The sequence below is a fragment of the Crocodylus siamensis genome, chromosome 3 (genome assembly GCF_052110815.1).
Source record: "Crocodylus siamensis isolate JL-2025a chromosome 3, ASM5211081v1, whole genome shotgun sequence".
NCBI classification, from domain to species: Eukaryota; Metazoa; Chordata; order Crocodylia; family Crocodylidae; genus Crocodylus; species Crocodylus siamensis.
Window position 1 is genome coordinate 19,662,603 of NC_143397.1, and position 508,323 is coordinate 20,170,925.

Genomic DNA, 508,323 nt, shown 5'->3' on the forward strand with positions numbered 1-508,323 from the left:
TTGGAGGTTTTTAAGACCTGACTAGATAAAGCCTTGGCTGGGATGATCTAGTTGGGGATGATCCTGCTTTGAGCAGTGGGTTGGACTAGATGACCTCCTGAGGCCTGTTCCAGCCCTAATTTTCTGTCCTTTTATGATTCTAAACAACGGTCACGTCTACATGAGACACTTAATGCCCATAGGACTAATTTTACTGTGCATTAGCGTGGCTGCTATCTCAGGGTAAAAACAGACCTGACAAAGGCTTTTATCCTGGGATGCAACAGAAGTACAAACCCATTATCCCACTCTGAAATTTGTGAGATAAAGTTTTTCTTCCTAGGACAATTGAGGCTAATTCAAGTTAACTGATATTTAAGCTATGTTTGTTAATGACTCTGTCCCTGTCCCCTCCCACTCCAAGGACAATCAGACCCCAGATAAAACCAGCCTCCATTTTTACTCACAGTTACCTAAGGAGGGACAATGGGTTTCATAGATTTCACAGACATTAGGGCTGGAATGAAGATCATTGAGTCCTGTCCCTTGCCCAAGGGGCAGGAAGTCAGCTGCGGTCATAGGATCTCAGCAAGATAAGCATCCAAATTCCTCTTGAAGGTGTTCAATGTAGGTGCATGAACCACCTCCAGTGGCAGGCTGTTCCAAACCTTGGGGGCTTGGACAGTGAAGAAATTCTTCCTTATGTCCAGCCTGAAATGGTCTTGCTGAAGTTTATAACCATTCAACCCTGTCATCCCTTAGGGCTCGGATGAACAATCATCCCCCCCAGATCCTGGTGAACACCCTGATAAACTTATAGGTGGCCATCAGATTGCCACTGAGCCTGTGCTTTTCCAGGCTAAAGAGCCCCATGGCTCTCAGCTTGTCGTCGTAAGGTCTGTTTTCCTGACCTCTGATCATGCGCGTGGCTCTTCTCTGGACTCTCTCAAGCTTCTCTAAAGGTTTGTTAGTCTTTAGGATCGCAATCCAAAAGATTTAGTCCCAGGTAAAATCTCATATCGGTTTTTACCCATTAACTCAGATGTGGAAATAACTTTCAGTGAAGCATTGGATGCTTAAGATGGCTGAATTTGTTTTATGAATCTGAAAGAGATGTACATTTCATTAGTCCTGTAGTCACTGGAAATAGACAACATCTTCTGATTTATTTCTTTTTGCCTACCTGGTTGTGTTTTTTTATACCTAATTTGTAATTTAGCAAATTTATTGCACATTCATAGAAAGGGTGCAATAAATGTATTTGTTTTTGCATTGATTTTGAAATAAGCAACATAGTCCTAGGCCCCTAGCATATTGATATAGCATCTACTTTCTTTTTAATACAAGAAAAATAAGTGTTGTGTTATATGTGATAGTGCACAACACCACCAGAACTACTTTTCTAAAATTCTAGATCCACACATGTCCACATGCCAGTGTTAATTGACCTATGCCAGGTGACAGACTTGCATGAAGATGTAAAGGAAATGAAGCTGCACTCTGATAAGCAAACCCTGGATTTCCTGCTGCATAGGAATTGATATGAGTTTTTTGGAACGCAGGGTGTGGTAGTAAACTTGTAAAGGTTTCTTGCAATGGCTCCAGAGGTATGAATCTGAGCTTTGCTCTGGATTTGTGCTAGATGCTCCCAGTTGACCCAGTTGTTAATGGGTACCGCATGATTCAAACTGGTGTCCAGATGTGATGTGATGTTAACCACACCACCCCCTTTATGCAATGCAGTCACATTTATAACTTTCTGCCTATAGTCACCAAGTCAATAAATGCCTGCTGGAGAGACAAAGCATTTGGTGGTGCTATCTTACCACCAAATGTTTATGTCCAAGAAACCCCCTAAACACTTTAATGCAGCTCCTGGGTTCCAAAATTGTATTTATCAGCATAACACTGCTAAGTATTATAGACCAGACAGCAGGAGGGCACAAGTAACTGGAGCCGCATAAAAGCCCTAAAATGACTGGGGAAGATTTTCACCTTCGCCCTCATTCGTTAAAAGATTTTCCTGCAGTAAATAACAGAAGGAGCCCTAATTATGATTCTTTGTCTGGAAATTGCAGCCTGCACAGCACAGCTCATGGCAGCAACAAAGGGAATAAAATACTCAGCTGAGCTGTGATGCAGAGGGTACTGATATGCTTTGAAACCATTCCAAAAAATTAATCACGTGAATAGCATGATTGACTGATTGATTGTAATGACATCTTGGCCAATAAGCATCTGCATGTGCCATCACCTTTTCCCCAGAAGTGCTGGTTTGAAATGAATCATAGGAAAAATAGTGTTGCTGGCTGATTGCACACGCTGTCACCACCAAATACTTCATACCTTTCATGAGAGTCTCTAAAGGATATCTTCAGCTATGTGCTCTTTTGGCTTATGGTCTCAGTTGTCATATTCCAATCTCAGGCCAGTTCTACATAACAGAATAGGTGTGCTCTAGGATAAATAGGGCAACCATATTACTTTTAAGGAAATCTGGGACGCTGCCCCCTGCAGTCCCAGGGCAGAGCCCAAAATCTGGAGCCCAGAGCCACCCCCCAGACATGGGTTCCTGCCAGCATCCAGGTGGTGGGGCAGGGAAACCCTGCTCCTCTCAGGGTAAGGGTCCAAGCCAGCCAGCCGTTCCTCTCTCTCCCCCACCTGGGAAGTCCTGCCCTCACTTGGGGTCTGCAGTGGTGGCCCCTCTGGTCCCAATTCTTCTGGGCTGTGAGTGGGTGAACTTGCACAGTAAAGGTTTCCCCCACTTTATGCTGTACATGCGTTCCTGAAAAACAGCGCATAACTTGAATTTGTATAAAGGGAACCCACTTGACAATGGAAGATAGGATGGAGTGCACCATCAGCAAGTCTGCAAATGACATCCAAGACCTCAACTGTACTGATCCCAGACCCATTTCTACCACTTCTACAAGACAATTTTGGTACTTTCCAACAGCAGACAGTACACACAAGCACAGGGCACTATCATAGTGGAGATGGCAACTACAGAAACGTGTCGCAGACAACGAGCAAGGAGTACAGATCCACACAGGAAACTATATTCTGGTGCTCATCACTCTCACAATGTACCGCACAAAGCAGCTGACTGCGGGTTTCCATCACACAGATTACATAAGAGTGAATTTACCTCTCATATAACAAATTTTTGGTATAAAAAAGGCCATCGCATAAGAGTGAATTCACACATATAGAACTCGCATAAAGCGAGGGAAACCTGTAGAGTCAGTCAGTGCTGGCGTTAAGGGTGGGAGATGTGAGCAACTGCCCAGGGCACCATCATTGGGTGGGACACCTCACACACATGCATAGACACACACGTGAGCAGCCCATGCTCACAGCAGTGTCCTGACGCACCCTAGTTGATGCCCACCCCAGGCAGGAGGAGCTGGGCCTAGCCCAGCCTACCCCCCAACTACAGCTGCTGCTCAGGAGGAGCTGGGCTGGGCATGTGCAGGTGGGATGGTACCAGTCTGGGACTTTTGCTTCAATTTTCACCAACCAGCCAGGACATCAGGACAACTTGTGAAAGCCAGGACTGTCCCAGCCAAACCAGGATGTATGGTTTCCCTAAGTATAAACAAAGGAATAATTTTGAACCAAAAGTAAGGATTTAAATATTCTTTCCACCATCCCTTGCATATGGATGTGCACTGCACCGTTGAACCTGAGGTAGCATAAAAATACCCATTTTTATTGGTTAAAAAGTAGTAAAATAAAAGATCTTTTTATCTTGTAAAATCACCTCCAGCAAATGCTTCTTTTGTATTGCAAATCCATTGTCTGAATAATATCAAAGTGCCTCCAAGACCTAAATATCATTTTATATTGCAGGTAAACAACAGGTAATGCATTGTAGTAGAAGGAACGGGTTGCTGTGTTTCTTCATCTCTTGCTTTAAAATGGTTCATATAATTTATTTGCAAAGAAAATTAGTGAGTGTGCATGTGAATGTGTGTGTGTTTGAGGGGATCAGCCTCAAGGTTTATGATCTCACTTTTGCATCCATCTAATAAACTAGAATTTTATGATGAGCCTGTGAGTTGGTCCTTTGTAGCCAACAGGCCGAGTCACAAGGGAGATTGCAAGCCAAGTCCAACCATACCAGGAAAAGTAAGTGGGTTCCCAAAAGTAGAGAGTCAACCCAGTTAGATATTAAGACAATTAGACAGGAATCTATAAATTTGATTGAATTGGATTCAGCAGATGTACTAGAGGTTGACCTAATGGAGGAGAGGGAGGGATGTCAACACTCTTATTTGTACAAGGGATTATATCTCCTCGCTTCCTTTGAAAGCTTGCCACCTGAAGAAAAAAAATACCATGCTGGCTCACTTGAAAACTCTCCAGCAGGAACTCATTAAAATTAACCAGAAAGGCCAGACCAATCCACAGACCAGCAAAGTGAATCAAGAGTCACAGGATAGGAAGGAGGCAAGGGGAAAACCAGATCATTTTGTGTTGTACAGGCCCTTCTTATCCAACCTGAAGAGCTAGTTAGTAAGAGGTCCCTTATAATTACCCCTTGTGAAAGTAACATTGATGACTCAATTAATTTCCAGGAGCTAAATAGAAGGGATAAAGTTTCTCCACTATCTGATGACAAAAAATTTACCAGCAGCTTGGAAAAATTATACACATCCCTAGGAAAGGAAATGGGAGGTCTGGGTAAAGGACTTGCTGAAAATGAGGACCTGAGGTCCTTTTCCTCCTCTGGCACGTTACCATGAATAACTCAAGATATCCCCATGTCCTGTCCAAATTCACTTCGCTTGAATTTGAGAGGGAGAGAAGAGGTTGTGGTGTTCCTACTGGAATTAGAAATTAATATAATATATCAGGATGTGAAACATTAGAGGCAATTTATAACTATAGATGGTTTCCAGGGTTCAGCATTCATAGACCTCAACCCATCCCAGGAAACTGTGCATAAGGATAGGAGCAATTACTAGCAGGAATATAGGTATCTGGACCCACATGAGTTGGGAGATAGTAATTTAGCTCAGTCCACAAAAAGACATTCCAAGTCTGTAGCAAAGATGGAAAGCTGGATAAAAAATTATAAAATAGATTTGTAGAGAAATCTGTTTGATAGACACTTCAGACAATAATGTATCCAACAGTAAAACTTCATGCACCATAAATAACAAAGGGAGCAAGAAAGTCCCCCCCCGGCAATTTCTATGCCAACAGTAATTAGTAAATAAGGTGTTTTAGATAGGTCAATTCCATTAGACTGCAATGGTGCTGTTTTTCTTGCTGCACTTGAGATAGAAGTTGAGGATATAAAATCAGCCTGACTCAGAAAGGTCCTCCAAAACAGCCTTGGAAAATTTTCAATTATCTCTTGGAATGTGGCAGGATTATTAAGCAAACTAGGTTACAGTGACTTTGAGGCCTTTTTAACCAGTCGTGATATTATAGCATTGCCAGAAATTTGGTGTAAGGAACCTTTCTTCCTAAAGGGCTATTCATGCTTTTAGTCTCTCTGGCAAAACAGGCAAAAAGGGGTGATGGCCCAGGCTAGGTCTTTCACCAATTCTGGCAATAATACAGGATGGACTTCAAAACAACTAGGCACTTGCCTTGATATCTGTCTTTTAATTAGATTTACTATTTCCAGGGCAGGTTCTTAGTTTTTTGCAAATATATATATGCCCCCAGCTTTGGGAAGAGAACAAGCTAGTGATAAATGGGATTGCTTGCTGAGCATTTAAAATCTATAAAATTAGAATATCCTATACACAAATTGATATTACAATTCTACTAACCAGAATTTCAGACCGGCTGGCTGGGCACGGGGTGGGGAAAAGCTCACATGCGGCAGCCGCCATCACCACCCATTACCCTGCACTGCCGCCGCTCTGTGTGAAGCTGTTGCAACCTCTTCCATCCCCACACCCCACCCCTGTCCCCTAGCTCCACATTATCTGAAAACCCTTGCCGGGTTATTTCAGCTGACAGGATTTTTACATAACCAGCAATCCCTTGACCCTGGGGATGCCAGATAACAGAGATTTTACTGTAGTAGGAGATTTTAATGCTAGAATAGGAGGGCTGAAATGGGAAGATGAGGATTATTTGCTACTAAATGAGATTTGGGTAATTGATGTTCCATCAGTCAATAACATACGGATTAATAATGCAAGTCTAATATTACAGAAGCTACTGTTAACCCTGAACTTAAGATCAATTAATGGAACATACCCTAGTATTACCACAAAGATTTCAACCTATACTTCCACCAGAGGATCAAGTACCATTGATTATATGTTGATTGAACCCTCTATGTGGGGGGATATAGCAGATTTTGAGATACCATTTTGCATAGAAAGTGACCACTTCCCTTTAGTCCTCAACCTTAAGAAAGAGCTTGATAACCCTCCAGTCCTTATTAGTGATAGAAGGACACCTATACTTGTATTTTAAGAAATTTGGTAATAGTAGCCCAAATACCACAAGAGATTTTAGAGCATTGCCAGCAAATTAAAGATCTTCTGAACTCATTCCTCTTGGTACCTGTAATCTCCCATCCCATACAGACATTTAAAAATGAGGTGCTTCCTGGTTTGATAAAGAATGTGTAGAACGGAAAAGAACATTAAATAGGAAAGCCAGGGAAAACAGGCACACTGGAAAAACTTTTCAGAGTGAGTTTTGAAATTTATGGAAAGCATATAAACTGCTTCTCCAGAACAAGAGAAAAGAATATTACATCCAGCAATGGGACAAATTGAGGTCAGCAATTATTGCCAAAGATAGCGACACTTTTTAGCTACTTCTGTCAGACAGAATGGCTAACTATAATTATAACATTGAAAATAATATTACTGCAGACAGTGGGTAGAATATTTTTCCAATCAGTTTACTTCTTCCATGGAGCAAATAAATAGTAATCATGGGGGTAATCTACCCGTTATTGATACAACTAAGTAGTAGGTAACTGTGGCAGGGCACTGTGTGTGCCTGCCACTTTAAGGGGTTGGAGCCAGCAGCTACCAGGTGTCTGATGAGGGTAGCCATTTTGAACTGAGGGCTGTCCATATAAACAGGGCAGTTCTGCTGCGAGAGGCCAGGCAACAACATTGCCTGGCTGGAGGGCTGCTGGTCTCATCTGGAGGTAAAGGAGGAGCTGTAGGGGATGGTAAGGAGGCTCCTGGTCCTGGGCATGACCTAAAACTGCACCCTGCTGGGAGTGGGTGGCCTATTGGGGCTCTCAGTGGTGTGGGAGCCCCCAGAAAATGCCAGACCAGTTACCACCCTGTTGAAAGGCGGATTGGGGTGCCTTAACCCCTAGCCCCCACAACTGGGTGGGTTACCCTTTGTTTGGAGGGCCTGGAGGGTGGACCCCCCAGAGAGTGAGAAAGGGCCATAGACTCGCGCCTGTCTGGACATCCCCTGCTGGGGCCAGGACTGGATGGGTTGAAGGGCTGGGGGCCCACCGCGAGGAACGTCTGAGAGCTGCACACCTGGGATTCCAGCTGGTCTGGAGGTGGGCCAGGGCCAGTGAGCCGAACGTCCTGGGGGGAGGGAGTGGTGATCACACCTGAAAAAGAAGCAGTTCAGGGAGCTATGTTTCCTGGTATGAAGGTGGTATAGACTTCCTGAGGGGAGGAATCCAGGTGGGGTTCAATTAGGAGGATTCTGGGGCCCAGTGTGCAGGGGGCTGGTGATTATAATAACATTGAGATGCCATCTGGGAAGCTTGGGCTGTGGTGTAGGGGAGGGATGGAGCCTCAGATAGCTCCCCCTGGCATCGGGGCAGGAAATGGGCAGTCTCCTACTTAATTACATCATTTTAACTAATTAACAACAAGGCGTGGTGGGCGGTTAGCCCAGAAATAGGTGGGCGAGCCATGGTTAAATCGGCCGCAAGAAGGCCCCCTGTTGCAGTAACAAAGGATCAAATAGAACATCTCCTCAAAGTACAATGGAAGAATAAAGCCGCAGGCACAGATAGAATAGTGGTGGAAGTTTATATTGATAATATCAAATGGTGGACCCCAGTCTTGGAAAAATGGTATAACTCTATAATTGAGCTGGGCCAAATCCCAGATTCCTGGAAAGGGAGTACCATCATACCTATTTTCAAGAAAGGTCTAAAAGATGAGCCAGAATCATATCACCCCATAAGTTTAATAGACATCTAAGCTAAAATCTTTGGGCGCCACTTGTTATACCATCTCATAGCATGGGTAAAAGCAGAAAACATATTATATGAACATCAGACCGGATTTAGGGATGGATATTCCATTATCGATAATATATTTATCCTTCAGTTTTTGAGACATAAATATATGGAAATGCACAGATCAGCATTGTATGATGCATTTGTTAATCTGTCAAGAGCTTTTGACAGTATAAATAGAAGTAAACTTTGGGAGAAATTGTTAAATGGGACTGACCTTTCTCTTTTGCATCCGCTGATAGAACATCGTAAAGATCCACAGGCACAAATTAGGTGAGGCCTGAGGGGCAAACTTACACAGAAATTTCAGACATGAAAAGGGGTTAGACAAGGATGTACTTTGCCCCCTTTGCTATTTAACCTTCATATGAATGACATTGGAAACATGCAGGACGCTAATTTTCATCCCCCAAAATTACTAACAACCCTAATCCCTATTCTAATGTACACAGATGACACCATCATACTGTCAAGAACCCCCGTTGGATAACAGAGAGAAATTATAACTTTTGAGCATCTTTGTGGACAAAATAACTTAAAGATAAATTATAAATCCAAAATAATGTTTTGGAAAAGCCATTTGGTGAAACATGGTGGGGGAATCAAACTTGAAGTTGTTAAAACCTATAGGTACTTGGGTGTGATGTTTACAGCTTTTCCATTGTGAAAACACTGCATTCAGCCAGTTAAAACTAAGGCAGCCCAATCTGCAGTGTCTATAAAGAAATATTATGAGACCATATAGCAGGACAATCAGTCCAAGCTCCTATATTAGCATATAGAGCCAAAGTTGCATCTTAGAACCTGTATGGTGCTGAAGTATGGGGCTTTGCCTCCAGTAATGATGTAGACATAACTCAGATTCAGTTTCTCAGGGCTTTTCTGGGTCTTCTTCCTTCAACTCCTGCATCCTTTTTGAGATTATAGACAGGATTTAATTCCATTTTAACTAATGGAACTAATGGTGGGATTCTGATTTAAGATCTTGTCTCTTCTACTGTCTCACTTGCTCAAATTGTGGTACATGGAAGACATCAATAATCACCTTCTATTCAGTCTCCCTGGCTAGCTTTTCTCTCCTGAACTTTTGCATTTTCCAGGATGGGACACTATGCCAAAGACAATGAAAGACTCTTCTCTTTTAAACTTATATTATGGTTGTATGTCTGTTATGTTGTCATTGGGAGAATGGCTTTCAGCCAGAATACTTAATAAATTGAAATTAAATAAATATTTACAGCATCTATCCTCTAGTGGAGTATCTCCCAGCACTGATTAAGCCTCAAATCCTCCCTGGTAATCCTTTCTTGCCTTTTTAATACAAGAGAAGGTTTAAACAATGGAGAGGCTATTTGTCTGTTCCTTAGTTGCTATAGCCTTGCTTTGCACTCCTTAGTATATAATTGCATTGACTTTGATGGAATTATTTGTAAGTGCTACCCAGCAGGAGCATAGGTTACAGTTGGCACATCTACATGGGATACTAACTGCACAGTAGCTTAATAATACTATGCAGTAGTGTGTCACAGCATGGGTAGTGCTAATATGCTACTGTGCAGTATTATTAGGCTACTGCACATCAGCGTCACTAAAAAGGTGTTCACTGGTGCTACAGAGCAGTAACTCTGACTACTGAGCATTTATTTAGTACCTGACAATACAAGTACTAAATTAAATGCTCAATAACCACTTTGCATTAATGAATGTGTAGATGTGCCCAGTACCTGGTACAAGGTTAATGTGAGAGAGAGAATTCAGAATTCTTTTGTCTAATTTCCAGTCTCTTGTTTTAATCATTAGTCCCACCGTTAAATTTCCCACCATTTCAGTGCAGTGCTGCATAACTGAATAAGTCTGTTGTTTAAAACATACAGGAATTAATCTGTAAGTATACAAAATCATTTTGGAAACTGCTTTGTTCTGGGCCTTATTGTTGGAGCAGAGGGAGAAAGGAGAAAATGGAGCAAGGCTGATGTGAGTGAACTTATGGAGCTAAATGTAGAAGAACTCTAAGAGGAGGAAACATTATGGGCAGGTTTTTTGTTCATTATATATTTTTAGGGGAATAAGGTAAACATAGGTAATAACCTGCTCTCATATCCTCTCCAAGGCCCCAGTGTGTGTGGGGGGGATGGGGGTGCGTGCGCACACATGTGCTTCACTTGCATTCTAGCTTGTGCACAATAATTCTACAAACATGAGCTGATTTTAAAGTCAGTGGGAGCTTATGATAAATTATAACAACTCTGGCAAATATTCATGCCAATCACCAGACCAGAAGTAAGAACTGTAAGCAACCAAGATGTGTGCAGGGGTGATGCATAAGGGGTGCATATGGGTGCACATGCACCCCCTATGCATGGCAGTGCACCCCATGCAAAAAGGTGCTGCTAACACTGTCAGCGGTGCCTGCAGGCAGTCCCTGATTGCCCCAGGCCGCTGCCAATGCTGCCAGAGGTGCCTGTGGTTTGCGCTCACCACCCGCCATACTGCCAACAGTGCCAGCAGCATCTGTGGGAGCTCCCTGCTCCCCACTGCCGGGCTCCCTCAGGCACAGCCATATCCCCCCCAGCCACTGGGTGCACATGCTGTTTATGGATGTGGGTATGTGCGTGTGTGTGTTCTGTTTTTTGGTTTTTGCTGTTGTTTAATACATTGTATCCAGCAATATATTCTACATGACATTTATCAAGGATTTATTGTAGCTAAATCTTGCTGCAAGCAGCTTCATATTACCATAGTTTCCACTAGAAGTACAGACAGTCAAAAAGCTTGGGGCTGACTTTATTCAATCTTCTCAGGTTAGTCTAAGCTGTGTAGATTGAACCAATAAGCAAGTAAACAGACATTCGCTTTTGATTCCAGAAATGCAGCCACATGCCTGCAGTGGCCACAGCAAGAAGCTGGGGAGTGGGGGCACTAGAGCATGCCTCCTTGCTCAGGTGAAGCAGACAGCTTGGGCCAAGGCTAGCCCACCCATCCTGTGAGGTGGCAGGTTTGCATGGGAGGTGCAAAGCATCCTGGGATGCTGGGGGATTGTGAGTCAACTTGAATCTGGAGGGGATCTGGGACAGAAATTCAAGAAACTGATTTAACCTAAATCAGTTAAGTCTGATACTACATCCATCCAGGTTTATCTTAAACCAGTTTTGGTCATTTAGAAAGCAGTTTTTGTGCAGTGAACTCCTGTTGTATTCCAGATATGAATCAGTTTTCAATCACTTATACAGAAATTCCCTAGCCTATTAGAATACCAGTTTACAGGCTCCTTGATTATTTTATTGTTATTTTTAACTGTAGCACCAACATCCCAGAATCCACCAGATCAATTGTTTTATTCCATCACCTTCTAAGTAAAATAGAATAGGTAAAAACATTTGAAAAATTAAATTTGGAATAGTCCCTAGAGTAACTCCTGTGACTACCGCTGGACAACAAATATTAATCAAGGCAGATATGCTAGAAAGAAATGAAAGATTCACCACTGAAGTAGCAAACTCAGGAAATACTTATTCCTTTGTAAATCAAGAAAAAATCCTACAACACCTCTGCACAGAATCAGGCCATATTTCACTCTGGCTGTGTATGCTTATGTACTTGAGGTGTAAAACACCCTCTACCCATAGACTAGATTAATTCTGTAGCATTACAGCCTCATTCCCTGTAGCTAATGCTGATGCAACAGATGCTGGCAGTTTTGCTGCTAAGGAAGCTGCTGTTATTTGGGGCGCTTCATGTTGTCAGGTCATGGATCAAGTGGCCAACACAGGAAGTTTGTGGATAAGGAAAATTAATTTCAGTTCTCAGTAGTCATTAATCATCAAATGTCTTAAATTATTGCTGAGTCCTCCATGGCTCAGCAGTTTGAAGAGTGATCATGGTAAAGAAAATGCACGTGGAATAAAATTCCAAATTACATTAGTACCCTGTACAGAAAACAATATGTCTCCATGCAAGACGTTTCTACTTTTAGATGGAACAGAATTGCAACAGGGCAACTTTTTTCAAGGGCTAAAATCCAAAATAGAAATGCAAAACATTCGCTGTAGTCTAATGGCTTGAGTGCTAGCCTTAGACTTGGGAGACCTGCATTCAACGTCAAGCTTTGCCTCAGGATTGCTCTGTAACTTTGGGCAAGTCACTTGAATCCTTATCTGCACCTTATTTCCCTATCTTAAACATCAGAATAATAGCACTTCTCTACTTCATATTCTGAGCACCTCATAACCGTTACGGTAGAATAATAGGGAAAGGAGGGGGGTATAAATATCTCATTATCTGACTGTCATGGAAGAATCCACAAATTTCCCAGGTCTGAGCCAATCTAGGCTCCAAGCTAACATTTTAAATATGAAACACAGTGATACTGCAGTAGGGCCCTGAAACAATCGTGGATTTCTTGTGGGAAATTCGTAAAGTATCACTTTTTACAGTCTATTCATGGACCTACCACTGATCTTGGCAAATGGGTCCCAGTAGTTCTGTGAATGTCCCGTGAAAAATTATACTTTACCTGCACATGTGCTGCGCATGCAGCAGACACATAAGCGGAAGGGGAAAATATTAGTTTGGGGGTGGGGCAGAGCCCTGCCTGACCCCCTCCCCTCCCTCCCGCACATTGTTGCAGGGCTGGTATGTTTCATAGTTTCATAGTTTCTAGGGTTGGAAGGGACCTGAGCAGATCATCAAGTCCAACCCCCTGCCATGGCAGGAAAGAGCACCGGGGTCAAACGACCCCAGCAAGATGTTCATCCAGCCTCGTCTTAAAGACTCCCAGGGTAGGAGCCTGCACCACTTCTCTTGGAAGTTGGTTCTAGATCCTAGCCGCCCTGACCCCGAAGAAGCACCTCCTGATATCTAGTCTGAATCTACCCCCTGCCAGCTTGTGACCGTTATTCCTCGTCACTCCTGACAGTGCTTGGGGGAACAGGGACTCCCCCAATGCCTGCTGGTCCCCTCTGACTAGTTTATAACAGGCCACTAGATCCCCCCTCAGCCTTCTCTTGTGGAGGCTGAACAGGTTCAGGTCCCGTAGCCTCTCCTCGTAGGGTTTGCCCTGCTGCCCCCTGATCATGCGAGTGGCCCTCCTCTGGACCCTCTCCATGCTGTCCCTATCCCTCTTGAAGTGCGGCGCCCAGAACTGGACGCAGTACTCCAACTGTGGCCTGACCAGTGCTGCATAGAAGGGGAGGATCACCTCCTTGGCCCTGCTTGAGATGAATCTGTGGATGCATGACAAGGTACAGCTGGCCTTCCTGACTGCCGGCCCATGTTCATCTTGGAATCAATGATGACTCCAAGATCCTTTTCCGCCTCCGTGCTGACAAGAGGGGAGTTCCCCAACCTGTAGGTATGGTGCCGGTTGTTCCTCCCCAAGTGCATCACTTTGCACTTGTCGGTGTTGAATCCCATCCTATTCTCATCCGCCCACCCCTGTAACCTGTAACCACATGTTCTGTGGTTGTAAGCGGTGGCAGTGGAATGGCTGCACACTGAACATTGCTGAGCACTGTGAGTTGACAGCACCATGGTGCTGCTGCTGTCACCGGCCTCCGAGAAAAGTTTTGTGGGGCTAACCCTGGCCTTCAGACACCTATGGCAGGCATACACACACCGTCCTCTCCCCATCCCAACAGTCCCCAAGCCCAGGCCCTCCAAACACCCTTCCCCCCTTGCTCCCTATACACTTACCTAAGTTACCTTTATCCGCTTGTCTGGCTGCACCCTGGCCATGCCCCCAGCAGCCGCCTGCAGGCTGGAACGCTGCAGAAGCATGGGTTTCCCCTTGTAGGCTGGAACACTGCCAGCCTCCAAAGGGGAACAGGTGTTTTTCTGGCACAGGCTCATGACCCTTAGAAATCATGGTGTTGAGCTAATTTCACAGTATCTGTGCAGTCTGCGAAATCATGATTTTTCTCAGGGCCCTATACTGCAGTAATAAACACCTTGGAATCATAGCAAAATAGGGCTGCAGTGACCCTCAAGAGGCCATCTAGTCCAATCCCTGACTCAAGGCAGAATCACCGCCACCATCCATAAGATCATTCTGGCTACTTATAAGCTAATGTAGATAGGTTAAATAGAATTAAATACATACACATGCTTTGAAAACCTCTGATAAATTGCTTGATTTTTCAGAGAAGCTTTATTATGAGGTAGGAAGGGTTAGACCACTGCTCTCCCCTAGAAATTCATGGCAATCAGCCCTGCATTTTCATCAGGTATCAAAAAAGTCAAAGTGGAAATTAGATATGCACAAAAACTATTTAGAAAAGTTCATTTCTGTCAGGCATTGGAACCTTTTAACACTGACAAGATCTCCAGGCAGAGGGTATCTGGCCCACATCCATGATCTACACAAATTCCTCTTACTCCAGGGTAAGACTTCTCAAAATACGATCATTTTTGTAATCTTCATACAATGTATTACTTTGTACTGATCCCTGATCTTTTCCTTTAATTCCACTTTACTCTCATTTTGAACTTTTGCAACCACACACAGTCACACTCACATACACGCATCAGCTGAGTGACTCATTGCACGCTGCTTAACCCACAGTGATGAATACTGATTTTCACATAAAGTGTTTTGGACAGGGAGTGTTACTTTCAGAAGTCTTCGTGTAAATTAAAAGAAGCTGGGATACCCTTTGTATTCATAGACTCCTCGTGATTCAATGTTTGAGTCACGACTTTCTGTCTTTAATCTGGTGTCATTTTTATGGTCTTACGTACCATACTGTCACACCCACCTCCATCACAGCATTCTCATCCTCCCACATGCCCTTTTGCTCACTAAGCACTTCCCAGACTTTTTCCTGCTCTTTCTCGCTCTTCTTCCCATTTTCTGCTTTGTCCTTCTCTTTTGTTGCCTCTTATACCTGGAATACCAAGTGCTTTCCTGATCTCCTTCAAAATCAACATTTTCCATGAGTGTTTTGATATCTTGAATTCTTCACCCATTTTATCCACACATCCCCCCAATTCCTGACCTCTTTTACTTTTGTTAATGGTTGGGTTTTTCAGGCATGACTCTTGTCTACTTTTGGTAAAGTGCCTGTTTCTTTATGGCACTCTGTAGTGTAACAAAGGTGGGGAGAACCCAAGGTGCCAATTTAAATGGGGCACCAGTATGGCAGGTCCTAAGGAGCCTGTGCGGTGGCACCAGCTGTCACTGTATGGAGACCCCACGTAGAAGCAGCGGCAGCTTTGTACTCTCCTCTCCCCTCCTTCTCTCTGGCATCACTGCCAAGGGCACCCAAATGGCTAATTATACCTCTGATAGCACTAAATAACAAACTGCAAACCCGGACTATTTGAACATGGAATTGAAATTGTTCTGTGGCAGACTTTATGAAGGGTAGATAAAGCAAATATCAATTATTAACAGATAAACTAGTTAAAGCCTCTAAAATTTTTGGGTTGAAAACAAACTCACACTGATTTTATTTTTTTAGAAGACAACTTCTGACTGAACCTTTAATGTCTGGAGAAAGAAATCTTCCTGTCTTTACTGAAAGTGATGGGCTGATGATAATCGTATTTTGTAGGTTGTATGCAGTGAACAACAGACCTATGGCCAAAGCTTGCAAGAGAGAGCCTGAGGAGGATCAAGGAAGATCAACAGCTGAGCCAGGGATCGAGAGGAAAGTAATGAGAAGAAATCTCTAGAAAGAAGACCAAGCAATTGATGGTTTGGTATGGGGGAAATGAAAGTGTAGCCTAGGTTACCACATTTCTGGCATCTTTTCCTGTGTTGAATATTTTTAAGGAAATAATATGTGTTAAATTAACAGCTACCATTTTTTGCCTTTTCAGTGAGCCACTGTTCCCTAAACATCCCAGCCTCATATCGTTGTCTTTTGCATATGTATAGGCTTCAGCCTTCAGTATCTTCTCTCAGTTCTTGCAGTTGCAGTTCGTACTTGCAATGCAGCCCTCACCCCACAATAATGTGATCTGGTCCTGACTGTATGCTCCTGGGCAAGCTGTCTCCCTCAAATCACCCTTACAGACAGACACACACAGGCTGCATTTATGATTAGTTTTTGCTGAGCAGTGCACAACCCCCCATCCACGCTTGACATGGAAGATTAGGCAAACGCTAGCAAAAGAAAAACTTTTCCATTTTGTTTTGTACTTCATTGATTTTTATGGTTTTTATAATCATCTCTCCCATTGGCCAAGGGAATTGTGACATTAGAGTTACTTCAACCAACAAACATACTGTCAACTGATTAATCTGCACCTTGCAATCATACTAATTAAAATGTCATTAAAGTACTTCTAAGTTTTTCTTTCACTTTGAAATATCATCTCATTGTACGTTCCACTCTCTCTGAAGGGGGGAGGGGGGTACATTTAGTAACTTATTCCATCACAATTTTCTCGGGGGGAATGCAATATAAAACGGACCATTCAAATCATTAAGTTAAGGTTACCACACATCTGGGTTTTCCTCTTTTTAGATCCTTGGATCTTGGTCTGGGTTTTTTTTTTAATTTGATCAAATCTCCAGGATTTTGGTCAGCTTTTTTCAGTTTTTCCTGGCACTTCCGAGCTTGCCCTAGCAAGCAGCTGCTTGTGGCTGGGGGCAGGGCAATCAGAGGCAGGGTGCACACACATGTGGCTGGCATGTAGCCAGGCAGGGGGTAGAAGCAGTCCAGCAGCTGGATACAGGTAAATCTGCAGGCGGCAGGGGTTGGAGAGCCAGGGCTTGGGGACTGTCTGGGGCGTGTGGGGGTGGGGGGTATTCACAGGGGCAGGGCAGCCAAGAGACACTGCAGGGCTGGTGGGAGCAGGGGACTGCAGATTGGGATTGAGGGGCACTGCCAAGGCTGGCGGGGGGGGGGGGGCGTTGCTGTGGAATGGGAGTAAGGGGCATCGGGAGGATGGAGGAGCAAGGGGCACCAACAGAGACAAGGGGGGTTGTGGCTTGGGAGTGAGGGGCAAAAGAATGGGCAGGGGCAGGGCACCAGCATATCGCTGCTGCCTCCCTCTGTCATATACACCCTCCCTTCCCCCTGCACAACAGGTGTGCTTGTTTTTGGAACTGGAACTATGGTAACCCTAAAGTACAAGCTTTCTAAATAACTCTGCCTGGGACAGGGAGGCCAGGCCCTAGGGCAGAGGGGCAAGGTACAGGGCAGGAAAGTGAGGCACAGAAGTTTGTCAACATTTGGAATTGCCACCTGCCTGCATTATTGTTTCCCTTACCCCACTTCTTACTGTATGTATATCATGGCCCACTTTGAATCCTATCCTTATCCTGAGATGTGAGCTCTTCAAAGGAGGTGCTCTTCTCCTCCATTGCATGCCAGGGTGAGAATGCCAGATCTCTCTTGATATGCCCATTCATATACTCTTTCTACAAAGCATCTATTGCTTGTCAGTTTGAGACAGGATACTGGACTAGGTGGAGCATTGATCTAACCCAGGGTCAGCAACATTTTTGCCAAAAACACTTGTAACCTGAGCAGTACTCCAAGATGTACCTCCTTTCCAACTGAAGGGATCAGAGCAGGTGCACAAGCACTGTGGGAGGTGTAGGGAGCCTCCTTCCCTACCGAGCAGAGCCAGACCACCAATGGGGACTTAACCATATACCTTTTAATGAGAGAAACAGCGGTACAAACATAACATATAGAAACCAGGGCGTATAGGGGACACTACAGTACCCCGAGGGGATGGGATTCAGTAAAGGTTAGGCATTCACATTTATAGAGATATTCATCCAGTCAATAAAAAAAAGGTTTAACAAAATATAAAATGCCAACAACACAATAAACAATACTGATTGACAAAATATAAAATGCACAAAATACAAAACACCAAACAACAAGAGATATAGGGCATAGGTACTGGGAGGGGGGGAAGAGGGAAAACACAATGACCCCCTCCACTCCAACAAGAATTTCCCCCCTGTCACTTCACTCACCGCTACTTAACCCAGCTGGGACTGGACCTCATGTCTCCCACATGGCAGGCAGAAACTCTACCACACAGCAACAACTGCTGCGCCTACTAGGGCTGCTAGGGCTTTTGACCTTCTGGAAGCCCCTGCCTCACATTGAGCTGCCCTGACTCTTGCTGGGGAAACTGGAAGTGGAGGCGGGAGCCTTTTGGGTCACTGCACAGCTTTCTGCTGGAGCCAGGCGGGGAACCTCTCCTGCTGGCTGCAGCCTCTTGCTGGGATCCTGGAGCCCAGCGGGAGCCTCTCCTGCCGGCTGCACGCCACACCGCTGAGAGTTCAACAGGTCCTGCTCCTTTAGGCTCTTCTCGGGCAACTGCTCCCGCCCTGCTGGCCCAGCTCTTGCCAGCTCTTTGAAAATCCTTCCTCGTTGTCCCTGGCAGGTCTCTCTGAATCAGCTGCACTGCCCCTTTTATCCCCATCCAGGTGACCCGTGGGGCCAATCAGGGGACATGGAGGGTGAGTCTCTGGGGTCTGATTGCTGAGAAAAGGGAATCCCAAGCCCTCCAATAATTTTTTACCCTTTCAAAACCCCTGGGCCAAATCACTATCAGGTAGTCCATCACACACCCTTGGCGTGCCAGAGGCAGACCACTGGGGAGCTGCAAGGGGCCCAGTTTTGTTGCTTGCTTGCTGCACGCATGCCCCCAGGGGATGGCAGGGAGGGGCCAGGGTCGTGCTGTCCTGCACAGCGTCTAGTAAAGTGGAATCTGCATAACAATAGTGGAGTCGCAAAGGAAAATAGCCTGGAACATCGGTGTAAGTGCTCTCTATAGACGGACAACTTCGGTCACTGAGTAAGTTCCAGGTGTGAAATCTGATCAGTTTTGTTAGTTCAGGTAGTTCTGCTGCCCTGTGTGCAAAACAGAATTCGAGAGCCGCCCTTGGGCTATGTCTAATTCCAAGAGTGTCTTTTGTGTGTGGAGACCTGGCAGCAATTAGCTTCCTTGTCAGTCATTTTATTACAAAATAGAAAGAAAGCATAATTAAAAAGCAGTAATAGCCATCATACTAACATATTTAATCTCTAACGTAATTTGACCCCAACTCTTCCTCCAAAACATCTGTTGCTTGTCACTATTTGACACAGTATACTGGACTAGATGGAGCATTGATTTAACCCAGGGGTCAGCAACATTTTTGGCCGGAGTGTCAAAAACACACTTGGTATGCCAGGGGCAGACCACTGGGGAGCTCTAAGGGATCCGATCTTCGTTGCTTGCTTGCTGCGTGCACGCCTCCAGGTGGATGGTGGTGGAGGCGCCAGGGTTGTACTGCCCCAGCCCCTTCCCCACCCTGCACCCTGTGGTGTGCGTACGGTGTCCACAGGCGTGATGCCGATGCAGCTGCTTGCACTCCAGAGCCCTGCCTGGGCTCCACATTGGCAGAGAACTTGACATCTTTCTAATCCTCTATAGTCTTTCCTAGGTCTCACTTCTGGAGGATTTTTTCCTGTAATTGATGGTATGGAGGTGTTCTGGTTTTTTTTGGGGTGGGTGGGGGTTGTTGTGTGCACATGTATATTCTCCTGTTTTCCTCCCTCTACCTGCCCCTTTGCCACAAAGAAAAAAAACAAAAACAAGAAAAGGGATACAGCTATCTCTATTCATGCAGTCAGAAGTAGTGCTTTCTGGGTCTCCATGTAATATTTCTAAAATCACCTATGAATGTGCACGGGATTCCAGTCTGGCTGAGAACAAGGCAGATATCAGCTCATAAAAAAAGTAAAAATACTGTTTTGGTGGGTGGCAACTTTAGTAGCGGCTATGGCTTCCTACCTCTCTTCAGGTGTTTTGACAGAGGTAGCAAATCAGGGGCAAGTCAAGGACACTTGGGACCTGGGGCAAGACGCAGGTACTTTTATTCCATGAATAATCTTATTTATTTCAGTGGGACTCTCTTTAGGGTAAAGGATGGCTCAGTTTTGGGGGCACTGGAATCTGGTTGAATGTGGCCATAGTGATAGAAATTATAATTTAGAGATGCTCCCCAATCTAGAAGATCAATGAAACTGGGAATTGGGAGATGACCTCTCAAATACAGTAATTAGAGAGATTAAAGAACTGCAGATACTTGATTCACAATAAAACTTGTTGGTTAATTCTTCTCATTCATGCCTGAGTGTTAATTGAATCTTGATCTGCGCTGATAACTTGGCTATATTGGATACACTATCTTTGCTTTGTGACCATGGCGGTGATCACATCCTTAAAAAAATTAGGTTTTATTCTCAGCTCCAGGCCTTTCACTCAGATGGTTGTTGTTGAGCAGAACTCTGATGCTGTTACAACAGTTGGGGTCCTAACTCCTCTTTGTCTTCATCATTACAATGCAAATCATGTAGTTTCACTGAAAGAGCATATGTTGTCGCCTTTTATTAACATGTAAGCCTTGAATCTGCATGCAAATGATCTATAATTATCAAGCAGCACTTCATATAAAGAAGTCTGACTCCATACACCATTTCTGTCTTGAACACACTCTTTCTCTGGAGCATTTGCATGGCTCCCTACAAACATGCATTCATTCTGGTTTGGGGAATAAATTGTCAATGAGGGCTAAATTCCTGTCTTTGAAACTCAGGACTAGGATGACTCCCCACAATTTCAGTGTACAGAAGGGAAAAGTGATTTGGTCAGCTTTGATGCGAGATGGGATCTTAGTAAGTTATGACCGTTGTGAGTGATTTTACAGCTATTGAAGTTTATGCTTTAGTACAGTCACAATGTTTTAGCCTGCATATTAATCCACTTATAAGTGGATTTTTTAAAATCTTTCTTTTAATGGAGGTTTATTTCAAGGAAAGACAAGGAATAAAAAGAAAGGAAAACCTCAAACAAATCACTTGATTCAAGGTGCTCAGGCCTTGGCTGCCTATTGCCTCCCTTTGTTCTCCTCTGTTATTCTACAATATGATCATGAGGCAGGGGGAAGATAAGGGTATGATACCCTGGTCTGGAATCCATTGCATTTATGGGACTTTGGTTATGTATGATGGTAACTGAACACCCAAGATATATGTGTAATCATCACCACTATTAACAGGGGACAAAGGCCAAAGACTGACATTGGATTAGTGGTAAATAACACTGCTTCAGCTTCTTGTTTCTCACTCCAGTCTTTTATGTTAATGAAATCAGGGAGCCATGGAATGGAGGCAGATATCCTCTGAAATGAGGGCAGTGCCTTCTACTGCAGAGTAGGTGCATACCTAGTGAAAAGCACCTACTACACTCTTGGCAGCTCAAATGTAATGGTGAAGGTAGTAAAAAGAGAGGTGGAAGATTTTGGAATATGTGGCCTAATTGGGAAACTGTGGGTGATGCTTCCTCCTACAGCAACTTCTGTGACTTCAAGTGTAATACAGTACAGGGTACAGGCACATTTATAAAAGAACTGTCACATTCTAATATTTTTATAGGAACACTCTCTCATTGCACAGAAAACTCGTTTCGACTGGATATGCTCAGGGCTGAGATTATGGACCAGATTCTCATCTGGTCATCTGTATGGTTTCATTTGCATCAGCAGTGCTACTCAAAAAGAAACACTGGTACAGCAGGCAGGATCAAGAGGCCAAGGGATGAATGACCATATAGACAAAGCTTCCTTTCCAATTTTAGAAGTCCTCTGAGTCAGGATAAGGGCACAGTGGGGTTAAGTCCACTGAAACTGTTTAACAAAACCATGACCCTTTACTTAAGATGTTTGTGAGAAGTCATTTAGCACCTTTAGGGAAACAGGTACTCAAAATACTGGCATGTGTCTCCACCCAGTCCAAAGGCACCTGCAAGTCTGCTTAGGAATCTGAACTATCTGGGTGGAGGAGCTTTGCTTGAGTATTGTTCTGGGCAGGGGTGTGGTGTAAATAACTCAGGTTGAGAAGCAATGAGATAAGGCCCGCGATCTGAAAAAGAGCTTTCATCATCATCCCAGACTGAAGTCTCTTAGCATGACCTTGAGGAATAGCCTAGAGATGGGGAGTCGCTTTTTGCTAGAGCTTACTCAAAGAAGTTTGAGGCTGTACATGGCTTTAAAAGAAATTGCATTAGTGCTTAGGCATCGTGTACACTTTCATCACATGTTAAAATGGCATCAAAGAGTTCCTTCCTAACTGAAATCACTTTCCCTTTTCCCTTTTTATTTTTGTTAGCTGCTTGGCTCTGATTTGGTAATGGTCACAGGCAAAGCAATGTAAAGTGATTTATTACTGCCTGTGTTGTATTGATTTTGTGTTTTATGTTCTTAGTGGGGTGAAATTCTTCTCACAGGCCTGTGCATTTTGGCCAAAGCAGTAGGAGTGTTGACAAGCTGCAAAGGGAATTTCACTTCATAAACCACCCCAAACCACGGGGTAATGAGCAAGGCTGCTGCACAGCCTCTTTCAGAGACGTAGCAGTGCAGCTTCATGTCCAGGGCCATGCTGGCTCCTGCTGTGCCAATCATGGTGACATGATCAGCCACCATTGCAACAATAGCTGTTTTTGAGGACCCTCCACAAAGACAGTGCCTGAGGCTCCTGTCCCAGTCACCATCCCTCCCACTTCAATTATGCTACTGGTGCCTCTAAACTTGCTGGCATATCATCCATGGTCCCTTTAGGCCAGTTGAAATTAGGAGGTCCTCATCACCTTTGTTAAGCAGCTACGAGGTGTCTAGAATTGGGCTCTGGAAATTTGCAAACACTGAAAACATTTATCTAAGCTTTTAATGACAGCTAAGGAAGCTGGGGCTATTGCTGCAATATTTTTGGCTTGGAATCCTCCACTCAGCAAACACATTTCCAGCTTCTACATGGTGTACTCTCACGCCCATGTGTTCAGATGGCATTATGCCAGTGCTCAAGGTGGTATGCCAGTTATAATAGGACGTATGCACTAAGAAAAGCCATATTTAGTAGGCTGCCTGCCTAATGCTGCAAGTACCAAATCTGCAGCCAAAAGTCCCTTCTATAGAAAGCTACCAGCCTGATACTGCTTGTCCGGTCTTATGTTCTTCCTCATGTCAGGTAGACTATTGAGGGAAGGCAGAGAAAAGGAAGTGTGGCTGCCAAAAAAGGGGTGGCGAGCTGTGATATAGCAGGTGGCTACAAACCCCATTAATAACACATGGGATGACAGAACAGCTGTTACACAGAATGACAGCCTCGAGGCACATTTGGTAGGGGCAAGACCATGGCACAGGATGGTTCTGGGACAAGCTTTCGCACAGGAGTGAAGTAGCTAGACACCCCTTAAAAGAAGTGGTACATTTGCCTGAATAAGGAGATAGGTTAGCAGTATGTGTGTGCGTGTGTGTGTGTGTGTGATGCCTTTTCTGGGTGGAATATATATATGTGTATATGTATATGTGTGTGTATATATATATATATGTATGTATATACATATACATATACACATACACACATATATATTATTAGTATCATTGCTGACTTGTGAACAATGCCCTTTCTAGATGGAATACATACATGCATACCTACGTGTGTGTGTGTATATATATATGTATTATGTATGTGTGTAGGTATTCCATCCAGAAAGGGCATCATTCACAAGTCAGCAATGATAATGAACCTAGTGATCAAATATATATCTATATATAGATATAGATTTATTTATTTATATTTAAAGGCTTTACATAGATCAGTTCTGCATGGGAGATGGCAAGGACCCCTTGACCTCTTAGTATGTGGATTGACTAAAGCAAAATCACCAGTGTGTGGGACTGTAGTTATGCTGAATAGGTGCGGTGGTTCTCAGTTATGTGCACATGAAAAATAAAAGTAAAGCAACATTGAGTAAACCGGTAGCCATTGGCAGCATATCTCCGCTAGGCATAGGCAGAAAACCTGAGCGTTCTCCTTTAAGGGCAGCAGCTCCAGTGTGATGATGATGATCACTCAGTCAGTTTCATTATGGGGGAGGGGCGGCTTGTGGGAGGGGGAGGGATTTCGCTCATACAGCTCATGTCTAGCTCTTCAGTCATTAGTGTCATCTGTGTAGGGACACTCCATGTGTGTGAAGGGGGATGGGGAGGAGATAGATTTTCCTCCTTGCAGGAGATCCATGGGGGTGGGGAGGTTTGAGTGGTAGAAGGTTGCCTGAGCTTTTCATTTGATTTTCTGAATTGTGCTTTCATCACAAACGCTTTCTCTCTGAGGGAGCTCTGGATCCTCTGTATTCAAGGCATGGGACACACATTTATTTAAGTACTGCAAGATTTTTTTCCTGAAGAACTGTGAAAGCTGTATGACCATGCTGCAAGTTAAATTGTAGCTCATCACTGCACCTAAGTATACACCAGATACAAGTATCATCATCTCATGTTTTACTGCATTCAAGGAGGCATGTGATACTTCTACAGAAAAAAATGCATGTTGCCAAAAACTCAGTTTAAAGCACTGATCCTGTGCTTATTTGGATTTAGTTGTGGTTTACTTGTGATAAGTGAAAGTATCAAACTGTTGCGGGGGGGAGGTTATGGAAATCAATGTTACATCAATAAGACTAAATGATTATTCAGTTAAAACAACTGCTCATTTTCATGGGACAATTACAAATCTCTCAAACAAATACCACTGTTTTCCTTTCCTCTGTGGTCTTTTGGTTTCAGCCTATGTGTTTAGCCCTTCCACCAGCTTAGCCCACTGGGATTGAACACTTTTGCCCCTGACTGAATTGGAGAGGGAATGTAGGCTTCAGAATCACTTTTTAACCCTTTCATAGTAGTTATGAGAGATATCTGCATGCCCCTATACAGAAAACAATTTATTATAAACAGAGAAAATGAAATTCAAGCAGGGAAACTGCTTAGTGTCTCCAGATTTACCCTTCCCATAGACTAAACTACACCAGCTAATTTATGCCAGAAAAACTCACATGCCATGGCCAGGGCCGTCCCTGAGGTGGGGGGAATCAGGGCGACCGCCACAGGCCCTGCACTTCGGGGGGCCCGTGGAGCGGGGTGGAGCAGTAGTGGCGCGGAGCTGGGAGGAGTGGCGGCTCTGCATCCAGCTGCTCGCTTCCCTCCCTCCCCACCCCGCCGCTGCCGATGCAGATACCGATGCTGCAGCTGCCATCAGCAGCTTCTCCAGGTCCAGGGCCCATGGGATCAGAGTAGGGGCAGGGCCCTGCATGAGCTGATTTGCCCTGGGCCCCACAGCCTGCTTGGGTCAGCTCTGGCCATGGCTCTCTGGCTAAGGGGTTTGCCTACTAGGCATTGGAGCCAGGAGGTTGTGAGCTCAATCTTGGGTATAGGCCCAGAGGCCCCCTGCCTGGATAGAGGAATGCAGGAAAATAGTAAGGCCCTACAAGGAGAAACTGGGGGACCTGGATTTTTTCAGCCTCTGCAGAAGAAGGCTGAGAGGGGATCTTGTGGCTAATTACAAATTTGGGGGGGTGCTTCCCCCCTACCTTTGGGGTTTTGAAGAGGAGACTGGACAAGCACCTGGCTGGGCTCATAGGACCCCAGTGCTCCCCTCTGCCCAAGACATGGGGTTGGACTCAATGACCGATTAAGGTCCCTTCTGACCCTAACAACTATGAAACTATAATTGATGTGATATTTGCAGTGAGATTCCTCACGGAAACGTTCAGAGAAAACAGGAAAACATTTATCCAAATGTTCACTGACAAGGATAATGAACATGACTGTACCAAAAGAAGTGATATGATAGTGCATGAATGGAGCAACTGGTATTGGAAATCTATGTAAGACTCATGTAAGACATGTATAGAGGCCCAACATAAGTTATAAGTTCATTCAGGAAGACCAGGGATTTCTCAGTTAAGGTTGGGGGCCATCAAGGTCTGTTCCTGTTTGTGCTAATTCTGCATACACTTATCAAGGGCTTTTAGTAGGATGCTCTTGATGAATGGTTCTTGCAGTTGATGTGGCTTTGCTTGCAGGAAGGAGAGAGCAAGTGCAGGGGCGGGCAATTATTTTGGGTGGAGAGCCGCTTACTGAGGTTTGGCAAGCCATCGGGGGGTGCTTGACAGGTAGCCAGGGGCAGGTAAATATTAATTTTCTAAATTTTTTTAGGGGCCTTGTGAGCTGGATAGAATGTCCTGGCAGGCCACATCCAGCCTGCGGGCCATATTTTGCCCACCCCTGAGGTAGAGAGTGACTTGGATGAATGAAGGCATATCCAGAAAGGCACCATCTGTGCATCAGCAAGGAAACAGCAGAGAATGTCATGCATGTTTTCAAGTGATATCAAGGGGAACATACCCATGGTAGTAGAAAACCAGCACATCACATCTGTGTGCAAGTTCAAGTATATAGTACCCTCAAAAAATAGAGAGATGAGGAAATGAGTGTCATGGCAGGTGATAGGAAGATGCCAGTTTGTTTTAAGAGAAAAATCTACAGACATTTTTAAGGCTGTTGCTGCTATATGGATCAGACTGTTGGGCAATGAAGAAACAAGATATATCCTTTATGATGGTAATAGGGATGAGGATACTGAGGTGGATTTCTGGAGAAAGATCATGTAAGAAACCAAGAGGTATAGCAAAGGTGACATCAGCAAAGGAATGGCTAAGCAGAAGCAGACTGATGGTTTGAGCATATAGCCAGAGGACCTGAAAGGTGTGGGGAAGATGGTCCAGGGCAGGGCAGTGAGGGGCAGGAAATAGAGGGTGAGACCTAAGAAGATGTGGAATGAGTGTATAAACCAAGAGCTGGGAACATGTGGTGCTTCAGCAGAAATGGTGACAGGCAGAAGCTTGTGGAGAATGAGGACATGAGAAGTGGACCCTACCTCCTGGGAGCAGGATCAGAAGAGGCACTGATGATCAATGATTTTTTCAGGGTGATTAAAGCCCTACCTTAAACACCATACCTCATAGACCAGGTCAAATGGTTTCAGAGTTCTTGTTAAAATATCTCTTCATCTTCTTCCCTTGCATTTTCTTTCCTTCCTTGTTTTGTTGTAAACTATGACTTATGGGTAGCAGTCTGGACCCTTTTGAAAAGGGTTTCTTCTTCTCTTAATATTGTGTAAAAAATCTATATTGATTGTAGATGGATATAAACTGCCAACATGTTTCAAAAACATTTACCTTTCAGAACCATTACAGAGCAACATGTGTAGCCTGCTACTGTAGATGCAATGCACCACATGAATTCAAGTCACTAAATGTTCTGAGTTTTGAGGTTGTATCCTTAGCCTCTAAGGACTCCTGGCATGGAACTTTGTCCTAGTTTGGCGCCAGGAAGAATCCTGCTGGGTCTGCTGAAAGGATGCAGCATGAGACTATGTGGTACCAACAGAGCCAACTAGCCTACTATGTGAATGCAGCTATGCTAATTAGCATAAGCTAATTTGCCCGGATGCAGCACTACATAGATATACCTTTACGCTAGGGACAGATGTTACACATAAACTGGCTTAAGTGATCAGAAAACAGTTTAAACCTGTAACAGAATAGAAGTTCAGGGCACATAAACCACTTTCAAAATGGCCAAAACTGGTTTAAGATAAACCTGGTTGAATGTAGTATCAGACTTAACTGATTTAGGTCAAACTGGTTTAAGGAACTTCTGTCACCTCCCAGGCAGATCCTGATGGGAGAGGGCAGGAAAGAGCGATTCCCCCTTCCTCACCCCTTCTCGCCTCAGGGGTCCAGCCCAGGCCAGCATCTGACCATGCCCTGCCACTTGAGAGGCAAAGCCTGGCAGAGGCTGCTTTCCCCTCCTTCTACAGGCACACCCTGGCTGGGGACCATGCAGGCCAGGGTTGGGGTTTAAACCTGTGCCCAATTGTACTCAGCAGCCTGCCAGAGCCTGGCCACATGCCCCTACCAACTCAAGCAGAGTTGGGGAAAAGGCCAGGAGGGCTTTTCTCCTAGCTTCCCTCCAGCCTTTCTCCACTGCTGAAGGGAAGGGAGAGCTTGCTTTAGCACCCCCCAGCTTCTGGCCTGAGCTACTGCAGGGATGTGGCTGCATTTCTGGAATCAAAAGTGAATGTCTATTCACTTGCTTCTGAGTTCAATCTATGCAGTTTAGACTAATCTCAAAGACCGAATTGATTCAGACTCAGGCTTTTTGAATGTCTGTACTTAGCCCTATTGTTGCTTCTCTGAGCTCAGTGTGCTTAGTGCCTCACTAAAGTGGCTACCTTGACTGGATCTGGAAGTGCTATATACTATTTCTGGGTCTGGCAGCATGTGAAGCACTCAGAACTGTGTCCCAAATTTTATTCCTCAACATTTGGTTTAACAATGAATACATTTGACTCTGTGTTGTAATTAAATGCAATATTTGATTGGCACTGAGTAATACTCTTTGGAGGAAGAAAGTTGTCTTCAGCAGCTAAATTAGAATCCTTTAACTATATCTAAGTGATTTTGCAGGAGTTTTATTAATAATCCTGACCCACAGAGGTTAACTCCCATTTGCTAAAATAAATAGTATCTTCTAAGCATCTTATCTAAGGCAAAGTATTCTGACATGATATTTACTGAGACTCTTTTGGCCATTGATGTACTGTTGTTTGATGTCTTTGCTGCGGTGAGCTGGGGGATTTAAGCAGCTTTCAGAAGGGAAAAGAAAATGTTATGGGTGGTTACTATTTCAACTCTAATTTAGAAAGGATATCAACTTCACTATAACTTCTACACAATTGTAACATATCATAGCAAGTGTAAAATTAGGCCAATTTTGTAAAAAAAACATGGGATTAAATGAGGATGATTCTGCCTTGAGTAGGGTTGGATTAGATGACTTTTACAGCCCTATTTTTCTCTGATTCTACCCAAAAAGTTGCCAGCACTGGAGTGTAGGGTATTTATTTAACAATATTTCCCTAGAAAATAATATTTTTTCAATAAATCTGAATACCAATTTGTTATAGGGCACCTTCCTGGTCTTTGGTGCGCACGCTGATCATCGTCCTTTCTTGGACTCATCTGCCACACCTTGATGGGAGAACGTAAAGTAAGTACCTAAAGAAGGGAAGTCTGTGACTCATGCGGGATGTCAAGTGTTCAGTATTACTGGCCTCCATTGTGGGGCTCTGGCACCCCTTATACCCTGTCCATGCCCAACCAATCCATATCTCAAGATCTGTCTCACAGAGGGCCCTGAACTCCTTATCCAGTTTATAGACTCAGTGGGTTTGTTCAGCCAGCTGACCTCTCCACTGCCTTGGTAACACTACAGTCTGTTCCTATATCTTGGAGTTCCTCATCATAGGTCTTCAGTAGTCCTAAAGGGGTCAAGAGGATATCCACCATCTCTGATCCCCCTCCAGCATCTGTCACTCCTCTTCTAGTCTCTTGGAGCAGCAGGGTCACAGATCCTGATGACCTTCTTGTGTCACTCCCTCTTCCACTTTCCACCAGTTGCCAGGTCCCCCAGTACCTTATCTTCATCTCTTGGCTACCTTGTGGTTGTATGTCCGCACTGTCCCAGATTTATGACTGTCTCAGTCAATAAAATTCTACACCTCTGTGTAGACTGGTGCAACCCTACTGGCTGCCCCAGGGCCCTCTCCTTCTCTGTTGTTACCTCTTTATAGGTTCTTCTGGCCATCCAGACCAGTTAGGGATGTCCCTCACACTGCCGGTTCCACTTGTTTTTAAAACGGCCTGCTGCGGGATGACAACATTCATCTGTACCATAAACTATGCATCTGTCCCTGGTAAGTTAACTCACCATGTCTCTTCTTCCAAACAGGGGCCAGTAATGATCCTCTGCTATATACCCTCCCCACTAATTTTCATGTCCCCTTTTACTGGGCAAAGGATTTTTTCTTGCTCCATGTAGTCTCTTCCTCTCTTTTCCTCCAATTCCCCCTCTTGGTGTCATAGGTTCTTCTTCCTCTGGACTACAGGACAGAAAGTTAGCTGTCATGTTCTTTTGTCCCGGGTAACGCTATACAGAAAAATAGAAGGGTTGAAGGCTAGCACCTAATGCATAATTGTTGCTTTCTCCATTTTTGTAGACTGCAGCCATTTAAGTGGGGCATCACTGGTAATCATTATAAATTTCCTCCCTGTTAAATAGTATCTAAAGAGTTCTGTGAAGAAATCCCCCTCTATCTGTCCCTGCCTTGGGTCATTCCAGCTGCACCTCTCTCTCTCTTGCTTTCTTTTTTGGTTCAGGCTGGTCAACCAGGTGACTGGTCCAGGTACATATGTGGCCTGGATGAATTCCTGTATGTAAAAACTTTGAAATTAGCCAGAAGTTAGGATTTATGTCTAGGTAGATGCATTTTAAAAGGTATATTACGTCCAAGACTGTGTTAGACTCTGATTGATTATGTTTGCTCAAAGTGTATTCTGACTTCCTTGCTCCTGCCTGACCCCTGCCCTGATCAATAATGGTATTGGGTTACAGTTTGCCTGGTTGTTTCACTGTTGGGGTGAGAGGCAAGCCTTTTGTTCCCAGCCTGGCTGCACAGCTGGCCTGTGTATGTTCCCTCAGTCATACCTGAGGTTATCTGGGGATGCTTCAGGCTGAAAGAGGCACCCAGAAATATTGCTAATGGGCAAAGCACTCCCAGGGTCTGTGTGCCCTAGGCTGCACAGAGCCCTAAAGAAGACCGGTGCCCGGGTGGTGGCAGTGTTACCCCAGGCTTGCGAGCGTTCTCCAGGAAGTGGGACAGCTGGCAGTAGGCACCCCATGGGAGACTCCCAAAGTGAGGTTTTTGGCTCTGGCACAGTGAGACGGGTGGCTCTGCAAATTAGTGCTGCCACAAGTTCCATGCCCCACCATATGGCCAAGTACTCCCTCTCAATTGTAGAGTAACAGATCTTCACCCTGTTTTCAGCTAGCATAGGATATAAGTCATTCCTCACCCTGTACTCGTTGGAATAATAGCACTCCCAGTGCTACTCCTGAAGCATCTGTCTGCAGGTAAAAAAACTTCCCTAAAATTCGGGCTGTATAACATAGGATTTTGGCAAAGTGCCCTCTTCAAACCCTCAAATTGTAAGACTGCAGTGGGTGGCCACTGTAAATCTTTTTTCTTTCCTCCCTTGATCATTTCAGTTAAGGGTGCTGCCAGTTCAGAAAGCCTCAAGGTAAATTTCTGGTAATAGTTTGCCATCTCCAGGAAGGACTGCAACTGCTTCCAAATGTGTGGTGGTTGGTAGTTCCTTATCACTGAGACTTTGTCAGCTAAAGATCTAATGCAACTCTGTCCTACTTAGAATCCTAGATACTGGGTTTCCTTTTGACCCAGAGCACATTTCCAAGGGCTGGCAGTCAGACCCACCACCTGTAATTCCCTTAGGACTGTTCTTAAATGTTGCTTGTGTTGCTCCCAATTTTCTGAGAATATAATGATGCCACCAAAAAGGACTGATGGGGGGCTAAAATATAGTTTATCAACTTCTGAAATGATGCAGCAGCCCTGTGCAGCCCAAACAGCATGTGCATAAACTGAAAAAGCCCCCACAGGGTCCTCTCTTTATCAGCTGCCAATGTAGGTATTTGCCAGTAGCCCTTGGTTAGGTCTAGAGTTGATATGACATGGGCCTGGCCTATTTTCTCTAACACGTCATCTACTTGGGGCACAGGTAAGGTGTTGAACGTGGAGACCACGTTAACTTTCCTATAGTCCATGCACAATCGAAATTGTGCCATCAGACTTGGGTACTATGATCACTGGGCTATTCCAGGGGCTTCGGTACTCCTCTATGATCTCCCACTTTCTTATTTGTTCTAGCTGTCTCTTTACAGGTTCAAACAAATGCTTAGGATGCCTCCTCTACTGATCTCTCACAATACAGCCCAAGGGTGTAACTAAACGATGTTTGACCCCACAAGCTGTCCCAGGTTTTTCATTGAACACAGCCTGGAATTCCCCAACTAACTAGTAGAGCCAGGCTTTTTGAGTTGTTACTAAGTCAGCCCCAATTTCTGCCCCCCCACCCCCTATTCTTGTCCTCCAGGACTGGGCCTTCATCACAATCAAGCTCTGTCTACCTCTGGGTGGATAAACCAACCCTTCTACCCATGCCATATCTTAAGGAGGTTGATATGGTAGACCTGCAATCTGTTAGTAGGAATTGTCCTCTGAACTTCATAATTAACCAGTCCTACCAGTACTACCTGGAAGGGCCCCTGCCATCAAGCTAGCAGTTTGTGATTGTTCTTGGGTAACACCATAAGTAACCATTCCTCTTCCTGAAATTCCCTATCCTTGACTTAACTATCACAACATCATTTCTGGTGCATCTGACTTCTCTCAAGGTTCTCCCTAGTGATAGCTCTCACCCATTCTAACCTTACTTGTAACTCATGCAACTGCTTGGGCATCTTTCTTCCCCCTGGCACAGCTCCAGCCACACTTCACATATCCCACCCGGTAGGTTCCATGGGTGGTGGCCATAGACAAACTCGAAAGGGGAACACCCTGTGGACATCTGAGGTACTTCTATGACTGTGAAGAGTAATGCTGGTATCAATAGTTCCCACTTTGTGGTGTCCCCTTGGATATAGACCCATAACATACTCTTTAATGTACGGTTGAACCTTTCAACCAGGCCATCAGTCTGCAGGTGATAGACAGACATTCTTACCCGCTGAATCTTTAAGATAGCACACACACCCCTAAGAAAACTGGACATCCCTACCTTAATAAGCTCTTCAGCTATCTTGGCCACAGAGATGGATCTCAACAGCACCACAGCCAGGTACCTGGTGGCATAGTCCACCAAGACAAGGTCAAGTTGGTACCCCACCCTGTTTCTTAGGAAGGGTCCTGTGATGTTGTGGCAGGGCACTGTGTGTGCCTGCCACTTTAAGGCCCTGGAGCCGGCAGCTGCCAGCTGCAGGTGCCTGATGAGGGCGGCCATTTTGAATCTGGGGCTGCACATATAAACAGGGTAGTTCTGCTGCGAGAGGCCAGGCAACAACATCGACTGGCTGGAGGGCTGCTGGTGTCATCTGGAGGTAAGGGAGGAGCTGTAGGGGTTGGAGAGGAGGCTCCTGGTTCTGAGTACAACCTAAAACCGCACCCTGCCAGGAGTGGGTGGCCTGGTGGGGCTCCCAGTGGCACAGGAGCCCCCAGGAAATGCCAGGCCAGTTACCACCCTGGTGAAAGGTGGGTCGGGGCACCTTAAGCCCTAGCCCCCACAACCAGGTGGGTTACCCCTTGTTGGAGGGTCTGGAAGGCAGACCCCATGGAGGCAGACCCCATGGAGAAAGAGTGAGGCCATAAACTTGCACCTGTCTGGACTTCCCCTGACTGGTCCATGCTGGGGCCAGGACCGGAAGGGTTGAAGAACGCCCAAGAGCTGTATGCCTGGGGTTCTGGCTGGTCTGGAGGTGGGCCAGGGCTAGTGAGCTGAAGGTCCCGGGGGGACCACACGTGAAGGGGAAGCAGTTCAGGGAGCTATGTTTCCTGGTATGAAGGTGGAATAGACCACCTGAAAAGAGGAATCCAGGTGGGGTTCAATTAGAAGGATTCAGGGGTCCAGTGTGGGGGGCCGGTGATAATAACATCGAGATGCCATCAGCGAAGCTTGGGCTGTGGTGTAGGGGAGGAATGGAGCCACAGATAGTGCCCCCTGGCATTGGGGCAGGAAATGGCCAGCCTCCCGATTAATTACATCATTAACTAATTAATTCCAACAAGGCGTGGTGGGCAAGAAGGTGGGCGAGAAGGCGGGTGGGCGGTTAGCCCAGAAACAGGTGGGTGGGCCACTGGGAAGTCAGCCCTGAGAAGGCCCCCTCTTACAGATGTCCATCGCAATATGGTCAAAAGGCTTCTTGACCAAGGGTGTTGGCATTAGCAGAACCCAGGGGAGGGACCTTCTGGCACCCTGGGCAATTCTGACAGTAGGTCTCCACCTGCTTATAGAGATGCAGCCAAAACACCCTCTGCTTAGGTGGGCTTCTGTCTTCTCATGCCTCAGGTGACCTCCCATGGGCAGGGTGTGAGCCACCTGCAGGAGTACCTGCCAATATGTCCATGAATCAGTAATGATCTTCTGCTACACAGTTTGAAACAGTTTGAAAAAATTGTTTTCTAAAACCTTTTTCAGGTTTTATTTTATAAGCTTATGTTGTCCTGACAATAACCTTGCAAAGCTTCCCATACTCTTATCAAGAGAAGAATACAGACCTGAGATAAGATACTGAGTTTTCTAGATGAATTTTGCCCAGGAGATATTCCAGTGTAGCTATGAAGCATTTATTTTGATAGGACTTGCATTAGGGCATGAAGAAGATACTGGGCTTCTAAGTAAGCATCCACAAGTACCACATCTATTATGCCTCTGTATATTTCTCTGTTTCTATTTCTTGCTGTTTTCTCATGTTCACCCTCTCATAAACTCCTGAAACTCATGTCTCCCATAACTCCATTTTTATTTCTTCTCAAACAATTCTCTTTGTACCTGTTCTTTCTTGGTTGTTTTGAATTTTGACTTATCTGCATTAAACTGAAAAATAACTTGAGGCAGAGAGCAGAAATGTCATATTACAATATAGAAACACTTTGTATTTCTAGGATGTTTTATATCCAAGGGTCTTGAATGATTCACAAGCATTGCCCCTATGAAGTACAGAGAAGTTTTATGATTGTCTCTGGGAATCTGTGGCACAGGTGGAAAGTACAACTCCAACTACCTTATTTGTAGTCCTATATCTCAAGCACAAGACCATCTTTTTTACATAAAATGTTTAATGATGCATGAAATATATTGAATTACATTTTAGTTCCTTTTCAGTAGCGTAAAGCAGGAATAACCTTGAAGTAAAAAAAAGATTTTAACAGGTAATGATTCCTTAATACCATGTTATTATTGTTTTTATAAAAAGCCACGCAAAGATCTTTGACATTAAACCGTAAATCATTCCGAAAGCTTCTCCTTTGATCATAGGATCTCTCAAAAAGATTATAATTAGTACTGTAACGTGCATTGAAAATACCTGAGCATTGGTTGTGATGCACTGGATATAGTAAATGATATGCCTTTAACATGTATTTGTATGATGGAGTTCTTCCAGTGACCCATAAGACTAGCATACCTTTCACATCCTAACATGAAAGATTATTGTCCCTTTGGAGCAAATTTAAACTGATTTCTTTTTAAAGATAAATATTGATGTTGATTGTCAGGTTGATAAAATTCAAAGTCAAGGCAGCTTTAGATCTGATTAATGCTCAGACTCTTGTGGCCTGAATTAACCAGTGGCCTAAGGTAATGGGAGATGAAGGATAATGAAATCTTCAGACAATGGCTGATGTGCTGGTCCTGTTGCAATTAATGGCAATTTTACCATTCCCTGGGTGCATCTACATGAGATGTTACATCAACCCAGCTCATTGCTGCAGTAATGCAACATCTAAAAATAACTGTGCGCCACCAGGACCGTGCAGTATCAGGAGGTACTGCACAGTCATTTGATACTTAATAAAACGAGTACCAAGTGACTGCAGTACCACAAGTGCAGTCCTGGGCATGTGTAGATGTGCCCACTTACACAAAGACAGGATTTCATATAGGATATTTCTTCCACATGATTTTGCAATTTTTGGATGTTAGTCATCTAATTTCAGTGCTGGAGGGTAGGTACACTCTTCAAAGGCTTAACAGTCAGCATTACCCATGGACGAACTGTTGTAACATATAGCTTAATTATAGTAGTGATGCAAAGTAACCAAAACCTCCAAGTTCAAAGGTTATACAGGGCATGTCTATAACCTATCCAACCATGCCAAGGAATGGCAGTCAGATATTCCCACCCACTAGGTCTTGGTCCATGTAGTACATGCAAAAGAACATAATATAGCCACTGTCTGCCACACACCCTGGGTACGCCCACCAGTGCCACTGTCTCAGGCATGCTCATTGGTGTATACAGTATGCCAGAAAAAAAAATATTAACAATTATTGGTTTCCATTGACACTGTGATAATGTTTCAATAACAGAGTAACTTTAGTATAGAATTATTTTTTAAAACATAAACATTCATTCTCTATATATATTTTACAGGAAATATTTTACTTAGACAAAAAGCTATTCAACATATTTTTTATTGCAGAGAAATTTGGCCAGCTCTAAAATGGAGACTGTAGCAGGGCACCAGGGTGCCTGCTACTAGCAGGAGGAATAGGGCTGCTGAAGCTCCCTGGAGCAACACAGATGGGGGTTGCTAGGGCAACCAGGCAGGTCAAGTGGCCAGGAGGGGGCAGAGCCAGGCCCTTATAAACAGCTAGGCCAAAGCCTAGCTAGCAGTTCCCTTCTGGCAGCCGCAGCCGCAGCTGCAGCCGCAGCCGCTCTGTGGCTGAGCTGAGCGGCCAGAGTTGGTGGTTGCAGCCTTACCTTACTGACCAGCTGCGATGATGCTAGGAACGAGAACACCCTGATGAGAGGTATGGTTGGGAGCCCTAGAGGGGCTTGGAGTTTACATTACAAGCAGGGAGGCTCTGTGGTGTTTGTGTTATAGCCAGTTGGCTCGGCTTGTGTTATAGTTACACCGGAGGACCGGGTGAGGCTGTAGGGGTGAGAGGAGGCCTCACGGGGGCTCCCCAGTGGCTTGGGAGTTCCTGGGTGCCCAGTAGTGGCACAGTGAACAGTGCCAGTGGGGCACTACTGTTTGTGCCGGAGAGGCGTGGTGTTGCGCCGAGTGGCACGGTGTACGGGGTTTGGACCCCAGCCCATGAGGGCGGCAGTTTGCCCAGTGGGGCAAACGACCCAAGAAAGGGTCAAGGGGCCAGGCACGGCTACGGCCACCTGAGCCCCAAGCACGGGAAACGCGCAGCGCGAGAGGCGCGGTATAGGCCCCAGAGCAGGCGCAGCACGAGAGGCGTGGTATAGGCCCCAGAGCGGGCACAGCCAAGACCTTGAGAGGGGCGGCGGGCACAGCCAAAGACCCTGAGAGTGGGCGAGGCCCCAGAGTGGGCGGCAAGCGCAGTGAGCGTGGCGAAAGACCCCGAGAGGGGCGGGAGGCGCTAGCAGCGTGGCAAGTGCATAGAAGGAGCAAGACAGGCTCCAGTGGGACGTAGCCTGGGTGAGGCAAGCCCAGAGGTGCCAGATAAAGGGTGCTGGTTGTGTCTCCCGGCGCCCTGCCTGGCACCTCCGGGCTAGCCTCACAAGGACCAGACATCGTCCCCAAACAGCTGCGAGGCTTGGGGCGTCCTAAAGGGGAGGTAGGAGGCATGCATTGCCCATAAGGCTGGGGGTGTTGGACCACCCCACTTTGGAACGGAGGTGATCCCAGCAAGGTGTCATAGGGGTAAGTAGGCAGCCTCCCATACTAAACCTTAACATCAAAGACGTGGCAGGCAAGAAGAGGGTGCCGGATCACCCTAATTGGCATGGCAAGGGGGCGCTAGCGAGCTCACGGCCACTCGCGGGCCCCACCCTGTGACAGACTAATAAATCAAATTTGGCCATCTCTATAATGAATCAGATGAACCCCTGAGCTAAGGAGCATCAAAGCAAGATATCTGCTCTCTGTGTAGTACTGTGCAGTTCTCTATACTGTTGGTTGATCGTTGAATAATTTAATTTCAATTTTTAAACTCAACACCTGAAAAATACAACAGAAAATTCCGTAACATTCTATCTGCACTTTCTTGAGTGCTCAATACAACGGCCAATATTTTGGGAACTGAAATTTTAACTGTTTAAGAATATATTTTATTTCCAACTGAGTGAAATAATTCACTCACAGCATTACTTTAAAAGATAAAAGCTGAGACAAGTAATCATAAATATATCTGTTCTTTAATTATTTTTTATTAATTCTACTCTGCTCAAGTCCCAAAAAAATAGCTAAAGCAAAATGAGGGTAGATTCTCTTCCTGATGGTTGTTTTTTGTGATTTCATCCTAAGGTTAAGAGTAGTCGCACTAACAGGTATAATAGGCCCTATATTTTTAAGTACAGGAAGAGCTCAGGTCACAGTGTACCAGTAATGCTTGTGAACACTGTTCAAAACACCAGTTCCCTGTACCTCATAGCATCCACCAGCTAATTTTATACCCTGGTTGCAGATAATGCAGTCTACCTGCCACTCTAAGTCAGTAAAACTCACTGGGTGCATCTACACATGCAATTAATGTGTGAATTTTCTGCATAGAAAATTCAGGTGCATTAAAATGCACCCCCCACATGTATCTGAACATGTGCCCATCAAGTTCCCATCTCTACATGGCTGGGAGGCAGCTGCTCAACAGCTGGGATAGCTCTCCCTGCCTGCAGAGATTGGGGCAGGTCTCGATGTGGTTGGCAGGCAGCATCCTGCCAAGCTGGGACAGTTCTTCTTGCCTCCTGTGGCCCCCCGATACCTAGACTAACCAGAAGCAATTTGCTCCTGGCCAGCGTCTGCACATGCACTTCAGTGCATTCATTTAATGTGCCAATTTCTATTACCTGTATTTACAGGTACAAGAAAATGGTGCATTAGATTAATCAGTGCACCATGAGTGCTGCACATATGTAGACAGTGATGCTTTACTATGCATTAGATTAGACTAATGTGCAGTTAAGTTTCTCATGTAGATGCACCCTCTTACAAGAGAAAGACTTAAAAGAAAAGCTTCATATCCTCCATGCATGTTCCTAGCAACTGCTACCCTGTCACAGGTAGGTAGATGAAAAGTGATAATCCATGTGCGAAGGCAATAAACATTTAACTCGAGAGCAGTAATTTGGAATTCTTGGCACAATAGCGCTCTTCTTGGAGTCAGTGTAGCCACCAGCCCTTACCCCAACTGAAGATGTAGCCTAGGCCATGTGTAGACAAAACGAGGGGCATCAGGTTCCCCCCTCCCCCTGACAACTTTAAAGTGTACACACCACTTTAATGGTGTCAGTGTTTGCACGCCTTGGCAGCGTACTGCACATTCATTCCAGCCACAGTAGGAAATTCAGCTGCGTAATGTGCCTTAAATGACTTAGGGCACAGCAGACTAAAACTCCTCCAAGGAGTTTTAGTTTGCTGTCCCTACAGTCGCAGATTGAAGCACTGGGGTCTGTGCCTCTCAGGGGCTCTGCAGGAAGCCCTGTAGGCAGCCTGGCAGCAGCCCAGGAAGGCAGGCTTCTTCCAAGAGAGGGGGGAGAAGAAAGCGGTGAGCCTGATTTTTCCCACCCCCTGCCTGGATCCTGCCTGCCTGCCTGAACTGCATGGGGGTCTGGTTCTTCCCTCCATAGCTGCAGTGGCCCCAGAGACCACCTGAACCGGTGCAACCAGCACCCCCCCAGCCCAGGAACCGCTCCACCCACCAGCAGCTTACCCTCCCATCCCCACCACCAGAGAGGCAGGTAGGTCAATGTGTGCATGACACAGGGATTTAATCAACCCTAAATTGAAGGAGTGTTTTTAAAAACTCACTGCTTCAATTTAGGGCCTCTGTTTGGTCTACAGACACAGCTACAGTCTATTTACTGATAGGCATAATGGCTATTTTGCTGGGATCTTGTGTATTAGACCTTTCTATTTAATAGACTTATAATAATCAGTTGCTGGGAATTTATTAACTCCTAGCAAATAAAATTGTGTGTTGCATCCAAAAGGCCACAGCAGCTGTTTATTGTCATACAGTTTGATAAGCCGAAGATTTTTCTAATGTCCCAAAAAATAATTTTCTGATAGGCTATGGATCTATTAATCTTGATGAAATCAAGTTTATAAGAACCCAAAATATCTGTGTTTTGTGACAATCATAGTTTATTTAGATTTTTTTTTTGACTGGATGCAGTGACAATGTGTATAAGTAGGAACAATAGGGATTTACAGTGTAAGGATATCTATTGATATATTTCTAATGTTTCAGTGACGGGTAGTACTATTAACCTCAGCAGGAAAACATTATGAGCACCAATACGTGGAAAAAGCTGAGTTTTTGTAGTAGTTCAGCCTATTTCTCAATACTTTTTAATTAAAAGGACAAAAAACTACAGTTTTTGTTTGTTAGTGTATATGGTAATAATTATTTATCATTTTTAATCTAGTGCAAAAGGAGCACCCTGTGTTTTTAAAGAGCACAAAGATATGATCTTCAGTATTCTGTTATGAAAAGCTTGGACCTTAGGGCCCCAAACCTGTGAAGACTTTTGCATGCAATTAACTTGATGCTTAGAAGCTCCATTACTTTTACTGGGACTATTCACATACAGGGAGTTAAGCATGTGTGAGAAGTTGTGGACACAATTTCTGTCTAGTTTGATACGGCTCAATTTGATTCAGGAATTGATGTTATTATATAAAGGGAAGATGAGTTGAAAACAAGTGAAGGAAAGAAGATGTGCACCATGGAAAAGGGGAAGGTGGCATACTAACATAAAAGCCCTGAGGTGTTTGCATTTAAAAGTACTAAAGTAATCTTATAGGTCACCATGGAAAAGTGATTGGAAGAAATGTAGAAAAGTTTGGATTTTGACAATTAATTTGGAGGAGGACAATCTCATTGAGTATCTTTTGGATTGATATCTTACATTATTTCTAGGCTACGGTGGATACAGAATGGAGTGGATACATATGTGAATGCATCATGGTAATCTTTTTACAGATTATTTTCATGCCCGTAGGGTATCTATGTGTATTTTATTTGGTGGGTGTAAGTCTTAAGAATTTCATGTTAGGTAATTCAACAGATTGAGCTGAAATATCTGCTATCTTTCTCTAGTCAGTGGGCACGGCTTGTTTCCTGGAGGTGGTTGGAAGCTCAGCAAGGAGGTGGTCTAGACGTGGCCCAAGAGGACATGGTTGTCCTTTCACTTTGTAGTATCAGTAGCCTTAGTGAAGCCAGTGGGATGATATGGGGGTAAGATCAGTAGAAGTGAAATGAGAATCCAGTTCAGTGAGCTCATACTCAAACATAGCTGGTTTGCAGAGAGCCGGAAAAAGAGGTAAATTGCATTAGCTCAGAGTCCCCAAGGCACCTCTAAATTTGGCCTCAGTATTGAGACATTTTACCATCCTCAGTGCTTCTATATAAGCCTCATCCACAGGTAGAGCTAGAATAACCCACTAAATACAGCGGAGATAATTTTGTATATAGGTGATGTGAAAGGTGAAGTGATGTGACAGGTGTAGTCTCCTTTGTACAGCAGTAAGTGAGTACAAATGTAACATACTCTCTCTGAGCTGAATGGGGGTATAACAGAGGACGTAGACCCCATTGGGTGTAAGGGAAGGGGAGAAAACTGGATTATAGCAGTGAGTCAGTGGGCTCCTGCCCCTTTAAGAGGATGCAGCAGACTCAGCCAGCTGCAGGAGGGCAGGCTGGACCTTGATTAACAAGGAAAACCCTCTGTAGAGTGCGGGAAGGCATGTGACTGAAAGGGGGCATGGCTTCCAGGCATATAAACTCAAGACCTGAGCTTGGGCTGGCAGTCTGGTCCTGCATGCTGAAAAGACAGAGCTGATGGACCAGGTATGGCTCTAAGGGGTGATGTGGAGCCACAAAGGGTGCCCAAGGGGCAAACCAAGGTTAGAACCTTGTCAGGAGTAGGGTCTAAGATGTGGGGTAGAAGTCCAAGCACTTGAAAGGCAGGCAGCTGAGTCCCATTAAAGGACCAGAGGTGGGCATACCAAAAGCAGCCTTGTCCTGGGCCAAGAATGCCATGGGTGCTGGGCTGAACCAAGAGCAGCCTTGACCTGGGTCAGGGACATCATGGGTGGGCTGGGACAAGGCAAAAGATCAGGATGAGGGGCTCACAGACATAGCCAGGGATGAGGCCAAGAGAGCAAGGCCCACATGAGTGGGCCAGAGCTAGAGGCCTGCACCCAGAGGAAAAGGAGGCTAAAGTCAAGAAAGCCGAGGCCTCTATCAAGGACAGAACAGTGTACAGGGTAACATCTGCGAAGCATGGGCATGGCTGCAGGGTTTGAAGGAGGCTATAAATTTAGCCCTTAAGGTGGGTAGGACCTGAAGGAAACGAATGCATAGAATGAGCAAGTGAGCACCTCAGGCTCACCAGCCTCCAAGGGCAGCCTCCTCTCATTACCTGTACCAACAAGATGTGGCAGGTGAGGAACCAGGGTGAGGCCCTGGGATGCAAGAGTGACAGTCAAGCAGGGTTGAGGTGACCACTAGGGGGCATCAAGGCAACACCTGGATGCCACAGGTATCACAGGGGGTCAGTATTGGTACAATTTCTGCCTTGTGGGAATGAAAGAAAGAGTGAAGTAGGGAAAGCACCTACCCTGACAGTGGAGAAGTGGATATAAAATTAGCTTTTCTCAACTAACATTTTTTTTCTGCCTTCTTCCTGCCTTCCCATGGGCTAGTTACATCACCCAAAGGTTCCTTTCCCAACCCTCTGGCAATTTGGTAATACTAAATGTTTGTATAATACTACGTGCATGCAGGCCCAAGAATGCATAGAGCTTAGTGAAATGAGGCCCAGATATAAATACATGAGATCACACATCATGTCTAATTCCAAGACATGATGCCTGGCTCTCCTTAGAGAATCTTAAAAAAAAAAAAAAAAGATTTTGTTGTCACATGGGCAGAGTTCATGGAATGAACTGCAACGACTGCATCCTGAAAGGAGCTGTTATGTAAGGGCTGAAACAAGCAGCAACCAAGCCAAGAAAAGAATGGGAATAAACTTTTCCATTGTTACTTGAATGATGTTTCACTACCCTGTTTCAAGTAGCCTACTGCAGTATTCATAACTCACCAGCTGCATATCACGTGCAGTCTGAAAGTATGAGTCACAAAGAGGAGTGCCCTGAATTCATCTTTAGATCATTTCTTTCGCAGGGTGTTATGACGTTGTAGCCTCCTGCATCTCAGAAATGTAAGCAATTGCTCCTCATGTGATCTGGACACTGGCAAGGTGGTGTCGACATTAAGGATTTGCTGCAATGCTCATTTGTTTTCCTAGGTATTTGGGGTGTGCCTGAGGATCATTAGAGACCAAGAGAGTTAGAACATTTATTGCTTGTCCATTTGCCTGGTTCATTCATAATTCAGGGCTGAGCTGACTGGCCCAGTTATTATACCAAACAATAAACGTTCTAACCCTCTCGGTCCCTATCTCTGATGGGGAAGTTTAGAGCTGCAAGCAAGATAGTCAAGGGGCCTGCTGCAGTGGTGCTAAGCTGCTAAGCCCATCACCCTGGGCTTTGGCCCCAGAGTGGTAGGAACCTGGGGATAGCCTGAAGCCTAAGGCAGCTACACTGAAAGAGGAAAGGAGGAAGCCTTTATTTCGGAAGCCCTAGAACTTGAAGTGGCTGGGGCCCCAGGCTTGAAGTGGCTGGGGCCCAGAAAAAGCCAGGCTCCCAAAAAGAGCTGACACAATAACAACCAGGACAGGAGGCCTAGAGAGCCAAGAGACACCAAGAGGCCCTCCAGGCAGTAATAGTTCATCCTAGGATTTCCACCACCCTCTGCTTCAGGTAAGGGTAAGCCACTTCCCAAATTAACTCTTTTTTTCCAACAAGGTATGGGAGGTGTGCGGGACTGGAAGGTTTCTGAGTGGGGCAGGGTGGACTGTAAAGGACCCTCTTTTCCCTAGGTCCTGCCACACCTGGATTCAATTCCTTCACCACTGGAAGGAGGAAGGAGAATTCAAACCCACAGCTGTATTCTGAATGACTTCTTGCTGGGCACCTAAATTCCCCACAATTCCCATTTAAGCACCCTGTTCACACATTTGGTGCTAGTCCTGAAACAAATTCTTAACTTTTTAAGCATTGCTTAAATGCATTCTTGTTTATTAAAGCACTCAATTGTTTGTCTGAACTGGGGTTAAGTAGTTTTGGCATCAGCACAACTATGAGAAGAGTGTTTTTTGCCAAATGCATTTTCTTGGACATTGCTAATCAGATACAATCTAAACAACAAGAAATGAACGTGGAGATGAGGAAACAAAGCATTTTAATGACATGAAAAGGAAAGACTCCTACACTTGTCCCACAGATGTTGATTATATCTAACAGGCTCACACAGTAGCCTCTGTTCTCTCCCCTGACTTGTACCACTGGCATTGTTTGATGGCTAAATGTTCTAGCACTATTCTTTGAAAAGTATATTGCATGTGTTTTAAATAATGGTATTTCTGTAAAAAAGGTGGAAATCAGGTCAGGAAGCTCTGTGGTGTTAGTAAGCTGCATTCATCTTGTGTGTGGTGAAAAAAGAGCTTTTGAGGAATGAAAAATCAGAACCACCGCAATTTAAAAGAAATCAAAAAGGTCACCTGAACAATTAAACCAGACACAGCTGTTTTGGTACCAAAGAACATTAAAAAAGCATATGACAGATTTTCTTATCACTTTTTTCCTCACTTAAGGACACATTTCTACTTAACATTTTGGTGGGTTTTAAGTATAAGTTTAAAATGTTACATTGGAATGATAAGCCTAAATTTTAACTTTGCTCAGCTCCAGTCTTTTGCAGTATAAAAATCAAAGGGCAAATGCTCAGTGAATGCTAGTTTTCGTTTGAGTAACTTGTCGTAGCTCTATTTACTTCTTCACCTCGCTGAAGTCAAAAAAGGGATGAAAAGTTATACCTACTGAAGATCTGCTGCCATGTGCATACCAGATAGCCTATAACATCACTTCCACTATAGCAGACCTTCCTTATGTTGAGATATAGAAGCTAAGTACAGGCAGTCAAAAAGCCCCAGGCTGAAGCCCTGGGGTCGGGGGCTGAACTCGATGAACCTCCAGGGTCCCTTCCAGCCCAAATGTCTATGAAATTGATTCAATTTTTGCAGGTTAATCTAAGGGTGCAAACAAGTGACAATCTCCACCCAATATGGCCACAGAAAGGGGTCTATAGCCATGACCAAACACAAGTGCATAGCTGCAGACTGCTTAAAAAATGTCCAGTTGGGTGAAAATCTGAACCCTCATTGTGTGAGGATTCAGATGAAGATGTTTCAAAACAAAGCGGATTATTACACATGCAAGCACTACAGTGCCAGGTGCTTTGAAAAGTGCCCAGCGCCGTGACATTTGCAGTTGTATAAGAGATGAAATGCATGTCAGCGCTTAGAAAATGGCAGCGGCACACATTTGAACTAAAACACATCAGAGGTGCTTTAGTTCAAAAGCATACTGCCACCATTTGCTGCACACTGATGCACATATTGCTGCCTATACAACTTCACATGGCGCAGCACTGTTCGCCTCAACTCGCATGTGGAACAGACTTGATTAATCAAGTCTGCTCCAAAGCGGTGGATCTCCAGCCTGTCACAGGACAGAAAAGCAGGTTTATAAATGCCTGTAGCATCTTCTGTAACTTGTGTCTGTGCTGCATCCAAGCCTCGGAGCTGTTTTCAGAATGGGAGGGGGGAAAAGGGAAAGGAGGGAGCTGGTTTTGCCTTTTTTGCTGGCAAGTGGGGCGGGTGTATTGGAGCCTGCCCCCCCACCCCAAGGGGGTAGCTCCAGTTCACCCACTCTGCTGTCCAGCACCAGCTGGGGAACCCCTAGAGTGAACTCCCTCTGCTGCCTTTCCTCCCTCCCTTTCTGAAAACAGGGTGGCTGGCAGGGAGGAAGGGGAAGCTGGCTGCAGGCTCCCAGCCCGGAGCGAGAGTCCCCTCCCCTCTGGAGCCAACAGCGAACTTCTGTTTGTTCCGGGGGATCCTTGGAACTCAGCACACTTCCTGCAGAGCGCTCTCAGTTACAGCGGGGAGCAGCACTTCTGTTTGTGCCCATAATGGTTTCAAGGAAGACAGAAGGAGAGGTCTGGGCAGACTGATCTAATAGGAAGAAAATAACACCTGCCTCAGGTGGGAGCTTTAGAAACTGCAGTCTGTCAGGCCCCTAATTCTTTTATCGCTGCTGTGGAAGTTCCCTCAGTTGTTAGAGTAGGGTTGCTGTATTAATCCTTATCTCAGATTAGGTTAAAATTATCTACCTACACTGGAGATTTATACATCATCATGATGGCACCTTGTCAGACCCAGCTCTGGAGTAATACTTAAGTGGCTTGGTAAAACTTTCATTCAACAAGTCAGTACAGCTGCTCACAGAAGTAAAAACTAAACAACATGAATCAGTTTCCTGATTTTGGTTTTTTCCAAAAAAAAAAAAAAGCATAGGAAAGACCATTGTAATTTCTTCTCCAACCTGGACTCCACGGAACTTTTTTTTTCTCTGGTCATTATGATCCCCTGAATGAACTGCATGTATGGAACTGCTAGCTGGTTCAGACAGCATGAACTCTGTAGCAAGTACTAGCTGCCTCCAAAGAGGAAGTGTGCTTTTGTTCTGCAAATGTACTGAATCGTTACTACAAGAATCTGACATGACTGAGACACAAATTTGGAGTTTGTGGCCTCCCTGCCCAGACTGGAAGATATTCCACAACATTAAAATAGTTGAAAATTAGAAGATGGTTTCTAATCTAAATTTTATTCCTGGATAGTTTATACCTATTTGTTCTTGTCCTTGATGTCCATGCATTACTAAAACTGCTTTATCACATGTCACTTCTCTGTTGAGCTGAAGAGGAATTGAATTAGGCAAAATTCTCATACTTTCTTAGAGTCCAATCCTGCATTCAATGAATACCCAAGATGTCCTCCTTTAATGGGTGTCTTGGATATGAAATGATTTAAAGCTTAGATCCCAGGTATGGCTGTGTGATAAGCTTCCCATATTCTGGGATCTCTCTAGTGCAGGGACCGGCAACCTTTTAGGAGTGGCAGGCTGAAATAATGCAGGCCAGTGTGTAATGGACCAGTACTTCTGACCCAGCTGCTACTCACTTCTCTTTGCCACCAAATTGCTATCAACATGCATGTGACCCAGTCACTGCCAACTGCCACGTAATTTTAATTTTGCCAAAAATCCACTGGTATACCAGTTTCACAGTAGGAGGAAATTACATGGCAGGCTGGATCTGACCCACAGGCTACAGCTTGCCAACCCCTGCTCTAGTGTAGTTCAGTGCTGTGACAGGGTTTACCATAAGCCATGTCTTGTTGATTCCAGAAAAATAGAAAATTCACATTCTTGTGCCATGGCTATATTGAGCAATAAATATAAAAGTTAAGGAACAATATTATGTTTTGCCCTTTATTGGACTGAAAAAGAAATGAAACAAAAAACCCAGACCAGAGATGAACAAGTAACCAAAGTCACTTTTTTCTTTGTTACATTATGTAACATGGAAAACTACAAAATACCTGGGAGAGTATCTAAAGAAGACACAATGAATATGACAGCTTGTAGACTCCTGGCCTCATGCCGAGTAAGGGAGTCAGTTTCTGGCCCACTACTCCATCATTGTACAAATGCTGTGGAAGGGCTATTAAACTAATCGCTTGGAAGTTGGAAACAGCCTTTGGGAAGGCTGAGCTCATCCTAGATTAAACCCAAAGTGGGCAGATTTCTCCATTTTACTGGCTAACAGTAGTTCATTTACTTGCAGTATACATTGCCCCTTGATAATTTTGGTGATTACCACCTTTTTTCTCACAGTTATTCTTTCATTTTTTGTCACGCTCCAGCTGGACTCTGCCAGCTTTACCCAGCAACAGATGCCATCAGCACTCTCCTCACAATCTGGAAAGCCCCTATTTGGCTTGCTGCATGGCCGTGGCCATGTACTGGAGAAACCCCGTCCCCTGTGGAAAATCCCGCGAACATTTTCGTGTGAATATGTGACCAATCGGGGCTTGAAATTTCATAGATTTCATAGACATTAGGGCTGGAAGGGACCTCGGGAGATCATCGAGTCCAGCCCCCTGCCCAAAGGGCAGGAAGTCAGCTGGGGTCATAGGATCCCAGCAAGATAAGCATCCAATTTACTCTTGAAGGTGTTCAATGTAGGTGCTTGAACCACCTCCGCTGGCAGACTGTTCCAGACCTTGGGGGCTCGAACAGTAAAGAAATTCTTCCTTATGTCCAGCCTGAAACGGTCTTGCAGCAGTTTGTGACCGTTCGACCTCGTCATCCCTTGGGGCGCTCTGGTGAACAAACGTTCCCCCAGATCCTGGTGGTCACCCCTGATAAACTTATAGGTGGCCATCAGATCACCCCTGAGCCTGCGCTTTTCCAGGCTAAAGAGTCCCATGGCTCTCAGCCTGTCATCGTAAGATCTGTTTTCCTGACCTCTGATCATGCGCGTGGCTCTCCTCTGGACTCTGTCAAGCTTCTCCACATCCTTTTTGAATTGTGGAGCCCAAAACTGGACGCAGTACTCCAGCTGCGGCCTCACCAGGGCCGAGTACAAGGGGAGAATGACATCCCGGGATTTGCTCGAGAAGCATCTATGGATGCAAGCCAGTGTTTTGGTCACTTTACTAGCCGCAGCATCGCATTGCAGGCTCATGTTCATCTTGTGGTCAATGATGACCCCCAAGTCTCTTTCTTCTGTAGTGCTATCCAACGTAGCACTGCCGAGCCTATAAGGAAGCTGCAGGTTTTTCCTCCCAAGGTGGAGAACCTTGCACTTTTCGGTGTTAAACACCATGAGGTTCTCGTCTGCCCATTTGCTGAGCTTGTCCAGGTCAGCCTGGATCACCCGCCTGTCTTCTGGCGTGGATGCTTTGCCCCAAAGTTTGGTGTCATTGGCGAACTTGGCCAGTCCACTCCTGACTCCAATGTCCACATCGTTAATGAAGACGTTGAACAGTATGGGTCCAAGGACAGAGCCTTGAGGGACTCCACTGATCACAGGGCACCACGATGAGTGACTGGCATCAATTACAACCCTCTGGGTCTGACCACGGAGCCAGTTTCCCAGCCAGCGGATCATGGTGGAGCCAAGGCCACAACTGGGCAGTTTGGCCAAGAGGTGATCATGGGATACCAGATCAAAAGCTTTTTTGAAGTCAAGATATATGACATCAATCTCTTCTCCCTTGTCCAGGTGATAGGTCACCTGGTCATAGAAGGAAATGAGATTGGTCAAACAAGACCTACCCGCAACAAACCCGTGCTGGCTGTCCCTTAGAATGTTAGCCTGGGCCAGTCCCTCAAGGATGGCCTCCTTAATAAACTTTTCTAAGATCTTCCCCAGGATAGAAGTCAGGCTAATGGGCCTGTAGTTAGCGGGATCCACTCTCCTCCCTTTCTTGAAGATCGGCACCACATTGGCCTTCTTCCAGTCTTTGGGCACTACACCAGAGTGCCAGGAGTTTTCAAAGATCCGTGCCAGGGGCTGGGCTATGACGCTCGCCAGCTCCTTGAGTACCCTGGGGTGCAGATTGTCAGGGCCGGCTGACTTGAAGGTATCCAGCTTCTCAAGGTGTTCCTTCACGAGGTCAGCATTTATGGAGGGTAGGGGATCCCCATCACCCGGATCTCCTTGTCCCATAGCAGGCATGGGCGTCCCATGGGACTGATGAAAGACTGACGCAAAGTACCTATTTAATAGGTTGGCTTTTTCCTGGGCGTCAGTTGTCAGTTGCCCCATCTGGTTTAGCAGGGGTCCAACATTGCCCTTGCTTTTCCTCCGGCTCCCCACATATCTGAAAAAGGACTTTTTGTTTTCCTTGATGCTTGAAGCTAGTTGGAGTTCAGTTGCAGCCTTGGCTTTCCTGGTTTGCTCCCTGCAGGACCGGACCAGCGCAGAATAATCCTCCTTGGAGGTGAATCCTGTCCTCCATCCTTTGTAGGCTTTCCTTTTTAGCCACAGGAGGTCCGCTAGGTCCCTGGAGAGCCAGGAGGGCTGCTGTGCCTTCTTGCTGCCTTTCCTCCATGTTGGAATAGATTTAGCTTGTGCATTGAGGATCGCTTCCTTGAGAAGCAACCACTCTTCTTGAACTCCCCTCTCCCTGGGGTCATGGTCCCTGAGGGCCTGACTGACAAGCCTTTGAGCTTGTCAAAGTCAGCTTTTCTGAAGTCAAGGACTTCTGTGTTGCTGACTGACTTACCAGCTTTACGGCGGATGGTGAAGGTGATCAGCTCGTGGTCGCTGTCACCCAGCTTCCCATCGATCACTAGGTCGCCGATTAGGTCGTCCCCCGTAGCCAGTACCAGGTCAAGCAGCGCTTTGCCTCTCGTTGGCCCATAGACTTCTTGAGTCAGAGGTCATCCAGGCATGAGAGAAAGCTTTGCGACTGCTCGGATTTAGCTGAGTGATCTTCCCACGAGATGTCCAGGTAACTGAAGTCACCCATGACAACCAAGGTCCTGGAGCAAGCGGCCTCAGTCAGTTCCTGGGTGAACTCCTGGTCAAGCTCGGGACTTTGAGTGGGAGGTCTGTAGTAGAGTCCCACCGTTGTGTCCCCTGTGCTGTATTCCCCATGAATTTTTACCCAGAGGGTCTCTAGCTGTCCATGCTGGTCGCCAACATCAGCTTGCAGGGACATGTAGCTTTCCTTCACATAGAGAGCTATACCCCCGCCCCTTTTGTCAACACGATCCCTCCTGTACAGGGTATAGCCCTCTATACCCGTGGTCCAGTCATGGGTGGAGTCCCACCAGGTCTCCGTTATCCCAGTGACGTCATAATTCTTTGCACTGAGCAGGAGGATGAGCTTCTCCTGCTTGTTGCCCAGGCTCCTGGCATTAGTGTATAGGCAGGCAAGTGTCCCCTTGGGACACAATCTTGCCCACAGATTGTGCCAGAGCTGGGGCAGGGGTGAGCTCCCTTAAGTGCCTTGGTCTGCTGGCTTTGCAAGGGTCGCTCAGTGGGCCAGCAGTGGCAGTAGTCCCCCCATTGTACTTATCATCTGGCCTATAAAAGCTAGGGTTGAGTTTCCACCCAGGGAGAAAGCCAGACCAGTCACTGCTCAGTGGGTAGGCCTGGCCAGCTTCCCACAGCTTCTCCCGCCTCCAGAACCTATAGGCAATTGTTTGCGCGCTCGGTTATCTCATACATCAACCGTTCATTCATTGTCGTTTTCAGTCTCGAATTCATTGTTCTGTTTTCCGTTCGTTTATCCCTCACCCGAACCGAGACAGATCCAAGTGTAACCGCCTGCGTAGCCATATCCACACCAGTGGTGCGTAAATAAGAAATCAAATAAAATTTTCTGGAATCTTTACGAGTCTACCTCTCCCTCTCACAAACTAACATTAGGGGATAGAACCCACTGGGGCAATAGTCACAACCTGGCTCGCGCCCTGAACATGGCAACGAGGATGGGATCCTCAGGGGAGGGAGATGAGATCCAAGTGGGTTTGAATGCCCACTGCCCATGGGGTTGCAGCCCCCGATCTGTGACGACCCCAGACAATCTTTGGGCCCACATAATCTTCCACCAGGCGGGTGGCTCGCGGTATGCGGAAGTGTTGGGGTACCTCTCTTTGACAACCGGAGGGAAGGAATGGGCATTTTCACTCACCCCCACCACGTTTGGCTGCATGATGGGGAGCCCCACGGTCACATTCTGACTGAGGGGAGAAGAGAGCACCCTGTCTCTTTGCGGGGGTCAAGCCAAGTAAGATCACTAACCCGACTCCGGCACAGGAATTAATGCCCTGCATTCAGTGTGTGCATGAAGAGGGAAAGCCCACCCCAGCCAACAAATTCAGCTGTCCCCACCTGCGTGAAGGCACCTGTGGCCATGAAATGCTGACACAATGCCGCGAGTCATTAGAACGTGACGGCCGAATCCTGACAAAATAGGCTGGTCCCAAATGGGATAAAGGGAAGATGGTCAATGTTTTATTTTGCATGGTGGTCAATTTATTGCAGGAATACCGAGATCTGACCGTCCATCTAGAGACCCTTACCCAGGTCACAAAGGGACAATTGGTGGCCGAAAATGGCGCCAAAGGCAGAGAGACCAAGCCCAGCCTGCCACAGGCCGTGGGAAAACATGGTGCCGAGAGCAGAGCAGAGCCCAGTCCATCGGCCCTGCCTCCTTACAATTGGCCACAACCTACGTCAGCGGGAGCGTCAACTCTGCCCCCGGCTGCTAGCACCAGCAAAGAAAAGCGGGAACAAGGGAAACTATACCCGCCCCTTACGGAAGCTTTGCCCATCGCCATTCAAAGAACCGTCATCAACTCTCAAGGTGGCAGTCAAACCACCACGACTTTCCGGAGCCACACTCGCACCGAGCTTCAAGATCTGATGAAAGAAACAGCAATCCGGCCTAATGAGAGTGCCATCTGCTGGCTTGGCCGACTTGTTATGGAAGCATCTTCGGAACTTCTTAATGGGGAAGAAGGTGGATTCCTAGTGCAGAATGGGGGATGGAGCAGAAGCCACATGTCCGACCTGCAAGGCCTCACTTATAACCAAGCATGGCCCATTCCATTGCCGGCACTTGTTGCCAACACACTTGGACGCCGAGCCCACGTCTGGCACGAAGGATGCCCGCCCGACTCATCTGAAACCACTCGCACTGATTCATGCAGCGGTTGGAGCACCCTATTTTTCTTGGGATCCTAGGGCAGGAGCCCTCGGCCTCACCCCTGCCCAGGCTCAGGGTACATGGCCACACCGATTTTTGCGGCTTTCAGGATCAGTTCCCTGTACGGCTGAGGCAATAGAGAGGGCAACTGAGCTATATGGCAATGAGCAGGCAGTCACACTTCGCCTCTTGTTGTTGCTGGCGATTTAGTGCACCAGTCACCCAACTGTTAGCGCAATTGCCGCGCATCCAGAAAGTCTCAGTGAGTGAAGGAACTACAGTCAACATTGCCATTGAACTTAAGGATTGTCCACCATCTGTCTGCCTCAGAAGCATGACTTATGAAGCCCCGAGAAGCCATGGTGGCACACCCCAAGCTCGCCAGCCACCACCTGACCTATCCCCTCGTGAATGGGCTATGTTCGGCTTCCTCTTGAATCATAGTGGCTTGATGTAGCGGCCAAGAGGCTTTAGCTGCCACCCTAGGCTTCGGTGATTATAACAAGCGAAAAAACAAGTAGCGGCCGCCGGGGCAACCGGCGGCCCACCTGGCGATATGCACCCATACACTAACATCAATGTAAGAAACCCCACTATGAACAAAAGGCAGTCGATAAGATTTCTATTGGACACCAGCGCACAAGTTAATGTGATTCGTGAAGACTGCCCGCACGAGAGAACCAACACCATGTTACATGTCCAAGGCTTGCACTCATCATCTACAATGCAAGTCGTTAAATTCTATCCTGAGGGTGTTGTGACGGCCCTCTGAGCAGTTTTAGGCAATGTCAATCTTCTTGGGATCCTTGGCATCTGTGATCTACCTCTTAAGGGAGCCATGTTGGAGGCCCTGCCTCTCACTGTACACTTGCCAGCGCATACACCAGAGATAAAACCAGGATGGGGAAGTGGCGGTATTGCCCGATCCCTATGACAGCCAAGCTACGAGGCCCGTTAAAAGATCTTTTGACTAGCCTACAGGGCGAAGGGAAAATTGTGCCCATCTCACATAGTGTGTATCTCTCAGCGGGATGGGGCATAGCCAAGGCAAGCAGCAGTCAATCAGTTCACCTCGTCATGGATTACCACGAGGCGAACAAGCGGTGCCTCTCACTCACGTTATCATGCACCAAAACACTACCCAACATCCTGAATGAGATAATCCACTTCCAAGCTACCGGGACGTGGTGGGGTGCTACCATTGACCTCAAGGATATGTTTTTCTCCCTTCCGCTTGATGATGTTGGGGGACTTCTGAATATGTGTGTTGATGGCCAGATCTTCAAATGGAATGTCAGCCCGCAAGGGTATTGTAATGTGCCCGCACTCACCACCGGTGCCATGAATGTCACATTAAGCAGGTTTTGACTGCCCGGTGCCACTCGAGTCTGGTCATATGTCGATGATCTGGTGATCATGGGATCATCACACAACGACACAGAAGACACCTTACGCTGCTTGACTCTGCACCTCAGTGCGAATGGTCGGACCATCAATGAAACCAAATCCTCCACCTGACCACAAAGGCAATTAATTCACTTTTCTTGGGACTATTTTCAACACAGACACACACTGGGGAAAGGTCCCCAAGCTCGAGCCCAGTGAACAACATCCACATGCAGCCCAGGACTTCAAGAGCATCTTAGGAAAACTCACATGGCTCCGAACTTACATCAAGCCGACTGACCTTGGAGTTGTTAGTTGTCTTCAACAACATATATGGAAAAAGAGTCGCCGCCGTGCACCCTGGACCACTTTAGACTCCACCCGTTTAAATGATCTGTTCGAGAAAATAGCAAAACGAAACTTGTTAGTTTCACTCCAGATCAGATCCTCTCAGTCACCATCGGATTCATGGAGACTCATCTCTTCGCCATAGGAAAGACTCAAGCTGGCAACACAGCATTCCTGTTGCACCGCTTCTTACAGTGTAATCAACATCATTATGGCACGTGCAGAAAAGTCTTACTTGGGCTAAAGATGGTGCCTCTTCAAAGATTAAGTGCTGCTACCATCATTGCCCCAAGTGCCACTTTACTGCCACACCTCAAGCCAGACCAGCCCAACCCATCATTTGAAGGCAACCCTGAGACGTGGTGTAGCCTCATCCTTAATTACGGGTATCACTGGAGTTCCTGGAACCATCGGGATGGAAGTCCCCCACCTTCACTGGAAAACTCACAATTAAACCTGTATGGTATGACCCTCCCGGCATGGATGGCCTCTGATGGATTTTCACAAGGCGGAGGACGATTTGGATTCTTTTGTACTGCCTGTAAAATGCACGAGGTCGAAGGTGCCTATCCGGACCCTGACTGCCCACCACAGGAATGTGAACTGCTCGGATTCACTATGATGCTTAAGCACTGCGCCACTGCACATAATGAATCGAAACCACTTCCAGTGCTAGCGGTCAACTCAAAGTTCATTTATGATATCTCGACCGGACAGACCACCCCTACAGAGCACCTAGCACCTTGGAATGGCATAGGGGAACTCCTCACCGAATTTGAAGAATGCCTGTTAATCAAACACCCTCAGTCCCACTGATCAGATACCGATCCCGTACATGCAAAAATCAACCGGGTACTTGCGGACCCCTCGTGTGAAGCGTACTCCGTCGACGCCACACTCCAGGTGTCACCATTCACCCTCTGGCTACATGAGCACTGGGGACACCCAGGGCCAAAAAGGGCCTGTGAACGTTGGCATTGGGAGAGGGGAGAACCAGAAGCCATTAGGAAGCGGCATTGGGAGGACACTGCATGCCAGTGCCATATTTGTGCAAAGGAGAAAGCTCACGCAGTCAGCCACGAGAACAGGGCATTCAACCCAGGAAAGACGTGGCAACTGGATTTGATGGATCCCCTCCCCAGGCCAAAAAGTCACCCAAAAGGTCTCATTATCGTCAATCTCGGTACACACCAGGTAGCCTGTCACGCACTCATTCACTCCCGGGTGACAGACATCATCGGCGTGCTACTTGCAGTGGGTTCCTACTGGCAACTACCTACAAGCATTCAGAGCGATGGAGGTCCGCCGTTTGGTAGCGAGAGGCTTCAAGCATTCGCACACGAACGTAATATCGATTGGCACCTGCACCTGCCCTTCCACCCCCAATCCAGCGGGGCTGTCGAATGTGCCATTGGCCTCCTGAAGGAGAAACTACGGCTGGCCAATGATGGAAAATTTAAAGGGTGGGAACAACACCTGAAACTATGCCTCCTCAATATGAATGCCAATAAAGACCTGTGGCGGGAGCGCATGCCCATTCCTCAACTGCCGTGGATGCTGAAATTCATCCCCGATGAGCCCGTGTGGCTTACCCTGCCTATGGAAAGAGCGACTCGCCTGGATCCACTCAAGGCGACAGTGTGTCACGCCGGACAGTACTCAGACACGTACTACATCCAAGCTGACATGAAGACCTACCTGGCCGACCACAATTGGCTAGCCAAACAATCAAGATCCACCTAATCACTGTTTAATGTTTGAATTTTTACTGTTAATATTTCTTTGCTTGTTTCTTATAGGTGTTCGCCCTAGCGATGAAGTTTCCAGTTAATCTTCTAATCATGTGTAGCCTCATTTTTGTTATGTCAACTGACGTGCGAGCCCCATCAATCCCGACAACCGGAAACACCTTCCTGGATGTGATGAGCCTACTGGCTGCCGAATCTCTTGAGCAAGTGAGCGATGACACCAGAGTCAATGGTACCAAGTATAGGCTGTGTTTTCCGGAACCCATTGGCGGTAATGGGTTGCGTTTGATGCTTTCGGTCGCTCACCCCAACTGTTCCGTGCAGAACTGTAAACATCTTTTAGATCCCAGCACTTGTGCCATCTTGAGACCAAGCATCATTGAACAACCATGGGTAATAACCACTCTGTCTCCTGTGGATGCCAACAAGACTGGCCATACATCTGGACAGGTTCTCCATGGCTGGCACCGCCCAATCATATAACTTGCCATACTAATTTGAGTGCCATGTTAACGGCCTTTAATTTCGATTTAAACACCCTGATTAATAGTGGTCTGCTCAGGGACCTTATAATGGCAGATCAGTTCTTGGCACACGAGGGAAGGGGGGAGTGGGCACAGGGCCCTAACCCTGTCTTCCAACACGCTTATCCATTGGGAGCTAGAGCCCTGCTTTATGGGGCCTAAGGGTGTTTTGTAATCAGGTGCAGGATCGGTCTGCTACCGCCTTCAGAATGTCTACGGGTGCTATTAAACCCATGTTAAGGATCAATTCCATATGTTGTTACGGCGCGGCCTTAGCTACATGTAATCGTGCCTGCCTTTCTCAGACAGGTTATAAGCCAGCAGCCAACATCAATCTGACTCTCTCTGTGCATGACCTTATCTGTGGGTATGGGATAAATTATAGGGGTTTAATGACTTCCCCCTTAAGGTGTCCTGAGGCTCCCAAGTTGGAAGCGACATCCTTGTTGCCACCCAGCTGGCTTTGGCTAAATTTAAATCAGTCCATTGTGTCACGTTCACCCCCCCACGAGGCGAACACGTTTTATGTTTTAGTTTCAGCCTATATATGGAGCCCTGACTTAACCTTGAGCAATTACACTCGCCCCCCGGGTCAAGCGTTCCCTCATGTCGAATCCTGATCAGGACAGAACTTGGAACCTCATGACGCATTGAGACAGAGTCTCAGTGTATTTCCCTTATTTCAACTCCATGCACACCATGAGCCGCATTGTCCTTTTGGTGGAGGTGGTGGAGAAGCTGGCTAACATGACCCAGCTTGGCTTCAAGGAAACCCAAAAGGCTATAAAGGAGACCCAAGCCGCAGTATATTATAATCGCCTCAGCTTGGACTACCTCCTGGCGAAGGAGGGCGGGCTGTGCTCTGCCCTTGGGAACGATACACACTGCTGCTTAAAATTCAATCTATCTTCCTTTTCCCTTGAACACGTCATACAGGGTATCAAGGATGCAAAATCCTTGATAGAAAAATCCAAACTCAAAGGACAGTCCTGGCACGCTTGGGGAATGCCGTGGCTGAGCTGGCTAGGCCTTGGCTGGCTGAAACAAGTGCTCATAGGGATTGTATTGTTTGTTGGTGGAATAAGTATTAGTTTGTGTCTGTTTTGTACCTTGTGATTGAAAAAGAAAGTAATGAACTGTCTGCCTTTGTATATACCTGGTTACCCCAGGACGCTACCGAAATCGAAGACAAGGACAACGACGTGTTGTAGTCAAGTGCTTGACGGCAAGGGGGCATGTCACGCTCCAGCTGGACTCTGTCAGCTTTACCCAGCAACAGATGCCGTCAGCACTCTCCTCACAATCTGGAAAGCTCCTATTTGGCTTGCTGCATGGCTGTGGCCATGTGCTAGGGAAACCTCATCCCCTGTGGAAAACCCTGCGAACATTTTCGTGCGAATATGTGACCAATTGGGGATTGAAATTGTACTTATCATCTGGCCTATAAAAGCTAGGGTTGAGTTTCCACCCAGGGAGAAAGCCAGACCAGTCACTGCTCAGTGGGTAGGCCTGGCCAGCTTCCCACGGCTTCTCCTGCCTCCGGAACCTATAGGCAATCGTTCATGCAATCGGTTATCTCGTACATCAACCGTTCGTTCATCGTCGTTTTCAGTCTTGGATTCATCATTCTGTTTTCCATTCGTTCGTCCCTCACCCGAACTGGGACAGATCCAAGTGTAACCGCCTGCGCAGCCACATCCACACCGGTGGTGCGTAAGTAAGAAATCAAATAAAATTTTCTGGAATCTTTACGAGTCTACCTCTCCCTCTCACAAACTAACATTAGGGATAGAACCTACTGGGGCAATAGTCACAACCTGGCTCACGCCCCGAACAATTTTATATTGGGTTCTTGGAACAACATGAACATTCGCTGCTAGACCTAAGTTAACCAGGACAGCTGGTGATCCTGATTCGCCCCCTTAAGAGAAGTTTCTGCATACTTCCCTGGTAAGTATTACTGGCCAATGAGAAGCGGCAAAAAAATCTCAGGGTACTTCAAGGAACTCTGGGACTTTTACAGTCCCAGATGCTGGCAGCAACGTCAGTAGCGCGGGCGGGAGGGGAAGTGGGGTAGCAAGCAGGTACTACCTGCAGATGCCAGCAGCAGCATCAACAGCAAGGTGGTGGTTGTGAGTGGTGACCACCCACAGAAGTCAGTGGTGGCTTTGGTCAATCTCACTTGAGGGGGCATGTTCCCGTCCCCCCCGTGTCCCCGCTACCCATCATCTATGTTGATAGTGAAAGATAGTTGCTGCCCCAAAATTCACTATGCCCCAAAATTCAAGACAGGAACACTCTGTTAAATGAAAAGGTAATAAGATCGTGGTGACTAACAGTTAATACCAGTGGCTGGCTTTTTGCTGGTCTATGTGAAGTAAATTGGTGCTAGGTACTGTAGAAACTGTTGGGAAAAATGTGATGCATGGATTAACAAGTGATAACCACCTACATAAAAAACAAATTCGGAATTCTTGGATGGTGCTTTCAGTTCCACTCCTATGGGCCCGATCATCCAAACACTGACATGCACAATGCTCATGACTGCACATCCATGGTGATTTTAATTTGTGTTACAATAGTACCTGTGGCCCCAGGTGGGATGAGGTCCCTTTGTGCTAGGTACTGTAGAAACACATGGTGAGAGAATCCTTGCTTCCAACAAATTTATAATTTATATAGACAAGACAGACAATAGGTAGGAGGAAAAACAGGAACAGAAGTGGGGTGGGGTGGGAATAAGGTGCATGGTTGACAGCTCAGAGGTTAAAAATTTGAGGCCCTAGCAGAAGGGCTCCCAGCTTGGCCCTGTCAGATTCCAGTGAGTTTGCAAATTCTGCTAAATACCTTGTCACACAAGGACACAGAAAAGAAAAGAGGAACAGAATGGCAAAGTGACCTGCTGGTGAACCTATTTTAAAATACCTGCAGGCTCACTGTATCAGGGCTACAACAGACCTCAGGAGGTAATCTTGTCAAACCCCCAGCTCAAGATAGGATCATTCCTGTCTAAACTGTACTTGGACTTTTGTAGAGTAAAACACACACACAAATTTGATGCAAACACTGCAATTAAAAATGAAAGTATGTGAAACTGTGAAAGGAGGGAAGTTCACAGTTCAGAATGAAATAATAGATATAGCAGTATATTTAATTATAGGAAAACAAAGTATGTTATACCTGTGTAAAGCTATGAATCATCTATACCAGTGACACTGTGGCATAAGATTTAGCGCTACATGAGCAGTCAGCACTACCTGAAGAGCCACATGAATATACCTTCCTGACTGAATTGTGGTCAGCTTCTGTTGTGTTTGCTAAATACACATTCATACTTGTTTAAAAAACTGCAAATATTTAGCAGAGTAATTCTGCCAGGCATTTTCTTTCAAATGGGTATATCAAATTACAAAAGCTGAGAATGCAGTAAGCACACTTTGACAGTCTGTCACGTAGACAGAATGACTGGTGCCTCCCGAGATTGGCAGGGCACCATTTGTAGTGCCCCCTGCAGTGGCATTGTCAGTGGTGGTGAGCAGGGACTGCCTTCAGACACCGGTGGCAGTGTTGGCGGGGGGGGGTGGTGACAAGCAGGGACTACCCACAAACGCTGGCAGCAATGTCAGTGGCACGAAGAGGGTAGCAAGTAGATACCACCTGCAGATGCCAGCAGCAGCATCAACGGCAAGGTGGTGGTGGTGAGTGGTGACCACCCACAGAAGTCAGTGGTGGCTTTGGCAGTGGCCTATCTTGGGGGGGGGGGCATGTGCCCCTCCTACACATCACCTATGTTGACAGTGAAAGATAGTTGCTACCCCAAAATTCACTATGCCCCAAAATTCAAGACAGGAACACTCTGTTAAATGAAAAGGTAATAAGATTGTGGTGACTAACAGTACCAGTGTTTGGCTCTTTGCTGGTCTCTATAAAGTGAGTTGGTGGTCTCAGTCCAGAGCTCAGGAGGCAGGTATCCAAAAATAAAACAAGTTGCTATCATAACAGACACTAACTGCTTCCTGAAGGTTCCCCCTCTCCGATGTGATCCTTCTCTGAGTGGTTAAATTAGCTTCAGGGCTGCTTTACACAGGCAACACAATGAAAAGCAGCTGCATGCAACTGAGCCTGGGAGCCTTTATGCTTTCTTATATTTCAGGATGTGATAGAAATCAGGTTTGAGAGCTAAAATAGTATGTTAAGGGTATTTCTGTGAGAATCTTCTTGGGGTTTTTGGCATTCTCGTTTGAAAAGCCAACAATGATGAAGAACCTGGCTTTCTTCTTTGTGCATTTGCTTTCCTTTATTGTTCCCAGGAATACTGAGAAGTGTTGTAAGGGATGTACTTACATCTCCCCCGCCTCCCTCCCCCCACTCTACTGCAGTTAGCAGAATGAATTACAGCAGGCACTCATATGGAAACATAACAAGTTGCTACCAATGTAGTGAATTAATCAAGGGAACAGTGTGCTTAGAATAGCTTATTTAGTTAAAGTTTACATGTCATGGACTCTTTTCATTCGATTGTCTCGCTTATGCTAATTATATTTGAACCCCTGTTGCCATCTTCTAGATCTGAATTGCCTACAAACACTACGGTAAAATTATTTCTGAATATTCCTAGAGATGTCCAGCCTCAAAGTAGAGAGGACTCCACAGATGCTGTGTGGAATTAGAGAGACTTGAGAGTTATCACACATATCAGCATGATACTTTTTGACACTCATTTTTTGTGGCACAAACTGTAAACTCTTAGGATTGATATAAATGTACTCAGCTTTCATAGGATTGTTACCAATTTTAATAGAGGCATCTCAAAAACCTCAGTTAGAACTATAATATTGTACTCTTTCTCCCTAAGTAAATGGATGATAGCCAAAAATGGATCTTATGTTTAATGGAAAGCAAATTTTATATCCTTGCAAGGGAAGTCACATGCAGAAAATTGGATTACAAGGTTGTCTATTAAAGTAGTGGTTGGCAGCCTAAGGCCAGTGAGCTGGATCTGGCCTGCAGACATTGGTGGTATTCAGTGGTGGGAGGGCTCAAGCACGTATGAGCAGCAGTGGTATCTACTAGGTCCTAGCTCCTCTTTGCCTGCCCTTCTCTGACCCAAGATGAGCCATTCCAATCTGCAGCTAGAAAAGGTTGTCAACCCCTGTATTATAGCCTATTTAATATTTCCCTTATTCTACAAATTAGCATGTGTCAGCATTATTCAAATATTTACTATTGGTTAAAAGAATAGGTGGGAAAGGCCAGTCATAAACTTTAAAAGGATGAAAGGAAATCATTTTAGTGCAGCATACAATTAACTCAGAATTTTTCACTGTTGGAGGATATAACTGAGGAAATAGTTTAAGAAGATTCAGAAAAGGATTAGGCATTTATAGGAACAGGAGTATTATCTGCTGTTACACTAGTGAAGTTAAAATGTTGCCCTGAAGCATGAAGAAAGATATCGCTTGTAACAGCTAACCACCAGCTGAGGCTGTGAAGGAATTCCCATCACTGCTTCAGCATTGCATATTTGGCAAGACATTAGTGAGGTTTCCATTGAATCATCAACTACAGGTCATGGTGCCTGACTGGTCTGCTATGGCAACTTCTATTGTTCCCAATCTCCAAAACATAAAGGCTACAGGAGACTGCCTTAGTGTTTCTTTCCTGCCTCTTGTGTCTTATTATTTGAGACTTGATTGTAAACTGAGAATTTCTACCCATAGTGTATAATCTAATTGTTTTCTGAGAACTGTGAATAAATCATGGACCTTTGGTGAATAAAAGGATAGTTCTGAGGCCTGTTATAAATCATTTGAGATTTATGTGGCAGCATCTCATAAATGAATTATGACCCTACATTCACTCCAGGACCATCTATTATCCTAAATAAAATATCTGAAGAGAAATTATGCATGTAATCTCCATGAGGTAATAAACCAGTAATCACCATAAAGAACATGATACTAACGCATCACAATTCAGTAACTTTGATACTTCAGTGTGAGACAGTACTAATTTTTCTATTCTAGCATCTGAGATTTTCCACCCTGTAATGGGATTGTTCTGAGGCCAGTCCAATCATTGGCCCACCCACCTGTCAAGGGAAGTCAGCCCACTTGACTCTCCTGCCATGCCTCTGTTGGAACTAAAAGTTGTTCACAGGCAGGAGGCTGCCCATTTATTGCCCTGATGTCAAAGCTGTAATACATGGCTCCAAACCATCCTTACGCCATATCCTGTTCCTCACAGATGGCACCCAAAATCACTTCTAACTCTCCCATCCCCATTGCTAGGCTGTACTTGGCCTCTGGCCCAAATTTGGCCTCAGGCATCCTCAGACGTACCTTGGCCACATGCCCCTCCCTAGGGCCTCTGTCCCAACCCTGCCTCTGCCCCCACCTAGTGGGCCTTGGCCCCACCCCTGCCCCCACCCAGTGGACCTTGGCCCCGTGCTTTTCTGTCAGGTTGTGCTCCCCTAGCCTTTCCTCTCCACAGGGAAACCACAGGATAGTGGGGGCTGAGGCTTTGCAGCTCCCCATCCTTACCTTTCACTGAGGAGGCACACGTGTGGCATTTCTTGGAAACTGCCCTGCCACAAGGAGTCCCACCACACCATCCAACCCTAGCAGGGTGTGGTTTTAGGCAATTCCCCAGGACTAGGAACCTCCTCCATCCCCATAGTCCATCCCCCTGACCTCCAAGTATTCTGGGAACTGCAGTCTGAAGGCTGAGTGATGTTGCTCTTTTGGCTCTCTGTAGAATTTTCAGCTCTGCTCCTAGGGTGTGGGCTTATACTGAGGCTGCTCCAATCTGGTGGTCCCCTTTCAGTCATGTGATCATCTAATTGTCTGCACCTGTTGGTTAGTCAAAGTCTGCCTGAAACCTCTTAAAGTGGCAGGCACAGTTCTGCTCTGCCACACAGCCCAAGAACATACTCCCCCTTTCTAAGTGAAAGCTTTTGGATCTCACTGTGACAGGGGGTAGTCCCAAGGCCAGTCACAATGTTGGCCCACCCACATGTCTAGGGCAGTCTGCCCACTTGACTTTCCTGCTGTGTCTCTGTTGTAAATAGACCATTGTTTGTAGGTGAGAAGCTGCCCATTTACTGCCCTGATGCCAAGGGCGTAATACACGGCTCTGACCTCCCCTTTACTGTGTTGCATGCCTTACAGATGGCATCCAAAAAAATCATTTCCAACTCCCCCGGCCCCATTGCTGGGCCACACTCGGTCACTGGCCCAACTCTGGCCTCAGACATCCTCAGAAATATCTTGGCCCAGCCTCTGCCCCAAACTTGGCCTCAAGGGTCCTCAGATGCTGGGGCCTCTATTCTGCCTCTCTCTGTGGCCTCTACTCCCACACACACACTCTGGGCTCCTTGCCTGTCATTAGGCTTCTTGCTCCTCACACTCTGCCCCCTCACTGGGGCTTCTGGGCCTTACGCCCCTTGGGCCTTGGGCCATGAGCCCTTCTGGCCCCAGTGCTGTCACCCAAGCCTGTTACGCTTCTCTCATGATGTGCTCCCCTAGTCTTTCCCCTCCACAGGGTCACCCACAAGGCAGTGGGGGCTGAGCCTTTCCAGCACCCGATACTCACCTTTCATTAGGGAGGCACTGGTATGTCATTTCCTGGAGACTGCCCTGCCACAGGCAGCCCCGCCACACCATCCAACCCCAGCAGGGTGTAGTTTCAGGTCATACCCCAGGACCACTGCAGGCCTACCTGCCCTGGTCTTACTCCTCCCTCACTGTGCTCTTTGATATTCCTCCTGGACTGCTGATTCTTGGGCACACTGTTCTTGCCTCCATCGCATAACCTGACTCTCAGCCACTAGCTCCATCTTTCTCAGGCCCCTTATGGGATATCTCCCATCAGGTGGCTGAGCTTCAGCCTCCTTCATTCCAGCTTTCTTACTGACTGATCTCCTATCCTCTCTCAGCAGTACTTCCCATCGAGGGACCTTCAGCCTCTCCTAGTCTCTGGCCCTGCCTCCAGGCCAGACAGTGCCAGAGCTCTCCACAGCCCTGACCTGCTTCTCACAGTGGGCTTACTTGCCCTTTGGTCTGTCAGCTCTGGCCCCCTTGTATTGACCAGTTGAGATTCCAGGGATAAGGTTGGAAGCAGCTGACCTTCTTACTCAGCAGGGGTCCCGCCTGGGACCCACCATAAAGCAGTCCTCTCATACTGGTCTTGCCTGATGCCCCACCAATCAGATACAAAGCAGCCCTCTTCTCCACTGGGATCATTTGAGCCCCTCTGTAGGTCCACAGATTTTAAGCCCCTTTCCTAAACTGATCTGGTTCTTCCCTAGGCCCTTGTGTGTACCACATCTGTTATTTGGCTGTCCTGGCTCCTTGCCCAGGCTCTTGTGTGCAACTCCTCTCTCTCTCTCTAGGCTGGCCCCTCCACAGCTCTAGGCCCACAGCCACTTCCTCAGGGCTTGATATTGACATTGATACAGTTAGTGAGACCAGCATCAGGCTGTGGCCTCAAATCAGCTATTCATTCCAATCTGATACCTCTATGGCTGAGTTCCCAAGCTGGACACAAGTGGCAAGAGCCTTCCATGTGGGCATAGCTACCTTCCCACTCCCTAGCACCCCTTCACACCATCAGCTGACTCTTCATCCCTTCCTATATAAACCCCTGACCTGCAAGAGGAAGTGTCTGGGCAACAGGGTTTAGCCTTACTCAGGCTACTTTGCTCATGGCTTGTGCTGCTACCAACTCTTTGGCTAATCTCCTGGCTCTCTGACTTGGCTCTTTGGACTGACCTCCTGGCTTATAGCTTCTTGGCTTCTCAACGCTAGGATTCTGTGTGCTTCTTCTATCTCAGTTGCTCCCTTAGGCCCTGAGTGACTCCCAGGCCCAGTTTCCAATGACCTGGTATGACAACCAGACACACAGGAGAGGGGCATTTCACAAAGCATAATGGTGGCTACACCTTTTTTGGAAAGAAAAAGCTGAAAAAGATGGACATATCCATGGCACTGTTTTTGCTATCAAAACCAAGATTGTTACTCAGATGCTGAAATGTCAAGTTGGCATCAACAAGCATCTCCTGACCCTGTGAGTTCAACTGACCAACAGACAACAGGTATTACTGCATCTATCCCAACCCTTGATGTAGATAACAAAATAAAAGAAGAATTCTATTCTAAACTCAATCAAGTCCTGTCACCTGTCCCCAAAGAAAAGATAATTCTTCTTGGCAATTTCAGTGCTAGAGTGGGCAGGGACTTAGCATGGAAAGGAACACTTGGAAAGTAAGAGGCATGGAAAGTCTGTTCAAATGGAGCAAGTGTTCAGAACATGATCACAAACTCCTTATTCCATCAGTGACAAATGGAAGACATCATGGATGCACTCCCACTCAAAACACTGGCATCTGATTGACTCCATCACAGTGCATGCCCAGTACTGTCACAATGCTCATATCACCAGAGTTATGACCAGTGCAGATAACTGTGGGATGGATTAATATTCAATACCTTTCATCATGTCCATCCATACCACCTCAAAATAATGTAAACCAGAGAAGCAACTAAGGAAGTGTTTCAATATTGAGTGTTTGCAAGACTCTGCTGAAAATGGTCATCCCAAGCAGTGTTTTGGTGAGAAAATCTCTGCCCTTCCTGATTGATCTTGACACTATTGATCACTGGGAGAGCATCAAGGAAGGCATTTATGAAGTGTGTAAAGAATCACAAGCTTCAGAACTGGTTTGATGAGAGAGACTGAGAAATACAAGCTCTCCATAACAAAAAATGGCAGCCTTCAAAGTTTGGCAGAACGATGTAGACTCCAAACAGAGAAGTAGACATTTATCACCACGTTGAAACTAAGACCGAAAGGAAAATTTGAGAGTGAAAGAACAAGTGGTGGAAGGAGGACAAAGCAAAAGAGATTCAAAGGTTTTCCAACAGTCATGACATGCATATCATATTCAGTGGAACCAAATTATCTATGGGCCAAGCATATGAGGAACTGTGCCTCTGAGGTCCAAGGATGGGACAACACTCCTTAAGGACTGTTCCATCATCAATGCACGGTGGAAGAAGTACTTTGTAGAGATCCTGAACTGTGATTCTAATGTCAGAGACAATACCATAGAAATAAATACTCCATTAAGGACTACCTTGCAGATCTACCAACTTATCAAAGGCCTTGAAAACCATTAAGTAGATGAAGAACAACAAAACATGTGGTTCTGATGGAACACCAGGTGAAATCTGTAAGCAAGGTGGGAAAAAAATCTCTCACAAAGTATGTGTCATTATTATAAAAATCTGGAAACATGAACAGTGACTTGAGATGCCAAAATCATTACCATATTCAAAAAGGAGATTGCAGGAATTATTGCGGTATTGCACTTCTGTTCATGGCTGGGAAGATCCTTGCCTGTGTTATTCTCAGTAGAGTCACTCCCTTGCTGAAGAGATTCTACCCGAGTCTTAGTGTTACAGACACTCAGAGGTACAACAGATAAAATCTTTGTTGCTAGACAGCTGCAGGAGAAGTGTCTCAGTAAACACTCAGATCGTTACATGGCCTTCATTGACTTGACTAAGGCCTTTGATTCAATCAACATACAGGCCATATGGAAGATCCTAATGAGATCTGGATACTTACCAAAATTTGTTACCACCATCAGACTATTTCACGATGACTTGACAGCAGCCATCCTAAGCAATGGCCCAGGAATGCCCCCCCATCACTATCAGAACTGGAGTCAAGCAAGGACGCATGATTACATCACAACACTTTTTCCCCATTTATAGCACATCCATATTCCAAGGCAGAGGGGTTGAAACCCTGGCAGGGGCTGAAGACGTGACAGGGCCAGGAGCCCAGAGAGTCAGCTGAGGCTGAGGTCAAAGACTGGGACTGAGGCCCAGGAGCCAAAGTCTGAGGCAGTGGACCTGGGCTGAGAGACCCAGCCAGAGAAAAAGGGACACAGTAGGGAAAGCTAAGCCCAGGCAAGGATTTTTAGGCCTGAGGGGCCAAGTGGTAACTTGGGGGATGCCATATTTTAGTTTTGATAAGGCAGAGAAACCCTGGGAGACTGTGTAAAAGGGGGAAAAGCTTTTGGACAGAGCTCGGGGGGAGCACAAATGAAGTTTCTCCAGACTTCTGAGGGCTGGGTCCCCAGCATATTATTAATAACATCAAAGGTGTGGCAGGCCAGAGACAGGAGGCAAGGGATGGCGGGGAGAGTGGCAGGTGGGTCTGACCACCAAGAGGGCATCAGATGAGCTTACTACAGGTACCCACTCAATTGAAGAGCTCCAGGTCACTCTTAACTGCTTCTGTGAAGTGCATAAAATGCTTCGACTCTTCAGAAAAACTAAGATACTTTACCAACCCACCCCAAACCAACCAACTGCTCCTCCATATATTACAATTACAGGCCAATCCTTAGAAAATATTGAGTGCTTCCCTTACCGAGGTAGCCACTTTCCTCACGACAATATTCAACATTGGATAAAATCTGCCAATGCTGCCTTTGGATGTCTCTGAAATTATGTTTTTAATCATGACATCAGAATCCAAAACAGACTTCTTAACTAACAGGCTGTTGTTATTGCTATCCTTTTATATGTGTGTGAAACTTGGATGACGTTGGAAACACCTGAAAGTGCCGGAATTTTACCACCAGTGACATCTTTGGAAAATCCTCAATATCAGTTGGCAGAACAAAAGAACAAATGCCATTGTTCTGGCTCACGCAAATACTGCCAGCATTGATCCCATGTTTATATGGCACCAGCTTTACTGGACAGCACATGTCATAAGGATGCCTGCAACAGACTTACAAAACAGGTTTTACGGTCCCAACTGACCGATGGCCGCTTCTCTGGAGGTGGGCAAAAGAAAAGATCCAAGGACACTGTAGACACCCATGCAACTCTCTAGCAGGGCATCTACTCCTCTGGGCATGATTCCCTTCTCCCTCACCCCTATGGGCAGATGGTTTGGCCTGCTGACTTGGATATTATAGTGCCTAATGCTCTTGTCTGTCACGTTTTGATATTTATATTTATAAAGGATGGGAGGAAGTTCTTACGTATCCTTGCATCAGGACTTGGGCAGGTCAGGCAATGTATCCTGTTGCTCCACCTCCCTTACACCCCTCCTGGTGCCAACCCAATGATAAAGTCACAGTCAGGTAAGTAAGGTCCTGCTGCCTCTCTGCAGTGGTTTTCTAAATGTCCAAAGCAGTCAGTATAACCCTGAAGCCAGTCTTTCACATTGAGCAATCACAGTCCTTCCCGGTGAAGAGATTGAGGGGGTGAGAAAAATACCAGTTTCTTACTGTCTCCTTCACTCACGGTTTGACGCTTTATCTCATTCTCTCTCCACAGGTTCCTCGCTGCCTTTCAACCACTTGCTGCTTCAGAGCTTCCATGAGGATTCTCGCGGTAAGTCAATAGGCTCCTCTGAACCTCTATATGTGGGGTGCAACCTCGGCTCCCACCATTCGCCCCTTCTGGGGGCAATTTGTGCCTGGACACTCTTTTCCACAGCTCCGAGCTTCTGCTTCCAGTGTCCCCTTCTTTGTATCCCAGGCACGTTTCATCCCGACATCCAGGCTCTGCCCAGCCAGTCAGAGCTGGCACACACTGACAAAACGTGCCGATGCCAGTGCTGGGATTTCTCTCCTTGGCATTGGCATTGAACGCTGTGGCTCGTCTCTCCATCGGAGCTTCCTCATCACTTCCAGTTTGTCTCCTTCAGTGGCAGCTAACTTCTCGCTGCCACAGAGACACCCTGAAGACCAGTCTGAAGAAATGCAATATTAACTTCAATGCCTGGGAGACTTAAGCACTGAATTGTCCCCAGTGGTGCTGTGATGTACAACAAGGCAACAGTCATTTTGAGCAAACTCATCTCACTATGGGAGCAGATAGAAAGAGAAAGAGCTGTGACCCGACACCACCAGGATCTACTCTGTCCTCCCAGAACTATCTGCCATGTCTGCAGTTGAACATGCAAATCTCAGATTGGCCCCCTTAGTCATTTACGGACTCACTGGTGATTTCCCTATTTGCTGGAAAACTGTCATCCCCATACTGAGGGACTGCTAGTGACAACTGGTTAAGGCCAATTGTCTCTAGTTTGAGAAGGACAACAGAATCCATAGCAACCTAGGAAGTACAGTGGAGACTCCTAAAATACCCACAGTCTAATTCCTAACTCATGAAAGTCTATAACCTAGAAATTAAAATAAAAATAGGTAATATTTCTGCAAGACCTCTACACCCTTTTTTTCAAAATTTTGTTTTCCCTTTTAATCCTGCAGGTACTTATTCTTTTTAAGTGGGAAAACAGAATTCTGATTTTGGGTCAGATCGTATCTGAAAATAAGCTTTTTGTTTTCCATCCTACATCTTGGTTGTGAATGGTAAGAAAACTCTGATACAATTTGATGGAAGTAGACACAAATGAGTTAGCACCACTGTACTTTAAGTTGGGGGTGATTTCAAGCCATGGGCCAGACTGGGTGACTTTGGCATGTCAGCAGCAAGGAGGCTATGCCTGCACCAGTGCTGAGGCCAAGCAGCTGGAAGCTGTGCCTACATTGCTATTGCTTCTCCCTGGCCCCTGGTCTCTGGCTGTAGCATGGCTGCAGCTTCTAGGCAGACAGGAGCTGTGCTAGGGCTGGGTAGCTGGGAACTGTGCCCATGCTTCTACTCCCTGGCCCCTCTGGCCCATTCTGGTTGAAATGCAGATGTAGCTTCCAGCAACTGAGGAGCTGCACCAGGGTGGGTAGCTAGAAGCTGCCACTTCTCTGCCATTGCTGCCACTTCTCCTTGCCCACTGCCCCAGCTGCAGTGCAGGCACAGCTGGAAACTGCCTAGTGCCCACTGAGTTCCCCACTGGCTGGAAGCTGTGCCTGTGCTACAGCTGGAGAGCAGGGGCCGGGGAGAAGCAGCAGGGAGGCAGACACAGCTTCTAGATGTCTGGTTGCAGTGCAGCTAATCACTGCCCAGCCACAATACAGGTGTGGACGGAGGGAAAGCCTTTTGGATTCATGGGGTACATATTGCCAGTCCCTGCTTTAAGTCAAGTTCCAGTGAATTTATGGACTGTTGTGCACTTGCTGTTCAAAATCTGGCCTTTTTTTCGTTTAAACTACTCAAAATAATTAGGGCAAGATTAAATCAGTTATCGGATATTAGGCTTCTGTATAACCAGCGTAATAAAGCATTAAACTTTTCTTCGGTAGGATTGACTCACACAGCAGAACACTCAAAACCCCACCACTTTAAAACCAAAAGAACTGCTTCAGACATCACTTACCATCATTTGGTCCTCCCTCCCCCTGTCCCGCACTTGGGCAGAAAAGACTGCTGGGATCACATGACCCCATCTAGATGGGCATCAAGACAGTTTTTGAAGATTGCCGGGGTGGATGACTGCACCACTTCTGCGGGGAGCCTGTTCCAAACCCTCAACTTGTAAAGTGTTTCATGCATTTTTTATTTCAGTTGGTCCTCTTGGTCTTATGTACATCCTTATAGTTTTACATTTTTATCTCAATATGGACATGAGCTACAAGACTTGCTTTTTAAGCTGAATGTTGACTCCCTATCCCTAAAAATTCATACTTGCTTGAATCTAGGGTTCTGTTATGTCAAGACCCATTTGTGGAAGTTAGATTCTTCAAACCTGCCTAAAGTTTGGGGTATCTGCTTCAGACTTGTTAATGAAAAAATAGAGCAGTTGTAAGGAAGGAATCCCCCAAACTGCTCTGAATTATAACTGTTCCAGTACTAGAATTGCTCTATCATCATAGGCATCTGTCCATTTCAAAGATGCATGCTGCTGCACACTGTAATTGGATTAGAGAGTTTAATAATTATGGCCAATAAGTGATCAGATGATGAAAGAATCATGAAATATCAGGGCTTCTTTAATTTTACAGTTGACAGGGGACATTATGAGTATGGAGTTGCAGATGTCTTTTGTGTGTCTCCTTTAATTGCCACAGAGATTGATGTCTCAATGACACTGAATTTCATGACTAAGCATAATCATATTTAATTGGAAAATCCCATGGCTGGATGAACATTATGAAGTCATTTTTCAAATTTCTTTTGCTCCTTCTACATTAATCAACATCATACACCAGGGAGAACTGCCCTGGATGTTGTCTTTTTTTTTTTGAGAAATGATCTAAAACCAGACGGGTTTTAATGGTGACTTGAAAAATGTGTAATGTGAAGTTGCTAATATTCCTAGGGGAAATCAATAAAAACACATCTTGAAAAAGTGTTAGGGCTCGCACTGAGTCTTGGCTACAATCATGCCTGGAGCTTCTGCACTAGAATCCAATTCTATTTTTTTTCACCTGAAAAGGGAAGACTCTTGACCCTAAAAGTACTTTAACTTAATCTGTTTTGGTCCATGCAACAGGGTGGCATGGTTGTCTGTTGGCCAAACTATTGGCAAGTGCAGAAACCCCAAATAAAATATTCGTTCCTAACAATTTACTGTAGAAACCATGACTCGCTATCCCCAGCCTGGACAAAAAGCAGCTAGAAATTGTTACTATTGCAAGAGACATGAGACCTAGCAAGGAAAGGTTTCCACTTTCTAGGGAGGACCTAGGAACAGCTTGGTTTGCAGGTTGCTGGAGGGTGGAGGAGAGATAAAGAATATTTAAGTGAATTTAGGCTGCATGTTATTGTGTTGTGTTATTTCACTACTAGCAAAAGAAGGGTACGTCCATTACTTCAGACTGCTACTACACTGCAACATAACTGAGATCCATGGAGTTGTTGGAACAACTTGCCAGCCAAGATCAGTTCCCTAGTCAGTGCAAGACTGATGGGTGTTATCTCACTGCTGATTGCTGCTCTATGAATGCTTTTACTGTGAATTATGGGAAAACGTACTTGTACCTACTGGGGATTGTGGGTGGAAATGATATGAGTCTAGGAACTCTCACCATTGGCTAATTTTGAGTAATAATTTTCTCTTTTTTTGCCCATGGCCTACATTCCAGTTGGGTCAAGGAATGCCCCCCATTCAGAGGGAAAACATACACTGAAGACTTTTTCTTAAGCAATGCTCTTTCTTATGAAGGCTTCTGAATTGGGGATCACAGGATGGTGATTAGTATTCGGCAAAGGCTTCTTACCCTGGGAAGGCAGCAGCATGTAACATTAAAAATAGCATGCTAAACATGTGCTACGCTGAAGGAGTGGAACCAGTAAATGCAGTATCTTATAGCAAACAGTTTTATGGTGAACAAAGGATCAAGGAAAGACCTGCATACAGTATGTTGGAGATGCAAGACAAACAGAAGTAGATGCAGAACTTTTGGATGTGGAATTTTATATTTTTGTAGCTCTGTGATGAGATCACCATAGCCCTTGAATGCCTGAATACAAGGATGAGAGAGGCAACACCACTGTGTTGGGATTTTTCAGTCTGGTAGCAAGAAAAAGAAAAATCTTTGTGGGCCATTCTGAAACAATCTGATGCACAATAACAATTTGATTTTGTTCTCAGCTTCTTCAAGCACGTAAGCACTAAAAAAGGTTACAATTCAAAATTCAGAGAATTGAAATATTTAGTTTCAAAAAATCAGAACATTTTGACTTTTCTAAATAGTTTTTCACAAAAAATAGTTTTCACAACCAAAACTAAACCCATGTTCTTGAATGGTTATAGTCTTCCAAAAACTACATTTTCAGTAAGTTTACTATTTCCCCAAAACCTTTTGACAAAGCCTTTTGCTGAGATCAGAAATGTGTTGGTGTTGCCCCTTCAGAGACTCTCCATTCCAATTGTCACAAACTCTTGGCAGTCAGTTTGTGGGTAAGTCAACCATTGGTCCTGTAGCGGTGGATGGTTGGTAGGAGCTTACTGGTTTGATGCCTTCACGGATCAGGGAGACAGGCAATGTTCTACAACAAAACTTCAGGCTTTGTATAAATGGCATTGTCTGATACAATGGGTTCCCATTTCTCCAAGTTTATTTGACATCACCTGTCAGAACTCTGTGTTTCGGTTCTTGCTCTTGAATCCTGGGGCCAGCATACGGGCAGCTGGGACATACTGAAATGATGGCTTCTTAGCAAGCATTCTTGAAATCTGGAGAGAGATGTCCTGGTGATGTAACACCTGTGTGACTAGGGAGCAGAATGCTGAGCATCCTATAAACAGTGACAGAGCTAGAGGGCTTCTAGCCAGGGAACCAAGAATAGATAATCATGACAGGCTGTGCTGGGGAAAGACCATGGGAAGGCACTGGAAGACTAATGGTCATCAATTGTATTTCAGGAATAAAATGCATCTCTCCCCAGAAATATATTAAAAGAGCAATAGTCAATGGATGCTCACAAGGTCTTCTAAACATGCCAACTAGCTTCATAATGCCACAAACAGGATACAATCAAAGGAGCCTTGTGTCTGGATGGGGAAGTGGGAACAACTGAAATAGGTCAAATCTTTACAGACAGACTGAAAGAGCATACTCGAAATGTATATGCTGTGGTAGGGTCCCATAAATGAGTCAGACCATCAAAAGGGATCAGATCATCCTTTTGGTCTACACTGAAACTAAGGACCAGAGCAAAGATCCCGTAGCCATTAGTAGTTGCCGACTTATGCTATAATTTCATAGATTTCATAGACATTAGGGCTGGAAGGGACCTTGGAAGATCATTAAGTCCAGCCCCCTGCCCAAAGGGCAGGAAGTCAGCTGGGGTCATAGGATCCCAGCAAGATAAGCATCCAATTTACTCTTGAAGGTGTTCAATGTAGGTGCTTGAACCACCTCCGATGGCAGACTGTTCCAGACCTTGGGGGCTCAGACAGTAAGGAAATTCTTCTTGAAACAGTCTTGCAGTAGTTTATAACCATTCAACCTCGTCATCCCTTGGGGAGCTCTGGCGAACAAACATTCCCCCAGATCCTGGTGGTCACCCCTGATAAATTTATAGGTGGCCACCAGATCACCCGAGCCTGCGCTTTTCCCGGCTAAAGAGCCCCATGGCTCTCAGCCTGTCGTCGTAAGGTCTGTTTTCCTGACCTCTGATCATGTGCGTGGCTCTTCTCTGGACTCTCTCAAGCTTCTCCACATCCTTTTTGAATTGTGGAGCCCAAAACTGGATGCAGTACTCCAGCTGCAGCCTCACAAAGGCGGAGTACAAGGGGAGAATAACGTCCTGGTATTTGCCTGAGAAGTATCTATGGATGCAAGCCAGCATTTTGGTTGTTTTACTAGCCACAGCATTGCATTGAAGGCTCATGTTCATTTTGTGGTCAATCATGACCCCCAAGTCTCTTTCCTCCATAGTGCTAGCCAGCATAGCACTGCTGAGCCTGTAAGGATGCTGCAGGTTTTTCCTCCCAAGGTGGAGAACCTTACATTTTTTGGTGTTAAACACCATCAGGTTCTTGTCTGCCCATTTGCTGAGCCTGTCCAGGTCAGCCTGGATTGCCCTGCTGTCTTCTGGCATGGATGCTTTGCCCCAAAGTTTGGTGTAATTGGCGAACTTGGCCAGTCTGCTCCTGACTCCAATGTCCAGATCATTAATGAAGTTGTTGAACAGTGTGGGTCCAAGGACAGAGCCTTGGGGGACCCCACTGGTCACAGGGCACCATGATGAGCGACTCCTATCAATTACCATCCTCTGGGTACGACCACGGAGCCAATTTCCCAGCCAGCAGATTGTGGTGGAGCCAAGGCCATAACTGGCCAGTTTTGCTAAGAGGTGATCATGGGATACTAGATCGAAGGCTTTTTTGATGTCAAGATATATGATATCAATCTCATTTCCCTTGTCCAGGTGATAGGTCACCTGGTTGTAGAAGGAAATGAGATTGGTCAAGCATGACCTACCCACAACAAAGCCATGCTGGCTATCCCTCAGGGTGTTGGCGTCAGCCAGTCCATTAAGGATGGCCTCTTTAATAAACTTTTCTAAGATCTTCCCCAGGATAGAAGTCAGGCTGATGGGCCTATAGTTAGCCGGATCCACTTTCCTCGCTTTCTTGAAGACAGGCACCACATTGGCCTTCTTCTAGTCTTCAGGCACTTCTCCAGAGTGCCAGGAGTTTTCAAAGATCTGTGCCAGAGGCTGGGCTATGATGCTCGCCAGCTCCTTGAATACCCTTGGGAGAAGGGCCAGAGCCAGCTGACTTGAAGGTATCCAGCCTCTCAAGATGTTCCTTCACAAGGTCAGCATTGATGGTAAGCAGGGGATCTCCCTCACCCGGACCTCCCTGTCCCGTAGTAGGCATGGGTGTCCCATGGGACTGATGAAAGACCAACACAAAGTACCCATTTAATAGGTTGTTTTTTTCCTGAGTGTCAGTTGTCCCATCTGGTTCAGCAGGGGTCCAATGTTGCCCTTGTTTTTCCTCCGGCTCCTCACACATCTGAAAAAGGACTTTTTATTGTCCTTGATGCTCAAAGCTAGTTGGAGTTCAGTTGCAGCCTTGGCTTTCCTGGTTTGCTCCCTGCAGGACTGGACCAGTGCAAAATATTCCTCCATCCCGTCCTCCATCCTTTGTAGGCCTTTCTTTTTAGCCTCAGAAGGTCTGCTAGATTCCTGGAGAGCCAAGGGCTGCTGTGTCCTCTTGCTGCCTTTCCTCTGAGATAGAATAGACTTAGCTTGTGCATTGAGGATCGCTCCCTTGAGGAGCAACCACTCTTCTTGAACTCCCCTCCCTCTGGGGTCATGGTCCCTTAGGGCCTCACTGATAAGCCTCCTGAGCTTGTCAAAGTCGGCCTACCTGAAGTCAAAGACTTCCGTGTTGCTGACTGACTTGCCAGCTTTATGGTGGATGGTGAAGGTGATCAGCTCGTGGTCGCTGTCACCCAGCTTCCCATCGATCACTAGGTCACCGATTAGGTCATCCCCAGTAGCCAGTACCAGGTCGAGCAGTGCTTTACCTCTCATTGGCCTTTAGACTTCTTTAGTCAGGTAGAGGTCATACACGCAGGGAATAATGAAGACTGACATGTACAGGAAAGACAAACATGGGGATCTATCATTAGGATCCCTAATGACATGAATTTGGATGTTTTAGCTCTGTGCTTAGGAACACAGAGTGTTGCCCATTGCTGTGGGAGCCTAGAAATGAGGAATGCAAATTCAGACTTCAAGGACAAGGTCAGAGAAAGACCCTGAGCAATGAGACTGCTGCAGTGCTACTGAAAGAATTGCCTTTTCTAACCTAAACAGGCCAAAATGTACATTCTTTTCTATTAACAAAATTATCTGGTTTCTGATATCTCAGTGCACTCAACTAGGGCTAGCTCTGACGCTTCCATGTAAGGAACATGGCAAAAGGGCATTAGACCTCTGTTCTCTTACTACCAAACCATTTTGTCCTGGCCCCAGAGACTACCTCTTTTCATGCTGCATCATGACATCTGGATTATGCGGAAATGCTCACACTCTCTCTTCCTTGAGCCAACCGGTTTATCTATCTGTCTCGAGCATTTCTAGGGCATTCAACACCAAGTTATCTGGCTGCCAGCATCTCAGGAATAAAGCCTGTAGGAGGTGGTAGAGTGTTTTTCAAAGTATGCTTTTGTCTCTGGATTCACACATGCCATAAAACTTTTTTCTAAAGGGACATCTACATTACAACCTGTGGTGTCATTGCAGCATATATAGCTATATCAAACACCAATAGAAGTGAAAAGCAGGAGTAAATGCTTATTTTCACAACAGAAGAAGTGAAACAGTTGGTTTCCCTAAGGATCTATGCTGAAAACTGTGCTTCATTGTTAGGCATTGATAAATGATCTGGAAAATATAATAGTGATGTGGAAAAGTCTGCAAATGATGTTAAATTATTGCAGATAGTCACGTGCAAAACTGAAGCGGAAGAGTTACAGAAAAATATCTCAAAACCGAGTGAGTGGGTAATAAAGTGGCTGATGAAATTCAACACTGGTAAGTGTCAAGTAACGCAAGAGGGAAGAAATAACTCTAACTCTACAGGATGGGCTCTGAATTAGACATCACTACTCAGGAAATAGATCTTTGAGTCATTGTGAAGAGTTCTCTAAAAACGTTTTTTTGGTATGGAGTGCTGGTCAGAAAGGTAAATAGTATCTAGAAATCATTAGGAAAGGACCTGAAAACAAAACTGGAGATACCTTCAGAGTCACAGAAATACAGGGCAAAAAAAAGCTTCCATTGTATATTTTTTGGTATACCCGTGTCTTCAATACTATGTGCAGCTCTGGTCACTTCAGCTCAAAATAAAAGCTGACAAGGTAGAGGATGGACAACAAAAACAACAGAAACAATCAGATGTCTGGAATGGCTTGGCCTCCAACCCAGTAGAGCAGCTCTCAAGTTCTAAGCCATTGTATCATGGACTTCAGCTTACCTAGGATCCTGAATGTTTACTTTAGCAGATAGCTTGAGCTACTGTCTTCACTATTATTGATACCCAGGCTTGTTAGGTGAAGTTAGACATGCTGTAATTCCCCTCCCAGTGTCATATATTCCCAGAGTCATTGTGAGGCTGTTTTTAAGGCACTTGTCTTTAACTGGGCTTTCCACAAATGTCAGGTTCTGAACTCTGAAGACATTTTGCTTGTTACATGGATTTCCCAGGGCACCTCCTCATTCAAATGATCCTATCTGGTGTTGGCAAGATCAGTTGTATGGTTTTAATATAAAGAGGGTAAGGTGTGCTCAGATGTGAACCACAGAAGTGTCTGCATCAGTTAAATGGATGCTGATCCTGGGTCAATCTAGACTTTTGAAAATGGGGGAAGGGGTGAAGGTCACCACCTTTTAATGTGGTGCAACATTGCATATACCACAATACATGTTTAGAAGTATAAAGAATAAGTAGAAAGAAACTAGAACCTTTACTAATATGCTAGGGGCTTGTTAGGGCTGTAACATTTAATTTAAGATCAAAGCAAAAACAAATATTGGAATATGCATTAATTTGCTATAGTATACGTATTGTATGAAAAAATGGAACCCAATAAGCAAAACAATAAACTGTTTCTTTCGTCCTGTAGTCATTATAATTACATGTACATCTCTCTCTCATTCATAAAAAAAAATTAAGCTGTCATTGACAGTGCATCCAATACTTCACTGAAAGTTATTTCCACACCCCAGTGAGTGTTTATAGCCAGTCTGCAGGGCTATGAAATAGGAGCTACACCAGCAGAAGAAAAACTAGCTTGATTAGTGGAACATGAACAACATTGGAAAGGAGGGAGTCGGCGATTAACGCTGTGGAATAAAACGCTTAAAAGGGATCAGGTAGATGATAATGAGGCATGAAGTTGTAGACTTAAAGAATCACAGAGAATGAGGTTTGCAAGGCACCGAGGAGGTCATCTAATCCAACCCCCCCTCAAAGCAGGACCATCCCCAGCTAGACCATCCCACCCAAGACTTTGTCTACCTGGGTCTTTAACGTCTCCAAGGGTGGAGATGCCACACACAACTTTTCTAGGTAGCCTGTTCCAGGGCTTGTCGAGAACATGAATGGCACAGTCTTCATAGTGCCTTTATTAGGGAGCACGGTAAGACTTGTAAATACAAATCCTATCCTGTTGCAGAGTTTTTTTACTCCATACCAGCGCGCATGTAGATGCTGACCCGGCTGAGGCATGAGGATGCTCCAGCGCAGGGGCTGCCTGTTGGCTAGTCCCCACTGCAGCACCCTCACGCCCCAGCCAGCCCCTCGGCAGCACGCCGAGCCAGGTCCCAGCAGTGAGGCTGGCAGGCTGCTTTCACCCGGCTGTTCTGGGCACACGTGTAAACTGTGCCCCGGAGCACAAATGTTGTGTGCCTCCCCTGGCTGGGGAGGCATGGCGACTGCCCGCAGGTGGTGGTGGTGGCGAACTCCTGCAGGCGGGTGCAGCAGTGTTGGGGGCAGGGGAAGAGGGTGGCAAGTGCTGACCGACGGCGATCTGTGACTGCCCGCTAGTGGTGCTGGCGGACTGCCTGCAGGCCTCACGGGCAGCATTGGCCAATCTCAGGGGTGTGCACGTGCACCCCCTATGTGCCGCTGATGCCAGGGAGCACCGAGCTGCAGCGCAACAAGGAGTGCAGCGCATTGCTGTGCACTCACGCGCGTGCAGGCACAAGGGCGCTTCCCAGGCCACAGCTCGCCCTCCGGCTGCTGCCCGCCTGGGCCTTGCGCTTCGGTGCAGCCGGGCACCCCTTTGCCCCTTGCAGGGTCACCAGCTCCTTCCATCTATTGCGGGGCAGTTTCAGGACACCACACGAACGAGGGCGCTGAGCTGCACCTCAGGGAAGACACGTGCAAAACGCCCGTGACTACCGCCTCCAACACAACCCTGGCTCTGCCCGGCGGGCTGCTCTCTCGGGGCAAGCCCGGAGCCGCCGGCTGCGTTTCCAGCCCGAGGGTCTGGGGAAGCGGAGCAGGGAGGAGCCGGCGGCGGCGGCGGCGGCGGCGGCGCGGCGCGGCTCGGCTCGGCCGCGGGGCGGCTCCCTCGGCTCGCGCCGCCCGGGCTCTGGGCAGCCCCGCGGGGCGGGGCGGGGCGCGGCGCAGGACGGGACCGGGCGGCTCCCCGCGCCCGCACAAAGCGGCGACAGCGCGGCTGGCGTCTCCACCCCCCGCACGCGCCCGTGTGAACGCGCCGGAGCGGAGCGGAGCGGAGCGGAGCGGGAGCGGGAGCAGCTTCTGTCGCCGCCGCCGCCGCAGCAGCAGCAGCAGCCGGCAGTGCGGAGCGGAGCGGAGCGGGGCGGGGGGAGCCGGCCCCATGGCGGCGGGCGCGCTGGAGCCGGTCTACGGGCTGTCCGAGGACGAGGTGAGGCGGCGGGGAGGCGCCTGCGGCCGCCTTTGTGCCGCGCGCGGGCGGGAGAGGAAGAGCCGGCGGCTCCCCCGGCCCCGGCCCCGGCCCCGCGCTGGGCTCGGCCTTGGCCGCACGGGGCCGGATGCGGCGGCCGCCGGGCGCCCCCGTAACCCGCCCCCCGCGGGGCTGCGGCCTTTGGCCTCGCCCGCCCGCCCGCCGAAGGCAGGGCAGGGGCCGCCCGCCTGGAGGTGGAAAGTCCGGGCGGGCGGGGAGCGCCTTCCCCCGAGCTGCCTGCACGGCCCCGGCCGCACGTGTGTGCGCGCCGCCGGCGGGCTGTGCTGGCATCTGGCAGCGGCGCCGAGGTGGCTTGTTCCGTCAGCGCTGCGCGGGGCGGCGGGTCAAGGTGCTTGGTGCGGCACGGGTGGTGCCGCCGCTTTGATCTGGGCGGCCCCCGCGGGCTGTTCTCGCCGCCGGCCTGTTGTTGCGGTGCCGGGGGCGCCGCCGCCTTCGCGGGGATAAGAAACGGAGCAGGGGTCTGTTCTTACAGCCGTCAAGATGCACGCGCCAGCAAGGGGGCTACATATCTGTTATAGCCTAATAATACTTGTAGTGTAGCTCACCCCCTTGCTTGTGCATGTATTGTGACTGCCATAAGAACTGAACCCTCCTGCTCCATTTCTTGTCACCATGTATGTATATTCTTCTCTCTGTCTATTAGTGTATATTCTCTCTCTGTGATAGTGTAGCCCACCCCCCGGTTTTGTGTGTGTGTGTGTATACAACATCTTCTTGATAACAGTTTCGGTGGTGCCTGAGGTCGTCAGGGGATTGTCGTTCCAAAACTCCCACTTAAAAACAAACCAAAAAAAATTGCAGATCTAACCAAGGTAGGTTAGAAGCATATGACAGGTCAGCTTTCTGCTTCCTGAGTTGGGGTGGGTAAGCATCGTGGCATAAGCAAACACTGAAGAGTACAAAGATGGCAGAACTGTTCGGTTCCTATTGAAACTGGCCATTGTTGCTCAGATGGAGTCTAATCCGGGGGACTATACGTCGTATTGTAACCGGAGGGGAGGCTGCTCTTTGTGTAGGTGCTGCTGTGTTGAGGGTGGATTGATCTGTACATGTACAAAGCTGTGAACACGATTCGATCAAAAATATTTTGTGCCTACATATTTGGGGAGAAGAGAAGTGGGTTGATCTGTATGCGCATAAAGCCATGAACGTGATTTGATCAAAAATGCTTTGTGCATACCTATATTTGGGGAGAAGAGGATCCATGAGAAGAACGGTTAGATGATTTTGATCTAACTAGAGTCTCTGCAATTCCTTTCCTCTCTTGTTTATTGTCGGAAGTCCTGATGTGAAAACAAGTCCGCTAGGCTGTATGTTAATCCTCAGGAACAATGATTTTTCAACTTGTTTCCTTGTTTTGTTGACCCCCGTCTATTTCAACGTCTCTACGGTCACCAGAGCAATCCAGAGAGCCACGATTCCTTTGTAGCCTGAACTGTAAAAGGCTTGGAGATTCCTGCATTGACTGTTACTGTAATGCTGCATGGCATTTCTGAGCTGAGGAAACAATACCGTACCATGCAATACTTCACGCAGGTCATGGATGTTGCGTTCAGTCCTGTCTTGAAGGATACTAGCTAACACCTCGCTTCACAAAAGCCTGTGAAGAACCTTGCTGCATCCAGAGGAGGTGGCTGAAGACTGAAGTTTTAAATGTTGTAGTTTCTGTGGCTTTACCTCTCTCTTCCCTCCTAAATACTGATGCTTGTGAAGGGACTTGGATTTTTGAGTTTTTTCTTTGTATCCACTAAACAGATACGGTCCATCACAGTGTGTACCACTCGATAGTGTGCTGCCTTTCTGCCTTAGCTGGCTTCCACCTTGGGGTGAGAAGGTGGTAGATTTTGTGGTAGTGCCTGGAGTTATCAATTGGGACTAGATACGGGTTGTGCTGTATGATGATGTAGTCCTCATCTTGAGAAATCCTTCCCATATGTCAGTCAGATACACAAAATGATGACAGTACACATTTTATTTGTACTCAGTCTCTGGCCCTTCTCCCAAGGTTGTGGCATTGCTACACGAATGAGCAATACCACATTTTTTGTGGTGACTTTGGGAAGCACACCTATCCATTAGGAACTGGGCTGAGGTTATCCTTTTAACTGTGATTTATTTGGGCTGATTGGCAGCCCTGGGACAGGCTACCATTAGGTTAGGCTCTCGCCAAAGATGGTGCTGCACGAAAAAGATCACAATGAAAGTATAAACCGAGAAATGACAAATGAATGCAGATGAGGGAGCACAAAGAAACAGTGAAATGGCATTGGTCAGTACGATACAGGTTTAGTAGATCAATAGGCTAATTGTTGTCAAGTCTTTGTAGGCTGGGTGGTAAAGGAGAAGCATTGGCATTTGAAGGAGGATAATAGCTTGTAGATATTTATGGGAGGCTGCTCCCAAAGAGGAGGGCTGGGGTGGGAGAGAGCATCAAGGTACTTGTTTGTAGATATGACAAGTGCATGAAGCAGCCTGGCATCATGGGCTATTCTAGTTGCATGTAGACAATTGGGCAGGCATCACCTGGGTCCTAAGTGAATGGACCTGTGTCTTATTGCCAGAGCCATCCGTCTTTTGCAGACTTACTAGATTGCAACAATGGCTTTTTCTGCCTCTATAACAACTTGAAATATGGTCTTCAGTTCTGTGCAGCGAAGGCTATTTCTGTTTTACACTTACTGTTTGTGTTTTGTTTAGATATTCTTGGTACTCCTAGTACTTGCTTATCAAAAAAAAAGTTCATAACAAATTTAAGTGTGACGCACTTACTGGCTTCCCATATACATAGTAATAAATCATACAAATGGTTAAGCGCAGGTTTAACTTCTCTTCACATAGTGGTGCTGTGATGTTTAGTAGGAGTGCTCACATGACAAAAATGAAGCAAGTGCATGAGTGTTTGCAAGGCTTATGCTCAAGGACATGAGTAGTTCAAATGCAGTTCAAACCTCCAGCAGATAGACATGCAAGACTGTTAAACCAGTTTAAAGCTGCCTGGAACTGTTCAAAAGTGTACCTGGGAAATCATGTACTGCTTTGAACCATCTTACCGTGAACTGATTCAGTCTTATCGGTAGACACCAAATGTTCCATGACATGGATCGGGTTAGTTGTCTAGGCATCCCACGCTGCATCCCTCTATCCTCTCACCCTTGTCCTGGGACTGGCTGCTCTGGCATTTGGGCAGAATTCTGCTGTTTCCTTCACCCCTGTTTCCTTCCCCACCGTTCTGTTGGCACCTCTGTATCTTTGAGCTCCCTTGCACTGCTTGTTCAATAAAAGCTATATTTTTTAACTGGCAGCCGTGTCTTCGCTGCCTGTTTGACTCTGGCCCCTCATCATGCCTCCCCATTCCCACATGTCTGCTGTGATGCACACTAGGCCAGGGGCTCACTCTCCCCACCTAATGCCAAAGCCACAGGACTTCACACAGTTGTGGAGGTTTCCAACTGGTGACATTTTGGAATGATTCAGTTATTACATGTCTTTATGTAAGTGCCTGTCACTTTCTATGGACATTTCCCACACGGAAGAGCATTCAGGTTTTTCAAGTAATTAAATAAACGCAAGTAGGAACATAGTAAATGTGTACTAAAACGTTTTTGAAAGTCAGACTTCATTAAACCAGCAGAGTTTCTGCTTTGTGGCAATTTGCTTAAATCAGTTTAAATATATGAGAGGGGTATTTATTTAAAAAAACACAAAACCCCCCCAAAAATAAATACTTAGAGAGCAGATTTTTTTGACATAGTAAAATATTTGGATGCTACTAGAGGCATTTGTATATACTGCTGAGAGCTCTTCTTCCACAGGAATCCATGGTTATATCTGCTAGTCTGAGGGTAGCTGACATGCTTACCTACGCGTCCTACCTAAAGCGCTATCTCTCTCCCACCCTGTGCTGCATGTAGCTAGATCAGGGGCAGGCAATTATTTTGGCTGGAGGGCTGGTTACCAGATTTTGACAGGCTGTCAAGGGTTGCATGGGTAGCCCTGCCCCTTGACAGGTGCCCCACTCCGTTTGCCATCTTGGAACCAGAAGTCCCAGCCCCTAAGCCCTGGCCTTTGCCACCTGACGTTCCTCCCCATGCCCCCAGAAGCACTCCTTTCAGCAAGAAGGTGTGCCATCTTGGAAACAGAAAAATACCAAATTATATTCTAAAAATCAAACATCTACTATAACATTCATTCATTTGATTTCAAAAAATATTTTTCTCCTGATTTTTACATGTGTTTATGTAGTGTACCTAGACGGGATCATGCAATAGCTTAAAACGAAGTCTTATGGTTGTATATTGCGGGTGGGTGAGAATAGGTTTGTGTGGGGGTGCCTGTCTGTGGAAGGATGTGGGTGGGGGGGGGGTTTGTTGGGGTAGATAGGTGGGGGGTTGGTGTTAGAGGGTGTGGGTATGTATGTATGTGGGGTGAGGGAGCGTGTGGTTGTGAGTGTGTGGATATGTGGGATGTGGGTAGGTATGGGGTTTGTGGGGGGAGGGATGGCTGGGGAGGATTGTGGCATGTGTGGAGGGGGAGGGTGGCTGGTGTGTGTGAGGGGATGGGTTATGCATGGCGGTTTGTGTGTATGGCAGTGCAAGGAGGGGACGTGTATGGTGTGGTGTGCATATGGGACTTGCCCCATGAACACCCCTTCCCACCCCTCGCCTCCACCACACATACCTGCCACCCCTTCCAGCGCTCCTGGCCCCGGGGTATGGCACAGGCCCTGTTTCTGCCTGCCTGCCCACTGCAGGCACCACCACTTCCCTCTCTGGCCTGCCACTGCTGCCTTTCTCCTGCCACTTCCCTACCTTCCCTTCTGCTGCTGCTGCTTCTCTGCCCCTGCCTGCTACTCCAGCACCACAGAGTTCCCAGCTGCATGACCTGGACCACAGAAGGCAGCAGGAGCCAGCACAGCCCGGGCAGCACTGCGTGGATCCAGCCCCAAGTTAATTATCTGTCCCTGGCTGCCTGTTAGACATGACAAGGCACCAGTGGTGGCAGGACCCAGCAGCCACAGCAGCAAGGCCTACCCAGCCCTACCCCACTCCAAGCTGCCAACCAGAAACCTCTGCCTAGCAGAGGCCTGGCGACCCCGGGGCTGTTCCCTGCCTCCCTCTGCCTGAGAGTGCAATGTAGCTAAGAAGGGGGCAGGAGAGAACCGCTAGCGATCACCCCTGTCTTTGGGGCTGGGCTGGCTCCTACTGTATCCTGCAGTGTCAGCAATGCAGCCAGAGCAGCCAGTGGGTGGGAAGAAGTGGCAGTGGCAGCCTGAAAAGTAGGGAAATGCCTCTGCCTACCACTGCTGCCACCGCCAAGTGGCAGTGAGTGGGTGGATGGGAGCGCATGGACAGTTGGGCATGGTGTGGGGCCTGTGCTGATGCCCCAGGGCCAGTGGGGCCCCATGATCCCGCTGCCCCATCCTGGGTCCTCATCAGCACTGCCCAGCTGTTGCTTGCTCTCACCTGCCCACTTGCTGCCACTTGCCCCGCCATCGCCTACCGTTGCTGCCACTGCCATTTCCCTACTTTTCCGGCCACTTCTTCCCACCCTCTGGCTGCTCCAGTTGTGTTGCTGAAATTGCAGGGTGCAGTAGGATCCAGCCCAGCCCCAAAGACGGGGGTGATCGCTAGTGGTTCTCTCCTGCCCCTTTCTTATCTACATTGCACTCTTGGGCAGAGGGAGGCAGGGAACAGTCCCGGGGTCACCAGGTCTCTGCTAGGCAGAGGTTTCTGGTTGGCAGCTTGGGGTGGGGGGCAGATCAAAGCCTGCACGGTGAGGCAGGGAGGGGGCAGTTGCAGGCACTGCTCAGGGGTTGGGGGCGTGGGACGGAGGCACAGCTCACGGGGGTGTGGCTTCTGCCATTGCTTGCACCCCAGGAGGGTGGGAGGCGTGTGCCCCCTCCCCCCATCCGCATGGGGCTGGCAGGTGGGCTGGAGCCGGGGCTGCGTGGGGATCTTCTGGGTTCTTCTCAGCAGGGGCAGGGCTCAGAGCGGGCACCGGCGGTGCTGGGAGGGGCTGCAGCCACCCCAGGTTTCGCCGCAGCTCTGCTGCCAGTGCCCCGCTGCCGGGCACAGCCTGGCTTCATGTGCCATCGGCACCCACGCGCTGGGAAGAGCCGAGGCTGCGCTGGGTGGCTGGCGGCAGCAGTGGCGCTGGGAGCGGAGCTGTGGTGATATTTGGGATGGCTACAGCCCCCTTTCAGCACCTGCTCCGAGCCCACCCCCACCGTGAAGAGCACTACGCAGTGCCAGAAGAGCCTCGGAGCAGGTGCTGGGTGGGTGCTGCCTCCACCCCAGATTTCGCCACAGCGCCGCTTCCAGTGCCACCGCCATTGCCAGCCCAGGGGAGTCTCAGCTCTTCCCAGCGCGTGGGTGGAGGTGGGACGTGGAGCCGGGCTGTGCCTGGCGGTGGCGGTGCTAGGAGCAGAGTGGCAGTGAGTTGTGGGGTGGCTGCAGTCCTTCCCAGCACCGCCAGCGCCTGCTCCAAGCCCAGCTCCCGCCAAGAAGAGCTCCGTGCATCGCCAGCTCCAGCCCACCCCGCCCTGCGCAGATCTGCAGGCACCCCACCGCTCTCCTGGGGTGCAAGCAGCAGTGGGAGCTGCCCCGCCACTCTGCCAGATGGTGCCTGCCCCTTCCCACCCCTTCTACCACAACAGGAGGCAGTATTGGATATCAGTTCGGTACTGGCCGATATGCCTCCTTAAATATTGGCTATTGGTATCAGCCCCCAAAATCTCTGTCGGTGCTCACCTAATATAGACGCCCAATTTGTTCTGCTTCCGTGGAAGTGGAAGCTGCTCCTGTGAAGTAATAGGTGGAGAACGTTGCTACCTGTTTGTAGAAATGATAGAGAGAGACTTTTGTTTGCAGTTTTGATTTAAGTGGAGAAACCGCACTGTGGCCTTTACAAGGGCCCTTAATCTTCTGGGTCGTATGCCTTCAGGTCTGCATGCCCTCGAATCATAGTGACAAATGGCTATCCAGCCGTTCCATCTTTTCTTTTTTCTTTTTTTTTTTTTTTTTTTACAGTTAGTGCTAGTAGATTGCTATCTTGGTCCAGTTCTTTCACACTAAGGACAGGATTTATCCCTTTCTTTCCATGCATGCACCTCCCGTTCTCCTACCAGAAATCGACTTTTGTTTCACAGGTGTAACAGAAAACAAAACTTGGCTCAAAGACGGTTCACCACGTTGCTGCACTCTTTTTGTAAAGACCTGCCTAGAAGAAAGGGGTGTTATAGTTTCTTGTTCAAAAACTCTGTGGAGGAAAAGGACACGCTGTATCACAATAGCTTTCACACATGGAAGAAAACTGTATTTTTCTGGCTGTGTTTTCCCACATGGCTTTAACATTTCCTCTGTCTTTGTGCTGTGCTTCCTCCACCCTTTGTGTTCTTGCCTTCAGGTTGGAATTAACTTGCCTGGTTTTTAATTGCCTCCTTCATTTGTACAGTTGCTGAGCAGCTCGAGAGAGCTGGTGTCAGCAATGCCTTAAGAACTGTTGCACAGGATGTAGTGTAGGTGAAATTATTGTGCTGCCTCAGGAGATATGTCTAAATATAATACAATGCAAGTCAAATTCTAGTTTCCCTGGTGCTCTGTCATTCCCTCCCTCTGTTAAGTCTCAGGAAGTGGACCTGGTTAATCATGTGTGTGTAGGAAACGGGCAGTAAGCTGTGTTTCTAGGATCGTAGGAACCTCTGTGACTGCATTTTTTTTTTTTTAAATAAGCCATGAACTAGCAATTAGAAATAAAAACCAATGCCTTTCAGATGTGATGGAGAATACCAGCTAACTTAGCCTGTATCTTGGAGCCCCTGGACTGTCAGATGAAAGAGTGCACTTTAAAAAGTCATGGTCAAATTTTAGATGATTTACATGGCAATAAAACTGAGTTAAAATGCAGTGCAAACAATGGAAACAGCTCCAATAAAAGAAAGAGACTATGAGGTAAGTTGTTGATGTGTGTGGGAACAAAGGTTGAATTTTACCTTGGAGGCTTACCTGATTTCGGTAGTTCTCTTGCTCTGTAGCAACATCTCGTGAAGTCACTTGCCTGCACTTCACAGCATCACTTGGACCATTAGCAATCAAGGGAGCCGCACAGGTTTCAGTGTGCGTGTGAAATGCAGTTTAAAAGATTACATAAGATGAAACATTTTCCAGCTGGTTTCATAACTGCATTGAACACAAGTTCTGACCATCTCTGGCTCTTTTTAGATCCTGAGGAATACGAGTTCTCACTTCCAGTGACCAATACTGAAATTGCAGTTTTGCATTAAATGTCTAGTTTCATTTTCTTAATTATTAGTTTTTTATCTTCTTCCAGAGCTGAATTTCTTTGTTTCCTTGATTCCATATCCGTTCGCATATGTGCTGTCTTTCTTTTTTCCCCTCTTCTTTCTCTCTTCCCCACCAGGGTGGGGAGAGGAGGTAAGCAACACCTGGAGGGTTTTAGCAGAAGAGGTTAAGTGGTAAGGTTTTATCCCTTGCATAGTAAATAGATCTGAACTTGTTCAAGTGGGAGCATGTATGAAGTGTGAGTATGGATGTGTCATGTTACTTGGATTAGTTTTTAGCCTCTGAATCAAAACCAGACCCAAACTCCTCAGCCTTTTGGCTGCGGAGCTGAACACTTGAGTATGGGCCCATTCCTCACTTTCCATGGTAGATCTGCAACTTTAGAAGATTTAGCAAGGGTTTTTTTTAAATTACCAGGAAAATGTTTCTCTTAATCCATTCAGGGGTGAGAGAACCTCTTGACTTGTTGGAAGAGATGTTTTTGGCCTCAATATTTTAAAATTTGGGTTATCACCTGTTTACAGGTGCTTGCTTTTCATGTGACTGTTGGGTCTAATTCGTTAACTGAAGTCACTCTATTCAAGCTAACTCAGCTCTCCAGGTCTTTGGAGAGCAGAGTCACCACCCTGAAGATCAGCAGTGATTAGATTAGCAGCTGATGATGAATTATTGTAATGAGCTGCTGCACAGAATTACTAATTTGAGCTGAGCAATGCTTGAGATAAAAACCCACTCTTGTACTGGTGGGCCAACAGGGTGCAGTTGCTTTTAAATTGGAGGTGTGTGTCAACTTGAGTAGGTTTAGAGGCAAAAACGTTTGAGCTAACAGCAGTAAACACAAGCCCTTACATGGCGGGTGAGGTACCATGACCACCACGTTAAATGTAAATGCCTCTTCTAAGTTGAGCTAAGTGCACAGGCTGTCTGAGGGGCAGAGTTCAGTGCACTGAAGACAAAAGTAGGCAGCAAAAATCACCAAACCCAGTCAGGATCTTGTTAAAACTTAGTGAGATTTGTCATTTATCATTTAATATGTAACTTATGGGAGCAGATGCTGAGTTGGTGTCATTCGTCAGAGCTCCATTTACAGCCCTGACTGCTTGTACCAATGATCTGCCCGGTGGTGCTTGGAGGTGGATGGGAATGAGATGTTGGACAATAGGAAACAATGAGCCTGCATGCACTGAATGCCTAAACTTCCTGCAAATCTGCTCTCAAAATTGGTTGCTTAGCTTCCTGTCCTAAAAGCATCAGGGCTACTGTACGCATTTGTCAGCTCTTCTTTTTCTTAAGCTGCCTGTTTACCTGTAATAGTCATCAAGTGGGAAGTTGAAATGCCATTCTACCCAGGGAAAGCTGTTCTCAAAAGAACCTAGTTTATTTTTATTGCATTTGTTGTTATATATACTCTTGGGCCAAGGGGGAACATTTACTAGCTAGGAATCGCAAAAAATATGGTTAAAATGTTCCAGACACACGGGTGGAACAATTCTGTGCAGTGTTGTATGATTTGTCTAATGGCATACATGCATCTTTCAGTTTAAACACCTGAGAGAACCTCTACTTGTGTGATTTCCAGTCCCACTTTGCTTTTTTAACCAGAAAAACAATAGCATTTGCTGTCATAGTACCTTCCATTGCTTTAGTCTGTTGGTTGACATAATCCATATGTCAGACAGAGTTCAGGCCACATTAAGGGAGGGAGCAAAGGCATGTGATAATTGTAAGCTTTTACAAGATACTACCTGGAGAGCGGGGAGTAAGGCAGAAGTCATTTGACCTCAAGTGCCGTTTGCTTAACCAGAAATATAGACCGGAAACAGGAAAAAATGTGCATGCAAACGCATACATGTGAAGTGTGCGCATCTGCACACAGGACAGTGCAGGCCTTGTCTATGCACAGATTCCTCTGGTTTAACTAAAATCTGTTTTCAAATTGCTGAGTAAGTAAACTGATGGGAAGGTGTTCTGCTGGCTTAACTAACTCATATTAAACCAAACTAGTTTTTATGGAGAAGCAATCTTTTAGTTAACAGGAACTCTTGCCCTCCTTGAATTGTTGTCTTTGGATTTTTGTCTGTATGGGCTGATCTTCCTTAAAGTAGAAATGGAAACTTTTGATAATGCTTCTGCTCCCAATTTTGTAATGGTGGTCAAAATATGTGTTAGGAGGTGACCGTTGCATTACCTTGGGACTACCGTTATCTGACAAGTTGGTTTTTTGTCAGGCTGGATTAAGAGAACCACAGCAAAATAATGATTAGAACTTGCTTAATTTTTTTTTTCTTTTGGGTGCATGGTTTTTTTTTTAGTTGTGTTTAAAAAGAGTAATGGGAAAGGTACATTTCTCCCCTTCCTCCCAAAAGAACAACACAACTTTTTAAAATTTGAAGTAGCTCCTCCACAAAATAAATCACTTTTCAGTAGAGATTGGGTACTTGACCAGTGGGAAGACTTTTGGAAAGTCTGGCAAATGCAAAATACAGAGGCTGTGAGAAGAATGGTGGTAGCGGCTATGAGAAGAATGGTGGTAGCTTCAATCATAGACTTCCCAGAAATAACTAATGCTTTCATTCTTAGTCTCCATCTTTTCTCAACACTGGAAATATTTTTAACATACTACTTTAAAGGCTAGTTTATTATTGTAGCTTCACAAATTTTCCCTCTCTATATAAAGAGTTTTGGATAGAGAATTGACATCTTGCATCAAGACTTTCTTCTGAAGAGGAGTAGTACTGGATGTTTGCATTTAATAAGCAGATGACACTTCTGTGCGTGTGAAGGATGCAAATGATTACACATGTTTATTTTCTTGCTGTGACATAATAACAAAATTACTAGGTTGGAATTGTCTCAGTAGTACAGTAATTTTGGATTTTTTTCAAAGTCTTGCATTTTAATTTGCTTTTAATGAGTAATTGGTCTGTTGGTGTCAGTAGCACTAGGAAGTAAAATGCTATCTTAATGTATATTGCAACCCAAATAGCTGTGTGGCTTGTTGCATTTACGATGTGGCTTTTTATTGTTGGACCAACCATTATCTTTTACTCCAGTGTCTTGTCTAGGCTCTTCTTGCCTGGGGGCAAGGGTCTGCTCTGGTTGTCTCTTGGTTGGTTTTCCTGTTGCTCTTAAGCTCCTTTTTCAAGCAGATCTTCTCTATCTTTTCCCTTCCTATTGCTTGGTCTGAAATTATTTCAAGAATCATTTCATAGACTGGCCATTGGAGGGCACTGCATAATGAGAAAAATAATGGAAACATTATTTTCATTTCTGCACAGCTGCTGCTTCCCTGGGAAGTAAATGTGGGCGTAGAACCCCAAATACGGCATCTTCTGTAACTGTACGTTGTATGTCTATTGAAGGCATCCAACAATATTGTGGGCCTGGCTCTTTAGGGATGTGTTTTGTTTGATGGTTAATATGGGTGTTGCGCGTAGTTGCTGATGCAAGGAGAAAGAGTGCATTTACTTCATCTGCCTGGAACTTTGGAAGCTGCTTGGCTTAGACCTGAAGCTACCTTTTAAACCTGCTGATTGATTGACCATCCTCTTCTAATGTAGTTTAGTAAATTCAGGTGATACGGGATCCTGCAAGGTACAGACAGAAATACTAGCCAACACTGTAAGGGGCGTACTTTTTTTTGTTTTTGGTAAATAGACTTAAAATCTCCATTTCCTCCTCCCACTTGATCACACAGTGTGTTTTGGATTACTGCTACATTACATTATAACAATTGAGGTTTTGTTACTAAACCATAGGTGCAAAAACGGTGTGTATTTCTTTAACTCTTTTGCAGAAGCTATATCTGTTCACTACCCTCGAGTTTCACTTTGGCAATTTACAGAGCAAATCCTACTTATTTTTGTAAGTTCCTTTTATCATTTTTTTTCTTTTGCTTTCATGCTTGTTTCCTCTTTAAATGTTTGTTTTTAATTGCTTTGAATATGAGGATTTTACTGTAGCATTTAAAACAAATGCACAAAGCAACCTTCTTTTATTTTAAAAGGAACAAACCTCATTTTTGTCAACATTCTGTTATTTGCAAAGGACCTTTTTAAGAATGTGGATGGCAGGTTAAAAGACTTCTGGGGCTTGCACACCAGGAGAGAGGAATGCAGTTTTACTACTGGCAAGCTCCAGTCAATTTAGCAGTTGAGCAGCTGCCATTTCATTATTAAACCCTGCAGTAGGGGTTTACCTTCAGCTAGAATTAAGAAAGCTGTAGCTTTTCAAAAATACTTCACCACCATCATGCTGCTTTTGATATCCTAGGTTTCTCGATAATTGCTAAGTTTTGAATTTTAAAATGTTCACTCTCCAGCAAAAGTAAGAAAGGTGTACAAATAGATTGTAATATGCAAAGTAGCAGTCTACCAGCAAACTCTGCTTTTTTTTTTTTTTTTAGAAGTATACAGCGAAGGCTGATTGTGCTTGAATCCTGCTTGGTGTGGTTGAAGTTTTTTAAACCGAGATTGAGATATAGAAATTCTCTCTGTGGCCTGGATTCAAGTCTGAACGGTCAACAAAAGCAGCATGTGTAATTGCAGCTGTGTGTGTTGTTTTCTCCCTCCTTATTTCTGCCTTAAATCTGGCAGAATGTGATTGCATATTGGAATGAGATCAGTATTCTTGTAGTCTTCAAAAACTGTACTGGGTTGTGAGAATGGAGGCAGGAGGTGGAGGCACAGCATGTATGTAACTGCACATCAAAACAAAGGTGTTGCAACTAAATTTATACTTGCCAGTTTGGATTGGTGCACCTCCTGACCTATGACTTCCATTGTGAAAGCAAATTGTTGTTTTACTGGTGTCATTCACACCATTACACTTTTTTAATTATTTAATACAGCACACAAGCACAAAAAACTTGTGTACGGTCATGTTGTGTTTTTCTTTTCTTTAACTTGGCAACTTCACTTTCAAATAGCTCTGGCTTTAGGCTTTCAAATAGCTCTGGCTTTAGGCTGAAAATAAACCAGGATATGTATCCTGTGCTTTAATTGTTTTAAAAAAACAAATGAGGTTGGTTTCAATTCTAGTATTCTTTTCAAAATTGTGGATGATGGCTCTCCATATCCCTTGAGCTTTTAGGAGGGAAGGGAAAGAAATGAATCTTTAAAGCTGCAAGACAGCTGATTGCATTTGGTGTTTGATCCCTTTGGAGAGCTCAGTGCTAGGCTCCTTGTGATGGTTGTCTTGGGACTGGGAATGAAATAAGGAATCACTTATTTCTTTGAAATAAAATGGGTGGGAATGTAATCCTGGAAAGATGGGATGTGGAAGGTGTTTGGAGAGCCATTTGAGGGAAGATTTCCTGCCTCCTTTCCTCTGTCATGCAAGTGGGGTATCGGATCCAGAACCTTTTAGAGGGGGACAACATATTTATCAAAATTTTGGATTTCGTTTCAGAGTTGTTGCAATACAGTGAGAATAGCCTAGCTTCTTTTAAAATGTTAAAGAAATTTCATTCTGAAGAAATGGAAGCATTTCTGGCTATCCACTACTACCAGTATTTATTTTGACCATCAACCCTGACCTACCTCATATTTGCAGTGTGTGAAAATAAAATTCTACCCCTTTTTTGCTAAACTGAAATGGAGCTTGCTTATTTGTTTCCTCCTAAAAGATGACACTTCCATCTTTGTTACTGCAGCTGATTTCAACATGTACTCTCCCATCCCCATCCCCGAGACAGCTCTAATTTAGGCAGGCTTTTGGCCAAAATAATGTGGCTGATTATTCGCTTCAATTTCCTTATCAGATCCTGCTTAGCTCACTTGTTTCTCTTCTACAGCTGAGCAAAAAAGGAACTGAATGGAGGTGAGTCTCTCTGGTCCAGGTTGGGTCCCTGACAGAAGTGACCGTTTAAGTTGGAGGTGGAAGGTGTCAGCTTGCTCAGTTGTAAACCAGAGGAATGCTTTTCTTCCTCCCCTTCCTCCTGGTTCACACACATTCCTGCTGCATGCGTCACAGATTCCTAGAGTTAAGGGCAAAAGAGACGATCCATCCCGATAGTCTATATATCTTTAACAACTAGGTTTTACCCAGACATACTGTTTAGTTTAAAACTTAAATCTCAAGCATTTCAGTCCTCAGGAAATTAAATTATTGACTGCCACAAGCTGAAAATTGGTAAGTCTAAGGTTCCACCAATGCTCTGCAATGACAGGGTGAGAGATGTGAGGGTAAGTAGAAGGCAGGGTAGGTTAGCAGTATGTAGACCAGGGGTGGGCAAAATATGGCCCAGGGGCCAGATCCAGCCCACCAATGGGTTTTGTCCGGTCTGCAGCAGGTCCCTCAGCTCCACCCATCCCAGGTGTGGAGGCAGCTCGGGCCACGGCACATGCAAGCGGGTCCCACCACCCCGGGCACGCGACGGGGTTGGGGCAGTGTGGCAGCTGGACTTCACTCCCTGGCAGCTCTGCTGGCAGCAGCTTCTTCCAGCTGTTGCAGCTGCCAGACCTGGCCCTGCACCCACTGCTAGGTGTGGGACCCACGCAGGCAGGGCCACGGGTGCAGCAGCGTCTGGGGCAAAATGGGTGGGCAGGGCTGGTCAATAGATTTGGGGATAGGGAAAATTTCTTGTAGGTCAGGTTGACAGGAATGCTGGGGGTGGGAGGGGGAGGGATGCGTTCTTCTGCTTGCAGCATGGCTTGTCTTCACATCTAAGGAAGTGAGTTTCAGCCCATGCAAGCTGTGCTATATGTTGCCCATGGGGGCCTGGGTCCACACTCCCACCCCCTTGCAAGAGTCCACCAAACTTCCCTGCGTGGGGACGGGTGGGCGGGGAGCGGTGTTGGGAAGTGGGGTGTGCAGGATCACGGGGCAGTGACAGCGCGGGGTTGGGGCCAAGGCAGAACTGCAGTCCGCTGCCCGCACGCCGCAGGTTCCACGGGCAGGGAGTGGATCACGGCTCTGCCCCAGGCCCCGGCCCCATGCTGTCGCTGCCCCAGAATCCCAGTCCTGCCGTTCTCTGTGGAGATGCAGGGACCGCTGAGCAGTGACAGCGTGGGGCTGGGGCAGAGCCGCGACTGTTTCTGCTGGCAGAACCAGTGCCTGTCACGGGGGGTAGTGGACCATGCCTCTGCCCCAGTCCTGCAGCTCTGCGATGGTCCCCAGCCCTGTGTTGTCGCTGCCCGGCAATCCTGGGGCCTCTGTGGGTAGGATAGCGTTGTGGGCAGGTGGGGAGCTGTGTCTGGGGCCATGTCTGGGATCTTGGGGTGGGAACCGTGTGGGGCCGTGGCCCGGGTAGGACCTGTGATCCTCTCCCTGCATGCCCCTGCCCACGTGGAACCCATGCCTATGGCAGGGCTGCGTGGGCAGCGGGTTGCAGCACAGCCTGCCCCTTCCAGTGTCTCGCGGCTAACTGTGCTGAATTTGTGATGCTTATAAGGAGCCCTCCCTTGGTGAAATCCAGGAACACCACAGGAGCAGATTTGCCTTTGTTGTCTGGATGTGTATTTCTGTCACTACAAGACGACATGCTTGTTGACAAGGGTTCCATGAAACCCTGCTGATTGCAATGAATTATAATCTATCCTAGCTAATTATTTGATTAACCAATTCCATTATATTATCCAGGATTCAAGTTGAGGTAAGTGGGTGTGTAGTTTCCTGGGTCATCTCTTTATTGCTTTAAAACAGGGGTGTCAATCCGGGCCCCTGGGCTGAATCCAGACTGTGGGGCATCTCGTGGGGAGGGCTTAACGCAGGCATCGTCTGCCAGCACGCATCTCCGGTGGGGCTTTGCCGCCGTGCTCCTGACCTCGAATTCCTGACTCCTCTCGGAGCCCTTTGGGCCAGGTGAAATTGTTCCACGCGCTATAACTTTGGCACCCCTGCTCCTCAAAATACTGGAGCTGAAGTTTTAAGGAAAAAAAAAAAAAGTTTTAACAGATGCTTTTAAAGTGCCTAACCACAAAGATGAGTTGTAGATGACCTGGTAGGTTTTTTTATTGAGGGATAGAGGACATTTGATGGTGGAGGAAATTTAATTATTTATTGCATTGTGGAAATACCTCAGGGAATTATGATATTAAAAATGGTCTGATTTGCTGTAACTTCAGACTAATATGTACTTGATTTCATGTGTTATTTAGGTTGTGTGGGTGGGATGGGGGAAGGAGGGACCTGGTTCTTACATGCTGCGGAGTTTGAACCCTAATTGATTAGGAAGATTTCGGGTCCCTACGTACCTGACAGTATCATGCAGTCAGTATTCTCAAACTGCACAATTCAAATAGCAAGTACTTTCTCAGAAGACCTTACAGTACTTAACCTTTTCTGTGTGCTCACTGCTTTAATTTAACCATTGCCATGGAAAAGGGAACTGTTGGGCGCTCTGGCCCTAATGAGGTCAGCTGAAGCTTTACCGGAGTACAAGCCTACTGCAGTTATCTAAGGGCAGTAAGTGGTGCAGCCCGTTGGCAAAAAGGGTTTCTGAATTCTTCTATGCCCAGGTGGGCAAAACTTAGCTTGTGCCAATTAAACTTTTTGACAAAGCACATTTTGCTCTTTGGTATGGGAGACTAAGAAATGTGAGGTTTTCCATGTAGACAAGGTTCTTTGGCTAAATGTGCAAATGCCCGTCTTCAGGCACAGGGAGACCTGAAGGAAGGGTGTTTGTGCCCAAAAGTTTGCAAAGAACAATTTTTCCAAATGTTTAGTTGGTCTAATAAAAGATATCACATTTACCCAAGTAACCCTGTCTGCCTATGTCCGTAGACCAACATGGCCACAACCAACAACCCTGAAGCTTTTTCCATGTATGCATTTTATATGTGGTATTACTAGTGAGGAAACTTGCATAGATTAAGTTTTAATTACTATATTCAACAATCTGATTAGAGCAGTCTTTATTTATTGGATCGGTAAGCCACCCTTCCAAAAAAAGGCTCAGGGCAGATAGCTTTCCTCTGTGAGCTAGACAGTAGCAGCATAAAAATCTTACTTGAGCCAGCAGTTGTTGCTTTGGAGCCTACAAACTGACCTTTGAGATGACTTTTAGAATAAGAACTTTTACCAGACAAGTTCCAGAGCAGATTTTTTCCACTGTTACTGTGCCAACCCATGGATGTAGTTAATATGTTAATTGTTAATTAGGGCATATGCAGCCTGTTATTTTTATAGCCATTCAAATGTTATAACTGTCAAAACCTTCAGCCTGTTGGATTGTCAGTCCTTTGTTTCCAGAGATTTGTGGGCTATAAAAGCCTATTTGGGAGCATCAAGAAAGCTGTTCTGTTGTCTTTCATTTTGATTCCAGGGATTTGACTTTTCAAATTTTAAGCAAGGGAGTTAGTTGCCTTAACGACTTAATTTGTGCTTGAGGGTATATGAATGTGTCACTGGTGGGTTTTAAACAGCAACACTTGAAACAAGGCTCAGATCTGTGGGACAGCAGTTCCCCTGCTCAGCCCCAGGCTCTTTAGTGAACTTTGCCACTCTGGAATATTGAATGTTGTCTTAATGCTTCTTACTCAAAGACAATTGAGCAATCCTTTATAGTGTATTCATACCTGATGTTACTGTTACAAAGCTGTAATGCTAAAAAAGCAGAAAAGCAGCACACCCCATTTTCTGCACAGCCACAAATACACCAAGAACAATGATGGGCAGCCTAAACACCCTGAAGTAATTTTATGGAAGCTTCTGCAAGTGCTTTCCATGAGCACCTGTTGCATGACTTGCTGTCTCTATCTCTGTCTCTAATTTAGGAGAAGCTTTCACAAGTTACGGCAAAGCGATTACCCACAGTCACAAAAAGCACAATCATTATCAGTATTGGTAGGAGCAGAATTGCTCTTCACCCACTTTAAGAAATCTGGACTTTTCAGGCATTCTGGACACTTTTTCTTTCCATCTAAGGTTTAATGTTCATGAACCTGCTGCGATGAGCTGCCTGTTTGCCTGAGGACTTGTATTCCCATTGACTTATGCCTTTTTTTTTTTTTATCAGTATGCCTTTTTGCTGGTCTCAGCTTAGGGGTAAATGTTCCATCAATGAGTTTTTGCAAGGTATGGGAAGCCCAACTATTTAAAATGTCCAAGAATTTCTGGCAGGTTGGCCATTGTGATCATAAAGCTTCAAGAGATGTGCCAACCTGGAATACACACTATAACAGCAGCGGCATAGACTTTTCTGCTGCTGTCCAGGACTTGAAGTGACATTTCACTTGCAGGTTGAGGGCTATGACCTCGTTGTGATCTGGGCTGATGTTTCATTGCTAGGGCTCATTTCTACATCCTATCCCACTTCCTGTAACAGTCAGTGTCCTTTCTCATCCTTACCTAATCATTCTTGTCCCAAGTCTTGAATAACTGGGGATATACTATCATGGTCCAAACTAAATACAGCACACAGTCTGCTCAAGCAGTGGTAGGAGGCACAGCCATTACAGCATGAACCACTGCAGACTCTTTGACCCTTCTACTTGTAATTGCCTTTGAGAAGTTTCAGAAGAACCCTTCCTTGCTGACTGGGCCAGTGAAGGTCAGCTCTGCTCCTATGACTTCCATTCGGATAAAAGGGCTCTGAAAAGATCTATGTAATGGACCCCAGTCCATTTCTAAAGCAAATATATCCAGAGGGTTGTGCAACTGCAGTAATATGGTACTGTGTTATTATTGACATGGAGCAAAAATGCACCCAACTTGTGCATGAAGCAGTATGCCATAGTATATAGCGTAGAAGACGAGAGGAATTTGTGCTAGAGTGTAATGCCCTTTTTGAAATAAAAATCACTATGTGGGATGTGTTTGATGTGGACTGTGCTGCTTTGCAGGAATTAAGTTTTCAAAAATATTGTTACACTTTTTTTTTCCTTTTCACAAGTTGTATCTTTAGTAGTGTTAGTTTTGTCTTGTGTCCTTTTCTCCACTAATTTAGTTTCTCGTGAACTGCTTTTAATGTTTCAAACTTCCAGTCAGATTCAGAGAGTCTTCCGTTTCCTTCCTGGTCCTTATTAGCTCCTTATCTGTGATGAGTTATTGTCTAATGGTCTGTAACTCACCTGGATGTAAACAGACGTCATACCAGGGGAAAGGAGGTCCCTGTCATCCAGTGGGCTACAGAGCACTTGCTTCTAGCTTGTCACTGTTGCGATATTGGCTCCTTTTTAAGGTTTCAGCATTGGCTAAAAAGAAAGCCTCTGGTTATTAGCTACTGTACTTTGACTTATAGGGCCTGATCATGGCATTGCTTATACTGTTGACTGATTACGTGTAATTCCGTTGACCTCTGTGGCATAACTGCTCCAACTATAATTTTGAACACAAGTATGAGCAGAACTGGGCTGCTGGAGAAATATGAAAAATATCAAACTTGGTCTGTGGCATATTGATATCAATGTTTGTGTGGGGAGGTAGACTTTTGGGGATGTGTGTTGGAATGACTTGTATAATGCATTTGTGCCTTTACAGATAATGAGCCCTAAACCCAACTGGACCACTTGTTTCTGCCACATGTACTGTCTATTGTAATTGATATAAAATCACTCATTGGGGATCCACAAAGTAAAAAGTATGCTTAAAGATTTAGCTGGCTAACTGCCTAAACAGCATCCTTTCAAAACTCAGGGTTAGATGGCAGATCTGGCTGGAGGATATCTTTGAAAAAATACTTTTGTCCAAAACAAAATGATTTGGAGCAGGGGCTTGACCTTTGGATTCCTGCTTCTCGTGTGAGCTAGTGGCTGTTCAGGGGGTGGGCTTCTCCGTCTCTTCTGGAGCTATTCCACTCTGCTTTTGGGAACGAAGGGATTTCACGATGCAGAGGAATGTAGGAGTGGTAGCAACCTCCTGTGTCATGAGGTCCAGTCCCTTGCTATTTCAGGCAGCCACTTCATATCATGCCTTATTCTGAACCTCTAAATATTAAGCACAACATTTTTAGTATTTATATTTTGTCATTTATATTCCCAGTGTGAATTCATCCTCAAAGTACCTTTTAAAGTATTCACATTCATGAAATAAAAATGATACACTATAAACCTGGTTTAACTATTCAGACCTTTTCAGGAAAGTGACAAGCAAGTGAGAACTGGAGCCTTATAATAGCTTTTTATGATTGGACAGAACCACTTTGATGCATCGCATAACACACACTAGGGAACCTTCCCAGCATTTTTTTATATCAGGCCCCAAAACTTGTGTTGGACCCAATGTATATCTGTTGGAAAGACATCTAATCATGACCTTTAAAAGATAGGTTCTCCGTCATATTCTTAGGTACATTGTTCCAGTGTGTAACTCCCCTCAGCAAAAAATCTCTATTTCTAGTTTGAGTTTGTCGCCAGTGGATCTTATTATACCACTAGCAAAGTGTCTGTGAAGAATGACTTCTTCACGGTGGGCGGTGGGGAAGGAGCACCACCATCCGCTGCCACTGCTCCGCATTCAGCTGCACACAACTCCCATCCCCCCCGTGCAAACACTGTGTCCCCACACCCACCCAGTGTGTGTCCCCACACCCACTCAACCACATACACCCACACCAACCCCCACTCAACCACATGCCACTCAACTACTCAACACACACACACCTACCCACGCAGCCACATGCCACACATTCACCCCCCGCCCCCATGCCTGCTCCCCGCATGGTACCCTGTGGCTGTGCTCTAGCTCCCCCCCCGGCTGCAGCTGGCAGTCGCTCCCTGTTGGGGGCTGGGTGCAGCTGCAGGGTGCTTCATGGGGAGTGGGCGTGGGGGGCTCACCCTGCCCCGTGGCCATGTGCTACAGCCGGTGGGCACCGCCTGTGTGCCTTCTGTGCTAGCTTCCCACATGCCCTGGTGTGCCCCATGCCTGCAGCCGGCAGGTGATCCCCACATGGGGGGGAGGGCTGGCACACAGCCCAGCATGCCCTGTGAGGAGCGGGTGTGGGGGGTGCGCCTTGCCCTGCCCTGCACCCACGTGCTGCAGCCAGCTGCCATTGCCCACATGCCCCACACCTGATCCTTGCGTGGCACCCTGCGGCTGCGTGCCATGCCCCTGCTCTACCCATGGTGGAGCACACCTTGGTCCCCACTGCCTCCGCTTTGCCTCGCCTCGCCTTGCCTGTGTGCTTGTCTTGTCAATAAGACTCCGGGCAGTGTATGCGCAGTTGGCCTGGAGTGTGACGGACAGACAGACGCACACGCAACTGGAAGTGCCACGTCTTTTATTATATTATTATAGGCTACATTCAGGAGCCCTCTATTATTAGACAACTTCTCCCTCCATAGATCTTTAAAAATGCCTTAAGTTTCTCAGACAAACGCAGTAGATCTTACTTACTGTATCTTCTCCAGACTTTCAATGTCTCTTGGTTTACAAGGGTAGAAATTGGAAACAGGACATAGCTTAACAGTGGTCTGGTAGCCACACCATCACCCTGGAAAGTCATGGTTGGTTGGCTTATCATTTGTGACCTGTGAATCTTGTAACTTTTAAGGAAGTAGTTGCACAGCTGGATAAACAAAGCTGCATTCCAAGACACGGAATTAAAAAATGTTGGTGGTAGAGACAGGACTCTGATACCTTTATCACACCATCTCCATTTCTTACTGGCTTGGCAAATATGCTTCATGGTTAGGACAATGGCCACACTCCAGCCATTTTTAATTGTTTTAGACCTTCTTGTTTATTTGCAATGTACTATACCCTGATCTTATTTTAGTGTCTATTACTTCATTTTTCCAAACAGCTGTACATCGCTCTATCCCCCATCCTACACTGATGCTGTTAGCAGTTCCAACAAGTGGGAGTTAAGTCCCAAGCCCCTTTCTCCAAATCCCCATTAGTAATTGGTTGACTTTGATCAGTATATGCAACTTGACGTTTTTGGTTAGGTCACTACAATTCATATAGACCAGCTCTGGGTTTTTCTCCTCTCTTTTTCTTTCATCCTAAAACTGCCATCATGTTACCATTTAGTAAGGATCAAATGCCTACATTCTTGAGTCTGCCTGATGGTGGGGAACATGTGTCAGAACTGGGTGAAAAGCAGAGCCACATGCTCATCTGCTGAAAACGTCCTCAGGCAATATGTGTAATTGCATGCAAACCCCCAATTTTCCTCATCATCTATGATGGATTGTAAACAGCATAGGTACTACCATTCTTTTTATCAGATGAGGAGTAGAGAAGTTTCTCAGCATTGAAACTGCACTATGTATTTGGAAACATGAAAGCCAAAGCTCCCACATTCATGCCGACCCAGGTGCGTTGACTTTGCCTATTAATGGAAGTATTTAATATATGCTGTTAATGAACTATTATATGTACAGTGGAAACCTGAACAGTAGCTTTTCTTGATCATTAGTTCATTTCACTCTTACTCTTTCTGCACAGCTCAAGCAGGTAAAACATTACCCTAAATATAATGAACTTTCTGTAAAGCTGTCCTGCAAAGGGACTTGTTTGAATCTTTTGACTTGTAACTGTTTGGCCAACCATGTGTTTCTTGGAAAGATGGAGGAACTCATGGGCCTCTGACCTCACAAGAGTTGGGAAACTGATTAACTTGCAATGAGTAGGAGTTTTAGACCAATTAATCTAAGTTGAATTTATTTTGTTTACTGTTCTTAACACTGGTTGCTTGCAAACCTTCCCAGGGCTGAGCTCTTCCCGTTCCAGGGATCATCCCCCCCAGTATAGGGAACACGAGCCTGGGAGGAACAGTGTGGTTCCAAATAAAGCTGTGCTGAAGTGTCCTGGAAAGAGTTGGCAAGGATCCACTTTCTGCTCTTTAATTCTGATGTGCAATGAATTTAGGAGGGCGTTGATGGGATCTTCATGGCCATGGTGCCAGGGAACTCCACCTCTGTCTCCTTTCCTGCTTTCTGAATAAATACACTCTTCAGTTCCTTCTGGGGCAGTGTCACGATTCTTGTGCACCTAAAGTTGGCTCAGGTGTGGTACCTTTTTGTGTCAATAATGCTTATTCAGCAGGTTCGACCACTATGTGGCCCATGCGGTTCTTCAATTTGAGATTCTGGGATGAGTTGTATACAGTGAATTAGACAGATTTCTCTAAAATGACAGCATTCCTGTTTTTTACCGTGTGTGTGTGTGTGTGTGTGTGTGTGTGTGTGGGGGGGGGGGACAATGACAAAGAAATGGGTTTTTAAAACAGACATGCTTATAGACCGGCTGTTACCTTGGTCATAGACTTGTCCTGGTCCTCCTCTTATCAAAGCTGAGGCAGGCCTGACTTCTAATGCACTTGCTGCTGTTTTTTTGGGTTTCTCAAGCATCTGTTTTCGTCTTTTTAAGGGAAAAACTTCTCTTTAAAATCCAGGTGTATTTGTAATATTTCTGGGCCTCTTTGTCTTGGCATTTGTCTGCCAGCAGCCCTTCAAGGGTTGGCTGCGAAAGGGCCATTCTTCCTTTTCTTAATTAGTTTTCCCCAGTAAAATTAAACTAGGATATTTATACAATGAATATTTCAATAGCGAGACCAATAGATAACTGTACCTTTATTATGGTACAATTCCATCAATTCTTTGGGACCTTCTACCTAGTGAACAAGATGCTGTAACAGTGTTGCTCAACTTCTTTCGCGGTGGCCTGTTCGTCTGCAGGCTGGTCCTGGTGGGGACAGGGGAGAGGGAAGAGAGGGAGAGAAGGTGGCCCTGCAAGGGAAACTAGATTGACTCAGCTCCACAAGGAAAAGAGATATGGCTAGGCTTTGTGGGGGGAACTGGAGCATGGCCTGGCCCCAGAAGGGGGAAAGGGGGCATGGCCTGCCTCTAATCCAGTCCCACAGGGGAGGGGAAAGGGGATATGACCTGGCCTCATGGGAGGGAAAGGTGGGGTTGGGAGGCATGGCATGGCTCTGCCTGGCCGTGTAGGGCTTGGAGTCTGGGAATTTGGCAGGGCAGAGGTTGGCCATGTTAATGGCCACTGCTTCCCCACAGCCAAATTTCCAGACCTGTTGGGAGCCCTGCGGGCAGGATAGGGTGGCTCTGCCAGCTGCGTTTGGCCTGCAAGCTGGAGATTGAGCACCCCTGCATAATGGGAAGTTGCTCTTCCTTGCCTCCTTTCTTTTGGAGAGTTTGTGGGGTTTGTGATGCAGGAAATGATGGTAGACCTGATGTGGAAGAGAGCTGTGGATTTCTTCTTTTTCATGTTCACTAGATATTGTATGAGTAGTAGAGAATTTGGCTCGATATTCCCAAGTTCTTTTTTTTCCCTTTTTTAAAGGGATTTTTTTCCAGGTCATCTATGTAGAAAAGAAACAAATCAGAGTACAAATAGCAAGAAAATTCCTCTTCTTTTAAAACAAATTGTTTTGCTTTTCCAAGAAGGTTCAGTTCTCTTGTAGTGCTGTGTGTCCCACCCAGACATTTGTCAAATACAAACATGCGTTGCAGTACATTAGCCTGTGGATCACCATTGGTAAGCAATACTGGAATTGGGACCTATAATGCTAGATGCTGCAGAGATGCTGGAAAACTTGATCTGTGTCTCAAACCTGCAAGGGCATCTGTGTAGGTGACAAGGCCAATAAATTAAAAAAAAAAAAATCTCTGAACTGGAAAAACTTAATTTGGGAAATGTCTTTTTCACTGAGGGACAAGGCTCTCTAGCTGCCCTGCAGCTCCCATGAGATACTGTGGTTCCACTTTACAACCAAAATGTGTGTATAGAGGTTGGATGAGAAGATGGTGGGGCTGGGGGGGGGTTGATGGTTTTCCCACTCCCAAATATTGCCACTTTCTCTGGGAGAGCCTATCTTCTGACCAAAGCCTTAGCTTAGCTGCTGAGAACCATGGCACATATGCAAGTGGAAGATCAGTGCGTTGGAAATGTCATTCCTGGGCTCTGTGCATTAGTATAGTATTTAAGCCTATAGTATTGCAGCGGGAGAAGTCTGACTATTCGGACAAGTGTTTTTAAAAATCACATTTTCTGTTTGGTTTGGTAATCTCTGGTGTTGGGGCTGGACCTCCTTCCTTAATTGCTGGCATAGATCTCTGTTCTCTGTTGCAGGCTTTTCCAGGACGTACAGGGCAAAGACTTGCCCTCTGGCCTATTGCATAGCATTGCTAATTGCTATCCAAGTCATTGAGCTGGCTTTGCAGTCAGAATTGATTCTCAACAGAGAATTATTATTGCACTTTGGCATTCTTGTTAGATCATGTAAATAGAATGAGAGAAGAACTTGGCCGCGATGCACCATATACTTGGAAAATCATTTAGCATGAAGTCTTCTGGAAACAAACAATTGACTATTCAGTTTCATATCACAATTCACTGTATCTAGAATTTTGCAATGCTGCATAGAAAGGCTTCCTTACTTAATTCCTTTAATTGTTGCTGCTGGGTTAATTCCTAAGAATTTTCATGTGGCTCTTTTCCCTCCCCCACTCCCCCTTCTTGATTTTTTTTTTTTTTTTTTTTAAGTTAAGTTTAAATTCAAATAAGACCTCAGGCACAGTAGGCCACACTGCTTTCATGAATTGTTTGAAAAGAAAAGTAGCAAAATCTCTGTCAGGAGGCTGGGGGGAGGGGGTCCTTACCCTTAAATGTTAAATGGCAGATTGCTCTTTTCACTGTGTGGGAAATGAGAGTTTCTTTGAAAACACAGGAATAAACGCCAAACCCTGAATTTCCTTTATCCATTTTCAATATTGGAATATTGGACTCTAATATATGAAGAATAGTTTATTAAACTCTTCCAAGTATGAGCTGAAGTGCATATGTATGTGGGAATGGCCTCAGTTTTAACTACCAAGTTTGAAATGCCTCATCTCTGGAAATTCAGATTTCAATCCATGACCTTCATCATGGTGCAGAAAAAACCTGAATTCCCTACCAGGTACTGTGTGCCCTTCAGAAGAAGTGTTAAGATGGCTGTCATCAATATAATTGCCTTTAATTTTTGGATGGCTTCTCTATTCCTGTGCTTCTCAAAACAACAAAACTCGATTTTCTTTTAAATAAGTCTTCAGTATCAATGGCAAAACCAAGCTTCTTCCTTCAACTTTACCTTCTAGACCAGTAGTTTTTTCTTAACCCTTTTAGCTCCAAGGCACCCCTCCATAACTTTTCCTGAATTTTGCAGCACCCCAGCTAAGAATTGCTGCTGGAGTCTAAATTCAGAAAAGATATGGAGGGGTGCCTTGGGGCTGAAAAGGTTAAGAACTACTGATCTAGCTGGTGCCAAGCTAGGGCAGTGGGAGCAGGACTTAACCCCACCCTGCTCCTTTCTTTCCACTATCTACCCCCTCCTGGCTTCTCCTGTCTACCTGAAAGGCATCTCCATCTGGAGAGGTGGCTTCTCTGGGGTCTCGCACGCTGACGACCACCCCCACAGTTCTGGGAGTGTGGAAGGAGTGGGGGGGGGGTGGTGAGCTGGGCTGCAGAACGCAGCCCTAGTCCCATGTCTATCTACCCACCCAGAGCAGCGTATGGTGCTGGGAGCATGGGGGCAACTGGGATGGGGGTTGATGGGGGTGGGGGAGGAAAGCAATGGTGACAGTCCCCAGAGGAGCAGCTGCAGCTGCCATTGCGTAGCTGGGGCAGGTGCAAGGTGCTGGATGGAGGGAGGAGAGTGTTTACCTCCTCATGCAGGGGCCATGTAGCGTTAGACCCTTAACAGGATCTCATGGTACCAGCCTGCTACAGCACCCTGGTTGAGAATCATTGTTCTGAATGAATGGCAGTGCAAATGGGCGGGTCGGTGCTAACCGATAGGCAAGGTGCTGTTTACTTTTGGAAAGCCTACCCCAGAGAAATGCATCCAATCTCAGGCTACGGTGTCTGATAGACATGATCAAGCAGGGGCTGTATCTTAAGTATGATGCCAATTTGAGTGAATTGTTTAAGCTTCTCCTGTTTTCATTGTAGGGTTTCTATAAAGAATAGTGGGATGTGGAGGTGTGCAAATTCTGTGGTATGTACCTGGAGCTTGACATTTGTAACGAGACTTTTACGTTGTTTGTTTTGGAGCCTAGGACTCCTCAAGAATGCTTTAAGGGCACTAGGTACAGGCATATTTGCATATTCCCATTAGATTATGCTCCTGCAAATAACTAAGACTTTCATCTCTAGACTTTTGATTATCTATACAAGCCGCTGCTTCCTGGGCTGGTCACTTCCTTTGAAAGCATTCAGGGGAAGGAATATACTTTTGACTCTTCATGGCTGGGGGAAGAAGGGACAGGGGAGAGGGGGGGGAATACAGCTAGAGAGGCCATAAACATAATGCCCCATGTAATTTAACATGACACTGTCGGAGAGTATTTCATTTAGGAATTGTACCAAACCCACATTGTTCAGGGAAAAACTTTTGTTAGAAAGAAGAGTAACACTGAATATTGGCACGAGAAGTAGAAAGGTATCGGATGAAATCATCATCATCTTGCACTAAAGTAAGGCTCGAAGCAAAGCTACACATGAGGAAAAAACCTGTTTTAATTGCAGTTAATACACTTTTGTGTTGGTTTATTCGTGACTTACTTAGTTAGAATGTAGTAAGTAGCAAGAGATGTAAGGCAAGATAAGTTGTGATACTGGCTGGCAAGCATACTTTATGTAACTTTTGTGGTTGTGCCTTTCCAACCAACCTGATAATTTCAGGTAGTTGAGAATGGTGAGGGAGGTCCTTTGGCAGCTAGCAGTGGCATTGTCGAGAGATATGCATCACAAGCTTCAGTCTAGACTAATGGTTTTCAAACCTTTTTTGGCCGCGTACCCTTTATGTGCAAAATATTGCTGCTCTTATCCCCAAAACTGATGGATCTATGTTCGTTCCTTGGGGAAAGTATCAACACTTCTATCAACACGTGGCAATACCATTACTAGCCACACATTGACCAACTGGAAACTTCACCACCATTATCGAAATTTAAACATGCAGTGTACTCCTGGGGCATGCCTCCCCACTTTGAAACCACTGGTCTAGACAAAGAGGTGCTGATTGTTTCTGCAGTTTGCACTGAATTTCTGTCACTAATAGTTTACTTTAGCTTCCTATGACTGTTTTTATATTGTGCAGTAAATATAGGCGACACAGTTTTTGCTTGAATACAGCAGTGCAGTTTGGGAATGTCCTCACTTTCACTGATCTACAAGGTTTCTGTGTTCATTTGATTCCAAAAACAAATAATTTTTGAAGACTTGTGTTGTTAAGTTGTTCTGTCTCATTTACTTCTTTAGTTGATCTTTGTCCCATGTTACAGTAATACTTACCATTAGTTACATTTGGACTCTGCCAGATAAACGTGTATATGAAAGACACAGAGTAAACTATATGCACATAAACACTGGAAAAGAAAATCCCTCTTCATAATAAAGGATGTATGTCCAATATAAAGCTCTGTTTCTGTCTCCTTTTAACTCTGATTTCAGAAAAGCTTGTGTGGCCTATATTTTGCTGCATTTCCTTGGTGTGTGTGAGTGCATGCCAAAAGACGGTTTTTTGCAAAGTTTGAAGCACCAGAAAAGACTGCTTAATCAAACATGCTAATTTTCGGTCCCAATTCTCCCACCATTCTTTTTTCCCATTTTCTCTTTAGTTTCTTGAACTCTGCGATTTGACTTTCAGCTCTCTCGCCTGGCAGCACTCCAGCTAATAAGACTTGTTACAGGAGGTAGTTACTTACTATACAAGTTCCCCATCGAGTTCTTGCTGCCTCCTACCAGCATTCTCCTAATCTGGGAATGCTGTTTGTATAATGGGCCCTGGTGTGTGTCAGTTTTTTGCCAGCCTCTTTTAATTTAGCCTTTGCTTTAGCGCTTTGAGCAAATAATGAAAAGCTAACTTTTTGTCTCGCAGGTGAACACAGTGTGCTCCCAGCAAAAGGGTAGGCAGTAGCTCTGTACAACACCTGCTTTGCAGAGCCATCATTTGACAGTACTGTACATTCAATTTGCAGCAGTTTCACATGAAGATTAGCTTGTTTTCTAGGCCTCCTGCTGACCTTCTTGGCTGCAACACTAATTGAAGACCATTGATCTTTATGTCAAATTTTAAAACAAAAATACTGTCACCTACACCAGCTGCTTTGATTCAAATCTTATTCAGCCAAACCGTATTTAAAAGTTTTTGAGTGATAAAAGTTGTACCACTTCTTCTTTTTCTTTTAATTATATTTCTTATTCAGAAGCATATGCCCTGCAGCTTGCTGCCAGGAGCTAGAAGTGGCAAGACACTCTAACTGTGTGACTGCTACATCTGGTTAATTTGTGGCCTTGCTGAGACTTTTGTCTGTGAGCAACTGAAAGCTCTCGGATTCTGCCCATCTAACCCACAGACTGGCGAAGTCTGACCCACAGGCCAGATGTGGCCAGCAGTGCACTTCATTTCCCAGCAGCCCCTGCTTGTGTGGCTGGGACCGGTTTCTGTGGACACTCCAGCATCAGCCATGCTGTGATAGCACAAGGTTTGGGTTTCCATGGAGACCAGCCCTCCTGGCAGGGGTGCACAGCAGGGTGGGGAGCTGCTGCCCCAGCTCCTTGCAGCAGTGAAAGCACAATCCAGAGCCGCAGTCGGCTGCCCACATACCCTGCAGCATGCAGGCTGCGGCTGGAGGCTTTCACCGGGCTCTGGACCCTGCTGTCATCGTTGCAAGATCCCAGCCTGGCCCCAGAGCAGCTCCTCACCCTGCTGCATGCCCTGCCAGAGCTGCTGGGGCCAGTCTCCATGGAAACCCCCGGTCCTGTACTATCACAGTGCTGCCACGGTCTCCGTGGAAACTGGCCCTAGCCACACAGGCAGGGGCTGCTGGGAAATGGAGTCTGGCTACCAGCTAGATCTGCCATTTTGCCTACCCCTGGTATAACCCCCTGATCCTTTTCAGTGGTGCTGCTACCACCTCATGCAGTTTTGGACGTGCATTTGTGACTGCCCAGTTTCTGCATGCTCAAGGCACTGTGCTTGAGGGTACCATGCTGGGCATGGTAAGTCGGCTGTGTGGATATGGCCTCACATCTCTTGCATCCCCTGTAATTGAGTGCCCTGGGTCACTCGCTCCTCATTACACCACTGCTACTTGTAACTCCATTTGTTGCCTTTGCTTTGCTCATTTTTTTTCCTCCGTTTTTGTTCACCCACATTTGTTACTGCTTTGAATACTTCCTCTGTAATGTGCCCTTATTTTCATTGCCTATATGTATGTCTTGATTTTTCAGACAGCCAAAAAAAGCTCTTGTGCCTCATTCTATGCGTTAAAATAGCTTGATATTGAGCTGTCCAGTATTGTGGCTTTAAGAACTGCCATCTTTTTTGTATGAAGCTGTTTGCCAAATAATTCTTGGCTCATACATTGTTGGTGAGCAAATATTTGCAATTTTAGTGTGTTTTTAGGTGAGTTTAGCTTTTACCTAGTGTCTTAATAGGAAGAGCATCGCTCTTAGAAATGGCTCCCCAATGGTATGCTTGTGTTCACCAGCAAAAAATAAGCATTTGTCATTGGTTATGTGTACTAGCTCTTTCTGTCACTAAATTCCTCTACTGGGATGTTTTTGGGAAGTGATCACATAAGGTCCAAGTGCATCTGAGACATCCTTCTTATTTTGCAGATCAACAAAATCCCATTCTCAATTAAGAAAAGACGTAAATGTGGGATTCTTTCCCAGGCCCCTGGGGATTCAATATATGCTTACGTTCTGTCCTGAGCAGGGATATTTTCTTCCATCTTTAGGAGGCTCTTGCTGCAAGACTTTCAACTCCTGGATGTATAGGGATGTTGTTTTCTTGTGGAGTTGTTGCTGCTGAAGACCAAAAGATTCAGCTAAACTTAGTGTGCTCTTCCAAATTTAAACTGTTTTTGGAGCTGTGGATCAATTAACTACTGTAATATGCATGCAGGTAAACTTTAAAATGGATCCTCAAAATTCTTGTTGTCCACTGGTACTTTTTTTTTTTTTTTTTTTTTTTTTTTTTTTGAAGGGAGTCCAAGAGACTCCATGTAGACTGTGTGTGTGTGTGTGTGTGTGTGTGTGTGTGTCTTGTTTGTGATCTCTTTTGCTCAAGCTGCATATTGTGTCATTGCTTTAGTGAGGAATTCACTTTCAGTCTGCTGGTTTCCCCTCCAGGTGGTGCTGAGTCTGTGATTTTGATAACCTTTTTGGCTAATCTGTTCATAAGATCAATTCATGTTTGTGGGTACAATAAATTTCTAAAAGGCAAATGGCAGAAACTGTGCTCTCCAGGAGTTGTCTGATGCTCTTTGAAAGATTGCATTTGTCATTCAAACCCCACATTTTGAAGATCACTGGAGAAAATGTATCTGAGTATCCAGTGCAAGAAATTTTCAGCAAATTCCTATAAATATGGTGAAATAAAAAGGTAAAGAGCAGCTTAAAATAGAACATGACTCTTGTTTAAAATACCTTGCCATTCACATCCCTTCTCCCATCCTCTGCTTTTTAACCTTTCTGGGTAAACGTAATGGTCTTGAGAGGTGAGGGGTTTAACAGCCCAAGTGAGAAAGAGAGAGTTTATGGCAGGGGTGGTCTGTGGGCCGAATTGGACCTACAGTTTGGTGCCTCATGCCAGATCCAGCATGTCCTGGAGTGGGTGCTGTGTGTGCAGCAGGTATAGTCCTGCACCAGTTACTGTGGAGCTGTGCTGCATGTTGCAGCTGCCTTGCTGCTCCGAGGCTGTGCTGCTCGTGGCAGCCACTCCGGGATGTGCTGCCAGATCCAGCAGGGAGCCGACACGCTGCAATGGGCATCGTCGTGCGGCGTGGTTCTGAAATGCACTGAACGCGACACATGCAGCCATCTGGCATGCACCTCATGCTGCCCAGGTATCAACTGCAAGACCCACAGGCAACACTGGGGACCAGATGATGGGGCTGTCCCACAGCCCACATCTCTGACACTTGTGCTTTTATGTAAAATTTCTGTGCAAGCTTTCTCAGTCGGTGGTCTTGGTGCTCTCCTGTTCTGTGGCAGAACACCTTTCCATGCTTCGTGAACAGAGAGCAAAATTCACTCGGACCTGTCTTGCCTTGTTAAATTTCAGATGTAAATATTTATCAGGCAGAAGAAGTACAAAATGAAATCCTGAATCTAGGAGGCTTTATCCCATATAAACACTTTTTTTTTTTCTTTCTTTTACTACTTTATGTAATTCTGAGAGAACTGTTTGTCTCTGCCAGACTTTGGAATATCGAGCTGTAAAAAGCCGAAGGCGCTGGGAAAATGTCAACAAGAACTTTGTGCTCATTAGCAGAGCGGATTAGGCAACAAAGCTGTTTAACTGCTTCATGGTTGTGCTGAGAGCGCTGCCAGCTTTCTCCCCTTGTCTTTTCTGCCACCCTACCAGACACATCTGTGTTTTGCTGGGACAAGGTCCTACTCTGATATGATGAATGACTGAACTGATTACAAGCCTTCTGAAATACATTGCTTGTGATTGTGGCTTTTGTTCAGTTTGGTTGATCTACATTTTGCATCCAGAGTGCTTGGCAATACACAAAGCCCGGCCTTTGTTTTGAGTAATAAGCATTGAATTTTCTAATGAGTGTTTCTCAGTCTAGTCAGTGTCAAGTACCGTTTTAGTAACAAGTGACTGAACTAACCTCCATTGAGCGTGTCCTGCAACTGTCCATTTGTGATCACAGCCTTTCAGAAACCCTAGGAGTTCATTATTTGGGGGGGGGGTCCTCTCAAGATATGGTTGATTCCTATCTACAAATTGAAGTTGGTTTTTATGCAAGGGATACACCAGTTCTGAAATGAATATTATTTGTGGATCACTCCATTAACTCTCTGAAAGAGGCTCATCTTTCCATAAAAGAGAAACTGGTTCTTGCCTGTTAGTAGTAGTATTTCTCTAATGCTTGAGTGCCTAGCAATACTCACTGATTAGTGAACCATGTACCTAAGAGTCCTGAGGCAGTGCACAAATTGAAAGCAGGGCATAGATCTAAATGCTGTTAATCCTACTTGCAGTTCACATGGCCAAATGAGCTCTGATAAAGCTCCGCAGTCAGCTAGATTAGCACCTTTTAAACAAATGTAACAATAACATAGCCAACTATTTACACATGGATATTCTGCCTTTGAGCAGAAGTAATGTAAATCAAGGGAAGGAGGTGAAGTTACAAATGAACAGAAGATTCAAGTAAAAGAATTAATTCTAGAAGTGTCATTATAAAAGTGGCAGTGGGTTGGATTGGTAGCAATGATCTAATTAGATAAAAGTCTCTGAAAAAGAAGGGTCTAAACCAGTGGTTTTCAACCAAGGTGCTGCAGCCCTGTGGGGTGCCACACAGTATTAGAACTATTAACAAACATGATTTGTAATATAAACCCAGAGATGTCAAATAAGAATTCATAGCATTAAAAATATTCTGACCTGCTGTAGTCTTTGTTCTTGCATTGTCTTAACTTCTGCTAGTGTCAGCAGTTCTTTACAAGGTGTTCTTGTATGTTACCATGTATGCTACACATGTGCACGGTGTCTTTGTATGTCAATATATATGCTAAGGGACAAACCGATTGACTTCCTTTGTTAGACTTGCTGTCTCTGGTCCAGGCTGCCTGCATTTGTTCATTGTTAACTTCTTAAACCTGATCGTGTAGGCCTGCGTAATGTTGGTTTGTTTTACTTGTCCTACAAAAGACTTCAATCCAGCCAATGAATGCTGTGATATTTTCCTGCATTGATTCAGAAGCTTGAATAGTGAAGATTCGATGCGAGATGGTCAAAATGTTAATTTTTAAAATTAAATGATTTATATGTATTCTTAAGACAAATTCGGGGGCGGGGGAGGCACACAAATATTTTATTTACTTAGTATGCAAACAAGTTGGGTTGCATTTATATCATAATACGGACCACGCTGCCATGTCTATATATAGGCATATTTTTAAATACGTTTAAAAATATGGCATGTGGGTGTACAACCCACATGTCTTATGAGTTCAAATCTGAATGGTTACAATTCCATAATTATGAATAAAGTCAATTTAAAAACAATGTGCCACTCGTCTGCTTGCCTGTCCAGGCTATGTAAGTCCTGGCACTGGGACACTGACTCCTGTCTGCTCTGGCTCTGTCCTTGTTCTGAAGTGCAAAGCTCCACGTAGTATTTGACCGTGCCTAATGGAGAGATCTCTTCTACTTGCACAATAACTATGGTCCATTGGAACAAAGAAGGTAGACAAATACGGGAGCTTTGAGGAAAAGGAGCATACGGTGGATTGAGACTAGGCAACCGCTGTCTGAAGAGTGTTTACTTTCCCTTCTTACGGTCTTTTCCCGTCATGGCCCCACAGATCTCCACACACATTCCTTTAAAAGGTGGTGCCTTTCTTACATTCTGGAGAGATGGATGTTGATGATCATCACATTTTTAAGTTCTTCTAAATAGGTTTAGTTTTCTGGAGTGGCTTGGAAATCAGTTTCCTAAAGTCCCTTTTAACTTGAAGCTCTTGAGAACAAAAGCATAAAATTAGAGCTGCCTTGGTGATAAGTGTAGTTATTGAGAGCGTTAACATTTATTTAAAAAAGGAATGGAAAACTGATCAAGATGAAGAATTTATCATGAGCAAATTGCACATTTAATTTATTTGTACAAATATTTCATAAAAATATTACTATGTTTCTGAGATGGACCCTTCACCACGGAGGATTTTGAGAATTGTCTCTAAATCATTGTGAACTTCAGTTGACATGTACAAGCCTTTCCCTTTTTTGTATCACAGGAAGGATAGTGCACCTGGAAAAACAACAGACTTAATCAATTAATTTGTCTTTCTTTGGAGCTAGCTGTAAATTGCATTGCGTGTATGTAGCTGAAGGCAGTTGTCAAATGCTGAAGGCAGTAATTAAATATTACAGTATATAATTTCAAGAGACAAGTGCTGATTAGAGATAGTATAGGTAAAAAATGTTCAAACCTTGGGGAGTTAAAGTTTGAGGATCTTGGATCAAGGACAGATATGTAACTTTTAATTGCTCTAAGGGGAAAGGTGGAAGTGCCGTGTCAGAGTGTGTATCAGCTTTTTCAATATAGCTGTGACTTTTGCATGCTGATAGGGTTGTGTGAGTTAAATCTCTGTAATTTTAACCCAGGAGTGAGACATGGTTAAAGTTGTAATGTTTTGCTACTCACATTTAACGTGCCCCTATGGCAATAAGGAAACAGTTTTATATTGTAACAGCTCATAGGCATAACCCTTCATACCAGTATCATTAGTTACCCATGAAATGGCTGTGTCTGTTTGTGCTTTATGAAAGTCTAACCTTTTATTGCTTTTTTTTTTTTTTTTTTTTTTTTTTTTTAGCTTTAGACCATACTCTTTTGAGGTAAATGTTAATATTACTGAGCTCTTTAATGATTTTCATCCTTTGATATTAAGCACTTGAATGACTTAAGGTCAGCATCATTAGATCTTATGGATCTAAGGATTTTATAGATGGGGAAAACTGAGGCAGAGTGAGTGCAAGTGACTGGTGCAAAGTCACCCACAAGGGCAGTGGCTAGGCTGCGAATCAGACTGTTAGCTCTGTTTTGCGATTCGGAGATGTACTAGATTCCTTCAAATCTGATACCTTTTGAATTTAAGATTTACCCAAGTGTTTGGATTCCTCAAGAAAAAACAAAAAAAATCAAGTAAAGAAACAAGGATACACTTTTATGCTTCTTATAAAATCTCTTTACTTTTTTTTTTTTATGATACAGGCCAGTTTTGGAAGAAATAAGTGTTAAAAAGTCTTGTGTGTTAAAGGATGATGGTATGTCACTTGCTGTTATGTGTTAGGATAGCTATTCTAGCAGAACCTCCCTGATGAAGACATCCCAAGAGAGACTTTTTTCTGTCGATACATGCATGCAACTGCCCTGTACACCGGACGCAAGTTAACCAGCAAAAATACACTTGTTTTGGTATAGTTCAAGGCTGTCCAAGCGGTGGCCCACAAGGGGTTAATTTGCAGGCCTCAGGTTCTTTTCTCCCCTCCTGTCCCCACACGCAGTGGCAGCCCCCACTATTGCTCCAGCGGCGGCAGCAATCGGGCCCTGGGTTTTCGCTCTCAGGGCGGGGGTGACATGGGTGTGCAGTGCAGCTCGTGGTGCTTGGGAGCCTGTGGCCAATGAGCTGGGGGTGGGAGGTGTCTGCCCACCCACGGGGGACAGCTGGGATTGGGCTGCATATGGGGCAGTGGTAGAGGTGGCACTTCTGGGGTCTGTGCTCACCCTATTTTGGCCCCCACTGGTGTGGGCTGCATGGGGTGCAGTTGGACAGCTCTGGTATAGTTCACCCAGAACAGCAGATCTGAGCTCACAGCTTTCATTGTTTTTTATTTGCTTTTCCTCCTAAAGCTCCTTATAACATGAAGTGTTACTCCTTTCAAAAGTATCTATAGGAGGTCTTTAGAGTGAAACCCCCAACTGCATAAGTAACCAGGTGTTACCGTTGCTTTCTTTCATCTTCCGTTTCCTAAATCTAGATTGTAAATGCTTCAAGGCAGGTACGATTTTGTAAGCATTCAAACAGTGTGATGGGGTCCTTATGCTTTCAGGGGCCTCTTAGTACTTCTGTAACATAGGTACAATAAGCTGCTGGTTCACAGTACACAGAAACATAAAGTACTTTGGGAGAGGAAATGAAAAACAGCACCAGTATAGAGTTTGTTTCATTATCTCCTCTTACATTTTTTTAAAGGAAGGGCAAAGAAACCTTTGGAGAAGGATGACGGACTCTTTAGCTGGTAAAATATAGTCCAGAAATTTAACTCTTCCTCAATCTAGAAACCCTTGGGGATATAAACTTAAAACTGCTCCCTATGATAACTGCAGTTACTGATCGAATCTTCAAGGAAGAAAATTTAGTGTTACAAAAAGATTGGCATGAAAGATGAAATAAAAGAGGTCAAGATGAGGAATGCAGTCAGAGCCTAATTCTAATTTGATTGACTGCAAATCTTACAAAGGTGTTACTGTGTTTTGAAATGGACTTTTCACTAGAGAAGAATGTGAAAGCTGTTAACTATAATTTATTATTAAGTCCAGTTGAGAATTACAGGGGAGTGGGCGGGGGGGGGTCTTCATTTGCTTTTGCTTAGTGAAAGCTAGCTATTTTTCAGCACTTTTCATAATGTGCACTTCTTGCTTAGACAGAAAGTGTTTATACATTCCTGAAATGAAGCAGAGGTATAGCAAGGGTCACATCCTCACTCCAGTCGCATACAGAACTGCCTTCTAAATGCCTTTGATAGGTTTTGATAGGTAGCTTCTTCAAAGTCTGGCTTGGTCTTTTAAGAACACATTATATAGGACAGAAGCCTCTCCATTTAACTGGCAATTTCTGGAATCATTTATAATGAATTTGCATTGGACCCATCTAGAATAAATGGTAAGAAATCTCGTTAGATTATACAGAGAACTAGTTAGTAAGAACACCAAATTCAATTTTTTCAGCTTATTTAATTGATGGTATCAAAGAGGAACCTGGGGCTTTGGGGTTTGCAAAGGAGACTGTGCATTTCGTGTGAGCAGAGAGTTGCTTTTGCTATGATTCGGTATAATGGCTGCCTAAACTACAGAATAAATTGACAAAGCAGAGGAAAAGTACGTCCTGTTACTGTTGTATAACAATGCATCTGGGACAGCCTAGACTCAGCTAGAAGTGGAAAAATTAAAACCAAACTCTTGTGCAACACAAGGTATGTTGTTACCCGGATACCAGTGTTCACGTTCAGTTGCTTACCAGTAACATGGCTCTAGAGTAGCTGATGAGTGATCGGGTGAGAGAGCTGTGCATACTCTATCGCATTTTGTAGCCCATCTACATCTGCTAATATTTTGTCAAATGGGAAGGGATTAGGACCATGTTGTGGAGCCTTTCTTGACACCAGAATAACATTGTTTACATTTACTTTCCTGCATGTTTTAAATGAATTGGCACGATCTGCATTCATCAACGGATCCAGTTCCATATGAGCACTCTTAGGAATTCAAAATAACAGAAAAACAAAAAAACACAAACTCTGAGGCATGGGTAAAATTTTGAACTAGGAGCTTTTATTTAGCTAATGGGGCTTCAGGATTCGTGCACGTATTTAGGAAACCATATGCAACATTGGTGCATGGGGCCTCAGTAATTCAACAGTTTCTTTTTTTTTCCCTCTACTTAATTGGAGTGATAGAAGTTGAAACAACCCTAGATGTACCTGTGTGGAAAGAGCTAGACCTCTTGTGTTTTGCTCATCTCTGTTTCTTTTGTGAAGTCTCTTTGCTATCTGGGTAGCTGCTGTTTCTTGATCAGAAAGTTAGCACAGAATTTTGTGTTGAGGTCTGTAGTTTTATGGGGTGCAGTTCTACAACAGAAATGATGTTAACTGGAATCTGTGTAATTTTATACAAAATGGGTATGGGCTGTCAAGCTCGTTCAGACTTTTGTTCTGGGCAGAATTTGCAAGTTCTACAACAGCAGTAATAAAGGATGGCTTACTTGCAGGGCCATCTGCCCCATGCTGTATATAACATGGGTCCTAGCCTTAAAGATACTGATGTGTGTAAATCTTGTGTGCATACTCCTGTTGAAGCCAGCTGGACAAAGATTATGCCCTTGATCTTGGTAAAAGCCAAAATCAACCAAAAAAACTAGGCATGCATATGGCATACTTCATATGGATAATGAATTACTTAGACATTTTACATGTTCCATCCATGCAGATGTGCTTGCAAAATCATTTTGTACTGCAGATAAGGACATCTAAGGTCTTTTTAATTTAGAGTTTGGAGCTGTGGTCCCAGGAGAGATGGCATGCTAAACCAAAACATATTTTAAAACAGGATTATTATACGGGCAGTCCTTGGACTTGCAACACAATTGGTTCCTGAAAACCGTGTCTTAAGTTGAAACGTTGTAACTCGGAACCGACTTTTCCATGGGAAAGAATGTTATAAATGGGGGATTGGTTCCTGAACCAAGGCCTGATACCCTATTTTCACAAAAAATAACCCAGAATTTTGTACTTGATCAATTATAGATGAGTAATATAGCTACATTAATGTATTTATATTGTAAATAGCAATCATTTATTTGGAAGGACTTGCTTGAGGTGACTTTGCCGGACTTTTTGAAGGGTTCTTGGCTGGAGTCTTCTTAGGAGTCTTGGCTGCAGGTTTTTCTGGAGTTTTGTCTGCTTTCTTCAAGAAAGTGTCCAAGGAAGTTTGGACAGTTGTTCTCCAGGTATATGGGCAATGCAGCAACTTGTTTGCTGGTGTGGCATGGCATGGTATCAGATCAAGTGTTGCAAAGTCAAAACTGACATCAAAGTTGAAACAGGGTGTCAATTTATAAACGTAAATGTGAAATGTTGTAACTCAAAATGTTGTAAGTCAAGGACTGTCCGTACAGTGCTTAGCAGTACCTCAGCCATGCAAATCCTGCAAACTTCATGTTGAATTATTCCCTAGCTCCTTTGCTGAGATGTACTGTGATCAAACTGATGCTTGAATGATTTCTAGGGTCTAAATTCAATGGTGTTTGTGCTTCGGAGAAGTCAGTGTGGCTTGGCATGAATGCATGGGTCTGCCGTGTGGAACTAACTTAAATGCAAGGCTAACATTTAAGTTTTGTGTCCTCTGTGTCAGGTTTTTGTGTGTGCAGTGTTTTAAGCTCTCGCTATGAATAGGATGTTCACTGAACAAGCACAAAACATTGATAGTATAGATATGACTCTGGTGCCAATAGCAGTGTTCCTAACATTGCTCTCCGTTTCATGTATTTCAGGTTGGTTGTTTTCTTTGTTTTACACAGCTTTCCCCCACTTTTTATTGTTTAGTTGCTCTTGGATTGGGAATACAGATGTGTAAAGGTGGTGAAAAGTATACATTTTCTCTTTCCAACCCACAGACTCGGATGGACCCAGAGGGGGTGCAGAGGTTGCAGTCCCCTTTTGGACCATGCCATGGGAACAGCAGTAAAAAAAATCTGCTTTCCCCCCACCTCCCGCCTTTTTTCCCTTTTTGTGCTCAGTGGCATGCTCCCCACCCCCCGTTGCCTCACTCCCCTACCCACTGATGCTGCTACCTCTGGCTGCCCCAGGAGTGGAGGGAGCTCCAGGGCTGTCCTGCCCTGCTCCAGCCAGGCTCTTTGGGAATCTGGGTTCAGCCAGGGATAGCAGCAGTGGCAGTGGTGGATGAGTTTGTCCTCCCTGCTTGAGCGATCTCTCCCTGAGGCCCCCTATACAGGTTACAGGTATTGCACAGTTAATTGTTTAATTAACCAGCTACACATGCAAAGTAACTATGGTATAATAAAAAGCTCCAACCAGCTCTAAAGGTAGATGTCAAGAATGTGTACTTACTTTATAGCTGATGGTATTCAGCTTCAGTTTACACATGTAGCAGAGGCTTCCCTGTGGCTGGAAGTGCACCTTGCTTTGCTGAAGCTAGGAGTCTTACAACTGCTGTGGAGTCTCAGCCCCTGCAGCTGCTGGGACCTCAAGTCTCACAGCTGTGGATGCTGGATGCCTGCACCATACCTCCAGGTAAACCCCCATGGCTGGAAGATTGCTGCTATAGTGCTCTTCTGGCCTCTGGGGATGTGTGAAACCCCAGCATGGGAGGATTGCCACAAAGTTACTTTTTCCCCCTCTCCACCCCCACATGGGGGGTGTGGGAAACCCCTGGCAATCTGCCCCCAGCCCCAGGAGTGCGGGACTCCCAGGGTCAGAGGGTCTTTTTGGCTCCAGGAGTTCCCACACCCCTGGGGTGGGAGACTGCCGCCCCCCTGGGTTTTCTGCACTCCAGGATCAGGAGGATTGCCCTTGCAGCAGTCCTCCTGTCCCAGGGGTATGTGGGGCACCCCTGTAGCTGGCAGTTCCACAACTAGGGTATGTGGGGCCCTGACCATGGGAGCTTGCTTCTTGCCAGTGTGGGGGCAGCCTGGGATTAGGCTTACCCTGCATGAGCAATAAGGCATAATGGGATCAAATGCATGATTTCCACAATTGCACTTCCTGCCACACACGTGGCATGGCAAGAGGTGTGATTGTGTGAATTGAGCATTAGATCCTTGTAGAGAGACCTGACTGTTCCCTGCCAGTCCAGGAGGAGGTGCAGGGAGGTGGATCCCACCCGTCATTGCTGCTGTTGTTCCCAGCTGACCCAGCTCCCCACATAATCCAGCTGGAGCTGGACCCAAGCATTTCTGGAACTCCCCTGCCCAGGAGTCAGCTGAGGACAGCAGCAGGTGGTGGGAGCGACGGGAGGTAACACTGAACAGGAGGGAAAAGGTGGGGCTGCCAAGAAGATGTGTATGGGGGTAGGATTAAAATGTCTCCAACTGCTGCTCCTGCAGCCTGATCCGACTACTGTGGTGGTGGGGGGAGCTGACAGCAGGTGTGCTGCTACCCCTGCAGCACTAGTTGCAACTGTCTGGCTCTGTTCTTGCAGAGGCATTCTTGCTTGCCTACCTCCTTTTTAATTTGGGCAGATGCACGTGTACTGTATTCCCAATTTTATTGGCTCTGAATTGTGGAGAAAAGAAAAGGGTCTTTTTAATAACAAAGTGCTATTTTGGTAATATTGTTAATGACACAACAGAAGATAATGGGATGTGTTGCAATAAATGGAATAGTCTAGGGCTAATGTCTTAAAGTGGAAGGTGTAATTACTGACAAAGAACAATGTTTCTGGCTTGAGAGGAGACTCAAAGTGGGATAAGGGACTATCATGCAAAGGAAGGTGGATGTTTGGGGGTGGAGGGGATGGAAGCTCCATGTTAGTTTTCAAATAAGGATTAATTTAGTTAGTTACATTTAACTGATTCCAGACAGTGTCTGCAGCATTTTAGCTACCTGTTTGGCTTAAGCATTGTTGCAAGTAGCGAAAGTGAAGACAGAAGCAGCTCTCAGCTGTAACTCAGAAGGTTTTCTGCAAAGCATTTCGAGTTGCATCCTTACTGCAGACCAAACAGAAGTTCGTTGTTGGTTCCAGGGGGAGGGAATGTAGCTGTGGGCTGGGAGCCTGCAGCTGGGTTCCTGTATCAACGGCGAGGGCTCTGCCAGTGCTCGCTGTGTACAGAATGGGGGGAGGCAGTGGAGGGAGCTGATTCTTGGGGCTCCCCAGCTGGTGCTGCAGGGTGGGATGGGTGAATTGAAGTCCTTCTACCGGGGGGGGGCGGGCTGAAAAAACCCTAGACTGAACTCGCTCCTTTTCCCCCTTCCCATTTTGAAAACAGTGACAGGCTGGGAGCTCTGCAGACACAAGTTACAGAAGATGCTACATTTTGTAACGCCTTATCTGATATCTCATGCATTGAGGAGTCAGATTTTTACCTGACTGGCCATTTTAGAAGCTGTCTACAGCCATGCACTTGTTTGGCATAGCTATAGACTGCATTCTGTGGCCAGATCAGGCAAAAATTGTCACTTCTGTTTGCATCCAGATTTTGCTTTCTTAACTTGTGCATTCTGTTTTCTTGAGCCAGGATGGACTCCTGTACTTCATTAGCTTTGCAGAATATTGAGTGTGAAAAGCAGCATAGAAGCAAGTAAACAAGGCTCAGTATATTCATAAGGCTTAGAGTGATTTGAATAAAAAGGTCCCTTTTTAAAATCTAAAGGGTTTAAGATGCTTCATCTACTTGCTCATCTCTACCCTTTATCCATTGAACAGTGTGGGGAGAAATCAGTCTGTGCCGGGCCCCGCCTCCAGATGCGAGGAAGCCGGCGGTGGATTTGGCGGTAAAGCGAGGGGGGTAGGTGCCAAGTGGCCGGACATGAAGCGGGCAGCAGTGCAGCGTCGTCATGGCTGCTCTGCCCAGCTTTGCGAGGCCCTCCAAAGCTCAGGGCCTGGGGCAGTCGCTGTGATTCGCCATCCCCCCCCTTCCCCCCCCCCCCAACAGGGACAGCCCTGCCCTTGAATGTGGTAAACGTTTAGTTACTATATTTACTTGAATACAAGATGCACCCCCCCACTTGGCAAGGGAGAAAAAGCCCCTTCTTTTATTATCACATACAAGAAAATTTCCTTAAATGCATTGTCTATCATTAAACTGCTGCTAAAAGCAACATGTGCTCAGCAATGGAAACCAGCTATGAAGTTAGTTAATGCAGTCAGCACTGAGTGTGACTAAAACGCATGGTCCATATTGGACAAACATCCTGATTTTTATATCATTTTTGATTTACAGATTTAATTAAAAAACCACTTACCAACATACACTTTCAAAGCTTCACACACTGAGTGTCCTTGTTTTACCAAAACTTCGTATCTCAAAAACTGCATATCCAAAAACATACAACTCCATATATTAAACCCTTAAATAACATACATCAGTTTTCCACAAGAAAACCCTTACAAAACTCAGTTTTTCATGGGGTTCTGTATGAAGAAAAAAAATCACTTAAGTAACCAGCTGAAACTCTTTGCCCTTCCCATCCGTCCTTTCTGGTGGTTTAGTGAAACAAGTGTCTAGTCCTTTTTCCTCCACTTCTCCGCTGACTCTCTTCTCTGATCTCTTCCTTGTACTAGTCAATGCCGTATTACAGTTCATGCAACCCCAGCTTCAGGCACTCTTTTGGTGAAAGTCAACTCCTTAAAAACCCAGAGGTTTCTTATTTTTCATAAACTAGTTTTAACACGTGCTGATAAAAGTCCTTAATAAAGTTTCCTCTGGTTCATATAGTACCATCTCCCGTGCTAACAGGTTTCTTTGGTGATGCTCAGAAATCAGTGGTCTTTTTCCAATACCCCCTTTGTACACTCCCAGAATATACATGCCACTGTTTCTTCTTCCCTGCACCTCTCCCTTGAACACCTTGATGAGCTCCATCTGCCTTGCACCTTGCTCACTCACAAGATATTTCTTGCAACAACCATCCATCCTAGGTCAGCATGTTCTTCTTTTAGTTGTGTACCTGCCACTGCTCCCTATACCTTCATTTGTCCTTGTGTGACGTTTTCCATGTGTGCATCTTGTCTCTGTCCTTTACTGTTACATTAATTTGTTGTGATCCTTCAGGACCTCCAGCCCTGCCTTCCCTATTTTATACCTTTGCATGAAACCTTCCATCCTGATGTAATATGTTGATGGTAACCACACCCACAGACTCTTTAAAGAGGTCTGATATATGCCCCCATTCTTCAAATTTGCAGCTGTGTGAAATTGGTACATGCTGCTTTTCCCTCTCCCTGCATTACTGCCTTGCATATTGCACTTGTGTATTTTGCATAGATGAACAATCCCAAGTCCAGGCCCCATCCCCCCCATCTTTTTTGCTTTGTACAGTTCAGGTCTAGGCAACCCTTTTCTTCTGGCATGCCTGAAGAACACACATCTCCCTGGGTACTTTTGCTGTCTGCCACCATATCAGTGGGAATACAATTTCTGGATATAGAATAATTGGCAGTAGCACACTCTTAAATGCTGCCACTTTTCAGGCAAAAGTCAGTGTCCTTCTGGACCATAATCAACATATTTGCTGTATGCTTGCTGTCATCCTTTTTCCATGCTGTTACCTTTCCTCTTGGTGTCCATCAGGGTCCCTATCACTCTTATTTCTCTTTCTCTTATTTGAAGGTCCAGCTTCTCCAAGTCCTTCCAGTTCCTTGCTCCCATTATGGTGCTTTTTGATCTATGTAGTTTAGCCCATTTCACTTCTCCATAATCTGTATGCTTTAGTGTCCTTTCCATAGAAAGTCTGTTTCTTAATTATTACATTTTATATCATCCATGATGTACACATACATATGCATTTTATCTCCTACCCCCCCCCCCGTATCTTTACTCTGCTTATGACCTTGTTTTTTCTTATTCATTATGCTAATGGTTCCATGCTACACATAGTAGCGGCAACAGGGGGAGCCCGTCTCACTCCTATATGGATTTTAAAGGTCCCACTTACCCATTAATTTGGAGTTGACTTTCTGCTTCTCTGTATAATAACCTTATCCAACATATACATTTTTCTGGGAACCCTGTTTTCCCTAGCACTTTGAATATATAATCATGACCCACTCTGTCACATGCTAGATCTAGGTTTGCTATAACTGTTTGTTTTCCTCTTGGATGTAGACTAGTGTATCTCCGATTTGTTTAGAAGATCCTCCTACCTGGTACTCATCTTCAAGGCTAGCGTCTTGGCCATTAACTTATAGTCTATATTAAGTGTAATCATTCTCCAGTTTTTCAGAAGTTTCTTCCCTTTCCTAAAGAATAAGATCACAACATCTCTTGAAAAATCATTCTATGCCTCTCTGATTTCCACTATGTCCTCAAAAACTTCTACTACATCCCTCCGTACCCATGCCCAAAACGTTTTGTAAAATTTCATAGGTAGTCTGTCTGCTCCTGGGGACTTCTCTCTTCTAAAGGTTTTTTTTAAACATTCCTCCACTTCCCCTAAGCTTATCTCTTTCATCTAATTTGCTTCCTCCTCTACTTTCTCTTTAGTCTCTTCCAAAAAAAATCCTTCATCCTCCAGTCTGCTTCCTTCTCCTGATATAGCTCTTCATAAAGTCTTCTTGTTGCCTCCAACTACTTTTCTGCCTTCTTTCTGGACTGTTTTTTAGATCTCCTTTTGCCATCTCCACCCTAGTCAAAGTGTCAGGACCACTCTGTTTTCTCTCACTCAGGGTGCTTTTGCTAAAAATATTTTTTCTCTTGTCTTTCTTTTAACCCAACTTTCTATCTTTTGCCTTGTTTCTTCTGGTTCTTCTTGTAACTGCCTTCTTTCTGTAGCTTTCTTTAGCAGCTCCTGCATCTTTTCTTTGCAGCTGTCTTGACCCTTTCGTTCTTTTCCCCGCAGTTCCTCGACCTCCCCTCCTGAAGAATTCTCCTGTCTTCACAATCATCCACCTGTCTCTAGTACTCTTAAACTATTTCTTCAATGTTTTCTGCCCCTCATGCTGTATCGTGAATGCTTTACGTATCTCCTTATCTTGTAGCAGTCGCACATTTAATTTCTACACTCTCCTTCCTCTTATGAGGCTCTTACCAAGACTTAGTTCAGTCTTCATCATCCTGTGGTCACTAAATACCACAGTTACGATTTTTCTTCCTTCTCTCTCTCTCTCTCTCTCTCTCTCTCTCTCTCTTTGGTACAAACACAAACTCAGTTCTTGATTGTTTCATTCCACTGGGGTCAGTTCTGGTGAAAACTTTCTCCCCTGCCCACACATCTCTTGGTGACTCTCTTTTTTTAGTATATTTGCTAACAATCTGGATTAACTGTCTAAAATTCTGTCTGTCCCTTCCCTCGTTCTATCACCCGCTTCTACTGTGCAGTTGAAGTCCTCCTCTATTACCTATGGTCGCCTGCCTGCTGACCATGTATCTGCTAGCTTTCTAAGCAGAGCCTTTTCCCCCTCCTGCTCTGATAGTGTATATATGTTGAAAACTTCTAATTCTGCTTCCCCAGCTGATGGTATCATTTGCTGCAGCCTGCCTCTGATGTCTTCTCCCTGCTTTGCTTTCATCTCTGGATTCTTGAATAGTATTGCCATGCCAGCTGCTTTGTTTTCATTTGTCCCTGACCACTGAGACCATCCTCATCTCCACCTTTTCTCAAAATGCTTATAATCCCTTTACCTTGGCATCTCACATTCGTGTAGGCCAGGGGTGGGCAATTATTTGGGCTGGGGGGCCACATATAGGCAGTTTTGATGAGCTGTTGTGAGCCAGCTCAGCAAACCCCGTCCTCCTCAACAACTTGCCAAAACTTCCTATGGGGTTTTGGGCAGGCAAGGAGCAGCGTTTGGGAGTGGGACAAGGGAGCGAGGCTGGGAGCTAGGTCATGGGGCGGTGACTGCTTGGGGCCAAGTTGTGATCTGCTCCCTGCATGCCCTGCCTGTGTGTGTGGAAGGGGGTGTGCACATGTGTTTGTGGGGAGGGCTGCCTGGGTGCTAGATCCCTGGAGCCAGCTGGGGGTGAGAGAAGGGAGAGGAAGACGGGGAGAAGCATGCAGCAGAGCTCGCCTGGGTGCTCAGGCAGCGTGGTCCACAGCCCAGTCTGAGCAGCCCGCTGCGCTCCTGGCCTCAGCCTCGGCCAGCGCACAGCTTTTGGTGGAGCTATTCCCAGCGGGGCTGCAGATGGCCAGGTGCTGCTCTGCTCCCCTTGCCTCTAATGGGAGCCGCCTGAAGTGGTGCAGCAGGGGCAGGAGTGGGAGAAGCTGCTGCTGGAGGTGAGGGGAGCAGAGCAGCACCCAGGCGGCAGCCACACCGGGAACAGCCCTGCTGGAAGCAGCATGAGCTGGCTGGGGCCCAGGCCGACAAGGCTGTTTGGTGCCTGTGCCCGTGCCCCTGCCTCTGGCATACTGCTCTAAGCAGGAGTGAGCTTCAGCCGGGTGGCTCCTGCCTCAGCGTGTAGGGCTCTGGCTGCAGCTCCAGCAACCAGCTGGCTTCCAGCAGCTCTGTCTGCCCGGCACGATGAGCAGCCAGCCATCTGTGGGTGGAAGGTGGCCATGAGCTGGAGCTGCCCGGCTGAGGTTTCTCCACCTAGAGATGATCTGTCTGCATCTCCAGTAGCTCAAATAGTACCTTTTTGATGAACTCGTATCTGTTCATTGTTGAACCCGTCTGCATCCCATCACTGACTCATGTTTCTTTTATCTGTAGCCTCTGACCCTCCCTGACATCCCTTGGTGTATTTTCCATGTATTCCCCCAGTGGGCTGGTGTGCTGTTGTTGCAAAAGATTGCGGTCCGTTTCCTGGAGGCCACCAAAATCACAGACACACACTCATTTAGCAGCACAAAAGGTGTATTTGCAAATAGGGTCAGAGCAGAGTCAAAGACTCAGATTACTCCGAACCCCTGAGGAATTTTTGCAGCCTGTATTTATCTTTTCCCTCCTGGGCACGTGTGCAGAAACAGGAACTCTTACAGCTCATTTCCGTTTCATACAAACATATGTGTGGTTACATCACTACATCCATTGCATGTACATTATAATTAACTACTTAAGTATGCAGGGCGGAGAAGTAAATATGCATCAGCTAATTGCGCATGCTCAGAAAGTTCTTTAGGTCACCAAGAGTTTAAACCACCCCCCCCCCCCGCTTTCAAGGACACATTCAGTTGAATTCCAGCTTCTGTAATCTGCATGAGAAAAGCTAGGGGGAGGCTGGGGGAGAGTGTGATTTAGTATAAGAAGAACTGTGGCAAGGCTGGCCAAGAAAAAAAAGTCCTTGGCAGTGTTTTTTTTTCTTATCAGGTGCGAGATGCAAACTGTGCATTTCTAACAATACTCCATTTCTAACACTGTCATGCTCCTGCTGCTTTCTGCCTCTCAGCCAGTGTACCTTCTCCTGTTGTTCTGGCTCTGTCTCCCATTTTCCTCTACTCCTGTCTTCCCTCTGACCTTGTTCCTCTCCCCATCACCTTCTTTGCTGCTGCCTCTGACATCATGCACGTCGTCTCTGTTGTCTGTCTGTATCTGGAGTATAGACACATACTGAGCAGTGCTGAGTTGTGGGGTCACCCTGGCTTGAAATCCTGTTGACTCTCATGGAGCTGGGCCCCAGCAACTATGTGCTAAATCACGAGCCTTTGGCTTGACTAATATCACGCATAGCTTGTACTACATAAGCAGGAGCCAAAGTGCTGCTTGGAGGTATGTTTATGTAGTACCTGTGCTAAAACTTGATGCAGTTTCCAAAAAAAAAAAGGTAACAAGCATCAATTCTGGATGAACTAAGCGTATAGGTACTATATGTAAATTGCTTCAGCCCTGTTTAATTTCAAGATCATTTGTTTTTCAGCTTTGCTCCTCACTTCCATGTGCTCAGGGAGAGTAGGATCTGACAGCAAGGGGAGGGGGAAGGGGCTGCCAGGGGAAAAAGCTGGGGGAAAGCAAAGAGCCAAGGGGCTACCTGATGCCCCAGATTTATTTTTCCTTGCTGTAGCAACGGGAAGGGGATGAATTCAAGCAGACCTCCAATAATTAGATCTGCACTTGGAAAATTATATCCAACTTATAGATTTTTCCATATATAGAATCTAATTTATTGCAGGATCATCTTATTATAAGGATTGTCGTCTACTCAAGTAAATGTGATAGTGTGGTATTAAATTAAGAATTCTGTCAATAGGTTAGAACCTCATTTTGAATGCATTGTGAATCCACTAAATACATTACTTTTCTTCGCAAGATTTTAATTCATCCATAATAATGGGTATATAGTGGATTATTAGTGAGTATATAATAGATTATTAAATAACATTAGCATTACTTGTTCCTAAGCGGAACAAGACTTGTTACATGCTGATAACCGCAGTCCAGTGCTTCAGGTTTGGAATGTGCTTATTTTTGTCAGTCCCGCAGGACACTGCATCTCCCAGGTACCTGCAGCTTCTCTCTCCTAACTCAGGATGGCCCATTCAGTAGTTGTACCTGCAATAATCGTGTGTGTACTTAATTGAATTGAGGTGCATAGGATTTCCCTTTTAGTGAAAAGAGGATGGGCTGATGGTATAGTTTTCATGGAGACCCCTCAATCCAAGTTACTCTCTGCTGCACTCATGGTCATCTCTCTGGGTATGAAATAATCCATCACCCAGTTCTATGAGCTGTTGTAGAGGGCAGGGTTAAAACTGCATAGGTTAAAGGAGTCTTGTGTTGGCTGTTCATGGGCTAAGTAAGACTTTTGTGATAGTGTTGCTTCATGCAACTTACCTAGAAATATAGTAGGTGCTTGGCAGGAAGGGCAGGGAAGACGGTGCCTGCCTTAAAGGGCTTATTGATTTAATTGTTTGGCTGAATTTTTTTTTTTCAGCCCACCTTGGTTGCATAAGATTTGCAAAATTCAGCAGAACTCAGGTTGTGAAGATTCCCATTCTGGTATACTGCTCTTCAAGGGAAATAGCTAGTTGCTTAATCTCTTGCTTAGATTTTGGTAATACCCCAGCAAGAAGTTGGGCAGAGAGAGTTTTTTGTCTATATTAGCTTTCTCCATGTTAGTTGGCTAATATGTTGTGGCAGCATAGGTTTACACCCTAGACCAGGGGCAGGCAAAATACAGCCAGTGGGCTGGATCTGGCCCATGAGGCCATTCTGTCTGGCCTGCAGGGCTCTGACAAATTTTAAAAAAAATTAATATTGATTTGCCTCTGGCTCCAGTCAAAAGTGACAGGAGACAGGGGTATAAGGAACCAGTGGAAGCCACAGCAGGCCCCTGGAAGAGCAGGGCCCACCCTGTCTTGCCCTGCCCCCTTCTCCCCCCACCCGCCGGAGGGACCGTGAGGCTGTTCCCTCCCATGCTGGAGCAGGAAGCTTGGGTAAGAGGGGTTGGGGGGCACTCTGGTCCTCGTCTGGCCACAGGGTTGGGGCGTGGCTCCCCCTTCTCCATGCTGGGGCAGCCTGGCAGCAGGAGCTGCTGGAGTGCAAACATGGCCATGAGGCTTGGGGCAGCAAGTGCCCAGCTGGCTCCCCCCTTGCAACCCTTCCTGCAAACCCCACAGCGACACCCTCATCCAGACACAATCACACATCCCACAAATACAATCCCACACATCCACAGCTCCCCACAAACCCCACATCTACCCACCCTGTGGGAGCTCGATGCTGAATTATATAGGACTGAATTAAGCACAGGCTCAGACCTGTTCAATTTAAAACTTTTGTTGTTTCACAAAGTCATAAACTAAAGGAGGTCTGTTGGTTCACGAGGTTCCCAAATCAAGCCCTTGCTCTCCAACCCGGAGGCTAGGTGCGGCTGCCTGATTCAGTAGTCTCAGAACTGGTCAACAGCTCATTTAAAAGGAGTCCCTTATCTTTTTTTAGGCAAAAGATACAAAACTGTCCCCATGGTGGAAGTGAGGCATCTAACATAACTTTACTATTAGTTATATATGATAACACTTATACATATGCATTTTCTAATTCTTACTTCTATGGGTTATTTAGTTAACTTATCTATATTATAATATCAGGTGATACGCTTTGTATTATAATCATTACGCTTCTTATGTTAATTCTTAATGACCTTTATATTTCTTATGCTAATTTTCTATAACCTAAATACATTATTCATCTATATGTTTTGCTGGTTTTTGCAGGGTTAAAATGTCAAAACTGACATAATATGTGGTTGTTTTTTCGTCATTGCGGTTTAGCCATGCAGTTTCCTATTCTTAACAATGTAAGCGGCATGTCTGCTATTTTTATCATTGTTCAAAGGTCAGAAGTTCAGTATTTTCATCTAAGGGTCAGAAAGTGATTACCAGAATGTCAACTGCTGACTCCTCAACCTCCTTGAAGCATTCTGGGAGTTTTAGTGCATTTTTTTTTTTTTTAATGCTAGGCCTTGCTTAGCATAAGCACTCTCTCACACCCATACCCCCCAACACTGCTACACACCCCACACACTATACAAGAGTATAACTACCTTTTGAGCAATCACTTCTACATATAAAGCACAAACACACAAGTATCAGGACAAAATATATATTTTTTAATTGAATTAAAATATAATATTATGGGTATTTGATTTTTAGTGCATAACTTGTCTTTTCCCCCGCTTCTAGGATGGCAAAAACCCCCTTCTCTGAAGGAATACTTCCAGTGGCAAGGGTCAGAGGTTGGGGCAGGACTTCCAGTCCCAAGATGGTGACCAGGGGCGTGGCATCTGTCAGGGGGCGGGGTTACCCATGCAGCTTTCGACAGCTTGGCAAAACTTGCTAAGCGGCCCTCTGCCCAAATAATTGCCTGCTCCTGCCCTAGACCCAGTAAGAGCAGTTTGAGAGTGTGCAACAGAGATTTATTCAGACTCTTTACTCTGCTAAGAGAAAATTAGTGGGCTATGCAGAAGTGTGAATGATCCTTATGGAATGATTATGTTCACCTTGAACCATTTTGCTTGTGTCAGGAGTCCATTTAAACATAGAAGCAATAGAAGATTGGATATGTGGTGTAAAACCTTAGCCAACAAAACAAAATTTTGGCTAATAGTAACCATAGTATTGTATTATGACAAAAAGAGAAGAATTGATTGGTTTTCTTTTTTCAGCCACATTGTTTAGAGTAGTTTGAGACTGATAAACCTGTGTATAATGGACTCTTGGAGGAAGTCACTTGTGTTTTTTAGGACTGAACTGTTGCTTGTGGTTGGAACCTGCATTTTATAATTTGTATCTCACCTGTTGGCAGTTATTCTGAAAATTGCTGGGCGTGACTTGACATGGACATGATATGGGTCATTACCTTTTGGTCTGAAGTGAGGCAGGAAGAGCAGTCAGTTTGAGCATGCTTGTTTGTTGACTCAATGCAAAGCACAATTAATTTGACTTGTTCCAGGATGTGTAAGAAACTTCACTATAGCTCCATAGTGCTCAGTATGGAACATGGGGATTAATTTAGGGGAGATCCTGAATTTTTTTTTTTTTTTTTTAAGGTCCATTTAAAAAAAAAAAGGAGCCATTAGATTTGTAACTTTATTCCACTAACTTTTATTTGGCCAAAACTTATGTTCCAGCTAATTTTGAGGACCTCAAGAAATTAAGCCATTACTTTCCTTTAGTATTTTCAATGGTTGGTTGTCCTCACTGTTTGGAAAACAATGCGTCTAATGTGTATTTCAGATTTTTAGACTAACAATCAGTCTCAACTTATCTGTCTTGTAGGTTTCTTTGGAAAGACTATCCTCATAGCATTATTTTGCTGAATCTTCTTCAGTAGCTGGTGCTTCTGCAGGTATTAAGTAGAGAGCTAGGCTGAGAGGCTACAAAGCAAACAGAAGGACCTGTGCCTCCGTGTCCCTTGCCCTCTTGCGGGCAAAATTGCTGAGGCATTTGGGTATCTTGGTGGCCAGAGTGATGTTTCTTTCCCCTTCTGCTCTTACCCAGTTTGGATCTATCACTTCTAAGAAGATGGGGCCAAACCGTCTCCAGGAGAGAGAAACTATCCTCCTTACTTGTATGAAAGGAGGATAGAGAACCATGCCTTGGTCTCTATAGCATATACTAGTAGCCCTGGCTCCGACTGCAAGTCTTAGCTGTCTCCTGAGGATACTTGATGAAGACCTTAAATAAGTACTTCCCAGGGAAATACTGACCCCAGTGGACTGCACAGAGTAGATGGAAAGTGAGTTTCTGGGAGCCAACCCTTCAACCTCAGCTGCTGTCTTTTTTTGGAAGACACTGAAGGGATTTTTATTTTGGAAGGGAATCCAGTAAGCCCTGCCTCATGACCTGTGGCATCAAATGCCCGTATATTTGATCAAGTACATAAGCCATTTCACTTGTCACAAATACAGATAATGGGCATTCATTTTGAATGCCTTGGTTTTAGATGCAGAACATTTTGCAAATAAATATTTTTTAATTTAGAAATAAATATTAAATAACGATTAAATATTAAATAAAATAAAAAACAAATACATAATTTTTTTATTTAGAATTCACCTGTCTGAGGGACAGCAAAGTTTTCAACATTAAGAGGAAGCACGAGCTAGAAGAAATGAGTATCTTCTGGAAACATTCCAGCCAGGAATATTGTCGAAATTTAAAGAGTAAGGAGTTGAGAGTCTTATAAAATCAGCTTCAGGAAGACTATTTTTAAAATTCATTGTGTGCAGTGGTGAAGACGGCCCTTGTCTACCACTTTAATTTATAGCTACAATGATACCTTCTAAGCATCACTTCTCCCTGAAACATGCTGAAGAGAGTGCCCCTTCCCTTTTTTTAATACAATCAGGGCTTATTCTAAGCATCAGTATTTTTTTGAAGCTTGTTTTGAGATAATGACTGTAGGAAATCTTGGTAGGTGTCTTATACAAAAAGGGAGGTGTCCTTTTTCTTTGAAAAGATCATCTTGTTTGTTTGTCTTTCCCTAAATGTTTCCTAGATTTACAGCCTATTACTTTTTTTCTTTCCAACCTTTTTATAAACAAAAATGACGCTGAAAGGTAAAGCAAAGTCAAAGTTACGAAGTTGCACTCCAGAGTCCGTCAGCTCACTTGAAGAGAATAAATACTAAGGATTCTCTTTGTGTTAGTCCTTGTCACTGGTGAATGCAAGAGTTTTCCTTACTGCTTTGGATATTTTCACACAGCGTATAGTTTCATACCGCTACCAACTCCCTTCATATTAAGTGAGTTATCCATATATTCATTAAGCATTGCTTTTTATGAAAATAATTGTATCCTTGAATGCAGTAGAGGCAAAGTGACACTTGCATGAAAATTATTGTAGCAGGCTTACTTTTTGGAGCTTGGGTTGAGTCTCAGGCTCGGGATTCTGCTGTTTTGATTGGCGGAGAACATCCACCAATTAGGAGGCAGCCAAAGGAGTGAAGCCGTGCCCTCTTCCTGTGGGGAGGGGGAGAGGAGCTCCGTGGCCGTAACTGTAGACTGCAACCGTGTCGGGTCCAGAAGACTTCGGGGCAGAGCCCTGAAGAGCATATAAAGAGCAGCGTGCCCAGCATGAGGAGAGATGCAACGGGGGAGCTGAAGACAGAAGATCAGAGCAAGAAAAGCCAGGGGTGAGCTGCCACTGCGGAGAATAGCCCCGAGCTCCTGAAGATCCCTGGGAGGGTGTGAGACCATTGGACTCAACACGGTGTGCATTTGGGTGTGCGGAGCTCGGGCTCTGGGAGCCGCAAACGGCGGCTTGAGCCTGCAACCCCAGCGGGCCGCACAGGGCAGCGCTTGGGGCGAGGGCCCTGGGAGCTGCGGTGAGGCGGCTCAGGCCCCATCTCCTGGCAAGCGGCTGGGTCTCGCGGTCCGCAGAGCGGTGCACGAGGGAGCGGAGCCGGGGAGCGGCAGAGGCTGTTTGGTTTAGCCACTCAGCGTGAGGTCGGGTGGCCAGAGCCTGAAGGACCTAGCCTGTGCTAAAAAGAGCCCAGGGCGCGGGGAAATAGTAGTGCTATGGCATGAGGCCCAGCACCCAGGAGCCAGCAGTGGCGGTGCAGTAGCTGAGAGGAGCTGAGCCCTTGGTGCCCAGAGCAGGGCACGGGGCGGGGAGGAGCCCAGTGGTGCGGGGAAGGCCTGGAGGGGCGCTTTAATGACAGTGCAGAGGAGACCCCAGAGAGCTGCACCTTGACCACCACCACCACCCGAGGGAGCGTGAGTCACTGGGCCCTTGGGTCTCACAGGGGAAAGACATTTGGGATGGGCAGGCCCAGGGAAAGGGCTGGGTGTAAAGCCCCTCACCCAGTCAAGGCCCTAAGGGAAGGGGCCTCTGGTGCTTCCAGGACACTGCCCTGCCAAGGGACCCCATTGGAAGGAGGACTATGTCATGGACTGTATTAAGGAGTAGATGTTATTAAGGTGGTTTATTATTGCTCATTATATTGAAGTGGTGTATTGTGATGTTGTGTTGTGTGATGCTGCTGGAACTGTTTGTTCGTGATGGGTAATAGTGCTCTCATAGGGGAGAGTAATTTCTGAAAAACACCCTGTTGGTTTTCCTTTGAACGTTAGGTCCCCTGTGTGGGTAGAGGCCCATTTGATGCCTATCATTCTGCATTAAAGAAAGAGGGAACTGTTCCTTTTCAGGGGTAAAATCACATTTCCACTGTTACATTTTGCATGAATTGACTATGGGTTCCCTACTGGGGTTGGGGAAGCTGTGGGTTCTTGTGGATATATATCATTTTCCCTGGGGGTTGTGGTTGGGAGTGATTTTTTTTTTTCCCACAGTATTATTTAGGGTTCGACCTTGGTTATTGGTAATGTCCTTTGTGTAAATAAATGTATATAATACTTCGTTTTATATTTATGTATTTTGTATGTTAATAAATACTGTAAATAGTTAAGAGCCTGCCTTGAGTCTAACTGTACGGAGGTAGGAGGGAGCCACGAGTCAGTGGTGGTGACCCCTCCCATAGCACCCTCATCTGTCCCTTGTGATTGGGATCAGGGCACACCCTTGGGTGTACCCGGGCTGCACTATTTTGTTTTGTATAGGAAGTCCATTGCAAAATAGTAACGCCATGACCAGCAGCTGAACTCGGATAAACACAAGAACTCGGATCAGTACAACATGACACAAATAATGGCACATTCTGGCAATTGTTTCTCAGTCCTGATCTTTGACTTATTAAATCGGTCCCAGTGCCTAGTGCAGGATCAAGCAGGATGGGAAGGATGATGCGTGTGGGGTACAGCTCTACCAAGAAAGGAATTTGGAAGCTTCAAGAGAGCGATGAGGTGCTGTGCTTACTCTGTGTTTGCAAGCAGAGATGTGCTGAGGGGGAAGGGGCTATTCTGTGGCAAACTCACCACCTGGACATTAAAAACTATCCTTTCTCCCCTCTCTCTGCCCTCCTTTAGATGTAGTCTTGGGGTTCAGAACTGCGTAGTATGTAGCTGTGGATATACCAGACCTTTAACTATCTCATAGCCCAGTTTTGGTGGACAAACTAATGGCCTAATTATGGAGTTAAGTTCATGTTCTGGAAGGGCAGTAGGGCTGGACAAACATTTGTTTCAACTCCCCTCCCCCTTCCTTTTGCCTTCCCTAAGAACCTTAATGTAACCCCAAAGAACCTTAATGTAACCCCAAAGAACCTTAATGTAAAGGGTTGATATGAACATCATTTAATGCAGATGCATTATACATTCATTTCGACTAAAAGGAGATTCCTATTGAAAAATTTGAGCTGGCTTTGTCAAACCAGTGGGGATTCCTAATTATCCCAACTTAGCAGACACTAGTGACTAAATAATAAAACAAATGTAATCTGCAATGATGACTCTTCAGTAATCAAAAACTGCACAATAGTCCAGAGCAGTAGTTTGTACAGTGGTAGGCTGGGGCGCCCCTCTCTTGCAGAAATTCATAGTTGCTCAGCTGCTTATTTGTGAAAAATTGCTTGGCACAGAACCATTTGCCAAACAGGAAGGTCAACAAAAGGGAATTGCCTTGCAAAGGAAACACTCTTGACTTCATCCAGAAGAGGTCAGTGTTTGCCATACACAACAGCTCTTGTCCAGTTTGCTTCTAATTATGCTTTGATTTATATCTCTAAACACTCTGTTCACTGTACATGCTTTATATGCCATATTGCTTCAAATAAAGATAAAGTTATGAGAAGAGCTAAATTTCCCATGTACCCATTACATTCTCGTTAGAATATAAGTAGGCTGGATATGCACAGTATATACAAAACTTATTTCTTGTTGTGCTGTTCAGCAGAGGAATTCAGCTGTCACAACAAAACTGTCTTCACAAAAGTCAAGGTGACTCTAATTTAAATTCCATTGTAAATTTTTTTGAAAATTTCAGGTAAAATCACTAGTTTTAAAACTGGAATCTGTGAAGATTACAGAAAAATATGCTTTTCTTTCATCTTAGAAGGATTATAGCTGTATTTTATTTAAGGAATGTATTAAAAAAAGATGTTGTTCTTGTACTATTCCATCATGGAAATGGTTTAGGACAGGGATGTGCAACTTCCAAGCATGTGGGGGGCCACACCGGGGCAAGCAGTGGGCCCCCACTGTACCACGCACCCATGTGGGCATCCCTAACTGCTGCACTTATGCAGTTGTGTGGCCCTAGACTCACTATCTGGTGTGCCCTGTGCCATGCTGCACCCATTGGTGTGAAGGCAGGAAGCCACAGCTGGAAAAGGGAGGGGAAGCCCAGAGCCCCGGGCTGCTGTTGCTCCAAGACCCTAGGGAGAGTGGCAGTTGAGCAGGATCCCAGGGGCCGTAATTGAATTGCTCACGGGCAGCCTGCAGCCCCTAGACCCCCAACTGGACAGCCCTGGTTTAGCAAATCATGGGCAAGTTTTTAAGTCCCTAAGCAGAAATATAAGAGATCAGAGACTGAAGCTTTTCTTGGTTTTTGGAGAAGAGTGGGCTATGATGCAGTATGCAGTTTATATTCATACTGCATATTGATTAGAGGGTTGGGGTTTAATCTGGTGTCAGTTGTAATTTTATTATTGGAAAAAAGTACCATCTGCGGCTTTGTTTTAGTAACCACATTTTAAGATATGAAGAAGTTCCATTTTCTTCACATCCATTTATTATTGCTTAGAGATTGGAAGCCTGCTTCTTATGAGCAATGGAATATAGCACAGCAAGCTCTTCAGAAATAACGAATACGAGCATAACATTATATAGCTAACAAAATGATGGTGATGTGTTCCATAAGCGTTTTAGTGCTGCATTTCTGAAATGGGCCAGCAGAAAAGAACCTCATCTTTTATAATTGGACTTTGCCATCCAAATTAATTTAACTTTTTTTCTTTGTTTATCCAACTTTAATCTATATAAGACTGGTTATATTGGTCCAGTTAAGACTGGGGATAGTGCTGGGAATAATTTAAAATGTAACTAATGTAAAATATATGCAGATGAAGATTTGATGCTTGTTCAAATGTGCAGATAATCGTGAATCAGTTAACGTGTTTATGTAGCCTCTGTGTCCATAAACAAGAAACTTCCACCTTTGCACTCAAAGTCAAAGAAAATTTAAAATTCTTATGTGGGAAGGTAGAGCCATTGTATGACATCAGAGTAGCTTTAGGGAAATGATTCAGAAAAGTAATTGATTTGGTGTTACACTAACAAAAACATCCATTACAGAAGAATAGTTACTTTTATTTTCAGAATCTTTTTTTAAACAAAGAAGTGCTTCAGCCTTGATGGTCTTTGCTTGGTTTTGCAAAGAGCTAAATTTTTACTTGCATTTCTGAATAATGTTTTTGACTTTCACAAGAGTATCCAGACTATATAAATCTTTTCAGAATTGGGACAGTAGCTGCTGGATCTATAAGTTAGGAAACACAGCTCCAGCATTATAGAAAAGATTGCCCCCCCCCCGTTTCTTTTTTTTTTTTTTTCCTTTAGAACTTTTTGAATATGTTTTGGTTTTCACACCCTTCCGGGGTAAAATGTTTGTAAGCAAAATATAAGATTTCTAACACTGAATGCATTCAAAGGCATTCTGTTGTTGTTTTTGTCTTCATCTCAATGGTTATTAAATTTGATGGCTTTGGGGAAATGTCTATAAAATGGTAGCCCTTGCTGAAAGGCTTCCAGAAAGCTGCTATAGTAAGTGATGTCTAAAAACTGTTTTGGAAATCCAGTTCTATAGTTACTTTTATTTTACTGTCATATACAATTCTACTTTGTGTATGTGCCAGATATGCCTGAAGGAAGCCCTTTATAGGGAACAGGGTGAACTAAAAAAAAAAAAAAAAAAAGCTCTTCTATTAGCCTTTTTTTAAATGACTGTACTGAGGGATAGGAGGAATTGTACATGCAACTATGAAACTCTTTTTTGGATTTCCTGTATATTTAACTCTGTGTGTGTGTCCTTTTTTTTTAAACTGTCACTGCAGCAAATCCATCCTGGAATCAGACTCCTTTTTCTGACTCATACACTGTTGCCAGTAATAATGATTCTGCAGGCTAGGCTTTGCCTTCAGTTAAACCTTTGTAACCCTGGTCTTAATGGTCTGACATGAATGTAACTTGAGTTGAAGTTTGGCCTCAAAATTAGATCTTGATCTGTGAGTTGGAGGAAATCTTGCTGTATGTGCCTGTTTTTTGGGTCTGCAATAAATAGCCCCTCTCATGGTAGACCATTATTTGTTATTTTTAATACAATTGGAACCAGATGGGACAGAGAAGATGCTTGTTAGGTAGTGGGATGGATTAACTTAGGAGTGTAATCTACTTTCAGATCAGTTCCTCTCTCTTCATTTAGAGAGGTAACTTGGGATGAGTCTGTTCTCCAAATGTGCTAGTTAACATGTAGAAGGTACTTGTTCTATCTTTATGGACCTGAGGAGCATTTAGCTATGGTTAGCTCAATAAAGATTTTTTTTTATACAGTTGGAAAGCAGCTAATATATAAGCTGCGTACACGTGTACAACTGATCTGGGATAATTCTCTCGGGTTTGTGTACCTGTTGGAAAAACTTATCTGGACACACTTGAACAAACACTTGAATGCTGAGCCCCTGAAGATCAGAGAACTTGCAGGGCTGTGCTGCACAGCAGGGGGAGGGCTGCTATGTGCACACATCGAAGTGCTCTGCAGGTTTCTTCAGTCTTCCTGGAGACAGATGGCAGCAGGGCAGTCCTGATAGGCTGACCTGAAGCAATCTGGATCAGCCAGTGTCCCACTGCAGCACAGTGTGGGGATTGTGAAGGAGGCATGTTCTGCTCTCTGCATGCCTGTAGTAGTTCAGCCTGAATGATACAGTACCTTTCTGGGGAGGGAGGGGACAAAACACCCTGAGATGCTGGAGGACTGTGCTGTGGCTTCTCTCAGAAGGGAACACTTACAAAATTTGCTCTCCTAAGAGAGAGTCTCCTGGGACTGATTTAACCATCGTCATTCCCTGGGTTATTTTTCTCTTGAAGTGGCCATTTTTGCTCTGGGAGAAAAATGCTGAACATCTGTACACTCAGTTTCTCCTGAGAGAGAGAGTTCCTGCCTGGTTCATTCCTTTCCCCCTCCCCCGCATCACTCATCCCCTTCCATGTACTCTTCGCAGTCCCCTGTGCCCCATCTGGAGCCATAGAAGCTGCATGCTAGGCTAGTAGTCAAATTTAAGATGAGCATTTTTATTCTTTCAAGGTGAAAGGGGAGGGGCAGGGGATGGACGATGACCACGCATCTTAGGTTTGAGGAAATACAGTAATTATACCCTGCTTTTGGGTGGTTGTTGTAGGTGTCAGATTCATAACGTTTCTTCTATGAAAATTGTTACTGGGTCTTTCAAGTATGAAAAGAATTTCCAAGACGTTCAGTGCAAAGAAAGGATCTAAAATATTATCAAATGCCCAACTACTAATGGGAAAGAAGAGGTAGATTAAAGAAGAGAGGTATTTTTAAAATTCATGGCTTCTTTCTGGGGCACCTTGCTGCAATATTTTAATGAAAAATCTAGCTAGACAGCCTCTGCTGTTGGGCAGAATCTTTGGATCTGGGCCTTCCATCTCCTTTCCCTGGCTAATATGCTTGATATTGCTACCCCACTCCCATTGCTGGGAGAGACTAGATCTGTTTCTTCATAGCCTTGGGTTAGCAGTGGAGACTTGATTGTTATCCCTGATGAAAAAGGCCTGGGCTGGCCTCTGTCCAGAGCCGTCTCAGGAAGCACCAGTGAGAATTCATGATTGTTGTCAGTTTTACTGCTTCCCTCTGGGCTTTGAACAGCAGAAATGAAGCCTACCCATATTTTACTTTGCTTTTTGAGCAGCAGCGGAGATGGGTGGGGGGGAATGATAATCAGACTCGGAAAGGTGCTTGTGAGTTGCTTATACTAGTTCACATTTGGTGGATTATTTTTGTAACCAAAAGGGTTTAAAAATTGTTTGCTTTTTTTATTGGCGAGATGAACTGGTGTTCCCATGCTTTCTAGGGAAAGAAATGGTAAAGTGGCCTTTGGATTTATTCCTTTTTGAAATGGTTGCGTTTTTAATACTCATAATAATACCTTTTCTTTTGTAGCAGGATCAAATATTTTTCACCGTTTCTGAAGTCTGTCCATTTAGATTACTTTTTAATGTGTGCATTTTTGTACAAAGGCAATGATAGCAACTTGCACAATTTTTCATAATGAAAGCTAATCATTCCTTTTGCTAAATTTCATAGGGTAAGTGAAAATTTTTGCTGCCGTATCAGATTAAAGGCTTCTGCTGGCTGGTCCGATGAACCTAAATTATAGGCTCTTTGTGACAGAAAGCAGTCACTTCATGATCAAGTTTCCATGTGTTGCCAAATACCCTTTTTGGCTGCCTTAACAGCAAATTAATTTGTGTACATTAGAAAAGTGCAAAAGGAACTGATAGTGCCAGGTTGGCCAGTGCTGAGGAAGCTATTGGTGCTTTTCTGTTGCAAGCACGATGGCAAAGGAAAGCATTCTGAAGGGCATCCTTTTTGCCCCCAGTTTGCCTTGCTGGTATGGATCATTATACATTTATTTACCTGTTTAATTTTAAATGCTAATCAAGTGGGTGGATGTACGTGCATTTATATTTTGAACCCACAAACCAGAACATAGAGAAACCAGGCCTCAGTTGTTTCCTGTTAATAATCACCAACACCATACTTCTGTTAGACATCAAAGAGGAGACATACTGATGTTGCCTTGTTAAAAAAAACCCCTCACTTTAAGCAGTGATATAAGGAGTGCAAAAGGTAAACCAGTGAAGCCAAGACAATAAATTCCTTTAGCAGTTGATGTAAAAATATCTAGTGTTAAGTCAGAAAAATGACTCTTTCACTGAAGTGAAACAATCCATTAAGGTTAGAATGTTTTTCTCTGCTCTTTCAGTGCTTTGAGAGACTGCAGATGACCTAGTTTGATATAGTTCCTGAATTGGCTTGTGTTGGATGTGGCTGCATGAGATCTAGCAGACCATGTAAAAAGGGTCACTTGGAATGTCACTGTTCTAAAATGCAACACAGAAATATTTTGTAAGCATAAATGTATAAGGAAGGGTCTATAAAGGCAAGGCCAAGACCCTAGAGAAATATTGAATCCTCCTCTTCAGCGTAACGGACAGAGTACTCGAGAGCCAAGTTCAAGTGTTGGCTATGCCATTGCCCTGCTACATGTTGTAGGACAAGCCACTTTATTCTTGTCTGTCTTGTTTTGCCCATCTGCAAAATGGGGATAATAGTGTTCTTCTTTTAAAACGCATCAAGATTTATGGGTGAGAAAAGAGTACAGGAGATTGCACACTACTTGCTTACTGCTTCTTCCTTCAGATGTAGGACTACTTTTCCCCAAAATCTTTTGAAAACCGTACTGATAAGCATGTGACTAATTGGCGTGTCTTACCTTTCAGAAATTGCTAACTTTTAAATTCAATGTGAAAACAATAGGTTATTGTTTTCAGAGAGTTAATAAGCAGCTACTGTTAATACGTATTGATATTAAATAATTTTATTAATATAAGAATAAGATCCTGAAGTCCTTCAAGTAGTGCTATTTTAGTTCTAGTTAGCGTATGTTGGTTTAATTCAAATGCTTGTTCTGAGAAACTATAAGTTGATTTATAAGATGTGATGCAACTGAATGTGTAGTACAAAAGCTTAGCGGGCCTCTCAGATTTAGAAACTTTTCCAGATAAAAATGGCTTTACTTTAGAAGTGAAAATGTGAAATTTCATACAGCTATCTCAATTCTTGCAGGTCTAACCCCCCTTCTTAAAGGCATATGCTCCTAACATATTAAAATTCACTAAGAAGCAAGGTATTTAGCATTGTGGTGAACTGCGACTTGTCGCAAGTCGTTCCATTTTGCAGTGGAGAAAATCTTCTACCTAATATAGATTCAATAGACCCACAAAGTTGTACTTATATTTTTTAAGGTGATAACAGCTTTGAAACTGACCCGTAGCCTAGACAACGGGATCTCTCGCCTAAACTTATACCTAGTTAGGATCTTTTTTTCTTCCTTCTTTCAACAGACCCCAGTTGTCTTTCCTGCCCCAATGACCTTGCGAGGTCCCTTCCAGCCCCTTACAATCTATGAATCTTTGAATAAATCTGCAATGCTGCCAGCCTGCTGGGACCTTCATGATTGGGGGGATGTGGTTAAATACAATTTTAAAAAATCCAAGTTATATGTATTTGAAGAGAGCCTTCTCAGCAGATTTGTTTGGTTCTGAGAGCTCTGCCAGGCAAAAAGCTTAAACGTGTTTAGCATTTTCCATTTAAAAAAAAAAAAAATCCTTACTATTCTATTCCCTTTTTAACTATTTGTCTTTTAGGGGATGACTTATCCATAATGTAAAACAAAAAGTACATTGAGCCATATTGCTGCTGTTGATACTGATAATGGGATTTTCATTTCTTTTTCTCCCCAGTTAAATGGCTCTTGCACCCTGGTGTTTCAGCTATCTTAGTTCAATTTCCTCTGCTCAGTCTCTGATGAGATTCTAACCTTGGGCTTCATCTCTGCAATGTCTTTTTCTGATTTTATTGTCTGACTGCCGAAATGCTGCTCATTAGTTCACTATGCAATGCTATCAGGTTTTGTACTTGGTTTCCCGAAATATTAAGTCACCACAGGAATTGTACTGCAAGTTTACACTTAAACTATTTTCAATTTCAGTAAAATATTTGAGAACTACCCAGCCTCAGAGGCATTGCTGTACAAATTAAACTGTCCAGATTGGATGGCAGATTATATGCCTTTTCCTTCCCCATTCTACAAAAGGATGACCTCTATCTACTTCCTCTTATTTCTTGTGGAGTGGTAATGCAAAGTGGCAGCTGAGCTTTACAGGTCTCAAAGATGTTGGCTGACTCCCCTTTCCCTCCTTGTTTATCTGTTTTGGTTTGTATTAGCTGTTCCTTATTTAAATGGATATGAAGATTCACATTGGCAAAAAAGGAATGCCTCTAGGCCTGTGTTCTGAACCGTAGGAAATTTTTTAAGTGGTGAGCTAGCAAACCATTTCTGTAGGGTGCTCAAAACCATCCTTCAGTGGAAGGATGCTTATTCTTTCACACACTTAAGAAGCTGTAGGTGGAAGACACAAGCCATGTCTTTTATCTGTATGCTATATGCTCCTTGGGGCACAAACAACTCATTCTGAATGTTTTGTTTGGGTGACTAATTTATGTATGTAGGACAGCACAACAGTATCTCAAATATGATTGGGCCTACTTGATGCTACTGTGAAACGAGCAGTCAATCAACCCCTTCATGTGCTCATCTTGTACTAAAGGTAGTATATATGTGCATGGATAGAATTGTGTTACCTGAAGTGGTACAGGTGTGTAGGTTGTGGCCATGCTGGTCTAAGGACATAGGCAGACAACGTTCTTTGGGTGAATCTGATGTCTCTTATTAGACCAACTTAAATAGTTGGAAAACAATTATTAAGCAAGCTTTTGGGTTTACAAACCCTTCGTCAGGCTGAGAAAATTTCATCAGTTGGTGTGTGCTCTTCCTGGATGGAATAAAAAGTAAAGAAACCAGAGGCTGGGCTGGTATGTATACAAGATAGGCAGTCAGTGAAGATGTAAATCTTTACACTTTTTACTTTTCATTCCATCCAGGAAGAGCACACACCAACTGCAGAAACCTCCTCAGCCTGATGAAGGGTTTTTAAACGCGAAAACTTGCTTAAATTTTTTTTCCAACTATTTAAGCTGGTCTAATAAAAGATATCAGATTCACCCAAAGAACCTTGTCTGCCTGAAATGGTATGCATTCTTACCTCTCTCTTTGTTCTGGTTCCTGTATAATCTGCATGGGCAAAACGCAGTCTTAAATTTTACATGATGTTAGAAAGTTTTTGGCACAGTATAATTTATTATTTTTATCCATGCCTTTAGACTTGGCTAAAACACGGATTGATTTAGTTCACCATGGCAGAACAAACAGTATAACTGCACATTTGAACTCTTAAAAGTGCTAATTTTATGTTTGCATGTTCGGCTGAAAGTCTTGGAGTGCTTTGCATGGCTAAGCTGAAGCTATAGCTACACACGCAGTCTCCCGTAGAAAGGGAACTTCAAAGCAAAGGCATAAACGTAACTGCTTCAAGACAACTGCAAGCAAGTAAACATCTGCCCTGGGAAGAAATGACCTAGAACAGGGCAAAATGTCCTGGGTTAAGATGAATTAGCCTCAGTTCAAGGTTTAGCATTGTGCCATTGCAACTTTTTTTTTCTGCCAAAGAGATATGGCGTTTTCTCTGCATGTCCTATTTTGATGGCCATAAAATATTTTAGTTGTATTCATGCAATTATTTTTTAATACATAAACAGTTTTTTTAATTTGCTTCCTTAGCTGCAAATGATAACTTGTGCTGAAGTGAAATAACATCATGTAATGGGATGGCCTAATTTTACTTCTGTAGCAGTAACATTCTCCTTCAAAATAACATAATGTGTTTCAACATCTAGTAAGTTACAGGTTCATGTATTTTTTGCTTTGTAACACTTTACTGTCTGGTACTACCTCGAATGAGGAAGACCTGCTTTGTATGAAAGGGAGAGTTGTGCTCATAAAGACTTGGCACGGGTAACTTTCCAGAGTTGTGTGGCTTCATTTGTTCCTTTCAGTGGAAACTTACTTCATTTACCTCTATCTTGGTTTAAAATCAGTAGTGCCTTTATAAAAACAAACAAACAAACAAAAATGGTGAGGCGCACATTAAGCTTTCTTCAAATGAAATATTAGAATTGTCCTTTCACCTGGTTACCGTGGCAATGGTAATTTATTGCTTCACTCAAGCCTTAACTTCCGCATACTGATTGCTACAGCTTAGGACGCTTAGGAGTTTTCTGGCTGCTTCACTTCTTATCCTTTAGAAAACCTGACCCTTAATATAAAACATCTGATACTGAAGAAACTGCACATTACTTGTTAAGTTGTTTGGCTTTCATTAACTGTTTAAAGGTCCACAGTGAATTTGTGAACCTTTTGTCTTTACTGTTACAGTCTAATTTTCTTATATCGGAAGTAGCGTTCATGAAGAAATGTCCTCTCTGAACTGCTGAGAAATGAAATGCGCACTCTGTGAGCACCTCCTATTTCTAATGGAAATTTTTCTTTTAAACTGCATGATTTCGTAATAAGACTCTTCTCCAGGAGGGCACAGAGTCAAAGAAAAAGAAATGCAATTATACCCTTCTGTAACTTTAAGTGTCAGAATGCTATGATCATTTATCTTTTATTGCATAGTTTTAGTACAAAAAATTCATAGGTTTATTAGTTCATTTCAGGTAAACTCATGTTTTGTCACTACTGAAAGGATTTCTTTTTAAGTGCAATGGCCGTCTCGTCTGAATCACTTAATGGTCAATGTTCTTGAGTTGTCAGCCTCCCTCTCCTCCCCCCCAGCTTAAACCGCTTTAAAACTCCTCCCTAAGTGGCTCTGCCCCAGGGCCAAGCTCTGCGTGGTCCTAGCCCCAGGGTCTCGCTGGAGACCTGCCTGGGGCCCACACAAGCAGGGCGTGTTCAGCGGGGTGGATGGGATGGGGCAGGGAGCGGCACCTGGGAGCGGGAGTGGGAGGGGCAGTGACCGTGCAGGGCTGGAGCCTAGGGCAGACCTGTGATTTGCTCCTGGCATACCCCTGCAAGTGGAACCGGTGTCTGTTGCAGGGACAAGCAGGCAGTGGATCATGAGTCTGCCCCGGGCCCTGGCCTCGTGTTTGTCACTGCCCCATGATCCCTACTTCAGGCCCCACCCTCCTGTCAAGTCCCATACACCACTCCCTGCCCGCCTGCAGCTTCATCCCATTCGCCTGGTCGAGCACGCCGTGCCCACACAGGTCCTGGGCTGGTCTCCATGGAGGGCTCACCCGCCCCTTGCATCTGGTGCCTCCATCTGGGGCAGATGGGTGGGAGTGCCTGGGCAGTGGGGCTAGGTCTGGCAGCGGCACTGATGCTGGCAGCGGCAGCTGGAAGGAGGTGCTGCTGCTGCTGCTGGGCTTGCTGGGAAGCAGAGTCTGGCTGCAGCACTGCCCCAGCTCCGCTGCACCAAACAGGAAAATGCATGGGATATTATTTTCCCCTCTTTTTCCCTTCTCAACTCTTCCCTAAAACTTCGGCTGACTTGGCCAGCTATTGGAAGTGTGCTCATTTGATACAATGAGAACAATTAAAAGGTGCTGTCCTTTTGCCTGAAATTTTGAAAGGTCCTGAAGCAAATACTGAAATGGGGAGCAATTGGTTGGGTCGGCACAAGTGTACTCATGCATGTCCTCTGTAAATGGCAACATGAATTATTAAAGTAAATAAAAATGTTAGGCAGTCTGTTTAAAAGGTTATTTTTCAGCAAGGAAGCAAAATCTATAACTGGTCATTTTTAAGGGCTTGAGGAGCACAGACTTTGTGTTAATCATTAGTTAAAGCGAGACTACATGTGAACTTGCACAGCAGTGAAACTCAACTTTTAATAACTAACCAGCACTTAACTCAGAGGTCAGAGTGTTACAAGAGGGACCACTGGGCTGCATTTAGGTGTGGCTGAATACAAAATACTTCTGAAAACTGAAGATTCAACCATAAAACGGCACAATCATATTAACATTTTAAATCTTTTGTACATATGTTCTAACAATATGTAATTATAGGAAAGAATACATAAGACCTCCTTTGTTTAGTTGAAATAGTTTGTAGGTAGTATAATTTTAATTTTAAGGTCTGTCCCATAGGTTACTAATGTCATTACTTTACCTTTGCTGTGCAGAAGGTACAAGTTCCCTGCCAGGTCTCATTCCAGACCATGTCCAGTTTCAGTGTGCTGTGGAGGTAGCACACCCAGTACTGTGCAAGGGAGTGGCTTTGGTTGCTCAACTGCAACTCTTAAACTGGTTGAGGAGTGGCACTAGCTTGCATTTTAAGGATACCCTTCCACAGGCTTCACGGCACTTTACAAGCAAGGAGGTTAAAAAATTCCTTTTTGCCGTGGGATTTCCTTGTGTCCCTGCATTAGAGAGACAGCACTGAGGTGAGATCTTCTTGTTATTTACCTTAAATTGAGCTGAATGGACAGGAACAGCAGAATTCTTATTCAGGATCTGTTCCGGGCTCCATCTTGTTGAAGATCTACTCTCTGATGGTAGCTAATGTCAGATGTTTCAGAAGATGTAAGGGTTGTACAAGAGAAGTGCAGGATAATCTACCCAATATTAGGTTTCACTTGGTTTCTAATAGAGATCAAAGAAGGACCTAAAGCATAAGGTTTAACATCCTTCCTTTCCCAGAAGTTTTGTTTGCGATAGCAGCAGCAACCTCAGATAGTAGTTATCCCTACGATAGCCCTTCGATGCAGTTCTGCTTATGTAGGTAAAACACTGAAATTCCTTTTCTTGTTAATGACACTAATGTTGTTGATCATCTGAGGGTTAATATAATTGAAGTGCTATTAAACATTTCAATTACATAGCGTATATGTATTTGTGTATGTATATATGCAAATTGTGCAACTATAGAAATGATGAACAGATATATATGGTGGTGAGAGGCACAGCTATCTTTGAGTGTTGGTGGGGGAGATGGAAAGAAAGCAAAGAGCTCAGTTTGAAAATTTGCCTAATCCTCAATACATAAGGATTTCATACTGCTCAGCGAGGACTTTTTTGATTTTATAGTAGCAGTAATGTCAACGTCCTTGGTTTTAATGTCAATGAAAAATGCTGTAGAAGAAAGGTAATTACTTTACAAATTTGCTTTCTTATTTTTCTGCCTTTTATAATGGAGAGTATTGTTTCCTTCCACACAGTTGCAACAGAGCTAAGCACTATTTTAAGATGACTTTTTCTTGTGACTCCCCTTCCTGCCTTGGGGGCATAGACTGGAAGGGACCTATTGAGTCATTGAGTTCAGTTAGTTCTTTGCTCTCTTGGGCAACCACGTCACAAAGTCCCTTTCCTTGACTGATGACGCACTGTCTTAAAAACATTTGTGTTTTTCTCCCACCACTCCAATTGAAAGGCTGTTCCAGATCTTTGCTGTTTTGATGGAAAGAAGCCTATCTTTTTAATTTCTTTTAACTTCCTATGTAGATTTTTATATGTGGTTAGTTGATACCCATTTGTACTGAACCTCTACACTCAAATTTCATAAATGTCACAGAGGGAACAAATCCTTTACATTCAGGTAGAATTGGACAAGATGGAAGAGGAGTGTATGTTTTTAATACAATTGTTGTAGATTTGTTGGAATATTTTCATGATTTGGCCAGCAGCTTATTCTGTTTTCTTACAAATGCCATTTAAAAATTATTCGGTCATTTCTTCTGCGAGTCCCCTAAGTAATTACAGTGTTCACAGGCATTGTATAGAGGTATTGTTATGTCTGTTTGCTGCAGTCAGTGACGGGTTTTGGGAGGAAGTGGTGGGAAAGAGAAGAGAGCCTGGGCAGGAAGTCCAGATGTGGGAGAGTTGTGGCATTGGTATTTATTCAGAAATTCCTAGAATATATAGGGCTCTGCCTTCTGTTTACAACATGTTTAAATGTCACTAATGTAAAGTCGAGTGTATTATCTTTTGAACTACAGAAACATCCTCAGTCTATATTTATAGTAAATAGAACATTTATTAAACGTGACTTAAACATCACTGAACAATGTCTATCCTTTTTTTTTAACAAAAGGAACAGAAAGTGCATGAAAAATATTCAAGTCAAAGGACGATGACCACTTATGAGAAGACATTCTTTCTTTAAAGTTTCATAATCTTAAAATATGATCAAAATATCTTTTTTGTCTTTCCTAAAGGCCATTACATTTTTAATTAGAATATCTAGCCTTTATAAGCATACTTTTTATTTTAAAAATTGCAACCCTGTAAGACTAACATTGTTTGCTTGCCTCTAAAATATTCATGTGGACAATTTTTTAACATGATTATAAACTTACTTTTGCTTCAAAAAATAACACAAAGCAGATCTTTCAGTAAAGACAAATCTAGCTTTTTTTATTCTGCTTTCAGTATCTAACCTTTATTCAGCTTCAACTTGTTTAGTTTCTGTCAATAGCTTACAGATGCCCTAGTCTTCTATGTTTATATGCTTATAAAATGAAGTGGAAGGAATCCTGGTCAGAAAACAGAAGACAAAGACCCCTATTGCCTCTATCAGGGCAGGCATTGTAGACCACTTTAAACCTCAGTACCTGCATTTCTGGCCCATAGTACATGTTACATATATTATGCAATTAACTGGTTAATTGTGCAGCAAATTTGGACTGGCCACACATGCAAAGTAATTGGCACACAATTAATTCATTAATCCCACAATAAATTCAGACCAGCCACATGTGTAAAATGATTATTGCATAATCAAAATGACTATTCGGTTCTAAAAGAGCCAACCAGCTATAAAGTTAGTGCTTGTAAATCTGTAACAGCTCTGTAGCTGGTTTCTATCCAGCTTTAATTTGAATGTGTAGCAGGACCCTCAAGGTAATTAGCGCTTACTACAGAAATCAAATTAGCTGCAGTATTTTGTCTGCACTGTAAAACTTCTTATTGGAGTGGAGAGTGAGGCTATGAAAGTAGGTACAGATTTCTCTCACTTTATGCTGTACATGAGTTCCTGGAAAACGGTGCATAATTTGAATTTGCATAAAGGGAACTTGCTTTACAATGAAACAAATAGGGATATGTTCCAAGACCTTGACTGTACTGACCCCAGACCCGTTTCTGCCACTTTTACTAGACAGTTTTGGTACTTGCCAATAGCAGACAGTACACACAAGCACCCAGGACATTATCATAAATGGGGATGGGAACTACAGAAATTGTTGCAGACAGTGAGCAAGGAGCACAGATCCACACAGGAGATGATATTTTGGTGTGTCACTCCCACAATGCCCTGCACAAAGCAGCTGACTCTGGGCTTCCACCACACCGATCGCATGAGTGAATTTGCATATAATGAATTTTTGGTATAAAAAGGGTCATCGCATAAGACCGAATTTGCACATAGAGAACCTGCATAAAGCAAGGGAAACCTGTTGTTTTAGTTTTAGGCAGTTTTAGTGAAAGAGTTGCCTTAAAATGCTGTTTAGATTAGTTCATTATTTAGATCAGTGGGGACCAACCGTTTTGGCGGCTGTGTCATAAATTAGCCCTGCAGCCTCCCTGAGTGCTGCTGTAATCCCCTGTATCTGCCCAGTCTGGTGCTCTGTTTTATGCACCCTGTCCAATGCCCTGCTCTGCTTTCTGCTTCCTGCCTTGCTTGGTCTGCCTTGCCTTATGCTTCCCACCGTATCAGCTGCCATGCTGCTTGTCCTCCCCTGATTGGCATGCCTCACGCAGAGGCTGCCTATGGCACTTGTAGTGATAAGAGACCATTTCTTCAGCACTCCTTACTTTCTCCTAATGCCAGAGTTTTGAAATGAAAGCTTGTCTGCTTCTGTTGGGGAAAAGAAGCCATATAAGCATCTTAAACAGTAACTCCTGAAAATCTCCAAGACTAATATTTAACCATCTATAAAATTAAACTCCACTGGATTTGTGGAGTGTGGATCAGGGACTTTTTTTAGCAGTTCTTTTTCCTTCTAGTTTATCTATGTAACTTACTACCTAGAACTGCTCTTTAAAGAGTCCTTTGTCTTGGGATGGTGCCTTTATTATAACATCCTGTGGTTTTTAAAAGGGTGCCCCCAGGGCTAGGTGTAGATGTTCAAAAAGCCCAAAGCAGAATCGGTCTGTTCTGATGTACCCTCGGGGTACATTGAAAGGTCCCAGGGGGTATGTGTGGGCAGGCAGGGACGGAGTGCTGCCACCCCTCAGGGCCCTGGCAGGGCAAGGGCAGCAGCGCCTCTGGACCGAACAGGCCAGTTGGATGCAGGGAGCAAATCTTGCATGTGGCAGCTGCTGCTGCCATCCACCACCCTGCATTGCTGCTCCATGCATGGCCACGGTCACTCCTCCACCCCTCAACTGGCCGCCGGGGTACACTGCTCACAAAAGGTCAAACCCCCGTGTTAGGTGGTTTTCTGTTAACGGCGTAGCTTAGATCGGTAGTGAATAGGATACACATTTGCCGGCTGGTTGGGGGAGGAGGATGGGTGGCAGACCTTAGACTGGGTTCAGACATCTTTAAACCAGTCCATGTGTGCTGAACTTCTGTTCTGTTTTGGGTATAAACTGGCTTCGGATCACTTATATTGATAAAAGTGTAATGTCTGTACCTGGCCTTGAAGCAGGAGAAGCGTCTTTGATGTCCCGTTGAGAAGAATGATGCGATGGGCCGATGTTACTTTCTCTCTTCCTCTGCTCTACCCTGCACTTCTACCTCTCAAGAATTTTAAAAATTAAAAAAAAAATAAAGAACCATTTTTAATTTGCTGGCTGGGAAGAAATGGGGCTTAGAAATTAAAGAGAATATTAGCTGGTTTGTTTTGTTGAATAAACTGTTGGCATGGCACATTCTTTGTCTTAAGTCTTAGTCTTAAGAACGCGGGGTTTTAAATTTTAAATTTATGAAAGTATATGAAAGCAAGCTGACGAACAATGAGAATTAATTCTGTTAATTACTTTCACCGCTACACATTGGGGCATACAGACGTATTAAGCAGAAACCCTTTTTTCCCCCTCAAGTGTTTAGAACTTTGCACTGCACCGTTGCCTTTACTGGCTCCTTAAGTACAGCTGAACCAGTTTGTCTCTAATGTGTTTCTAGTTACATCTGTAGAGACATAAGCAGAAGGTTCCTGCTCTGATATTTTGAATTCCTTATAACTTTTCCCCTCCAGATTTAGGATGAAGTGCCAAAGGTCCTCCCTCCCCCATCCCAACTATTTGTAAGAGAGCCCTTTTTAACTGTAAATCTTAACAAAGTGTAAACTTTTACTCCTTTATTTGGGTGCATACAGTGCACCAAGCTTGCCTAGTATTTTCCATGAAAAAGTTTTCTCTGAATCTGGTTTACAAAGTGTCTGGTTCTTGAAGCAGCTCGGCAGTTGTGGGGAGAGGTGAGATACTTGCCTTTCCTGCATCAGATCACATGAGTAAGGCATGAATTGACTGACAGATGTTGTACTTCATGCTTATAGTTAATGCTTAAATGTTAACATTTTTAGAAACATATTAGACAAGCGTCTGCCAAGCATGGTGCAGGATGCTGCTGCTAGTCCAGACCGCGGTAGCCAGGCAGAATCTCTTTTGACCTTTCTTTTAGCTCATGTGGCTTATCCTGTGCAGGGCTTTTGTCTTTTTGAACCATAAACCCAGGTTGGGAAGTAGCGTGATACAAGAGAGCCTCTATGTAACAAGTTATTGCTGTCTTGCAAGTGAGATTTTTGAACAGGTATTCGTATGGTATAAAATCCAACAGACAAGAATAAGACTTTTCATGAACACTGCTCAAGATAGTAGGGAATTTTTTTTGAAGATTTCATCCCTTCTCCCATTCTCAATTGGGATCAAGTTCTCCAGTTTTTGCAAATGGATAATCTGGAAAAAAAAAAAAAAAGCTTTGGACCATTCAAAATTCTGTTTTGCAATATGTTGAAAGAAAAAAATAATTTTAAACTGTAATTTTTTTTTTTGTTTTCAAATATGCCAGAAAAGAAACTTTTAAAATTAAATTTTGAAACTCTTACCCCAAAACTCTTACTTCAAATTGTGAGATTTGTCAAAACTGACCTTTTGTCACGGTTTGATAAATGGACATTTTCCAATGAAAAAAATAATTTGAGAATTCCCATTCAACACTAATTAGTACGTCAACTTTATTGATGATACTTACTTGTGCGCAGGTAGTGAATTGGGTCAATCATCGACTACATTAAATAATGTATTTCCAAAAAAAATGTAAAATAATAAAAAGATTACATGCTTCCCTTTTTCCTGCAGAGAGTGTGTGGAAATTGATAGATGCTTTCCTGCTGGTCAACTTTGGGGGCTGTCATCCTGACTTTTTTGTGGAAATGTTTTAATATTATTTTTTTTTTTTTTTTTTTTTTTTTTTTAAAAACCATCATTTTCAGCTGAAAGTTTTTGGCCAGCTGTACTACTAAGCTTGGTTTTCACAGTTTCTTCTTGAAAGGACTCTTAGTGCTTGTAGGTGGCTGCAGCGCTTGTAGCTTACTGATCTGAATAACCACTATTGTATTATTTCTGTTCCTCTGTTCTGTACCCAGGCCTTTAACCTTACATCCATTCTTTTAAAAGTCTAAGCAAATACTTGACAGCATGGTACAGGGTTCACCTTGCCCTGGTATACAATGATCATTATCAAAAGAAATATCTTACTGGCTGAGTAAAGTTCTGATTGTTTTGAGAATTCAGCATAATTTCCCAGGTTGGGCTTTGTTAGTAATTAGGTGTTTGGGTGTTTTGGCCAGTATTGTTGCCTGATTCTATGAAAGCTCTAATCAAAGCCAACAACTGCACCTTAACTCGGTGCCTGTACTTGTAAGAGGCAAAGGGCAGCATGTCTGAGCTTTCTGTTTTGGTGCACCCAGGCTGGTGAATATGCAGCGTGGTGCATCTTCTCATGGGCTTGTACCAGTGTGTGTGCAGATTTTCTTACATGACAGGTGAGGTTCAGGGTACATTTTAAAGTTGCAGTGTAGCTTCTCTCTCAAAGCAGAGGACACTGTTAATACACAGGTAGACAAGCCAAGTGAGTAGAGCACACTTAAATTTAATGTGCATTAAGTGTTTTTGGCAGGTATCTACATGTGGTGAGAGTCGAGACTAACTTTAGTCCCAAGTTGCTCCAGCCCGGCCTTGTGCCCCTGGGGGGAGCTCTATCCTCCGGACACATGGCGGCCAGCACTTGATAGCCGTGTTGAAGCCAGAGCCAGCTGCCAGCACCCGACAGGCATCGTGGAAGCTCTGATCCCTTACAAGTCCCTTCCCTGCCCAGGAGCTGCATGTGCAGTGCAGGGACAGCATGCGCCAGCTCCCTCTACCCACTCTGCATCTTTGTCCTAGGGCTGCCCCTGCCTCTGCTCCTGCTAGCCGTGCCCAGCACCCTGCTGCTTCAGCCCGGCCCTTGCCAGTAACAACATGTACCCGCGTTTCTGCTGGCCGTGGTGCTGACCTTGCTGGCCCCAGGAGGCCTCCTCACCCCTCCACCAGTCCCAGTCCCCAGGCCAGCCGTGCACCCACCAGCAGGGGCTAGGGCACTGTCTGCAGGAGGCCCTGCCTGAACTCACTTCTCCTGTGCTCCCTGCTCCAGCCTGCCTGCCCCACCCTCCCTACCCCACCCCCAGCACCACTCTCACAACATGCACATGGTTTAAAAAAAACCTTTATTGCTCCCACAACCCCTATCCCATCCCTTTCCCCTCAACGCATAGAGCTCCCTTGCTGGTCTCTCCCCAACACACAGTGCTCTTCCACGACCCTCCCCTCCCACCACTAATAAAAAACCCTCTCTCCAGTATCAGGCTATTTACAAGAGCCTCAGTCTGTGTCTGAGAGTCCCAGAGTGCGTGGCTGTGGAGTGGGGGCACCTAGGGGGTAGAGCCTGGCACCTCAGCCGTGGGCTGCAGCGACTACAGTGGGTGGTGGGCACGTCCGTGGCCAACACCAGACAACGCTCCTTCAGCGCGGGTAGCTCTCCCTCTGCCCACCTTAGTCCACGGCCAGTGTCTCCTTGTGGTGTCACACCAGGCACCTCCTGGTGTTCATACCCATGGCTTTAGGGTGGGTGGTGGGGCTGAGTCCAGGTAAATGGCAGTGGAGCCAGGGGAGGGACTGGGCCAGAGGCCACAGTGGCTAGGAGGCACTGGAGGGCCTCCTCATGGCTGGGTGGGGGCTGGCTGCAGGGTTGGATGTGGGGGCTGTGCTGTGGTGGAAATGGCTGCTACTGCCAGGGCTCTCTCCTGCATCCACATGTTGGCTCTGCAGAGGCAAGAGATGGAAGGCTTTAGTGACAGTTTGAGGCATGTCAGAGATAAGATGGCCAGGGGCCATGTGCTACCTGCCATCAAATCAGGGGTTGGCTGTGCATGGGTGCCCAGGAACTGTGGTAAGCTTGGCTGGGCAAGGTGGGGCCCAGGTAGCCATCGGCCGAGCCCACCCTTCCACATGCGCTCCCCTGGGCCAGCGGTCCACTGTGTGCTGTGCGCAGGCAGCCTGCCTCCTGCATCTACTTCCCAGAGCAGGACAGGCCAGGCTGCTGGCAGTGACCGCATGGTTCCAGACTCCGCTCCACCCCCTATCCCTGCAGTCCAGCTATGCTGCCACCCAGCCCATGTTACCCAGGCTTGGGGGGTGTGGTGCTCCCAGACAACTGGGGTAAGGGGCTGGGGACAGGCCCTGCAGGGAGCCTTTCCTGGGTGACACCCTGGGGTTGCCTCCCCCCACAAGGCAACCGCTGTGCCCCAAGCATGCCCCTGCTGTGTGTGTCCTGGGTGGTGCGTGATAAGCTGTTTGTGCAGGCTGAGGGGTGCCCGACCCACTATGCCGTGCTGTTGCTGATACTTTTGGTGTCCCAGGCACACCTGCTCCTGGTTTAGGGCTATGATAGAGTTGGGGGCAGGCCCAGCCTGCCCCACAACCTCTGCCACTGCGTGGAATGGTACCTGTGGCGGTGCTACACATCCCTGCCCCCTGCTACTGAGGAGGACACTGCCGCCAGCACCAATGCCTTCCTCGGCGTGTGAGAGGCCTGTGCCTACCTAGCTATGGGGGCACAGGCTGCTCAATAAAGTTTTGACCTGTGTCCCACCTCTCTGCCTGCTTTGAAGTGTGGGAAGGACCAGGACCAAGGGCAGAGTGGGGACCTTGTGTCTGGGGCTGGGAAGGCTGGCAGGTCAGCGTGGGGCTCCCTGTTAGTGACGATGATGAGCTGCCCCCGGTGTCTGCAGCATAGGCTGGCAGCCAACCAGGGTCCCCCCCCAGGGGAGGGGCTGGCAGCGGCTGGTGGTGTCCTGGCCGGCTGCTCCTCCTGGTGAGGGCTGGGGATACAGAGCAGATGAGGCAGCCACTAGTTGGGGCTCCCGGAGCTGGGGAGGTGGGTGAGGCAGGGTGCTGAACACCCAAGGGCCCCTCCTCTGTTGAGGTGTCAACACCTGATTTTTCAGGCTGGGGCAAAGGCTCAGCCAGGCTGCTTCTGCTGGTGTACACTACGGCCTTGCAGCCTGGGTCCCGGGGCGCTAAAATCTGGCTCAGCTTCCACGTGGAGGACATGACCAGACCAACAGTTGTCAGTCATGGCCATGCACTGTCCCCCCAAGGGCTTGATTTTCATGTGGCACTGGTGCGGCATCTGGGAGTGGCCTCTCTTGCTCATCCTGCCTGCTTGGGCCTCATAAATGTGGGTGTTTGAGCACTTGCCCTGCGTGAACTGCCTCTGCACCTCCACGTTGCCCTAGAGTGCCACAAAGTCATGCTCCTCCTCCTGGCTCCAGTTGGGCCCTGGGTGGGAGGCTTGGTCATGCGTGTGTGGGTGGGGCTGATCCTTGACAGGGAGGACATTGTGTCCCATGCCAGCTCTCTGGACCCCTGCACAGCACTGTGGTTGGCCCTGGAGAGCTGGTTGCAGCACCCAGCTCAGGGGCAAGGCCAGGGACTGTGAGCCATGCAGCAGAGGCAAATGTGGTACAGGACCTGCAAACGCAGGAGATGGTGCTAGCCCTGCTGCCAGAGAGCAGGTTGCAGCCCTTTGCAACACTCAGCCGTGGCCAAGCAGGATCTCCAGATAGGGGACAGGACTCGGAGCAGCAGCCTGGGTCCTGTTCATAGGGCACATAGAAACAGTTACTGAAAGTCCTATGGAGTGTGCCCCAGGGCACAGAATAGCCACAGGCTTTTATAGCCCGCAGCCGTAGCTGGGGCTACCACAGAGGTAGGCCAGCCCTAGAGGAGGGGAGGCTTCCAGCCAGGAGCACTTAGGCTGGGCTCTGGCCAGCCCCCTATGGCTGGGCAGACCTAGTACTCAAGTCCCTGCGTTAATGTCTACACATGAGTTAATGCGTTTTAAATGATCACACCTAAATTTGATACTAGCTTGCTGCAGGTATCAAATTTAGGTGGGATTAACCTAAAATCCCCATTTTTAAGGTGCATTAAAGATGTGCACACGTAGATGCTTACCCTTAATGCACATTAAATGTGCACATATGGATACGCCTACTGAGTTTTGGTTGCTACTTTGGCATGCTTCTTTTTGGAGAAGACCATCAAAGCATTTTTGACTGTAACAATACTTTTAAACTGGTAATTTTAAATCATGGGAGGGGCAAAAACAGCTGGTAACTGTATAGTCCATTGTGACTGCCCCAGCTTATTTGTCAATCTCTGTCTTGTTATTTCTGTTCTTTTGGTGATGGCTAGCTTAAGTACTTTCTCATCAGCTTCTCCTGCATTTGTTCCCTTAAAATTTTCTGTGCTGTCCCCTGTGAGACAGCTTTTTGAGTCTGTCTACTCAACCCTCTTTTCATTTAAAGTCACTTCTGAAGACCACGTGTACTGTAACGTGTATCAGAAACCCACTGGCATCACCATTCTTGAAAGTAATTTATGTAAAATAAACTCACTTCAGTATTCGTTAACATAACTGCATGTGTGCTGTGTCCCCACCCCACTGGCTTGTTCGCTTCTGTCTCAGTCTGGGGCAGGGGGCATGCTCTTTTAATTTGGAAACAACAGAGCTTGCTGTGAATGCAGTTGGCAATAATAAAGGAACAAAAACTTTGGGAAGAAAGAGTCTCAGGCTTTTGGTATAAAAGATAACTATAGGGAGGACGGTGTGGAACAGGAGAAAGTTTTTGTAGCAGCTAGATTATACAAGAACTGTTGTTTTTTTTTTCTACTTTGTTGTTTTTTTTCCTACTTTGAAGCATCTGCCTCTGGCAGCTGTCTGAGGCAAGATATTGGACCAGACAGACAGCCGGCTTGCTCCTGCAATGTATTTCTTACCTTCCTAGTCATGTGGAAATCTCAGCTAACAAAGTTGATCCATCTCTTTTTATAGATGGCCTATCTAAAGCAAGCAAAGTAAGTGTGTTATGGTCACAATAACACAAACTTGTGGGAAATTGTCACTGCTTTCTGCAGAAGCTGCAAATGATGGGAATCTCAAGTTACAATAATGGAGCCCCTGGTTTTGTATAGTTGGGGGATTATCACAAGAGAAAAAAAGGTGTACTTGGGGTATGTGACTGCAAAACCCATTTTAACAGGATATTTTTCAAATGTAATTGTAGTTACCTTTTTAAACAATAAAGCTCAACCTGAGAGTATAGACAAAAAGCGCTGTCGATTTGTTGGTGTTCCCAGAGCCGTGAATGGCAATGATAGACTGTTGTGCAAGGGGAGGTTTTAGTCATCCGTATTTTCAGAAACGATCATGCACACCTTTGAAATAAGTTATCCACCAGGATACTAGGATTATTAAAAAGAAAAACCTGAGCTTTTCCCATTTTAAGGAGGTTTGGAAATAAAGATAAAATCCTTTAAGCATTTGAATATACCTCAGTTCTAGCTGCTTTTTGTTTTCATGTATTTTTCCTCCTCGTATGCTCGGACTACTAGGTGAAATGTGTGGACAGAAAGTGGTCCGGCTTTCATTCTTGGGAGTTAATACAAACACAAATCTGATCCTCCTCCAGATCCTCTGACCTTGTGTTTTAAAGAAATAATTTAAAAAAACAAGACGTATGATTGCTCCTGAGTGCTGATTAACTGGGATTCCTCTGGCTCGTATGAGATTTCAGAAATGGCCCTGTCCTACATCGCGCTCTCCACCTCCTGCTGCATCCTTGGGCAGTTCTTAACTCCTGCTGTCCTTTGTGATACCTGGACTAAGTGCTCTTTTACATCTCCATTTGGCACTTTTTTTGTTGACCGATGAAGGGTAGAGCTTCATCCATAAGGTTTTCCCTTTCATAATTTAACCCAGGACTGAAAAATTGAGCACAAACTGTCAAGCGACTGTTTTTCAAGTTTGTAAGTGTTCTGGGAATGGTGCTATAACATGTTCAAAGGCCACTGGTATTTTGATGAGTAAACATGTTAAATTTGTTTTTCTTTTTTCTTCCCAGGAGGAGTCTCGGATCCTCAGAGTAAAGGTGGTTTCTGGGATTGATCTAGCTAAAAAAGACATCTTCGGAGCCAGGTATGGTTTGGCATTCAGCACTAACTTGCTTTAAAATATAGTACAGTTAAGCAGAGTAAAGCAGTTTATAACTGAGTCACTGAATCTCTCAAAAGGATTGCAACCAATGCAAGTTATGGGATATCTGTTGGCAGGTATCAGTTGACATGACTGACTTTTCATGCTCTCTGGAATATGCCCTCTCCTACCAGACGGTACTGTTCCCCAGTCCACTTTCTGCTTCTGCTGTAGGTAACTCATAATGAGGCACCTTAGTTATTGGTGGTGGTTTTGGATACTTTATTTAATATCCTGACCCTCTGTCCCCACTAGTGATTTAAGAGGGGCAAAAGACATGAATGATGCAGCAACACTGCTTTGTTTTTGATAAAGCACCACTTCCCTTATTGGTTTTCAGCAGCAGCTGTGGTGGTGACAGATGTAGAAAGCTGATAGGATTGTGGCGTTGTTGTATTATTTTGGGCCGTTGGTCATGTCCAGGTGTCACAGATACAATTTCTGTGTACCATTGGAAGGATTTCCTCAATCCATGTGCTAACATGAAGAGTGTGGAAAGGACCATGGTGCTGATCTTGCTGGCATGTGAGGAAACTTTGTTTAATAAATGGTCATTTGGTTGTGGAAAGGAGGAGATGACACTTATGCAATTAAGTCACAGATGTCTGTCTTTCTGTTTTGTCTACTTGCTAACTGAATCACTGGGACATGCAGGCCCAAGGTGAGGATTATAAATATGTCTATAAACTGGGGGCCAGTTTCTTCAGGAAGAAGAAGACTCTTCCAGAGAGCATGAGCCAGTCTTACTTAACATGATTGGCTTCTGTCTGCTTCCCAGCCAACAAAGAATGAGCAGACCCTAGTCTGTACTGGGTTAACTCTGGTCAGGGTAACAATTGACAACAACATTGTTTTTAAGTGTTTTATTTGAAAAACTCCTTCAAAACCTGTTCACACTTCCTCTAATTCCATTTTCTTAAATTTGTCACAGAAGGATTCAGATATTTCCTTTTTGAATTGTACATTTTTTTTGAACAAGTGTAAACTTCTGGTGTGCTTATTAAGACCAACAGCATGTGCAAAAGCTGACAGCCTTGGAGGACTTGGAAGATGAACCTGGATGGATGTAGTATCAGACTTAACTGAGTTACGTTAAATTGGTTTATTGAACTTCTGTCCCAGATCCCATCCATATTCAGGTTATTTTACAGTCTCCCAGCATCCCAGGATGCTTTGCACCTTCTTTGAAAATCCCTGCTTGCAGGGTGTGTGAACTAACTTTAGCCCAAGCTGTCTGCTGCAGCTGAGCAGGGAGGCATGCTCTAGCGCCTCCCAGATTCTGGCTTGGGCTACTTCAGACATGTGGCTGCATTTCTGAAATCAAAATTGAACATCTGGTCACTTGCTTATTGGTTTCAATCTACACAGCTTAGACTAACCTGCAAAGATTGAATCATAGTTTCATAGTTTCTAGGGTTGGAAGGGACCTGAGCAGATCATCAAGTCCAACCCCCTGCCGTGGGAGGCAAGGTGTACATCTAGCCTCCTCTTAAAGACCCCCAGGGTAGGAGCCTGCACCACTTTGCTTGGAAGTTGGTTCCAGACCCTAGCCGCCCTGACCGTGAAGTAGCGCCTCTTGATATCTAGCCTAAATCTACGCTCTGCCAGCTTGTGACTGTTATTCCTGGTCACTCTTGGTAGTGCTCGGGGGAACAGGGACTCCCCCAATGCCTGCTGGTCCCCTCTGACTAGTTTGTAACAGGCCACTAGATCCCCCACTCAGCCTTCTCTTTTGGAGGCTGAACAGGTTCAGGTCCCGTAGCCTCTCCTCGTAGGGCCTGCCCTGCTGCCCCCTGATCATGTGAGTGGCCCTCCTCTGGACCCTCTCCCTGTTGTCCACATCCCTTCTGAAGTGCAGTGCCCAGAACTGGATGCAATACTCCAGCTGCGGCTTGACCAGTGTCGCATAGAGGGGGAGGATCACCTCCTTGGACCTGCTTGAGATGTATCTGAGGATGCATGACAAGGTACAGTTGGCCTTCCTGACTGCATCCCCACACTGCCAGCTCATGTTCATCTTGGCATCAGTGATGACTCCAAGGTCCTTTTCTGCCTCTGCACTGACAAGAAGGGAGTTCCCCAGCCTGTAGGTATGGTGCCGGTTGTTCCTCCCCACGTGCATCACTTTGCACTTGTCGGTGTTGAATCCCGTCCTGTTCTCATCTGCCCACCCCTGTAACCTGTCTAGGTCTGATTGCAGCGTGTTCCTCCCTTCTAGCATGCCCACATCCCCCCACATCTTAGTGTCCTCAGCAAATTTGAATAGGATGCATTTTACCCCCTCGTCCAAGTCGCTGATGAAGATGTTGAACAGTGCGGGCCCGAGGACCGAACCCTGGGGGACCCCACTGCCCACATCCCTCCAGGTAGAAAATGACCCATCCACTACCACTCTCTGGTTGTGGCCTCCAGCCAGTTGACGACACATCTGACTGTGTGGGTGTCGACACAACAGTCTCCCAGTTTCTTAATGAGAACAGGGTGAGAGACAGTGTCAAAGGCCTTCCAAAAGTCCAGGAAGACTGTCTACTGCTACCCCCACATCTAATGATTTGGTGATCTGGTCATAGAAGGCCACCAGGTTGGTTTTGCAGGACTTGCCTCTAATGAACCCATGTTGGTTGCCCCTAAGCATGCAGTCCCCTGCTGGCCCCTCCTGGATATGCGCCAGAATAATTTTCTCAAAAAGCTTGCCGAGGATCGAGGTAAGACTAACTGGCCTATAGTTTCCCGGGTCCTCCTTCTTCCCCTTTTTGAAGATGAGAACCACGTTGGCCCGCACTGTTCAATCGATTCAGGCTCAGATTTTTTTTGCTCTCTGTACTTACCAAGGACTGTTTACCAATCTCTTGACAAACTAGTTTAAGCAGAGTATGTTCTAGCTTGAATATCCCTGAACATACGTCAGCTATGTTTCATGAGGGGAGAGGCAGTTTCTCAAGTAAACCTCCCAAAAACATTTAGAGCTTTTCCGATTTAAGACCCACAGTCTAAACTCCATCTGGAAACTTACTGGCTGCTGGTTTAGCTCAACATGGTCCTCATTACTACAGGTAGCTCTGACTTCTTAATGTATTAATGAGCCTCCCTATGGATAATTTTGTATTTCTTTAATGATGCTGGGCAGGAGTCTGTTAGCTTGATTATCTAGCTTGAAACTACTTAAAAGCAGCAACTGAAGGTTTAATCACCTTTAATTTTTTTTGTGAAACTTGCAACAAAGGTTCCTTGGGTAGATGTGTGCAGAGTGTGGTAAGACGAAGCCTTTTTTTCTCCTCTAAATTGCTCTTTGAAATAGCTTTTGTCTGCTGACCATAAGCAACCAAAAACTAAAACAGCTCATTTATACAGATGAGCAGACACAGTGCTTGCTGAGTGGATAAGGAGTAGTGCTGTAATAGTGCTGGTTAACTTGCACTGAGTACTACTGCTTGGAACACACCCCATTAACATTTATCTCATGGAAAGCTTGCACCTACTCTTTCCTGCAGCTGGAGGTGAGATGCTGCAGTACCAAAATGTGAAAGGGAAAGAGGGTCAAATTCTGTAGAAGAGGTGGGAGGTAGGGAATGGACAAAATGAAATTTGCATTAAAAATGTTAAGAGTGGAACTGTCCTTTGATTACTACGCCTTTTCAGTTCCTTATTTAATTTGGCCCTTAGCATTTTCCCATGAATATGGACTTTGCTCAATGTCCATAATTGGCTGGATTTTGTGTCTGCATTTTGAAAAGCTATAATTAAATTTCATGATATCTTTGAGTTCCTTTTACAAGTTAATACAAAGAATGCTATAGCTATGCCAAATTTGCTGCTAAGGGAGAGTGCTGCATAGTGTCAGAGTGCCTTGGGAAATTTACGGAAAATTTCTGAGCATCCAATTAATTCTTTAGTGGATTCTCTGGAAGCTTTATAGTGAAATCCGTGGCATTGTAGTATCATCTCCTTCTGCCAAACCTTTCATAGAAGACTTGTAAATATTTAAATTGCCATATTCAAAAGAAACTCTGAAATTTGCTCAATAATAGATAAACCTCAAAAATCATTGATGTATACTCAAGTTCAGATGCTTTAAGATGAGAGAAATTGGGATTGAGTTTTATGGATGTGGCCCTTTAAATATTTAAAGTAAGTGGTCTCAAGTCTGTGGGTTTCTCATAAAGCCAAGCAGTTAAAAACATGCTGCAGTTTATGTTCTTAACTGTGGTTAAACCAGACCGTTGGTAAAGTGAGACTAACGGCATCATACACTATCAGTTTAGTGAAATGCTTACACTGCTGTGCTGTCAAGCTTTTTGTGGATAGAGTTTTGGTTTTTCTTTTTTTTTTTTCTTTAGGGGCCTTGCATAGTTTGCTGACAGATTAACATTCCATGTTGCTTTGAATCTCTAATGTGATTTTAAGTTGCCACAAATCAATATTACTCTAATGTAACTGTCAAAAATACTTGTTGCAGTAATGATCATATTAATAAATTGTGTTGTGAATAATCAATATATAATGAATTAGAATAGTACCTAATCATCCACTAAAATTGGACAGGAAAGATGCATGCTTCTACGGATTGCTGAATAATCTGATTATATGGTGCTGTATGTGAGATCTCCAGACATAATACTGTCAAATGATATCAAAGTGTTTTTGTTCTTTTGTGTAGTGAAGAAGCATGCAGCATTACTTTTTTTCTGCTGTAAAATCTTGGAGGGAATCTGTATTGCTCTAAGGTTTCAGCACCCATACATTGGTTCAAATCTTGTTCAACTTGAGAGTAAGTAAAGATCATTTTGTGATACAATTTGGACTCTGAAATCAGTTACTGCTGTAGATGCTAGGCAGGAGGTATCCACATTGTGAAAGAGCCCACCATAATTGGGACTGAGCATGGAGGTGAACTCTGTGGGCCATGTAGCCTGAAGCATCTGCTTGTTTATAGGTACCAATTTATTCTCATCTTCCTCCCCTTAAACCTCCCCCCAACCTTCCTGCCAAATGAAAAAATATCCAGGCACACTGATCTAGAGGCAAGCAGAGCAAATTAGGTGGTAGAGGGAATACATAAGTGATTTAACAATTCAGTTTGGTTGGTCTCCTCTTGAAAGACCTCTGGTAGCACCAGGTTCTGTTCTGGACACTTGTGGTAGGGTCCATTGGTTGGTCTGTCTGTCTGCACTTGGGCCTCTGGTGCTGTTCCCTCTAGGCGTGTGCTAAAAGAGATTTTGGGGGCTGATACTGATAGCTGATGATTAAGGAGGCATATTGGCCAATCTGATTTCTGATACAGCTGCATGCAGCTGGTAAGTCTGTTCTGGTGAAGTTGGGGGAGGGAAGGGACTGTGTGGGGGCGCAGATCAAGGCCCCCCCATGGTGAGGGAGGAGTGGGGCTGGGGCTGGGGTAGGCGCTGCCCAGCCGGGGCAGGGTGGGTCTGGGATGAAGCCGCAGCTCATCCGGGGGGTATGCAGAGGGGGGCAGCAGCTCCCACTGCTGCATGCTGCTGGTCTGGGAGTGGCTCATCTGCTCGTCCGGTGGTTCCTGCTGCTTGTCCGGGAGGGCATGGGGGTGACGTGTGCCCCAGAGTGGGACAGGTGGACTGCGGGTGGGTGCCGGGGGTCATGCTACATTGCGCTCAGAGGGGGTGCTGGCAGCCAGCCCAGAGCTGCAGCCTGCCTGGCCCACCCTGCACAGATCTGGGGACACACCCTCCCTCCCTCCCTCCCTCTGTGCCCTCCTGGACGAGCGGCAGGAGCAGCTGGATGAAAAGATGAACCACTCCCAAACCAGCAGTGTGCAGTGCCCCTCTCCCCGCACCGCCTGGACAAGCTGCGGCTCCGTCCCGTGCCCACCCCACCCTGGCTGGGCAGTGCCTGCCTCAGCCCCTTTCTTCCCTCGCCATGGGGGGCATTGATCTGCTCCACCCACCTCTTCCCTCCCTTTTCACCATAACAGACATACCAGCTGCACACGGCTCGCCAAGCTGCCGGGCTCTGCTCCTCGCTGCCTGCGTGCTGCGCTGCATGCAGGCATGGGCATTTATGAAAAAGCCATTTTCTCAGTGATTTACTTCTGTAAAAAAAAATCATTTTTACAGAAGCAAATCACTTAGAAAATGACTTCCGGTTTCCACCAATTTGTAAGTAATAGCTTTTAATTTGTCACTTCGGAGTCCTGAGACTGGTTTGTGTTTGTTATTAAAAGGGGTGGGGAAGATTCAACATTTTTCCATGAAAATGCAAATATAATTGCTTTTGGTTTACAGCTGAGGTGTCAACTATATGGCCTACAGGCTGGATCTGGCTCATGGAGCCTCATTATCTGGTCCCTAGTGCTGCCCCAGGTCCAAAGTGAATCCCCATGCAGCATGTGGCACATGTCAGACCAGCCCCACACGCAGGGCCTGGGATGCACGTTGCACCTGGTCTAGTCTACAGAACTGGCCATGTGCCCTTCATCTGGCCCCTAAACTGGTCTCACACCACTTGTGCAACCCATGGGGCCTATTGAGTGTGACACCTTTGGTTTGCAGTATTAATATTTTAGATTGTACAAGTGTTGCCCAGTTAAGGTGACTTGTTGCACAAAAATATTTATATTGGTAGTTAGAAGGCTTGTTTATTCTTGGTACAATAATAGTCTACTGGTATGTGAAGCTATTTCACAGTGGTTTTGCATAAACTGGAGTGATAGATTGATGTGTCAGGATTTTTGTTAACACTTCACAGAAGGGTTTAATCCTTTCTTGGTCTACCAAGTTTGGTACAGTAAAAATACAGCACATGAAATCTCTGATCTATGGTAACAGCTTGTAAGTATTGTAAACTAATGTCTGGCAAAACTTAAAATAGTCTTGGATGCTTGCTCCGTGTTAGGCAGGGAGAGAATATTTGAATGCTGAGAACAGTTTTATGTTTGCACATTCCTGTTGATGCACTAGTGTTGATGTATATTTACAACCTGAGTTATCCTGTTGAAATTCAAAGCTTTACAATTTCTGATTCGTTTCTTTTCTTTCTAGTTCCCTCTCTGAGTTTGGTGCTGCCTTAAAAACTACAACATTCTTTAAAGCTTGAAGTTATTGTGTACTATTGAGCAGTGCAAATTATACCAGTGTTAATCTTTATCATGTTATAGGCTGCATAGAAAATGATCTGAGGGTTGTGTAATTTAATCGATGTATATGTGAAAGTATAAACTCATGGCAGCAGTTACCAAGGTTTCACTCAGGTTTGAGGGCCTAACTGTGATGCAAATATATAGGCAGACATGGTTCTTGCTCAAGCAGTTTGTAATCTAAAACATATCAGGTCCTAACTCTATTTTGTGCTTACACATCACTGAAATGCAAGGTGTTCTTTCTCGACCTGCTCCTGTCCTCTCTAGAGATTAATCTCCACTCACTGAGGACCACTCTATTGCTTGTCCCACTGGGGTAGATGACTGTGCTTTAAATTGGTTTCCCAGGGCTTCTGGTCCTAGATCACACAGTGAAGTGACATGCCTGGTCCATGCCCGATACTCTCTGGAAACAGATGTAACGTAGCCAGCACAGCAAGTTTATCAGCATATGCCTACTATCAGATATGGGCAGCTACAGCTGTTCTCGGATGTGGCGTCCGTAGAGTGGCCACGCTTCACTGTGGCTCTCTGCTGCAGTTTGGAGATGCTTGGTTATGTCCTAAGTGTACAGACCAAACAGTACACTTACCTTTTTTTCAGAAGTGTGGAACTTTAACTCCATTGAATCCCTTCCCTTTTTCCCTTTTCCCACTTGTTTACACAGGCAGATGGAGAACCTACTTCCCTTTGTAGACAGCCCTTTATTATGGAGGTGTGCATGTTTGAAACTTCCAAATCAGGCCATATGTTGCTGTTTCAGTGCAGTATTTTTATATTAACTAGCTTGTGAAATATGGATTGACCATATCATCACTTACATACGTGGCAGCCTTGAGTGATGGATTGTACATATTCCTCTTCTACTACTGTGATTTGTTTGCATATTTAGAAAGTCACATTTTAAAAAAATTAACTAAGTACAAATGAAACTTAGGGATTTAATATATAATAATCTTAGAATTCAAAAGAAAGCATTTGTTGATTGTCTCGGACATCTCTAAGAATGGAATGACTGCATGGGTTCGAGGATCACTTGTGTAATTATGGATTAGTAAGAGGTGAGTGCATAGAGAAAAAATGTGTTTTAGATAGAGTGTTGCTGGCTGTGTGAAATAACATTGTTATGCTGGCACTCTTATTCCAACACATTTAGTCAGAGTAGAAGAGCTTGTGTGTTTGCACTTGTGTGTAGATACAAGAATAAATTATTATGCTAACACTTCTGTAGTCTTCTAAAACAGGCTGTAAACAAAAGTATGGCTGTCTAGAAGCTGTAAACAGTAATGCGTTGGAAATGGAGTAAAAAAGATTTATTTTCATTAACAGGAAACTAGGATACACTTCCAGCTACATTGTTGTACATTGTGTCATCAGGGGCTTCACTGATGTACAACAGACAAGTTAAACAAGTCCCTACTCTGAAGAATTTATAGTCAGAAAGACAGATAAGAAACCAGCCTCCTTCTCCCCTCCCATTCTTAGTTTTCCACTACTTTAATTTCAGTGCTGGCAGTGCTAGGACAGGTAAGTCCAGGCGACTGCTTGTATTTTAAACACTGTCTTGTATAATCTTACTCAAAACAAGTTGTAGTTAAATTCTTTAGTTGCATGGATTTATGCGATGGAAGTAGTGCATAACTGAGGTGAGAGATTAGTTTGCAGATTATAAAGATTACAGCCACGTATGTGCATCTATATCAGTACTGCTTCCATTTTCCTCCCTGTACCTTGAGTTGTGGTAAATTTTGGTCAGAAACTCTAGTGTTAACACACAGTAGAAAACCCAGAAGACATGTCACCTTGGAACATTTTCTTTTTTAAATCTGCATTGGTGTGTGTATGTGTGTGGGTATGTATATATGAGTTTCCTCTCTATTTAGAGGACAGTTGAGTGAAGTGAGCAACTTAGTGTTAAGAGATAACAGGCTAGACTATTTTATGTACTTGTATAGACAATCTGTTGACTTTCCTGAACACTGTAATAAGGCACTTCTGTAAGGATTATATTCATGGCAGTCTTAGCTCCCTCTGGTGGCTTATTTAAATGTGTTTGCACTTACCTTTTAATTTGAGGCTATAGCCCAAGTACATTGACTAACTCTAATAATTAGCTCTTATCTAAGTCTTCAGTAATAATTTCAGTTGCTTTTGAGTCTCATAAAAATAAAAGTCAAAACTCTTAATTCAGTTAAAAAAAACAACGACAAAAAACTCCAACCTTTATCATACGAAGTGCTTAATTTATCTGCTCATCTTTATTCTTGGCTATTAGCTTCTGATCAGAAACACACCAAGGAAATGCTTGATGGATTATATTTAAGGACTAAGGAATTTTATAGAACTAAAATTGAATAACATTTCAGTGGAAAAAAATAATTCATATTTGTATGATTGAGACTCTATTAAAATGTTCTGTCCCAAGGACCTCTCTGCAGCAAAATGGAATGGAAGTTTGAGGCTTGCAGGCCTCACTCCAAGTGGCGAACTACTCCCCACATGTGTACTGAAAAATCCAGAGGGCCCTTTGCAAGAGTAGTTATGTATGTGAGATTTTTATTGGCCCACTCCAATAGTATTTAAAATACATGTGCTTATTTTTTGATTTTTATTAAAAAAGGACATAGTAAATCATTACTTTCTGCAAGTTTAATGAAAAATGAAACATGTTGGGAACAGTGTAATTTGTTTTGTACATCTTCTGTATTCTGAATTTGTACAGCATTTTCAAGCCGATAATAAAATGGCATTTCTAGTCATGCCATTTAAAGCAGGATGCTTGTGGTGCAATGTGTGTATTAACTATTTTTCTAGCTTAATTGTGCTGCTAATCACAAACTGCATAGACTTTGAGAAGAAAGCATTTGGTGGCCTTGGTTACAGGTTTTGTCTGTACTGCTTGAAATGTTATGGTACATCAGTAGAAGTAATTAGCATTAGGACTTCATATTGAGTTGAGGCATGCACAGATAAGATAAACAAGCTTGCATGAATGGTTCAGGATCCTGGTGTCAAAAAAGGATTTCATTGGTGTTATAAGAAACAGTGTAGACTGATATGATACAGCGGTAACATGTCTCAGCAATATTATTCTACCTTGATGGTGGGGTCTAGGGGTTCACCAATAGAGATTTTTGGGGCTGATACTGATAGCCAATTTTTTTTTTTAACAAGCCATATCAGTCAGTACCAATTCAATTGCTGATACGCAGCTGGGCATCTTGGAGAGCAGCATCCAGCTGGTAAATCTGCTGGGGGTGGAGAGGGGGGAGAAGTGTTGGGGGGGGCAGATCAAGGCCCCCATGGTGAGGGAGGGGTTGGGTTTGGGGCTGGGGCACTCCCTCCCTCACTGCAGGGACCTTGGTTTGCCCCCGCCACTCCTCCTCCACAACCGATTACCAGCCAGCCTGGCTGCTCTTCATGCTACCGGGCTGCGCTCCTGCTGTGCTGCGGCTGCACGCACGCGGCATTTATCGGCCATGTTATCGGCCACATCAACCAAAAAAAGCTGATTGCTGATACACTCAATTTTCCTTACATCAGTGCCAATCTGACATGGGGCTGATGTATTGGTATACCTCTAGTGGTGACTTTTAGATGACAGCTCAACTCACATGCAAGTAAAGACAGAAAGCATCACAAAAAAGAGACTTACATTTAAACAAATTAATAGAATGAGAATCTCAGTGAGTCTCCATTCAAGCATAACTTTGAATGCAAAGGAATACAAAAAGGGTGTCAATTTATGTACCTTGGTGGTAAGATACAAATCAGTGGGATGTCCAGAAGGGATTAATCTGGCTAATTGGCACTTCTCACCTTTAAAGTATATAACTTATGCCATAGTGAATATATAACTGAAAAACCAAACTATCGGGCTTCAATTCACATGATGTTGTTATATCAGTGGTGCTCAATCTTCTGGCCCAATAGGTCAGATAAGTGATGTAGGGCCTGTCTGTGTGCCGGATCTGACCCCACGTCACTTCTGCCCAGCCCCATTTGGCTCCACTTGGCCCTCCATTGGCCAGCCCTGCTCTGCCTGGCCCCACTTGGCCGTGCACCACCCCACGCTGCCCTGACTGGCACTGCATGCTTAGTGAAGCATGCAGGTCCATGCTCTCCAGACTTCCCCTGGGTCCTAAAACTGACAGCAGAGGAGCAGCAGTTAGCTGCCACTGCTCTTCCACAGCCAAACTTTTGGCCTTGGGCTGGATAACATGCCTCTGTGGGCTAGAACTGGCCTGTGGGCTGGGGGTTGAGCATCCCTGCTCTACATCTCTGCATATGATTATAAAAAGTGAACACCCAGCAAGGTGAAGATGGATATCTAAATGCTGTCTAAAAGAAATATATTTAAAAACAACCAACCAACCATAACCAGCATGCTAGGTATTGAATTAAATGAAATTATAACACTCTGATTTGGTGGAGAGTTCAACAGTTATCTGTAAAAGAAGATGGAAATATTTGAGACTCTGTTAAGAATGAAGTCAAGGCATTGTCATGGCAAAGATGATGCTGGGCAGTTGAATTAACACTCATTGAGGTCCAACCAACAAGATCCTTCAACTGAACCCTCTTTGTGAGTTTTAATATCCTAGAGTACTTGCAAAGAACAAGCACAAAAAAAGCTGGAATGGGAACTTGGTTCATTCCCTAAGTCAGGGCTGTACAGCTGGTAGTTAAATTGTACCACCTGGGCTCCTTCCCTGTTTCCCAGGATACTCGATCACTCTGGCTGTAACAGCAACTGGAGTCTCCAGGCTCCTCCTCCCTCTACAGAAAGTAGTTTATAGCCATGAGCAGACACTAACCAAACAGAAGTGCACACCTGCACACAGCTTTGAAAATGGCTGACTGGGTGAAAATCTGACTCTTTGTGCAATGGGGGATCAGATGAAGACATTTCAAAACAGAGCTTCTTCTGTAACTTGTATCTGTGCTGCCTGCCATCTTTGAGCTGTTTGGGGGTTTTTCAGCCCCGTACTGGAGGGTGAGTTGGGTGCATTTGAGTCCCCCCCCGCCAACCTTGGGAGAGTCTCCGATTCACCCACCCTGCCCTCCGGTACTGGCTGGGGAAACTGTAAAACAGCAGTTCCCAACCTTGGGTTCACGACCCCTTTTGGAGTAGCAACAACAAAAAACTTGCAAAAACACTCAACAGTGTTGCCCAATTATGATGACCACTTGCTGTTTATAAATATGCAACTTGCACCTGCCAGTTATTTGTCCAAGCGTGACAGTTGCAGCTCCGATGGAAGGCACTTGTACGTTACAGGAAGCTGATGTAAAATCAGTATGTTGATACTGGCTGGCTGGAATATGTTTTATATGACAGAGAAATATAACATGGATGCTTTTCTCCAAAAAGTTTCTGCTTCAAGTTCTAACAGTAAAACTAATGACATGGATGAAAATGAAAAGCAAAAGGAGTGCAAGACATGAAAGTGGAAATTTGATGAATCCTTCCTCATTAATCTTGTCTGTATCATTTTGGACTTGCAAAAATTTCCAGTGTTTAAATGGGGTCATGCCCTAGAACAAGTTCCCCTCCACTCCCTTTCCCCACTCCCTTTTTGAAAACTTTGCAGCCCAGCAGGAAGCAGGGGCCTTTGCTAGGGGAAACTGGCTGTAGGTTCAAAGCTAGCAGCTAGATCCCCTCCCTCCCCCCCCGAACCAACAGTGAACTTGTGTTTGGGCCGAGGGATCGTTGTAACTCAGAATGTTTCCTGCAAAGTGGTCTCTGTTACAGGAGGAGCTGCCCTTCTGTCTGCACCCCTACCGCCTGTCCCATACCCCAAGGTGTGGGGTAGTACAGCATAGTGGGTGGGGGGAGTTGAGTGTGAGCCTGGGGCTGTGTCCATGCATGGTGCAGCATGTGAGGGGGTGTCTGTGTGGTGTGTGGCCAGGGGGGCTCATGGCTTATCCTGGTGTAATCTGGGCTGGTGTGGCCTAAGGGGCATTCAGTCCCCAGTTGCTTAATTTGGATAGCCCTATTCTAAGTGAAGTCTTATAAGCACAGGAAGGATCTGGGTCCAGAAGTGAAGTCTGCTAAGTTTGAAGTAATTATTTTTGTTGTTTGAAGAAAAATGTGGCAAAACTAGGTTTAAAAAATGCCATTTATATTTTTCAGTCAGTGTTTACACAGTGCAGCTAATGGCAAGGGAACTCTGCAATCAAAAGTTTAGTTACAAAATGTTTTAAAATTATATTCTAATTTTCTAATAGAAACATTTCTAGTTTCTTATATAGCGGAGCCTTTTATGTACATTGGCTAAATTTTTAGCCCTGTGATATCAAATGACTGGTGTAAAAAAAAATCACAGAAGATTCTTGGTAATCATGATGGAGTGTGGCATAATGGAAGATTTAGTTTGATTTCATAGACATCAGGGCTGGAAGGGACCTCGGAAGATCATTGAGTCCAGCCCCCCACCCAAAGGGCAGGAAGTCAGCTGGGGTCATAGGATCCCAGGAAGATAAGCATCCAATTTGCTCTTGAAGGTGTTCAATGTAGGTGCTTGAACCACCCCCGATAGCAGGCTGTTCCAGACCTTGGGGGCTCGGACAGTAAAGAAATTCTTCCTTATGTCCAGCCTGAAACGGTCTTGCAGGAGTTTGTAACCGTTCGACCTCGTCATCCCTTGGGGCGCTTTGGTGAACAAACGTTCCCCCAGATCCTGGTGGTCACCCCTGATAAAACCTACAGGTGGCCACCAGATCACCTCTGAGCCTGCACTTTTCCAGGCTAAAGAGCCCCATGGCTCTCAGCCTGTCGTTGTAAGGTCTGTTTTCCTGACCTCTGATCATGCGCGTGGCTCTTCTCTGGACTCTCTCAAGTTATCCACATCCTTTTTGAATTGTGGAGCCCAAAACTGGACGCAGTACTCCAGCTGCGGCCTCACCAAGGCTGAGTACAAGGGGAGAATGACGTCCCAGGATTTGGATCTATGGCTGCGTTTTGGTTGCTTTACTAGCTGCAGCGTTGCATTGCAGGCTCATGTTCATCTTATGTAGATTGTATTTGTTTCACCCTCTTAGGTATTAGTAGTAGGGATGCCTTTGATAAAGGGTGAAGGTCCTTCTGCAGGGGATGCAATATTATTTTTGCATCAGTTCCATTCACAGAGGTTGTAAGTGGTGTTTGTGTGTGTGTATGTGTGTGCGTGTGCTTGACACGTGCGCTGTGATTTTTCACTTAATTTCCCTGAGGTTACAGGGGACTGGAGCAGTAGAGGGCAAGCAACCCTGAAGGAAGACTTTCACTCCTGAAGAGATCACTGAATGTGCGGGTTGGGACCACTGGACATTGGCTCTTGTGTTGAGAGTTCATTTTATTTCATATTTATTCCTTTATATATGGCTTTAATTTTACTCAATTTCAATTGTATAATTTTTTTCTTGGCAAGGTTTTACTTTCCTTACAGTATTTCCTCTGCATTTTGTAGGCAGTTTTTATTCATATGTAGAGATGATATTTAGGGACCTACCAAAATTGAGATCTTGTGATTTTCATGGAAACTGCAATTTTGGGCAGGCTCCGCAAAAAAGTGCAGGCTCCCTGGGGAAAAAAAAAATTGCTAAAAATAAAATGCTGGCTTCTTCTGGAGAGCCAGAAGTTCTTGTGGCTGTGGCTGTGCCCATAAAGCCTGCCAAAGGGTAGGGGTGTGTGGGGGTGGGGGCCGTGCCGGTATGGCAGAGGGCTGCTGCCCCGTCCCTTGCCGCTGACTGGCTGTGAGAGCTGTCCATCATATTGCCCTGCCCCTCACCACCAATTGTTGAGGGGTGGGGCTGCATGATGAACAGCCCTTGCAGCTAATCACCATTGAGGGCCATCCTTGGCCCCTCAGCTGATCAGAGGCATGGGGACCCCACCATGCTCTGCCTGTGGAAATGGTTGCTAGCCCCTCATTTTGCATGCAAAATGGTCTGGCAGCCGCCTTGAGTTCTGTAGACCCCTAATGATCCTGTTCCAAGGACCTTACCATCTAATGCAGAGGTTCCCAAAATACGGCTCACAGGTCCCTTTGAAGCTCATGGCATCATTGTAGTACTTTTTTCTTTTATTTAAAAAAAAAAAAAAATTATAACAATTACTAGGCATTCCTAAAGTGTGACCCGCAGGCCAAATTTCTGTCCCTTCAGAAATGGACGTGGAGGGGTGAAACTTGGGAACCCCTGATCTAAGGTCCCAGTCTTGGATGTTACTTTGCGTAGGCAGACTCTACTCCAGCCTACAACTTCACCTTCGGTGGGGCAGTGCAGGCATGGAAGTCTGCTTCGACAGAGAAACTTTCAGGGCAGAGGCATATAACTTTGGTGGCGGGAGAGAGAATCAAGTCTACACAGCGTGTGTTTTAAAAAGCCTTTTTTTAAATACTTTTTCACTGGCATTTCTGTAGAGAGGGGTTGCCCAATAAACAATGAACCCTTGCTCTTTTTCCAGTGGGAACACACAACAATTGTCAGGACCCAGGGCAGCAGGCAGGCTGCTGGCTCTATTTCCCTGACTCTGGTCCAGATTCTTGTCTTTTGACAGTCTACTCCTGTATTGTGACTTTAATTTGGTGATTACCCACATCCCAAGCCTGTTTTAGCCCCTGGTGACTCCAGTTTCGTTCCCTGCTTCCTGTTCCTGACACCCCCCACCCCTTTTCCTCTCTTGCTTGTGGTTCTTCTTGGGGTTATCACTTATGTCCTGGTCCCTGGCCTACGGATCCTCTTGGTCCTGATCCCTGACTCTAACTGGAACCCTTGCTTCCTGACTCTGTCTGCTCCCAGTCCTCTGAGTTGTGATCCCCAGGGTCAAGCCCTGACTGCCTATGTCCCAGTCATACCGTGACAGCGATGTTAGCTCAGGCCTCTAAAAGTATGTGCCTTGCTGCTCTGCAAGCTTGTTGTCGAGTACAGCTCTTGAAAATGAAGGAATTGAGGGAGAATGAGGTCAGAAAGCTCTGACAAGGGGAAGGGATTTCTGGTGACTGGTTGTATTATAATTTTGATCTGTTTGGTAAACTAAGCAGCTTTAGAGACTTAATGCATAAACTTGCGCGTATGTGTCAGACAGGAACGAGGGTAACAGTCCTAGGCAGGTGTTGAAACAAAGCACTAGTGTGTAGGTTTCAAAATACATATACAAACACGTGTGCATGTGCACACACTTAAAGGTAAGCAGAAGTAGAGCTCTCAAGTTGTGTTGTAGCCAATGTGCGGAACTACAGTCAGGCTTGTGTGTTGTTCCCCTTTCTCCCTACTACTGTCTGTCAAGCCTAGTAGACATCTGGGGTTTTCTGCACAGGAAGATTGGGTTTGTGGTTAAGGCACCACTTGGGGATTTGAGATATGTAGATTTAATTGCTGGTTCTCTCATGCATTTCCTGTGTGAGCTTGGGCTTAATACCTCAATTCCCCTTTGGTAGAATGGGGAGGGTGCTTCTTTTCCTGCCTTTTGTCGTCCATTATGTCTGTGTAATGACTAGCACATGTTACCAAAGTGTCTTGGCACTGCTGTAACATGAATTATTTGATAATGTCAGGTATTTCTGTCAGTTCTTCAGCCAGCCCATTTGTGCTTGGTGGCATTGTGAAGACCTCAAGTTCTAATGAAAATTTGGGAACACAGTCCAAGTGGAAGTGGAGAGAATGCAGAGCTACTCATGTAAGAATCTATATTTAAAAAAATAATCACAGCAGGCTTGGCGAGCTGGAAAAGTCTGCTTGTTAGGAAAATATCATAATTTTAATGCATGAAAAGTGGCATCTGACAAGCCTAAAATGTAAGGAAACACTAAATCTCATTGGGCAGAAACTTACATACTTTGAAAACTGGAAATTTGTCAGTCCCAAAGGTGCTATTTGATGACGAGGGCTGAGGAAGTTCTCTGGTGCCTTTTGCTGGAAGTTGCATGCCACAGATAACACTAGATGCACACTTTATTGGTCATGTACATTAGAGGTCTGTAGTGTAGTCTTCAAGAGCTGTTGTATTACAAACAGAGAAGCTCTCAAAGTAAGCCTATAAATTCTTGCCTTGCTTGCCCAGCTAATAGGGTTCAGGTGAGAACATATTTTTTTGTGATTGAAAAATGGCTTTCTAAACAATACGAACATTTTTTGTATCCATTAAAATTTATAGAAGATAGAAGTTTGTGGAAAAATATTTGCTTTATTTAAATAGAATAAAAATAAGTGTCCATTGTATACTTTCCATTCCATTCAACTCTGGGAAATGAGAGAAGAGAAACGGAATTAATTTTGATTCAAGGCCAAAAGAGTTTTCTTCATTCTCTTAAAAAATCAAGAGAATTTTATAGTTAATTTCCAGCAGAACAAATTAATCCCCCCCCACCCCCAAATGACAATTTTGTGTTGCAACCAGCTCTGCTTACTAATATAGTTCATATACTGGTTCCATTGTAGATCTTACCTAATTGCAAGAAAACAGGAATATCAACCTGAAGGGAAAGTCCATGGGCCACAGGTCAAATATTGAAACAAACACAGTACAAAGAGCTGTTCTTTCCTCGGTTGAATGAAACCAGTCATGTGAGGGGAGTGGTGCTCTGCCTATGTTGGCTGTGCCTTCTGTCTGTCTGTCTCTCTGTCTCTCTTTAGTTGTTTGGAAGGACAAATTTAAACGCATACTCAAAAAGTACATATTAGTTTGAAATGAATTGTTGTGCAAGTAATACTTACTCACTGATAATGCTAATATTTGTATTGTCACAGTGCCTAGCAGCAGTAATTATGTACCAGGATCCTGTTGCTCTAAGGACAGCACAAACATAGGTGCTTGAAAATGTTTCAGATAGTTTGAAAGAGGAAATGGATCTGGCTCTGTTTATTGTCTTTGCTTCACTGGAATTGTTGGTAATGACAAAAGAAATTTATTGTATTGCAAATTATTTGTCTCTCTTGAGCTTTTGCGAATCTCCAAAGTTCTGCCTTGCCTGCTCTTTGTTGATGATCCAGAGAGGCTTCACTTCTGTAAATTCAGAATAACTGAGCAGCATTTAACCATCAGCTTTCCTGTAAGGAGACAAGCTGCTTATATTCTGAAAAAAAACCGTAAAAAAAAATCTTTAAAGAAGATACTTGCCTTTCTACTAGGTTAATGCATGGTTCTGTGTAAAAGTCAAGTGGAAGTGTTTAAAATATCCTCTGACAGAACATTTTATATCCAGTGTAACAAGATAAAACCAGTGCTCAAACAGCAAAACCTTTTTCTCATTCTACCTCTTCAAGGTTTAACAGGAGTTAAGACTGTTGCAATAACACGAAGTGTATTTTTAGGTCTTGAAACACTGACCTGTGCAATCCAGAACGTATTAAATGGAACCAGTGAAATGATCGTGTCAGGCAGGTATAAAGCTCCAAGCAAACCTTTATAACCTATTAAATAGAAAGCAGTAGTAACTAAAACGATTGCTCTGATACTTTTTTAGTGCCCTTCTGTCCAAAGATCTGTGGATAATTTACAACCCAGAGGTATTGCTTCATCCACTGATGAAACACAAGTAGCTGCCTTTGTGATTGAAGATGGCCACAAGGATAACTTTTCTGCTTTCCCTTGCTGTTGTGCAATTACCTTTTCCGGAGGCAGGAATTCCCTCTCTGCTGACAGCTCACAGATATACCGCTTTGGTGCTACCTTGCTGCTTCTTTGCACTCAAATCTTGGCCTACGTGTCAGACATCATCAAGGATTCCTAGACATCAGCTCAAGTTCAATATGTCCCAAAGCCTCTATCTCCCTCTTCAGCTCAAACCCTGGCCTTTTCCTCCTTTTTCTGTCTTCCTCTGCACACCACCACCATCCTTTTTGTCACATAAGCCCCTAACCGCAGAACTGCCTTCGACTTTGGCCCTCTGTCTGTGTCCTTGTATCCAGGCTATGTCTGAGTCTTTCAGACTCCTGCTGTGTGACATTTCTAAGACTCGGCATTCCTGATCATTTTCATGCATCCCATTGCCCACATTCATGGCATTTACTGCCAGTTTTCAAACTCTATAACTATGTTAATGCTTCTGTAACTAATTCATGCAAATATGAGAAACAGTTGCACTCGAAGCCATCCATCCTTGTTGTTCTTGATGATGACATGATCTGTATGTTTGATATAATCCAAGAAAGTGTACGTTTGATATAATCCAACTGCAGAGATCATCACCCAAGTCTTTTCCACAGATTTCCCGCTTTCCTGCTGTGAGATTATCACATGTATGATTACAGCTGTAATCAGCGTGGAGCAGAAAGGATGTCTGCTTTTGAAGTCTCCAGGTCAGAGGATGTTATCTTGAGTACCGTGGCTGCATATGACAGCTGTTACTGAGCCCTAAACGAAATACTGCAGGGACAACCTGCGGGGACCTGGGTTAGCCACCAAAGGTTGATGTGGTGCCTGCCGAGCTCGCAGCTTCTTTACCCCCGGTTTCACTGCACCTCTGCTGGATGCAGACGGGAAAGGAGTAGCCAGGAGCAGACAGCTGTGGCAACAGAGACTAGAAGTGGTGGGAGCAGATGGTGAGGGCCCTATTGCTGGCCCCAGACAGCACCATTTTCCCCGCAGCTTTCGGTTACCAGTCTGATGTCCTACTTGTTGTCCAGACACTGACCTGCCCACTGAACTATTGTAATTTTTGAGTGCGTGTATGCTCTGAAAGCCAGCATAACCCATTTAATACCTAGTGTAAATGCTGTACCCTTTTTAATGCCTGAAGAAGGGTGATTGCACCCAAAAGCTTGCAAAGAACTTTTTTCCAACTACTCAGTTGGTCTAATAAAAGATATATCACATCTACCCAAAGAACCATGCCTGCCTATGTCCTTAGACCGACATGGCTACAACCAAAAGCCCAGTATCCTTTTAAATAAAACTGAGTTGGCAGGAAACCCTGAGTTACCAGGGCTCTGGTAGCACGACGGTGTATGGTACTGGTGTTCATTCTCACTGGTGTATGGTACCAGGAGAGTCCAGGAAGGCTGACCTGGTACTCTTTTGCTTTTGAGGATGTTCACAAAAGTGGTGCCACAGCATTGAAACCCACTGATGTTCAGCATGTCCCCTGGCCTTTTCTGACTAGGTATCTGCCAGTGTGTACTACAATACTTTATTTTTCTGGCAAATACATAGTAGATAGTTGAAAGAAACTACTTATTGAATTCAGTGTGGCCTCCTATCCAAAAATTGTTGGTGGTGGGTGAGCAGGAGACACGTACACAGTTCAGAATGTGACTGCTTTAAAAATGTAACATAGTTGAGCCTGGGAAAAGTCAAGATGCTGTAACTGATATTATTGAAACTGTGTCCCAGGGTGGTGCTAGAAGGTACAGGTACTGGTGACTCAGTATTCTCGGAGGTAAAACAAAGGGCAAAATTTCATGGAAAATTTTAATCCTGTTTCTGAAGAACCTGGGAGAAACGCATTACTTCAGTTTCCTGTTGCAATGGTGGACCAGAGGGAATTTGCAGCCTCAGGAAAGAGAAAAGAGAAAAAAACACTTGTGGATACCAAGCAAGTTCTGTTTTTGATGTCACATGAGACATAAATATGAAGCCTCCCAGGACTGTGTTACAAGAATGTTAACCTTTTGTAGACGAACGGTTTGCTCTGTTCATGAGATCTTCAGTACAAATCTTTTACATCTGGTAATTTCAGCAACTTTTCATTTGGGGCACATTCAACTGGCTTGCACTGCCTTTATCAGCACTGAAAACAAAATGCCTGCTTACTGCGTTTCTGAGGCTTATTAAATTAAAGCAAGCTGGCATTAACAGTCCTTTTCAAAGCAGTTGTCTTTCTTTCACACTTAGTGTCTCTTACAGTCGGTTTTGAGACCTTGTCTCTGAAAGGCGATTTAGGGATTTTAGAGGGAATAAATATAGTAAATGGCATCTCTGCATCACGCTGCGAGGCACCGCAAGTTGCGTAAGGAAACTGTCATGGCCAAAATTAGTGAGGCAGTAGTAGAAGGCTTGTTTATATATACCAGGGGGAATTTATAATACCCCCTGGACAAGCCGTGGCTCCGTCCCGTGCCTGCCCCACCCTGGCTGGGCAGCGCCTGCCCCAGACCCACTCTACTCCTCCCTCACTGCGGGGCCTTCCTCTGCCCCCCCCTTCTTTTCCCTTCCCCCTCTTCTTCCACCACACCAGACTTTCCAGCTGCCCTCATCTCTCCAACCTGCTGGGCTGGTATCAGAAATCAGATCGGTATTGGCCGATAGGCCTCCTTAAAAATTGGCTGTTGGTACTGGCCCCCAAAATCTCTATTGGAGCACCACTATTGTGGTTTATTGCTAATAGTGGGCCCAGATGCAGAAATGTGGGTTTCTGTGGCCCTTTCTATTTATTAGTGCCTGAAGAGAGATTTTCTTTCTGGCATTCCACAGCTCTCTTTATCTGATGAGATGAAAATACATTGTTGATAGCTGAGAGCTACGTGACTAAAGCGTAACAAACATAACAGTAAGAAGTAGCATTATGTTTAATTTTTTGTTTTGGGGTCCATCTTCTGAAGGTGTTTTGCATAGGTCTCTCTTTTGGGCAAAGGCTGTGAGATGGAAGGAAGGGCATTTTGTTCCCAGAAGCCCTACTCTCTCAGCTGTATAGGTAGTATGATAAAAAGATATTACCAGGTGACTCCTGCCCGTCATTAATTTCAAATGCAATAATTGATGGGGAACTCCTCATCCTTTTTATAGAGTCAAATTAAAATGCTTCTAAAATTAGGCTATACGAGTTTAGGGCTGTTTCAGCACTACCAGTTTTTTTCAGGCTTTCCCATGGCTAACTGGAGCAGGTGTAACAGCAGTTAGCTTTTATTAGGCTATTTTGCTGCCAGGCAGTACACCGGAGTTCTGGTTTCTATTGCTTTAAATGTCTGTGGTGTGTATTGGAATACATTGCATTCTTCATGTGTTAATCATCCCATCAGTGAACAAAAGCAGTCAGGCTCCACCTGCCCCAAACTGAAATCCTGATGCACATGTAAGATATGCAAAGGATTTCAATGCAGACTAGTTTAGCCAAGGGGTTTCTCTGTCTCAGTACCACTGGCTCAGTTAATTTTGGCTAGAATTAAGAGCAGGTTATAAGCACAATTCAGCCTGCTTTCAAGTATGGCCATCGCTGTGAAAATACATTGCCCAAGAGTTAGGGGTTGGTGACATTCATCTTGTTGCATTGAGGCCTGCCACATATTCAAGGAAAATCTACCCAAACCAAACCACATGCTGGTGGAAATTGCTCGAGTTCTTAACGGGCTTTGAAGTCATTGTCTAACTCCTGAAATTGTATTTTTGTTTTTTTAATACTACGATTGTTGATTAATTCCGTCCAAATAAAACTTTGATTTTTGCATGTACAAATATTTGCCATGGTATCTCATTTTAAGCCCATTTTGTTTTTCAGGGCAAAATGAGCACTGCTTCTGTACTAGGAAAAAAATGGTGCACTTTTCTGGCTGTGCCTCAAGTTTTGCTTTAAATGTATTGCCAACAGCTGTCAATCTGTGTGTTCATAGCATGCACTATGAATCCATAATGGAGTAACATAGGGGCAGGGTGGTGTGCTTAGCTTTCATGTCTCTTCTTTTAGAAGCATGTTAGATCAGCTAAGTGCACAGGGTTTTTTTGTCTTCAGAGATTGAAAATAATAACTGTTGCAATGAAGCAGGGGGGAGAGATGTCAGGATTTGGAAGGGATGATGACACTCATCACAATCATTATTCTCCCCTGCCCTCCCCAACCCACCCAAAGTAAATCAAACCCTCTAGCTTTCTTTTTGATTGGCTACTTTTTGGCATATTGGGGTAAAGACAACAGGCTGCTTTAAGGCTTAAGGCTTTTATTAAGCACCAGTATCCCTCTAAAGGATTGTGTGTGTCGATACAGTATCACTGAACGAGGCTCAAATTTCAGTATGTGATGGAAGACTTTAACTAACCTAAGTGTATGTATGCTAGGTTTCAGGGGGACTTTGGGGAGGTTGCTTCTTTATTAGTACTTATAGTAGAGATGATATCTTTTAGTAAACCAACAAGATTTTTGCAAAAACAAATTTTTACCCCATGGCCAGACTGGGGGGGTACAGACTGTGGAAGGCTTTTGCCTTCCTCTCTAGTGGAGGGCATGGCATCTCTACTACGAGTCCTGTTGCCTTTTCCTCTAGACCAATACAGCTGCAACCTGAATACTTTACATTTATCATAGGTTGCTGCTTTTGCCTAATTTTCATTTATGAGTTGAGCAGCTATAACATGCATCCTTGACCTTTCCATAGTTAATACAATTGAGTAGGTACTGATTATGCTATAGGCACCTTTAGAATCTGATTCTATAACGTTCAGTATTTAAATACTCTTCTCTTCTTCAAATTACATTTCTTGTAGTTGCAATAAAAGCAAGATGCAAAAACAAGAAAGAGGAGATGCTGAAAGCAAACAGATGTGGAGAAAGGACAGAAGGACCTAATTTTTCATCTGTTCCACAAAGTAAAAGCATAGCCCTAATTGTCTTGAAATGTCAGGTGACTCTTTGTTGTTTTGGTTGTTTTTTAGAGCAGCGGTTCTTAACTTTTTTTTGTATCAGGACCTGTTTGTAAACATCAATTGCCAGTCCTGACCTATTGCTCCTCACTTCAGCCCCGCTGCCCCCTGCCCCCAGTGTGTGGGCCATGGGGTGGGTGCATGGGACTAGGGGAATATGTATACCCCCCTCCCCCAAGGGTGGTATGTGTCTCCAAGCAGCCCTTCGCAGGCTGGAGCTGCCAGCCTACAAGGGAAAAGCCATGGTTGCTGTCACGACGCGGGGACCTAGGAGCGGCCGTGATCTCCCTAGCGCCCCCTGCCATGCCAAGTAGGTGATTCAGCACCCTCTCTCTCACCCGCCATGTCTTGGTGTCATATACTTTTATAATGGAGGCTGCCTTATTGTCACCTTGGACACAGTGCTCAAGTATCTCCTGTCCCCTATCCTGATTGTACTGACCTCGTGCACCCCAGCCTTATGGGGCTACGCGTGCCTCCAACCTCCCCTTTAGCACGCCCCAAGCCTCACAGATGTGCCGGACGTTCTCGTGTCTGTATGCTCGCCCCTTCCTGGGGTCTCTCAGTACACACCCCACCTCTCTCTGGGGTCCCTCAGTATGCACACTCAATATACTCGCCCCTCCCGGGCTTCTGTTTACACTCTCACCCCTTTCCGGGCTTCTCTCTTGTAAACGCCCTCTCCAGGGTCTTTTCAATATAAGCGCCCCTCTTCCAGGGCCTCTCCAGTATACGCACCCTTCACGCCCTTACTGTATACACGCCCTCTCCGGGCCTGTCAAATGTACGCGCAGCCCTGTCCGGGCTCCTGCCCACGCGCTCGGCCCTGTCTGGGGCCTACGTGGTGCTTCTCACGCCCCTTGCCCTCTCTGGGGCCTACGCCCCATTGGGCAGAATACCGCCCCCCCATGGGGCCGGGGTCATGACACCCCACAACGTCGCGCCTCTCTCCGGCGCTCACCCGCAGTGCCAGCTCCGGCACCAGTTGCTGTGCCCCCCCAGGGCATCCAGGAACCCCCACACTCCACTGGGGAGCTCCTATTGAGGCCTCCTCCGTCCCCTACAGCCTCTCCCGGTCCTCCCATCTTTACACAAATAACACCACAGAACCATAAGCCAATCGGCTGTAACAGAACAATAAGCCTACCGGTTATAACATACAACCCAGTCCCACCAGTCTCTCCTGCCAAGCCTCCCAGGGAGGGCTCTCTCTACCCTGCAACGTGATGCCGCTACTCGTTCTGTCGGTCTGCTTGACTCAGCTCTTGCTCCTCTGGCTGCCAGAAGGGAACTGCCAGCTAGGCTTTGGCCTGGGCTGCTTATAAATGCCAGGCCCCGCCCCCTTCTGGTCAGGTGACCTGCTGTGGTTGCCCCAGCAACAGACACCTGAGCTGCCCTAATTTCTTCCTAGGAATGGGGCACCCGAGTGCCCCCGTGACAGTTTCCCACATTTTTTTCCTTTAAAGGACAATCCATTTTTAAAGTTCGTTGATCTATTTTTAAGTTTGTTTGTGACCCTTTCATATATTCTTGCAACCCACTTTTGCGTCATGACCCATGGGCTGAGAAATGCTGTTATAGAGGATTTTGCGTAGTGGGAAGATAGTTCAAGTCTTTTACACAGAGGAGAATAATCTCTCCGATGAGATGCATACTCTTTTGAAACTGAACTCATGTCGTGCTTCCTCAGTCCACTTTCTGGCTGCACCAGTTGGATGGTCTTTATATTTTAGAGACCATTATGACCTAGAATAACTTTTAAGATGAAAATTTGCTTTTGATCATAAATAATCTGGCCTACTCACCTGAACCATGCACACCCTGAGCCTTTTCTCTTCACCTGCCAGAGGACAGCTGCAGTATTGTTAGCTCAATAAGCCAGTGTACCCAATCAGTTTACTACACTGTTTTCTTGGAAGTCTTACACTGGCAGAAACGCCAAATTAAATTAACTCTACCGTCATGCAAAAAGCCCCAGTCTTCCAAATTCAACTAGTGATTTCTGGTCAGTTCCTTATGATTATCATCTTCATGCATATATCCAAAGAGGAATTAATAAATTGGCTGCTTTGTTTCTTACCTCTTTAAAATAGACTACAGTCTGTTTAAGTACATATCCTTTGGATGAAAGAAAGATGCTTCCCTATCTTTGCAGCATGCACATATCCAATCTTAATGTAAAACATACTCATTAGCAGGCAGCCTGGTTTTCTCTGACTTAAAAAAATCCCCAATTTTCAGTTAAAAAAAGTAACCCCAAATCCACATTTTTTTCCGTGATTTAAATGAAACACCACTAATATATATAGTGGTGTTCTACATTTTTTCATGATTTAAAATGAATTTGGAGTTACTTTTTTTAAACTGAAAAGTGGGGATTTTTTTTAATTGGAGAAAACCAGGATCCCTGCTCATTAGGCCCATAGTACTGTCAGGGCTGTAGCATGAGCAGCCCTGAAAATCATAGAGAAGTAGGGCTGGAAAGGACTCCAGGGATCATCTAGTGAGTCCAACCCCCTGCCTAAGGCAGGATCATCCCTATCCAAACCATACAATACAATCCATAATCTAAACCCTTCATAAAACTACCAACAATCCTGACGTAATACAAGACGTAACACTGTAACTTGCCACGGGCAAAGCGGGGGAGCCACAGCAGCCAACACCCTGCTTATATAAAAGTTTGTTAACATACACTCGAGATCCTAGGTAGAGGGCCATGCCCTCTGTTAGAGAGGAAGGCAAAAGCCCTCCACAGTCTGTACCCCCACAATCTGGCCAATCCTTCCTGATGCCAGATACGGAGATCAGTCTGATCTGGAGAGGGGGGAGAAGACTCTCTAGCCAGGAGACTCTACCTGGGGCTTTGGAGTCCCAGCCTTGGCTGCAGCCAGTACCCAACACCCTGTTATGTAACAGAAGTGGAGAAGTGTGGCAGCCAAGCCCAGAAACATGGGAAATACTCAGACTAGAACATAAAATAACCAGCTCCTATCATTTTAAAGAGTTCTAGTAATATCTTTTTGATAACTGTTTCCCTGTTGCCATTTCTCACATCAGTTAGTATGCACTTAACTGGAACTCATTTATTTTACATTTTAAGATTGTGCATGCTTAAGTAATGTCTACATTTAAGCAATATGCATTGCAGTGCAACTAGCTTGGGGGGTGGGGAATGGAACTTTGTGTTATTCTGTTAGGCAAATTGTACATTCATTCAGGAAGTTTATAGGGGAAGTATACAGTATTTGCCATTGTAGTTTGGTTTGAATTTGCAGGATGCTTTCAGTCTGTTCCAGTTTCTACGTGGTCAGTGGTTATAGTGTCTGGTGTGCAGCAGTGGGCCTTGTTCTATAGTGACGTGGGGTGCTTATTCCTTATTTAGAGCTTTGTTTCTGGTGTGTGAGGCTGGATTGTGGACCTTATCTGGACTGTGATCCAGCCCTGTGCCCCTTCTCCAGCTCATGGGGCTGGATGAGTTTGATGCCCCTGATTTAGATCTGTTTGGCCTATTTAAATCCATTGTTTCTGTTTCCAGTTTAGAGTGTTAGCGTGCATGTGTGTGTATGTGTATGTTTTTAATGCACTATTTTTCTCTTGCCTTGCTATCGAGGCACCTGCCCACGCCATTTTCATAGACCACACCTCTTAATGACCCTGATCCAGTTACACCCTGAAAGGTTTACAAGTAGTTTCCCCCTGGGTGGAGCATTGCTCACTGGGTGGTGTGAAACTGTCCTCTGGGGAATTGTTGATCTCAACCCTACACCGCACCCTGTTTCCAGCCGGTGTATTTTGGGTTTCTGCTGAGCTGTGCATTTGACTGAGATGGCAGAATGTGATGGGAATCTCAACAGGGAAAAACCCCATTTAAACTTATTTCAGGAATGAGTGAAGTACCACTTCATGACCATCATTCACAATTCCATCTTTAACTCATTGCTGTATCCTTAGTTATCATGAATAGCACCTGTACCGTTGTTTATGGGCATACCTGCAATGGCTTAACCATTGCTCATTGCGCTTAGCATAAACTTTTCTAACCCCTTTTTAGTAAGAGGGTCTTTGATATGAGTTAACTACTTTTTAATGAAAGAACCCTATCTGGTCTGATGACTTGTGTTTGTTTCCTATCTTCTTTAAGGCGATCCTTGCAGATCCTTGAAGAAAATACTTTTCCTTTTTTTATTTCCTACTTTTGCAGATATTGTGATAGCACTGCAAAATATGTTCCTGTTATTAAATGCACATCACACATCTCAGATTATTAGTTAACCAGTCCTACACATTTATCAGTGCAATCCTTGAATTGCTACTTGGAGAGTGATGTACCTTCTTCTGGTCAAAACCAAAACTCAGCAGCTCTGTTGCAGAGATTTGCTCTGTCCTGTGTGATTTCTCCTTTCCCACCATCTTTGGGGGTATTAATGACATGTGCAATTGGTTTGGGGTAGGCTCACAAGGGCGGTGGTGCTCTCCCCTACCCTGGGGGTCTTCAAGAGGAGGTTGGATGGGCATCTGGCTGGGGTCATCTGAACCCAGCACTCTTTCCTGCCTTTGCAGGGGATTGGACTCAATCTACTGAGGTCCCTTCTGACCCTAACATCTATGAATCTATGAAAACCTCAAACACCCTGCCAGCCTGCAAGGTGTTTTTCTCCTTTAAAGGAGAATCTATTTAAAAAAAAAAAAATTAATCCATTTTTTAAAGTTTGTTCATGGCCCTTTCATATGTTCTTGCAATGCACAGGTTGATCTAGTCCAACTCTTTCTCCAGGCAGAGACATCCCTGTTTAATCCATCTCAGTCAAGACTCTAACCTGCTCTTAAAAACTTCCAAGAATGGAGATTTCCCAGCCTTTCTGGGTAGCCTGTTAACCACCCTCACAGTCAGAATGTTCTTCATAATGTCCTCTCTACATTCCCCTTGTTGTAATTTAAGGCTGGTCTTTCTTGTCCTGTTCCTTGCACCCAGAGAAGTATTGATCTGTACCTGAAAAACAGCCATTTCTAGGCTCCAGCTCAAACTTACTGAGAGTTGGTGAGGGATTCTCAGAATCTTCTGTTCACATGATGGTTTTTCTTGTCTGTAACTTTCTAATGACAGGGTTGAACTAGCACAAATAGATTTTTCTTAGGATGCTTTCCCAGGAATTCAGATTCCCTTATCTTTTAATTCAGTGTTCTTATTTGAATTTGTGTACAGCCTAGAAATTTAAATAAACATGTTAAATTCCTTGCCAAAACTAGAGGTGAGGATTTAATTTTCCTTGTAGCAAGTGATATCAAGGATCTCCCTAAAATAGAGCAAGAACTGTATCAAATGTATGTACCACTTCCAGAAAAGTTTGTAATGAAGTGTAAACACAAATTCTGTTACTGATAGCTGGTAACATGAACTTTTCTGTTTTTCCTGTTCCAGTGCCTGAAGGCTAATGCTGATGTATGTTGTAGATGTACTTTAAATCTCTATCCTTGTCCATTGCTGAGGTACTTGCGGTACTTTATAAAGCCTATAAAACAACTGCAATACGTCCTAGAACTTCTGTATAGTGGAGGGCAGCAACATTTTAAGCATCAAAAGCACACAAACAGTTATTTCTAATTGTTTGAAGGTGGCAATAACTCTTTAGAACACAGCTTAATAACTCTGATAGTTTATTTTTCCTGGTCTGATTGAATGCCACTCAGTGTTAAGCTCTGTAAAACTTCAGGCTTCAGTCTTAACAAAGAAGCAGTGCAGCTGTGCTGTTTAAACCGTAAGGAACTACACAGATTTCAGAAGTGTCTAACACACAACATATACCAAAGTTTACATTAAAACATTATTGTAGTTTTTCCTCTGGCTTGTTGTAATGCTGCAGTCTGTTGCACACAATAGCTTGTACCTTTTGAGATTTGACATAATTAAATCAAATTTTACCAGTGATAGTTGATATTGCAGACTGCTTGTCCTAAAAAGTAATTAGAGCTAGGTATCAAGTAGACCTTGAAAGCTTAAAGGGCTAGTTTATTAAAATGCAATAAGCATCAATTTGTCAGGTGGAATTAAAAAGTTATGAGTTAAGGGCTCACACTGCTGTTTTTTTTTTTTCCCTCCCAGATCTGTCCCCTCATGTTGTTGCTTTTCCAGCTCTTGCTCCCTTCAGTCATTGCTTGAATAACCTCTGCCCTTGCAAGCTATTTCTAGTGGCCCCTGACCACTCTGACCCTCACAGATTTCTCTCTTCTTGATGTAATTTTATATTAAAAGCGTAACAGTGCAGCTTGTCCTCTTCTAATACAGTTTCACTCCAAAAAGATATCGACACTGACAGCTTCCAGTCTCATGGGGTCTCAGTCAAATCCTTACCAGCCTAACAGATTGGGCCACTGGAGAGAATTTAGTTGCTGGGGAGCAGATTCTGCCGTGTGCTACCGATGTGTGCTCTGGCTCCTTCATTCTTTCTGGTTACTTGCTTCATTTGAGGACTTTCAGCATTCACTACAGTTGGAGTAGAGGTCAGGCAATGCTATGAGTCCTTTTGATCATTTCAGTTTATGATCTGGAGTGCTTGCTTGCAGCCAGACCAGAGGGTCATGAATTGCTAAGTAGCGAGAGGGGATTCTTGATTGGATTCTACTTTGCGTGAGGGCATGGTATGGGCACAGGGTAGGAGCACTAGCCTAGAGCCTTGTTCAGCACAGTTCAGAAGGCTTTGTCATGCGGGATGGCTGCAGATGTTAAAGAAAAAAACAAAACCTGGCACTTTCAAACTTGGCGCACTCCCATGCTGAGCCTAGCACTTGTCCAGAAGAGGCAGTGCCTTAGTTGGACCCAGCCTGATATCTGTATAGATCAGGTGCTTTAGTGGGACTCTGTTGGTGCTTTTATCTAATAGCTGATTGACTCAGCTATTAGATAAAAGCACCAAGAAGCCCTGCTGAAGCACCTGATCTATAGAGACACTGTGGAGCTGGGTCAAAGTACGATGCTGCTGCTCCTGGTTAAGTGTTTTTTGTTTTTTTTGTTTTTAACATCTGCAAGAAACCTTAAAGCTTAATGGTAGTTGGAGGTGGATTCCCCAAGTATGAGGTGGTACCTGGTAGGGCTTGCTAATATCAAGTCTCTTATCACACTGCCATTTAGCTTACTAATTTTTAGCAGTTGTATTGCAAGTGATAGGCACTCAGCATAAGCCTTGTATGACCAAGAGAGAAATGGTAGCTTTCAGTGTGAACTGAAATGCATAGCTTATCTGGATCTTTTGAGGGAAGAGGAGGATATGGAGACAGGGCATGGGCTGGTTGGTAGAAGGATGAAATGTCATTTGGTTAGGCTACTTGCAATTTCTTTAGGTGTAATATTTAGTATTCAGAGCATCAATTATTTAGTAATGGCTCTATTTAACAAAAAATAAAAGCCTAACTTGTGGTTCATGCAGTTGTTGGTTACTGACTACCAATAATTTGAGATAAAAGAAAATACAAGGAAATGTATTATAATCTCAAAACCCATTTTGGGAACAGCGCACTCATGTAACCTTCCAGACCACATCCTAGTAATAAACAGTTGTTCCCCACTAGGAAACCAAATGAGAAATCGCCTTTCCTGCCAAGAAGGAGTTCTCAGTAACATGCTTATTGTGTTTTAAGGAATGAGCATTTTACCAGGAGTGCTTATATAAGATCAAGGGAGCTTAAACTTTTGGTTACATGACTGGATGAAAGTACAGTGTAGTTCCTAAGTCATTGTAAAAGTTACACCTCGAAATATGTATCTCAGACTTTTGAAGGTGGAGGCTTTTTGAACAGTTGCATTGCCACATTTCTCAAATAGGGTTACTCCCAGAGCAGAATGCAAGAGTAGCTTCAAATGTATGACATTAGATAGCCTAGAGCAGGAATCAGAAGTATACGGCCCACAGCAGGTGTCAGGGCCAGGCAGTTGCCCTGGACACCTCTCCTCCCCTTCCTCCCACAGGCTATGGTATGGGCACAGCTTCCAGCCAGTGGAGAGCTTCAGCGGGGCATGGCAGCTTCTAGCTGGTCCCATGCGGCAGCTAGGAGGCAGGTGTGGGGTAGGGAGAAGCAGTGGCATGGGCACAGCTTCCAGCTTCTGGGTCTGATACAGGTAAACAGGCCAAGCCCTGTGTCACAATGCGTTGCTGAAACCACCTGGCCCATGTCCCATGTCAGACAAAAGCCAGGTTGTTTTGGTCTATGGCTTGTAAAGGTGGTCAGATGCCAGCCTGGCATACAGGTCACAAAGGCCTGGGTTGTCACATCTTGAAGAATATTTTAAAAGAAGGCAAGGTTTTTTTGGGTAGATGTGACATCTTTTGTTAAACCAGCTGAGTAGTTTGGGAAAAAGTTCTTAGCAAGCTTTTGAGTGCAATCACCCTTCTTCAGGCATTGGGAGTCTCTGCTGGTTCGAGACTCCAAGGAATGAGAGAAGCCAAAAGTGTGACTGGAGGTCAGTGAGAATGTAAATAGGTGGAAATTAGGAAAACAGAAGGTAGAACAGGGAAGGAAGGAGGGGAAAGCGGTGGGGGGGAGGGGAGCCAAAGGTGAGTAAGGGAGTCTCTACAGTAATAGTAATTCAAGGTAGAAAAGAGGCTGTCTGTGAAAAAGTAAATAGCTGGAAATTAGGGAGACAGGGCAGAAAAGGAGGGGAGGAAGGAAGTGGTGGGGGGAGGAAGAGAAGTTTAAGAAGTCACGTCTGGCAGGTAGGTACCTGGTGAGTCAGGCAGGTTGTCATGTGTCATAAAACTATGTCTCTAGATTTCTGTGAATATAGAAATGTCTATCAAGTCCATGATTTTTTGTATCCAGCAGACTTATGAAGTGAAGTTCATAGGTTTGTCTACAAAAGGTGTTTTTAAAGTTCCCTTTGAGGATTAGAACTGAGAGATGGGAGAAGTGTGGCCCCACAGGTAGATGGATATTGTTGTCTTTGATAGATTTCCGGCATGTGTTCATTCTGGTGCGCAGTTGCTGCTTGGTTTCTCCTACATAGTTTCCATCAGGGCATTTGTTGTACTGGAAGAGATGTATAACATTTCTGGAGGTGCAGGGGTGAGATCCAAGAATGGTGATGGTTCTGTTGTGGCGTGTGGGTATTGTGGGAGTGGTGGAGATGTGTTGGCAGGTTTTACATTTCTTGTCCTGGCATGGTCCAGATCCATTGGGTATGGTTTAGGTCGTAGTGAGTTTGCTTCTGGTGATGAGGTTAGCAAGGTTTGGTGCTTGCTTAAGGGCTAGGATGGGTGATTGTGGAAAGATCTCTTTAAGAACTGTGTCTCCTTCTAGTATGGGTTACAGTGGTTTGAGGATTTTCTATTTTTGGATGGAAATAGGAATTTCTAGCCACTGCTGAAACTACATTTTACGTTCAGCTGGCATCCTTTGACATGGTAGTTTGTTTTTTTTTAAAGGATGTTTTCATTGATTGAGAGTTTAGGTTTTCCTCCTGCATCATTATTTTGAAAGTTCACATACCCCAGCTGGCAGGTACAGACACATCTGTGCCTGACATGTGAGCAGCACTCCTACCAGCCAAGGGAGTGGCCTCCCACCCAACGATTAAATCATCGAGTCAATGGTGCACTGCATACTGTAGATGCCTGACGAGAAGGTTTCTTGTCTGAGGAGTTTGCACAAAATAACATTTTTCTTCTGACTGCAGATACAGCTTTCCCTGGTGTGGAATTTCCCCACTTCAACCTAAATCTTTGTTGCCCAGGTTAGAGAACTTGGGAACCTTTTAATGTTAGGGCTTTAATAAGCAGCTTTTCATGTTCTGGACTCTGGAAAAATAATAGAAAAAATTCATCTTTGTTACCTCACTTAGATTGCTATTGAACTTGGATCCTTTCTTTTCTTCATGTGCTTTTTCTTTTAGAAGCCCTGTTACGTTCCCCATGGCTGTTCAAAGCCTAAGTATCAATTGTTCTCTCTTCAGGTTGAGAACTAATCTTCTTTCTTCATTACAGTCCATCCTCGCCTGCCATGATATTCCCAATACTACAGCTGATATCTCTATAACAAATTTGTCTTCACAGATATTCTTGACCTTAATGTCTCATCTCATCACTCATAATGATCATTCAGTCTACAGCCTGTTCCTGCAGAAAAATATTTTATTTAGCTCTGTGATGCATGGTGAGTCTAAGATACTCTGAATCCCGTGTCTTTGCTTCAAACTGTGAAACCCTGTGAAAATGTAGAAGGCACAGTGTTTCCTCTGTGACATATTCTAAACCCTTACATGGAAACTTCCCCAGAGTGGGAGGAGAGGGAGATAGAAAAGGAGAAGGGATAATGCTTTTCCTTCCAGTCTTCCTCATGCGGAATCTCTACTAGTTAAAGCTCAACTAATTTTTGCCAGGAAGAGCTGTGGGAATGGGACAAGTGTCCATTGGTGGTAGCTTGGCATCGTGGAAACGTATTGTGAAAACGTTATAGTGATAGAAACTTAGAGGAACAGTGGAGCAAGCATGGAGCTCCTGCACAGCTAGTTGTGGTGTGTCCTTGGAGAGCAGCCGCAGGTTTTGGGCAGGAGAACGAGAGACATTATGTGTAATTGCAGAGATTTTTCATTCACTTACTTGTCTGTCATTTTGCCCTTGATTGAGTCCTATAGAAGCTTTCCATGACATACTCTTGTGGGCAGGTAGCCATAAAATTTAGTGTTCAGAACCAAAAGTGTACATACTTGGGATTTTGAGACAGGATGAGTAGAGATGGTTTTAAAACAGTCCAGGGCCAGATTCTCTGATAGTGGAAATCAGGGTAGCATTATTGATTTTTAAATGGTAGCATGCATACATGTTGAAGGCTTGGCTCAAAAAGATTTAAGGGTCTCAAGGCAAAGAAAACCAGGCTACAGAGTTTTAAGAATTGTTTTTTTAATAAATCTTTTGGTTCTTATGTGATAAGTGATAAAGGTGAGACTGGTGAGAACATACTTGTTTAATGGCCTTGAGTTTTCTTTATTTCATATCTCTGCTATTTTATTTCCCCTCCAATTCCTTTCATGTGTTCCGATGATAATTGGTATTAGCACATGAAATATCTCTTTGTACAGTAGGAAAAAATTCAGCATGCACTGTTGCCCCTGTGTGAGATGATTTCAGACAGACTTTGGATCCCTCTTGTCAGCATTCCACACCGTTCCACTGGCGAGATTAATTAAGGAATTATGTTCAGATTTTTTTCCCTTGTAAAATTGCTGATGGCATGTTGCTTATGTGGGGAGGTAGGATGACACTCCATTTCTCTTTTTGAGCTGACTGCCTCAGCAAAATGAGTAAGCATCATTAGGGCTTCTTCGTAATGAAGCACATGCTAGAGTGTGCAGGTATGTGTGTATAGTATTAGCCCCTAAATATTTTAGGAAAAAGTGAACTTTGTGTTCTAGTACCTCACCAGAACTAGTCTGTCTTAAATGTTGACCGGGGAGTGCAGGACTTGTTTGTTTGTTTGTTTGTTTTTTAAGTGCCAGGACGCTGGGGCCAAGCAGGGCAACCGTTGACGGGGCTGGGGGAGCAGGCAGGGGATGGGGCCTGGCGGTATATTCGTATTTCCATATATTGTCCCCTTTTTTTGAACCATGTGAATTTCTTAGCCATATTGACTTATACAGATAAATGATACACTAGATGATCTCTGTAGGTCACCCTTTAAATACACATTTAACTCTTCTAGTGTTCTAGATTCTCCTCTGTCTGGACAACTAGGGTGAGTCCAGATGAGTGCAGCTGTGCACCACACATTTGGGCGTTTCCTGTACTGGTACCTTGCAGAGTGGGGGTGCCCTTGCCAGTAGTCCTGGGGAATCAAACATCCACGCTTGTCTGGATGTGGCCCTAAGTAGTGTGGAAAGACTTGAACTCTCATCTCATGCTCTTGAACTATTCAGCTAGGTTGGATAGGTGGATTCAGTCTTTTCATTGCTCGTCTACAGTTTCTGAAGCTCAAACATCTGTTTTCCCTGCCCACAGACTAGTGACTAACTCTGGTCCATTTGTTTAAAGTTTAACAGACCCATTCATAATTCAGCTGGCATTTTAGGGTCTGTTACAACAACTGTAACCCACTACCCAGTAACACAGGTGTTATCCAGAGTCACTATGTTTGACTGTATCTGATCCCAAAATTACTAGTGTTTCTTAGGGTTGTTGGTTATAGCTGTCTTCGTCTGAAGACATAGTTGGTCTAACAAAAGATATCGCATCTACGCAAAGAACCTTGTCTGCCTAGCGCTCCTTAGCTTGCTTATCTTTTCTTTCACTTGTTGTTAAAATTCCACAGTAATTAACACTTACGAAGAAGCAGTGGGCTGAAATGACACAGGGAAAACTTAACTCTCTAGGCAAAGGCACTTGTTTTCTGAGCAAGAAGGTTCATTTTTAGTTCACCTTTAGGCTTACGGCTTTTTAAAAATTTCCAGAGTAAAATTACATACATTTTTAAAGCTCTTATCAGTCGAAGTGAGAGGGAAAGAAGCTGAAAGATGAAATGTTGTTGTAACTTCCCCCCCGCCCCTGCTCTCCCCTGGCCCCCAAGACATCTGTACCTTTCTTGTGCTCTTGAAGTATTTCTGTGGTGGAAAGAATAGACAAATACGACGCAGGGGTTTGTACTATTTATTAGAACACAGCATTTTAAAACAACAGCCTTGGAGGGTGGAGACACTGTAGGTGGAGTTTGATGCATATATTTTCTTAACTCCCTCCTTTACCCACAGGCATTTGTTTGCAGCTGTCTTTGATGTGAGTCATCATTATAGTTATCAGCTTTTTGAATAACTCTAAGTTATGTTAAAGCCTTGCTAAATATCTGGAAGCGCCAGCTGAGGTATGAGCTTCCTTTGGAAACTGGGAGACTGAGAGGAAAATAAGACAGAGTCCAGATTTATGTTAATGTTGTAGGGAGTTTTTAAAACTCTTGGATACAGTGAATTGCTGATTTGAATGATAAGTGAAGAATAAGGTAAGGGCATTTTATTTATTTATTTATTTCCTTCCAGAAAGTAACTGTTTCTTTATTATTTTGACTCTTCTTTAGCCATAATATCTGAGACTTGCGTAACAGTAAGAACAAAATCTGCCTTGTTTCTATTCTGGAAGTACCCATATGCATGTCCTCTGACACACGCATACGCATGAGGAGATACAGTTTGTTCTCCAAATTAATTCCACTGAATGGAAAGCGCAAAGTATAATGGATAAAATGATGTGAAATGTTTGAGATGATACTTCCTGAACTAAGCCTGTGACTGACTCTTTGTATTGTTTTGTGCAGCCCAACATAGGAAATGCTCACAGTGACATAATGGGTTGTTTTTGATAGGTATTTGGTCTCGATAAGCTGCTATGTTTAACCTGTCGTTTTTACTTTGTCCACTAAATTTTTAAACTTGCCTTGTAGCAATTTTTAAAAGTTCACTAATAGTACCTTCAAAATGGTAAATGTTTGGTGTGTCTGCTTCCCTCGTTTCTTTTAGTTTTACCCTCCTCCACACACACGCATGAGATCCACCCCAAAAACAAAAATGAAATTTGTGGTTAAATCATTCCGTAAAATATTTGTTTCAAGGAGCTTCCTTTCCTGCTAAATACAATCAGCTTGCATGGTCGTATCACTACAGATAGGGCTGATGCTTCAGAGAGGCATACTGAATAAATCTTTAAAGCAGGTCTGGTGAATGTTAAGTACTTGAATTGGTCCTCTACAGGCAGTGGGTGACAGTGAATATTATCTTCCCTTTACACATGGAAGGAACAAACACTGGAAGGCTAAGTGACTTCATTAAGGCTCTAAAGCAAGGTTGGGCAAAATATGGCCCATGGGCCAGAGCCAGCTTGCCAACTGATTGGATACAGCCTGCAGGCGGGCGCCCACCAGTTGACTGGAATCGGCCCACGGCTGTCTCGGCAGCACTCCACGTGGGGCAGCCCGTGCTGCACTCCTGCCTGTGTCTGACAGCCCCAGTAGAGTCAGTAGAAGGTATCTGGGAGCTGGAGCTTTGTGTGCTGAGGCAGGAGCAGCCTGGCTGCAGCTTCGTGCCTGCCTGGTGGTGTCCAGCATGTACCCTCATGGCTGGCACCCTTCCCTTCATTACCTGCTGCCTGGAGCAGCCCAGCAGAGGCAGAAGGAGGTAGAGCTGCTGGAGGTGGAAGAAGCTGAGCAGCACCCAGCTGCTGCAGCTGCAGTGGGAGCAGCCCCACTGGGAAGTTGTGCACACTGGTCAAGGCTGGGGCTGGGGCAAGCAGGCATAGGTGGGAGCATGGCATGGGCTGCCCCAGCAGGAGCGGGTGGGTCTCAGCCCCACGTGGAGCTGCAGGCTGGGACCACATTTGCACCGTCTGGGTGAGCTTTGCTGCACATGCCCCACCCCCTCCTCTACACCCCCAGTTGGCTCCTGGGACCTAGAGTGCAGGCAGCCCCCCATACACATGTGCACCAGCCTTATACCCCTCCCCCACGATATAAAAGAGCAAGACTTTATTTTGAGCTATTATGCAATTGCCTCTATATACACTACAGTAAAAACTCTGTTATTTGGCATCCCCTGGGAATGGGGAATGCTGGATAACAAAATACGCCAGTTAATGGAGCATAGGCAATAGCACAGGCATCTTTGCCTGTTCGGGCTGCTGTTTCTCCTGCTGCATCCGGGGTGTCACCACCCCTCCCGGGGCATTGCCGACCCTCCCGCGGGCCCTGCTGTGCTGCAGACCATGGGGGCTTGGCAGCGCAGGCTGCTTTGCCCCGGGGCTGTCGGGGCTTGGAGAACTGGAAGTGCCACAGCGGGTACTTTCGGTTTCACTTTACCTTACAAGCCCGCATGCCGGTTAATAGAACTTACCGGCTTGTAAGGTGCCGGTTAATGCAAGCTTTTACTGTACTAACAAAAACATAAATCTGGACAAACATTTTTTAAAAATCAAATTAAAATATAGTTCATGTTTGTTTGTAGTATGATTTTTTTGATCTATAATTTGTTAAAATTATATCTTCTAAAAGATTTTGTGCATGTGATCCTCGACAGCTCCCCACAACTCCTTAAGTGGCCTTTCTGCCAAAATATTTGCTCGCCCTGGCTCTGAAAGGACTCTGTGAATGCCAAGGCCAGAATCCATGAGTTCCCCTGTGTCCCATGCCACCCCACTTCCACTTCTGTTTATCCCTTGTAGAGGGGCTGCACTGGCTTACTAGCAAAATATAAGCAAGGAGGTTGGCCTTGTCTCTTACTTTCTCTGCACATAATCTGCATGTAGAAATCAAGAGGCTGGCAAAGAGTTTTAGTGATACCAAAGGCCCAATCTGAGGAACTGAAACCACTTTTTAAAAAGGAAACATGACCCCCCTTTCCCATTGGTAACCCCCCAGAATTGGAGCATGGGGAATTGCAGGTGAGAGATTGGAGAGTGTCTAGGAGAAGGGGACAAATTACTCAATGTCTCTGAGCAGAAACCTGAAGTTAACTGTCACGTGCCCTATTTAAATGTTATTTAGGTTTTTCTGGAATAAGCAGAGAAGTGTGCATCTGAGTGAGTAGAAGGGAACTTGAAATCCCTATTCTTTGATGAAAAATGGCCTAAAGGCGAAATCAGAAAACCACCCAGGTTGTAACCTGAAGCAGGTATCACGTCAAGTTTCTGAGAAGTGAACCTGGGATGTCACTTCAGGGAATCCCTTTCTGCCCCCATCTCTGAGTACAGCACACTGGTCTCGCACTAGCCAGAATGCCTGGAGCTGCTGGCTAAGTTGCTTTCATGCGTGCAGGAGAAGACAGAGAAGGGGGTGGAGGTGTAGGGGAGCACAAAGGAATATGTCTGCACTGCTATCAAAACCAAATTGGCAGTCACGCTTAAGACTTCAGTTTTCTTTTGAAGTAATAATGCTGTTTTGATAGGTGAAGTTCCCTTTCAGATGACAGGCTTGGTATGAACTCGCTTGCATAAGTGATACTAAATTTTATTTTGGGGAGGTAGCTGCAGCATTTTTTTAAAAAAAAAGCTGCTTAGGGCTTGTTATTCTTCTTGCTTTCTCACATGTCTGCTCTCATTCCTCTGTCCTTCTAGATATGTTTCCTTTTTTTTTTAAAATGAGATCACTCTTATAGGTAGAAGGTGACAGGAGATAACAGCTGACATACGAAGTATTTCAAGACGAACTTAATAAACAGAATGCTGGCCTTGGGTGACCCAGATAGCAAAAGCAGTATTTCCCCCGCTTGGCTTACCTCTACAAGATCTGAAATGAATACAATTTGTGTGTGTGTGTGTGTGGGGGGGGGGGTGTCCTTGTGTTTTGGAGCCTTTCAGCGGTTCATATTTTCTCTTTTTTTTTACAGCTGCAAGGGATAAAGACTTGCCTTTTTTTTAAATGAAAGCTAGACATATATTTGTACAGCTCTAGGGTCAAAGGTTTAAACTAAAAGAGGAAAAAAAACAATTAATGTGAGATTTGGAGGAACTATAAGAAACAAGATAACGATGCATATGTTAGGGGTTTCTAAAGCTTTGGAACAAGGTTACTCAACATCTCAAAGCTTTTTCTGGTGCTGTTTTCCAGAGCCCTTGACGGTCCCTCTTTCATTTAAGTGTTGTAAACAGAGACTTATTTAGGCACTATTCTTAGCCTGGATTCTATTTGTTCTTGCTCACAAGGTCTCTTATCACATGTTGCAAAATTTTGTTAATCTGTGCATGCTCTGACATTCTCTTCAGGTTTGTTCAAGTCATTTCTTGATGGATTAGATTAAGCTTTGTTGATTCACTTGGGATGCTGTGGGCAGACATTTTATAACTAATCCATTCCCGTCCCCCCTTCTGTTTCTATGGTAGAAACTCAACTTGTGTCACCATTTTGAATGATTGAAAGAACAAGTCTCAACAGGAGAAAGTGATTTCTTATTGTCTACGTACTCTACTGTATAGACATGTGTTGAGCAATGCAATTCGTACTTATGTGTAAAGCATGACATATTTTCCTGATTACCACCTACCCCCAAATGAGGCACATGCCTTGTTTTGGGAAGGGTGAATCTTGACTGCTGTTTAGCCAAAAATGCTGGTTTAACCCTTTCAAAGATGCTGCCAATTTAGCAGCAGTTTTGCCTAGTGCCAGTTTGGCAGCTGCTGTGAAAGGGCTGAAACTAACTGTGATGCTGCAGACGGTACTCTGCCCTTCCCTCTCTGTGGTCGTGGAGAGAAGCAGATCTAGTGGCAGCCAATACAGTATTCCTATACTTCTGTTCCAGCACAGAAATGAGTTTCCCTGCTTAAGACATTGGGATCAATCTTGGAATGCTGATTCTTGTGGGAAAGGTGTACATGGCATGTGAGTAAATACAGCAGTGGGGGTGGGGGGAGGGCACGTGGATCTTTACCTACTGCTATCCCAGATTACCACACCAGCATTAATGGTTCATTTTATGTAACAGAGTTTTGTATAGCAATACATATTTTCTTTCTGAGCTTTATTCTTCATACTTGCCTCAGCATTATGCATGTAGTGGCTCTGCTCATATATACAGAACCATAACTGAAACTTCTCTTATCCTTATAATCCTAAAATAAGTATCTTTTTCATCTTTGAGCATGACAAGGAAGAATATGAATCAAGGAACTGTGTTACTGTTTATTCTTCTGCAGGTCTTTTTCCTATACAACATTTCTTGCTTCATTGAGCCCAGCTTGATCATATATGTATGATTCAGCCATCTAGTCAGCAGTCAGCCTCTTGATCAGGTGGGCCTTGCTTGCATGTGCAGGATTTTCTTTGGTTTCCCATCATCTGTTTTCTCTCCCCACCATTGCAATCCTTTTTGTTGTAGATCAGCCCTCTTCGTTGATATAAATCTCAGTCTCCTGCCTTCTTTTAGTCTTAAGATCAGTCTACTTTGCACCTACTTTTTGAAGAAGTCTCACCTATGTTGCCTCCAGCCTCCTTATTTTGGTTTCATTTAATGCATTTCCTTCCATTCCATAGTTAATACTGTTAATATGCAGAATTGATTACAATTGCACTTGGATAAAAAAAGCAACATTTTTCTTCGTGTGGAATTTTATCAATTTTTGTTCAGCAGATGTTAGTGAAGTGCATTTCTTTTTGCATCTTGGCCCTAGCTGGAACTGTCAGCAGTGGTCAAGTTTTGAGGTACACAGAAGAAGCTATTTGTTCTATAACTTCTTCCTCACTACATTTCAACACTTTTATTGATTGCCTGTTTTCATAGATTCATAGATGTAAGGTCGGAAGGGACCTGGTAGATCTTCTTGTCAAACCACCTGCCCTGGGCAGGAGAGAGAACTGGGCTCAAATGACCCCAGCCAGGTAAATGTCAAGCCTCCTCTTAAAGACCTCCAGGGTAGGAGCCATCACTACTTCCCTGGGAAGTTGGTCCAGATCCTAGCCACCCTGACTGTGAAGTAGTGCCTTCTAATGTCTAGTCTAAACCTACTCTCTAGCAACTTATGGCTGTTATTCCTTGTTACTCTGGGAGGCGCTCGGGGGAACAAGGTCTTTCCCATTCCCCGCTGTTCCCCCTCTAGAAAGTTTATAGATGGCCACCAGGTCCCCCTTCAGCCTTCTCTTGCAAAGGCTGAACAAGTTAAGGTCCTGTAGCCTCTCCTCATAGGGTCTGCCCTGCTGCCCCCTGATCATGCGAGTGGCCTCCTCTGGACCCTCTCCATGTTGTCCACATCCCTCCTGAAGTGCGGTGCCCAGAACTGGACGCAGTACTCCAGCTGTGGCCTGACCCTTGCCTCATAGAAGGGGAGGATCACCTCCTTGGCCCTGCTTGTGATGCATCTGTGGATGCATGACAAGGTACGGTTAGCCCTACTGACCGTGTTCTTGCATTGTCGGCCCATGTTCATCTTGGAGTCAATAATGACTCCAAGATCTCTTTCTGCCACCTTGCTTTCGAGAAGGGAGTTCCCCAGCCTATAGGTATGCTGCTGATTCCTACTGCCCAAGTGCAGCACCCTATACTTGTCAGTATTGAATCCCATCCTGTTTTTATTTGCCCACCCCTGTAACCTGTCCAGGTCCTGCTGTAATCTGTCCTTCCCTTCTAGCATGCCCACCTTACCCCAAATCTTGGTGTCGTCTGCAAATTTAAACAGGCTGCTCTTCACCCCATCACCCAAGTTGCTAATAAAGAAATTGAACGGTGCTGGCCCAAGGACCAAACCCTGGGGGACTCCACTGCTCACTTCCCTCCAGGTCGAAAATGACCTGTTCACCACCACTCTGAGTACGACCCCTCAGCCAATTTGCAATCCATCAATGCCACAGTCACTTATCTTTTTAATGAAAATGGGTTGGGAGACAGTGTCAAAGGCCTTCCTGAAGTCCAGAAAGACTATATCCACTGCGACACCTGCATTCAATGATTTTTGTGACCTGATCGTAGAAGGCAATCAGGTTGGTCTGACAGGATCTGCCCCTAATGAAACCATGCTGGTTGCCTTTGAGCATCATCCCTGTTGCTAGCCCGTCACAGATGTGCTCCTTGATAATCTTCCCAAAGAGCTTCCTCAGGATTGAAGTAAGACTAACAGGCCTATAGTTGCCTGGGTCCTCCCTCTTCCCTTTTTTAAAGATGGGGACCACATTGGCCCTCTTTGTCATCTGGCACCTGGCCAGAGCACCCCAAGTGCTGGTAAAGCTGTGTCAGGGGCCTGCAATAATCCTTGCCAATTCCCTCAACACCCTGGGTTGGAGAGCATCTGGACCTGCTGATTTGAAAACGTCGAGCCCCTCCAGAAGTTCTCTAACCCAGTCCTCCCTAACCCTAGGCTTGGCAGAGTTTCTCCCAAGTTTGTCCTGAATCTTGGTAGGGGAGTCCTGGTCCCTGCACAAGAAAATAGAGGTGAAGAAATTGTTAAAGAGGTCTGCTTTCTCCTCTGGTGCGACCACCAGATTGCCAAGCATATCTTGCAGGGGCCCCACATTACCCCCCCCATGCTTTTCTTCATTCTCCCTATGTATTTAAAAAAGGACTTGTTGTCCTTGATCCTTGATGCTAGTCCTAGTTCCGTATCTGCCTTAGCTTTTCTAACAGCCCCCCTACAGACCTGAGTGGTGGAGGTATACTCCTCTTTGGTGATAGACTTCCCTTCCCCTCCTTTTTGGCAATCAGGCATTCACTAATGCCCTTGGTGACCCAGGGGGGCTTTTGAGCACTCTTGCCCACTTTGCTTCTTTGCGCTGGATGGTGAATTCCAGCAAGTGATGATCGCTATTGCCCAGGTGGTCAAGGACCTGGCGTCCCCTCAGCAGGTCATCGCCTGTGGCCAGGACCAGGTCCAGCAGGGCATTCCCCTGGGAGGACTGTGCACCTCCTGGGTTAAGTGGAGGTCCTGTATCTCAGCCAGGAACCTCTGTGAGCAGTCAGACGTGGCTGACTGGTCCTCCCAGCAGATGTCTGGGTAATTTAGATCACTACATCCCTTGCCTTAAGTGCCTCCGCAAGCTGACCCCAGAATTCGCAGTCCAGCTCTTCCACTTTGGTTGGGAGGTCTGTAGTAGACCCCCCTGTATCCTGACCCAGAGCACTTCAGCCTGACCCTCCTCTGACCCCATCCTGCTGGTTGAGGATGTGTATTGCTCTTTGACGTAGAGCGCCACACCCTCGCCTTTCCTCCCCGCTCTATCCTGCCTGCATAGTCTGTAGCCCCTAATGTTAATCACCCAGTTGTGGGATGAATCCCACCAGGTTTCTGTGAGCCCTACTATGTCCTGGTTTGAACTAGCTATCTGGAGGGCGAGTTCCTCCTGCTTATTCCCCGTACTATGAGCATTGGTGTAGAGGCATTTAAGGCCTTGAATTGGTGCGTATGCCACCCCCCAATTCTCAGGACTATCTGGACCCCTGCTGCTTACCTGGGTACTCCTTGTGTATATCACCTGTCTTGGTTGGGAGGTGTCCTCAAGTCCTCCTGTGGCCCCATCCCCAGGCGAAGTTAGTTAAAAGCGCACTGCGCAGGATCAGCCAACCTGGAAGAGAAGACATGCTTGCCTTTAGGAGAGAGGTGTAGCCCATCCCACCCAAGCAAGCCCCCTGCACGAAAGTATGGGTCGTTATCCAGGAACCCGTGGCCTGCCTGGCGGCACCAACTCAGTAACCGTTGGTTGACCTTGCCAGTGCAGGTCTCGTGTCACCGTTCATGACTACTCACTGGGAGAATAGAGGAGAATACCACCTGTGCCTCTGTCTCCTTGAACTTGGCCCCCAGGGCCTTGAAGTCCTTCATGATGTGGTCTGGGTTGCCTCTGGCCATGTCATTTGTTCCCACATGGATGAGAACCATGGGGTACTGGTCTGAGGGTCGAATGTAGGCTGGGATCCTGTCTGTGATGTCCTGAATCTGAGCCCTAGGCACGAAGCAGACCTCTTGTGTCATGGGGTCACGTTGGCAGATGGGACCCTCCACTCCCCTTTGGTTGGAGTCCCTGATGATGAGGACCCAGTGTTTCCTTCTCCTGATGGTTCCCTCTCTGCGCCGTCTGTGTCGTGTGTGGAGTGGCATCGTCCCCGCTGGAGGCTTCCCCTTCGTCCTTCTCCTTCACGGCTGCCAGGGCCTCGTACCTGTTCCTTAGTTGTACCTGGGGAGCCTCCACCACGCTAGCTTGAGCAGCCCTGGATCTGGTGGTTACCTTCTGCCACTCCTGTGTTGAACCGTACACTGGATGACTGGTCCTGCAGTGAACAGAAATATGAGTCAATTTCATCCTCTGCAGCCCTGATCCCCCACAGTCTGCTCACTTCAGCCTTTTTTCACGATTCAACTGCTTTGTTTCTCCGGATTTATTTTAAGTTCAAGTTAACTTGGACCAACACAACCAAATTTCCATGATTGTGAAGTGTATTAACTGGAGTTTGTCTGTCACTTGTATTGCACCTATATTAGCCCAGAAACCTCCAACTCATACAATGTTCTGATTTTTTAAGAACATGATGATAAAAAAAGCAATGATTATAGTCTTATACCAAACTTTGATTTGAATCAGTTGCTTAATTTTCTACCATGGTAAGAGTCTTCGTATATAACTTTCATAATTGAAATTGTTGTGCCTGTAATGTCATATGATTTTGCTGCTTTCTATAAAGCTTTCCTCTATACTGAATCAAATGTCATGATAAAATAGATAAAAACAGCAGTGTTTTCAACCCCATTTTCTGTTTTGATCAAAACATTTATGATCTGGTTTGGCATTACACTGTTCTTTGCCTGTTTCTTTATCTAAAATTGGCCTTAACCAATTGACAATTGCTCCTGTGATTTTCACCATTATTGGCAATAAGCTTATATTTAAATATAGATTTGGGAAAGGGGGAGGAAGGGAACTAGTACCGATTGCTTAAGAGGAAAATAGTATTTATATCCCTAAACACAGTGCGTCTTGAGTCTAAAAAAGGTTGAGAACCACTGATCCAGTATGCTCTTATCTTTATTTAGCAATTTGTCAAACCATGCTCCTTTTCATACTTCTGGCACCTGTTAAACTTCTGTTGTCTGTTCACTAGTAGTGTTTTTAACTATTTATTACTTTAACCCAATTATTTCCATAGTTAGTGTTTTTGAAAATCTTGTTTTGCTGTTGCATCTTCCAGTTAAATTTCTTCTTTTCAGAACATTTTCTCTTCCAAATTTCTTCACCACTTTGCATTATAATTTTATTTCTCCTTTTCCAGTAATTGTGGCTTGTTTGTGCTTTTCTGGGAATATTCTTATTGATTGTCCTGATTTGTTTGTATATTCCAGGAACTTGCTCTGCTGTCTTGTGTCACTTTCTTAAATATTTTCCATCATTCTGCAGTGAAATATTTTATCTTCTTAAATTAAAGAATGTAAATAGCTTCCAAAAATCATCCTTTGTCTCCCTTGCAGAGCTTTTTATTTTGTTGACTATTAATTTTAATATGGATAAAAATTTGGAAGGCCAGTCTAGCACAATTTAACTAGTTTATTGATTAAGACTGAAAGAAATTATAATAACTAGAGACATAGAGTGTACCTTACTAATTGCTGGTTTGTTACAAAGCTGTAGCAATTTAAATAGAGCAAGCTTAGCATACAGCTTCACACAAATCTTCTTATAATTAACACGTTTATAGTTTATAATCCTCCCAAGTTAGCTCATACACACATGCTTATCTCAAAGGGAAAAATATACCAAAAATACTACAGTACCAGGAAGACATATTATTCCTACTGGTAACTGGCATTTTAAGAAGAGGAAACATAAGAAGTGCAAGATATGATTTTTCTAGTTCAATACATGGTGTTGTGGGGTGAAGTAGGAACTCTTACAAAACAATTAAAAAATAGTTGACTAAGCTTAAAGTCAAGCAAAGCTTAGCAAGGCCCTTGACATAGCTAGCAAAGCATAGTGAAAGTGTGATTAACTACTTAAAATAGCAGTATCTTACTGTATCCTAATGAGGTTACAAGCTCATGTGGGTATCTAAATAATAATAAATATATTCTGCTATATGTACATTATGAAAATTAATTGCACTCATCTTTTTCTTTGTTCTTAAATGTAAACTTTCTGATAAGGAGTTCACAATTGCTACCATACTATAGACAAGCGGTTCCCAAACTCTGACAGATTGTGCACCACCAGTTTAAAACAATACAACCTTAAGTACCACCAGGAGATTTTTATCATATAAAGTAATTATAATAAATCTGTTAACAAATACCACTGACAGGTGGTCTGCTTACCACTGATGGTACATGTACCACAGATTGGGAACCACTGCTATAGACAACAGCAATCAGAAATAAGTTTATTTTTTTGCTAATAATATTATAGTCAACCCTGGTATTTGCTCGTTCAGTGAAATATCTTTGTGAGGGGCTGGGTACCGCCAATAATCAGCTTGCATGTCTCAGCAAGGTTTTAATTGTTCCCATTATCATTTGCCATTCTAATAGCATGTGACCTGATACTATTTAATTATTGCATTTGCTTCCAGTTTTTACATCCATATCCTCATTTATAAAAGTTCTGAGCCATGTCATGACCCTTGCAAACAGCGGTATCCAACTGCTAGTAAAATCCATACTTCTCTTCTGTTGTTGTTGCACATAGTTTATTGTTGGTAACTGTTAACCTCACTGGAACAATCCCCTTAGACATAAGCTTCCTGTTGTCGGTTGACATAGTTGTTCTTGTGCCCTCTACTTTAAGAATCCCATTTATAAGCTTTGCTTGTCCACTTTGAATGTATCGAGTGGGTGGGGGGAGGTAATCCTCTGTCGTCCCCTCTATATCTAGCAGGGGAAATGTGTACCTTCCTTAATTATTCTTCTTCTTGCTTAGCAAAAAGAGCTTTAATATTCTTGTCACAGTGGGCGTTTATACATGTGCTCTGGTGGGGGGAGGAGATGGGAATGGTTTTAGAACAGTTCTGAGAGCTACAGCTACATAGGAGCGCTATGTCGTAGCTTGTTGGACCGCTAGGAATGGGTATCCGTGTTCCACCTGGTTCCATTTGTCTTTCAAGGCTAACAAGCTTGGATTGCTCAGATCTGAAATGGGGGCTTTCCTTTCCTTAGATGGGCTTGACTAGAAAGGGTAACAAAGCTCAGTTTGCCAAACCCAGCTTTTCCTATTCCTAGAAACTTTTTGCTTGCAGCATGTTAATCTGTACTGTTCAATACAATCATCTTGGATTTCCCCTTGTACTGGGATACAGTGTTGTGGATGTGCACCTCCCAGGTGATGGATAAAGAGAGCCCATCTTGACCTGCAGAAGGAAGGGTTTCACTGACTGAAATTCAGTGCATCTGTGTTGTTGTAATTCAGATCTTCTGTCCTTGAGAAGAGTAGGTCTTTAGTGACACTAAAACTATCCTTTGAAGTGATATGTGGTTAGCAATTACTAAAGTTACTTTCTGAGCATTTTATTTAAGAAAAAATTAAATTTGTCATTTCAAGTTGAGATCAATGATGATGGTGTCTAGTGAAGTTGAGTAACTAATGCACCATAAGTTGTCCCTTCTGCAGTAGTTCTGCATAATGAATACAACATATCACAAAAGTAGGCACATAGAATGACTTCTAAAAAGCCCTATAGTAAAAAAAGTCTATTTTAGATTTAGTGTATGCCAAGAATGGAAGAATCAGCACTCTGTTTTTAAGATATGACAATTTCAACTTTTATTGGTTGTTTAAAAATGCATTGGGAATTTGTTGAGATGAATAATTAGTTGCTTTGCTTGGAAAGAAAGGGGCTACTTTGGTGTGACCAGTGACAGAACTTTGTGCATAGCAAGAAAGAGCAGAAAATTACGTAACAACTACACAATATCAGGTAGTGTATGTTGGCAAGGTTTTCCAGGTAGTCAGTATATGTCTATACTACAGAGCAGGCCAACTTCAGTGAAAGACACAGCTTCGAAGAGATTCTTAGAGTAAGAGGAACACTTCAAAAATGTAAAATCTACCAAATATTCAAAGAATTTACCTTTCTGGTGCGTAGACTATCATGGACTGAGAATAAACGTCCCAGCCATGTAAAATGTGTTGCCTGATGTGTTTGTCCTGTGGACAACTATGTCATGGCTCTTTGCAGAGCAAAATACTTAACTTGGAAGTCAATGGCAACACCCAGCACATATCAATTCATGGCGCACGGAGACATTTTTTTCCTGGCACACCAGGATGTGTGCAAAAAAAATACGTATTTTTTTAAGTTGCTGCTCTGGGCTCTCTAGAGCAGCCACAGGTGCCAGCGCTGCGACAGGCACTGGGAGGTGGAGTCAGGAGAACATGAGCAGGGACGATGCCCCTGTTCTTCTGACTCTATCCCCTGTTCCGGGCCTCCAGCTCGGGCCAGCCTGGCCCCTGGAGGGAGCTGGGGGGGGGGGGGCACAGGGCTGGGGCCTGAGCAGGCACTGTGCAGGGCTGCTGTACTGGAGGCTCCCAGCCGGTGGGTGAGCCCTGGGCTGGGGGCTCAGGCAGATGGATCCCACCTGGGCAGGGGCAGCACCATAGCACTGGGGCCGGATCCGGGTGGCACAGGGAGAAGCAGGCATGGGGGAGGCACTGCAGGCAGGCTTGGCTGCCTGGACGTTTTGGAAAGGCAGGGGCTGGGTGGGAAGTTGGGGCTCTACAGGCTTGAGCCCTGCTCCCGCCCTGCCCAGGCCCTGCTCTTGTGAGGCAGCAGTGCGGGGTGGCTGCGCTCCGTCCCTGCCCACCCCTATGTACCCCCCCGGGACCTTTCAAAGTATCTCCAGGGGTATGTGTACCCCCAGTTGATAGCCTCTGGTCTGCAGGACACAAAAAATCATGGACTACATATAGACATTGGATTTGTGACACATAACCAGTGTTAACACCTGACTCTCCAGGTAAACCCTCCACTTTTTACCAGCCATTCTCATTCGCTCGTCTTCCCCCCCCCCCACACACACCTATTGACCACCTCAATTTACATTTTAACTGATGGATTTCTTGCATACCTACTGGCCTCTTTCCACTGCATCCAGGAAGAGCACAGACTGAAGAAGAAGCATCTGCAGATGCTTTCTTGGCCTGACCTAAGGGTGTTTGTGCCTGAAAGTTTCCTGAGTGGAATTTTTGCAACTATCTGAGCTGGGCTAATAAAAGATACCAGGTTTACCCAAAGAACCTTGTCAACCTCTAAATAGCATTTTCTAGCCAGCACCCTCCCCCTCCCCCACACTTCCTGGTCCCCCCATCTTGGACCAAGAAAGGGGCAGGAGTGCTGGGTGCCCTGATAGCTCATCACTGGACTGGATACTGGGGAGCCAGGCACCCTTGAAAGGACAGAGCTACCTGGTGGGGCAGTGAGACCCTGTGGGTCCTAATGACCCATAACACTGTGGACAGGTATTGCACATGGTGCTAGGAACCTCTGAGGGGTGGTGAAGTTGCTCTTTGAAAGCAGTAGCAGGTTGCCACAGAATCACTATCTTTTTCCTTCACCAGCTTCTTGAATTCTTTTTTGTATGTGTTGGAAAAAGGACATATGTAATGCTTATCCATGGCCTGAGATGAGTACTGCTGGTATAGTCAGTTCAGAGTGGTGGAAAAGAGCCCTATTCCACATTCTGTCTCCAGGTAACAGAAACAATTGTTAAATGAATGCAGATTATTTTGGAAAGGATCTCAGACTGAGGGTTTTATTGTGTAGAGATAATGAAGGGTGTTTTCTTGCTAATTGGAAGTGTTATTAGTACTCATTAATTTAGACTACCACAAGTTTTTTGGTAACTAAATTTCTGTAAGAAAAGTTAACATTCCTTTAAGAATGTCCTGATGCTCTGGTTACTAACTAAGGCTTAAATTCTGCAGTTTTTCCATACAAATGGCTCTTTCCTGCTGAGTGCTACTGATTGTGTCCAGAGCTGCTAGATGATTGGCACTTAAGAAATTAGATCATTTATTTAATTGCTTATGGTATGATCTGAACTTTCAGTAACCAGTTTCTGCAAAGCCTTAGCCAAATCCTTTATTTTATTTAGCCTTCCAAACATAACTAATATTCCTGTTAGACATATTCTGGTCACCAAATACTTATGTAATTACAATATAAAGAATTGACTTAATTATATTTATAGCTGCTAGAAACAGTGTCATGGTACCTGAGAAAAGCATCCAAGAATCACTGGAACATGTTGTGCCATTGATAGGCTCACTGGAACATGTAGTGCAAAGGGGCAACTGTATTTTAAGTATCTTCAAAACTGAGGAGCAAACCTAGGTTTGAGAAAAGTCTTAAAAGTCTTTTGTGCGTTTTCTTAGAATATAGTTTCTAATAATAGGTTGATATCTGGCCAGGCAGTTTATTCAGGAATAGATTACTGCCTGGTTTTTCTCAGTTAAAAAAATGTAGACAGTTTATCCTTGTGAATTTATATATATTTTTATATATATATATTTTTAAATATCAACCATAAATGTTTCTCAGCATTTTCTGGAGTATAAATGATCAGTTTGTAGCCTAGATCCAAATCTGTCATTAAAAACTTTAAGGACTGTTGTGGGCAAGAAAAAAGGGCTAGCTTTTAAATTGTACCAAATACATTGTGCATGGTGCTTTTTACATTGACAAATAGTGTTAGTGGTAATGGTGGGGAACAAATATTAAGTGGGTGGGGTATGAGTGTGATGGTTGTTTTTTTTAAGACTGGTTCCTATCAATACTTAGCATATATATCTAGGTATATGCTTTTGTTAAACATGACTTTCTGACCAGACTTCCCATGAAAGTATCTTTATGATAAAAAGAATTCTCTTTTGGCCCTCAGGGATGCATCCAGACAAGCATGGACGTTTTTTTCCCAGGACAAGTAGCAGTGGCACAACTTGTGCCGCTGCTACTTGCCCCAGGGGAATGCCTATGCCACGCGTGCTCTGGTATCCGGCAGGCTACCCTGGGTGGGGTAGGGGAGGCTGGGGCTAACAAGTGTGTTCGCCCCAGCAGCCTTAGGTGGGGTCCTGGGGAGCCTCCTGGGGCTGCAGCTGCAGCGGGAAGCCCATTTGGCAGCCAGAGTGTGGTTCCAGCTGGCCAGGCTCCGGTTTTGGGCGGCACACACTGCCGAGATGTGAAGTGCCCTGCTTTTTTTTTTTTGGGCATGGGTTTTTTTGGCCCTGGGATCTCCTGCGGTTAATCCCCCTCCCCTTCCCCCCATGCTGTAAGGTAGCAGCGTGGGAAACACCCATGTGTGCTATGTGTGGCACCGCAGACCTGTCTGCAGTGCCAGAAACTGCATGTCTGTGCTTATCCGGACACGGCTCAGAAGTCTTCAGTTGAAAATGCACAGAACACAAGTGAGTATTAAGACATGCTTTATAATCCAGTGGCATGTACGAGGTGCCAGACAATTGATAAATATATGAGGCACCATCACTGCCACAGAAGGAAAACTCTTACGTTACTCTTACATTACTTTTACATACTTTTACATTTCACTGAAGATGTGGATTTTCCCTTTTTTTTTTTTTTTTTTGACACAATGGAATTTGTGAATTTTGGCTACTGTTTAATTTCTCTTTTCCATAATCATTGGGTTCTTTTTTGGGGGGTGGGGGTGGGGAGGGGGGAGAGGAAAGGTTCTGTAAATGTAACATTTGAAAGAACTTCCAGATGTAACTTTAAAATGACATATGGCCGGAGAGCATGGAAGAACTCTCATTTAACTGCAGTATTTGGCAGTGCTTTTCATATTCCTAGTTACCTGTATGATGACTAGAAGCTCTGGAGATAACTCAGCCCTAAATTGCATGAATGAGTTTGCAGAGGAGAGGCATGGATTTAAATATAAATCAGAAGTTATGGATCAGAAGCCCTGGCTGGAATGATCTAGTTGGGGATGGTTCTGCTTTGAGCAGGGGGTTGGACTACACCTCCTGAGGTCCCTTCCAACCCCAACTTCCTATGCTTGTATGAAATGTTTGGCCATTTTTTAAGCCAAGAACTAGAAATTCTGGTAGGATGCCCTTACAAGTTTTGATTAGTAGTATTATGGTGGTGGTCATGGTGATCTGTGAAAGTATTATTTAAACGCCTTTCTAATTGATACCTTTCAGCTACCCTTTAGGCCTTGTGTTCACTGGGCATCAAATTGCGGGGAGCCTAGTAGTTTACTGGGGCTAGGGACAGGAATTACACACAAACTGGTATAAGTGATCGGAAACAGATTCAAATTTGTAACACAGCAGAAGTTCAGTGCACATAAACAGTTTTCAAAATGGTCAAAACCAGTTCACAATAAACCTGTATGGATGTAGTATCAGACTTAACTGATTTAGGTTCAATTGGTTTATTGAACTTCTGTCCCAGATCCCTTCCAGATTCTAGTTAACTCAGTCCCTCAGCATCCCTGTATGCTTTGCACCTTCCCAGGTCCGCCCCCCAGCCCCCTCCAGCCCAGGATGGGTTGGCAAGTGTTGGCCCAAGCTGTCTGTTCCAGCTGAGCGGGGAGGCGTGCTCTAGCACCACCCGCTTCTGACCTGGGCTGTTGCAGGCATGTGGCTGTATTTCTGGAATCAAAAGTAAATGTCTAACTTGCTTATCAGTTTAATTTACACAGTTTAGACTAATTTGCAAAGACTGAGTTGATTCAGCCTCTGGCTTTTTGATTGTCTGTACTTAGCCATGAAGTCTCTAAACTGTCTTTTCCTCATTAGAATTTTACCTTGACTTACCTAATGAAGTCTGAATACCAGCTCTTTTTTACTAGCGAAGACACAGCTCAGGGGAACTAAAAGGAATGTATTCCTGTTCCATTTTTCCTTCTGCAGTTTCCCTCAAACAAGTAATTTTTGTGTTATGAATGCCAATAAGTTTTGATTTGTGTATTTGTGGATATGTATATAATCCCTTCCTTGGTTATTATGGAGTTTGTCTACCTTGATCCTTGCCATAAGCCATTGTTTGCTATAGTTCTGCATTACAGTGGAAGTACTTACTTACGATTCCCTATAGCCAAGGTAAAAAAAAAAAAAAAAATAAAAGCTATCACCTGGGCACATAAGAAGTATAGTAAGGTTTCCTATTTAAAAGGTAATTTACATTTTTAAACGGTTGCAAATTGTATATCACTTGTGTACTCTTTCTGTCATGGAAGAAATGAGTGTTCAGGGAACAGCTGTCTGTGCAGATAGTCAAATACTTTCAGGGCATTTTGACCTGGAAATTTCAGATTGCTAATGAGGCACTGTCTCTGTTGCTGTTGCTAGGAGAATTTTCTGGCTGCTTTGTCCAGTACGTAGAGGTAGAAGCTTTTCTTCTTTCCCAGGGGAAGTTTCAGGGTTGTTAGGTCAGGTGGTGATTCCAAAGAATTGGGAAAAAAAATGACATCTGACTTTAAATCTGTTTAGGCAGCTCTAACTTCCTGAAGTTCTGAACAAAAAACTGATGTTAGCAGTATATGAAGCAGCTCTGATGGCTGAAGTGAAGTGCACACACACAACTCCTTTTATATAGCAACTGCTAGCAGAGGCTGTGGTTAGAAACCTGGCCATAATAAATCTTAACCCCTTTCTTTTTACTTTTTTACCTTCTGGACTCTTGCTCTCATCAGTACCTTTCTTTTGGTTTTAACTGAATTCCCTTTTTTCAGGCATCCTAAGCTCTTCTTCTATTATTTGAAGTAAGAGAGGACAGATTTTTTTTTCTTGTGGTTTTACAATACTTCCAGCAAATATTGCATTTTCTATTCATAGTCTGGTTGTTTGGAACTTCGATAAAGTGGGTAACGTTCAGCGTAAGTAGAACTGTGCCTTTAAAGTTCTTCTGATCACTCAGATCACGTATTGATTTCATTCAAAAGTGAGACTTCCCCAAAGTGCAAACAGTAGAGGTGTCAGAATCTATTCAAAGCCTTCAGTGTTTGAGCGGGCACAGGTGGTTGAAAAGCCATTAGGGAAAACCCCCCTGCTTATCTGAACTTCTGTGGGACATTGCATTTACTTTCCTTGTCTCTCAGGCCAAAAAAGAAAAAAGAAAAGCTTTTCCCATCAGACAAAGCAGTTTTTGCTATCTGTCTTTTTCAGCTTCTCAGCATCTGTGGGCAGAAAAGCATTTTGTCCAGAATATGTCAAGGTGGAAAACGTTATAATAAATTTGTTGCAGTCCGGCCATGGGCTGATGATTATGGATTATTGGTATGGCTTCAGAGTTAGAGTCCAAGCCTTGTAGCCTTAGGGAAACAATGTGTTCTTTAGGACAGTTCAGATTTGTGAGGTGTGTTAACCTAAGCAATTAGTGACATTATCAGACTTTACATGTTTTTAGGAAAGCATCCAACTTTACTCCTTTTCACAATTTAAATTGCTTCTTCTCCAGTGATGGCCGTAATTTTTCTTAGACCCCGATTCAAGGTGCTTAGGCATATGCTGCAACACCTTGTGGATTTAGCCATAGCCAGCCAAATCCTTAATTCACCAAAAGAGTTTAGATGCTTAATTTTCAAGGATTTCAGTGGGACTTTGATGCATCTGTAGAGCTAAATCTTAGTGCCCAAACTCAATTTCACTCTAGATTGGCCTTAATAGTCTTTGAAATAGATGTGGTAGCCAATGATAACATACCCATCAACCATGTCCCATTTCTCATTTTCTTTGACATAACTCATGCCAAACATGAGAGGAGGTAGGAAAGCACCATATGTGATTTTTTTAAATTATAGACTAGAATGACAAAATTGGCAATAACAAAGTAATGTTTGAAGACAAGAGTCACTATTTATGGATTGTTGGGAAGGAAAAGTATATATGTAAAGATCCTTGTTATAGTATAGTGTAGTTTAAATGAAAAAATTGTAAGGAGAAAAATGGTATCCTTTTGCTTCAATAATAGCTTTCTAAGAAAAATCTACTACTGCTTGAATGGAATTGCAATTCACAATGATGATGATAATGGGATCTCCTTACACTTTTTTTGAAGGAAAAAGTTACTAGGATGTAAATCCACCATCCATAGAAAGTTACTGGTTAGTAGGCATAGCATAAAAGATCTTCGAGGCAAAAACCTTTGTAAAAGGTGAGCTCATTTCAAGATATAATGGCAGTTGCTGTTCATAGAGTACAAATAGTGACTATGATGAAATTCCTGAGCTTTAAGAGTAGAGTGTATCAGTGCAACCATCTGACCACGTAGTGAGGCAGGATGAGGCAGGATGAGTCATTTCAGAGAGTGAAATAGATACTCCCTTTAACCTACTTTGAACTGGCAATAGGAGAGCTCTCCTACTGTACAAGCAATCGTACAGTAAGCAAAACTGAGGCCACTAGGTGAAATTAAGCAGTCGTTCTGAAACAGTTATGCTAAATCTGCTCTACTACTAAATATAGGTATTTAGTAGTACTCTCTTGTTTTTGACATTAGTTATGGCTAAGAAATGATTGATGGGTGTGCTATCATTGGCTTCTACCAGTCATACTTCTCACAAGACATATACACCATACATGGCTTGGTTAGTCTGTCTGTCCCTAACACTCTTGGGGGATGTGGTTCCTGGTAGGGCATGGCTCCAACCAGTGGTGTGTGGGGTGAATGGTCTGCCAAGAATGATGGTGGGGACGGAGCGGGGCAGGGTGGAGATGGGTAAGATGGGAAGAATATATATATTTAAATGCATCCATTTTTGTGTGCATTTAAATGGAAGATGCCAATTTAATCTATCAAAACCATGATGTTTTAATTACAGGGGAAACTTCAAATATCAATGCGTCTTTCATTCACTTAATGCAGAGCTGTCTGATATGGCTCTGGAAACCAGGGGCTGAATGCCACTGTTGCTTACTTTCACACCTTGTTCACTGCTGACTTTGGTGTCTTTGGCTGCCATTGGCAACTAAAATGGAAAGCAAGGGGGAAAAGGGGGAGAATGAACCCCCTGACTTTACTGCATTACTAATTACTGTACTTATCTGAAACCAAGGTGACTCTGAATTTAAGATTACCCCTCCCCTCTCCAATAATTAGATTCTATATATGGAAAATTTATACATTTATTATAATTTTCCATGTATAGAATCTAATTATTGGAGAGTTGTCATTTCAAGTTGCCCCCTCACTGCTACATGGGGACAGGCAGGGGGTAATCGAGCAGATTTGACCTTGCCTCTTCTTCCCCACATTGTTCCGTGCTCTGCCTGTCCCCTATCATTTGCTCCTTCTGCTACTTGTCATGTTCTCTGCCCCATACCCTGTCCTACTACAGGGGCAGGCAATTATTTTGGGTGGAGAGCCACTTACTGAGTTTTGGCAGGCCATCGAGGGCCACATGACAGGCAGCCCAGGGCAGATTAGCATTAATTTTCTACTTTTTTTTAGGGGTCCCATGGGCCGGATAGAATGCATTTTTCCCACCCCTGTTCTACTACCTGCTTTCCCTGCTACTTGTTGCTCCCCACCCCCATCCTCCCCCACCATACCTGCATCCCTGATATCAGCCATTCTCATACCTGGTCCCCTCTGCTGCTTCTGTTCCCTCTCCTCCAGCTTTTGCCTTTGGTCCCTCTGTGACAGGGCTTCCACCCTGTTCTTGTCTGAGGCAAGTAGCAGGTTTGGAGTCCAAGCAGAGCTGCTGCTGCTGCAACAGGCAAAGGCCAGGGCCAGGGTTGCAGCACCTACCTTTGCCACCCCTGCCCCCCCAACTTTGTACTCATATGTTAATGGAGGGAAAAGCCTTGCCTTGTCTTGGATTTGAGTAAAAACAGGTCTTGTCTTGCCTTGTTAAGGTTGCAGTGTTCCTTTAACTTGGGTAGAATCAAGCTACTAATATTAGATTTCATAAAAGCTGCCTGTGTTCTGCTTGGGTACTTAATTAACAAGCCCAGCTAGTATATTAGAATTGCAGTTAGATACCTTGCATAGGATTTAGGGCTGTGCAAAGCTTCAGTCCCTGATTCGATTTGGCAGAGATTCAGCCCAATTTGGTGGCCATATTCAATTCAGATTCAGATTTGGCCTGATTCAGGGGACATTGTTTAGATTTGTTCATTCGGATCACTATCCTGATTCAATTCAGTCGAATCCAAATCTGAAGATTCAATTCTGATTCGGAGAACCAGTGATTCGGCCATAGACACAGCTTTAAATATTTTTTTTACATACCTCGAGGTATCAGGTGTGGCTCATGATAGCTGTGATGCTGAGGCGCATGGAGAATCCTACAGGAGCACGGGGAGCCCCCCATGTGTGCTCAGAAGTACTTCCGGTCCACCGCCCTCCCCCAGACCCAGGAGGCTCCCCAGTTGCTGAGCTGAGAGGAGGGGGGGGGAGGTCCCCGCGCTCCATGGTGGACCCAGAAGTGGACTGGAGGTTCTTCTGGTCCACTTTTGGGTCCGTCATTGAGCGCGCTGGGGAGACATCCCCCCCGCACTCTCCTGAGACGCTGCATCCGCTCCACCATCTCAACATTCATGAGCTGCCTGGTACCTTGAGATATGTAGAAAAAACATATAAAGCTGTGTCTATGTCTGAATCATCGAATCTCTCTGAATTGAATCGGAGGCTTCCGATTTGATTCGGAGAGATTAATGGCTTTCCTGATTCGATTTGGATTCAGAGATTTGGCTGCCGAATAGGGCCAAATCTCCTCTGTATCAAATCAACTACCAAAGCTTCACACAGCCCTAGTGCCTATTACTATAATTTTTGTTCGTTAGGATGTCAGTTTTGTCCTTTCTGAACAGGGCAGGAAGCATGAAAGTAAATGTGTGTTTTTTGGTAGTTGCCTAATACAGGCTGTTTCGCACTTCTTCGTGACTCAGATGTTTGTTTTTGCTGTGTTCCTGACATTTAGTTTTTAAAGCTTTTCATATTTCTACCGCCGGGATATGGTACAAGTCCTGTCTCCAGTCAATAATGCTAATAGTGGCCTTTAATTTAAAGAGATCGTTTGGGAAGAAGTATAGATAAATGCTCTTCTGGAAAGGCTTTCATAAAAAAATTATAACATTTATTACACTACACCTAAATTAGGCCCATTAGGAATTTTACAGAAAGAAAAAACAGTTCCCACAGTTACTTCATATTAGAAACAAGTTGATGAGTAAAATGACTCCTCTTAAATTCATGACCCAATACTTTTTCAAAGATGCCCTAACCCAACAGCTTGCATTCCTTTCACTGCATGTGGGATACCTGGCAGTTTGGGCAATTATAATTAGGCAACTTTACTGCTTAGGGCCACACTGTAGGCTGGACTGGGCCCACAGACCAGCCCCATGCACTGGATCTGCTGACTAGGGTTGATCCAGCATGGCTGCTGAACGCAACAGGTTCTCTGGGCCTGCTGTGCACACTGCACCCCATGCACCATGTGCAGCAGGCCCCAAGCCTAGCCCCTGTACCACATCCAGTACATGCCAGCCCAGCCTTGTTTGCTACATGGACCTTGGTGGTCCAGTCCAAGATCCTTGGACAGTACTGCAGGCTGGACGACAGGGTTATTTGGGCCAGATCTTTGGCCCCTGGCAGATGTGACGCTTAAGTGTTGACCTGTTAATCACCTCTTAAATAGTAACCTCTCCATACACTCAGGCAATTAATAACACAACAAAATGGAAAACCAGCCATAAAATTATTCCACAACACATGTAATATTTTTGTGGCTAGTTTCCATTGTGCCTTGAACTGAACGTGTGGCAGGGTAGCCCTGCCATGCAGCCTGATACCGGCTGCATGGTGAGACTTGGATGACAGCTTCCCTGTGGTGGTAGGCTGACGGCTATATGATGCAGCCCTGCATGGGACTGGAACCTGGTGTTTTTAGGGTGTTGAGTTGATGGGAGCTTATCAACCAGGTCACAGGGAGCAAGGTATGTGACACATCTTGGCCATATGGGCACCATGGGATCAGGGAGAGGTTCCCTGATCCCAGGATCTCCATGGCCAGAACTTTTAAAATGGTGCATTTGACTGTACATGTGGTTTTCTGGCATCCCTAGCGCACGTAGGCCCCAGAATTGGGGAATGTTTCATGGATCCCAGGGCCCTGGCACTCCAGGGATCTTAAACTGTGGCTGGGCTGTACATAAGGTTTTCTGACATCCCAATGCATGGGTCTCAGGGACTTGCCCTAGCGCAGCCACAATCAGATGAATGTCATTCCTAGCCCCCTGGGACCTGTGGTCCAGCTGGCTTCAGTGAGGTCCTGGGGATGAGACTGACAATGAACTGATTGTCAGTCTGAGCCTCACGACTGCAGTGGTTCACACCAGACTGCAAGCACCCAGGTTTCAACTTGACAGGGGAGGGCCCGAGGTTATGATCCTGCCATTTTACTGGCAACTAGGAATGGCATTATTAGGATCTGCTTCTTGATCCCAGAATTACACATCCTGCCCTGAAGGTGTGACATGGAAGGAGGCATGATTGTTTGGATCAGAGATCAGATCCCATCACAGCATTAAATAAATATGTGAGAGTGGTATTTGATACTTCTGTTTTAAGACAAATAGCAGGTCATTTTCTCTTTGACTCATTTGATCTCAAAACCAGAAAAAAAAATTTCTCCCGAGTTGGGAATAAATCTTTTGCTTTTAAATTATTCTCTCTGGATAATATGTACCTGATGTGACTTTCTGGGCTGCTTTGTTGGGCAAGAATAGCACTTTTATGGCCACTTCAGTGTGGGATGGATGGACAGATGGACATATTTTTAAGATACCATATATTTCTTGCTCTTCCTCTCCTCTGGCAGATCACAATAGAGGCTAAATAGCTTTTTTCATTGTTGAGTGAACAACTTAGTCTTGGGTACATTAATAAATCTCTCTCTTTCAGAATTTTATACAAGGCTGTTTCAGTCTTGTAGGTTTCTGATAATACAGTGATCTTTCCATTTCCAAAGCTGCCTGGAGGAAGCAGTTGGCCATGTTTTGAAGAAATAGAAATTTAGAGTTAAAATATTTCTCATCTGAAGTGTGGCGTAATGGATTGTCATTTGCTTGAAATCTGATGTGCTCATTTTTATTTACAGTGTCTAGCCCTGAAAAATAACAAAGCTTGCTACATGAAGGTCAAGCTGTATTTCCTTGCACATAAGTAACAGTAATAGAGATAGAGCAGGGAGCCTTTTGTATGACACAAAATAATGTGGCACAGCAAGAGGCCAAATTTGGTGCTGTGAATGAAGGTTATGAAATGTAACTGGTATAATATGAAAGATCCTCAGATGTAATGCTTCTGGGTGGTGACAGGACATAATCTTTTTTTTTTTTTAAAGAAGAAGTTAATCCCTGTACATGTACCTGCCAGTGCAAGCCAGTGAATAGAACTTCCTGCTGCTGTAATTTCTTGTCCAAAAAACGTTATTTGACTTGCCTGACTAGTTATTTCTTTGATTGTTGGTAGCTCTTGCTTATTGAACCGTACAGCTTTATTCTAGGGTTTTGGAAATTTTCTCATTACTGCAGCTTTCCCCATCTTAAGAGATGCTGAAAAACAGACCCTTGGTAGTATAGCTGCTAAATAACTGAAGAGCAGTGTGTGAGGATGCTAAGTGTTGAAATCAAACTAAAATGAAGATTTGGATCAACCAGTAGCTAAACAGGATTTGCAGTTTTCACTGTTGAATGTGGTTTACTATGCAGGGCTTGTTGCCATAAGAATTTTATTGATCAATTTTCAACATGCTAGTCAAACACAGGTCATTTGCTTACTCCCCATAGACTCAAATTAGGTTGCCAATGAAGTGTAACACTTGCAGCTGATTTCAGCTCTAATAGCTGTTGTTATTGACAAAGAGCAGTTTGGCAGAAAGCTTAATTATGCATGCTCGAGGATGTGACCTTAGCCGTGCACCTCTCCTGGCATAGCCTGGAATGGCTGCAATGTCATGCTTGATCAAACTTGCTTTATTGCAGAAATGATGCTTTAGAATTACATTTTCAAAGTACTTAATCAGCTGAGTCCCAAATATATACCCCAAACTACTGTTGCTAATTTTGCATTGTTGTTTCTTTAGAAAGGTTTTTGCTTTTCTTTTTGTACTGAAGTTATCTCTTTATTACATGGCTTGAAAAATAGAGAGAATGGTAAGAGTTAAATGTAAATGAATGTTAAAGCATGCAAGCATGTTCCTGCCTGTCCGAAGCTAGTAATTATCCAAGATAGGTGGTTAATATCAGCTCCTACTAGGAAAATAAATGGAAGTATGTATATTTGTGTTTTCAGTCAAACAAAAAAAAAATCTAATCTGCCATGGAAAATAAACATGTTGTGGGGTTTTTTTTAACTGATTTCACAAAGCAAAGAACCAGGTTTGCAGTGATTAGCGTAAGCTTGTTGTTCATCTTTGGAATATTTGGCTGTCTACCATGCACATACAAAATCTTTGAGCCCTGACAATTTAATCTATTTTAGCACAAGTGCTTTGGAATTACAAGGTCATAATGCGTGTTGTGTTATTTAAAAAAGTTTCTCTAGCCCAGTGATGGAACAGGGACAGTGCCATGTGTTTTAAATGATCGCTTAACCAATAAAATAATGAACACCAAATAGATGAAGTGAGCACTGCATGAACAACCAAAAGGCTGAATATTTTTTTCATACAGATTCTGATGGTTAACAGGTAAATTTTAGAACTATAACACTAAAATGAGTCACTCTTAAAACTAAGTCACTTTAAAAACTAAGTAACATTAATTTTTTTCCTAGTGTTTTTGCTCGTGATTAATTTTTAAGTATAGTATTTCAGTCTCTTCTTCCCCACAAGATTAAAATGTCAGTGCAGGTGACATCTAAGCCAGTCATAGACCCTAGGATAAAGTGGTCCTGTAAACTATTATGAGTATAGTGTTCTCTCTGTCTTCTATATCAACAGTAAGCTCCAAGGACAGGATTTGAAAACTGAAGTACATTGGCTAAGGAATGGAGCTATGTTGTACATTTTGACCCTTTGAAATCAGTTGTAAAATACTGACTTCAGTGAGTTCAGTATTATACTGATGGCATTTGAATGTGGCAACAGGTTTTTTTAAGTCATTTGCTTCTGTTTTGGAAACAGAGGGGAGCTTATTTGAGATTCTGTTGTTACAGAGAAATTCAGAATATTCCCATAGGATGCGTTTTGGCTAAGTTTTTTTTTTTTCTTCTGCTGGCCTTCTCGGAAATAATCCTATACACTTTAAAGCCTTATTTGAGTAATATTTAGTTTAAGACAGTAGTTATGGCCAGAGCAGACATGCCTGGTGGCTTTTGATACTATGGCAAGTAAGGCACCAGTTCTGATTCACTGCACCACATAGAAATCTACAGATGACTTGGTGTGCAACTTTTGTAGTTTTATCAGGAGACTTACAGACACTCATTTTCTCTTGGGAGAGTGGCTGATCTCCCAGGAAAAAAACAAGATCATACAGATGTTCTGGATTTTTCTTCTAGAGCAAAAATGGCTGCTTCCAGAGAACAATAATCTGGAAAAACTCAGGGTTAAGTCATTCCAGGGAGAGTGAATGTCTGTAGAACTTAACCTTCTGAGACGAGCCATAGCACAGTCCTCCAGCATCCCAGGGTGCTTTGCTTCATCCCCCCTTCCCCCCCCGGGCCTTGCTTCCTTGCATACTGTGTCACTTGAACTGGACTCTGCTATTCCAGCCAAACAGGTAGCAGCACATGTTCCTTTCACAGTCCTATGTTGTGCTTCAGTGAGACACAGGCTGACCCTGAGCAGTCTGGGTTAGCCAATCAGGACTATTTTTGTACTACTGCCACCTGTTGCTAGGCAAACCGAGGGAGCCTGCAGAGCATGCTGAGATGTATGCAGGGGGGCTCTCTGTCTGCACAGCATCAGCACTGCAAACTCTCTGCTCTTCAGGGGCTCAGCATTCAAATGTCTGTTCAGGTATCTCCAGGTTAATTTTTCTACCAGGAGAACAAACACAGATGTCTTACAGGTTATTTGAATATGTATACACAGCCGCAGTTTAGAGTGGATTTTTAATCCTGTACCAAAAATTTTAAATCAAACTATGTAGCATCTGACTTTCGCTAATGTACCAGGGATTGTCAATACAGCATTGAATATTTTTCATGCTAAAAATGCTTCTGCCACCATACAAACATTTAAAAAACATTTCATGAGAGAAAATCACTAAGAATTTATAGAGTGTCCATGTAGGTACCTCTTCTCTTGTTTATCAAGAAGAATGTGTCATCTCCATGTCTGTCCTACCTCAGGATGCCAAAAGAGAGGGAATTCCTGATCAGAGAATAGATTTGGAAGGATATATACATGCTCTGTGAAATGTAACTGCTTCTTCTCAGTGTGTTTATTTGAAATAACTTTTCAACGAATCCATTTAATGTAGCCATATACGCACAGACCATGTTTGAGATTAGTCAGATGACAGGAAAATAATATGGCTGAGCATTTGAAATGTCATACAGTGTTTTCCAGCCAGATCTCCAGCTGAAAATAACATTTTTTTCTTAGATATTTTTGTCTTAACATGCTACTTAATCACTTCAGGGTGGCTGATCTAGCAAGGAACAACATCATGTACTTAAGTGGCAGCTGCTAGCTTGAGAAAGCAGTTGCTGTATCTGTGTGAAAGAGCCACTTGAGTCTTTTTTTTTTTTAATTTTCTTTTCTCTTTCCCCTCCCCTCATCCAGTTGCTGTCCTGGAGTGGCATAGACTTTTGTGTGTGTGTGGGGGGGGTTTTATGCATAGACTTTTATGCATGTTCTGCTGTGAATTTTTTTAGGAATTGGACAGTGTTATCCTTGGGAGAGGTCAGCTCTGTGGAATATAGCCCTCTCTCCTTTTCCCTTTTTCCTTGCTCTCTGCGTTTTCATATTTTATAGCCTTCTTTACAATTTTAACTAGGAAGAGCCCAGTACCCAACTGAGAAACAATCATATGCATACTATCTTTACCAAGACTCAAGTTAACTTTGAATTTAAGACAACACTCCAATAATTGGACTGTAGTTGTAGAATATTTATAAATTTGTTTTAATTTTCCATGTCTAGAATCTAATTATTGGATTGTCATTTTGATTCATCTTCTGCCCTGCAGCACAGGGGCAGGCAATAAAGTCAGGTAGTTTGACCTTCACTGCCTTCCCCATCCCTGTACTTGTGTACCTCATGCCTGCCCCCCTGGCAGTGCCTGTCCCCCTGTCCCCTCCCCACTTGCACTTTTCCCACCTGCTCCCTGGCATTTTGGCTCTGTGGCTGCCCCCCATCCTGCCCTTTACTCTCTATTGTCACCTTCTTGCCAACTTTGTCCCCCCCCCCCCCCCGCTGCTCCTTTCCTCCCTGTCACAGCTCCCAACTAGCTGAGTCTGGGGCCATGTTTTTATTTTATTAATGTACTCCTTATTCACCTTTTCATTAATCACTGATGTACATGTGACGGCTGGTTAGGTGCTAAACTGTTTATTTGCTCACAAAAATACTTGGCTTTGTGTGAGCACTCCCTTTGGTGGATCTGAAGCACTGCTTCCTAAGTCTTATATGGGGTTTTGATGCAACTCTGGGGTGCTAGTATTGTACTAGAAATGTTTAATTAAATATGGCACTGTTAGTTTCTACTGAAACATAACTGAAGTGTAGACTATTTTCTGGTCCATACCACCTTTGAGCGGTTCATGCCCATAGAGGGACAGCATTTGGTTTATTCACATCTTTATTTTTGTCAATGATCTGTTTAAAAGCTCAACTATAGCCACTATAGTTACTATACCAGCTGAAAGAGGGAGGAAAAAGGGGAATTAAGTTTTTTAAAGGCTGGTTTTAACTGCTAAAAGCAGGTCATTACTAGAGTCCTAACACTATGCACATTAGCCATTTAGATTACATGCTGGCCTTAGCAGTCCTCTAAAGCAGAATTTCTAAACCTATTGGTTGCAACCCAAAAGTGGGTTGCAAGAATATATGAATGGGTCTCAAACTAACTTAAAAAATGGATTCTCCTTTAAAGAAGAAAACCATGGGAAACTGTGGCTTTTCCCTTGCAGGCTGGCAGAGTTCCAGCCTGCATGGAAGGGGCTACTTGGGGGCCCCCCATACCCCACACACCCACCCACCCATCCCCTACCCTACAGACTGGGGGGACAGGAGTGGGGGGCTGCAGGTCGGGAGTGAGGGGCACTGGGTTGGGACTGGCCATCGATGTTTACAAATCGGTCCTGGTACAAAAACGTTAGAGAACCACTGCTATAAGGTTTATTGTTTGTATTTTGGAGTGTGCTGTAATTGTCTAAGTGCTGTTCAAACAGCAAGATGGGACTCATCCCCAAATGATTACAATCAAAATTAGAAAATAATAATGATTAATAATGAAGTGTAGGGTACAAAAAAGGGTAAAGCATACAAGCAGAAATGCTTTGTTTAATTAATTTGAAAAAGAAAAATACTGGCTTTGGTAATTACCTCATGCTCATGGTTTTGGTTATGAGGAGTTTTAGAGGATGATTATGGGGGTGGTTGAAGCATAGTTGAGGTTTGGACTTGATGGCCCCAAATCCCTTATATTCCTTTGAAGAACAGTGAGGTAGAGGAGGTAAAGAAGGTGGGGAGGGTAAAACAATGGACAAGGAGCATGGCTGGGTTGGTGAGGTGCCATGAAGGGAGACCAGTCTGGGGAAGAGGGACGATCAGGGTACCACAATCTTAAAAGTGGAAAATGACTTTTTTTTTTTTAATAGAAGCACTCGGGTGAGTTGGAGATGAGGCTGGAAAATTAAACTGAGGAACAAATAAATGAATGTTTAAAGAAAAGGAGGTACTCGAAACTGGTAGATGGCAGCATCTGCCGCATCAGTAGGAGTTGAAGTGGGCTTGGGGTATAACGGGGTCTGTGCTGTGCCCCTCTCTCTTTTCAGGTGATTTAAGGTCTGTGTAGCATTTTGGCATAAGAAAAGAGCATCTTTCCTTTGACCATAACATTGTTTAGATTAGCTGGAATATTTGTTGATAAAACCTAAGCTTTTCACTTAAAATTAAGGAGATCATTCAGTCACTGGAAACAAAGGGTGGGGATATGACTGAGGTTGGGAACTGGAGTGCAGGCACCCCTGCAGCACTGGTTGCTGTTCCCACACTCCCCCTTTACAGACTCTTAAATGTACCCATGCCCATAACTATAGATTTCTAATACTACACTTTTAATTCCAGTTTTTTCTAAATTTTATTTTAAAAAATTAATCTTCCAGATTTATCTTTATAATTGTCCATTTTGGTTTCTTCTTTAGAATACTTCTTCTTGGAATTTTGGTCTCAGATGTTGACTATCATAATATTTTCTTTAAATAACCGAATCGTCATTTAGTATCTGTGCAGTGTCTCCTTGCATTTTTTTCAAAACTGGATCTATAGATCTTACAGCTCCATTGTATAGGTAAGCAGGGATGAAAATAACTTGAAAACAGATGTAGTCATAGTTACAAAATGATTATTTTAAACTTGAAACAATTGACAGTGAGGGAATTGTTCTGTCCATTTACTTTTTATAAAACATGTAAATGAATTTGCCAACTATGGTGCGTCCATCCCTGTTGCAGGACTGGTGCGTTTCCTCCTTTTCTTGTCTTCTGACTAGAAGCCTCACTTGCTGCATTGTATGGGAATTCCTAAACTGCTCATTTCTGAAGCACATCTGAGCTCTGTGCAAGGGGAAAGGAAGGTAAAGTGACAGAAGAGAGAGTGACTCTTTAAAAAAGGTCACTCTTGAAGATGACAGGCTGCCTCGAATACGACAGACTGTCAACCTTCTACTAAACAAAGCCTTCACTTATGCTCGTAATACCAGAGAGGGGCAGCCTTCTCAGCTGGGGGGGTTGCAGTACTCTCAGTCATTTTTGTTGCTGTTCTGCAGCAAGACTGGGTTATTGGTTCTGCTTTTATGCCCCAGGTGATTTTATAAAAGTCATGAGCAAGGTCAGACTTGGCCTTGTCACTCCATGGTTTGCCCATTACTGATTCAGCAGTACGATTTGGAGAAAGTCAGTCAGTGCTGAGAGCTGTCGGACAATAAAAACAAAGCATTGTGTAGATTATTTTTAGGACTTGTGGAAAGGAAAATGGAAGGGCATTTAGAGAAGTTGAAAAATGTTTTATGACCTGTCCTTCCCATACAATATTTGACTAAGTCTAGCACAACAACCTGAGGTTTCAGGGAATATCCGGTTTATTCTGCCTCTTGTATTATGCTATTGTGCTAGCAAATACTAGGGAACACGAGACACTCCGAGTGCAGTAGACTAATTTTACTGCGCATTGTCATGGCAGGCAAAACCTGTGCTAATGCGCAGTAGATTTGTCAACTGCACATAAACATCACAAAAGACCATTCATTTGCACTAACGTGCAGTAGCGCTGATTACAGCACATTAAGTTTAGCACCTGTCGTTACAGGTACTAAACTTAATGCACCGTAATAATGGCGCATTAATGAACATGTAGATGCGCCAAGTATGCGTTATGTTAGGGTGGTCCAACTGGTGACACATAAGCTGCGAGGAGCTAAATTGCAGCCCACTGGCTACTGCTCTTTACCACCACCCTTCCATTCCCTCGCCCACTGCTGAATTTGGGGTCTTTGGTCACTATTGATGATTGAAGTTGGTGTTAGGGGAAAAGAGGCAGCAAGTGGTGGCGGAGTTCCAGAGTGGCGCCAATGCAGCATTTCTGGCAGTCACTCTGACAAGTCATTGTCCCATCAGTGGAGGTGGGTCATCCAGCCCACAAGGCTGGACGAGTTGGGCACCTTTGCATTAAACAATCTATGGGTTCCATTGAATTGCTATGTTGCTATTATTTTCCTTAGCTTTAGTGCTTACTGCTGTATATATTTGCATTTTAAGTAGCTCATACATTCATATACAGGAAACCCTCGCTGTTTGTGGGTTCAGCATTCATGGTTTCAAATATTTGTGAATGTTGAATCCGCAGCTTAAATATACTTACAGGAGCTCCTTGGGAGCTCTGCACTTGCTGCTGCTGGGCTCCTGCTGCTGCCGCCATGCTCCCGCCGCTGCACTCCCACCACCGCTGCGCTCCCACTGCCAGGCTCCCACCTTCGCCAGAGCAGCCGTGTCTCCCCACCCCCTGCAGCCGCCGGGGCACTGCGATGATGAACGCAAATGGCATTCATGAACACAGTACCTTAATTAGCGGATTTTGCCATTTGCGGGGATCACGAGAATGTATCCCCCTGCGAATGGCAAGGGTCTCCTGTAGTAGCCTGTGCAATGGGGAGTTTTTTTTCCCTTCACTCTGCTGTGGTATTTTGTTGTCAAACTGTGGTGTTCATTTGCTGATAATACCTTGTGATATATCAGCTAATTTGTTTATGTATTTTAAGTTAAATTTTTGGAAAGTAGTGGGACTGCATTATGACAATCTTTGAATCTTTCTAAATAAAGGGATGGTTATCTGGATCTGTCTTTTGCACTTTTCTTTTAACCAAACCAAATTGTACCACGTCACCTGTTGTACCGATGTTTGGAAGGGAGGCACCGGAGGAGTTTGGTACAGAAGTACCTTGTCGTATGTTTGTTTCCTTCCTCTTCAGGTGGAGTTGACTACTCTAGTCCTATACTCTGGCTTGGAGTGTGTAGATTGTATCCTGTTTCCCTTCTGTATAGCAGTAGGGTGCGTTACTACTTTAGCTGGAGCAGAGTGATCAGCTTCTTTCACCCGTGCAGTTCATAACCCTAATGTGCACTATAGCATTGTGAGTTCAGTGCGGGTTGCACAAATTTGAGCACAAGGCCTCTTCACAGTACTCTAGTCACTCTCAGATGTGAACTACAAGGTGTGCATTGCGTTTTTGAAGAGGTAGATCATTCTGACACAGTAATTGGGGTGGAGTCCTATTGCATGCTCAGTGGTCTTATTTAGAAAACCTTCCCGTTTGGGTAGGGAAACTTTGTATATTATCCTCAGACTACTTGCCTTTACAAAAAGGTTCCTACCTGTAGGCAAGGCAGGGAGCAAAACAAAAAAGGGCCCTGGTAACTTACCTGCCTCTTTCTTGTTTTCAAGAGAAGGAAAAAAAAATGTATGAAAACTACTTTGTGACCTTTTGGTGCTTGTCTTCTATTAGATTTTATCTCCATTGAGAGAAGAAGCTGGCTACTGTCTGACATGACAGAGGGTTATGAGTTGGGGAAATGCCCCCCTCTCCCCCTCCCCTGGAAACTTTATATCTGCTCCATTTCATGAGAAAAAGGAATGAGATTCCCAGGGAGAGGCAAGCATTTTTATAAAGCTGAGCTGTTGCCTCATGTCATGGCTCTAAGGCAGGTTGGGTAATAAGATGGCCTGATAGGCTCAGGGGATGTCAGCCTGGACCAGAGCATCAAAAACCAGGAGTGAACTGTGGTTTTCATTTGACTCCTTCCCTGGTGCCTGTACTGATTTTTAGGAGATGCCTTACAGTATCTTAAAATAATGGCTACTTGGCCAATCAAGATAATTTCCGTCTCTATCCTCATTGGCCCCTGCTGTGTACGATGACTGTTTTCGCCCCCTGTTTTCGAGGGGTTAGAGTTTTGGTAGCTTCTTGTTGCGGCTGGACTTCCTGACTCTCTTTTAGTGAAACATTTATTTCAGTTTAGTGGAAGTGGTGCAGCGCTAGGAAATCAGATGAAGTTCTGCAAATTGTAAGCATAGTACTCAGAAACTTGTTTTTTGCTTCTGTTCTGTTTAGTCATTCGAGTGCAGCAGCTAAAGGGACATTGATTTTTTTTCAGTTGGAATAAATAGCTGTTCTACAATTACAGCTTGTATTCAAGAAAAGGTGCTCTTTCCTTGTTATGCACAAAAGCCGCCACTTCCACTTACCTTTTAGGCTAGGATCACTCTTTAATCAGGCACAAACCAACAGAAAGTATTAATGGTTTAATAAGCATAATACAGATATTTTGCCTTTTGGTAAATTATTTGTTTACTAGGAATATTTAATGCCATTATTTTTTGTAAACCAGATTAAGTGTATAGATTATGCTGAATTTGTTTGTTATAGTTGGCAATGTAATTGTAATCCTATTTATTCAATGTGACTTCTTCTTTTGCAGTGACCCATATGTGAAACTTTCCCTGTATGTAGCAGATGAAAACAGAGAACTTGCTTTGGTGCAGACAAAAACTATTAAAAAGGTAAGTGCAGTTCTTATTTCAGTAAATTCTGAAAATACCAAGAATACTGAAGCATGCTTCATCTGCACGTACTATTATGACACTAATTCCAAGATACCATATAGAAACTTTTATGTATTCTTTTTTATTTTTATTTTAAAAATAAGATCTGAAGGACCAGTGCTTTCTGTTCGTAGCAAAGTAGTCTGTGAACTATAAAACAACTGCTGTACTAAAACTGATTGAAAGCTTACCTTTCTGAATTTTGATATATGGATATCTCCATGCACAGTTTTATAATGTTTCCTCTTGTTGAAACTACATTCTTCTTTTACTTAAAAATATAAAATATTTCACTGTCATTAAATATTCTTTGATTGATTGTCATGTGAACAATTGATTTCTATCAAAATGGCCTTTCTGGGTTAATTTTTCTTTCCAAAATCTTTCTGTAGTCATATAAAGGTATTTGACATGGGTTTTAAAAAAAAGCAGACAAAAACTGTATTTGCAATTGAAATAAAAAATTAAAGGTATATTTAAGGAATGGGGAGGGGTTAACTTATTTTTATTTTGGTATTTTTAGTGAAGAGCATTAGGAAAGCTAGTTGGCTAAACCAAAAGTCAGTATTTTAAGAGTGACATACTTCTTACTCTTGGCTAGCTGCCATGGTAAATGTGGGAAAAGTAATCATTTGAGTAAACCCTGAAGGAAAAGTCATGACGGACTATCCTGATTCATAATGGAAACTGAGACGTCAAGTAGCCATTTTACAATAACAATCTAAATCTTTAGAATGACTGTTTCCTGTAATGTCATAATTTCACTAATTTGTCCTGTCATTATCCAGTTTTCCTACTTTTACATGACCTCCATTTTAAAGGAAAAAAGTGAGTCCTAAAGGTCAACTTTAAAAAATGAGAGCATTCACCTAAATTTATTTTATAAATAATAAAAAGACAATGGAAGGGTCCACCCCTCATTACCATTTGTAGGTCACCTTAGGCTTTGTGCAGTGTTCTTCCCCCCTCCATTTATCTCCTCCAAATAAAGCTGTTTCCATTAAAGAGAGTTAAAAAGAGCTGATTAGAACTTGGGGGAAAACAGGTTTCTGTGTTAAATCCAAGCCTGTCCATGTTTTGGTTCAGCACAGCACAGCACAGTCTTGGGACAGGAGAAAGATACAGCAGAACAAAGTAGCTTTTGTGGAAGAGTAAATGGAGTACCTGATACTAAAATGTGCTCCACTTACATTCTGGAACTCGCCTGGATAGAGCTTTTCTTCTGTGCCAGGGACTCAGCATATAAACAGTGAAAAATAATGTGGTCCACTTTTAACTATCCCAGGTGTTTACTATTCATACCAATTGTGTTATTTTTAAAAAAATGAAATGTGGGTTTTTTTAATTTACATTTTCAGCTTTTATAATGTGTGTTTGGGCTCTTTTAATTTAATTGTAGACCTTGTCAAAATTTATCTTAATTGTGCTGAAATTTCTTGGAGCAAAATATTCATGGCTTTCTGATAGGTCTACCTACTTTATTGCTATGGTAACAGCACAAAGTGTTAGTTCTTTAAATAGTTTTGAGATTAATTGCCAAATCCATACAGGTTTGTGGGAGGTTTTTTTCTGATAATGGAGGGTTCAGTTTTCATAAGGAGGATGCATGATGATGTCATCTTTCTGTCACTCTTTTTGAACAAAATGTACTATTCTCTTTTTAACTTCAGTGGTGGAAAACATTTGTGTGACTGAAGATTTAGCTACCTATGTGAGTCTTATTAAAATAGCTTAAAGTCTATATGGAGATGTAGTTGTACTGGTATAACCTTCATGTATACATTCATTTTAAGGGAAAAATAAAGTTTTATGGGTTAGCTTGTGCCCATTTACACGTGTTATGTTTCTCCTGGGAGAATTGTAGCTTTCCTGGAAGAAACCACGGGTATATGGGCATAAAGACTATTTCTCTCAGAATAAAAATGGCTGTTTTAGGAGCAAAATAATCCATCTTCCACCTGGTAGAAGTCACACCTGGGGGAGTTTTCTCCTGGGAGAATGAATGCTTGTACACTTCACCACTCAGGAGGAGTTTAGTAGCAGAGAAAGGCTTTCATGCTTTCCAGAAACTGGTGTTAGGTCTGGAGAGGGTGTGCGGAGAGGGCGACAGGATGAATGGTCATTTAGACTGATAGAGGAGAGGTGTAGCAGCGGCTCACTGCTCTCCACCATCTCCTCGTATTGGGTTCCCCAATGTGAGGCGTGGGTGGGCCTTTGCCACACCACTACAGTCCCCATGGAAACAGGAGGACTGGAGCAGCTGCTGCTCCCCACACTGTCCTCTGGCTAGGATCACTCTGGAAGGTGCAAGGGGCAGCAGAAAGGGGGTGGTTTCAGGCTGAACATCTATACTGCTCCCTCTCCTGCAATTATTTCTAGCACTGGAAATTTTCCATTGCTAGAAATGAACGACTGTACACTGAATGTGTGTCTGTTTTAAGCAAAACTGTAAGAAAATCTTTAAAAGTATTGGAATAAGTATTCTAGACTTCTTATATAAGTATGAGAGGTTGTGCCTTTACAGCTGGCATGGTTCCCATAAACAAGTGTCTGAGGAGGACAAAAGGTTGTTTCCTTTGTAAGGAGGAATGTGGACTACTCATGATCAATATGATGCACGGTCTGTGTGGGTGTACACATACAGTAATGAGTCATAGGTGTATATGTGCATGAGTAATGCCTCAGTCATGCCCCAGTACCAGACAGGTGATCCTTTTTGGCCATGAGGAACCTTGGTGAGATCAATCAGGTTCCCCCAGGTGCAGTACTTCTTCCCATGGAGCTGTTTGCAGTACTAGAGCTTTACTTTGCCTCTCTACTGATCTGCTGTGAAGTGTGCTGTAGGTCTGTAATTGCTCTTCAGTTTTAAAGTAGTGCAGTGGTTACAAGTAACTGGCAAATACCTGGAGGTGATAGGGAGACATTGTGGTCTTTCTGTTTTTCACCTCATTTGTTACTTAGAGCACCAGTATGAGGTAGCACAAATATTTCCCCATTACTTCGTACTTTCCATTGTGAAGGTTTAGAATGGATAGGCTGTGTCCTGCCAAAACTAAGCATAGTTGTGCTTGCTAATTGACATTTAGCCTTCTCCTAAATCCACTTTAATACCTCTCTACTTGACACATGCTTGAGGTGGCCTTTAATGTGGAATTTAATTTACATCTACTTTTATCATTGTTTGATCTTCAGTGAGCTGTAGATTATCTCTGATTTTTATCTGACTCCTGACTTCCTAATAGGAATACTGCCTGGATCAATAGAGGGCTGTGCCCTTTACTGCCTCTCTAGGCACAGTGTGCTGTGCACAATTCTATCCCCTCTACCCCCACCACCTCCCAGAGCACCACTACCTTTCCCAGTGGCTCAGGGACTCACTGCAGCGTTTTGGGTCCTTTTGGGTCCCTATTTTCTCTTTCCTCATTATGTCAGGTGCTCCGTATGTATTCATGTCTCCATCCACCCATACCAGTGCCCCCTGTATCTGGAAGTGGGGAGTGTAGATATGTGCTACTTCATATTCCCTTCCTACCATTGCCAAGAATGTCCTTTTCATTCTCTGCACCCTCCATATCTTTACCTCTTAGTTCTTCCCCAGTGCTGGCTCAGTGCCACTCAATCACCTTTCCCCTACCAAGGTACCCCATTTCCCCATCTTTCCATGGTGCCCTTTACCCCCTGTTGTATTACCAAATGCTAGAAGGTCTCCATGTGTGCCTCCGTTTCCTGTCTACTCTCATAGTGTCCTCTCCTTTCTTTCCTCTGATTATCTTAGTAGACTCCTCTGAACCAATTCCAGTCCAAATTAATCTTTTGATAACATGGGTTACCAAAATTGTACAGAGTTTTCCAGGTGAGGTCTTACTAAGGTGGTTTGCGATTAATACTTCTTATCTCTATGGAAAGTACCTTGCATATTGATAGACTAAATCAGCAGATAGATTCTGATGAGAATAGATGAGGCTTCTATATATGGGGGTCATGACAGGAGACCCTGAACAGAAAGTAGAGAGGAACCTGACCAGTTAAGCAGGTGTGGGCTGTAGATGAGCATGACTTAAGATGGGAGTTATATAAATCAGTAGGTATGCCACAGAGAAACTGTACAAACAGATTAATAGGGTTCAGTGAACCAGATTTACTAGTTTGTGTAATTTAGCTGTTGGATTACATAAAGCATGGACCAGACTGGAGAGTATTGGAAGAATCTAGAATACAGAATGCCTGAATATATGCAACTGAGCCTGCAAGCCCAACTTATATATGAGGGTCTGTCAGAAAGACATAGGCCCTATTTTTTTTCTCAGGCAAATATTATTGAAAAAATATTAAACTTGCACAGAAACTGCATACAGCATTGCTGAACCCACAGCTGTTTTCCAATGTAGTCCCTCTTTGCCAGAAGCCTTTTCTATTGGAGAACAAGGGCACGTATCCTGATGTTTTTCTTGTGCAGGCACTGTCACAAAACCAGCAATGCTTCACTGTCGTCCTAAACATGCCACCCTTAAAAATCTGTCCTTCATTCTCTGGGCTGTAGGGAAAAGGGGCAGCACCGTCCATCCGAACGATGAGATTTCCACTGTGGTGCACAAGCTGGTGTGTAGGTGAGTGTTGCTGTGCAGAAGTAGCACCAGACATGGTTTTTGTTTGGACATGTGCTTTGCATGTTTCTTCACGGTCTTGACATAGACCTCTGACTTTAAGAAAGAAGTCAGCAACAGGAACACCCTCCATGTCAACGGCTTGCTGGGGAAACAAAAAGTACGAGAAGTTATTTTTGCTAATCCTCATACAACCTTGGAATATATGGGCTTGTTCGCCAGTGGAAAAAGGCCTTTGACGGAGAAGGACATGATGTTTAAAAATAGTTGTGTGTTCAACGATGATGTACATATCTGCTATGTAAGCTTAATATTTTTTCAATAATATTTGGCTGAGTAAAAAATTAGAGGTATTACTTTCTGACTGATCCTTGTTGAGCAATGGCACATCCTACAACGAGCAGTAGAGAGAGAGCAGGCTCAGTCTTCCTGTGTTCAGTATGTGATGCCTTTGATCTATAAAAGACTTAAAGGGACAGAGCTTGAAATGAAAATATCAGTTGGAAGTTAACATGTTGTGGTGTGACTGACAAGAAACAGGAAGTCTTACTTTGCTGGCATGGACAAAAGATGAATAAGCTGCACCTGGTGACAGATGCCTGGCACAAGAGGCTGATATGTAAAAGAGCCTGAGAAAAGCTGAGGAAGATGGAGGATGCTTGCATAAAATCTTTGCTTGAGAATAGAGAAATAATAACAGTAAAAATATCCTGCAATTGCATTCACCTCTTTCATGGTGGTCTCACGGTGGTGGCTCATAATCATTCTGTGATTGATTGTCAGGTACACTCATTTCCAACTGAGGAGGTCTAGTTTGTAGTAGAAGTTCTTGTTCCCTTGCATTTTACACTATTGGATTTCATCCTGAATCTAATACTTGAGTCATTAAGGTCATTCTGTTCTTCCATTATGATAATCCAATCCTTTTCTGTATTGATGATGCCTCCCATCATAATGTCATCAGCAAACTTCATTATCATACTTCTCCTTTTGTGTGTCAAGGTGGTTGATGAAAGCACTAAGCAAGATTGGTTGGAAAACCAATCCTTGAAGGATGCCACTAGAAACCACCCTGACATTTCCTTTTCTATTGCTATCTCCCCTTTAGTCGGTTACCTACCAACTCTACAATTCTTGTACTAATCCTCATCTTCTTTTGCTTAACTAACAGTTTTTACTAATGGTACCATATCACATGATTTACTGAAATCCAGATGGGAACTGCCACATATCCTTTGTTTAGAAAATTAGTCTGCCAAAGAAATAATAGCCAACTCCACGGGCAGATCTAGTATTTCCTATAGTGGGGTGTGATACACTGCCCCTCAGACCATAGCGGATGGGGACAAGGTGTGGCTAGAGTACTAGGCCACTGAGGGGGACAGTAAGGAGCTAGGTTGTGAGCAAGAGCACAAAGTGGGTGTCCATCCTCTGTCACCGTTCCCCAGATGACCTGGTCATTGTGGGGAGGCCTAGAGCTCCTCCTACTCGGATCCAGCCAGGAGCTGTAGGGAGCTCCAGTGTAGGGTGCCATGTCAGCCGGAGACAGCTGTACTGGCAGGGGTGCGTTCCTTCTACCAGTATCTCTTCTTGGCCAGTGGTGATAATGGTAGTGGAATGGCAGGGAACAGGTGCAGGAAGAGGAAACTACTACTGCTGTTCACTATTTCTGCTGTTCCCACTGGAGCCTGGCACCCTGTGCAGATGCTCCCAATAGCCTGCAGCTAGAGCAGGGCAAGAGTGGCTCTGGGGTTCCCCCTGCACCCAGGTTAGCTGGAGACAGCAACTGTGGTGACGGCAGAAGGGGGATGTGGCTGCACCAGTGTACCCCACCTAGATCTTCTCCATGTCTAGTCTGGCATGATCTGATCTACCTTTGATAAACCCATGTTACATTGTATCCCATTTTACCTTTGTCTTTTATTTTTTCTTTAAAAAATTGTTTCAAAACCTTGCTTACTATTGTAGGGTGGGTAATTGGCCTGCCATTGTCTAGATCATCCCTTCCTTTCTGAAATATAGGCGCAGGATTTCCAATCATATGGAAATAGATTAGGCCCTGACTTAATAGATTTATTAGAAATCCTTGCTAATGGATCTGTTATGTTGTATGTCATGAATTCTGGGATGGAGATTATTTACTCCCCTGGTTACACTCTTGCAGTGTGGCTTCATCGCCATTTGCATTCTGTTTCCCATTAGGCATATTGCTCCATGTTCACTGTCAACCACTCTTCCCCCAACTCCCCCCTTCTAGAAAACTGAGGCACAACATCCATTCAGTTGCTGAACCATACTTAGGAGAACTTTCAACAGTCCTCTATTTTTACTGTGTAGTAGACCCACTTCTTTCCTTGTCCTCTTTTAATGTATATGTCTGAAGATTCACTTCCCATCTGATTTTAATATCTGGTGCAAGGTAAAGACCCCAGGACCACCAGTTCTTTGACCTGTAGACAGTTGGAAGTAGTTGAAGCTTTTGGGTATGCTAAGAGACAGGGCCTGTGTGTTTGATAGTTTCCCCCTTTACGTGAGAACATGGGTCTTTTCACCAAAAATAAGTAGAGTTCTGTCCACCGATGCCTGGAATGTTCCCTGAAATTATTTTAGGGATATGTATGGTTAAATGAATAATTATTTAACTGATAAGCTCAGTTATAACCAGTTATAGCTTGCCAGTTATTGTTTAGAACAGGGTGGGGTGCAGTCTGGCAGCTAAGGGAGAAGTGAAGCTGCGTGGTGGATGTCGGTCAGGCAGGAGGGAGGAGCGAGGGGGGATTAGTACCCATAGCTAGTCTGTTCCCTCCCTCCCAGCGTGCTGCCGCTAGCTGGGAAGACCCTCACTTGCTCCTGCTGCCCACGGCTTCGAGGGCTGTGTTGTCTGGCAGGGCTTCTCCCCCTGTCAAAGGTGGCTTCTAGCAGCAGCCATGTCTCAGTGGGTCTGTGTGTAGCCCCTGGCTCCCCGCACTGCTCTGAGCTGGTGGCTACAGCCCTTTCCCCAGGGTGGGGTGAGGTGGGCAGGTGCTGGCCCCTGGCTCTGCACGCCCCGGCCAGAACTAGGTATGTGTTATCAGTTAACCATTTACCCAATATCATTAGAGGAGGCTAAACAGATAATTTTTTAATGACATTTACATCCCTAACTTGTTGAATATATTGGATGAAGCATTCAAAAGTTATTGCCTTCGAGGCAGGCAAACATACACGATTGAATTAAAGTGTAAGATATTACTTCACTTGGTTAATTTAAAAACTCCTTATGACAATAAAGAAATATTTTTTTGTTTCAAGAAATAAGGTTAAGAGAGCTTTATACTTGGTCCTGAGCCTATATTTAAGGATAGCACACGGTTACAGACCCAAAAATATATTGACCTCAGTTTATATTTGCAGGTGTTTTGCTGGTTTGGAGAATTAATTTTCCCTCTTCTGCTCTGTGCTCTATGGAACAGGGCTGATAAAGTTTTTATTTCGGCACCTACAAAGCAGGGGCGGGGGTCCGTGTGTGGAAGGGAGGGAGGGAGTGAGATTTAACATTAAAATAAGTTGAGTGGATACATCCACATATTATCTTTTAAAATTTGAACTGCATGACTTGCTTGTATTTGCATTTTACTAATATGTTGAGCTTGATGGTCTTCTGGTTGGTTTCTTTTAAGGTTGTAGGCTACATGAATGTCCTACACAATTTTTAAAACAAAATTACAGTGCTTTGTAGTGTTTGTTTACTACAGAAACCAGAGAAAAGGCTACCACTAGGGTATCACTATACTAGTTCAAAGAAAAGAGCTTTTGCTTTTTTAATGCAACCTAATATATAATTTTGTTTAGCAAAATAAATTCATTTTAATAGTTGAAAACAAGTAAATAAAATGATTATTTAAAAAAAAATGAATTTCAAGAATGAAATGTTTTCTGGCTTTCATGATACTATCTTTGCAGGAGTCCTCAATGATTTTGCCTTCTACTGATAGAATCCTATTTATAGTGAACATCTATTTTTGGTTCATCTGGCTCAAATCCCCTCCCATGGTTGGTTTGCTCTGTGGAAAAGTTTTTGAATCATTTAAGATGCATGTTTCTAACTGATTGGGCTTTTTTTTCCCCTTATCACTTTTACCTAATGGTATAGCATACATGCACATTTAAATGACTTCAGATAGACCAGCAGCCTGGATGAACTAACATTTTAAGATTGTAAAAATATTTTTGGTAAAATAAAACTATTTTCTTTTACAGACACTGAATCCCAAATGGAATGAAGAGTTTTATTTTAGAGTAAGTTTCCCTTTATTTGTGATAACTAATAATAGAGAGCTTATCTCTCAATGTAATTAAACATTGGAGTGGGTGGCGAGGACATGCTAATTGGTTTATTTCAGAGTATAAAAAAATCACTTGACTACATAGCATTACCGTCTAATCTCTTTTTCTTAAAAACAGAATAGAAAGTGAGATATTAACATATGGTTTAGCATACAAATGGGTGGTTGCACAATTTAATAATGCTTTATTTTATGCAGGTTTTGAGTCAATGCATATAAAGGATAGAAAACTCTTCACTGAAATGTACATTTTTAGTATACAGTGTTTGCTATGGTATTAAATGGTTAATGTAATGGCAAATAAGGAGAATATTTCCTAATGTGTCATAGCACAGCATAATTTTAATGAAAGAATCTATACAGCTATTTGATGCTTAAAGATCCTGAAAGTTGAGCTGGCATGACAAAAATCCCCCAAACAAAGTAGAAGTAAAGGAGGACAATTGAACGAGTGAATTTTGGCCTATGGCATAAGGACAAAGCAAAAATATAAACATGTTATTTTCATTGTAACTGATTAAGATAGCTTCATGTCATGTTAAAGTTGATAGAACTGAACCTAAAATGTTGCACTTTCTGTTACAAGTAATAAGTGGCATTTTATCACAACAGGTAGAGTTAAATGTTTAAAAGTAGTAAATAATAGAATTAAAATAATAATTGCTCTAAATTGCACTTCATATATGTATGAAATCAAAATGAGTGAGAGCAAAAAACGTGTCTGATCCTCAGATGCTACAAAGATTTTTCGGGGTGGAGTTGATTTCTGGGCAGTTGTAGTTTTTTTTTTTTTTTCCATTTACAAAAGTAGGTTAGGTAAAATTTCAACAGTTTAATCTTTAACAACAGCTGTTTGAGAAGAGGCACAAGCATGGCATTGTGAATTGTTAAAACTGGAGTATCCTGCAACATGTTTTTTGTACAGTTCTAGCCATTGACCATTGTGCTAATTTGGTAACTTAAACAGTTACTAAGGAATATATGTTAATATCTAATCTGGGAGATGAGAAATGCTTTAAAGTGAGTTTCCATTTCAAAATAGATTTTTTTGAGACTGCACCAGTGAACTTTTAATAGATTTGTTTTTAAATCTCTAAAATTATCTTTACAGCATTAGCTGTTTGTCATCCTATAGACTGCTTGTAGATGTAAAAAACAAAACAAAACAAAGCAGCAGAGCTTTACTTTAAACTCGATGCACTCCTCTGCCAAGTCCAGCATGTGCCCAAAAGAGGCAGCACATTAGTTGGACCTGGCTTGCCCAGCATCTGTATAGATTGGTTGCTTCAGTGGGGCTTTTTTGGCACTTTTATCTAATAGCTGATTGAGTCAACTTTAAATAAAATGGCCAAAAAACCCTGCTGAAGAGCCCGATCTACACAGATGCGGTGGAGCCAGATGGAAGTAATGTGCTGCTGCTTCTCTTAAAGTGTGTATTTTTTTTTTTTTGTCTCCCTCCATGTCTGTCAGTAGCCATTATGTACTCTGGGGGAAAACAGACTTAAACCTGTTCATGTGAATAATGCTGAATCCCTAGGAATTTTCTTGCTACTAGGAGCTGAGTGCGACTCACCCGAGTTTTACCCATTCCAGTCACAACAGGATTTGATGCATTTAGATTTCTTGTTACCTGAATTTGTCTGGTCATGTTACATTTTCACTTATTAAGTTTGGTGATTATTGGGCTTCTTCATAAAACGATATAAGGAGAATGGTAGTTTCTTTTTGACACATAACAAGCTGTAAAAATGAAAAAGTTTAAATCAAGTAGGTGCCCACCATTTCGTTGTTAGCATTTATTCCCAGTGAATATAATTTGCTCAGTGAACCCAAAGCTTAATGCAAAGTTTATCCATCAATGTACATTTAGATTTGGTTCCACACTGGGCAGGTGATTCAGGAAACTGAGCCCTGATATGTGTAACTCCATTTTTTCCTGCAGTCTTTATAAAAGGTGGGGCATTGGAGGGCAGATCATAAGGCACAGTGCTCCTGTACTTGGATGTTCCCTCTCCAGTGGAAAAGCCACATGTTCAGGACTTGTAGAAACCGGCTACATATGCTTGCATTTATGATTTCACTGATATTCTCTGGCTTGCCCGTGGCCACTTTAGAGCTCTGTAGTGTCCGGACTACTGGGAGTCTTGTTGTTTTAACTGCAGAACAGGTACTGCACAAACTCCTGGTCAGAAATGCAATGAATTCATTCACAAGGTGGCTCAAACTCCTCAATATAGTTAAATTTGGGATTTCCCCTGAATCTCACAGATGTGTCTGCCCAGTGTGGATTGTCTTCTTTGTGTTGCCTGAAGCAGAATATTGGGAATAGCCCACTATATTCAGAGGTGTATTTGTTCCTTGGCTACAGCATTGGGGATTTTTTCTTAAGATGCAGTGTGTGTGGTCTAACTTTACTTCAGTTTTACAAAGCGTTCCTTGTGATGAATAGTCACCACATCTAGACAGATGCACAGAGGGTAAACAATAGAAGGACAGCATATTTCTGAATGAAAAATCTCAGAATCCAGGCCAAAAGAGAAACAGCCTCTTAAAAATCTGTTGGGTGCATCACCTGTTAGGATTTGCAGCTGCAGTACTAATGAAGTCCCCAGAGTCTCAGCAGTATGGCCATCTAGGGACTTTCATGGACCAGTAACCATGGAGCCTCCTATGCCTGGTAGGATAGCTCTCTTGGTATGCAGCAGCCACATCTCTCTCCTTTGGAGTTTTCTGCGGGAACAGGAATGTAGCATACAGTATGATCTATTAATTGCTGTATGTAGAAATATAATATTGAAACGTAGAATGTTTGCTGCACATTTAGGCATGAAGCATTCTCATACTTGCACATTAAGCGTAATTAGAGCTGGGCACAAAGCTTGTTGGCCACTCATCTGTATGGTTGTGGTTTACTTATTTAGCAAACTGCAATAAATGGCTTATGTCATCATAAAAGTAATGAATGTGAAGTAACACTGTTTGTATTTTCTGATAGGTAAACCCAACCAATCATCGACTCCTGTTTGAAGTGTTTGATGAAAACAGATTGGTGAGTATAGTCCTTGTACCGATCTTCGTGTTTTTATTAAACACAAAGTGAAACACAGGAGTGCCACTGGCTTCCCGGTTGGCGAGATTGGCTGTGCGGACTTCCTCCCACCCCCCAGTCACTGACTGGCTGCTGTGGGGGGCATGTGCCTCCCCTCCCCAACTCAGGTGGCACCATTTGCCCATGCACAGATGTCACGCAGCTTCTTTAAGTTCTTGGATACTTTGACATATCCTAATTCAGGGGTTGGCTACTTTTTAGGAGTGATATACCAAATTGACAGAACTCTGTTCAAGGGGGGAGGAGGGAAAAGGAGGCGCTGCTTCTGACCCAGCAGCTGCCACCACTTCTTATTTACCATCACCAAATTACTGCTGATTCCCCCTGATTTCTTGGCTTTGTAGGCTAAACATAATCTCATGTTCTAATTAAAAAGTTCATATTATCTGGGATGTGTTAGCAGGTACACCAAGGAACATAAAATGATGTATATAAACCAGGACATCAGTCTAATTTACAGCATCAACATTCAAATTTCTCTTCCTGTACCAAGGTCATCTTTTGCAATGGGGAAGTTATAAAGAAAATTCTAGCCTTCTAAGCCTTATGAACTGTCCCTTTTGATAAGATTAAATAGATGTCTCTCTTTAATATGTATCTGTGCAAAAAAATCTATGCTTTGATTCTGGGGAAAGTAGAAGAGATTGGTGCCATGTTATACTTTGTAAACTACTAAAATAAAATTAAACACTTTTAGCACCACTGTCTTGCATTATTACATAAAATGTTCATTTTCCTCTGATTAGGATAAGTACATTGTGTCTCAGCAAAATTTGTGTACTATATTGGGATGAGTGGGAGGGGAAATAAGTTTTGCTAGGTAGGTGGAATATGTTTTTATTACTTTATGAAATCTTTAACATCAAACCAGATCATTCATAGAAAAGCAGTTTCTTTTTTTCCCCTAGCTCTCCATCAGCTGTAGTGCAAGATAGAATATACAGACTTTTAAGGGGAACAATCTAGGGAATATTGTAAGGAAGTAACCTAACATGGGTATATGGACTCTGTGGTTGTTGGCATAATCAGAAGAGAAATTGGGATCATCTGTTATACAAACATAGTAATTTGATGATGGTATAGGCCACCTCCCTTTGACCTACAGGAGATTCTTAGTTAGATTTGGCTAGTTGTACTCTTTGTAGGCTAACCATTGGGTGGGACAACATCATAACCTTTTGAATGGGTCTTGTTCCAGGCAGCAGAGGGCAGTGTTGTGCACAGTCAAACCAGGCAGAAGGCAGGGCAGAGTGGCACCTTATAAACTAATTCAGAGGCATAAGTTTTTGTAAACAGTAGCTTACTTCATCATATGCTGTGACTTGGCGGGACATGATGCCATTCTCAGCATCTGATAGTGGAGTTGTTGCTTACAAAAGCTTAAACCTCACCTAATTCGTTAGTCTACACAGTGCCACTCTGTCCTGCCTTCTGCCTGCCTAACTTGGCTAACCGCCTCCTTTAGTCACACCAGTATGCAATAGTTTAGTGGCGGTCATTTAAAAAGTATTTTTCAGCAGTTACTGCAAAGTAACATTTGAGACCTTTCTCTTTCTCTTACTTACATTTCATATATTACGTTTGGTGACTTGGGGCGCTTTTTTAGATGGAGCTAATATATGTGTGTGTGTGTGTGTGTATATGTGTGTGTGTGTGTGTGTGTGTGTGTGTGTGTATAAAAAAACAAAAAACAAAGAGCACTTACGGTTCAGTTTATCATAGTGTTAAGTTATGTGCCTAGGCTGAGGGTGCATTTGAACTGAATTTTTTTAGATTGATTTCTATGTCGTGACTATATTTTGGGAGCCAAAACACTTATATTTTTCTTTGTTACAGTTTACATTGGGAGTAAATAACTGGTATAAAGCCTAATTTTGTAAGGGTTTTTCTTTCTTTTTTTGATTCAACTTGTACCATAGCCATCACAGTACTGTGAGATTGGAAAAGGTTGTCCCTGCTACCCAGCCCTGCCATAACCAAAAATATTTGGTAACAAGTTTTTTAAGCATTAGTGCAAAAAGTCTTTGTCATCCAAATACTCTAAAACCTTCTTTGTTATCTGAAATGTGTATTAAAATAATAATAGCACCTGTGATTGCATCAGGCATTCTTCAGTACTGTTGCTGCTTAGAAAATACCCATGTTTTTCTTGTTGTTGGCTCATAGTCCAGTTAAAACAATAGAGGATTGTCCTGGCCCTTAATGTTTTGTCACTTAAAGTAGCTTCCATTTCTCTTATAATTGGTCATTTTCTGTTTTTGAAAGTGATCTGTTGGAAAACAGAGGCTTAATGCCTAAGTGGGGGGCTGACTTATCCCCGTAAGTTTTCAGAGCTGTTGACAAAACAAGCTCCCTCTCTGCACTACTGAATGGGGGATAATTTGGTTTCTTTTTGGAGATTCTTTTTACTTGGTTGTTGTATGAACCATGAACAAGTGTATTAAAACTCCAGGGCCCCTCAAATGTGCCTTCCCCCCACTTTTTTAAACAGTGAGATTCTGGAGGGCTGATTTTTAGGGGATGTGATAATTTTGGGTTGTATCCTGTCTGTTCGTTGTTCTTTTGAGATCTTTTGGCTCTTAGCAAGCATAGCTGTATTCCATGCTGGCAGTCAGACTTGTGGTAATATTGCTAACTTTCTCATTGGAAGTCTGCCAGCGCTGGGCAGTGTTTTTGTACGGTGTTTAAGGGAAATCAGGACAAAGCTACATGCACACCCGTCTCCAGTTTTCACTCATCTTTGCTGCCTGGTAAATCCGAAAAAGAAACTCTGTCTCCTGCCATCTTGCTCATTTCTGCTTCTCGTGTTGTATGTGAAATCCTTGTTATATGTAAGGTTTCTTTATTTGTTGTAGTTTTTATGTAGTGAATATGCTGTACTGGCTAGCATAGGCTATGCTGTGTTTACAGTGGCAACGTGGAACTTGTGCCCTTTTCCAGAGAAAATAGTTTGTTCCTTAAATCATTTTAAGACCAAGGAAAAATCTAAAGCATAACCATGCACTAATATTTATTTATGTTCTACCATGGTAGCCTAATGTTGGAACAGACACCACCGAAACGGATCAAGCCTGAGTCTGTCTCTTCCCTGAACCTTTTTCTACTTGCCTATCTGTGTATGACGTTGACTCAAACTTTTTAACACTAAATTAGAGTGGGTTTTTTTTTTCTAGTTAACTCTCACAGTCTCTCTCTCTCTCCCTCCCTCCTTCTCTCTCTCTCTCTGTCTCTGCTGAGTACAAAAGTGCCCTGTGAATATTATGTGGTTTAGATTTATAGCAGTGCCGAGTGTGTTTGCTGCCTTAGTCAGCTGTGAGAGCTCTCCCGCTGGGGCCGCTCCTTTCTGATGGAAAAGGAGCAGCTGGGAAGGTGCTGTTTCAGGCTCTTGCTGGTATTAAAAAAAAAAAATCACTAGCTTGCATTGGAGAGGGGGAACCAGGTCATGTGATTCCAACCATCCTACCCTATGTGACAGTGTGTAGGAGCGCTGATTGCTCTTATCCAATCATGCCTGGAATGCTGCTTGCCACTTGGGCTATTTCTGCTATCTGTCGCTATCAGTGCTGCAGTGCTAACAGTTTGGCAGATGGGACACTTTTTCTTGGAGTTTATGTCTATGGTTTTTAACTTCTGGCAGTTCCTGAATTGCTGCTGTTTTCCTTCTCCTTTTCCTCTCTCTGTAAAACCATGGCCCATCGGCTGCGGTTTCATTTTGGCTCTGGACGAAGCAACACAGCCCCTGAATCAGAGATCCTAGACCGCGAAAGAGAAGATGACTTTTTCATGGCATTCCATACTTTGCCCCGAAGAAACAGTCCTCATCCTTTCTCCCGACACGGAGCGGATTATGGTGGCAGCGATTTACAAGAAGTGGGCACCTTAAAAAGGAGCACGTCCATGTTTATTCCTCAGCTGCTGAACAATATTGATGTGCGCCCAACAAGGAGCTCATCTATGCACATTTCCCTTCAGCGCAAAGCGGTGAATGGCTATGCTGATGAGAGCGGAGCCCCAGATTCTCCAGATGAGACGCTTCCGTGTAAATTCTCAGACTTTAGGGAGAATCTGACGTCACCCATGGAAAGTCGTTCTTCCTCACCAAGCAGTCCAGAAGTGACACCAGAAAATTCACCGCCCAGGGTGCCTGAAGAGCTAGGACAACGGGTTAATGGAGCTGCTTCCTGTAACCATTCAATATTTTGTACAATTCCTTCCAGTAACCAGAGTGATGCCGCTGCATCTACTGCCCCAGATGATGAGGCAAGTGAAGCAGCTTCAGGTTTAAACATAAGTGGTGTACGGATTCAGCATCGTGCTTCCAGTGCCGATATGCATCAGGTAACACTTTTGCCCTTTGGGTCCGAGGCTCAGCATAATGTTCCTGCCTCCGAACCGAGGCGCTGGTCTTTGCAGCATCTGCCAGATATGTCAGCGAATTCAGGAAAAAAGCTCTTTGTTCTCCAGTTGCAGCAGCCACAGGCCAGTGGTACGGGTATAGGAGGTGATTACAATTTTGGTTTTACTGGAACAAAAGGAGACAGGTTGGTGAGATATCCCCGGATACGGCTGGAAAGGAGCACTTCCTACCCGGTCCAGCCACGACCAGAACAGATTAGCCCCGTGGAAGACGGAGCAAATTCAGAACTTGGTGGAAATGGCAGAAATGGGTCAGAAATGTCTAGAAGCAATTCAGTAGAAAGGATTCCTCAAGGACAAGGGGGATGCATGTTTAAAATCAGACCAGATCAAAACACAAGGCAGCAACATTTCAGAATTCTTGTAACCCGTGGTCCTGAAGAACAAAACCAAGTTCCTGCTCAGGAGAGCCCTGGTACTCCTGGTCCTACAGCGGCCAGGGCCACAGTAAGTACCTTGCTGAATATGCTCCCCGGTGCCCTAGAAAATATAGGTTAACCTAGAAAAAGCTTCTTAATTTTCAGATAAGGATCTTCACTCGTTTAGTACGAGAAGGCTCAACATTTCTCTGGAACAATCTGTAAAGCATCTTTGTTTCTAACCTAAAATAACTTTTGCTCCCAGTGATGATTACAACAAGTGTAATGTTTTGTTGAGGTCCTAATGGCTCACATGTTGCTTAACTCAGTGTTACGTCAGCTGAAGAGACTCGGGATTGGGAGCCCGTGTCACTGTTCCTTAATTGCCTTCTAACTATAATATGTATACATAGACACACACACAGACCCACAGACTTAACATGAAAGCAAAATACACTAATAGCTTAAGGCTTGGAAATTACATAGTAAGTTTTGATAAGGAAACGAATTTTGCTTTCAAACTATGAGGGGGTTAGAATTGTTTTTGTTATTACAAAAAAAATACTTTTGTACTTCACCTTTTTTTTTTTTTGATGTAAGAATTTTTCACATATGCCGTTTTGTGCTCTCTGCCCCTTCAGTGTCTAATGAAATGTGATCAGGCTACTTGTAAATACTGTTTTCACATCACTGAGTAACGTCTCGTTTTATACATCTTGGGTATATAAGTCCCTCTTAACAGCATCTTGGGTATGATGTTGCATTATAAAGTGAAAAATTGTCTTATAATGCTTGTTTCTCATATAATGAGGGAGAATTTGAGTGTTATGGGTTTTTTTAAACAATTATATTAAAAACCCAGGTGTGGTTAAAGCTGAAGGGGGTAGAGGAGTCATTTGCTTGAATTGCTTTATAGTGCAATTTAACACTGCCCACTTGAGTTTCTAAGCTTAATGATGCTGTATATAGAATAGTAAGTATTCTATCTCCAGCTGTGAAAACAGCCTCGCTAGAGCAGATTTTGGCCTTTTATTACTTGTACACTGCCTTATTCTCTCACGCTCTCTTTCAGTTAAACGTAGCAGAGAAAGACAGCTGCTAAATGCAGCAAAGCCATATGATGACTCTGCAGGTTTTATAGCAAAAAACAAATAGTATGGAAGTTATTCCAAGATAGCCATCTTTTTAACACTGCAGCACCCATTAGGCATACAAGAATACTTGTCCTCAAAGCTGTAATTCAGAACAAAAAAAACTTCTGTTCAATTTGTGTACCAGATTAAAAACCCCTTGTATATGTATCGATTAGTGTCTTTGCTGGCAGCTTCTGGATATTTTGCATTCTGAATTCTCCTATTGAAAATATCTCTGGTGTTTTTCTTTCATTAAGAGTTCACACATGCTCTTCAATATGTTAAATAAAATGTTACTATTCTGTCACATAAACATTTAGTGTTTTTCCTTGTTTTATTTTCAGAAGTTTTAATCTGTAATAGTAGGCCTGAACTGCACACATATTTGGATACCGATTTCCCTGAAGATCTAAGGATGTTTGAATGCAGGAATTTGGGAGAAAAAGGGCCAGTTGTGGAGCTCAATCCAAATTAATCCGGTTGTAATTTTCATAAATTTGGGGTAATTCACATGCAGTCTTTTGGTTTAGGCCCTAGTCTAGAGTTGATCAGAGTTTTGAGACACCATCTAAACCTCTGTCAGGGAGGCTTCCACAGCATTTCAACATACTGTTACCCCAGATCACCCAAGTCTTAACTGCATTTTCCATTGATCACCTCTAGTTTTTTTGGCGAGCAAACTGTTATGCCTATAACAGTCAAGCTATTCACAGGGGAAGGAAGTGACCACAAACCTGATATAAATGCTTTAGACACAGGAGGAAGAGTCCAAGCTGTACAGTTTGGATGTTCTTACTCTGATGTCTCTGACCCAATACCTACCTTCCTTAGCATGGAGAAAGGGACCCCTGAAAGGTACTCTTGAACTTGGCTTTCACTATAGCATTCATTTATAACCCCAAACACAAATTTTAAGATTGCCTATAGGCAATAATAATGCTTGTTTCTAAGTGCATCTAATTTTAGCCACCACATAAAATTAATTAGTCAGTCATGTTGCTTGGCAGTTGCAGAGCCACTCAGGCCAAAGGGGATTTAAATTCTCCACTGCAAACAGGTTTCCTAAATTAAAGTGCTTAAGATTTTTTTCCCCCCTTTTAAATATACTATGCTCTCTTGACATTATTTCTGGTGAGTCCAGAAATGTCCTAGGGGGAGGCATTTTGTTAGGCATGTTTCCGTAGGAAATCTGGACAATGAAAACAATTTAAGAATGAAATATTTTCTTTATTTAGTTTACAAATAAAATGTTTTTCACTGGGGTGTTGCTTTTAATTCATTCCTAAAAAGTTTGTTTCGATGGAGGTCACATGATGATGGGCCAGTATTTGCTGCAGTGTTTGTTTTGCTAAACTGGAGGGTAAAATCTGTTTGGGTAAAATCATTTCTAGACTCTTCCAGTTGAGCTAGTTTGTGTGTATTTGATTGATATAGGGCACGGGCCTAGCACTGTAGGCAGCAGCTGCTACAGCCTTATTTATCTTGAGTGAAAACATTCATGCGGGCGTCTGCAGTCCTACTGCTATGCTACCAAGTGTTTATGACCTTTCAAATATCTTCTGTTTTAGTCAGAAGTGTTTTTGGGCAGGCAGGATGTATTTCATTATGAGTTACCATAAAATAGTGAGTAAAGTAAAAGCATGTGTCCAGCTTTGGAGTAGGAACCAATCTGTTAAAATATTGATTTGGAAGTTTCATGGCGAATTCTCTTGACTGCCCTCTTACTTTACATGCACGTGCATGCGTGTGGGTGTCTGCATATAAAAAATAGATTTTTGCAGTGTATCAGTGTGTTTTGTAGCGTACATTTCTCTCTACATCTATACTTCCAAACTGCTGCTGCATTTGAACCTACACAACTTCAAGTATTGAACAACTGGTTTTGGAGAATCCAGTATTCCAGTTGAAAGCTTGAAACCAAAAAATGTAATTTGATAAATAAAACATTGTGGTATTATATTGCAGTTAATATGAAATTGTAGTAAAAATAGATGAGATGGCATCTCCAAATCTTGTAAATCAGTTCTGCAGTTATCATAACTGAACTTTCATTTTTTTCTCCATTTTCAATATTGTTCTAAATTAGGTCCAGCTAGCAGCAGTAATTATTAAGCTTCCTTCAACAACTGTTTGGTTTTTGTAGAGGGGAAAGATTTGGGTGTGAGCAGATTTGGAGCCTGGATCTCTTTCTCTTTCACTATTTTTAGGGTTTTTTAAGGCTTTAAATTATTTGGATTTTTTAAAATTTCTATTTCTACAGATTTCTGATGCAAGCAAAATCAGTCTATAATGATCTAAAACTAATAGACAAGCAAGGCATGTGGTAGCAATCTGTCCTATTCCATTTGAAATCTGTGGCAAAACCTTAATTTACTTCAGCAAAAATGGATCGGGCCTAAAGTGTATAATTCAACATTCTACAATCTGTCTTTGAGCACGATGCCTTCATGGTGTCTATACAGATAGCCATACATAGAGACAAATAAAATATATGTATGGAAAATAAGATACTATAAAGGAGTGTTCATTTTAAAAGAGAACTATGCTAGACTGTTTTCTACATAGCATCTCAAAATCTGACACTTGACTCCTAATAGATGCACACATTTTTTCTAAAAACTTGTCTACAATTTCAAATGAATACCTGTTCACAATGTCTGTTTTCCATTACTCACTAACTAACAAGCTCTGGAGAAATAAATTGCTCAAGTACACTAGGTCTTCATTGTGAAAGTTTCTCTATTTGTTCTCTTTCGCTATCATTCTTTGTTTCCGGATGAAAAAATAGACAACAAATGTTCTAGCTACAAACTGTCTCTCTCAGATTTCTCCTTCTGTTTAGTTTATTCTTTCTATTCTATTGGTTTTAATGGAATTTACAGTGCAGGACCTTACCCTGTCAATGGGACTATAGACTCCAAAATGCATTTATAATAAAGTTGTTGTTTTTAATTTAAATGGAAGCATTCAGTGGAACAGATTACCTTAAATCAGGCTATATAGAAGAGATATAGTGCTGCATGTGCAGTAAGTAGTTGACAACTAAAAATCACACAGCTACAGTGTAATTGAGGGTTTCTTAAGTATGTCATCTTGTTACCAGAATTTCAAGACTTTTGATAGTTGCCTTTTTAGCTGTAAAACATGGATATTATTCTCTGTTTTCCTTACATTCTTCCTCTCACCACCTCTCTCTAGTCTCACTTCTAGAGATAAGTGTTTCCTAGTTACCATTTCTCACAGCAGCATTTTCCATTTATTGTATTTATAAAAACTTATTTGGAGCTTTCTAAGTGAGTGTGCCTACAGGTACTAGTGTTCCATGTGGAACGCCACTACTGACAGTCGCTTGGAAAGCCATGACATTTCATAGTCATCTGATCACGTTGGAGACCATTTTATTTGTCTTGTCTTTAATACAGTTGCATTGGCTTCTGCCGCAGGAAAGTGCTGTGAATTCCATTGCTAATCTGCTTGGTGAGAGGCTTTGGCGATAGTGAAACTTGATTTTACTCGTTCCTGAGTAAAATCCACTAATAGTAAATAGTAAATCCACTAATCTGTTTGTGTTGAGAATGCAGTGATATTTCCTTAACCTAGAATTTGAGGATTTGACAATGTAAAGGACTTTTTGATTGTCATATCCAGCCTCTGAAGTGTTTCTGACCTCACTTGGCCTTGGGATTGAGATCTGGGAGTTTATATCAAGGAATAAATGCAAATCTCCCACACATTTGGCATATGCTGTAGCTAACCCAGCAAGATAATGGCAGCACTCCCATCTCATTTGTTGTTAATGTGATGGGAACGAGGAGTTGTTATTGGCATTCTCAGTTGCGCTTGGAAAATGGCAATTCCACTTGTCTTATTTTGTTACACGTTTGTTTCGTAGAACGTCGTCTCCTGCATCAAGGCTTCTGGACTGTGAGAATTCCCCATGTTCAGGCGTGTTTCGCCTGGGATATACTTCTTGTAAAGAATATTATCTATACTGTGGAAATATTGGTATATGATTATTTGGCCTTGAAGAACATTTTAAATGTCCCTTGAAACTGAAGTACACACAGTGATGAGCAGAGGAGAGCAAAGACCAGAGTTAGAGGAAGAACGTATTGTTACATGTCTGTGGATTTGAAGCTGCATATATAGACAGGAGGTTTGGTCCCTACTTTTTCTACATTTCAGTCTGTTAGCAACCAATAGAAAACAGTGATTCTCAAGTGGATGTTGTGACATCTTCTGTCTGCTTTTTACATCTTCTACTCACCCATAATGTATATATTCATGGTTGGTTTAGCTTGAAAGAGGTCCATAACCTGGTCTGTATCATGATCCTTAAAGAGAATGATTTCTCAGCTAGTCAAGCCCTCTCTGCCAGCCACTTCATAAAATGGAGCAAATTCTTGTTGTTGACCAGAATAAAATGGCTCAAAATTTATAATAAAATGATGCTTCCCTCAAGCTTATGCACAGTCTTTATATCAATTCTCTGTTAAAATAAAAGCTATTTTATTCTCTGTTCCTCTGCTTAGAAAGGCTGGCATGCAACTTTAAATTGGATTTGACTACAGCAAGAGAAATTCCTGACCTGGTACTTCCTTCCTGTGACCTGGATTTACTAGTGCCAAGCACCCATCAGTAAACCTTGGCTGTGAAGGGCAGCATACAAATCAAATAAATAAATAAGAAAGCAGGCAGATGTCCACGTTTCTATCTGTTCTGGTTTATTCTATTAGTTTCATCCTTGAGAAATATTGATGAGTAAAGAGGAGTCTTCAGTCTGACTTACAAGACCAAAGGATATCTTCTTTGTCAGATAGGAACTACAGAAGGAACTAAAAGTGAACCGTGATGAGATGATACTGAACCTTACATTAAAGTGTCAATTTCCACTCAACTTGGACTGGCCTATCTGCTGTGGGAGGTTTTGAATGGCAACCTGATAATTAATTGCAGAGCATCCCAAGTTGGGGAAAAAATAAGAAAAGGAAAAGAGAGTACAACATCTTAAAGGCTGAGTGTAAACAAAAACCTGATTTACTTCCGCTCCAGTAAGAGGTGACTTGTTTCTGGCAAAATGGGGAGGATGGAGGCATTTAACAGAACTTGAAAACCTGTCTATCTATATCACTTGATACTTGGGGAGAAACTTGCCTCACCTGTTCCCTCATAGGGATGAAGAACCCCATTTTCCCCTTAACTTCACTCTTTGTACTGACTTCTGTGGTTGGGGTAAACCTGCCCTTAGGGTCACTTTTCTAATATGCTTTTCCGACTTTAGCTGGCTTCAGTCTGTGATTGTTCAGGGGCCTGACTGAGAAGCAGAAGTTGTAGTTTTCTGATTCAGAAGAGGCCGAGGTGTTTACCTCTTCCCTTCTAGACAGTTTTTTGTACACCGATAAGAAAATTTGAAGAATAAATAGACAGTGGCCCCAATGAAGCTTCTGATGTTCTTCAGTCAACAACTTATCAGCACAGTTTGTTGTTGAGCGGCTGATGAAATAAACTGCAGAGAAAGCATTTAAAACTCATCCTCAGAGAGAGGTCTTAGGTTTTTTTAATTCAGTTGCATTTCCTGTCTCTATTCTGCACAAATATAGTGGTGAATTGCAATGGAAAAACAGTAAATCCCACCACATTCAGACTCTTAATGACCAGGAAGTGAGTTTAAAGCTGTATAGTTGCAAATAGGGCAGGGAGCAGAAGGCAGAGCAGTAGATCAGGCAGGAGGTACAAGACAAGGAGCAGAAAGCAGACAGCAGATCAGGCTGGGCGGGGGGATCAGAACAGTGCTCAGGGAGGGCGCAGGGTAATTTATGGCAAAAAGGTTTCCCCCCACCCTCACTGCTCAAGAAGACAATTTATTCTTTTAAACCACACAAAAACCAAGGTAACCTTTGAACAAAGTGATTTGCCTGAACAAGCCCGGGTTGCAAAGGCCTTGCCCTGGGATCCGCCCTGCTTCCCGCAGTTCCTTGCTTTAACTGGGCTCTTCCAGGCTTTTGTAGAAATCACCTGGTCCCTTCCCAGTTGGGTTGATTATCTCCTTTACCAAGCCCAAGCACCTGTTCTTAAAGGGGCCCTGCTCCAGAATAGGGCTAGCTGGCTTCTGGCTTGCTGGTCTCTGAACAGATCTTTCATTTTATAACTGCGTTGTAGGGCAGAAATGTATAGATGGAGATTTCATAGAGTTAACTTTTGAGCCCTGCTAACTAAAAGCATCTCCATGTCACGTGTATCAGTGGTGCAGTGCGTCCCCATGCTGAGACAGTGGCGGGAGGGCGTTTTCAACTAAAGCACATTGAATGGGTTTTAATTCAAGTGCACTGCAGCCACTTTCTCAGCGTGGAGGCATGCTGCACTGCTGATGCATGTGACTCATGAGCCTGCCAAAATGCATCAATTTACGTGCTCTGACGTGCTGGATTTCCAATGCATTGGAGCAAGCTCCCCATGTGTGTAAATGCCCTCTGAATGCAAGTTCTGGATATAATATCACTTCTATAGCAATAATAAAACATCACCCCTGCACAGAAATCTTGCATGTTGAGTTTTAGCCTGGAGCAATCTCTTTAAAGCAGAATTTATAAGGCACTTAGTTTGTAATGGAAATACTGACACAGTTTTAGCATTGAAGGTGCCAGCCAGAACAACTTTAGTATAGACCGAGTCGCAGAAAATCCTAGACATCCCTGATTTATTTTGTTTATTGCAGTGTCAACTGGCTTTTCTCCTTGATCAAAGATATCAAATAAGTTGGAGCTTGAAGAATGGAAGCTTCTTCTGATGATTTTAGTTCACAAAGAGTGCTGTTAAACCAGATATTTTCCTTGTTTTTTTCCCTCCAGGAGTCTGTCTCTGAGCCCTGTTTTGCCTAAGGCTATCTGATATAGGTGGCTTTTGTTTTTCAGTTAATAAGATGGTTATTGGGGTGTCTACATGATTGCATACAAGTATATATAAATAAGAAGTATAGATTAGTAGTGGGTCAACTCAAGCACCCCAAATAAAGACGAAACTCAGCCCATCTCCTCTTGGGCAAAATCCTGAGTAAACAGTCTGGGCAGCATGCCCTGAAGGCCAGCAAACTGGAACTGAGCTCTGAGGGACCACACACCCAACTCACGCTCTTGTCCCTGAATCTGTGAAGGACAGCCCCTTCAAATCTTGTGAAACATATATGCCATGTTTTCCTGCAAAGGGAGGAACTTAACAGTGGAGTTGTTTTTAAGTCAGTTATGGAATTAGAGCATCTCTATACAAAAACAGGTATGTAAACAGTAGCTGGTACAAAATACACTCGTTCTCCCCAAGTATCAAGTGATATAGATAGACAGGTTTTCAAGTTCTGTTAAATGCCTCCATCCTCCCCATTTTGTCCAACTAGAGAGTACGGATCCCTTGGAGAGTGGCACTGCCAGGCTGTGTTTTGTGTTTCCAGGAAAAGGGTGAGAGAATATAGTGCATTACAAGGTGCTAGTTTCACTGAAGTAGAGACCCAGGTATAAAACTGCATGTATTAGATAGGTCTCATCATCTGTTGTTGGGCGGCAGTCTTAGTTTGTTTTATACTAGTCTTTGAAGCTCAAGAAAAATCTATTTTAAAGTGCTAAGTGTTAGGTCGTAATATACTGTCAGCATTTATAAACGCACAAAAAGGGAACAGTGGGGCGCTACTTACCCTATGGGAATTTTGGCTTTGGCACATTGGACACACAACCGTGAAGTGCTAGTAGGTGGAATTCTGTATTTAAAAGCAAAAAACTTGACAAGTCTAATGTTCATCAAACCATAAAACCCTTTTCAAGCAGAGGAAAAGGGTAATGATCTTCATGGACTACTTTTAAGCTCTATATTTTATGTTCTGTTAAATTGTTTGCAGGCATCTTCTCTTTTTTTTTTTTTTTTTTAAATACAGATCTCCAGTACAGTTTTAGTTTTGAAACTGCTTTTTCTATGAACTGTGGTTACTCCTAACCATAAGAGAGATGCTATGAATGTGTTTTGACAAAGTCCAAACATTTTTGAAAAAGGATCCAGTCAAAGGAAATTAATTTAGATTAAATATTATTTATACTGTTTCCCACATAAATTATTAAAGTTGTATCAAATCTCATTATTTTTGCTGTTGTACTGTTTCCATTTTTTTTTCTGGCTTGGATAAGAATTTAATTTAATAAATGTTGCCTCTGTTCGTTATAGCAAGAGGAACTTCACTTAGACTTGACCCACAATCCTGTAATGTTCCAAGGTTACAAACATGGAGGAAAGTATTTATTTATTTTAAATCTGTTTTAGTTTAAAAGTATCCCTGATGACGTTTGTTTGCGTCAAATTTTGTAAAGGTGTGCGTTTTATTTATATTTAGGAGCCAAATTTGAGTGTGTTTCTCTTCAAAAGCAGAACGGCATCTCACTTAATTTAAACACAAAAAGCCATATTTTCTAATCCCCTTGCAAAGGATTAAAAGAACAGGCTCTAGTAGTTACTGTATTACTAACACTTCATTATTTTTAGAAACTCACAGAACACTTGCCAGTACACTGAATTATCATAAACAAAAGTGAACTATACTTGTTGGAAAATGAGAGCAGTATGTTTGGTGATGTATTAGTCATAGCGGTGTGTTCCTTTGCTTATTAATTTAGAAGATTAAATAATTCATAATAAGTGAACTACAGCCATTAGTATGGACTAATGAAGTTCTACTGGATGTATTAATTCAGATTGCTTTTAATAACTCTTTTTTGTCTTTTTTTTCCCTTCTCCATGTTTCTAAAGCTTCTGAGCATACTGCTTGCCTTAAGGGAATGTAAGAGCTTTTGATAGTCTTCTAGGTGTATATTCTTAGCATCCTTTTGAAATTCAGAAAGCTTTCAAGCTGTGCCTATTTAATGAGTGAAATTTTTAAAACAAATAGCATTAAATACCACATTACAATTTCTTCAAAGCTCAGTTATTTGTTTCATTAAAACTAATTCCAAATGAGAGAGAATCTTGTCATAGTTGAAGAGAAGAATATTTATTTCACAGATGAAATGTTTCATCTAAAACCTGGTTTTTGAACTTGTGTGTATTATCTTATTTGAAAGCTGGCAATATAGTAGGGGTCTCCAACCTCTTAGGTGTGTGCCTATGTGCCTCTGGGTGTTTGTGCTTAACATGTTTCACCTGAAAAAATGTAGTGCATATGGTCTTGTAAAAATTTAGGAAGTAAAAATGGGAAGTCAGCTAGATTACTAGATTTCTCTGTCCCAGTTTGTATGTTAAAAAGAAGATCATGAGAATTTAGGCTGCATCTTTAATCTAGCTAACCAGCAGTGATCTTTTGTTTATCTTGCATTTCTGTCTGTGTTGAACCACTGATACAAATCACCATCTCTTAGGAATGGATGTGATTTAAGAAATGCTTTGGCAGGATCTTTTTTCTGGTAATTTACTGGCCAAATGATGGGACAACACACTTCCCAAGATTCTGTAACAGGTCTTTAATTGGTGTATGCATCCTGTTCCATTTCCCTTCCTAAATATGTACTTTAAAATGGATGAAGAATTATTATTAGACATTTTTTGCCAGAATTACAAGAAATGGGCGTAACCTTTTTCTGAACAGAAGTAGGATTATTATGAGTTGCCTTGTGTGCAGGAAGTTCTAGTGTAGTATTATTGGGCTAGAAGTATGAAATTACTGACTGGATGTTTTAAGGTTCAGAATCTCTTAGTGTCGTGGTACGCTATCTATTCAGCCCAATGGGCCACATCTGGCACATGGGGCCAATCTGCAGGTGTGACCCTGCGTGCTAGTCCTGGCCCTCCTTGGGAAGAGGGCAGTCACCTGAAATGCATAAAACTTTCTACATGTCCATCATCTTAGGCCCGTCCATCATCTTAATGCCCCCAGCCCCCAATAAAAGTCGGCACCTATGGAGATGGGTTTCCCTTTTCTGTCTGGAAGTTAGCTAAAACAAAGCTCTACCTTAGACTTCAGCTGATGAAAAATCTTATTGTATACTTTTGTCCATATAGAGGCAGGATTTTTTTTTTTAATATAAGCCATTTTGTAGTTGAAGTTTATCCTAAAAGTGGGGAAAATCCAGTAGAAAGAGATTTTTTTTCTAAGGGAATTTTGTTCCGACTAGCCTTGTTAACTATGATACTAGTAGCCAAGACATTCCAGAATGAACTAGTGTTTAGGTGCTTCAACTCTTAAATGTCTTTTTTCATCTATTTAGCTCATGAAAACCTTGGCTGCTGCACTTTTGGGATCTTAAAGATGCAAAGCTTTTACCATCCAATCAGGGCATGTTTTACTAAACAAGTTGCATGCTTTGTTTTCTGAGTCTCCAGATGCTACAGACCTTAAATTTTTCCTTCCTCTTCCCTACGGTCCCGTGCTGTGCTTGCATTCAGCACATAGTAACATATTACTTTTGACTATACAGGTCTAGGGAATATTAGAATTACTTAGCAAGTTTGTCTGATTTCTTAGTTGGAGACAGATGTCATTAAATCCTGACCCTGTAGAAGTCAAAGGAAGCTCTACTGATGACCTTCACACCATCATGCCAGCTGTCCTTGCTGCCTAATAGCAAAGGCTTCAACTAAGAAACTCCTAGGTGCTACTGTTGCCTAAAGAGGCTTCTCTTCTTTCTTAGATGTCCAGGTTCAGATCATTACCTTCATCTTAAGTGTGCTATTTTTTTCAGTCTAACTAGAAATACTGGGAGAAAAATAGCACCTCTGACTGATATTCTGACATCAGCTTTAGTGAAAGCCTTATGGCCACAAAAATATCCTTTTTCTTGTATATCAGCTCTGGGGGACTGGTATAAGAACATTTTTTCCAGTGTAAACTCTGTCTCCACTGATGGCATTTTCTGGTAAAATTGAGCATATAAACCTTTTCAAATGTAGACAAAGCCTTAACTATTTCTTAATTTAATTTGAGCTTTATTCTCTTTATTACTGGATGTGAATACGGAGAAGTTTTGTTAACGAAAAGCCCCCAGCACTGCATTTTATGGGATTTGAGCTCTTTTTGAGATAGATGAAGGACTTAAAATACTGACCATATTTTGTATTGGAAGACCAGCCTTGTTTTTATAAAAAGTGCCTAGATATGGAGAATTAAGCTTAATACTTTGACAAGCCTCTTTCTCCCCATACCGATCAATGAATGGTCGTCTTATTCTGTTCTAGAAATTTGTGAAAATAAACTGAATGTTTATTCCTAGTTTATCTAAGCTTTTAAGCTCTTTGGGACAGGTCCAGAAAATGTGGCACTGAAAGGAATAAATGCATGAAATTTTGAAGACTCTCAGCATTGGGGCTCATTTTATTGATTCTAAACATTTTGGGTGGAAAGCAAAAAACTTGCGAAGAGGCTTGCAGTCATGCTTCCCACACCCCCTAATGTATGTTCTGCTCAGTCATGACTCAGACCTATTTGGCTTTGGCCTGGTTTTCACTGAGAAGAGTTAATCATACTGGCACTTTTCACCTGGCTTCTTAGAGATTACCTTTGTAAGAAACGGCTAGGTAGATTCTTACAACAGACCAGAGAATCAGAACTTAAAAAACATTATTGACTGACATAAGTGCTAATTATTTGGTTGTAATATTGTTTGACATTAAAAAAAATCTTGATGCACTTGAAACGTTTTTGTAGTCCTGCAATGAAGTAATATAGTGAGGGAACATCACTGGCTCAAAACCACAGATATTATAATATATTAACATTAATTGCTTTGGTTTTGGAAACAAGTAATCTATTCATTAAGAGCATGTGCAGCAGCTTTCATCTCTGGTTCCCTTGTATAATCTCTTTTTTTGATCATAGTGTTTCCATTTTATGCACCTTTTGACCTCTTGACAGTTCTAGGACATTCAGCATAAGTCGTTCTTCCAGCACTGAAAAACAGATCAAAAATAAGAAAAAAGAGAAAATGTAAATATGTATGTTAAACAGCACAGGTACTTAAAATGGAGGGGTGGGCGTATTTTTAGGTTTGTGTATCGTTTAGGCATCAAAGCCAAGTAATAAAGTAAGTTTTTCTCGATTTTAGACTGAACTTGTAAATACTGTAAGTCAACTTGGGTGCAATGAATTACCTGTCCAAGCATGTACAGTACATCTGTGCTTACTTGGTGCATCTAAAGATTTAAGAAAATTTTCCATTCTCTTTACTCACATTTAAAATGCCCAGGCTTCCTTATCTAGAACCCTCCGCGTTTGCAAAACGAGGAAACTTGCTAGTCCTCACTTGGCTTGATATCATGTTAACAGTGTCAACTAAGTGTGGCAGATAGAAATGGCAGATCTTAGCTCAGATGGTTAAAATTTTGTAAAGCTTTGTGCATGTCAGAGGGGAGGGGAGACTGCAGCATAGTTCTACTTAACTGTAACGGGTGCTCCGTCATAAATAAATAAATAACGTTGCACCGTGATAAGTTGGTTTCTCGCCATGAAAAACAAAGATCTCTGATTATAGTTTACGGAACGTGTCAGCCCACTAAAATTTTTTACGCGGGCATGCAATACGAGCATTTTAAAAATAGTTGTGTTCTGTTGCCAGTTCATCCAAAATGGAGTAGATGTTTCAGAAAGATTGTGCTGGACTGTGTTTTTCACATCTGTTTTGGACATTGTTTGATGTCAGTGTCTCAAGTGTTGTCTCCAGCCAGTGCTGTGCTGCCCTGTCACTATTCAGTCTAGAAGTGTGAAATGGAACAAAAGGCTCTATCAAAAAGAGAGCAGTAATTGTAGAGGGGGAAAGTGTTAATCAGCAAGGTTTGAAGTAATGCTGTTGAAAAGCAGTAAGATTGATTAAAACCACCTTTTTTCCCTTGCTGTTCCCCCGCCTCCCAGCTGCTGAGTTGTCTGCTTTCTTTTCAGATATGTTTTTCTCCTGAATAGCGTGCTGTAACAGAGCAGTGCTGGGTTAGCCAGGTGACATCAGGCAGAATGCTTGTGTCAGATGCCAGCCAAAACAGATGCAAGAAGAGGAGAGGGGAAAAGAATTCAGTGTCCTCAATTTGCAATGCCAGCTTCATTCTCCATGGAGCTGGTTTGTTCCTACTTTTTTTTTTTTATTATGCTGCTCCATAGCAAATGGTGCCTTCTGATTTGCAGAAGTGTCTGTGAATTTGAAATTAGGGAGAAGCAAGGATTTCATAGGGTGATTATCTTTTATTGCACCCACTGCATAGTTGGGATAGAGTTAGACAAGTGTTCAAATGGAAGACAATCAAACTAGAGAGAAGTCACCATCACTTTATTTTTCTATCCCTAAATTTCAAGTAGAACTCCAGTAGGATTTCTGCAAATATATGGCAAGGGCATCTGAGGAAGATTAGACCTGAGGAAGAGCACTTGATGTGCAAAAGTGCTGTTGGTTCAGCAAATTATATTTAAAAATTCTTGCTTCTGTCACACATGTCTGGGCCCACCGGAGCTGTAAGAATGCTCCAACTCCGATGCAGATATTTGGTCAGGCATGCTGGAGAAATCTAGAAATTGCCAGTCTGTCTTTTATCCGTTTGTCTGTCTGGTTAGAGAAGCTTTTACATATGGTTGTATCAACACTAATTATTCCTCTCTATTCAGCACTGGTGAGGCCACATCTGGAGTACTGTGTTCAGTTTTGGGGCCCCCACTACAGAAAGATGTGGACAAATTGGGGAGTCCAGTGAAGGGCAACAAAAATGCTGAGGGGGCTGGGGGGCATGACTTCTGAGGCGAGACTGGGGGAACTGGGCTTATTTAGTCTAGAGAAGAGAGACTTAATAGCAGCCTTCAACTACCTGAAGTGGGGTTCAAAAGAGGATGGAGCTGGACTGATCTCAGTCGTGGCGGATGACAGAACAAGGAGCAATGGTCTCAAGTTGCAGCAAGGGAAGTTTAGGTTAGATATTAGAATTTTCTCACTAGGAGAGGGGTAGTGTAACATTGGAACAAGCTACTCAGAGAGGTGGTGGACGCTCCGTTCCCACGGGTTTTCAAAACTGGCTAGACAAAGTTTTGCTTGGGATGATCTAGTTGGGGCTGGTCCTGCTTTGAGCAGGGGTTGGACTAGATGTGACCTCCTGAGGTCCCTCCCAGCCCTAACTTTCTCTGATTCTAACAGTAAACAGGGTCTTGTTTAGGAAGCAAGCATTACTTTTAACAATCATCCCTGTAGGGTAGGGAGGACAGAATTTGATACTAATTGTACTACTTTAAGGAAATAATAGGATTACTGAAGTATTACTGCTGACAGAAACCGGTCTGTTGCATAAGGTTTCCTCTTCTGTCCAGACTTGCTTTATGATCCCACTCTCTTATGTGTATTTGGGTTCCTGCATAAAATAACTTGTCTGTGTAACCATGGGCAGGGTTATGCAATTGGGACATGATCATTCTGCCATTCTGTTTTGTTTTTTTTCCCTTCAGTTTAGGCAGTATAAGCAGTTAGTCCAAAGGATGGCTGTAAAGAACATGCTTTTTCTGACACAAAACAGCCTTTCGGTTGGCAGTTCCCAAATAATGGTACGCAGTGCTGAACATCCAGGCTCCAGGTCTCCCATGTCCTGGGTGAATCCTGTAATCACTAAGCAAAAGGTGCAAAAGATGGGCATTGCCTCTGCTACCATGTAAATCTGCTGCTTTCAGTAATCTAGTATCTAGTGGTGTTTGGAGTGTTGTGAATGGCACTTGAACATGGCTATTGTATAGCGTGGCATGGGCAAGAGGTAAGAAACACTGCATTGAATGTTCCTATTGGCCACAAGTGTCTGTGGGCTTTCCGAGTGACCCCATGGAATATTCTCCACGTAAAGCACTTAAGCATGTACAACTGTGTCTTTCTTGGGCATCTCTGAAGTCTTTTCCTTGACTCCATGGGGATGTTACACATCTTAACCAGTTCACTTTAAATCTCCCTCCTGGACAGGTGCACAGGTTGGGACAATTTGGATCCTGCTAAATGAATTGCTTATTCATTTCCCTTTCGGAAGCTATTTGTTTTGTCACTGGCAATGGTTGCTATCAACATAAGTATGTTGGGATTGTTGAGTAAAATTGAGGAGTTTAGAGTATGAATGTAGTAAGATACTTGCATCTAGGAGATTTAATCTGAATCAAGTCTGATCTGAGTTCTTATTGTGTAGTTTCTAATGAGAAGGAATTATGTTGGAGGAGAAAAAACATTGGAGGTGGCTGGTAGATTCATATAGTGACAGCAAGTCACCTTTCAAGAACAACGAGGTTCAACAGATGATTTCGTCTTTAAATTGACAGCCACTTGCTCTTCAGTCCATATTTGCTTACGTGAAACGTAAGGCAAACTGAAGAAAAGATGCTGAGCAGTGGATTGTGGAAGGGGAGGCACATTACAAAACAGTGATCATGGACAAGGTATTGTTTGTGGGATGTGGAAGAGTGATCTCCATTTTCTTATTCAGCTTTATTTTGTTAGTAATGTGGGTTTGTTTTATGGTTTTCTTGAATTTGAAAATAAATTATGATTTTTTTCCCTCACGATTCTTTGTTTTGTTGACAGAAACAACTATTGTTTGTATTTAATCATATTTAGTTTACTTGAAACAACAGTTTTTCCTAATTAGTCTCCCTTCATTAACTGGTCTGTAAACCAGGATTTCACTGACCTCAGCATACTTTTGTTTTATCATTTATCTTAATTGGTGCATGTTCTTTTTTTGCTGTTCCCTAATAAATAAAAAGGTGCATTATGTTGGCATAATACATACACAGCAGTTATCACTGTGCCAGGGTTTTGTAACCATTAACAAAAGGCTTAAAGGAAAAATATTACTCAAAAATGCTGCCAGTGTTAGTAGCTGAGTGTTTGCTGTGGAAGTGCCAGTCAAGTAAATTAGAAGGCTGAATTGTTGTTAGAAGTTGCTTAGCTGGTTTTTGGGAAATTTGAATGAGAGTCAGCACGTTTTCCTTCCTTATTTTTTTGTTTTGTTTTGTTCTGTCCCATTTCTCTGCATTTGCTGCCTTCTGCCCATTCCACCACGTTGCTGCTTCTTCTGGCATTACTATCTTTTGCTAAACCTCAAACTGTGATTTGTCTTACTGACCACATAGTCTAAGTACTGTGTCAGGCCCCAGGATAGATATGCTGATAGGTACTAATGTAGCATAACTTAATACTCAGGAAGGTGCCTAACATGACTTCTCCTCCCATGCAGCATTCTCATCTACATCATTTGGGAGAGTTACCCTTTTCAAATTTTGGATGTATGCGTAGAAATATGGGTGGCTCTCAAACACAGATGTCACTCACTGGCCTGGAGGATCCCTTGCACCTTTAACTTTACACCAGTATGAGAAAAGCAGACCTCGTCAGAGGTGGGGTTAGGGTTCTGGATGCCTGACATAAGTTATATGCCCTCAGTGAGATTTGTAGCTTGCATAGGTATTAGTTGTTATTTGTCTGCCCATACAGCCAAGTATTTTACTGAGAATTCACAGGGGGTCAGATGCGCATTCAGGAGCTTTCAGAAACTGCCTTTGGTCATTTGAATATGTTGTGTTATGTAGTCAAGTTACAGTGAATTTCAGAGCACCAGTGGGGATTACTGGCCATTCAACCTGCCTGCCTTCACCCTCCTGTTGTACCATGTAGTTGAGACTATGGCATGTTTGTGAAGAGTATGAAACAGCATAAATTTCTCTGCCTTAATAGCATGGAAAATCAGGACTGTTTTTCACTTCAATAATACATTTTTATATTTCACTGCTGTTTTATCAAACATTCCTTGCCCACATAGCAGTACTAATTCAGAAATGTTGATAGAAGACTGTTACCTTGTGGTAATAAAGGTGTTCATCATGCATGACAAATAGCTAAAAATATAGCCTCTCTCGAAGAGCTCTTGCTGTACTAAGAATTCTGATGTCACAAATCTCTGTTGGAAAATAATAGGTACTTACATGGCAAGAAGCCAATAAACTTCTTGTTTTAAATAGCACCATCACAAACTATGTAAGAAGTAGCAGAGAAGAGAAGAAAAGATTAACAGAGTGTTTTCAAAATCAGGATATTGCAAATAAGTATTTGCCTGCCTGTGTATCTGCTTGCATATATATACCTGGCTAATTCATCCCTCTGTAAGGCTCAGATTGTTGTGTACTTTGTTGTTTACTCTAATGGAAAGCAGCATTTTATTGTAAATACTCACATAATTTAAATATTTCCTCAATTCTCTGCATTCAATTTTAACAACTCACTAAGGTACTTGGGAAAAAATAATCATAGCTTCAGCTATTGTATAAAGACCTGGCTTTTGAGGCAATGTTTCTAGGTTATAGCTATCCTTTAATAGCAATATTATGTACACAAAGTGTGTATCAGTAACGTAAATAACAGTGTCCTGTTGACATATTGGCATAACATCGGAAGATCTGTCCAGTGAAAATTACAGTTGTAATGAATCATTGCATTGTGAGTGTTGTTTTCCAGGCTTTCACTGTTAAAGGAAGACCTTTTGAATGCAATATTCTATCAATGAAAGATGGAGTGGTTTGCAAGGAGAAAAAAAAAAGTCCACAGCAGGCAAATTGACCTGTTAAAATATGTTTCTGAGAAGCTAAATCTTCTCTCATATATGCATTCCTTTTGGCAAAACTGAACAGGTTTTTTGATTCAGCTGTGCTGCATTGTCTATTCCCACAGCCACCACTACCCGTGATATGACGCAAGGTCCATGTACCCTTTTTGGCATTCCAGCTGGGACACTGTAGAATTACGACACACACACACTCTGTGTATATATTACTATAGTATGTTTGTTTGCATGTTTGTTTGTACATTTATACATCTCCTTAGTTGTTACAAAGCTGGTCTTAAGCTTTACAGTTTTTTTTAATTAAACATATCTATCCTTTGTGTCCCATCAGATTTTACTGTCCCCTAGGTTACCTTGTATCTGCAGGTCTATCATCCACTATAGCAAACACCAAGTCTAGTAAGGCATCTCCCCTAGTGGGACCATATACCTCTTGTACTAGGCGATGGTCCTGTATGCAGGTTAAGAACCTACATGACTGGTCGGATCTAGCTGACTGCTCCTCCCAGCAGATCGCGGGGTAGTTTAGGTCACCCATGACAGCCATGTCCCTTGAGCGTATGGCCTCTGAGAGCTGCCTTGAGAATTCCAGGTCCAACTCATCCTCCTGGTGCGGCGGTCTGTAATAGACCCCCACTACCAAGTCCCTTTCACTCTGACCCCCTTTTGACCCACAGTACCTCAATTTGCCCCTCTTCTGATCCCATCTTGATTATAAAGGACGTGTATTGTTCCTCAACATAGAGAGGAATGCCCCTCCACTTTTATCCCACACTGTTACATCTGTACTTTCATTATTTGGATCATATTTAAATGGTTTGCAGGGTCCACAGATCATTATTCTTAGTCTGTAATTTAAAAAATATTTATAAAAATATCATTTATCAAACCTTATGTGATATTTAAATAATTAAAGATGTTGAAGAATATCTGTTTTCTTTTAAGATAAATACTTTTAAACTAAGAGTTTTATCCAATATGCTTAATACTAAGGTATGCCCTTTTGTTTTTATGGAGAATATCCATTGATTGTCAGTTTTGAAATAGCCATTGCATTTTGGGTAAAGGTTTTTTTTAGTGCCATTTTTGAAAAAAAGCTCATATCTAGTATTCTAAAACATAGCTTTTTGTTAGGATGATGGATAGCGTTCAAGTGTTTCAAACTAATAAGCATTGATTAGTATGAATAATATACAATATTGCAACAGTTTTCAAATTTCCTGTAATCAGATTACTGAGTCTCTGGTGATTTTCTCTGAAGGAAATGGGAAAGGCAGGGAGTATATTTACTGTCTTACAGATCTACGTGTTGTTATGCAATTCAGAAATCTGGTCAGCTTTATTTTTGTACAGTAACAAGCTATTATTCTTGGAAGTGAGGCTATCTACAAGCATGCTGGAAGTGTCCACGTCAGTCTATCAGTGCTTGACTTGTTGTGCCACGGCTGTTATACTCTTGAATTACTTCCTGAGAAAAGTTGTCAGTTTCAGTACTTAATTATGGCACTGCTTTAGTGATTTGGCCATATCTCCGCGTAGGTTCCTTGTCATATCCATGCTGCAATAGTATAATCTGGAAGCTGTGCCTTTAGACAAGCTTCTGTTTCTCAGAGCTCTTTGTGACTTGTTCCTTCCTCCGGTTCCATCCTATCTGGCTTCCCCTTTATGTACTGAAGCAGTGGGGACAATTAGACACTTCTTTTTTTAAAAAAGGCAAAGAGAAAAAGACCAACAGAATATATTGACTTTTAAAAACCAAATGGATCCCAGGCCCTTGATTAGAGTATTGAATCGGGTACGTATAGAAATGATGGCAATCATTTCATGTGATTACGGGCAATTTCATGAAGTTCAACAATTATGTCCTTGAAAACTGAGATGGTAAGGTCTGATTTCTTTTGAACTTTAATGGGGTAAGTGACTCATTAAAATAAGTGACTCACATGATAGCATACAGTAATATTACAATAAATCAAGATAAAAAAATTCATAGCAATCGGTCTTGCTTCTGAAGTGTCACAACTTCTGGATTTCTCCAGTGTTTTTTTTTTCATTTTATAACCAGAGTAAGTCACATGAAAGTCTCGCATTCAAGAGCATGTCTAGCGCTATCCCAATTGCATAGTTGGTCCAATAAAAGAAAAGATATTGCCCTCAGAAGTACTTGCCTCTCAGCCAAATAACTTAAAGGTTCTTTAGAATTTTCTTCCAAAGGCACCTGCATTTTGGCAGTGCTTCCCTCCCAGAGCTGTTGGTGTACGCTGAATGTGGCAGAGAAGGCAACTACCCAGGTGCCATTCCAGATGTGAGGGTACTAAGACCTCTGAGTCATGGTGTGGTGGGCCATGCTTTTTCCTGTCTTTTCTGCTATCCTGTTGCTGACCCCACACTGCAGTTGCCCTTTGACTCTTTTGCTTTTAGTACCTACTTACTCTAGCACTGCCCTGCTTGTCTGGGATGTACTATGAGCACTGGAAGAACTTCCCTAAGAGAAAACCCAGAGGGAGATTAAAAGTGCAGACTGAACTGAACTCATAGATTTCATAGACATTAGGGCTGGAAGGGACCTTGCAAGATCATTGGGTCGACCCCCTTCCCAAGGGGCAGGAAACTCTGCTAGTGACTTACTGGAAAACAGCGGTTTCTCTAAATACCCAGCCATGCTGACTCTGAGCCAGTCTCTGCCTTGTGGAAGATCCCCCTCAGCCCAGAGACACCCTCACGGCTATAAATGACTGTTAATAAAGTACATAATATTTGCACACGTGACAAGGTAAAAAAGAGTTAGGGAAGTAGAGAATAATTGGATGCAATTTTCAGCAACATAGGCTCTCAGCCTGTCATCGTACGGTCTGTTTTCCTGACCTCTGATCATGGATGTGGCTGTTCTCTGGACTCTCTCAAGCTTCTCCACAACCTTCTTGAATTGTGGAGCCCAAAACTGGACGCAGTACTCCAGCTGTGGCCTCACCAAGGCCTAGTACAAGGGGAGAAGGACATCCTGGGATTTGCTTGAGAAGTCTCTATGGATGCAAGTCAGCGTTTTGGTCGCTTTACTAGCCACAGCATCGCATTGCAGGCTCATGTTCATCCTGTGGTCAATGATGACCCCCAAGTCTCTTTCTTCCATAGTGCTAGCCAGCGTAGCACTGCCGAGCCTATAAGGATACTGCAGGGTTTTTTTCCCAAGGTGGAGAACCTTGCATTTTTCGGTGTTAAACACCATCAGGTTCTCATCCACCCATTTGCTGAGCCTGTCCAGGTCAGCCTGGATCACCCGCCTGTCTTCTGGCATGGATGCTTTGCCCCAAAGTTTGGTGTCATCAGCGAACTTGACCAGTCCACTCCTGCATCCAGTGTCCACATCAGTAATGAAGATGTTGAACAATATGGGTCCAGGGACAGAGCCTTGGGGGACCGCACTGGTCACAGGGCACCATGATGAGTGACTTCCTCTGGGTCCGACCACGGAGCCAGTTTCCCAGCCAGTGGATCGTGGTGGACCCAAGGCCACAACTGGCCAGTGTTGCCAAGAGGTGATCATGGGATACCAGATCGAAGGCTTTTTTGAAGTCAAGATGTATCATATCAATCTCATTTCCCTTGTCCAGGTGATAGGTCACCTGGTCATAGAAGGAAATGAGATTGGTCAAGCAAGACTTACCCACAACAAACCCATGCTGACTATCCCTCAGGAGCCAGTCCATTAAGGATGGCCTCTTTAATAAACTTTTCTAAGATCTTCCCCACGATAGAAGTCAGGCTGATGGGCCTGTAGTTAGCTGGATCCACTCTCCTCCCTTTCTTGAAGATCGGCACCACATTGGCCTTCTTCCAGTCTTCGGGCACTACACCAGAGCACCAGGAGTTTTCAAAGATCCATGCCAGAGGCTGAGCTATGATGCTCACCAGCTCCTTGAGTACCCTGAGGTGTAGATTGCCAGGGCCGGCTGACTTGAAGGTATCCAGCGTCTCAAGATGTTCCTTCACAAGTTCAGCATTTATGGAGGGCAGGGGATCTCCCCCATCCGGACCTCCCTGTCCCGTAGCGGGTGTGGGCGTCCCATGGGACTGATGAAAGACTGCTGCAAAGTGCCCATTTAATAGGTTGGCTTTTTGCTGGGCATCAGTTGCCCCATCTGGTTCAGCAAGGGTCCAGTGTTGCCCTTGCTTTTCCTCTGGCTCCCCACATGTCTTTGATGCTCAAAGCTAGTTGGAGTTTAGTTGCAGCCTTGGCTTTCCTGGTTTGCTCCCTGCAGGACTGGACCAGTGCAGAATAATCCTCCTTGGAGGTGAATCCCATCCTCCATCCTTTGTAGGCCTTTCTTTTTAGCCTCAGGAGGTCTGCTAGATCCCTGGAGAGCCAGGGGGGCTGCTGTGTCCGCTTGCTGCCTTTCCTCTGAGATAGAATAGACTTAGCTTGTGCGTTGAGGATCGCTCCCTTGAGGAGCAACCACTCTTCTTGAACTCCCCTCCCCCTGGGGTCGTGGTCCCTTAGGGCCTCACTCACAAGCTTCCTCAGCTTGTCAAAGTTGGCTTTCCTGAAGTCAAGGACTTCCGTGCTGCTGACTGGCTTGCCAGCTTTATGGCGGATGGTGAAGATGATCAGCTTGTGGTCGCTGTCACCCAGCTTCCCATCGATCACTAGGTCACCGATTAAGTCATCCCCTGTAGTCAGTATCAGGTCGAGCAGTGCTTTGCCTTTTGTTGGCCCATAGACTTCTTGAGTCAGGCAGAGGTCATCCACGCACGAAAGAAAGCTTGGCGACCACTTGGGTTTTGCTGAGTGATCCTCCCAGGAGATGTCCGGGTAATTGAAGTCACCCATGACAACCATGGTCCTGGAGCAAGCGGCCTCAGTCAGTTCCCGGGTGAACTCCTGGTCAAGCTCAGGACTTTGGGTGGGAGGTCTGTAGTAGAATCCCACCGTTGTGTCCCTTGTGCCGTGTTCCTCACGGATTTTAACCCAGATGGTCTCCAGTTGTCCACCCTGGTCACCAATATCAGCTTGCAGGGACGTGTAGCTTTCCTGAACATAGAGAGCTTCTCCTGTGCTATTTTCCCCTATACTGTAACCGTTGTAGGTAGAGTATTTCTATAATGTATTACATGAGTTGGCAAAATATCAAATGAAACCTAGGAAAACAATGTGGGAGGCATATATAAGAAACATGTCGGTATGCGCACCCTGAACTGTACTGCTCTGAAACTTTTTTATTCTTCCCAGTTCTGCCATATTATGTTATAAATGTACTTCACCTGATTATGACGTGTAGCCTACAAGCTGGTCCCATGATCCTGCCATATGGTTCATGCAGGTGGGACCTTGCAGTACTGTGAAGCCCCTGTGCAGTTAACAGAATAATGGATCTGGTACCCAAATCCTACAAAAGTTTACAGGATGTGCCTAATTTTAGTAACACATGCAGCCTCACTTCAGTCAATGGACCTATTCATGTTAGTACAGTTCAGCATGTCTGCAAGCTTAGATCTTATGCTATAATTTCCTCTCTGTGGGAATTTTGACTTTTTTTACATGTCTTTGTACACTAATGAACCTTCATGACAGTCTAATGTAGGTAGTATTATGGTTACTATTTTATTTTTAATCTTTTCTCACCTAGATATATAGAAATTTGCTATTAATATAAACATTCTAGCAAAGAGAGAGATGGATTAAGGTTTCAGTAAATTCATTGTATTACTGATGTAATGTTTACACACATTTTCATCTCAGACTTTTACTGAATCACTTTCTCATTCATAGAAGCTAATTAGTTGTACCTAGGCATTTTTAGAGCCATTTGTACTAAAGCATCTCTTATTTGTTTCTATAGAATTTTAAATTCTTACTTATTTATGAAGGGTGATTATTTGGTGGATGAGATGTCAACAGGCTTACTATGCGTGATGCTAAAATATTATTATTGGGAGCAAATATTGCAAAGATTCAACACTGAGTCAACAGTGGGTTGTATATAAAAAAGATTTTGAAATGATGAGGATTTTCTATTTTAGATTTAAAATGCAAACAAATCTGTGGTGTTTTAATTCCAAGAGTACAACGTGACTTAAGTTGTTTTTGTTATATTTTCTTTAACAATAATTCTCATATGCCCTACCAGTTCCTGGTAACAGGAAGGTGAGTGATCCTGTCAGAAATAACCCATGTTTACCAGGAAGATGAAACCCTGAGCATTATACAGTGCACAGATTTACTAATACTTCCTTCTTTGATGTGTTGATAAACTCTCTTCCTACTCCCCACATTGGGAACAATATGAAAGTATACCCTTGTTCTAATTTTCCTGTAATAACCATTTCCTCTTCATCTTCCTTCCCCTACCTTTCCACTGTGTGGGTTGGCTTGAGTGAAAGCATGAAACTCAGTGTGGTTTCCTTGTAGAGCTGGTTAGGCATTTAGCTTCTATGGATGCACATATTACACACATGACAAACCCCAGTTTGAAGTAAGGAGATTCTGGCTGGCTTACCTCCCGTTCCACAGGTTTGCAGGTTAAGTGATAAACTTTCAGTCATGCAGTGTAAATTCATCAGAATGTAGGTAGATGAAATGATCCGGTCAACTGAGAGGTTGTCTTTGTTCTTTTCTCTTCACTTTAGTATGACTAGCCAAGCCTTGTTCCTGCTAATTGTGGTACTCAGTGGAACTGACCTAGATTGAATTTTTTTTTCAGTGTACTTAAAAATCAGAATAATACGGCATTATTATTATTATATAGAACAAGGGAGACTTACTGGCACTAGGAGAACATTATGTCCTAAAGCAGCAAGATTGATTGATCACTCCTCATAGTTATTATCCCAATCAGAGCAACTTCCAGCTCTGACAAAAATTCCCACTAAAATCTCCATGAACAGGATATTAGACTTATGTCACAACAATAATGGGAAATACAAATTCCTGCCATTTAACATAGATCCTCCCTTAAGTTTTAGATGCCTATTTTGTCATGGGAATAAAGCAACTGTCAGTTATGATTTGGTAGCACTTCTGCATTGGCTTAGAACAGTGGTCAGCAGCGTTTTTGTGCAGTGCTAAAAACACACAACCTCGACGTGTAAGATGTTGGTGTGCCAGGGACAGACAGCAGGGCAGCTGTAAGGGGCCCCCCCGGTCATCCACCAATGTTGTGAGACGAATAGATAGAAAAACACAGCTTCTAGGACCCGCCAATGTTGTGAGAGGAATAGATAGAAAAACGCAGCTGCTAGGACCCTGGGGCTGCCGCCTCCTGCTGCAGCAAAGGGAATAAATTGAATAGTGCAGGCAGTAGGACCCTGGGAATAGACACCCTCCTCTCCTGCTGTGGGCTGAATCGAGTTTCTACAGGGCTGTATCTGGTCCCTGGACTGGAGGTTGCCCAGCCCTGATTAAATGGCATAACCTGTATTGTAGATGCTTCTGTTACACTGGCAGTAGAACAAAATGCATTATTTTTGGGGGTTCCAAAAAAAACCCCCATGACTTAAAATAATATTACATCTTTTGGAAGATTCTGCGAATTTTTTTGATTGGCGTTACCTAAAATACAGTTAAAATTGTAGCAAGAGATGAAGAGTTGTGATTTTTAATATGAATGTTTTACAGTTAAAATTTGTTGCTGCTTATTTTGATTCTGCTCCCCACTCGCCGTAGACATTTTAAAACTATGTTTATAACTTATCTTTTTTTTTTTTTCTTTGCTCAGCTCTTATACTGACTAATTAATTTTATTGTTTTGGAGACTGTTTCAAAGTTTAAATTTGAATCCCATCCTAATAAAAAAGGGGGTTAAAATGGAAAGGCCAATAACATGTTTATTTTGGAAGCGCTCAGCATGCACTTCTGAAAGCTTAACTGTGGAGCTGACTGATTATTTTCTTATTGCTTTACCTTTGTCATTGCCCCCATTTCAAATTGAGAAGTGTTTCAATATCCTGATTGCTCTGCATGTAACAAAGTTTTTAGACGCTTTTCACTTTTGGTTGCAGAAACTGATATTAATATATGCAGAGGGTTAATTAAAAAGAGCCATTTTTTATGTTCTCAGAAAAAAACAAAAGGGATTATGCAAAATTTGTGTCAAATTGTCCAAGCCAGTTCCACTACGACATGTTCTTGGGATGTTGCATATAGATTGCTTTTCAGTGTTTAATAAAAACAACAATTACATAACTTATTTCTTGAACCATGGGTAGCTTTAGTTGTTTCTGCATTTTTCATCTTTTTTTTTTTTTTTTGAAGTAGAGCACACATAGTAATGGTTATGAACACATAGTAATGGCTGTTTGAAACTGTGTCATGCATTGCATTTTGACCCTTATTCTATCAGCTTGGTGGAGATCCATGTGCTGGTGCTTCTTTGACGTGTATTGATTTGTTACAGTAAAAAGTCTGTTGCTTTTCTGAACCAGAAAAATCAGTCATGGATTTTGTTATTACATCGTGACTCACTGGACTTTCTGACACTGGAATGGGTTTCATTTTTTCACTGGGGTATGTCTTACTTTTTTCTTTCTTCACCTCTTAGGCCACAGATAGCAGTAAGAGACCTGCATCCATGGCCTCGGCAGAAGGCCTGAGACTTACTGCATTTCTTTTCTCCTACCCCCAATCCCTTTCTGCCCATCTCTTCATCCTTTCCTTCTGTCAAGAAGACCTGAAGAAACTGCTTCTTCTAGATTGGTGGTTGTAACTTCCTCCTCTCCCTCCCCATCTCATTTCCCTCTTGGTTTCCCATTGTTTTTTCTCAGTTCCTTGTAAGTCTGTTCAGCACCTAAGCCAAATTGGGACACTGATCCCGTCTGAGGCCGTGAGGCACCACAATAATGCTAATAATAGTGTGCATTTACTCTTGCTGTGTGTCAGAGGCATAAGTTTTTGTAACCCTGCTCCACACTTTGACTAAATCCAGAAAACAGATTGCCTTGTTACCAGCATGCCTGTGTGTCATGCTTTTTGTTACAATAGGGATCTTAAATAGGAAGCACTTTCATTATTGCAAATGGGATAAATCTTTGACTTGCTGTCCTTTTCCTGGCGCTGACTGCAATTTTTAGACATTACTCAGTTTTCAACAATACATCAGAGTTTGTCATGTTACCCACACTTCTGAATATATGTTAATAACTAGCAGTTTCAGCCAAGGATTATTTTGAATGTTAAATTTTAACCTAATACCTCTTGTACTCTAACTTGCTGGATCCTTTCTAGTAAGGATATAGTTGTCTGTGTTGTCCACACTTGTTATATACAGTATGCTTTTTGCACTCAGCAGCAGCTATTTTGGGGGACTATTCCCCAGTCACTGGAGCAGCAACTTTAACATGATGTCTTGTATTTCTGGCTTAATCCATGAAGGCCCTCTGTCTGGATGTTAGACATTTCTAACTTAATGTAGGGTATTACTCTTGATCAGGCACGCACAAATGTATGTAATATCCTGGGAGCCAACCCTATAGCATAATTAATTGCCCTTAATGGATGGAAATGATGCTGAGGGATTATGGTAATGAAGACTTTTCATATAATACATTCTGGCTCAGTGAGAACAAATTCATTCCAATGGCACAATAGTATTTTAAGGAGCTTCGTCATTCACTAATACACAGACCCCTGAATGCACCTTGAAAAGACTAAAGAGCATGTATAGTCAAAAGGAATATGGTTGTTACACAGTGGTCCAGGCTTTCCTAACTTCTTGCCCTTGCTAAGGACCTCATTGCAACTTTAGGAAGAGGTAGAATAGAGAAAGCCAAATGAGTTCATTCAACATAATGAAGCATAATATAAGCGCACTATTCTGCTAATGTGTCACCACAAGAGAACTGACTTTGGCAATGTGAAATAAAGATGGGAAACCTTATGGAAACTCAAATTTACTGAAACAGGCTGTTTTCACTTAACCTTCTGTAAGTGTCAGTAAGAGAATGGAAAGTGTTAGTTTACTATTATACAAATGAATGCCGTGTAGTAAAATAGAAGATGACCCTTACTATAAGACAGCCCCCCAATAAGTAGGTTGTATATATGTAAATTTTATTAATTTGTTATAATTTTCCAGGTATAAAATCTAATTACTGGAAGTCTGCCTTGAACTTGTCCCCCTCCCGCTGCTAGAGCAGGGTAAATAAATCTGGGAGGTTTCAAGTAGCTGCTTTACTCGCTGCTTCCTTGCAACTTTTTCCTCTGGCAGCCTATTCCCCCTCCCCTTGCTGTCAGACCATACTCACCCTGAACACATGGAAGTGAAGAGCAAATTTGTAAACGAAAACCTTTAAATTAAACATGGCTGTAGCAATTTGCATATAATACCCATGCATTTCGTTTATCCAGAGTTGATGCGTGGTACCTTTTTTTGAAACTGCTGTAAGTTTTAGCGCAGGTATTCCATAAAACACTTTTGAACACCACTTTGGCACCGACTTGTATGTAGTACAAAGTATGCATGATATTAGTCCAAAGCCATAGGCTGATGATTGACCATGTAGTTCATTGGGTTTGGCCCCAAAGAGTAAATAGCATTTCAAGCCACAGTTATCCCACAGCTCAGCATTGCGCAGTGTGTGTGTGTACTCCAGCTCCCCCCCCCAAAATTTGCTAAGTAGCCCCCACTCATGCCTGGAACCTGGTCTTGTTGTCTTAAGTCCCTGAAGAGCTCCAAAAATGTAAATGTATATGAGGTGTAGGGCAGCCTGATCTGGCTCTACCTCATGGAGGGTGGGACCACATTGATTACATGCAACAAACAGGCTGAGAGAAGTGGTGACAGAGTGATTCTGGGTGAACTGTTTGCAATGTCTTGGCTCACCATAATTTGAAAAAGAGTTGGCATATGACACCATATGCTTAATGGGCAATATATCTTATTCAGTTGGGCTGCACTAACCTGGTCTTCTGGTAGATTCCCAGGAAACTTACTTACCTGGCAGGGGAAACACTATGCATCTGGGTCCATGAAGGCAGTGTTCCTTAGGTGTTTCCTGGGATAACTGTTCTTCTGGCATGGTTTAGTACCTGCTGAGGTGTTGGGGCTTAAAGCCCACTTTATGGAAATGGGAGGCTCTTCCCTAGTTTGCTCCTGTGGCTATATGGCCGAGGACAGGTGAAACTTGGGGTCATTCAAACCCAAAGCCTCTGGGTTTGGGCTTGCATGTAGGATGCCTGAAGAAAGACATTAGAAATCTCTGAAAACTCTGGTGGGGGTGGAGGATGTTTCCTGGTTGTAGAGCCACCTGCGGTTGACTCTCACAGATTTGGACTTGATTGAGCTAGGAACACAAAAGATTACTTTAAAAAAAAGAAAAGGTTCCCATTAGCATCTTTGCTTAATATGGGCCATGTGTTTAATAGACACGCTTAGTATTGGCTGTGTTTAATCAACTTCAAAGTTGGTTTCCATTGCTGAACATGCTGCTTTTGGCAGCAGTTTAGTGATAGATAGAGTATTTAGTGAGATTTCCTTGTATTTGATTATAAGATGAGGAGCATTTTTCCACATGCATTTTCCCCGCAAGGGAAGGGAGGAAAAAACCTTGCGTTGTATTTGACTAAATATGGTAATGAATATGATAAATTATTAAAAATTAAGCTCTCTTATAACAAAATTGTTTTTTAAAACTATTAAACAGATACGGACACGTTAATTACTGCATCCAAATGCAAATGTAAGGTCCAGAATCTGAAATATTGGCCTAACAGGAATAACTACTGAATTTCCTTTGTCAAGTGCTCAGTAAAGGAGCACCAAGCTTCCTGCAACTCCAAAGAATTTAATTAATCCCAAATGGACTAAGTTAAAACCCAAAAATCGACTGTTACCAAAAATCAAGTCAAAAATAAAAAATAATGTGCAAGAATCTGACAAAAATATATGCTAGCAAGAAAAAATAATGACAGAAACACCAAGTTGATTATCCACTCAGGCTAACAGTATTTAGGTAGGAGACAAATAAATTGATCAAAATGTGTGATTTTCATGCTTAAATTCCCTGGACAATAAGTACACCTAAAATAAAATCCTAGAAAAATGTTAAAATATAAATCTACAGACACTGCATTTTAAACTGATTCAGATTACAGATCTGTTAACTCCAAAATGCAGGGCTAGGGGACAGATGGCTCAAGACTATAAATTGCAGTGGATTGCTTTGATATCAGAAACCTGAAAATGATGGGATGGGTATGAGTCTGATCCAGACATTAGTACCGAAGGTCAGGTAGAGGCTTTCCTTTGTCTTAAATGGCCTTTTTATCAGGTCCCAAGTGCTTCCCTCAGGCTCCAAATTGAATGCCAAATCTCATTTTGATTTTTAAGCAGGCATCTTTCCAGATTCTTGTTAAAAGAATGCCCAAGAGTGGAGTCCAGCCTGTTGTTATGTGGATTTTTAAAAGTGACAGACTTTTAGAAGTAACAGTGAAAGCCTTTTGATGGAGATTAATGTACAATATAGCCTCCAACACTAAAGAGGGCCAATGAGTAATGTGGTTGGATTAGCTACTGAACAGAGTCTTCCTTAAAGCAGAAGGAAGTTCAGGAGAAGACTGCTGTGTGAGCACATTCATTTTATGTCAAAAGAACCAGGCCTGATTTGGGGAGCGATACTGTGTAGTACAGTGTTTCCCAAACATTTGGTACCTGAGGCATACTTTTTTTCTGGATTAAAATTGGTGGCACACTTCACACTTACACCTGAAAAGAGATGTGCTTCTGTGTGCGCGCTTCCCCAAAGGATATAACATAGTCCCTTCCCCTTGCAGAGAAAATCCTACCAGTGCTGAGATGCACTGTTAAATAATGACACTAAATACATCTTTCTCTAAAGCAAGGATTAGTCTATGCTGGTGATTCTCAACCTTTTTAGCATCAAGGCCCCCTTCCATATATTTTCTGTATTTTGCAACACCCCAGTTAAAAATCACTGAGATTTTTAGATCTAAATTCAAAGCAGCTGTTGCCACTTAAGGGCAGTCAGGCAGTACTAACCTAAGGCAGAGTTAATTAGTATACTCTGGCTTAATGTAGATGTGCATGTGTAGACGGTAACGCTTTACTGCTGAGATAATTAGTCAGCTCCACAGAAGATGCACCCACAGAGGGAGATCTCGCATATACCCTTTAGGATTCGCTGATGTAATATGAACGAGGGGAACCTGGCTGCTCTGAGCTCAGTAAGGAGCCCCAAGCCCTTCTGAGCATGAGAATTCATTTCTATGTACAAGTAAGTATATGCCTGTATGAATACGAGTAAGCTTTTTGATACCTTCAATAACATACCTGAGAGCTTCAGCAATTTACACAGCTGTCAGGAGAAAGGCATTTCTATCAAATGTATATTAACAAAAACAGAGTGGGAGTGGACTACAAATATGGTAACATTTGACCTGTATATAGAAATAATAGCTTGGCAGTACATTTAATAATCCCAGATTCCAAGCTGAATATTTGTACCTTTCAAATGGGAAAGTATATGTGTGGGAAGGAAAAGGAGGGACAAGAGGATGAAACCTGACCTGAGGCAGAAAAAGCCTCTCATTTGGGCTGTTTATTTTTAAAACCGTGAAAGTCTCTTTAAATTATTGCACTTGAATTTCTTTTTAAACATAATTTTGGGAATTAATAGTCTTAATCAAAGTATTTTTCAATTAATAGTAAATTTGCTAAGTAGCTTGTGTTGGCTCAGTGTTTTAAAACCTTTGAAACAAGCTTTTGCTATGAAGAGGTGGTATTGACAGGTTAGAAATGCATTATTGGATGCACTGAATTTAAATTGGTTTATTTTTGTTTTCCCTTTTAAAGGTTAAATGAAATGTGAAATTAAGACATTTAAGATACTTAACCTTTCTGTAGTCTCTTAGAATAATTGAAATTAAACCAAAAACTACAAATAGTGCATGTGTGCTGATGAAGTTTTAAAGAAAGTCAAGCCACTGAATTGCTTCAGTTGTTTGAGGTGATAAATTAGGTTTTGACAGCAAACTCCAGCTCTGCTGCTGCAAGGAGAATATTATGTATTCAAGTATCGTTCAGCTCAATGACTACTTCAAAAATCAAAGCTGAAAAACTGATCTAAAGTTGAAAAAGCAGAAGAGCTTACTTTCCCCGTCTAATAATACATTAATAAAACCAAGGTGTGAGATGCTGAGATCTGGTTCTAAAATCTGGATGGATGGGTTAAGCAGAAACGGTCATTTTAATTAATTACATGCTTCTTTCTTATACTAAAATAATTTTACATGCAACATGTATTTTGATAAACTTTTGTTAGTATAGTAAAGATATTTTACATTGGTTTTCTTTAGATAAAAAAAAAGCTGTTTTTCTGCAGCCGAATTAAAAATTTCATCCAAAAGCAGCTTAACGAAGATCATGAATAAGGATTGTTAATTATCTAGTTTAAATAGTGTCACTCAAAATTTATATAAAAATTAAGAATCCAAATGTATGCTAAGCTATATAATTGCTTAAATACATATTACAGTTTATCCTCCTGATCAGCAAAAAGAAGCACTAAATATATTTTTGAATCAACTTGTCATAATGATTTAACACTTAGATTGTACTAAAAAGTACAAATGCAAAAGAAGATTAAAAATTAATTGATTGCTGATTTATAACCTTATTAAAATGGGTGTGTTACCTTACTTAGATTTAAATAATTTAAGTTGATACAAGAACTTGTTTTTCCCCCACCATTCTTAAGGGCAGTATCTGCCTCTACCATATCAGTGTGCAGCTTCAGTGCTGCACATAGAGGACTTTGAGGGGCCTTCTTCACTAGGGTGAGTTTCTCAGGTTTAATCTTACAATGGAATCTAACATCTGAATTTTATAATATTCCTTGTGCATGTTTACAAGACAAACCAAGTCCATTATGTTTTTGAAGAGTCCTTGTTACAGTTTCAGTTGTAAACAAAGAGTCAATAGGATGTGTTTGCCAAGTGGAAAAAAGGGTTGAGGTGTTTTGTAATGAATAATTCAAAATACGCTGCTCAGAGGAAGTCTGAAGTGAGACGCTGAGATTGTCTTCTTGATTCCACCTTTCCTTAAGCCTGGCATCAGTGTTTGATCAACTCTGAACGTGATGTGAGTGATTTCAGTTGTGAGTGCAGGGCTTGCAAAAAGCAGAACAATCCAGGCATAAATTATCGACCTAAGCTTGTACTGGATTTATTTTAACTGACCTAGGGATGTTTCATTACCTTTAAAAACAATGGTTTTAGTCATTCCACTAAAACAAAATAGACTTTTGTAGACACAGATCACTATTAGTGTCACAATGTTGTTTTACATTTTACAGATATTTGTGCTGTATATTTCTATGGCTAATTATAGGATCATAGGAAACAAGGGCTGGAAATGTCCTCACAAGATCATCTAATCCAGCCTCCTGCTCAAGGCAGGTTCATCCCCATTTAAACCATCCCAACTAAGTGTCTATCCAACCTGCTCTTGAAATCTTTCAAGGAGGGAGATTCCATAATTTCTCTAGGTAGACTGTTCCAGTGTTCCTTCATCTCCAACCTAAATTATTCCTGCTCCATCTTGAGGCCATTTCTTCTAGTCCAGTCCCCTGCAGCCACAGAGAAAAGGCCATGCCCATCCTCTATAATAACCCTTCAGGTATTTGAAGACTGTTATCAAACTTCCCCTCAGTCTTCTCTTTTCTCTAAACTAAATAACACTAATTCTTTCAGCCTTTCCTCATATGTCTTGCCTCCCAGGCCCCTAATCATTTTTGTTTCTCAGCACTGGACTCTTTCCAGGGTGTCCACATTCATGAAGTGTGGGGCCCAAATTCAGACACAGTACTCTGGTACCGGATGCACCAGTGTGATTTGCAAAGCATTTACTTGATTTCATCAGAAAAATCATTAATGAAGATATTAAAACAGATCCAAGACAGACCCCTGGTAATTCCACATTTATGGGGACCTGCAATCCTCAATCCCCATCACAAATGAGGTTCAACAGGTTACCAGTACCCATGCTTGTCAGCATACGCTACATTTAGTATTATGCTGGCTACTTCATAGGCATTTAGTTTCTGAAAGGCTGCTGCTTCAGAGAATGGGAGCAATATTGTTGTATTTCAATAATATTTATTTCAATGCATTATTTTAGTTTAAATAGATCTCAGCTGGTGCTTTTCTTAGAAATTGACCTAAGATATCGCTTTTCTCTAATAGGTAAAAAGGATGTGCCTTACTTTAAGAAATGCGATACATGACTGTGAATCTCTAAGCTTTGAACTGTCAATTTTTTAAACCTATACATGGCACACGCGTGTGTGTGTATTCACAGAATCAGGTAAATGTCACTGCAATCCCATTAAAACACGCTAGGTTTGATAACCAGTTATTTGTACTTTTGCATGATGAGGTATATGTAATGAAATGTCATAGAGTCCTAGAGAAGTAGGGCTGGAAGGAACCTCCACAGACTCTAGTCCAACAAACTCCTTTCCTGAGGCAGGATCATCCCTATCCAAACCATCCTATGCAAATCCATTGTGTAATCTATTAGAAAAACTATACATGTCCTTAGTTCAAGTTGTAAGATGAATGTGACATCATTATAAAATAATTGTTTTCATATATGTAGCATTGTCCAGTGCTTGAAGACGTGTTTGATTAAAAAGCAAATAAATGGCTGTCAGTTCTTTTGCATTTCTCTGAAGAATAAGTTATTGCCCACTGTTGGAACTGAGCTTTGGTGAAGCAGTGTTGTGATACGGCACAGCAAATCGTGCGTTCCGCACCACTGTGAATCTTCATCTTGTTCTAGTAAAAGAATTTCCATAAGCTCTTTATTATTTGAGGAACCAATGTAATTGTTTTACTAAAGCTACAGTATTGTGATGCAGAAGGATGTATGTAAAGATGCTGTAGATATGAAAAAACTTTAGGGGGTGGGGAGTTTGGAACAGAGATTTGGGGAGCAGTTTGGAACAGAATACATGCCAGTATGGTATTAGTGCCTGTACTATATCCATGTAATGGTTTCAGGACCACTTACTTGCCCCTTAACTGATTGGCTAAAAACAGCATGTCAAACTTGATTTTGTAAAGATAAAGGACCCCAAACAGAGAAAAATACAGAAAATTCTGTACGTTTTTGTTATCTTCAGTCTCATTTTGGTTTTAGGAAGTATTCTGAGATTCTTATAAACAGTTGCAGCTGAACAATTCACTTTTAGGTCTTGCAGGAGGAAGTTGCATTGACATTTTTGATAACATGATTGTGAAATATATTAAAGTGCTGATGCATTGATATAGTAATACTGTCTATTGATTTATCCACGATGCATCTTCATATTGTGGTGCCTTAACAAGCAATAAATCAGTACTACTGATTTATGGCTATGGGACTTCTTTAAAAAGTCCCAGTAGCCTTGATGTATTTATCCAGTTAAGTTGAATGAAATGCATCAGATTTAGTTAAATAGTCTCAGACTTAAAAACAAATCTATTAAACCAGCATTGAGGCTCAGAATACCAGGTACTTAACAGCAGTATTGTGGAAATATTTTTAAATCCCTTTTTCATATGTTTTTTTCTTTTGGCGTTCTTTTTTAGGGGCAGTTGCTTAATATCCTCTAAAGATCCTGCCCTACTCCAGGAGAACAAAAAGGAAGCCGTTGTCTCCTGCCTTTTTCCTTCAAACCTCACCCCCCCCCTCCAATTTTTGCCCTTCTGCTCTAGACTAAAACAAAGGCCTTGATTATCATTTTTTCTTATGTAAAATATTATGAGAGAGAGGAGGAGACAGATGCAGCGTAAAATGGACTGAAGCCTAGTGGGTAGGGACCATACCTGAGATACTGAAGACCAGGTTCAAGTCCCTACTCTGCCTGATTGAACTGACATGAATCCCTATCACATGTTAATTCCCTAACACAGTATTAGTTACTTACTTAGCCTCTTCTAGAGAAGCTTTTCCATTTAGTATTAAGAGGCGTTCATTGAGCTAAAGAGAAGAGAGAGAAAAGAGAGAGTCTATAGTGAAGTTAGTTAGGGTACTCATAGGGAGACGCCTTTAAACCTTGCTCAGGATTAGGTAGAACAGAACCTTGAAACTCAGTCTCCTGCCTGGCAGATAAGGTGTCATACTCATGGGGCTGTTGGCTGTTTGGGATTCTCTTGCACTCTCTTTGCCTTCTGTTTTAACCAGAAATTCCCATTAAAAAGTTCTTACTTTGAAAAATGTTGTTTTCCCAATGAAAAGATGTTAAAAAAAGTCTTTCCAGTAAGATCTTGTGAAAGATCACAGTTTTCTCAAGTAGAGTTTATCAGAAAGCTAAGACTTAAACTCTTTTTTTTTTTGTGCTTAGTTTATGCTTGAGCTCCTTTTACATTTTAAGAGATGAAGGTAACACTTATTTTGTTCTCTTTTCTCTCAGATCTGCCATCTTCTTTGCAAAACAGTTGTACTAGGCCCAGTTTACTGAATCCAGTGCAGCAGCTTTTTCATACCTTTGGATATGGACAGATGAAACAAATATTTTGATTTTAAAAATTAGGGGAAAGAGTCTAATGTGCATCAAGTCAATCTGATGGAACACTTTTGCATCACTCTGTCCAACATTAGGTGAAAGCTAGACTGTTAATTTAGCAGTCATTTCATTTTGAGCTCTCCTGGTTTAGCTTCATTAACTATGGGATAGGAGTGGGCATAAAAAAGAGTTACAACAGACTAACTAATGCACATGCACATTTGGTAAATTCCCACCCCTCTTTTAAAGTAGTATACTTTTTGTTTGTTGTATCTCAAACAGGTCCCCAGACCTGTCTGGGTCAGATACTGACAAGTAACAGATGTACCTATCTTTTTCTCTCCAAACTAAAATCTTGTCCCTTGCATTTACTTCTGTATCTTGTCCTGTCAGATCAAGCTGAGCTTAATCAAAACAGAGCTCTTAACCTGTTCTTCCACATCTTAACTTAATTCAGAATGATGCTTCAGAGATCTTTTGCATGGCCCATCCCTTTCGCCCGGTTCTTTGCATCACTCTGTGCTGGCTGTTTCATTTCTGTCACACCAGGCATGAACTATATGTTGGCACATGGCCTATCTGCACACTAGCTTTCCTTTGTCATTCAGTTTTGACACCTGCTTTTGATCTGTAGTGTCATCTCTCAAGTCTGATCAGGCCAGGATCATAGCCTCCATCATTTGTTACTTACATTCTCAAAAAGCAGCTTCGTGTTTTCTTCCAGGCTGCCCCTCCCACCTGAGAAGAATTGATCAGAAATATCTGCAAAGGCAATTTGTTGTTGTTCAACTCTTTCCTTAAAAGTCTCCTTTGCAGAGAGGCCTACAAAAATGTGATGGTGATTATGCTGCTGGTGTACCAAGACCATCATTAGCACATTGAACAATGTTATTTTGTTACCTTTTTGTACTCCCACATTTGTCTGGGATCAGCCATCTGTTATATTTAGTTTCGAAAGTCTTTGCAGTATTGACAGACCCTCTGCTCTGTGTATGTAGTACACAAACACAATGTCCTAGTTCATGACCCTTGGTTGCTATGGTAATGCAAATAATCAATACTAATATTAATGAGGAGGGTTATAGGATATAGTGTGTAATGACTTAAAAAGGATTTCCGTCCTTTAGGCAGCTTGGGATTCCATGCACTGTCCATATAAAAAAATAAAAATAAAAATCTGCTTCCCTATTCCCTAGTATACCTGTCCTACGACCTTGGAAACATACATTTTAGCATTATATTTATAATTTAGAAAACAATATATACATCTGTGGTATGTTCATAAGGTATCATACCTAAGTAACAAAAATAGACTCTCCTCTAGAATTGTTAGACTTTTTTGCATTATTATTTGTAGTTCCATAGAGTTTAATGTCATAAATGACCATTTGATAATCTAGGTTGCCATCCTATAATTCCATAGGCCACTAAGTTTCATCCCTCTGTCCTATATAAAGCTAAAATGTTTCAGTTAGACCAATGCATTTCTGATGAAAGGTTTTAGTTAAGGCTGTTGTAGGCCTTTCAAGGCTTGTGAGATCAGAGAGAGAGAATTAATTTCTGCTTATAGGCAGAGAACAGAAGAGACCAAGTTTCCCCAAGTCCAGTGAATATATGATCTGGAGCATGGGAGCCTGGCACGTTTTCTATGCAGCTAGGAGAGGAGTCTCTGAACTACATCAGAGCACCGGTCTACACTGCCAATGTCCAATCTCCATCCATGTTTAGTCTCTGATTTAGAGAAAGGCAAAAAACAAAACAAGCCAAAAAAACCCACACCAGAATATATTCAGCCAGTTATGTTATAGGTAGTGGTCCTTCTAAGCTGTGGGGTGTGTGCAGCTGCACAGGCACGCCTGGCAGCGTGGCATGAGCATGCCTGCAGCCATGCACCACACAACTTAGAAGGAACGCTGTTAACCAGCTGAAGCCCTACAGCATGTGATTTGATTAAATTATTGTTGTGTGTATAAGGACAGTATAGGCAATGCTGTTCTCACCAAAGATCGTGAGGGAAGAAGTCAACATTAAAAGATAGAAAGAACTACCACAACCATCCAGTTTGACCTCCTTCCCCTCCCAGATTGCAATTTTTTTTTTTTCCAGAAACATAGCTTAACAAGACATAGACAACATCTTTTGTAACAACTTCAAACATTGGTGAATCCACCACTTCCCTAAGATAAGCTGTTCCAGTGTTTATTTTATCCTCAGGGCTAGGGGCAGAAATTGCACAGAAACCGGTATAAGTGATCAGAAACTGGTTCAAATCTGTAACACAACAGAAGTTCAGTACCCACAAACCACTTTCAAAATGGCCAGAACTGGTTTAAGATAAACTTGGATGGATGTAGTATCAGACTTAACTGATTTAGTTTAAATCGGTTTATTGAACTTCTGTCACAGATCCCTTCCAGATTCAAGTTAGTTCATAATCCCCCATCATCCCAGGATACTTTGCACCTCCCCTACAAACCCTCCCTTCACAGGGTGAACGGGCTAGCCTTGGCTCAAGCTGTCTGCTCCAGCTGAGCAGGGAAGCATGCTTTTGTGCCCCCTGGCTTCTGGTCTGGGCCACTGCAGGCATGTGATTGCATTTCTGGAATTAAAAGTCAGTGTCTGTTCACTTGCTTATTGGGTCAAGCTACTCAGCTTAGAATAACCTACAAAGATTGAATTGATTCATGCTCAGGCTTTTTGACTGTACTTAGCCTATAAGTTAAGAAACTGTTTCAAGGTTAAATTGGATTTTTTTAATGCTTTCAGCGAGGTGGAAAAGTTCCCTAGTTGATACCTAGGCACAGTAATGAGGTACCTGTCAAATATTTTTATGGGAACAGTTTCTAAGTAGATCCCATAAAAGTAAATGAGCGTGATCTTTTGTTCACGGTCTGAAATAGTATAGGAGTATGTAAATAAAGGCTGTATCATAACGTGTATACAGATATGGAAGAATTAAAGGTGCCTGGTCAACCTGAATGCCACAGATTTTTTGTAATACAATGAACTAATTTTGTATATGTTATTTCTAAATGCTATGTAGAGAATGAAATATGAACTTAAACTAATTAGATTTATTTTAAACGACTGATATTTTTAGGACAATATTGTATTATTGGGGGGGGGTTATGAAATCTTTTCCCGAATTCTTTGATCAGAAAAACAGCCTGAAAATTCCTGTGACAAAAATCACTTTGCATTATTGTTACACATTGGAAAAGGAATATATTTATTTCAATCAGTCATTTTGCAGACTCATCCTGACTAATTTTGGGTGTCTAATCTGAGATACCAGTGGCCTGATCACATGTGAAAAAGTTGTGGGGGTGCCCTGATTCCAAAAAAGGTTGGAAACAGCACTCTGTAATGTGTTTATAGAAAAGCACCTATTGCTCACTGCTTCTAAAAACAAAAAAGCTGTGTTCGCAGCAGAAAATTCAGTATTCAACACTTCACCATACAGAGTCCCTGGTATCACATCAGGCACCCAAAAAGGGGGTGCACATAAGTGGTGATTTATCTGTGAAAAGTTTGGTTGAAGTGTGTTGCCTAGCATCTGATAGAGAAACGCTGGGAGAAGCAAGGATAGAAATCTGCAGTTCTCCAATCCAGCACCAAACTGCCTTGAACATGGGACTTCCTTTCTCTTCCAGCAGTTCTTCCACTACCATTACATAAGTTTCACATTTTAACATAAATGCGGCAGGGGTCCTGCAGATCACAGCCTGCTGGAATACACAACCCTGATGGATCTGCAAAGCAAATGCACCTCTTGCACTAAAGGAAACATGGTTCTGTTGACTTTCAGGTCAGTCCCACTCATGCCTTAAGTCCCGTTGTTCCTTCCGAACGATTCCCAGGCCCTGCTTCTAGCTGTTTGTCTGATCTGGATCTCCTCTCTCAGCATGTTTCCACTTCCATTCCTTACCTGATAGAAGTATAAAGAGAGAAACTTATATCTTAGCTCAGTGACTCTGTCTCCTTGCTTAACCACTTCCAATTTTCCCCAGAATGCTGACTTCTCATACAAGCTTTCTCCTTCCACCAGCAGGCTCCCAACCTCAGTAACATTTGCCTTCTGGCTTCCACGTTCAGTTTCCCTACCCAGGCAATCCCTGTCACCTCCATTTCCTTTCTAACCCCTACTCTAGTCTCCTTGTCCCATTCTTTTCTCCTTCCATCTCCTTGCGCTTTTCCTTCTACATTCAAGTTAGGCCGTTTTATTCTTTACATTGCAGGCCAGGATTTTTTTTAATGTGGACAAAATAATTCCCCACCACCACCTTGTTATCTGAAACGGCTCAAAATGTTTTTGACAGAAATTTTCCAGAAATGTTCAGCATCCAAAAATGTCAACCAAAATGGTTCAGGGCAGGCAAACATACAAGCAACTGACAACAGGTTCTTACTGAAAATGCCAGGCATCCTTTAAAATAAGTGGTGCAATCAGCCCCACGCACAATAGTAGAGATGTAATACATTCATATAAAACCAGCTTTTTAGGATTGACAAGAGAAAGGTTGGAAAACTAACACCTGCAAAATACCTTTTATGTGACAAAATAAAAGAACTGTTCTGGATGTCAGCTTCTCTGCTTTAATGAGTGCATTCTAAGTGAGAAGTGAGTGCAGAGCCCTGTTGGAAACCTTTCTCAATAGTATGAAGTTTAACTTAATTTTGAGGCAGACAAAGTCTGAGGTCAGATAGAAACCTTATGTGCCTGCCTCCTGATGTGTATAAGCTGGATGGCTGGGATGGAGTACTGTACTAAGAACCCCCATGTGACGACTCGTAGCAGAAGGCCTGTGTCCGCATTTTGATCCAGTCTTTTCCATGTATACGTTGTGTAAAGTGTCCTTATTGCATAGTGTTAAGGAGTAGACCCTTCTCTGTGAAGACAGCCGTGGACTGTAATCGCCCTACCTGTGTCAGAGGCATGTGGACGGTGGACCGGCTCCAAGAGCCACTTTAATTAAAGAACCCGGAGCGTCACTTGTGTCAGCGTCCCTGTGCTCAAAAATGGTGGTGGGGGTGTTTTAACTAAAGCTTGTTGAACGAGCTTTTAGTTTAAGCACTTCCACTGCCATTTTTCAGCACAGGGACACCGATGCATGTGACGTTGGAGTCTGCCGGCGTGTGGTAATTACCACATTCCCGATTAATTGAGTCTGCTCTGATGCGTTGTAATTACAGTGCATTGAGTAGCCTCAATGTACATGCATAGGCGCCCTGGGACTCTGCCACTGTCTCTGCTTGTCTCTGTGGCAGCACTGAGAGATCATCTGCATATGAAGCCCTCTGTCACCAAAGTCCCAAGTCTGTGGGCTGGATCCAGCCTGTTGGCCTTAGGTTGCTGACCCATGGTTTCTGGGAAAGGTGCAGCCAGTTCATGGCAAATGCCATCCCCCTCTTCTCCATAAAAATAACAGTGTTTTCACTGAAATTATGGAGAAGATTTTACTGCCTATTCTTTCGTCTCCTCAGTTGTTGTTACCTTCTCTCATGGGTACCAAGAAGATGTGATATCAAAATCTCTGAAGAGCATCTTGGGTGAGTTATATGGGGAAGCTCATTTTTATGAATTCTCCATCTGGTTTTTTTCCCCTAGCATATCCAAACTGGTGCAAAATGTCTCAGACCAATAAAGGCCTGCCAGAATAGTAACAATGCATATAAAAACTGGCCTAGGGGCAAGTTTCTGTTCATATGTATAATCCTATATCCACATAGCAAGTAAATAGGATACTGTAGTTAAGGGACATGCATTTTCTTTTTGCAGTTGTGGCATGTGTCTAAATGTGCTGTTCTGTCATTGCTCAAGTTTGATTAGAAGTTCTTAATTACTCTAGAGAATGACTGAAAAATTAATTAAGTTACAGGCTAGGACATGAACTAAAACAGAACGGTTGGTATACTTGGAGAGCAAGACCTGAAAGATTTAATGGTATTTTGTAGAAGGAAGCATGTGATATGTATTTTGTTGCTATAAACTTATTCTTTGTCCATGTCTGCATCCTGACCTTCCACAATAGGAGCAAGCATATTGTGTCAGGAGAAGATAAGGGCATGAAATCTTATAGGCACCCTGTTCACTTGACAACAAAGCTTATTGTTCCAAGAGTTATAGGTTATCACTGCAATCACCAGAACTAAAATAGAGCAGAACTGCGGTTCCCAGAACTTTTTTGACCAATGTCAGTGCTCAGTTTCTTGCGCACCCCTATACACACTTGTCATCAGATTTTTACCTGAAAAGAGGGTGTGCCACTGATACAATTAATGGACCGTTCTGTGCAGTCTCATGGATCATGGGTGGTCCACAAACCCCAGTTTGGGATTCACTGAATTAGGGTAAAGAATCTAATTTGCTAAATGTACTTTCTGTCTCATGCACCAGCAGGGCGCATTGCAGAAGAAAAAGGACCCTCTTCTCTTTTCCTGTCCCATAAAATGTATGTTACCAGTAACTAAAAAAAAGCTGAAGCCTAGGAGGTAGATATGTAAGTAGTAGGTATATATAGGTTGGAAATGGTTGGGAAAGAGAAGACAGGGGGCTGTTGCTCTTGGGGCCCCTTACCCTGTACTTCAGAACAGAGTGAGGGAGGGATAAAACTCTTCAGTTTTGGGGTTTTTTAATTACAGAAAATAAGACCCCTTGAAGTGGATGTCAAAATACAGATTTAAAAAATGTAAAGTTGGCACTGGCCCTTTAACATTTCAGCATCCCCCTCTCAATTTGGCATGAATTCTGTTCATTCACTTGCTGCTCTTTCATGGATTTGGCAACAAATTAAAATAATTCTGCTGCCAGGCTTAATGTTTACAAACAAGTAGAGGGCACAGGGTAGATTTAAATAATCTGCACTAAAAATATCTCTTTGTAAATTGATATCTAATGCAAGTCCTGTGGCCTGATTTGTGAAACCTAGACAGGGAGATTAGTAACATATTTTGGTATTTCAAGAGACCAGAAACTTGTGACAAGGTGTTTTGTGATTTGCTATTAAAACCCTTCTCTGTGAAGACAGCATGGTAGCGTGAAAAACATTTTGCAGCACAATTGCTATCCAGTTCTGAAACCATTAGTAAAAACTGAAATAACCAGTGCACAATGTTTCTTCTATTCTCAGAATGAATAAGCTGAGGCACTTAAGTTTTTTATTTGCTCTTTGTGTATTTATTTTTTGTCAAACATCCTTAAATTTGATGCAGTATTCAGAATAAGCTGAGTAGCATTAAGGTGTAAGTCAGAGGGAATGATTTTAGTAGTAAGTGCTTGCTTTTGCTGCTTGCTGTCATGTCCTGAGCACCAGTCATGCAGCTTGAGTTAGGTGTATGTTTCAAGCTCTTTGGCTTAGTTTTGGAGTAAATGATGTAAAGCCAGTGTTATACGGGTAAATGTTTGCCTTTTCAGTCCAAAATACAGTTCTTTTGATTCCTGTTTCAATTTATGCTTTTATGGAAGTGGTATGTTGGAAAGAAAGCAGGAGGAATTGTGGGAGGAAGACAGAGAATGGAAACATGAAGTAGCTGGATTGGATTGACAGCTGTAGCTCCTGACCTAGCCCAGCTGGGTTGAGGCCAGAGCTTGGAGCTGAAGGTAAGGTGTAGGGGGGCAGGCTGTGTGGTCTCCCCTGCACTTCTAAGCTGCACACTGCGAGTCTCTTCCCTATCCCCCCACTTGCACCGTGCGGTCTCCCTTTGTTGCCCCCACCACACACCTCCTCTCTTGCGGCATGAGCTGCCCTAGCCCAGGGCAGGCATCAGGTCAGCTCTAGCTTTGGGCCTAGGTCCAAAGCCAGAGCTCATCCCTTGTCTGCCCCAGGCTGGTACTCGGATCATTTTTTTTCTCCCATGTTCATTGGTGGGGGAAAAATCTCATCTTGGATTTGAGTAAATACAGTAAATTAATGTTAACAAGTGTTTTAGTGCTATGTCACTGACACGTTTAGTCTTACCCTAGGAACAGTTTCCTGAATAGCTGTCACATGGACAGTATCTCAACTATAAACCTTGGATTAAGCAATAAATCTGGTTAAACTTTGAGCTAAATCTCCTTTCTCAATTGTCTATATAATCATAGAGCTAGAAAAAAGATGGGATCTCAGGAAGTTGTCTATTCCAAACCCCTGTTCAAGACAGGACCATATCTTGTCAAGTGTTTAGCTAACCTACAAGTCAATTTTTAAAAGTTGAGTCTGAAAAAAAGCTTCTGACAGGTAGGAGAAAACACTGCCACCATCTCTGGCACCCAGATGATTCAAGTCACACCACCTTTAGTCCTGTGCTTTTAGAAAGTGATGCCCGAGGCATGCTGTGTCTGACCCAAAGTGCTCCTGTCATAAGGCAGCCATAGTCTGTTGTACTTGGAAGGGGTTTCCCATACTGGCTTGTTGATTCCCTGAATCTCCAAGCCCGAGTTAAAATCCTGGACATATTTTGCAGCATAACCTAATTGACAGCATTTTGAAATTGTCACAGCTTAGCAACAAAGAAATGGCATTTAAAAAACCCATCTTGGTTTTATTTATAAGCTGACTGTGAAACAAAAGCGTTTCTGTTCTCATCACTGCTTGACACCAAGCACTGGTCATGAAGTCATATGTAGGGTTCTGCGACATGACAGAGTTTTTGCAGAATGGTAGTAAAATGAGGATTTGGGGGAATTCAGAGCTATGTTGCAGTTGGCTTCACCTTGAAGCAGCAATCGGGACATTGCTGCATCATGGGCATCTTAGACAGAAATTAACTCCATAGAGGCTAAAGGTACTTTACAGGGCAGGAGCCAGCAGCCTTTTTAAGCCATAGGCTGGAACAGTCTGGCTCCAGTCTGGCATGGGCCAGATGGTACAGTGTAGGCTTTGCCGGCACCATACCAGGGCTAGGCAGTTGGGAGCTGCGCTAGTGCCAGCACCACTTTTGTCAGCCTCCTACTCCTGGGCTGGGACACAAATGCAGTTTCCAGCTAGAGGGGAGCTGTTCTGGGGCCTGTGCTGCTGCAGCTGTTGCTTGTCACTGTCTGTTACACCGGTACTGCCTCCAACTGGTGGGTAGCTGCACTGGGGCTGGCCAGCTGGAAGGTACATCCACACCGCTGCCTCACCACAGGTGTAGCTGGAAGCCACCCAGCTCCAGCTCGATTCCCCACTGGGGGGGAAGAAATAGCAGCAATGTGGGTGCTGCTTCCAGCTGCACAGCCTCAGCACAAGTGTAGACAGGAGCAAAGCCTACTGACACTGCAGTGGTTGGAGTCAGCTGGAGCGCCGCTTTAGGGAAAAAGTGGCCCAGTAGCAAAATCTAGAGGGAACGATATTGGAATGTGGCATCTGTGTAACGGCGTGCAGAAATAGTACACAGCATTTTTTAGGGCAGGAAGCTAGGAACATTGTGATCAACAGAAATGCCAAGGGAATTTCGGTAGGCAGAGTGTAATTACCCAGACTGGCCTTTTGCCAGGTCACCGGAACAAACATCTGCAAAAATGTATATGGGACTGTTAATGGCCATCAATAATCAGGCCACTGTCTGTTTCACATCTTGTATGAAATATAATGTACAGCAGTCATCTACAGTGCAAGTACAGACCAAACCTGGCTTAAGCTTACAGACCAAACCTGACTACGTTGCTTACAGACCAGGGTATCAGTGTCGATTTTTCAGATATTGCAGTATGCCTTAAGTCCCATTGTTATGGGGGTGGTCTTGTAATTGCCTCCTACAGCAATGATCTTTTTATTCAAATGATGTTACTGTGTCCATTTATTAAATGGTTCTAGCCCCCTGGATGCAGAGCTGTGGATATAGCATCTTGTGTATGCTTGAGTCAGACTCTTATAATTGTGCGTAGATGTTCATAGCATAATGACACGAAGGGTATGGACACACGTACATTTGGAACGGTTTCAAAAGGGGAGGGAGGAGCTCTTGTTCCACACCGCCCAACAGCTGTTACATTCTAGCAGTTACGTGTAGACAAGCTGGGAATGACACAAATGTAGCAAAACAGCTCCAACTTTAATGCTGAATGAAGTAGAGTTATTAAAGTTGGAACAGTTTTGCTACATTTGTACTGCTCCTAACTTGTCCACACAAGTTGGAACGTAAGAGCTCCCAAATCGGCGGTTCACGGTTTGAAACATTGCCCTTTTGAAACGTAGCCAAATGTACGTTTGTCCATACTCTATGATACTCAAAGCCATGTAATAGTATGTCTTGTGTACTTCTCTAAATTAAGGTGCGTTTAATGTTCAGATCATACCAGCTTCCCTGACTATTTTCAGAAATCAAGCTAATCGCTTTATTAAAAATGTTTGGTTATAAAAAGCTAATGAAATTTTACAGCACTCTGACTTTAAGTACATTGACATGCTGGGTGATTCAGCTGTTTAACACTTTTAGGTTTGAAATAACTGTTACTACTGGATATTACACACAATACTTGACATCATTGCTATTCAAACTCACTCTGTTTAAACCTTTTGAATTGATCTTTCTTGTTAGCACTGACGGAATCTGACAATGCATCAACATTGTGAAAACATATAGTTTATCTCCCTCTTGATTCCTTCTCTCACCATAGCTGTAAAAACCCATTTTTGATTTGTCTTAAAGGTGTTTGATATCCACTTTCTGCTGCATTGAGAGAGAATGTATTACTATTAAGCACTTGAGCAAGTGATGTGTCCAAATGTTGTGCAAAATAAGTATGGGATTCTGATGTCACTGATTTGCTTTGAACCAAAAGTGACTACCATTTCCATAAAGCAAGAGTAGAATGTTTTTGCAGAAGCGGTTCAGTAAAAACGTGGCATTTAAGTGAAGGAAAAAGTGTCTTTATTTTACATAATGGCCAATGGCAAAAACAGAGTATACAGTAGCATGCAGGAGATGCTCATTGTCACTACAAGTCGCTATTGTTTTGTTAAACTAATTTCACTGGCTATGCTCATTCTTTCCTTTTTGGTCACTGATACTGCATCATCATAGAATCAGTGAGTCAGAAGGGACCTAGACAGATCATCGAGTCCGACCCCCCGCCATGGGCAGGAAGGAGCACTGGGGGTGGCAGGGGTCATAAGACCCCAGTCAGGTGCCTATCCAGTCTCCTCTTGAAGATCTCCAGGGAATGTGAGAGCACCAGCTCTCTGGGAAGCCTATTCCGGGTTCTGGCCACCCTTACAGTGAAGTAGTTCTTCCTAATATCCAACCTAAACCTCTCCTCCCTCAGCTTGTGGCCATTGTTCCTGGTGACTCCAAGGGAGGCCCAGGGACTTTCCCCAAGTCCCTGTTGGTGGCCCCTGATAAGGTTGTAGGCAGCCACAAGATCCCCCCTCAGTCTCCTCTTGTGGAGACTGAAGAGATTCAGGTCCCTCAGCCTCTCTGCATAGGGCTGGCCACGGAGTCCCCCAACCATACGAGTGGCCTCCTCTGGACCCTCTCCAGGTCCTCCACATCCTTCTTGAAGCACAGCACCCAGAACTGGACACAGTACTCCAGCTGTGGCCTGACCAGTGCCGCATAGAGGGGGAGCAAGACCTCTCTGGACCTGTTAGTGATGCCCCTGGTGATGCAGGACAGGGTGCGGTTGGCTCTGCCTATTGCTTTGTTGCATTGGTGACTCATGTTCATCCTGGAGTCAATCCTGACTCCAAGATCCCTCTCTGCCTCTGTGCTGCTGAGAGGGTTAGCCCCTAACCTGTAACCATAATGCTGGTTCCGTCCCCAGGTGCAGCACCCTGCACTTGTCCTTGCTGAACCGCATCCTGTTCAGATCCGCCCACTTCTCTAACCTATCCGGGTCTGCCTGAATGCGGTCCCTGCCTGCCGGTGTATTCACTTTACCCCACAGCTTGGTGTCATCAGCGAACTTGAACAGGGTGCTCTCCAACCCTTCGTCCAGGTCGCTAATGAAGATGTTGAACAGCACCGGCCCAAGGACTGAGCCCTGGGGGACTGCACTGCTCACATCCTCCCAGGTCAACATCAGCCCATCCACCACCACCCTCTGGGTGCGCCCCTGAAGCCAGTTTGCCACCCATGTGACCGTGCATTCTTCAATGCCGCAGTCCCTCACCTTGCCCACCAGAATTGGGTGGGACACTGTGTCGAAGGCCTTCTGGAAGTCCAAGAAGATGACATCGACTTCCTCCTTCCCATCTAAGCTCTTTGTTACGTGGTCATAGAAAGAGACCAGGTTAGTCAGGCAGGATCGGCCTTGCATGAACCCATGTTGGTTGCCCCTCAACATCTCTTCCCCTGCAGGGCTCTCACAAATGTGGTCCTTGATAATTTTTTCAAAGACCTTCCCAAGGATAGATGTGAGGCTGACTGGCCTGTAGTTGCCAGGCTCTTCCTTCCTCCCCTTCTTGAAAATAGGGACCACATTGGCCCTTTTCCAGTCCTCAGGGACTTGGCCCGAGCACCAGGAGTCCTCAAACAGCCGTGCCAATGGCTCCACAATGACACCAGCCAATTCCTTCAGCACCCGCGGATGAAGGTCATCCGGGCCCATCGACTTGGGCACATCTAAGACCTCCAGGTAATCCTTAACTAGGTCTGAACTAAGAGTCAGGGAACTCGCATCCTTCCCGGGCCTCTCTACGCCGTCACCCAAAAGCACCCAATTGTCAGTGGACAGGAACATGGAGACAAAGAGCTTGTTGAAGAGTTCTGCCTTCTCTTGCGCGTCCGCCACCAACTGCTCTGCCCTGCCTTGTAGGGGTCCAGTGTTACCCCGAGACTTCTTCTTGCTACCTATATACTTGAAGAAGGACTTTTTGTTATCCTTAATCCCAAAAGCTAATCTAAGCTCCAGTGCTGCTTTTGCCTTCCTCGCCAAATCCCTACAAGCTCGGGTCAGGGAGGTGTACTCCTCCTTTGTCTCTGCCCCCTGCTTCCACCGCCAGTACGCTTTTTTTTTCTTTGCCCTCAGGCCAGCCTGGATATCCACGCTCAGCCATGAAGTTTTCTTGGACCCTTTTCCCGCCTTCCTACACAGAGGAATTGCATCCTGCTGCGCCCCAAGGATAGCCTCCTTAAGGAAGGACCACCTTTCCTGGACCCCCATACTAGCTACCCCCTGGGCTCCGAGTGCCTCCCTGGCTACTGCCCTGAGCACATTGAAGTTGGCTTTCCTAAAGTGAAGCATTTGCGCTGTGCTAGTTACCCTCCCCACTCTTCTCTGAATAGCAAACTGGATCATTTCATGATCACTGTCCCCTAGCCTCCCTTGTACTAGCACCTCCCCCACCAGGTCGTCCCCAGAGGCTAACACCAGATCCAGCATGATGTTTCCCCTAGCGGGGATGAGTACCTCCTGCATGAGGTGTAGGTCCTGTATGCATGTCAGGAACCTTTATGAGTGGCTAGACTTGGCTGACTGCTCCTCCCAGTCAGCTAGGGACTTCCATGGCAGACCCAGATCCCACTGCACTGCACAAGCACATTTAAAAAAGACAGGATTCCTGGAGTGCAAACTGCAGTCCAAGTAGATGAGAGATAACAGATGGATAGCAACAAGTCTGGGAGTGAGCATTAGATAATGACATGAGTCTCTTGATCTGCTGTGGTAGTCAGTGTTCTCATTACCCCAGGTACCTAACTGGTGCAAAGGTTTTAGACTTTTTTTAAAGTTATTTTGTCCAAAGAGACTTTTGAAGGAGAGCAGAGATGGGGATTTGCAATGTTATGAGGATTGCTCAACAATCCTTTGTTTTGAATATAAATAGAAAGCAGTGAAAGCACATGAAAAATTTCCCCTTGTAGAATATAAAATATTAAAGGGAATGTCAGTATTTGTTTGGAACGGACTGTCACTTTTCTTGGGATAATGGTACACATTTGGCATATAATTTCCAGCAGCGCTTCTAATACGTACCTATGACAAATTTATGCATTAAGTCTTGGGTATTTCTCAAAGTGTACCCTAATTGTGATAGTCTCAATATGTAAACCATGTAGGAGATAATAGTGCAAAAGTACTTCTTAAATAAGTCATTATTGTATTATGCCATGTCAGATGGATTTGCTTAGATTGCATTACATAATGTGGATATTCTCAGTCATCAGTGAATAACTGAACTTTTAGATCTATGACATAGATCTCTTCTTTATCTGAACAAGTAGTATTATTTGTAGGTTGTTAGCTCCTTGGTTGACTCACCTGTAGAAGAAGGAGTGAAAAACATATTTGGCCAATGGATTTCATATGTAACTGCTGAAAGCAAACTGGATTCCTGCATTAAATTGCAGGCTCTGGAAGTGAAACTACTGCTTATTGACCCCTTCTGTCCTTTTGTCCTATCCAGTACTTCCTGGTTCTTGTTCCCTTTCCTATCTGCTCCTATTCAACCTCATTACTCACCCAATTGAATTTAGATCTATTATTTTTGTCCTCTTCTTCACCCTCACTGGTCGTTAGATGGGAGAACTGAGAGCACAAGGGAAAGCTTTCCTTGCTCTTACTCATGCTTGATCCCACATTTGGCCCCCGCCCCTGAGTACCTAAGAGCAGCATTTATAGGGAATGGACAGCTCAGGCCCAGAAGTCGTTAGCTGGAGCATGCCCAATGCAGATGGACTCATCAATGGATTTAGCTAACAGACACAACCTGGTCTCTACTGAGTGAACAAAGAGTTTTTTTTCCCCCCTAGATTCAGGCAGATCTTCATAGGAGTTAAAAGGTACATTCTTGGCAAAAGGGCAACTTTTCTCAGAAATTTAGAATTGAAGAATGGAGGTGCTGCCGTTTTTTAATGATGAGATAATGTGATTTTTCTGTCTTCTTTTTCTTTTTAAAACATACAAAACATCCTTCTCCTTAATCTTGTTCTTGGAAGTGGCTGGACCATTTTAACTGAAACTTCCCAAAGATAGATGCCTGAGGAAAATGCCGTGGAGCATTTATTATTTTGCAAAGTTATAAGAAACTCCAAAAAAGTCTCTTATAATGGAAAGTTTTGGGCAGCTTATTAACAAGCAGTGCTAACAACCCCATCTTTAAATTGTTCTGTTGTGGCACTCATTTATTACATCATATCCCCTTCTTTTCATGTTTACTTCATGCAGGGCAACCCACAAGAGGTTTTACATGTAGCCTGGAGGGTCCTGTCCAGCTTCTGCTTCTCCCACTTTCCCTGCTAATGCAGTGCCTGGGGTCTGTGGGGCAGAGCTTCATGGTGAGAAGAGCTCTGAAGCACAAGGGGGGGGACCTCAGACTGCCTAAGTGGTGGCAGTGAGGCTTATCTGGCCTGGGAAGTAAAGATCCCACAGACCCCATGCAGAGTGTGGTACACATGGTGTGTGGGCTGGGAACTATGGCCAGCTCAGCATGTGGCCTCAGCTACTCAGAAGTTAGACACCCGTGATTTAATGTATACTCACAAAAGATTCCTAATCCCAGAGATAAAGGTAACTACTTGACATTGCATGTTTTCTTCTGATAAAGCTGATCACACAAAGCCTCAGGATTTTTGTTATGGAGCTGGATGGTTGTGAATATATGTTTTAGTTTAGTAACTACCTATCTGGAGAGTTGCCATAGGAAAAAAAATTCCACAGCATTTTATAACTAGGCAATGTAATGGCCTTTATTGTTCTAGACTGTGTGATTTCTAAAAATAGTAACATAATCTTGCTTGTGCTTTGCAGATCTTAGTGTTGTATAATCAAAAACTTACTTGACTAGTTCTAACTCCTGAATACCTGACTGCAGGTACTAACAGGAAATAAGGTATAGAGCTGAGATATGGAAATGAGTCCTAAATGCTTAAGAACTTTGAAATATAATACTAAACGCCACCTATCTCTAGCCAAAGGGAAGATCACTTATTTTTCAATGCAGTTTGGCCTTCTCAAAATTTCCCAGTGCCAGCAACCCATGCACTTCCTTAAATAAGATCAGTTGCAGTAACAGGCTGCACTTGTTCTATTTGAAGAAGTGACAAGTTATTTCAAGAAGAGATATTAAGTACTGTTAAGAGATCCAGACACGATGCAAAAGCACCCAAGGTGGAAGTGCTCTGCCATGGAGAGAATTTCTCTAGTTCTCTCTATTGCACATCTGCCACACAGCCCTTTGTGAAATGGGCTAGGGACAGATATTCAAAAAGCCTGAGCCTGAATTGATTCAGTTGTTGCAGGTTAGTCTAACCTGTCTAGGTTGAACCAGTTTGCAACTAAGTAGACATTGTTTCTGGACTCAGGAAATGCTGGCACATGCCTGAAGTGGCTCAGGTTAGAAGCAGGGGTGGGGCGCTGGAGCAGCCCTCCTTTCCCTTCCAGAGTGCTGAGCTGATTAGCAGCCTCTGATTAGAGAGGGGTGTAAACTCCCACCCTGCCTGCACCATCCCAGGCTTTTCCCCGCTTGCTGCTCAAGAGGTGGGAGTGTTACCAGACCCCAGCCTCGGGGTAGTACTCTGAGGCAAAGGGGGTGTGCAGTTCATACATCTGTTGATGATACTGAGCTTTTAAATCTCCCTCTCCCTGCTGCTTCTTGCTGTCTGCAAACTGGACAGGCAAGGGAGCCAGCAGGGAGCTAATAACACAGAGTTTAGCAGCCCATGAACAAAACAAAAGCCTCTCTTAAACAGCTTGTTCCAAGGAAGGAATGGAGAGACATTACCAGCTGACTTGTTGATTAGCTCCAAAAAGCCTTAAGCGGACACTGACACTGTTCTGCCTGCCTGTCCCCGTGAAATTGGAGAGACGCACACAAACACCTCTCAGCATTAGCTAGCATACCACATGCCTAGGGTTTTGGGGGTTGGGGTCATGATGTGGGAGATGGGAGGGAGGGGGGATCCCTGATTGAGCAGTGAGTGGTGGGGGAGGGAGTGGGGAGGGGGAAGCCAGGCAGAACTTGCTGTGCTGGCAGTCTCTGCCAGAGCTCTATCTAGATCCAAATTGAATACTTCCCTATTCTGTATTATCTACTCTGTAATACTTTGGTTTTGCTTTCTTTCTGCATTTTACTTTGTTTTATTTGTCATCATCTTTCCATAAAGACCATTGTGGTTGTGGCTGACCTCTTATTTCTGTTGGAAAGCTTTTTTTCCAGGCTTCTGAGTGTGGTTTTTTCTTTGGAAGTCTACAGGGTTAAAGAATGGCCTTTCTGAATCAGATTAGAGACTTTTTTGTAAGGCCATGCCAACTTACTTGGCCAATGTGTTGAGAACTGAGACTACAGGCAAAAATATTTTATTCCTTTTCTTCTTGCAAAGCACAGCAGGCTAAACATTTCAGGGTCAGATAGGAAAACAATATAGCATTTAGAGTAATTCTTTTAAAATAGAACTACTATTTTTTGATAATATGGTTTCAGTCTTATAGGTTGTATTATTATTTTATTATTAGGTACTGGTGAAAGGAAAAAAGAAATTAATACTGTATTTGTAAATCTTTATCAGGTCACACACCATGTCATTTACTTCTGTTCTGCTTCCTCTTGTTTAAGGATGATTTTCCTACTTCCCCATTTTCATTTGTGGCTTATTTTGGTAGTTATAAAACATACCTTGTGTTTTGAAGAAAATAATCTCTGAATGATAAATATAATTGGGTCTGCGATGACTGGAAGGCAGGAAGGGCATTCATCCATACAACTGTAACATTTCATTAAGTAGCCTGCTTAGACTGTCTTCAACGTTCGGTGTGTGTAGCTTGGATACGGAGTTGAATAGTTTCAGGGTGCTACAGATAAACAGTAAAATGTCTTATACTTCAGATTTTATTTTAATAATTCCTTTCTTAGAAACACGGCATCAACATGTGTTATAGTAGTATAGGATTAGATGTTACCCTGCATGTCTACAATGTAAAGCTGATATTCACATACACACTATTATATTTGACTTTGGTATAACCATTTCCCCTTGAATATTGCTCATACATTTCCTCCAATTCTTTCAGCCAGATCTTAGTTTTTTAGAATGGTAAAATTCTGTCCCATGCAAAGAATTGTCTTTTCATGCTGACTTAATTCTCTGAGTGTAAATTAAATATCAAGATTAACTTAATTCCTTGTGGTTTTACAGTATTGCTTAATACCACCTCACCCGCTGAGCACTTTCTTTGCACTGTATCTGAAGTAATTTGTATAAACAGGAATTTTAAAGCATTAAAAAAAATGTGATGGCTACACCACCAACTGTTAATGATACTTGCTAGCATAGCTGGGGCTTGTTTTGCCATTAGCTTTAACTGATGACAACTGTCCTCTAAATATGAACTTTAATGACACCAAGGATCAAATATGGTTGAACTTTGCTACATAATGCTATTGTGTATATAATCATACTCCACAGCATAATGTTATTTTTGTAAACGAATATATCAGACTTGTGTGGTTCATAACTTCAAATAACTACTGATACAGAGATTTCTGAACTGTAAGTCACTACTCACTTGTCAACACACTTTGAATATGCCAACACACCAGATTCAAATTGCTTTCTAAACAGTGTGGCAGAGAGATGTTGTCTAAGATATTGTCATAGAAATTTTAAATTGAAACCGCCTATTAGGTTAGCAACAGATTATGACTAGTTTACAATATGTGCATCTGCAGCAGAGTATGCTGGTTTATTTACCTTTTCAATGACAGTTATAAATATATTAAGCCTTTTGTAATGCACGAGTGATTTCCTAGCTTACTCAGAACTCATGTTAGAAAAAACTCTTCCAGTACAAAGTTTCAGATTCCTTTAAAAGACACAAATTAAAGGACTTTAGATTTTCTGTCTATGTTCCTTCATTGGGTCTTTGGTGCTCAAGTTCTTTAATGAACCTCCCAATGTTAGGAATTTTTTTTAATGGTGGTTTGCACGCTTGCTTCTTGAGTGCTAGCAATCTGCCTTGTGCACTGCCCAGTGAAGAGGGGAATACGGAAACTTCATTTTTATTGAATGGTGTCTCTTCAAAAACTTTACAAAGAATGTGCCCAAGATTTATTTTGCAGCACATGGTGCACCGTCTGTGCCACATGTGAGCCAGAGGTAAAGCAATTCTTCAGTTTTTGTAGTTTCCTACTATTGCTTTTGGAACCACTGGATAGCATCAAGGAATGGAGTGAATCAGTCCTCAATTACCTGGCATCCCTAAACTTTGATTAGACTCTTTGAAGTAGCTTCCTTAGGTAAGCACAATGAATGAATGAATGGCAGAACATGGATTTTTGTTCCTTGTTCCCCCTCTCCTCTGCCACCTCTTTTTACTCTGTATTTGTACCTTTATTTCTTGCCACATTGAACTGCATGTTTCCTGGCAGGGTCCTTTTAAAAGATGACTTAGCAGCGTCCTTTTAGAAGTGCATTAGCTTTGCAGTCACTGGATTTCTAGGGGCTTGAGACAAGAATGTGCAAATATTTTTTTCCTAACTAGGACTTCTGTGACCTTTGAGTGCCTCATGCCCAATAGTTCTCTTAACATGTTTTACTAAATGTGTTCCTGTCCACCATAACAGCTGCTGATGGTATCAACCTAGTGTAGATACAGAAACTGTCAATTTTTGCAGGTATACACAAGTCTCTAGTTATTTGGGGCATACACATAGGAAAGAGCTCCCCCAGTTCTCATGTCAGTACCAGATCCCGTCAACATAGAGAAACAGAGTGGCAGTATAGTTGGAGAGGTTAGATACATATCCATCTCTCCCCACTCACATGAGAGTTGCTACTTGATTCAAAACAGATAGCAATATCTTAATCAAGGAATTGGAGACACTGCACTTAGTTTGTTAATCGCATCTTAAATTGTAACCCAGCCCCATGTTCAGAGAATTAATGTTGCCACAAAAAATTACACAAAAATGTAATATTTTTATGGCCGGTTTCCATTACAGTTTAAATTAAATTGTGTGGGAGGGTAAGTACTGCTCTGGGGTCTCCAGTTGGCTCCCGTGTCCTTGCTGGCCAGTGCTCAGCTGATTTGCAGCCAGATCCAGGATTGCTGGCCCTGGTACAGTCCAGCTAACAATCAGCTGATTGCCAGGCACCTGGTTTTCAAATTGCTAGTGCAGGAGGAGCTCAGGATTATGATCCTGCACTAGAAAGTAGGACATGATTAGGATCTGATCCCCAATCCCAACATCATGTGTGCTGCTATGCATGTGTGGCATGGCAGGATTGTTAGGATTGAGGATGAGATCCCATCACGCCTTTAAAGGAATATCTGTCAGCTGCCATAGGCAATATAGTTGCTAAGCTCCAGCATTTTAAAATCTAGTCTTCTTCCCATGAAAGAATAATCACAGATGCATATTTCCAAAGTCCCTGGGTCAGGGGTGATGCTGACAGTCTGTCTTAAGATACAGGAGTCCTGTTTTCTTGAAGCAGATTGATTTGCATTTTCCCTGTTCCCTTGCAAAGGAGGCATATTTTAAAATATTGGCGCTTCTGGCAGCTGATCATTTGCTGCTGCTGACAGACCTTACACACTCAAATAAATCCGTTTATTCCCTGGCTGGCTGCTCTGGAGTGTTTAGGTCCAGTGGAGTATCCCATAGCATATCCTTCTTCACACAACCAGAACTTTATCCTGGGATTTTCAACACTTCCCATCCAAGACCAGCATAAAGCATAAGAACCACCTCCAGCCCCCCCACCTTATGCTGCATCTATCTCATTTGGCCCACACTGAGGACATATTACAGACAGAACAGAAGACATGCCAAAAAAACAATGACATTTACACAGGGATTGGCCTCTCCAAAGGACAACACATGTTGGCTGTTTTCCTGCCAAGGCCCTGCCTCCCCATGGCCCTTCTCAGCTGTGGACATGGAAGTTGGCTGACTCAGAGGTTTCTCACACAAAACAAACACTGTGGTTCAAAACAAAACACTTACAGAAGCATAAGGTGGCCACTGTCTAGCTGATTTTTTTTTTTCTTTTTTTTTCTATCTGCAGTGATACTGTTTGTAGCTAGCTCTAAATTCTGTGGGCTCAATATGCGATTTTCCCCTATGAGGTTTTATCTTGAAACCAGCTGTTGCCATTTTTTTTTTTAATACTTTAAAGAGATTTATAAGAGAAATAATGTGCTGGAAGTAATAACTTTGCCACTTCAGCCGGTCCTGAGGTTTTTCTCATGAATTTGATATAGTTTTTTTACTGGCAGCTGCAATGACCTTCTAAGGAATCAGCCCTTCTTTTCTACTGCTATTAGAGAAGACTATGTCTAGCATTGTCGTGATGGGAATCTGAACATTAAGTCTCGTTAGGAGAGATGGGAATAAATGCAGGGCGCCAACTGAAAGTGCTTTGGAGTTCCAAGTGGTCTTGACTCGGAAAAGTAGTCTCGTTGGTGACTTCCATACCAGTGTTGTCTGGGGTTCAGCAAGGAATGCCGTTTTAAGGTGAAAAGTGCTGGAGTATAGTTCTGAAGTGTCCTGCATTTTCCAGAACAGCTTTGCTATTCAGCAGCCGTCCTGACATTGTCCTGCTATTCTGCTAACCTATCCTGTAAAATATGACCCCTTGTCTGGAGCGCTCCCCCATGGCTGTGTACATTGCAGTCTCTCCTTAGTCTGGGCACAGAAGCATGAACCTATTTGGAGTGGTTTTGCTACACTTGTATTACTACAGCATCGTGCAGATATACTAGTTGCACTGTAATAGCTTGTATGGTATCCTTTGCCAGTGATATGTTGTTAAGTTTGTCTGTACCCTCAGGAAGTAGGGGAAGTAGAAAGCATGAGGGATGTTGGAGGACTTTAGAGGCTGTGGATGTAACTTTTAACTGCTTTAACAGGGACAGGCACAGTAACTTATCTGCACGGTCCTGTAGTAGAATAAGTGAGCTATATCATCCTAACATTAAGCCTGAGTGAAACTTTACCCTGAGTTAAACAATTAGAGTTGCTAGTCTTATATCATTGTAGGAGCATGACAGGAGCATGCATCATAACAACTTATGCTGTATAATGAAGTCCGTCTACACTCTCTCCACTGGTTGTGGATTTGGTCTTCTAGGCAGAAGGAGCAGGGGTCACAGAAAGGGAAGAATAAAAGAAGGAACTAGGGAGATAATGACATTTGGATTGCATACCATAGTTTGTAGGCCTGAGCTCCATATTGTAGCAGTGAAAAGTCAAATGATGTATAGGACAGGACAGATTTGGAAAGCATCTCCTGTGTGCTCAGGCAACTATATAACTTGATTAATAAATGTATCATATCAGAACTTCTTAGGAGTAGCAGAGCAAGAAGCCTCTATGGGGAGTCTTTGGTAGTACCTGGTGAACTAAGTTGTTCATTGGTAATGCGTGTGTGTATGTGGATGTGGATATATGGATATATAATGTCATGACAAACTGGGGAACAGAACAGTTCTACTGTGAACAGTTACAGAAAGGAGCGGAAATGAACCGGGGAGCCACTGTCTAACTCCCATTGTTCGTGACATAAGGAACAATATTTAAGGGTTTTTCTAAGCACTGAGAAGATGATAAACAGCCCAAGATAGCTTACCTGATGAATTTGATTCCTTTTAGTAGATGAAATGCATTTAAAAAAACTTGCCTCATGAGATGAGACTTGGAAAATTAATTAGACACTGACATGGATGTCATGAGGATGGAAAATTATGTAGAGGCTCATAAATAAAGAATAAAGCCTGCTAATTTATGGAGGGGTAATCATCAAGTTCTTATATTAAGATTAGGTTACTTTTTTTTTTTTTTTTTTTAAAAAAGGTTAAAATACGGGCAAGAGAAAGGAATGCAGTGCAGCCAGGCTTGTATATCAGGATGATATACAAGCTATTCAGTAAGAGTGAGGTACTTAGAAAGCAGAAATGCCATAAGAGAGAGACTGTAAATAAATTAGGAATGTGCATGATAAGGTACCATAAAGCTAATATGGTTTATGAAATGCATTTGTGGAGAATACCACAAGGCAAGAAAAAACGTAAATCCAAAAGGCTGAAAGGACTGATACGTAAGGAAAGATTTCAAATGAAATAGTATAAAAGTGGGGCTTGTAATGTTTTCCCTATTAGCAAGGTTGCCCAGTACTTCCCTTTAGAAGAGCTTATTTTCAGTTGCCTATACCTTTCTCAACTTTAGGTTTTTGTTTAGTTAGGTCTTCATAATCTGTGTGCAATGAAGGAAGTGCATAGTCTGAGTGCACTATATCTTGTTTCCTTAGGAATACAGGTATTTTAATTGTATAGTATGTTCAAGTTCACTGAAATACTTGAGTTATTTACCCTGTGCATGGTTCTTCTGTGTATGGTTTCATTTCAGCAGGCTTTTTCTTTTGTACCTTTTTCCTCATTCTTGCTTTGGCCTTGAAAAAATTCTGTTTCCACTTCAGCTGGGCAAGCATATGGGTTTGGAAATATTTTTAAAGATGGTAGTCAATAATCAAAAGAGAGAAGTTATAAGTCAAGGAATTTCCTCCTGTTTCCTGAATATTACAGATTTATTCTGTAGTGCTGGGGCAGGCAAAAAAGGGCCCAAAGGCCAGATCTGGCCCACCAAGCCATTGTATCTGGCCCACAAAGCCCCTCCAAAGAAATAGTTATTACTGGCCTGCAGCTACCCATCTGAAAACTGGCAGGAAGCGGGCTTTCAGAGCTTGTACATCATCAGACCAGGCAGACTCTGTGCCTCTACCTCCCTGGGGCTCACAACACTCCAGCTGGGAGCCCCGTGTGGATGCACCGAGCGTGATGGCACATGACTGGACAACTGGTGTGTGGGGAAAAGAGCTCCTGCCTACAGGAGGGAAAGGTGTGCGTGGGGGTTTGTGTGGGTGAGTGTGGAGTTTGTGTATGGGTACAACCACCACACATTCCCCACCTTGGTGCATAGTGCCCGCTGCCAGCAACAGCAGCAGGAAATAGGCTGTTGGGATGTTCATGGCCCTTCCCTGGCAGTGTGTGGCTCCAGCTGAGTCTCTGACCTGCTGGCACATACCTTCGTACCAGACCAGGCTAGCTTTGCGCCAGGATGTGGGGCTCATGGCATTGCAGGAGAAAGTCACGCAGTTGGTCCGGGCTGGCTCCATGCCTCCATGTGGGGCTTCCAGTGCTCAAGCAGGGAGCTGCACATGGCATCATGGAGTCTCTCATCCTGATTGCACACAGACTGGGAGCAGTGGGGAGTCATGTGCCATCAGGCTGGGTGGGCTCTGTGCTGTCACATGTAGCTCACCACTGGAGGGCTGGAAGCTCCACTTGGAGGGGACCAGAGCCAGCTCGGTCTAGCCTGAAGGTGTGCACCAGTGGACTAGGGACTCAGCTGGAGCTGTGCACTGCCAGGGGGCTCTGGCTGCCATGGCCATGAACACCTCAAGGGCCCTCTACCTGCTGCTGCCACTACCTCTGCTGGCAGAGGCTGTGCATGAGGGAGTGTGGGAGCGGGAGCTGCTACTGCTGCCAGCAGGGACTGTGTGCAGGAGAGGCATGTGGCAGAAGGACCCACCCCCCACCACAAACCCCACACACTCTCACACCCACACCCCCCACACGAACCCCACACCTGCCCACGAACCCCACACCTACTCACACACATACCCACACCCTCACAAATCCCTCCCTACATACCCCCACCCACACCCCATGCTCCCTCAACACAATATACATAAATAAGAATTTATTTTGAGCTATTATGCAATCACCTCTATATATACTATGCAAACACATGTAAACCAGGAAAAAAAAGTTTTTGAAATAAAATTAACATGCATATAGTAGGTGTTTGATTTTTAGTATATGATTTGGGTTTTTTTGTAATTCCAAGATCACTAACCCCCTCCCAAAAGTTGTACTTCTGGGGGCAAGGAGAAAGACTTCCAGTGACAAAGGTCAGGAGTTAGGGGATGGGACTTCTGGTCCCAAGATGGAGATTAGGGGGTGGGATACCTGTTAAGGGGTGGGACCACCCCCTCAACAGCCATCAACGGTCGTTAAGTAGCCCTCTAGCTGAAATAATTGCCCACCCCGGCTCTACTGGGTTTTTAGAAAGCACTACCTGTATTTTTATCCTAAATAAAGGTTTAAACTCACTGCTTTACAAGCTTGAGTGAGGTCTATATGTGGCTTCTAGCGAAGATTAAAAGGTTTTAGAGTGATCTTTCATCCATTGCATCCAGGTCTCTCTCACTGTTTGCTAGAGCAGTGATTCGCAACTGCAAATTCACATCCCCCTTGGGGAGCTACAAGCAGATTTCAGGGAGTCTGCATGGCCCACTATGGGGTGGACCTACCTCAACTCCCTGGAGCTCAGTTAAGTCCCAGTGAAGGGGTGGGGGGCAGGCCTGCCTCACCCAACTCCACAGCCTTCATCTTGTGGGTGGTGCTGCGGGGAGGTGGGCAAGACTCTGCACTGCTTCTGCTCCGGTGAGTGGGGCCATGGGGCTCCCCACTGCCAAGGCCCACCTGCTGTATCTGGGACAAGCGGAGTTGGGGAGTGGGGTAGTTGTAGTGGCACAGGTGGGCTATGGAGTTTTAATAGCATGCTGGGGGGTACCCTCAGGAAAAAAAGTTGAGAACCCCTGTGCTAGAGGACTGCTCCATAACATAACGCATGTGTATTATTTCAACAATATCCCTCTCTCTGAGTTGTGGAGAGAACCTTAGCTATGTGACCAAAATATTAATAATTGGCAGTGATGACTACAGAAGGATGCAGATACTTTGAAACGATAGCAATGAATAGTATGTTCTTCCCTGGGCAATTTAATGAGTGGGACACTTGGGAAGGTTAAAATGAATCATCTAAAGATGTGAAGGCAATGCATGTATACTACTTTTGTTAAAGTAATTTATATGCTACATGATTCAAATGCTCAAAAGCATATTGTTGATTCTGAGTATAGTCTACACATGAACCCTCTGAATACTTCTAGGAGTAGCAAAGTGATGAAAATTATATTTCTGTTTTGGAAGTGGGAAAAATCGTAGAACAATGAGGTAACTCACCAAAACTCGCACAGTAATTTGGTAGCAGAGCCAGGATAGGTAGAACCCAAGACTTCCTGACTCATTCTTTTAAACCATGATGTCTCTTGCCAGTCAGCTGTCGGGAACAGTACTATCATACAGCAGAGTAATTTACTCCACCAAAATGCACGTGTAGATGGTGACAGGGTCTGGCTGGGGCATGAGGGTTCTAAAGTACAAGGGCAGTCTGCCACCTAGCCCTGCATTTCCGTACCCTTGTACTTCAGCCAGTCTCTCCGCTGCCACCCAGAGCCCGGGGCTGATACCCCCAGGACCACTGCCAGCCCAGGGCTGCTCCACCCCAGCTCAAAGTGCTGGGGCCCTGGGCACATGTACAGATGCTGCGCCCAGGAGCAGTTTTCTCTGGCACAAAGTGTGCCAGAATTTATCGTGTCACATTAATTTCTTGTGTACACGCATCCTCTTTGAGCTAAAAGCTACAGATACTTCTGATAAAGTATCGATCCAGTGTTTCATAAGGAGAAGGAGAAATTGCTTAACTTTGATTAGACCTATTGAAGTCTGTGGGGGAGTAAATTCATATGCTTTGACAAATTGTGTGTTAGTAACTCAGAAGCAAAAAATGCTGCCATTTTTTTTGTGCTGTTACCAGTTTCCCAAAATTTCAAACTAGTTTCATAAAGATACCGAGTTCAAAGAAATAATTAGCAATTGTAATACATATACATGTTTTTAACTATGCTGTCAGAATGCTGGTATCAGGGACCACCTCATTTATTGTCATACAACTGTTTTTTAGATAGAAATATTATGGCATGTTATCATATAAAGTATGAATTTTAATAATAAACTTAAAGCTCTGCTATGATAAATATGTAAACTTGGCGCTGGAAGAGCAGCATGCACTTCCTGGAATTCTCTGCATAGTGTGGTTATAAATAAGCGTCAGGTTGTTTGGGCAGTCACTGGCCCTGATATCTGGTGTCACAAGTAAATTCTGGTGTGGGCTTTTTCTACTGACAGACAGATGATTTTTTGGCAAACGTTACAGAACCTTAGATTGGAATTTATCCTATATGATAGATTAATGAAAGGAAGAATAAACCTAGTCTTCTGGCTGGTGAGGTGGGCAAATACATACACTGCTTATATAGTGTGCATATGTATTACCAAAACTTAATATCTTTGGAAATATCATACTCCAAAATCTCTCTAGATCAAGCAGCTGAACTTCCTCTTGCTTAGGTAAGATACTAAAAAGGCTGATGGATGAACACATTATTATATGCATACTTTAAAACTAGCATTATAGTAAAGTTCCATTCTTAAACATTGAATTGACAAGGAAGGGCATTTTTTAGCATACATGTATTTATAATATGTTGATTCTATACGTACGTATTTTAAAACCTGTGTATAGCTCATTAATGTAAAATCAGGTTTTCCTCACCATTTTTTTTTTCAACTCCTTATTCTTATCTTTTGCTGAACATGTAATGAACTGGAGGAAACATGCCTTCCTTATTTGGGTAACACTGCTTCACTACTTTTCTCTAACAACAAGAACATTTGTTTACAAAAAATGAGGTTGCAGGGAGGAGGGGGAGATATTTTTAAAAAATCCCAACAACTTTGGTTTCAGAGGTTATGCCTTTCCTAATTATTTATTTAAGAAGTAGCCAAATTTTAGGCCAAAATTAATACTGGAAACAACATCTTTCTCAAATCATAGTCAGTTTGTTTAGGTAAGGGCCTGAAAGCTCTCATCCAGAATGAAGGCCATCAGCAGAAAAATGCCACCTGTATGGTATCACTGCGTAGAGTGAAAAACTATGGTCACCTCATCCTTTTGGATCACAGCTTAGGGTTTGACATGAAATGTTGAAAGAGTGAATTGGGAGTGAAAAATTTTCCTTACAGATTTCAGTACAAAGTAGTGTTCTCTCTTGCCACCTGTACATGGAAGTTCAGTGATTGAACAGCTGCAAAAGGGAGTTAGAGCAGTGTAGGTCTCGAATGAGGATAGCTTTCCATGTAGACACTTAATCATTAGGGCCCTACCAAATTCACGGTAGAAGTGGGCTATGCAGCAGCTCCTCTAATCTTGCAGGTTCCTCCCTGTACCCCACCCCAGCAATTGGTAGAGGGGCCCTGGTGGCCCTGATGCTTCCTGCTGACTGGCCAGGAGGCAAAAACAGCACCATGTCTAAAACTGTGGTTTTCGTCCCCCTGATGACCAGGAGCAAGCAACGAGGCCCTTTCACCAATCGGCAGAGGAGGGCACGTGGGGGAACTTGCAAGGTTAAAGGAGCTGCCACACAGCCCACTTCTGCCACAAATTCAGTAGGGCCCTACTAATAATACAGATTTACAGAGACAAGTGAAACTCATGGTTCTAGCTCCTCTTTTCTGCAAAAATAATCTTTTTCTGGACTTAACCTACTTTTCTACCTGGTTCTGAATGGTTTCCTCCAGAGGAAAGACTTATGATAATGGACAGTTAGTAAATTGGTCTAGCTGCAAATCCAGTTGCAGTATATAGATTCATAGATTCATAGATGCTAGGGTCGGAAGGGACCTCAATAGATCATCGAGTCCGACCCCCTGCATAAGCAGGAAAGAGTGCTGGGCCTACATTACCCCAGCTAGATACACATCCAACCTTCTCTTGAATACCCCCAGGGTAGGGGAGAGCACCACCTCCCTTGGGAGCCCGTTCCAGAGCTTGGCCACTCGAACTGTGAAGAAGTTCCTCCTAATATCCAATCTAAATCTGCTCTCCTCCAGCTTGTGGCCATTATTTCTTGTAACCCCCGGGGGCGCCTTGGTGAATAAATACTCACCAATTCCCTTCTGTGCCCCCCTGACGAACTTATAGGCAGCCACCAGGTCGCCTCTCAACCTTCTCTTGCGGAGGCTGAAAAGGTCCAGTTTCTCTAATCTCTCCTCATAGGGCTTGGCCTGCAGGCCCTTAACCATACGAGTGGCCCTTCTCTGGACCCTCTCCAGGTTATCCGCATCTTTCTTGAAGTGCGGCGCCCAGAATTGCACGCAGTACTCCAGCTGCGGTCTGACCAGCGCCCGATAGAGGGGAAGTATCACCTCCTTGGACTTATTTGTCATGCATCTGCTGATGCACGATAAAGTGCCATTGGCTTTTCTGATGGTTTCATCACACTGCCGACTCATGTTCATCTTGGAGTCCACTAGGACTCCAAGATCCCTTTCCACTTCCGTGCCACCCAGCAGGTCATTTCCTAGGCTGTAGGTGTGCTGGACATTTTTCCTCCCTAGATGCAGCACTTTGCATTTCTCCTTGTTGAACTGCATTCTGTTGTTTTCTGCCCACTTGTCTAACCTGTCCAGGTCTGCTTGCAGCTGCTCCCTGCCCTCCGGCGTGTCCACTTCGCCCCATAGCTTAGTGTCATCTGCAAACTTGGACAGAGTACATTTCACCCCCTCGTCCAAGTCGCTGATGAAGACATTAAAGAGTATCGGTCCAAGCACCGAGCCCTGCGGAACCCCACTGCCCACACCCCTCCAGGTCGAAACCGACCCATCCACCACGACTCTCTGGGTGCGACCCTCCAGCCAATTCTCCACCCACCGGACTGTGCAGTCATCCAAGTCACAGCCCCTTAACTTGTTCACCAGTATGGGGTGGGATACCGTGTCAAAGGCCTTCCTGAAGTCCAAGTATACGACATCCACCCCTCCTCCTGCGTCGAGGCGTTTTGTGACCTGGTCATAAAAAGAGACTAGATTGGTCAGGCACGATCTACCTGCCACGAACCCGTGCTGGTTTCCCCTCAGCATAATTTGTCCTGCCAGGCTCTCACAAATGTGAGCCTTGATGATTTTCTCAAAGATTTTGCCAAGGATGGAGGTGAGACTGACTGGCCTATAGTTACCCGGGTCCTCCTTCCTCCCCTTCTTGAAAATGGGAACCACATTGGCCCTTTTCCAGTCCTCCGGGACTTGACCCGTGCGCCACGAGCGTTCAAATATTCCCGCCAGTGGCTCTGCAATGATGTCGGCCAGTGCCTTCAGTACCCTCGGATGGAGCTCATCCGGGCCTGCCGACTTAAAGGCATCCAGTTCTTCCAAGTGACCCTGCACCACCTCAGGGTCCACGCATGGAAGTCCGGTGCCTTGCTGCTGCCTCCCTACACTCCCAGTGAGAGACTTGTCATGCCTCTCACTTAGGAACACTGAGGCGAAGAACTCGTTGAGGAGTTCAGCCTTGTCCCCTCTGTCCGTCACCAATTGTATATATATGTGTCTATTGTTTAAAGTATTGTGTTAATAGCAGTTGAATATCTTGTGTGGAATATTTGTTCAGGTCTGTACACTTCTGAAACAGCTTGGGAAGTATAGTAACACTGGCTGGCTCAGTGCTGGGCATGTTCTCATAAGCAGGCACTCGTACTCTACTGCTTACAGTCTGACTTCCATTATTTATAAACTGTCCTTTGGTAATGGCATGTAACATCATTTTCACTGTTTTTGTTCCATCACATTCAAAGCCATTTTATAATCCTAGTGAAATACTCAAAACGTGGTGTTGTGAGATAACATAGTACTGGAAGCTGAGGGCATGCAGTGTCTAGCTTATGAACGCTGTTCTTGATTTTATTTCATTTCCTTTCTGAGAAGCCCTGCATTATTTTGTCCTGGCAAGGAGGAGTCAGCTAAGCTGTGTACCGATGAACTGGGATAGAAAGGTGAACCACTTTCCTTGTTTGCACAAGGAGTGTGTTAAAGTGTAACTGAGAAGTGACAGGATTTGGAGATAATTTGTTGCTAAAATTTAGACTAGTGCACCAACAAAAGACGTTGGAGCAGTCTTGTCTGCCATGTGAGAAGAACTGGCAGGGTCATGAAAACCATTTACTTCATTCTTGGTTTTAAAGCTGTGATTTCTAAGTCGTATACATACATGATTTAAAACAATCCCATTCCAGCCAGCATGCAACTGTCTTCGCTGGAAATGTAATTATCATGCATAGTAACACTGAAAGTATAGTCAGGGCTTTATTACTGTGGGAAAGCAATGATGAAATTGTTGTGGTATTAGTACTTACCTGGGTCCCAAATGACCAATCCTCTGAACATGGTTTCTTTTCAGAATCAAGGCTGATTCTCTTATTTTCTTCAACACTTTCAATTCCTCATATTTTTTTGATGTTTAGTGTAGTAAATTGAGTACTATCAGTGTAAACCACATATGCAAGTTATAAGTATCTCTACAATACAGGGGACTGGTACATCAGACCATAACACATAGTGTACAGTCTGAAGTTTAGGTAGTCGCACACTTTTTGATATTCCTGTCTTAAAAACATCATTGGGCACTGCAGAGGTAATACAAGCATTTCTATTAGATCCTGAAATGAGTTCCTTTATGCTCTGCACTTCTGTAGTTACAGTAATTACTGAGGGATTTATTTGTGCTACTTTGAACTGTCCTTATTTGTCCATTAGTTCTCCATCTTCATTAGTAAAAATCGAATGTAATCACAGTCTGTTTAGTTATTGCTAGTTCTTTATTCTTATATGTTGAGGAAATTTGTGGCTTCTTGGGATTAAAAAAACTAAAATCCTTAATAGATGGTTGATTCGTATGCAGTTTTAGTGTGGTAGATGATATAATAGGACATAACTGAGGAGGTAAATTGGCAGCATTTTACCGCCTTAAAAATAACCACAAGAAATGTCAGTACTCAGAGGATATGCAGTTATGTTGATTCAATACTTACACAGTGTAGAGGCCGGGGTGACATGCTTCTAGTTCATAAGGAGCATCACTTTCACTTGGTTCTAGCTGGGATTCAGTTTCCTGTCTGCTGCTCGTAGGGAAGCGGGTAAGGCACAGGACTAAGGATCAGGCGTTCTACCCCATCCCCTACCCTCCATATTTCCAAATGTTGTGAACTTGCTTTGTGACCTTCTCAAAGAGATTTAAGCTGCCTCCATTTCCCAATCTTCAAAACAGCTACAACTTATTTACCACATGTAATTGAGACCCATTTAATTAATATTTAATATTTGTTGATGACATGCATTATGGAATAGCTTTTAGCCAGGTTAATGTGATTAATATGCTGGAATGGAATGCGTTTGTTATAGGAGCATACCTTTTAAAGAATTACTCCAGCTTGCTCTTCTTGAATAGAACCAGTTCCACAGGGGAAGTTTCCAGGCATATCATTGAAGGTTTTGAAGTTGATTTTAATTAGTCATTATTCTCTTTGTAACACTACATCGGTGGGGTTTCTATAGATCAGTGGTTCTCAACCTTTTTTGTACCAGGACCCATTTGTCAACATTGGCTGGTACCAACCCAGCGCTCCGCACTCCTGACCTGCTGCCCCCAAGCCCCAGCCCCCTCGTGTGGAGCAGAGGGTGGGTGTGAGGCAGGATGGGCGGGGAGTGGAGTAGGGGGACCCCGAGCAGCCTGTTGCAGGCTGGGACTCTGCCAGCCTGCAAAGGAAAAGCCACGGTTAGCCACGTTTTTCTCTTTTAAAGGAGAATCCATTTTTAAAGTTTGCTTACCAACCCATTCATATATTGTTGTGGCCCACGGGTTGAGAAACGCTGCTGTAGATGATTGGAAGTTTTATACTATGCACATCACACTGGGGTGGGAGGCGGGAACTACGAAATAGTGCCTTAGTGATGGAGCTCACATTGACATTAGCAAAGGTGACTGGATGTGCTGGGAAAATGAGATGCAGGAGTGCTAATAGATTTGTCCAAAGTTATGCCAGTCAATGGCAGAGATGGCATTAGGATTCAGGTCTCCTGATTTAATAGCCTTATGTCTTGTCTTGGATTAGACTATGCTCTCACTGACCACCCTTGTCCCTGATCTAAATTATGCTTGTTAAAAGTGCCCTTCATTCACATGGTCTGTTTATGTAACTTCACTGGTTTTGGCAACACAGGCGTGTTTTGAAACCAGGCTCTGTTAAAACGCTGCATCCAGTCGTCACTTGGAGAGCACCTGTTTTGGCCAGTTAGCTTTATACACTTCTTGTTCTGTACTTGACAAACTACTGACATTCTAGCTGACTTGATTTTTCCAGTTTATTTTTATAATCAGCTTTGCTTTAATATGCAAGTGTTGCCCTTGACATGCATAATGAAAACAGAAATGGGGAGCTTTTTCATTTTAATTTTAGCTTTGAGCTCTTCTATCATTAGCTTTGTTGAGATTTGTTTATAGTGGAACAGGAATATTTCTGTTCAGTGCATTGGGCTCAGAGTGGCAAGTTCATTCATAAGATGCCAAAAAACCCACCCCAAAACAAAACAAACAAGTGAGACCCAGGTTTTGGTTTTTGTTATGGGATTTTTAAAGGTGGTTGGGCTACAGGAACACCTTGTATAGACCAATAGATAAGATTATTTAAAAATCTAATGCTGTTTTGTAAATAATACAGTACTGAAACAAAATATGTGTGTGTTAGAGGTGAGCTTGATATCAAGTTGGTAATAGGGTGCTAAACCTCTCACATCCATGCCTTCAGTTCAGTTTTCATCTGTCATGAATGTGAGAGTGCCAGGTCTATTTAACTTAAAAATAAGCCTGGTTCTCTGTGCTATCACAGTATTCTTCAGATATTCTGCTCTAATGTTCTGTACTTAGAATATAAAGATCTATTTTTCCTTGACTTTCTCTATTCTGTGTGCATGGTGGATCTCTAATAATAGATTCATTTAGCTTGAAGATCATGATGTTAAGCAAAAGGGAGAATTTGAGTAGGCACTGGGAACCTCAAACTTAAAAATAAAAACAGGAAATGCAGCTTTGTTTTTATTCCTTCTCTAGCCTAATGGTAACATTGCTTTTATGAGACCATTTTTTCTTGTTTTGCACTTTTAATAGCAGTATAAGTAACACCAAAATAAAACTGTATTCATGTTTCATGACACTCATTATAGCACTGTAATTATTGTGAATGCAGTTTTATAGAACAACTTTTGCTGGAAAACATCTTCCCCTTTGCTGATGTTCTAAAAAGCATGTGAATGTTTTGGGACCTTCAATCTATATCCAGTCCAAAAGATAAATTATTTCCTTAACAGCTCCATTAACAGTTCATTAGAGTATTTGTCTTCTTGGTGGGGTAGGAGAGGAAAAAGAGAGAGAGAGAATTGTTGCTGAACCAGAGTATTCTGTTTACCATTGTTTTGCAGTTTAAAATGTTATTGAAATACCTGGGGGGGGGTTTAAGATATCCTATACCAGAGATCCTTTTCAGCACAACTTGTAAATTACAGTCCCTGCACCAAAGAATTTACAATTTCATTTAGCTATGAATGATTAACCATGGGGTTGGAGTACAGGGCAATAAAAATATTTAGGCAGGTTGTATACATTATGAAGCCTCACATCTTTTTCTATTTTTATTTTTTTTATTAATTATTAATTTAGGCTATTCTTGTAGCTGATTTTTTTTACCAAGTAATAGAGAAGTAGGTGAATGAGGAACTACAGGTATTTCATGCACCAAGGCAAAAAGTAATTCAAACATCATATGCAAATTCTTAAAACATACAGCATCACATTCTTCTCTTCACTTAGTAAATCAGCTGTATAGACTGGCAAGCATGTTCTTGGAACAGCAAGGGATCTACAATAAATCCAAGTAGGGTGGTCTCATCCAAATACAAATACAGAGCCCTTCTGCCTTATTTGGGTAAAACACAACACTGAAACAACATCTTAGTATGGAGGTCAGAAGATCCAGAAAAGGAAAGCCAAAGCCAAATAAGATGCTAAGCAGTCCTGATTCTGAGTGTAGAGCAGCAGATCCTAAACTATGCCAATTTATGTACCATTTTCTTAAATTGATTTGAAGTGAACTGATGGAATATCTAGTTCTCATACCACCTGTGAGTTTACCTGTATGGTTTGCAAATCCTCATTTTGGATCAAGCTGTTTTTGTGCAACCTGTTAAATATCTCCGGTATAGTTACCACCGTTTACTAAGGATAAGCTTTACCTGTGTGGTCCTCTCTCAGGGCTTGTCTGCATGCAGTTTTCCTATACCTTAAAGGAATAAAACCACATGTGTTGGCAGAGCTATGCAAGCAGATACAAGCTGTGCTGATGTAACTGGTGCATATGCAACCAAATACATTAACTAGATCAGTTTCCATGCTGTTGTGGTCAAAATAGGAGCATATGTAATGTAGGCCATATGAAGCACGCATAATATAGGCTAGACCACCAGGAAGTGGAGTGAAAAAGTAGTAAGAAGGCTGTTTTTGGGATGCGTTATTGCATCTCATAAGTTACTCTCTCCTGAACCACTGAGATCAGCCTGGTATATGTTCATAAAAACAAGTGCTCGGTTGTTTGGTATCATTCTAGATACATTTTTCATGAGAGAAAAGTGCTTACATGTCATTATCCAGCTTTATCCTTAGTGGCTAGTTGACTCTGCTCTTAGGAGGGAATAGCACTGTACATGTGAATGGGGCCCCATTAAAATGAAAAAAAATTCTTAAGGTGAAATGTTTTAAGTTTAAATACATAGGTGGTGACTTATTTTTAGCTTGTATATGCCCAGAATCTGTAACTTGCATAATGCTAGGAATCCTAGTAAAAGGCTTGGAAATTTACCTTTAATCGTATTTCAGGCTTTCCCTTGTTAGCAGTTTATTCAGTCTATAAGGTACAACTCTACCCTGCCTTCTGCCTGTTAACAGGTTGTCAGGCAAAATCTTAGCTGAAGTATGGCAACATCTGAGGGGTGTACCATGGACTAGGAAAGCACTTTAAAGGACACTGCAGAAATATTGGAAATACACTGATGAAATTTGGGAACTGTATCTGCTTATTAGAGGTAGTTATGGAGGTAGAATCCATTCATGGTAAAATGCCAGAAAACTGTGGTCCTTGTGGTAGCTATATGATGTTCTGTGTTTCATTTAGCTTCTTTCCTCCTTCCTGTTCATTAAAAATTAACTAATTTCTGTTTTCTTCTGTTTAACAGACTAGAGACGACTTCCTCGGTCAAGTAGACGTCCCACTTAATCATCTTCCGGTAAGAAATGTCCAAGTCCTCATCCTCTCTGTGGTCTGTACTCCACGTGAGAAATTTCCATAAACATTATGCAGGTCATCTCTATAAGTAGTTCAGTCTGATCTCCTATTATTACTGCAGCAGTATTGGTGGCTAATTGGAGACTCCCCTGGTTCTGCATAATGACCCCACATACTCCTTGACCATGTTGGAAGTAGAAAGAAGGTAATCCGAGATTCTCTCCCTTCTACCTCCAGAAAGTGCCTTTCTTTAAAAAAAAGTTCTTATTGCAGATATATGCCGTCCACTTCTGTTGCTTTTTCCTTAGGTCCACAGCTTCTACCCTGTGCTAAATGATGAATGCATTGGTAGCCCAAGCCTTGGTTATTCCTCTCCTTAACTATTGCTATGTCCTCTTTTTATCCTGTAACTCTCTTTCATTTTGGATGGTTTCCCTCTCTGAGCATGCTGTTTGTATGGCACTCCTAAGAGTAGTGCCAAGAAATGCATCTTAACCCCTTCATCCTATTCTGCACAAGTCAGACCTCGAAATGTTAGATAGCAGAGGGCACCTTGAGGGTGACTTCTGCTGCCATTCTCACGCAGGCTGAAGACCACAATTTCCAGAATGACAGCAGGGCCCTTAAAGCACTCGTTTGAGGCGTGCAGAACACAACTAGGCAGGAGAAGGTTATGCGTCAGTGATATTTTCAGGAGTGCCATTGCAGCAGCATGGACATACACTGTGGGAGCCAAGCAAATTCTCTTTCCTCTAAACATCTCCTTAACACACACACAGCTTTTGCTTTGCTTTCCATTGCTAACCTACTTCAGCTTCTTCTTTTCTAGTGACGTATCCACCACTTTAGTTATGTGCGTAGTCAGTTGAAATAAGCTTGCATGCCATTTAGGGGAAGACAGTCTGTGTCCTATCTGGAAAGATGCCTTATCTGTTTTGGACACTGGTTCAGAGTCATAACTATAGCCTGGAATATGAGAACCTGGAATGGTTTAAGAATCTCCCATTCATGTGTCTGGGTGTCTTATAGGGCAAGGATATGTGCATGCAAACAATTTACTATGGGGTAAAATAGTTAGGGCTCTACGGGGCATCAAGAACCTCATGTACAGACTTTATCCTATGGCAGATAAAAGTTAAACCAAAAGAGATTACTTCTGTCATCGAGAATGAAACTACCACAATTTCACTTTGTGTGTGGCATGAGGTAGTCGCACGCATGTGAGCATTTGACAGCTGGCAACTTTTTCTCCTTCTCATGATGTTGTTTGGACTTTTTGAACTGTCCACTGACAGGTTAAGCGGTAGGTGTAGCGTCTGGGGCTACATCTGCTCTAGAAAGTTTCTCTCCCAGAGTTTTTTGACATTCACCTGGCAATGCTGCTAGTTCTCTGGAGCTATGCATAGTTTGCAACTTTTTCTAGTCTTGTGTGGTCTCACTCAGACAGATGTGAGCAGAAAACCTGGTACCTTGTAGAGAGAGAGAGACCTGCTCCTTAACAGCTGTTGGCATGACTGTCATTAGAGCATGTCCACATTGTCATTTTGCTGTAGTTCAAGGGAAATCCTGTGCCATTTTTGGGGATAGTTTTATTCATGTGACACAAAAGCTGGATTTTGCCTACTAGTATCAACTTTGTGCATTGAACACAAATATATAGTGTCAAAAAGTGGCACTTGTTTTGACAAAACTTTGCAGGCCTGGGTAAAGTTGCAGTTTGACAGATTTGCTTTCCTAAAGCCACACAAAACTATAGTTTTTCAGGAACAAAGTAGTGTATCTTTTCCATTGGTTGTAATTAAACCACTGGGGAGCTTATTACTGGTCAGAGCTGCAATTGAAAGATGATTCATTAAAAAATAATTGGCCCAGGATGATTCATAAGTCCTTGTAAAAAATTGAGTTGTTGAACTGTTCAGTGGATGTTGAGTTCCATTCATTTAATTGTCACTGGTCACCTGTGTACCTCTCATTTTTTTGGAAAGTGAGTGAAATCCAATTCCAGTTGTCTTGTAACTCAATTCTGTAAGATTCTAGTTGTCTCTTTCTTCTCAGTCTTCCAAAGGTTCAATACAATCTCGACATAGCAGGCCAAATTCCAGCCTAAATTAGTGTACGTACTTAAATTTACTGGACCTAAGCCAGAGCCACAACTAACTATCTGTTAGTGCCACTGCTGCCTGCCCAAGGGGGGCTTGCATGGCAGGGGAGGGGGTGTGCAGTGGGAGTGTGAAGGAGATCAGGTAGTGTGTATTGGGGGAAGGGGGAGGACATGGAGGAGACTGCATCAGAGTAGCTTCAATGTATGTGTATAGGTGTTTATAATGCCTGTGTGTGGGGAGGGGAGTATGGAGGGCAGAGATTGCCCTGTGGGGAGGGGGTGGGGGACACAGGAGATTGTGTTGGGAGGGGGGAATAATGTAAGGGAGATTGTGCTGTGCAGGGGTATGGGGGAGACCACATAGTGTAGGTGAGTGGCAGGGAGAAGTGCAGAGAAGACTGCATGGTGCAAGTGTGTGTGTGGGGGGAGGTGACTGAGCACAGGGTGGCAAGGAGACTGCACAGTGTGTGAGACTGGGAGAGATGGGGTGGGCAGTGTGGGGAACATCGTGGCATGCAGTGTGGGAAAAGTGCAGGGGGCTGCATAGCAGCATGGGAGCTGTTGCAGCTCCGGCTCCAGCTCCAGCTGTGACCTAGGCCTGGGACCAGAACTGATGCCACTGCTTCCTGGCTGGGGCCAGGACCACTGTGGCAAGAGCAGCCGCATTGGTAAGCAGTGGCAGGGAAGAGGGGTGACAGCAAAGGGGGCAAGGTGTAGGGGACCAAGGAGCAGTAAGGGGTGCAAGGTTAGGCCAACATATAAAATGTTTTCCTCCTGTAGAATCTAATTACTAGGGGGTCGTTTTAAATTCAAAGTCATCTTGGATTTGGGCAGATATGGTAAATATAATCCCCATTGACCTGTATAAGCAAAGATGGAGACTCTCCCCTTGAATTCTAGTGGTATATTTTTGCTGTCCATGCAGCTATAGTGCCAGTGCAGTACAAAACTCCGCATTCAGGTTTTATAGCTTCTGCCTTCCAGCTGACCTATATTGCATCCCTCTGGGAAGCTGCAGACTTGAATTTGTTCAAAGCTCAGGAATCCATAAGTAGAGTCCTAGGTGTAATCTTAGTCCCGTGGAAAAAACTTGAACTGATTCCAGTGTGGGCCAGGATTTAACTGTCAGTGCTTAAAGGGACTCAGAGTTATTCCTTTACAGAAACTAAGTGAACAGGTGCCAGAGTTTCAGCATTGTTCAACCCTTTACAGTTGTATCAGTGAGGAGGGTGGAACAGCTAAATCCCTTTCTTAAAGATGGTTAGTTGGATAGTTTACTGTTTATGAACAAGCCTTAAATGGTGGTTACAGACTGGGACAGATTTCTTACATATTGGGCACATCTACAAGTACAATTAGTGTGTCTGAATAAGCTCTGGCAAAGTTTGTGCTGGAGTCAGCTGCTCCCAGGTGAAGCATCTTCACGTGCACTGGGGACCACAGCAGTTACAACTGGGGTAGAGCAGTCCTGGGCTGGCAGGGGGCACAAGGGGTCAGCCCTGGGTTCCAGGTACTGGCACTGGGCGGTGGAGGGGCTGGATGGGACATCAGGGTGCTACAGTTTGACACTGGGCAGCAGGCAGCAGCCCCCTCACTTTTGCACCTCATTCCCCACCCAACCCTGTTCGTCTACGTGAGTGTTTCAGTGCAGTTAATTATTCCACCATAAGATAGTACTGGTCCCCATTTTATGGTAGAGTTAATTAATCTTCTGCACTATAACACTGGCGTTCGTGTAGACAGTGACGCTTTTACCGCAGACCTAATTAGTCAATTCTGCAGTTAAGTCCAGATGTAGATGCACCCATTACTTGCTTTTTTTGTGCTCTGCATGTTCTGCCTCCCACTCTGTGCCAGTGTTGAATTGACTAGCTAAATGTTCAAATGGGAAAGCTCCAGGACACAGAAAATTTAAACACCAGTAATATTATTTTCTGTATATTTAAATATTTACACTTTTTTTTTCATTTATTGGCAGGCTTTCTATCAACTAGTTTTGTAAAGAAAGCAAAGAAGCTACTTTATTTTATAACATGGCATAGATTTGTTTTCAAGCTTGACATTGTTTAAATATATTTTATTATACTAAATGCTGCATATCTTAGCCTCTTGTTGTCTGATGAGGGTTTTTTCTGGCTAAGTGTATGAGCATACTAACAGTAGATGCAAGTGGGAAATACTTATACCAGTATAAAAATGTCTTTATTATAAGGGATATTCTTTTTATTTGGACAAAGGTGACTTCTTAATTCCTACAGGCTCTATAGCTATTTTTCATGCTGTATTTAGTTGTGTGCTTGTGTTATATGGGAGCTATTTATGATTTTTTTTTTTTTTAAAGAAAAAGTCACCCTGAGCCAGAATGCTGTTATAGACTTCTTGCAAATTACAGTAGTGTAAAGAGTCTGATGTGCCTTATCATGTTGCTAGGAAGAAAATAAATTCTAATGAGATAAGAGTGATTTACACCCTCCGATATATGCACTGTAATGTGTGGGAGTATGTTACTCTTCATGTTACAAACATGTGACAAACCCTGCTGCTATAATAGAACATTAAGCCACATAAGATGTTGCAGTGCACATATAGTTTGATGAATAAGGTATATTCAAATACCCTTTTTTTTAGTCAACATTACCTTTTCAAAATTAAATAATGAGTAGGAGCCAAAATAGCAGTATAACTATGCCACGCATTGTGTAAGTTAGTTTGCGGCATTAGGTGCTCCCTCTTTTCCCCCTTATTAAGTACAATAATAACTGTTCTTTTCCTGTTATTTGTTTTATTGGAAGCATAAGCAGGCATTCGCTTTTTAGCCAAGATCTAGTAATCAAAATATTCTCCCAAAGCATCCCAAATTCCTTGATTGCCTCTGCATACATAGACTCTAAAGACTAGTTGATTTGCTCATTTACCCTGAGGTTGTATTTGGGAATGCCCTTCTAGTAAATTTGCAGAAATTCTGCCATCTAACCCCCCATCTCTTTTTGCTGAGGCTCACTAGACAATATAAATGCTCCATACTTCAAATCCGTTCACTAATCCAGTGTACTTCAGGAATCAACCCTTGGCCAGCTTCTGTCCAAAAATTAAGTGGAGGAGCTTCTGACAGATACTTTAGCACTTACAGGATGACATGACAATGTCCCTACTGGATTTTCCTGTGTGTAAGATTCCAGACTGCATCACACTCAGTTATTGACATGAAATGCAATAAGATAACAGTATTAATTTGATGCTCTGGTTAACATTATAGTGATTTTTTTTTTTTTTTTTTGACCAGTAAAACTGAAAACAAAATCCTTTTTTCATTAAGTCTCTCTGTATGATGCTGAGAAGTATAGTAATATAGCTGTGAAATATTCTTTGTTTTAGTTCTCCTTTAGGCCATGCAGTTGGTCCCTTATTCTCCTCTGTACTTCAGTTTTATCATCTGAAAATGGGATTAACCAAACACCTAGGAGAATTACTTGCTTACCTTCTGTATAGCACTCAGAGAAGATAAAGTGTATTATATAAGTAATAAATCTCAACCTATACAAATTTGACACTCTTGTCCACTAAAAACTACCGCTTCTCAGGAAGAAGGAAGCCATGAACTCACAAAAGTAAAGTGCAAAAAAGGAATTAAAGGAAATGACCACGGGGGAATGGCGAATTTTTTCACAACAGAAAACATGGCAAGGCATAACAGTTCTTTGAAACGCAAGAGAAGTGGTTTTATTCTGAAACACAAATGTACAATAAGACTTCAGTTTGCAGTGCTTCAGGAGACAGGATGCCTTATGCTTATGTTCGTGTTAGAAGTCAGTGTTCTTAGGGAGTGATTTCTGGCTTTACCCACAGTGGTATGTTAGCTGAGCCAACATTTTCAGATGTGTCCACTTATTTGGTGGGACTGGAGACATTAATTTGAAATACCTGTGACCTGGTTTAAGAGATACTGAGCAACTGCTCAACATTTTTATGGTTGCTTGTTATATCAGAAAATAAGATCTGCTTTACCTCGCTGTGAGTATTATTCACCGTTCCAGTGTGTACTTTCACTATTGCCAGCCCCATCGAACATCTTCAGTCAGGTGCCAAAATGAAACAATAAAGTCATATAAATTGGATCAGCAATCATTGTGATCACATACATAAATATTTACAATCCAAGAAAGAAGGGAGGGGGGAAAAACTAAAATAGTTTTCTAAAATTTTTACTTGCCTAACATCAACAATATATATTCATAGTTTGCTTCATTGTTTATTTTTTCATATGTATATAAATTCTTTGTTTCTTTTATTTACATTTGGGTCCTTGGGGCTTTATGGTTCATGTTGCCAGGCCTCTCCACAAAAGTGAAGGCTAGAAATGTATTTTGTAAATGAGGTCTTTTATACATCGTAAGTGTCTCATTACCTAGAGCAAGATCTCAGACATCACAAAGCTCATGTGATGAATAATTTTACTCATCTATCTCTCATGGTGTTGGAAGGCTTATCTAAAGTGCTTTGAATTCTAAAACGGGAGTTAATTTTATAAATTAGTAGTATTTATCTTTTTCTAGGAGGCACAGATTATATAATTTTCAATATTGATGGTCATGGGTCCAACTGGACCTAGTGTACTACACTAATATTTTAGAGAGTTATTTTAGTCATTATTCCCCCTCCTCCCTTCTTTGATATATAAGTATTTGTGTACGTAATGGCTAAGACTGCTGGTCCAGCTTACATGCTCACTTTGGCAGCACATATACTAAAATTGGTTTTGATAGTGACATCTAGTGGACAAGCTATGCAATAATAAAGTACCAACATGCACTTACTGGCAAAGATTAGCTTGCCTCAGTGCATTCACAGATTTTGCTAATACACTTTTTTGCTGGATGTGGTGTATATGATATATGTATTCTTGAGCCTCAACACTTTTAATTTGTCATTTCTCATTATAGACGGAAGACCCAACCATGGAACGGCCATACACGTTTAAGGATTTTCTTCTCAGACCAAGAAGGTGAGGGAGGAGCTTTGTATCTAAGAAAATTTATGGGATTTGACATATTTTGGTTTTAAAAAGAGTATTTCATATTCATCTTAGTTACTGTTGTTTTTGTTCTTCAGCCACAAATCTCGGGTAAAGGGTTTCTTGAGATTGAAGATGGCCTATATGCCGAAAAATGGAGGACAAGAGGATGAAAATAATGATCAAAGGGATGACTCTGAGGTAGAGTACCTGATTCAGACTTCATAAATTTCCCTGTAAAGATTAATATGTAACTGGAGAAGAGAGTGCTACAGTTATTTTGCTTTAAAAAGAAACAACTGTATGTACATTTGAATGTCATCTCATGGCATTGCCATGATACACCACAGATGAAAAGCAAGTGACAATTTTTGCATAGAAATTGGCCACAACAAATTAATGCTGTTGTAGCAGGCTGTTTAGCAGAGGCTCACACCAGGCTGCACAAGTCCAGCTGTTGCTGTCTGCAGGTTTGCAGGGGCTACATCCCAGATGGAGGCAGTAAGGCACTGATTGCAGGCTGCCTAGGATGACTATAGCAGGCTGCTGGCTTGCAGGGACTGCACCACAACTCCAGGTAGTAAGGCTTAATTACAGGCCTGTCCAGAGGACTGGCCCAGGTGTGACAGATAATTGGCTGACTGAAGGAAGTTAAAAGGCTCCCAGGGAAAGGATTCAGGAAGGACACCTGAGAGAGGAGAGTTAGGCTCCTGGGGAAAGGAGCCAGAGTGCAGAGTTAGGTGCCTGAGGAAAGGTGCCGAAGAACAGAGACAGGGGTCTGAGATACGAGAGAGGAGCTGCAAGCTGAGAACTGGCTGGAGAGTGAGGAACTGAAAGAAAGAGAGGGAGTTAGATCCAGGGCTGCAAGGTGGAAAGGAGCAGCAACATGTCAGGGAACTGAGTCAAAGACAACCAAAGAAAGAAGACAGCAGTGTGAGAGAGCAACAGGAAGCCGGAGGCACCTCTCAGGGGCTGGAGAAGACTCGGGACTGTGAGTGCACCCTGGATGCACTATGTTAAGGTTGTGTTACTGAGTTTTGATAGATGTTTGTGGCATATATTTGAGGCCACTGGGCCTGCAAATAAGGGACTATATCGTGTTGAAAGAATGAGCTAAGCAAGTCCCCACTCACTACAGTTGTATGCTTTTGTCTTAGTCTCTGCTGCCAGTTTCATGAGTCAGTGCTAGGCAGGGCCATTACTGTACAACTGTTTTGCTTCTATCAACTCCCCCGCTCTCCCCCCTCCATTAAAGCCCTTTTATTTAAAAGTGCTACTAAATTATAGGCTTTTAATCTCATCCAACAAATGAAGCCTGTCTCTGCTAACTAGACTTTGTACAGTTTTTCTGCTTGTAGGACTCAGGGCAGGTTGTGCTCTCACATCATGAATGATCAGCACTGAATTTTTATCAGTGCCATATTGCTTTTGCTAGGTCTTCCATGCCTTGTTCCTGTGAGCTAGTCTATTTAAGTTTTGGACTTCTTCTCCTCATCAAAAGAAAATATTCTCCAATGCTATGTTTTTATATGGCATGTATCTTTATTGTTTGTATCGATTTATAGGATCATATGAAAGTAGGCCTGGAATAAACCTCACAAGGTCTTCTAGTCTAGCTCCCTGCCCAAGTCAGGATCAGTCCCGACTAAACCATCCCAGCCAAGTGTCTGTGTTATCTGCTCTTGAAAATTTCCAGGGGAGGAGATTTCACAGTTTCTTTAGGTAGCCCGTTCCAATGCTGGACCACCTTCATCGTCCAAGAGCCGTTCTAATTAAAGCACCTGGAATGTCTCATGTATCAGTGTTCCTGTGCTTCAAAATGGTGGCGGGGTGCTTTATCTAAAGCTTGTGCAACTAGATTTAGATAAAGTGCCCCTGCTGCCATTTTGAAGCATAGGGACTCTGATACACGAGATGTGGGAGGCTGCTGGAGTGCAGTAATTGTCATTGTAATTTATTATTATTATCTTGCTGGAGCGCAGTAATTGCCATTGGAATTTATTATTTATTATTATTATACGGCTTATTGGAATTACAGTATGTCGGAGCAGCCTCCCTGCTCATGTATAGGCACATTAAAATTCCTCCTAAGCTCCAACCTAAATTTCCTATGCTATAACTTGTGGTCATTGGTTCTAGTCCTGTTCTCTATAGCCACAGAGAAAAAGCAATCTCCATCCTCCTGGGAATAGCCCTTCAGGTATTTGAAGACTGGCACTTCTCTTCTCCAAACTAAATAACCTTAGTCCTTTCAGCCGTTCCTCCGTAAGTCATGCTTCCTAGACTTCTAATCATTTTTGTTGCTCTCTGATAGACTCTTTCCAGTCTCTCTCCATCTTTCTTGAAGTGTGGGGCCCAAAACTGGACCAGTACTCCTGATGAGGCATCACCAGTGCTAAATATGGCAGAAGAATCACTTCTTCTGATTTGCAAGTGACACACTTATTTCAATATAGTATTAACCCTCCTATTACATATAAGTTTTCAAATTAGCTTACTATGTTACCTTTGTATTTATTCCTTCATTCCTTCTTCATATTATGGATATGAATCTTCTGCTTATTAACATTTATAAGGTATTATTAGGGGTGTTATATATTGCTTTAAGTTGTGAATAAGGAACGCATTGAGCAGCGGACTCTAATAATCAATGTACCATTGATTAAAGCATACACTAGTAATACTTTATAAATACCCTATATATTAATCTTAACGTCACCCTCCTTTCAGTTCCTTCCTGGTAGATCTTTCCAGATTACTGCTTCGCACTCATCCCATCCTACTACCTCACTCAGTTTTCTATTCTTCACTCTTGTGTTTTCTCACTTTAAAAAAAAAACCTTTTTCTCTATCATGTGCTTTTATCCCTTCCCTATTGCTCTGCTGTTACTTCTTTCAGGCTGGCTGTCACTGAATACACACTCAAAAAAAATTCTGTTCAGTATGTAATTGCAGTAAAGAAGAGTAGTGAGATGTCAGGATATAAAAGTAATTGTTTGGAGAATAGCACTGAAAACATGTAATGTCTTTATACCTATTCTGTAAATCAGTGCTGTGACCTTACCTAAAATGCTTTGCATAATACTGGTCACCCATCTCAAAAATTATATTGCAGTGCCAAAAAGCCTCCAATATGAAGATTGGAAAGTTTAGGATGATTTATTTTAGAATAGTGATGAGTAAAACGGGAATAAAAAAGTAAAATGGGCACAGAGAAGTTAGAACAAGAACATCAGTTTTCCTTATTTCATATTTCAAGAACAAGGAGACAGGTGAGAGAAATTCATAGCATATGACAGAGAAATATTTTTCTACAACATGGAACTAAAATTATTGACATGAAGCTTAACAATGTTCAGAAAGATGCAGTTGTGCATAGATATCATGATCCATATTTATATGGATATTCAGAATATCTGGTACCATGACCAATGACGGGTATTTTGGAAATGATGTTTAACACCCTGCTTCAGGTATTAAAGGAATCTTTGACCATCACAAATAAGGATAAGAATTATTTGGGATTAAATTATTCTTTGCATGCCTTCTGTAGGTATTCTTGCCCCTTCTTATGAAGTTTCAGATTCTGATCACTCCTTGAGAGAGGACTGGATCTGCTGCTAATCCAATGCAATGTTTCAGGTTTAGTCTTTTTTTTCTGTTTTAGACCTAATCTCTTCCATAGTCTTGTACACGGGATGTCTTTGTTCCCTTCTTTGACATGCATGTGTTCTTTCTTATGTGAACATTTGTCTCCTTTCCTGAGGTCATCCACATTTTGTAGGAGAGGAGAAAGTCTGTTTTATATATATATATATATATTTTTCCCCCCCCCCCACTCAGACCAGAAGCAAAGGATTTTCTTTTCTTTTATTAAGTAGTGGGGAATTTTTCCTTCCATCTTCCCTGGGTACCAGGGGAAAATGGGTCTTTCCTATCTCTTGGGCTACATGAAGGATGGGCTTAATACTTCAATCATGCAGTTTATAGCCTGCTCACTTCTTCTTGTTCCTCTTCACTTTACCTCATTCCTTCTCCTCCCCATTATTTGTCTTAACACATTTCAGGCTGCAGGAGGGAGAGGGACATTTGAATAGGCTTGCATGTTCCTGCCAGCCTGTTCTGGTCTTGTCTGTTTCTGCCTTCATAGGAACAGCTACTCAGGCTAGCCAGAGGGATATCTAATGGTAGTGGTTGATAATGCTTAGTTTTTGGTAACAAGTTAAATCTCCCACTTAGTTCTTACAAATATTAACTGCTGCTTTTTGTATTCTCCAGAAATGTCAGCTGTTGGAAGTAATCCTGAATTTACTCAGTTAATTCTATTATGGGTTTTTATTTTCATTCATTCTTGAAAACTTTCCAATCCTTGAAATGTAGTGGATAGAAACATTCAAAAAAAAATCTATCCAAGCTTTTTGCATTTGGCATAGGTACAGCAGACTGTGTTAGATAAAGCTTGCTTCTAGAAGGATCATTTTGAATTGACTGTTGTCATGATGCATTTTCCATTATTTTCTTGGCCAGGCTGACTCTTCAGAATATAAAGCTCATTCAGTTACAGCATTTGCCTTGTGCTGTGCAGTAAATGTATGAAATATTCTCCAATCATTTTTTCAAATCCTGATTATGATTAGCATGTACAGTGGATGCCAGTTGCAGTCCAACTGTTGCTTTACCATAAGGTTAGTCTGTAGCAGTCAAATGTCCGTATGGCAAGAACAAAATTGTATTACTGTAAGAGCTGTGTTCATTCCCAGAGAAAAAATGTGATGTTATGTCTTCTTAAATAGGTGCACAAAAAAACAAAACAAAAACATTCTGTCTGCATCTCATGGAAATATATGCATTGCTACTTTAAAAAATGTATTTTTTTTTCAAGGAGCAGAGTTCAAATAGCATAATGTTGAGTTTACAATAACTGTATTATACAGCTGTGATAAACGGTGACTTTAAACCTAAAATATACCTCCTAAATGAAGACTTCATTTAGCCAATTTGTCTCAAGTAATCATTAACTCAAACTAGAAAATGTAGGCAGACCTCAAATAATATACGACTATGCCAGCGGTAATTGTATGGTTAAAGAATTACTAACAAGGCAAAGAAAATATATTTGGAAAACAAGGTTTGGCTCGCTATTGTACAGCCACTGTAAAAATGGTTACCATCTTACTCAAAAGATTGACTCTGTGTTTTGTGTATTCAGAGTTGTTGACTTGGTGTCATTTTTATGACTTTTGGTGAACTGGATTGCTTGCTAGCTCACATGACGTCGTAATCTTTTGAGACTCTAAACATTACCTGCTTGAATATCAACTACTCCAGTCGAAGTCAATAGGAGTGAAGTGCTAGTAAACCTCAGTTAAGCAAAGCACGTGCTTTGCTGGGGAGAAACTAGAGTAAGTTTGAAGACAAGAGGGCAAAGGAAGATTTTGCAGGTAGAATGAGGGGGTGGGGGTTGGTTTGCAGAATGTTTTACAAATAATGATACATAAATCAGAGAACCCAAATTGACATACTGGTTTCAGACTGCGAATCGAGCAAATAAAGGGAAAAAACAATTTTGTAATGGCTAATATAAAGTTGACCTAGACATACTTATGGGGGGAAACAACATTGAACTGCTCTGGCTTTTGTAATTTTGTAAGATAAACCTATTCTTTAACAACAATATTTTTTTAAAAATAGAATGATAGGATTTTAGATTTATTTGAAATTGAAGACAGCATGGCTCTGCACAGATTCAGGGCTTGATGCAGTTTTGATTGCAGGCTTGAGGCTTAAGACAAGTTTTGACTGAGGGCTGGGAAAAGGATGAAGAATATAATATTTGTAAATAAATGAATACATACATAGATATAGGTGTCCTAACTTCTTCTTTACTTAGATAATTAATTACCTAATTTCTGTAGAGACGTGAACATAAAACTCAGTGACCATTAACATTATACAGAGTGCTAAGCATAACTCGTAGTCAGTGGTAGCTGAAATAAATTACACCATTTGAAAAGGTCATATTGATTTATTTAATGTTATCCAAAGAGATGAGGCATATTGTGTAATAGTGAGACTAGTTCCCTTTTCAGCACAGCTTTTATAGTTAAATAGTCTTTCATTCTTATCCATCACTTTTAAAAATCAGTTAACGTAGCCCAAAAATCCTATAGCAATTTAACGTTTTGTTGTTGTTAAACTTTGTAATCAGTATTTATTGTTACTTCCAGCATGGATGGGAAGTGGTTGATTCCAATGACTCTGCATCTCATCGCCAAGAGGAGTTACCACCACCTCCACTGCCTCCTGGATGGGAAGAAAAAGTGGACAATCTTGGTCGTACTTACTATGTCAACCACAACAACAGGACAACTCAGTGGCACCGGCCAACTTTAATGTAAGTGTTAAAGAAGTGCAATAAATTGTTTTGGCCAAGTAATATTTTAAGGATTTTATGGATATTCATTCTTTCAAACAAAATTATTATTTTGAATATCACAAAAAATGCTCATCTGTAAAAATTTTCACTCGGGAGAGCTGAAGACCTTTCAAGGAAAGAAAAGGAAACATACTGTTCATTGTTCTTTACTATAACAGATGGGTTACAAGTTTAATGTGAACTTTGATCTATATCTGAGGCATTCTCTTGACTCTTACATTTAAGGCTAGGGACAGACATTCAAAAAGCTGGAGCCTGAATTAATTCAGTCTTTGCAGGTTAGTCTAACCTGCCTAGATTGAACCAATCTGCAAGTGAATAGACATTTAGGAAATGCAGGCACATGCCTGCAGTTGCTCAGGCCAGAAGCTTGGGGAGGGGTGCTAGAGTAGTCCTCAGCTGCAGGGAAGCTACGGTAGGAGGCCTGGGCAGCCCTGGCAGTAGTAGCCTCAAGTGAACTGGCCAGGGAGGAGGGTTTAATTCCCCCGTCCCTGTCCTACTGGCATGGACCCGAGCCAAGGTCCACCTGGCACTCCCTCCTCACCGCTACAGCTGCAGGGGAAGGTAAATGGCCATTCACCAGCCATCATGGCCCCCTGAGGCAGCGTGGAAAAGGAGGGGGTTTATTCCCCCTCCAATCTTCTCTGTGCTTGGGGGACCACAGCCAGGGTCTGCCAGCCCCGATGCTGCTGATCGCTCCCTGCATGAGGCAAGTGGCAGGATAAGCTCCCACCCTGCCCCCTCTGCCAGATGCCAGAGGGAGGAGGGAAATGCTGGAGTGGTGAGTAGGGAGCGACCCTGGTGGTGCAGCAGCCCCTCTCATGGTTTCCTGAGAGTTCAAGCGTTTTCCTGGGGGGCAGGGACCTGAGCTGAGGGCAGGACAGAGTCGGGCAGGAAGAGCTGCTGCAGACTTCACGGGGCAAGCATGGCACCAGGCCCATAGCCTCCCAAGACCTCCCTAGCACTGACACTGCAGTTTGTGGCAGCTCTGTCTGCCCTGCAGTGCAGCCTGCCACCAGGAAGAGACTTGCACTCCTGGGAAAACCATGATGGAGGCTGCTGCCCCTATCAAGGTCCCTGCCCCCTCACTGCTTCAACAGCAGGGGTGCAGGTATGGCCACAGGCGGGAAAAAGGGGGTGTTATTTCCCCTCCCCCTCCATCCAGCTTGTGGCAGAAGGGGTAGGCAGGGGGTTTATCCTGCCACTCTCCCTGCTCAGGGAGTGATTGTCAGGGCAGGCAGACTCCTGCTGCTGTCCCTTGGGAATAAAGGGGAGAAAAAACCCTCTTCCTGCCCCCTCTGCCTCAGGGCGCCATGCTGGCCGGCGTCTGGCTGCGCTCCCGCTCCTACTGCTGCTGCAGCAGCGAGGGGAGAGCACTAGGCAAGCCCTGGCCCAGGTCTATGTCAGTGGGTCAGGAGGGGGGAATTAAATCTCCCCCTGGCCAGTTCACTTGAGGCTACTGCCAGGGCTTGTCATGCCCCTGCCACTGAAGGAACAAGTGGAGAAATGCCTGTCAGACCTTGCTGGGGTCTGTGCTGGTGGGACTGGGGAGGGAAGGGTGAATAAACCTCTTCCCTGCCCTCTTTTCCTTAGCGGGGACTGGCATCTGGCCACACCTCTGCCCTTGCCCACCCATGCTTCAGCTAGGGAGCAGAGGGACAGGGACAGCTTTGCTCTCTGGAGCTGAGAACACAGCCCAGCCCAGGGCTGCAGAGCATGCTGGGATGCCTGGGGACTCTGGTTTAAGTTAAACCAGGAAGGGGTCTGGGACAGAAGTTGCATAAACCGATATGAGCTCTATCAGTTAAGTCTGATACTACATTCAACCAGGTTTATCTTAAACTAGTTTTGGCCATTTTGAAACTGGTTTATGTGACCTGAACTTATGTTCTGTTACAGGTTTAAACAAGTTTCTGATTACTTAAACCGGTTTATGTGTAACATCAATCCCTTGTCTAAGAGGTTATTTCTCTCAAACCATTCCAGCTGAGAATTAGAGATGGCAGTCCTTCACTTAGTGTCCCAGGTATTCAGCAAGGTTGTCTCCTAATGGTGTGTTTATCACAAATACAGAATGCCTACAAAGGAATATGCCTCCAGGGGTCCCTAAGGACAGCTGAGTGCACAGGAGAGTGTTCATTGGCTGTTTGCAGTAGAGCACTATGGGATGCTGGAGACTGTGGGGTGCTGAAGGACTGAGAAACGCCCGTCATGCTCTGCTGGAGCATAGAGATATTCAAAAGGAAGTGCTTCAAAGCTGATCTCATGTTTTGAGGATCATGTCTGAAGCCATTTTTAAAGCACTTTTATGTCTATGTGGCAGTTAACTGAAATTGAACAGCGGATAATTGGCAATGTGTTTAAGATATTTTGCACTGAAGGAGGTTTGCACTGAATCTTCAAAATATTCTGCTGTAAAAGGCAAGGAAAATCTATAGAAAGCTTATTACATTTAAATTAAGATAAATCTAATGAGCTTCCCAAGGAAATCCTGATATAGGTGTACAAACTGTAATTTATGTAATCTTCTTACGCTGCTCTCAGAATTGTCTAATTTTTTAAAATTCTACATTACTCATGATTACCCTTCTAAAAATATGATAAGCTTAAAGGCTATACATGATTGAGCCGGGAAGGATGAGCACAGAAATCAGACGTTAGTCAACCATCTAGATTTATATTGCTTTTTCACATGCAACTATTCATCTTCAGTGAGCTGTTATTACAGTAATGTCCCTTGTTCTTGCTTGAGTGTTTATATCCATCACCATAATTTATATTATGCCCACTGGGTTGTCTTAAGAGCCTTCTGCTTTACTTGATTTGTTTGTTTATTATATTCAGAATTCTAGTGACTAAAATATGCAAGCATTAACTTGAGCACTTATTATGTATTTATTAAAAATAATAGTTCTACTAATGCTTAATACACTATTTTACCACTTACTTTGTAAAATTTGCCTCATTTTTCAAAAACAAACTGATCCAGTGAAGTTTGGGATACTGTATTTTGAATGATGGATCTCTACTAGGTTGTCATGTAATTATGGTCATGCCAAGCAAATCATTCTTCAATGAGATTCCAGGTTTGATTGATCAAGATAATTGCATCCCTGTAATATACCTAGGTTTAGAGCCTAGTCTATCTCTAGTATTTCTTTGGCTCTTTGGTCTGCTTTCGGGCATCTTAACCACAACGATTTTATTCCTTTGTGCTCAGGAGGCAAAAACTGACTAAGACATCTAGATTCCTTATGCATATCAATTTTTGGCCTAATAAGATCCCCAGACAATTGGACTTGAGCTTCTGCACGTGCTCGGAAGTGACCCAAAATGGCTACTTAGAAGTCTACCTCCACCTGGGCTGTGGTTCATCTGGGAAATGAACAGTACAGAAATCCCCCAGTGCATTAGATGGAGAAGAGCCATGCTAACTGAGCCATGGTTTAAAGTTAAGACTGTACATGCAGCTCATTGTTGCTTGTAGAGAATGAGGAGGAGGGCCCATTCATCTTTTGCCCGTTAACACACAGGTTAGGGCACTTGCTCAGGAATAAGGGAGCTGAGTTCTAGGCACCATGTAGTTAGAGGGGACTTCAGTTCACATCTCCTACTTCTCAGGGAAGTAGCTAACCCCCAATCTATGGACAAGGCAGGATTGAAGCCACTAGGCAGCTAAAAGTGAAGTAGTCGTCAGGCCAGAAGGAAAGGCAGCAAGAACAAGCTTGACTGAGGCCCAGTAAGGGAGGGCATTCCCTTGAGGGAGAGGAAAGGAACTCTGGATTCAGTTCCTTGCTCCAGCGTTGGTCATTAATTTAGAAACGTGTGCTCTGATTTGCTAGAAGGATAAGTATCTTCTCATGCCCCTTGTTCAGATACTGCAATTGGCCAAAGAGAAAATATGAGGACAGTTATACCGTGGTCTATGTGTGTAGTATTTAGCCTGTGGGTTGCATTTGGCACTTGAGGCTTTAAACTGTACCCTTCAAAGCCTTGTTCTTAACCTAAATCCCTTTTAAAGGCTGCAGCTCAAACTTCAAAGGCTGGATTGGCCCTCCCTCGTCTGCCCACCCAACATCTTCCCTGAACCAGAGGCTGTAGGGAGGAGAGATGGGGCCTGGGCTGCATAGATAACAGGGATTTCCCTCAGGTCAGGGAGATCCCCAGTAAGAATATTAAGGTGGTTTCCTCTCATTCACCTGAAAATTAGCTGTTGGGGATTTCCCCAGCTGGCACAGAAGCACTCTAGCTTGTGCGAATCCTTCTCCTCTTTGCAGTATCTTGTTCAGGGCACTTTTGTTTTTTGGGTGGGGGGAAATAACTGGAATGCAGTACATTTAAATGCATGCTCCTTTTAAATTCTCCCTTATACAGAAGGTGAAGCAGTGCAGGAAACCAGCCCCAAAGCACTGGTTGTGGCCCCTTGAATTTCTTGAAATGATGTGCTTAGTCCTCGAGCTGAAAAGTGTGATGATATCACTGAACTTTATGAAATTAGAAGGTAGTCCCAGGTCAGTTTAGTTTGAAAAGGTCCATATTGCAGAATCTCTGACAGTTATCCTCCATGACTGGCAATCCCCTCGCAGAATCCAAGGATTGAAGTAAATATAGAAGTGGAAGCAAAGTGACAGAAGATCTTGTATATAGAAACCTGTGTTAACTTAAAGGTAATAATCTTTTTATTCTCCTCTCCTCTCCCGTTTTCTCATTTCCACAATGGCCAGTGATATGGCATCTGAATCAGACAACAACATCAGACAAATAAACCAAGAGGCAGCTCATAGACGCTTTCGATCTCGGAGACACATTAGTGAAGATTTGGAGCCAGAGCCCATGGACAGTGGAGATATACCTGAAGTATGTATCAGCCTTGGAATAATTTCCTCAGCATTTAAACTGTTTTATGGTTTAAAATAATCTGCCCAAACAGATGCATGTTGTTTGTCAGTTAGTTAATTTCTACTATGTTGAGCCGTATTTTTTCAGACCGGTGTTTTGAGAACTGCCTGAGTTAAATTCTAGTGGTAATTGGGTAAAATAAAACCTAACTAAACCCATGTATTCAGAGCCATACAAATTTTGAATATCTGACGTGCATACACACATCAAATAATGAAAGCACAGGAGAGGTCTAGGATAATTAGGCTTCTAGTTTTGTGGATTGGTTGTTATGGGCAGGTTAAGGAGCACATTTTTCCTCTGTGCTCAGCTTTGAAAAATTGGTTGGGCAGTTTAAGAAAGAAGTTTAGGTAATCGCATTAACAGATTGAACTTTGAATGTGGAAAAGACGGGGCTTTTTCTTGTTTCCCCCTCTCCCCCTTAAGTCTAAGGCAGCGTTTCACTATTTGAATGTTTGATTTGAACTGAGTAAATAAAATTTTCTTAGAAATATATAAGCAGTCTTTCAGACTGAAGCTGGCTGTTTCATTCAGTTTTCTTGAGTATTTAATGATAAGATTCAGAAGGAACATAACTAGTTTATGTTCTAGTAGGTATTTTTTATTTCTGCATGACAATCATGATAGAAAGTAAGACTCTGCTGAGACCATGCTGCACTCATCTTTCACTTATAATTGATACCCTGTATGTATTAAGAACAATTTCCATGAAGCATTTCATTTTAAAATGCTGTTCTTTAAGATTAGGGACAGAAGTTACACACAAACCAATTTAAGTGATCAGAAACTGGTTTAAACCTGTAACAGAATATAAGTTCAGTGCACATAAATCAGTTTCAAAATGGCCAAAATTTGTTTAAGGTAAACCTGGTTGAATATAGTATCAGACTTAACTGACTTGGGACAAACCAGTTTATGCAACTTCTATCCCAGACCCTGTCCTAGTTCAAGTTAAATCAGTACTCCAGCATGGCAGGGCTGAGCTGTCTGTCTGTTCCAGCCAGGCAGGGTTGGCCCCATTCCTCTCCTTGCTAGCTGGAGCACAATCTGGGTCTACTCTGCTCTGGGCTGGGTCAGAAAAAGATGGGGATGGGAAACCCTGCTCTGGGGATGGGAAACCCTGCTCTGGAGTGTTGCCAGGCATCCTCAGATCCCCACCCCATCTCATTCACTGGCTGGCAGCAGGGCCACACCCCGGTAGCCTGAGAGGAAGCAGGGGTTTAATCCTCCCATTGCAGGGGGGCCAGCACGGGCCCTGACAGGCTGCACTTGTGCACCCAGGTCTATGGCAGCCAGATGCCAGTAGCCTGAGGGAACGTGGGGGGGTTACTGTCTGCATTGCAGGTAGCAGCAGTGGGGGGTACTGACATTGCACCCTGGTCCAAGTCCCTCCAAGGAGCTGCCAGCCAGCTGCGGGGAGGGGGGACGTGACCTGGTGGCAAGGGGAGAGCTGGAACTAGTTACAGCCCAATTCACTGCTGTCTCCTGCTGTGGCAGCACAGCTGGGGGTGGCATGGCCCTAGGGGGTGGGGGTCAGCACCTGCTGCCCCTGCCTCCAGCCCTGTGCAGGGGCCATGGCTTGCAGGCAGGCTGCAGCTGCAGCTGCAGCAGAGGTGGTGGCAGACTGAACGATCACAGTGGGTGTACGTGAGCAGATTGCCATGAGCCAGTTGCTGCCTAGGCCCCTGGGCCACATGGCTGGGCCAGACCAGATTGGGTGGCGGCAGTCCATTGCCTTTCCCCACTATGGCCCATGCCCCTGGTCTGCAGTAGCCCACCCTGAGCAGCAGTGGGTAACAAATGCTTCACCTGCACCCGCCGTGATAGTTCGCTCTGCCGCTGCCTTTCCTGGGAGAGGGAGGGGGCGGGGAGCCACACAGCAGATGCAGCCTGTCTGCAAACTTTGGCCTCCCATGCAGAGCTGAAGGCAGGAGGTGGCAGGCACTGCCCCCCACCCACTGGGGCTGTCCCAGCTCTGGGCACACTGCCTCAGCAGGAGGGAAAAGTGAGTCTGACTGTAACTAGTCCCAGCCTTCCCCTCCTCCCCCTGCAGGCAGGTCACATCCCGCCTCCTCACGCCCTCCCTGCATCCAGCTGGATGCTTCTCAGAGGGACTCAGCCATGGATGCCATATCAGTGCCCCCCACTGCTGCTGGAATGGAGAGATTAACCCCCCACCCCTTCCCCTAGTCTACTGGCATGTGGCTCCCATGGCCCTGGGTTCATGAGCGGAGCCTGTTGGTGCCCACGCTGCCCCCCCACCCAGGTAATGAGGGGATTAAACTCCTGCTTCCCTGCATGCTACCAGGGTCTGGCCCTGGCCCTGCTCCTGCTGCCAGCCAGCAAGTGAGGAGGGGTGGAGGTCTGGGGATGCCTGGCAAGGGCTGCTGCCCCCCTCTACCTCCAGGCAAATGCAGGTGGGGGTTTAAACCCTTCCCCAGTCATACTCAGGCCTATGTGGTCCTGGCCACACCTCTCCTCAGCTTAGTTTCCCTCCAGCTGGGCACTTCCTCTATCACCCCCCAGTTTCTGGCCTGAGCCACTGCAGGCACATGCCTGCATTTCCTGAGTCAAAAGTGAATGTCTGTTCACTTGCAAATTGGTTCAGTCTACACAGGTTAGACTAACCTGCAAAGATTGCATCAATTCAGGCTCTGGCTTTTTGAATGTCTGTCTCTAGCCAATAAGTCTGTATGTTAATCCCATCTCAGTACAGACTGTGGTCATGTTTTAAAACAAACTCAAACAGTAGAAGGAAAAATTAATAAAACTGTAATTCCACTGGGAGTATATTTAATGAAACTTTAATGCCCTTTCATCTACAGTTGATTAGTTTGATTTGTATGTTTACACCCAAACCATGGTTTCTGTAGCACTGTGGGGAATATGGTCACTAGAATAGCTACCACTCTTTTCATTTCTTGTGACCTTTGGCCTCATTGCAGAGGTTGTAGTTGTCCGTCTGTCCGTCCGTCCTTCCTTCTGAAGTCAATTATGCAATATTTAAACAGCAGAACTGATTAGCACATGCTAGTGATATTGTAGGCAGCATTGAAGGTACTCCAGTTTATATGTCTGCTTCATTATTTCCACTGATAGCCCAGTGGAGACTTGTCACAAAGCAATTAAAATGCATGTATTGCTGCAAGAGCATGGGTCAGCTAGGAGAGATCTGCAGTGGTAAATGTTTGCTATCATCTTTTCCTTTCCCTTTTGTCAGCCCTGGGAAACTATTTCAGAGGAAGTGAGTGCAAGTGGAGATTCCTTAAGCCTGTCCTTGCCACCTCCCCCAGCCTCTCCAGTTTCTCGGACCAGTCCCCAGGAGCTGTCTGATGAATTGAACAGAAGGCTCCAGGTCACTCCTGATTCCAATGGGGAACAACTCAGTTCTTTGATAGTAAGTATTGTGCTCACTAGATACACTACTGAACAGACCTCTGTGACTGTGTGTCTGATACAGTGTCTGACTGTCTGAATCATCCATGTATATGGGCAGTTGTTTTTGGTGGCACTATGAATATAGTAATTCATATTTGTAGGCTGGGATTCTTTTTTTTTTTTTTTGGTAACTTCAACCTTGTCCCGTAATTTGATATTTGAGGTTGAACAAGGACAGGATTATTTTATTAATTACGTATCTATGCTTTCTATACTGTAGTATACAGTACTAAACAGTTGTAATTTTTTTAAGCAGAGTTTGGATCACCCAGTGTTTCATAAACAGTGGCTGAAATTCTATTTCCATTGAAGTCAGTGGGAGATTGGATTGAATTCTTAAAGTAAAACATTTTGAAGTCTTATTTAGTTTTCACTGTTAATTCTTTGCTGTTCAGTTAAAAAGAGCTTTGTTCGTTTTGCTTACCAGTTGTCATGCATCTGCAAGATACAGCAATATTGATTTGAATTTCAGTGCTACAGTGTAATGTTTGTTTAGCTTACAGAGTGCGGTGCTTTGTTTCCGTCTTTCTTGCTATTGTGTGTTGTGTTTTCATTAACATTTTGCAAATGAACACAGAAATCTTTCTGTTTATCCTAAGTTTTTACTTGCCCTAAACTTTAATAGGAAACTGTTCTTTAAAATTGACTGTACAATGTATGTGGTTAGAATTTCACCATTCAAAATACCACTAACAAGAAAATGACTAACTTGCCTTCTTTCATTTTGGTTTAACTTTCTTTTCTCTGAGTAAAATGTGGCAAAACTACTACAGTTAAAATCACACTGCTTGTTTTTTTTCCAAAAAAAGTATTATGCTTCTGATGAATTTTATCGTTTTGCTTTACTTGAGATCAACAATTTGCAAAAAATCTGTCTCTTGGAAGTGTCTTAGCTTGATCATACAATTACAACAGCAGTTGTTTTATGAATACAGTTCCCTGTATGTGCGTGTATATTTTATCAAAAGTATTATTCTCTTGACAAAGACCCCACAATTGAACTGGATCAAATATCAAAAGGCTTATAAAAGAATATGATTGTAGCTATTTAGTTGTGGTAGAATCTTCAGGTAATTTGAAGCAGTCAGTCAAGGTTTTATAAGCCCTGTGTGTATGTTCTCTCTCCTCATTAGGATGAGAAGTTACAACTTGTATTTGTAATATCCTGTAATCAAGGAAGACTGATATCATAGAAGAGAAGAGAGATATGATTGCAGGCTTAGGCATGTCTTATACCTCTGATAAAAAAAAAAAAACAATTGCAAATATTGAATGGAACATAGGAGGCTGAACATTTTGCAGTCTAATGAGACATCTTATCAAGGTACCTTTTGTTCAGGAGATAAGGAGTCTAAATTTGGCTGTGTTCAGCTTAACTATGATTTTTATAAAATAAAGTAACTGTAAGGTATGCTCATAAATCCTGTTCAGTTGATGTCTTACAATGATCACCTGCAGACTAGCCCAGTAAACTATAACCTCAATAAAAAAGAAAAGAAAGAAAGAGCTGAATGGGTAAGACCTCTATGCTTGTATGAATACCCACGGACTTGAGTGGTCCTCCAGAAGGGTCCACCTACATTGGACCAATTTCAGGAAGAGGACCTAGCATCGTTTACTTTACAAAAAAATACCAGAGCTGGGAATTTGTCTTCATTAAGATACCTAAGAAGTAATATTTTGCTGTAAACTAGCTAATTTACAGAGACACTAGGTGATTTCTTTTGCATATAATTGCAATCATAATTATAATCAGAGCACTTTTCAGAGTAAGAAAACACATTGAATCATTAAATATATATGTATGTGTATAGAAGCTCTTTTATCATGCGATACATAAATATGTCTGTGTAACACTGTATATACATCTGTGTAAGGCTGCACTTCAAGTTGCTAATCTTGATCACATTATTTGTGAAGCAAGTCTTGTCTCACACATCTTGGGTGTATAACGAGTTTATATTTCTTAAAGTCGCTGATCTTTCAGTAGTGTGCGCTGTTGAGCCCAATACTTTTAATCTAACCAAATATGGACCTTATGGGGGAGGGTTGAAGATTCTAAGACGCTCCTTATTATTTTGCTTCCTGCTATTTTTTGTGTTACTGTAGCGCATAGGAGGGCCATTCTGAGCCATTCTTTAAATAGGCGAGAGAGTTTCTATAATTTTAGTGCATTCCAATTCACACTTTATTTCTTATACTCTTCTAAATAGGAAATAAAATAAAATACCTAAAGTAATGTGAGTGCAAAAAATAGAAAACTCCTAAAGGATGATCTATATATATGGAACTTGCAGCCCCATTCAGACTGTATAGAAAAGCAATGCATGTAGTAAGCAGCTGACATGAAAGCAGTGCTTGTCAGCAAAATTAATTGTGCAAATCAGAAGTCTATTTTGAAGGGGGGGAGTTACCGATGCTAGAAAGGAAGAGTACAGCTGATTGATTTTTTTTTTTCCCATCTTGTGGGATTTCTAATGAGAGTAACAAAAAAAAAAAAAAGTTATCATTGATTTTAGGCCAAATGCCTCCCAAATGTCCTATGAAACTAATACAGTATGTGATTCCGTTTTAATATAGAGGAAAGTTTTATCTTTTTTAGTTAGCAGGTACGGTTTCTAAAGAGGGAAGCTGAATCCTTGCAACTCATGGTTGGAAATGGCTCATTTAGTTCCATCCTAAATATAAGGGAGATAGGAGGGACTCTGCGAAGAGAGGGGGGATGAGACCAAGTAAGCCTTGCTGGAGCCAAACCTAAGGGGAAGGCTTGGACTGTGATTTGTGTTTCATTTTCAGGTAGTGTATTAATAGAGCCAATCTTTCTGAAGGTGTTAGCTTCTCTAGGGAGCAGAATGAAAATGCCACATGTTCACACTTTCATTTGAGGATGGACCATTGTGAGCGGGGTCCAAATTAGCATGTATTTGAAAGGACTAAGAGAATGAGCCCTTAGTGCTCACCAACGAACTGCTCCCTCAGTCTCCTCCCTGCTTTCATCCTTCACTTCCAGCAACTGCAAACAGGGGGGCCCATGGTAAAGTAAATGAAGGTGGGAAAGTGGAACCTTTGGGCCCTTGGTACTGCAACACAGCCCAGGATGCATGCTGGGTAACTTTCTAAATAAGTCCTGTCTTGAGCCAGTAAGTGCACATGTCCTGCAGGTTTTTGTGTACATTCTGGCAAAGCTGTTTTCTTTTTTAGTCATTTTTTACTTGCATACTACAAAATAATTAGTAATATTAAAGTACTCTGACATACCCCCAAGCTTCCCCAACCCCTCACCCCGCCCCCAAGCTCAATGATATAAGATGGCTATCACAAGAATATTGGTATGATAAGGCATAGATTAAATTCAGTATCCAACAAATGCTTATTTGTTCTGCTTCCTTTGTTCTTCAGTCTTCTCAATCAGTTGAAATAGTCATATTGCTACCAAAGGAAACCAATATAAGCTGTTAGGAGTCAACTGTTGTTGACATGATTTTGTAGCAGTACAAGTGTTGCAAAACCACTTCAGCTTTCACCTGGCTTCATTCAGAGTCAAAGTTGGAGTGAAGTAGATCCTGTAGCACTACAGGATCATACAGAGGGAACAGCTACAGTGTAGTGGCTGATGCATGCATCAGTTTTCCCCCTCCCCTCGAAAGCAGCTACAGAATGCGTTGGCCCACATGCTTAGTCTTTCTTCCTTTCTCCTTCCACCTTTGATTTGTTAGAAGACTCTTGGTATAATATCTCTCCTTTACTTCTCTTCACTATTCCTTTACTGATCTTTGTGGGTGAAATGACAGGCTCTTTGGATAAAGGGAGAACTATGGGTTTGGTATGCCTTGCCTTTAGGCAGGCTTTTGACATGGTCTTCTATGACATTCTCATTAACATGAGAAAGAAACGGAAGCTAAATGCAAGTATTGTAAGGTGGATATTTAACGGGTTGGATCATCCTACTCGGTGAGTAATCCTTAATGGCTAAATGTCTAGTTGGGGGGCAGTGTCAGTGGGCTCCCCAGGGGTCTGTCCTGGGTCTGGTACTGCTTGATATCTACATTTAATTATTTGAACAATGGGATTGAGTGCTTAGTAGATTTGTGGATGACACCAAGTTGGGTGGAATTGCAGACACTCCAGAGGGCAGGACTAGAATCCAGAATGACCTGGTCAGCCTGATGAAATAGTCCTCAGTCAAAGAGATGAGATTCAACAAGGACAAGTACCAAATCCTGCACTTGGGATGATGATCTCACAAGTTTTCTTCCAGCCCTAAACTTCTATGAATCTGTGAAATACTTGCATGCACAAATGCAGCCTGGAGAATGACTGGCTAGACTGCAGTATTGCAAAGGAGGAGTGGGGGTTACAGTGGACCATAAGTTGACTGTGAGCCAACAGTGTGCTCATCTGGCAAAAAACCCCAACGTATTACTGGGTTGTGTCACTTGCAGATCAAGGGAAAGATTCTTGTGCTCTGTTCATCACTGTGTCCCGTTCTGGACTTTACACTTCAAAAAGAGGTGGACAGTTTAAAAACATGTCCAAAGCAGGACAACAGAAATGATCAGAGGCTCAGGAGATGAGACTTATAAGGAAAGGCTGAAATAATGTGGGTTATTTAGCCTAGAGAAGAGAAGGCTGAGGTGGGATTTGATAAATCTAAAAGTACCTGAAGGGTGATTTATAGAAAGGATGGAGATGGGCTTTTCTCTCTGGCTGTAGGGTAGAGAACTAAGACCAATGGTCTCAAAGTATGGCAGGGGTAAGGAACTAGAAACCACCTCCCTTGCCTCCCCCCCACCCTTTTAAGAATTGAGCATTCACACTGATATTAAGAAGGTCCTGAAATGAAAAGTAGTACAGGAGATGGCATTGGTCCTGTGGTCTTTGAGTCTCAAAAAACAGCTCCAGCTATTTAGATAAATGCCTACCCACAAGTGTCTGGACATACAGGTAGATCCCTGCCAGGTGGTGGGTACTAACCTTTTCTTACCCTCACTCAGTTAATGTGCAATAAAATCTAAGTCCCTTATCAGTATTTCATTATGCCATATGCTGTACTAACAAGTCACATGGTTTATTACAAGTCTTATGACTTTTTGTGTCAAGTCATTTAAGTGAGAATTTCAGCTTTCAAATAAAAAAATTTTTATGATTAAAGAGAAAAGCATAAAAAATGGAGTCAAACTAAGGCCAACAACTTGGAATCCTGAAGGCAATTTAGGAACATTTATTTTTCAAGAAAATCCTTAGTTTTAAGTTAATCTTAAAGCCTTGCTTCATAAGTTTTGAATAGATGCCTTATTTGAATGAGATGGGCAATACTCTGCTTTGCAGTAATGAGAACTAATACATAGCATGGCCACTAGAGACATGTTATTACTGTGATTATCAAAATAAAGTTTGATTTTAAGAAGATGTTAATCTCAGTCTTCACCTAGGAAGCTGAGTAATTCAGATGCCTCTCTTCAGTGATCAAATCTAAGTTAAGATAAATAATTTAGAATTTTGCATGGACAAGTAGGTATCGTCTTTCTGGCATAAGTGCTGGACAGACTATAGATTGCAATATTGAGGGTTCGACCTCTTGGTGGTCCAGAAATCATGGAGACAGAAGTTTCTTAACATCAGAAGTGCTCTTTCCCTGGTCAACAGTTAAGAAATTGTGGCAGTGCACTTAGTCTTCTCTGCATTCGTGTTTGTACTCCCTAAGCTCAGTGTGCTGTGCTGTACTCTTCCAGGGTACTTCATAGACAGGGAATATAAGAATATAAACAGAGTTCATTGAAAGGCAAGTGGTTTTTGGTTTGGTTTTTTGGGGGGTTTTTTTGGCGGGGGGCTTTTGTGGCATCTTTCCCTGGAGCAACTATAGTTGTGGGGGAGGTCAGACAACAGAAGAGCTGGAGCTGGGCATTTTGGCACCCAGTGCAAGTCGCATAGAGGGCAAATTATCCCAGATGTGCTACAGGTTTTTTTTAAATAAGACACTTGTTTGTATATGATATAATAACAATAGAAAAGAGCATGGACTCAAATTAGTGTAAAAAAGAGAGGATCACAAGTTTGCTAAATTGTTGCATGTAGCAGCATGTATCAACATAGAATGCCATGTATGAAAAGACGAGGTTCTTTAGGTAAATCCAGTATCTTTTTTAGACCAACTCAGAGAGTTGGAAAAATTATTCTTTGCAAGCTTTTAGGTACAGATACCCTTTGCCAGACTGAGGAAGTGTCTGCAGGTGGTCTGTGCTCTTCCTGGATGGAGTGGTAAAGCAGCCAGAGGCCAGTATGTATGCAAGAAAGCCAGTCATTTTAAATGTAAATTGAGATGGTCAGTAGGTGAGAGACAGGTTGGTGGGGGAGGGGGGAGGGATTGTAATGTTTTGCAATGGATACAAAAAAACAAGGATTTAATATAGACATTGGATTTATGACCCATTACAACCTGCCTGATATCTGACTGCCTTTAGCTGACCACCTGCATTCCTTCACACTTTTCCCTACCTCTTTCCCCACTCCTATCTCTACCCTTTGTCTTCCAAACTTGCACTCATCTGCATGCCACAGACTTCTTCTTTACTTCAGCTTCTTTTCCAACTTGGAGAACTCAGAACAACAGCAGAGTCTCCCAATGCCTGAAGAAGGGTGTTTGTGCCCGAAAGCTTGCAAAGAACTTTCCCCCAACTATTTAGTTGGATAATAAAAGATTTCACATCTACCCAAAAAACCTTGCCTGCCTGTGTCCTTAGACCAACATGGCTACAACCAACAACCCTGCAACATGTACAGAAAGAAGCACTAGAAAGCTCGCAACTGAAATGGCACTCTCTTGTTTTCAGATAAATAAACTATAATTAATTCATGAAACAAGCCCCTTCTCAAGTTAAAAACAACATTTATTAAAACATTACCCCAAATTAATATAAATTCTAGAGTTTTCAAGAAAGCCTGGGGTTAAAGACAAATTTTCAGATTCTCTAGGATCCTTATGAAATCCTGTGCCAGTAGACATCTTCTTTAAATATGAACTTGCTTTGCCTTTAACATAGCAAATTTGTCAATTAAGGAATCATAGTTTAGGAGATTCACTGTATGTTACTCAGTTGACAGGATTTCTGGTCAGATAATCTTTCTTGTCCAATCAGAGACCTTAGGTAGTTTTAAACTAATTTTAAATCACTGAAGCTGAGCTTGGCAGTAGCAATAGTTATAGGTAATGTCAAAAAATCCTTGAGGCAATGTTGATATCTGGCTACATCAAGCAGCCTTACATACCTTGGCCTTCCCACCTTTAAGATACTAGCAGTCTGGTTGTCCTGCTGCCAAAAGCTGGAAGAACCAAGGATTTGGAACGTGACTCTTTGGAAAAAATTTTCTTACCTGGTTCTTGGCACCACAGAACAGTTGAGCTCAAGGGGAGCCCAGCAAGCTAAACAGCTTATCACAAGTTGCCATTTCTTTCTCCCTTGCTCTTTTTAAAATAATCTGCAAATCAGAAAATAATTCATCTCAGGAGCCAGGTGTCAACATCATGTGGTCAAATGTTGCCAATAGCATTCTGGTCTGCTGAGCTGAAAGCATCTTTTTTTTTCACAGAAAGAACCAAAAGGTGGCCCTTTGATTGTCAAGCAGAATTGCTGCTGGCTGCAGGTGGTTCAGACTGACAGCCCCCAGGTTAGATAGCTCATGCCCTTCTCCCAAACCACTTCTGAGGAGAAACCACTTATGGGGCTGGGCTTTTCTGTGGGGTGACCCTGCACTCTATGTAAGTGGGACAGCCCTATTCTCAAAATCTGACCTAGTGAAGGAGAAGTTCCTGGACAGAGAAAGTGAGGAGGCTCTTGGGACTGGTGTTTCAGCCCAGCCACACCCCAGGACCTCCCACCCTCTGCCCCGGTGCAAGAGCATCACATCCTGCCCCAGTCTATGGCTGAAAGGTCTCTCTCATTGTGGGCTGTGTCCAGGGGCCTTTGCTGACTCCATCCTCTCTGTGTTTGGAGCTGCCAGGGAAACATGAGGCTCATTCACTTGGTCCATCCATGCACGTGGCAGGGAGACCCAGTGCCTCCCACCCAGCTGAACCAGGCAGGTTTCTGCACCCTGAGCCCTACCCTGGAAGCTAAGTTCATCCCTGCCCCGGCCCATGCTCTGTCCAGTGGTCCAGGGCCAGCCAATGTCTGTAGTATAGCCCATGTACAGAAGGGGATGGGAGTTAGAGATAGGGAGCCCAAGATGAGGGCCAGCAAGAACCCCTGCACAAAGAATGGCCAAGAGAAGACAAGCTCAACTCTTGGAGGAGGGTCCAAGCTATGGGAGCAGGCCCATTTCAGCCAGTGGGAGCACATCAGTTCCCCCTGCTACCTGTGGTGGTGGGTGAAAGCAAATGAGCCCCACATGTTGCCCCCCGCCCCATACCCTCCAGAGCTCTGGGCATTGGGGCACAGGGATAGGACAGAGTCTATACAACTTAACCGAGGTTCCCCTGCTGGGGCCAATTTGTCCAGAAGTATGTTTTTACAGTAGGTCATACACGAGTAACTAAACATCACTTCCATTTGCTTTAGGAACACCCCCTCCCACCCCTACTCCCAATTCAAGGGTGCCCAGCATCAGTGTAGCCTTGTCACTGCCATTAATATAGTACTGAAAACAACTTTTCCTTGGCTATTATGGCTACAGCAGCACTGCAACTTGACTAGAGCTTGTTGGGATTGGTGATCCTTATCTTAAAAATAACTATAAATAAATGAACTACTTCTTTAAGACAAAAGGTTAGCATGACAGTGCAAGGTGAAGGTCATTTGTGCTGACTGAAGATAAGAATATCACTACTTCTACCAAGTTCTGCAGCAGCTGATAAAAGCATAGAAGAAAACCTTCTTCTAAGAGAAAGTGCAGCACGCACGCAGGAAAAACACATGCTTAATAACACCATTTACAGCATCTCCTGTATCATTTTTATTACAAGTAGTATGGTTGTTGGTACAATTTAAACAGAAAGATAGAGGATTAAGAGTAATAGTCCCCCAATCCCCATAATTAGTGGGTGTTCGGGTTTGTGTCACTTACATATTACCAGTAAGTGCACTTCCATTAGTCATTAACTGCTGATTGTACATTTCAAACCTGTGTATGTTCTTAAAGCTAGTGTCTATTAAGGAATTGATTCTCAGGAATATATGTAAAAATATGTTGGTTTTGCCAACCCAGGACACCAGCAAAGCCCTGCCATGGCCAGTATCCCAGTTTATGTTCTGCAGCAGAGGTTGCAGCCTCTTGTCATGTGACACAGAAACATCTTGCATGCATAATCGTGCCTGAAGGATAGTAGAATTTTTCCATTCCCTTCTATGGACAGTAAATGTTCGTTGCTACAGAGGGCTTTATGCAGGCAATCTCCAGAAGGGAGAGGCAACTTTTCAGGGGCAGCACTGCAGACATTCGTGCTTTCTTATACAGTAGAGAGCTGATTATCTGGAAGCTGAGTTATGTGAAAGTCAGTTCACCAAAGGTTTTATAGTAACAAAAGCATCCAGCCACAGTTGGGTTTTGCTGGTTGATGAGACAACTGTATGTTGTTTATTTAATAGTGCTTTGAGAGTTTAAAATGTTACACGGTAACATTTTTTATTTCTTTTTGCTTTTCAATATTTGCTGCATAATAATTAAAATATAGTTTGTAGCATTTCATGCTGCGCTGTTTGAGTTTCTAGAGGAATTGATTATCTGGAATGATAGTGGCACTAATTATTCCAGATAATCAACTTTCTACTGTATTTGGTATTTTTACTCCCATAGTCCCTGAGCTGTCTTTTTGGAGCTACTTGATGTCAGAGGCATTGTGATACTTTTCACTCATTATTCACTTTAGGTATGTCCCCTTTTCCCCAAATCCCAGCCCCCCCACACACACACTTTTTATAGGGCTGTTGAATCTGCTCAGCATTTTCCCAGAGAAGTAGAGGAGCATCCAGCTCCTCCATCCTTTGAAGTATGTTGGTAAAACTGGACTATTAAAGATGAGAGTATAAGATGTATAGCTGACTACTTTCCTTTCCCATTTAATCCAGAACAAGGTAAAAAAGAGACAGCCGAGGATTGGAATGCCGAGGATTTAAGAGAAACCTGCTCTTGACTGCTTGCCAAGGTTTTATAGATACATAAAGGAGAGAGAGGTTGCAAGATGAGGATTATTTATTTCTCCTGCAGGAAAAATCTTGAAAACTAGAAATGAAAGCAATTAACTCCTATGTTGAAGGTAGTGTAATTGAGAACATTTTTCCTTTTTTTTTTTTTTTTTTTTCAGCAAAGAGATCCCTCATCAAGATTAAGGTCTTGCAGCGTAACAGATGCAGTTGCTGAACAGTCTCAATTATCACTGGTAAACAAAAGCTAATTTTTATCTATCTTCTCCTATATTCTGGTTTTAAAAACTCTGCTTCTGAATGGTACCTTTTCCTGTGGTGATGGATTTAGCTGTTTATCATTTAACTTGTACAATATACATTTCCCAAACTGTAGCTGATACCAAATTAACATCACAATGCACAGAACCACATACTCATTTTTACAAAAGTTATAGGAAAGATGATTAATCCAGTGGATGAAATACTACTGCACTGAAGTCGGTGGGAATATGCATCTAATTCTGCCTGTTTACGCCTGTCAGATCTAAAATTAGTATAACTGAAGGAATCTTTCCTAATATTTTTTTTAAAAGTAAGGTTTGTTAGGGAATTTCTTTTAGAAACATGATCCCTATCCTATTAGTAAGGTGACCATATTACTTCTAAGGAAATCTGGGACACTGCCCCCCTTCCTCTCTCACGTCAGCAGCACTGCTGCAGGCTGTGGCATTCTACCGTGGTGCCTGCCACCCACGTGACTGGCACACCATGCCGCTCTGCCTCCCCATTAGACTGTGCCCCATGCCTCTGCGATTCTGGGACTTCGGTTTTAATTTTCCCCAACCAGCAGGGACTGGCTTATAAAATCCAGGACAGTCCCAGCCAAACCAGGACATATGATCACCCTACCTACTAGGAACCATAACTACAGCAACACTAGGACTCTTCAAAAATAAATTAATGTTGGCATCAAGACAGTTATGCTTAAGTATTCATGTAGTTGCATATCTAGAGTGGGGCAAAATCAGTGAATTTTTTTCCTTGAAATTTGAAAGGTGAGGGTATATTTTGAAACAAGTGTACATTAGGGCTCTGCAAAGCTTCGGGTGCTGATTCGATTTGGAGGAGATTCGGCCTGATTCGGTGGCTGAATCTCCAAATCTGAAATGAATCGGGACCAGTAAAAAGGTCCAAATCAATTTGAAGCTCTCTGAATCTTCGGAATAGATTCAGAGAGCTTCAATGATTTAGGCAGTCCCCGCACGCTGCAGCAGGGACCCGGAGCCGGATTCCATGCCAGTAAGTAGGGGGTGGGGCAGCGGGGACTGGAGGAGCGGGGAGGGGCTGTGGGGGCACCCCTGCCAGGCCCCATCCCCTGCCTGCTCCCCCAGCCCCCCACAACCACCGCCCACTCCTACAGCCCCCTCCCTTTTTCTTAAGGAAAAGCTCCTACTCACCGGGTGCTGCCAGGCAGTGGGGGTGATCCCTGCTGCCCCCCACAGCCCCATGCTGCATAGGGGGGGCTCTTCCACGAGTCCCCTGACCCCCCTACTCCCCCAACCCTGTCCATCTCAGCTCCAGCTCTCTAAAAAAAAACAAAAAAACAACAACAACAACAAAAAAACCCAAACTGCCTCCCCCCCGCCAACTCACTGGCTCCAGCAGCAGCCCTGGGGCTTTGGGGGGCACATGGAAGAGCCTTCCAAACAGTGCAGGGCAGCAGGGATCAGCCCCCGCCAGGCAGGAACTGGTGACCAGGCTCCATGTGCTGCAGGGGTGGAGCTGGCTGGAGTACAAGGTGCCTCAGCTCAGGGCTAGCCAGCAGGCAGACCCCGCACTGAGGCACTCTGCACATGCACCAGCCAGCCGCAGAGCAGCACATGGAGACGGGAGACCTTCCAGCCCAGGGCTGGCTGCTCCCTCATCTCGAGGCATACTGAACCCCAGGCGGCTGCTTCATGGCTACTTGAGATGCAGCATGCCTCAGTATGGGGCTCTGCAACACGTGGAGACAGGAGAGCAACCTTGGGCTGGCTGCTCCCCCACCTCTACTTGCCGCTCCATGGCTGGCTGGGGCACAGTGTGCTTCAGTGTTGCAGCTGCCTGCCAGCTAGCCCTGTGCTGAAGCTTACGTGCTGCTCCTCACGAAAAAGCTCCACAGCAGGTTAGTACTTGTATTTTACAAGACTGTCCTGCTGCAAACTACATTAGCTTCACGCATCCTACTAGAGTCATACGTGTAGATGCCGTGACGTTTATTGCACAGTTAGTTAGTCAACTGTACAGTAAACATCTTATGTAGATGCACCCATATTGTACTAAATAGTAGAAACTTTACCTAATTCTTTTTTAAAAATGATCTAACGTGCCACCTAGCTTTATTCACAGTGCTTCTCTTTACATTGGTTTGTGCAAAAGTCAAACGCTTGCGTCTAATATCCATGCAAATTTTATGACCCATATGATGCATTATTTTTTCTTAATGTATCCGATCATAGAAATTAACTGAATCCCTTTAAACAGGAAAAGGTACTGAAAGATTTTTTCAAAAGGGTAGCTGTGGGTTCTGTGTCACTCTATAGCTATATAGGCCTTTACTGCTGATACCAAGGAAGCTCTGTACATTTTCTTATCCTTGAATTTAATTCTATGGTGCCAAAGAATTGTGCACCAGTGTGAACTAAATCACAATTGTAGTTTAGCTTTTGGCTTCAGCTTTTCAGAATACTTCAAAACATGTGACATATCCAGAAAATGGACATTTCCTTTAGAATCTTAACAAATCCCTATTATTATATATGAACTTACAAATGAAAAGTATTATTAACAATTGCATGGGAATGCTGGGTAAATACAAAATAATATAAGGTGATTACCAGGATTTCTTTCTTCCTTTGTTGCTACTAAACTACTATAGGTTATTTATTTTTAGTTAGATATTGGTCAGATAATTCATTTATATAAATGTGGTTTTGTTAAACAGGTGATAGTTTTTCCACACTTCTTTGTATTATTAATTTTTAATGCACGGTAAAGCTAGAGAGTACCCAGTCATTCTACACATCATTCTGAGATGACATGATATTACAATGATAAATGTTTTGGAATGTATCTAATGGAAATGCTTCTAAAATACTACCTACCTATTTTCTTTCCTGGATAAAAGTGGTTGTCTTGCACTGGTCCCTTGGGTATCTGCTTTTTCTGTATTTTCATTTTTCTTTGTCTTTATCAATAATGGGTTCTTTTTGCTGGTGTATAAGGTTGGGCTTTGTTACAATTCTTTTTTCAGTGTGTTGTTTTATAAATGTTGACTAAGGACTTAAAGCAGCAGAATTGAAAACATTACTTGATCTGACCTATCTTCAACCGCTACTGGACTAATAGTAATTTTTCTTCTACCAACTAAAACCACACCTTATTCCTAAGTAAGCTGTCTTTGCAGGGCAATGTTGCTTCTTTCTAAAATCTTGGAATACCAGGTTCTCCTTTTCACAGAGCTTAGCACTCACTGATGGCCACAATATAGCCTCTTCATTTCTAAATGGCTGAGCTTTGTTTGTAGAGCTGAACATCTATAATGCCTCTGTCTGAAGGATGTAATTGCCTTACATTACAGTAAAGCTTCTGTCATTATCATAGCAGTAGCAAGTATATTGAATCATTGAGCAGAGCTCTTACAAATTAGTTTCCCCAGTCTTGGAAGTCATTGCACAAGTAATGTGTGTACATCTGACAAGGTTATCAGTGATTGATGGCTTATAATCTAATTGCTCTCCATTAAAATGTGTAAGACAGTGGCTGTGATTCCTTGTTCCTGAAGATATGAGAGTAATCTATGCCCTCCATCACTAAATATACTTATCTGTAACATTAATTATCATTTAACAGCAGAGTGGTCCATCTAGGAGAGCTCGTTCTTCAACTGTCACAGGTGGTGAAGAACCAACGGTAATAATACTCTTTATCAAACACTTTATGTAAATAACTTGTGGGTTGGGTTAGGATCTTGTAAGGCAATGAATATTTTTTTTATACAGCATCAGTATGCTGGTTACAATGAGTTTTTTCTGAAACAATAACTGTGTTGATATTGTCTTTTGTGTGTGTTTGAAATACTTTATCCAGCTAGTAAATACTATAATATCAAAACTGTATTAGATTCTATAAAGGTAAATGATTTTTAGACAGAACTATCCTCTCAGTAAATACCATTGAGTTGCCATAAATTTAAATGATAACAGTGCTGTGATGCTCAGCCTTCCGGCTCTGTGGGCTGGATGAGTGGCACAGGGTGGTGTGCAGCTGCGATCCTGTGCACTGGTCCAGTCCCACTCACTGGATCCAGCATGTGCCAAACTGGTCCCGTGCTTCAGATCTAGCTGACCACTGGCCCAGTCCCATGCTCTAGATCTAGCTGCACACCAGCCCGGTCCCATGCTCCAGATAGCTGCATTTCCCAGACCTGCTCATTGCATCAAGCCACAACATGACCCCTCACACTGGCTGCACCACAGACTGCTGATGTAGCACAGAGGGCCACATTATCTGGCCTGCAGGCCTTCCTGCAGGTCCAGCAATTTGGGAGCAAGGGTGCCACATTAACACTCCCCCTGCTCGCTTACTGTCGAACTTCCCAACCCATGGGAACCCCAGTCCTTTGTGCTGAATGATACAGCTCCTTGGGCTGGAGATTGAGCACTACTTATACAGTACTTAATTTTTTATTGTTATATGCCATTTAAAAACCAACAGATACTTTGGAAATATAGTTTTTACCACCTTTGCTAGCTGATCATGCATCTACCTTCCTAACATGCACAGAGGACTAATTCAGTGCAATTCTTAGGCTTTAATATAACTGTAAGAACCATGGGACCATACACTTCTCAGTACAGAATCTTGTACTTTATTGCCAACCTTGATTTTCCAGTCCCCACTCACTAGCCTGAGACTGAATGTTTTTACCTTGAACCATTCAAAAATATGCTCTAGTTTGTAAATATTGAAAGTTTTCTATCACTAAAACATTTTTCCTATCTCATTAGACTTTGTCAAAGCATGCCATGTACTTAGTCTGTTCAAATGTAAATATAAAGCAATAGAGTGTCCTATTCATAATAGTAGCAATAATAATATTGAGATTTTATAAATATATGTGTATGTCAGTGGAAGCCAGTGTAATTAAGGTTGGTTGATTTGCGGTGGTGGTGGCATTATGTGCTCATTACTGACCAAATGAAGACCCATTATGTTGCACTTCATGTACTTGCTCGTTGTTAAATTTCCAAACCAGTAAAGGATTTCTTGTGCTAAGAGTCAGTACCTTTCACAGAAAAGTGCTTTTGGCTTCCAGGGCAAAACTGAGGATTGAGAGCCCATAGAACAGGCAAAAATGTGAGGTATTGATCCTCAATGTAGTGCCAGCCTTTGGTTGGCAGATACTTAGAAACACATTGGCTGCTTGCAGCTGTTAAAAAAAACTGCACTTTACTGGAAGCAGTAGCATGTTACTTCGAACTGGGTCCACAGCATCTGCATAGATCAGGTGTTTCAGTGAGGCTTTTTGGTACTTTTATCTAAAGTTGGTTCAATCAGCTATTAGATAAGTGCCAAAAAACCTCCACTAAAGCGACCAATCTATATAGACATCAGGCAGGCCAGGACAACTAACACGCTGCCTTGCCTGGGTATGTGCTAGGCCACTGATTTGGGGTTGCGGGGGGGTGTTGTGTGGGGAGGTTAACCTCTGCATGCAGCCATTGTTTGCAACCAGAGTTGCAAAAGCTGAATTCAGATTAGAGCTGCTTTGTTGTGAGTGCCTTATCATGATTTCCAAAGTAGGTGTACGTTTTGGATATTGTGACTAAGTATATTGCTGCTCAGGAAGGGGAAATTGGTGCTCAATGCTTGTAGTTATATTGATTCTGTGAATACCATGGAAATTTCAACCCAAATTGCAAAAAGAATTTAGGCATGTAAAATGGAAGTTAGGCAAAATTTAGGCTTATAAATCCAGAACAGTGTTCCTCAAAATACCACCGTAACCCCTTGTCACATAGGCATTTAGTATTCTTCTTCAGCACATGCCCAGAATTGCCCCCATCTTCAAAGGGCTGAGGATCATCTTTGCACTTAACCTCACGCTTTAGTTGGAGTGGGATGTGCAAACTAGAAGTTGCTTCACTTAGATCCCCTTGTGGGCCCAACCCAGTTAGATACATCTATGTCTCAAAAGAAAGGAGTGATCCCTGCTCTGTTTTTGAAAGAAATGACTTGCATCTCAAAGCCAGAAAAGGGTTCTGGGCTACAAATCTCAATTTCTTGCTCAGTGTTTTGACACTAAGTGGTTTCTTGGTTGCTGTGCTGGCTGTTGGGAATCTCCAGGTGAGATGCTTAAACTAACTCCCTGCCTTGTGCCTTGTTCAGGGTGTACATTTCTCACCAGGAGCCAAGCACCTACCAGTTAAAAGTTATGATGCTCCATGCGTAGACTGCCTCTGTGTCACATTTGGGAGAGCTGCCACAAAGCATGCCCTGCCAATCCTACTGCGCATGCCTCAGCCCCTCAGAGTGAGCGGTCATGAGAGAGCGCTCAAAGCTCCCTTTAGGATCTCTGTCTCAGAGGTGCTCCTGTGCGTGCCCTCAGGGCTGCTCTAAGGTGACTGCCTCACCATGTCCAGGATTAAGTGTACACTGGCAGGGAGTACATGGGCTTCACAGTGGCACTTGCAAGCACTGTACAGAGACGGTGTAGATATGTCCTTGGTGTGTCTGTAGGTTTAACCTTGAATGCTCATAAGAAATTAATGCACGTGCGCAAAGCATTGCTCTACTGAATAACAGTAGTCTCTGCTTTACGCCTGGAGAAGAATGACTGTGCCCAAAAGCTTGCTAAGAACTTTTTCTCAACTACTCAGTTGGTTTAATAAAAGATATCACATCTACTCAAAGAGCTGTGCCTGCCTATGTCCTTAGACCAACATGGCTACAACCAAAAACCCAGGTTAGGTTATGCAAGACAGGTGTTTATCTGCATGTATGTTGATGTACAGTATATATAGCATGCCTCTGTGTGTGTGTGTGTGTGTGTGTGTGTGTGTGTGTGTGTGTGTGTAAAATTTGTACATTTGGTTTTAACAGGTTTACTTTTCAACAGTATTTTTTTCCTGAAAGCATCCAAGGAAGCTAACTGTTATTTCTTGAGAGATGATCTGTAAAGCTTAGAACTGAGGAAAGCAGTAACAGTGTCAGAGACTGAGCTAAAATGCCTGAATATGTTGCTTCCATCTCTGTTTATATAAGAAAACTTTTTTTAAAAAGTGGCATGCTTCTGAGAATCCCTCCTGGGCTGCTCTGAACAGAATGCAGTGCTGCAGTCCAGTGCATTTAAATGACTTGCTTCTTGATCTGGTGTTTTCATTTGGAAAGTTAGTTAATTAATTATGCCTTTCTTCTATTTGGTACATATGGCCCCCACAATTCTCCCATCTTCAGCAGTCTTGTACAGGAGTTTTTGTTTCTTTCTGCTCTGTTTTTATGATTCTCAGTTTTGCCTTGGTGTCTGTCTCCAAGTTGTCTTGAGCCCACTTTGCCCTCTGCTTTGGAGATCCCAGTCCAACGCCTGCCTTGTTAAACTGTGTGGGTCATTTTTCTACAAGCGTCTCAGTCATTTCCATTTTTGTTGCCTTATTTCTAGTCCTGTTTGTTTCCCTTTAATCTTTTGCTGTAGTACTTCATTCTGATTTCCAACCCCCCCTCTCCACCCAACTCTTGGATATTAAAGATTGTGTCTATTACTGCTGTTTATGAAGGTTTGGAGTTTACAAACTAGGATCGTATTAAATCTTCTTATGTCAGTGCCATGCACTTCAGTGCCATGCACTAAGGCAACTTCTGTTCTGTTCATGTTAAATACAGAGCTTAGTTTAGAGCACAAGATTTCTGTTTCTCCAGATTGGTTTCAGGTTCATTTGGCTTTAATGTCTTTGCCCGGTTCACTTATTGACTTAGAAAATTCAGTTCATAATAAGGTAAAATGCTGCAAATATGTTAAATCAATTTATGAGTTAAGAGATGATCTAAAGAAAGAGAGAAATTAATGCCATTAAGATGCCATATGTGGCATCTTTACTACCTCCCTCTCCTTTGTGACTGTCTCCTCATAACTCTAAGATGCTGTCTACAATAGTAAACTGTGCTTTAGCGGCAGTGCTGCAGTACTTTGGGCAAGCTGCCTCCCAGGCCGGAGGCATCTGCACAGTGCCATAAGCAGACTAACTAGCACAGACACGCTTGTTGGCACCATCTTTCATTGCCACCCAGTAAATTTCTGTGTAGACCTGGACTAAACCAGGTATTTGCATTGTTCACTAAATACATCCTTTTAATTTTTTTTTGAATAGAAATGTAGACATAAAGACTGAGCAGCTCAGAAATTCTCTTGCAGTTCTGAGACGGCCATATCCTATGTTTAATTTCACTTAATTTTATATTGTAAAAAATAACAGTAACCTGCTTTCATGTACGTACAGTACATACAGCCCTAAAAAAGCAAGTCATTGGCTGACAGTCACACACGCTACATTGCTTCTAACCAAACAAGCTGGTTAAGCACTGCTATCTTTTTAACTAACATTCATTTAGCAAGTGAATGAATCAAGTTATCATGATCTGCCCCAGCAGATACTGTTTAGTTTTCTTCTTTTCCCCTTCTGTGTGGTTGTCTCTGAAAACAAGTTGTCTAGACAGATTGTGATATTTCTGTCATTGGAAGTTTCTAACTGCAGGCTAGACGACCATTTGTCTGTGGTTGTCTAGAAATGGATGTCCTGCCTTGAATGGGAGATAGGACTAGAAGACTTCTCCATGTCTCTGCCAATTCTGTTTTTCTATATTTATAATTTTCTTGTCTTTCCTGTCCAAGTAACTTGTCCACTTTCCCCCCGTTCTTTATCTTTCTTGGACTTACACTTCCTTCTCCAAACCTTCTACATTACATTATTTTACAGCTCAGCTGTATATAGCTTGTGATTTTGCATAAGAGAGAATTGCCTTAGAAGAGAATGAAGTAAGATTTCCAAGAATTAGGTATTTGATAAGAGCGTAACTCAAGAACAGGAGTTATTGCGAAATATGTTGCTGGAGCAACAGGGAACTTCAGTGGACCAGAGAAAGCCACCATGTCTCACCAGGATATTGTCTGTAGCAATTTTTGTCATTTACAATATGGTTTTCCTTAACATGATGTATATACAGGATATATTATTGTTACAAGAAAATATGCAAAATCATTGGCTATGAATAAGGCCTGAACATTTTGTTATGTCAGTCAACTCAGAGATGTCTCTAGCTATGGTAGCCTTGTTTCAGTCCTGTAAAGCATATGGTTTTTAGTTTCTTGGGTTGCTCTGTGTTTTTACAAGAAAGTGTATTTCAATCAAGATCTTTTATACTTGCATTTAAGATTGTCAGCAAACGGAGGGAAAAATAAAAGAATCTGAGAGTTCAGTGCCCCGTGAACAAATTAATAATGGCACAGAATAGTGCTGGACTGTAAAAATTAAATCTAATTCAGCCATGCATCACAGGCTTTAATCTGTTTGCATCCTTCCATCCTATGTAGGTAAAAATACAGTAAATTGCTTCTATTTTTTTACTTATATTTTCAGCCATTTTATATTTTGTGAATATTTTATTACCTGGCAGTAGGGGGTTTTGTTTATTTTTAACACTGAACTTAAATTTGAGGTAAATAAGAACTGACTGGTGATGTTTGTTTATAAGGGCTACATTTCAGTCCTTTAAGCATTTATTATTTTTCTGGCTGCTGTTTTTTAGCAGTGGAACTTCATGGTTTCTGGTTGATTAAACTGCTTCAGTCATATACTGTACTGACATCTCTTCATTACAGTGATTATCAAATGTGGCGTTCTAGTTTTTAAATGCTGTTTTCAACTCAATTTTGTATGGAAGGTTGCAGATTAAAACATGAATCAGGTTACAAAATGAATGTCCATACTCAAAGTCCATACTTATTGAAGGTAAATAAATGTTGTACAATGATCTAAAATAAAAAATACAGTTGCAACTGTCCCATGATTTATGCAACTGTGACTGATTTAGAGCAGGAGGGTAAGCTTTTCCATCCCCTAAATTTCTTGTCCATCTATTTCCAGATGGCTAGTTCATTTTACCACCTGGATTACCTCCGATTTTCATGGGGCAGGTTCCAAGTGTAAGATGCCAAAAGTAATGCTTGGATTTTTAAGCTAAAAACAATTATTTGATCAACGAGTAACAGAAGCTTTTACTTTGTTCCAGTCAAGGATGATTTTACCTTCCAAGTACATCCTTTAGCCTGACTTAGTGGAAGTCTTTCTGAAATGAAAAGCTCATTATTTAAGAATGATGTTCCATTTTGTGCTTAGAGGCATAGTAATTTTCCTGCTGATTTGCTTGGGACCTGTCTTGGGTCAACAGCTTCAAAAATTTCTTTTGAGCTGCCCATGATCTCTTCTTAATGTACTTTACCCCTCATACTCTGAAGGCTGCCTTTTTCTGAGGGCTGCATATTTGATCTGACCTCCCCATCGCCCTGCTTTGCTTTTCTAGATTGTGATTTCTTTTGCCAGTTGTACATATCAGGGATTTGATCTTGCAAAATGCTAACAGTCATTAACTCCACTAACCTCAATGAGACTCAAAAGCACTCAACATCTCAAAGGTGTTTAGTACCTTGCAAGATTGAGTATTGAATTTGGGACTTTCTTTTGCCCATAAAACATCATTTTAAGTGCCTGTTGTACTAATGAGCTTAAGTGTAGGTATCAAGAATACTCCTTCATACTGAGGTGTCTAGATGGGGGGAAAAATAATTCAATACAGAATTCTAGAAGCTGTGCAAAAAAAAAGAAAAAAAGACATCCCATCCTTTCTTGGCTTAAAGAAACTACTATTTCTAACAAAATGAGCAAAGAGTACACATTGAGAACCAACAGAAGATCTTTTGTTCTTAGCAAAACCTCTGACTACATGTTCTGTTTCTCTTTTCGTCAGCACAGCTGCATATCTTCCCCCTGAGCTTGCTTGAAATTGCAGTAACACACACTGCTCTAAAGTGAAAATGATATACTTTCTAATCTGATTTCTGTCAAGCAATGGAGGACTAGGTGTTAACTACGTTCTGTGCCCTTTTAAGTTTGACATCTGAAAAGAATGTTTAAAAAGATTTTATAAAAAATTATATTTAGTTGTTGGAGCATATGTCCCCTTGTGTTGTGTGCAGGGTTGTTGCCTTAAAAGTCTGGCTTCATTGCAGGCTGCACCAGATTTAATGAGCACTGGAGAAATCTCTTCTCTAGAGCAAAGGGTGACTATAATAAGCATGCCTGTGTTTCTGTGCTTCCTCTTTCTCATATCCAGCCACTGCCTGTTGTCAGACGTCTACAAAACTTTACAGTTAATCTTTTCTCTGTGTGTGTGTGTGTGTGTGTGTGTGTGTGTGTGTGTGTGTGTGTGTGTGTGTGTGCACACGTGCGTGTGAAGTATAGTATCTTGCTTCTTTCAGGAACATCCATTAACACTATCTTCTCTTTTCCAAACAGTCTGAAAAGAACTCTTAAATCTTCTTTCATGCAGCAGATTGTTAAGAAAACAGAGCGTGTAAATGCAGGCACAACTGCTCTCTGCAGCTCAGATATGACACAGATCCTTCCACTGGCTCAGATATCAGAACTAGTACTTCCAGCTCAAGAACTTGCATTATTACATTCAACATGAAGCTCAGGGGCTACAATCACAGCGAGTCTAACGGCTTAAAAACTGACTTTTTCTCCACTTACCCTGCCCTGCCTTCCAAATCATATAAATTCTAGCACAGACACACTGCCTTAACATCAGAATTTTCGCTTGAGATTACATGGTGAGCATTAATTGCTTATTTTATACCCATAAGAGACTGCTATGTTGGCTGTTGTCATCTACCAAAGGAACGCCATGGATTGAAGTACATTGCTTTAAGAAAGGGCCTTAGTGTATTTTTCCTGAGCTTCAAAGCCACCCTTCCATTAGAATGATTGTTAGAGATGATGAACTAAAGCATAACACAGAAACTGGCAAGATAGTTAGGGTCTGGCCCTTGCTTTTTCTTGCCCTGATACAAGTATTTGGTTTAATCAGTCACCTGCTAATGAAAGAAATTTTGAGATAAGAATAAAGAAAACCCCAATATTTTAGTCTCTTAGTAATCTAAGCTTATTGACAATATACTGCAGGACACCTTACAGTTCCTTATGCTTCCCTCCTAATTTTGGATTCACTAGAGGCCAGGAAGATTGTCCTACAGAAATTAAAGATATCCTCTCTGGGCAATTTTCTGTTGAATAGCTGCCTATTAAACATGAGGCTCATTTGGATTTGCATGAGTTATGCGAGCTAAGCATCTGTCCTGTTTTTCTCTGATTGGCAGTAAGAATAGCATTTTTCATTCCCTCATCCAAGTGACATTTGGGGGCGAGAGGGGCAGAAAGCTAGGATGTCACTTGGTTTAATAGGGAGGAAAATAAACAAACATAAAAATTGAAAGCACATTGAGACTGCAGAGTTAAACATTCAAAGGTTAGGAAATACCAGATGGAAGGTTGCAAAGGGCAAGCCTTTTGTACCTGCTTCCTCTATGCAATGTTATCACAAAAGCTGCCAGCCTGGAGCGTGCATCCAGATTGCCATTTCAATTCTGTATGCAGAATCAGTGTGGTAAAACCCCAATACTCTCCAATTTAAAAATGAAACATTGACAGCTTGACAAGTTGCAACTTGTTTTGATCATGTTAACTCTTCCATTACGTGCCTTTGAGCCTATGAAATTTGGCAGATTCAGATGGGCTGGCTTCAAAACCTGTCGTCTTTATAAGCAATTTTATTAGCCAGCAGTGGAGCAGAATTACCACACTGCAGTCTACAGAAGGTCCGAAAGAACATGATTCATCTGAAGTGAGAGCCTGTCCATAGTTACAGAGTGGTTTGAATAAAGGCTATGATTTAGGTTCAATCGCATCATGTTAAGAACACTGCAATATGCGCTCGGATGTAATGAGACTTCATTTGAGAAATATGAGCAAATATTCTTTCAGGAGCATTTTCCATGAGGAGGCCCTACGTTTTGCAGTGTGGTATATTTTTTCCCTTTTAATATTGTTCCAGAATTAAAGCCTGATTGGCTTAAACAGTGAATGTTCTTGTTGACCCGCATGCTTCATATAGATTTTTGGTTTCCTGTAGAATTCCAGAGTTAAATTGTGGTATCGTTGTTGTATTGTTAATTGGTCTTTCTTGCACTGCTGTCATCTATGTGTTGCCACATGTTATATATTCATGTCGTACTATTCTATGGATTGTTAACATAGCACTGGACAGAAGAAGAGTGTCGTCTCTCTGTGGAAGGACTGCCTTTTTCTTTTCATGATCATTTACTCTCCAGAAAACCCCAAACCCTGACTTTAGATCTGAAGGTGAACTTTGGGTCTCAAGGAAAAGAATCAGAACTTCAAAGCCTGACTCTGTATATTCTCTCTTAATTGTCCCAAACTCTTGCCTGAAGATTAACTACTTGACCTACACAACAGCCTTTGGGGTAGATATGTGGAAAATGAGGCAGAGGTTGTGACTGACCCAAGACTACTTAGTCCCTCCATAGCAAAGACAGGATAAGTTTTTTTTGTTTTGTTTTGTTTTCTTCTTCTCCCCACCAAATGGTCTCTCTGACTGCTGCTTACCATCACAGCTACAGGGAGTAAATAAAAAGGAAAGCCATAAAAAGTGAAAGCAATTTCTATCATGATGCATAGTTTCCAGTTCATTTTTGTAACCCCTGTTAGTTTCCTGGCATGGGAGTTTAGGAATGGCATACGTCAAAAAAAAGTATTAGATTTCTGAAGATAATTAATCTTTCTCAAGTTACCACAAATAACAATATGGTAATTTCTTGCATAAACAGCCATCAGTGGCCTATGTGCATACAACACCGGGCTTACCTTCAGGCTGGGAAGAAAGGAAAGATGCTAAGGGACGTACTTATTATGTCAATCATAACAATCGAACCACAACTTGGACTCGGCCCATTATGCAGGTATGAAGATTGTTATCCTGATTAAAAACTGCAACAAAATGCTTAAAATATATTAGGTATACATCACTTGTGAAAGAGCTCTGCAAGGCTCTTAAACAGCAACAAGTTATGGATTGTGGTGACAATTCAAAACAAAGTGATTGCCTGTAACCATGAAGATGAAGATTTACAGTAATTAAAGTTAATTCTTTTGCTAAGTATCTGTTAAGGGAAGAATAAAAATGTAGTTATGGACACAGTGCTCAAAATTTGAGACAGATGCGTAAAGTAAGTTGTACATTTTAGAATCCAATTCCAAAGGAAGATTTTATTCATGTAGCACTTAATATAGATAGCCTGGGTCATTTTTTATTATTTTAATGAGACTAATTTTTGCTTCCATTGAACATGGCTTTTGAAATTAATCTGTTTAATACTTATTTAAAAAAAAATTAACAGAGTAGCAACAGCTTTTTTTAACAGTCTAACTATGGATTAAGATAATTCTAACATTTAGCTAAACTTCTTTTTGCCTCTGAACTAGCTTGCAGAAGATGGTGCAGTTGGGTCAGCAACAAACAGTAACAACCATCTCAGTGAACCTCAGATAAGACGGCCTCGTAGCCTCAGTTCACCCACAGTAACTTTATCTGCTCCACTTGAGGTGAGAAATCGTGTCTCATCTAACAAGGATTGCTTCTGTCCTGACTTCTCATTCTTTTTGTTGTCTTTTAACTTTTTATATTCATTCCAGTTTTGCAGCCAACCATTCTTCTTTCCTTATCTATTGTTTTGCCTTGCAACAATGCTATTTTCTGAAGCAGTGTTTTCCACATGTACCTTTATTTTGTGTAACAGTATTCTAATTCTTTCTTATTCAGCTCTCACAGTCACTGCTTGGTATGGGAAATATTCTTTCTCCTGCAGGTTGTTTGGTAGCATTAGCTCATTTCACTGTGTGTGTATACACTATAATACTTGCATTGTTGTTGCTCCTTTTTAAAATGTGTCAAATTAGAAATTAAAATTAGTACATCAAGTTAGAAATAGTCTCAAAAGCTGAATCATTTATTTTGAAAAGTGGATGATGTGAACTGTAAAGCAAGGCCATGCAGACTGAGTTTGGAAAGTCTTGGAAGGAAGACTGGCTTAAAACTTTTGGGTTGTATTCTTTTTCTTTCAGTAGGATATTTTAATTTTCTTTTAGTACTTTTGAAGATAATTCTAGGAATTCGTTGTTGGTGTAGACTTAGCTGTCAACTTTGATGCAAAAATTTTTCCAGAGTAGTTTTTGCAGCCTACATGCACTTAAAGACAGCGGGACTGCCACTTCTGAAAATGTGACTTTGATTCCAAAAATGTTGTGATGCTGAAGAGAACAGACTAAAGTTTGAAATACATATTTAAGCATCCAACATCCAGTTGTGAATACATATGTAGTTAAGGTTGTGACTTTTGGCAGCAAGATCTAGTATCTTGGCTGATTATAGTCATACACTCATATTAAATATAATCTTCCATTACAACAATATGCTGTTATTTATTCCTCAAGAAAATGTCTGAAGAACTTTCTCAGGATGCAAGTAACTGAGGGGTCGATCCATATTTGTTTTGTAGGTGCCTAAACAGGATTTAGGAACCTAGAGCACCAGGGAGTCTGCTCTGACGTGCACATCAGAGCAGACTCAATCAAGTCTGCTGGAGCACAGTAATTGCGTGCTCCGGCAGCTCCCAGTGTCATGTGTATCAGCATCCCTGTGCTGAAAAATGGTGGTGGGATGCTTTAAATCTTGTTCAAGCTTTAGTTAAAGTGCCCCCACTGCCATTTTTTTAAGCATGGGGATGCTGATATACATGATGCTCTGGGCGCTTCAATTAGAGCAGCTCTTGGAACCGCTCTCCCCCCAGCCGTTCCAGAGCACGTCAGTAAATGCCCCTAAATCCTAAAGAACAATCCATTTTTGGTCCTACTTCACAAGCCACAAAATGTTGTTGATTCCTGTGTTCACATGGTGCCTCCAAATTCGTTATTCACCTGTACTTGATATTTTGCATGTACTTAGAACTTCTCCAGTTTTATTTCCTAGGTATCTAACACTCACTCCATTATAGTCTAGATTAGTTCTTGCATGGTACCTAACTCCCCAGAGAGGCCTGTTCCTTTATGCGCACGTCTACATGAGATGTTTACCATAGAGTTGCCTAATTAGCTCTGCAGTAAACATCTTAGGGTTTACATGTGGAGTGCTAGTAGCATGGAGTGAGCTAATTAACTTGGTTGTAGGTTAGTATTTCCAAATACAAGTACTATCCTATGGCAGAGTTTTCTGCTCGAAAACAATGCATATGTAGATGTTGACGGGGCTGGCTGGGGCACAAGGGTGTTTCAGTGCAGGGATTGCTTGCTGGCTAGCCCCACAGTGAAGCACTCTCATGCCCTAGCCAGCTCCCCCGCAGCATGTTTTTCTGGGTCGGAGCAGTGCCCCCCTCAAGTCCCGTGCCAGCTGGGGCTACTCTAAACTGACTTAACACAGGGTGATCCTGGGCACACTATCAAACATGGCACCCAAAAGCAATAAACTAAAGTGCAATATACACCAGAGATTCTTGCTGCACATGAATTGAATGTGTAGATGCACTCTGTTTGTGCTCAGGGAGCAGTCACATTAAACTCAGTTCAGTGAAATACTGGGAAATAAGGTGATAACCAGGTTTTGCCGAATAGTGCAGCTGTTAAAGCATTCAACAAAGGAATGGAAAACTTGGGCTTAATACCTTCTTAGCATGAAGAGCTTGAAACCTCATACCTCCTCAGTATGAAGGGCTTGAAACCCACATCTCCCACTGCCCAGGAGAGAACTTTAACACTACGATGGAAAATAATGTTGTGGGAGGCAACCTGTTGAAACTCAGCTGCCTGGGTATTTTCTATTGGGTAGTCATTAGTTTTGTTCTGGCAGCAGGAACCAAAATGTTGTCTGTGTCATTCAATGAAGCAACGATCAGTGAAGACTAAGCCTTTATGTTGAAGAGAGAGGAGATATATACACATTTTTTTTTAAATATCAGAAAAGAATGTTACTTTTTATTTATTGTTTTAAATAAACCTGGGTAAAATAAACTTTGAAATCAAAATTTATACCGAACAGTAAGGCCCTAATCTGTTGTAATCTATCAATGTACATCAAACAATTTTGAATTGTTTAAATGAAAATAACAAGCAGAATATTTGTTACCAACATTTAAACCAACTACTGAGCTACTGTCAGTCATTGGCTAAGCACCTGGGCTTGCATTAGCTTGAAGTGCTTTATTAATTTTTGACAGTAGAAGCCACTTCAGCAGGTGCAGAGAATCTGTTCTCTCCATTTCAGCTAGTTCTGTTTGGTGGCTAATACAGTCAAAGTTGAAAAGCCAATTGGGAGTTGAAAAAAAGGGAAGGTTGTTTTTTCCACTTTTAATCCATTAAAAAAGTGTAAGTATCAGATAGTGAGACCTGCTGGTTCTAAAATCTTGAAGGATGTAGTGACCAGGAAGAAATATCAGCTTGGGTGACTGACTGCAATCATTTAATGAGTCAGTTATCAATGTAAAACATATTTTACTAAATAACTTTCCATGCATTAATTTGAGTACTTTCCATTCATACATACTTTCCATGTATTCATTTAATTTACAAAAAAAATAAAGTTCATTTTTTGTGTACTTTTAAGTGAATTCTAATTTCTATTTAAATTCAGCTTGAAACAAATAAAATCTGGTTATGTAAAGAATAAGGCATCCTGTTCTCCTATCAAAAACATTTACAATTAAGTATTTTAATATATTAATACTAAATTATTCTATGCAAATCAGCTATACTAATTTTCTAAATAAGTGTGTATAGATATATAGTACTCTTCTGGTTAGTAAAAAAAAAATAGCACAGATTATACCAGGCAGTTGGAAGCAACTTTTTTATTAGGAGATAACCAAAAAGTATAAAGAGCAAAAGAAGAATAAAGCTGATTATTTAAAATATGAATTTTCTGCAAACTGATAGACTTGGAAGAGAGGAATAATCTGTTCATCTAACACTGCCTTCTGTTCACCTCTTGTTTCTAACCAGATAGAGTGTGATATATATAGTGAAGCATTGCCTGAATTTTGATCTTTTCTATATAAAATTTTAGTTTTATCTTTATGAGGAGGCAGTATAGAAAGAGTTTAGATTCCATAGCTATGTCACTGGCTGAGGAAAGTGATGGAACACGACCGCTTTCCAAAGTGTAATATGTAGAAAGGAAGAGCCAATTTCAACATAAATGAATGATAAGGATAGAGTTTATCATCAGCCCTTACCTTGTTTATATAGCTCATATCCCTGCTGAATAACTGTTCACTTATGATATCAAGTATCATTCACAATATGATATAAATGATATATGTGGAATCTTCCTGTTGTTCATCTCCACAGGGACTCTCCAAGGACTCTCCTGCACGCCGAGCTGTAAAGGATACCCTTTCGAATCCTCAGTCTCCCCAGCCCTCACCTTATAATTCTCCTAAACCACAACATAAAGTGACACAGAGCTTCTTGCCGCCTGGCTGGGAGATGCGAATAGCTCCAAATGGCAGGCCTTTCTTCATTGATCACAATACTAAAACCACTACCTGGGTAAGATGAATTCTAGCTCCTGAATTGAAGTCTCTTAGTGTCTTCTGAATGTTCCTGATTTGTTGTCTTTCTCTTCCTTCCTGCATCACCTACGTCTTATTGTTGAATATTTTTGTCATGCCTTGTCTTTAATTAAAGGAGAATTGCATCATGTGTTTGTAGAGCAACTAGGAGAATGCATCCTTGAACAGATGCAGTAGTAATACACAGATGAATAGCGATAATACACCTAGAAAGCTCATGTCCCAAGGAAGCTGTGGTTTTGTAACTCCTACTATTAGAGAAAGCAGTCTTATGTCTGTACACTTAGCCACAGAAAGTACATTTGTAGTAGATGTGTACATCTCAACTTTTTGCCTTTTATACACTATATACTTGATGAACCGGTTTAGATGGCTGTTATTTTGAATGAATAATAATATTATATTCAGTTTCCATCTGTAGAAACCAGGACATTTTGAACATTCTGGAGTTTAAATAGTTGGCTCCATCTGCATAATTTGAATCTGAGTTTAGATTTCAGAGGTGCACAAGTCTAATGTGGTTTGGGTCCACTGTTTCAGCTGGCAGCTATCTCAAGTTTTATTGTATTTCACTGCCCTTTTCACTTCTTTCCCATTATATAATTTTTTCTCCCATTATTGTTTCTATTATGTTAGCTGTCTTGTAGCAGTAACCTGCATTTTTCTTTTTTCTTTTTTTTCCCAATTGTCCATGATATTAAAAGGGAAACCCAAATAATACAAAATTATTAAAGGATGGTGAGCTGCCTCTTTTTCTTGCTGCTTGACCATGAAAATTTTGCCTCATAGTTCTGTGTGGAGTAATTCAGCTTGGGTGCAGCCTTGAGAAAGAACTGGATTAAGTTGCTGGTGTTTGTGCATTCCAGAATTTTAGCTTTGAAATCAGAACTGTAGGAAGCTGTTAGCCTAAATACAATCATAGAAAGAGAGAATTCTTCAAAGGCCCAAATGCCCCTGAAAAACTTTTGGTGGGAGTTGGGCATCTAAATCCTATTAGTACTTTTGAAAATCTCCATAATGAGTATAGAAGAGTAGTTTCTTTTATCTGGACAAACGTGTCTTATACAGTGGCGCATTCATTGGCATTTGCACCCAGGTCATCAGACTGTTGAAGCATATGCATAATTCCATTGGCTTCACTAAGACTCAAGCCCATGCTTAAACTTAGGTACACATTTAAGCACTTTGATGACAAAGGATGCTTAAGTGATAGCTGCCCTCATAATACAACTGAATTTTTGGAGAAAACTACTGTATTTACTCAAATACAAAACAAGGTTTTTCTTCGTAATCAGCATGGAGAAAACAGTCCCTCATTTTTACGTTTGCATACAAGAAAACTGTATTAAATACATTGTCTATCTTTGAACTGCTACTAAAAGCAGCATGTGCTCAATAATGAAAACCAACTGTGAAGCTGATTAAATGCAGCTCTCACTGACTCTAACTATAAAGCACATTGCCTATATCGGGCAAACATGCTGATAGGAACCTACCACAAGGATACGTTAGTGAAACCCACCTGAATAAGGTATATTGGTTGTGTCCACTGAGTGTAGTCCTCCTCAGCACTGACTTTCTCAAGTCATGGTGAGCCTCTACTTTACCTACATTACAGTTCTTCTTCACACTCTCAGCTGAGCTGCACCTTTCTTTCCCATTTCCAATTATTCCTTTTTCTTCATCGGCTTTTAATGTGTGGCAAATATCACAAAATGGGATCCCAAACAGTTCACATAGAATCCATCTGTAACCCGTTCTCAGCCTGGTGCATATGATTGGTGTGACCCTGCCCTCCATGAGGTGGAGCCAGAATCAAATTGCCCTGTGCCTCATCTACATATAATTTTTGGGGATCCCAAAACTCATGAGAAGAACACCCAGTTCCAGTCATGAGTGGGGACTAATTAGTACATGGCTCCTTTGTTGTGGGGCAATGGGTATCTGGAGTGCAAACACATACTGAGCACTGCTGAGCTGTGGGGTCACCATGGTTTGAAACACTGTTGACTCTCCAGAGGCCCAGCCCAGTGAACTATAATATAGTTCCAAAGCCAGAAGGCTCATGATTTACCATATAGTGACTTATGTATAGTAAATCATGAGCCTGCTAGTTTTCGACTAATGTCATGCAAAGTTTGTACGTAGGTGCTGTATAAGTAGGTGCCAATATGCTACTTAAAGGTATTTTTATGGAGTACCTGTGCTAAAACTTGCAGCAGTTAAAAAAAAAAAAGTTAACATGCATCAATTCTGGGTACTATAAAGAAATTGCTACCGCTGTGTTTCTTTCAAGCTCAGTTTTTTTAATTTACTCCTAGCTTCCATGTGCTTAGGGAGAGCAGGGTCTGACAGTAAGGGTAGTGGGGAATAGGCTAAGGGGAAGCAGAAAGCAAAGGGGCTACCTGACCCCACAGATTTTATTTTCCTTGCCATAGCAGTGTGAGAAGGACAAATTTGAGGTAAACCTCCAATAATTACATTCTATATCTGGAAAATGATATCAAATTTATGCATTTTCTATATATAGCATTTAATTACTGGGGAGTTATCTTATAATCAGGGTTGGCTTACATTGAGTAAATATAGTAAATAGTCAAGATACATATTGGGTGTGAAAGACAGGTTTGATCTGGTGCCAGTCTATGGAATAACAAAGTATCTGGAAAAAAATACTAATTTGTCATATGTCAGCACAATTAATGAGGTAATGGTATCGATTTTGAAAATTGTCTGATTGTCAGCCTACGGTATACTGAAGGTTTAGTAAGTAACATTAAAATTCATGATTGCATGTTATAAAATAGGCTGTTGAACAATTACATTTTATTTTGGCATTTTTTAAAAAAATTTAATGGAATTTTCTTTGTTAAATTCAGAAAAGGCTTAAATCTAGACAGGCATTCAAATTTTAGTAGAACGTTTTGAGTTTACATTTTACGTTTTGAGTAGCTTTCTGAGCTGCGGCTGCTAATTTTTATAGTTTTAACTAGCCTGACTCTCTATCGTTTACATATGAATATGCAGTTTAAACCTTATACTTGTATTATTGTTATTTCAAATCCCCAAACTGAATTTAGAACTCTAGAAATAGAGGGTGAACATTTTTAAAAGAAAAAAAATGGTTGGATTAGCATATGGCGTCATTGTGCCTTGCCAAAACAAGCTATTGATTTTAGTAATTTGAGCTAGTTTAGCAATTGAATATTCCAGCTTTTCTACATCATCACTGCAATATAATTGTTGCTGGTTGGATTTAATTGTAAACAGCATGCACTTGCGTTTGTTTTATGTCATGCTGATGCCAAATAATCACCACAAATATTCAGGGCCTCCAACAATGGCTGTTAGGTTTGATCTTGTAGCAGCCCAAATAACTGTGTATGTGAGTAAATCCAGGTAAATCCAAACAATTTTGTATCTGGATTTATTTCTCCTAGGATGTCTTTACATTAGTTTACCACAGTGCACCATAAACTTAATGTGTATATATTAAAAAGAATGTAAGAAGCTCATCGTTATCTGTTTCTTTCTCCATCCAAAATCATGAGAAAGAGAACACTTTCTTCTGGCTGGCTGATTTGTTTATTTAAATCTGCAAAAGCCAAAGAGAGATGCATTTTACTGTGGTCCACTGAATAGTTATTTTAAAATATGGTGGATTAAAGCTGGAGAACTCCTCCCATCTCCAACAAAGCAACAACTAAATAAACTGAGAATAGATCAAAATAGTCCTCCATCATCTGGCAATAATGTCACTCTCCCTAAAAGCTCATGTGATTTAAAAGATGAGACTTCCTGGGTATCTCTGACGGACAGTAAATTCAGGCTGCCTCAGACCACGGAGAGAGTCCGTTCTAAAGACTTGAGGCCCTGTTGCCAACCATCTTCTTTTTCTTTTAATCTGACATCCAGGAAATGTCATCCCTAGAGAAGATGCATTCTTGCATCATTACTCCTCCCTCTGCCAGTAAAAAGGTCACTGGGAAAACATAAACCTTACTGCAGCACTCAGAATATGCTGTTCTGTTACAAATATCCAAGTTTCTCTTGTATATCGTTCTGAAAAAAGAAAAAAAGACCTTAACATGGCCAAACTGCTTTTTCAGTTCTTCCTGGGCTTAAACAGCTAAATTGTGCAGTGACAGCTGTTGGTTACAAGTCTTCTATTGGTAGCAAATACAACAGGTTCTCATGCTTTCATAGTAAGGAAATTGTCAAATTGGTGGTGTATATCTGAAACCAAGACCTTTAAGCTGGTTTCACCAATAAGGTGCAAACAGGGGAGTTAAGGTTTTATTTTATCTGGCAAAAGAAGCCCTTTAAGGAGAGTCTTCTTGCTCTTCCCTGATTTTAAAATAATAGAAAATAGCTATGGAATAACGCAACTGTAACAAACTACTCTGATGAAGTGATATTGAAACCAAAATATTGAAACTCTCAATCCCCACCTCTGATTATAACTTGCAAATACGTAGCAGTTTGCAAATAATATGGCACAATCTAGTCCATAATGTCCTCTCCTCCCAAAAGATGCTCGTGTATCATGCTGAATTTAGTTAGCCAAGCCACAGTGTTTTGAAAGAGGAATGTACTTGATCTTAATTAGCTTTGTGATCAATAATTGTTAGAAACCTAAGTCTAATTGGGTGCATCCTCATATGGAGCCTGACTTGTTTTCAGAAGTAAATTCTTCAGGGTAAAACTCCTACCCAGATGATTTTCGCCAGCGGGGAATTGATTGATCACTATGCATAACAGTAAGGGAAAAGAAGGATGTTATCAAACTACATAGCAGTGTGCCAAAAAATTAGGAATGAACAATGACAAATGGACAGAAGGAATAAAACCCCAAACATATTGTGAATTGTTATTCAACAAGATGTTTGGTTTATTGTGTTTGATTTTCATAGCTACTTGCAAGCTTGCACTTTGGCAATATTTGTAAAGCAGCTTGTTGTGCCATAAATGTCTTACTGATTTGAATATTGATTAAGAAAAGGGGACAGCATCCATATTTGATACTGTTATACAATGTATGTGACTTAATGCAACCAGATAAGAGCATCTTTAGTAACATAAGGTGTTCACGTGGGTTTGAAAGCCTTACAAAATTATATTCTAATATGAACAGAACACACATTTGCCCTTTTGGAGAGTGCAAATCTTAGACCAGATTCTACTATTGTGAAACCAGTCTGTGTGCCTAACTGCTGTTCTGTTATGGGTATAGACCAGTTTCTAATCATTTATATTGGTAAAAGTGTAAAATTTGTACCTGGCCTTAATGAATGATTTCCAATCTTATCTTCCAAACTTATCATTATTTTGCTTCATGAAAACTATTTTAATATCTATTATTTTAAAATCATGAAAATTAAAACTAAGCACTAAACTGAGCATCTTTGTTATGAGTTAAGGGTTTATCATGTCATGTTTATCTTACAGGAAGATCCACGACTGAAATTTCCAGTACATTTGAGATCAAAAGCTTCTTTGAACCCTAATGATTTGGGCCCCCTTCCTGTAAGTGTCAAGTATACATGTCTCGCAATACGCGCTCAGACCTCTTGAGACTGGATGTGTCGGTTTCCCAACTGAGTATGAATCTATGCTTTGCCATCTTGGACAAGTCATGTGTGTGTATGATACTCAAAAGAGCTTCTTCACAAGTTGACTAGTGTAATAGGAATATGCTTCCTGGAACCTTCTTATCATGTTTCTGAAGTAGCTGATCATTTGTTAGCTTTGCTTCAGCATATACCTCTTTAGCTAAAGTTCAAGCACTGCAGAAGCTTTAACTGTGTCCTTACTATTGGCTTCATGACTTTGGATGATTACATGTTGCTATGAAAACAAAACCATTATATAAGCTTGAATCACTGGAGTGAAAGGGAAGGCCTGTGTAATCCAGGAACAATTGCTGAAGTAACAATGTCTTTGCCTCTGTCATTTTCATGGCATTCAAAAAATCAAGCTTACTTCTCCCCTTTCCTCCCCCCCCCCCAATCTCTTGTAGCATAAGACAGGGGTGTACCATATAGGTTTAATTTAGATTTTAAATGATAGTTTTGCATTCTGCATAAAACTTTACCGCTTTAACCCTGAGAGATATATTTGCATTATTTTTTAATTCAAATGTACTGTTGATTTACATCATAGTCAGAATACATTACATAGCCTTTCTGAGTTCATAAAAGGCTTTATTCTTAAAGACGAAAGCTGATAGTGGGAAAATTTGATTTTCTTCACTGCTTTTGACTATTGATGCCTGATAACAATAACACTCATTAGCTGTGTCATTAGAGAATCTTGTAACTATTTTCTGCTGCTGGTAACAAGCTCAGGTGAAATGGCACTAACAGTGGACACCTAAGTACAGAAAGGCTATAGGTTGCCTCCAGCACAATCAACATCCAAGCTACTGGGAGGAAGTTTAACTACCCCTGGTTATGTTAGGCAGAAGACAGGAGAGGATGGCACCTGAGAGACTAACTGGTATTGGTGATAACCTACTTCTAAAGATGCTGTTGCCTACGAAAGCTTTATGTCTCATTGAACCGGTCAGGTGCCACCCTGCCTTGCCTTTTACTTCCCTGACTTCAGACCAGCGTGGTTACCTGTCTCTGTTTAGATGAAGGAAAAAAAGATGTTTTGTTTTAATTAAGTTAGATAACTTGTTAGGCACCATAACTTTTGTGTCTCTTATTCCTAATATAGGCCTGATTTGAGATCTTTGTAATTATGCGCTAACAGGTTACAACACAATGTTAGAGCAGTTAAAAATAGCAATAAGGGGGGTGTTTTACAGTAGTATATTTCAGATAAAGTGGACATACAGTGATGTCCAGGGAGGGATGCTTTCATTACAGTTACTCTGATTTAATTGATAGTTTGATTTCAAACTGTTTTAAAATCCTTAAACCAGTGCAAACCTGTCTTATATCACTGAGTGTATTTAAATAATCGACATGTTTTAAACAGAGGTGAAATCAGCCATTTTAAAACTGCAGCAAGAGTATTTGTACAGACTTTTGCACATATTTTACTAAACTTGTTTAAAACAGATTGAAATTAAAATAGATTAACTTCTGTGTTGTCAATGAGGCTGAACCTGATGTAGTTGTATATTCTGCAGTCAGTGACAGAATTGAATAGTGTTCAGGGTACTAAGAAGTCTTTTGTCTTCTATCCTTCTTTACCATCTCATGTAATCATTTTAAAGGTGGGAGGTTAAGAAGTAAATATTACTGCACTGAATCTGACAAATTGTACCTCCTGCTTCAGGATCTTGTGTCTGATGATGACCAGCATCAGAGGAAAATGTAAAAACTAGAAAACCCCTATGATATACAGATTTGAGATGATAAACTCTTTATGAAATTCTCCTCCAAACCCAATAAATTTAGTGTTTGGTGTAAGCTTTGAAGCAGGTTTCATATCCTTTCCAAAAATTCTGTTAACATTTGCTGTCATAACTTGGGATGTGCTTGTTGTCCAAATGAACATGCAGTCCACCTTGGAAATTTGGTTCCTTGATTGTTCTGCAAAATGAACCCAAATAAATATCATAAGTAGATATAGGCAAATGTGCCTGACTCATAGTAATGCAATAGTTTACTTGCTACAGTAATATTGCTTTAGTTCACATTTTCTCTCTCTCTCTCTCTCTCTTTTTTTTTTTCTCTCTCTCTAATTCCAGCCTGGTTGGGAGGAAAGAATACATTTGGATGGAAGAACATTTTATATAGACCATAGTAAGTAAGCACCCAGGTACTACAACAAGCAGACAAAGGGAGGTAATAAATATTGAAGTGAAAGCTTTATAATTTTACTCTTCATTTAGGACGCCAGGTGTTGATATGTGGAGACATTGATACCAGAGACTTAGTGCCCTCATATGGTACTGTATATTCACCAAAAGCTTGCTTTTAATCGGCTCATCAAGCTTTGTCCCTCTCTGATCTTGTGAAGCATTAACATTTTTTATTTGTGATATTTCTTTGTTTTTGTTGATATTTTGGATTCGTTGTTGTTGTCGTCGTTGATGATCCCATGGCTTTATTTGCACTTTATTAAATAAATTAAAATACACACTAGGAATAGAAAATAAGATGAGAAAAAAGAGGATATAACCACAAGTCCAAATATAGGCAGTGGAAGAAATGACACCAAGAACTCTTGCCTCCCACTTCCTTAAAAAGGTCTTGTGGAAATGCCAATTCTGACCTTATTTTCTATTTGTAGCATGTTATATTGCACCCAATCCATTAATATCTAGCCAGTTCTTGTACTGAAGTTCCAATGTAAATGATGTTTCATTGTAGATTTGTCTTATTACAGCATCTCCAAACAAACGTGATTTTTTTTTCTGTTGGTTTTTCTTTTAAAATATAGTTGTAGTCTAACAGAAGTCTTTTTAACCTTTAGCTTGGTATTTTTTCTGAGGTTTATATTATTAATGACATAATCTTTACAAAATATAGAGGTCTTGAAACAAAATGAGAGTGGAGAGAGAAGCCACACAAGACCTGCAAAATTAAAATCTTAAACCATTATATCTACTTGACAGGATTATGATTTCCAGTTTCTCTCAGTAGTATTAACTGCTACACTTATCCATAGTTGCATATTACCTTGGTTTAAAAATACTGCCTGTAAAGTAGGTTATGAATTTTGAAACTGCATGAATAGTTTTTCAATAAGGAATGGAAATAATGCATTCTTTGCAGAGAAACTAGCTTAATCTGTTTCATAAATTGCTATGAATTATTATTAGTCTTTATTTCTTTAGTAATTAACTTAATTAACCAACAAGTCCCTACAAACATTGGCAATTTTACCTGTACTCCTTTTAGGAGTCAAAGAAGGGAACAGCTTGATGTGAAACACCTTTACACTTGCTGTCACTACTTGCCTTTTGAGAGTTAAAATCATTAGGTCCCTTAGTTGTTTCAGCATGTGTTTTAGTTTTGAAATGCAAAGGAAATTTTAAACTTACATACAAGTCAAAATTCCCCAGTGAATTTGTAACAGCTGTCAAACATCTTACATTTTATTTGACGTTTCTTCTCTAATTCCCTCTTCCTGAGATGCATTGTTTTAGTTTTGTGGATGTCAAACTTTGCAAGAAGCATGTTTGATAGTGATATCTGTTTCTAGTAAATAGCATTGTTCTCAAATTACACCTTTTGTAACCAGTAGACCAGCATCAAAGGTGAAACTAATGGTATCACAGTGGACTTGTTCCAGTTTCATTGTGATAACATTGTGTTTAGGATTAAACAAATACATGATAGTACAGAATGTTCAGTGACTTGCCTTCCACAATGCAAATATTAGTGTCTGTCTTCACAGTATTAGTAAGGAAACACAATGACATTCATGCCATATAAGAGTGAAGTAAGGCAGGGATATGGTAATATTAGCCTCCCTTTTAACCTATTGCAAATTGTTTAAGTCACAAGTAAGTCAAAGAAACCTAGACATGAAGCTAATCATAGTCATAATCAGGTACTCTTTCCAGAATATGTTGATCCAGGAACGTATTAACAGTGCACTAATCTGGTCATCCTATCTTTGCCTCCTAAAATGGGCAGTTTTTAAAGCATTGCATTTTCTAAAGCATTTCCATATAAACGATTATGGTAATATATATCATTGGAACATCAGCAACATGAAAACTAGTAATGTGTGTAAGAAAACCAAGGCAGACAAGGTTCTTTGGGTAAATCCGATATCTTATATTTGACCAACTCAAATAGTTAGACAAATTCTGATTCATGCCCTTGGTTAGCAGGCTCAGAAGGGAGGTTAAAGTGTGAAAAGAGCATTCCAAAACGGATTGAAGCCGGATAGGTGGGGCAAAGTGAGGAGGCTTGCACTGCTACTGCCCCTCTTCTCTGGAGATTATTCAATCCTCAGAGCTGTAATTGTAAGTCCCATAAGCACCAATATACTTCATGTATATAAGGAGCAACCCAAAACCAGTGACATAATTTTGAATGATTAACATATGGGTGCATCTCCACATTCATTAATGTCCTTTTTCTAATTTGCATTAAATTTAATACCTCTTTTGTGAGGTACTAGAAAAAGATGTGTTAGACTATTTTAATGCACATTAGTGAAAGCACATGGGTTTTTTTTGTGGTGCACTAATACGCTTTAAAATAGGCTAATGCACTTTAAAGCTCATGTGTTCACATGCCCAAAAGAAGACTGCAGGAAGTTTGTATCTTTCTTACTCCTCAAATTTTCTTCAGTTACTTATTTTTTTTAATATCAGTTCTTGGCAAACCAATTTATTTGGGGTCATTTTACAATTAAATCCACATGTTAAAAACAGAAATGTCTGTTTCAGCTGTAGAGGAACAGCAAATTCTCTTATTTCAACATAAAATGTTAACCTACAATAATCTTATGGAAAACTTGGCAAATATGTTTATTACCAAGCTAGCAATTTATTGACTTCACTAACCCCCCCCCCCCCAATAATCTCCAAAACCTTGACCACTATTTTACCATGCAAATATGTGCATAGCCACACTTATAATACTACAGCGGGTATTATTGCCCTTTCAATGAAGTAAATGGCTAACTAAGGCTTTACCATGAAAAATACCACCTATTTGGTTTTTGGAGCATTATCTTACTGTTGTGATACCATCTTCCTGTTGTGTTTCTATTATGTTTAGAATTTTATCAGGATATGCTGTCTGGAGTTGGGGGGGGGGAAGTATCAGTGTAAGACTGTGTATAACCACTGCCCTACCAGTGTTCTGAAAAACATGCAAATAAAAACGTCATTGAGCTACCATTGTATCATTTGCAAGAATCTCTTTGGTCAAAACAAAGTGTGCCTCTTGTTGCCTGTATGGAAAGGCAAAAATGTACATAGATTTGTTAGTAAAGTTGGGGATTAGGATCTCTTTGTCCAGTGGAGCCTACTTATATCCCAATTGTAATTCGGGCCCTAATTTAAATATTTGTATTCTTTAAAAAAATTACAATAACTAGAATTCCATCACTGGATGGCTTAAAGTCCACGTGATGGTCAGGATTTTTTTCATTTTGATTGGAAATGATTTAAAGTTGTACAAGGGCAGAAGGAAGTTTGAAATTGCAAAACTGAGGTATTTTTAAAAATTGCTTTTGTTTTGGTTTTTTTGTTTGTTTTTTGTTCTTTTAACCTTTAGGCCTGAAATTTTTGTATGCTTCATCAAAGGTGAATGCATATCAGGCTCAAGTTAAAAATCCCTGAAGAAAAAGCATTTACCAATTAAATATTGACACTGTGGGCGTGTGAATATAGCAGTGTGAATATACTGGATTATACCGTAGTTTTGCATTTTTGAGTGAGCATTTCCAACTAAACAGTGTGATGGGTTGATAATGGATGAGGGGTGTATGCCATCTTTCCTAACCCTGAAATACTAAGCTGTGGGCATTGTAGGAAGGTGAGGGGCAGATGTAATTCTGTTAAAAAAAAAAATTATTTCAGAGTGATAGAAGAGAATTAATGGTACAGTATCCTCTTTTATTTCCAGATAATAAAATTACCCAGTGGGAAGATCCCAGATTGCAGAATCCAGCTATTACTGGTCCAGTAAGTACTGTGTGCACTTTACATTTTCAGTGATGCTTATTGCTGTGTCTCAAAAGTCCACTTTATGCTAGGCAGGAGGGGTGACTAGGTACCTCTTTGCAGCAGCTTCTCTGAGCTCATCTCGTCCTTCTCTTGCATAGATAAGAGTAATGTGGGGACTGTTTTAAAGTACCATAATGATCTAAGCTGCAGCATGGCGTTTGGGAGGGGCGGTGTTGGAACACACCTCCCCACCTCCTTCCCATCCACTATTCCAGGGGAGGTATTGAGGCAAATTCTTTGTTATCTCAGACCTTCCCTATCTCCCCTGGAGTCTTTGCAGCATTTTAATTTTTTTATCTCTTAGCATAAATGATATCATCATTCTTTTTAGTTCCCAATAAAATACTTGGTGAGTAAGTCTTCCCATAAATCCCTACATTCCCCAAAATCTTGGCTTTGCTTTCTCTTAGAAATGTAATCTGAGAGCATTATATCCTCTTATGAAAATTCTTCCTATTCAGAAACTGTTCAGCTAATAGATGGATGGTTACAGGTATGACATCCTTGGAATTTCTTTATTTGTTGTTACTTTCATTCTTCTAGAGCAGCACAAAGAAATCATCTCCATCAAGATGTAGTTATTCTCTATGTGACATTTAGGCTAGGTCAAGACATTATGTACAAGCCTGTATAAGCAACCAGAAACCAGTCTAAACCTGTCGCAGAACAGAAGTTCACTGTACATATGCCAGTTTAAAAAAGGCAGATCCCAGTCTCAGATAGACCTGGAAGGATGTAATATCAGATTAAATTGGTTTAGGTCAGAACAGTCTATCAAACTTCTCTAAGACATCCCCTCCTGACTCAAACTAGGTTGCAGTCCCCCGGCATCCCAGGCTGCTTTGCAAGGTCCCTGCTAACCCCCACTAATAGGGTGGGCAGGCTAGCCTTGGCCTGCACTTATCTACTCCAGCCGTGCCTCCTGCCTGCGTCTGGCAGCTGGGCGGTTAAGGGGGCCCAGGGGGAGAGCAGAGGCCCCCCTCCTGTGCCTCCCAGCCAGCACAACTTCTTTCCCCAGCCCCACTCACTGCTAGCTAGCTGTCTGCAGCAGGGAGGGAAGCAGGGGCTCCCACCATGTGGCCTTCTGGCTGGGTCTGGGGGAGCCAGGTCCATGTGGCAGGGGCCTCCACTTTCCCACCCCACCTCCCTCAGCACTGACAGCTAGCAGGGATTGGAGCTAGGGAGAAGAGCCATGCTGCCAGGCAGCAGAGGAGGGGGCAAGCCCCTGTTGCACAGCCCCCCAATCTGTGCTGGCTCGGGGATGGGGATGGAACAGGGGCGGAGGTCTCTATTTTCCCCCATTCCCCTGCTTGGTCAGGGGTCGGGGTGGGGAGGGAAACCACGCTGGGCCAGGCAGCAGGAGAGAAGGAAAGCCCTTACCACGTGCTGCCCCCACCCCAGCTGTGCTGGCTGGTGTGGGGGGCAGGGCGGGGTGGGATCCTCCGCTTGCCCATTGCTGACAGCTGATGCGGGGTGGAGCTGAGGAGAGAAGCCATGCTGGTCAGGCAGTGGGGGAGAAGTGAAGCTCCTGGCATGCACCACCCTCCCCCGAGTGTTCTGGCTGGGTCTGCATGGTGGAGGCCTCTGTTTCCTCCCCCTACCCCTGCTGCCACTGGCAGTCGACTACTAGCAGGGGGTTGCGGCTGAGGAGAGATTCTGTGCTGGCTGCCCCCCTCCTGCAGCTGACAGCAGTGGCTTGGAGGTGTCCCCAACAGGCAGTCGGGGGTGGCCAGGCATTCAGCTGCATTTGGCTCTGACAAACTGGGAGGCATACGGGAGTGACCCCAGTCTGCTGGCCCAGGCCACCGCAGGCATCTTCATGCCCTCCCCCAATCCCAGAGGGTGAACATCTGTTCTGTTCACTGCTGATCCAGTCTATGCAGCTTGGAGAAACACACGAAGGTTTGATCGATTCCACTTCAGCCTTTTGAATGTCTGTACCTAGCCTTAGCATTAAGGTGGTCCGTCAGATGAGAATACCCTCTTCCAAAGCAGAATTTCACTGTTGAAACGATCTGTTGTAGCAATGAGACAGAAGCTATACAGCCAATTTAATGTTGCATAGTTACTTTGCTGTCAGCATCAAGAAAAAGGCATTGAAATATAAATAAAGACATTTATTTATCAGCAGTAACTCGCTCTGAAATCCTTTTCCGGACTCCCTGCCTCTATCCTCTCCCATCTTTCAAATATTAAAATGCAGTCTGTGTCTGCCTATCTCTCTGTGTGCACGTGTGTGTGTATGCATGTCTCTCCCCTTCTCTCACTCTCCTCAGTTTATACCCTAGTAAGCAAACCTGCATCTCTGCCCTCAGAGCTTATTCATTTGCTTCCTATTTTTTACTCCATTCAATTTAAATTACATATACTCATTTTCATGGTACAGTGTAGAACTACCTAATTATTTAGGGTGAGGCAGTCTGTTGAAAAGGCAAGTTAAAAGCACCACAGTATACCATAGCTCATACTGAAAACTCCAGTTTTATTAATGCGCTAGAAAAATTCTGATTGATGTGAAAAGATCCCTAATACACCAGTACTCATCTTATTCAAACCCAAATGGTATGGCCACTCACTTTCATTTGAAGCATTCTATTCTATGAACTTTTAAAGGAAATCTGAGAAAAGGGTGACTCTTTTCAAACGTTCATGTGAGCAAAATAATCCTGCCATCCACGTCTGCTCTGAATTCTCAGAATTTGGGCCCCAGGGATGTGGATTTATGTGGAAATCTCCCATTGTGATGAGTCTGGAAATCTGAGTAGAAAAAAAATCTTCAGTTCCCTAAGGTGGTCATTTCTGACAGAAAATGTCATGGGCTGACAAATCACAGTATCCATTTACAGGCTTTATAGCTAACAAAAAAACCTGTGTCTTGTTATGGAAGAGGAGTGGTAGAATGGTGTAGGATGTTGGGGTTAGACATCATGATCAGGAGGGTTGGGCTTGTTAGGTTCAAGAAGGATCATTTCAGATAAATTATTTTCAGAACAATGTTCAGCTTTAGGAAAACGAATAAATAGTTTTATTCTCCTCAAATATTTTCAAAACATTTAATAAGCTAACTTATTTTCAGCCCTTCCCTTTTCACTACCTTATAGATCATCAGGATTCCACCTCTTAAGATCTTTCAAGAGGAAGGCTGAAGAAATGTGATTGGAATAGCAATGGCCCTTGGGTCATGATTTAGAGTTGACGATACCTTTAAGCCAGTGAGGTTCCATTGTAATTTTATTAAATTAATATGGTCAATAACAAGTGATTTTAGTGAAATTGAGTTTAATTTAATTTTTTGTCCATTCCCACCCTCAACCTATATCCAGACAGTGATAAACGCACTAACAAGTGTTGACCTGAACCAGACTTCAGAAGTTTGCAGTGTAGCCTTCAAAGAATGCACGTCACTGTGGAATGTAATGATTTTTCTGCCCCATGAAGGCATACTTCAAATGGTTATAGCTGTACCATGTTTATGTCTTAACTATTTTGACTGGTGTTCTCTTTGGCCTGAAGGACTAGCAGGGCAAAGACAAGCTAATGATATGATAGAAAATCCTGTGTTTTCTTTTCCTATTATGAAATCCTAAAGCTAACCTTCTCTCCTTAAATGCCTAAGTAAATTACCTTAACATATAGGTCTTGGGGAGAATGGGTAGATATTGAAACTTGTCTGCACAGAAATGTGACTACCATGACTACAACCTATTCAATTTTTTTAATTCAAAGCTTTTTTTTCTTCAAGGCTTCTGTGTTTGAAGACTGTGTAGTTGCAAATCGTAAGGATGGTGAATTAGATCTTTTAGCCTTACCATTATGGCTAAGACAATTACATGTCTTCGGGTCTCATGTCATTAGCTGAAAAGTCTATGTATAGAAAAATTCCTCTGACTTTTGCATTCAATTCAGCCTGTACCCTTTTTTCATCATGAATTGCATATTAAAAAAATCCTAGAATCTCAAAGGGGAGGCCTTTTGACCATTATAAGTTGAGCTAAACAAATTATGACAAGAGATCTTTTGCCACTTCCTGTGGGAGAGGGCAATATATGTCAGATTCCAAATTCGCACTCTGCCCTACCAAAATTTTTCCCCTATTTTAGTTTTTACACTTTTATCCTTTTCTATTCAGCTTTAAGCTGTCACCAAGTAAATATGTTCTGCTTCAAAGGTGTCTGCACCATAATGGTGCAAAAGAGCTAGTATTTTGCAGTACCATTTGCTTACCCCAGAAGGATGAATGGAATAAATTATTTTGCAAAATGTTTGAGATTCTTGGCATGAAGGCATTTGTTTAAATAATGTTGTAAATAGTTTTATTGGCGCTCATATCATCTAGGAATTAGATACTGAACAGCACCATGTAAATGTGGTTGTGCTTCCTGTACTTAGGATAGCACATTCTGAATGTGTGAACTTGTAAATCTCTTGCGAGGCATTGCATTCAGCCATGTAAACATACCCAGAGATCACTCGCCACAAATATCACAATTTCACAGAGCCCCAGGTTGCGTTCTCACTTTCATTTGAAAGACATCATCTGCAAAATGAGGATAAAACTTTGGTTTTCTAATGATTTTTTCTACCTGATCCAAAAGGCAGTGGAGCATATAGAAAAAAGGGTGATGTGTAGGGGGTACACATGGGTGTACATGCACTCCCTGAGTGTGGTGGTGCATCCCCTACAGAAAAGTGCTGCCAACACTGCCGGTGGTACCTGTAGGCAGTCGCCACTTGCCACCCCACCGCCAACACTGCCAGTGATATTTGTGGCTGGTCACTGACCCCTGGTCGGCACTCAGCACCCCCTCTCCCCCCTCTGGCAGCGCCAGAGGCATCTGCAGAACCTCCCAGCTCACGCCACAGTGCTGCCATGCCCCCCCCAGTCACCGGGGTCATGTATCATTCATGTATAGAAGGACTCTGTGGACTTCGTATCATGCCCTTCTATTGTGAGCACTTCAGTAATGGGTTGTGCCTTACTGCTCGTACGACTCCTAGGACAATGTTGCCAGACGATTGTTCAGGCACCTGTTCTATGATAGCAGCTATATAAAAGAATGCCTATGGCTTCTTAAAATGGGACATTGTCTGTGTCAGTGAATCCTATTTTTGGACCGTTTTGATTATTCCCTCACACTTTTCTTTAAAACTAAGGATGGTCTTTCATTACAGTAAATCATTGAGGCAAAAAATACCTGATTCTATGAAAACCTCTGCCTTAGTTTCTCCAGTGTGAAGGAGACATTGTGTTGCATGCACTTCACATGCTTCCTGCAATAAACATGTTTGGAACAAATCATGCTGCAGAAAAAAGCATGTGTTTAAACTTGTGGGTATTGTTAAATAACGTTTGTAGAAGATGCAACGTATTAGATTGCAAGATGCATTACATTTTTAATTTTCTCTCTGCCAGGCTGTTCCCTATTCCAGAGAGTTCAAACAGAAATATGACTACTTCAGAAAGAAATTAAAGAAACCAGTGAGTAATTGTCCATTCTGTGTTTGAGATGCTTATTTTTGTGTTTGAGATGCATATTTTGTGGTAGAGGTGACAAATATAAATGACTGCCCCAAGAATGGATGATAATTGCCATGGCACTCTATTGCAATACCTTTTCCTGTTTTCTTTACTTATCCTAACAAAGTAGTTAAATAAGAACAAACAAAACAGACTGCAGTTTTCCTGTACAGATCGAGAAATATCTCTCTTTTCTTTCTTTTTTTTTTCCCCCCCTCACCCAAAACTGATACTGAGCCCTTGAGTCAGGTTTTTGTTTATACATTGCAAAGTGAAGTTATGAGGCAGCAAAGAAGCAGTAACAAATAATACTGCCTCTCGAAGTATATCATCGTAGTTGAGATGAGTTGGTTTTCCTCTTGGCGTGCTCAAATGTAAATGGACACAAGGACTTGTACTACTCCTTCAGTCTTAGCAGTTGTCTTTCCAAGGACAGTCAGAACTTGTGTTCCCGCTGATTTGCTGAGCACATGTTTAGTGAATAAAGAGGACTTCAGGAGGTCCCCTTCCAGTCTTTTGTTCCTAAGTACCATCTTTCACCAGCTCTAGAAGTCTTAATAAAATGAAAGAGACAAGAGCTCAATATTTAACTTCCTGTGGTATTGATTAGCTTGGTAATAGTCTTAGAGCTTTGACAGCCCCAAACAAACATGTCGCAGGGGGCCTATAGATATTCTTTTCCTGTACATCAGCAGCTCCTTAAATATGCATGCCTACTTGTGAGGCAGTGTTTCTTTCACTATGTTAAAATGCAGCATTTCATGGGCTCTAAATAGCATTGAGTTCTTGGATGCAATTAAAAATGTGATTGGCAGAGAGATCTGTTTCAGGAAACTGACTGTTTCTTTTGCATTCTCCTGCCAGTTGTCTGTATCCCACCTTATTTCTACTCTGTTTATTCCCTCTCCTTACATCCGCATTTTTCTTTGGTTGTTGGAATAGTGATTGGCCTTAGCTGTAATATATTGGAGCAGAGCTCCCAAACGTGAGAATCATGATAATGCAAATTTGCGCTCCCCGTGACATTGTAACAGTTTTCATTATGCAGCTGTGGTCTTCACAGTTATAATTGGCTAGGTTCTCTGAAGCTGTGTTACCTTTTATTAACCAAGATATTCTTAAAATAGGGCTCAGAAATATATTCCTCTGTGTCTTTCTTGCTTCTTTATCCTGCTTCTGATATGCAGGTATGAGGGTGTAGGTGGGCAATAACTAAAGAACAATGATGGATTCTAGGAGTGACAAAATGCCAGCATCTTGTAGAATGGGAAAGTTCTGGAAATACTTACCTTCTTTTTACTATCATTTTTATTTCCACTGCTACTTGCATAAAGACCAGATCAATGTGAATGATATTTTTCCTTTGATGTAGGCTGATATACCGAACAGATTTGAGATGAAACTCCACAGAAATAATATTTTTGAGGAGTCCTATAGAAGAATCATGTCCGTGAAGAGACCTGATGTATTAAAAGCCAGGCTCTGGATTGAATTTGAATCAGAAAAAGGACTTGATTATGGAGGTGTGGCCAGAGAATGGTTCTTTCTGTTGTCCAAGGAAATGTTTAATCCTTATTATGGTCTTTTTGAATATTCGGCAACGTAAGTGTCCTTTAATATATTTCCATTTCTAAGTGATGCAAATTAGTACCTGGGTGAAAGAAAACCTGATAAGATTATCCTTCCAGATATATTTCATGCATATTTTAACAAATGCCAATTATGAAATGTCAATATGACATTATATTTATTCCCCGTTCAGAGAACCTGATGAAATCTTCCTCTTAAACCCTTTTTAGTTAATAATATTAATCACTGCCTTAATAGGCACCTTTCTTTGTGTTTGTGGATCCAACAGAAGTGTAAGGGAAGGTACTTTATGCAGGACACTCCTAGTCCAGTACATAAGTGTTGTTTGTTTAAAGCTCTCACGTTTCAGGGTTGTAATTTAGTTCTCATGAGCTAACTCCTCACTTACCCTTAGGCCAGTCTACACTGCACTGACAATGTAAAGGCAACTCATAATGTGTGCAAATGTAATTCATTAGTGCTTTACCATAAAAGAGAAACTGATCCTTGTGCTCAAAATGTCTATTTTAATCCAGTTAATATAATTCCATGTTATGTTAACTGCTAATACAGTTGCTAAAGATTGATTTGTTTATCACAGGCGATATTTTTTTTTTGTGCGTGTAGGTGTTAATATCAGACTTACTTCTTTTTCCAATAAGTGTTAAGTAGGTTGTAAACTAGATGAACAACAGGCCATGTAACTAGGGAATTCCTGTTTCTCTCTCAATGTGTGTGTCTGGGAAAGGGGACATATTTGCATTATAGACCGCAAGGTTGTAAAATATATTGTATTAACTAGCTCAAAATACTTATCCCTTATTGAATTTCAGTAGAAAAATATTTGCCTTTTAAAAAGATCGTCTTCATTCATTTGGATGTATGCCACCATGATGAATAATTGTTAAATAAAATTAGTTAAATGTTAGATTCAGTCTGGTGGGAAAATCAGTCTTAAGTTGAAAGAAATCCCATTAGACTGAAAATTGTCATTAAAAATAGCAGTAGGAAATTGTTGCAGATGGCATATTTCTAACCTATGCATTAAGAAGCCTGTTTTTAGTGGTTTTTTGGTTTTTTGAAAACATTTTGGTAACAAAATTAATCTAGAATTCACATTGGAGATATATATGTATCCAGAGTATCACTTACTTATTAGTGTACTCATTCAATCATGCACTGCTGTATAGAATACATTACTGTTTTAATCTTGACAGATGTGTTCAGTCTACAGACAATAAAATAGAAAACTACCTCTGTAGTTTCAGTACCGTAGCAAGGCAACGCCAGTGGTGCATTGGCACTAGGTGCCTTTGCATGGGGTTGCCAAACCAAATGGAAGTAATGTTGTGCAGTAACATGGTGTGGGGTGCTCTGCACCTGACATGTGCTGGGCACCAAAATGCCTGGCTATAGCTATATGTCATGGTTATAAACCTCTTACTCTAGAATTACTGTGTGGTGTATAAGTGATGATAATGGCCCAGGTGTAATCCTCTTCCACCCTGTTCAAGGCCCTGAAAATCCACTGTTACTGGCATCTTAGCTTTAAAACTGTCACAAAAAAAGTAGCAAGGAAGGGGAAGATCCACCCCACCTTTTACATTAACAGTGTTTTAAGGATTCCAGGAACTTGGAGTAAGATCACACTTAAGTGACTAATAGGTAGAGTAGGCCCTAATGCACTTAGAGCTCTCTCCTTTGCATATAAAAATGTGTATTATTCAAAGGAAGATGCTGGATAACTCAGGTGAGATTAGAAAGGCACAACCCTGAGGATCTCCTTCACTTCTGTCTCCTTTTATATTTCTTCTTCTCTTGATTTGCTCCTTTGAAAGCTGTTTATCACAGCTTCTTTGTCCTCAGTGAAGGAGGGCCGTGCAAGGCTTTCTTCCCCAGAACTTGTGCTACTCCACATATCAATGAGAGGAGACCATTGTGTAAAATAGTGATGCTCTACTTTCAGACCATGAGCCAGCTTTATGTGAGGTGATATCATTAGGCCAGAGGGGTCTCCCCTTAGATCTGAAACTTCGGCAGTGGGGGAGCATTGGCAGTGTCAATTGCCTCTCCCCTGCTGCCAAGTTCCTAGACCTATGGGGAGCCCCGCAAGGCAGATGAAGTGGCTCTCCTGATGCACAGGATGGTGCCGACACATGGGGTCACTCAGCCAGATCTGTCATGCAAGGTCAGGCTGGTGTGTGGGATTGAATTAGCACACAGTCAGGTCTGGCATGTGGGGTTGGGCTGGCATGAGGTCAGACTGGTGTGCAGCTGGATCCAGCATGTGAAATTGGACCACACATGACCGAGCCAGCAAGCCAGATTGCACCAAGCCTGTGGGCAGGCTATATCCTGCACATTGGCTCCATGCCATTCATCTGGCCCATGGGGGTGGAAGTTTGAGCACTGTTGCCCTGTGGGGTCATGCCAACACTCAGGATCTCAATATCGCACTGTTAGACAGGAGGGCATGGTGTACAATTGCACATACACAGAACACAAAAATCTGTTAGGGGCGCGCGCGCACACACACACACACACACACACACACACACACACTCAAGATGCATATACCCCCACCAGGCATGCACACACACTCTACCAACTCAGGCACATACACATCCAAAATTACCAACCTAGGCACATACACACCTAGCACCAGTTCAAGCACCTACATGCTATACACACCAAAAGTTAGACAAAAATCAATTGTCATACCCGCCCACCCATTACACATACACAGATCACTAATTTGTATATCACACACACACCAAAATATATATTCACCAGCTCACACACAAACCACCCACCTACATATACACACAGGTGAGTTCCTAACTTGGACAGTACGGTATGTATGTGTATTTGGAGTATTTGGGATACCTGGGGGAAGGTTAAGGTGAAAGAAAAAGTGTAAGGAATGAAAGTTGCCAGAACCACTATTAGAACCAGTAGACTAGAGCTGGCTGAAGAACTGAGTCTTGGGGTTGCTTAAGGTTAAGTGGCCCCAGGGTTACTCAAGGTCACTGGCACAAGGGGAAAAAAGCCTGGTGGTAAGGTGGAGACAGCTGGGAAAGAGAGAAGCAGAAACCTGGGAGCTTGGGGTTGGAAATTGAGGCAGACAGCTGGGAGCTTGGGGGCAGATAAGAGGTGGCAAGGAGGAAACAGTCAGGAAACAGACAAAACCCAACTCAGAATTTCAAAATAACAGGTGAATTAAACAGACAACCACTGCACAGCCCCATGAAGTTATTGGTTCTCACACACAAAATGGCAGCAGGAAAAAGAGACTTATTGGAAGGGTTGGAGTCCAGGTAGGGAAGAGAAACAGTCCAAGTCCTTGGTTGAAGAGGGTGTGGAGGTGATAGCTACATATCCAGGCTGGAAAAGGGTCTTTGTCCAGTAGGTGTTGTCCAGAGCGGGTTGCCGGCAGGGCCTCTGGGTGGAGTGGCGTGGTGCTGGTCCAGATGCAGATGGTGTCCCAAAGAGTCAGTCTTCACTACCCCTATTTATGGGACAGACTACCTATGATCTCCTGTGGGGAGGGCATGTCCAGGCAATGCCAGTCCTGTTCCATGTGTTTTTACTGAGCATGTGCAGCCTTGGCACAATGGTGGGTTGCCTCATCTTTTGTTTCTTGAATACTGAGGGTGGTTCCAGTGGCTGTGTCCTTGGTCCAGGTATTGGTTTTGATGGTTTGGTCATTCAGAAGGAGCTATTTTTAGACCTATTGCCATTGTCTCTCAGGCACCCTCATTCATCCCCATTCATTCAAGAGCCAGATTACACAGCAGGGGTAGGTATAAGTCATAGGCTACAACACACTTGCGCAACAGGGCATGGGGACAAGATAGAGACTTGACAAACAAAATGGAAACTTGACATGACTTATACTAACTTACATATGTAGGCCTAAATCATATAGTATCAGTAAAACAGTAATATGGAACAGTACAAATCAATATAAACATAATAATTATACAATATAAAGAAGGAGAAAAAACAAAATGAATATAACTTGCTAGGAAAATAAAATGCTGAAACTTATCCTATTTACCACATCAGTAGAAACTAGTCTTATAGTTTGACTAGCTCATGTCAGCAGTGTGTAAGATATAGCTTGCAAAGAATACATAGATAAATGAAAATATTGTGGTATCTGGTTGCAAAAAAAAATGTCAAGCTGCTTACTAATCAGTTTGATGTCAACTGCATAAACCTTTTTCTTCTCCCCTAAAAAAGGGACAACTATACTCTTCAGATTAATCCGAATTCAGGCCTTTGTAATGAAGATCATCTGTCCTATTTCACGTTTATTGGCCGGGTTGCTGGGCTGGCAGTGTATCATGGGAAGTTATTAGATGGTAAGTTATTTGCAGTAAAAAAGCAATATTAAAAAATGTCATTACAGTGCTTAAACTGTCATCCTGCAGTGTCCTTTTTATGCTTTATAGCTACAAAACCTAGTCCCATATTTCTATGAAATGAAATGAATTGCTGAAATATTGTGTAGTATTTTCTTTATGTGATGTACAGTAGACAAAATCTGCCCAAAATTGCAGTCCTGCTTTAAAAGTGCTCATGTAAAAATGAAATTGCCTTGCTCAGCAGATCAGGTCCACATGTCACTTCACTAAACTGTACTCCTATCAATCCTGCAGAACTAGCACTGCTAATGGGGTGCATTCTCTTCCTTTATATGCATGCATCACTGGCACGTTTGTTTACTGTATTAAAATCAGACATGTTTTTGCACATCACGTTGGGCCCAGGAACTTGCACAGGTGTCAATGAAGGCGTAATTGAATTTTTAAAATTCTTATTCACTGGTATGCTTTGAAAAAGGACCCTAACAGACGGTCACAAAAATGACTCTTTTTTTAACCTCAGTGCATTTTTCTTGTAGTTTTTGAGACCTAGTAGCTGTGGAACCTCGTAGTGTTGGTTTTACAGAATCACTTCTCAGAGCAACTTAGCACCTTATCAGTTACATTCTATAATCTCACGTCTTTTTTATCCTGTTAGCTGTAGCTCCATTAACAGTAGCAGTAGGGCTATGCAAAGCTTTGGGTGGTTATTTGAATCGGAGGAGATTCGGCCCAATTCGATGGCCAGATCGCCAAACCCAAATCAAATTAAGGTGACCGATAAAAAGGTCCTAATCAATTTGAAGCTCTCCAAATCTTTGGAAAGGATTCAGAGGGCTTAGATTTGGACAGTCCCCACCTGCTGCAGCAGGGTGCTGGACTTGGAGCCAATAAGCAGGGGGAGGGGACTATGGGGGGGACCCCTGCCAGGCCCCATCCCCTGCCTGCTCCCCCAGCCCCTCCAACCCCCCACCCACTCCCCAAGCCCCCCAACCCATGGCTGGTTCCACCTGCCCCAGCTCCCAGTGCTTTAAAAAAAAGCTCCCACTCACCAGCTCCTGCAGCAGCCTCAGGGCTTTGGGGGGCCCATGTAGAGCTCCCCTATGCAGCATGGGGCAGTGGGGGGCAGCAGGGATTGCCCTCCGCCTGGCAGCACCTGGTGAGTCTGGGCTTTTTTTTTTCCCCCCCAAAGTGCTAGGCGCTGGGGCAGGTGGGGCAGCCATTGCTGGGCTGGGAGAGCAGGTGGGGAATGAGCCTGGGCAATTCGGAGATTCGGCAGCAGCCGAATCTTGAAATGGATTTGGGACAGTGGTTCAAATCGCTGTCCCCTGAATCGGCTGAATCCAAAGCAAATACTAGCTGTTTCGCACAGGCCTAAGTAGAAGCTGTTGCAATAGGCTGAAAAACTGGGCCTTTGGTGCTGTGCTTAGAGAAAAGTTGAGAAAAAGATGTTAACTTGAACTGTACTAAGAGAAGGAAATTTCTTTACCATTGGCAAAACCAGCAATATTACCACAGTGTGCTTAAGCCTGAAAAATCTATACCTTGACCCGGCATGCAAAAAGTGGTGGTGGATTTTGTACTCATCTCTTGTCCATGAGACTGAGTTTATCATTTTAGAAAATCATAAGGAAACATTCCTAAATGATATCCTAAAAGTACTGCAGTGCATCATACAGGAATGTTGATTTTGTGTGCAGTGAACAGTGCTAGTGCCATTTATACTCATTTTCTTTAAAACGCTCTATAGGAATGACAGTGGATAGATGGATTCTGAGTTATGGGTGCATTGAGTATGTGGAGAACTGCGAGTAGTGATCACTTGTAATGAGGACAGTAACCTTGGCACAAGATGCTTCCTAGGAATTGTAATGAGTAGCTACAGTTAATGGTCCTTTCCTAAATTTCAGGGTGTCGGTCTCTTTGCAGGTTGTTAATCCCCTAGAAATACCCTGTCTCTACTATTACTACTGGAATACACTTTACACATCAGTGATTGCTGCTTATAATGCTTTCTGTTTTACACTTACTACTCTGAGATCAATGTGGTATTTTTACTTCTATGTGTCTATCCATATTATTTCTTTTGAAGGTGTAAAAACTGCTTTGCTATAGCAATAAAAGATATTAAAAAACCGGAAACGTACAATTTAAAATTAAAGCTAGGTACTTCTACTTGCATTCTCTGATTCATTTTTTAGGCTTTTTCATCAGGCCTTTTTATAAGATGATGCTGGGGAAACCAATAACTCTGAAAGACATGGAATCAGTGGTAAGTGAACATTTAAATCTTATTAGTATTGTCAATGATGTGAAATTCTCCTCTGGGGAAATTATAAAAGCTAATACTTCCAGTAAAAATTGTGTAATGACAAACAAGCTTAGAGCTGTGAGAATTTGGGAACCATACCTGTCTCTTTTAAATCAAGTAGTCATTTATGTCTGCCACAGTACTGATTATTAGAGTAGCACACTTAAAATGGGGAGGTGGGAAATAAGTCAGTAAGGGAAAACAATATGAGATAGTGTACTACGCTTTACATTTTCTACTATGTCGCTTCTCTTCCCACTATTAGTAGAACCACTGACAAGTGGTATGTTCTACAGCTAAGCAGCTCTGATATTGGAGGGGAGGATAAGTTTTGGTTTGCTAAATTGACCTAGTCTTTCTGAAGAAAGCAGAAAAGTCAGTCTTAGTTGTGGAGGATGAAAAAGGTAGTCATCTGCTGGATAATTTTCTACTCGACAGACTCAGTGCCTGTAATATAAGTATTGTTTTTATTTATGCCTCTGATCCTTCCTTTGTGCATTTATCAGTCCCCCCAGTTCCTCACCTGCCCATGAAGTGGTGTCAGGCTCTTCAGTACTTCGCCCTTCTAAGGGAAAAGAGATTTTTTTCTCAATAGTTATAGGCTCACTGATACTGCCTGATGCTAATTTGGCTAGCATTTATTCATAGAACAGGAGTTCACATTGCAAAGTAAAGGAGCCTTTGAGATGTAATATCACTTTCCGCCCCCAGCCTAGACATAACATGTATCATGGTTGAAAAATTCTAAATATTAAATATAACTAATAACTAGTTACGTGATGTCCATGAAGTTGTGGTCTCAATTAAGGCAGCGTGCTGATATTATTCCTGTCTCCTTCTAATTTTTTGGGTTCTTTCTAATTCTCCCATCATAACCACTGTTCAGTATCTTTCCTGCATCTTACAGATCTATTCTGAGATCTATCTTGGGGTGGCGAAAAATCATCCTAACCTAGGGGCTTTCAGCCTTTTTGGATCAGTGTAGCCCTGGCGGCCAGATGTGGAGCCTGGGGGGCATGTGGCCAAACACGGAGTGGCAGCAGCCGCCGTGTGCAAGCTTCCCCCGTGTCTGGCCGGATAGGCGGTGGCAGTGTGGGGTGGTGCATTTGTCCCCACCCACTCATGCATACCCCCTAGGGCCTTCTCAAGTATCCCCGAGGGTATGTGTGCCCCTGGTTGACACCCCCTGTCCTAAGCTATTGCTCTTCCTGAAATTAGATGCAATACCAACTCTCCCGATTAGCTGTTAGCTCTGCAACAGCTCTTCTGATTTTCTTGACAGTTTGTTCAGTGGAAAAGAGCTGGACACAATTGATTTTTGATCTCAAGTGTCATTGCTATTTTTCAATCACTGGCACATTGCAATGAAAGCATTGCTTTAAAAATGTGCTTAACTGGCTTGACCTCTGCTTCTTCTACCATCATCTTTGTCACAATCACTAGGCTTTAGCTGGCTAGTTCTTGCATTAAGGACACATGCATAAATCCTATTCCGATCTTATTTTAAATGAAAACTTTGCATTTGGTCTCTTGGCTCTTGTTCTTAACTTTAAAATTTGTGGTCACATTTACAGGTGAGGTTTTCCATTTTTCCTTTTGGCTTGTTCCGCAAGGACAAATGTTATAATATGAGCCTTCCAGAAAAATACATGGGATCTTGTTGTGGTTGAACTTTTTTAAGGTTTCATCACTTTATTTATAAACAATTTAATAGAACTATCAGCTTTAATACAGTGGTGATCTTTGTTATGTATAATATGAAGCTTGGTCTAGAAGTAGGAAATACTATCAAGCTATTATACTTTTCTAATTTGAGGTATTTTTTGTGTGACTAACATAATCGTGAACAAATTAAGGCACATATATGAAAAAAACATAGTATTCCAGATTGGTATAATGTAAATTAATAATGCAAGTTGTCTGATCTCGACTATATTAAACCAAAATCCAAGGGAAGATTTTATGTATATCAGTCTGTTTTCCTTATTTCTAGAGACTTGATTTTTAGGTTTATTTTTATTTCTTGCTTGAAACTAGATTCTAATAGTCTATAAATATAATATTTTTATTCTCAAAAACTGCTTAACTAACCTATGCTGTTGCTATAGGATAGTGAATATTACAATTCCTTGAAATGGATCCTGGAAAATGACCCAACAGAGCTGGATCTCATGTTTTGTATAGATGAGGAAAACTTTGGACAGGTATGTATGGGTTATCAGAAATTATCATTAATGTGATTTCAGAATGGTGTTTTCCTCCTCCCTCCCAACCACCTCCAACCACTAATATTTTCACAATGGGTAATTTAAGTAGCATTTAAGACATGTATTAATAATGTCTATTCATATGCAGGGTTCAAATTGTAGTCTTTCTTTCTTCCTAGGCTAACTAAAATTATAGGAGAGCTAGAGAAGGCCAGTGGTGAGAGGTGCTTCTCATCCCAAAGCATCAGCCCTCCCAGCAGATTAAATTCTGATGTTGGCTGCTACTGAACAAAGTGTTGTGCAGTACTTGTCTTAGAAAAATATGGCCTCTATCTGGGACATTCAGGGTTGTAAAGAAAAGGAGAAAGTCTATGCTTTATGGTTCTGGTAGAACCATAAACATTTCTCTGTAATGTTAAGTCCAAGGTGGTTCAGGAAAGGAGAATTAAAGGGTGGAATTAAAAGTCGGACATTGTGCTTTGGTTAGCACATTCATTAGGCAGATAGCACAGAAAGAGACTTTGTATCCAATAATTCTCTTGCAAACCACAGGTGTAACACCTTGACATGCATTTAGCAGTCAGATAAGACTAAAGAGAAATAAGTAAAGTACAGCTCATCAATAGAAGTTGCTCTTCAGTTTTCTGGTGCAGCAACATATCCTTAAACCAGAGATGCTCAACCCCTGGCCTGCAGGGCAGGTCCAGTCCCTGGCACTGTGGTGCTCCCTGCAGTGGAGGAGCAGTGGCACCACTCCGCTGCTGCAAAATTTCCACACCCATGCAGAGCCCCATGGGCCAGATTGTGTGGCCCTGCATACTAGATTGGGTGTGCAGGCCCAGATGGGGGCAGTGCAGTCTGATCCCAGTATGTGGGGGCTGGGTGGGGCAGTATGGCCTGATCCCAGCACACAGGGGCAGGGTGGTTCAGGGCCCTGCACCTGATCCTGGTGGCCGGGGTGGTATGGGGCCTCAGACCTGAATCACTGTGTTGGGGCCCGCTTGAGGCAGCATGGAGCATGATTCTGATGCAGGGGGCAGAGTCTGACCCATGGACCATTCCCACACCACTCATCTGGCTTGCAGGGCCAAAAGGTCAAAAACTGTTGCCTCAAGCTATTATAGTTTGTCTCAGTGTTATCAGTTAGCCCCTGAAAATCACTGATCTTATTTTATCAAAGCATACTTCATGGGTATAGACCAGTTTTTGAATGGAGGTGCTCTGAGGTGGTCCTTGGCCAGGTGTTGCATATAGAAGCTTTGTGTGCAGATACAGGCTTTGAGTTTTCTCCATGAGGGTGGGAAATTAAATGCATGTGATCTTTACTAGTAAATCTGCCTCAGCTGGTAACTTTTTTCCTCCCTATTACTGTTGATTTTAACTAGCTATGGAGTTTAGATATTTCACAAATGTGTGCAGGCAGCTACATCTTTTTAAATGACGCAAACATCCCACATTTTGTCTAGTAACGTTTATAATTCTTTGCAAATATACTTTGTGTGTGTAACACACACACACACACACACACACACACACACACACACACACTCTGGAAGTTTTGGGAATGCTTTGACCTAGTTTTTATCTAGTACTACTCTCACTACTGCAACTTCTACTGTTTCATTTTCTAAAAACATAAGGAGAGCATTAAACAATAAGCTGAAAAGTAACATGATGGGTGGAGCTTCATTTTTGTCTAATTTACCTCCCTTTAGGTATAGGATATTATTCATAATGAATCTCATTTCATCTGTAGTCATCTCTGACTCTAGGTCACTTTGGTGTCATTTCTGTTCCTTTAGTAGTAAGGCTATTTTTATGCAGAGACAATTTCTTTTTATTGTCTTCAGCCATCTGTTCTGACTGTAGATGACTTTGCAGGTTGGTTTCATTACTGTCTCTGCATCCCACCGCTCTTTCAAAACATGCTTATTACCCCTACTTTTGATGTCATCAGCAAATTTGATCTTGGCTTGATACTTCTAACTGAAAAAAAAATGACAGGTTCTGTTTTTTTATGCAGCAAAATTCCCATTGAATAGTCAATGGGACTATCAACACACACTGTGAGAAGACTAGAAATTAGATGCAAGCACAGTGGCATAACTAGAGCAGGGCAAATAGGGCAAAAAAGAGTGGCTGCTGTCCCTGTGCCCTGGCTGCCCAGCTGCCTCCCTACACTACTAGGCTGGTCTAGGGCGTGTGTCTTTTCTTGTTGCAGATTATGTGGAAATGCTTTGTGTAGCACTAGTAGGCAGCAGGCCACAGTTTGAGACTAGGCTGATTTATTATGTGTATAACTTAGCTTCCTTGCTTCTCAGTATCACTCTCATTGGGAATTTCGTTATCATATTGTACTGGATGCAAAAAAATGTAATATGACTTCTTCTGCATGGCTTTTGCCATATTCAGGATATAAAAACTGGTGAATGATTACGTAAATTGTACATGTATAAGAATTCCATAAAAGGTGGCATTGCCCATATGTGTGTTTTGCATGTTGAGTTGTTTTCTCTTCACCTTCTGTAAAGGAAAAACTGTTTTCTAAATGAATCCATTGAAGAAATGTTTAGATACTATTTACAATATTTCTTCAGATCATCTATCCAAAAATGTGCTTTTTTCCATATTTGTTTTTGGTAACGTGGTATACTAGTGACTCTGTTCTGTTGTTTCTCTTGTCAAATAAAAACTTCAGTTTTTAGTGGCAACACAGCTTCCCAATGCTATATTCTGGGTGTGCTGCCACTCAATCTTAAGGTACCCAATTAGGGAATAATAGACTTCATATAAACCCATTCAGTACCTCTCAGCTGAGGTGTACTAGCTCTAATACTGATCTCTCTGTGTGTCTCAGGAGCTGGACTAAGACCAGACCTCCTGTTAGAAAGACTAGATGCCCAACAAAACTATCTCAGATTTATCTGACTATAGTCATTTCATTGTGATAGAAAAGGGAAAATGCTGCTTTCACATTCAGCATTCATCTATTCTTTTGGTTGCATGATGCTGATAATATATGGCAGCTGAGTCTTTAGTTGACAGTATTAGAATTTTACCTTTTTCTTCAAGAGAAGACCTACAAGTATGTTAAAAGGAAGTCGTTTAGGTTGCTAAGTCAAACGTTAGAAAGTTAGGAAATGCTATATTTACAGTTAGCTCCATAATGTTAGTTCTCTCTCCTGTGTGGAGGTAATAGTCTTTTGGCATACTTTTTTTTCTTCCCCCGAGGACACCTATATCACTGTCGTTGCACAGGTCAGCTACAGAACATTGCAGAATTGAGGCTGTGTGTAGGTTGCCCACTAGCCTATTCTTATTCTAATTTCTTCTTTAATGAAGGATTTTGGCAACTATTACAAATGATTCTCATTTGTTAGGAATGTAGGAAGGAATTACACAGTAGCTATTTTGAAGATGCAAAGAGCCTAACAGGTTCTTTAAAAGTAGGAAAAGAAAAGACCTGTGTTTATGCCATGTTCACAACTCTTAATGACAAAGATATTACTTGCCGTTGCCTAAATGCTGCATAGTTTCTGATGACAGGAGAGGCACAGGCAACAAAAACTCACCCCCCTTCTTCTTGCATGCCATTATTTGCATCTGTGACCTAAATATCATTATCCCACATGCTCTTGACAGGGTAGCTGGTTTGTGGTTTGCCTTTTGTTGTCTTTTTTTGACCTTCAGGGTACTGCACAGCTGGGAATCTGTCTGCTCTGAGTGCTGTACATTATTGATAGATTTTTATCACCTCTTTCCTCAGCTCCATTTTAATAAGCAATTAGTGTATTATTTCCGTAGCGACTAGGAACCCTTGAAATGAAAATGCTAAGATGTGTATAATAGGGAAGTCAACAGCTTTACTGAACCAGGTCTGGGCTCCACTACAGCTCACTCTTTAAGACTTCAAGGTAGAAGGTAGCCAAGTTTAGTTACACCTGAAGGCAAACAGTGCGTGCCCGTCCTTGTCTCCCTTCTGGATCAAAAACAGTCCAATCACATATATCCTGCACTAGAATGAGTTAATTAGGTCTTATTATGTCTGCAGTATGATTAAATACCTAATCACAGCATGACCTGAGTTTAAAGTAATGCTTCTGAAGGATTCTCTGCAGGCTTGCTGCTGTTTTGCCTATTCCTGAGGGTTGTTCAGGAATGTTCAATAAATATTTTCCTAAGGCATGTGGAGAAATACTTCGGTTACTTTTCCCTCTGCAGTTGCTTCTCTGGAGCATGTTGTTTCATGCCTCTTCTCTCTGGGTTCCATCACCTACTCTGTTCGTCAGTGAAAAGATACTCATTTTATGGTGTGTGGGGTGCCCATCCCATATAGTTTTTGTTGAATTTTGTCAGTTAATTTCCTTCTCTTAGACCATTGGTTGTAGTTTACTGTAAAACCTTAATCATTTCTAGTGATAAAGTATCTGCTAATGAGTGGGGAAATGAGTGGCTTGGGGGGGGTTCTCTTCAGCAGCTCTAGAACTGTGCTATCAGCAGAAACATTATGTAGCTAGCAATTTATTTTAACAGCAGTATTTATCATGTTCTTGTCTCTTTGGCATATCAGTTTCAGGATGGTTTGTGTTCTAGTTTTTCTTTCTAACTCCTCAAGACATTTGTCTAACACTTCCGATGGTTGTCCCCCACTTCATCTAACCCAGTGGTCCCCAACTGCTCTAGGTTGCAAGCTGTAGGGTGTCTCTAGGGTGCAGGGTCGGTCTGTGGGCTGGATCCAGCACACAGGATAGGTCCATGGGTCTGACCCAGCATGGGGTCACCATAGGTGCCAACTACTGACTTTTATTTTTACAGGGTAGGGGGCCCTAAGATGATGCCTCTTCCTCTGCCCCACCCCACCTGCAACACCACTGGAGCAGAGTTCAGCAGAGCTGGGGGGTGGGACAGATGCAGGGTGCCTGTTTCAGGCTTGGGGCTCCTAACCATGCTGCCCTCCCCCAAGGAGCCCCATGCTAGCCAAGGTGCAAGGTACCCCCTGCCCATCCCAAAGCAGCCCTCCTGTGCCCTGCTTCCTGGGAGTGTGTGCAGCAGCAGGGAGCTACCTCCACCCCTGGATGAACCACTTGTGGCTCTGTCCCACTCCTCATCCCAGCCCTGGGCCCCATGCACCACCCTGGCTGGGCAGTGCCCCCAGGCCCAGCCCCTTCCCCACTCCCTTCCTCACTGTGGGGGCCTCAATCTGTCCTGCTCCCTGCTCTCTCCCCTCCTAGACTTACCTTGCAGGCAGCTGGGGAAACTGCTGTCCACTGCTGCCTGCAGCTGTATTCCTGGCCACATGCGTGTGTGTGTGTGGACATACACTCAAAACACTGCCTGCATCCTACTCTCTGGAGCCCCTTGGGAAACCCACCATTTCCCACTTTTTTCTGCAGTGAATGGAAAATCTGGATCCCTGCATGATACCGGCAATCTGGGATAAATGCTGTCCTGAAGTCATGCAGCTTGGGATGGGGACTTGTTGTTCGTGTTTCAGTGCTGTCCTGCCCAGTTAAGGACAGGTGGTCATCCTGCCCTCTTCCTGAGGGGGACCAGGGCCCTCAGGGCCCCCACGTACTTGGCTCCAATAGGGTCAGCATGTGGTCCTAGTCCCAGTGAGCTGAATAAGACTTAAAGCTCCTGGTCTTGGTTCCAGCCCCAGCCCCATGAATACCAGATCAGGTCTGCCATCCCAGCTACAGCCTTGCACGTGGCAGATCAGGCCCATTGCCCTGGGTCTGCAGGTGCTTCCCCAGACCTGATTATGGGGCCTTGTCACCTGCCCCATGAGGCTTGGAAATTTGGCAACATTAATTGCCATGTTGGGGAGCCCCATGCTCTGGAGGTTGAGCACCACTGGTCTAACCTGCAGTACTTTTTTTTGTCACCCACATAAATAGTGTTCTGACTATTTCTTTTATTTAGCCTTTCAGTGTAAAATCTTTTGGGGGAGAATTCAGAAGTGAATTTCAGCTCTGCTTAATAATAGGGGATAGGCTCTGTGCCTAGCAATACCCTAATAAGGGACTACACATATTTGGTGGAAAAAACAGTGTCTCATTAGATCCACAGGGCACGTGAGGGGATGATGTGCGTCATCGACCTCTGCACTGACCCCAAACATGTGAAATGTGCCCCCACAAGCGATCTGAATAAGGAGAAATTGGGCCATAGAAATCAGTAACATCTCTTCAGGATAAAGGGGATCATTTGTGCTTGGAGAAGAGAGGAGAACAATCTAGGCTTCAGTGTCTGCAACCTTATTAACCTGCTCTCTGAATATTTGCATTGGGTTTATCTTTGGAAAAGGATGGTCAGCAGTAGTCAAAAAGTGCAGCCAACTTAATATTTCGTTACTAAATCCAAAATTAAATTGTGTGCAGATTTGTATGAAGCAGAGTTTGGTGCAGTTCAAGAAAGATGAAGGCAGTGGTGCCACCTTTACATTACTTGGTATCCAGTGTGAGTCTGTCATTAACATTAGTAGACCAATCCAGGTGCATCTGCCAGTGAACCTACTGGTGACTGTACACAGGAAAATCCTTCCCCTGCTAGTTGAGCTGATATTGTAAAGTTGGTAGAACAGTCCAATCATCATTTAATGTCTTGGGATATGTCTGGGGGTGGGGGGAGTAATCCAGGATTCATTACACAGCCAATCTGTGTTCTTTACTCAATAAACTATTTCTTACTGAATTTCATTAATTTAATTCTTTACTAGCTCAAATAGTAAACACAAAATGTAGCCTCGTCTGCTCATTTGCTACTGAAATATGGTATATAATTCAAGCTCTTAAATCATACAGAAGTTGTCCTCAGTGACACTGTCTTTAAATATGAAACATCTCGATGCATTATTAAGTAATTTGCCATTTTTAGTAGACAATCAAAACCAGGGAAAGCGGGGAAGAGAGGGGTTTTTAATTAAAGGAAGTAGTTGAATAGATACTTACGTAAAAAATATCTTTTGGTCAACTTCTAGCACTCTGCCTAAAGATAATATATTGTGTGGAATATTTCTGGAAATAATTTCCAGTTTTGTTTTTTTTTCTTTTGAAATAGACTTATCAAGTCGACTTGAAGCCTAATGGATCAGACATCATGGTAACAAATGAGAACAAACGGGAATATATAGAGTACGTATGTACTTATGGCATTCCTTTCAAAATCTAACAGACCAGAAAAGGGTTTTAATGTATAAGCACTATACTGTGTAATATAAATTCTGTTGGAAACAGATTGTCAGTGAGAAGAATTCTTTTTGTTAACAACAATATTCTGAGAGCTGGTTCTTTGCTTGTTTGAATTTTAGTATTCTAAATCATTCTACAGATTATACCTAAGGCTAATGAACTCCATACTGCTAGTTTTCTTTTTGATATTTTGGCAGACCAAACAGTCAAGACTTGGGTCACTATCTATTCTGGGTAGTTTAGTTACTCATATAAAATCCAAACCAGAAACAGGTCTAGATCTAAACAATAACATCATATTTGGTTGTATTCTCACAATATGTAGTTAGCATATCTTAAAAAAACAAAAACAAAACTTCACATAAAAATTTGAGGGATTTTCCACCCCCCTCCACTACCAGTACTCAAGTTGGTGCGTACTTGTACTTGCACTCACTCATACTCATATGTATATGTATGTAACTAAACACATTGACATAAACACACACACACTATGTACACATCTACATTTAAGTGCGATTAAATTTAATGTGCATTAAGTGATTTTTGGCAGGTGTCTACACAGGAAGGGACTTGGGACTAAAGTTAGTCCCAGGTCCTTGCAGTCCTGCCATGTGCCCGTGTGGCCACCAAGGGGAGCTCCAGCCTCTGGCTGCATGGCTGCCAGCTGAGCCAGCACCTGACAGCCATCTGGGAAACTGATCCCTGGCTAGCCTCTTCCCTGTCCAGGTGCAGGGGCAGCATGCAGTGTAGGGGCAGCACACGGCAGAATTTAAGAGTCATGGAATCAGGAGGACAGCAAAAGGGTGCATACATCTGTAGCTATGGGATGAGAGAAAGCCAGAGGATATCTGCCTTTATGGTCTAGTGCCAGGGTGGGCAATTATTTGGGACTCGAGGGCCACATAGGTTGTTTTGATGAGTTGTCACAGGCTAGATCAGCATCCCTATCCTTCCTCTGCATAACAACTCACTAAAACTCCCTATGGGGCTTTGGGTGGTTGGGGAATAGTGTTTGGAAGCAGGAGGGGTGGGCAAGGCTGAGATCATGGGGCCAAGTCAGAAAAGTGACAGCTTAGGGCCTGGGTACAGGCTGAACTGCAGTCCCCTCCCTGCGCACCCTGCCATGTGGGGGGAGGGGTGTGCATGTAAGTTGGGGGGGGGAACTGCTTGGGTGCTAGGTACTGGGAGCCAGCCAGGGGGTGCATGAAGCAGAGATCGCCTGGGCAGGCATTCTGCGGCTGCCCCCTGTGGTGCTCCACATGGGGCCAAGCCCTGCCCAGGCAGCCTGCACCACACTCCTCTACCCTATGCCTGCCAGCCTGGCCCCAGCCAGCGCACACCTTCTGGCAGGGCTGTTCCCAGTGTGGCTGCAGCTGGCCGGGTGCTATTCTGCTCCACTCATTTCCAGCAGGAGCCACCTGGCTGACACTTCACGCTCTACCCACCCAAAGCAGTGCCGGAGGAAGAGCCACTACTGGAGGTGTGAGGAGCACAGTAGCACCCAGCTGGCTGCAGCTGGACAGGGAACAGCCCTGCTGGAAGCTGCGTGCGCTGGCCAGGGCCCAGGCCAGTGGGGCTGTTCTGCTCCCCTCACCTCCAGCAGCAGCTCCTCCTCCTGGAGCCACAGCTGCAGGCGAGGGGAGCAGAAGAGCCCTGTTGGTCCAGGCCCCGACCAGTGTGCACAGCTTCGAGCAGGGCTGTTCCTAGTGTAGCTACAGCCAGTTGGGTGCTGCTCCATGCCCCATGCTTTCAGCAGCGGCTTCTGCCACTCCTGCCCTTCTGCAGGCAGGCAGGCAGGAAGGAGGGGAAGCTTCAGCTGAGTGTCTTCTGCCGGAGGCAAGGGAGGCAGAGCAACACCTGGCTAGCTGCAGCCACACGGGAACGGCCCTGCCAGAAACTGCACATGCTAGTCAGGGCCTGGGCCGGCAGGCACGGGCAGGAGCACAGTGCACGCTGCCCTGGCAGGAGCAGGTTGGGCTTAGCCTTATGCGAAGTGTTGCAGGGCTGCCACAGGCCGGATCCAGTCACTTGGGCCAGATCCAGCCCACAGGCCGTATTTTGCCCATCCCTGGTCTGGGGTTTAGGACAGTTGACTTAGAAGAAGGACATGCTGAGTTCTTGCCCTGGCCTCTATAGTTTTCATTGGTTAAAACCAATCAATGGAAATGCAGCCTAAAGTTATCTTTAATAATTTCTGCTTTAAACTGAATGAGTGGAATAACTTTCATAATGTCAGTGTGGAGCTGCATATATAAACATAGAAGCTAAGTCTTCAAGCAATAGGCCTTTACATTTAAATTCCTGAGCCCATATTTAAATACAAGAAGTAATTGTACACTTCCACTCCGTTCATTAGAAACTGCTAGATGTTAGGTTATTTGGAAAAGAGAATGCTTATTTAGATTACTAAAATAAAGGTAGATATGAAACTAGAAGGCTAACTTTAGGTCTCTGTTTTTTTAAGATGTTAGTCATAGAGACTGTAAGCTATTTTAATCAGAGACCCGGCTGTTTTATCTTGTTCTACTTCAAATTTAATCTCCATAGGAACAAAAAGATTAATTTTGTGTCATCTCTGTACTTGTACTGAAAACCTTTTAATGATGTGGAAAGGTCATATCTAAAAAGTTTTAAGCATATGTGCAAAACATTTATTGTCAAATTCTAAATTGAAAAGATATTCACTGGAATTACTTTTTTTATTCTCACCAGTGTGTTTGAACCATCTTATTTTCCTCCCAGAGAACATCTGAGTAATTATCAAACATAACCCTGTGCTCAGCAGGTTTCAAAACAGCAGCATGAATTAGATTTTTTTCCTTTTATATGCTCTGCTACTTTTATAGCAGTGTTTGCAGTGTTTCCAGCTTCTCGTTTACAGCTTCAATAGAGTAGTTAAACTATCTGTATGTTCTGTTTTATCTTCTAATGGAAGTGTTTTTGTTTCTCTACTGTAGCTTAGTCATCCAGTGGAGGTTTGTAAACAGAGTTCAGAAACAAATGAATGCGTTTTTGGAGGTAAGTTTCATTAGCTGCTGCTATCTTCCAAATGATATTTTTAGTTCATAGATATTGATTTTGATTGGACCAGATTCTTCTTTGTGTGGAATTTTTCAAGCATTAGATTTAGGATTGAGAGATTTGGCATGATCACAAAAGTACTTAATGCTTAGAAAAGTTAGTAAAATCATGGAAACATTTTTAGAGTTTTTTGTTCTCCAGCATTACACCCCCTTCTTTGAAATTTAAGTAACATCTTTGAAATTAAGTAATCCCAGACTTCTAAATGATAGATTTCTAATGCTGCCTCTCTCCTGAGGGACCCTCAGCCATTCTCTGTTCTCAGTGCCCTTCCCTTCTGCTGCTGCCAGCCATAAATACTTGTGTGCCCCACTGCTTTCCTTGCAATCATGGATCCTGGAACACAGCAATCCACAAATCCTACATTTTGATACTCCCTTGAGTATTTCAAATTTCACTGCAGCTCCGTCTGCTGCCACACATTTTTTCAGGCTCTGGTGTCTTTGATATTGCAATAGTCACTAATTAACAGAACACCAAATTGGTTTCAACTGGTTCCTGCTCCTGCCCAATAATTTACTCATCAGAATAATTTCCTGGTTTGTCTTTTATGCAGTCCACATAGTAGTTAAAGCTGTTGGGAGAAGACAAAAATTCTATTCCCCCATGCATCTGTTGGTTTAAAAATCCTCTGGTATAGGAATGTATGTTAATCTTGAGGAAGATTACTCAGAAATTAAATATTATCAGCCAAATAAACATTAGATAATGTTAAATCTATCACTAAGAAAATACTGAGTTTTGTTTTTTCTTCCTTTCAGGGATTCACAGAACTCCTACCTACTGATTTGATTAAAATTTTTGATGAAAATGAGCTGGAGGTTAGTATTTTCAGATGACTTGGAGACAGAAGATCAGCACTTCTCATTATTCTTAGATATTCTCCATTCTGGACTGAACAGTTGAAAATGGGTGGGCAAAATACGGCCTGTGGGCTGGAACTGGCCGACCAATTGATTGCACCTGGCCCACAGCGCTCTGCATGGGGCTGTGCTCCCACCTAAGTCAGTGTGTGCCGCACGCCCACCCCACACCCACTGATGGCCCCAGCCAGTGCTCACAGCTTTCCAGCAGGGCTGCTCCCACTACTGCAGCAGCTGCCCGGATGATGGTTGGCTCGCCCCATCTCCAGCAGCTTCTCCTCCTCTTGCTCCTGCTGTAGCACTCCAGGCAGAAGGTAGCACAAGGAAGCAGTGGTGGCTGTGGGGATGTGTGCTGGGCATCATGTGCCCAGCCGGGCACTGGGGAAGCTACAGCTGGGCAGCTCCTGCCCCAGCACATGGGGCTCCAGCTCCTGGCTGCCTTCCACTCACTTGGCTGGCTGGAGCTGTCTACTCATTGCACTGGGTGGGTGGAAGGCAGTGTGGGCTGCCCCAGGAAGGAGCAGGTGGGGCTCAGCCATATGCAAAATGCCATAGGGGCATCCATGGGTGGCAGGGTGGGGACAGACATCACCTGTACTGCACTGTCCCCATGACCTCTGCTGCACATACCCGCTGCCCTCCATCGCCCCTCCCCCCCACTCCCCAGCCAGCTCCTGGAACCTAGCACACAGGCAGCACCGCAAATGCACACCCACCCCTCTCACAACCCCTCAGCCTCCCCAGACACAATATATGCGAATAAGACTGTATTTTGAGCTATTATGCAATTGCTTCTATATACACTACTCAAATCTAAATCAGGACAAAAAAATCTTTTTTGCAATAAAATTAAAATATGTTATAGTAGATGTTCGATTTTTAGTATATGATTTGTTTCTTACCTATAATTTGTTGAAATATCTTTTGAAAGATTTTTTGTGCGGCCTTTGACAGCTCATCAAAACTCGTTAAGGGGCCTGCCAGCTGATGTAATTGCCCACCGCAGGTCTAGAAGTACATACTGGGAGGGGTGGGGCAGGGCTGATACACTAATCAGTAAGGAGTGGGAAGGTTTTCTTTCTAGTTATTTAGTCTAAGGAATCTCTTTTTCATATAACAATGACTGGAGGTTAGGGAAGTGCTTTTCATTGAATTGAAAAAAATATATACTCCCTGATTAAGTGAGATGCCTAAGTATGTGCATACCTTTAAAGCATCTGAATTTAAATAGCTTGTTGACCCAGTGCCATCATTATTATGCTAGCAGTTTGTGTGGTTTTATGTTAAATGCAATAAAAGATGTAGTCTGTGCTCCGTGGAGCAACCATATTAATTATAGTGTCCTCTGCACTACAGGGGCATAAAAATACTTTGAGAACTCTATTGAGGAAACAATACGACTTCTCTTTGCATTTGTATTTCCATTGCTTAGCAGTGTAAAATGGGGAGACAGCAGAGGGAAGGGTTAGAATAGGTACGGTGGTTTCCTTACTGTACTATTTTCTATTAACAATTACATCTATATATAGTTACTAATGTGTGGCCTTGGAGATGTTGATGTTAATGACTGGAGACAACATACGATCTACAAGAACGGATACTGTCCAAACCATCCTTTAATCCAGTGGTTCTGGAAGGTAATACATTTACCACATTCTGTTTATTATACTCGTATTTCTGAGAGTCAGATGTACAGCATTATACTGCATACAGTACTGTCAGGTCTGAGGTTTTTATCCTCAATGAGGGTGCTGAACAACATTTATGCAAGCTGGACAGCCATGATGAAAAGCTCCCAATTACTATTGATGCATGTCTTAGTAGATAGAGTAAATTAAATCTAAATACAAGCCATGAAGTTTGAATTTGGGGTTTAGGTTCAGGCTTGTCTCTAGCTGAATGACTTGTGGTGTAAGGTCTCTGTAGGGTTACAGATGTTCATAGAAATATAGATGTAACGATGGCCATTAAACCCAGCTGGGTTTGCTTGTTTATGTTCTTACATAACAACCCACATCCTACGCCTAGTGTATCCTTGTGCATACTGTTTAACCCTATGATACGTGTTTAGTTTTTGTAAAATTTCTTCATTGCCTCATGGAAGAGGAGCTATTTCCTCTTCCCATTAACGGATGCCTCTATACCTACAGTCCATTTTGCCATGGGAAGGTCAGTCTGATTCACTCTCTGCTACCATAACTGGGTTTCTTCTAGCTCTTCTGTCTTCCTAGTTTTCTCCACATAATTTAAATCCATCTGATGCACACTTCAGCTAGCCAGTGACTTCTTAATATTACTGGATTTTTGCTCCCCTCAAAGAATTTTTGCTTCCTCAAAGAAGAGCATGTCTTCTTTGAGGAACAGGAGAAAGGGATCCATCTTGTTTCCTGCCCTGTGTTAACCTGTGCCTGTACCAGCATGGGGGTCTAACCTATCAGTTTAGTTTGTGTGATCAGCCCTGAAATTTCATTCTTCATTTGTACTTATTTTCTTACTGGAAGATGGACTTGTATTTCTTGGGCTATTTCATGAGGAAGGCAGCAGTGTCTGCTTCGTTAAATGTGAGCTCCTTCTTGGAAGGAGCATAAAGAATGAAAAAGTTGGGACTATGATTCTAGAAAATGTCATGGAGATGTTTGTCATAGGTAAAAGCAGCAGATCAAAAACATGTCGATGCTTTCTTGCCCTTTTTATATATCAAGGGGTTAGAATAGCCATAATAGGCGGATACAAGCCTACCACCTCAGAACAGTAAGATGGGTAATAATTTGGCATTGAAATACAGTGTCCACTTGGTTTTCTTTTCCCTTTTGGATTCCTGCTCTGTTATCTGACTCTAGCAAATATATCGTGTCTGTTAAGTGAAACTAATCAAATATCGTAGAACAGAGTAGCCACTATTTTATTCAGTTTTGAGGAATCTCAGTCATTTGCTTTTCTGTAATCTCCTTCCATTAGGAAGATTACTGATGCAATTCACCCACTTGGTGTGCTGTAGCAGTTTGTACAGATTGTACCAAAAAGACTGCCAGTTCATCCAAACCACAGCAGACAGCTGTATGACGTTTTCTTTTTAACAGTGGCAACTGAGAGAAGTCTCTTCGGGCTAAGACTAGACAGCCTGGTTTCATGGCTGTGGTCATAAACACTGTATGGCTCTGTCTTTTTGAAGTCTGTTGTCAAGTTCCTGCAATATAAATAAAAATTGGTTAAAAAAAAATCTAGCTGATGACAGCCCATCCTGTGGCATGAAGTAAAAAAGCATAGTGACTGTACATATTTGTTAATAGGCTGTGTTACTGATGGATGCTGAGAAACGTATCCGGTTACTGCAGTTTGTTACGGGGACATCACGAGTGCCTATGAATGGATTTGCTGAACTTTACGGTGAGTTAATAATGGATTGATCATAGGTGTGTCTAAGCTCTAAAATCTCTTTTCTCTGAAACATTGAGACCATTGGTGCATGTGATGAGATCAGATTCTATTCCACCCTTCAAATGGACTTAGGGACCTGAATGCAATACTGTTTCACTCTACCCGAGTCCCTGAAAAACTGTTATTACAAAAGGTAGTTGGGTCCCTTCCCCCACCCCCTGCTTTTTTGTGACCTGGCCATATGGGTAAGATGGCAGTTTTTACATTCGTTAATTTTTAGAGACCTAAGCAAGATTTTCAGGGACTTGAGTGAGGCATAAAATAACACTTGGGTGCCCAAGTCCACTTAAACACATAAGAGGTGGAACAGAATTTTGCCCCAGGTGACAGTCGGAAAACCTATAAATTAGGGGAGCCAGGGAAATTGTGAAAGAGATTTTGAGCCCAAGTAAACTGAATTTTTTTGTCCCTAGCTCTTGAAAACCTATGGAGACTTCTTAAACCCTCCCTGACAGGAAATGTAAAGGGATAATCAAGGTCAGGCCTGTGTGTCAGAAGCATTTCTGGTCCCACAATGACATCAGTGCATACATGCAGCTTGTCCTTGGCAGAAATCACTTTATTTCTGTATAGAGTACGTGCATGTGGTGCTTCCATGTGTTGGAAACACACAAACACGTTACTTTTGCAGCAGTGATTTGTATTCATATTTCTGGCACTCAATACATTCATTGCAGGTGTATGGAATAACAAGCGCATAGTATTTACAAATGCAGAGTTCAGTCCTTCACTGCTTTAGCGTAGCTTTCAAGTGAAATGAAATTACACAAATTTGCATCAGCTGAGAACCTAGCCTGTAATTTGTGCAAACATTTAATTGTTGGCTCTAGCATTTATGCAGCCCCATCACAAATCCACTGTTTATCCTCGTGTGTTTTTACTTTTTGTCCAGGTTCAAATGGTCCTCAGCTGTTTACAATAGAGCAATGGGGAAGTCCTGATAAATTGCCCAGAGCTCACACATGGTAAGTGAGAACATAGAATTAAGGCATTTCTGGATTGTTGCACAGCCAAAAAAGAATGGACACCACTGAACAAATTTGACACTGAACTGAACTTGGTTTTCAAATTTTGCCTTTAACCTATAAAGGGACTTTTCTATAGAATTGGGATAATTTCCATCATGGCACTAACTGCTAGAAATTTCTAAGCATTTAGAGTTATGTACTCTTACAATGGCTCTGGCATGAAACCTGAAAAATTCCAGAAACCAGCAAGGCTCAGCATCAGTGAATAATAATTACTTCTCTTAGTTTTCTTTGTTTAACCCTCTCCTTCAGCATACCAAAGGTTCAGACATTTTTATTGAAACAAATATATAGATTCACTTAAACCAGTTGAAATCACACTGATACCAGGTCACTTTATTGTGGTACAGACTTTTTATGTTCTCTTGGATTGTGCTCTAAGCATACTTTTAAAGTTGGAAGGTTTCTTCTGTGCTACTGCAGCCATATTCAAATGCTTTTGTCACACAGAAGGGATTCTGCTTGTCAGCTTTTTCACCTTTATTTCACACTTTATTTCCAGAAATTGCTACCCCTAGATAGCAATGTTAATTTGGTAATTCAAATGCACCCATTAGTCTGCAAATTGCCTTAAGCACTTGGCAATTAAACTACCATGCTAATGAGATGGAACTGTCTTCTATAATAGTTTTAATGCCTTCTGCTTGAAGTTTTTTCTCTATATCAGATGTAACATATTTCATCAAATGTATAAGAAATCAGTCCTGTCAAATCCTGATCAAGCGAAGCATGTGGAACTCAGGGCCCCCTCCCTACCTTCTACAATGGTACCCTTCTATCATGCCTGTTGGATTGCTCATCCTGGTCTCTTGTACTTTTTCCCTTGCTGCCCAACTGGCCAGCTTTAAGAAGAGGGATGAGGGGTGCTCTGGGTAATGTGCAGCCCATGGTTTGGTGGTTGAAGCACTTTGTTGAGACATAAGCGAGACCTAGAATAGAATCTGGGTCTTCTGCTACATGGACAAGAACCATAATGACCAGGCAACCCCCACTGCCTCCTTTTTTTTATTTCAGGCAGTTGCACACAGACCTGCCACAAATGGAAGTAAAATCTAAAGCTTGTATGAAGGCCTAAACAAGCTTTGGTCTTCTGGCACACATTCATTTAGTGGCACAATGGAATCTGATTCCCAATCCCAACAGTCGTGCCTTCTGCAGTGTCGCATGTGTATGGCAAGAGGCACCATTTTGGGATTCAGGATCAGATCCTAATTGTACCATTACTACTTGCCAGTGCCAGGTGAGTCCAGAATACTAATTCAGCACCAGGTGCTGGCAAATTCGGCACCAGGTGCCACAGCCTCATGGAGGCCAACAAGTAGCTGTGTGTCATCCCCAATCTTGGACAGTCCTGGGTCAGCTTCATCCAGGGCTGTCAGAACATGCGATCAGCTGTGGCTGGGCTGCTAGGCACAAGGCTTTACAGGGGGAGTCAAGGAGCTACCACCCCTAGGGATTTTTAACCTATGGGCTCCCTCCCACTGGGAGCTTCTGATCCTCCATATCCAGCAGCCAAACTAGAATTGCCAGGTACAAAATTTAAGCTGTCCGATAGGAGAAGTGTCATCACCCCTTAACCCCTCCAGTTATCAGCCTTGGACCAGAGGTTGGCAGTCAACTAATTGTTCAGTCTTGGGGCTGGACTGCACTAGGGTCAATTGATTGTTGGTTGATTAGTTGATTTTTCAGTCTTGGTTTCACTCTCAATATAAGGTGACATACAGACCAGCCATAAAAATGTTCTGTATTATATGTGGAACATTTTTATGGGTTGTTTCCCATTTTATGGCACCTTTAAATTGGATACAGCACTTCCCCATTTATGCCATAATTTAACATATTAATCACAGCATAAATGTAAAATCCATAGAAGGGGCCTTGCATACATGACATTTAGGTGTATAAAGGAGAAATAGGAGATAACCTTTGACAAAGCTAAAAACAGTAGCTCAGCAGCTCTAACAACTTTAAGATTCCTGTCAAATATTGTGAGGAAGAAAATCAGGAAGAGAAATTATACATATTTTCCCGTGTCTTAAAACAGTTGCTTGATTTTAAAGGAATCTGAATCTCAGGCCTTAGCATTCTCAAGTCAGTTCTACCACTTGATAGGAATGGGGAACTTCAGACACCGCCGGGTAAAGCATGGGGTTTTGTTTGCAGTGAGAGGTAGATGGCACAAAGGGGGAATAGGGTACTCCTGAGGGGCACAGGGAGAGAAAGAAAAGTACTTCACATTGGCAGTCCATTACTATTCCTTCCCTTGTTTCATATGTCTTACAAATTTATCACCCTTTCCTCTTTCTTTCTGAGAAACTAATGAATTGAAATAGATACTTGACGTGGGAAAGCAAGATTGGCAAAAATACAAATAGGGAGTTGATATCTCTATTTTTGATGCTAGGATTCACTTCAGAAATCTCTCCTCCTCCTCCCTCTTTTCCCCAGTCTGTACTGCTCTGCAGGCAGCTTTTAGTCTCATCACCATGTACCTCGATTCAGTTTCCATGAAGGATTTTATTCCCTTCCTTGGAAAGTGGGTATAGAATTAGCAATCTGAAAAATACTGAACAAAGCACAGCCACAGGAAAACACCTTGCACAGAGGCAGCTGGTTCCAAGAGGCTCCGTATACCCTTGTCATGTCACAATTCACTGAAAATCTGAGTTCACAGCTCAATTGACTGAAGTTGGCCAAAAAATGGCCAAAACCTGCAGGTTACAGGGACTAAAAACCTATGAAGCAAAAGCACCAAAAGATTAGTTACTGCTGTGAATGCTTCTTGCTTAGGAATTCCTCTAATAAAAATGTAATAAAAATTCTAGAGGGTTTTTGGGTGGATTTTAAGTTATCGTAAGATAATTTAAACAAACAAATTGAAAGTCCTTGTTTTAAATAATTGGTTTTAATCAATTCTTTCATTTGTATTGCAGTTACTTTCTTAATCAAGGCACATTCTCATTGGTTGGCATTAATCTATAAAACATACAGACTTGCAAATAGGGCCTTTATGCTAAGTTTGATTCAGGAGGTACACTATCAATGTATGCATTTATTGAAACAATTATAAAACTTGGTATTTTCTGATTTGTATCAGCCATATATTACTAATATATTAGAAGATGCCAAAAGTTCTATTGTTTATTGACTAGATAAACTTTACTTATGATTAGTGTCAGGAAGTTATATTAAAGTAGTGACTATAATATAATTACATGCACAAAATGACTCGTTATTTATCTTCTTTAAACAAACAAATTATCTGGATGTGTAAACTGCTACACTAGTCTACAAAAACAGAGTCAGTCGGAACGTAAGTAGGGGGAGACACTGTTAAGCAGAAATAATCTGCTTAGATGAGTTTAGTGAATGACCCTCATAAGATGAATGGTGATGTCTCTTGGAGTCAAGAATCTAGGGGCTTGGTCCCAACCCGTGATGACTTGACTAGTCTTTTGTACCCAGCAGCACAGCCCCCCATGGTGGCCTTCATTCTTGGAACCAGCTGTAACAGCAGTACATGATCTGTTGTGACCCTCTTATAAAGCCTGAGCACAGGAGTTAGTTATCCCACAGATTCCTTCGCCATATTAAAGATCACACAGCCTTTAACTCAGAGCTTTGGATGGTTGCTTATGGATTCAACTTTTTTTTTTGCTATTTAAATGTTTGAAGGATTATAATAAGTTTGGGCCCTGACATTTCCTGTGTTAAATTCATATTTCATTTTAAATGTTTTTTTAAGGAAATTGTTTCTTAGATGTTTTTAAATATTTTGTTGTTTAAAGCATAATTTAAATGAAAAAATCAAGTTCTGTCATTTTTTTTTTTTTTTTAATCACATCTGGTTAAAAATACTGTAAAATTTATAGCATTTAGAAGACAGGTCTCTCCTTTGTCTGTGTTTTTAACAGTATTCTGTAGCAGCAATTTAATTTTTTTGGTTTTCCATGCATATATCCAGATATCTTGCAGAACAGTTTGCATTATCCAGTAAATTCTCCAAGGGCTTGCCGGTGGACCTGCTGCCTGCCATGTGTAGCTATCTCCAGAGGGTAGATGAACATCTGTCCTTTAAATTCAGTGCATCTCTGCTGAAGCTCTGAAAATGATGAAACTTTTGTGGAAGCCTGAATTTCTATTAAACTACGCAACTAAAAATTACCATTTTTTAAGCCAAGCCAATTTTAACAATTTTCCAATCTCTGGTCTAAATAGGAAAAAATCAGCTGGCTACCTGTGAATGTGAACTTAAGTACAACCAAGGTGTGGGTTCAGCTGCTATTAGCAGTGTAGGGACAGAAAGGACACTAGAGAGCTATTTTCAAAAGGACAATAAGTTTCACAGGCAAAGGCAGCCTCCATTTTGTTAGTATTATTATTGTTGCGGTTGTTACTGTTTTTGTTACTTATTGTTATCATGGCCAATAAGAATGCTATGATGATCAATTGTAATAAATTATTGAGCCATATACAGTTATTTGTCAATTTTAAATTGATTTTTTTAGTGATACTTTTTCTACTTCATTTTCAGCTTTAATCGCCTTGACTTACCTCCTTACGAATCTTTTGAAGATTTACGAGAGAAACTTCTTATGGCAGTGGAAAATGCTCAAGGATTTGAAGGAGTGGATTAAAACAGCTACTTTTTTTTTCTTTTTCCATCGAGCAAGTTCTGCTTGCACTTTTGAATTTTGCCTAACGGACAGTGAGTGACTATGACTGAACAGTTGCACAATGTTGGTTCATGGAGCAAATCTCTTCTACAGTGCAGTTGCCTAAATTCAGAAGTTTTGAACTAGACCCTGTGGATAGTATTTCTGACACTTCCACAGCAAATTACCCGACTGGTTGATGTGTACTCTGATTACATTTCAGCAGGACTTGTTCTATTTATGTTGTGCCTCTGTAGGCAAAGCCCTTAATAAATATTTTACATACTTTCTAATGACAATGAATGGAATTAATCACTTTACAGGTATAGTATTACAGCTCATGTTTACTTTTTACTTGATTTAGACATATTTTCAGATTTTATTTCATTACAATTAAAAATATCATATGCTTGGAAAAATGAGCATTTTTCTTATCTTAATTTCATACCGGACTTGATGCCAGTGGCATTTTTACTTTCAAAGTGCATTTTGAGCCTTGTCTCCAACCTATTGGATAAGTAGAAGAAACCTTTGTCAGAAATTTTCTACAAATGGGATATATTCAGAGCAAATCTAAAACCTTTTCACTGAGCACATTAATATTTTCTGTACCCAGAAGAATAAGTACACATTGGATGTTACATTTTTGTATGAATCAGTAGAATAGTTGTAAGTTAAGAGAGGATCATAACATAGCATGCCAAATCTCACATTCAATAAAGAAATCGCCTCATTTATTCCTTGGTAATATTTACATGTGCTATAAAGCCTTTTGGGAAAGGGTTGGCATCATTATAGAAGAAGATGCTTAACCTATCATTAACTTTGTACAGTGATTCTTCTATTATCCTTTCCTCTTTACTGTTTGCAATGGAGGCATTTTGAATGAAACCTGGCACTGCTTGATTTGGAACTGTGGAAACCAGATCTTTTTTGTCAACCTATTTGTATGCATTTGCTAATGATATCGAAATAACATTTTTTTTGTTTTGTTTTTTGTTTTGTTTCTAACTGCACCAACTCTAAAGGCACTTTATGTAACACATGGAGGTCATATCTTTTTTTAAATCCTAAACATTAATGTGATTATATTCCTTCTCACTGCACATGTCTTTCTGGTGCAATATCTATCAATTGTGAATCTGGCTGCTGCTGATGTATAAAATCCAGATGTAGAGCTGAGCCTGCAGACATGTTCTCACCAATTGTTTCTGTGATTTTATTTTTTACTCTATCACAAAGATTTATTTAATATACACAGCTATCTAATCAATTTTGTTACCTATGACATGTTGCATGCTTAAACTATAATGCCTGAGTTGCATCTGTTGTGTGATAGATTAAAGATGAAAGAGAAGACTTGCATTTGATCCACTGAAGTGAAATGGTTACCGCAGTGATAAGGTAGACTGGAGGGTGTAGATTTAGAAATGTGATTACGTTCAGCTTTGTAAGTTTTTGCCCAGGTACTTCACGTCTTCTAAAAATCCACTTGATCGTTATTCATAAGTAAGGTGATAGAGTGCAAGAACTAAAACATTTTCACATAGCAGATACTGTTCACTACCAGCAATGGGTGTGGCAGTAATTGCTAGCAGGGAACTTAATGAGTATAACCTCTGGCTGTAAAACCTACTTTAAGAAAACTTATCAAAGCTGTTAACATTTAGCAAATACTAATGGGTGGAACTTTGCCTGGATGGGAGGTCACCTTAGTGCACTGACAATAGGGTGAAGAGCCAGCAGGTGCATGTAGAAATTCTGAATGGTTTAATTGGTACATCGATTTAAGGTTGATTCCCTCTCGATATTATATTTATTTTCTGACATTCCTTTTTGTTTTGTCTGGTGATCTGAAAACTTAGACATGAAAATGAAGTGGACTGAATCCAAATAGATGTAACACACTACTGTGATTGCTTCTGACCTTTGGAGTGGGTTGTGATCCTGATATTCTTAATGTAATTCAATGTGCCAAACATCTCTAGCTACCATATGGCATCACCTCTGAAATATTCTGGGTCATTTCTCTTTCTTTGGACAGTCTTAAATGGAAACATTTCTGTATGTTTGGAGGTTCCATTTCACTACAGTACTGTATAAGATTCTTAAGCCAATGGGCCTTGAACTCACATTGTGGACTTTTAAATATGACCTAACATGTGCATATAAAGGGAGATGTGATCTAGCAATTAGACTGAGAAGAACTGAATGTCAGAGAGGCTTGGTCAAATTGCATAATCCCAAACTTGCTCAGTGTGACTTTGCTTCTGTCCCTGATTTCCTGCCTCTAAAATTGATTTAATAGTACAGTAAAAGCTGTGTTAACCAGCACTTTATTAGCCAGAAAACTCTATTAACTGGCATCTGATCAACACGGCAAAAGCGAAACTGGAAGTACCACTTCCAGGGGACCTCCCATTTCGCCACTGCGAACTGAGTTTTTCTTCACTACCTTTTCGGCCCATGGCCCAGGGCAAAGCAGCCTGTGCGGGGAAAAAGCAGCCTGCATGGGACGTCCCTCTATGTCCCCCGGCACATTGATGCACGTTTGATTAACCAGAATATTTAATTAACCATCATCCCCCGTTCCCGGAGGATGCCGGATAACAGAGCTTTTACTGTAATTACCTGCCTATATCAAAGCCCTTTTAGACAAATGCTGTTGTAGAGCTGGGGGCTATCAAACAACAGAGTATAATGTTTTAAGATCAAGTTTTTAGAAAGTTTAAGTTACTGTCTTTTCAGATCTGCTAAGATGCACGGACTTTAAAACAGAAATTCCAACAAATGGTAGACCTCAGTAATGCATTTTGCGTATTGAGAGGCAGCAAAATCAGTGTGGATGTGCTTATGGCACATTCAGCATTGGAAAACCAGTTTAAAAAAAACCGATCTCCTACATGCCATAGTCAGGAAGTATGACTGCAGTACATGAAGGCAAGTCCAAGAAATATTTAATCTGGCTAGTCTGGTTAATAATAGAAGTGAAACAACAGGGACTAGCTGCCTAAATCCCTGGCAAGCCCAGGCAGCAGGTGCTAATCCACACCTTGCTGTGCAAGAAAAGGTGTATAGAAAAGTTTTGTATTCTCTGGTTTGAACACAGATAAGTGCATGGAGCTGCTACATTGCACTTAAGCTAGCTAAACTTCCAGTAGTTCAGTTGTGCTAGAACGTCACTTCCCAAGTGCAGCCTGGGCAGATCATGTCCCTAGCTCATTTAGGGCTAACTCTGCTATTGGAAGCACTGTTAGTGGAAAAAGAACACTGCACTAACATAGCAATCTTCCTCCTATACCCCAACCCAGTTAAGGGAGTGCCATGCAATCCCAGGCTGTCTTGTGTCAACATAACCTCAGAGTCCCTTGAATTCAAACCTCACAGCACAAAAAGGGACCTATCCGTTATTATTGGATCAGCAAGTCATTTTGCCTACTGTGGTGGTGGATTGTTTAATGGGAAAAGTGAATTGTCCAGTATGACTTCTTTATTTCACAAAGCTTTTTATGTTGCCTATAAACGTTCTTTCTCGTTGGCTAGTGCTAACAGGCTGTTACTAAGCGTCATATTTGAATAACAATCCTTGGCTTTGTCTATAAGGAGTTTAGCCACCAACATAGCTATGTTGATGTAACTGCACTGATGCAGATTTCTAGGGTAAATGCACTGCACCGTTGCAAACAAGTTGCTGTTCTTAAGGTAGTTGCATCAAGGCACAGACAAGAGTAGCTCCCCATTGTAACTCATGATGCTTCGTAGGAAACACCATGAGTTTCAATGATCTCCTGGACCAAACAGAAGTTTGCTGTTGAGCCCTGGAAGTGGGGAATCCAGCTGCTGCTTAGAGCAGCTGCAAGCCTGCAGCTGCTCTCCCCATAGAAAGGCCCTGGCACTGTCTTCAGAATGGGAGGGGGGAAGGAAGCAGAGGGAGCTCATTCTGGAGGCTCCAGTCTACCCACCCCACCCTCCATCACCAGCTAAAAAAAACGTCATTTTGTTACCTATAACAAAATGACATGTTGTAAAACCAGACTGAACTCCCTCTGCTCTCTTTCCCCACTCCCATTCTGAAGACTGTGCTGGAGCAGGGCCGAGCTACTGTCAGCCCAGCCTTGCACACAGTCACAAGTTACTGAAGCCACTCTGTTTTGGAGTGTCTTCATCTGAACCCTCATGATTTTCGTGGGCTGGGGCCCTTTTAAAGCACTTTACAGCCGTGCACTTCTGTTTGGTCACAGAGAGTTTTCAGGGGCCAGATATGGCAAAAATTGTCACTTCTTCTGTCTGCGCATTCAGTGGCTAAAATCTCCAGGATAGACAAACCCCTTGTGACAACAAAAAAGGCTAATATGACTTGTACAGTTGCTCTTTAACCCAGGGAAGTATCTTCAGTTATGCAATAACCTGTGTGGGTGCGGGCATACAATATTATGCTTCAGTGACCCTTTTAAAGGAACTTGATTTTATACTGCAGATTACCGTAGCAGAGTATTTGACAGTTTAGTGTTGGCTAATATGATGCACGATAGGGTTTTTTGGAGTTCCTGTTCTAACATGCTGCAGCCTATTAGCAATCTGTTTGGAACTCTTACTGCCAGATTTCAAGAACATTTTCTTGAAAAGTGGCTAATTGTCTCATTATTAAACCTTAGTTAATGAGGGAATTGGTCCATTGGAACCTATGCCCTAACACTGTGCCTTTCTTTAATTTTTAAATTCTGCATTCAGATTTAATTTGCCTTGACCAAGTACGTATGGGTAGCTCACCCCCTTAATCACAAAGCCAGTACTGCAATACAGTTTGTATTTTAAACGATATATCCATCCAAATCATAATTTGGAGTCAAGAAGTCAGTAGCCATCAAAGATCTTGCACCCAATTGATTTGTCCATTTGTTCACATCAAGGCTTTTAGATCTCTGGTTTTCTAGTAAGAGTGGTAATTTATATAGAGCAAAACACAGTAATTCCACCTTGCATTCCTAGCCAATGGAAACTCATGACTTGGACATCTTTTCTTCCTCTTATCTTCCTTCTATCCTAAAGTTAACAAAGCAGCTAATCCATTATATTACCAGAGCTTATTTTTAAAGTCTCTCATCCTACTGACATCCCTGCCTCTGAATTATTTTTTATGTGATTGGGCTGGCTATGTGCTGTCATGCAGTGTTTTCCAATACATCAGTAGAGGGTGCTGCTATGCAGACTAACCACAAGGTTGGTGCCACGCCTAATCTCAGTTCACCCAAAAGAAACGCACTGCTACTGTGATGTTTAGTCTTTCCAGACTGGTGATCATGGCTGCAGAGTTCTGCATCACACACAAATCTCAGTTTTGAGTTACCAAACCTGTTCAGACATGGGTGCAACTCTGGTGTCTTTAAAATCCACAGGAAAGCTCTGATCAGCTTGAATGGGGCCAGAATTTTACCCTTTGTGTTTAAAACTGGGAGGAAAAAGTCATTTGAACCATATTTTTAATGTATATAAATAAGTACAGCATGTTCACAGAAATAGAGATGAATATTCAATGTGGAAATTATTTTTAAAATCTTAAAATCAGTACCAGATTAGACATCTAGCAAGCATCCTTTTGTTTGGTTTCGTAGCAAAAATCTTTTCTTTTGTATAGAATTTCAAAATTAAAAAAAAAAAAAAAACTACCCTCACATCAGACATCTATTCAAAGATGTTGCACTAAAGTAATGCATGTTTGCAATGCACTGAGGAAACTTTTGATACAACTGGAATTTAACCATATTAATGTTCTATATCCCTCAGGTCTGTCAAACTGCACAACCTTTATTGCTATCACATTTTTTATAAGCACAAACCATGAATAATCATGGCTATATATTTCTAGGTCATCCTGGTCTTTCTACTTTGATCTTTCATTTACAACATCATGTTTTCCTTCTTCAGGTTAGCGTCAATGTAGCCTTGGTTCCTTTTTTTACCACTATATATACATATATACACAGTATGTACCCACATACAATTGAACATATATGTATTGCGTTTTTATACTTCTTTAATCCATTCTGAGTTCATAATTGGCTTTAAAGAGGATTATAAGCAGTTTGTCTCCACTACAGCTTCAACAAAACCACGCCATAGTGAATACATTCTGATTCCCAGTGGAAACCTCTAGAAGGTGATGTTGCTGAGCTCTATGTTTGTGAACCTTTGCCTTTATTCAAATCGAAACCTGAAACGATGACTACTTCCAAAGGTGGAAAAGTGTTTCAGACATTCCAGATGAAATTTTGCAATGTTTCGTAACTTTTTATTGTAAAATTGCTTCAGAATATGAGGCTATTTGAAACAATACTAAACTGCCTTGAAATTGATTTTAAAAAGGAAGAAACAAAACTACATATAAACAATACTCATTTTCACAATCAAAAAAGCTTTAAAATATGGTTGGATTTGATAAACAATGGGGGATGGTTTTGTTTAAGGGCAAAATCATTTTTTCCGTTTATTTTCTTAAGAGAAGTGAAGGGAATTGTAGTTTGTTTTCCTGACAGCAAAAGATCAATGTGACAAAATGAAGTTGTTGTAATGAAATGATGCAACTTGTTAAATATTTAATAAAGAATTATGGAAGCTGGAACATTTTATACTTCAAATACATGGTTTGTCTAATTGAAACTTTGTTTTGTTTTGTTTTGTTTAAAAAATAACTTGTGTTACGAGTCAGAATTTCCAGCAACCTTCTCTTGGTTGATTTGCAGAAGTAAGTGAATACAATCGTAATATCTACTCTGTAATTTATTCAAGTAGTTCTACCATCCAAGTATTTGTAAATTCTAGAAAATGATTTCTGCTTTAAACTTGATGACTCATAAGTAATATTATATTAATAATAATTAGTAGATATTATTACCACACACATTTCTTTGAAGAAATGCCATGGTATGCAAGATATAGGCTCCTCTTCTAACCCCCCATTTCCCACTGCCCCTGTATTCCTATGCCTACTTGGTCCTCTATTGTTTTCAGGATCAGAAGAGTAATTCCTGCTAAACTGCTTCCAAGTGGGTTTAAAGTGAGCAATTCTCATCTTGAACTATTCAACTTTATGAGGTTACCTCTGAGCTCCTATATGAATCAATATGCCTACAATATGTATACCAGGTATTTTTACATCTAGCACTCGCCTTTTTTTCCAAGTGGAAAAAAGTGCACATTGTATGTGAGGAAATATGATTAAGTCTATGTGCAATCCATAGGGAGCAGAACAATGAGCAGGCCCAGCTGCCTAGCTGCTGCTGCCCACTAAATACAAGGAAAGATCTTTTTTTTTCCATTCTGCCTTTCAAAAACAGGGTGAGCATTAGGGGTATGCGAAATGGGCCGTATTCGATTTGGATTCGGATTTGGTCCGAATTGGGGACAGTGATTCAATTCATTGATTTGGATCACTGTCCCAATTTGATTCGACTGAATCTGAAGATTCAGTACTGATTCAGGGAATCAGCGATTTGACCAGAGACACAGTTTTAAATGTTTTTTCTATATACCTTGAGGTACCAGGTGTGGCTCATGAAAGCAGCAATGGTGGGGTAGATGGAGTCCCACAGGAGTGTGCCCCCACCGTGTGCTCAGAAGTGGACCAGAAGTACTTCCAGTCCACTTCTGGGTCCACCACCAAGTGCACAGGGGACCCTCCTGTGCCCCTCCGCCTCCCCCCCCTCGGCTTGGCAATCGGTCACAGAGGGACCATGGGTGCCCCCACCCCCCAGACCCAGGAGGCACCAGTCACCAAGATGAGTGGTAGGAGGGGTGTCCCTCGCACACTCCCTTGCAGACTGAGAAGAGTACCAGAAGTGCTTCTGGTCCACTTCTGGGTCCACTGCTGAGGACTCTGGGGACCACCCTGTGCGATGCTTCATCCACCCCAGCATCTCGGCCCATCCCAATATACAGTCTGTATGTTCTTTTTCTGCTTTTGATTTCTCCATTGAAGAGGATGATTGAATGACTTTCCTCCTAACCTTTAGCTTCTCTTCTTCCATGGGAAGCTTCTGAACACTCGTACTGCCAGAGCATCAACATTTTTAAAAGTTGATTCTATCAAGCACACTTGTGCTCCAGCTCCAGTTGTCCATTTGCTCCTTATCAAGACTAAATACTTTTCCAATGTAAAGTGACAAACTGTATGTAATACATCATAGAATTAACTGGGGATCTTTCCAACAGAAAAAATAAATAGCCTTGATGTTATGCACAATTCTCCCAGCAATGCCTATTCATTTTGTTAATACATTCATATCAGGATGTCCAGTAAGCATTCCCAAAAACTGGATTAGCAGTTTTTTAAATATTTCCAATATGACTTGAAAGCCAAGTTGGCAGCTTTCCTAGTGTGCCACAGTGATCTATTTGAACTATTATTTTAGTAGTGTTGGAGTGATGTTTTAGCTGTGATTGTCCACAAATTATGCAAGAGGTAAGGATTTTTTTCATGATTATCTTTTTATTGGACCAACTGCATGGTTGGGATAAAGTTAGACAAGCTTTCAAATGCAAGACTTGATGAAGCCCTGCAGGCTTGTCTAATATTATCCCATGCATTTGGTCCACTAAAAAGGTAATTGCCCATAAAAATCCTTGCTTCTTGCATATTAACTATTGGCATAAAGAGGCTCTATTACAGTAACATGCATTATACAAGGAGGGCTTGCTACCGGGCAAGTACTATGTGGTTTACAGGTAATTTTTCATTTTCCAGAGTCCTGAAGCACTTGACCAAAGCACTTTATCCATCTAAGACTCTCTGGCTACCTCCCGGAAGCAATGCTTACTTTAAAGTAAGCCCATTAAGATTTCCAGTTTCCATCCCTCCCAGTGGTGGAACCAGCAGCAGTACTTCAACTCGGCCAATGTGGTGCCGATCTTCAAGAAAGGGAGGAGAGTGGATCCGGCTAACTACAGGCCCATTAGCCTGACTTCTATCCTGGGGAAGATCTTAGAAAAGTTTATTAAGGAGGCCATCCTTGAGGGACTGGCCCAGGCTAACATCGTAAGGGACAGCCAGCACGGGTTTGTTGCGGGTAGGTCTTGTTTGACCAATCTCATTTCCTTCTATGACCAGGTGACCTATCACCTGGACAAGGGAGAAGAGATTGATGTCATATATCTTGACTTCAAAAAAGCCTTTGATCTGGTATCCCATGATCACCTCTTGGCCAAACTGGCCAGTTGTGACCTTGGCTGCACCACAATCCGCTGGCTGGGAAATTTGGCTTCGTGGTCGGACCCAGAGGGTTGTGATTGATGGCAGTCGCTCATCGTGGTGCCCTGCGACCAGTAGGGTCCCTCAAGGCTCTGTCCTGGGACCCATCCTGTTCAACATCTTCATTAATGATGTGGACATTGGAGTCAGGAGTGGACTGGCCAAGTTCACCGATGACACCAAACTTTGGGGCAAAGCATCCATGCCAGAAGATAGGCGGGTGATCCAGGCTGACCTGGACAAGCTCAGCAAATGGGCGGACGAGAACCTGATGGTGTTTAACACCGAAAAATGCAAGGTTCTCCACCTTGGGAGGAAATACCTGCAGCATCCTTATAGGCTCGGCAGTGCTATGCTGGTTAGCACTACCGAAGAAAGAGACTTGGGGGTCATCATTGACCACAAGATGAACATGAGCCTGCAATGCGATGCTGCAGCTAGTAAAGCGACCAAAACGCTGGCTTGCATCCATAGATGCTTCTCGAGCAAATCCCGGGATGTCATTCTCCCCTTGTACTCGGCCTTGGTGAGGCCGCAGCTGGAGTACTGCGTCCAGTTTTGGGCTCCACAATTCAAAAAGGATGTGGAGAAGCTTGAGAGAGTCCAGAGGAGAGCCACGCGCATGATCAGAGGTCAGGAAAACAGATCTTACGATGACAGGCTGAGAGCCATGGGACTCTTTAGCCTGGAAAAGCGTAGGCTCAGGGGTGATCTGATGGCCACCTATAAGTTTATCAGGGGTGACCACCAGGATCTGGGGGAACGTTTGTTCACCAGAGCGCCCCAAGGGATGATGAGGTCGAACGGTCACAAACTCCTGCAAGACCGTTTCAGGCTGGACATAAGGATGAATTTCTTTACTGTTCGAGCCCCCAAGGTCTGGAACAGTTTGCCAGTGGAGGTGGTTCAAGCACCTACATTGAACACCTTCAAGAGTAAATTGGATGCTTATCTTGCTGGGATCCTATGACCCCAGCTGCCTTCCTGCCCTTTGGGCAGGGGGCTGGACTCGATGATCTCCCGAGGTCCCTTCCAGCCCTAATGTCTATGAAATCTATGAAACTCTGCAGGCCACCTCTGCTTCAGTCAGTAAATCATCGGGCTGAGAAAAAAGAATAGAAAATTACAAAATCTCTCTACAGAGTCTTACATTATGCCTCCATTCTCAAAGTTGCATGTAGAAGGGCCTTAAAGGACATAACACAGCATGGAGAACAATTTATCTCTTTTGGAAGAATGAAGGCTAGAGTGGACTAAATTGAGACAAATGCTGTTTAACACCCAGGGATGAAATTCTGAAAGTCTGAGATCTGTAGGCCACCTGTCCATCTTTCCTAGTCTGTACTGAGGACTGAATATGATCCCTTCATTCAAGGGGAATAACTACCTAGGCATTTGGGAAAGGAGATTTTTCTCTGCGAGTCTGTTGTCATGAATCAATTCAACATGGCATCATCTGAGGCAATTCTCAGTATTTTGCAATGTTTTCTTGATCAGTGGTCCCAAAAGAGGATTTAAATAAGATGCATGGTTCTGTCTTTATCATACTGACTATCCAAAGGGTGTAGGAACTAGTATTTGCTTATTATGTCTCCTTCCTTGGCAAGAGCTTTGTACATACTCTCTACAGAGCTTCTTGATTTCAGTCCTCGGCACTTTCTTTAAGGTACTTTAAAAATGATAAAGTTAATAGTAAAAGAAGTAAATATAACTGTACCTCTAACAGATCAGATAGTCCAACAAATGATGCAGAGGATTGGGAGTTGGGACTTTGGGGTTTTATTACCGAGTCTGAACAATTTTGCTAAACAATCCTAGACAATTAACCTATCCTGTCAAACTTTGTTTCCTCTCTTGTAAAATGGAAGTAGGGATATCTCCCTCATCCAGATGAATGTTAAGCCTCAGTTCATTAGAACAACTGAAGAACCAAGGCTAAACAGTTCTATACGACTGCTGAGACCTCTGGATGGAAGGCACCAAATATGTCCAAGGAATTATAATAAATGTTTTCTCAGTTGAATTGGTCCGTGTCAAATTTCCAGCAGATGGAGGCTTGCCAGTAACGATCTGAGCTCCTGTTACATGAGCTAACAGGGAATGTCTACACTGATCACTAACCATGTGCTCTTTGACATGTCACATAAGCCCCTCCCACTTCCTTCCCCATCCATGTGGGGGAAGCACCTTGTAATTGCAGCCCAAGCAATTGCCATGGGCAGATATTCACCAAGTCCTGAAAGTCCGAAGAATACAGTTGGAAGCAAGGAATCAGGCAAAACGAGTTTGAAAACATATGTAGTAGAAGCTAATCCCAACATCGCAGTAGCACTGTTAAGCAGGTGAACTAATGTGGAGCAAGGGGTGGGATCATGCCATTTTGCCGATGTGAAATGATCAACAGCAGCACCAAAACTTCTGCATGAGGGAGAAGACCCAGCCTACCAGTGCCAGAGCATGCTATTGGGGAATCCCATATGGGTACAGGACCTAGTTGCTATCGACACTGGAGAAACTGGCTCCTGCACTTTTCAGCAGATCCACGCCTAACCAGTTTGGTGTTGACAAGTTAACTGTTGGGCTGGAGGCTCACAGGGCTGCTATGAAAATTGTTCACCCATGTGTTACTAGCATCAGGGATGTGCCTGAAATAATAGCCCGATCCAGATAATGGGTTTCCCAGTTGGACTAGGGCAGTTAACGGTGAACATGTGCCCAAAGTGTGCTGTCATATAGGAGCCAGTGATTATGCCTTGCAGCTGACATATTACTTTCTTGTGCAGGGGTTGGTGAATCACAGTTAAAGACCCAAGCTTATATGCAAAGCCTGGGAAAGTCATGCAATGTTATCACCTCTAGTTGTGAGAGGTCCGGCATGTACATGCTTGGACAAACTTGGATCTATGCTCTCTCATCACTGGAGTGCAAGCAGGAACCCACCTCTGTTTTGGGGGAAATACATTTCCCTCTTACCATGCAGCCATGCACTAAGAGCATGGTGCTACAAAGAAGGTTGATTTTCACCCTTGCGCTAGGGTGGTGGCAAATGCATTTGGAAGCCAGAAGGTAAGATGGTGCTGCTTCCCAAAGCATTTGCATTTCAACATACTAAATGGTCTATATAGTGTTGCAGACTACTGTGTCTTGAATACACCTTTGAAACCAGGGGTAAGTATGTTTGCAGAGAGTGGAACTTGGACACTGATGGATTCCCATGGGTAGAAAGTACCTCCATAAGCAGTTTGAGTCAAGGGAAGCTTAGGAAGACTAGATAGTAGACATGTGCTCCATTTGGCTTTCCCAAAGAGTAGACAGCTTTCTAAAAGAACTTGGAGTTGCCTATTGTAATCATTCTCAGAACCTCTGGAGTGATCTTTGTCAAGTCGTGGGAGACGGGCCAAGCACCAGAGGATTGGAAAAGGGACAACATAGTGCCCCTCTTTAAAAACAAAAAGGGGGACTACAGACTGGTTAGCCTCGCCTCTATCTGGGAAGATACAGGAGCATGTCCTAATGAAGGCCATTTGCAATCATCTGGAGGATGAAAGGCTGATCACAAGCAGCCGACATGGATTTGTGAAAAACAAATCACGTCAAACAAACTTGATCTACTTTGACAAGGTAACTACTTGGTTGTATGAAGGGAATTCTGGGGATAAAGTGTATCTGGATTTCAGAAAGGCTTTTGACAAAAGTCCCACAAGACCTTCTTATAAACAAATTGTAGAAATGTGGGCTAGATCAAACTACTAGAAGGTGGAGAGATAACTGGCTGAGTCCTTTGCAACTTCCCTTCCTTGATATTTTAAATAAAGTCCAGCCAGTTCGATCAACTGCTACATTTTATGTTTTGCGTTAGTTCCAGAACTGAAGCTGCAGAAACCTATTGCCATGCCTTTCTTGTGCAGTGCAATCACGAGAGAGATACCCAGCCTTTGCTGTGGCAATTTGTCAGCTAGAGTTCCTGTTCTAAATGTCTCTGACTGGATTAGAGGGAACTCAAATGAAGATAAATACTCCGTTGATTACTCATTGATTATTTTCCCCAGCCTTGGCCTTCAGGAGCTCTGTTATTCTAACTCAATTCATTTTTACTCAGATTGTTCTGCTATTTTTACCAGGCTTATTATCTGCAGGCTTCTGTGGGAGCCTTTCCAGCCGGAACATCCAGACTCTGATGAGTTTAACTCCCCAATCTCACATTACTTTAATATAACTTCTGCTTTGCACTAACTTGATAATTGCCAAAAAGATTCCCAAAGAGCTAGACTTTGGGGGGGGCAAAATTCTGGTCTTTAAATTTGAATTATGTTAAGAACATATGTGGGCCCATATATTACTTGTGAATTAATAGCCCATTAAAACTACTCAGTGGGCCATAGCTTATTTTCTGCTGTTTGTTTTGTGGTCCATTGATGTTCCTAACATCAGATTTGTTACCCTGCTTCAGCCTAGGCCCAACTCCTTTCTCTTACTCCCTTAATTAAAAGAAGATAAGTTTTATATTCTATGCTTTTGAAGAGAAGCCTACAGTTGTTCAAGTGTGATTTGGACTGTGATACAGTAGCTTTGACTTGATATATTAAATAGTGACTGGTACTAAGCTTTTTCTTGTGCTATTATTGAAGTATGCTGGTCCAAACTATTCTAAGCCAGGACTGTTCAACTTCTAAGTGTCTGGGGCTGTATGCCTCTTCCCCGCTAGGCTCATACTGCACATGCTGTACAACTCTAGACCACATGGGCTACATGCTGTCCCCCACACACTGAAAAGGTGGTATGCTAAAATGTGGGACATCCTAGAGATGAAGAAACTGTTCCATTAGTTAAATTATTAGGAAAAAGACAGAAGAAGGATAGTTAGAAAGATGGACTTGATTCCTGACCTACACAGAGATAAAAAATTCACCAGATACTCAGCTAGAAATAAAATAAAGAGGAGGAGGAGGAGGATCCAGGGAACTAAAGACCAGTCAGCGTCACCTCAGTACATGGAAAAATCATTGAGCAAGTCCTCAAGAAATCCATTTCTAAGCACTTGGAGAAGAAAATGATCAGGAACAGTCGGCATGGATTCACCGGGGCTAGTCATGCCTGGCCAACCTGATTGTTTTCTATGATGAGATGACTGGCTCTGTGGATCTGGGGAGAGCAGTGGATGTGATTTATCTTGACTTTAGCAAGGTTTTGGATACAATCTCCCACAATAGTCTTGCAAGCAAGCTAAGGAGGGACAGGTTGGATGAATGGATTATAAGGTAGATAAAAAACTGGCTGGATTGTTGGGCTCACTGGATAATAATCAATGGCAGCTGGTATCAAGTGGACTGCCCCTGGGGTTTGTCCTGGGGCCAGTTTTCTTCAATATCTTCATCAATGACCTGGAAGATGGGATGGAAGTGCACCCTCAGCACGTTTACAGATGACGCCAAGCTGGGGAGGCAGGATGAGTAGTAGATATGCTGGAGGGTAGGGTTCAGATTCAGAGAGACTTAAACAAATTGGAGAATTGGAGGACTCGATGAAAAGAAATCTCATGAGGTTCAATACCGACAAGTACAAAGTCCTATACTTGGGGTGAAACAATCCCATACATTGGTACAGGCTGGAGACTGACTGGCTAAGCAGCAGCTCTGCAGAAAAGGACCTGGGGGTTACAGTGGCCAATAAGCTGAATATGAGCCAGCAGTGTGTCTTTGTTACCAAGAAGGCTAATGACATACTGGGCTGCATTGGTAGAAGCATTGCCAGCATATCAAGGGAAGTGATTCTTCCCCTCTATTTGGCACCGGTGAGGCCACATCTGGAGTACTGTGTCCAGTTTTGGGCCCCACACTACAGAAAGGAAGTGGACAAATTGGAGAGAATCTAGTGGAAGGCAACGAAAATGGTGAGGGAGCTGGGGGACAAGAAGTATGAGGAGAGACTGAGGGAAGTGGGCTTATTTAGTCCAGAAAAGAGAAGACTGAGAGGGGATTTAATAGCAGCCTTCAACTACCTGAAGGGTAGTTACAAAGAGGATGGAGGTGGACTGTTCTTAGTGATGGCAGATGACAGAGCAAGGAGCAATGGTCTCAAGTTGCAGCAAGGGAAGTTTAGGATGGATATTAGGAAGAATTTTCTCACAAGGAGGGTAGTAAACACCAGAACAGGTTACCCAGAGAGGTGGTGGAAGCCCCATCCTTGGAGGTTAAGACCAGGCTAGATGAAGCTTTGGTTGGGATGATCTCGTTGGGGATGATTCTGCATTGGGCAGGGGGTTGGACTAGATGACCTCCTGAGGTCCCTTCCAACCTTAATTTTCTATTATTTTATGAATGAGCATATGTCTGTATATATGTGAATGTGTATATATGAATAAGGTATAGACTACATTGTATCATAGTATTATTTTGATTATATCATATTTTTCTCACATATAACATACCCCCAAATATTATACACACCTTCCCTTTCCTGCTTTCCCCTAGCTAATGGTGAAAACTGGTCTCCATGGGTGGACCTCTTATCTTGAAATAAGCTATGAAAGAGCTATGAAGTACAGGAGACAAGAAGTCCTAGCAGACAGCAAAATTTTGCTAAGGAAGGAGAGCTTCATTAGCCCACTAAAAAGGAGAGATGTTCTTTAACATCTGCTAAGTGAAGGATAATGAGCCACTAACTCAATAGCCCAACAATAATATTAGAGCTGCTGCACTGTGAAGTAGGGACCGTAGCAGAGTGCTTCTATCCTGGGTAAAAAATCAGCTTCCATGCTTAATACATGCACCCCAGTTTTGTGGGGGAAAGATACATGATGTGTGCAAGAAAATTCAATAATAATGGATAATCATTATATTGAGTAGCACGGGGGATAAGTGATAGCATTTCTTGTATATCTTTTTCCATGGTAAAGATATGATGACTTCTGCCTTATGCAGTTCCTGTGTACTTTACCTTTGGAGGTGCTTTGTTTCTATGGTTGTTTAAAAAAAAAAAGATGGAGTGTGACACAGGGCTTCAGTCAGCCTCAGAAGGACCAGTTGTTCCTGTCAAGGAAGCTTCTTAAGGCGACTGGGGAAATACATCCCGACTATCGTTAGTCTGGGGCAGGAATGTTGTTTGCCACATTCAGAATCCCTTGTGGATTAACAGAGAGGATCCCTTTGTGCAACCAGCAGCAGGCCTGAACTCCAGTTGGTTTTCCATTTACTTTGAATCCTACTGCAGTAATATACATATTAAAGGAGCCAAAGTGAAAAACAGAGCAGACTTCAGGATGCATCTAAACATAAGAGTTTTTCTGCTTAACAATTCCTGCTTAAATTGATGGGTGGACTCATTTGTTCTGGGAATAAAAAATGTCTTGAACTAAATTGGAATAAGGCACTTTTATTCCAGAATAAGTGTGTCCAACATGGACATAGTTATCTGGGAAGAGCTATTGCACTTTAAATCCCTGCTCTACTTAATAATACCTAGTAATTTCTACTCATTTCAATGGGATTGTGAAGCTCTGGCTCCAATGCCTACTCTTCACGGACCTTTTCAAGTGGATTCTACCGCATGGAGAGTATTGCTAGTTTTGGACTAAGCATTTACGTAGACCTACAAGAGAAGAGAGGGCCCAGCAACCTGAACTGGAGCCCGGACCCCTTAGATTAACAAAGTTGACCCACAATTTTCAGTATGGTTCTCAACCATTTTTTAAAATGACACCACAGTAGAAAGGCTACAGAGAGTTACAAGTAAGTGACAACACTTGCCATTGTATAGCTGCTTTCATTGTCCAAATTTCATGTGCTTAGTTTTGAGTTTTGAGTTTCTACTCTCTCATCTGCTACCATCTTCCAGTCAGTCATAGAATCATAGAAGTCGGGTCGAAGGGACCTTGTAGATCTTCAGGTCCGACCCCCCGCCTGGGTGGGAGAAAAGACTGGACTCAAATGAGTCCAGCCAGGTAGTCATCAAGCCTCTTCTTAGAGACCCCCAGGGTAGGAGCCAGCACCACTTCCCTTGGAAGTTGGTTCCAGGTCCTGGCCGCCCTGACCGTGAAGTAGTTCTTACGGATGTCTAATCTAAATCTACTCTCTAATAACTTGTGTCTATTGTTCCTTGTCATGCCAGGGGGCACTAGGGGAAACAGTGTCTCCCCCAAACCCTTCTGGTCCCCCCTAGTGAGTTTATAGACGGTCACCAGGTCCCCCCTCAGCCTTCTCTTGTGAAGGCTGAGCAGGTTTAGGTCCCACAGTCTTTCAATGTAGTGTCTGCCCTGTTGTCCCCGGATCATGCGGGTGGCCTGCCTCTGGACCCTTTCAATGTTGTCCACATCCCTCCTGAAGTGGGGCGCACAGAACTGGATGCAGTACTCCAGCTGTGGCCTGACCAGTGTCTCAGAGGGGGAGGATCACCTCCTTGGCCCTGCTAGAGATGCACCTGTGGATGCACGACAAGGTCTGGTTAGCCCTGCCAACCGTGACCTCGCATTGTCGGCCCATGTTCATCTTGGAGTCAATAATGACTCCAAGATCCCTTTCTGCCTCCGTGCTCTCAAGAAGGGAGTTTCCCAGACTATAAGTGTGCTGCCGGTTTCTACTGCCTAAGTGCAGCACTCTGCACTTGTCAGTATTGAAACGCATCCTGTTTATGTTAGCCCACTCCTGTAACCTATCCGGATCTTGCTGCAATCTTTCCCTCCCTACTAGCGTGCTCACCTCACCCCAAATTTTGGTATCATCAATGAATTTAAGCAGGTCGCAATTCACCCCGTCGTCCAAATCGCTGATGAAGAAATTGAACAGCTCAGGCCCCAGGACCAAGCCCTGGGGGACTTCACTGCCCACTTCCCCCAAGGTTGAATATGACCCATCCACCACCACCCCCTGAGTACAACCCTTGAGCCAATCTGCAATCCATCTGACTGTGTAGGCATCAATGCCACAGTCGCCTAGTTTTTTAATGAGGATGGGGTGGGAGACGGTGTCAAAGGCCTTGCAGAAATCTAGAAAGACTACGTCCATGGCAACACCTGTATCCATTGTCTTTGTGACCTGATCATAAAAGGCAATCAGGTTGGTCTGACATGGCCTGCCCCAGTCTCTTGGCCCGAGATAGTTTTGACAGTTGTTAGAAATAAGGCATTGTGAACCTTTACCAACTTGTCAAAAGTTTTTAATAACATATAAAAAAAAGTGTTAATGACAATTATTAAGCATCTTTTTCCATTCTCTGCTCTGGTTTGTGCCTATCCAGTGTCAGCATATTTATGAACCACAAACCCTGTGATTCGGCGGGGTTCAAAAGTTTGTAACAATTAATTTAATTCTTGAAAATTCTGAATTCCCAGAGATCACTGCTAAAACAGTCTGTCCCAATTTTTCCTTGTCTAATGATTGTGTTAAACAAAGTTGCTGAATCATTCAAAATAAAGAAGTGCTCTCTTTCAGATTTAAATTTTGTTAATTAAAAGGAATTAATTTCATGAACAAAATATGGAATCAGATAACAGGCACCAACTTAAAAACCATGGCAAACATGAAAGTCCCAGCTCAAGAAATACTGGCTACCTAAATCTGGTTAAAGATAAGGACGATTATGGGGAAATCTGGCTCAGTGCCACAGAAATCCTTATTAAGGCAGTTAGTGTAATTGCGTTATTCTTTGCTATATGGCTGAACAGTTATACTAATTATTGTGCTATTATTCTCCGTAATATTATAAAAGCCTTTCTAATTGCAATGGAACACTTCTGGGCATGCAAATCACCTGCCACTTATTTTAATTGCTCACTTCAATTTGGGAGCTGAGAGGTGAGTTAATCAGTACCCATTAATTAGTGTTTCCTGAACTGGCTGTGGTGATGGTTGGGTTTGTGTTTCCATATGGGGGGTGGTGGGACAGAGGGCAGTCGAACGCCTAAGTCCTGTGTTCCCTTAATTGGGCAGTGCTTTTCTCTAACAGGAGTGTCATAGGCAAGTCAGAGGAAGCGAGATTTCCAATCTGTTCATCAAAGGTGAACCCTCACCTGGAACATAGGTCCAGTTTCGGCATCACGCTTCCAGAAAGACATGGACAGCATAGAAAGAGTCCAAAGAAGAGAAATAAAAGCAAGAGAGGTCCAGAAGATATGACATATTGAGAAAAAGTTGCAAGAACTGGGATTATTTTGGCTGGAGAAGAGAAGATGGTAGGAGGAGATTTGATGCCATTCCTTAAATACAAGAAGTTACAAGAATGGTGATCAATTGATCTGTGCATATCCACAGGGGCAGAACAAGATATAGTGGGGTGAAATGGGGTGGATATTAGGGAAAAAAAACATTTCTGATTTCTGAGCATGGTTAAACTCTTAAACAGGTCACCTAAGAAATTGCAGAATCCCTGTTAACTGGAAGATTTTAAGTGCAGGTTAGACAAACATTTTCTGGGATGATTTAGCTAAGGATGATCCTGCCAGAGATCCCCTCTAGCCATATGTTTCTATAATTCCCTTTTCTACCTTATGGTGGAGGTCTGGCAAACTAATGAACTGAACCGAGGGTTGATATAGGTGCTAAAATAAGAGTGTGGACACAAGAATAAATTATTGAGAGGTAAAAAAATTACTGAGAGGTAAAAAGGGGTGAGCCTCTACTACATACAAAAAAGTAGATAACCCATAGATAAACGTACATAATCCATAGATTGATTGGTAAGTGGAGGGTGGCTTTAAAACCCAATGATGGCTTTCATGTATGTAGCTATTATAGTTGGGTTCATATCTGCAACACTATATTATGCAAACTTTAAAGTAGGAAGGAAGTAGAATGAGAGCCTCCTAGTAGCTCACAGAATCATACAGGTACTTTTAACTTGAATAATAAAAAGGTTGACACAGACTTCAGGGGAAAGATAGTAATGGAAACAGTGAATGTGAAAGTACTTGCATATTTATGCTCATTTGCAGGGAGCATGGGAAAATGTCAGATGACCTAGAGTTGATGCTAAAAGATGAAATGCTTGACGTAGCTGATTCTTGCAAGGGAGATGTTAATGGTATGTACTGTCCATTATATATATAAAAAAAAGGAAAGATAGGAGATTGACTACACAATTTAGGCATCATCCAAACACTACTCTACTGTTGGAGACAGTAGTATCTTACAGTGGCAAAAATAACTGTGCCTAAATACATGCATAAATGCTGACCTGGGTGTAAATTGTGCCTGGTCAGCCCAGGCAGCAGAAGGCTAGACCCCTGCCTGCCGCCTAACCACATGGATCTGCTCTTTGGGCACTCTTGTGCCCCTGCCAGCCCCTCTGCCACTCAACACCCCCACCTGAAGCCCAGGGCTGACCCCCTACCCTCCCACCCCAAGCCTGCTGCCAGCCCAAGGTTGCTCCACCCTGGCTCAAACTGCCATGATCCTGGGTGCACATGTGGAAGCTGCACCCGGGAGCTGCTAGCCGGCGCAAATTGCGCTGGAGTTTCTTGAACCACACTAATTCAAGATGCACCCAGTGGTATCTAAATAGAAGATAGTCATCTACATACTTTTGTGCACGCCCTTAGTCTTTGCATCAACACAAGATATCATTGCAAGATACTTTTGAGTCCAAACAGAAGTTATGAGATTGCTGCAGAAGTTATTGTGGGAGGTCCTTTGCCCTGAGTTTGTAGACTACATCAAGCTGTACGGTGAAAACTGTCTCTCCTGGCCTTAAAATCTATGGATTGGACTATAAAATCTTTTTACTACATCTTTTGGTGAAGAGTGTGATTAATGGAGTGTATGGGACATTGATTTCTTTTTTTGTTTGGACGGCTGTAATGGAAGGAGATCTGTTTAACCGGGTATATAGAGACACTGTAATTATAGTTTATTCCTGAGAAATATCACGTAGTCAAGTCATTAATGCTCCATAAAATGTCTACACTGGAGAAGAGTTAAGAATAGCTGTGCTACTTTCAGTTTGTCATTACCCGACTTCTAAATGCTTACCCAGGAAGCTCTTGTTGGCTTTAAGAGGAAGCAGAGGGCTTATTTCTGTGAGGTGCTGGAAGTTTTGGCTCTGATCCAGTGTACTACAGGTTTAGGCTATGCCTACACAGCAAAATGAAGCTGTAACAGCATCCCAGGTTATTATCCCTCATTCTAGCTTAGTTTTTGCTAACACAGGTAATACTAACAGTGAAATCACAACTGCATGAGCTTTTATGTGAGCCAGCAATCAGGATTTGCACTTCAGTTGCTAGAGCATGCTAGAGCTTTATGCCATCAGTACATGTGCTAGGTAGTTTAAGCAAACACCAGCTGGACTCAGATCTCCGTTCTGCCTTGTAGACAAGCTCTTATACTAGATCAGTGAAAGCCGAAGTTGTGCCTTTGTATATTTTAGGTATTTGTACAAACCAGACTCTCTAGCTGTTTTGTTAGCCTGGAACTATGCAAGCAGTTTTGTGTGTGCTTGTATGCGCTCATATACGTGCCTGTGCATGCTTGTAGCAACGTGCTAAAATGTTCTTTGATGTATGGAAATTGAGCTTTCTGCCTGAGTTTCAGAGTTTTTCTCTGAGTTAAAGTAACCCCCCTCACTCACTCTCCCGACTGATGTCTATCACCGTTAGATTAGCGGGAGGACATGTCCTACTAATGAAATCAGTTTTTAAACAAAAGACAGAACTCTGAACCTTGGGCCAAAGTTAAAGAATAACAGCATTGGACGTTAGATCAATAGCTGGCAAATATTAGCTGTGTGCAACCGGCAGATGTGTAATTAAAAATGGAAAAAACGATCCTCCTTTTCCTCAGCTCTAAAGATCCCAGGACCAAGATGAGAAAAGAGAACAAGTCTGAAACTGCCAGAAACTTAAAAAAAAAGAAAAGAAAAGTGAAAAGCACAATGCAATGTTTGATATCTTCTCACCAAAATCCATGATCTTCCCATTAGTCACCTGTACAATCTGGTTGCAGGGTTCGGGGTTAAGGGTTCTGATTACTGGTGATCCCCCCCCCGCCTTTTTCCTCCTGTTCCAGCCATTTCTTTTCCCTGAGGTATATTTTCACGAGTGAAGGCAATAAAACTGGTTATTTATTTTAACCAGCTGTTCTTTTTAATCAAGCTTTTGGATCAGTGATTTTCAACCAGGATATGTCATCTGGGAGTCAGAGTTCTTGTAGCCGGCTCTGGCATTCAGGACTATCCTCCTCTGAAACGTTTTGCTATTTGGGGCAATCAGAAGTGTCCTGACTTTGAGGCGATGAACAGGAAACGGAAAACAAAAACCCAGATTTGCCCATTTTTTTCCCTTTTCTTCCACCAAAGATTGAAATTTTGGCACAGTGATGAAATTTGGGAGTGCGGGGGGAAGGGAAGAACAGTCATTTGTAGAGCAAGTCAAAACAAACGTGGCTGTTAGGTTTTTCTAAGTTTGAAATTTGACGTTTTCTGGAGGAAAAAAGAGAAAAAGAAAAAGAAAGTTATTATAAGCTGTACTGCATAGTGTTGTTACTGTCAATACTGTTGTCACTGATTATAAGGATGATAAAATAAAAACACAAATCTTCCTTGGTGAGGGAGATTTAGATCCATGAAGGGAGGATTTCCAAACAAACTCTCACATTCCCCAGTTTGCCTGTAGGGAATCAAGGAATTAGGCAGAGTAGCAGCTCTGTGCAGGGGTTTCGGTACTTCTCTCTGACTCCCCAGAGCGAGGGCGCCTGCAGCTGGCTGTTGAGCATGCACTCTGCCTGATTCCCGCTCTCCAGGCCACCAAAGAAGTACCAAGTAGGTGAAGCTGATTTTGTTGGCCTTCTGCCTGACCCCAGATACATTGCCATATAAACATGTGTCATGGGGACCAGGTGAGTACACAGATGATTGGCTGAACCAATTTCTTTTAGAAATGAGCCAAAATGACCAAGTTTGGAGCTGAATCTGAACATCCTCCAGTATATGGATGTTTAGATGTGAGGGTTTTGTTTGGCGTTCTGTCTAGATAGATGAAATGTAAGACTCCACTCCTCTCAATCTCAGAGATTTTTAAGGAAATAGACTGATACATTTATTTTGCATTATCAGAAACCAGTGGGACCACATGTATCAGGCCAGATACTGTCCCCAGATGTTTAACAGTATTTTGGAGAGCAGCAAATCCACTGTGTTTTGTTAAAAGATACTGTGGGGGGTAAGGGGGATTTCATATATCATAATTAAGATCAACTGAACTAACCTGCAATCCAAATCATAACCTCTCTAGCCACATCCAGATGTGCATAGATGTTTGGTTCCCTGGGGACAACTAGCAGCGGTGTACCTTGTGCTGCCCCTAGTTCTCCCCGGGGAAGCACCTATGCCATGTGCGCTCTGGTGCATGGCAAGTTTCCCAGGGTGGGGTTGGGGAGGCTGGGGCCAGCACTGGGCTGAACCCAGCAACTTTACATGGGGTCCCAGGGGCCTCCTAGGGCTGCAGCAGCAGTAATCCTACCACGCGGAGCCTGCCTGGCAGTGAAGTGCAGCTCCCGCTACGTGCATCATTCCACTTCTTTGTTCCATGGGGGTTTTTTGACCCCTGGATATCCAGGGGTCAAAAAACTCCTCCACACGCTCCCTTGCAGCACTGAGAATATTGGAATATGTGGTACGTGGCACTGCAGACAGGCTTGTTCGGACGTGGCCTCTGAGGTTAGCTTCTTCCTAATTTGGTACCATTCTTATTCATTGGAAAGCAGAAGCTGGAGAGGACTGTTCAGTGAACCCTGACAAAAAGGTAATGTCTATAAAGCAGGTTGGAGATTTTAAGCTATGTACACTATGAATGGCATTGAAAGAAGTGGTCACTGTTGAGCTATCTTTGTTCCCATCAGAATAAATATTGACTCCAAAGACAGCCGTATTAGGCCAAAGCTAAACTCCTTTGACAATCCCATCCTGTGAGAGCACAAAACTCTGCCATGCCAGCACCGTGCTAAGTCTCTAATGGTTTACATTTTCCACCATCTCCCTTTCTTCTCATTCTTACTAGTAGCCTATAGGACTTTTCCATAATTAGGCACATTAATGTTTGGTAGGGGTGATGACAGTCCATAGTTTCATAGCATTGTTACTATTACATGGTACATGGTAAGCAAAGCACACATTCTTTCCATAACTGAACATAAAATACAGATACAAGCCAAAATGGATAGCAGCTTTCTAACTGACCTCAGTGGAACGATTGGACCCTTTTTTATTTCAGAAGATTATGTCTTTGTACAGTCACTCTGCCAATTGTCATGGCTTTCATCAGCTTGGGGGGAAAGTAGTGGAGACAAAACTTCCTCCAAGGCCAGTATTAATTCCTTTCTAGCGTTATGTTCAATACTCAACAAATCAAAGAACATCATTACTCCCCCCCACCAGCCCCCAGCTCCATTTTCTCTCCGAACATGAAAGAATTGTTATTGAAACTAAGCCCATTAGTCTGTAGGCCTTATCCCAGAGAGCTACCTACCCAGGGGGTGGGAAAACTCAAAGACCGTCCCCTGTACCAGCAGCTTGTATTTACCATAGCTTAGGAAATTAGTTTGTGCTGAACATAAAGTAAATAAACTTCAATTCAATGTCCAGCAGGTCCTATGGATGTGCTGGGTAGTAGTACCAGTTTCCTTCTCCCAAAAATAGGAGTGAGGCAATGCATAAAACATGCTAGTTTGAAAATGAAAGTCAGCAAGTGGTGAGGGGAACCTACTCCAATATGAAGAGATAAGCCACAATCTATATCAAATGGCACTTACAGAGAAAAACAAATACAACTTTTGAGAGAGGCCAGAGGTTTTTAGATGTTTATTGAACACACAAGACCTAATTGTGAGAGTCCAAAGGCATTTTAAACTCAAGGCTAAAGTTTCTCTGCTGCCTCTATTCAGCCGGTGGTTTCAGTGACACATAATGGAGAATGCTAAGGAGACTTGGTGGATCGTTGAAACGGCTTCCAGTTGTTCCAGGACAAAGTATCACTCACTTTTCATATCCACAAGCAGACTGTAACCTGCTCTGTGCCCTATGGATTCCTGATGGTGAAATTTGCCATCGTGGCATTAGAGGTCCTAAATAATGAAGAGCACAGGCCGTTATGGATTTGACTGCTTCTCTCAGCCAGCTGGAAGCTTTTGGTAAGTTTGACAAGTTTGAGATAACCCAGTACCCACAGCACTGTGCATATGTATTTCTGCAGCACTTTTTATCTGTGCTGTTGGTATCTGTTTAAATAGTTTTGTTTGAGCAGATCTGTCCATACCCTGAAGGGCAGGAGTCTGATGACCACATGGTCAGTTTAGCTGGTCACCCACTTAGGAAGGTGATGTATGTTCTCTGCTATCAGTTCCCAGTGAGGGACTAAAAAGCAAAGCAAACAAAGGGCTTTGTTAATCTCTGAAAAAAATCAGGACTCAGCAGTATACTGTCTGATTGTGCAATGCTATACTCAGAAAATAACCCAATGACCCAAAACTGGGTCCCGACTTCAAGGTGTTTGCTTGCTTTTTTAATAACATCAGTGCTCGCTGTAAAACCAAAGTCCTAAGCTCACATCTCTATAAGAAACAACTGACATGTTTTTATGCCAAATCCTGAACCCCCCCCCCACTAAATCTAGTTTCATGTTTGTAGGAAATGCAGGATTCATCTTAATGATCCATTTGGTTTGGGGTTTGTTTGTTTTTTAAGTACTCAGGGTAGTAACATTTTTAAATGAGTTTGGTTTAAAATATTCTGTCTCCTTTACAGCAGATACTACTCACCCTTTAGTCTTCAAGGAAGACAAAATTGTTCAGAAGTAGCCTGTATTTTAGATTCTGATGGGCATAGGCTGGGAATCAGAAGACCTGGGATCTATTCTGAACTCAGATCCACTATTTCTATGTGATGTTAAGCAAGTTACTTAAGTTGTAGTTTCCTTAATTGTATAATGGGTGCCTGTGTGCGCACGCACGCACGCACGCACGCACGCACACACACACACTGAAAAGCCCCACAGATACCTACTTTTTGGCCTGAAAAGACCCCGGGTGCCTAAACCTAGGTTTCTGACCCTGAAATCAGAGAAAAGTAGGGCTAAGCCTAGTTATCCAGTCTAAGCCCCTGCTCAGGACAGGGTTGTCCCTGTCTAAAACATCTCATCTAAATGTTTGACTAACCTGCAAACACTTCAAAGGGTGGAGGTTTTTGGAGCGTGCTTGGAAATACCTCAGTCTCAGCAGCAAGGTGCTTAACTCCCATCTAAGCTCAGAGCTGGGGCAGTGCCTATCTTCCGCCTAAATCTCCAGTGCATCCTGGTCTGTTTTGTGTGCTCAGAGCACAACTGAGTGGTGCTGACTTCAATTCGAAGTGCAGTGTCCAGGGCCGTTCTCTCCCAGACCCATGGTGTTGCTATTGAAGGTGACAGTGATGCCACCCAGCAGAGTGGGAGGCCTGGACTGTAGGTTCTCAGCCTGAGAGGATTCACGCCCACATTTCCCACCATCCGACAGAGTCCTATAAACTGTCAGGCTCTCTATCCTTCCAGTAGAAGCCAAGTCACTCAGAAGCCAAGCACGTGAGCCGTGGGGCTGAAGCAGAGCAAGTGAGAGGGAGTGTGAATTGGTAACCCAATAGTAAGACATTTCCCTGGGAGGAGGCAAACCTAGCATCCTGCCTCACCAGCCTGGATTATTTCTGTTTTCTTTTACCCAGTGACTAGCATAAAGTGCACAAGCAGTCCTGGGAACAGGGGCTGGAATCCGGCTCCTGCCGCCCAGCAGACTGCCCCCGTCCCTGAGCTACAGTGTTGGTCTCAGACCCAGAATCTTAGGTTCTTCCTTGCTCCCAGGCGTAGAATTGCAGTATCTTGCTTCCCTGGGCAAGTGCTCTGACCACTAGTGTATTATGCAAAAGGTGGGTGGCATCACTACTGGCTAGTGAGGCACCTCAGCCCCGCCCTGCCCCCCTGATCCAGGGTGATCTCATGAATAATCACTAGGAGCCAGGTGCCTATTTTTAGGATCACTGAAGCCAAAATGGAGATACCTATCATGAGGCCAGTCTGTAATTTTGCTTTAAGTTTGTTGATGTGCATAAAGTGTTTTAAGAGTCTCAGTTGAAAAGTACCACATAAATACAAGGTCTTATCACTTGTGCCAATTGTATTGCAGCAAAAATGAAGATAATTTAAATATTCATAATTACTTTCTGAGTTCATGTTTCAATTTTGAGTGCTTCATGCCTATGGACTCATAGCATAGGCAAATGCTTGAAAAATAACAAAGTGGATATCCTGAAGTCTGCAAAAAGGAACTAAACCAAACAATCTAATTCTGCTGTTAAGAATTATTATCAATTGTCCAGTTTTCATGGACTGCAGCATAACAGTCTTGGAAGCAATTTAAATTCCGTAGAGGCCTTCTTCCTGTATAGGAACACTTACAAAGGCACAAATGCAAGTTACATGCTCAACTCCCATTGACTTTCAATGGGAATTTCAGAGAAGAAGGATGGTTTAGTACCATCCTTAGTTGCCATGGGTTACCTGCCACCAAATCACTGCTTAGCCAGAGATTTCCCATGTAACCTTGGCCAAGTCATGTCCAGTCCTTAAAGGAGCCATTGACATCGGTGCAGAGTTAGATGCTTTTAAGATTCTGGGCCCTGGTCTCTCTCTGGGAATCACTTCCCACTTCTAAAATGGAAAAAAAATTGGCACATCCTATTTTATTACTGGTATTGTGAGGATAAATGTGTTAGGTATTGGGATATGTTTCATATGCATATTATCCATATATATATAAATAAATCGGGATAATATGCATATGAACTATATCCCAATATCTAACACATTTATTCTCACAATTCCAGTAATATATATAAAGATTGGTAGAGATGGGAAGCAACTTTGAACATTTCTTGTACAAGCAAATTCTTGTCTGTTTGTCTTAGAGCTAAATAGACTGGCAATGAGGAAATCATTGGGGGGACAAATTTAAATTCTGAGCTCACTTCTGATATTCTTCCTCCTTTCACTGAATTGGATCTTACTCCACTGACTTCAGTGGCCAGTCATGGGACAAAGGACTCTTCAGCATCAGTGAATATATCAGCATCCAACACCTTTTTGATATCTCAATGAAACAAAGGCTGTTTTAGTAATGGTTTTTAGTTTCATTGGGCTACTTTTGGAAAAAAAATGAGGAGGTCTGAGTGAGCCATCATGCGTTGTCTTTTTCAGTTGGGTTTAATTCAACAAATACTACTGTTGATTTGATCCAGAGAATTCAGCTACATATGATTTTCATATGTCCCAAACAATGGTCTTCCCATCTTGGAGCAAAAACCACAGAAGGAGGGTAATGTTTTGTGCATTATAGGTATAGGGGTGGATGTCTATATTCTTAGGTCGAAGTGGTAACCTCATGTCTTGGAGCTGTGGTGATGCAGGAAAGTGATTCTGTGCTTCATAAATTCTTGCAGCAGGAGTGCCCAAAACACCGGGGTGGGATAGACTGGGAAGGTAAAATGGTTTCATGCCTCCTTCATACCATATTCATGAGGCATCAAGGGCCTGTATTAGGGCTGTGCGAAGCTTTGGTTGCTGATTTGATTAGGCAGAGATATGGGCCGATTTGGTGGCCAAATCTCTGAAACCAAATGGAATCAGGCGATCCTTTAATTTCTTCGACTCGAATTGGAACCCTCCAAATCTATTCAGAGAGATTTGGAAAGATTTGGTGATTTGGACACAGACACAGCTTTAAATGTTTTTCTACATACCTCAAGGTACCAGGCAGCTTGTCAATGCTGCGATGCTGGGACAGATGGAGCATCCCACAGGAGCGTTGGGGGGGCGGTCCCCAGTGTGCTGGGCAGCAGACTCAGAAGTGGACCAGAAGCACTTCTAGTCCATTTCTGGGTCTGCCAGGGAGTGCCACACTCCCCCGGCTTGGCGACTGGTGCCTCCTGGGTCTGGGGGGGCACCCGGGGTCCCCCCATAGCCAATAGCAAAGCTGGGGTGGCATGGTGGTACCCCCTGGTGTGCTCCCCAGTGGATCTGGAAGTGGACCAGTTCACTTCTGGGTTTGCTGCTGAGCACACGGGGGACCCCCCACCATGCTCCTGTGGGATGCTCCATCCGTCCCAGCATTCATGAGCTGCACCTTGCATCTCAAGGTATGTAGAAAAAACATTTAAAGCTGTGTCTCTGAATCTTCAGATTTGGATTCAACTGAATTGAATATGGGACAGTGATCTGAATCAACTAATTGAATCACTGTCTCTGATTCAGGCCAAATCTGAATCTGAATAGAATAGGGCCCATTTTGCACATCTCTAGCCTGTATCTGTCCTCAATTCAAATTAAGGGCTGTAATGAGACTATTCTAACTTGAACTCAGCTGTCTGCTTCCACTTACAAGTGGCTGAGACTAGTCAGAGGGAGGGACTAGTCCATCCCTACCTCCCATTGGGAGGCATGGGCTGACCACAGAGCCATTCTAACCACTTCATGAGAAACTCCTTCCCAGCCCAGGGGCTGCTCCAGGCCAGTTCCTGGCTCTTTTATGCCATTGAAGAGTTACAGTTCCAAGGAGAGCTAGATGAGGCCGTGACTCTGTAGGGATAACTGAACAATAAGAAAATGAAATTCAGCATCCTAGTAGCTTTTCTCTCAATAATTAGACATCAAGAATAGTGCACTTCTAGTAAGATTAGCTGCAAAGTGAGGTAAAATGTAAATTAATTTACAACTATATTGGTCATATCAATGAAAACCAGAATGATATTTGCTCCTGCCTAGCTTCTTTCCTGTATTTCGGGTAGGATAGTGCTATGAGAGAAAATCCTGGCTCTTGAAACCAATGGGACTTGGGACAATGAAGCCAGGGTTTTATACACAATGCTCACTGATTTCTGTCCCTACCAGCTTTGGCAGCAATCTGTAGCAAAACCTCTTCATATTGCTTATACTTTGTTGTAGCACTGCCAAATTCTTAGATATGCTGGGGCAACTTGTCCCTGACCATCCCTCACTGAGGTCATTTTCACTCAGAATTACTACTAGGATAACCATTGCTGCTTGTCTTCGTTGCATTTTTTTTTTATAGCTGATGCACTGTTAACCCTGCCAACCCAAAGAATATTAAATTAGACGGGACTGGACTGGAAGGTCTAGACAGTTCAGACAATATTCTGAGCAGCCGACAAATAATTGGAAACCATCTGGGAGTCGGAGTTCTTGTAGCCGGCTCTGGCATTCAGGACTATCCTCCTCTGAAATGTTTTGCTATTTGGGGCAATCAAAAGTGTCCTGACTTTGAGGCGATGAACAGGAAACGGAAAACAAAAACCCAGATTTGCCCATTTTTCTCCCTTTTCTTCCACCAAAGATTGAAATTTTGGCACGGTGATGAAATTTGGAGTGCGGGGGGAAGGGAAGAACAGTCATTTGTAGAGCAAGTCAAAACAAACGTGGCTGTTACGTTTTTCCAAGTTTGAAATTTGACGTTTTCTGGAGGAAAAAAAAAAGAAAAAGAAAAAGAAAAGTTATTATAAGTTATATTGCATAGTGTTGTTACTGTCAATACTGTTGTCACTGATTATAATGATGATAAAATAAAAATACAAATCTTCCTTGGTGAGGGAAATTCAGATCCATGAAGGGAGGATTTCCAAACAAACTCTCACATTCCCCAATTTGCCTGTAGGGAATCAAATCAAATCAAAAAGCACTGTTTTGTAGCACTTAATGTTATTCTTGTTGTCTGTTACTTCCTAGTAAATATGTGTTTCAAGAGGCAAGGCTTTTTATGCTATCTTTTACTAGACCAGTTGTAGAGTGGGGAGAACTGCTGGACAAGCTTTCAGGCATCAGTTGCCTTTTCTCAGGTCATTTTCAAAACATTATCTTATGTCTGTCACTTTTGTGCTTTCTTTTTTTCCCCTTTTTCCTTTCCTTTTAGTCTGCTTTTCCATTTGATTTTGAAGTTGGGTGTTGCTTCCTCTCTGACCTCTTGAAAATGGCATTATTGGTATTTATTTTTATACTATATATTTTTATATTCTATTTTTTTGTATTTCATATTCCCTAAGGAGTAACAGACAGACTAGGGATTTTAGAAAGCAATATCAAGTAAAAACCATTTTCAGCGGACTGCTTCCAAAAGCATATTCTTAGCCAGTTGCGTTGACATTTTCACCTATTTTTTTGCAGCTTCCTATCATTATATCCCCTTCTCCATCAAGTCAAACATGATCCATTTGTCTTCAAAGCCTTCTGTGGCATATTCCCATGCTACTTATCAATTTCCATTCAGTCTTGAGTTGTCAACTCCAGCCTCCACTCAGCCCACAATGCCAGCATCCAGCATCTATTTAAATTTTCAAATAAGCACACTTGAGAGGAGCTCCTTCAAAACAAAACAGACGTCTTGTCTTCCTTAAAAACTCTTCTATAATTCTCCTTTGGCACAATTTTTTAAACGCTTGGCAATAGTTAGGCTGCTGGTATATTGAGACTGCTATGCCTCAGTGGCTGAACATCTTTGTGTGAATGTGTTGTCTTCTGCTTTATTGTAAACTCTGTAAAACAGTCAGAAGTTTGCTCCAAGGACAACTGGTCACTATCTTTTCTATAGAACCAGATCTAGATTTCTACCTCTTTCCAAAGAACAGCAAAAGGGAAATGTCACAGCATAGAGGGCAGTCCATATTTTGTAACTTTGGCCTATATTGAATGGAAAAGTAATTTACAGTGCCAATATATGTCTAATTCTCTATAAGCATTTTTCTTCCATTAGAAACTCTGCCTTGCCATTGGAGCGGTTCCCTTAAAATTGCAGGACATATATTCTTTGGAGCCTTTCCCTAAAATTCATGAGGCAGTAGCTAAACAAAAACTGTTAAGCAACTTGGCCTTGCTACATACTTCTTTTTTCCTTTAATGAGTCGGGCCCTGAATTCTTGTTAGTTTACCTACAGTGAAACAAGGCACTGACCACCTACCTACAGTAGGCTTGATAAGAGAGATTAATATTTAACATTCTCAAGTTCATATATAGTAAATGCCTCTGTCCTGAAATGGTTCAAACAAGCTATCCAGATACATATGGGTTTTTAATTGCTCCTGCCAAACTGGAAATGCATGTGCATATTTTCTTTGACAAGTGTACAAATGCTAATGTGCCTCTTAATGTTGTGAGGTGTCAGTGACTAAACTGGTATTCGTTTCAGTTTAGCCCATTTACTTGCTCAGTGAACCGCTGTATCTGGCGTTTCCTTCATCCTGCAGGTGTGTGCATTTTGCGGGAATGTGGCAACTGAGCTTTATAGCGTCGTGATCACATGCTGCACGGTAATGGAAGAAGGGTCTTCTGGTGATTGGACCTGTTGGCAGACATTGAAACCCCGCTGGAAGAGGCCAGTGGTTTCCTGCTGAGTCAACCAGAGGAGAGAGCTCACTAAATGAGTACACGAGGGAAAGAGAAAGCAAAGGTCTGGAGCTGACGAGCTCAAAAAAAGTAATTCTCCCCAGTAGCAGGCATGGGCTTCATGGGTTTGCTTCACACTTCTAAAAACCTTCTAAAAACTAAAACCAAAGAAAGGGGATCAGTTTTGACCCCACCCCGCAGATATAGGCTGTGTTTTTGAAATGCCCCTTACTTAGTCATACACTCTCTACAATATCAAAGGTAGCTGCACACTAACGATTACAGTGTAAAAAGGAAGTTGGAAGCAGATCAGCTAATATAAGGAGTCAATAATCCAATTGCCACTGGGCATAATGACAGGGATCTGTGTTGTGTGTTCGTGTGCGTTTTAGTCATGCAACTTCTATACAAAAGTAGGTTGTTTTCAAGAGCTCTTGAGTCATAAACTTCTCTTCATATAGACTTTATCCTTCAAGCATTAAATGTCAACAAGCTGAAAAAAGAAAAAGTGATCTCTGAATCCTTGACTAAAGCCATGTGAGTAAATAGTGATGAAATGCTTGCGGATTGCAGAGTTTAACAGGCTTTTCATTTGGATGCAGAAATAACTGCCGGTCTCTTTACCAAGTCAAGCCAGTCTAGTACATTAAAAAACTTATTATTTTTAATTATTTCAGAATTATTTCAGCTAAATTGTATTTCAACACAGTATAATAATTGTAATTGAAAAGACTCTGTGTGTGTGTGTGTGTGTGTGTGTGTGTGTGTGTTAGAGGGGTGGGAGAGGGGTTATTCTGGTGGAAAACATTGTCCTTATAGTGAAAAATTAAAGCCTGACATTCTTTGGCTGCAAACTTCCATGTGAAATTAAGGTCATTTATAGGTGTTACTTTTTTCAAGATTTAATCTGAACTACAGCTGTCATTATATACACATGGACGTCTATAATCTGAATTAAAATGGGCTCCATTCCAAATAAATTTATCATCATTAATGAGTCTTAAAGGTAAAGCAGACAAGGACAGTCTGAATTAGGCAATGTAAACTGTATTAATTAACATGTGTATATGAGTCCTTAGGAACTCGGCAACTAACCATAGCAAGTATTAATCCCCACAAGGGAAACTTAATCGGGTTTTTGCAACACAGCAGAGGCTGTCAGGCACAAAATAACACCTTTAGGGTGCAGACAGAAGTGACAATTTTTGCCTGATCTGGCCACAGAAAGCAATCTTATAGCTGTGACCAAACACGTTTGCGTGGCTGCAGACAGCTTAAGAAATGGCTGATCAGGTGAAAATCTGAATCCCCATTCCATGAGGTGTTAGATGAAGATGTTTCAAAACAGAGCATCTTCTGTAACTTTTGTCTGTGCTGCCTCCAAGCCTTGAGCTGTTTTCAGAATGGGAGGGGGTAAAGGGAGAGGAGGGAGTTAGGTCTGGGATTATTTCAGCCCCCATTGGAGAGTGGGAAGGCTCCCATTCACCTACCCCACCCTCCAGCGCTGGATGGGGAATGCCTAGAATGAGCTCCTCTGCTCCCTTTCCCTCCTCCCATTCTGAAAACTTTGCAGCTTTATGGGGAAGAGGGGCCATTACTAGAGGAAACTGGCTACAAACTCACAGCCAGCAGCTAGATTTCCCTCTCCCCTGGAATCAATGGTGAACTTCTGTTTGATCCAAGGGATCGTCATAACTCCGAACACGACCTGCAAAGTGTTCTCAGTTGCAGCGGGGAGCTGCACTTCTGTCCACACCCTTTCAGTGTGCCAACAACACCTCACCCTAGCCAAATATCAATTGCAGGTGAATTGCACCCATTAGAGCTTCTGGAACAGCACTTTAGATAACTGTCAGTAGGACTGCAACATTGTGGCATTGGTTAAACAAGCTTAATATTGCCTCCTGATTACTTCCATTCATAAGCCCACACAGGTGCCCTATCCCCTGGTCACCATCTTGGGACCGGAATTTCCGCCACTAACCCCTAACCTTTTCCACCAGAAGTCCCTCCCCTTGTCTCCAGAAGTACTCCTTTTGGCAAGGGAATTGCCATCTTGGAACCAGAAAAAAACAAATTAGAGTTTAAAGGTCCAACATCTACTACAGCATACATTTATTTGATTTCAAAAAATATTTCTGTCCTGATTTACATGTGTTTGCATGGTGTACATAGAGTTGATGGCATAATAGCAAGTCTTAGTCTTGTATATTGTGGGGAGGTATGGGGGATGGTTATACGTTTGTGGGGAGCTGTGGGTATGCGTGTGCAGGTGTGCGTGTATGTGGGGTGTGGAGGGTTTGTCGGGGGGATGAATAGTTGTGTAGTGTGTGGGTGGGTATGGGGTTTGGGGCAGTGGGGGAGCATGTTGGTGTGTGTGTGGATATGTGGGGTGTCCATGGAGCCCCTGCCAGCCTGAGCTCTACACTCCTGCTGCCCTGCCCTGGGCCCCTATTTGCCCTGGCCCTAGAGCACCTGCCCATCACCACTTCCCCCACAATCCTACTTCCACCACCACTTCTCCAGCCCACCAGCCACTGCCCCCTTGCCCACCCACCCTCCCTTCGACTGCTGCTTTCCCTGCCACTGCCACCTGCCTGCCCACTGCCCCACCCTAGTCTGTCACTCCACCACCCCGCCTGCTTAATTGCCCACTGCTCTGGCACCACATGGTACCTGGCTGGCTCCTGTTGCACCCTGCATGGTGCTGGAGCCAGCCAGGAATTGCTGGGACTGGGCTGGCTCCTACTGCACTGTCAGGGAGAGGGGCAGAGCCAGCTCGACTCCATAGAACCCCTGTCAGCCTGGGCTCGGTGCTGCTGCTGCCCACTTGGGCCTCCACTGGCATGGGCCCCATACTCCCACCTCATGCTTCAGCCCAGCTGGTGCTGCACTACTGCCCACCCCCTGCCTCCCACCTGCCACCGCCATTTCCCCACCTTCCTGCCACCTTTCCCCTCCTCCCCGCCCACCAGCTGCTCTCACTGTGCATGGTTCCTGGTTGCATGGCTGGGACCACAGAACACAGCAGGAACTGGCCCAGCCCCATGGGATGGGGCAATCACCAGTGTCCTCCCCTCCCCTCTATTCTTATCTGACTTTGCACTTTTGGGTGGACAGAGGTGAAGAACAGCCCTAGGGTTGCCAGGCCAGAGTTGGAGATTGCAGATTGCAGGGGCAGGGGGTGAGCCAGTCAGGCCTTGCTGCTGCTTCTCTTGGGCTCTGCCACCACTGTTGCCTCATCATCTTAGACAGGCAGCTATGGACAAATAATAATTAATTTTATAATGTATTTAGAGGCCTCACTGGTTGGATAGAATGGCTGGGGCTGGGGGGGGGTGCAAATCCGGCCTGCGGGCCGTATTTTGCCCACCCCTGGTATAGACTGCGTGTAGCCAGGCCCCCTGCCATAATGGTCAATGATAATTTATTAACCTTTAATTTGAACTGAAATTTGATTCAAACTGTTAACATGGGTTTAGAAAACAGTGAGCATGTCTATAAATGGCCTAAATGTTTACATTTGAAAATACTACCAAGAAGCCTAAAGGAAACCATTGTTGGGAGCCTCATATTCCATTCTTCTGTGAGGGTTCTCAACCAAATTAAACCAATGACTCAGGAAGACAGGAGATGGTCTTGTGGTACACTCTGGGAAATGTAGCCCATTCTTTATGGACTCAAAAATCTACCCTCTAGAGAAGAAAGAGACATAAAGCAATTTGAATTACTCATGTGAGCCATCTACAGGGCACCTCCTGTATACAAATATTTTAATTATTTTATCAGCTGGAACATTTCAGATTTTGTCTGAAACCAAAAAGTGTTTGGGTTTGTAGTGGGTTTTATTTTTTTTACAAAAAGTTTACATTTTTCTCTGGGAGGCAAATACAGTTTATAAAGTATAATTTTGCTGAAAACCCAATTTCCATTAAAATCAGTTTCACTGAAAATTTGACAACTCTAAGCATCCTATTTAAAAACTAAGCTAATTTTCTTTCAACAAATACACTTTTCTCCATAAAATGACAAAGCTAACATTGATGCTGAGATACAAATAATTCCCCAAAGTGTTCTATCCCTTTAGTTTTTGGTGACGATGCAACACTAGTGGGGGTCATCAAGTGGTGCTAATCCAAATAACCTTGTCACATGTTACAATTAAGATGTGTTTTATTTAGTTTGTAGTAACCATTACCAGAAGGTGGAAAGTTTTCTGAACAGTCCCATGGTAATGGTTACTATGGTGTAAATAAAACACATCGTAAACTCTGGAACCATTGAAAAATATTATGCTACAATGTGGTGTTAGGGATGGGACAAGCTCTGGTGCAGTACCAGAGCTGGGACTGACAGAAAGCTGTTTATTGGTCCCAGCTCCAATAGCACAATGCAGCGTAGCAGTTTTCAATAGCTCTGGTGCTTAGAAAATATTTTATTTAGATCATAGTAAGCATTACCATGGGGCTCCTCAGAAAACATTCCAACTTTTAGTAATGCATACTACAATCTAAATAAAATATGTCCTAGCACAACAGAGCCTAGGTGTGGTATTTGCCAGTCCCAGCCTGGCATGCATCAGAGATTCCTGGTTGTATTACCTCTGTGGAGCAATCAGATGTTAGATCCACACATTGTGTAATGTGATTTGGAGATGCTCTGCATCGGAAAAGACTGAACTTTGCTACAATGATTGTCATGACTAGATGACTGAGACCATCCTATGTAATGGATTGGAGACAGATCCATTTATCATCTGAACAGGGGTCAAGCAAGGATGCGTCATCCTCCCAACTCCCTTCTCTATTTTTTTGACAGTCATCTTGATTCTCTTTAAGGAGCACCTTTGACTAGTCTTGACACAGAATACTAAACAGATGGAGGGCTCTTCAATCTAGGATGTTTTCACTCGAAGACCAAAGTACTCAAAACAACCATCCGTGATCTTCAATACATTTACAATTGCATCATCCATGTGCACACTGAGGAAAAACTCCAGACCATGTTGTATCTTTTTGGAAGAGCCTATTGACCTTTTGGCCTTTCAACATCAAAAAGATTAAAGTGTTCTTTCAGCCTGTTCCGGGTCATGGATGAGACCATAAATGCCACATGCCCCCAGAGGCTGGGGAGGTATGGCGACCGCCCACAGGTGGCGGTGGCAGTGATGGTGGGAGCGTGGTGTCGGCGAGTGGGGAGCTCCCAGAGGCAGCCGCAGCAGTGTCGGTAGTGGAAAGTGGGGTGGTGAGTGCCAACTGGCAGTCGGCAACCACCCATAGACACTGCCGGCAGTATCGGTGGTGGTAAGCGGTGATTGGCGGTGGCCAGCAGCAACTGCAGATGCTGCTAGCAGTGTCAGTGGGGAGGATGGGACAAGCACCCGCAGGTGCTGCCAGCAGCAGCAGCGGCACTTTTTGCAGGGGGTGCACTGCCAAGCGCAGGGGGTGCACATGTACCTGCACATACCCCTATGCATTGCCAATGAATGAGGCCCTCCTCCCCGAATTACCTTTGAAGGAAAGACTGTGGAGGTAGTTGAACACCTCCCTACCTTGGTCACCTCTCTCAGAGTGTGAACACTCATGAGGAGATCTAGCACAGGATCTGTTGTGCAACTGCTTCCTTTAGGAAACTTCTTTGACATGTCTTTATTCAGTGCCATAGCAATGAATTTTGCCACCCCGGGAAAAGCCTGCAGTAGCAGCCCACCCTTGCCCTTGCCCCACATACAGGTCTAGGGGGCACATGCCCCCCCATCCCATGCTTTCCCAAGAGTGCACGCAGTGGCAGCAGCCACCCTTCCCCTGTCCCTGCACCCCCCAAATGAGCTACTCACAGCTCCGCCCTGCCCCGGCTGGGCAGTGCCTGTTGGCACCCTTTCACTTCAGTGCCCGGGCAGTTGCCTCCCTCTCCCCTGTCCCCTTGCTATGGCACTGTCTTTATTCATTGCGATCTCATCCTTGTGTCACCAACAATGCCTCTCAAGACTCTTCCACATCAAATGGGAAGATCCCTGCACAAATGCCAGCATCTTTGCCAAAGCCAATGTTACCAGCTTTGAGCCCGTGATCTTCAAACACCAATTTGGCTGAAACAGACGTTGTCTGTAGATGTTGGGCTCTCAGTTCCCAAAACACGGGCTCTACTCCCAGGTTAGTAATGGCTTGAGACCTTGTGGTGGCCAGAGAAAAAGCTACAAGGATACACGGCCGCATACTTCAAGAAAATGGATACCAGCATCAAGAATTGGGAGGAGCTGGCTGTTGCCTGACTCCAATGGTGACACAATCTCAACCAAGCAGCAGCTATTTTCCCTCAAAGCAGAGAAGAGAGAATGGAGGAAGGAAAAGGAGAGAAATCCTAGCCTATGGCCTACTCTACCTTGCAGGAAGGTGAACAACTTCTGTGGATAGGTTTGTGGCTCAAGTGTTGGACCTCAAGACCAATCAGTGAGCTGTGGTAGAGATCATCCTCAAATCAAGGGAATGCCAAGGATGCTAGTCAGCAAGTTTTATATATTGGGATGCTAGCAATTTAAGTGCAGTTAACACATGCTAAGTATAACATGTTACAAGTCTGTTAGATGTTTTTACCCAGTTGCATAAGCTGCTAGATCTTGAGTAGAGCATTATTTTGGGGCTCAGAAACAACATATCAATAAAATGATTTACAGTCATACACTTTCTTTGAGCCTTATTTTATTTACCAAGCTGATGCCTCGAGAATATCATCAGAGCAAAAAACTTAACATTGTGTGGTGTCAAAGCTTTATCTGAATCAGGATACAGAGAAGAATCACAAAACGAATCAAGAGTTGAAAGAATGTGCCACACTGAAAGACTTAGAGCTCTTGAGCTGTATTTCTTATCAGAAAAATGTGTGAGGTGACGTGATAATAGCACATGAGTACTTTCACAAGAAAAAATACTGAACACTAAAGAGCACTTTAATCAAGCAAAGAAGGGCATAATGCATGATAATGGCTGGATACTGGAGCCAGCTAGATTCCAATTGGAAATAGTAAAGCATACATTTTTAATGAGAGTGATTAATTATTGAAACCAATTGCCAAATCAAGTGGTGGAGTCTCTTCTCTCCAGGTCTTCAAATCAAGGCTTTCTAGAAGCTGTACTTTAAGCAATTGGCTGGATTCTGGGAAAACCAAGTGTAATTCTGTGGCCTACTGGAGGTCAGACTAGATGATTTAACACTGCTTTTTGGCTTGAAATCCGTGAGAGAATAAACATTTTAAAGCTTGCATTTAACAAGGAAAGCAGCACTTCTCTAATGTAATCTATTAAATGTTGTAAACGTTGCTCAATGTTTAGAATTTCGTAATGTTCAATCTCCGTCTCCACAGACTTGCTATTACATTCACGTTATAATTTCTATCTCATTTAAAAAGTGGGTGGAGAGGAAGAAACAAATGACAAAGCTATATTTTAACCATCTTTTTATGTAAGGGCACTCTTACATAAACTGAATGAGCCTTCACTGTTTCTGTACATCAGCTGATAGATCTACCTGATTAAGTTGAGGGACTGAAAGTAGTGGAAAACTTGGATATGTATGCATAAAAATTTTTTATTCAAACACCCTTCATTTTAATGGAAAAGAACAGATTTCCTCCCAGTTCCCTATATTTATTTATCTATAAAGACTAAAAAGCAAGTCAAATGTGAATTTCCTGGCTTGACTCATTTTTAATTGGATGTCACAGGAAACTCAAACATTTAATTAAACCATAACAAGAAATGTCCTCTTAAAGCAATCACATAATTAAAAAATAAGATTTGTTTTCTTTTTCACTGATTTGGCGGGGAAAACATCTTCTCTGGGCTGAAATTTCCTATGCTTGGTAATAGCTCAAAAAAAGCTGAAGAATGAGCTATGCAACTGAGAAGTGAATGAGGACAGTAAGCCTATCAAAACCTTTCTTAGTGTTCACTAAAAACTACATTTTGCTTCTTGTATTTAACTACAGTTGGTGGGTGCCTTCATAATGGGCATGGATCCTGCATTGTCCAGAAGGCTATTCAACTTTTGGACAAACCCAGTTAAACTTATTACTTTTCTGTGCATTTTTGAGTAAAAGTCCACAGTTCGGATTGTGGACAAAAGGCTGATTTCCTTGCATGGGGCATGCAGAAAGCAGCAGTCTTTTGATGAGGCCTTTCAAAATAAAGGTCTTTTCTACTTTGTGCACATGAAAGACTCCATGACGATGCATCAGAATGATAGTTTATCCTGAAGTCCTTTGCCAAACTGCACATGCTCCTGACTTTTGTGCACACAGAACAGTGCTCACTGTGGACTGGATGTTTGTTCTTGGATCCCCAGATTGGTTCCATTAATGCTGTACGATCATCCATGAGGGCGGGGATGAGAAGAGACAGGCTGAGTTTATTCACGGTCTGCAGTGGTGCCCGCTGTGTTGTGGGTGTCCACGGATGGGTGATGGTCTGGCTGCAAGGGGGTGGGTGGATGCAAGCAAGCAAGCTGTGGCAGAGCACACGGGGGTGCAGCTCCCGGCATATGGTTCTGGCTCTCAGTTCGGAGGCTTGGGGCCAGTGTGGCTGTCACCTGGGCTCAGCTGCTTGGGTCACCTCTAGAATCTCAAATTGTCCAGGGGCTTGCAGGTGATGCCATGTGATTCTGGCAATGCCACATGCCTCACCTGGGCTGTAAATTTCAAGGGTCCACAGCCCACATGGTGCCTTAGGATCATGGGGTATCTTGGCTCATCCTGGCTTGGAGGTTCAGTGCCCTGCCCTGCCATCCCCAACCACATCCCCCCCAAACACCACACTACCCAGCTGATCACCTACTAGCTAGCTGATCAGCAGGGAACCTAGTTTTCTGTGGGGAAACAAGTAGAAAATCTCTGTTTAAAAAACACAAAAACCTGCATTTTTCCACAACCTACCAAAAGCATGGTGGCAGCAAGTGGCACCATTTCTGCTGTCTCTCATTTTTGCCCTGGCTTTTGCCACTCTGCCAATCAGTGGCAGGTGGGGAGGTGTGCTACTGCCTGGATGAGAGGCAAAAACCACAACAAAAATAAAATTGAGCAGAAATGGTGCTGCTTGCTGTGGGACACTGCCATGCTTTTGATCACTCATGAAAAAATGTGGAGTCCATGGTTTTCTGCAGCGTGTGGAAAACTAGGATCCCTGCTGATCAGTGATCAGGAAGAGGGGGAGTCTGCATTGCATGAGAATGAAGGATGTGGCCGGAGCTTTCCCTCTGAAAAAACAAAGTAAAAAAGGGATGGCAAAAATTTAGGGCCGAACTCAGCTACCCCTACTTTACACTCTTATAACACGGAGGACTTTCTTGTAGTGGATTCTATTAGTGCCATGTTATGAATTTCAATCCCAGATGGTATTTGCCAAATTTTATTAATTTCCCTTTGTTTTACTTTCACCGTTCCCCACCCCCCCATCCCATAACCGGCAACATATAAAAACACTGTTCTGAGGAAATGTTAATATAAATATAGATATCACAAATGAGAGGGCACAAGGCACCACACTATCAAGTAGTTGTTTTGTGTTATTACAAATTTATTTCAATATTTAAAGAATAAATCAATACATCTAGTTATGTAGTTAATAAACCTGAGCAAGAGAGAAGTTGGGATGACTCACAGTGGCAGATGTACTATAAGAGGCATATGATTTTAAAATGAAAAAGATTATGGAGGAGGTCTGAGACAGAGATAAGGAGAAGTCAACTTTTCTCATTACTTTCCATCATTTAGAGCTGCAACCCTTCAAAATGAGACATAACCAGAATTGTTCTAGTGCTGGAACCAAAACCGTAAGCTGGGTTCAGATCTAAGAATCTAATGCAAACACTTCCCCACACCACTCGATAGAAATTTCATATTAAGGCTTTGAGGTTATTTAAGGAAAGTGATTTTTGCATGAACTAGGGAAGACCAGAGAGTTTTTGGTTTAGAGTTGAGAACAAACCTAAGTCTCAGGCAATAACAAACTTGGTTTGCATCAGGACATTACAAAATACAGGCATACCTCGTTTTATTGTGCTTCGCTTTATTGCGCTTCACAGATATTGCGTTTTTCACAAATTGAAGGTTTGTGGCAACCCTGTGTCGAGCAAGTCTATCGGCGCCATTTTTCTATTGGTTAGCATTTTTTAGCAATAAAGTATTTTTTTAATTAAGGTCTGTACATTGTTTTTTTAGACATAATGCTATTGCATACTTAATAGACTACAGTATAGTGTAAACATAACTGTTATATGCACTGGGAAACCAAAACATTCATGTGACTCGCTTTATTGCGATATTCGCTTTATTGCGGTGGTCTGGAACCGAACCGGCAATATCTCCGAGGTATGCCTGTACTTCCGAGGCTAAGCAGCTGCTTACTGCAGCAGATGCATCTGAAATCACCTTGGATAATGCTGGATGGCAAGAGTAGATATGATGGATTGTAGGTACCAAAAACAAGGAATACAATTTACTTTTCAGTTATTTTTTCCCACACAAAAACCTTCAGACGGAGAAAAAAGTTGCATGTTATTAAAATATTTCAGGCAAGATTTTGCTTCCTATTTTAAACTCACATACATAACTGTCTCTTTTTATTTCTTTACAAGTGTATAGAGCTCAGCAGCTTCACCTGATAAGCCTTAGTTGGCTTCATTCACCCCTGAATATTCTGTCTTTTCTCTTCCCCTTCCCCAAACTGTAGAATTTCGCATACTTGTAACCGATCCTAATAATTACCCAGTTCAGGCCATCTCTCCTTGCATTGCAAAGAGGCAAAACAAGGCCAGGCTAGAGAGGTACCATGTAGAGTAAACAGTACAGTACAAAGACCCAATTTTGCTCCACCTGAAATCAAGGGAAAATTACCCCAATTTCAGATTTAAGTGTTATTACATTTCAAAAACTTGCATGTGACTAAAGGACTGTGTGATAAACTTAGCTGCTCCCCCCACCAAATTCACTGCACTATCCATTAGACCACTTGAGAAAACACACACTTGGGAGTGTAATTGCCCTGAGTGCAAACATTCAATGCTTTATAAAACCTTCAAACAAGATCTTAGTAAACAGTGTATTTTGTCCTGGGCCATGGAATCTAGGCTCCGCTGCCTGTCCTGCAAACACACAATGCCTCTGATTGGCTGGTAATGTTAGGGCTCCAGCTAATTAGGCAATTAAAAAAGAACTGATGGATACTGACACAGTACCAAGTACCTGGTGATCCTGTTTCACCTTCCTGGGGCATGAGCCAGCAAACAGGACAACCTGACTGCCTCTACTTACTAGGGCTTCAAGAGAATGATGCTGTCTGTCTGGTGGCACAAAATTCTGTACAGATTTTAGGAAATCTGCTGGGTTCAGAAGGGATACTCAAAGCACTTCTTTTGCAGGCAGCAGATTGGGAAAGCAGTGAAAGAATTTCCTCTCCTTCCATTGAAAAATGTGAGGTTTTTCCTAAGAGGAACATCACAAACCCAGAACTTTTTTTTTTATTGGGGCTTTGCTATAGGAGGAAAACACTATATTAAGGCTAGGAAGACCATTGGCTATGACAGGAAAAGTGACAACTGATCAACAGTAACTAATAAAAAAATGTGGGAGGATCACAAAAAAAGCTATCTGCCCTATGTATGTATCTATGGGACTCCCAGCAGCATACCTTAAACTCTGTAACAGACTGTCTGGTCTGAACCAGCTTTCTATCAGGTGTACTTGGGGTGGGAGGGGGGGAGTGTTTTAATTAAAGTAGTTCCTGGAGAGCAGCTCTAATTAAAATGCCACAGCGGTACGTGTATTAAGCTCCCATGCATTTAAAAATGGTCACAGAACTCTTGTACTAAAGCTCACTTTAACAAGCTTTAGTTAAAGTGTGCCAGTGGCCATTTTTAAACTGACAGAGGCTTATACACATGACACTGTGGCAATGATAGAGTGTTCTAATTACAACACATCAGAGCACGTGTTCTAATGGTGCAGAGAAATGGTTCCAAACCATACTTGAGTGAGCAGGATTATTTGAAATTGACTAAGTCACGGTCACAGAGAAACACCCGGTTTCTTTATGGGCCACTGAATGCATCCGAGGTTTCTGGGACTTCGTGTCTGTGAGCTGGACTCAAGGATTTCTTGTCCTGCGTCTTGTATTGAGCACAGGCAGTGTAAGTGCTTCTCACAATCTATGTTTTACACATTCATTCAGTTTTCTCACACAAGTCGGGAAGCAGTAACTTCTGTACCTGGCTCCATGGCTTGCTGCTTGTAGTGTCTGCTTGAGAGCCAAGAGCAGTAAGGAGGATGGAGGCCTGGGAGTTTAAGGTATGAGGGATGCTTTCTATCATTGATTGCAGTTAAAGAGCAGTTAACACTTAAGCCAAAATGAAGGGACAGGACTGATTAGGCAAACATTTTAAAAGTGAAACGGCCAGTGATCAAAAGGACGGTAAAGAGTGGAGAATTGTATGAATGCTTGTAGGAAAAGGCTCTGTTTTAATAGAAATATTAAAACAGGGATGGGGCTATAAAGGAAGCCAAGGCAGAGGTTGAGAAGATCCGAAGTGTGCCAGAGGTATCAAAGCTGACCCGATGGAGAAATTCTGGTTATATGTGTTATCCTTAGGCAGGCAGCTCATGGAAGGTTTTTATGTCTGAAGAAAAACCTGATAAAACTCATGGAAAAGGAGCTGTGCAAACACATGACCATAAAGACAAGACAAAGGAGATCATTTCCTGGAGGGGAAATAGATTTGAGAAACAAATTTTCTGCACTAAAAAATGAAAAGTAGAAGCAAGCAATAACTATTGGAAGGGGTGGCAATGAAGAAGAGAAGAGTCGTGGAAAAAAAAGGAGGAGACAAGGGGGAGATGGCTAAAGCCTGGAGCCTGAGGAGGCTTGAGGGCAACAGAGGTGTAGCTGTGTACCCCCAGCAGTGCCTGCTGCCAGGGTACTGATCACAACTGATGGCCACTATATAGAAGATTGTGAGAGAAAACACAAGGGAAGAAATAACGGATGGGAGAAGACCTGAGATTTGTACTAGTGCCGGAAAGAGGTAGGTCTCTGTGACTGGGGACTCTGTTAAGAAGCTTTGATACGACTGTCACCAGAGGACAGGATGGCAGGCTGTCTGCCTGGACACAGGTATGAGATGTGTACCTAAAGCTTTATGGATCACCTGGCATTGGGATAAGTGACACTGCAAGATTCCCATGGAGACTTGGGTCTGGTATTATTTAGCATCTTCATTGATGATTTGGCCAAAAATCCAGTTAGTGTGCGTGTATCTGTGTGTGTAGCTGTCAAAGATCCTGCTAGCGTGTGTGTAACTGCCAGAACTCCAGTTAGCATGTGTGTGCATGCGTGTGTTACTGCCAAAGATCCAGTTAGTGTGTGGGTGTGTACATGTATGTTACTGCCAAAGATCTAGCTAGTGTGCGTGAGGGTGTGTCTGCATGCGTGTGTAACTGCCAGAGATCCAGTTAGCATGCATGTGGGTGTGTGTGTTTGTGTAACTCCTCCTGTTTGTGATGGCAAACTGCATAGGCCTAGTGGTAATGTGGTGGGGCTACTCGTGTCAGGGTAACACCTGTAAAATACTGCAATGTTGCAACCTCCAGAGTAAGAGAAATTTAGGGCACTTCAAAACCCTAGCCCCCACTGCCTTGTGGGTATTCCTTGGTTGGAAAAAGGCTAAGGGACCTCTCTCTGACAGAAACATACCCTTACTGAGGTGTTAGGTTTAATCCGTTGCTGTTTGGCAGAAGCTACAACCATTGAGGACTGAACATCCAGACTCATCTGGCCTTTGGACTTTGTCTCAATGGTCTAAAGTGGGGCTGGTAGGTTTAGGACAGCCTTCACTCCTCCATACTCTTGCCTACGTGTACGTACTGCAGGTCTTGGTGTGATTTATAGTGGTCAAAATGATAAAGCAACTCGCTGGAAGGGTTTTGACTCTGATCCCTGGGTTCAATTTGGACTGTGATTTATGGAAAACAGCACTACTAAATTATGAATTGGTTAGACTTGGAATTGGCACTGCTTCATTATCAGAAACCCAGCTTTCAGATACAGGTTCTATCCAAGAAAATGATTACACCATATTCTGGCATGAGGAGCTAGCAGGAGAAAGAAGAGAGCATGCTTTGCTATTACAAACAACTTACTATCTTTCTGTGAAAGCCCCATTGCTGTATTTGACTCACAACGCGCAGAGTGCATGCACAGAATGGCTTCATCATATGGTTTAGTGTCTATGCACCTACCCTTCCAGCTAGCAATGAACACAAGAATGTTTTCTACCAGCACCTTGCAGAAGAGATGGAGAAAACTCACAGAAATGAGACCATTATAATACTTGGTAACTTCAGTGCAAGAGTTGGATGTTGTTTTAAGAACTGGCCTGGTATTCTGGGCAAATACAGATTGGTAATATGAATGAAAATGGCCAGCAAGCGTTAGAACTTCATGCAAGTCAAAACCTATGTGTTACCAACACCTGCTTCACTGAGGAAGTTGCAAGGAAGATATTGTGGAAACATCCACAGTCAGGGCACTGGCACCAATTAGATCTAATACTGACCAGGTGCAACCACCTGAGAGACATCCTGCATCTGAGGTCTTATTGCAGTTCTGACTGTGACACGGACCATGCCTTAGTCTACTGCAAAGTCAGAATCAATGTAAAAAATATCCACCATAGCAAAATTCCCAGTCATCCTCAGATAGACATCAGCCAAACTAAACACCTGGAAAAATGTAGACTATTCAACAATGAAGTAATGAAAGCAAGTTTTTTCAACAACTCAGCCACTGAGGCTTGGGAAAGCTTAAAAACTAACAAGTATAACGCTGCTGTAACAGAAAAATGCAAGAAAATGCAAGAAAAATGCAGCCAGGTTTAAAGAGTACTTCGAAGCCCTTCTACCTCTGCTTGAGAAGAAAAGGGCAGTGCTAACCAACTATAAGAAATTTCCCAACAGCATAATCCTAGAAAACCTGAGAAGGCTTGAAGAGAAACTCAAAAGGAGGCTAAGAGGGGTGCCCACGATTACTGGCTGAAACTCTGTGATGATGTTCAGAAAGCAGCTGACACAGGTGATAACTGTAGAATATACAAAGGCATCAAATGAGCAATTGGTCCAGTCAAGAAGAAAACGGCTCTGCTGAAAGTCGTAAACAGAAATGTCATTACTGATAAACAGAAATATCTCTCATGCTGGACTGAACACTATGGAATTCTCTACTCCAGCGAGACTGAAATCAAACGTGAAGAGCTCGAAGTATTACCACAGTTCAAAGTTATGATGGATGTGGGCAACAAGCCTACATTAGGCAATTTGCAGAAAGCCAAATCCAGGGAGCAAGGCATCCAGCAATGACTATTTGCCTGCTGAAGTCTACAAATGTGCCAGTGACGAATTACTTTGACAGCTTTGTGAAGATATACTGCTCTGTTGGAAAGAGGAAGCCGTACTGCAAGATTTCAAAGATGCTTGGTTTGTACAGTTATACAAAAACAAAGCAGATAGAAGTGACTGGGACAACTCTATGAAGAGGCGTCTCCCTGTTAAATATCATTGGAAAAATTGTCGCTCACATCATGCTCCTTAGACTTCCGTCTCTAGGTGAAAGAATCCATCCTGAAAGTCAATGCACTTTTCAGTTAGGATGCTCTAGCATTGATATGATTCATAGATGCTTGGGTCAGAAGGGACTTCAGTAGATCATCGAATCTGACCCCCTTCCCTGGGCAGGAAAGAGCGCTGAGGTCAGGCAACCCCAGCCAGGTGCATGTCCAGCCTCCTCTTGAAGGCCCCCAAGGTAGGGGAGAGCACCGCCTGCCTCGGAAGCCCGTTCCAGAGCCTGGCAACCCTTACTGTAAACAACTCCTTCCTGGTGTCCAACCTGAATCTGCTCTCCGTCAGTTGGTGGGCATTGTTCCTAGTTACTCTAAGGGGTGCCCTGGTAAACAGAGCATCTCCTATTTCTTGCTCCCCGCCCCACCCCACCAATGAATTTGTTGGCAGCCACAAGATCACCTCTCAGCCTTCTCTTGTGGAGGCTGAAGAGATCCAGGGCCCTCAGTCTCTTCCCGTAGGGCTTTGCCTGTAAGCCCCACACCATGCAAGTGGCCCTCCTCTGAACCCTCTCAAGGTTGTCCACATCCCTCTTGAAGTGCGGCGCCCAAAGCTAGATGCAGTACTCCAACTGCGGTCTGACCAATGCCATGTAGAGGGGACATATCACCTCCCTGGACCTGTTTGTCATGCACCTGCTAATGCAAGATAAAGTGCAGTTACCTTTACAGATCAGTTCATCACACTGATGACACATGTTCATCTTGGTGTCAACAATGACTCCGAGATCTCTTTATGTTGATGTGCTGCTGAGAAGGTCCTCCTCCAGCCTGTACCATGCAACCGGTGATTCCTTCTCCCCAGGTGCAGCACCCTGCATTTGTCTTTGTTGAACTGCATCCTATTCTGTTCTACCCACTTTTTCAACTTGTCCAAGAGAATTCCACCTGGATTCATTCCTCACCCTCTAGTGTGTTAACTTTACCCCATAATTTCGTATCATCTGCGAATTTGGACAGAGTGCTTTCTACGCCCTCATCCAAGTCACTGATGAAGACACTGAACAGCACAGGTCCAAGGACCAAGCCCTGTGGGACTCCACTGCCCACATTGTTCCAGGCTGATACCAATCCATCCACCACCACTCTCTGGGTGCAACTCTTAAGTCAATTTGCCACCCACCTGACTGTGTAATCATCTACATCACAGGCACTCAGTTTATCTGTGAGAATAGGATGAGATACCATATGGAAGGCCTTCTTAAAATCCAAGTAGATGACATCTACCTCAATTCCCTACCTCAATTCCTGTGTCTAAGCATTTTGAGACCTGGTCATAAAAAGAAACAAGGTAAGTCAGGCAGGATCTACCTGCTATGAATCTGTGCTGGTTGCCCTTCAGCATTGTTTTTCCTTCTGGACTCCCACAAATGTGATCCTTAATAATTTTTTCAAAGGTTTTCCCAAGGATAGAGGTGAGATTAACCAGTCTATAGTTACCTGGATCCTCCTTCCTCCCCTTCTTGAAAACAGGGACCACACTGGCCGTTTTCCAGTCCTCTGGAACCTGACCAGAGCACTAAGAGTGCTCAAACAGCCGTGCCAGCAGCTCTGCTATGACACTGGCCAATTCCTTCAGCACCCTTGGGTGAAGATCATCTGAGCCTACTGACTTGACTACATCCAGCTCCTCCAAGTGTCCCTTCACTAGGTCAGCATTAACAGTTGGTGGGCTGGTTTCCCTTTTGTGCCTGGCTATGATCCAACTGGGAGATTTGTCCTGATCCATGTTCAGGAATACAGAGGCAAAAAACTCATTGAAGAGCTCAGCCGTGTCCCCCTGTATCTGTCACTAATTGCTCTAGTTCATCCTGTTGAGGTCCTATGCTACCCTGTGCCTTCTTTTTACTCCCTATATACCTGAAGAAGGACTTTTTGTTGTCTTTAATTTTTGTTGCCAGCCTAAGTTCCATTTCTGCTTTGGCCTTTCTGACTGCCTCCCTGCAAGTGCAGGCCAAGTAGGTATACTCCACCTTGGTAGCTACCTCCTGTTTTCAAAGCCTATATGCCTCTCTTTTTGCCCCCAGGCTTGCCTGGATTTCCCTGTTCAGCCAAGAGAGTTTCTTGGTCCCTTTCCCTGCTTTCCTGCGCAAGGGGATTGTCTCCTGTACCTGTAGAAATGCTCATTGTATCAAGGTATGAAGGCAACTGTAGTGTACCAAATGCCTTTGATATCAGCAATGGGGGGAAACACCGGTGTGTTTTAGCTCCTATGCTTTTTAGCATCTACTTTTCATGCCAGATTTTTCATGCATTCAAGTACAGTAATGATGGCATTATTTTTTTGGTCCAGACTGGATGTAGGCTTGTTCAACATCACCAGGGATTCTGGCTTTCTCTGATTTAAAAAAATCCCCAATTTTTGGTTAAATAAAACAAACCCCAAATCTGAATTTTTCCATGATTTAAATGAAACACCCAGGACTGAGCCCTGTGGGACTCCACTATTTGCATCTTTCTAGGTTGATACCAACCCATCCACCACCACTCTCTAGGTGCAACCCCTAAGCCAATTTGCCACCCACCTGACCATGAAATCATGTATGTCGCAGCTGCTCAAGGTGTTTCATTTTAATCATGGGGAAAAAATGTAACCCCAAATCCACATTTTTCCATGATTAAAATGAAACGCCACTAAAATATATCTATTTATATATCTATATCTATATATTAGTGGTGTTTCATTTCAGTCATGGCGTTTCATTTAAAACACCACTATGTATATATCTATGTTAATGGTGTTTCATTTAAATCATGGAAAAATGTGGATTTGGGGTTACTTTTTTTTAACTGAAGAGTGGGGATTTTTTAAAATCAGAGAAAACCAGGATCCCTAAACATCACAATGTTTAGAACAAAAAGCAAGGTGAAAGAACAGGTACTGAAAGACTTCCTGTTTGTGGAAGACATGGCCTTGATTGCCCACAGTGAATTTTCCCTGCAAAATCTCTTGAGTAGATTTTCTGAATCATGCAAGAGCTTTGGGATGGCAATTTGGTCTCAAAAAGACTGTAATCATGTACCAAGGGGTGGAAGAACCAATACCTGACATCACTTTGGTTGATAAATCTCTTGGTATTGTTAAAAGTTTGTGCTACTTGGGTTCTACGGTGAACGGGAGTCTTGATCTTCAGACTGAACAGACTGACAGAATCAGAAAAGCAGCTAAGAATTTCAGGCTACTGCAGGAACATGCCTGGAACAACAGCAAACAATCAGCTAAGGTGAAGAAGTGGATCTACAAGACTTGTGTGCTCTCATCCCTACTTTGTGGTTCAGAAATGTGGACTACTTATACTAGGCACATCAAGAGACTGAACAGCTTCCACATGAGATGTCTGTATAAGATCCTGAAAATGAAGTGGGAAGACAGAGCACCAAGCGCAGAAGGTGGAGGCTGTTCCATTGCACTGGAATTCCAGCATGTTGGAGCACTCATTTGAGTCTGCTGGCTTTTCCTCCCATTCCCCAAGCACGTGTATAAATGTGCAAAAGTAGTGGAGCATGCAGGATTGACACACTTAGAAAACACTATCAAGAAGAGGAAATTGTTATGAATCAACCATGTCAGGAGAATGACAGGAGACTGTATCCCTAAGAATATTTCATATAGTGAGATCTGAGATGGCTCTAGAAAGTGGGGATTGCCCTCTATGGCAGTACCACAATGTATGCAAAAATCATATGAAGTCGTTCAACATCAACACAGAAGGCTGATAGGAGTACGTAGAATCCTGCCCTACATGGAGGGAACATCTGGCACTAGGTGTGGCTCAACATGAAGCAGCTTTGATCCAGAGGATGGCATCAAAGTGAGAAAAAAGAGAGCACTGTGCTGTAAATTTGGACAATATATGGATCTGTGAAACTTATAACGAGCTATGTCGTTCTCAGATTGGGCTTGTCAGCCACAAACAGACTAATCAGACATCTGACTAGACCTCCTACGTGTATACCATGACCCAAAGGAACAGTGGTTGTCTTCTAAAGATGATCTGGGTGATATGATTGGGAGCACGCTTAGAAAGTTTGTGGATGACACCAAGTGGAGTAGAGTTATAAATGCTCTAGAGGGTAGGGCTAAGATTCAGAATGATCTGGATAAACTAGATCAATGCTCTGAAATCAGTCAGAAGGAATTCACTAAGGGCAAACGAAAAGTCCTGCATTTGGGACAGAATAATTAAATGCAGACTGGAGAATGATTGGCTAGGCTATGGTACTGCAGAGAAGGACTTGGGGTTATGGTAGACCATTATCTGAATATGAACCAACAGTGTGTGTTTGCTAGGAGGGGAGCAAACAGCATCCTGGGTTGTATGAACAGGAGTGTCTCTTGCAAATCAATCGAGGAAAGTGATTCTATTCAATGCTGACAAGGTCTCGCCTGAAGTGCTATGTCCAGTTTTGGGCCCCACATTTCAAGAAAAGCATAGCCAGTGTGAATTAAGTCCAGCACAGAGTAACAAAAAATATTAAGGAGGAAGTAAGATTCATGTGAGGAAATGCAAAAAGAACTGGAGTCATTTAGTCTGAAGAAGAGCAGACTGAGGGGGCGTTTTATAGAAGTCTTCAGTTGCTTGCAGGGGGATTAGAAAGAGGATGGAGATAGACTTTTTTTCTGTGGCCATTGACTAAAGTAATGACCTCAGGATGAAGCAGAAGAAATTTAGATTGGAGAGTAGGAAGACCTTTCTGACTTTGAGAGTGGTTCAAGCATTGGGACGGGCTATCTGGAGAGAATCTCCACCCCTAGAGATTTTAAGGAGCACTTTCGACAATCACTTGACTGGGATGGTTCAGTCAGGGCTGTTCCTGCCTTCAGCAAGGGGATGGACAAGATGACCTCATGTGGTACTTTCTAGACCTATGTTGAAAGGGTATTAAGTGTTTTAAAAAAGAGAGAGATTACCAGAACTTCCTTCTTACTTACCACTGCTTGAGACATGCAAGGCAAGCAAAACCTAGGGCTATAGTAATTCCTATTCTCTGTAGAGTAGGAGAAAGAACAGTACTGCTATGGGGGGATTCATTAGTGAGCTACTTCTGTCTTGAGGAAGGCAGTTTTGCCTTGTCCCTGGAGAAACTGGATTGTTGACCAGGCAGAATTTGGGTTTACATACTTGGGGGTCACTGGAGTTCTAGCCTAGGTGGCGCCAGTATAGCCAGAAGTGGGAACTTGTGGATATTAGGCCTAGGAACTAATTTATACTCTGATGTCCTTGGCTGGAGGAATAACATTTGAGCTTAAGACTTACACTCAGGGAGACTGAAAGATGTAAAATATTAACCCTGGCTTACTGTGTTTTCCCATCAGTATGATGCACAGAGGACTCGTGTTTATCTTTGCCCTATGAAAAATTATGGGCTAACAATGAAAAATGCTGTTTATGCATCAGGTTTTTAAAGTGTAGCTTCACATGTTGCGCCTGCAGTTATTCACAAGTGCAATTTAGATCAGTTTGTTATTGTGCGTCTACTAGTGAGGCAGGGTGGCCTACTACAGTGGGTGCCAACCTTTTTGGCAGGTTAGCCACAAATAAGCCCTGTACTCTCCCCAAGTTCTCCTGTGATCCCCTGTAGATCCTCAATCTGTTGCTCTGCTTTCTGCTCCTTGCCCTATGCCCCCTGCCTAGTCTGTTGCTCTTTTCTGCTTCCTGGCCTGTGCTCCTGCCTGATCCTCTGCTTCCTGCTCTGTCTGCTGCTGTTCTGCTGGTCTCCTTGTGGAGCATACAAGGGCTGCCTGTGCTGCTGCACATGCTACAGGCTGGCCACCCCTGACCTGCAAGATCAAACAGTGGTTCTGTTAGATAAAACTCAGTGAATTAAGTTAAATGTCTTGCACCCACTAGTTTGCTGGCTCTTCATCTTAAATGTCTCATTAATGGTCTGTCTGAATTCCTCGTGTCTGATGTGTCGCTGTGGTAGGTCACTACAAGACATGCCAGGATGCTGTACTGGAGCTGATGTAATATAGCCGAACATTGAGAAATTCAAATCAATTTAGTTTACTGAAAACTCCAGCAGAAAAGATCATGTTTTCCAGGTTAAATACCTTTGTTCCACTTAATACTTTTTTTTCAGTTAATTTTTTTCTACCCACTAATCTGAACTCCAGCATAGGTAATCTTTAACTACTAGCCACAGAGTAAGGCAGGTCACTGGTATTTTCCCCTCTATGTGTATTTGCACTGCATATCTCTATTATCCTTGTATGTCTTCCTTTGCTAAACTGTGGTATTAGAGCTGGATGAAACTATCATTTCCCCCTATAGGCTATTCCACAATCCTTTTGTTCAATTCAGAGATTCATGTCCCTTGCATTATGTGTTAAACTTTGTGATCCACATGAAGAAGCAACCTAGTGGTCTTTGCCTATATTAAGTGTAGGTACTTCTGTGATTTCCACCAAAAACCATAAGACAAGATTTTTAGCAGGTACAACTCAGAATGGCTCCACTGAAACCAGTAGGTCATGATGAAGGGATGATTTTGGTTACTTCAGCTAATTTATATCACATGAGGATCTGTTTTGGATTTGACCCAGGTTTGCTTGAAAGTTTTGTTAACCTCAGCAACCACTGGGGCTATTTTTGGGTTTGTAACAGATTACAAAGTTTTATGCATGGGTAAATTATTCAGGTCAGAATGGGGTTAATCCCCAGTGTATTTGATTTCATGCACACTGGAATAAAATCATAAAAACATTGATCAAACCAGTTCATTAATGTACATGAAGATAACAATTATATTCTTTTGGCCTGATCCTGTAGAGAAAATCATTCAAACCTCAAATATATGCTCCTTTGAGGAATGCAGAATCAGATAATTCCTGAATCTCTGTGTTGCTGATGCCCTCGCTGTTCCCTTCCACTGTCTCTGCACTTTAGTGTCACTTAAGAAGGGGGTACAGGTGCTCACCATGCCCTGTCTACATTCACATGGCTTACTTAAAGTAAGCCATGTGAACGTAGACCAAGGGTGGTGTGTACAGGCATTCACCACTCCTGGGAGCAAGATGGGGAAACCAGTATAAATAAATTGGGTTGGGGGAAGGATGGGTGGGATGGGGGGGGGGTGGCAATGGGTCTGCAGTGGGGTTTGGCAAATTGGCAGGGAGCTGGCAGGTCTGTGTAGGGAATTGGTGGGTCTGCAGAGGGAGGTCAGCCATTTTGGGTGTGAGAGTTGAAAGGCTAAAAATAGCCTGAGGGGTAGGAAGATCACATTCCCAGGGATGCAGTGAGTGGTTGGGCTTTCCCAGCCCCAGGGCAGCACTCCGAGCGTGTACAGACATTTGATAGATTGGGTTAGCTCATTCCTAATCTAAGTTAGTTCATCTATTCCAGTAACCTAACTTAGATCAGGCCTACCATTTTGGGGTGATTAAAAGCCCCATGAATGCCTGCACAGATGGATTTAGATCATGGATGATGCATAAGTGTTGACAGTGAGGGGAAACAACTCTGCACTGCTGCTGACCCTGCTGCTGCTGGGTGCTGCCTTTGACCCCGCTATAGCTCTGTGCCCCATAGTCAGTCCAGAAATCGCAGAGCCACTGCCACCCCCATTGCTGCTGGGCCCTGGCTGGGCTGCAGTCTTGCGCCCCATGCCACACCACTGGTACAGAAATCGGTGGGAGTGGGGCAGGGGGTGGGGCACATGCCCCCCTGATGTGACGCTAATGATTTTGATTGATTGACCTAACCCTAGTTAGGTCGATGTAAAGGTAATGATGGTACACACCCTATGTTTTGCCCTAAGCATTTCTCATTTCAGCCTTGAGGACACAGTCACTCCTCTCTTAAGAAAATTGCTTTTGGGGACAACCAGTTGTCATGCAAGTTGATTGTGATAAGCTGGGCTATGCACTTCATCAGGAAGCCAGAAAGTAAGTCTTTTCCCCCTCTTTCCAGGTGAGGCAGCTGCCATTTTCTGGTCAGAGGCAGCCTGCTATGGAAAAGATGTGCACACCACATTTTCACCTAGCATCCTTTATCTTCCGCTGAAATAAAGAACCAATTTGCTCCAGGTAAGCTTCATTTGGGTGAAATAAACTGAAACTATATTCCAAGGTCTCGGAATCCAATTGAGTGATAGGGCTTGCTTGACAAAGTTTGGCTAAATAAATAATCTCCTCCAATCATGTGTCTAAACTTTCTCCACTACCCTCTCAAAATGGACTCCCAGCGTATGCATAATGATTTTAGACTAACAGAGTTGGAATCAATCACAAAAAGGGATTTTTTCCACAAGAAGTTCATCCCTCCCCCAAAAAGACTGTGTCCACCCATTAGTCCTTTTGACATTTTCATTTATCACCCAGGTCACTACGCAGAATGAGAAAGTTTAACCCTCATCTAGCCAGTCTCTGGGCAGGTTCAGTTTTCCCCATTGCAGAGGTTCACCTGTTAGATGCTCGTAGGACTACATCTTTAACTTGTAGTGTTTCACTTCTTTCAAGGAGTGTCAAAAGATGCTATTCCTGCCTGAGTTTTAGTTTATTAATGCTTTTGGTTTACTGTTTATGAATGCCTTTTCTTCACCTTTGTCTCCTTTTTTCTCAGGTTTTCCCCTGGAACTTCCTTTCTTGAGGCTTTACATAAGACAAAAACAAAGAATTTTCCAGCTTTCACTTATGGGCCATATTTGATTCTCAGTTAGCAGCAGTTGTCTATATAATTGTTAGTTGGAATGGTTTTTATAGTTGTGTTTAAATGTCTTGTAACTGAGAATAGAATTTGCCCTACTCATCTGTGCACAGTGTATTGCAACATACTCCTTTACTCTTGTTTTGCCTTTTGTGATCGAGCCACAAATTTCAAAACAACTTGACATTTTATTGCAAAGTACTAGACCAGAAGCCAGTCCTTCTAGACCGGTCCTCACTGGTGAGTTTTTCAATTCTGTCTCACTTGTCTGTCTTAGATAATCCAGCTCCATGTACAATAGAGAGCCTTACTTTACTTATGGTGTAGTGTGAAAAAATACTATAACTTAGAAAAAAATCCCAGCAATAACTATTTAGCTTCCTTCCTGAAGACAAGCAGCATGCTAACAATCTGTTGTTACGTTTTAGAGAAAATTACAGCTCATAAAAATAAATCCTTAATATATTATTATTGTTTGTATTCTTTTTTCTCTCTTGTTTACAGATAAGTACAAGTTTTTATCTATTGAACCAGATACCTCCCATGAGCTTAAAAAAACACAGTACCAGATTTTCAAAATTGCACATGTAATTTGTCCATTCTATTATAAGAATTGTGCATGTATTTGCCCCTGTATCTATGCTATGAGCTCCACCTAGTATGTCACAACAATTAATACCATTTCTTCTTGGCATGATGTGGCACCGAGATTGTTGACCATGTCCATAGGAAAAAAGAAGTCCCAACCCTTCTACAAGGGTATGCAGATAGCATGAGCTGATGATACAGGGGTGTTGCTTAAATATTATAAGCATATTTCTTATAATAATTGCAATTCAAATATGTAAAAATGTTTCCAGTTTTAGAGCAGACTGCATTTACATTGCAGACGCTGAGTCCCATTGTACAAGATGCACAGAAGTCTTGGTCTGAACTCAGGTGAAATCTTAATCTTCTAGAAGTCAAGGGGGCTTTTGCCATGACTGCAATAGGGCCAGGATTTCACCCCAAGTATTTGTTTGACATTTGAAGCTCCAACAGCTTGTATAAAGACAGTTCACCCCCACTTTCTAGAGTTACCTTCTTGTTAACAAGTTAAACATTAAATTGCAGCTGAGCAGATGCATTGTATAGTGAAGAAAGTTAAAAGAATTACCATTAGTCTCTCATAACAAAATATTCTGGGTTTTTTTTATAAGTCAGGATGTACTCCTAAAACAACAATGCAGTACTTTAAAAACAAAAGTCTCCTGAGGACTGACAACAATAATTAGTTTCTTCAGATACAATGTGCTGTTTGACATTTGCTTCCCTCCACACACCATTCACAGCTGCTGTCGTTATTATTTATATTAGAGTAGGGCTTAGAGACCCTGGCTCAGAGTAAAGTCCCACTGTGCTAGGCCCTCCACTAGAACAAAGTAGGAGACAATCTCTCCCCTAAAATGGTTGCTATGCAAGTATATAAGACAGAGGGTGAAAGGGAAAACGGAGATGAAGTGACTTGCTAAGAGTTAAACAGCAGCTTAGCAGCAGAGCTGGGACTAGAACTCATACTTCTACACTGTGAGCTGAAAGCATTGTGCTGTACCCCTCACTGTCCCATGGTGGGGTTGATTTGGCTTTAGCTCTCAAAGCTTCATTGTCATTTGCACAAAGAGTACTTTACACTGCCCTGGCAGTGCAGCCTTAAGATGGGTAAAAATTACTCTTGTGCTGGCTGTTAGGCTCTCTGTAATGTACAGTGGTCTTAGGTGTAGTAAGAATCCCAGCAAACAGCTGCATAGAGAGGGGCGGGCATGTGACTCTTGATTCCTGTCTGTTGCACTTCTGTTAGCTAGGTGAGGACGTCTGCCATGGCATTCAAAATGTCGATAGCTTTTTCCCATAGTGTTTTATGTCTTTTTTTAGTTACAAATACCTTTATCTTAATGAAACCAAAATAAAGCACTAAAATCTCCAGTAAAATGGAGACTAATTCCACACCAAACATGTTGCTGACTTTAATATATGACTTTGGCAAGGAGACCCGGATTCAAGTCCAGCGATACCCCTACTAAGGTGACATTTATGGTTCCTTTGGGATTTGTGTGACACTAGCATCTAGGCTGGGTCTCCAGACATCAAGTAATTTCCTTAGTGCAGTGTTCGACATATGGCAGTAGGCTCTCTGGGTGCCCATAGACATGTAATTACAGTGTGTTGGAGCAGACTCCATTAATCATGTCTGCTGCAGCATGTTAATTAGTGCGCTCCAGCAGCCTCTGCATCTCATGTATTCAGTGTCTCCCCTCATGTATTCAAGTGCTTGGTGGGAGCACTTTAACTAAAGCTCATCAAACAAGCTTTAGTTAAAGCGCCCCACCGCCGTTTTGAAGTGTGGGATGCTGAATACATGAGACACTGCAAGTGCTTTAATTAGAGTGGCTCTCAGAGTCCCTCTACTTAAAGCATCCCCGCACCCCTACCCTTGGAGCGAATGTAAAGACACGGTCTGTCTCCGGGATGCTTAATAGCATGTGCCCAGGGCTGTGTGAAGCAAACATGTCATCCATTTTGGGTCATAGCATGCACAGAGCAAATGTTGATGTGCCCCACTGCCACACTGTCTTGTGGGGCTTTCAGACCACGCCAGCTTGTGCTAATGTGGATATTAGGGCTTCATAAATTCTCTCGGGAAACAATTTCATTTCAGTCCATCAGGACAGTGCAACTCTTCCCTCCTGCCTGCCCACTTATTCCCCTTTCCCCTGCCCTCAGACAGTCTGAGGCAGAGTTAAAACTGGGCTTGCAAGGTTGTGAGGGTTTTTTTTCCTCCCTTGTCTGTTTGACTAAAGGCAACTCCAGCTTAGTGGAGTGTGGGCCTCCCTCCCTCCCCCACCTGATCGATATTTTAATGTGACTTATCAGAAAGAGAAGTAATTGTTTACTTAAAACCTCAGGATCCCATAAAGGGCGAGGGAAAAGTGTCCACGCGAAACAGAAGCTCTGGGCTGCGAAGGCCCAGTGAGGACACCTACCTCGGAAATGATGAGCACAGGGGCGCTCAGCACAACGTGATGTGATAGCCTGGTGGTAGCCAGCACTCAAGCATCAGTTGGGTGTTTTGCAGGATGGTAAGTGCTTTCCTGGGAATGCTTCAAGTAAGCAAATGGAAAAAAACCCTCTCTTGAGGTGGGGGAATTATTGATGAGAAGGAGTGGAAAAGAATTGTGAGTGCAGTAATGATATTATGCAATTTCCTCTGCTGAAATGTTCTTAAAAGCCTGGTGCCTCTCACAGATTAAATTGATGTTTTAAATGAAAAAAACATTTTTTTTAATTTTTTTTTTTTACAGTCTACAGGCCCCATCTTGCATTATTAAAGTTGATTGGAGATTTTCATCATCGTCAGTGGGCACAGATAAAGCCTAGTAGAAAACTTAACTGCACCTTGTAAAAGTCATGCTTAAATTAAACCTGATTAGGCTTTCCCAGGCTTTGTGGAATGTATTAAGTTTCTTAATATGTCTTGGGATTGTCCCTTAAGCATTTTCCAGTCCTCACAATGGTTTTCTCCACCGGGGAGCTCTTATGATAACCTGCAGTTTGTTTCAACTCCACATTTTAAACCCAAATTCAACAGAAGAGAGGAAGAAAAATGGAGCTTTGTTCTACTGTGGCGTGTATAGTCTACTGTCTCCCTGTGCTGACAGGTAACCCTCTTGTTGCCTTGGCTGTTTGCTGAACTGCCATTTATCAACCTTACAAGGATGATTTTTCTTTCTTTTTATTACCATTTGTCTCCTGAAATATGACTCCTGAACTGCTGGGAGCTTCTATGTAAATGTAGTGGCCTTACATGGCAGTGATTGACAAGTCCTGCCCCAGTGTGTTTGCTTATGGTAAGATCTTGTGCACCCCATTTTGATCAGGGGTTGAGATGAGTTCAGTAGTGTGGGAAGGGATAAACATGAACATATTAGAAAATTAGAAACCTCAAATGTCAGTGTGCTGTGCTTGCATCCCTTTTGTATTTGTTTTCACTAATAATAAAGCAAGCAAAGACGTATTCCAAGGAAACCAACTCCAGATCCACAGCTGAAAATTATTTCTTGACTAAATATTTTTTTTTAAATGCAGTTAGGACTCAACTGTCTAAATTAAGGCCCTTTTATTAATGTAGGGAACTATATGACCGCTTGATATCCAGACTGGATTACAGACTCTTCTTCCTTTTAAAGCAGGTTCCCTTTTGGCTGCAATTTCCCAGTAATCTGACCTGTTAGTCCAGACAAATCAGTGTGGCAGCACTGTGCAGGCATTCAAATACACAGTGATTTACCACTCCAGATCATGCATGCTCCAAATAAGAGGTAAAATAAACTAAGGGTGATAAGGAAAAGGAGTCATTCCCATCCCTTCATCAGCAGGCTCAATGTGCACAAAGGTAAACATGGTGAAAGCAGGTGAATAGTTACACTGAAAAAGAGAAGCCTAGCAGATTTAACTTGAAGAAGTAGGTTATTGTTTGGATTGTGTGTCTGCCAAGAGTCAGCTCACAATTTGGTTAGTATTTTCAAGCTACGTCTACATTAGAAAAGTGATTTGATTTAAAAATCAGCCTGGGTTAACTGGTCCAGCCTTAAATGGTCCTGACCCTAGATTAATCCAATTTATTGGTAACTTACTGATGCAAATGAAACAGGATTATATCAATTTAAGAGCATCTATGTTAGGGGTTTGCACTGGTTTACCTAGATGAATTTTTTAACAGCCTGTATACAGGAAAGATGCAATATTTTGTGAGTAAAAGAGTTGGTCGCAGGTTTTCAGCATGTAGCATGTCATGGAGATGGCTTTGTTAGGGCTTCGGTATGTGAACAAGCTCCCGTGAGGTCTATAATGAGGGTAAGGATGTTCACAGTATGAGCAACACTGTAGCAGATGCTAGTGTGCCAATTATACAACAGTAGTACCTTACTAGCCCTCAGGAAGAGAATGATAAATTGCCATGAATAAACTTTACCACAGGATTAGAGTATGGTCATGTACAGTTACCATGGTAGAGCTTGGCATGATACAAATCACTGCCTTCATTTATATCAGTAATTGTTCATGTGCCCACTCCCTAGGAGTCCAAAGGATTCCTCCATTCCCAGTTCTTCCATGACATAATTCATGCTCTTGTTTTTTTTCACAAATAATTGGAGTTGTGAAAGCATCAAAAGAAAGAAACCGGATCTTCTGCTTGCCGTTGAATGGAATGAAAATAGATTTAGGCCCACCATATATAGCAAATGCTGGTTATTCCTAAATTAGAACAACATATTTGATGGTGATTGTCAAGTGACTATGTCTCACTTTTATTAATTATTTCAGGAATCCTGGTGAATGTCCTCAAATTAAATATAGGCCTCTTACACACTTCTTTCTGGCCTCACAGACATATTGTGTAAAATATACATCTCTTAACAGTCTCTGACCCTGATAGTTATATCCATTTGTCAAGAAATAATGCATATAGAGATGACTCCAAGCAATGGACATTTACAACATTCTTCATAAAGTGTTTCTGTTACACACGTGTTAGGTGTAATGAAAACTTTTAAGCAGCTGATTAGTTCAACATGCTTAATGTGTTCCTTCCATGTTTTCATTTAATCTTTGATTTGTAAAGCTCTAGCATACCCCAGTAGGTACCAGGAAAAAAAATATGGATCTTTGAGAATATGGCATGTTAACCACTGTTAGGGCTCTTGTACACACCACGATTTTTGCCCTTTCATGCATTGCAAATGTGTGTCTGTTTGCATGAGTGGGATTTCCCAATGATTTAAAAGTCATTCTTGTGCACTAAACTAAAACTCCTCGGACATAATTTAGTTTGGCTCGCCGGAAATGAGTGTTATGTTCATGGATTCATTGCGTGCAAATACAAAGGCACTCGAAGACATGTAATGAGCCTCTTTGTCCACCAGATGGTGCTGCTACTTTTTATAGTTCACCCCTTTGAATTGCTTTTACTTTCAAATAGCTTCTGCTTTATTATTCTTGGGTGGTTTGCCAGCTCCCTGCTTCCACAGCTGTGTGGCAGGGCACAGGCACAGGGTGGGTGGAGGGCCCTGGGCTGGGGAGGTAGTGCTAGAGTGTCCCATTCTCTTGCAGCACCAGCCAGGGAGCCGGATAAATCTGTTTGAAAACCTAGTTCATGTAAACACAGCTGCAACGCTCCAAGGCTTAATTTGTTTGAAAACCTAGTGTGTGTAAACACAGATGTGACACTCCAAAATAAACAAGTTTAAATTGTTTATAAACCTATTTAATTTAATGAGGATTCAAGCCCATGGTGTAAACAGGCACCCCTAAATTTTAATATTTAAAATGATGAGCATGCAAGCAAGTGTATGGAGAGATGGTTCATTTGTATCCATATTCCATTCAGCCTGTGGTGCTGATTAAAATTAGTGTACAATAATTGAAACATGTAACCACAATTTGAGTGAAAAAATGTTCTCTAACTATGGAGAGAGCTCTGGCGACCAATCTTCTTAGCATGTATTGGCTTATTATGTATTGCATTCTGTAATGGCTGAAAGACCTAAGCTTAGTAGTTTGGGGACTGACATACTCCACAACGTGTAAATATGTGGCTACATTTGTAGGGCATGTATAAATGGAAACAAGTAGACTAAATGTATTTTAACAAGGTAATCTGTCTCTCATCCTCTGAATACAATGATGGGTGCTAATCATCCAGTATACATGGGTTTTGGAGTTGAACAAATCAAATTCTCCTTAGCTGCAGGAAACTTGCATATTTTAGCATCCAGCACATATCAAGATCTACTCAACCCTGTTAAAATTAGGGACTTAATATTTCACTTACTGTGCTATACCTGAAAGAAGTTTCACCAGTTCTAGAGGGAAAAGAGCATTCTATTGTCATATGAAAATATAGCCTGTTTGCAATCCATTTATTAAAAACTGACAGACAAGAATTTTGTTGTTGTTATTTATTGATATTAATGAAGTACCTAACTTGCAGTTATATAAGGTGCCTTTTGCCTGCAATCTCAGTAGTTCAGTACAGTTAGTATCCACAGCCATCCTATATAAAGAGCGTTGTGGGTCAATAAGCAATTTTTAATAAGGAAAGGGGGAAAAGGAAGAGTAAGAAAAAAAAGTTAATTTTAACCCTCTCTGCTTATAAACAGACATTGTGTTTGGAGTGGGATCAGCTGTGTAGGGATGTGTCATCACCTCACTGATCCATTCACTGGTGTCTGTACAGATCACTAGGGTGGTTGTCCCAAAGGGTTAGGTCCCTTCAGGGGTGCTCCTGGTGCTTCAGGGGCCTGATCTTATGAGAGAAAGGCAGGGATGCCATGGCCCAAAACACTTGCCATGGCAGTCCCCTGAAGATCCTGCCCCCTCCCTCCATCCCCCATGCTTGTAGATGCGTGTCCTGATGCCTGTACCATGGCAATTCCCTGCAGCACTTTCCCCCTGTACAAATGCCTGCCCTAAGAATTCCCCTTGCAGGGGGATTTTTGAGGCACAAAAGATGTGGCCCCTGAAGCCTCAGGAGTGCCCCAGGTTGGGGTGCAGCAATGTGTGTTGCAGGAATCCCTTGCATGGGGGTTCCCCCTTCCATGCTTGCAGGTGCATGCACTAGAAATCCTCCTGCAGGGGCATTACTGGGGTATGCAAGATTTGGTCCCTGAAGTCACTGGAGCACCTGCCCAGGATGCCAGGAGAGTATGAGCAGCCCCAAGCTTCCTGTGCTCTCCCACCATAAACAAAAAAGAGGTGCAAACTGTGACTAGGAATCCCCATGCTCAAAGATTTCTGCATTTGTGGCATGACATACTTTTGACTCGGCTCAAGTGTAGACCCTGTTCTAACTGGGGAGATACCATGGGCACCCAGACTAGGAGCAGATGTGTGTAGCTGAGAGTGGAGACCTGTTCACCACACTGTGGACAGGCACCATTATGAGAATCTACTATAGTCTCTGAATGGGAGGCTCTCGGCTACCCAATTTATGGTGTTGGGGGATTAGTCTTGGGTTCTCCCTCTAGCTTGCTCCTTCAGTCTTTTGTGTAGGGGCAAGTGAGACTCGGGACCATCTGAACTCCAAGGCCTCTGGGCTTGGAGCTTGCACGTATGTAGGATGCCTGCCATGGATTTGGGAGTATCTGAAGCCCCAGATGGAGTCTGGAAGGATACTTGCCAGCAGTAGCACCACAAAGACTTGAATGATTGAGCTCTACTCAGCTGATAGAATTCAGAACTGATTTAGCTGATTTTGCCTGAGACATGAAATTATTTAAAAAAAACAAAACAACCCCCCGCCCCCCCCCCGCAGAGGGCTAAGATACCACCTGTTCACTTGGGTTTTGTGCCACCACAAACTTTTTTATGGCGAAGGCAATGTCTGTTTGCAACCTCTGACTGTTTTCCTCTTCTTCCTTTTCTTGTTCTCCTTTTCCCTTGTCTCCTTCCCCTTTTTCAGTGTCAACAAAGAAAGCAACTGTGGCTTTGCTCAGAGCCTATGTGGTGAGGCTGAGGGGAGCACATCAAACATTTATGGTGGCTCATGTCATATGGGAAGATCCCCTGAACTTTAGCACAAAGTCCAAGCACTCAGTGAACAACATGTCTTGTTGCAGGTACAGTAAAAACTCTTTTAGCTGCCTCAGATAAAGTTCCCCGTAAATGGAAATGAATTAAGTGTTTACAGAAGCTCAGAAATCCCCAAGCCTGTATTATGTACCGCAATTTCTATTTGCTTCCTCTCAGAGTCTCAAAACAGTGTCTCTGGGCTTCTCATTTTATTACGCTGCAAAGAAACCTTCAGCCTTCGTGTCTGCAGTTTGAGGACCCCTCCTTAGTACCTAGCACTTTTGTAAATTATACCACATGCCTGTCTGCATCTTCAGGTGTCTGAACACCTTTGTGAGTCTGGCCCTCTGAAACAAAGGTTGAAACTGATGCAATCTTTACTCGTATTGATGAAAGCTTACATAAACAGGGCTAGATTCTTTTACATCTATTAGGCACATAATGCATTTAGGGACCTAAATGCAATTCTTGTCCACTCTGTTCATGTCCCTGAAAACCCATTAATGGAATTACATTTGTAACAACTGCCATCTTACCTTTAAGGCCGTCACAAAAAAAAACAACAGGGAGGAGAACCCACTCACATCTCGTATTAACAGTTCTACAGAAAGTGTTGTGGCATCTTTTCTGGTTGCATGCAGTGTCCCGGAGCTTTCTTGGGCCTGCCCTTTGCTTGGCTGGATTTGGTCTTCCAATTAAAAGAAAAAATTGTCACCAGAGGTAATATCCAAAATGGAACATATACAGCTAGGTTAACAGGCTCATTGAATCCAGGCTCTAAAGAGGAAGCTAATTCCAGTTGGAAAATATGATTGATAAAAATGGCTTTTAAAATGGCTCAGAAATATCCCTAGGGAATATGCTGTAGTTTCTTGGAGAAAGGAAGAGAGTTCCATTTACTATTAGTGGGTGTAAAATATTTTCCTTGTTTATTTGTTAGGAAGCTTTTATTTTAGGGTCTCTAACTGCTTTTGCATATGTTATTTCTAGGTTTGTTTTTTGTGAGCATATAGGATCAAGAAGATCCTCAGAAGTTCTGAGTACCTGCCCCATCTCCCCGCAGAGCTAGTGGGAGCTCCAGGTGCTCAGCATCTCTGATAATGAAATGGTCTGAATACGCCAGGGAAGACTGCCCTTCTGTTGTAATACTTGTGCCCTCTGAACTTGCTCAGGGCTTCCTCTGAAGGGCAGAACCACATATATTTATTATTTAGTTGATGAAAGTATTTAGGAACATATTTAATTGTATATTTAATTTAATTTATTTAGGAACATATTTAATTCTATATGCAGAGGACATCCTGGTCCATGCATTCATTTCCTAAGGGCTGAGGATATAGTCATCAATTTCAATGCATGTCAGTCTAATTAAGAAAATAATTAAAGCCTGAGATGACTGGTGGAAAGGAAATACGTATACCCTTATAAGTAATGATGGGCCATTTGCTTCTCCAGCACACTTGAGCAGCAGTTATTATTATTGACTTCAGTGGTGGGTTTTATGCACATCTGAGGTCATAATGGGCTTATTATTGAAATGACACACGAGAGGAAGGAGTAAAAAAATACCTACATTTTTATCCCACTGAGTACCTCAACTGTTACTGAAATCACCTCTTATTGGGTACTAAGTACTTTACAGAATTTGGGCCATCAGAAACGTAGGGGCATTTGGTCTATCGAGGACAAATTGTAATGAAATGTAGTTCTGTTCTTTCGAAGTAGTATGGATTGTGGGTAACATGTTTATCTTCTCTCACTTCCTCCACACACCAAATACTAGGTGTCAAAGCAAGGAGACATTTTCATTAAGGGTGAGCTCTGCAGACTCATTCTGGGATCTGAAACACAAGAGTAAAACTTATCTGTGCAGGAGACAATAACTGTCTTGGGGGTTGAGCCAAGACCATGGAAAAATCTCCTGAGATTGCTAAGGATTACCTTAATCCCTTCTCCTTCAAGAGCAAAAAGCTTTGTTCTTCCCTCCTCTAAAATTAATACACAGTAACATACATAATAAAATAAGATAGCCAGCCAAACAAAACCTACCCTACCAAAACAAAGACTGCCCCAGAAGATGATGAGAGAGCAAGCATGTGACATGTTTGTCACTCCGTGCTTAATGCACTGCTGGATGCCATGGTTATGAGTGGTGCATAAGAGCCCCTACAGAACTGAAGAGCCGGGTTGCTTCTTTCTCATGCTTCATGTCCAACAAAAAGATCTTGAAGGACAAACTGTATTCTTCTAAAATTGTGCAACCCTTTATAGGCATGCTGTTGACTACCAAGGTGCTAGCTGTAGTGTAAGAGGCAAACTATTGAGAAAAGCCACTTTTCTTGTTAAGATACTCAACTGGGACTGTGATGAGGGTCATTTCCCATTTGTTTCCATTTCTCTGAGACATGGGTAACTCAAGCAATCTACCTCTATCCCAGTATTCGGTCAGCTAAAGGGCATACTGGTGTTTACTCCTCCCCATCCTTGCTGTGTTTTGTATTTAGACTGTAAACTCTTTAAAGCAAAGCCTGTCTCTTCTTCTGTATTGTTACATCCCCTAACACAATGGAGCCCCTGCTCTTACCTGTTACGTGCTATTGTAACAACAAAAAACAAACAGAAAATGTGTTTGAACTGATGTAAGTAATGCAGCCTGTGGTATGAGAACATAGCAAAACAAGGTGTGAGTGAAGCATACCTGTGCTAGCTTCATCCACCAACACGGGTCATAACAGTAGTGAACATGTGCTAATGAGTAAACTAACCATGTAGGTCCCTGGAGAGTTTGTAACCTGATTACCACATGCTAAACCTTCACTGTAACCATCACCTGAATTGCTGCTGTTATGCTGGCTAGCTAAATTAGTCTGGGTATGCTTACACACTTTAATTTCATAGACATTAGGGCTGGAAGGGACCTTGGAAGATCACTGAGTCCAGCCCCCTGCCCAAAGGGCAGGAAGTCAGCTGGGGTCATAGGATCCCAGCAAGATAAGCATCCAATTTACTCTTGAAGGTGTTCAGTGTAGGTGCTTGAACCACCCCCGATGGTAGGCTCTTCCAGACCTTGAGGGCTTGGACAATAAAGAAATTCTTCCTTATGTCCAGCCTGAAATAGTCTTCTGGTAGTTTATAACTGTTCAACCTCATCATCCCTTGGGGCGCTCTGGTGAACAAACGTTCCCCCAGGTACTGGTGGTCATCCCATCAGATCACTCCTGAGCCTGCGCTTTTCCAGGCTGAAGTGTCCCATGGCTCTCAGCCTGTCACCATAAGGTCTGTTTTCCTGACCTCTGACCATGCACACAGCTCTTTTCTGGACTCTCTCAAGCGTCTCCACATCCTTTTTGAATTGTGGAGCCCAAAACTGGATGCAGTACTCCAGCTGCGGCCTCACCAAGGCCGAGTACAAGGGGAGAATGACATCCCGGGATTTGCTTGAGAAGCATCTATGGATGCAAGCCAGCGTTCTGGTCGCTTTACTAGCCGCAGCATCACATTGAAGGCTCATGTTCATCTTGTGGTCAATGATGACTCCCAAGTCTCTTTCTTTCATAGTGCTAACCAACGTAGCATTGCCGAGCCTATAAGGATGCTACAGGTTTTTCCTCCCAAGATGAGAACTTTGTATTTTTCAGTGTTAAAAACCATCATGTTCTCATCTGTCCATTTCCTGAGCCTGTCTAGGTCAACCTGGATCACCCTCCTGTCTTCTGGTGTGGATGCTTTGCCCCAAAGTTTGGTGTCATCAGCAAACTTGGCCAGTCCACTTCTGACACCAGTGTCCACATCATTAATGAAAATGTTGAACAATATGAGACTAAGGACAGAGCCTTGGGGGATCCCACTGGTCACAGGGCACCATGATGAGTGACTTCCATCAATTACTACCCTCTGGGTCGGACCATGGAGCCAATTCCCCAGCCAGCAGATTGTGGTGGACCCAAGGCCACAATTGGCCAGTTTCACCAAGACGTGATCATGGGATACCAGATCGAAGGCTTTTTTGAAGTCAAAATATATGACATCAATCTCTTCTCCCTTATCCAGGTGATAGGTCACTTGGTCATAGAAGGAAATGAGATTGGTCATTGGGTGACATAGTCACACCTCTAGAGATCAGTTCTTTTGATGCTTCAGGAAGAGGACTAGAAACTCTCTCTGAGCTATTCTGACTTCATGGAGCTAAAAAGAAGAAGACAATACCATAGTTCCATTCTTAAAGGTTTTATTCTGCTCCCCCAAAAGTCACCACTGAGACTTCTATTAACTTCAGTAGCTATAAAACTGTACCTTAAAGGCCTGATTCAAAGCCCAGTGAAACCAATGGGAGTCACTGGTCAAAATACATAAACAGTCCTTGAAGCAGAGACCTGAACCAGAGACTCCTTCCTGTCAGGTAAGTGCCCTAGCTCTTGACTGTAGAGTCAGACCATCTCTCTTTCTCTGTCCCAATGACTCTTGAAACCATTTGTCCAGAGTTGCCTAATTTCAGCTGAAGCAGTAGAGGGTGTCCTCATCCAGCTTACCCTCTAGCTTGATGGTTAAGGCACTGTACCAGAAGATGGGAGAAGTGGGGCTGAATTTCCTCAGGCAAGGAAAGGAATGAACATGAGTCAATGCTAAGTGAATGTCTAGCAAGCAGGCCCTGTATAAAAAGGGGAGGGACTACCTCCTTTTAAAAAGGTGTGCATGAATGCCACATGCCCCAGAGGCTGGGGGGACACAGAGAGCTACCGCAGGCAGCTGTGGTGGTGTTGGTGGCAAGAGAGGGGGGTGACAAGTAGTGACTGCCTGCAGGTGCCACCAGCAGCATCGGTGGCACCTTTTGCAGGGGGTGCACCACCAAGCTCAGGGTGCACCCCCTATACATTGCCGATGAGTGTGTGTTCTTTGTAAGAAATGGCCTAGCTACCTTACCTTCAAGGAAGATTTTGGACTGTGCATCACAAGTAGATAGACACACCTCCTCATGCCTTGAGAATCAGTAGTTAAGATTTTCCCCATGTCCTTTTTGTATCCCTCTTGGCTAGCTCTACGCAGCTGTATAGTGAGTGGGACTCTGCAAGTCCCTGCTCGGTATGCTAGCTGTCTTGCATCCCATCCTGAACTGACTGGTTATCGCCACACAAAATCTAGGCAGCCTGGGTACCTAACACTGGCTTCTGGAGTCCATGTCAGGGGCACGGTAGCACGTAACTTGTAGGCATCCAAGACTCTAAACACATGTGGAGCAGATGCATTGAGGATGTAGGTATCATTTTTATATAAGTATATTCCAAGGTATATCTTACATTAATAATGTACAACAATGCTGTCAAGTGACCAGATCAAAAAGTCTTATGAGAGCAAGCTCTAGTGTTAGAAACCTACTTCCAGAAGTCATGTTGTTCTTATGATATTTTTTTCTGTTGCAGTATCTCACAGGCCCAGTACTGAACTCTGGATTTGTACATATTTCAACTCCCCAGACTATTTACTATCAGAGCTGTGGAGTGTGACAATGGTGTTTGTGTCCAATCTATCAAACGCCATTATCACACTAAATAGCTACTGTTAGATATGCCATCCATTTGCAGAAATAGGAGAGCTTTAAGCTATAATTTTTTTGCTGTAATGAGTATGACAGTTTTGTTTGTGTATGTCATGATGACTGCTCTTTTATAAGCAATTCTAAGATAATATGCAATAAATAAATACTGTGCTGTATGCATTGCTAGTTGTAAAATGCCTTGTTTAAGCACACATTGTTATCAACTTAATGCTCCCTATTTGCTCTTACAAAGAAGGGTATGAATCTTTCTTATATTCATGGGTTGTAATGATTTTATTTATATGTGTAAATGGTTTGTGCCTCCTTTTTTAGTTTTCTTCAGAGGAGACTTTTATTGAATTACATTCTGCAGCATGTTTTGAAGCTGTTTTGTAAGTATTTAATGCCTGTAGTTAACAAGTTTTATTTTGGAACATATTCTTCAGTGAGACCTATTGTTGTGCTGTACAAAATAAACTTACTGGATTTGTAATTGAACCAAATGAACAAATGATTTGCTGCCAACTCATCAAACTGACAACAATATTAAAAAAACCTCAGGTGTCTGGCAAACATTAAAACAATGGGGCAACTGGGATCAGAGGAATTTTATGCCCCATCCCAAACATCATGCCTCCTGTGCCTCATACTTCCCACAACAAGAGGAAAGAAACTGCCCACCATTCCCAGACTAATACTGGGCCACTTCTTGCAAACCTTGGCATTATCTTGGGCTCAACTGCGGTTTTTTTCCCCCTTAGTATTCTCTGTATTTGCACATATGCAGACTTTTCTGTGTCATATAGTAAGGTAGCCGCCACAACCTTAAGTAACTGTGCCACAGATATGCACAATCATTGAATGTCACTCATGTTCAGCAGCAGAACAAGGCCCACAAGGGGAGAATGAAATATTGACTTTGTACCCTTCACAAATACACCTGTTTTTATCAATGTCCAACTTGCTGGTAGGTCTCAGGCTATGTCTGCCTTGCATGTATAGTTATGCTGGGATACATTGGCAGCAAAATATTTCTTCCTGGACACAGGTTTTACCAGAAAAGCTTCTGCCAGATCCCCTGGGTGAAATAAGCCATACCACCAGAAGTGCAATTGTGCTAGTAATAGCTGTCTACACTAGAGGACTTCACTGGCACAAGCTGTGTTTGTTAAATCATACCTAATCAACCCTTGTGTGGCATGGCCACACTGGGAGAAGTTCCTAGTATAATTCTAGCCTTAGGCCTTGTCTACACTGAGCTGTCTGCAGCGGCTTCATGTGACGGGGATCAAAGTGCATCATGGAAAAACAACAGCAGCTGAAGGGATCAACTCAGTCAGCAGAAGGCATGGGAATGTCTATACAGGCAGTCTTTGATTTACGTTTCGAGTTACAACATTTCGTGCTTACAGAGTTTCTAAATTGACACCTGATTTCAATTTTATGACGTCAGTTTTGACTTTACAACACTTGATCTGATGCAACACCATGCCAGCAAACAAATTTGCTACATCGCTCATCTCCCTGGTGAACATCTGTCCAAACTTCCTTGGACACTTTCTTTAAGAAAGCAGACAAGACTCCAGAGAAACCCACAGCCAAGACTGCAGAGAAGAGTCCAGCCAAGATCCCTTCAAAAAGTCCAACCAAGAGCCTTTTAAAAAGTCCAGCAAAGTTACCTCAAAGAAGTCGTTCCAAATTGATGTGATTGCTATTTACAATATAAATACATTAATGTAGCTATATTACTCATCTATAATTGATCAAGTACAAAATTCTGGGGTATTTTTGATGAAAATAGGGTATCGAGCCCTGGTTCGAGACCCAATCCCCCATTATAACATTGTTTCTTATGAGAAAATTGGTTCTAAATTACAACGTTTTGACTTAAGATGCAGTTATCAGGAACCAATTGTATCGTAAGTCTGAGGACTGACTGTATGTCTTCTGCCAGTGTCTGGGGAGCAGCAGGCACTTCCCTCTGGTTAGAGAAGCGATGTAATTCTGCTGGTCTGTCCAAGAGGTTTCTGCCCTTGTGCAGAAGCATGTGTAGCAATGGATTCATAATTTTGTTTTCTTTGGATACCTTTAAATAAGCCTATTTTAGTTTATTTCTATGCCACTTTTGATTGTTTTTTACCAAAATAAGCAATTCACATAAGGGTGCTCACTGTTAAACTGCCTCTCCCATCCTTAAGGTAGGCACTGGATTTGCTCTTGTAGGGTATGTCCATACAAGCCTGCATGTGCCTCTTGCTATGTCTCAAAGCAGTTTGAGATGCAGCAAGAGGCATGCTGGGAACAAAAAAAGTTCCCTACACTGTATATTTGCTGCACGGGCTCAAAATTTGATACTTGGATATCCAGGTATCAAAAAATAACTAGCAGGGAAAAAAAGGGTGGCAGAGCATGGTCCAGGACCATGCCCTGAGGGAACCAGAGGCACAGGTCCTCTAAAGAGACACTCTGGTAGCTGGCCAGAGCATCTCTATGCCTGCCCCCTACCCTAATGCTGCAGCATGCTGCAGCACATGTGGGGCAAGGAATGGTTCAGGCTGCAGCACCCTGGGCCCAGGCTCTGTTCTCGATAAGTAGGGGGGACATGGAAAGGGAGGAGGCTGTGAGGAAACAGGGGATGTGGGGAGGCAGCTCAGGAAGGGAAGGTTCCCCATCTGCTTGGCCACCCCCTGCAGGGCCCCAATGCCCTTCTGCATGACCCCACCCCCGCCCCGCATGGCCCACAGCTCACTGGCTTCAGTAGCGGTAGCTGTTGGGGGACTTGGGGCCTCCTGGCACAGCCCCACCACACAGTGTGGGGCGGGGTGGGGTGGGGCGGGGCGGGGCAGCGCAGATCAGCCCTGGTTGCCTGGCACCCAGCACTTCCTGTGTCACATTACATGCACCCGGCCTGGCTCAATGCAGTGCCATGCAGCTTCAGGCAGCTCTGGGCAGCTCACGCTGTCACCCAGGGCCCCATGCCACTCACGGGGACTACCTGTGATGCCAGGCTGGGTTCTGCATGCATAGGCCCTGCATGCCCTCAAGCCAAGCCAGTTCTGTGCACACAAGACCTGGCCCTGCGTGACAGGTGATCCCCACAAGCAGCACGGGGCCCTGAGTGACAGCCCAAGCTTCCTGGAGGTACCTGAAGATGCACAGCACTTCCTGCTCAATCTGCTCTTGGACCGCATCCCTCTGCCGGGTGTCCCCAAATGTAGCTGCAGCAAAAAAGCCATATGTATACCTTCCCCGCATCTCACCATTTCGGAGCCGAAGGGAAAGCTGCCTGTTTCTCCCGCCAAGCCAGCCAGAACTGTGAGAAGGCCTCCCTGAAGCCCACATCCTCCAACTGACTAACATTGAAATGGCAGTGAGTTGACCCCAGATACCCAGGCGTAGCATGGCCTGGGCCCAAACAAGGTGGTGATCACTGAAAGGGGTTGGCTGCATGCCTCAGAAGTGGGCCTGGGCAAAGTGCCGCAAAGAGTTACAAACCCAGTACTACTGGGAGTGGCATGCTTGCTCCTCCCCCACCCTCACATACATGAAGACAGGGAGGTTCGTAGGGTGATAGGCATGCCAGACATTCACCAGAGAGTAGTCCATCTGGATCTCCCTGAGGATGACCCTGGTGGCCTGGTTCCGCTCCCTGCCCGAGCAGTCTTGTGCACCTAGGGTGACGTTAAAGTCCTCGCCAAGGACCAGGCACTTGCAAGGGTTGAAGGTGCCAATGTAAGTGGCCACCTGGTGAAAAAAATCTGCCAAGGCCGGGTCCTTCACAAGGGTGTACACATTCAGAAGGTTCAGGACCAGCCGCTGCACTTGGACCTGGAGGTGAAGGCGGCAGCCTGGCACCACCTCAATATCCTGGAGAACCTCTTGCTGCAGGCCTGGGGAGAACAGGCCACCCTGCAGGAGGTGGCTTAGTGGTGACTAAAAAAGACCCTGCCTCCCCAGTCTAGCTGCCAATAAGGTGGAGCTGGAGTCATCAGCTGAAGTCATCAGGGTCTCCTGCAAGAATACCTTTCCATCCCCAGCTGTGGAGGAGGCTGAAGAAGAGCCCTTCCCACTGCTCTTGCTCTTCTTCCCTGATGTTGGGGGACAGGGCTTGGGAACCCCCCTGGGGGGCGTAAGCAGGGGAGATCCTGGCCCTGTTGGCTGTTTGCTAGAGTCCCATCTGCCCCTGCAGTGGAGTTTGCAGGCTTCTTTACTCTTGGAGGTGGTTGGTTGTATTCTGCCTCGGGTGGGGGCTGCAGGGGCTTGCACCCCCTCAGGGGCTAGGCTGGGATCTACCCCCATAGTGGGGGCTGCAGGAAGCTCTGTGGGGGCATCTGCCCCTCCCCGAAGTTTCCTGCCCTGGCAGTGCTTCACATGAGGGAAGAGAAAACAATAAAGAAAACCAAAATATACAGTGGGGCTGGTGAACCTAATAGGGGAAGGCTGGGGTTGTGGGGGAAATGTGATGGGGGAGGGGGATGAAGCTCACTGAGCTACAGCCCAATGGGAAAAAAAAAAAAGGGAGAGCTATGCTTGAGAAATGTGGGGGAGGAGGGAACACACAAGTGCTGGGGAGACTTGAGCTGGCTTGCTCATCCACACAACAAGCACCAGGGCTTAGGGAGTGGACCACAGGACTAACCACACAAGAGCAAAAACACACTGGGAAGGCTGCTGAGGAAAATGTAAAAGATGGGTGGAGTGGTAGAGGGGCTTTGTTTGTTGAAGATCAGGCCAGGAGCCTCTCAGGCCTCCAACCGGGCACTCAGCAGTAGAGCAATAGGCAGGAAAACAAAGCAGGATCAGATGTGGAGGACAAAGTAGAGGTGAAGGTGTGGGGTGGCCTGTCAAGGCAGCTGGGGCAGGCAAGGCATTGTTAGGCTCTGGCAGTAATAGTGGGAGAGGGGCCCACAGGCAGTGCATGCTCTCTCCCCAGGCTGTCCCCTGACCTCAGCTTGGTAGTGGGCTGGGCAGCAGGCTGGAACAGGAGTGCAGAAGCTGGGGTGCACTGCTGGGGTGTGGTGCAGTGTGGTGGGCCCCACCCTGAGTGGGGGCAGTGGCATGCAGCAGAGGACCCCCCCATGGGGGCAGACAGCAACAGCACCAGCAGCAGCCCAAGGCAGGAAGGGGTGTGGCCAATTTACTCCCAAAAGCTCTGAGAACAAGCCAGCAGCTAGCAGTAGCCAGAGGCAGGAAAGGGCCTGGCCATCTTCTCCCCAGAAGCTCCTGAGACCAAGCTTGCAGTGGTGGTAGCAACAGCAACATCAGCAGCCTGGGACAGGAAGGGGTGTACTTCCTCCCAGAGGCTTCTCCCCCAGAAGCTCCTGAGTATTTGTGACATTCAAATAGTGTGGGCCCTAAGGCCCACCTGGCTAACTAGTAACCCCTACTGTATGGGGGCTAATGGGTGAATGCTACAATAAAATACTTGGGAGCACTAATGAAAAAAAACAGGATAGGAGTGTTGTGTGGGTCAAAACATGAAAAATAAGTGCACCTGAGGGGGACACTGAGCAGAGGCCTCTGGGCCACACCCACGGGTCCTCAAAGGCATCCAAGGAGCCAGTGGATGCTTCCCACTGGTGCTCTGCCCAGAAATGTACACAGACAAGCAAGAGGAAAGCAAACCCACAGTCTCCAGGCATCTTCCCGCCAGAGCCTCCTTCTCAGTCAAGTACAGGGCCCACTTGGCCAGGGCCAGGGCCAGGGCCAGGGCCAGGAGGAGGTTGACCAGGAGGTCCTGGGACTTGGTGGGGCCACGGGGTGACAAAATAAAAAGGTAGGGGGTGAAATTCAACCAGAACCTTGGGAGGAGGTTCTGGAGGTGGAGGTGGAGGGCCTGCAGCCTGGTGCACTTGAGGGTCATGTGTGCCAGGGTCTCCTTCTGTCCATAGAAGAGGCAGGAGACTGGGGTGTCTGTGAAGGTTGTCACACACCCATGGTGACGGCTCCATGGAGGAGCCACCAGCTAAGGTCCCCAGTGGCTTGTGGGATGAGGATGGAGTACAGTCTCAGCCACTAGGGTGCCCCAGCCTCACTAAGCACTTGGTATCTGGGCGGGATGCAAGGGTGGCATGATGGACAGTGCAGCACCCGAGCATGTAGAGGTGGCGGTGATGGACGGTGGAAAAGCAGATTGGACTGGTGCCTTTCAGCTGGCTCAGGTGGTGGAGTGGGGAGCACTGAGGCCAGGCAAGGTGCCAGCCCCACGACAAACTGGGTGGGGGTGGGCAGGGCCTGCCACCGCGCAGGAGCTGATCAACAAAGGCAAGGGTGTCAGGAGGTAGGGCAGAATTCACCTCCTGGATGAGATGCCAGGTTGCACATGTCATGGGTAGACCCATGCAGCAGGTCAGCACAGCGGGGTCCACCCACTCCTGCCTATCATAGTCTAGAAGGTCTCCAATATGGGTGACACTAGCCAGGATCAACCTCTGTTGCAACCAGGGTGCCTCTGCTGTCAGCACCTTCAGCTGGGGGCCCCAGAAGCTCCTGAGGGAAAGTAGCCCTGAACTGCTCCCAAGGGCAGGTTTTTATATTGCTGGGGCCAGCACAGGTGTAGGCCCCAGGCTCTAGCTCCCCCTGGCTGCAGATCCAGGAGGAGCCAGGCAGGGTTATTTTGCCCCAAGTGGCACAACTTATCTCACTAAGGTGCATGTCCAGGCATGTGCACTGACGCAAAAGTTCCCAGTGTAAATTTGTGCCGCCTTATTTGAGCTACAAGCACACATGCCTGCATAGAGGGAGTGATGATACCTTAACATGGTTGCATTTTTGTGGGTTAGGTTGCATGGGGCTATGTTTCCAAGCTGCTGCCAGTGGACATGGGCAGGGAGGTCAGAGACTTCAAGAGCCTGGGTAAAACAAAGGCAGTAATTTGTAGTGAGGTTTAGCACCATAGTAGAACTACAGCTTGCAGTCCATATGCAGACTGCACGTTGCTGTGACCTGTGGAAACTAGCTGAGCTAGCTACGGAGCTGCTGGTAATCAGTTTGAGGTTGGAAAAATCTATGATTGATCTGTTGGTCTTGGGGCTATTGATGTTTGCAATACAGTTAATTTTAGAGTGGCTTCAGGCTTGTCAACATTCAAAATATTCATAAAATAATTGCTGTGCTTGACAGACTTTCTGAGCTGTGCAGGTATGTCAGATGGTTCACATATATGTAAACTATGCCTGCCATTTCATGCAAGCAGGTCTATTTATGGGAAAGGTCCTACTCCATCATTATGCAGGCCCTTGTTGACCACTGTGGCATATCCATGGACATCTATATAGAAGAGACAAAATGGCATCATGAGAACAGGGTGTTCTGTGCAGCTGGACTATTTCAACAAGTCCAATATGTTGTTTCACCCTAATACCGTCATCAAAGGTCATATATACTTGCTTATTGCAGGTATAGGTGACCCACTGTGCCATCTGCTACTCCGGCTGATGAAGACTTTTACTGTTATGTGCCAATCCTACAACAATTGAACTATGTGTTGAGAAAGTTCCAGATTTTGATAGAATACATCTTTGACCAAGTATAAATGTGAAACGGTTCTGCTTACTGACTATTTTTCATGATAGTGCCTTTAATGTCATCCATTTGATGATAAAATCCTAGAAATGTAGGGTATGAAGGACTTCAGGAGACCATCTAATCCAACTCCCTTCTCTGAGGAAGGATCAAAACCACCTCTGGTAGATGTTTTTTTTTAATCTGTTCTTTAAAACCTGCAGAGATGGGGATTCCGCAACCTCCCTATGCAATGTCTCCAGTGCTTAAATATACTTATAGAAAGATGGTTCTTTCTAATGTCTAATCTAATGCTTCTTTGCTGTAAATTAATTATACATTATGTAAGATATATTATATAAAATATTATAACCTAATTGATAATCTAATGATGTTGCTGTCCTATGGACTTTCTTCAATTCATCTACGTGACTTTTAAAGTGTGGTGCAGAAAACTAGGCACAGTATCTCAGCAAAGGCCTCAATACCAGCTAAGCAGAGAACAATGAATCCCTCTCATTTTACATACAACACTCTTGCTACTACAGCGCAGTGTGACATTTGCAACAGCATCACATTGTTGACTCGTATTTAGTTTATGATCTGCTATAATCCCCAGGTCCTTTTTTGTACTGCTGCTTAGCTAGTTATTTCCTCTTTTGTATTTGTAGTACTTTGCACTTAATTTCAATGAATTTCTTATTGATTTTGTGCCGCTCCTTCAATTTACCAAGTCCATTTTGAACATTAATCCAGACATTCAATGTTATTCCTAGCTCTCATAGGTAGGTATTAGGGCTGTGTGAAACTTAGGCAGCTGCTTTGTTTTGGAAGTGTTTTGGCCTGTTTCGGCGCCTGAAACACCAAATCCAAATCAGAACGGGAGACCGAGAAAAAGCTCCAAAATGAAACGAATGCATCCAAAATTTTCTGGAACATTTTGGAGTTTCGGAGGAGGGGTTGCAGGGAAACAGAAACTCAGAAGAGGGAGGGGGAAGAGGTGGGGAAAGACTGCTCTGATACTGACATCGGTAGCTGGGCCGTGCCTGCGATCTGTCCCTGAGGTCCCTTCCAATCCCAGTGCTCTGGGGGAGGGACGGCAGCCTGCTGTCATCCTGCACGCAGATCCAGGGGCCCACGCCCCCCCGAAGGAGTCTGGCACAGACTGGATCTACGTGCAGGATGACAGCAGGCTGCCACTTGTCCTAGCCAGCAGCAGCAGCAGCCTCCTGTCATTCCCAGCGCAGATTTGGGGGCCTGCACCCCTCGGGAGGAGTCTGGAAGAGCCCTGCAGCCCTTCCAGGGAGCACGGGTCCCTGAATCTGCATGCAGGATGACAGCACGCTGCTGCTGCCGGCAAGTGATACAAGTTTTGCTTTGAACAGTTTGAGGTGCAGTTTCACAAAAGCCCTTGCACTTATCTCTGAAACCTGGCAGGCTTCATGCCTGCTGAATGGGCTACCATCCCTGCAATTTTCATCCAAATCAGCCAAAAAATGACAAATTTATAGGTATTTTAGTGGTTCCCCATTATAGTCTATAGCTGAATCTCTGAAACAGCATCAACATTCCTAAACAGTTTTGGCCGAATCAAATCAGGACAGTGATCTGAAACACTGAATCGAATCGCTGCTCCTCAGATTTGCCTGAATCCAAGTCTGAATTAGAACAGAGTTGTTTTGCATGGCCCTAGTAGGTATCATTTGCAAATACATTCCCTCCTCTAAGTTATTAATGGAAATACTGAAAGAATTGAACAGAACAGGGCTTGGGAGAAACCTCTGCAGTATTCCTCTTCAGATGGCCTTACTGTAATTTAATCTAAACTATGGTTGCCTAGTGTGTTGATAAGACTGTCATGGGGATTGTGATAAAAACCTAATTGAAGTCAAACTATATCCTATCTATTGCTTCCTCCATAGCTGCTTGGCCATTTACTCTGTCAAAGAAGGAAATTAGATTATTTTCATAGGGTTTGCAATTGAGAAATCCAGGCTGGTTGTTACTTACTGCTTTATTACCCTCTGGCAGTTTGCAAGATGATTATTTAATACTTTCTTCTGAGTATCAAACTACAGATGGTCATTAATTCTCTGGGTTCTTCTTTGACTCCTTTTAAAAATTTGGTACTATGGTTACCCTTCTCCTGCCAATAGTGGATGCTGTTGGTTCAGAAAGTGCATCTGCCTGGTCCATAAATACTCCTGGCTAAAATTCATCAAGCCTTGATTATATGAACACACCTTACTTTTACCTAATTATTCTTCAACTTGTTCATTGCCAGTGTTCCTACTCCCTTCTCCTCAGTTTTGACTCTGTTAAGCATTTGGTCACAATTAACCCTTTTGCAAGGACTAATGCAGAAAATTCATTTGGCCATTTCAGCTTTCTGTTTCTTCTGTCTTAGTTCTCTCCTTTCCCTTAAAGTGTTGCCCTGCACTTCCTTCCTTCTTTCTCTTTCTTCTAAGATATTCACAGGACCTTTCCTTATTCCATTTAAAATGCTATAGCAATTGTACTTATTTCCTTAGCTTTTCTGGTTTTGTCCATATCAGCTCATGCTGTTCTTTTATACTCATCCTTAGATATATGTCTTTATTTCCTCTTCTGTTTGGACTAGTTCTGGGGTGTGATAACACACAGTCACTGGATCTGGCCTGCTGCTTCTGCCTGCTCTTCCAGCTCCAGTCCAGAACAGGCTAGGTGGTTGCCATGGCATGTCAGTGAACCTCTGCACTGCAAAGGCGAAGGGACACAAGCTTTGCCTGCACTGGGGCCAGCCAGCTGGGAAATGCACTCATGCTGTCACAATTTTTTCCCGAGCCACCCTACTCCCATGCTGTGGTGTGGAAGCTGTGAGAGGCCCAGGCAGCTGCAAACTGCATTAGCGCTGTGGTTGCTTCTATGCCCCCCAGCCGGTTCAGTTGTGGTGCACATGTAGTTTTTTAGCCAGTAGGGAGCTATGTTGGGGCTTGGCAGCTTTCAGCTATGCCCATGCCACAATTGGGTTGCGGGGGGGGGGTGCGGAAAGGAGTGGGGAGAAGTGGTGGTGGCAGTGTGGATGCAATTTGCAGATGCCTAGCCAGATGCCTGGCAGGTCCTCTGCCACTACTTCTGCTGAGATAAAGTATCATTTTGCCAAGCAGAATAAGCCCTTCTCTTCTGGTTGAGGAGGACTTGGATCTTAGTGTCACTCTCATCAAACCAGTCTTGGTGTCCATGTGTGGTATGGCTAATGTTTTCAGCACAGGCCAAAATTCCTCAGTGTTAGCTTCATTTGAGGGCAGGGCAGGGAGCTTTTTATGAAGACACTGTTGGAGATCCCTCCAGACCTTCGTGTATTGAAGAGATTTGGTGTTGAGAGTCATTAACATTGCTTTTGGCTGTTTTTTTGTGTTTCAGAGCCTGGGTGACCTTGCCAGGAGTATGAGACTCTGGGTGACATAGCTCGAAGTATCATTGGGACACAGAAGCTTCTCCACCTACAAAGTCTTGGTCCATGGAGAAGTCATAACATGTAGATGGGCTGGGATGATACCAAGGACTTTTAAACATAGCTTGATGATAATTTTTACCTTGGTGAGGACACAGCCACAGATCTCTTAACTTTTCCATTAATATTTTTTTAAGCTGATGGATTCATCATCTGTAAAGTGCTTGTTTATATGTTTTCAACTCTACTTCTTCACTTTGCACAGCATGATCAAGATGGGATGGGGGAGTAGATGAGTGTAATGTCACTTGATTCTCTCTCAGCTGGAGATAAAGATAGGATTTTCAACAAATAACGTACCCAGATATTTTGGAATATCTTCCATGATTGCAACAAAGATGGAACAATGAGGTGTTGAATCTTTTCCAGCTTCTTTGGTTTAGTCTGAACATGTATTTGTGGTCTTCCGGGGAAACAGAAAGGAGCAGCAGTACCTGTGAATCAGGGATAGGGTTCTCTCTCAGACTAGGGCCATGTCCCACTCATTCTTCCAGCTCTTCTTCCGTCTAGGCCGGGGTAGGTGCACAATGATCTGCAGGTATTGTAGCGGTAAGACTGTTAATCTTCCTCAACTGTCTATCTCAGCTCACAGGCCAGCCATTCTGTTTCCAAGTCAACCTGTCCCTGTTTCAATTCAGTTTGCTGCCAGTGTAGGTTTTGTGAATTCAAAACTTGTGGTTTCATTGTCTTGGCGAGAAAGATTATGTGTGCTGGTGTTCAAGGCTTTTTTAAACTTATTGCCCCAGGTGTTAGGAGAGTTCAGGATTTCCTCACAGGAATTACATTGAGAAATTCTGCACAAGTCTGTGAATTAAGGTTTGAGAGTTTTCAAAAGAGCCCAAAGAACCAAAGAAGGCCTAAAAAAACTCAAAGGTTTCTTATATTATCTTCCCTCTCCAATGGTGTAATCTCTCTCTGAGCAGCACATCTTCTGTGACTTCCTCAATTTTTGCACAGATAATTATTAAGCCTTGTTCTTTTGCATTAGGCATTCCCATAGGACAGTCATTTACAGCAAAGTAATCCATCTGTGTGAGAAGTGGAGCGAGAGGGGAAGAAATTCATATGCAGTTCCAGTTTAGGTGCTTTGTAAAAAGCAAGTCTGAGATTTCAAATGGGGTAATAATTCCACACCTAGGGAAGCAGAAAGGGATTTGTCAAAACCAGCACTGCCCCCAGCTTTACGCTCTTCCTCATCAGAACTGCCTGTTCCAGAAGCCTTTGGATCCGTTGCTCTCTCTTGTGCCCATTTGTTCTGGAAACCTTCCCAGCTCCCCTGTGTAGATTAAATCAGATACAGCAATTAGAGATAGATGACTCCATACAAGACACAGCCAAATTGCTACCTGATTAATCAGAGTGTGAAATGCCCTTGCACAGGAGAGGTCCATGCCTGTGAGAAGAATAAAGCCAGTAAGATAAAGGTAAAGAAGTGAGTATTTTTCAGAGAGTCATGGGCTTTGTATCAGGAATTAGAGATGGAAAAGACCTACATGGTTGCTCCCTGCAGTATACTGTTCAGGGCTTTGTCCAGTTTATTTTAAATGTCTTCAGTATTAATGAACATTTTGTAGTTTGAAGATAAAAACTGATATCAAACGGTCTATCTTAAATTTTCCTGGTGGTTTCGATTAGTTACAATAGTCCTGACATGAGGTCAATGATGACTCCAAGAACGTGGTTCCAGGAGACAGCATAAATGCATCACAAGACAGAAAACTTATTATTATTCAATGACTACATAGTACATATTTTTGTGGATCTCCCAAAAATTAAAAACCTGAACTGTATAAAGTATCCTGGATTGGTTAGCAGGCATTGCTCTCCACCCTCTGCTGCTTCTTTAGGGTATTCCAGGCTGAGAAGGGAGACAGAGGAGGGTCTTGAAAGTCTCCCTTCTCAAAATGCTTGGTCTCAGGGGAGGGTAAAAGTGCCATTTTTAGCCCTTCCATAAACGAATGTCATGCTGCAGGCTGTGCTCTGGCACTGGATTCATCTTTCTGAGTCAGTGCTGGCTAGTTCAATGTGGTGATGGGACTTGAATCCCCCTGGCAGCTGGTGCTCCATGTCTCCTTTGGGTTCTGGTCCTTTGGTACAGGGTAGGAAGGATCAGGAAAACAGTGAAGTGTCTGTTGGAGCAGGTCTTACAGAGCCCTACGGTCTGCTGAATGGTGCAACACATGCTTCATGTGTCCCTGGGGTCTTGGTCTGACAGACCAGGTGTGACAGTGGCAGCTGGGTCCTCCATCTCGAATGCTGGATTGCTATCTCGGCTGGTATCCCTGAGGGGAGAAGGGATTCATTTCAGCTTTGCTGCCGCATCCATGCAGCAGAGGGCAGGATCATCTCCTTTAGGTTAGTATCCCTGGCGGGAGGACTAGCCCTAGCTTTCCCTCCTAGAAAGCAGCTGTCCTAGTATACCTGCCCTTTGGAGAAAAGGAACGTGTTCATTAACGATTCTGCTGAATCCTCTTCTTTCGATGATGTCAGTGTTTATTGCAGTGCACTGCTTCTTCCCACCAGTCTCTGTTTTTAGTTTCAGTCTCTGAACCGCTTTCGGCAGCATCAGATTCTTGAAATCTATAAATGTCTTCAGCTCGTTAGTGCTTTTGCTCTCCTGCCTCTCCCCTTGTTGCGTGAACCTTCTTGTATGTTGCTTATCCACAGCTCTCCAATTTCTCCCTTGATCTATGCCTCCAGCATACATCCTACATTTCCTCTCCTGTTCTCTTCTTCAGTCTTGGCATCTTAGCTTCAGCTAGAATTTTGCCTGAGTGAGGACAAGATGACATGCATGTGCATGCCTCCATGTGATCTACATGGGTTATATTCACTGCTGTAAATTATGCCCAGATCATGAATGGGCAGGTGTGCAGCTATCTCAGGATAACTCACACAGCAGATGGTTATTACTATGCCTTGTTGTCAGTGGCAGGGGAGCAAGTAAGAGCCTGCTTGCCTTTGGCATGTGGCTGTCTTGGGGTGGAGTCAGAAGACTTTTACATCAGGTAATCTCTGATTCTTTTGGGGGTAATTCTGCAGGATTGGGTGAAGTTACCCCAGTTTGCAGATTTGTGTTGCCTGTGTTACTTTTACCCTGGTGCAATGCATATCATTTATACAGGTATGGCACTTTACCCATATCCAAAAACTCATTATTAATAATCATCTGCCACAGTGATGGATGGATAGAACAACAGACCCTAGGCTATGACTCTTCCTAAAAGACATTTCCTAAATCCTTAAGCATATCAAACCTTATCACTAAATCATCCATAGGAACAATTAGCTCTTAACGGACCTGAGTCTGCCTCTGTTACATAACACCGACCTCAGATGAATTCGATAGAAACTGCTTGCATGCAGTAGCAACTTGTGAGGCTCACAAAGCAAATATTCTCCAGCCTCCTCAGATGCACTAAATCACACCCACAGCATTGTATGGCAGGCTTCTAATGCTAAATCAAAGTAGCTGCCGATAATTATGTTTTATTTTTCAAAAGGCCTTTTATGAGAGCTGTGATGGGGGGGAAGGGAAACTTTGCCTAAGTAAGGCTGGGGGGTGGCGGCAATCCTGCTTCTTTCCTTTCTTGGACTCTGGGTGAAGGGAAGTGGCAAAAGTGACCTCCCCTCTTCTGCAAAGCCCAGTGGGGGGTGATTTTTGCAGCAGCTGATTTTCTCTTCAAGCTTTGCCTGAAGGAGAGAAAAGGCTTCCCCTGACTCCCCTTTCCTATGGAGCTGTTTGGGGAACTAATGTCAGTGTTGCTTCTCCTCCCCCAATTCCTCCTAAGGTGATTTCTTAGCATAAAGCATTCTGTAGCCATTTCTCTCCTCCTACTCACACAGCCCAATGTGATGCCTGCCTGAACATGATATCCATGAAACCAATAGCACCAGCAGGAAATTAAAAGCCTGTCATGTGGGAATACCCTTACATTCACAACATTATTGCAGTTTATTTCCCCATCCAAGGCCACAAAATGAAAATAAGTGCCACCAATGCCTGTGCTTTGGAAGTCAGTGAGGGAGGCATGGACCGTATTGGCTTCTGGCTTCCATTTGCAAAGCTGTTAAAGGAAAATCATTTTGAAAATGTCAGTGCAACTGTCATGTAAGCAAACAGTGCTTTACCCCTGTGGTGCTCTGTGGCAGAATCATAGCAGTGTAGATTCAATTTTTTTTAAAGCTCTAAATGAAAAGTCATTTATTGAGGCTTTTATTGTACAGCTACATGACCTTTGCAACACCCACGCGAGGGCTGGATTTGCTGAAATTTCTCTTAGAGCAAAACATTAAAAGAAAAAGGCATCATAGAGCTGGTGCTCACTTGGAAAACATGCGGCTTTTCTGCATTCTTCCCCAAGGAACGAAGAACAAACAGAACCGTGGTTCTTAAAACGTGGCACCCAGGCTACGGGTGCTACTGCTCTGCCTTTGGAAGGTATGCCCCTTTAATTATTGTTTCCTTTAAGGATTTTAGTTCAAGTGATTTTGCTGAGTGTGAGAGCAGAGAATAGGACGTAAGCATCCTAAAGTCCTATTCACATTTGAACAGTGATAGAAAACTGGAATCCTTGAACTTAGTACCACTAAACTTACAGATAAGTGTCTGAGTTTTGCAACCAGGGCCTATCCCTATAATAACCAAAACTAGTTTCCTGAAGACAAGCATTCCTGAAAACCTGGGTAAAATTTTCAAGAATCCAGTTTCTGAAGTGCTTAATTTCCACTGACTTCATGTGGGGCCTCCTAAGTGTCTAATTTAATTTCTGAAAATGGGATACAGGGTTCAGACCTATTGGGACTTAAGCATGTAAAATTCCTTGGAGTGTCTAGGCTTTGGCTATGTAATGAAAATTTTCCCTTTAGATTAAAAGGGATTCAAACTATACCTCCCCTTAATTGTGGCCATTGTAGTTCTTAAAATATATGTAGGAAGCAAAACTGAAAAAGAGAACTAACTGCTATGCTTAGAAAATGCACGTGTGTCTGAAAAGAAAATGCTGTAGGCTGTTCATGTGATTTTTAAATAACAAGAGGAAACTTCAAATTAGAGGCCTTTATTGATCTTCTGTAAAGTACAAGTCTTCCCTGCCCTTATACCTAAATATTTCATCATCGCTAGTGCGTGTAATGAGAATTCAAATCAAAGTGTTCATGCTTTGACCTAAATTACAGCTATGATATACAAAGAACATATAATTTAAAACCTGTTATTAGGAGGCAGTGAGGTTTGTTCATTCTGTATGTGCCCAAGAAGATTGATTAATGGAATGTGATTGCCGACTGCAAGCACTCTCAAGGTGCTTTGTGGACCTGAAGATGTTCCACAGGAGTGGTTCCTGCTGTGATTTAATCTGGATCTA

The 508,323-nt window shown here is 43.0% G+C and overlaps 1 protein-coding gene and 1 long non-coding RNA gene across 9 annotated transcripts; both read left to right on the forward strand.

The window, feature by feature from the left end:
- Nucleotides 1–79,808: 79,808 nt before the first annotated feature.
- NEDD4L (NEDD4 like E3 ubiquitin protein ligase) lies at nt 79,809–427,542 on the forward strand. 8 transcript variants are annotated; one of them, XM_090037858.1, is made up of 32 exons: nt 79,809–80,134; nt 160,786–160,859; nt 232,107–232,188; nt 241,074–241,112; nt 244,155–244,208; nt 322,163–322,213; nt 329,254–329,315; nt 329,423–329,525; nt 335,552–335,718; nt 340,485–340,617; nt 343,880–344,056; nt 354,395–354,469; nt 358,107–358,166; nt 368,212–368,343; nt 368,867–368,986; nt 372,779–372,979; nt 378,451–378,528; nt 380,705–380,759; nt 380,849–380,905; nt 384,552–384,610; nt 390,066–390,131; nt 391,543–391,772; nt 395,985–396,106; nt 398,311–398,381; nt 400,529–400,624; nt 407,687–407,760; nt 410,778–410,838; nt 411,663–411,722; nt 413,294–413,401; nt 415,055–415,151; nt 416,095–416,167; nt 420,765–427,542. In XM_090037858.1, the coding sequence occupies exons 1-32, from the start codon at nt 80,087–80,089 to the stop codon at nt 420,865–420,867; spliced, it is 2,988 nt and encodes a 995-aa protein (XP_089893984.1). In that variant the 5' UTR covers nt 79,809–80,086; the 3' UTR covers nt 420,868–427,542. The 8 variants fall into 8 exon arrangements, with proteins under 8 accessions (XP_089893984.1, XP_089893985.1, XP_089893986.1 ...); XM_090037859.1 differs by lacking the exon at nt 380,849–380,905 and having other exon boundaries at nt 79,810–80,134; XM_090037861.1 differs by lacking the exons at nt 79,809–80,134; nt 160,786–160,859 and adding an exon at nt 197,432–197,551.
- Nucleotides 427,543–480,809: 53,267 nt separating this feature from the next.
- Nucleotides 480,810–494,072, forward strand: LOC149868044 (uncharacterized). Its single transcript, XR_016440945.1, has 3 exons — nt 480,810–480,937; nt 486,319–486,475; nt 491,846–494,072. It is a non-coding gene; the product is annotated as an uncharacterized LOC149868044 (long non-coding RNA).
- Nucleotides 494,073–508,323: the final 14,251 nt, after the last annotated feature.

Excerpts from the sequence above, each read along its gene's own strand:
- NEDD4L (XM_090037854.1), top strand. The coding sequence starts at position 247,956 with ATGGCCCATCGGCTGCGGTTTCATTTTGGCTCTGGACGAAGCAACACA. Across the intron at positions 368,987-372,778 it reads CTTTATCTGCTCCACTTGAG|GGACTCTCCAAGGACTCTCC; the intron begins GTGAGAAATCGT and ends TCATCTCCACAG. Across the intron at positions 380,760-380,848 it reads AACATTTTATATAGACCATA|GACGCCAGGTGTTGATATGT; the intron begins GTAAGTAAGCAC and ends CTCTTCATTTAG.